At 40.5% G+C, this 576,716-nt stretch overlaps 2 protein-coding genes across 2 annotated transcripts; both read left to right on the forward strand.

The window, feature by feature from the left end:
- Positions 1-21,268: 21,268 nt before the first annotated feature.
- Positions 21,269-34,981, forward strand: LOC126297998 (taperin-like). The gene is made up of 4 exons (XM_049989314.1): positions 21,269-21,411; positions 27,911-28,229; positions 31,977-32,092; positions 34,903-34,981. Exons 1-4 carry the CDS (start codon positions 21,269-21,271, stop codon positions 34,979-34,981), a joined length of 657 nt encoding a protein of 218 aa, XP_049845271.1.
- Positions 34,982-475,161: 440,180 nt separating this feature from the next.
- LOC126299471 (uncharacterized) lies at positions 475,162-492,220 on the forward strand. Its single transcript, XM_049991394.1, has 6 exons — positions 475,162-475,391; positions 481,474-481,792; positions 485,519-485,634; positions 485,793-486,065; positions 488,503-488,626; positions 491,593-492,220. The coding sequence occupies exons 1-5, from the start codon at positions 475,189-475,191 to the stop codon at positions 488,579-488,581; spliced, it is 990 nt and encodes a 329-aa protein (XP_049847351.1). The 5' UTR covers positions 475,162-475,188; the 3' UTR covers positions 488,582-488,626; positions 491,593-492,220.
- Positions 492,221-576,716: the final 84,496 nt, after the last annotated feature.

The following is a 576,716-nucleotide window of genomic DNA, read 5'->3' on the forward strand; positions in this document are numbered from 1 at the left end:
TCCAAAGTGACACACGTCATTAGTGCCGACATGTGCCACCACCTGCAGCTGGCCGCACCCTGTGCTCTTCATGGCATCCGGAAGGACCCTTTCCACATCAGGAATGATTCCTCCCGGAACGCACACGGAGTGCACACTGGATTTCTTCCCCTCCTTAGCCGCCATATCCCTAAGGGGCCCCATTACGCACCTAACATTGGAGCTCCCAACTACCAGTAAGCCCACCCTCTTCGATTACCCGGACCTTGAAGGCTGAGAATGATCCTCTGAAACAGGGTAGGCAGCTGCAACTGGCTCAGCCAGAGACAGTGCCTGAAACCTGTTTGTCAGACGCACCGGGGAGGCTTTCTGATCAGCCTCCGAGGACGTCTTTCGCTGCCTGCCACGCCTTAGAACGTCCTCCCAATCAACCACAGGCGAGGGCTCAGCCCCACTGCGGGCAGCAACCGGGGCAACCACAGCAGCAGACCGATCCGGGGACAGACGGGACGAGGTTGACATCCCCGTGATACCCAAGTCCGGCTCCCCACAGTGGTGCCCATTGGTAACAGTCTGAAGCGGCGCGACCGTAGTCAGCGTCGCTTGCAGCTGTGAGGGAAGGGATGCCAACTCAGCCCTCATCCGAACACAGCAATCGCAGTCCCTGTCCATTCTAATCGATGTTGAACAACAGTTACTGAAACACAAGTCCATGCCTAGATAACGCAAGCAAAACACGCAAAGAATGTATCAACTAACCCGTACAAATGCCTAACGACTGCAATACAATCTTCCTGAATTTACGATTACAGTAACTAAAACTCGAAATTACACCTCCTATACGAAACTCACACGCAATTTAAGTACGAATCTACCAAGTAAACACTAAAGCGCGATGTTACAACTCTCAAATACTATAATACGCCCGAAATATATGAATTAAACAATGCAAGTACCCAAAAACACGCAAAGAAATTAAGAATTAAACTATGGAACAAATAAGTAAGCTAGGAGTATACGACTTGCTGCTGCAGCTGCGTATCCAACGCCGGCAGGGAACACACTGGCTGAGACCAACCGACACTGGCCGAAGGCGAAAAGCATCAGTAAGTATGGATGAAAAACAAGTCGCACGTATTTTCCTCCAATTTGTAGAAACATTGTGCTGCAAGCTATTTCTGTCGCCGAGGCATCAACTCTTTTGCTACGAATGAGTGATTAGAAAGACATCTGATTGATTGCTCCAGCCAAGAAGCAGTACATGTGAAAAGTTCACTAACGATAAAAATTCCTCTACCAGGAACGATGTCCCTTCATTTTATACACTGACTATGAGTGTATAATAGTTCTGCCGATCATTTTAAAGGTGATTCCAATGCCTCTCACACCACTATCACCTGACGACGCGGCAGTGTATCATGTTGTCTGCTCATATCATTCCAGCTGCAACATTTTGATTCATATGTCGGGGATAATCCTGCGAAACAGTTGCTCTCTGAGCTCGAAACCTAGCAGAAACATTCCAATGATCAACTCGCAGGAGAATGAGGCCTTATAAAAGAAGACAGTTAAATGTCATATTTCTGGGCCATCTCTGGATATAAAAGTGGGAACTCCTCGTAGAGACCACTGTCATATAACGAGGAAGTTTCACAGTGCAGCTCACAACGCATGCACTTTGAAGTACAGACTACTACGACACATACCAGTCTTCTTCCATAATGTGAGCGGCTACGATTCTCAATTTCGTTGAGCACTTGGGGATTTGAAGCTGAATAATAATTAGGTCAGTTTCATCCCCTCTTCAGAACTTGCAGAGACAATGCGTCAGGACCACATGTATATCAATTGAGCTGAATTTCCCGACGATGAATTGTTTCAGCTTTTTATGTCCAAATGGACACCACACATTTAATTTTATAGATACGCTACGATGGACATGCCGCTATTTCAAGGTGGATGCATTCCATTGTTCGTCCTTTTGTGGGAATACAATGAGGCTACGAGGTAAGGGGAAAACGAATGGGGTCGCAACAAAATTACTGAACGTCACTTGGGAATTTGAGGCGGATGGAAAGTGTGACCGGATGGCTGAGGCAGTCAAGGCTACCGTTTCTGAAAAGCGGAGAATCCGGGTTCGAGTCGCTATCTGGTTACAAAGTTTCAAGTGCCGTTGTTGAATTCTTTCAACTCCCGAAGCAGCTAAATCACATAAATTTCCCTTTATTTTTGAAATATTTGCCACACTCATCTCATGATTAGCTAAAATAGAATGCAGATTCCCACCTACGTTTGCTTCTGTCCTCTCATCACGATATAAAATACACTCATTTAAACTGTGACGTATATTTGTTTGTATGATACAGACGTAACTAATTGGGGCTGTCCTTATTCGGAAGGAGGTCAGAGTTACTTTATTATATTTGGTATGAGGAACACCATGGTCGGATAGGCGGCTTCATAAACTGCAGCTCCTTATCCCTCACAGCCAGCCACGCTTCTACCCATAGTTGCAAGACTCTGGCCTGGGGGGTAATGGCACAGTGTGCCATACAGTGTTACTTGCACGCTCTGTCATCTCGGATGTTGAGTACTCACACAGGAGCATCATTTTAGATATGCACGCCTGTCAAATGGGGTGGTGGTAGACCACCGCAAGTGTCGAAGTGTAAGCACAGCTTCCGGCTTCCACGTAAACGGCAAGGCACGAAAGACACCGACCATGTATTGGATTTCCGTGATACCAAGATATGCCATACTCGCCCGTACAAAACGAAAGATGTGTCGTGGCGAGATTGTTCACTGATACGAAATAAGACTACGAAAATATCTTGCATATTTGGTGTCAAACAATCCAGTAATGCTACATTAATTTCAAAAGGTACAAAAATTGTGTGCATGCAGCCGTGGAGTCCACAGTCACTTAGAATATTCTATACAGCAAAACTATACAAATTTCAGCAAAATTAATAATAGTGATTCATGTTAACATCCTTTACAAGTGACTTTCATGAGAACCTGGCCCGCCAGAGTGGCCGAGCGGTTCTAGGCGCTACAGTCTGGAACGCGCGACCGCTACGGTCGCAGGTTCGAAACCTGCCTCGGGCATGGATGTATGTGGTTTCCTTAGGTTAGTTAGGATTAAGTAGTTCTAAGTTCTAGGGGACTGATGACCTCAGAAGTTAAGTCCCATAGTGCTCAGAGCCATTTGAACCATGAGAACCTGGGGTGTTGCGAACTCAAATCAAGTGGAAAATGGATAGTAAATTTTAGTAGTGGGCTCAGCGCAGCTTCTAAGACACATTACAATTCTATCTCAAGATCACACCCTCCCCTCTCAGGCAACTGTATGTGGTTCATTTAAGGCCAGAAAGTCACATGGGCGCCCACACGCCCTGGGAAATAGTGTGACATAGATATGGGTGTCACTCATTTACAGTGCGTGTTTTGGGACAGATAATGTTCTAAGACCAGGCCACTCTCTCCTTTTCTCTCTCTAGACCAAATGGTTACTTAAGTCCTTCTCTCCCTTCCCTCTCTTTCTCGTTAGAGCAATTGTGTGAACCTCCTTATTCTTGGCCTGTAAACTGTAGTGGAAGGCGCTGCTGCCATGTTTGATTGAGATCAAGGAGTGGGTTTTTTGTAAATAATAACAGATATGAATATGATAACAAATTACTTATGATGTATTAGTATTATTTTGCTTTGTTAACAAGAATAGATTCATTAACAATATTTTTCTTCACTCAAAGATTTTGCAATATAAAAATTTCATTTTAACCTAACATTTTATGCATGTTAACAATTAAAAGAAAATTTATATAAATACATTGAAATACTTTGTTTTACACTATTACTTGCAAATTACTCTGGGCAAGAGATTCGCGATAAATGTAAGCTAAGTTAGGGACCAGTGGCGAGGAGTACCACCTGTAAAGCTGCACTGGGATTCGATACGGACCTGGCGAATTGATTGTTTCGACTCTTCAGTTGCTTCTCGACATCAGGGACACCTATTTCTATATCCTCCATACGGGAGTCCGTGACATGTTCAAACAGTTGTCTGTACCACCTTATGTTTGGATGCTATTTTAAACTCGAACTTCAAAACATCAGCTTTTCTTTTGCTGTTTGTCATTTTTATACCATTCTGATAGACTAGAGACTGGGCAGAAACCTTCGACTTAATTAGTGATTTTACATACGACCAGAATTGGAGGAGGACATTAGTGTTTAACGTTCCGTCGTTAACGAGGTCATTAGAGACGGAGCACAAGCTCCGATTATGGAAGGGTGGAGAAGGAAAGCGGCTGGGCGCTTTCAAAGGAAGCATGCTGACATTTGCCTTATGCGACTTTGGGAAATCACGGAAAACCTAAATCAGGAATGGAAGTCGCCAGTTTGAACTGTCGTCCTCCCGAATGCGGGTCCAGTATGCTAACAACTGGGCTGCCCCGCAAGAAGAGAATTTAATTGGGTAATCCATAAAATCTTCTGCTGACGCATCACAATGGAAAACTGGTGTACGGTTAGTACATAGAATCTTTTATAGATGCTCGACTTTCTAATACCTTTTGGCTGTTGACAATATCGTGTTCTTATTTGAACGGACATTGCAGTAATCTCTACTTCCTCAGTATTTTCCGCACTTTGTTATTAAAGCACGGTGGATGTTTTCCGCCATTAATTCAGTTACTCGTCACATACTCCTCCAGAGCCTGATATACTATTAATTTAAATTTTGCCCATTAATTCCTCTACTTCCATCGTATTGGAACTAAATGATGTCAATTCATTATCTAAGCAGGATTCAAACAACTGCTTATCGGTTCGTTAGAGGATTAAATCTCTCCTAGCCATGTTGACTAATTTATTAACCTAAGTAATCATCGTCGCTATGATGACATCTTGACCATTAATGCCTGTCTCCCTACTGACACAGTCGATAAGGTCAGGCCTGTTTAAAGCTGCAAGGACTAAAATATTTCCGTTGCTGATGGGTTGTCGAACTAGCTGTTCCGGAAAATGTGTTCAGGACACTTCACAGGACTGAATGCGACCTACATTGAATGTATATAGATGTCTCAAGGGGAGTCCCACGATTTTCTTCCCCATAACACAGGTCCAGAAATATCCTGCAGATACAGTCTCAGACTCGAAGTAACATCTAGTTCAGACCCTTCACTCGTCTCCAAATCAAAGGATTCCATTCAATTCTGCAAACTTTAATGCAAATTGTAAGCTTTGTTTGCACACCGCGAGTCAGGCCAGCAGTCTTCATCACTTCCGACACCGGCAAGTACCAAGTGAGAATGGCCTTAGGGCCGTAGCGATACGACTCATTGATGCCGATATGATTCGTAACATGAAATTGATTGCAAGTTGCACCGTCGATAGCTTCAGGCATGGCCTGGTCTATATCTCGGATGAGGCCGCTCAGCAGACGTACCGGCGTAAATTATACTTTTTTCCAGCCCTGACGCCATTCCCCTAAGGGTCTCCATAACGCGCCTAGCACTGACGCTCATATTATTAAGTATCAACACCTCCCCCCACCCCCTTTGTGTGCTTGCTCTACAGTGCTCATGGAGCGGACACTTGTTCACTTACAATGACGACTAAGTTCAAATACTGAACAGCTGGATGAAGACATCGTCCAAAATACAGCAGGCTCATTGTAAGCTTACATATCACTTCACGATGAATACTGAAAGAGTGCAAACAGAAATACAAGCAGCACTCGCCAACTGTACCACATGAGGCGATCTGAATATTTCTGGTGATAGCAGGCGCGCTCGATGTACTCTAGGATTGCGTTGTCAGCGTAGATGTGAGGAAATGTGGCTGCTTGCTAGCTATAAAAGCCCAGACTATATATCGGTAGTTTGCCTTTCAACATCACCATCGACTAGCGAGCTTCAGAACGATCTGCTTGCTTCAATATTTTTCAGTCTCAACGAAAATCAAGGTCGTTCGAAAATGACTGACTTCGACGATAGGTAAATGATGAATGACTCTTCTCTCCCCGCGTGTGCGAAGGACTGACACTCCAAAAGAGCTGTAAGAGAATGATGGAACCTTAAAGACTATTCGCTTCACTCTCTAACCCACCTGCAATAGCAAAAACTTCAAAAAACTATTCCGTCAACGGCTCGTGGCTGCGTCAGGATCAGAGCTATTCGCGCTCGAAAAGTTCTTCGTGCTACAGCGGCCGCCGGCCGACACCACCAGCCGTCAGGAGTTGTCCGACAGATGAACGCGACGCGGTGCTTTGGCTGTATTTATCAACCGTAATTATGTTATTTGAAGTTGTAATATTTATCTCGGATTTACATATTGGATTTTGCATGCTTGAGACTTACGAACGTCGTTCAAGAGTTGTAAAATAGACACACAAGTGTGAAAAGGTAGGATGTTCAATTTTCATTAAAAAAGGACATTCATAAAATTTTAGACAAAAACCTGGGACAGAAAGGAAAAGAAACAGCGCATAAAATATACTGACAAAATTTAGTGGACATAGTTTACTTTTATATCATGAACTCAGATGATTCTAATAACTTTTTACAATTATTCTGCCCCACTGTAACCGCACTTTTCACTTTCATGTATTTTATCAAGAAGTGAATTTTCCTATGATATTGTATCGTAAAAGTCAGCGCATGATACACCATTAAAGTGTATTTTGACAACGAGCAATACCTTCGCTGTTTTAACTTTCATTCTTTTTTTTCCGTTTGATTACAAAGAATTCACTAAGGAAAACAGACGTTTCACAGCAGCATTTGACCCGGGAATCGCCAGGCAAAACGCCACCATATGAATCATGTTTTTCGTGTTAATATTTTAACTGTTGAACTAGACAAACATTTTACACTACACTGCGCTAGCACTTTCATTGTCTTCTCCTTCACTCTTCCTTGGGTTTTGCGTACATGAAAATTTAGCGAAGAGTTCGTCTTCGTCAACAGAAATATTCGATACAATACTGCTAACTAAAGTACAACAGTCCTGAATATCCTTCCATTGTAGCTGCTCCTTTTCAATGACCATCCACATGTTTTAAAATATTTGAGAAATGATAAACACAATTCACTAATATACTCAGTGCAAGTTTCATAGAAGATGTCAGCATAACTATGAAATAAATCAACAGTAATTTCATCCTCTTCTTCCAGTTTTGTTAGCTGCTCATTTACTAAGGATATGAAAAATATTTCAGACTTCCTACACTGTAATTTGCCCAATAATTTGTTCATTTATTGATATACTCCCACCAATGTGATTTCTTGTTTCTCAATACATTTAAATGCTGTGGCGAAAGGTTTTAGCTGGCTAACAAGAAAATGTAGAAAACAATATAAGTGTTTTTAAAGAAATGCTTAAGGAAAGCAGGACACTTATCAATGGAAATGAAATAGGATTTGAAAGTAGGAAATATTTATATGATCCTTTCCGGTAATGTTAGCAGTCTTGTACTGCTGTGCACGAGTCCAGTTTTGTATTCAGTTTCACTACACGTACAGAATGACCTGAGAGATTCAACCCTTATTTTGTATGTGTGGAAATGCTGGTAGTTTTTGTTTACAATTAATTAGTAGTCAATGGGCACGCAATCTGAACTCCAGTTTGTAAACAACTGCGCACCACAGATGCTAGGCAGCTAGCACCTATAATATTATTCACTATCTTCTGTTTCAGTTGATACAATACATTGTTTTTTCCTTTCCTCTATTTATTACCATAATTGGTGTTAGTGTTGTCTGGAGAAACTGCAAATACCTTTCATTCAAGTTCAAGTGGTTCAAATGGCTCTGAGCACTATGAGACTTAACATCTGAGGTCATCAGTCCCCTAGATCTTAGAACTACTTAAACCTAACTAACGTAAGGACATCACACTAATCAATGCCCGAGGCAGGATTCGAACCTGCGACCGCAGCGGTCACGCGGTTCCAGACTGAAGTGCCTAGAACCGCTCGGCCGCTTCGGCCGGCCCTTCAAATGCATATTTCTTTAAAATCTCCAGCACATAGTTCTGAAGTAAATCTGAAGTTTCTCCTGACAAATTACCCAATTCGAATACTTTCACTATGATTCCTTTTTTAAGGCGAAAATAGGTGACAAGGAGAGGAACTAACTTCAAATCCAAATGATTCAGTGTATAAATAATTACATAAATGAATGAAGCACCTTTGAGTTCATCTAAAACCTGCTGAGCTGCATATGGTGCAATAACATTTATAATAATTGCATTACATTTTGTGGATCCACAAGTGAATTTAGAGCTGAAAAGTTTTTTAACAAATACTTTAGTACAATCCATCGACTTATGCATTGCACTGTGGTAAGCAAACGTAGCTTCTTGTGCTGCCAATTGCCTATTTATTTCAGTTACTGTTCTTATCTTTAGGTCATAGTTATCTACACTTTTATTTGCACTTTTCTTCTGGACAGCCATGCTATGTTTCTCCGTCTTTATGTGATCCACAATGTTAGACCTTCCACGATGTCCAATTACAAATTTTGATTTACACAACGTACATTATACGTTTTCTCCACTACTAGTGATACAAGGAAATTCAGTTTTTAAATTGCTGCCCTTTTGGCCTGATGAAACAGTAGTGATTGAGAAGATTTGAAATTGTCAGGTATCTGCTATAATGTCTTCAGACTGCTTGTAACCACCAATAGAAAATACAGCATGAATGTGTACTACCAAAAGTGCCAAATATTAACAGTCTAGCGAAGAAAGCAAGTAACAGTGGTTGAAGTATCTCTGGACCGAAAAGACTGACTAAAAGAGGATAATCTTTGTTCTTATTCGTGATCTAGTTTTGTGTAATTACTTTGCTTGCAGTATTGCTCTCTCTGACTCTTTTCGAGTTAAAGAGAAAGTAAAGTGCTAAAAGTCATAGCGGATTTAATTAATTGTGGGACGTAGTACCCAAAACAATAAAAAACAAAATTTGAAAACAAGTTCTACAAGTGGTGCTTCCTAGCGTATATAATTGCGCTGTTAACTACAAATAAAGCACCCGATATAGTAAAAATACTTTAACCAAGTGGAATTCCAAAATAAAGGGACGTTTGAGCGTCCAAAAAAAGCTTTCGCGATGGCGAGACATTTGGGAAAAAAACGGGACTGTCCCGGTGAAAACGGGACGAATGGACGTCTTATTCGCTTTGGATTTAATACAGGGGCAAAAGCACCAGCAGAGACAGCTCGGGGCCTTTGTATTGTGTTTGGGGTGAGTGCCTTTGGGCAAAACACGTCAGAAGAGGATTATCTTCATTCAAAGTAGATGGTTCTGGCGTGAATGATTTCCCACATTCAGGATGTCCCGGTAGCAGAAACATATGATGAACTGTATGTAATGAACTGCGACGATTTAAGCGTCGTGCGACATTTGCATTCAAAAGGCAAGTTTCAGAAGTCGGGTGTAAGAGTACTCTGAGCTCTAATTCATAGCAACCAAATTAAAGCAGTGCTTATTCCTGTATTTTTGCTTGAACGCCATCAGTACATACATTGAGCTTTCCTATGCTGTACTGTTACTGGTGGCAAGTTATGATGCCTTTATGTTAACTTTTTAAGAATAAATTAATGGCTGAGCCGTAACAACAGACATATTCTCGAGCAAAGATCAGTGAACGTATTTTGCATCTGTTGGCTGAAAAAGTTTAAATTGCACCAGCAGCTGCTCCCCAGGGCTGTGTCCATTAAAGCTGGTATTTTTGGCACCTAAAACTGAGACTCCTTTCTGTCGCAGAAAAAGAAAAACGAAAGACAAAACTGTGTCAACTGTTGCTACTACACGTAAAACATACTGCTGATTTCAAAAACAAAACCATCCAGGAGGGTATTCTGATCTCTAATGTTTACCGGTCCCGCTCCTTGCCGAACAACCATCAATAATGTTCCCGCTTCTTACTGAGCACCAGTCAAGGAAGTTCGTTACCGGAAGAAAATGCACTGCGAACCTTTTTTTTTTAAGTAATGGCTTTCGGTCGTACTCATATACCTATCTCAGTTGCGCAAAGTCAGATATGACGACACGAATGTGAGGACAACCCAACATCCAGTCCCTGCATGGAGAAAATGTCCGAACCGGACGGGAATCGAACCTGGTCCCTTCGTTTAGCAGTCCACCACGCTGACCACACAGCTGCCGAGGCGGATTTTCAATCTGGTTTGACGACATCTTCAACTAAGAACCAGCAGGTTTCTACTGTCGTGGAATCGGCAAACTACCTGAGCATTTAAGACTGTTTAGGCAATGAGAGAGAATATATTGTTGATCACTGACTAATGTTTACTTTTGTGTTCAATAGATTAATGAAAAACGCTGTTTTAATACGCACTCTACTAATACAAATGAAATACAGCTTCCCATGATAACCTTACGATGAATGTCTGTTCTAATAAAATATAAAGTATCTGTAACACGGGCGTGTTTATATTAGTGCGAATTAGTAAGATATTGTTCACTTTAGGCTTCGTAACGGTCTTCGTTTATTTGCTGCCCTCTGTCATAACTAAATAGTATGGAAGTGTAAAATGTCAATAAGTAAAGTTGTGTATTCACAAAAAGTTATGTAGGCAGAAGTGGAAAGAGGCATTATCAGTTGTGCAGTATCGTAAGTTTCTCCCCCTTACACTAAGAGGTAATGGAAGTGGCGAGACGATATTTCACTACTAATGACAAGTAAAATCAATTGAATTTAGCAGAATAATTCTGTGCCATCCAGGAAGTAACTCCTCCGTAACAGAGTTGCCACATTTGTTCTGCATTGGTGCCAAGATTCAACTACCGACCAGGAGGAAGAATACCAGCCAATGTGCGCACTGAGCGGGCTCGGAAGTGATTACAGCTTACGTCCTAAAGACAAGGGTGCTGAGCGTCAAAATACGTCATTGCAATTTCTGTAACGAGCAATAAGCAAGACTTAGGTCGACCGACTGCCAATTAAATGCAATAAATTAACAACTGTAAGAACTTTAGCTCCCGGCTCGGCACAACACCCAGGTGTTCTCAAAATCAAAGTTGTGGTTTTCTTTGATACTCTGTTCAGCTGTAGCAGATTTCTCTGTCTGTCCAAGTCGGCCGTGTCTGATATGTTCCTCGCACCTTTTTGAGATGCAGCGCTGCTTTTGTCCAATGTACTGTACACCACATTCCATGGCAGTGCTATATATGCCAGGTGTGTTGAGTTTGAGTTGGTCTTTAGCTCAGCCCAGCAGCTCTTCCGTCGTCGGCGGAGGTCGGAAGACGGTATTTATGTTCGATTTTCTCAGTAGCCTCTTGATTGTTGCTTAAGAAACTCACAATTAACGCTGGTTGGGATTATTTGTAACGGGAGAATAAGAACTCTTCAGAAAATTAGCACTCTTTATTGCTTGTTAGTAATAACGTTCTCTTTTGTGTGACATAAAATTAAATAGAGGAAACATCAAACCAGTAAAGGCAAGTGACAAGTAAAACAGTACACATTTCTTCAATCCTTAGGTCCCAGCATTTTTTTCTCTCTAATCTTGTTACAATATGACACGGTGCGCTTTCCTTTTTGCGAAAGAATCTATTACCTCATCAAAGTTCGTCAAACGTTTTGCTACATAAGAACTCAAAACGTCGTTGTCTAATACTGAAAAAGTTGTTGATATCGTGTGGTTTCTTGACTTGATTACGTGTATTTGGGTACTGCCTGCTAGATAAAACAAAACCGAACTTTCTAATATTGCAGCAGTTTTAATACACGCCAAATAAGCGAGACTGGTTTGGCACAAATGGTCATTTTTATCTACCTTACTTACATAGATAACACGACAGAGTATAATTCACAAAGCAGCTAGTTGTAGAGTCGTTACCAGGAGGCATCGGCAGTGTGAGAACCTGAATGATGACAAGCCCAGCTGGCTCCCTGCTACCCAGCAGCCTCTGTTTTGCGAGCCTCGGTAGACAGCAGGGTCAGCGTTCAGCAGAGACTGGAGGGGAGACTGCGGCCAATGCCACAGTCAGCTGAGCAGAGTGCAGGTGGTAGCTGCTTGCCTGCTACCATTATACGGGTGCACCAGCACGACATCGGCGAAGGTGGACATCGACGGAGGTGATATCACGTTGTGAAACGAGCGCAGGAGCCCAATGAATCAATTAAAACCCAGTGCGTAGTGATAAGAAAAAGAAAGGATGGTTATGGGGAAAACCACAAATATATTTCTTACTTGTTTAATCCAAATGTCTACAGCAAAAAGTAATAACGTCCAATTTATTGAAAATATATAAATGAAATAAAAATAACTGCCATATTAAGCTAAATCAAATATATGCCAAATTTAAATTTTTGAGACATAAACTGCTTCTAATTTCTAGGAGTAATCTGTTTCATTAAGATACAGTTTGATAGCTTAATTAACTTTCAAATAAATGACTAAATGTAATGCAATTACTTTACAATTTTGAAAATAAAATTTAATCTATTTAATTCCTTTCGCTTGTATTTGTAAATAATGTTCATGTATATGAGGAATTTTACCTTGTTCACTGTTTGAATCACATTATAGATTGGACATTGTAACTGATATTTGCTTTTTTGGACTATCGTGATTTGTTTTCGGGTTTTGAATTATGTGAAATGGGCAGGTTTTTCGAATTTCTTGAAATTGACTGGTGATATTATTGTAGTAATTTTCCTCGGACGTTTTGTAAGGGGAATTTTATACCATTCCATCCCCTCGGGCGGCCGGAGTGGCCGTGCGGTTCTAGGCGCTATAGTCTGGAGCCGAGCTACCACTACGGTCGCAGGTTCGAATCCTGCCTCGGGCATGGATGTGTGTGATGTCCTTAGGTTAGTTAGGTTTAATTAGTTCTAAGTTCTAGGCGACTGATGACCTCAGAAGTTCAGTCGCATAGTGCTCAGAGCCATTTGAACCAACTATCCGCTCTGGAGGATTATTTTCCTTTTATCTTGAAAACTTTTAATTTGGGAGACGTAAGGGTACAGATATAGTTACTATTGAGTATCTGTATCTGTACCTTACACGTAGCGGCCTAGTGCAGCAGCACTGCCGCCAGGGGAATTCCTGGTGATCGAGAAGCTTCGTCCGGCGCCAGCCTTAACGGACGGCTCGGAAGGCAATGTGTAGTGGGGAGTTGTGGCTATTTGTCAGACGTGGTGGAACGATTCATGACCGCGTTCCGTGAGAAGTTCGATAAATCAGTTAAATGTTGTAGTGTTCATGGACGGTATTGAGAACACATCAATATTAGCAGCGAGTTGATAGCAATGACCGTTAGAAGCAATGGTTATCTCATAAGGGTAATAAATGAAAAGTCAAAAAAAAAGAGCGAACTCCGTACGTGTGGGTAGAAACGTTAGAAACGAGTACCGCGCCTCTTTGTAGAGAAAATAAACCTTTTATTTCAATTAGGACAGTGTCTCCTTTCGCATTGTTTTCATATCTATTAAAACTAACCGAGTTTGAAGATTTTTAATGGCAGGTGTTGTGATTTTGTAGGGCATGTACCGGTAGACACACATCATCATTTTTTGTCTTCAAATGCGTGTTCCGTGGGAGTAGGATGCCCACTCTAAGCTGTGCAGCATTAACAGTGCTCCGATCACTGCGGTTATATCAACACAGCTGGTTTTAGAGGCATCTTACAACATCTTTAGAGGCATCTTACAACAGTCATGTTCAGAGGATAAAAAAATGTCCCTCCACCGTCACGAACAGTCCTTACCACTCACTACTCTTTGGTGGGACAAATTTCCATGGTTGACCAATAAGCACCAGTTCAGTTATACAAGAATGGAGTGGAAATGTTCACTGGTCCTTTTGAATAAACCCTCCATGTATTAGCCTAATGAGATTTAGGGAAACAACGAAACCTTAAATCAGTATAGCTGGACTGGGATTTTAAATTTGCTCTTCCGAACTACCAGTCCTGGGCTATACTTCTCCGCCATATCATTTCCCTCTAGCATAAAACATCATCTGGTGTCACTAGGGACAACGAAAGGTAGGCAGTCAGTGTAGTTCAGATTCTGACACTCATTTGGTTTTCGCAGTCGAGTGACAGAATTATTATATTCGAGATTACATAGCCTCTGGAGGGAATTTCTCTAGTGTTGAGTCACTCGGAAGTAGGTGCTCAGTCTTGTTATCTGAGGGTCTGAGCGGAAGGAATCTAGCGTTCTAGCGCTAGTGACACACATGCCTCTTGTCGGTATTAAGTGAATCAGCGTACGGAAGGCGCAAGGCTGAGTCGGCAGCTTGTTGATAGGGTGGGGTAGGGGTGGGGTTATTTGAAGGCGTTCCACAGCGCGCTTCAGTCGACAGCAGTCGCTAGGACGAGGAGGAGATCAGAGGCAGTGGCCACTACAAATATACGGGTGCTTATTCTTTTGGTAAGTACAAAACTTAGGAAATTATTGACTATTTGTTACTTATATTATGTGCAAATAGGCGCGTAGCAAACTTCCTAATTTATAGTTGGTTGAGACTAACGTGATGGCATCATTGTTTCTATTCAGTTGCTAGACCCTAGGTTGTCTGCGTTTGCAAAAGTGAAAGCAGTCTTACGTTTAAAAATTCAACGTATAAAACTAAACCTTTTTTGGTACATTGTTTTTATACTTATTAAGCTGCCACATATGTTGTTCATGTTTCACCGGTGTGACGTGATAGTTTTGAAATTTATTTCATATGACGTTTACCGAAGCGAATGTTAGACAAGACACAGTAATGCCCATACGAAATCTCTTTTGTATAAAAGTAATCGTAGATCTGGCACAGAAATTTCCACATCTGCGCATCCGATTGTCGATATTTGATCTTTTGTTTGCTGTAAGTTAGTCTTACAGTTGTTACTAACTTTTAGGTGTAAGGACTCGCTTCTTCGTGCATTATTTTCAAATTTACCGTTATGTGCAGTACAGCTAAGTGTTAAAGTAACAGCATTTTTGTTATTCATGTCTCGAAGCAGTTCTGTAATACAGGAGAGTAATTCTGCTTAAAATATTCATGTATCTGAGCAAAGTTTTAAGCGTTGCAGTATAACACATTGTATATTACGAAGTACAAGCACAGTAAAGAAATGGACGAAACATTAGACCACACAGGATATTCCCAAATCCAGATCTATGATGATGAACGTCATTATGTAAGGAGTAAATTAACTGTTGTTTCACTATATGATTTTCTTGTATTTGATACAGATTAGCTTCAGGATATTGATGTACAGAAATCACAATCGCGCTCTGGCTGTATTTTTGTAATGTTGTACATATATTTCTCAAAGTGACACACAAACCTTGACTTTCTAATGAACAACTCTTGGATCTCAAATTGAGTACCAGTGTTTGATCACCGCAACGTTTCGATGAGTGTCATACTGATCATCTTCTAGCTAAGTGTAGAGATACTGTGAATGCTTGGCCATTCTTGAAATTCACTCCATAGTCCGTGGTAATCCAAAACGAACTCTTCATCTCTGAACTTTTTGGATTTCCTCCGTCAATCTTATGTGGTAAAGATTCCATAGGGCACAGAAGTGCTGTAGAGGAGGACAGACACGAGTATAGCGTAGGCAGCATTTTCATTAGATTGATTGCAAGTTCTAAGTGTTGAGCCTATAAAGCGCAGTCTTTGATTTGCCTTCCTCACAACATTTTGTATGTGTAAGTTCTAACTTAAGTAGGTTATAATGGTAATCACGAAGCAATTAGTTAAATCTAAAATATTTACATTTGTGTTATTTAGCGTGAAACCGAAGTGTACAGGAATTTTTTAGAACTTACTTGGAGGACTTCACACTTTCTGTTGTTTAGGGTCAATTTCGATAGCACTTTCTCACGCGTGACACACACAAACCTTGACTTTCTAATGAACAACTCTTGGATCTCAAATTGAGTACCAGTGTTTGATCACCGCAACTGTTTCACAGTATGATTTTTTGTCAGTTACTACGAAATGTGACCTCTGTGACAAGAAATCACGAATACAGTCACACTACTGAGACGATAACGAACAGGCAAGCAATTTGATTAGAAGCTGCTTGTGATAAAAGATGTCATTACTTTCTGGAAATACAGTAATAAGGAATGCTGATAGCACTCATTACTTTGTGCGAATAAAGAGCCAGTTGTGTTTCACTTGAATGTTTTTTTTCTGGGTTTATGTCGGCTTGGTGTCAATATATCGTTTCCTTCGAGGTATTTCGTGATGTTCAAACACAACGTATGATCAAAAATTCTACTGAAAATCGATCAGTGATACGGGCCTATAACGCAATCAATTTCCGTTCTTGTAGTGTAGTGTAGCTTGTGCAGCTTTCTAGTCTTCATGTAAAGATCTTTCGCTGTCCGCGTGGTTCTATACGACTGATAAAAATGGAACTATTTCATCAAGATACTTCGAAAGGAACATAACTGGTATGTAATGTGGACTGGAAGACTTGCTCTTGTTGAGTGACTGAAGTTGATTCGTTAGAACGAAGGTAGCTACTTCTAAGTTACCCGTGATGGTCGTTGACCTTTATTCGAACTAGAGTATTTACGGCTTCTTTTTTCGTGTAAAAAATTCGAAAAATCGTGCTTAGTAATTCCGCCTTAGCGGCGCTGGCAATGTCTTCGCTAACATTGTCATTGCTACCATGTAATGAATGCGATTTGCGGCTTGTATACATTACATATGAATAGGATCTCTTTGGATTTTCTGTCATATTTGGAGACAGTTTCGTTGTTCAAATTTATTACGATATGGAATGGAGTGATTACTTAGGCTCTATGGAAGGTAAATAAGTTGATAGACTTGGGTTCATCGATAAAATTCTAGGAAAATGTATTGGGACTTCGTAGAAGACTGCTTCGAAAACACTCGCAGAACTCATGTTAGAATTTTTTTCAAGCGTATAGGACCAATATCAAATTGAACAAATGTAGTACTCTGAAAGTATAAAAAAAAAGAGCGGCATGAAATGTCACAGGTTTGTTTGAATCACGGAACAGAAATGTAGAAGAAACCAAACTGACTGGTAATAGTAAAAAGACGGCAAATATCGCAGGAAAAAGCTATGTTTTAATCAGAAGCAGTACTTGGAACATTTACTAGGTCCATACTATCTGGCAGATACATAATGGAGTATCAAAAAATAGCATAAAAAACAAGAACGTCTATTACTCCGTTTGGCATTTGGCCGTAGCCTTCCATCTTCGGATAGTGCTATATTGATCCAGAGAATATTACTGGACCAAATGTACAAATTGCACTGCAATTTGTTCCACAGAGATGTAGAATATTGTTTAGTACTGCTACCTTCGCAGATGAAGTCCATTATCATACCCGATGATATGTCATGAGAGCAGTGCTCTAATGTTCGACTCAGCACCAGAGACAGACGCAGTGATCGTTTCTCGATGTGGGGATAGGATCTGGCAAATACGATGGCCTGCGTTCCTGAAAGTACCTTGGCTGACTACTTCATTGGAGTAAGTGCAAGATGTTCAAACGCCTTACCATCATCAGTTCTTAGACGATAAAAAAACTTTGGAGTGCACACATTTACGGATGAGATGATGCCATACCGGAATGAGGGTAATCAATAATTCTATAGTTCGCTGACAGAAATAAGCCGTTTTCGGTTAAAATGCCATAGCAATGTCGCTCCGACTCCACGTCTATTTCGGATTTGATGCAGTCATTGGTTTCCATAGCTTAACTATTTCAGAAGGTTCTATTTCGGCAGAAAGTTAGTTGCTTCATTGGCACATCGTCCAATGTTGATAACTGAATGCGTAGGATCGCGATATTTGCGCTGGTGATTGTAAAAAACAACAAAACGTTTGTGCGGAATTAGGTGACTAGTACGATTCTTACTGAGCTTATTTGAACAGTGGAAATTACGTGATCGTATAGCCAGGAGCATAGACTGGATTTTTCTTCGTTAAATGAATTGCGTCGTTTTGGTTCAAGAGAGTAACAATATTGGTTTGAATCAATGTTTATTTCAGTTTATAAACGGTCAATGTGTTCCATTGCCTTACAATTTCAGAATGTTTGTGTAGCATTAGCTGACGAGTGGGAATCTTACTGTGCTTATTTGAACAGTTGCGGTTACATGCTCCTAAGTCCCAGTTGTTCCGTCGACTCAACTGTTTAGTCGAAGTCGATGAGCATTAAGATTTCAACTCGATTAAATTGTCGAATGTGAAGAGTAAACGCCATGAATCCACAGCTGAGTTATCACTGCGTCATTCGCGCCTGGCCCTTGCTACAAGTGGTTGCGCATTACGTCAGTCGAGTTCCCCACTTCCCAGAATGTCGGCGAAGCGCGGAGAGTACGACGCAAACAAAAGTGCTGTCGCAGTACTGACGTTCCAAGAATACGGCAGTCCATGCATTAATGAAAGTGTTTCTGAAACTCCGCGCAGATTACGAACTCGGTCATGGTTTAGTGGAATAACTATTGCGTGCATTGTGATCGTTGTTGCAGTTAAATATTTTCAGGACTGTATAATTAACTGGAGACACAGCTGCTATGATTTGGGTGTTATAATACTCAATACATAGCCCCTGCCCCCGACACAACACTGAGATCTGGATGTTTTCATTTACTGTCCATTTTCTTATCCCCTGACATTCTGAATTCCTGAGGGAAGTCATCAGTAACGTTACTTTTTATTTACCAATAGTCTTTTCACAAAACAAATCAACGTACTTTATGTGTTGTTGAAACATGTTTAATGTGTGTGAACAGTAACGTTGTCAAAAGTCTGTCATTGAAACTACTGTATTGAATGTGCTGTTTATGATGTAGTTTAACACAGACTTTGATGGCCCTTTAAGTCAGATTACACTCCAACAGCTCATCCTGAAAATAACAAGAGGACAATCAAACTTGACCCTTCCTCTAGATCACAAACGGAGTGAACAAAGGTATAAAATAATTTAAGATTAATCATTTTTCGTTTGCAGTATCACAGACGTCCGCCATCGCACTTGCAGATGTACTTTAGACTGACGACAAAGTAGGTTCTGATGTTTAACTCATTTAAATTTCCAACGTACGCGAGGCTTCTCAGGTTAGGAATTTTCTACTGAACAGGGAGCAAATGAGTAAACAAGTGTTCTCAACTGAACGAGTTTTATTCGGTCCATGTGTTTGTTTGTTCCGTTTCTCAGTCGAAATGACTTACCCTCAGGCATCAGCTGGCACAAATGACACAATCCATACTGGGGACGATTATGAATACAATACGCACACATAGTTGGAACTAAAACCGAGACAGCATGTATTTTCGAAAGACGAAAAAATAATTTTTTATTTGAGTAGTTCTAGGAGTTTCTATAGATAAACATAACCATTCCACAGAACAGCAAAAGAAAATAGATTGTTGAAACGGTAAGGTTTGAAAACGGCTGTGTGTGGTTGTTCAATAAATTTTTAACGCACGAAAACAGCGATTACTACTGTAAAATTCTAGTGAACCGAGAAAAAAGAAATATCATGTAGACCTTCAAAAGTAGAGTCATCTTTTAAGGTGTTATGCTGCAACGTAGACATCATACCATTCTACCCTTACTTAAGACGACAGGCTGCTATTAAAATATCACCCAGTCTAAAAAAGGACAAGTACACTCAAGCATGGAGATTTTGTCCATGCAATCAGTTCAGTTACCCTCAGTCACCAATAAAAATACCTGCACGTATACCCTTTACGTCCTATAAAGGGAGTTTCCAAGTTCGTCCACTTTCCCAACAAATTACCTTACCAAGGGATGCTGTTTAGAGATTACTACAAACACATGGAATACTGTAGGCCAACGATAAGGAACCCCAAGAACACCTCAATTCAGTGCCAAACTTCCTGCAGGTTGTATGTTGTTCTCTTTGTTCTGAACTCGAAATTACTTAGGCGAGGTGTTACTTCTGTACTGCATTAAAAAATTTAATATCCATTTCCAGTAAAGGCTTTGTCATATCAAAATACGTAACTTAAATCATTTACTAACTACACAATATACAGTGTGTATGCGATAGCTGTTTAAAATTTCCCGCAATGTTGTAGGGGTAGTCGAGGCGAACAATTTGTCGTATAACACTTGCGGTCAGCCTAGCCGGTAGACAACCTCAAAATGGTCAACAAAGTTCATCTAAGTCACAGCGTGCGCACGCGGCGCGAGATTTTTAATATCCTCACGACCTCTTATGCCACCGGTTTTCGTTATCATCAGTAAGTTAAACTAAGAGCAACTGAAGGACGGTTTTTAACACGTCATGCAAAAAGTAGTCATGTTTTCAGTTTCATTTACACTTACCTCTTACGAGCACAGTCGTCTCGCAGGAGGACAGCCATAGAAAAAAAACCATTTAATAGTTAATTTTAAGCCGCTAAAATTCACTTACTCTTGAGCTAACATTTACAAAACGACAGTTTTACAATCAGTAGGTCCTCCACTAAGCTGGTGGCGTAAGTCTCACGTGGCGTGCATGCACTGAAGCTTATGTGGCATTTGTTGTCCAACTTGAGGTTGCCTCTCGACATGATAGGCAGGTATATTATGTCAAATATTTCGTTTCAACTTCCTCCACACCAGTGTGGTACAGTGTAAACAGTTATTGTTTACATCCTATGTATATACGCCGTTCAGATACAATTCCTGCTTGTGACACAGCAGTTAACTGCCGATATACTTCTTGGTTCGTGTAGACTACGTGCAGTGGATACGCACAAGACAAAGTATGATAAATTCACATGGCATCAGTCACCCATCCGACCAAGCTTGGAAGAAATACCATCTTTCCCTACTTACGACCCACCTGTTACCTGGTTCATTGCAGAAACTCCCCGGGCAATTTGCGAACAATTTTCTTCGTTTAGACATAGCATTTACATGAAATCTTTATAATGTGATAATTTTACGTACGAATTAGTAATGTGATCTTCAGTGTTGCTATTTTTGAGCTACATGAATTTGCGATAGTCCCGTAAAAATTACTTTGCGTGAAAGTAGTACATAACTTTTCACTTCCTTTTACCGGTATCTGTACGTCGTTTGATTTTTCCGTTCACAACGAAAAGTCGCTCTGTGTTTTACCGGCCAACTATTCCTCCCAGCATGGACTGAATCAGAATGGCAAAATGACAGTAAAATCGTTAATTTGACATTTGGTCTCAAGAAGTAAAATCTGAACTAGCAGAGAGGTGTAAAGTATGTTTTGTTGTGAGAGCAGCGAGCATGTACTCTGCTTCAGGCGTTGATAGCTGGGACAGTGCTGAGGCCCGAGATGGAGGAGGAGCAGCAGCAGCAGCCGCAGCCTGACCCGAGGAGGCCTCGCCCACCCCCGCCTGCTCCTCCGCGGCCGAGGCCACCAGTGCCACCCCCGCAGCCTCCGCAGCCACCACCAGCTCCACCTGCTGGATACAAGAGGCTGGTTATCGGTAGTCGGGTTTATCAGCTAATCCATCTGGGAACCTATGTAATCAAACCGTAAGTATTTATTTTTCTCATATTCGTCAAAAAATTATTAATACATCTCCTTACGCCTCAGAAATATCACATAGTTTGCTTATACTTAGTGGAATCTACATATCACAGTACTTTATTCTACTTCTTATACCAGCCTCCGTAGTTTCAGTTACTAATTTACAGCAATGCGCTTAAATAGAACCAGAGGCTCCCTATTCGTAACCAATCAGTGGACAAACTTCTCTATACAATATCACTAATGGTAGTGAAAATAGCAATACCAAAATGTATAAGTCTTATTGAAATGAATGTTATAACGCAGAGCAGGTATATGGAACGCGCATACGATCAGGATTACAACAACGAGCATGACTTCTTCTTTTGAAACATTCTTCTACTAGGGAATGGGGAAACAGTAGGAGGGACTAGACCCCTTTCGTTATCACTCGTTTTATCTAGCAGTCATATCAACAAATTCCTTTAAAACAACACTATCTTACTCCTGATTACTTTAAGGAATAAGAATAGTAAGTCACAAGAATTTAGTGAATCTGCAACCAATGTCCTTTTATGAAACAAAGTCTGTCTTATATATAAGAAAATTTTAAAACCACTGACAATTATGCCCCTGACGGCTTCAATTAAGAAGTCTTCGCACACTGAGACCTGATGTTCTCAAAACATTTACCTAAATAACAACCTGCCAGAGATACACCCAATAAATAGCAGGATGAAATTAATACAAAGGTACTTGTTTCACACTCAAGAGTCAATCAATATCACTAAGGCTTACGAAGGTTTCAAACTTCGGCTCCAATGCTCAGTAACACAAATAGTCAGTGAGAGGTGTTACTAAGAGTAACACCGCAACAACCTTTCACAATTGTATGTGGCTCTTGTGACAAGGATTATTATATATACTAAATACCATAAATACCCAAGTAAACACAATTAGCGCCAGAATTATTTAGCGAGGAGTGACGCCAGGTCGCTCGAGGGCAGAACGAAAACTTAGCTTGAAGAAACCAAGACAGAAGGTGGCACTTCGTAGAAGACCCACTTCTCGAGCTTCGACCCGGAGTCACCTCCCGCTACACAGGATTTCACAGGCCCGGTACCCATAGGTGGAAAGGTAGAGCTTACTCCAAACCACCAGTCAGCCAGCTGTAACATTTAACAAGCGCACTCAACAGGTCCGCAGGGATAATCCACTAATAAATCGGCACACTGCCTTTGTCCTCACTACGAATGAACTACACAGGCAAGGTACAACCAACAGCACAAATCTCATCAATAACCTTACGGAGAAGTGCCTGTTATTAAGATATTTAAAAAAACTTACAGTTACTAGCAAGGCCGGCGGGCACTCCAATCTTAGTCACAATAAAATTACGTGAACTCTTATGGTCCATTGTTCAGTGAAAACCTTAACGAGCACAATTTTGAAAATTTCATTATAAGCTTTACTGGGGATCACTACGCTAAGGCTACCAAACACTCGAAAGCAGTATATATGATAAGCAGATTATGGTCTTGCAGCTGATTACATATTACATCAAACAACAATTTCTCACAAGCTGGAAGAGGCACGCTCGTGCATTATATTCATATTTAACACCAGTCTTAAACACCATGAACTCTTCATGGGCACACCTTTACTTCAATGGTAACACCCATGTGCTAATAGTTACCAGAAGTGAGGTAGCAGCCCTCTTCACCTTCACAGACATGCCCTATGTACAATCTCACTTAACGTCCGATATGGCCTGCGTCGGGTACAACAGGCAGCAATAAGGCAGCGGACGACCGTAGACAGCCGCGTCCGGAACTAGCAGCACGCAACCCAAGGCAGAAACAAGCTTCCTCACAGGCGACAGGATAGGCTCCCTACGAAGCTTCCCACTACACGTGGTCGGTTCCCGCTCCACTACACGCACACTCCTGCCTCAGGTAACATCGAACACCAACTGTCACATCCTTGGCGAGTGCCTCCAGTTAACTCCTCCGGCAAAGATAAGGCAGCCAAGACTCAGTACGCGCCACAAGCAAAGATAAGAGCGCGAAGGTAAGGTACTTGCAAATATGCTGGTTTGCCAGCAAAACGCCACTGCTCAAATAAGATGTATACGTCATATTGAAATGAACGTTGTAACGCAGAGTAGATATATGGCAACACGCATACGATCAGGATTACGAAAGCCAGCATGACACGTTCTTTTGAAAGTTCATTATGGTGTTTCGTAAGGAAACTATCGGAGCACACAAAGAAAAGAAAATAACTGCCTAATCCTGGTGCGAAGAACGCCCACCTTTAGCGAATACCGTCACAGGTGTGACAAAAGCTGAATAACTGGCTGTAATTACCAATCTGCGGTCATGAAAGGATTGGGTTTAATGCGCAGTCGACATTATAGCAACTAGAGACAGAACAGTAGCTCTAGCTGCTAAGGGCGACGTTTGACATCAAAAGATAGATCCTCTCTTGAGTACAGTCCCAGAATTTACATTTAGCGAATAAAGGAAAGACGGAAGACATAAGATGAATCGTCGGATGGAGATTTGAGCCCCTAATGGAAAGAGTATAATATTGTAGCCATTGCGTCACTTCGATCGCTTGTTCTAGTACATGAAAATAGTATCACGAGGAGACAGTTCAGTGGTAGGTAGCATTCTTCATCGAAAAGGTTTCACGAAATACTATAGAAGGCCATTTTCCCATTACAGCGATTGCGAATTTCCATCCAGTAATAAAAAGAAGTAATATCAATTATAGTAGAGGCATACGAGCTGTATTCGACCATCCAGCTGAATGGACTACGTTAAACAACGATCAGAGACGCCCAGAGATTCTTGTTTGTCATACTGAAGTAGTTGTACAATCAATGCACCATGCTGATGCATAACTAACGAAACATCTTCCTAGTGGGCGATTACTTTATCCTAAATGTTTAAGAATGTATGAATCTTTCTCTTCTGAATATGGATATAATCTCTTCAATACGAAATATTTCTTAGTTCTTATTTAATGCGTACGCATAAAATAAGAATTGCCACTATGCAGGTACACCGAAAACGGTTCTTAAACACGTGCGACGTCCATCTCAAATCGTACGAAAAATGAGAAAATTACCATTATATTTTTTAAAAGCATTAATATTTTTATATGTGCCAATTACTGTAAAAGAAAACACCTTTCATAAAGTTATCTCTTTAATGTCTACTAGATTTAGAGTTACAATTCGATAAAGCTTGCGCTACTTACCGAAGGCGACAACTTGTCGGTGGTGTAGCTCATGATCCATATAACGGATGTCGGTGAACTGCGAAGTGGAATTTCTGTTGTTGATGGAGGTGTATCACAATATTATCACGTAGAACAAGGTGTAGTTAGATAAATGACGAACACTAACTTCATTTAACCAATGTTTATTCAGCACTTGCTCATACAAGAGCGCCGCATTTGATGATTGTAACAGTATAACTTATATTCTACGAAAATATGATTTTACAAAGCTCTGGGGACTGGATGTTTACAGTATTTTAAGTGATACAGGTTTTTAAGTGCAAGGAAATGAATCTAGAACCTTACAGGTCTTTTCCTCAAACATCAGCAAGAACTGTCGAGAGGGATACCTTGTTTGGGATTAAAGTGGAAGGTATGGATGCAAACAACGAACAGGTATGAATTCCGAGTAAATTAGTAAGATTTGTACTGATAGCGGTTTTTGCAGCGTACTTTCCTCCAAATATATCCGATTCCCAGTCGCTTTATGTGGTTACAGATGTTTAAAGCTTCATTTGAAAGCTCAAATCTGTTATTACATACACATTTTGAAGGAAGTTACATAATTTTTACGTGAATTAGCCCACTTCCGTGGGTTAGTGTGCATGGCTGACTTCCATGTAGGGGGGCCCAAATTCAATTTCTGATACTGCCAGGGACATTTCATTTTTGAGGGGGGCGGGAGAAGGAGGAGGATAGGAACGGGATCCACTCACATTCTTCATGTCTAATTGAGGAGTTACTTGAATGGGAAGTAGCGACTCTCAAGGTCTGCAAAGACGACAGCGACCGGAAGAGCGAATCACTGACGCCATGCCCTTCCATACAGCAAACAAATGACACTGTTGTCTGAGGATGACATGGCAGTCGGTCGGTCACTAGTGGCTCTTTTGAGACCAGAACGGTGGAGCGCTCATCACATTTTCCGAAATATGTGCATTAGAATCCATCAACAATTTCTTTCAGGCTTTCCTCCCCTCATCTCCCGATCATTAAAATAACGCAGCATTTTCATATGTGAACATTTTCTGAAGCTTTTGGCAGTCACATGTAGGCGTAACAGCCGCTAGAGAGCGCTTTGTTCATAAGTGTAGAGTCTACTACGGCGTACACGTCAACTCTTGGAGATCCAGTATAAACAAGTTGCTTACGCGAGACTCCATTTTGTGCTCTGTCGGTCTGTAAGCGCATTAGTTATGCGGGTTGCAGGAGGCAGGGGGGCTTCGGGTCTTGTTAAGCGACATTCTGACCGTCCTTACCGCGTGATAACGCCAACCCTGCCTACGGTTAAGACGTGTATCAGAGCCCCTCATTCACTGCGCTGCGTCAGCACTTTGTCTGCACCTAATATCTTCGCTGAGAGTGCCGCGTGGCTATTCGTGATGAACATGTTTCTCTTACTGCTCCCCCTGCAAAATGTCTAGGAATCACACGGTTTTAAGTTACCGTTTTGAAGACTCTGCTGATTTATGCTTTCCTCAATCATTGCCACGTAACATAACTGTTTGTTAGAGTCTGCTCGCGGGATACAATAAAAACAATCAACATTAATGTGATTCAGAGGATACTTATTGCAACGTGTCACAGACGCCGGAAAATGAAATGCCAGACACAGTGACGAAGAAAGAACACTTCGAATTCAGCACGTCAAAAAAGCTCAGGACGGTTGCATAGAAGTTGGGTTTAATGGTCAACGGCACAAGTTAGTAACGACTTTGTGTCACCGACTTACATGCTTCATCTGCATCAAACTATCAGTGCTAGAAGACAACTATATAAACTTTCAAAAACTTATTGTTCTGCCCGTCTTTTCACTAAAGACGATGAATTTCAAACTCAAATCATTGGTAAGACGGACCAAATGTGCATACATTGCTCTTCTTCGCTGTTTGCTGCGGAGTACAGTGACAATTCAGCTACTATATGTTGCCACAAGGCAAAGGTGAACTTAGAGCCCATGGAAGTTTGTGAAGAGCGTCGAAAACTCATAGAGAAACATTGCGACGATAGTAAGAACTACCTAGAAAATATCAGACAGTTGAACAATGCTCTGGCATTTGCTTCACTGCAGTTTAATTCGGTTGATATTACTGATAGTGGTCCATATTGTTTCAAAATACATTGTCAGCTTTATCACACGACTGTAAACTCCCAACCTCCTGCAGGCATTGCACCAGCTGACACTGGCCTTTATACTGTATTTTGGTATTGCAACATTGTACTTTTTATTAATAATTATTTGTATTTACTTGTTCCTGCATTACTATGTTACCTATCGGTCACCAGGATACAGTGCGAATCATTCGCACGAGTCACCTAGAGTGTATTCAATACAAGAAATGTTCTTATAAAGTGTCTTTATAAAGTACTGTTAATGGAGAGTGTATAAAAGCGAGAAAACATGAACAGGTTTTCCCTTAAAACATTTGACATCGTAAGGCAGGAGAGAACGTATGATGTCCCAACGTTCGAGTTATAAACCTGCTAAATGCGTAACCTCTTAAAAGGTTCTCATCCAATACCAATTAGGTGATGGGACAAGTGTGTATGCGAATGAAGAGCAGCATGTGTCCCTGAAGCTCATGTAGGCCCATGGAGGCTACGCTGGATCAGGTAGGTAGCTTAGTCGCCGAATTCCATGAAGCTACTCTGACACAAGTTTCGTCGACAGCATCAAATTTAACTCCTTTCTTCAAGAGCATTTAGAACGACGACGATTTATCTTTTTTAGCTACGATATTCCTAGCAGACGAGTGCATTAACCGTTTTAACAATACTGTTTCGCTACACGATCACAGAATTGTGCTTGTAAAATAACCACTATGTATCGTCCTCAACATACCTTTCAGTATATTTTCACTTCACTTTCAGCAACACGACATTCTGGTATTTAAGGCGATGGTTTTTATTTGTGATTCAGTGCGCCTCAATATCCTCGTAGTAGTCGTATGTCTGTCGACCAGCTTCGTATACAAGTTACCGTGTTGGATTCGAATCGCTGTGTAGAACTCTACGTGTCTCTGAGCTTCACATTTATTTCTTATTTCATGTCGCGTTTTTGGAACTATTTGTATGTTATGTACCTATTTGTGTTCACCTCAAAATTTTCCACGAAGCCTTGTAGAACTACTTACCGACACAGGTGTGCATGAAGTGTGAGGGTAATATTTTCCACAGGCTGCATGGTCTGGAAGCGGATACAAAGGCTCCGGACCCAAGAAACCCTGGCAATGGCGCTAGGAACTTCACTTCCCGCGTCAGCAGTCCAATGGTTTCTGCTGGAGCCGCTGCTGCAGATCCAGAAAATAAACGGCAGTATCAGGAAAAGCGTCGTCGTCACGTCACAGACCAAGCTGACGCCGAGGTCAAACGACCGAGAGTAAAAGACGAGCCGCCGGAAGCAACAGAGGCACATGGGAAGAACAGAGCAGTCCCATTAAAAGTGCGTGGTATTACATGCAAAGATGTTTTCGTTAATGGACGCGAAGGACTGTTGGTAAGTCCTGCTGTTCCCTCAGTATTCTCATCCTTCCATGAAAGTCTGTAGCCGGCCGGAGTGGTCGAGCGGTTCTAGGCGCTACAGTCTGGAACCATGCGACCGAAACGATCGCTAGGTTCGAATCCTGCCACGGGCATGGATGTGTGTGATGTCCCTAGGTTAGTTAGGTTTAAGTAGTTCTAAGTTCTAGGGGACTGATGACCTCAGCTCTAAGGTCCCATAGTGCTCAGAGCTATTTGAACCATTTTTTTTTTCTAAGTCTGCCATTATCAGTCCTTTCAGTAAATCTGATTTTGAATATGCAGTTTTGTTTTGACACTACACTAAACGAAATAACTGGTCCAACGACGTGCATAGCAATACTGCTTTTTGCCCTCCATGACTCTGAATGGTTAGGTTACTTGTTTTAGCAGTACCATATTCGTCAGATAAAAAGGTAGGTATATTTTCTAATAAAAATTCGATGCATCAAGTAGGTTAACGTACTGTTGACAACAAGGTCATATGAGACGGAGCACAGGCTGGAATCACTGAATGAAGGGAAAGAAAAATGGGCCACTCCCTTTTAAATGGAACCATCTTCGCATTTGTCGTAGTAGATTTAGGGAAATCGTGGATAACCTAAATATGGATTCCAGGACGAGAATTTGAACAGTCGTCCTTCCCAGTGCGAATCCAGTGCGCCAAACACGGTGCCACCTGAAATATATGTAGTACGTCTACGAATGGCTATGTCTGTCTGGTGCAAAACTGAATAATTTCCACAGAAAGGGTGATTATATAGAGCAGAATTAGAGGACATACTGCGAAGCTTTATGCTGTTAATTATAATGTGATGTCGTTCTGGTTGCAATGGTTGCCTCGCCGTAGCAAGGCTCTGTGGACGAAAACTGTGAATAGCAACTCGCCTGTCGATAGTGTGCAGAACATTCCATATCGTATTAAGAGACATGAAAATGGCTGCTTCCAGCGCTGCATTCTTCGTTGCTGAAAAAATTCGTCCAGGAGACGGCCACTCTTCCCTCGAAATTTGTTGCCTTTTATGGTGAAATCATGCTCTTCTTAACTAGCATTTAAAAGTGTCAAGCATGTCTATTTCCTTACATTGCAAAGGTTCAACGTAAACAGACATGTAGGTCATGATGTTGTAATACTACCGCCAACTGCGAAACCTTGTGCGAGATGTTTGCTGTGTGAAGATAGGTGTTCAAACAACGACACTTGCAGGAAAAGAGAGGTTCTGTAACGATATGCACTTTTGTTTACAAGATCGCATGTAAATTGCTAGCACTGTGTCGAAGAGCGGTGTATAAGGTTCATCGCCTCACGTATGAGATCACTGCACTTTCCACTTTAGAGAAAATTCCTCGGTTCGAAAGTATGATTAAGTGCTACACAAATTTTTCGGAGACTTAAATGCATGAAATTCGGCGTAGTACTAAAGATACAGGGTTACGGACTTGAAGACAGAGAACTTCGCACCACCATAAGATTGTAGTCTTTTAGATAAAATCCTTGAGAAAACGGTAAGAGCAAGAAATGTACAAGGATATGAAAAGAACCTGTTAATTCTGTTTTGTACTTCGGCTGTCGTTTTGTACGGGGTATGTATGGGGTACTGTAACGAATGGTTACTACACAATTTTAACTTAACGGCTTATTTCACCGACTGTAATCCAGCCACCAGTAATCATGCAATTGCGGGTGGAAATGTCAAAAGTCATCGCCTACCTACCAATGACATGCTGTCCAAAATGTCCTCAAGTGCATTAACAACGACCTTTTCAGTTCACCTTCTCCTAATGCAGTTCCATCATCATTTAAGTTTTTCCCTTAAAAGCAATGACTTGGGGTCGTCATCAGAAGCTAAACTTTCGCCGCTATTCTGAATATTGCAACGAATGTCTGGATTCAATTGACATTACGTCTCACATTTCATGCAGACTTCCCTGTGATGCTACTCTTGTTCGTTATAAAAACTCTTGTCTCGAATTTGGTCTTCACGTTCGTTCTTCTGATAAAATTTCTTTAGATGGCTACTAACATCTTCGATAATCTGCTTGTGGGTTTCCAGAACAAGATTGTTCACGTTCACGACTTTTTCTGTCGATATGCCAGCTGAATGACGTTCCCAACGATCTTTTATTTCAGTCGGTTTTTTGCCGCTTTAGAAACTTACGTCTCAGTCACATGCGCTTGTCTGGTCTCATACTCATTCACTAAAACCTTTTTACAGTTTGAGCGCTTTACTAGCGATATTACAATTTTTGAATCCAAACTTTTTCAATGAATCTTCTTGTTTGGGTGAGCAAAGCTATATATCCAACAAATATTAAGAAACAATAAGTAATCGTTGATTACCAGAGATCTCCCCAATCGCTCATACCGATGAATTTTCTTAATGTGCTGACATAGAAACATCATGCATTGAGATAGTTAAGTGATTGCAAATATTGTCGTAAATAATCTCCCGCCCAGCTCAGATACTGAAAACTTAAAAAGTGCTTCGTATGTCTTGTAGGACCTCCTTTAGTATGTCGAAATTCATAAAATGAAAGTGACATATACAGTACCTACCTCCGGATGTATTTCGGAGTGATTAAGATTATTTTTGTATGTAAAAGATTTCTAATAAACTACGTAATACATTAATCAGACCACCCTCCACCAAAACCAAAAACTAGCAATGTAACTTGGCGAATTGTCTTACTATAAACCACCATGGTTAGTACGTATGCTGTTCTCTAAGGATGTGTATGACACTTAGCAACCGATCATAAGAATCACCACAGACTGAGTGCGTTTCTCCACTGGATGCAATCCACAGTTTAAAATTTCGTTTCACTACTTTATGGTATCACTATCATGTTGCACAGTTCTTCTGCAACTATTGAAATTCTTGGATGGAAGGCCTTGTGTCACTCCAACCTACCCAAGTGTCAATATCTGAGACTTACCCACTATAGGGCCTTTCCCTATGTCAAGCTGATTCTGAGAGCAATCCTGCTGAACGTCTGCTTCCGTATCTCAGGTACGTCAAACGTCGTAGCACGCATCTTATTGGATAATCTGTTATTTATCCTTCATTTCCGGCAAACTTGAGGTGTGGCAATGTTACCTGCCTGTTAGTACGGACAATGTTCATCAGGCTTTCACAACTGCGTCCAGAAATGGGGTGGCTGGGCACATCACGTTGGGAAGAAATTTCCCGCAATTGACACTTACAGTGGTTTCTTGACACGGCAGACCGATGATTATTAAGATTCTGAGAATCTGGGATGTCATATGCCACGCATCGTCTTCATGTGCCAAATCCCAACAATTATCTTCCTGCATTCATGATCATACTAGTACTTTATTGCAGACTATGCATCCATGCGCTTTTACATGGTATCGGTGTCACACGGCAGTTTATATTTTCCTATCCCGTCACATTTTAGACAGCTGTACATTACAACAGGCAAGAAGCTACATTATAGCTGTCATGCGGAAGACAAGGAAGCAAAACTACAAACGGCCATCGTAATATTCGATCTTCTAAGAGAGTTTCCATAAAGTGGACACAATTTAGACACATTACGATATCTCTCGTTGTTTCGCATGATTTTCACCATTGTTTGCAACATCTGATTAACATACATCTTTAAGAATTTTTTTTATGATATTCAAGAAAACGCTGCAAAAACCTGATAATGACTAATGTAAAATCTACAGTACCACACATTCATTATGCTTACTACACAGGTGACAGTTTCTTGGGAGAAGAGATCTTGTGAATCCAAGCCCGAATTCAAAACTGAAAGCAAAGATGCTGCAGTACCGACCATCGCCGAACTGCAAGATAATCAAAATGCCCAAAGGTAAGATATTCATAGATTCTTCTGTCAACTTCATTTTGCCTGCCTGGTAGAGGATCCATATCTAAACTGAAAAGCTTCTGATTGAGTCGCAGTCTAGACAAAAATGAAACTTCTCGTTGTAAAGTGGTGAGTTCTATGAAGATACCCTAAGTGTACTTACCTTTTTTCTCTTCCAAGGACTGATCATCAGACGGTACGTAAGACGGAATCCATCTATTATAATGCTATAGAAGTTTCCAGAACCGATGGTGCAAAACAACGAGTAGAATGGGTCCTATTGAAAGCATATAATGTCCAATGTGACTGCACTGCGATCTGTGTCAAAGATCTGGACAAAGTCAAGCCTAGATCTTTCAGTTCTGAAGATTCAGGTAACTATGTTTGTCAGAGTCGTGAACCTGAAACACTGGAGACAGGAGCAGGACCCTTAATGACTGATGTCGGCAGTAGGTAAGAAACATATATACTCCATTAAGTAGGCTCTTGTAATTATAGTTTATATGTAACTAGTGCATACTCCATTTGTGATAATGGCAGCCAACACAGAAACTGTAAGTCACTCTAAGTCATGTAATTATAATCACCTCTAGACTTACCGCTTAGAGCAAACACTTAAATTGTTCTTCATCCTAATGTACACACCAGACATTAATGTACAAAATGACTGAGAGCTCCTTGCTATAGTCATTAAAACTATTATAGAAATACTGTTGACTGTACTACAACGAATACATCGTCAGACATAACAATAATGCATAAATGTTAACTGTTAGTTTTGAGAAGGATGTGATCTTGGAGTATCTTCACAGGCAAGTCTCATAGCAACAAGCGTTTGTAAATAAATAGGGGAAATACTTTCCTAATGTGCTAATTCCCATTGACAAATCTGTGCGACCATTTTAGTTTTCCTCTCCATCATGTGAATCAACAGCCAACTACACTTAATGAACAGTGAGCCTTATTTCATTGTGTCTACATTTTTACTAGTGGTCACAATAATGTTATTGAACACTTTATGCACATATGATGATACAATAATTCCACAGAGTTTATAAGGGAAGCTATGGGTACTAAGAAACTGTAAAAGAATGCACATTGTAGTATCACCTGTAAGTTGGGATCTTTATTTTACAATAACTTTATCAATGCAGCTTCACCGAGTCACTTAGAAGATACAGTTAGCCACAGCTCTGTCTTCGTCTCTATGTTCTCACTGCTGTTTTCGTTGAAGTGATACGGAAGCCGTTACAGTAATAGATCTGTTATCAGGCTCCCTATCACTACACCATCACTTTATGTGACCATTGTGTCTGTGATCCATAAGTGTTAGGGCAGATTGTGGCAATCAATGCCTGTATGCATGTGGGAAGTCAATAAACTTAAACTGGATAAGTTTAATGAAAGAGCCACTTACTTTCTAAGCATTTATGATTTAGACGATGGCACATCAAACAGCGTCCCACATGCAGCAGAATGTACATGCATAATATTTGCCTATTTCTTTCGCTTAAATTATGTTTTGGTTGCCAATCTTTCGCTATCTGACAGTTTGATTTGTGAACCCACACTCTTGTTAACTGAAAACATGGTATTCTTAGGCATGGTCTACAGTGAAAACGTAAGACAGTAAAAAAATACGGTTCATTTGAAGCGTTGCAATGTTTAACAAGTATTAATATTCAGGTCCCTAAAGCTTCATCTTTATACCTTTTCCACTAATGTTAACTTTTAATCACTGAACAAAGTTCCTTTTTAATGAGAATTAATGTGTCCAACATCTACCTTAGACAAAATGTCTCTTGCATGATAAACACACAAACCGACCGTTATTAAAAGCACAGGAAGGCAAAATACTCGGAAATTTTAAGAAGCGCTTCATACTGACTTTTGCTGTAAAATTTTTCCTTAGCATCTATTACCAAAGCATTTGTTTTTAACTTCATCTTTGATAGCGAGTTCTCAAATACAAAATAAAAGAAAATTTTTAAGACATTTGACATTCAAGTATAAGGCATGCTTAATGTTCACAGTATATCACATTTACCATTTACATAAGCGATATGTCCAATTTGACCAGCTGTTTATCAAATTGTTTCACTGTTACAAACTGTAGATTAATTCATAAAACATTCAACACCATACGCTACAAGGTTCAATTTCAATGAGACACAGAAGCTGTAATAAGATGATCAAAACATGTAGAGACAGCAGAGTTTAAGGCCAATTCATTATTGTAGTAAAACAGTGCCATCAAAGTTAGGCAGTTCTAGAGGGAAAAAGAAATCAGCAATTAAGACCCTTTAATCTTGCAACATTTTAGAATTGGCTCATAAACGAAAGATGAGAATATTTCAGTTACTGTTTAGGTTTCATTCATCTTGATTGGATTGAACCTCAGGGTTGGGGATGGGGAGTGGTTCAGTTTTCTTTCATTAATATATTCTTCATTGATAATCTATTCAGCCATTTTACTGACTGCATTTAATTTACTCTTGCCTCCAAAGCAGGCAAGAAACTTTGGATACTATATGTTTTGCATTTATATTGATATACAAAAGAACTAACTTAATTTGTTCTTTCAGTAGCATTGCTGATTACCAGTGTGGTTAAGTTTTCGAGCACTTTGTGTATTTCAGAGTTATGGCTGAGTCGAACTGCCACAAGCACATCTGAAGATGGAATGGTATAATAACGAAAATGAGGAAGTGAATCACCAAAACAACAGATTTTCAATATCAATATATTTATGTAAATTGTTGTCATCTTGTTGCTACGTTTGGTACAGATTGCGTGCATGTACATTGTTTCAGGTCTCCTGCAGAATCAAATTTGCAGCACACTGCACAGCATGGCTGTGTCGGACCACCTTCCTGGCACTGTGCCCAGTGACAGACACCAATGTAACCACATAGTTCCACACTCAGCCACATAGAGGTTAGTTTTGCCTCACTCTTCCTCGTTTGTGCCACATTCTTGAAATTAAGCAAACTCCAATAAAACTTACTTCATGTGATGGTTATTAAGATCTTTGTTTTGGGATGACATGCCCCCACTAGATATGATTAAAATAGGCATATATTTAGCACTCATTTCTCACTGTAATTTTGTTTCCTTTTCCAAACTCTTTCAAGTAGCTCCTCAATCCTCACTGATAGATTTTCAGATTAGTTCTTTGCAACAAGACAGAATCTTAGGCATGATAAGCAAGTGGTATAGCATTAACAATGCATGTGCAGTTTCAATAATCTTCAGACTATCAGAATAACAGGTGTTATGTGAACACTAAATCATAAATATTATCATCAAATTTCATCACTTATTTTCGTTTTAACGTAAAGTTGAAGGTTATAAAAATATTCATAAATGATTAATGCCGACAATGTTAGATAAAATGTAAGATAACAGCCTATCCTTTCATCCAAACTGTTGCTTCTCCATTTCCTGCACTTACTCATTTTGAATTTTTAATTTACTTGTGGAATATGATAGATGGATACTCATTTGTGTCAAAATCATTAATTACCATTATCATATCGTTATATACATCATTATGTATATTATTATGTAACTCTGTATTGTGATAATGTAATTCAGTATTGTTTTTATACCCTGGCATCATAACATCTTAATGAAATTTGTACACTGAGTCCATTGATAATTCTCATATGCTCATCCCAACGTTGATATGGTTATTTATTAACACTGCTGGTTTAATGTTATGTACAGATACTACATTCATATTAAATGTAATGTTTTTCTTAAAATTGAGTTTCAATATCAATTTAATCAAATACTTACCATTAGACATTACTCTTACATGAACACTTTTATGCGTAATATGATAAATGGAAATTGAATGCATTACACTGGATTTTGTTACTTACCCCAATAACATAATTTGTTGTTATTGGTGTTTCTAGGCACATAATTGTGATTTTAGCTGTTAGATTGACCGTATTAGTTAATTTTTTAATATGAAGTATGCTATGATAAATATGTTACATTTTGGCTACAGTTGTAGATTTTTTTACTTATTTTACTTACTTATATCTTTCTATTTGCGCCTCTGGGTCAAAAATTATGAAATGCATGATAAAACTGAAAGAAAATGAACAATGCCTCATCTTGATTATTTATGTCCTGGTTTAATTCTTTTTTTTATATAATTTTCCTATTACTCAAATTGTGTCATCCTTCTCAGCGCTATACTGCTAGTGGAATCCCTCTTTAGCCCCTGTAATAATTAGACACAATAACATCTTAACTTTGAGGGTAGTCTGAAGGTTGAGGTCAAAAAGCTGTGAGTACGACATAAACCAACTATAGTAATGTAGAGTATCACTATATTGTCTGTTATAATTGACCTGTTGTCAATTATTTCTAAGACACTTAATAAAGTTGACTGACCGAGGCTGAAGAAGTACATTAGGTTCTAATACCTTCTGGATATAATGACTGCATATGTGAATGTAGATTTTGTCATCGCATACAGCTGATGAGATGCTCTCTGGTTTGTAGCAGAGTGGCAGTATTATAAAACAATGACTTTTCGACGAGTGGCATACTCATCATCTTCTTTATAAAACTGTCACCTGGCTGGAAACCTGAGAGCTTTTCATCAGTTATAATGACTACTGGTGAGAGTGTGCAGTGGAGTGAGATATCCACATAGTACGAAAGGAGAAGAGATCATTCTTGGGTAGGAGATAAAAATGTGTAGATAGCGTAGCTTAATCGAGGAAACATTTTTATTCGTCCTAAACAATGGCCTCTTTCCTTGCTGTGTGTTAGAGCTCTGTCTTACAAGCATCTGTTGAGTGTACGTTACTGTAATGGATGTATCTTTCGTGCAGTGTCATATTTTTGTTATATAATGAGGACATAAGAAATAAGTTGAAACATTATCCTATACCTCTTGAACGGCACAATAAAGTCAATCACAGCTAAGTTTTCCATCCAATAGATATGTCACCATTAACAGTGACAGATACCCTCACATCATGAGTCATTTTGGACGAAATTGGACTTTCACCAAAGACATTAGTGCCAAGTCTAATAAACAGGAATACTTGGCGTGCTTCTGTCCTCTTTCAAGGAACATGCTGGTTGTAGAAGCTTCTTGTGCCACCAGGATTGATACTGGCTTCGTCTGAGTCAAGCTCCACCATACTAGTGTGTTTAGCAACCGAGGCTCCTAGAACAAAACACTATGACTCAGATTAGATCAGTATGTGGAGTTTGGAGACTTGGGAGCGCCATAATGGTCAACTGGTGCATTACGTCATGTAGCGTGCTTCAGTGGTTCAGTTGGTTAGTCTGTTGATCCTGAAATTAATGGTCCTTTCCATGGTGCCGTATCCATTTCATACAGTGCACCTTCGATGTTCCTAAGTCATTAGCCATCGTATCCTTTCCACAAGAAGTTTTGATCAACATAAAATGCATCAGAATGTCTCTCCATTTTATGAATAGGAATAATTTCATTATGTAATCCATTCTTTCTTCTACCAAACAGGATTTTTCAATAAAATTATGTACTGTATGGTTTCCCAGAATGTTATTTACAATAATAGTTGCTCTGGAAGAATGTTCTTGATTAAAGTCTCTGGTACTTTGTATTAGATATAAGTGTTACTATTACTTCCAGATATTTCTGCCTTGTCTAAATTAATTTTAGCAAGTTATAGTTCTTTGTTTCCATAATTTATTTCATGCAACTGTGTAATTTTGGAAAATGAGAAGGAGTTTTGTGTCTTAGTTCTATACTAAGAAACACACTACAAGACTAATTTCATGATTTTATCGAACAACCTAACAGTGTCCTTATTTTAACAATTTTATCTATTTCAGGTTATATAAGTTCCTGTCCAACACCACTTCTTTTCGTCTGTTTATTGTGTACTATTGAGCGGGACACTGCCAGTGTGAGTGCTGTTGCCGGAGATAATTATGTGTTACCTGAAACCCTGAATGAAATGTGTGGAAATGTGAGTGTGCCAATGCTTACAGTTTAGCTACTCAGAGCGAAATTGTGGCTCAAATATGAGTTGGACAAGCTATCGCTACAAACGGGGAAGGAACAGTGAAAGACAATCTATACATTTTGCAAGAAGATGAAGACCTCATGATAGTAGTCAATTTCATGTACTCAGAAATCCTTGCCTTTCAGTACATTGTGAAATTTGTGTGTAAAATCTTCCATTGTAACGGTTTAAATCAGCAACACAACAACTGTGTGAGAATATAAACCCCATGACTAAGGGCAGTTCTTAAAGTGTTGTGATACTATGGACATAGGGCTGCAAGGGATTCTGTTTTCATTGACTGATGATTTGATAGCAATAGCAATATGTTCCAGTGAAATTCAGTAATGGTATTCTACTGTTGTATGAATATATTTGTTAAAATAAAGAGTATTAGACATATTTTAAACCAAACTCATTGTTATTTGTTGTCTTGTTACATCACAAACACAGCAATGTATCAAAACCAACAATATCAGTAGGTAGCAATAAAGATAACCCTGCCAGACAGACATAAAGCAATGAAAAGAATTTTTTTTAGATTTGCAGAAGAATAATATAAACATATTTTCCATTAAAGACAGTGAGTGACATAACTTTTATATCGAAATTATGAGTCTCAATATACTTCAAAAATGTTCAGCTAAAGTTAACATAGTGATTTCAAAATTTAGTCTCCCAATGGTGCACCCAGCACATCTTCAGTAACCTTTACCCACAAGTGTTTTCTAATATAGCCACAAATATAATAGATAAAACTTAGAATTTAGCCAATAAGAGGTGAGCTTAGTGTGCAAACTGTACATTTTGATGTCTGCATGGCCTGTGAATGCATATTTATTGAAAATAACGGTGTTTTGAGAAGACACAACACACATGGCTCTTCTACCTACTATCTGAGTTACAGCAATGAACCAGAGGTCAGAGGATAGTACAATACTTTAGTGATGAAAATATAGTTCTGTATCATTTTTGTACGTAGTTCGAAATATTTATTGAAACATTTCTATGCATTTTTGTTTCTGTTCATGTCTGTGGCAAATGAGAAAAACAAACAGCATTCTCCATCTTTACAAAATATCTTCCATGTAAATCGAAACATTTCCCTCTCTTTGTGAATGAGCTTTCAAACATGAATTCTAGATATTGAAACCATATGTAAGACTGCACAGCCATTTCATTAAGTTTGCGCCATACATTATTTGCATCTGCATCTTAAAGACCATGGTCTGGTACACAAAAAATGCGCAGCATTATTATATGACATGTGAAACCTTATGTCACTACACCAGTATTCTGGTGGTTAGATCGGTGAATTGTACCATTGTACCTCATTAGAAGATGGTGTCTATGTAGGTTTCTATTGACAGAAATAACCTCATTTTCTTCAGACACTGCTCACTAGAGTCATTCTAAACATTCAGATGACACAAATTGAGTATAATGGCTTTATATCCTTATTATAATTCATAATATTTGTGCTACATAAAACTATAAAGGCACAGATATAAAATTACTCGTAACTTCTCGTTACTAATTTAGTGTTGTATACTAAACTGACAACACAAATGAACAGTTATAAAGATCAGGGCAGGGTGGAGAGGGTTAAGAAAGGGATGTTGTCAGTAGCGATGTCTCCAGTGAGTACACAGAACCAACAAAAAGGCTCTAGCTGTCAATATGGATTATTATGAATGAAGGTATTTGAGAAGTGCTACTTACGGCTAATACCAGTATTAAATACACAGGGTATTCGTATTTTAGACATCTAAGCCAGAAGAAGCTTAGAAGAATGTAAAATATGTCAGAAACACTCAATCAATATCATAGTAACAAAGAAATTAAACAAAGGTATAGATCACAAAGAAGAATCCCAAATACACTACAATGAATTAATTATTATTATGTACAATGTACTTGGAGTGGACACTGATTTAATATTCTCGTTTCCCAACAATGATGAACACAAAATAACATATGGTTATGTTGAATGGACACAAATATGAAATCCTTGTTTCACTTCAATGATATCACTCATATGGTTGTATGAAAGACTATTCTACAGCGGCACATTCCACAGACTGTGGTTCTCTGAGGGAAATTTATAGTAACATCTGATAGTGGCTGAAAAATGCACAATTATTTGGGGGATGTTGTACTTACATATCTCAAAAGAACTGTAAAAGAAGTCATAAATATTATTAAAACCCAACATATCCGTGATTATTTTATAATGATTACTTACCTTCCTATGTGTCTGATAACAACAAGCAGTTTTCAGATGCTTAACAAGCCTGGATGTTCATTACACTGTATGTGTTTTAAAAGCCGACCGCGGTGGTCTTGCGGTTCTAGCCGTGCAGTCCGGAACCGTGCGACTGCTATGGTCGCAGGTTCGAATCCTGCCTCGGGCATGGATGTGTGTAATATCCTTAGGTTAGTTAGGTTTAAGTAGTTCTAAGTTCTAGGGGACTGATGACCACAGAAGTTGAGTCCCATAGTGCTCAGAGCCATTTGAACCATTTTTTTGTTTTAAAAATTATAATGTGTAATAGTGTAGATTAGCAGTACCATAAATATTTGTGATATGAACCAACACAATTAAATATAATAACTACTATGTTAAATCATGACGATACTATGATCACAATACACGAATGTTTTCTTTTTTAGAGTGCTGATTGATTTGAGAGTCTCAGCAATAATGATCGTTTCCTGTGAATACAAGTTTTCGAAATAAAAAGTGTTCCATGTGTCTTCTACAAAATGAATTACTTCTTTTAGTGTCACAACTTCACAAACAGAACAAAGTCAAAAACGTTTACTATCAATAAATAAATCATTGCCAGACAGATATAAGCAAATGTAAATTGGAATCATGCTATAGAATCCAGAAGAATATCACAAACGTATTTTGAACGAAACTTGGTAAGTGTTATTTGTTTTAAAATAATTTTTAGAATCCCAGTGCACAGGATTAAAAAGAAAATCAGCTTACGTCAATTTGGCGATTTTAGCACTTAGTCTCCCTACTTTGGACATAATTCCTGTCATCAGTAATCTTCAGCCTCTACCTTTTTCTATTGTATGTTGTAATATAATAGCTAAATATTTTAGTTTAGAAAATTAGTTGTGAGCCTGTTGCATAAACAGGACAGTTTGTGTACTCTGATAGCACAACTATCTCTATTAAACAAGAGAATCTACTGGTACCTTAGATATCGTAAGCAGAAGAAGTTCAGAAGAATCTAAACAACATCAGAAATATTCATTCCATATCACTGTAACACTCAAAGAAGACAGAGAGACAAAACTAAAATATAGTAGCTGAGGTATGAAAGACAAAGTCTAATATAAAGTACACTACAGTGAGTTAAAACTGTATGTAAAATAGCTGTTGTGTACGCTAATATGAAGTCATCGTTTTATTTCAGTCTTGTGTGCAGAATGAAATCTATCAGAATAATAAATTAGTCCACTATAACGTGGTATACAATTTTGTCCCATTAACATCGTTTGCTGCTGTCTAGAGTATGAAACAGATATAATAGATTGATATAATAATAAATAACGTTAAGCAGTGATGGAGTGAGTATCCTTGCAGAGGGAATACCTGCACCCTTCAGTACAGCTGCAATTGAGAGATGTTGAATGAAGCAGGCTCCATCTTTATACTAGGAGTCTAGACTAGGTGACTAGCTGAAAGGAAAATTACATAGCTTTATGTGTAACTGGTAAATTACATATGGGTACAGTAACTTGTAAGACTATGAGTAAAACAGTTCTGTTACCCATGGATCCTATGTTACTATAGGAAACTGTCGCTCACACTTTGAATATTCAGCTGAAGAGAGCAGCATGAACATTAGAGAACAAATAGTCCAAAGGAGGCGACTCAGATTCTTAGAATTGTACTTTTCATACTACAGATGTGAAAGACTGTCAACAAGTTGAACACAAAAATCTATATTACATCATTCCACGTCAGCTCTGATGAAAAATGTACCAGTAGAGTGACTTTACTGACAATAATCTGACAACACTGAAGACACTGCCCTCCACAAACTTCAAGGACAGTCTGTCTCTGACCCACAGTACAAGTTTGAACTTGGTCTGTGTGTGACTTTCTCTACAAAAAGAACAGTACTGGCTGTTCCGTTTATGTATTGTATTAAGGAAGCTTTTGGTTTACCAAGAGTGTGGCATTAAACTATTTCTTGGATCTTGGTGAATCCATGAATGTAACTTAAAAATATTTCAATGTCTATCGGAATACATTCAGCATCAAAAGAATGAAAATGTCATGACGATGACTCAGGTCAGACAGTCAGATGATCTAAGGAGTGATGGGCAATAAATTAAATGTCCATCGTTTTACGCTTTATGAAATTAAAATTCAAGATTTGTCGTTTAGGTATTTTTATGTTAAGCTAGTGTCAAACTACAACACAACTCAGGTTAAATTTCTTCAGAAGAGTACTGCCAATGACTTCCTCCTCTCAACGGAATCTAAAAAGTGTCAAATTTGCACTGTCATGTTATTAACTAGGGTAAATTATTTATTTTCGAATATAATCTGGAAACAAATTATCAAAGTGAAGAGTGGTATACTAATCAATCCCATCTCATTTATTCATACCCAGCAAAAGTTTTTTTGTAAAGCATTTGATTTCGTGCTACAGTAAACATCTATTCGCCACATCTCGTTTTTTCTAACAGTTTTGTTTCCCAACATGTAAACCTATTCGAACAGACGTTTCTTCATACAGTCCATAATAATTACAGAAGATTTTTAAAAAAAAGTTAAAGGTCTGATTCTTCAAGTATTCCCAACGGGTATGTTGTGAATAGTCTTTACAGGTTTGCCACCGGATGACTTTGTGCAAATTCCACAAAATTTCATCGGAGCAACTTTCCGACGTCTTCAGTTGGTTCAACCTTGCTGATGGCTAGGTACGACTGACGGTATCCGCACGTCGACGTCCTGTATATAGAACACACTCGCGAAGAATCTGCAGAATCGGAAATCACGCGTGCTCAATGATTTGCAGATAGATGACGTCATACTAAAACGCTCTCTACCGAAAATGGCAGAGAAGCTCTCCTGCGTGTGCGCTGTACATTTTGTTTACTAACAGTGCGGCCAGATGTCACTCACTACGCTCTCTGCCGAAAATGGCAGAGCAGCCCTCCTGCGTGTGCGCTGTACATTTTGTTTACTAATAGTGCGGCCAGATGTCACTCACTAAACAACTATACTAGACCAATGTTACGACAGGTCTGTTATCGAAAAAATCTTAATTTTGTCGTCGTGACTTAACAGTTACCAACACAGGGTTCCAGGCTGTGCTCAGTTCAAATCCCGCACGCCTGTTGAGATTATCGACTGTACGGGTATGTATTGCTTCCTTAATGGCACAATCCCAGAAAGCTAATGCCGGGAATGAAACTACCGTCTTTTCATAAATTATACGATGCCCTGTATCCAGACAGTATTGCGCAATTGCCGACTTTTCCGATTGACGTAGGCGTGTGTGACGCTGATGTTTATCACAGCTTGAACTGTGCGACGAGTCTGGCCTATATATGCTGCCCCACATTGACAACGAATCTGCGATTTTCGGCAGAGGGCGTTTTAGCATGGCGCTATCTATCTGAAAATCATTTAACCGGAGTGATTTTTACGCCTGCGCATTTTTCGCTAGCGTGTTCTATATACAGGGCGTCGATGTGCGGATACCACCAGTCGTACCTAGCCACCAGCAAGGATTGTGCACACATCTTACTGGACTCGGGTAGGAGTGCTGGCCCCAGATCGAATTCGCCTGGCGGACTAACGACGAGGGCCCGTGTGCCGGCTAGCCTGGATATGCTTTTTAGGTGGTTTTTCACATGCCACTATGTGAATACTGGGCTGGTCCCCATGTCCCGCCTCAGTTACACGACTCGTAGACATTTGAACAAGTTCACACTATTGCATGGCTTAAACTAGACGCAAACAACCGGGGTATACTCGTTCCAACACGGGATGTTTCAGAGTAGCGACAGGAAGGGCATCTGGCCACCCCTTAAAATTAACCAACCAAATCTGACGTTAACCGTGCCGAGACTGCGCAACATATGGAAAAAGGCATTAGCAAAAGAAGAAGATTATGCACACAGTAAAAGCTTTGCGCTATCCTTTATTTTAACTTTCATGGCACAGAATTCAAAAATTCGCTGTGAGGCTTGCGTATATACACTGTCGAGTCACATTAATGTAACCACCCGTCAAAAGCCTGAATACCTATCTCTTCCAGCGCAGACTGCTATGAGATGTGCAGAAAGAGAGTCAGTGAGGTTCTGAAAGCTACCAACAGGTATGTGGAGGTGTGGAGCCATGCCAACTCCAGTGCCATGGTCATTTGCGCTACATTTCTTGAGGTGGTCCCACAGATTCTCAGTTGTATTTAAACCTGGGGAGTTTGGTGGCCCCAGGTACCCCTCAAACCAAACGTGTACACCTCAAGCAGTGTGACACGTTGCATTGTTCTTGAATGTGTATGTATAGAACAGCATACTCAGATTTTAACTCAAGCACTGTCTCTACATACATATCTACAATTGACGCCTTATCCCTTACCATACTGATCTTAATAAGAGTATGTGAAGGTTTGTGTTCCTTCCTCACATATGCCTGTATGAACTCCATCATGCTGTGCAAACTGTCCCATTTGTATCATGCACACAGCATTTTAGTAACAAGAGACTGGAAATTCTCTCTTTCAACCATCACATCGACGTCTTGGGGAAAGATAAGGTGGTGGGCCTACATTCACACGTTTAGATCCACTTCCTGTCAAACTGTACGTATTGGCGCATAGCAGTAATCTGCTAGCATATAGCTGAGTCTCGAGTTCTGTCTGCTGTTGTGCTGTGGCCTAGTCCAACGACAACGAGTCCAGTAGGTCTGGAAGACATCTTGTGGACAGCGGCTCCTGCTGCTGCGGCAATAGTACATGACAGAACACCTGTGTGTCCTCCTCTGTAACAATAACAGCGAAGTCTTAAGTATAATGACATGAACATATAATTTTAATAATAATAACAGTAATTAGATATGGATGGAAAAAATTCTTAATATTAGTCTCATTCTTCTCAGCCGATCACTGTGGCGGATGGCGTTTCATACTGGACATCTCTCTACGAAGTGGAAACAAAAAAAAAATGGTCCTTACGCAATTGAATTATAAAATCTAAAATTGCTGGAGGGGAGGAGGAATGAGTTTACATGAACTTGGTCGAAATGTCAGTGCCTCAGTGCCTCCCCCCACCCATGGCTTAGCGTGATGACGTCACCTATCGTCATTGGCCACAAGGCGTAGGGAAGGATTGTGTAGAGGGAGGGGTGAGGGTATTAAGGGAATGCTGATATGATATGCACCACTGCGTCGGCTGTAATATGAGACCGAATGCAAAAAGTGCTAACGGACGCCGAGTCAGCGATCTTTCCAAAAATTGCCAGTCCCCTTCAGCTTGTCTCATGTCCCTGCAGGTTAACTGCTAGTCATCATGTACTTCAATGACTTGATTATGTTTCCTACGTGTTATTCAGTAGATATCATGTTCGTTGGATTAAACAGAGTATTCTCACATGGGAAACAGGTAAGTTATTCGGATAAAAATAATTCATACAGGGCACCACTATAGAATGAAAGTAGATAACGGTAAAATTTTCATTTCACGAGCGCATACGTCAGAATATAAAAGTAATTCTCGTTACGTATTCTTCAAGTAATGAAGACATAAAGAGGTAACTTTCTTCCATCCTCTCTTGGTAACTCCTTCGTAGCATATCGGAAATTCGACATCGTTACTAAAAAGTTCGTAAACGCCAAAACGTAATGTCACAGCTGTCTGGCACTAAATATTTCATTGTTACCTGATTTACAGGAAGCCTTGCATGTACTGAAAAGATAAAACTGCCACTAACCTCTATCGAGCATTCTGTTTAAACAAAGATTCATTTAGTTGATAAATGGTTTCTGCTTTTCATAAGTGATTGTTGCTTTTTTTTGCACAGTCAATCTATCACAAGTGCTAATAGTAGGTATCCTCTTGCCTAACTTGTCACAGGTAGAAACTGTGTCAGAACGAGGACATCAAATTAACATACTGAAGGTATTGGACAATTCATTAATGAGATTGTAGCGTACATTAATATGATGCTCCTCTACAAAAATATCCTGAATTCTTTTCGTAGTCGAGTTTCAAGCAGCTATCTCTTAGACAAATTGTTATGTAATGAATAATAAGAACCCCTTGATTTAAATATGGTTATTTGATGTTCAGTTAGGCATGTGAGTGGCCAATGAAGTGTACGAAGCTTGTTATTGTGCTTTACTATCTTTTTCACTAGAGAACTGTTTCTTTTTCAGATCATATGCTCCTGTACAGTGCCCAGTCAAAGTCGAGAGATTACATGAAAACCCATGAATGTACCTGTGTTGTGGTAGCATGAGCAGTCACTAGGGCTTCATAATAAAATTAGGTATTATGTGGAAAAGGTGTACTGGATGGTGAACTTGCGTCGTCCTTATTACTTGCTCCTTCTGCATGCACTACTGTATGCGTTGTCTGCTGGTTAAATTTTCAACTGTGATACGATCAGTCGAATAGGAATACAGTGAGTTTTCTATTGCAGTATATAGATCTCTGAGGAAAGTTGTTCCCTTTGTTCAAATGTTGTCGACAGAAAGCGACGCCGTCAATTGCATCTGTAACCTAAGGGAGAGGACTTCATTTCCCCTACGCACCTGCCAAGAAATACCGATTGAAAAATTCACTAGAGGATAAAAGGAAAGAATGCAAAGAAAGGTAGCCTGCAGCCATCGCCAAACACATTTAGCGGGGAACGGGTTACGTGTTACTAGCGAATCAGCTTCCTTTCTTTTTTGTCGTCTTTGCCTTTTACACTTCTAGACACTGTCTTCTGAATTCACTACAGAATAACAGGCACTCAGTTATAAAACAGGCTAGGACGAGAGCTGCAGGTCCAAGCAATAACTAAGGAGAGTAAGAATAAACATTCAGGTTTCATTTAACACAAAAATAGCACTTATCAAATGACAAAGGCTACTTTTGATTGACGCAATTTTAACTGAGGTTGTAGGACCACCGTATCTCTGGTCTGCAATAACACAAGACAAGGGTTGTTTCCGCCTTATTTGATTAATGCAGTACACACGTCTTAGGCATGGGTGTAAGTATGCCCTGAAACCACGAGAACGAGAAGAAAGTTGCAATATTTGTTTTCGTAAAGAACCATTAACCAACAAAAAAATTTTAACAGTTTAGTAATTTCAGTTAATTGATTTTTGTGCGATCCACTTACCTCGCTACTATTCACTTCGACATTCCTTCGGTCATAGAAAGGAGTAACCGTATTTTGTTTTTCTCCAATGAACAAATTTCGGAAGACAAAATTCTGTATTTCGGTCTTCTCTATGCCATTTTCCGCTTCGGTGCCAGTATGGTCTCTGAGAGAGAATGTGGTTGGCCAAATTCTGCTTTTCAATTTTTGAATTCTTCCTGCACCGATCATCTTACGCTGGTTGCGGCTTCATTCAGTAATTACTGCTCAATTAAGCTCACACTTTATTTAATCTGTGATGAAGCTGTTTAGCTCTGGTAGAAAGATTCTAGCACTGTTATTGAACCACGGCTGTTCTCTCCTATGTCTCAAAGCCTTGTTCGGCACAATATGTTCATGAAGTTTTGCAGAGATCGGGATACTGAATGAAGAGCGAATGTCAGGATTCTAGGATATGATTTGTGGACTATTACGGCAGGTTATTTATCATTGTGGTGTCACCGCCAGACACCACACTTGCTAGGTGGTAGCCTTTAAATCGGCCGCGGTCCTTTAGTATACGTCGGACCCGCGTGTCGCCACTATCAGTGATTGCAGACCGAGCGCAGCCACACGGCAGGTCTAGAGAGACCTCCTAGTACTCGCCCCAGTTGTACAAACAACTTTGCTAGCGATGTTTCACTGACAAAATACGCTCTCATTTGCCGAGACGATAGTTTAGCATAGCTTTCAGCTACGTCATTTGCTACGACCTAGCAAGGCGCCATTATCAGTTACTATTGATATTGTGAATCATGTACTGTCAAGACCGACGTTCATCATTAATGGATTAAAGTTAAGTAATCCACCAGCTATGTCCGTCTTTCTAAATTCTAATTCCCTTGTCCTGTTCCAGACCTCACGCCAGCCTGCGTAAGCTAAAACGCGTGCATTTCGGCCTCCTCTAATAACACGGTGTTGGCCCTCCTGCCAACCACAACATTGGCGACGAGGCAAAACCGCGTTCTTATCGATATTGACCTGATTTACTTGTGTAATGGTTTCGCCACAATCTCCAGATGTACTGTCCGAACTGTATCGCTTACAGAATCAGCAGACGCAGGCCTTACTGGATGCCCTTGGACAACTTGTCCAGGGTCAACGTGCGATGCAAAACGATGCGGCAGCAGCCGCTCCACCGCTAACGCGGCCACAATACGCAGTTGCACCAACATTTCGACCTTTTGATGCTGCACTGGAAAGGTGGACGAAGTGGTCACGCCAATTTGGATTCCATCTCGCCGCCTACAGAATTCACGGTAACGAGCGGCAGCCTTTTCTCCTTTCATCCGTCGGGGTACAAACGTATCGTGTAATAGTCAAATTATTTCCGCGACGCGACGTAGTAACTCTGTCCTACGACGAAATTGTCTCTGCATTAGATGCATATTTCAAAGAATCAGTCAATGTAGTTGCCAAACGGTATACCTTCTTTTGTACAAAACTTATTGCGGGTCAGACTAATCGGGAGTGGGTTGCGACCTTGCAAGGCCTTGCTAGGGATTGTGCGTTTGAGTGTCAATGTGTACTCCCTTATTCAGATACTATGGTACGTGATGCAAATGCACAGGACGTTTCCGATGTTCGTATAAGGGAACAGATTTTGAAACTAATCAATCTCTCCCTTCAACAAGTGATGGACATATTGGATCGGCACGACAAACTTGACTTTGCTCAGGAATCATTTGAAACTTCGTCACCCGTGTGTTAGGTTAACCGGCCCGTTGGGCGAGCTGCACGGAACAGTAAACAGTCCTCGCGCCCGGCCACGCCGCTATCGCCAAGCTCTCAGTCACGTGCGCCGCGCCGGCAAGCAAATGCAGTGCTAAAATCATGCCCGCGGCTCGCTACTAAATATTCAAGTGAGAATTGTCAGTCACGCGTAGCTGTTTGCTTTTTCTGTAATAAAAAAGGAGATGTTCATAGTGTTAGCCAGAAAAAGCTCAGATCGGAAACTCACAACCATTCGAGGCCCTTTGCTTCACGCCGGATTCGAACCAAGGATACTAAGGCTCGCGAAACTTCGCCCATGGAAATTCATGTAGTTCATTCCACTCCGTCCAGTGCCACTCTCTCTAACAGTGACGGTGTTCGTCCCACAAATAGTGTGCGTCGACATCACCGGAACTCCCGTCAAGTTGCAAGTGATTTTTTACCAGTGTCAGTTCTCATAGCACGAGACAGTCGCTATTGTCGGCAGCAGGACAATAAACTTTTTGTGGACTGGGACATTGACGGCAAAGTAGTACCACACCAGCTCGATACCGTGCCTGCAGTTTCACTGATCAATCAAGACACTTACAAACTGCTGGGCACACCTCCGTTGCGTGCCTCAAATGTTAAGTTAACTAGCTATTCAGGTCAAGATATGTCTGTGTTAGGACAGTGCAGCCTTCTTGCAACATACAAAGCACAAACAAAACTTGTGTCACTTTACGTCCTTCATTCTTCTTCTGCAGTGAACTTGTTTGGTTTCGATTTATTTGAGTTGTTTAACTTGTCTATAGTAAATCAGGTCCTATCAGTGAAGCAGACTGTGGCTTCAGACAGTGCTTCTCGTCTATGTGAAGAATTTGTAGACATTTTTGCACCGGTCCTCGGTTGTGCTAAGAACTATAAAGCACATTTGTAGCTGAAAGTAAACGCGGAACCGAAATTTTTCAGAGTGCACAATGTTCCCCAAGCATTGCGTGATGAGGTCACAAAAATATTGCAAGATTTGGAATCACAAGGTGTAACTGAACGTGTGCAGGCTTCTCTCTGGGCATAACCCTTAGCAATTTTGCCAAAACCTTCGGGAAAATTGAGACTTTGTGTGGACTTCAAGGCAACAGTGAATCTACAACTAGTGATTGCAACTTTTCCTTTACCCTGCCCGGAAGATCTTTTTGACAAAATGTGCCCGGGTAAATGTTTCTCGAATTTGGACGTCGCAGATGCATACTTCCAAATACCAGTGGACGAAGAATCCCAGCGCGTTTTGGTGGTTAACACGCATCTTGGGTTGTATCAATTCAAACGACTACCATTCGGGTGTGCATCCGCCCCTTCATTATTTCAGCAATACCTACTAACTGTTTGTGCGTCGGTCCCTACTGCAGCAAATTATCTGGGCGATATTGTGATCTCCAGAAAGACGGAAGAAGAACATTTGGCCAATCTCAGAACATTATTTCAGGTCTTGCGACAAAATGGTTTTCGCTTGCGGAAGGACAAATGTGTGTTTTTTGCTCGTGATTTGCCATACGTGGGACATGTACTCAATGCCCAAGGCATACATCCCAGTCCCACGCACCTTCGCGCCCTACAAGACTTGCATCCGCTGCAGAATTTGAAGCAGCTACAGAGTGTGCTTGGAAAAATAAATTACTATAACAGATATGTGCCACATGCCTCTTCCTTTTCAGCTCCGCTTCATCGCTTTCGCCGTAAAGGTGTTCTGTTCGTCTGGACGACGGATTGCGAACGCGCCTTTCGCCATTTGATATCGGCGTTGCTTTCCTATACTTGCCTTACGCCACTCGATCCCCAGAAGCCCCTTTTGTTGATGGTGGATGCATCGGATTTCATGATCGGTGCTGTGCTTGCGCACAAAGATGGATCGCACGATCACCCTATTGCCTTTGCGTCCAAATTGCTATCGTCAGTGAAAAGAAATTATTCACAGATGGAGAAAGAAGCATTTGCTCTCGTATTTGGTGTTACAAAGTTTCATGATTTTTTGTATGGTCGTCACTTTACCATAATCACAGACCACAAACCTTTGACATGGCTTTTTCATCCGACCAAGCCTGTACCTCCACGTACAGCGCAGAAATTCATTGGCTGGTCTATTTTCCTCTCGCAGTACCGCCACGATATCTTGTTTCGGTTAACTGCTAAGCACAGAAACGCCGATGCGTTGTCCCGCTTGCCTGTTGCTGAGGATAGGGCATTCTATTCCCCCGAACTTGCTTGCATGTTCATTGATGCGGGAACCGATGACGTGGTCGAATCGTTTGCGATTGATTTTCGTCGTGTAGCTACAGCCACAGCTGCCGACCCTGTCCTTGCTACCGTTCTGCGTTTTGTTGCTACCCAATGGCCCTTGTCAGAGTCACGGATCGGGGATCCGTTGGTTCGCCGAATTTTTGCTCACCAGGAGAGACTTTTTGTACGACGTGGTGTTTTGCTGTTTCTTTCTGATAATGATCAGTCCATGGTCGTGGTACCACGTTCGTTACAGTCCTCTGTCTTACAGCATCTCCACCAAGGACATAGGGGTATAGTGAGAACGAAACAATTTGCTCGTCAGCACTGTACTTGGTTCGGAATCGATGCCGCGATTACGAGTATGTGCTCTTCTTTCATGGTGTACATCGATTTCGCTGGTCCATTCTGGAATGCTCGATGGTTGGTTGTGGTAGGTTCATTCAGAAATTTCCCTTTTGTTGTCCGGATGTCTTCCACGACGTCATCTGCCACCATCCAAGCGTTATCTGCTATCTTTTGCATTGAAGGTCTTCCACAGACTATTATTTCCGACAATGGCCCACAATTCATGTCCACAGAATTTCAGTCATTCTGCAAGACCAATGGTATTCAACACCTGACGTCCGCGCCGTTTACGCCAAAGTCAAACGGTGCCACTGAACGATTGGTCAGGACTTTCAAGTCACAGATGTTGAAAGAGTCGCATTCTCGGGAGGACGCGTTATTGCTCTTTTTGTCCTAGTATAGCTCTCAGCCCCGAGATGGCCACTCGCCGGCTGAGTTGCTCCACGGTTGTCATCATCGAAACTTGATGTCTTTGCTACATCCGCCGCATCAGGTTCCTGTGCAGCGGCAGACACCTGCTTTTTCTCCAGGAGACGTTGTCTACTATGGTCACTATCGAGGTTCACGGCATTGGCTCGAAGGGCGCATTCTTCGCTGCCTCGGCCGCGCTATGTATCTCTTGTTGGGGCCTCTGGTGAGTTGCGCCGGCATCTCAACCAGCTGCGCCCTTGTCGTCGCACGGGATCTGCCGCTCGCCGTCTGCTTTCAACGACGGTGCCATCCGATCAGCGCCCTGGGGACCCATCTACTGGCTCGCCTCAGCCCCAGGTGTTACCGACGCTGCCTTCCATTTTGCCCCATGGCGAATCGCCGCCGCCGCAGCCGCCGCCTCCGCCGCCTCCTGTTCTACCGCCGACGACGCCAGCAGTGGACGCGTCGGTGCAGCCGCCGGGCGCCTCCCTGGGTAACGCACCGCCGATCGCTTCCCGTGACCAGTTGTCCTCCGACGGGAATCTCTTGCCCGCTCCGGACCATATTTCGTCTTCGGCCGTCGGGTGCCCCGGCCCGATGGAGGTCGACCCTTCAGCCTCTCCTGTGTCTCTGCGGCCGCATACTCCGCATGTTGGCGTGCACCCTGGAGCAAGTTTTCAGGCGTTTCCTAGCTCTCCGCGGTCCGAATGGCAGGGTGCGGGTGGCACAGTCACGCCTGTTGTTAGGCTCCCCACCTTGTCGCATACGTCAACATGGGGTTCTCCCCACGGCGGGCGGAAGCTTTATGCTACAACCGAAGGCCGATTTGCGGGGGAGGAATGTGGTGTCACCGCCAGACACCACACTTGCTAAGTGGTAGCCTTTAAATCGGCCGCGGTCCGTTAGTATACGTCGGACCCGCGCGTCGAAACTATCAGTGAATGCAGACCGAGCGCCGCCACACGGCAGGTCTAGAGAGACTTCCTAGTACTCGCCCCAGTTGTACAACCGACTTTGCTAGCGATGGTTCACTGACAAAATACGCTCTCATTTGCCGAGACGTTAGTTTCGCATAGCCTTCAGCTACGTCATTTCCTACGACCTAGCAAGGCACCATTATCAGTTACTATTGATATTGTGAATCATGTACAGTCAAGACCGACGTTCATCATTAATGGATTACAGTTAAGTATTCCACCAGCTACATCTGTTTTTTATAAATTCTAATTTCCTTGTCCTGTTCCAGACCTCACGCCAGCCTGCGTGAGCTAAAACGCGTGCATTTCGGCCTCCTCTAGTAACACGGTGTTGGCTCTCCTGCCAACCACAACAATCATTGGCCTGGTGGAGAGATTCCTATAACCCAAAACCCCCATGTGCAAAAGGGACACATCACACATAACTGTTTCTTTAGTGCAGTGCATGCCCGATATTTCTAGGGGCCCCTAAACTTCTTCCTCTCGATAGCAGTGGTCGAGAATCCGTATCCGAATTAGTCACAGAATTCTTTGAGCCTCTAGCTAAGAACTCCAACGATGCTCCAAACCCGACGAATGCGGTTAATTAGAAGTAACGCTGTAAACAATGAGTTGTGCTTTGAATCCGCATACTCTGCTAGCGGACTTCACGTATAAAACCAGACCTCTAAGCAAAGTGACGACGATTTCAGAAGCTAGGAGGCAAACATCATTCCTGCCGCAATGAGATACGATTTGCAGCCGGTTGCACTCAGTGCATTCAGCAGTCGGACGAAACTACTCTTCACATACCGATTGAAAACTGGCATTTTTTCCCTTCATGTTTACTATTTTGTAGGCCAGCCAATTTACCCAACTAACGTAGGATCTCCAAATTACCATCGTCATACCAACCATCTGCACTTGTCTGGAGTTTGCAGAGGTATCAGCGACTGAGCTACAGACGAGGCATCAAGTGCTGGCTCAAATGCACAATCTAAGGAAAAAAACAAAAAAAGGTGTACCACGAAGGAATTGTCAGAATGGGACGGAAATCAGTAGCTGTGATATACATGTATAGGCAAATAATGGATTACAATTTTAAAATAATCGCATGACTTATTCAAGAGAGAGAGCTTCACAAACTGAGCAAATCAATAACGCGTTGGTCCACCTCCGGCCCTTATGCCTTATTCGGCTCGGCATTGATTGACAGAGTTGTTGGATGTCCGCTAGAGGGATATCGTGCCTATTTCTGTCCAACTGGCAGCTTAGAACGTCAAAATCCCGAACTGGTATGAAGGTTCTGCCCATAACGCTGCCAAAGTTCTCAACTGCAGTTAGATCCAGCGACCTTGCTGACCCAGGTAGGGCTTGGCAAGCACGAAGATAAGCAGTAGAAATTCTTGCCGTGTGCAGCCGGGTATTATTTTGCTGAAATGTAAAACCACGATCACTTGCTGTGAAGTGCAACAAAACGGGGCATAGACTGTCGTCGAAGTACCGCTGTACTGTAAAGGTAGCGTGGATGACAGCCAAAGGGGTATTACTATGAAATGGTAAGGTACCCCAAACCATCACTCCTGCCTGTCGGGCAGTAAGGTGGGCGACAGGCAGGTTGGTATCCTACCGCTGTCTGGGGCATCTCCAGACACATCTTTGCTGGTCATTGGGATTCAGTTGGAAGCGGAAATCATCACTGAAGACAGTTCTATTGCAGTCAACTAGATTCCATGCCAAATGTGGCCGTCACTACTGTAAAAGTAGTTGTTGATGTAGAGGTGTCAATGGTAGGCGGTGCAAGGGACGCCGTGAGCTCAGCCTCTTTCTGTGAGCTACCTATTAATGGTCGTTGCTGTCAATGAAACACCAGTTGCTCGTCGGATCAATGACAATTATGAATCCGTGGCTTTGGGTGCCTCTCTGACGATTGATCGGTCTTCACGTCATTTTCTCTCTCAAGGTGACTGCTTTCTTCTTGACCATGTGTTCGGGCATGGTTCACACATTCCTACCAACATCGTCGAATAGCGGCTTCGCTCCTATTCAAATGTTGAGCGATTCGCCGATTACTCCAACCGGCTTACACGTCCTCTAAAATGCCGACGTATGCAATTATTGTTCACGCACCCGTCTGCGAGGCCCTGCTACTGTGCAACTCAATACACGGAATGAAATTTAGGAAGACTTTTTGCTATGGTATCAACATGTCCCTAGTTTGCTCTCCTTGTCAGTTGCGCAGTGAAATTGTGGTGCAGTGCCGCATATTTCAAAGTTTAGAGTTATGGATATTTGTCGATACCTGTATGAATATAAATTTGTGACATATTTGCACAACTCCTTCGTGCTGCATCGTTTTTTCTATGTTAGAGTGTATTATTAACACTGGGCAGCAACTCGTTCCCGTTGCTCAAACGTAAAGGTGTAGCCTTGCTGCCATTTTCCACATTTGCTTTCCGCCCAGAGGTATGAGTTATCTCTGTTCCCCACCACTCACCTGCGAATGAGGACAGAGCAGTCAGACGTTACCCCGGAAAGAAAATGTATCCACTGGATTGCAGCGATACCAGAGGTGCCACGCCATTTATCACACATGCTTCAGTGTCGGTAAAATTTGCGGTCTGAAGCCTGTGAACTATATCCAACGCAACCTATAGCATATACCAACAGTGGCAAGTTCCATTTCGTACGATGTGGATTTGAGTAAAACACGAAAAAATAAGGTAATGAACGGAGTCAGAAACAAACCAACTGACTTTGTAGCTACAAACAGACCGGACCTTCTCGACAGTGTCAGTATAGAGGCGGTGATTAGTGATCATGATGTTAGTATAGCAACTGCGGTTGCAAAAATTAATAATTCACTCAAGAAAGCTGGGAGAGCGTTTGGGCTAGAAAGAGTAGATAAGCAGGTGTTAGCATCTTACATAGACAGTGCAATGACATCATTTAGTTCCAGTAAGATGGATGTAGAGGACTTGTGGGTAAATTTTAAACAGAATGCAATTCGTGGTCTGGAGAACGATGTGCCTAGTAAAAGTATTAAAGACAGAAAAGGCCCACCATGTATTAACAACGAAATTCGAAAAATGCTTAGGAAGCAAAGGCTGTTGCACTCTCGGTTCAAAAGAGAACGTGCCAATGACGAGAGGCAAAGTTTAGTAGAAATTTGTGCGTTTGTGAGAAGATTTATGCGCAAAGCGTACAATAACCACCACCATCATACCTTAGCGCAAGTTCTGACGGAGAACCCGAGAAAATTCTGGTCCTACGTGAAACGACTAGAAACGGCCTTGACGCAGTAAATTCACTGGTTCCCATCAGATCAAAGAAGTTAAGCACTCTCGAACGTGGTCGGCACTTGCACGAGGACCATCTGTGCCGCCATGCGCATTTGATATTTTTCTGGGTGCACTCGGCTTCGTTATGTCAATTGAGGAGCTATTTGAACGAATAGTGTATATCTGGTTGATGAATACATGTTGCTCCCCATGTCAAAAGCCCGTGGCACCGAGGCAAAGTGTAACCAAAACGACCGTGGCGGGGTGGTTGAAGTAGCTACTGTACCACATCTATCTCCATATCTTCGTCTGTCGGATGAGGAGTGACGTCCTTCTCCAGTAGAGCTCCATCCTTCTACTAGAGCGAACACCAGTAGCATAGCCAACACCATTGGCAGTATAAGCAGCCTATCTGTTGTACACAATTTCTATACATCGCTTAGCTTCTGCTATCCTGACTTATCAAATGAACAGTAGCTGATTATTTTGCTACTTCTAATAGAGCTATTTGCTTTTGTTGTAAGATTTAGCGTGTTTTACGGTCGTTCGTGTTGAGTGAGTATGTTGCACTCTCGGTTCAAAAGAGAACGTGCCAATGACGACAGGCAAAGTTTAGTACAGTTGTAGTGTAGTACACAGTTAGTATGTGTTACTTGCTTTATTTGTATTTTTGGTGATCTTATTCATAGCGTATACTGTACGATATGGATAGGAACTGTGTTTCTTACGAGTGGACACAAGGAGAATTGGATGCTGTCCGTACACAGCTGGAACCTGCGTTGGCCACAGTCAACAGGCTTTTGGCTACATCTCAAAGCAGTGACGATGTTGGAGCGCCAAGACCTGCAACATCTCTACTGCCATTGTAATAACCATGTGATCTGGTTGGTGCTACATTTTCCCATACACAACATACGATCGGTCCATCATCACTTAATGGTGAGTGACAGACAGTGGTGGGTTCGCGCATCGCTGAACTCAACGAGGAGAAGGGAATGGGCTGCATGGCTATCTCTTTATCCCTTAGTAGCAGGTAAGAGCTGCTACCCGATGTTGATAGTACTGTGTCAGCACAGTATACTTCTCCTCTTGGGCCAGTGATCGATTTTCCTGCCCAGTCCAAGCAAGTGCAGAGGACGGATATGTTAGTCATTGGGAGCTCCAACGTGAGTCAGGTAATGGAGCCGCTCTGTAAAATAGCAGGCAGGGTAGGAAAGAATGCCTGTGTGCAATGTCTGTAGGAGCGTATCGTCCAAAACATGGAAGAGGCCCTGACGGCGGCTATAGAGTGCACTGGGTTCAAACGGCTACAAATAGTGGCACATGTAAGCACGGGTGACGCCTGACACTTGGGTTCTGGGGCCATCCTCAGTTCCTTTCGACGGATGGCTGATTTTGTAAAAGCAACTGGTATTGCACGTGGGGTCCAAGCTAAGCTGACTACTTGTAGCATTACACCCGGGGTCGATTGCGTTCCTCTGGTTTGGAGCAGAATGTAAGATCTAATCCAGAGTCTCAGATGATTCTTTGATGGTATCGGATGCGAATTTCTCGACCTCTGCTATCGGGTAGATAGTTGCAGGGTTCCCCTTAATAAGTTAGGCACACACTACACGCAGGAAGCGGCTGCCTGGGATCAGAAACAATCTACGTGCGTCAGAGAATGCTCGTCTCCGCATATCGCATGTAGGGGAACTCGGGGCGGAACGGGATACTTAATGTACAACGATTTGTATAAAATAAGGGAACACAAGGAAACACTTCTTAAAGTTATAAAAAAGCAACTTGTAGTGTAACCTAATGTACTTTATTTTAAAACTACTTAAAACAATACATTTTGCATTTTTTACCATTTTTCAAAGAAAGTCTTGCATATTTCCCGTTCCACCGCACCCACGGGGCAGAATGGGATATGGTTATTTTTTGTTAAATTATTGCATAAACGTTGAATTTGAATTACGAATATCGTATTAAACTATGACAAAATGTTGTATAAAAGGCAATTCAGACTAAGGAATGTGTAATTTAAACAGTTAAAAAGTCATTCTTCAAAATAGGATAATATTTTAATGTCATTCGGAAAAATGTACAATGCTTAATAACCACCAAACCACTAACTACTAGTCCTTTCAGCAGTAGTTACAAATCAGTATTTTCTTTTCATTTTCACTGTGTATGCCAGAACATGAATTGTATGCCCACTTGAAACACCAGTGGCATGCGACCCAGCTCTCATTAGAAACAGAATAGGAGTCCCCACATTAGAGACACTCAGCATCCTCTATGATTCTCTCTTCTCCATCTCCTTCTTCCTTTTATTTTTCTTAAGGTCTTGGATGTCCTCTGTTTTGGTTTTCTTGGGTGTACAGTTTGATATTTTTGCCTTAAGTTGCATTGCACCTGACGTCTCTGTCCTGACGGTGTTCATGTTTGTCCATCTGTACAGTTTGTAGTCGGACTTTCGCAGTTTTCGAACTGATATCTGTTGGCGCTGATGTTAGGTAGTCTGCGTCTGAAAACACATTCAGGCTATATTCCAGTTCTCTTAAAGCCATTTATAGCTATCGGCATCGTTGCAGCACGTCAAACGCGGCCGCAAATAGCAATGACATTTGGAAAAGAGTGACAACTTTTCCTGGATGGCTCCGTAGCCATTTTTTTATCTGTTCAATGTAATAACAACTCGGGGGCTTGAAAAACGTTACGTCCAGGGGTTATAATTTATGTGAAGTGTGTGGCGGTGAACAAAGACGGACTACACCATTGTCCCTAGCCATATCAAGTAGCTCCAGGTTCTTAGTGTGAGTTGAATGCCCATGAACAATTAGAAGACAGGTGATTCTTTCGTGGCCTTAGAAAATGCCACCAACTTTCTAAACCATACTAGAAATAATTAGCTAGAGATCCACTCTGAGGGGTGATCTTCAGACCAGCATCCTGGAGGAAATCCAAGCTCAAATTCTTGTTTCTTCTTCTTCCTCGAAAAGATAAGCATGGGCGGCATGTATAACCCAGATGCAAATATGCAGATGACTGCTGTAACGGTTTCTCCATGTTCTGAAGATGTTACCTCTCCTACTTGCCTTATTCCCTGAAGTGTTATTATTTTCGACTGACCTTTAGGATTAACTGTCAAGCCACTTTGATCACAGATGAATATTTTGTCAGCAGTCAGCTTGTACTTATCAATAACATTATTCAGAAGTGAGTTAAACTGTGAAACTGCTACTTTGTTGAATCCCATTGCTCGAGCACCAGAAGTATTTTATGGTTTGCGAATAGACAGTGTAGGATGCCTCGTAATAAATCCTTTCACACAGTCTTGTCCAGCTACACAAGTTTGTTTATCAAATCCGCGTGGTAAGCCATTTCTTTTGGCTAGTTGATAGGCTAGTGATTTGAGATCTTTCATTGTTAGACCAAAAAGTCTGCTTTCCATTGACTTGATATATGTTACCAGCTCATGTTCTTGTTCTGCAGTGAACACCTGTTTATATTTCCCATCTGATTTGTCAATTATGTTGTCATGATTATTCGTATCTTTACACACACATCTTTCCAATGTTGATTTCGGTAAGTTGAACAGCTTAGATGCTTTTTAAAATCCCATTTGGTAAGATGAAATGGCTGAAACTCTCATTTACATCGCTTTTACGTCCCATTACTGTCTATCAATCTTTTTCGTGTACGTTCGCACCATCTGGAACAGCAAGGGGGGAAGAAAAAAGAATATAGTTTGCTTTCTACTTGCATCAAAATGTGACAGGGCAGAACGGGACACTATCCCATTCTTCCCCATCCCGTTCTGCCCCAAGAGCACTTTTGAGGTTAACGACTTTTATGGAGTGTAATTACTAACGTATTTAAACGCATTAAATAACTTAAGTATAACAAATGTCAAGCACTTCAAGGGAATGTGTCATTTTAGGGTATACAATTAACAATTAACAATTAACAGCTTACCTGGCGTTGAATTTCACCAAACGTTAGAACAACGCAGACGGTAACGTGACGGACAACAATTCACTTAGATCTCGCACTTAGAACTAAATCAAAATGACTGTCCTTACTTCCCTTCCATTCAGAGGAATAGTTAAATGCCCATACAACAGGTTGCAGCACTGTCCAGTCTAGAAAAGAACCATTTCCCATTGTGCCCCGCTATCCCGTTCTGCCCCGAGTTCCCCTACAGAAAAGGTTAATAAGATATTACACATCTGCATAAGCGTCCAAGGAAAGGTCCTATTATTAATATCGCTTATTTAAAGTTATACGTAATGTCGAGATAGTTTCAGGAACAGAAAGTTGGTGGAAACAGGAAGTGTATAGCAATAAATACTAAGATTGGAATATTTATCGCAAGAATAGGCTAGCCAGTGATGGCGGGGTATTTATTGTAGTAAAGAATTCAGTAATATCTATCGAGTTTATCTCGGATTCCGTTAGTTAGGCGAAGTTAAACATTAAAGTTCGGCCCAAATGGTAGTCAGACCTTTTTATAGACCATCTGTGTGTGGTGATGTAGCGGTAGTACTATTCAGAGTGATATTGCAGATTATACTTAATAACTTTGTTGACCATACCGTTGTAATAGGGGATGACTTCAACTTGCCAGGTATAGATTGGGAGAGTCATGTTATGAAAACATGTGGCAGAGACAGGGATTCGTGTGGCATTATTCTGAATGCCTTGTCCGAAAATTACTTCAAGCAGGTAATTAGTGAACAAACTCGAGAAGAAAACGTTATAATCTTCCTAGCTACCCACAAACCTGAACTTATTGAATCATTAAACTTGGAGGAAGGTATCAGTGATCATAACGGTGTCTTAGCACCTATGACTATGGGTATTGCTAGGGATGTTAAGAAAGTTGGGAATAGACTTTTGGTTAGCAAGAATGACAGGATGAAAATTGAGTAGTCAACAACAAATATTCAGTGCTGAGAACAAAGATGTTGAGCACAAATGGGAAAAATTCAAAGGCGTGCAAGGTCTTTAGGAATGGGAATGGCCGACCGTCTCACACATTCAAGAGAAGTCAGAACCTATCTGAGAAACAAAAGATGAACGAAACGAAAATGAGCGTAAGGAGGTCAATGACAGAAGTGTTCAATGACTCTGAAAGTAAAATTTAGTCAACAGATATGACTGAACACCCTAAGATGTTTTGGCCCTAAGTAAACCCAAAAGCTGGTCAAAATCATCTATTCATTCTCTCAGAGATCATACTGGCTCCGAAACGGAAGATAATAGAGAGAAGGCGAAATACTGAACTCGGTCTTTTGAAACTGTTTCACCACCGAAAATCGTAATACGGTCCCTGCTTCCAATCACCGTACGAATGTCGAAATGGCAGATATTGACATAACCGATGGTGGAATAGAAAAGCAACTATTGTCGCTTAGTAGTGGGTAGGTATCAGGACCGTAAGACTCTACAAAGATTATGGGAAAGATCTTGCTCCCCTTCCAGCAGCTGTTTATCGTAGATCGTTGGACCAAAGAAGGATAACTAGCGACCGGAAAAAGTGAGTTATTCTCGGTTTCAGGAAGGGTCATAGGTCATATAAACATAATTATACGCCCATATCGTCGATGTCAGTCTGTTATAGGACTATGGAACATGTTTTGTGCTCAAGAATTATGACGTGTTTGGAGAACGAAAATCTCTATAACAATCAACATGAATTCCACAGAGGTATCACGAAACTCAGTTCTCTCAGTTATTCCATGAGATTCAAGGCGCTGTAAACAAAGGCGCTCAGGTTGATGCCGTGTACATTGACTTCAGGAAGGCATTTAACACCGTCCCGCACTACCTTCTAGGGAAAAACATACGAGTTTACCTTGTATTGGACCAGATTTGCGACTGGATTCAAGACTTCTTTGCCGACAGAGCTCAGTACATCACTCTTAATGAAGCGAAATCGACAAATGCAAGTGTAATTTCCATAGTACTCCAAGGAAGTGAGCTAGGATCCGTACTGTTTACAATATACATATAAATAATCTAGCAGAAAGGGTCGGAAGCTCTTCACAGACGATACTGATATCTGTATGAAAGCCAGAAGGCTGTATCGATTTTGCAAAATGACTTAAAGAGCATTGATCAATGGTGCAGTCTCTGGCAGTTGAACCTCAATGTAAATAAATGTAACGTATTGTACATACATAGGAAGAGAAATCCATTACTATATAACTACACTATTGATGACAAATTGGTGGAAACAGTAGAGACCGTAAGAGATCAAGGAGTAACTGTAGAGAGCGACCAAAAGTGTAATGGTCACAGAAAACAAATAATAGGAAAAGCATACGCCAGACTGAGATTCCTTGGAAGAGTCTTAGGAAATGTAACTCACCCACGAACGAAGTGGCTTACAAGGTGCTGGTTCGACCTCTTCTTGAGTATTTTTCATCAATCTGGCACCCTTACCAGGTAGGACTGATGGAAGAGATAGAGAAGGTTCAACGAAGGGCGGCGCATTTCGTCAAGTGATCGTTTATCGGGAACGAAGGCATTACAGAGACGCTCAAAAAACTCCATTGGCAGACACTACAAGAGAAACATTGCAGGTCACGGAGAGGTTTACTATTGAAATTTCGAGCGAGCGTTTTCGGAGACGAGTCGGACAACATATTACATCCCCCCTCACACATCTCGCGAAATGACTTCGACGGAAAAAAATCGAGAAATTAGAGCTAATACAGAGGCTTACCGACAATCATTCTCACCACGTGCCATTCACAAGTGGAGTAGGGATGGTGGAATGTGTTATTGGTTTCATAAGTACCCTCCACCACATACCGGTGGATGGATCGAGGATTACTGATGCAGATGTAGATGTAGATGTGGGCATCGTCGGTTGGCTTCAGCTGGGCCCTGTTGCTTGTAGCAAAGTCTTGGACAGCGGCCGGCTGCAACTGCCGGTTGTCAAGACGGCTGACTGCATTGCAGTCATGTAGGCCTTAAAAGAAAACGGCCTAGAAGTTCTGTTTATCTGTACATGCACACGTACGGCTACATTTGGTTTCGGTGTCGCATTGTGACACGTTTATCAGTTTGAACTCTGTACCTGGTCTCTGACTTTTTATTTAAATAGGAGAGAGGGCTTCGCTGTTACCCACACTCGGTCTGTGGATGCACGACTCGATTTGGAATATACGTTTAAATATGGTGCGGTTTACCATGTTATTTTTAGCTGCAGATACCGGTATAGTATTATGTGGAGTGGCACTGTACTGAAAAAGATAAAAAAATAACAATGAATTTTACTAATTGTACCGCTGTACGAGATATCTCATAAGTGCCTGAATGTCTGTACAAATTTTGCAGCAAGTGCGTTTGCTTCAGGATGAAATGACGCAGTTTTGAAATTTGAAATGCCATTTTCTCACGGGAAAGTTTGAACTCCGGTGATGAAAACTGAGTGCATAGCATGTCTCAACTCTTGACTCATCAAAATCCTTGGCAGGCTTCGATACTTTTCGTAGAGGTTATCAATGGCATTTGTATCACAAACGGAAATTCTGAAAGTGCATAAATGACAATCCACCAGTAGCTTCCTAAAAATGATCCAGCACTATCGACGAACTGAATTTGGTTTCCATGGATCATTTGACATAAGCTCTGCAATCAAATTTGAATTCAATGGGAAGTTTTCCACATTGTCTTGATTGATTAAATATAAATCAAAACCTACATTAGCATAAGAGTCAAGAATTCTGTCCTGCCCTGTCGCAGTAGTAGTAGAAAATCAACATTACCTTTCTGAACTGTCAATCTGATAACTGAGTCATTGTTATTGTTAGTTAAAAGATATGTCCAACGTTGCAGGCGTTCAGCTATTCTGAAAGGAATAGTACTATTTGGTCTAAATGTAGGCACCAGTGCCATTAGTAAAAGGAATATACGGCTGTAAATGTTTTCATAAATCTTTTCAACAGCAAAGATGGTAGCAAGAGATCCCTTTTCTGTATGACTGTCATTCCACTGAGCAACTCCCAGTGTTTTGGGCAGGAACGCGATCGACCATGTTGTCTATCTGACAAGACTGGGTCGATATCCTATTCAGAAGCATCTTTTGCAATAGTTAACACTTTACTTGTATCGTATGTAGTGAGCCATATAGCAGCTAATTGTCTTTATTTTAAGTTTTAAAATGCACATTAGCATTCATTGTTCCATATTAATTTTGTTCCTTTCGGTAACAAATTGTCAAGTGGTTCACTTACAGATGCTACATGTGAAAAGAACCTTCTATAGTAATTGATTTTTCCTAGTGCAGCAGGTAATTGCTTGAGATCTTTGAGAGACGGAGGATTTTAAAATTACTTTTATGTAATAAAATTATAAACAGCCGACCAGTTGCAATGGATAAAGAGATTCTTTACCTAGGTTTCGACAAATATAAATTTGTCTTCATCAGAAGGTAACCTAAGGACAATGAATATCATAGCTTCCATTAGAAAAGTATGAAACTTATAAGCCAAGAATAAATTTTAAGACAAATTAGAGAACTTTTGTTTTACAGAAGTATGATAACGACGACTGGTACTTACACATTTACATTAGTAAGGACTGATGCACCATCGCGTTTTTACAATTGTCGGCATAGTTCCATGTGTCAAAAATAAAATATAGCCCTAGAATTATGGTTTCTCACGTTAATATAAAATAGCTCATGGATCTTGCAGAGGTCACAACCGACTGAGTGTAATCTGGGAGCGTAGTTGCTCTAAAAACAGGGCAGGTGGCGCTCGTGGCAAGAAACATGTGCCAGTTGGCGTACAAAGGCAACGTGTAAATTATTAGTATTAATGATGTCCTTAGGTAGTGTAACAATTAAAAAAGAAAGAAAAGGAAGGAAATTAACACTCCCGTTATAACAGTATGGGAGCATTGGTACAAATAATATAGTTATACATAAAAAAGGCAGGTGGCGCTTACGCAGAGAAACTTACGCCCAGTGGCATATACAGCCAAAATATAAAAATTACATTACTATATTAGTGAAGCCCACAAACGGTATACGTGTCAGAACTTTAAAATTGACAATAATGGTTCTTGTCAAGAAAGAATTATGAACACTGGTACACGATCCTTTTAGTACACATTCACAGGAAAAACAAAATTTTTAGAGCCAGGCAAAATCAGATAAGGGCCGAAGTAGTAGCAAACATACATCGTGACAAAACCACCATTACATAAGTGGTAGTGGGCTTAAAGCACTGAAGGTGCATCATAGCTTCCTGAGGAAATAAACAACTAAGGTTACCAGCATTAATGTTATACCGTAATCAGTACAGGTTTAAAGGCATTAGAGGAGATTTTTCTTTAGTATTCTTTATCATTAAATATATTTTCGAACAAAAATTTTACGCATAATACTATACTGTTCTTCTTGCTTCCTGTCGGTTTTGCAGAAAATAGGTTCAAAATGGATCAAATGGCTCTGAGTACTATGGGACTCATCAGTCTGAGGTCATCAGTCCCCTAGAACTTAGAACTACTTAAACCTAACTAACCTAAGGACATCACTCACATCCATACCCGAGGCAAGATTCAAACCTGCGACCGTAGCGGTCGCGCGGTTCCAGTCTGACAGAAAATAGGAAAGTTGTTTCTATGGACTGCTGGCTGTTGATTAGAATATTAAAATCTGAATCGTCAGGAGTTGTGTAGTCCTACCCATTCATGGAAAATACTGCCAGGTCCGCATCTGAAATGAATGCAGAAAAGGAGAAGGCTTCAACTGGTGAAGTAGCATATTTCACATAGCATACTTCACATAGCAACCTCTGTCCACGTCCCTTAGCGTAAGGCGCTAGGCATCGTTGAACACCGTCGCGCGCCTCCAAGAGAATAGGCACACAATATGCCATCCGTGCCGTCATGGTACCGGGTCTGTAGGGCAACTATTTCAATGTATTTGTGGTATGAAGGTAAAATAGACGTCGGATTGAAGTTTTATGATCTTTATTTGCCAACGCTGTAGTTGACATAGTTGAGGATATTCCAGACGGGACAACAATACGAATTATAATGTTCTTGCTTTGGGCTGTGCAAATACCTGTTAGATAGCCGTTGCACAGCGGGCAGCAGTTGTGCAAATTGTGACGTCTTGTTCGCCCTGCGCCACTTTGTTATCCAATGGGGACACTCTTGTGTTTGTTCCTATGTGGCGCAGACAGGAAATGGAGCTCTATTCTTCGGGGGAAAGGGCAAATATGCACTGCGCTCACGGGGTAGAGGATGGAAATGCTCACGTTGCCCAAAGTTTGAACGATCGACGGTTTCCGAATCGTCGAGTGCCAGATCCACGTACATTTACTGCCATCCACAGGCCCCTAAGAGAGACAGGTTCTCTGGGGCATGGTCGCTTTGGGTAGCCGTACCGTCCGAGGCGCCTTGTAACGGTCCGTGCGGCTCCCCTCGTCGGAGATTCGAGTCCTCCCTTGGGCATGGGTGTGTGTGTTGTCCATAGCGTAAGTTAGATTAAGTAATGTGTAGGCTTAGGGGCGATGACCTCAGCAGTTGGATCCCATAAGGCCTTACCACAAATTTTCACTTGGGGCATGTTCTCGTAATGCCACATTTGCATTTATGGCCTACTTTGAAACCTAGTGTATTAATTTTATGCTACAGATACGAAGGCCTGACGGACGTGATCGTCAACGCACTGTGCGGCAACGGGGCTTGAAGAGGAGGCGTTAGCGAAGATGATTTGCACACCTACAGTCTTCAGAACTTTCACACACTTGACTCAGACGATTCTCCAAGTCGAATTGAATTCTGCAAGTGGGTTTTTGCAAATGTGTGCCATTCAACCAAACTTTCCAAACCGTATACGTTTTACGGATGAGGCATCCTTTACAGGAGAGAGTATTTTCAACTGCCTCGATCAACATGTATGGACACGGGGAAAATCCGCACGCCACCTTTGTCCGTTTCACCAAGGTCTCTTCCCTGTCAACGTTTGGGCCGGCTCGGTAGGCGATAATCTAGTCAGTCCGTACGTTTTCCCCCGACGACTGAACGCAAACATATACTTAATAATTTTACGAGAAACTCTTATCAGCGTTCTAGGACCATGTTCCACTCAACGTGTGACACCGAATGTGGTACCAACACAATGGTATATCTGGGCGCTTCGCACATGCAGTGCGAGTGCATTTGGATTAAAGCCTTTAGTGAGAATTGCATAGGGTGTGCTGGGCTGGTGGCATGGGCTTCTCGTTCCCCTGACTTACTGCCCATTGATTTTTTCTCCTGAGTCACCGGAAATCTGTTATCTATTCAACACCCACGGTGGTCGATGAAGCACTAATAGCGCGCATTATAGCAGCACTAGATGCAATTTCAACTTTGTCAGGACTGTGAAAGAGTGCGACAGTCACTGCAGCGTCGTTACACTACGTGCATTCAAAGTGGAGGGCATAACTTCTAGCACTTTTTGTGACTTTTTTCAAATAAAAGTTATAAAACTTCACTACGACTTCTCATTGACTTTGATGACACGAATACATTGCAGACTTTGCCCTGCAGACCTGCTACCATGACGGCTGTGTTGGCATGTTGTGTGTTTACCTTCCTGGCAGCGTGGGATGCTGTTGAACTACTCTTATCATCGAATGCTAAGGAATGCGAACATAGGTTGCCATGTGAAATATGCTTCTTATGACCCACTCTACTAGCCCTTTAATTTTCTACATTTACTTCAGATAAACTCTGTATACACAGGGTTGTCCATTGATCGTGACCGGGCCAAATATCTCACGAAATGAGCGTCAGTTGAAAAAACTACAAAGAACGAAACTTGTCTACCTTGAAGGGGGAAACCAGATCGCGCTATGGTTGGCCCGCTAGATGGGGCTGCCATAGGTCAAACGGATATCAACTGCGTTTGGAAATCCCCATTTTTTTAATACATATTCGTGTAGTAGGTAAAGAAATATGTTTTAGTTGGACCACTTTTTTCGCTTTGTGATAGATGGCGCTGTAATAGTCACAAACATATGGCTCACAATTTTAGATGAACAGTTGGTAACAGGTAGGTTTTTTAAATAAAAATGCAGAACGCAGGTACGTTTGAACATTTTATTTCGGTTGTTCCAATGTGATACATGTACCTTTGTGAACTTACCATTTCTTAGAACGCATGCTGCTACAGCGTGCATACCTGTTAATACCACATTAATGCAATAAATGCTCAAAATGATGTCCGTTAACCTCAATGCATTTGGCAATACGTGTAACGACATTCCTCGCAACAACGAGTGGTTCGCCTTCCGTAATGTTCGCACATGCATTGATAGTACGCTGACGCATGTTGTCAGGCGTTGTCGGTGCATCACAACAGCAAATATCTTTCAACTTCCTCCACAGAAATAAATCCGGGGACGTCAGATCCGGTGAACGTGAGGGTGCTTCGACGACCAAGCCACCTGTCATGAAAAATGATATTCAGTACCGCTTCAACCGCACGCGAGCTATGTGCCGGACATCCATCATGATGGAAGTACATTGCCATTCTGTCATGCAGTGAAACATCTTGTAGTAACAGCGGTAGAACATTACGTAGGAAATCAGCATACATTGCAGCATTTAGATTGCCATCGACAAAATGTGGCATCCGGACGTGTTGGCCGTGCGGTTCTAGGCGCTACAGTCTGGAACCGCAGGTTCGAATCCTGCCTTGGGCATGGACGTGTGTGATGTCCTTAGGTTAGTTAGGTTTAAGTAGTTCTAAGTTCTAGGGGACTGATGACCTCAGCTGTTAAGTCCCATAGTGCTCAGAGCCATTTTTGATAAAATTAGGCTCAATTATCCCTCCTCCCATAATGCCATACATTAACCCGCCAAGGTCGCTGATGTTCCACTTGTCGCAGCCATCGTGGATTTTCCGTTGCCCAATAGTGCATATTATGCCGGTTTACGATACCGCTGTTGGTGAATGACGCTTCGTCGCCAAATAGAACGCGTGCAAAAAATCTGTCATCGTCCCGTATTTTCTTTTGTGCCCAGTGGCAGAACTGTACACGACGTTCAAAGTCGTCGCCATGCAATTCCTGGTGCACAGAATATGGTACGGGTGCAATAGATGTTGATGTAGCATTCTCATCACCGACGTTTTTGTGATTCCCGATTCTCGCGCAATTTGTCTGCTACTGATGTGCGCATTTACCGCGATAGCAGATAAAACACCTACTTGGGCATCATCATTTGTTGCAGGTCGTGGTTGACGTTTTACATATGGCTGAAGACTTCCTCTTTCCCTAAATAACTTAACTATTCGGCGAACTCTCCGGGCACTTTGATGATGTCGTCCAGGATACCGAGCAGCATACATAACACACGCCCGTTGGGCATTTTGATCACAGCAGCCATACATCAACACGATATCGACCTTTTCCGCAATTGGTAAACGGTCCATTTTAAAACTGGTAATGTATCACGAAGGAAATACCGTCCGCACTGGCGGAATGTTACGTGATACCACGTACTTACACGTTTGTGGCTATTACAGCGCCATCTATCACGAAGCGAAAAAAGCGGTCTAACTAAAAAATTCATATTTTTTTGCGTACTACACGAATATGTAATAAAAAGTTGGGGTTCCTATTTTAAAAAACGCAGTTGATATCCGTTTGAACTATGGTAATGTCATCTAGCGGGCCAACCATAACGCCATCTGGTTTCCCCCTTCAAGCCAGACGAGTTTCGTTCTTTGTAGTTTTTTCGTTTGATGCTTATTTCTTGAGATATTTGGCCCTGTCACTCTCAATAGACCACCCTGTATATACATATACCATGGTTCTAAACTCTCTGACAAAAACTATCTGGACACCCCAATGTAACGCGCTATTGAATGCTAGGCATCACGAGTAGTGGACCCACCACTATAAAAGAAATTTTTTTAAGAACAAGTTGCCATTTTACTGCATATTACAGTATTTTTCATATGTACTAGCTACATTTCGGCTTTTATGCCATTATCGACTGCAATGCTAAAAGTTCATAGGCCATTAACACGTCATATCTGATAGAGTAAGCCCAAAGTCTAAAACTGTTTAATATAACAGGAGGTGGGAATTATTGTATTGTAAGCAAAGAAGCAGTAACAGCAGAACATATCATTCCGGAGAGCTCGGTGTTGGTGGACATGGAGTAATCACTGAATGTCATTTGACTACGAAATCCATCAGGAACAGTCCAACACCTCCAGAGCTGCCCAAAGCGACTGCTAGTGATATGATTGTGAAGTGGAAATGCGAAAGGAAAACCGCATCTAAACCAAGACCAGATAGATCTCATGAACTGATGGACCAGGACAGTTGAGCATTCCGGAAGGTGGTTGTAAAACACATGAAATCAGCAGAAGCAATCACTCGTGAGATCCAAAGTGCTAACAACAGTACAGCTATCACAGTAAGTATGAGTAAGGAGTTAAAAAGAATGAGGCAAAATGGTAGAACAGCTCCTCATAAGCTACACATTAGTACATTTAGTGCTATGTGTCGCTTGAGGTGATGTAACGAGTGACGTCAATGGACAGTGGATGATTGGAAGCGATCGATTTGGAGTGATAACCACGCTATACCATGTGGCAATCTGATGAGGGGTTTGCATTTGTCGAATTTTAGGAGAAATTTCTTGCCATCATGCGCACAGCCAATCGCAAGGAAGGGGGGAGATGGTGATACAGAATATGTATGTTTTTCGTGGTTAGGGTGTGGTCCCCCTTCTGAGCTTAAGAAAAAGCTAAGAGCAGAATGATACCAACACATTTTGCAGCACCGTGTACTGCATGCTGTAGGGGAACTGATCAAAGACGACAATTGTGTCAACATGACAATGCACCGTGTCATACAGCAGCATCTGTGAGGCAGCATATTGTCAGCGAAGACATTCCTGAAATGGAGGGTCCCTACCTGAGCATCTGCGAGGCACCATATTGTCAGCAAAGACATTCCTGAAATGGAGAGTCCCTACCTCACCTCCGTGAGAAGCCTTTGGAACGAGTCACAACGTCAGCTTCACTCCATACCCGGGAATTCAACATTAGTACCTTCACTGGTTTCAGCTCTTCATGAAAAATGGACTATTATTCCTCCACAGACTTTCAGACACCTCACTGAAAGTGTTCCCAGAAGAATTAAAGGCCAGGTTTTGATGGAGATGGAATTGCCGAGTAGCTAGGGCCTCCCGGCGGGTAGACCGTTCGCCTGGTTGAAGCCTTTCGAAGTGACACATCTTCGGCGGCTTGCGTGTCGATGGGGATGAAATAGTGATGATAAGGACAACACAACACCCAGTCTCCGAATGGAGAAAATCTCCGACCCAGCCGGGAATCGAACCCGGGCCGTTAGGTACGACTTTTCATCACGCTGACCTCTCAGCTACCAGGGGCGGAAGGTTTTGAAGGATACACTTATAATTATGGTCCACTAGTGGGTGTCTGGATGCATTGGATAACATAGTGTGTTTTTACACAAAAATGTTCCTGCACTCGCCAGCAGTGTTGGTTTTCATTTTTGTTCCCAGTTAACGTTGTACAGGCAATGTTTTGTTGCTTGAAGAGTCTCCTCACAAAGTCATGGCTTTACTTTCTTTAAAGTTTTGTAGCTATTTATGGCGTTTATTCCAGTTAATCCAAGTCGTTACTGTATGTTGTATTTAAGAAGTAAACTTTGTGCAGGAGGCAAACCCCGACCACAGAAATTATCTGTTGCATGTATGGTGACGTCCACAGCTCGTGGTCTAGTGGTCAGCGTTGCTACCTCTGGATCACGGGGTTGTGGATTCGATTTCCAGTGGAGGTTCGAGTCCTCCCTAGAGCATGGGTGTGTGCGTTTGTCCTTAGGATAATTTAAGTTAAGTAGTGTGTAGGTTTAGGGAATGATGACCTTAGCAGTTAAGTCCCATAAGATTTCACACACATTTGAACTTCTTTTTCAATTTCCGGCCGGGTTGGAGATTTTCTCTGTCCCAGGACTGGGTGTTAGTTTTGTCCTCATTATTTCATCATCATCATCATCATCATTTGTGGCAATGACTAAATGGGACCGTGTACACAAAACTGGACTGTGTAAAAATTGGGACCTTGTACGGGCGCTGATGACCGCGCAGTTGTGCGCCCCACAAACCAAACATCATCATCATCTATGGTGACGTGATTTCACACCGCAAACAACATCGCCATAGGCTAAAAATAAGATACACCTAAAACAATGTTGTCAACACAGTAAGTAACATGTTACAATCAATTATTAAAATCTAACATTTGAAAATAATAAGCTATAATATGATGAAGAGAAGTAGGCGTTCCCCTGAGATTAAAATTGTGAAGACCGATCTAAACAAAATTCAGTGAACGAAGAATAATTAATGTAATACGTTCAAGGAAAAAAAATCGCAACACCAAGAAGGAGGTACGCGACATAAACAAAAGTTGGTAGGCCTGGTTCTACATCTGAAAGATAATGCCTGTTCAGATTTGAAGCCAGTTGCATAAGAGTGGCGCTAGTAGCTCCTCTACGATAATACAATTCCAATTTGCTTTAAAATCACGCTGTAACCGTCTTGAGTATTAGTTACTTTTGATACTGGACGTGGTGAGTTGATGTTAGTCAAGAATGCCTTTAAGTCGACAAAGACGCCTTTATCAACACCTCACTGTATTTGAACGAAGTCTTGTAACAAGACTACGAGAAGCTGGATGTTCCTTCTGTGAAACTGCAGACAGACTTCGCAGGAACGTAGCCACTGTACACTATCGCTGGTAGCAGTTGTCATGGGAATGCACGGTCGCAAGAAGACCGGGCTCTGGGCGCCCTCGTGGCACAACTGCGAGGGAAGACCATCGTGTTCGGCGTATGGCTCTGATACATCGTACTGCGTCTACAGCAGTAATCTGAACAGAAGTTGGCACCACAGTGACACAACGAACTGTTACAAATCGGTTACTTCAAGGACAGCTCCGAGCCGGACGCCCTGTGGCGTACATTCCACTGACCCAACTTCTGACTTCAGTGGTATCAGGCGAGAGCTAATTTGGAGGGCAGAGTGGGGATCTATTCTGATGTGTGATGAAAGTGAGTCTGCCTTGGTGCCAGTGGTGGCCGTGTGTTGGTTAGAAGGAGGGCAGTTTAGGATCTCAAACCAACCCGGTTGTGAAACGTCTTGGCACATTAAAACTGTGTCGAGTCTCGGTCCGGCACACAGTTTTAATCTGCCAGGAAGTTTCATATCAGACACACTCCGCTGCAGAGTGAAAATCTCATTCTGGCAACCCATTCGTGTTAGACGCACTGGAACTACACCTGGAGTTATGGACTGGGGTGCGATTTCGTATGACATGAGGAACACTGTCGAGGTTATGTCACGCACGCTGAACGCATATTTGTATGTCAGTTCGCCGAATCGACCTGTTTCGCAGCCATTCATGAACAGCATTCCAAGGGGGATTTCAAACAGGACAACGCTCGCTCACATAACGCTGTTGTAACCCAACATGCCCTACAGAGTGTCGACATGTTGCCTTTTTCTGCTCGATCGTCAGATTTATATCCAGTCGGGCGCATAAGGGACATCATCGGACGATAACTCCAGCTTAATCCACAAACAGCATTCCTGTACTGATAGATCGAGTGCAACAGGTATGGAACTTGAAACTGTCTTCGGGATTGCTGCCGGATCCTAAAATCAACTTGACTCGATATTTCGGCGATCCAACTGTTCGCCATCTTCAGGAAATGCTGCTTCCGCCGATGAGTTCCGCTGAGAACTGACGCAAGATTGCAATTCAACGTCCTATATAGGCCACCGTTCAGTACACGGCGGATGCACCGCCCATCACGGTTTCTGCCTTACAAAAGAGGGAGGTGGCGCCGCCCTTAGTGAAACACTGCTGGCAACGATATATGGCAATCAAGGCCGCACAGAAGAGCGTTCAGTTTTTATACGAGATAATACAGGATTCCACGTTTTGCTAAGAGGAAACCCATTGTCTCTGTTGATTAAATTATCAGCCAACCTAATTTCAATCGCCTCTTTATAGACACTATTCCAAAAACCGGAAATGTTGGCAATCACAACAATTTCCTCAAATTTCATTTTGTGTCTCTCATTTAAGCAGTGTTCTGCTACCGCCGATTTTTCCGGCTGTTGTAGCCTCGTGTGACAGCTATGTTCCACACACCTGCCATGCACTGTACGAATAGAACGGCCAACGTAAGTTTTCCCACACTGACACGGGATTTTGTACACTCCGGGTTTCCTAAGTCCCAAATCATCCTTCACATAGCCGAGAAGAGCCGTAATCTTAGAAGGTGGACGGAACACGCTCTTGAGGAAACTGTTGTGATTGCCAGCAGTGTTTCACTATGGGCGGCGCCACCTTCCTGTTTTGTAAAGCAGAAACCGTGATGGGCGGCGCATCCGCCGTGTACTGAACGGTGGCCTATATAGGACGTCGAATTGCAATCTTGCAATTCTCAGCGGGACTCATCAGCAGAAGCAGCATTTCCTGAAGATGGCGAACAGTTGGATCGCCGAAATATCGAGTCAAGTTGATTTTAGGATCCGGCAGCAAACCCGAAGAGACTTTCAAGACTTACTACGCCAGGAAAGCCTACGTAATCACAGGTACGGAACTCTCCCCACAGATTGACATCTGGCTCATGTACCACACAATACACGCACGTTTACATGCTTGCGTTCAACATTCTGCTAGTTACATCGGTTACTGGTGTACCAGCATATTACATTTCCAATGGTTATCTCATGATTACATTAACTTGCGATCATGCATTGTTAATCATTTAAATATGTTTCCTGGAGATATGTATTCCCAAAATTTCATCACTCTACATTAATTATTTTTTGGTGTTATGATTTTTTACCATTAGTGTGGTAAGACCATTCTGGCTCTTCTGCTGTGATAATGTATAATTCCACCCACTGTGCCACTCAGCAGATCTTCGACACTGTGCACTGACTGATCGACAATAACTGTGCAGCTGCACATGTTGATACACGGCGGAAACTAATGACTGGACAAGTAAAGTTGTGCGTCTGCTTTCATCTCCTGTCAGCAGATGAATGTTCTTTTCCAAACCATTTGACTGACGTCAGGAGGTAGAAGGATGTAGTTCCTGTTACCAGCGCCCTCTGTGGCATGAGAGCATAGCTTTGGTTATTGGATATACTTCTCGCTGAAGCATAAAATGGTCCCTGCTGTGTACTCTATGTTTATGGCACATGATAGTACGTATCTACATGGCGCAACACATATGGCGACTGGCACCTTTCCATCCCTATGCTTATACAATAGCTGTGTCCCGTATCTAGCGGTGGGCACAGCAATATTAATGAAGAAATATTGGCGTCAGGTTCAGAGGCATCATTGAAACAACTAGCCAGTAGAGATACCAATTGCAGATTCCAGCGAGCGTGTTAGTCTTCACAAGATGATCCCTGCGATAAACTCTCAAAGGTAGCACGTTGGGACTCATCTGCGCAGCATATGTGCAGCGTGATTGGGGCGTTTCGGAGACGTCACTGCGAGCAGTGATGCGTTGGAGTTATATGTAAAAAGATAACGCAAACGCCAGAAAACTAACAGCTATTCACTAGAGTGGCTGGAGTGCTCCAAAGTGCTAGAAGAATGGCAACTAACATAGCCCAAATCCTACGCTTCACACAACCACAGGAAGGTGACGCTTCACCCAGCCAGAGGAAGATGGACTGTTAGTTATGTATATTTCTTTCGACTATATTCTTAATACCCACATGGTACAGTCGTGGACACGAGCGAGACCCCTCGCCTTTTCAATATGCTGCTCCGCACAGCTTTACAGTCTGCTACACAGCATAACAGGCAAGGCGACGAAGTGCTACCAACAGTCTATGCACAGGCGTGAAATTGAAAAACAATCTGAACTTTTTCAAACTGCTTTCAGTCATGTGTAAGAATATATTAATGCTGATTAGTGTCTGAAACACAGCACGTAAATATAAGATATAAATGATAGAAGAAACGCTAATTAGTATGAACTGTACTAACAAAAATGAATTTCAACTTTTCGAGATAACATAACTGTTTTAGTAAGACAAAGTGCCCCAGATCGTTACGAATTAGGAAAATATTATGCGCATTCGGCCGCGGAACCGTCTGTGTCAACGTTCAGACCAATACATTGAATTACCGTTGCTGACCTACCATGAAAGTGTGCAAATTTAGCAATTCGTGTAGATTCATGACGAAATCCAGTTAAAAATCATTCAGTGCCACACTTAAGTCAATTCAGTTATTGACAGAAGCGGAAAAAGTAGGCAGTAACAAGTATGAAATTCTACAAGTGTTTCATATTGACATCCACAGGGCGCCGGTACAGAATAAAGGTAGCAATAAAACGCATTGGGGCGCAAGAATTTCCTAAAATTACTTTATTGATAGTCTATCTGCCTCTATCGAGGTAAGGACCGAAAACAAACCACACCCCATGCAGTAGGAAACACTTTTCACTACGCTAGCAGACAACCCAGGCGAACAGCCCTCTATTATTACCCCAGACACGCATAAGCCGACAATTTCGCAATGCAAATGGCAGAATGATCTGCAGTTTCTGTTGCATAGAGCTTTTTGGACTCACACCCATGAATTGTCTACCCTTTATGTCACCGCTTATGTGACAATCACTCGGGATGTTTATCGAAATAACAAAATACTGCTATTAGCGAGTAAATTTAGTAGGATAATTCTGCATCACGATTTCTCCATTAGACTCGCCACAGACAGAAAACGTTCATTAACCGAAGTGTTTCTTAAGTTAGCTAGCAATGGGTATGCTAGAAATTCTAAAACGCTGTGGCATTAATGCTGGGATCTGAATTACCACGTGTATAGGCAAATGGATTTTATTTGCATTCCTGTAAACGTGATCCCCCCACCCTCCATCAACCATGGACCTTGCCGTTGGCGGGGAAGCTTGTGTGCCTCAGCGTTACAGATGGCCGTACCGTAGGTGCAACCACAACGGAGGGGTATCTGTTGAGAGGCCAGACAAACGTGTGGTTCCTGAAGAGGGGCAGCAGCCTTTTCAGTAGTTGCAGGGGCAACAGTCTGGATGATTGACTGATCTTGTAACACTGACCAAAACGGCCTTACTGTGCTGGTACTGCGAACGGCTGAAAGCAAGAGGAAACTACAGCCGTAATTATTCCCGAGGGCACGCAGCTTTACTGTATGGTTAAATGATGATGGATTCCGCTTGGGTAAAATATTCCGGAGGTAAAATAGTCCCCCATTCGGATCTCCAGGCGGGGACTACTCAAGAGGACGTCGTTATCAAGAGAAAGGAAACTGGCGTTCTGCGGATCAGAGCGTGGAATGTCAGATCCCATAATCTCGCAGGTAGGTTAGAAAATTTAAAAAGGAAAATGGATAGGTTAAAGTTAGATATAGTGGGAATTAGTGAAGTTCGGTGGCAGGTGGAACAAGACTTTTGGTCAGGTGAATACAGAGTTATAAATACAAAATCAAATAGGGGTAATGCAGGAGTAGGTTTAATAATGAATAAAAAGATAGGACTGCTGGTAAGCTACTACAAACAGCATAGTGAACGCATTGTTGAGGCCAAGATAGACACGAAGCCCACACCTACTACAGTAGTACAAGTTTATATACCAACTAATTCTGCAGATGATGAAGAAATTGAAGAAATGTATGATGAGATAAAAGAAATTATTCAGGAAGTGAAGGGAGACGAAAATTGAATAGTCATGGGTGACTGGAATTCGGCAGTAGGAAAAGGGAGAGAAGGAAACATAGTAGGTGAATATGGATTGGGGGAAAGAAATGAAAGAGGAAGCCGTCTGGTAGAATTTTGCACAGAGCATAACTTAATCATAGCTAACACTTGGTTCAAGAACCATAAAATAAGGTTGTACAAATGGAAGAATCCTGGAAATACTAGAAGGTATCAGATGGATTATATAATGGTAAGACAGAGATATAGGAACCAGTTATTAAATTGCAAGACAGTTCCATGGGCAGATGTGGACTCTGACCACAATGTATTGGTTATGAACTGTAGATTAAAATTGAAGAAATTGCAAAAAGGTGGGAATTCAAGGAGATGGGACCTGGACAAACTGATTAAACCAGATATTGTACAGAGTTTCAGGGAGAGCATAAGGGAACAATTGTCACAAATGGGGGAAAGAAATACAGTAGAAGAAGATTTGGTAGCTCTGAGGGATGAAGTAGTGAAGGCAGCAGAGGATCAAGTAGGTAAAAAGACGAGGGCTAGTAGAAACCCTTGGGTAGCTGAAGAAATACAGGAGAAATTATAAAAATGCAGTAAATGAATCAGGCAAAAAGGAATACAAACATCTCAAAAATGAGATCGACAGGAAGTGCAAAATAGCTAAGCAGGGATGGCTAGAGGGCAAATGTAAGGATGTAGAGGCTTATGTCACTAGGGTTAAGATAGATACTGCCAACAGGAAAATTAAAGAGATCTTTGGAGAGAAGAGAATTGTATGAATATCAAGAGCTCAGATGGAAACCCAGTTCTAAGCAAGGAAGGGAAAGCAGAAAGGTGGAAGGAGTATATAGAGGTCTATACAGGGGCGACGTACTTGAAGACAATATTATGGAAATGGAAGAGAATGTAGATGAAGACGAAATGGGAGATACAATACTGTGTGAAGAGTTTGACAAAGCAGTGAAAGATCTGAGTCGAAACATGGCCCCGGGAGTAGACAACATACCATTAGAACTACTGGCGGCCTTGGGAGAGCCAGTCCTGACAAAACTCTACCATCTAGTGAGCAAGATGTATGAGACAGGCGCAATACCCTCAGACTTCAAGAAGAACATAATAATTCCAATCCCAAAGAAAGCAGGTGATGACACATGTGAAAATTACCGAACAATCAGTTTAATAAGCCACAGCTGCAAAATACTAACGCGAATTCTTTACAGACGAATGGAAAGACTAGTAGAGGCCGACCTTGTGGAAGATCAGTTTGGATTCCGTAGAAATATTGGAACAAGTGAGGCAACACTGACACTACGACTTATCTTAGAAGAAAGATTAAGGAAAGGCAAACCTACGTTTCTAGCATTTGTAGACTTAGAGAAAGCTTTTGTCAATGTTGAGTGGAATACTCTCTTTCAAATTATAAAGGTGGCAGGGGTAAAGTACAGGGAGCGAAAGGCTATTTACAATTTGTACAGAAGCCAGATAGAAGTTATAAGAGTGGAGGGACATGAAAGGGAAGCAGTGGTTGGGAAGGGAGTGAGACAAGGTTGTAGTCTCTCCCCGATGTTATTCAATCTGTATATTGATCAAGCAGTAAAGGAAACTAAAGAAAAATCTTGAGTATATATTAAAATCCCTGGAGAAGAAATAATAACTTTGAGGTTTGCCGATGACATTGTAATTCTGTCAGAGACAGCAAAGGAATTGGAAAAGCAGTTGAACGCAATGGACAGTGTTTTGAAAGGAGGATATAAGATGAACATCAACAAAAGCAAAACAAGGATAATGGAATGTAGTCGAGTTAGCTCGGGTGATGCTGAGGGAATTAGATTAGGAAATGAGCCACTTAAAGTATTAAAGGAGTTTTGCTATTTGGGGAGCAAAATAACTGATGATGGTCGAAGTAGAGAGGATATAAAATGTAGACTGGCAATGGCAAGGAATGCTTTTCTTAAGAAGAGAAATTTGTTAACATCGAGTATATATTTAAATGTCAGGAAGTCGTTTCTGAAAGTATTTGTATGTAGTGTAGCCATGTATGGAAGTGACACATGGACGATACATAGTTTGGACAAGAAGAGAATAGAAGCTTTCGAAATGTGGTGCTACAGAAGAATGCTGAAGATTAGGTGGGTAGATCACATAACTAATGAGGAGGTATTGAATAGAATTGGGGAGAAGAGGAGTTTGTGGCACAACTTGACAAGAAGAAGGGACCGATTGGTAGGACATATTCTGAGGCATCAAGGGATCACAAATTTAGCATTGGGGGACAGCGTGGTGGGTAAAAATCGTAGAGGGAGACCAAGAGATGAATACACTAAGCAGATTCAGAAGGATGTACGTTGCAGTAGGTACTGGATAATGACGAAGCTTGCACAGGATAGAGTAGCAGTGAGAGCTGCATCAAACCAGTCTCAGGACTGAAGACTACAACAACAAATTACGTGATTTGGATCGAAAGCCTAGCTAAGATTAATATGAGTTCAGCCGATGAAAGTCTCGCTTGCAGAAAGAAAGTAAAAGGTGAGCAGTGTTTCCACACTGGTAGCATCAGTAATCCAGCGGGTAAATTCAGTTAGAGTTGATCAGAGTGCTTCATTCATTCACAAAGCATCCTTTGTGCAGGGACGTAGGTGCCTCTACATAGCGATGAGAGCATTTGCGTTTCTGAGGCGCATGTTGTAAGCAGCATGTCGCTATTTCCAGGAAGAGTAACAAGTGATGGATAGGGTGCCATGTTAGGACCATCACGAGGAATGCATTTGGCGTTATTCTGGGCTATTTTCGTAAACAAGTTCTGTTAGGAGAAGAATTTCCACATGGACAAGCTGAAACATCACAAAAGCTCCTACAAAAGCTACTGTTAGCTATTTCTGCAGTACTGTAGCAGTTTCTGAGAGGTCACTTGGCTTTTATTTACATGGCCATTTGACGTCAGTATAACAATGGGAAACTTTTAGATGGTGAGTAACCACACATACATTTTGCAGCAATGGGTCAGTCATGCTGGCCAGGTAAACACGTGCACTGCTAGACACAGCAAGCATGTTCCGCTGGCATCGCTATGAGCAATGCATCCTGTGCTATTCTGGGCAGCATTGGGACAGATTTCTCTAGAGCTAGCTGTGTCGTCAGTATCCATAGGTATAGAGGTATCACACCAGCAATGGTAAACATGAGCGCGCAGCCCGGAGGCATCTCGCATATGGGACAGGCGTGAGTGCGCCGCCTGGTGTGCATGCCTCGGAGATCTGTAGGGGGGCAGTTCACTGATACATCGCATTTGACCATATTTCGAAATCATTTTTTACGTGCAGTGAGTGTTTTTGCACTGCATTATTTTCGGCTGTTTAAGTGATGTGAGTGTGTTTGCTTTGCATAACACATACATTATTTTTTGACAATTTACGAGTTGTTTTCGTGTCTTGCATTACTTTGTGAACAGGTGTCCAGGCTGTGCAATGCGTGATTTAGACACTTGACGATTATCAAGCGTGTTTGCACAGCCTTTTAGATGCATTACTTTGACAATTTATGGGTTGTTTTTGTGTCTGCACATCAGTGTAATGTAATATTTCGGTAATTTACGAGTAGTTCGCATGTTTGTATGCTGTGTAGCGTGATCCCAAGCACGTAAGGGCGAGTGTTTTGTATTATTGTAATAGATTAACTACATTAAATCTGTGCGTTAATAAATTGTTCCAAAATAAAGTACACTCCTTCCTCTTTCCAGCTGCCCAGCACAAGCTGAGTCTTTTCCCCCCATTTTCCACTCCAGACAGCCATCTTGGAGTCTTTTCTCACCAATTCCTTGGAAGAGGTGGCGGTTGGATGACTTAGGTTAGTGGAGGTAGCCTAAGTGAGCTATATTCTCACCATTTTCTTCGGTTAGTGGAGGTAGTCATGGTGTGTTGCATTGTCCTGCTGGAATTTGAACTTCCCGCCATTATCTGGGGGAGGGGATAGGGAGGGGAGGTGGTTAAATTAGTGGCGGTAGCCCAATTGACCTATTTTCCTGACAAAATTTGAACTTTCCATGATGACGTCATTGTGATTTTGCCTTATCTATCGCCGCCATCTTGGATCTGCCATCTTGAATAAATTTGGCAACAATGGAGAGTAGATTGACACATACTTTCTAGTTCATAAAATTATGGAGCCAGTGCTCCTAAATGTGTTCAAGGTAGCCATTTTTTGCAGAATATGCTACATTTACTAAAGAACCCTTCTCTACAGTATATATGAATACAGTTGATCGAAAAGAGTTGACTTAATTACATATTATCTTTACGACAGGCAACTAATTACTTAGACATGTTTTGGTCTGTTCATCAGTTTGTTGCCGATTTTGATCTATCCATAGAAAAAAAGATTTATTTATTTATTTTTTTATTTTAATCTTTTTTTACGAAAGCTGCAACACATACATTTATGGCGTACAAGAATATTGCTGACTCTAAGTTACATGTTCACAGCTCATGATTTATATCTAAAAATCAAAAGCCCAACTCTGTTTTAACGTGATACTGCTGTACACTGAAAACTCATGAGATAGCGATATGAACATATACAGATGGCGGTTGTATTGCGTTCACAAGGTATAAAAGGGCAATGCAGTGCCGGGACTGTCATTTGTACTCATGTTATTAGTGTGCAAAGGTTTCCGACGTGAATATGGTAGCGCGAAGGGAATTATCAGACTTTTAACACGGAATGGCACTTGGAGCTACACGCATGGGCCATTCCAGTTTGGAAATCGTTAGGGGATTAATATTCCGAGGTCCACAGTGTCCAGCATTCTGAGCGTGACCCTCCCGACAACGACCTGATATGGAACATGTTTCTCGATTTCAGCTTGTGGAAGTAACCATGGAGAGCAAACTGAACATGTGTTGGGCCAGTCTCATGGCAATTAGAGTCCCATGTCATTTACCTTTTTATCCTGTTTTGGTCCTAGGACCATTAAAACCCGATGTCATTTTGCTTTTTATGAGGCTTTTGACCTCATGACCGTTAAAAATCGATTTCCCACATCTGATGTTGTACGACCTTGTCGTCGTCGGGTGGGTTTACCTAACTAACAATGCCACAACTGTTGACGGCTGAACTCGTGCAGTCATGCACACTGAACAGTATGGTTGATGTAATGGGCAAGTCAGTCCATAACCTTTATATTACGATTCATCTGTCATTCGTAGCCAAGTCTGTTTACCTTGAGATGCTTAGAGCGCCGTCTATTGGTAAATTTCAGTTAAAAAAGTTATTTTTTCGTTCCATGACGTTTCCCCCTGCGTCAATAATATGCCAACCTGTGTTTCGTGACTTAGCAAGGCAAAGCGACAAGATTAACAAATGTCTCTCTCTTTGCAGGAATCACAGGGATGTGTGCAAGTATGAGACGTAGTCACTGTGACATATGGACATTTGGATCGGTGCGTGAAGCGTGCACAGATAACTTAAGTAGTCAATGCGACCCCTCGTCCTAAGGGAGAAATCCGTTTCGAGTCCCGTCCCAGCACAAATATTCACTGGTCGCAAATCATTCGTACGTCTGGTGTATAATAATATCTGCAATTTTCGAATATATTCCATTAGTTTAATACACCTGTAGATCGTCGGCAGTGTCTGTTCCTACAGATATGCATACACGTCTGAAGGACATTGCTATAAACTATGCAGAGTTCAACAATACAGACATTGCCAACCTGTAGTTTTCTAGGTTTTGTATGGAAGCTAGTTAGCTGTTACTTGCTGCCCTCTCGAAATTTGAGTCTGTTAAAACTAAGACTTGTTACAGCAAAAATATCATCCTTGAAAAAAGAGTGAATAAATACTTACATTCATTGTTCATCTGCCCAGCTGATCGCTACTGGCATTTCATACTAGTCATCTCACAACAAAATACAGATATCAAATGATGATGCTTATGCAGTCGAATTATAAAAATTAAAATTTCTCAAGAGGTGGGACTTGCATCCCATTGACCGAAACTGTAGGGGTCCAGGCCACACAGCAACTGGTAGACAGCACAATGACGTCGATGAGCACAGGTAATTCCTACAGCCATGGTGGGATGGGGAGAGGGAGGGAGGAATCAAGGTAGTGGGAGGGAGTTCCAGGAAATAAGGGAGGGGAGGGAATTCTGGGAAAGACATTGCGATTCCAGGAATGCTCCTGCTGTAAAGCGCTAACATTAGCGATTATTTTTCCAGAACCCGCCGTGCTACCGTACTAGATAGGTCTTCCGAGTCATTTAAAAAAGTTTTAATACTCGTTAAAATAACTAAGTGTTACATTTTAGCTCCAAAACAGCCGGAAAACACGACTGAGACTACAGAAATAGGTAGCATATAGCTTCAAGCTTCAGCATGATATAGAGACGGTTTGCCAGTGTGCTCGCGGATTTGCACCAAATACCCAAATGTTTTTAATACGGGAGTCTTAATTACTGCGTGTGATTTTGTGAACAATTTCTTATCATTGTGAATTATCTGCAGTTTGCCGATAATTATCTCGAACCTTTATTGTAACTTGTACTGAACGGTGATTTCAAGCACTCTGTCCTGTTCTCTTGAAAGTGGGCAATTATCGTGCCCTGCTGACTTGTTTTGGCATCCCCAAATGATCGTTTAATGTTATTGGCCAATGCCGTTTAAGCATGTTGTTCCAGTTTTTTCGTAGCGATACCAACTGCGTCAAATACGAGTTATTAATGACACTGAGGCCATGTGCCACATACCTTGAGCGGGTACTGCAGTGCTCATAAGCATCCGAACAACATGAATTGTGTTCCGCCAAATCTACGTGCAACCCACACAGCTTAATTGTCTTGAAAGTCCTCTGTCCTCCAGATGGTTCAAATGGCTCTGAGCACTATAGGACTTAACATCTGTGGTCATCAGTCCCCTAGAACTTAGAACTACTTACACCTAACTAACTTAATGACACCTCACACACCCATGCCCGAGGCAGGATTCGAACCTGCGACCGTAGCAGTTCCTGACTGAGCGCCTAGAACCGCTAGACCACCGCGACCGGTCCTCTGCCCTCCTTTCGGCACAGTGATTTGAATACACAAAATGGTTACCATAAGAGACCACTTGAGAATCGGCTCTTTATTACTGCCAGTAGTAGAATAAATAATTCCGTACTCAGGGAATGTGCTTAGGGGGAACAGATGTAGGAATCCTGCATCGCCGATAATGGCAAGGTCCTAATGGAGGTGGTTTGCCGTTGCTTTCCTCCGACCTGTTATGAGGTGTCGACTGTATATCTCTGTCGTGTGGATGACTGTGATGAGTGCTTGCGCAGTGTAGCTCTGGGTTAGAGTTGTTATGGATGAAGAGAAGGAACAGGATGGAACACGGTGCCTGCAACAAGTTTATTCCTCCCGACAAGCACCATGTTTGCCACCGAGTTTTAAGTCCCCATCCGACGGACAAACCACCATCAACATTTCCTCACTTCATCGAACACTGCAGAAAGGGACAATGGTGCAAAAAATTTTGATCAGAAATACCATGTCACCACCACTCTTATCCTTGCCAGCCAAATACTGGCTGAGATATTTTCATCTACCACCAGGATTCGAACCTGTTTATCTCTGAGTCGATCGCCATCCCCCACAGGCGCACGTTAGCGACCTTTTTGTTCCCTTAACCGCTTTTTTTCTTTAGGTATTGAGCAAGGGGCAGAGTGGGCAGGGGACCTGCTTTGAGGCCTGGCCACGGTGTCCCCGTTTCCTGACAGAGGAAGGGAGAGGCAGCGGGAAGGAAAACGTTGTACATTTATTTTATTTCTTTGGTTATTTATGTTTTACATTTTAATATCATAGGAAAAGTCAATCACGTATTGAAAAGAAAGGAAAATAATGTTCGACCGAAGTGATGTACTCGTCACTTCACGGTGAGGAATATCGTAGACGGGGCAACTACATAAACCTGGACTCCCCACCATTCCGTTGAGTCATGAAACATACTACCTCGAAAGTTCGTAAGGTGTGTTTTGTATTTTGAGTGACGTCGGATGATCTCATGTTGCTCTAGTAGATAGAGCCAATAGTCCATGCCCGATATCGCGGTCCGCGTGACTACGTAGTGCGATGCGTGTCCTCCAATCCAGCGGATTGCCGATGTTTTGTGTGAGGAGAAAAAGACCGCGTCCGGGAAAAATAAAGCTTGCGTCGCGATAGTGGAGTTATCAGTGCATTGGAGGAGTGCCATGATGGGTTGCGTTAGCCGCCAAACATCCTTCGCCTCACCGTACTGCAGACAATGTTCGTCGTTGTCCTGCTTGCCTGATATAAGGCAGAGTGGGGAATGTACCATGTGAATGTCGTACAATTGTCGGCGGGTGACTCTCTTGCGATTTGTTAATGTATATAGTCTATTTCACCTTTGGAGCAGGTCGTGGCTTCGGAGTGAATTGTTGCGTATGTACAGTCGGGCGTGCTGGAGCAATCGCGGTAGCTCGCTGCCTCTGATTGCCGTAGCGATCGGGTGAACCAAACTCCTAAGTGTCGTATGATGACCACAGTCGTAAAAGGACAGTGCAGGGCATCTAGCCCCTGCCCGACGTGCATAATCTTGATTTTATTCACGTTTTCTCTGATAGCTGCCGCCACGCCGTATGTAATAAGATGGGAAACCATCTCACGTACTTCGTTCTCCAACCGGACGAGTATCATAAAGTCGTCAGCATAGGCGCGACAGGTGAAGGAACTCTACGGAGTAGGATGCCTGGAAGGGTCCATCGAAGAGCCTGCATCAGTGGTTCGAGCGCTATTGCAAACAGCACCATCGACAAGGGACATCGTTGCCTAACTCAGTTGTAAACAGGAATCGTTCCTACCTCCCTGCCATTGACTCTCACCGTCGAAGGAGCGCCGCGAAGGAGGTGCATAAGGGCGGTGATGAACTCCTGAGGTATCGCCATGCGCCGCATGATCGAGTCAAGAAAATTATGGTTGATCCTGTCAAAGGCACGATCAGAACCCATTGATATGAAAGCCGCTCCCATGCGACATGCTTTCATCAGGGCAATGATGTCACAGTATGGAGTGGATGTTGCTCCGAACCCCTAGACAAGACTGGTCTGATGGTAATGTCTTCGGTATCACAGTCTTGAGCCTTGCCTCCAACAATCGCGCAAAGATCTTGTAGTGAGTTTTGAGCATTGTGAGTGGTCTAAATTGATGGGCGCTGATACTTCCTGCCGATTTCGGTATTGGTACAAGCATTGCCACCATGAATTGCGACTGGAAGTCCGTGTCAAGGCGCCATAGCCTATTGGGACATCATTCGATCTGCAAATTCTCGATAGAATTCGAGTGTCAAACGTATGTGGCCCAGGGGATTTGTCCACCAAACCCTTCGTGAGTGTCATGAGTGTCATCTGTATGTCATCTTCTGTTATGGGTTCCAATAACAACTCTGCATCCCTAACATCCAACCCTGTTTACATCTTTCGCAAAATGTCTTCACCTTTCTGATCGTCCGTCGGCGTCCTGTTGAAAATGAGGCGGTAAGCTCCAAAATCCAACAGCAATGTCCTGTTTTGACGACAAGGGCCGATCATTCCCATCATGGAGCACTGTGATGTAGCATTCGCGATTACGTGAATGTCCTCTGGACGCGTGACACATGGAGATACATTCTCCATCGACGTTGTGCAAGCAGCGAGCACAGATCAAAAGTCCCTCCAGTCGACGTCCTGTGATCGACCAAATTCTCGCCTGTACGCGATGGGCGTCCGCTTGACGCTCTAGCGATGGGGCCCTGGAGGACAGGTCACGGAGCACCAGGTAGTAACATTCAAGTGTATCTCGGAGCCATCTGGCTTTTTCCTTGCCATAGGGTTATGAGAGCTCTTCGTATTGCCAGTTTTGCCCATTGTTGCTGTTCTGACATAATCCACAAGCGCCGGAACGAAGAAGAAGAACGCAAGACCAGAGAAGGTGGTGAAACGACGTCAGCCAATAGCACACTGACAGGACGTCACCACAATAGGAGCGGCATCTAGCCGAAGTGAATATAAGCGCCGCTCCTGTGAGCCTCGGCCGGACTTTGGTGCTCAGTAGTGGACAGTATTTGCTGAGTTGTAGCACGGCCTAGCAGAGAATGTTAGTAGTGATCCACAAACTGTGTCAAACTTGCATGAACATTACATATAGCAAAGTACTCGGATTTATGTTGCATGACGCCCATCGCTAGTGACACCACTGTGATTTAAAAGTTAAGTATTGTCAATCTGCTTTACTGAAATAAAACCACTGTTATTAGCTCGAAATATCGTATAGCATTCCGAGAACACAGAATCCCTTAGGCACCCTGTACGAGACGAGTGGGCAAGACCCCACATTTGGCGACGAACTCCGTACCTACGGCCACGGAAATTTTTTTTTATTGGTGCCTTAATTCTCTCTAGTCTTTACTTTGCAGGGACGCATATTGTTTTAACAGTTTTTTATCGTTTTTGCTAATAAGTTTTTTCAGGTGGGCGTTGCAGAAACTTTCTTCGTACATAATTTTGTCTATTTGTTATATTTGTGTTTTCCAACATGGCCACCACACCTGTCCCACCCCCTGCTTAGGCCCCACAGCAGCAAGCGTTAGATGCCACACAGCTAATGCAAATGTTTCAGTTTCAGACGGAACAGATTTCTGCTCTACTCAAAACAGTGCAGCAGCTTCTAGCCAACGCTGCGCCTACTGCAACTGCTATACCACCTTTTCGACAGTTTTGTGACCAAGAAGAGAAATGGTGCGAATTATTGTCACAGCTCGAGCCAAATTTTGTAGTTGGCAATATACAGGTACTCTGAAACTTCCTTATCTGTTATCAACGGTAGGAAGTGCAATGTTCCGCCTAATCACAAATCTTTATTCTAACACCTCTCTGAGTGAACTTATTTACGACCATTAGTCGCTTCGTTAACTAACTATTAATGACCAACAAGTGAATGTGGTAGCAGCTAGGTATCAATCTTTTAATTGCAAAAAACGGTCAGAGCAAACTTATTGGGAGTGGATGACAGATTTGTAGGGTATGACAAGGAAACGCAAATTCAAATGTGCTATATATTCCGATGTTGTGTTGAACAATGCGATCGTGTACAATGTACATGACGTCAAACTCAGAGAACAGCGTTTGAAACAGTCAGGTCCATCATTTCAGAAGGTAGTTCAAGTATTAAATCAGTACGATTCTGGTGCCCTGGCGGCTGATAAATTTAAGCAGCCAGATATTTGTTGGATTGAGTCCCTTGATTGCGATCGCCCATTCTGCACCAGCAGCTAGCGCTAGCCACGCTGAGTAAACAACGTTACACCGCGCGTCAGCAGTTCGACTAACAGGAGGCTACACAGGCGAAAAGAATTAAGTCATGCTCTCGGTGTTATTCACAGCACAAACGCCAAGACTGCCCCTCCCAACAAGCTCAGTGTTACGCTTGTGGTAGGAAAGGACATGTACGATATGTATGTTTGCAACGGAACAAACATAAGAATTCGGCCCACTCACAAAACTCTCATCACAAGGCCAATTTCATTAATGCAGTATATTCAAAGTCTGCAATGGGCATTAGGAAAACTAGCAAGCTTGCAGTTTCATCAGTTATATGCCATTGAAACTAACTTTTTGTTCATTTACTCATTTGTGGGAAATGTGGAAAATTTCAGTTGGACACAGGGGCCTCTGTCACATTTCTAAGTCGTCACACCGTATGAACTATTAGGCTCCCCACGCCTGTCTAAAACTAGCACGCAACTGACGGGCTTATAATGGACAAGACGCCCCCTTTTTCGGAACTTATAGTTTACCTGCTATGTATTGCTCACATACACGAACAGTGACTTTTACGTTGCTGCAATCACGTGAGTGTGAGAGCATAATTTGTCTTGATTGGTTTGATTTGTTTGGCTTTAATATTTGGGACAACGTGTTGTCAATGTATGTTTTCAATGGAAAAAAACAATGTAGCTAGCTTGCTAAAAGAATTCCCGGAACTCTTTTCTGAAGGTTTAGGCAAGGCTAACAATTTTGTTGCCCATATTACTCTGAAAGACAATGCTCAGCCAAAATTCTGCCTGGACAGAACTGCTCCCATTGTATTATGGAACAAAGTCGCTGCTGAACTTAAAGAATTGCAAGATAGCGGAGCTATTGCGCCCGAACAAGCTGGTCAGATGGTTCAAATGGCTCTGAGCACTATGTGACTTAACATCTGAGGTCACCAGTCCCCTAGAACTTAGAACTAATTAAACCTAACTAACCTAAGCACGTCCCACACATCCACGCCTTAGACAGGATTCGAATCTGCGACCGTAAAAGCAGCGCAGTTCCGGACTAAAGCGCCTAGAACTGCTCGGTCATACCGGCCGGCTACAAGATGATCAATGGGCAAGGACATTGGTTTCGCTCCCCAAACCTTCAGGTCGCAGTATCCTCTGTGTTGACTTCACGTCTAGTGTCAACCCACACACTATCATTGATACTTATACATTGCCACGCCCAGAAAGCGATTTGCGGGGCGCATATCTTCAAATATCGCTCGATGAAGACTCTCGAGAAGTGTGTGTAGTAAATACTCATTGGGCTTGTTTGCCTTTTGACAGTGCTTCCGCACCCGCCATTTTCCAGCGGTATTTGGAGCAGCTGACTGCACAATTTCCCAAATGTATAAACTATTTGGACGTTATTGTAGTAGCAGGTCGTACACCTGAAAAACGTATTGCAAATTTAAGTGCCTCGTTTCGTGTGTTATCTGATGCAGGACTAAAGTGTAGACTGGACCAGTGTGATTTTTTTTTAAACATGAGTTGCAATGTCTTGGTCATGTCATAAACAGTCAAGGTGTACATCCTGTTCAGTTTCATTTGTTAGCCATACGACACTTACCAGATCCTTGCAATATCACAGAGTTGCAGTGAGTTTTAGGGAAAATGAACTATTATATTCGGTTCGTACGGAATGCTATGCAAATAGCGGCTCCGTTGCATCGCTTGCGTCGCAAAAATGTCCCCTCTGTTTGCACAGATGAGTGCCAAGTAGCTTTTCAAAAACTTAAAGATGCATTGCTCAGTGATCGATGCTCAGTTCACTTTGATCCTGAAAAACCAGTTGTATTGCAAGTTGATGCTTCCTTTTACGGAGTTGGTGCAGTGCTTTCGCACAGAATTGGTGATAATGGCAGACTTATTGCTTTCGCATCAAAAGTGTTCTCCAAAGCTCAATGTAACTCTTCACAAATTCAAAAAGAGGCTTTGGCTATTGTGTATGGTGTCACCAAATTCCACCGCTATTTGTTTGGCAGAAAATTCTACTTATTAACGTATCACAAGCCTTTGCAGTCCTTATTTCATCCGACGAAACCGTTCCTGTACGAACTGCCCAAAAATGGTAAAGATGGGCTTCGTTGTGTCTCAATAACAGTGCGAGGTTCTGTACCGTCCGACAGCTAAACATGGTAATGCGGACGCCCTTTCATTTCTTCCGGTTGGCCCTGATACAGACTTTGACGCTTCTGCTGCGTCTTGTTGTCACATCGATGCTTCAATCTTTTTCCGTTGAACTATAAGAAGATTGCACAGGCCACGGAAGCTGATCCATATTTAAACATGTTGATAATATGCATTGGCACATCTTGTCCTCGTTCCTTGCATAGCATAAAGTAATCTGTAGTGCGCCGATACTTTGCATGTCGGCATAGCCTCGCTGTACAGAAGACTGTGATTATTGTTGAAAATGACAGTGGACAGTTACGTGTGTTGATCCCTAAAGCTTTCAAAAAAGAAGTGTTGCAGTTATTTCACCAAGAAAACTAGGGGATTGTTCGCACGAAACAGTTAGCGCGTCAGCACTGTACTTGGCAGAGTATGGATGCCCAATAGAACAGATGATGACACAGTGTAACGCATGTGCGGAAAATTAGTATGCTCCGCCACACAAATTCTCTGCTTGGCTGATGTCGCAATCGCCATGGCAACATGTGCACATAGAATTTGAGGAACCCTTTTGGAAGACTGGTTGGTTGATTGTGATTGACTCATAGAGAAAGTTCCCTTTAGCTGTGCCAATGCACTCGCCAACGTCACGTAGCACAATTCAGTCGTTATCACCGATTTTTTGCCTGTTACATTTACCTGAAGTAATAGTGTCAGACAACGGACCTCAATGCATGTCAAAAGAATTTGAAACATTCTGTGAACGCAACAGCATATAGCATGTAACAAGTGCAGTGTTCCGTCCACAGTCAAACGGCGAAGCGGAACGTTTTGGCAGAACATTCAAGCAGCAGATGGCCGAACGTCGCTCCGCACATACCAGGGATCAAGCATTGCAACTGTTCCTCGCCTCACATCGTTTGCACCCACGAGATGGACCATCGCCATCGGAATTGCTTCACGGCCGCCGCCATCGGACACTGCTCCGCCTGCTCCACCCTCCTTAGCATCCGGTGTCCAAGAAAGGCCGCATGTATCGATTAGGGCCGTATGGTATTGTCTTTCTCAGGGTTATTAGCGGCAGCAGACGGTGCGCGCGAGACGTGACAGTCCGTCGTCTTGACGCTTGCATGTATCTTACTTCAGGTCTGGATAGCTTATAACTCCGCCATCAAAATCAACTTCGCCTCTGTCATGCACACGATAATCTTTCATTCTCTCTTCCCCCAGATTCACGGGTCCAGAGGACAGCGTGGCCACAGCAACCAACAGAGAGTGTCATCACGACACCGTAGGATGACCCCATGGAGACGGAGCCTTCGCCTCCTCCGCCTCCTCTCGTCCTACCGATGGTGCTGGTCCCGCCCACACCGCAGCAGCCGCCGCCTTCATCTGATTCCTAATAGCAGCAGGAGCTGAACGCGTACCCTTCTGGTCGTTTTCTGGGATTTTCTGGGGTTTCCGCCAGAGCGCACGCCGGATGGCGGGGTAGGCCGGAAGCCTGACGCCCCTGCAGCCACAGGTTCCGGCCCGACGTTGCGCCCCTCTCCTGCCCCACCCACCGTGGTCGCACTCCCTACAAGACGACGGTCCGTCACTTTGCGGGAGATGAATATTCCGGTGTAAACCACAAGCGCCAGAATGAAGAAGAAGAACGCAAGACCAGAGAAGACGATGAGACGACGTCAGTCAACAGCGCGCTGACCATGACGTCACCACCATAGGAACGGCATGTAGCCGAAGTGAATTTAAGCGCCACTCGTGCCAGTCTCGGCCGGATATCAGTGCTCAGTAGTGGACAGTATTCAGAGTATTAGCACGGCCTTGCAGAGAGTGCTACGATAGCCACTAGTAATGATCCACAAGCAGGGTGTGTCAAACATGCATGAACATTACATATAGCAAAGGACGATCCGTACCTATCGGACGCCGTTTAGCACAGGGTGCGCTACGTAATCAAAAGTATCCGGACACATGGCTGAAAATGACTTTCAAATTAGTGGCGCCCTCCATCGGCAATTCTGGAATTCAGTATGGTCTTGGCCCACCCTTAGCGTTGATGACAACAACTCTCGCAGGCATATGTTCAATCCCACTACTGTGAAACTCAGAAAATTGTCCAAAAAATGCAATTAGCTAGCATATATGAGGAAAACACAAAGGAAATTTATTAAGTTTTATCTCCATTGTTAACACTTAACGATACTGGAACGGCAACTGCTAATTATTATGGACATGAAATGAGTTGCAAATTCAAGTGATTAGCAACTGCGAAAAAATGCTCCAGAGAAACTATCAACGGAAACTGAAATTCACTTTACTAATTACTATCGCGTTGTGTCGTTTGACCTGTTTATGAATTTGCTATCAACCCTCTATGTTGCACGTGCACTGTCTGTTGCAGCCACAGGAGGGTTTCTACATTCCTGAAGCCACCTGGCGAGCTACAAATTTGGCAATTTTCAACATTTTTAAAAAACATTGGGTATTGTGTTTCTTTCTGTGTATTCTTTCTGTATGAAAAATTTCAGAACAGTATTCGACATGTCGGATTTGACGTTTCCCTTGTCAGTTGACTGGGAACGAAAGTACCTAAACTATGGGCCAAAGTGATTCATTCGCTTTTCTGTAATAATGATTAGGATATAAAACGCAGTTACACATTTCATACGGATGCAACGGTTGCAAATCGTACATCATAAATTAAGAGCAGGGGGAATTACTTGGGCAGTCAGCTGTTTTCATATTTTACGCCTTAGGTGAACTATAAAACAGAAAGCTCATTCATCAGAAGTGATTCGCTTTATTAGCATCATCAGTTATATTAAAGTTATGAGTAAGTAATATTAATTTTAATATTATATTCTTCAAAATAGTTTTCCTTCAGAATGCTTTCATTGGTTTCACCTGTAATACATAACAACCCAGACGAAAAATCAGCATAGCACTGATTACAGAAGGCAAATATCTATAAAGAAATTTAATAATCTGCGACTAACATACAGTTTCAGATCATAAAAACAAGCTTTGCAAGGAAATATTGCGCAATGGACGAAAAACAGGACTCAAAAACCCGCGAAGAAAATGAGACAAGTGAGTCAGTACAGTGCATGTCCTATAATTTTAGTTAATGTGAGAGACTATAATACTGATAATTAACTTATTTCTAGTAATTATTTGTTGTGTTCAATCAGTTAACGAAAAGTGCTGTAAAATATGCACTGCACTAATACAAATGAATTACAACAAGGCGTGGTAAAGTTATGACAAATCTCTTCTAACAAAACGTAGTCCCTGTAACACGAGTGTCTCCAAATCATGACAGACCAGTTAGATAGCACTAAATTTTCGCTTAAAAACGTCCATGTGCAGCCCATGGTCATACTTAAGTAGCGTTACACTACTGTCAAGCTAGTATGAAAATGTAGCAGTGGAGGCAGGCACGCAACTAAATCCAGTCAACAAATGATTCAGTCTCACAATTACGTGAATACAATTGTTTCTTCATAAAAAATTATCTCGGTGGAAGCAAGAAAAAACGGTGACAAGAAGTGTGCAAATCTGCAAGTCTTTCACCTACACTTCTATAGGGTACTTTATCAAGGTGGGAAGAAAAACTACGAGGGAGAAAATTATAATGGATAAGTTCTCTAATGATTTTCTTACTTATTTTGATTTGTGTCGTGTTACTTTTTCCCAGAAGAAGTACATACTTTGCTCCAGTGAGATTTATAGTAACAGCTATCACAGTCTCCCCTTTGAAGGGATAACACTTCACTGTTTCAACTAGAATATAATTGTAACAACATAGCATCCACTTTGCCCCGTAATGACCAAGAAGGATAATTTGCGACACAAAAGATGAGAGTAGTTGTAGTTTCAGCATGGAACAGGTTTTCTAATATTAATACATCGATACTCTATGACCCCACACAGTACACAGATGCACCATATTGTTTGATACATAAATTATTTACAATGTCTGTTGTTCGTTCATATAAGCGTCAATTCCTGATGCAACTAAATCCCTTTGGTTGAGAACTGTTGCTGTACGGCATGGAGTTCTATTGAGAGATAAACAAAATCCTTGAGATTCTCGGAAGAAAATATAATGGCAAAAACATGCCCTTTGGTATGAAAGATCTATGACGTAAACGAAATACCCTCAAACTCCAAGAGCACTGTCTTAGCTCCAATCTCAGAGTGAGAATGTCAGTCTAATAATTCATGATACAAATTACTGATACGTATTATTTGCAGAATCATCAAAAAACTAGCAGAAGCCGGGCTAAGGGAAGATCAGTTTGGATTCTGGAGCGACGTAGAAACTTATGTGGCAGTACTGGACCTATAGAAAAATTTGACTATATTGACTTGAAGGCTCCCAACCATTATGGAGGTAGCAGGGATTAAATAGGGGAAAGGAAGGTAATTAGAATCTTGTCTAAAAACCAAACTTCAGTAGAGAGAAATGAAGGGGAACACTAACTGAAAAGGAAGTGACAGACTTTTGTAGTATATTACCGATGTTATTCAATTTGTGCCCCGAGAAACCTATATAGGGTACCAAGAAGAAATTCTGAAACGAAATAGAAATTCAGATACTAGAAATAAACACTTTGAGATTTAGCAGTGACGTTGTAATCCCGTCGGTAACAACAAAAGTCATGGAAAAGTAGTTGAACGGAATGGATAACGAAATTCAGTCGAATTAAACCATGTCATGCTGAGGAAATTATATTACAAAAGGGGCCACCAAAATTAGGAGATTAGTTTTGTTATTTAGGCAGCAAAATAAGAGAAGACGTTCTAAATAGAGAGGACAGAAAAAGCAGACTGCTATAGCAAGAAATGCGTTTGTGCGAAAGAGGGAATAATTTACTTCTGAGAGGCATTGAAACGAGGACTACAAGCAGGTCATACAAGAATAAAATAGAAGGTTTTTAAATGTGTTACTCCAGAAGAATGCTGAAGACTGGAATGGTAAATCTCATAATGAGGATGTACGAAATCGATTTACGAAGGAAATATACTTATCTTACAAGTTGGCTAAAGGTTTGACAGGACACGTTCTGAGGCATCGAGGAATCGTCGATTTGGTAATGGATGGAGGTGTGATGAGTGGGGGCTGGAGGGGATAAGAGCAATGGTGAGAGATGAAGGCTGGAATATAGTTAGCAGCTAGATGCACGTTGAAGTAGCTCTGTAGAGATGAAGAGAATGCACATGCTGGATTAGTGCAGAGAGCTAGTCTTTGGACCGATGACCACAACAACAACCACAACAACATCGGTGACAACATACGCATAATTCTCTAATGAGGGTTTTTTTTCCTACAGTCTTCTGAATGATAAGGTGCAGAGCGACACAATATTTTCTCCTATATCAAGCTTTTGCCTTCTATGGATTTGTCCAGTATCACGGATGTATTCTCCTGGTGCTTTATCACGTGTTCTATCACATTGTTTTAATCAATATTTTACACATATTCCTTTCGTCATCGATTATGCAACAAACTTTCTCATTTGTTACCTTATTAGACACTTCATTTTCATTCTTCTTCTGGAAGACAACGCCTTAAACGGATCGACTTTCCTCTTTTCCGGTTTCCAATTGCAAATGTAATAATGTCACAGTAATGGTCGAAAATGAATGTTCCAATGTAAAAAATTTATAACGAGCAATTCAAATACTTATACTACCTACGTATTTGTCTGGTACGATGAAATGTTGAGGAGTAGCCAGTAATTCCACTTTCGACTACTGTTTTAGCATTTATAAAGAGACGGTAACTTAAGAAATCGACATAGTGCATCAGAAGTGAGTTGTAGAAGGGAATGAGTCTTCAAAACTGAATTATACTCTTAGGAACTCTCACTCAGGACATACTAACCTTATGTGAACAGTCAAAGATATTGGGCCGTAATATAATTGCTTACCAGATTGTAACATACTGTACATAAGATACGCAGTCATCACCGTGCCACTCATGTACCAGACAATAAGATTTGTTATGCAGTTTGTCTTGGGCACTAAGCAACGAATTACTGTAGTAAGCAACAAGCTCCTGAGAAGATACAGTCCCGTACAACAAGGAAGAATTGAACTTTGCGCATATATGCAACCAGTTCTGATTGACAGCCGACACAATCCTCAGCACATGAAACTAACTTAAAATTAACGCCACCAGCCGAGTCATATTCAGCTAAAAGTGGAGTAATACTCAAATTAGCTGCTGGTTTTGATTTTACACTTCGATAACTCTCATATGAAGTTTCTCATAGCCTAGGGGCTTTGGTAACATGAAACAATGAGAAACTAACTAAAGAGCAAAAATTGCTAATTGCAAAGCGACTCATAGGAACTCCACAACTTTAGATACCTTTCGCCTGGGGGAGCTGCAGGTTTACATGGTCATTCATCAGAACGGCTTTCACTTTCTCAGACAAATAAATATCAGCGATTATATTGTAGTCACTACAAGTAGATAACACTACTCGTGTTTATGATTATTGCAGGCTGAATGGAATTTTCACTTAATGAATACGTATTCAAGACAGTTATCAGCGTTTTGTGTTCTTTTCCTCATTGTCTGATGAGAAATACTTTTCTCTTTATCTTGACAGTGATAGGAGTAGAATTAGGGCTGCACAAACTCCGTGGGTTCATTTCTTTGCCATTTTCTCGGCCCACATCACTTGCTTGATTAAAAACTTAATGTTATTCGTAGCTTTTAAGATAGCACCCATGGAAATATCCTTAAGAAAAACTGTTTTTGAGTTCATAATGATCAAAAGATCAAATATTCTCATGATGTTTACATTACAGTCAATGGTTTTGTGGTTTTTCTGGGAAACAAAAACAAACAAATCACGTCTAACGAATGAGTGTCTCTGTTTGAAGTAAAATAAAAAAATATTACAATAACTGAAAAATACGGCACCCAAATGATTCCCCCTGCTCTTCATTAACGGTGTACTAGTTGCAGTCGGTGCATCTGGATATTATTCACAATCACGCTTCAGACCATAGCCACAATTACAGGAATGCTAAAACCTTAGGCTCTGAGGCTCCCAGTCAACGCGAAAGCAGTCGGCAACGCTGCATCTTGTAAGCGAGAGTTCCCAGTTGTTAGCCAACTCAGCATATCGGCTGAGCAAACTTGTTCATACTGTTGCTAGTGTGACTGATAATTGGAATATATTTGGCAATTACACGACCGTCAGTTTACTTTCTGGAGTGCTTCAGAACTGTGCTACTGAATTCACTTTTTACTTCCTTACTACCCCCAGTAAATACGTTCAATAATTCTCACTCAACGTGTAACAGTGGATATCTAACTTAGTATTTGATTCCCAGAAGATTGTTACACACAACAACTATAACTAGTCTCACATTTAACATTGCTGTACAATAAGAATGTACTTGAAGAAGTATCGGCTCACTAGAGCTAAGTGGTAAACCAGCCTCTTAGCGAAGGGATGATGCATTAGGTCAAGGATCTGATCTCAATAGAGATCTAGACAATATGTCTGCTTCTTACTTCTTCTCTTACTGATTTAGAGCTTCTAGATCGAAAAAAGAAGCCACTCATAACTTCTACTTTTGCACTCTTACCATAATCTCGATTTAGTACCCCCTAGACCTAAAGGTTGTTGCACTAAACAACTGCTACAACTGCTACAACGTAAATATTTCTGCTTATATAGACAAACTATTCACTTTTTTCTAAGTACACAATTCAGGTGATGATGTCTGGTACTGAATCATTTGATCACTGGATTTCACTTTGGGTTAATTTTAGTGCCAGGTTTATATATTTTCATGGTGATCCCGAAATGCTTCTTGCGTAGGACACAGGCTGTACTGGGGTCAAAGCACATAGTATCTTCCTATTGCATCATGTTTTGAACACTCTAGTATTCCAAATAGTATTTGCTATAATAAAATAGATTTTTGTCGTATTGTTGTTGCGGAAAACTGTAATTAATTAATTTGTATCAGAAGAGTGCCTATTTTCGTTGCGCTTTTCTTTGGTTTATTCAGTATAAAAGAAATACATATATTACGTCACATTAACTAAACGAATTTGAAGATGCTCAGGCAGGTTTTGGATTCCACGACTGTAGAAAGCTACTAGTTCGGAGACGTAGATAGCACGAATCAATTTTTAAAGTGCATTCATTTTCTTCCACAAAGAATTTCTTTTGATGGCTGTTTGATAAGATTCGAGAAAGGTAAACATTTGACAAGAAAAACGAGAACAGTGGGGACTGCCTTCTTACCAAGACCCTCGACAGGTTTTTCTGCGAAATCACCAGAGTGTAGACGGGCGTTGCGATACAATAACAGCGCTTGTTGCTGTTTCCTTTGTCACTTTTCCTATGTTATGACCGCAAGGAGTTCAGTTTTTGGCAACAGTTTGCAACACTCTCCTGGGATGCAGTGCTTACTACAGAGCACCATCTTTGCACCACCAGATGCATAACGTTACATTTTGAGGACTCACAGTGGCCTCTGATTCAAACATTTTCTGTTAATGCGAACCATAGTGAAGTGTCCACCATGGAGACACAGGAAGAAACAATGGTCAGGTTTCAACAAGTTTACTGTCAAATAAAAATACGTCTGCTTCGACTGTAAGAACAAAAAGAGCCTCTGTAGGTACTGGTACAGAGATATGACAGATATTCTAACTAAAAGTCACCTGACTGTTTCTACACATAAGAGCCAAGAAAACTAGTACACCTGCCTAATATCGTGTAGGTCCCAGGCGAGCGCACAAAAGTGCAGCAAAACGACGTGGCATGGACTCGACTAATATCTGAAGTAGTACTGAAGGGAACTGACACCATGAATCCTGCAGGGCTGTCCATAAATCCATAAGAGCCCGAGAGGGTGGAGATCTATTCTGAACAGCACGTTGCAAGCCATCCGAGATATGCTCAATAATATTCATGCCTGGGGAGTTTGGTGACGAGCGGATGTGCTTAAACTCAGAAGAGTGTTCCTTGAACTACTCAGCAGCAATTCTGGATGTGTGGGGTGTCACATTGTCCTGCTGGAATTACCCAAGTCATTCGGAATACACATTGTACATGAATTAATGCAGGTAATCACACAGGATGTACACGTACGTGCGTACGTGTCACCTGTCTAAGTCATATCTAGATCCATCAGGGGTCCCATATCACTCGAACTGCTCACGCCCCACACCATTACAGAGCCTCCACCGGCTTGAACAGCCCCTGCTAACATTCTGGGTCCATGCATTCATGAGGTTGTCTGCATACTCGTTGATAGCCCAGCATTGAAATCTGCACCAATTTGCGGAAAGGTCACACTTATGTCACGCTGAACGATTCTCTTCAGTCGTTGTTGGTCCCATTCTTACAGAATCTCTTACGGCCGCAGTGATGTCGGAGATATGATGTTGTACCGGATTCCTGATATTCACGCTACTCTCGTGAAATGGTCATACGGGAAAATGCCCATTTCATCGCTGCCTCGGAGATGCTGTGTCCCGTCGCTCGTGCACCGACTATAACACCACGTTCAAACTCACTTAAATCTTGATAACGTGCCATTGTAGCAGCCGTGACCGATCTAACAACTGCGACAGACGCTTGTTGTCTTATATAGATGTTGTTGACCACAGCGCTGTGTTCTGCCTGTTTGCATATCTCTGTATTTGAATACGCATGCCTACATCAGTTTCTTTGGTGCTTCAGTCTAGTATGTAGTAACACCACTAAGAAACTCGTAGGTACATACACTTGCAGGAAAGAATCCAAGTTTCGAGAACGTTGTCCTGATCAGGTCCAACACAGACACAGCAAAGTCTATACTTAATGTATTCTAAGCCCACATAGGAAACAACGTTGAAAGCGGACAACAACGACGTTGGTCCCTACGAGCGTCCTTAGACGATGATGTGAGTTGCACCTACCCGAAGGCCTGGAGAGGCTCTCGAAGCCGGAAGAATTCCTCCAGTAGTCGATTCACCGACATTAATAGCTGCCGTCGGCGGAATATTCGTGACTATTTTCTTGTCACGGGATACGTAGACGTGAATAGGTCCCTCGCAAGTGGCCGTCTTTGCCAGCGCTTGTACTGCCCACTCGTGTCCCGTCGTAACTGCGATGTGGAGAGCTCGCGATGATGAGGCGTGCATGGTCCATATAGACTGCACGCTTGGCAGAGGTGTTACCGCTCCCTTTTTTTGCAGATCTCCGATATAGCAAGTATTTTCTTTTTATGTAGTTATCACACAGTGCTTCAATTCACCCCTGGAGTATCCTGTTCAGGCTTCCTGTAATTTCTTTAAATCGATTAAGGCAAATGCTGAAAACTTTCCTGTGAAACGGTGCAGTCTGTTTTTTTCCACATCCTTCCAGTCGTAGCATCAGCTATATCTCTGATGATCTACTAGTCGGCCAGACCTTCAGCACAGACCTATAGCATGTAAAGCTAGTATCATTCCAACAAAAGGACTACGCTCCAGAGAAGTTTGGCTGATAATTTTCGTTCTTTCTTCCGTAATATTGGCCATTGAATGAAATTGTCTTGCGATGGTTATATGGTCGTACTTCATCGCATTTTCCAGTTATCACGTGTACTATAATAATAACCCGTAAAAATATAGTTCTTAAACGCTTGGTGGACTTTCTGAACGTGGCGAATAATTCATATCCAAGCAACCCATACTGAAACGAGCCGTCGAAAGTGGCCGAGGGGTTCTAGGCGCTATAGTGTGGAACCGCGCAACCGCTACGGTCGCAGGATCGAATTCTGCCTCGGGCATGGATGTGTGTGATGTCCTAAGGTTTAATTAGTTCTAGGTTCTAGGGGACTGATGACCTCAGAGCCACTTGAATCATTTTTGAACTGAAACGAGAAAACTACTTTCGTACGTGATTTGTTCGATGCACTTGTCCCATACACGGCAAACATATTTTTAGTTGCCTTCGCTGTTTGCACTCCTCAATGAAATACGAAGTGAACAAAATTTTACGAACGATAGATGTTTTTCCCGTTTCACGCCCTATTTTGTATTGGTTAAAGATCGATCCTCCTAAATTTCAAATGAGCAGCATTTATACGTCACCGCCAGCTCAATTTTCAACCACAAATAAAAAACGACGATTAATAAATATGCTTTAGGCAACCTGTGTGACAACATGCTAAACAGAAGCTGCACGAATTTTGATATGAACCTATGTTCTTTGGGTAAGCTATGCGCTGTTGGACTAGATACATCAATATCCTTCACATAGTATGGTGCATGAGTAATGATCGCTAACTTCTTGCTTAAGCAATTATATTGGAGGAAATGTGGTCCAAAAAGATGAACTATTAGGCTCCCCACGCCTGTCTAAAACTAGCACGCAACTGACGGGCTTATAATGGACAAGACGCCCCCTTTTTCGGAACTTATAGTTTACATGCTATGTATTGCTCACATACACGAACAGTGACTTTTACGGTGCTGCAATCACGTGAGTGTGAGAGCATAATTTGTCTTGATTGGTTTGATTTGTTTGGCTTTAATATTTGGGACAACGTGTTGTCATTGTCTGTTTTCAATGGAAAAAAACAATGTAGCTAGCTTGCTAAAAGAATTCCCGGAATTCATTTCTGAAGGTTTCGGCAAGGCTAACAATTTTGTTGCCCATATTACTCTGAAAGACAATGCTCAACCAAAATTCTGCCTGGACAGAACTGCTCCCATTGTATTATGGGACAAAGTCGCTGCTGAACTTAAAGAATTGCAAGATAGCGGAGCTATTGCGCCCGTACAAGCTGGTCAGATGGTTCAAATGGCTCTGAGCACTATGTGACTTAACATCAGAGGTCACCAGTCCCCTAGAACTTAGAACTACTTAAACCTAACTAACCTAAGCACGTCCCACACAACCATGCCTTAGACAGGATTCAAACCTGCGACCGTAAAAGCAGCGCAGTTCCGGACTAAAGCGCCTAGAACTGCTCGGTCATACCGGCCGGCTACAAGATGATCAATGGGCAAGGACACTGGTTTCGCACCCCAAACCTTCAGGTCGCAGTATCCTCTGTGTTGACTTCACGTCTAGTGTCAACCCACACACTATCATTGATACTTATACATTGCCACGCCCAGAAAGCGATTTGCGGGGCGCATATCTTCAAATATCGCTCGATGAAGACTCTCGAGAAGTGTGTGTAGTAAATACTCATTGGGCTTGTTTGCCTTTTGACAGTGCTTCCGCACCCGCCATTTTCCAGCGGTATTTGGAGCAGCTGACTGCACAATTTCCCAAATGTATAAACTATTTGGACGTTATTGTAGTAGCAGGTCGTACACCTGAAAAACATATTGCAAATTTAAGTGCCTCGTTTCGTGTGTTATCTGATGCAGGACTAAAGTGTAGACTGGACCAGTGTGATTTTTTTTTAAACATGAGTTGCAATGTCTTGGTCATGTCATAAACAGTCAAGGTGTACATCCTGTTCAGTTTCATTTGTTAGCCATACGACACTTACCAGATCCTTGCAATATCACAGAGTTGCAGTCAGTTTTAGGGAAAATGAACTATTATATTCGGTTCGTACGGAATGCTATGCAAATAGCGGCTCCGTTGCATCGCTTGCTTCGCAAGAATGTCCCCTCTGTTTGCACAGATGAGTGCCAAGTAGCTTTTCAAAAACTTAAAGATGCATTGCTCAGTGATCGATGCTCAGTTCACTATGATCCTGAAAAACCAGTTGTATTGCAAGTTGATGCTTCCTTTTACGGAGTTGGTGCAGTGCTTTCGCACAGAATTGGTGATAATGGCAGACTTATTGCTTTCGCATCAAAAGTGTTCTCCAAAGCTCAATGTAACTCTTCACAAATTCAAAAAGAGGCTTTGGCTATTGTGTATGGTGTCACCAAATTCCACCGCTATTTGTTTGGCAGAAAATTCTACTTATTAATGTATCACAAGCCTTTGCAGTCCTTATTTCATCCGACGAAACCGTTCCTGTACGAACTGCCCAAAAATGGTAAAGATGGGCTTCGTTGTGTCTCAATAACAGTGCGAGGTTCTGTACCGTCCGACAGCTAAACATGGTAATGCGGACGCCCTTTCATTTCTTCCGGTTGGCCCTGATACAGACTTTGACGCTTCTGCTGCGTCTTGTTGTCACATCGATGCTTCAATCTTTTTCCGTTGAACTATAAGAAGATTGCACAGGCCACGGAAGCTGATCCATATTTGAACATGTTGATAATATGCATTGGCACATCTTGTCCTCGTTCCTTGCGTAGCATAAAGTAATCTGTAGTGCGCCGATACTTTGCATGTCGGCATAGCCTCGCTGTACAGAAGACTGTGATTATTGTTGAAAATGACAGTGGGCAGTTACGTGTGTTGATCCCTAAAGCTTTCAAAAAAGAAGTGTTGCAGTTATTTCACCAAGAAAACTAGGGGATTGTTCGCACGAAACAGTTAGCGCGTCAGCACTGTACTTGGCAGAGTATGGATGCCCAATAGAACAGATGATGACACAGTGTAACGCATGTGCGGAAAATTAGTATGCTCCGCCACACAAATTCTCTGCTTGGCTGATGTCGCAATCGCCATGGCAACATGTGCACATAGAATTTGAGGAACCCTTTTGGAAGACTGGTTGGTTGATTGTGATTGACTCATAGAGAAAGTTCCCTTTAGCTGTGCCAATGCACTCGCCAACGTCACGTAGCACAATTCAGTCGTTGTCACCGATTTTTTGCCTGTTACATTTACCTGAAGTAATAGTGTCAGACAACGGACCTCAATGCATGTCAAAAGAATTTGAAACATTCTGTGAACGCAACAGCATATAGCATGTAACAAGTGCAGTGTTCCGTCCACAGTCAAACGGCGAAGCGGAACGTTTTGGCAGAACATTCAAGCAGCAGATGGCCGAACGTCGCTCCGCACATACCAGGGATCAAGCATTGCAACTGTTCCTCGCCTCACATCGTTTGCACCCACGAGATGGACCATCGCCATCGGAATTGCTTCACGGCCGCCGCCATCGGACACTGCTCCGCCTGCTCCACCCTCCTTAGCATCCGGTGTCCAAGAAAGGCCGCATGTATCGATTAGGGCCGTATGGTATTGTCTTTCTCAGGGTTATTAGCGGCAGCAGACGGTGCGCGCGAGACGTGACAGTCCGTCGTCTTGACGCTTGCATGTATCTTACTTCAGGTCTGGATAGCTTATAACTCCGCCATCAAAATCAACTTCGCCTCTGTCATGCACACGATAATCTTTCATTCTCTCTTCCCCCAGATTCACGGGTCCAGAGGACAGCGTGGCCACAGCAACCAACAGAGAGTGTCATCACGACACCGTAGGATGACCCCATGGAGACGGAGCCTTCGCCTCCTCCGCCTCCTCTCGTCCTACCGATGGTGCTGGTCCCGCCCACACCGCAGCAGCCGCCGCCTTCATCTGATTCCTAATAGCAGCAGGAGCTGAACGCGTACCCTTCTGGTCGTTTTCTGGGATTTTCTGGGGTTTCCGCCAGAGCGCACGCCGGATGGCGGGGTAGGCCGGAAGCCTGACGCCCCTGCAGCCACAGGTTCCGGCCCGACGTTGCGCCTCTCTCCTGCCCCACCCACCGTGGTCGCACTCCCTACAAGACGACGGTCCGTCACTTTGCGGGAGATGAATATTCCGGTGTAAACCACAAGCGCCAGAATGAAGAAGAAGAACGCAAGACCAGAGAAGACGATGAGACGACGTCAGTCAACAGCGCGCTGACCATGACGTCACCACCATAGGAACGGCATGTAGCCGAAGTGAATTTAAGCGCCACTCCTGCCAGTCTCGGCCGGATATCAGTGCTCAGTAGTGGACAGTATTCAGAGTATTAGCACGGCCTTGCAGAGAGTGCTACGATAGCCACTAGTAATGAATCACAAGCAGGGTGTGTCAAACATGCATGAACATTACATATAGCAAAGGACGATCCGTACCTATCGGACGCCGTTTAGCACAGGGTGCGCTACGTAATCAAAAGTATCCGGACACATGGCTGAAAATGACTTTCAAATTAGTGGCGCCCTCCATCGGCAATTCTGGAATTCAGTATGGTCTTGGCCCACCCTTAGCGTTGATGACAACCACTCTTGCAGGCATATGTTCAATCCCACTACTGTGAAACTCAGAAAATTGTCCAAAAAATGCAATTAGCTAGCATATATGAGGAAAACACAAAGGAAATTTATTAAGTTTTATCTCCATTGTTAACACTTAACGATACTGGAACGGCAACTGCTAATTATTATGGACATGAAATGAGTTGCAAATTCAAGTGATTAGCAACTGCGAAAAAATGCTCCAGAGAAACTATCAACGGAAACTGAAATTCACTTTACTAATTACTATCGCGTTGTGTCGTTTGACCTGTTTATGAATTTGCTATCAACCCTCTATGTTGCACGTGCACTGTCTGTTGCAGCCACAGGAGGGTTTCTACATTCCTGAAGCCACCTGGCGAGCTACAAATTTGGCAATTTTCAACATTTTTAAAAAACATTGGGTATTGCGTTTCTTTCTGTGTATTCTTTCTGTATGAAAAATTTCAGAACAGTATTCGACATGTCGGATTTGACGTTTCCCTTGTCAGTTGACTGGGAACGAAAGTACCTAAACTATGGGCCAAAGTGATTCATTCGCTTTTCTGTAATAATGATTAGGATATAAAGCGCAGTTACACATTTCATACGGATGCAACGGTTGCAAATCGTACATCATAAATTGAGAGCAGGGGGAATTACTTGGGCAGTCAGCTGTTTTCATATTTTACGCCTTAGGTGAACTATAAAACAGAAAGCTCATTCATCAGAAGTGATTCGCTTTATTAGCATCATCAGTTATATTAAAGTTATGAGTAAGTAATATTAATTTTAATATTATATTCTTCAAAATAGTTTTCCTTCAGAATGCTTTCATTGGTTTCACCTGTAATACATAACAACCCAGACGAAAAATCAGCATAGCACTGATTACAAAAGGCAAATATCTATAAAGAAATTTAATAATCTGCGACTAACATACAGTTTCAGATCATAAAAACAAGCTTTGCAAGGAAATATTGCGCAATGGACGAAAAACAGGACTCAAAAACCCGCGAAGAAAATGAGACAAGTGAGTCAGTACAGTGTATGTCCTATAATTTTAGTTAATGTGAGAGACTATAATACTGATAATTAACTTATTTCTAGTAATTATTTGTTGTGTTCAATCAGTTAACGAAAAGTGCTGTAAAATATGCACTGCACTAATACAAATGAATTACAACAAGGCGTGGTAAAGTTATGACAAATCTCTTCTAACAAAACGTAGTCCCTGTAACACGAGTGTCTCCAAATCATGACAGACCAGTTAGATAGCACTAAATTTTCGCTTAAAAACGTCCATGTGCAGCCCATGGTCATACTTAAGTAGCGTTACACTACTGTCAAGCTAGTATGAAAATGTAGCAGTGGAGGCAGGCACGCAACTAAATCCAGTCAACAAATGATTCAGTCTCACAATTACGTGAATACAATTGTTTCTTCATAAAAAATTATCTCGGTGGAAGCAAGAAAAAACGGTGACAAGAAGTGTGCAAATCTGCAAGTCTTTCACCTACACTTCTATAGGGTACTTTATCAAGGTGGGAAGAAAAACTACGAGGGAGAAAATTATAATGGATAAGTTCTCTAATGATTTTCTTACTTATTTTGATTTGTGTCGTGTTACTTTTTCCCAGAAGAAGTACATACTTTGCTCCAGTGAGATTTATAGTAACAGCTATCACAGTCTCCCCTTTGAAGGGATAACACTTCACTGTTTCAACTAGAATATAATTGTAACAACATAGCATCCACTTTGCCCCGTAATGACCAAGAAGGATAATTTGCGACACAAAAGATGAGAGTAGTTGTAGTTTCAGCATGGAACAGGTTTTCTAATATTAATACATCGATACTCTATGACCCCACACAGTACACAGATGCACCATATTGTTTGATACATAAATTATTTACAATGTCTGTTGTTCGTTCATATAAGCGTCAATTCCTGATGCAACTAAATCCCTTTGGTTGAGAACTGTTGCTGTACGGCATGGAGTTCTATTGAGAGATAAACAAAATCCTTGAGATTCTCGGAAGAAAATATAATGGCAAAAACATGCCCTTTGGTATGAAAGATCTATGACGTAAACGAAATACCCTCAAACTCCAAGAGCACTGTCTTAGCTCCAATCTCAGAGTGAGAATGTCAGTCTAATAATTCATGATACAAATTACTGATACGTATTATTTGCAGAATCATCAAAAAACTAGCAGAAGCCGGGCTAAGGGAAGATCAGTTTGGATTCTGGAGCGACGTAGAAACTTATGTGGCAGTACTGGACCTATAGAAAAATTTGACTATATTGACTTGAAGGCTCCCAACCATTATGGAGGTAGCAGGGATTAAATAGGGGAAAGGAAGGTAATTAGAATCTTGTCTAAAAACCAAACTTCAGTAGAGAGAAATGAAGGGGAACACTAACTGAAAAGGAAGTGACAGACTTTTGTAGTATATTACCGATGTTATTCAATTTGTGCCCCGAGAAACCTATATAGGGTACCAAGAAGAAATTCTGAAACGAAATAGAAATTCAGATACTAGAAATAAACACTTTGAGATTTAGCAGTGACGTTGTAATCCCGTCGGTAACAACAAAAGTCATGGAAAAGTAGTTGAACGGAATGGATAACGAAATTCAGTCGAATTAAACCATGTCATGCTGAGGAAATTATATTACAAAAGGGGCCACCAAAATTAGGAGATTAGTTTTGTTATTTAGGCAGCAAAATAAGAGAAGACGTTCTAAATAGAGAGGACAGAAAAAGCAGACTGCTATAGCAAGAAATGCGTTTGTGCGAAAGAGGGAATAATTTACTTCTGAGAGGCATTGAAACGAGGACTACAAGCAGGTCATACAAGAATAAAATAGAAGGTTTTTAAATGTGTTACTCCAGAAGAATGCTGAAGACTGGAATGGTAAATCTCATAATGAGGATGTACGAAATCGATTTACGAAGGAAATATACTTATCTTACAAGTTGGCTAAAGGTTTGACAGGACACGTTCTGAGGCATCGAGGAATCGTCGATTTGGTAATGGATGGAGGTGTGATGAGTGGGGGCTGGAGGGGATAAGAGCAATGGTGAGAGATGAAGGCTGGAATATAGTTAGCAGCTAGATGCACGTTGAAGTAGCTCTGTAGAGATGAAGAGAATGCACATGCTGGATTAGTGCAGAGAGCTAGTCTTTGGACCGATGACCACAACAACAACCACAACAACATCGGTGACAACATACGCATAATTCTCTAATGAGGGTTTTTTTTCCTACAGTCTTCTGAATGATAAGGTGCAGAGCGACACAATATTTTCTCCTATATCAAGCTTTTGCCTTCTATGGATTTGTCCAGTATCACGGATGTATTCTCCTGGTGCTTTATCACGTGTTCTATCACATTGTTTTAATCAATATTTTACACATATTCCTTTCGTCATCGATTATGCAACAAACTTTCTCATTTGTTACCTTATTAGACACTTCATTTTCATTCTTCTTCTGGAAGACAACGCCTTAAACGGATCGACTTTCCTCTTTTCCGGTTTCCAATTGCAAATGTAATAATGTCACAGTAATGGTCGAAAATGAATGTTCCAATGTAAAAAATTTATAACGAGCAATTCAAATACTTATACTACCTACGTATTTGTCTGGTACGATGAAATGTTGAGGAGTAGCCAGTAATTCCACTTTCGACTACTGTTTTAGCATTTATAAAGAGACGGTAACTTAAGAAATCGACATAGTGCATCAGAAGTGAGTTGTAGAAGGGAATGAGTCTTCAAAACTGAATTATACTCTTAGGAACTCTCACTCAGGACATACTAACCTTATGTGAACAGTCAAAGATATTGGGCCGTAATATAATTGCTTACCAGATTGTAACATACTGTACATAAGATACGCAGTCATCACCGTGCCACTCATGTACCAGACAATAAGATTTGTTATGCAGTTTGTCTTGGGCACTAAGCAACGAATTACTGTAGTAAGCAACAAGCTCCTGAGAAGATACAGTCCCGTACAACAAGAAAGAATTGAACTTTGCGCATATATGCAACCAGTTCTGATTGACAGCCGACACAATCCTCAGCACATGAAACTAACTTAAAATTAACGCCACCAGCCGAGTCATATTCAGCTAAAAGTGGAGTAATACTCAAATTAGCTGCTGGTTTTGATTTTACACTTCGATAACTCTCATATGAAGTTTCTCATAGCCTAGGGGCTTTGGTAACATGAAAGAATGAGAAACTAACTAAAGAGCAAAAATTGCTAATTGCAAAGCGACTCATAGGAACTCCACAACTTTAGATACCTTTCGCCTGGGGGAGCTGCAGGTTTACATGGTCATTCATCAGAACGGCTTTCACTTTCTCAGACAAAGAAATATCAGCGATTATATTGTAGTTACTACAAGTAGATAACACTACTCGTGTTTATGATTATTGCAGGCTGAATGGAATTTTCACTTAATGAATACGTATTCAAGACAGTTATCAGCGTTTTGTGTTCTTTTCCTCATTGTCTGATGAGAAATAATTTTCTCTTTTTCTTGACAGAGATAGGAGTAGAATTAGGGCTGCACAAACTCCGTGGGTTCATTTCTTTGCCAGTTTCTCGGCCCACATCACTTGCTTGATTAAAAACTTAATGTTATTCGTAGCTTTTAAGATAGCACCCATGGAAATATCCTTAAGAAAAACTGTTTTTGAGTTCATAATGATCAAAAGATCAAATATTCTCATGATGTTTACATTACAGTCAATGGTTTTGTGGTTTTTCTGGGAAACAAAAACAAACAAATCACGTCTAACGAATGAGTGTCTCTGTTTGAAGTAAAATAAAAAAATATTACAATAACTGAAAAATACGGCACCCAAATGATTCCCCCTGCTCTTCATTAACGGTGTACTAGTTGCAGTCGGTGCATCTGGATATTATTCACAATCACGCTTCAGACCATAGCCACAATTACAGGAATGCTAAAACCTTAGGCTCTGAGGCTCCCAGTCAACGCGAAAGCAGTCGGCAACGCTGCATCTTGTAAGCGAGAGTTCCCAGTTGTTAGCCAACTCAGCATATCGGCTGAGCAAACTTGTTCATACTGTTGCTAGTGTGACTGATAATTGGAATATATTTGGCAATTACACGACCGTCAGTTTACTTTCTGGAGTGCTTCAGAACTGTGCTACTGAATTCACTTTTTACTTCCTTACTACCCCCAGTAAATACGTTCAATAATTCTCACTCAACGTGTAACAGTGGATATCTAACTTAGTATTTGATTCCCAGAAGATTGTTACACACAACAACTATAACTAGTCTCACATTTAACATTGCTGTACAATAAGAATGTACTTGAAGAAGTATCGGCTCACTAGAGCTAAGTGGTAAACCAGCCTCTTAGCGAAGGGATGATGCATTAGGTCAAGGATCTGATCTCAATAGAGATCTAGACAATATGTCTGCTTCTTACTTCTTCTCTTACTGATTTAGAGCTTCTAGATCGAAAAAAGAAGCCACTCATAACTTCTACTTTTGCACTCTTACCATAATCTCGATTTAGTACCCCCTAGACCTAAAGGTTGTTGCACTAAACAACTGCTACAACTGCTACAACGTAAATATTTCTGCTTATATAGACAAACTATTCACTTTTTTCTAAGTACACAATTCAGGTGATGATGTCTGGTACTGAATCATTTGATCACTGGATTTCACTTTGGGTTAATTTTAGTGCCAGGTTTATATATTTTCATGGTGATCCCGAAATGCTTCTTGCGTAGGACACAGGCTGTACTGGGGTCAAAGCACATAGTATCTTCCTATTGCATCATGTTTTGAACACTCTAGTATTCCAAATAGTATTTGCTATAATAAAATAGATTTTTGTCGTATTGTTGTTGCGGAAAACTGTAATTAATTAATTTGTATCAGAAGAGTGCATATTTTCGTTGCGCTTTTCTTTGGTTTATTCAGTATAAAAGAAATACATATATTACGTCACATTAACTAAACGAATTTGAAGATGCTCAGGCAGGTTTTGGATTCCACGACTGTAGAAAGCTACTAGTTCGGAGACGTAGATAGCACGAATCAATTTTTAAAGTGCATTCATTTTCTTCCACAAAGAATTTCTTTTGATGGCTGTTTGATAAGATTCGAGAAAGGTAAACATTTGACAAGAAAAACGAGAACAGTGGGGACTGCCTTCTTACCAAGACCCTCGACAGGTTTTTCTGCGAAATCACCAGAGTGTAGACGGGCGTTGCGATACAATAACAGCGCTTGTTGCTGTTTCCTTTGTCACTTTTCCTATGTTATGACCGCAAGGAGTTCAGTTTTTGGCAACAGTTTGCAACACTCTCCAGGGATGCAGTGCTTACTACAGAGCACCATCTTTGCACCACCAGATGCATAACGTTACATTTTGAGGACTCACAGTGGCCTCTGGTTCAGACATTTTGTGTTAATGCGAACCATAGAGAAGTGTCCACCATGGAGACACAGGAAAAAACAATGGTCAGGTTTCAACAAGTTTACTGTAAAATAAAAATACGAAACTTCCTGGCAGATTAAAACTGTGTGCCCGACCGAGACTCGAACTCGGGACCTTGCCTTTCGCGGGCAAGTGCTCAAGTGGTAGAGCACTTGCCCGCGAAAGGCAAGGTCCCGAGTTCGAGTCTCGGTCGGGCACACAGTTTTAATCTGCCAGGAAGTTTCATATCAGCGCACACTCCGCTGCAGAGTGAAAATCTCATTCTGGAAACATCCCCCAAGCTGTGGCTAAGCCATGTCTCCGCTATATCCTTTCTTTCAGGAGTGCTAGTTCTGCAAGGTTCGCAGAAGAGCTTCTGTAAAGTTTGGAAGGTAGGAGACGAGATACTGGCAGAAGTAAAGCTGTGAGTACCGGGCGTGAGTCGTGCTTCGGTAGCTCAGATGGTAGAGCACTTGCAAGCGAAAGGCAAGGTCCCGAGTTCGAGTCTCGGTCGGGCACACAGTTTTAATCTGCCAGGAAGTTTCATATCAGCGCACACTCCGCTGCAGAGTGAAAATCTCATTCTGGAAATAAAAATACGTCTGCTTCGACTGTAAGAACAAAAAGAGCCTCTGTAGGTACTGGTACAGAGACATGACAGATATTCTAACTAAAAGTCACCTGACTGTTTCTACACATAAGAGCCAAGAAAACTAGTACACCTGCCTAATATCGTGTAGGTCCCAGGCGAGCGCACAAAAGTGCAGCAAAACGACGTGGCATGGACTCGACTAATATCTGAAGTAGTACTGAAGGGAACTGACACCATGAATCCTGCAGGGCTGTCCATAAATCCATAAGAGCCCGAGAGGGTGGAGATCTATTCTGAACAGCACGTTGCAAGCCATCCGAGATATGCTCAATAATATTCATGCCTGGGGAGTTTAGTGACGAGCGGATGTGCTTAAACTCAGAAGAGTGTTCCTTGAACTACTCAGCAGCAATTCTGGATGTGTGGGGTGTCACATTGTCCTGCTGGAATTACCCAAGTCATTCGGAATACACATTGTACATGAATGAATGCAGGTAATCACACAGGATGTATACGTACATGCGTACGTGTCACGTGTCTAAGTCATATCTAGATCCATCAGGGGTCCCATATCACTCGAACTGCTCACGCCCCACACCATTACAGAGCCTCCACCGGCTTGAACAGCCCCTGCCAACATTCTGGGTCCATGCATTCATGAGGTTGTCTGCATACTCGTTGATAGCCCAGCATTAAAATCTGCACCAATTTGCTGAAAGGTTACACTTATGTCACGCTGAACGATTCTCTTCAGTCGTTGTTGGTCCCATTCTTACAGAATCTCTTACGGCCGCAGTGATGTCGGAGATATGATGTTGTACCGGATTCCTGATATTCACGCTACTCTCGTGAAATGGTCATACGGGAAAATGCCCATTTCATCGCTGCCTCGGAGATGCTGTGTCCCGTCGCTCGTGCACCGACTATAACACCACGTTCAAACTCACTTAAATCTTGATAACGTGCCATTGTAGCAGCCGTGACCGATCTAACAACTGCGACAGACGCTTGTTGTCTTATATAGATGTTGTTGACCACAGCGCTGTGTTCTGCCTGTTTGCATATCTCTGTATTTGAATACGCATGCCTACATCAGTTTCTTTGGTGCTTCAGTCTAGTATGTAGTAAGACCACTAAGAAACTCGTAGGTAAATACACTTGCAGGAAAGAATCCAAGTTTCGAGAACGTTGTCCTGATCAGGTCCAACACAGACACAGCAAAGTCTATACTTAATGTATTCTAAGCCCACATAGGAAACAACGTTGAAAGCGGACAACAACGACGTTGGTCCCTACGAGCGTCCTTAGACGATGATGTGAGTTGCACCTACCCGAAGGCCTGGAGAGGCTCTCGAAGCCGGAAGAATTCCTCCAGTAGTCGATTCACCGGCCTTAATAGCTGCCGTCGGCGGAATATTCGTGACTATTTTCTTGTCACGGGATACGTGGACGTGAATAGGTCCGTCGCAAGTGGCCGTCTTTGCCAGCGCTTGTACTGCCCACTCGTGTCCCGTCGTAACTGCGATGTGGAGAGCTCGCGATGATGAGGCGTGCATGGTCCATATAGACTGCACGCTTGGCAGAGGTGTTACCGCTCCCTTTTTTTGCAGATCTCCGATATAGCAAGTATTTTCTTTTTATGTAGTTACCACACAGTGCTTCAATTCACCCCTGGAGTATCCTGTTCAGGCTTCCTGTAATTTCTTTAAATCGATTAAGGCAAATGCTGAAAACTTTCCTGTGAAACGGTGCAGTCTGTTTTTTTCCACATCCTTCCAGTCGTAGCATCAGCTATATCTCTGATGATCTACTAGTCGGCCAGACCTTCAGCACAGACCTATAGCATGTAAAGCTAGTATCATTCCAACAAAAGGACTACGCTCCAGAGAAGTTTGGCTGATAATTTTCGTTCTTTCTTCCGTAATATTGGCCATTGAATGAAATTGTCTTGCGATGGTTATATGGTCGTACTTCATCGCATTTTCCAGTTATCACGTGTACTATAATAATAACCCGTAAAAATATAATTCTTAAACGCTTGGTGGACTTTCTGAACGTGGCGAATAATTCATATCCAAGCAACCCATACTGAAACGAGCCGTCGAAAGTGGCCGAGGGGTTCTAGGCGCTATAGTGTGGAACCGCGCAACCGCTACGGTCGCAGGATCGAATTCTGCCTCGGGCATGGATGTGTGTGATGTCCTAAGGTTTAATTAGTTCTAGGTTCTAGGGGACTGATGACCTCAGAGCCACTTGAACCATTTTTGAACTGAAACGAGAAAACTACTTTCGTACGTGATTTGTTCGATGCACTTGTCCCATACACGGCAAACATATTTTTAGTTGCCTTCGCTGTTTGCACTCCTCAATGAAATACGAAGTGAACAAAATTTTACGAACGATAGATGTTTTTCCCGTTTCACGCCCTATTTTGTATTGGTTAAAGATCGATCCTCCTAAATTTCAAATGAGCAGCATTTATACGTCACCGCCAGCTCAATTTTCAACCACAAATAAAAAACGACGATTAATAAATATGCTTTAGGCAACCTGTGTGACAACATGCTAAACAGAAGCTGCACGAATTTTGACATGAACCTATGTTCTTTGTGTAAGCTTTGCGCTGTTAGACTAGATACATCAATATTCTTCACATAATATGGTGCATGAGTAATGATCGCTAACTTCTTGCTTAAGCAATTATATTGGAGGAAATGTGGTCCAAAAAGATGAACTATTAGGCTCCCCACGCCTGTCTAAAACTAGCACGCAACTGACGGGCTTATAATGGACAAGACGCCCCCTTTTTCGGAACTTATAGTTTACATGCTATGTATTGCTCACATACACGAACAGTGACTTTTACGGTGCTGCAATCACGTGAGTGTGAGAGCATAATTTGTCTTGATTGGTTTGATTTGTTTGGCTTTAATATTTGGGACAACGTGTTGTCATTGTCTGTTTTCAATGAAAAAAAACAATGTAGCTAGCTTGCTAAAAGAATTCCCGGAATTCATTTCTGAAGGTTTCGGCAAGGCTAACAATTTTGTTGCCCATATTACTCTGAAAGACAATGCTCAGCCAAAATTCTGCCTGGACAGAACTGCTCCCATTGTATTATGGGACAAAGTCGCTTCTGAACTTAAAGAATTGCAAGATAGCGGAGCTATTGCGCCCGTACAAGCTGGTCAGATGGTTCAAATGGCTCTGAGCACTATGTGACTTAACATCTGAGGTCACCAGTCCCCTAGAACTTAGAACTACTTAAACCTAACTAACCTAAGCACGTCCCACACATCCATGCCTTAGACAGGATTCAAACCTGCGACCGTAAAAGCAGCGCAGTTCCGGACTAAAGTGCCTAGAACTGCTCGGTCATACCGGCCGGCTACAAGATGATCAATGGGCAAGGACACTGGTTTCGCTCCCCAAACCTTCAGGTCGCAGTATCCTCTGTGTTGACTTCACGTCTAGTGTCAACCCACACACTATCATTGATACTTATACATTGCCACGCCCAGAAAGCGATTTGCGGGGCGCATATCTTCAAATATCGCTCGATGAAGACTCTCGAGAAGTGTGTGTAGTAAATACTCATTGGGCTTGTTTGCCTTTTGACAGTGCTTCCGCACCCGCCATTTTCCAGCGGTATTTGGAGCAGCTGACTGCACAATTTCCCAAATGTATAAACTATTTGGACGTTATTGTAGTAGCAGGTCGTACACCTGAAAAACATATTGCAAATTTAAGTGCCTCGTTTCGTGTGTTATCTGATGCAGGACTAAAGTGTAGACTGGACCAGTGTGATTTTTTTTTAAACATGAGTTGCAATGTCTTGGTCATGTCATAAACAGTCAAGGTGTACATCCTGTTCAGTTTCATTTGTTAGCCATACGACACTTACCAGATCCTTGCAATATCACAGAGTTGCAGTCAGTTTTAGGGAAAATGAACTATTATATTCGGTTCGTACGGAATGCTATGCAAATAGCGGCTCCGTTGCATCGCTTGCGTCGCAAGAATGTCCCCTCTGTTTGCACAGATGAGTGCCAAGTAGCTTTTCAAAAACTTAAAGATGCATTGCTCAGTGATCGATGCTCAGTTCACTATGATCCTGAAAAACCAGTTGTATTGCAAGTTGATGCTTCCTTTTACGGAGTTGGTGCCGTGCTTTCGCACAGAATTGGTGATAATGGCAGACTTATTGCTTTCGCATCAAAAGTGTTCTCCAAAGCTCAATGTAACTCTTCACAAATTCAAAAAGAGGCTTTGGCTATTGTGTATGGTGTCACCAAATTCCACCGCTATTTGTTTGGCAGAAAATTCTACTTATTAACGTATCACAAGCCTTTGCAGTCCTTATTTCATCCGACGAAACCGTTCCTGTACGAACTGCCCAAAAATGGTAAAGATGGGCTTCGTTGTGTCTCAATAACAGTGCGAGGTTCTGTACCGTCCGACAGCTAAACATGGTAATGCGGACGCCCTTTCATTTCTTCCGGTTGGCCCTGATACAGACTTTGACGCTTCTGCTGCGTCTTGTTGTCACATCGATGCTTCAATCTTTTTCCGTTGAACTATAAGAAGATTGCACAGGCCACGGAAGCTGATCCATATTTGAACATGTTGATAATATGCATTGGCACATCTTGTCCTCGTTCCTTGCGTAGCATAAAGTAATCTGTAGTGCGCCGATACTTTGCATGTCGGCATAGCCTCGCTGTACAGAAGACTGTGATTATTGTTGAAAATGACAGTGGGCAGTTACGTGTGTTGATCCCTAAAGCTTTCAAAAAAGAAGTGTTGCAGTTATTTCACCAAGAAAACTAGGGGATTGTTCGCACGAAACAGTTAGCGCGTCAGCACTGTACTTGGCAGAGTATGGATGCCCAATAGAACAGATGATGACACAGTGTAACGCATGTGCGGAAAATTAGTATGCTCCGCCACACAAATTCTCTGCTTGGCTGATGTCGCAATCGCCATGGCAACATGTGCACATAGAATTTGAGGAACCCTTTTGGAAGACTGGTTGGTTGATTGTGATTGACTCATAGAGAAAGTTCCCTTTAGCTGTGCCAATGCACTCGCCAACGTCACGTAGCACAATTCAGTCGTTGTCACCGATTTTTTGCCTGTTACATTTACCTGAAGTAATAGTGTCAGACAACGGACCTCAATGCATGTCAAAAGAATTTGAAACATTCTGTGAACGCAACAGCATATAGCATGTAACAAGTGCAGTGTTCCGTCCACAGTCAAACGGCGAAGCGGAACGTTTTGGCAGAACATTCAAGCAGCAGATGGCCGAACGTCGCTCCGCACATACCAGGGATCAAGCATTGCAACTGTTCCTCGCCTCACATCGTTTGCACCCACGAGATGGACCATCGCCATCGGAATTGCTTCACGGCCGCCGCCATCGGACACTGCTCCGCCTGCTCCACCCTCCTTAGCATCCGGTGTCCAAGAAAGGCCGCATGTATCGATTAGGGCCGTATGGTATTGTCTTTTTCAGGGTTATTAGCGGCAGCAGACGGTGCGCGCGAGACGTGACAGTCCGTCGTCTTGACGCTTGCATGTATCTTACTTCAGGTCTGGATGGCTTATAACTCCGCCATCAAAATCAACTTCACTTCTGTCATGCACACGATAATCTTTCATTCTCTCTTCCCCCAGATTCACGGGTCCAGAGGACAGCGTGGCCATACCAACCAACAGAGAGTGTCATCACGACACCGTAGGATGACCCCATGGAGACGGAGCCTTCGCCTCCTCCGCCTCCTCTCGTCCTACCGATGGTGCTGGTCCCGCCCACACCGCAGCAGCCGCCGCCTTCATCTGGTTCCTAATAGCAGCAGGAGCTGAACGCGTACCCTTCTGGTCGTTTTCTGGGATTTTCTGGGGTTTCCGCCAGAGCGCACGCCGGATGGCGGGGTAGGCCGGAAGCCTGACGCCCCTGCAGCCACAGGTTCCGGCCCGACGTTGCGCCCCTCTCCTGCCCCACCCACCGTGGTCGCACTCCCTACAAGACGACGGTCCGTCACTTTGCGGGAGATGAATATTCCGGTGTAAACCACAAGCGCCAGAATGAAGAAGAAGAACGCAAGACCAGAGAAGACGATGAGACGACGTCAGTCAACAGCGCGCTGACCATGACGTCACCACCATAGGAACGGCATGTAGCCGAAGTGAATTTAAGCGCCACTCGTGCCAGTCTCGGCCGGATATCAGTGCTCAGTAGTGGACAGTATTCAGAGTATTAGCACGGCCTTGCAGAGAGTGCTACGATAGCCACTAGTAATGATCCACAAGCAGGGTGTGTCAAACATACATGAACATTACATATAGCAAAGGACGATCCGTACCTATCGGACGCCGTTTAGCACAGGGTGCGCTATGTAATCAAAAGTATCCGGACACATGGCTGAAAATGACTTTCAAATTAGTGGCGCCCTCCATCGGCAATTCTGGAATTCAGTATGGTCTTGGCCCACCCTTAGCGTTGATGACAACCACTCTTGCAGGCATATGTTCAATCCCACTACTGTGAAACTCAGAAAATTGTCCAAAAAATGCAATTAGCTAGCATATATGAGGAAAACACAAAGGAAATTTATTAAGTTTTATCTCCATTGTTAACACTTAACGATACTGGAACGGCAACTGCTAATTATTATGGACATGAAATGAGTTGCAAATTCAAGTGATTAGCAACTGCGAAAAAATGCTCCAGAGAAACTATCAACGGAAACTGAAATTCACTTTACTAATTACTATCGCGTTGTGTCGTTTTACCTGTTTATGAATTTTCTATCAACCCTCTATGTTGCACGTGCACTGTCTGTTGCAGCCACAGGAGGGTTTCTACATTCCTGAAGCCACCTGGCGAGCTACAAATTTGGCAATTTTCAACATTTTTAAAAAACATTGGGTATTGTGTTTCTTTCTGTGTATTCCTTCTGTATGAAAAATTTCAGAACAGTATTCGACATGTCGGATTTGACGTTTCCCTTGTGAGTTGACTGGGAACGAAAGTACCTAAACTATGGGCCAAAGTGATTCATTCGCTTTTCTGTAATAATGATTAGGATATAAAGCGCAGTTACACATTTCATACGGATGCAACGGTTGCAAATCGTACATCATAAATTAAGAGCAGGGGGAATTACTTGGGCAGTCATCTGTTTTCATATTTTACACCTTAGGTGAACTATAAAACAGAAAGCTCATTCATCAGAAGTGATTCGCTTTATTAGCATCATCAGTTATATTAAAGTTATGAGTAAGTAATATTAATTTTAATATTATATTCTTCAAAATAGTTTTCCTTCAGAATGCTTTCATTGGTTTCACCTGTAATACATAACAACCCAGACGAAAAATCAGCATAGCACTGATTACAAAAGGCAAATATCTATAAAGAAATTTAATAATCTGCGACTAACATACAGTTTCAGATCATAAAAACAAGCTTTGCAAGGAAATATTGCGCAATGGACGAAAAACAGGACTCAAAAACCCGCGAAGAAAATGAGACAAGTGAGTCAGTACAGTGTATGTCCTATAATTTTAGTTAATGTGAGAGACTATAATACTGATAATTAACTTATTTCTAGTAATTATTTGTTGTGTTCAATCAGTTAACGAAAAGTGCTGTAAAATATGCACTGCACTAATACAAATGAATTACAACAAGGCGTGGTAAAGTTATGACAAATCTCTTCTAACAAAACGTAGTCCCTGTAACACGAGTGTCTCCAAATCATGACAGACCAGTTAGATAGCACTAAATTTTCGCTTAAAAACGTCCATGTGCAGCCCATGGTCATACTTAAGTAGCGTTACACTACTGTCAAGCTAGTATGAAAATGTAGCAGTGGAGGCAGGCACGCAACTAAATCCAGTCAACAAATGATTCAGTCTCACAATTACGTGAATACAATTGTTTCTTCATAAAAAATTATCTCGGTGGAAGCAAGAAAAAACGGTGACAAGAAGTGTGCAAATCTGCAAGTCTTTCACCTACACTTCTATAGGGTACTTTATCAAGGTGGGAAGAAAAACTACGAGGGAGAAAATTATAATGGATAAGTTCTCTAATGATTTTCTTACTTATTTTGATTTGTGTCGTGTTACTTTTTCCCAGAAGAAGTACATACTTTGCTCCAGTGAGATTTATAGTAACAGCTATCACAGTCTCCCCTTTGAAGGGATAACACTTCACTGTTCAACTAGAATATAATTGTAACAACATAGCATCCTCTTTGCCCCGTAATGACCAAGAAGGATAATTTGCGACACAAAAGATGAGAGTAGTTGTAGTTTCAGCATGGAACAGGTTTTCTAATATTAATACATCGATATTCTATGACCCCACACAGTACACAGATGCACCATATTGTTTGATACATAAATTATTTACAATGTCTGTTGTTCGTTCATATAAGCGTCAATTCCTGATGCAACTAAATCCCTTTGGTTGAGAACTGTTGCTGTACGGCATGGAGTTCTATTGAGAGATAAACAAAATCCTTGAGATTCTCGGAAGAAAATATAATGGCAAAAACATGCCCTTTGGTATGAAAGATCTATGACGTAAACGAAATACCCTCAAACTCCAAGAGCACTGTCTTAGCTCCAATCTCAGAGTGAGAATGTCAGTCTAATAATTCATGATACAAATTACTGATACGTATTATTTGCAGAATCATCAAAAAACTAGCAGAAGCCGGGCTAAGGGAAGATCAGTTTGGATTCTGGAGCGTCGTAGAAACTTATGTGGCAGTACTGGACCTATAGAAAAAATTTGACTATATTGACTTGAAGGCTCCCAACCATTATGGAGGTAGCAGGGATTAAATAGGGGAAAGGAAGGTAATTAGAATCTTGTCTAAAAACCAAACTTCAGTAGAGAGAAATGAAGGGGAACACTAACTGAAAAGGAAGTGACAGACTTTTGTAGTATATTACCGATGATATTCAATTTGTGCCCCGAGAAACCTATATAGGGTACCAAGAAGAAATTCTGAAACGAAATAGAAATTCAGATACTAGAAATAAACACTTTGAGATTTAGCAGTGACGTTGTAATCCCGTCGGTAACAACAAAAGTCATGGAAAAGTAGTTGAACGGAATGGATAACGAAATTCAGTCGAATTAAACCATGTCATGCTGAGGAAATTATATTACAAAAGGGGCCACCAAAATTAGGAGATTAGTTTTGTTATTTAGGCAGCAAAATAAGAGAAGACGTTCTAAATAGAGAGGACAGAAAAAGCAGACTGCTATAGCAAGAAATGCGTTTGTGCGAAAGAGGGAATAATTTACTTCTGAGAGGCATTGAAACGAGGACTACAAGCAGGTCATACAAGAATAAAATAGAAGGTTTTTAAATGTGTTACTCCAGAAGAATGCTGAAGACTGGAATGGTAAATCTCATAATGAGGATGTACGAAATCGATTTACGAAGGAAATATACTTATCTTACAAGTTGGCTAAAGGTTTGACAGGACACGTTCTGAGGCATCGAGGAATCGTCGATTTGGTAATGGATGGAGGTGTGATGAGTGGGGGCTGGAGGGGATAAGAGCAATGGTGAGAGATGAAGGCTGGAATATAGTTAGCAGCTAGATGCACGTTGAAGTAGCTCTGTAGAGATGAAGAGAATGCACATGCTGGATTAGTGCAGAGAGCTAGTCTTTGGACCGATGACCAAAACAACAACCACAACAACATCGGTGACAACATACGCATAATTCTCTAATGAGGGTTTTTTTTCCTACAGTCTTCTGAATGATAAGGTGCAGAGCGACACAATATTTTCTCCTATATCAAGCTTTTGCCTTCTATGGATTTGTCCAGTATCACGGATGTATTCTCCTGGTGCTTTATCACGTGTTCTATCACATTGTTTTAATCAATATTTTACACATATTCCTTTCGTCATCGATTATGCAACAAACTTTCTCATTTGTTACCTTATTAGACACTTCATTTTCATTCTTCTTCTGGAAGACAACGCCTTAAACGGATCGACTTTCCTCTTTTCCGGTTTCCAATTGCAAATGTAATAATGTCACAGTAATGGTCGAAAATGAATGTTCCAATGTAAAAAATTTATAACGAGCAATTCAAATACTTATACTACCTACGTATTTGTCTGGTACGATGAAATGTTGAGGAGTAGCCAGTAATTCCACTTTCGACTACTGTTTTAGCATTTATAAAGAGACGGTAACTTAAGAAATCGACATAGTGCATCAGAAGTGAGTTGTAGAAGGGAATGAGTCTTCAAAACTGAATAATACTCTTAGGAACTCTCACTCAGGACATACTAACCTTACGTGAACAGTCAAAGATATTGGGCCGTAATATAATTGCTTACCAGATTGTAACATACTGTACATAAGATACGCCGTCATCACCGTGCCACTCATGTACCAGACAATAAGATTTGTTATGCAGTTTGTCTTGGGCACTAAGCAACGAATTACTGTAGTAAGCAACAAGCTCCTGAGAAGATACAGTCCCGTACAACAAGGAAGAATTGAACTTTGCGCATATATGCAACCAGTTCTGATTGACAGCCGACACAATCCTCAGCACATGAAACTAACTTAAAATTAATGCCACCAGCCGAGTCATATTCAGCTAAAAGTGGAGTAATACTCAAATTAGCTGCTGGTTTTGATTTTACACTTCGATAACTCTCATATGAAGTTTCTGATAGCCTAGGGGCTTTGGTAACATGAAACAATGAGAAACTAACTAAAGAGCAAAAATTGCTAATTGCAAAGCGACTCATAGGAACTCCACAACTTTAGATACCTTTCGCCTGGGGGAGCTGCAGGTTTACATGGTCATTCATCAGAACGGCTTTCACTTTCTCAGACAAAGAAATATCAGCGATTATATTGTAGTCACTACAAGTAGATAACACTACTCGTGTTTATGATTATTGCAGGCTGAATGGAATTTTCACTTAATGAATACGTATTCAAGACAGTTATCAGCGTTTTGTGTTCTTTTCCTCATTGTCTGATGAGAAATACTTTTCTCTTTTTCTTGGCAGAGATAGGAGTAGAATTAGGGCTGCACAAACTCCGTGGGTTCATTTCTTTGCCAGTTTCTCGGCCCACATCACTTGCTTGATTAAAAACTTAATGTTATTCGTAGCTTTTAAGATAGCACCCATGGAAATATCCTTAAGAAAAACTGTTTTTGAGTTCATAATGATCAAAATATCAAATATTCTCATGATGTTTACATTACAGTCAATGGTTTTGTGGTTTTTCTGGGAAACAAAAACAAACAAATCACGTCTAACGAATGAGTGTCTCTGTTTGAAGTAAAATAAAAAAATATTACATTAACTGAAAAATACGGCACCCAAATGATTCCCCCTGCTCTTCATTAACGGTGTACTAGTTGCAGTCGGTGCATCTGGATATTATTCACAATCACGCTTCAGACCATAGCCACAATTACAGGAATGCTAAAACCTTAGGCTCTGAGGCTCCCAGTCAACGCGAAAGCAGTCGGCAACGCTGCATCTTGTAAGCGAGAGTTCCCAGTTGTTAGCCAACTCAGCATATCGGCTGAGCAAACTTGTTCATACTGTTGCTAGTGTGACTGATAATTGGAATATATTTGGCAATTACACGACCGTCAGTTTACTTTCTGGAGTGCTTCAGAACTGTGCTACTGAATTCACTTTTTACTTCCTTACTACCCCCAGTATATATGTTCAATAATTCTCACTCAACGTGTAACAGTGGATATCTAACTTAGTATTTGATTCCCAGAAGATTGTTACACACAACAACTATAACTAGTCTCACATTTAACATTGCTGTACAATAAGAATGTACTTGAAGAAGTACCGGCTCACTAGAGCTAAGTGGTAAACCAGCCTCTTAGCGAAGGGATGATGCATTAGGTCAAGGATCTGATCTCAATAGAGATCTAGACAATATGTCTGCTTCTTACTTCTTCTCTTACTGAGTTAGAGCTTCTAGATCGAAAAAAGAAGCCACTCATAACTTCTACTTTTGCACTCTTACCATAATCTCGATTTAGTACCCCCTAGACCTAAAGGTTGTTGCACTAAACAACTGCTACAACTGCTACAACGTAAATATTTCTGCTTATATAGACAAACTATTCACTTTTTTCTAAGTACACAATTCAGGTGATGATGTCTGGTACTGAATCATTTGATCACTGGATTTCACTTTGGGTTAATTTTAGTGCCAGGTTTATATATTTTCATGGTGATCCCGAAATGCTTCTTGCGTAGGACACAGGCTGTACTGGGGTCAAAGCACATAGTATCTTGCTATTGCATCATGTTTTGAACACTCTAGTATTCCAAATAGTATTTGCTATAATAAAATAGATTTTTGTCGTATTGTTGTTGCGGAAAACTGTAATTAATTAATTTGTATCAGAAGAGTGCATATTTTCGTTGCGCTTTTCTTTGGTTTATTCAGTATAAAAGAAATACATATATTACGTCACATTAACTAAACGAATTTGAAGATGCTCAGGCAGGTTTTGGATTCCACGACTGTAGAAAGCTACTAGTTCGGAGACGTAGATAGCACGAATCAATTTTTAAAGTGCATTCATTTTCTTCCACAAAGAATTTCTTTTGATGGCTGTTTGATAAGATTCGAGAAAGGTAAACATTTGACAAGAAAAACGAGAACAGTGGGGACTGCCTTCTTACCAAGATCCTCGACAGGTTTTTCTGCGAAATCACCAGAGTGTAGACGGGCGTTGCGATACAATAACAGCGATTGTTGCTGTTTCCTTTGTCACTTTTCCTATGTTATGACCGCAAGGAGTTCAGTTTTTGGCAACAGTTTGCAACACTCTCCTGGGATGCAGTGCTTACTACAGAGCACCATCTTTGCACCACCAGATGCATAACGTTACATTTTGAGGACTCACAGTGGCCTCTGGTTCAGACATTTTGTGTTAATGCGAACCATAGTGAAGTGTCCACCATGGAGACACAGGAAGAAACAATGGTCAGGTTTCAACAAGTTTACTGTCAAATAAAAATACGTCTGCTTCGACTGTAAGAACAAAAAGAGCCTCTGTAGGTACTGGTACAGAGACATGACAGATATTCTAACTAAAAGTCACCTGACTGTTTCTACACATAAGAGCCAAGAAAACTAGTACACCTGTCTAATATCGTGTAGGTCCCAGGCGAGCGCACAAAAGTGCAGCAAAACGACGTGGCATGGACTCGACTAATATCTGAAGTAGTACTGAAGGGAACTGACACCATGAATCCTGCAGGGCTGTCCATAAATCCATAAGAGCCCGAGAGGGTGGAGATCTATTCTGAACAGCACGTTGCAAGCCATCCGAGATATGCTCAATAATATTCATGCCTGGGGAGTTTGGTGACGAGCGGATGTGCTTAAACTCAGAAGAGTGTTCCTTGAACTACTCAGCAGCAATTCTGGATGTGTGGGGTGTCACATTGTCCTGCTGGAATTACCCAAGTCATTCGGAATACACATTGTACATGAATGAATGCAGGTAATCACACAGGATGTATACGTACGTGCGTACGTGTCACCTGTCTAAGTCATATCTAGATCCATCAGGGGTCCCATATCACTCGAACTGCTCACGCCCCACACCATTACAGAGCCTCCACCGGCTTGAACAGCCCCTGCTAACATTCTGGGTCCATGCATTCATGAGGTTGTCTGCATACTCGTTGATAGCCCAGCATTGAAATCTGCACCAATTTGCGGAAAGGTCACACTCATGTCACGCTGAACGATTCTCTTCAGTCGTTGTTGGTCCCATTCTTACAGAATCTCTTACGGCCGCAGTGATGTCGGAGATATGATGTTGTACCGGATTCCTGATATTCACGCTACTCTCGTGAAATGGTCATACGGGAAAATGCCCATTTCATCGCTGCCTCGGAGATGCTGTGTCCCGTCGCTCGTGCACCGACTATAACACCACGTTCAAACTCACTTAAATCTTGATAACGTGCCATTGTAGCAGCCGTGACCGATCTAACAACTGCGACAGACGCTTGTTGTCTTATATAGATGTTGTTGACCACAGCGCTGTGTTCTGCCTGTTTGCATATCTCTGTATTTGAATACGCATGCCTACATCAGTTTCTTTTGTGCTTCAGTCTAGTATGTAGTAACACCACTAAGAAACTCGTAGGTAAATACACTTGCAGGAAAGAATCCAAGTTTCGAGAACGTTGTCCTGATCAGGTCCAACACAGACACAGCAAAGTCTATACTTAATGTATTCTAAGCCCACATAGGAAACAACGTTGAAAGCGGACAACAACGACGTTGGTCCCTACGAGCGTCCTTAGACGATGATGTGAGTTGCACCTACCCGAAGGCCTGGAGAGGCTCTCGAAGCCGGAAGAATTCCTCCAGTAGTCGATTCACCGGCCTTAATAGCTGCCGTCGGCGGAATATTCGTGACTATTTTCTTGTCACGGGATACGTGGACGTGAATAGGTCCCTCGCAAGTGGCCGTCTTTGCCAGCGCTTGTACTGCCGTCTCGTGTCCCGTCGTAACTGCGATGTGGAGAGCTCGCGATGATGAGGCGTGCATGGTCCATATAGACTGCACGCTTGGCAGAGGTGTTACCGCTCCCTTTTTTTGCAGATCTCCGATATAGCAAGTATTTTCTTTTTATGTAGTTATCACACAGTGCTTCAATTCACCCCTGGAGTATCCTGTTCAGGCTTCCTGTAATTTCTTTAAATCGATTAAGGCAAATGCTGAAAACTTTCCTGTGAAACGGTGCAGTCTGTTTTTTTCCACATCCTTCCAGGCGTAGCATCAGCTATATCTCTGATGATCTACTAGTCGGCCAGACCTTCAGCACAGACCTATAGTATGTAAAGCTAGTATCATTCCAACAAAAGGACTACGCTCCAGAGAAGTTTGGCTGATAATTTTCGTTCTTTCTTCCGTAATATTGGCCATTGAATGAAATTGTCTTGCGATGGTTATATGGTCGTACTTCATCGCATTTTCCAGTTATCACGTGTACTATAATAATAACCCGTAAAAATATAATTCTTAAACGCTTGGTGGACTTTCTGAACGTGGCGAATAATTCATATCCAAGCAACCCATACTGAAACGAGCCGTCGAAAGTGGCCGAGGGGTTCTAGGCGCTATAGTGTGGAACCGCGCAACCGCTACGGTCGCAGGATCGAATTCTGCCTCGGGCATGGATGTGTGTGATGTCCTAAGGTTTAATTAGTTCTAGGTTCTAGGGGACTGATGACCTCAGAGCCACTTGAACCATTTTTGAACTGAAACGAGAAAACTACTTTCGTACGTGATTTGTTCGATGCACTTGTCCCATACACGGCAAACATATTTTTAGTTGCCTTCGCTGTTTGCACTCCTCAATGAAATACGAAGTGAACAAAATTTTACGAACGATAGATGTTTTTCCCGTTTCACGCCCTATTTTGTATTGGTTAAAGATCGATCCTCCTAAATTTCAAATGAGCAGCATTTATACGTCACCGCCAGCTCAATTTTCAACCACAAATAAAAAACGACGATTAATAAATATGCTTTAGGCAACCTGTGTGACAACATGCTAAACAGAAGCTGCACGAATTTTGACATGAACCTATGTTCTTTGGGTAAGCTTTGCCTGTTGGACTAGATACATCAATATTCTTCACATAATATGGTGCATGAGTAATGATCGCTAACTTCTTGCTTAAGCAATTATATTGGAGGAAATGTGGTCCAAAAAGATGAAGAAACGAATGTGCTTGATACCTGACCTTGTGTTTACACTGCACCAGATGTATCACCTGACCATAGATATATATACCACAATAGAAGCTCAGGTGAGAAACAACACTTACTCCAGGAATTCAGCATCCTACGATGTTGTCAGCACATGGAGCTGCGCGTTATGTGGTTGTATGTCTGTGGTTACAAAAGTAAGTCAGAAGTACACACTGAATAGCCAAGGCAACCTTCTGACTACTGATGAAGACGAACAAGTAAATGAATCTTTAGGATTAGCTACAATCAACCCCAGAGAGTCATAATTCTCATCCAGTTTGGTGCATCCTTCGTTAAGACAAAATCATCAGCCGAACATATTTTTAGTTCAGAAGCATGTTGCAATGATTCTAGCTTTATATGCAAAAGGTTTGGGTTTAGATTTTCACATCAGGCAACAATTTTTGAATAGCACAAGCATACCCTCGTTACCTCTGGTGACGCCAATTTAACGATGGAGAGTTGCACTGTGTTTCGAAATCTAAATTAAATATGATGTTCTCTCGCTGCTTGCAGGAGGAGAGTCGGTGCAGGTGCTAGAGTCAGCGTTGTGGGTAGCTGAACCTCTGTCACCAGTAAGCTTCCTTACACCAGAAACTTTATCGTTACAGCGTGGAACCGGTGTTAGAAATACGTATGAAAAGTCCGCTCGCAGCATCATAGTTGGGGGATGTGGGTTAATTGTCGTCGGTTTCCACATTGAGGTGACAGAAGTCATGGGATACTTCCTAACATCCCGTTGGACCTCCTTTTGCTCGGCGTAGTGTAGCAACTCGGCGTAGCATGGACTCAATAAGCCGTTGGAAGTGGACTGCAGAAATACTGCCCCTATAGCTGTCCGTAATTGCGAAAGTGTTGCCGGTGCAGGAGTTTTTTCACGAATTCACCTCTCGATTACGTCCCATAACTGTTCGATGAGATTCATGTCGGGGGATCTGAGTGGCCAAATCATTCGCTCGAATTGTCCAGAATGTTCTTCAAATCAATTGCGAGCAATTGTGGTTCGGTGACATGGCGCAGTGTGAACAATAAAAATTCCATCTTTCCTTGGGAACTTGAAGTCCATGAATGCCTGCCACTGTTCTCCCAGTAGCTGAACATAAAAATTTCCAGTCAATGATCGATTCAACTGGATCAGAGTACACAGTCCATTCCATGTAAACAAAGCCCACACCATTATGAGGCCACTATCAGCTTGTGCAGTGCGCTGTTGAAAACCTGGGTCCATGGCATCGTGTGGTCTGTACCACACTCAGACCTTACCATCAGCTGTCACCAACTGAAATGAGACTCATCTGACTAGGTCACGGTTTTCCAGTCGTCTAGGGTCCAACCGATATGATCACGAGTCCAGGAGAGGCACTGCATGCGATGTCATGCTGCTAGAAAGGGACTCACATCGGTCGTCTGCTGTTATTGCTCATTAACGCTAAATTGTGCCGCCATTTCCTATGGGATATGTTCATCGTATGTCCCACATTAATTTTCAAGGCTATTTCACGCAGTGCTGCTTGTCTGTTAGCACCACTGTGTTGTCCGTGGTGTGAGAGGTAGTGCCTGAAATTTGGTATTGTCAGCAACTCTTCACACTGTGGGTCTCGGAATATCGAAATCCCTAATGTCTCATATGTGTAGCCCCAACTACCGTTACGCGTTCAAAGTCTGTTAATGGCCATCGTACAACCATAGATGCATCTTTACCCCATGACTATTTTCTCCTCAGTTTGTTTTAGCTAGGAACATGGGGCAAAAGGCTTGTAGCTTATCCTGGACTAGTGACCGATCGAACATGTCTTACTGCAGCTATATTACAGTATTGTAAGTAAGGTAAGCGACGAAGTAAGTAAAGTAAGCGACGTACCGGAGCTAGCGTGCACGTAAATTGTGAGAGTTGATAATTGCTCTTTCAAAAGGTTTTCATTGGGCTGGAATTAATACTCAGCTAAAGGCACCATTTGTATGTGCACATTTTTGTTACGTGCAAAAACAGTCCCCCTCACTCGTATTTCACATGCAAAAACAGTCACTCTTAAATAACCCCGGTATGGAGCGAGTGTATCGAATCTTGGTCCAAGGTAAGTTTTAATCATATGAAAAAATCTTGCTTCCCTTGGATTTTACGTGCTCAAAACATGTTTCTCTCGGAGGTTTGTGTAGTGCGCCACTTTCCTACTTGTGCGAATCAGTTCAAATTTTGCATGAAGGCACATTAATGAATAAATTCAAAATGAAATTCATTTTATCCAATAAAACAAATCCGTGGTCGTGATACGATTATTTAAAGTAGAGCCAAGTGTAGCATGTAAAATTCGTTCTTATGTCAGCTGAATGCGTGGAAGTGGTTTAAAGTGAATTAGTAAATAAAAAACGCATTCCTACTACAAAGTTGAAAACTCTCGTTCAAAAATCTATCTTCATTCGGACTATACGTGAAAAACATACGTTTTTTGCGAGTTTTATTTTCCGGTGTCACGTCAGTGTTTAAACCTGTGTAAATCTGTTCAAATTTTGTAAGAAGGTAGACAAATACTTTTAAATAATTGTAGTCCTGTTACTTTGTGAAAAGTTTATGCGTTGCCACGGCATAGTAGTCTAAAGTTACACAGAAAATGTCCGTAAAATCCGGTTTTATTCAAATCGCACGTGTCGAGACGGTTTCAAGTGATACAAATAATAATAAAAAATATATTATTACGGTGATTATAAGTAGCGTTTGCAAATATCTTTCATCATTCGGCTTTTACATGCTTAAAATCGCGCGTTTGCACGGGAAACTCTATTTGGTAGAAACGCGTTGCGCTTTAAGCGCTATATTTGCGTATAATTAAAAAAAACTGGTTACTGCAGTTGATTAACATTCCATTGTTTATACGTAAAAGATTTTGTAGTGAATAATTCCATGTAAGTTGCAAATGGTTTAATTAGTACTCCTCCTTCTGTACTACAGGCTTGTTTCGGCTGTAGCGCCATCCTCAAGTAAACCTACAGATGTTACACTTGGTGAATATACTTACGTTCACAAAAGTTTGACAGGAAGGTTGGTTTGCATAGATAGTTACATCTAGTGGAAATTGATGCCCACATTGCGTCAATGAGTAAATTGTCGACTGTCTATTTGTTGCCAAACCGCTGTACTAACGTTAAGTTTTGTTTGTATAGAATTAAGACAAAACACTATCAAATGATAACACTATTAAATGACGGTTTATTCCTGTTCATGCTTAATGTTTACAATATAGTCTTTGCTAGTCAGTGAAGATAGTAGCATTTCATTGCTATTATAATTTTGTTATCGTTTGTATCTATGATTACATTCAATTTTTTGCTTACTGTGATTTTTATCCGTTCTCGTTTTCCAAAGCGTCAATAAAATTTTCTAAATAATTTTTGTGTTCGAAATCGATTTGTTCGTTAAGGATATCGTTTGGATAATTGGTATGCCCTTTGGTATTTTGTGTAGACCCTGTAAGTTCTGCGTTGTGGTTTTGGCTTTTGGGATGCTGATGAAAGCTTGATTGATTGCAGTAGCAATGACTTGTGTGTTCTTTGATCTAATGCTAAAATTCCTTCTTGTCTGACCGATATAGAATCATGCGCAGTCGTTACACGAAATTTTGTGTATGCCTCGGTTGGCACTACTCGGGATTTTGGATTTTAGATTGTTGTTGGTGGGAAAGTTAGTTTTATGATTGTTTTGTTTAAGATTTGTTTCATGTTATTCTGTGGAAGAAATATGGAATAAAATCAAACAAACTTTAAGAAAAACAACAATGTGCGCCGTCTGCAGCTCATACAAAACAAAGTACTCAAAATCACGAGCAATGCTCCACGATACAAACGCATCTCTGACCTTCACCAGGAATACCGACTTGAGACTCTCACGGAAGTAATCCACCTACTCACCACGAGACTATATAGAAACTCCAGACATTCGTAGAACCCGTTTATTCTGAATCTGGAGAACTACGACCACAACCATAGATGGAAGAATAAAAGACCAAAAGACATACTTGTAAGGACCTAATATCTATGGCCAATCACACGCAAACACAACGGTACAGGTGAGCCCCTGTTAATCAGACGTCATTACTGGATATCCAGCTGGAACACACCGCCGAATATCTGGCACCACGCAGGGACGTCGTACCGTACACTGCATGCAGACAAGCTCCACACACCCTCCACACAGTGAGATGATCTATGGCCGATCTCCCACTACTATATAACGATCTTGATTGTTCCAGGAATGTAGAGGCTGCAGCAACTGGGATACATCGCCATCGCCTGCCACGGTAATGATGCACGATACCCATACTAACAAATACAACCTTTCATGAACTATCGCAGCTAGGTAAGCCACTACTGCTCTTACTACCCATCCCACTGTCGCAGAGGTTTTATCCCACGGCACGAGCCTTGGCACTTTTCTCCCTCTGCTCTTCAAATCGCTACCCTCACTCGCGTTTCGTCCACTATCTATCACCTGAAGGACCGTGTCAATGCGTAGTCTTACTCAGACGCACGGATAACATCCCAGCCCTGCATCCTGTGATCCACCTATTAGATAACTAACATGTTGACGGAGGTGACAGTAGAACTTTTCGTCTGGTCACCACGTTGGTGTAGGAGTGGAGAGGTCCCATCTCTATTTAAAAATTTAAAAGTAAAACGACCATAAAACTAGCTTTCCGAAAAAATAAAAATTGAAAAATTAAAATTCGATCTTGAAGAACCGAAATCCAAATTTTTGCCCACCCAGGCACATACAAAATTTCGTGTAACGTATTCTCAAGATTCTATATCGGTCAAACAGGAAGAAATATTAAGATTAGAATCAAAGAACACACAAGACATTGCGAGTGCAATTAATCAAACTTTTATCAGCATCTCAAAAACCAAAACTACAAAGCGGAACATATCAGAAATACATGACAGGCTCTACACAGAATACCAAATGAACATACCATGGACATCTTAGAAGAGTTAGAAATATATACCCGTACAAAAAATTACCGAAACGATATCCTTAACGAGTAAATAGATCTCAAACACAAAAATTATTTAGAAAATTTTATTGACTTTTGGAAAACGAAAAAGGGATAAAAATCATAGGAAACAGAAAACTAACGACTGTCTTACATACAAACGATAACAAAACTATAATAGCAATGAACTGCTACTAACATCACCGACTAGCAAAGACTGCATTGTAAACATAAAGCATTAAGGAGAGTAAACTGTCATTCCAACTGTCAAAACTGTTTCGTGAAAATATACTATAGAAACAAAACCTACGTCATTAGAGTGGTCTAGCAACAAACAAGTAGTTGACAGTTTACTCACTGATGTAGTATGGGCATCTATGCAGACTAGATGTAAGTATGTTTGCAAACTCTCCTTCCTGTACATCTTTTATAAAAGTAAGTACATGCAACAATTGTAGCACCTACAGGTTGACTTGAGAATGGCGCTATAGCCGGAACAAGCTTTTAGTGAAGAAGGAGGGTTACCAATTAAACCATTTGCTGCTTACCTGGAATTACTCACTATAAAATGTCATATTATGAATTCAGCGTGCCCAACTGAAAAAAAATTACAGATTAAATTCACAGGTGATTTTAAATCATCATAAAATCTTTGGACATGCAAGGATGTACCAAACAAGAATTATGCCCAGCCTTGTGTTGTTTGATGAATCATTTAAAGCTTTACGGATGATCACACAGAAACTGAAAATAACACGAAAATACCTACAAAAATCTTATACCGAACCAACAGAAAATGTTTTACTGCGTTTCGTTCAAAACGTGCAGTGTTATTTTGTAAAAATTTATTTTCGGACAAAACAAGCTCACGTTCGTAAATTTTCGTACAGGACTGCACATTGATAGTGATTTGTCTTACATACATTGTTTCACAGTCATTCTGCTTATTTCAGCCAATTATTCGGATTGCTTGTTGCAAAATTCGTGTTTGTTTTCTAGCAGCGTTTTTTTTAGTTTTTTAGTTTTTAGTTTTTATTGTTGCTTAATTTACTAGGTGTAGAGGTATGAAACCGAGATTTCTCTATGGATCCCGTGAGACCGCGTCTGCCGCACCATTTGCTTCCTGTAACGGCTGACAACAAATGTCAACATACAGTTACCCAAGTTCCATATATCGGTATCTGTTTCAAACCCGTAAATATGTCGAGTTTTGTGCCTACGAACTACAATTTGTGGATAGCATTGGTGTTTTCTTATCATTTGAATAAAACTGCTGCATAATCGCATCGAATACTTGTCGAAGCTTGCGGCACTTAGGAAAACCCAGTGATTCGAGTGGTTCAAAAAATTCAAAAGTGATGATTTTCACGCGAGAAACGACGAGCTCAGGAAACCACCGAAAGAGTTCGAAGACAATGAAATGCTGGCCGTATTCGATGGAGATGATACTTAGACTCAACAGGAACTCGCGGAATAAGTGACTGCCGCACGGGATTAGCCGAGCGTTCTCAGGCGCTGCAGTCGTCGTCTGTTCGGCTGGTCCCGGCGGAGGTTAGAGTACTCCCACGGGCATGGGTGTGCGTGTGTTTGTCCTTAGGCTAATTTAGGTTAAGTAGTGTGTAAGCTTAGGGACTGATGACCTTAGCAGTTTAGTAACATAAGATTTCACACACATTTGAACATTCTTTGAACAATTGACTGTTACACAGAAAGCCGTTTCTCTTCGGTTGGAACTATGGGAAAGGTACAGAAAGTGGGAAAATGGGTTCCGCATGAATTGAATGACAGGCACCGTGCAAATCGCACTACCACTTGTGAAATCCTGCTCGCCAGATGCAAGAGAAAGTCGTTACCCCATCGAATAGTCACAGATGATGAAAAATGGATATATTTTGAGAATCATAAGTGTTGTAAATCATGAGTGAATCCACGCAAACCATCGACATCCCCCGTAAGACCAAATCGCTTTGGAAAGAAGATAATGCTCTGTGTTTGGCGAGATCGTAAGGGTGCCATCTATTATGAGCTGCTAAAACCTTGTGAAACCGTTAACGCTGATCGCTACCAAAAGCACATGATCTATTTAAACCAAGAATTACGTGAAAAACGACTGGAATATCGGAAAAGGCAACATAGAATGATATTGCTCCATGATAACGCCCTATCACACACATCAAACCGGGTCAGGGAAACGATTGACGCTTTCAGTTGGGGAATACTGGGGCTAGTTGACTGGATCGCTTCCAAAGAAAACTGTTTTTGGCGTGGTATTCATAGCCTGGGAGAAACGTATAAATAGCAATGGAGATTACTTTCAATAAAATATTATTTATCAGTTTCAAACAACAGACTTGTAATTATTGCAACCAAACTCGGGTTTCATACTTCTACACCTGGTAAATAACCAATGACAGGAATTTTAAGGTAAGAGATAAAAACAACGTGTGTGCTTCTCAATAGTTTATTGAGCGTTGCGTGAATCGTTCAGCGTTTATGTAGTGCATGATTAATTATGCAGAAAACATTTTGTCCTTTTGTTTCAGATGCAACTTTTCATTTGCAGCATCATTTGCCTAAATATTCAAAAATTTTGAAACGATACATTCTTTTAGCTGATAGGTAAGCTAGATTACTCCACAAACCGATGGCGTTCCCAAATACATTTGTCATATTTTGATCCATCAGGTAACCGGTCAACGGGTTAAATCGTAAGTAAGATAAATGTTCAAATAATTTGTCTGTTAGTCGCATTAATTAAATTGTCAGTTCGTTCTCTTTGTGTCTTAGGACGCTTCTTCTTGCTGATCATCAAATTATTGGATGTCGAAGAGCCAGCGTGTCGTAGTGCATTATTGCCCGTACTTCGTGATTCATTACAAATATATTTTCACATTTTATAATGACTGATTGCCACTTCGTCTGTCTATTAATTCGTGCTATTTAATCGCATGGTTAGTCACGCGATTCGTGTGGCTTAATTTGCAACTACTTTCAAGAAGCACGAAGCACAGTAAAGAACAGTATTATACTGCTGTAAAATTAGGTAAAAGCCTCTTTCCGCCCAGAGTCCGTTTGACATTTTTTTTTATTTTTTTTATTTTTATTTTTTTTTTTTTTTTTTTTTTTTTTTTTTTTTTTTTTTGCAGCAGTATGTGGACACGGAGAAATTCACTCAATTTCGTAGGTTTTGAAGCTGCTACTTTACATGAACCAAGTCACCACATCTTTTCTCTCCAACCATTCTAAATTTTTGTTTGCATTGTAAGTTTATCTATGTAACATAGTCGTACCGTAACATTATATGTGTAATAAAACCAGTCACACATATTACTATCATAAACTTCACACAGTATTTAATGTTTCGTTCGGTATCGTATTTACGATTGCTGTTATTTTGAGCACTGTATTTAGGGTTATATTTCACATGTGTGCACATTCAGTCTGATGATAATATTAAAAGAATGGGTGCAACTATAAGACAAAAAATTATGAAAAAGCAATAACGAAATTAAAGAAAGTTTTAAAAAGTAAAATGTTATACACAACAACCTAAAAAAATAGTAAATGAAAGAAAATAAAAAATAAAACAAAATCGTCCTGTGTGCGTGAGACTTTGACTTAGTGGTGATGCCTGGGGGCTCTGAAAACACAGCAAGCTATACTTGACGGGTTCAATCATACCAGGTTAGTAACTGTAGATGACACACTAACGATGCCCAGCTCAAGCAACATGGTTTGAAAGACGGTGAATAAGGCCTACACCTGATTATTCGTTGCCCAAGTCAACAAAGATGTACATCTTGCCAAACTAGCCGTTTAACATGCAAATTATTTTACAGTAAAAGTTTAGAACTAGAATGAAAATTGCTCCTATCATGACATAAAAAAGGGAATGTATTATAGACAGTGTTTGGGATGTAAAAGAAGGGAATTTTAGCCTTATCTAGCAGCTTCAAAGACATTTAAATCAAAACGTGTTGAAGTATTCGCGCTTTTTTCGAGTTCAGCCAACTTCCCCGCCACAGTGATTTCTCTTTGCTTTAAAGTGTTAGCATACGTGCATCTTACAATTTATGGGCGTAATTCCTTGAACCTGTGCCTAAATTCCAGAAGATTCGCGAACTATAGTAAAAAATATATCATATCATGTAACTGTAGAGGATACATGAAATAGCTAAAAAAGTTTTTCCGGTGGGATAAAATTTCTTGTGGCAGTTTTATTTCTGGGGGAGGGGGACGCTGAAACATTTTTTACCTGGGTGGGAAGATTGATTTTTCCCCAAGGGGGCTGGTATTATCGCAAAACCACCCGCTGTTACAAATATATGAGGGGCATAAGAACAAAGAGACAAAAATTTATGTGATTCTAGAGAGGCGGTTGCACCTGCAATAAGAAGTATCCAAGCACCTGTAATAGGAAGTATCCCACAGTGGGGATGCATGCATCCCAAACTTTAATAACGTACAATGATCGAGTCATGATGGTTTGGCAGAGAATTTGAAAAATGCTAGATATAAATATTAACAATAAAGCCTCGTAACTTAGGTGGAGACAAACGATACCAGCCACTTTCACTAGTTCGGTTTGGGCCATGCAGATTAAGAAACCACTGATTTCACACCGATAATTGTAAACTAGACGGAAAAGGTGACTCAGTCACGCACTATCTGTAACCAAAAAGGCTCAGGTGCAGTATATAGAGACAACTCTAGGTTAAGCAAGACAAGAGCTCCAGTAAGCAACAAGGTTGAATCTTGCAAGCGCCTCGGATGGCCAAAAGCCGATAGCAGAACCTAGGTCAGTGAGCAACATACCCAATTACGCTGGTACGTAAGACGCATCTGAATATACCTCCAACTGTCTTACACGTCCATTGTGACGTGCAACTGAACGTAAGGGTTTGATTACAGCGATAAAACGTGGCTCCTTTTCATGATTCGTGGTGTGGAATACAATCATTAGACGTTACTATGTGCATGCTCTACTTACTAGAGTGTTAGGGCTTTGTGGCCGTTTGTTCTAGTAATCGGTTACTAATAGCGTGCGGTTACAAGCCTCGTCTGTGTTTTACACGTTCGTTAAGTGTGTCTTTGCACCAATGTGATAACATATTGTCTCTGCTCATCGGTATGATCATGTAAACACATGAAGAATCATTACAACAGACCAAAAACCGACCCAGTGTCTCATTTCCTTATCAGCACACTATGTAACTCCTTAACACGACATCTGACATACTTTGTACTGTCTCCAACCACAGAGACTAAATAAAAATCTCAGGTTGACACCGCCACGATCTCTCCCCCTGCACACAACTGTTCACGTGCCTGAGACGCATCACCTCACATCCCACTTCACCTCTTATCTGATTGTGAGAATGAAACCAAATATGTTGCGATCCACAACGAGGTGCGAGATATAAACTCATGTCAGAGTTGAGGTCCAAACTTAGAACCCCGCTTAAGAAGTAAGGAGTCTTAGAGTACGGAAGACAGGATTTTCTCCAAGGAGGACTAGCCACGCTAGTCTTAAAACAATTGGCTTGAGCTCTCGAGGTAGTCTCGGTTTAATGTACCGGCAGAGTAATCTATTTTAGTGTACAGCTGAAAGAAGCAAAAAGCAGGCAGAAATCAAATGTCGAAAGATCACTTAGGAAATTTGTTGTAAGATCTTATGTGACCAAACTGCAGAGGTCATCGGACCCTAAGCCTACACACTACTTAACCTAACTTAAACTTACTTACACTATGGACAACACACACATTCATGTTCGAGGGAGGAACTCGAACCTCCGACGGGAGGAGGGGAGATCATTCACCGTTCCAGTGTCGCAGATTTACGAGACCACCAAGAGCAGCCCGCTGCCGTAAAAATTGATGAAGAATTTACTGCATTTACATCACTAAAACCTGAATCAGCAGCACCGTCGACTTCCAACGATACACCTGCCAAAACAGTGCCACCAAACTGAGCAACAAACGCAGTGAGTGAATCACAACACATCACATAAATACACTATGTGATCAAAAGTATCCGGACACATGGCTGAAAATGACTTAGAAGTTCATAGCACCTTCCATCGGTATTGCTTGAAAATGGCCTTTGCTGGATAGTGACACGCAAAACAACAAGGAGTGCAAGCCACCTACATGAAAAACACGGCCACACCATAAAACCACGGCCTCCGAATTTTACTGTTGACACTACACACACTGGCAGATCACGTTCACCGGGCATTCGCTATACCCACACATTGCCGTCGTATAGCCACATTGTGTACCGTGATTCATCACTCCACACAACGTTTTTCCACTGTTCAATCATCCAATGTTTACGCTCCTTACACTAAGCGATACGTCGTTTGGCATTAACGGCGTGATCTGTGGCTAGTGAGCAGCCGCTCGACCATGAAATCCAAGTTTCCTCGTCTGCCGCCTAACTGTCATAGTACTTGCAGTGGATCCTGATGCAGTCTGGAATTCCTGTGTGATGGTCTAAATAGATAAAAAATGAAATAAGCGTATGGCATAGTTGCCCGGGAGAGCCCTATTAGGGGAAGTTCAGCCGCCAAGTACAAGTCTTACTGCATTCGGCGCCACATCGGACGACTTGCGTGCCAGTGATGGGTATGAAATGATGATGAGGACAACACAACACCCAGTCCATGATCGGAGAAAATCTCTGACCCGGCCGGGAATCGAACCCGGTCCCAGTAAATGGGAGGCAAGCATGTTACCACCCAAGTAAGCAGGCGGACGGTCTGGATAATGTCTGTCTCTTAAACATTACGACCCTCCTCAACCGTCGGCGGTCAGTCAACAGATGAGGTCGGCCTGTACGATTTTGTGCTGTACGTGTCCTTTCAAGTTTCCACTTCACCATCACATCGGAAACAGTGGGCCTAGGGTTGTTTAGGAGTGTGGAAATATCGTGTACAGATATATGACACAAGTGATACCCAATTACGTGACCACGTTCAAAGTCCGTGAGGTCCGCGGAGCGCCCCACGCTGGTCTCTCACGATATCTAATGACTACTGAGGTCGAGGATACGTTGTACCTGGCAGTAGGTGACAACACAATGCACCTAATATGAAAAACGTATAATTTTGTGGATGTCCTGATACTTTTGATTACATAGTGGAAGATCTACATCCTTGAGAATGCAGTAGGTAACCTAATATCAATCTGGAGGGCAGTGAGCTACCAGCCAGCTGATAGTCTTATCGGATGTATTTATTGCAATTCCAAACTAACACCAAGCCATAATAATAGTGTTCTATGAAAATTTGTTGAAACTAGGATCGTGGGAGCAGCACGAAGTATGCTTTTCGTCTGCTATTTGAACGCACCTTGGCCATATGTGGAAGAAATTCTATTGGAAAACTATGAACCCAAAGTGACTTCGGCTTACTATGCCTGTCTATTGTTCTCCAGTAGAGAGAACAGGGCCGAGAGCATTACTGAATGTCGTTGACATATAGCAGCAAACTCAATTTAGAGAAGCTGTCCATAGACTATTGAGGGAGTTAGACATTCTGGGGAGGCAAGTTCTAATTGGGAAGCTGGTTTAAACAGTATTCGTACAGGGGATCGAAGATGACATGATTAAAACAGATGCGAGAGCCGGGGGAGGAGACTTGGCTTTAGCCCAAGCGGTAGAGCTATCTTTAACATAGGAAACCTTAAGCACCTACTGTACAGAAAAATCTGGTGTATCCAATCGCACGAGAAATAACTGTTTCAAATGTAAACGATGAGATCATGACACAAGGAAGTTCATTACGGAGAAACACGGCAAGAAAATAGATAACACGCAGTCGAGGTGAAGTCGAACAGAGAAATGGGTATCCTACACTCATGCTCATAAATTAAGGATAATTGTAGAATGTTGTGCCACTCAACATGGCACTACACAAAACTGCCGCTAATGGCATAGGCACATAGGGAACCCACGCGACACAGATCACTAAGTCCACGGTATTGGTGATAAGTTGAGAAAACCATCCCGAAACACATGTGCTGCAAAACGCCACTGTTTCCTGCGCATGTACCCCGACATAAATGTGGGATATAATTACCACGCACACGTACACAGGCCGCACGACGAGTTGGCATACTCTGGATCAGATGGTGTGGCAGCTGCTGGTTTACAGCCCCCCATTCTTGCACCAGTGCCTGTCTGAGCTCCTGAGTTGTCGTAAGGGTATGAAGACGTGCAGCGATACGTCGACCGAGAACATCCCAGACGTGCTCGATGGTGTTTGGGTCTGGAGAACAGGCAGGCCACTCCATTCGCCTGATACCTTCTGTTTCTAGGTACTCCTCCACGATGTCATCCCGGTGGGGCCGTGCGTTATCATCCATCAGGAGGAAGGTGGGACCAACTCCACCCTTGAAAAGGAGGACATACTGGTGCAAAATGACATCCCGATACACCTGACCTGTTACAATGCCTCTGTCAAAGACATGGAGGGATGTACGTGCACCAATCATAATCCCACCCCACAGCATCAAACCACGACCTCCATACACGTCCCTTTCAAGAACATTAAGGGGTTGGTATCTGGTTCCTGGTTCACGCCAGATGAAAACCTGGCGAGAATCACGGTTCAGACTATACCTGGACTCATCCGTGAACATAACCTGGGACCGCTGTTCCAATGACCATGTACTGTGTTCTTGACACCAGGCATTACGGGCTCTCATGTGACCAGGGGTCAGTGGAATGCACCTCGCAGGTGTCCGGGCGAATAAACCATGTCTGTTCAGTCGTCTGTAGACAGTGTGCTTGGAGAGAACCGTCCCAGGGGCTGCGGTAACGTCCCGCGCAACGCTATCTGCAGCTCTCCGTGGCCGTCTGCGGGCCCTGATGGTGAGATATCGGTCTTCTTGTGGTGTTGTACACTGTGGACGTTTCGTACTGCAGCGCCTGGACACGTTTCCTGTCTGCTGGAATCGTTGCCATACTCTTGAGATCACACTTTGTGGCACACCAAAGGCCCGTTCTACGACTTGCTGTGTTTCACCAGTCTCCAGTCGCCCTAGTATTCTACCCCTCATAACGTCATCAATATGTGCTCTTTGAGCCATTTTCAACACACAGTCACAATTAGCACGTCTGAAAACGTATGCACACTTACTCGCTGCACCGTATTCTGACATGCGCTAACACACCTCTGCGTATGTGGACTTCTGCCAGCGCCACCGAGCGACGACCGCAGGACAGATGCTCCATCTGGTTATACCCTGAGGTGATTTAAACCCTCAAACCACCCACCAGAGCGTTGTTTCACCATGTATCAGCATTATCCTTAATATATGAGCGTGAGTGTTTTTTGCGTTACTGCCGAGAGAGGCAACTGAAATATCATCTAGAGGTCACAACAGGGACATTCAGAGCATATGACTGACTTTGTGCTGTCTATACAAACTTCAAGGACATTCAGAGCCATGTAATAGGGAGGGACTAGAGTTGTAAAACTACCGTTTGCTGTCTTAGACTACTGTAAGTAAACGTAAACTACGGTAATCGAGCCTTACCTCACTTCCATCGCTTTGTCTGCGTATGTTATCAGTGTCTTACTTATTTCCGCTAGAAACTAAAGGCGGTGAACCATCTAGAAACGGAGTGAGGATATATAAAATGCTGCGTAATCTACGGAACATTTTTGTTGTACGTAGTTAGTGGCCAGCCTGTTACTCGAAAATAAACAAAATTTGTTCCAAAAATATCAATGTTTAATTCAGGTTTTATTCGAAAATGGTTGATTTGTAATGTGAAACAGACGGCTGTTCTAACAAATATGCTAAAATAAGACACAGACTTATCATCTAGCTCTACCAAAGTCAATTTCCAAAAAAAAGATAAAATTTTAAAAAAATGTTGCAAAACGAAAACATATCTAACATCGCTTCAATACTTCGTGGAGCGTAACTAAAATGTATTCCTGTTATTCGTGAACTACTTTCGTACTCATCAGTAATAACGAGAAACTCTTGCCTTTGCTAATGGTGAACGTTCCATTGAGTACAGAATAACAACAATAATTATATAGATTTTTGTGTTTGGGAATGTAAACTGTACTTGCATAAAAATAAGTGCTTTGGGAACATAAAAATGCTGAGGTTACGAGAGTTATTAATTTTTATTACTTATAAAACGCAATTTATATTTCGTGTGGATGTAAAATACACAATGACCTAACAATGTACGATGTGCTGTTCTAATGATATGAAAAACACACTAACAAACGAGTAAACTGGACACAGAGAGAAGTCGTCGGCTCGCAGCTCTTTTCTCACACACGTTTATGATTCCTTCTCTGCTAATACTGCGATTAGTACCGGCAATGGTACCACTTACTACATCATTTATGTACTGTACCAGAACTACTGAATGTAATTTTGATAGACAACTACGATAGGTGAGGCCTGTGATATGTTCTAAAGAACCAGGACACTTAGCCTGACAGTTCAATGACACTGGAAGAATACTGAATATGGAAATTCAATACCTGGGAAACGAAAGAATGGCATGGACATGCTGTCAGTCAGTGTCACAAAACTATGCTCAATAGACTGAGAGGATTTTGTAAATATAAGATGAACAAAGGAAAGTGTGGCATTCACAAACTTTATAATAGATAGTGCCGCTCAGGTTAGCACAATAGAGGAATCAGCACTGAAGAGTAGCACCAAAGATAGAATAAATCTAAATGCACCAGGAAGGAAATGCTACAGACGAGAGAGATTGCAGTGTTATCATTGATAACATACGACGATTTGTGTGTGCAATAGAAGTTTCATATGGCAGCGAGATTCCTCAGATATCCTACATGAAGAGATCTTAGGCAGAGTTTTCTGCGAGAGTGTGAAAGTAATAACAGATTATGCAACAAAGACGCTGTCGGTCAAAGACCGAACATTACTGTTACAGACGAAACACGTGCCAAACCATCTAATCTTGCGGAGCGGGAGAGACAAAAGAAGAGAGGAGCGGTGTCGCTTGAACGGACATTAGGTAGCGGGGAGAAGTTGTTCGTGAGGGCAAATGTGACACCAAAAGAATCTGTAGGAATCAAGGTAGGATCGGAAATAGATTCAAGAGAAAAAAAAGTTGTTCAAATGGCTCTGAGCACTATGGGACTCAATTGCTGTGGTCACCAGTCCCCTAGAACTTAGAACTACTTAAACCTAACTAACCTAAGGACATCACACACATCCATGCCCGAGGCAGGATTCGAACCTGCGACCGTAGCAGTCGCACGGTTCCGGACGATTCAAGAGAGAAGAGTGACCTACAAAGCAAGAGCCGGAAACAAGAACTGAAGTTGTGCAGCAGACACAAATTAAAGAAAGCCTGGGTGAGTTTATACGAGTTGGTCCAGGAGAGGACAAGATTTTATGAATTAAGATTCAGACCACAGGTCTGTCTGAAGAAATAATGGATAATCAGTAGTCATAAACGGGCGTATATTTGCCTGCAGCACTGTTGAATGTGCACACAAGATGAAGTTATATTAGAATGTCCCAAGATGACCATAGGCACAGTACCCTCCATGGGAGGAGGCGAGGAACACAACATATATAGCATAGTATCTACAGTTTCAGTTGATTTAGAGTCAAGGTCACGATTCAGGTGATTTAAGAAAATTGTTTGGGTGCATCATATGCATTTCACCTGCCCAGAGATTAACGTACGTTGAGACGGTGAAGCCTAAAATTAAGTTGAAACTAAAGGTGCAAGGGAAGTTGGTAAACATCTGGCCTATCGAATGCCAGAGGCACAAAAAGAAGCCCTGCGAAATAAGATAGATGCAAAATTAAAGGCAGACGTCATTACACCGAGCACAACTGGGTTGAATTTTCCGTTGTGGATGATTCCAAAGAAGATTGATGCTTTACGAATGTGAACGTGGGACTCTGTCGTGGAGTATCGAAAGTTAAGTGACAACTGCATTAACACTGTATTTCCAGTAGTTCATATCGACAAAATTTTAAACGTCTTCAGAAAAGCCATATATTTCACCACTTTAGACTGTGGAAAGCTTACCGTCAGATAGTATACAGTGAAGATGACGAAGAGAAAACCGCCTTCTCTGCTCCGGAAGGACATAATAAGTGCAAAAGTTTACCAAAAGGATGAAAACGAGTAGATAGTGGAGACGTTTCTTACAGAAAGGGTAACACAGTACTAACTGGACTTCAAAAACACAAGATGTTCATACACTGACCATCTAGAACATTACGACCACCTACTTAACAGCCCGTATGTCTACCTTTGGCACGGATAACAGCGGCGACGTATTGTGGCACGGAAGTAATGAGGTCGTGGTAGGTCGCTGGAGGGAGGTGGCCCCACATATCCATGCAAGTCATCTTATTTCCTTTATTTCCGGGGAGGGGAGCGATGAGTTCTGACACCATGTTCAGTCACATCCCAGATGTGTTCGATAGGGTTCAGATCTGGCGAGTTGGGGGGCTAGCGCATCAATTGGAACTCGCTATTGTGTTCTTACAGCCACTTCAGCTCACTGTTGGCCTTGTGACATGGCACATTATCTTGTTGAAAAATGGCACTGTCGTCGTGAAACATGATCGTCATATAATGGGTGTACGTGGTCTGCTGCCAGTGTACGATACTCCTTGGCCATCATGGTGCCTTGCACGAGCTCCACTGGACCCACGCATGCGCACTTGAATGGTTACCAGAGCACAAAGCAGCCGCCGCCAAATTGTCTGCATCCCGCAGTACAGGTGTCACGGAGCTGTTCCGCTGTGAGACAACGGATGCGCGCCTTCCCATCGGTATGATGAAGAAAATATCGGGATTATGCATTGCCACTGCGCCAACGTCCGGTGGCGATGGTCACGTGCCCATTTCAGTCCTAGCTGCCGATGTCGTGATGTTAACATTGGCACATGTGTGGATCGTCAGCTGCGGAAGCCCATCGTTATGAGTGTTCGGTGGAGTGTGTGTTCAGACATACTTGTACTCTGCACGGCATTTAAGTCTGATGTTAGTTCCTCCACTCCTCCACAGTTCGCCTCCTGTCCTGTTTATCAGTCTGCCGAGCCTCTGACATCCATCCGCAATGACAGGTGGCTGCCCAATCCCAAGAGTGGAAGTGGTTTCACTTTGGTTTCGCCACGTATCGAAGACACTCACCACTGCACTCCTACATCATCCAATAAGTCGTCCAATTTCCGAAATGCTCGTGCTGAGTCTTCCAGTCTGCCCTCAGTCCAACTCAGATAGATCGCCTGTCTTCCCCATTCCACACACGGACAGCACGATCACTGATAATACATGCATCGTGTGTGTGTCTGACAAGCAGTCATTCCTCTCCAGGTGACGCTGCTATCGCCTGGACGAGTTTATATCGATAGCAGGTTGGTGGTGAAACTGTTCTGGATGATAAGTGTAGATTTAGATGATGTGCTCGGAGCTACGTTAGAAGCCCATAATGCCAGACATGTAGAAGTGTTTCATATAACCAACTGCACAACCTAAGTGCGGGTTCATACGGAGGGAAATAACTTAGTTATGGCACTTAATTACGACAGAAGTATTAATACCCGACCTACGGAATGTGAGTGCAATAAAGGAATATAAACCGTTTCATGATTTACTGAAGAACGGAGCAAACTATGCTTGATAAAGCAGAAAGCAGCTTTCCAAGAACTAAAACTAAACTCCAACAGGCCACGAAGGCCCAACGGCAACGACCGGCCGCCGTTTCATCCTCAGTCCATAGACGTCACTGGATGCGAATAGGGAAGGGCATGTGGTCAGCACACTGTTCTCCTGGCCGTATGTCAGTTCACGAGACCGGAGCCGCAACTTCTCAATCAAGTAGCTCCTCAGTTTGCCTCACAAGGGCTGAGTTTACCCCGCTTGCCAACAGCGCTTGGCAGACCACACGGTTACCCATCGAAGTGGTAGCCCAGTCCGACAGCCCTTAACTTCGATGATCTGACGGGGAACCGGTGTTACCACTGTGGAAAGGCCGTAGCTTTCCAAGAAGCAAAAGAAAAAATAATAATTAGCCCTAACCATACAGTATCCTGATTTTACTAAGAAGTTCATAAACACAGCAGACGCTTGTAAGGAATCCATTGGTGCCTTACTGAGTGAGACGGAGCTATGACAGGATTTACCAGTAGCCTTCACTTCTAGAAACTTGAATCATGCACCAAAAGGATATAGTACGATTGAGCGAGAGCTCCTAGACGTAGCCACAAAGGATCAAAAAATGCAGAATAATATCAAGATGCCCTTAGCGCTGACGGAAATACATAACCAGGTATTCGGTCGTTGTGATATGAATGTGGTTGAGTCCTTTCAAATAACACAACACGGGAATAGATACATCATAAAATTCCAGGATGGCCTCCAGAAACTTTTCATAACAGAGCCTGTAATATAATTGGACGGTAACACAATAACGTGAGTCTTTGTACACAAAATAATTTGAATTACTGAATTAGATCAGTGTTATTGAGTGGTAGACGAGCAAATTTCCTGAGTGACTTCCTGAAGAAAGTTTGTCGTTTACTGAAGAATGAGAAGATTAAATCTGGTGCTTAGCAACCCCACTTCGACGGAACACTCAAAAGAACGCATTGAATGCAAATAGAAAATCTACGTCATTATCTGTAAATGATGCAGGAAAACTGTGTTGAATGGGTGTACTTTTCCGCTCTTGTATATAAAACTTTACCGCATTTATCGACTGGTTTTACCACATTCGAGCTATTCTTCGGGGGAATATGAAAAAATCCCAGGATCCTGCAATGGGATCCAGCAAAAGTACACAAATATGGTGATTACCGAACATAACTAAAGGAGGGAGTGCGCCAGGTGAGTCAGATGGCAAGAAGATTTAATAAGAAATGTAAAAAAACGAATCGAGTTGTGAAGCAGATCGATTCGATTGTGGTGACCATCAAAGATACTTGTTATCGTCGCTACATGTATGTTTTCCCCGACCAGAGAGAGGGAACTTCTGGCTTGGCAGCGAATGAATATTGAGCTCCGGCTGCATCAGTGGGCAGAGGGACTTCCTTCTCGGGTTTTAGCACACCAGGGCTGTTACCAAGTCGCTTCTGAGTGTAATGCACGCTAAGCTACTATTCATGCAAGGCCGCTCCTAAGAGAAGGCTTTGAACTATTACGCGTAGGACTTGTGACGCCGTTAAATTTATCTGGTGAGCACCTGTTCCAAATAAACCTTTGTAACTATCGTCAGACCCGTGTGTTCTTGTACTGTTCCTGACCGTGCCTTAATTATTCATTTTCTGAGGCAAGTCTTCTACCCCAGTGAACTATCCTAAGTACGTGAGGAATAGCTCAGGAACAAATTCTTCCTTCCGTTTTGAGTGTTATGTATCAGTACTCCGAGCCGTCTGTTCCTGGAGTTATGTTCTGCTTCACATAATCCTTCCTTATGTCAGTTTCTTCTGAAAGGTGGTGAAATTATTACCGTTTCTTGTACTCTCTCAGTCCTGGAGCATCTGTAGTAAGCTGTGATTTGCGTTTTGCTAACTTTGTTCTCTGTATGTTCTAGTAAGCGGACTGTTTCTGTTACTCGGTGCGTGTACTAAGCCGGTTCCCATTAACAGTTGGACGAGTGTTTAAGGTGCGGTCTGTGGTATGGAAACCAGTTCATTTGCCACTTTGGTTAATGTGTTCCTTATTTTCAAATTGTTCACTAAGTATAAGATATATATTTCCCTTCTATGTGCATCGGAAGTTTGTTGTGTAAATTTTCCTAACATTCAACTGAAAGATTTTTCTTTCAAAGTTTTTCAGTTTTATCTGCTCAGTTAGTTGGATATAAGATTATATTTGGAATGTTTAAAGTCCAGTAGTGTCTGTTTCCACTAAGGGCCTCAGATTTTTCATAATTCAGTCGCTTGGTTTTTGAAAGTTTGACTGAAATATTTTATTTGAAATGGAGGATAAATGTATTACTAACGGCAGTCTGTGCACTTGTTTGGTAGTATAATTACTGATAATGGAGTTTTATTTTAATGGAAGGTTTGACACTGTGCCAAATTGTCTTTGAAAACAAGCCGGCTGTGGGAAATACATGTGTTATAAATGGGATAAAATTCATGTGGGTAAGCAGCCCTTGCCACTTCCAGGCTCATGCCATTGCTGTTCCTTCTCCTATCCTTACATGACAGGTATCAGAGTATGTTTGCGTGATAGGAAAGTTACAGAAAATTTAGCATAATTATTCAAGTAGGATTAAAAGGTACAATTAAGAGAGTGATATTTGATTGGTACCGTCTGTGTGATATTAGTTACTGGTCTGTTTATTCTTAATTATGGATACCTGAGAATTGACTGATACTTCCCATTTCGAAAAGGAATTCTTGCAGTACAACTTACAAGTGACAAATCAAGACGTTGAGGATGCGGCATGGGACTTTTAAACAGATGGCTCCCTACCTTGGACCGGCAGTACCCGAGGGCGCTAAGTTCCCTCCTGAAGCCAAGAAACGCAGCATCAATCTGAGCACCGTTGTTTACCGCGCTATGGATGTAATGGAGGAACAGAGCGAGATGAGTTTCGCAAGATCTCTATTTCTTGAATCCACGTTAACTTTTACAGGTTTTAGTTCGTATTTAATCATCTCTAAGCCGTCTGGAGAACAGAGTCAAGGATTTGTTCCACAGTTATGTTCATAAGGAGAAGATTTCGCCACTGGACAGACTATGGGACAAAGCGCCGCAACTTCAAATTTTAAGAGACGGCTTGCTCGGTAAGCCGATAGCTAAATTATTAGAGGGAATGGAGATTGTATCTATCGAGCCTAGGGCGGAAATCCTACAATTTCAGTGGTTAGCCGTCAAGTTACAACTTCAAGTGTGTCGCGTCCCAAGCGTGGGTTTTGCGAGGGATTGAGCGACACGGTTCGTAAACGGGAATTAGCCGGTTGACCTAATTGAGAGGGAGACTTTTGATCTGGCTAAGATGTTAAATTCCCTGGTGTGAAGGTACAAGGCTAGGATGTTGGTAGAAGTAAACTCGTATGGACGTTATAAAAGTTCTAATTTATTCATAAAGAATACAGATCACCCTAACTGCGTAGTGATTGTACCTACAGAATAGCCAAGCCCATTACAGAGACGGTGACTGACTTCCACCGTTCTGGCTGCCTGATAGAACTTTCCAGCACTTTGCTGCCCACACTAGCACCCTACGTCAGAGTCCCGCGGTCGCTGCCTAAACGCTCATCGGCGACTATCTCCAACTGTCTGCCTGCAGCCCGCCCTCAGCCCAAGTCGGCTGCTACTCACGCTGACTACCGTCGCTGCCTAAACCCGAGAGAGAGAGAGAGAGATCCCCGGAGCGGCGTGCCTCCGAGTTTTGTTAGCTCTTCCCCTTCGACCCCGCCAGCGCTTGGCATGACGTAGCGTCGAGTGCAACTTTTCCTTATTAGGGATTGTTTTAGTATTAACTTCAGTACTTTTCTTCAGAAGCTGGGTGGAGGGGTAGAGGGGCCTCTCCCTATATGGTCACGCACTGCGTCCTGAGCCCTTCGTTGGCTCCTCATGACGTAGTGCGGTCCCCACCTAGGGCCCTCTTTCTTTCTCTCTCCGCTCCCAGACTTCTCCCTCTAGCCAAGAGTGTTGATACTGCAAGTTATTGCTTATTGAGGGACCTGCCCAGAGCGCCCTGTTTATCTTAATAGCTGAGTCTGCTTCCTTGCTTATCACGCGCAGCTGCCTGGCCGCTTGGACCGCCGCCTAGGCTATCTGGCTGCGTCGTTATCTTTTGTGACCCCTCTGACACGCCTGGCGTCCCCTGTTAACTCTATCTCCCCGTATGATTCCTGGTGTATCGTCTGAGAACAACTGCATTTAGACTTGGCTTTTCTGCGGTTACAATACCTCCCCCGCCAGGGAAATTGGCGTTACTCCTCAGAGTAGCTTCAATTGTGACTCTTTTATTTTTTTTCCCATTACATGCTTTACAGATTTGTTTATTACATTAGCATCTGATATGTTATATTTTTCATTTTCATTTAGTAAAGTCAAATTCATTAAACACACAATAATACAATTACATTATACATGCCTAACATTCAGTTATGTCAAAAGCATTTGCATTAAAATCAAAAGACACTTTCATTGATACATACATTCACATTTCAATTAGAATTACATTTCAAATACAGTTACATTTCAATTACATATTTCAAATACAGTTACATTTCAATTACACATTTCAAATACAGTTATTTAACGTCTGTTTCTGAAAGCGACCGTATCACCTTGGTCTTTTCCACATCTTTCATAAATTACTATCTCTTCAGTTTCTTTATTACTGTGTCTTCTAGCTGAACTAGTCTCTGGGTATTGGTTCACTATGGTATTTCTTATACATACTTTTCCACAACAATCACTGTCTTCAAAATATTTCCATATACTTTTAAAACAGTCTTTACAACATTTACAGTTTTTACAACAGCATGTTATTATGATTAGAATAACTCTTGATATGGCTACATACGTAGTTATGGAGTAATGTGTGAAGTACCTGGAGTACTTCATTTCCTCCTCTTGTCTCTCTACCATCTTCTGGACATCATCCAGTCTTTTTCCTGCGACTTTCAAGTCATCTAACTGTGTTATTACCTGGTCCAATGGCAAATCTAATGCTAACGTTGAGACATTCCTTTTTTCCTTGTTTACCACGCAACAATCGAATTCTAGATTGATCTGCGGAACTATGTCTTTCTTCGTCACATTACTCTGGATCACTCTATCTGTTTGTATGAACACTCTAGTGCCATACCCCTTACATTTACTGTAAAAACTAATTTTTCCTACCCCTTTTATGACTAGGTCCTTTGGTGGTTCCCTTCCACACAATACTGTTAAGCCTTCTTCCTTCGGTGCTACATATAGCCCTTCGTTACTGTTTAGATGAGTCCAAAGGCTCTGATTCAGTGCGACTATTTTTCGCACACAATCTTCCGGAATTTCTCTTACCGGTTGCAACAATTTGGCTTCGCACTCTTCGTGGTCGAATGTTGACAGCAAGGCGAATGCTTGTTTGCACAGTCTCCTATTTTTACTTAGCTCCTTGCATTTTAGTTCCTCCGCAGAAAGTTTCGCGTACTGCCTTTTGGATTCATCTATTAGTAAGAATTCTTTCTCTGGCTGTATGTACACATATTTACCTTTCATGTTTGGAATTTCTTTTGGTAGTGGGAGTACTCTATACAAATTGAAATTGTTATTATTTATTAATGGAATATTAATTACATATCCTAGTATGCTACCCGAGATGAAAACATCTAAATCAATTATTCTTAACAATAGATAACCTGAGGACTCCGTAAGAGGAACAGGAAACTTTACATCTTTTAGTTCTTCCCGTATTAAACTTAGGTATTTTACAATTTGGACTGGATTAATTATATGAGGCTGTAGTATTCCCTTCTGAGCATTTACAATGGCATTTATCATTTGTTCGTATTCCTCTTCGATCTGACCAAACACTGCCGATAGTTGTAATACTTGCTCTGTTACTGTGGCGAAGGACGCTACACGTTTAAACCCTATATCGGTTTCCTTCACGTATTCCTTCATGAATCGTTCTAGTCTTTGCATACCTGTCTTCAGAACGTGCTCATTTGACTCTAGTGTATATACCGTCCTGTTTACTCCCGCCAATGTGGCTCTTACCACTGCCACCTGTTCCTTTGTTAGCCTCAACAACCCTTCTGAGTTTTTCTCCATAGCGTCTATTCTTTCCTTATAGTATGCTGCATCTGCTTCGTCCAACGTCCCGAACAGTATTTTACTTACCTGCCCGACGAAGTTGAATACTCCTCTCTTCCTTCTGGTCTCGTGTTTCGTTAGCTGCTGTACTAAAAGTTGCAATCCTGTGATTTTTTCCACATGATGGGTTACTTGTTGGTCTAGTACCCTGCATTCTATTAATCCTACATTTAATTGTGTTAGTGTTTCTCGGCACCTTTGTACCGCTGCCCTACCATACCTCTCTGCATTCTGAAACCTTTCTGTTATTATATCTAGATTTACGTATGTGACTATTCTCCATGTGGTACTGTATATTTCTACCTGTCCTCCATTATCGTAATATAGTCCTGATGAACTCGGAAATGGCGTCACTTGGTACTCATTTGTTGCATGCTCTGATGCAGTGATGTAGTATGCTGTTATCACTATGACGAATTTCACGACCTGCCACTTGAGTGCCATACCTGAAATTTAAAAGAATTGTTTCAGCCTGTTGGCATGTACTTTTGTTTCCTTATTTCTTTTAACTTTTATTACTACGTTAGGACCTTCCAGTTTTACTACTTCAAATGGACCTCTCCATTGTGAATCTAATTTCCGAGATCTACCCCGTCTCACCGACTCATCGTGCAGTAATACTTTATCTCCTACCTTGAAGTTTTTTGGATTTTGTTTCATGTCATACTGTTCCTTACTGATTTTCTTACTTCTTATAATCGAGTCTCTGGCCACTCTGTGGGCTTCCTGCATTCTCGCTCTTAGTTTATTTACATACATTTCATAATTGTAACTTACCTGCTGTGTTTCTTGCTGCAGTACTCCTGGTATGTTAACCTTTCTTCCGTATAGTAATTCAAATGGTGTGTATCCTCTGCTGCTGTGTGGTGTAGTGTTGAACACAAAAATTGCATACAGTACCCATTTGTCCCAAGAACTTTGATCTCCTGTTACAAAGTGTCTGAGATACTCTACAATAGTTCTATGACTTCTTTCTAGTGCACCATTTGATTCAGGGTGGTACGCTGTAGTATATATACGCTTTACCTTCAACAATTTACATACACTTTTAAATACATCACTCAGAAAGTTAGACCCTTGATCTGTTAATAATACTGATGGAATTCCATACCTTAATACTACGTTTTCCACAAGTGCCTCAGCTACTGTTTCGGCATCTTGTTTGTCAATTGGGATTGCTAAGGTAAATTTACTCAGATCGTCTTGGAATGTTAACATGTACCTTTTTCCTGTATTAGATACATCTAGTGGACCCACTATATCCATCGCACACTTTCCGAATACTGTTTCTGCTGTGTCTGTAATTTCTAAGGGCATCCTAGTTTTCATTTGCGTGTTTTTATTCTTTTGACACGATCGGCATTTCCTAATGTAATTTTCAATGTCACGCTTCATTCCGCGCCACTGCTTGTATGCTTTAATTCTTTCGAGTGTCCTGTGCATTCCTTGGTGACCTCCCAAGGGATTGTCATGCATTTCCTTTAGTATATTTTCTTTTTCTTCGGGACTAATTTCCTCACCACTATCCGTTTCCTGTTCTATTTCACTCGACACTTGTGCTTGCCGCACGTTTACGGAACTTTCTTCCCCATTTGCTTTTGCTGCCGAGATCTCTGTCTCCACCTTCTGCTTCGCATCTATCTCTTCCTTCCCTTCATGCCTTATTCTACTCAGCGCATCCGCATTACTATTTCACTTTCCTGGCTTGTATATTACTTCATAATCATACTCCTCGAGTTTCAGTCTCCACTTCAGGAGTCTCGAACTCGGATCTTTGACACTAAATATCCACGTTAGTGGCTTATGGTCTGTCACTACAGTGAACTTTCTGCCATATACATATGGTCTGAACTGTTTTACTGCGTAAACTATAGCCAACAACTCTTTTTCCGTTGTGCTATAATTTAGTTCGGCTTTGTTCAATGCTCTGGATGCATATGCGATGGGCAAGTCTTCGCCAATCTTCTTACCTTGGGATAACACTGCACCCAAGGCTGCGTTACTCGCATCCGTTGTAATGATGAACGGTTTCGTAAAGTCAGGGTACTGAAGTAACGGAGGGTTTATTAATTTCTCTTTTAGTTCTTCGAACGCATTGTTCTGACGTTCGCTCCATCGGTACTCCACTCCCTTTTTTAAGAGCTCATGGAGAGGTTTCGCAATCTTGCTGAAGTTAGCAATGAAACGGCGGTAGTAACCTATCAATCCGAGAAACCCTTTTAGTTCCTTAGTTGTCTTTGGCTGTGGGAAGAACTTCACCTTCTCCACCTTCGCCATACTTGGTGATATTCCTTTGTCAGTGATGCAATGACCTAGGAAGATTACTTCCTTCCTCAGGAATTCACACTTGTCTGGTTGCAGCTTCAAATTGTGCTCTCGCAACCTGTCAAATATTTCCCGGAGCTTTTCGTTATGCTCCTGCAGGTTTTTCCCATAGCATACTATGTCGTCTAGATATACAAAGCATTTCACTCCTTGTAAACCTGCCAAGACTGTATTCATCAGTCTCTGAAAACATCCTGGGGCTCCCTTCAGTCCCATCGGCATTCGTTTGTATTCGTAATGCTGATAGTTTGAGCTAAATGCCGTTTTCTCTCTGTCCTTCTCGTCCGTCAATATTTGATGGTACCCGCTTGCGAGGTCAAGCGTCGAGAAGTACTTAGCTTGCCCTAACTGATCCAGTATCTCGGAGATATTCGGTAGTGGAAATGCATCGCCTACAGTGATATCATTTAATCGTCTGTAGTCCACTACGATTCTCCATTTCTGTTTGCCACTAGCGTCTAGCTTCTTTGGAACTAACAGTAACGGTGCGTTCCAAGCGCTCTTACTCTCGACAATTATGTCATCTCTTAGCATCTGCTCTATTTGCTCCCTTAGCACTTCCTTTTGCGCTTCCGGGATCCTGTACGGTCTAGCGTTTACTACCTTTCCCGCGTGTTCCGGTGCAATCGGTATTCTGTGCTTCACTGGGGAAGTATAGGACAGCTTGTCCCCTGGTAGATGAAATACATCTCCGTATTCCGCGCAAACCTCTGCTAGAGCGCTTTTCTCTTCAGCGTTCAAATGATCCATTCTTAATTGCCTTCGCAACACACTAGTACGACTTTCTGTCTTTCCTATGACATTAGTACAACATTTTACTTCGCGTATTTTCCCTACTTTTTCTAATTCTTCCGTCATTAACCTGACGTTTCCTAACTGCACTCTGTCTTCTGACAAGTTTAATGCACTTACTATGCATTTCCCATTTCGCACTTTTACTAACGCTTCAGGTACATGTACCCCTTGTGCAATCTCCTGCCTAGGAATAATCATTTCCTTTTCGATTCCCCTTTTTACATTTCCTTCCACCTTTAATAACATTATTTTTTCCTCTCGGGGCCCTATTTCCCCGCCTACTTCTGAATCTTGTTCGTTCTCATGTCCCTTTGGCTCTTCCTCTACTACTAAGGGTATATCTCGCCCTTTTAGTCTCACTATTTTACCTGCATAGTCTAACTTAACTCTATGCTCTGTCAAGAAATTTATGCCTATCAGTCCGTCGTACGGAATATCTAATCCTCTCCCGTACACGTGAAATTTTTGCCCTACTTGCTCAGAACCGTCCACACTTAAGTGTACCTGTACCGTACCTATTGTGCTGACGGCCTCACTGGTTACACCTTTTAGCCGAAGCCTTTCCGCTTCATTAATTGCAAGTGTACTATTTATCGGAATACTCGTTCTCTTGAGCAGACACAACTGTGCTCCAGTGTCTATTAGCAACTTCAAATATCTTTTTAATTCTATGCAGTATAAAACCAAAACGTCATTTTCTGTTGCACAGTCGATTACCCTAACTGAGGGTTTACCTATCGCAACAAGGCCCGACTGTGCGGCCTTGCCGCCTCTTAGTTTCCCTGCACCACTTTACCGGTTTTGCTCGATACTGGCACCCTGCCTTTTCTCCATGCGTGCCAGGGCCCTGCGTGACAATCTTTCGCGTAATGTCCCGGCCGCTTACACTTGAAACAAGCAACGTCTTTTACCCTCGTACACGGAACTCCACAGTTCCCTGGTAGATTACATTGTGGGCACCTCCACTCTCGTAACCCTCCATCAGCTTCCCTATGATTTCCTCTAAAGTCTCTTGTATCTATCGGCTGAATTTTTCTTAATCTTACCCGGCATTCCGCGTCTGTATGTCCTGGCTTGTCGCACCCGTAACAAAAATTCGTAAACTCTTTGCCCGTCATTATCCGTACTCTTCCCTCTGGCCTATTCTTTCTACACTTGCTTGCCATGTGCCCTCTCAATCCACAATTGAAACATTTCAAATCTCTAATATCTCTGGTATTCTTCACCGTTTCCTTTCCCCGGTTGAAAGTTACTCTTGGGGCTAGTCCCCGCTCTTTCATTGACAGTATTGCACTTTCTTCTTGCAATGCTAGTTCCACGGCCGCTGCTAGCGTGATTTCATCGCCTCTACTTCTTACTATCGTCTGTATTCTATCATTGCTTAACCCTTGTATAAAGCATGCTCTTCCTAGTGAATCAACCAGTTCTATTGCGCCCTTTAAGTTCTCCCTAGCCGTAACTCTGCTTACTGCTTCCCTGAAATCCCTTTGCATTTCATCTATTCGGCTTGCCCATGTCGCAATTGGCTCTCCTTGTCCCTGTCTCGATTGAAATATCTTGCACGCGTAGTAGTCAATGGTACGCTTACTCGCATAATTTTCCTCTAGAACATGTTTTACTTCCTGCCATATCCCCGTGCGTTCCCTTACTTGCAGCCTCGATCTGGCCTCTCCGGTTATTTTGGCTTTAACAAACTTCAGTAACGTTTCGTGTTCCTCCGGTTTCACAAGTTCAAATGCAGCGTCTACATTTTCAATAAACTCCCTAAGATCTCTCTTATTTCCTTCGAACACTTTTGGAACTATACACAAGGCTTCTTTCACTGATATCTTACCGCTACTGGAGGATGACGGAACCTCGTTAGTTTGGGCCATCTTACCAACTTAACTATGTTAGCACTTTACAATACAAGATACAAAATTCTTAATATAATGTTATATGTACCGCTTCTCTTGTGGTGCGCCGTCTGTTCCGCTGATCCGCGTTGTCCCGCGTTGTGCCGCGCTGCTCCGCCCTGTCTCTGTGCTCTCTATGCCCGCGCTGTTCCGCGCTGCCGCGATGCGTCGGCCGCCGCTCTGCTGGGCTGTGCTGACCCCGTCGCTCGCCTCGGCTGCCGCTGCTACGGCTGCTGCCGCTGCTCGGCCCGGACCCCCGGTCTCGAACGCTGGCTGCTTAGGCACCTCTGTGCCTCGTCGCTCCGCGTCGTGCTGCCGCTATCCTGCGTTGCCCTGCACCCGCGAGGACTACTTCTCTGGACTCTGTCGTAGTGGGGCTACTAATGCTGAAAGTTGCGAGTCGCCACAACTTCCTGCTAATTGCCACAGTCGCTGTAGCATAATCTACTGGCTCCTATCTCCTTTTTGCCTATATGCCTTTGTGGTACCCCACACCTGGCACCAAAACTTTTATTTATGTCGCGTCCCAAGCGTGGGTTTTGCGAGGGATTGAGTGACACGGTTCGTAAACGGGAATTAGCCGGTTGACCTAATTGAGAGGGAGACTTTTGATCTGGCTAAGATGTTAAATTCCCTGGTGTGAAGGTACAAGGCTAGGATGTTGGTAGAAGTAAACTCGTATGGACGTCATAAAAGTTCTAATTTATTCATAAAGAATACAGATCACCCTAACTGCGTAGTGATTGTACCTACAGAATAGCCAAGCCCATTACAGAGACGGTGACTGACTTCCACCGTTCTGGCTGCCTGATAGAACTTTCCAGCACTTTGCTGCCCACACTAGCACCCTACGTCAGAGTCCCGCGGTCGCTGCCTAAACGCTCATCGGCGACTATCTCCAACTGTCTGCCTGCAGCCCGCCCACAGCCCAAGTCGGCTGCTACTCACGCTGACTACCGTCGCTGCCTAAACCCGAGAGAGAGAGAGAGATCCCCGGAGCGGCGTGCCTCCGAGTTTTGTTAGCTCTTCCCCTTCGACCCCGCCAGCGCTTGGCATGACGTAGCGTCGAGTGCAACTTTTCCTTATTAGGGATTGTTTTAGTATTAACTTCAGTACTTTTCTTCAGAAGCTGGGTGGAGGGGTAGAGGGGCCTCTCCCTATATGGTCACGCACTGCGTCCTGAGCCCTTCATTGGCTCCTCATGACGTAGTGCGGTCGCCACCTAGGGCCCTCTTTCTTTCTCTCTCCGCTCCCAGACTTCTCCCTCTAGCCAAGAGTGTTGATACTGCAAGTTATTGCTTATTGAGGGACCTGCCCAGAGCGCCCTGTTTATCTTAATAGCTGAGTCTGCTTCCTTGCTTATCACGCGCAGCTGCCTGGCCGCTTGGACCGCCGCCTAGGCTATCTGGCTGCGTCGTTATCTTTTGTGACCCCTCTGACACGCCTGGCGTCCCCTGTTAACTCTATCTCCCCGTATGATTTCTGGTGTATCGTCTGAGAACAACTGCATTTAGACTTGGCTTTTCTGCGGTTACAACAAGTGGGCGTTCTTCAAACGTCACTTTCGTTCGAGGTCCAGGCGATTTATCCTTTTACTAGAGGTAGGTTGTGTGGATTAGTTGCTCAGGATATCCACGAACACGATTCGCTCGAGGGGTTTGAGTAAGAGGATCACTTGCGAGAATTTATCTATGGGAATAGAAGTGAGTTAATTAATAAAGATTATTTTGAAGTTCACGTTTACAATGATGTTTTTTTCCACTATGTGGTGGATATTCGCAACTCTATGCGCTCTCTATGTTTGAAAACCACCGAAGCCGATACTATTAATAATATTTTAGACAGGATGCGCGTGCAAGACTGTTCACGAGTGGCTTCCGAGTACATGAACAGCTGGTGGCTAGCAGTGAAGGTTTTTGGCTGCAGGATGAAAAGATGCTGCTAGTGATGGTGAAGTGCGACCAATAAGTGCTGCCAGTTAGAAACAAAAAGGCACATTACAGGCTAGGATAACGTTGTGGCCGAGGTCTTGAGCAATGTGTTTGTGAGGGGAACACGACGCACTAGAATGTTGTGAAGGGGATGGAGGGTGTATTGTGAATACTATTTCATCCAAGATCGCGGCCTTATATGGAACCTTACCCAAGAAACAGGAGGAGGATGAAGCATTGAGGGAAATTAGGGGATGACTAAGGGAAGGTAGGTCGTTGCAGGGCTACCAGGTAAGCAAAGGTGTGTTATTTTAACACATCAAGCATGATGGGAAGCCAAAATTATTTTGCCTAAACAACTGGTTCTGTCAGTCTCTTACTATTTTCTACAGGCCTTTTGAAGCTGACCTATAAAACTACCAAAAAGATCAGAGAGCTTCTAACCAAGCCGATCTTGTATTTGGGTGTAAGAAAGTTAGTCACTCAGTAAGTGGAATGCAAGGCAGTCAACCCTAACCCGAACGCCAACAGGATGTTGTTAAGTTAGAGTCGCAGTGAGAGTTCCATGAACAAATATTTTGTTGATTATTTGGGACCGCTTCCCCGGACTAAAGTCTGAAATAAGTATAACTTGGTAATCGTTCGTACCTTCAGTTTGTTCGTTTGGCTATTCCCTGGCCGAGGAATGATAATTGTAATAACTATTCAGAATCTCTAAGATGTACTTTATTGTTTTGGCCCGCCCAAAGTGCTCGTTAGAGACAATTTGCCGACAATCATCCAGGAAGTTTCGTAAGATTTGCTTTGGTAATCGAATCCCAAATCACCATTGTTTCCTATTGCCAGCAGCCTTCGTTTGCAGAGAGTGTGAATAGGAACATCAAATCCGCATTGATTATTTACCACGAAAACTCGCAAGACAGCTGGGACAGACCCTTGGGCTGGCTCAACTTTGTTTTAAGCTCAGTGCACCATGGAGTTCACAAGATTACCCAGCTAAATCAGTGCTTGCATATCCGGTTGACTCACTTACTGCTAATGTTTGGAGCAGTAACGATTACTAGCGGCAGAAGATAGACCTCAATTGATTAAAATGAATTGGGCCCGAGATTTAAAAAATATTCCGCTCCAGCACCACAGAGAGGCCTGGGGTATAATCACGGAAAGTGACTTGCCTCGCCCAAAATGAGGTACCTTGTGGTCATTAAAAGCTTTCATGTCCAGATCTAGGCGGCTGATAAAACCTAAAAAAATCGTTCCTGCAGTTCAAAGGTCCTTATAAAATTGCAAAATTGTGTAGTCTACTCTCCTTTTGAGTGAAGAGCATGACTACCGGTAGGATCATTAGGATCCACCTTAACCTAATCAAAGATGCTGGAGAGGTAGGTATTCAGGTACTAGACTGGATATTGGGGGGAGGTTGAGCATGGAGATGCTCTACTCAATAGTGGCGGCGATCGAAGATACCTGCTGTCGCTGGTGCATGTATATTTTCTCCGACTGGCGAGAGGGGACTCTGTTCATGGCAGCAGGTGAGTATTTGGCTCTAGCCACACCTGCATGGAGAGAGGCTTCCTCCTTCACTTTTACCGCAACAAAGCTGTTGTTAGTACATAGGCACAGAACTGGACGTCAGTGGATGGCTTACGGCGTCACTTCTTCATGCGGGTCGATCTATTGGCAGTGGGACTGTATAGAGGTTTCCACCCCAAGTCGCTCTGAGTATGATCTACGCTGTGCTATTGTTTGTGCAAGGTCGTTTCCAAGAGAGGGCTTTGAACTATTACACATTGTACTTGTGGTGTCGATAATTGAAGCCGGTGAGCATAAGTTAGAGGTAAAACTTTATAACTGTGTTCAGACTTGTTTGTTCTTCTAATGCTCTTGGCCATGTTCTAATTATTCTTTTCCTGATACAAGTTGGTTGGTTTGTGGGATTAAAGGGACCAGACTACCATGGTCATCAGTCCCCCTGATACAAGTCTTCTGCCCCAGTGAAGTATGATATAAACGTAAGTGTTAGTCAAGAAACTAGTTGTTACACTTATTATGATGGTTATGTGGCCGTACTCCAAGCAGTCGGTTTTCTGATTTGTGCTCTAATTCAGATAATCATCTCTTATGTCAGTTTCTGCTCTCGCAGTACCACAACATCGGTATTGAGTTGTGATTTACATTTTGCTAACTTCCGTTACTGTATCTTACAATATGCGAACTGCTTGGGTTACCCGTTTTCTTGGTTGATGTTTTCCTTATTGTCAAAATTTCACTAGGTTTAACAGACGTATTTCTTTTTAAATATATCAGAAAACTGTTACGCTAATTTTCTTTACATTCAACTGAAAGAAAATTTATTCAAAATTTTTAAGTTTTATCTGCTCAGTTTGTTTGGATGTAAGATTGTACTTTGAATGTTTTAAGCTCAATAGCGTCCGTAACCATTAAGGGTGCTAGATTTTTCTTAATTAAATCACTTGATTTTTGGAAACCTTAATTGATACGTTTGATTTGAAATATACGATAAATAGGTTAACAGCTGCAATCAGTACACTTATTAATAATATAATTGTTGTTAATGAAGATTTGGTTTAATGTAAGGTTTAATATTGCGCCAAATTTCGTTTGGTACAAAAAAACCGTCTCTGGAAAAGAGATGTGTTATAGTGGTAAAAAAGATCTTTCACGCTTAGTTAACAACGGCAATAGATTGTGGATTGTAGGCCTGCATCCCGGCGCAGTACAAAAATCTTCGTTACGTAGTTTCAAATCGAAACTTCCTTTTTAAAATGATATTAACTGTAATAAATTAGGACTCAGAAGCATTAAAGATCGTGTCATCTCTAATAATTTATTTGCAAATATTGGCGTTATCTTGGTATTAATTTCCATATGTATTATTGCCATGCAGACCAGTTTTCTCTAATCGTCTGTAGAGGTAATCATTTTGTATAATCAAACGACAGTACAGAAAGGAGAGCAGAGGACCTGCAAGACAAATAAATTATGTGGGTTTCATACAAACTCATCTATATGGATACTCTGTAAATCACATTTAACTGCCTGGCAGAGTATTCATCGAACCACTTTCACAATTCGCTACTTTTCCAATCTCGTATAGCGCGCGTAAACAACGAACACCTATTTCTTTCCGTACGAGCTCTGGTTTCCGTTATTTTATTTTTACGATCGTTTCTCCCTATGTAGGTCGGTGTCAACAAAATATTTTCGCATTTCGTGAGAAGATTCCGTGGCAACGAAAAACGCCTTTCTTTTAATGATGTCCAGCCAAAACCCTGTATCGTTTCTGTGACTCTCTCCCATATGTCGCGATAATACAAACCGTGATGCGCTTCTTTCAAATTTTCGATGTACTCCGTCAGTCCTATCTGGGAAGGATCCAACACCGCGCAGCAGCATTCTGAAAGAGGACGGACAAGCGTAGTGTCTCCTTAGTAGATCTGTTACATTGTCTAAGTGTCCTGCCAGTAAAACACAGTCTTTGGTTAGCCTTCCCCACAAAATTTTCTATGTGTTCCTTCCAATTTAAGTCGTTCGTAATTGTAATACCTAGGTATTTTGTTGAATTTAGGGATTTTAGATTAGACTCATTTATCGTGTAACCGAAGTTGAAAGAGTTCCTTTTAGCACTCATGTGGATGACCTCACACTTGTCGTTATTTAGGGTCAACTTCCACTTTTCGCACCACTCTGCTATTTTTTCTAAATCGTTTTGCAGTTTGTTTTGATCTCCTGATGACTTTATTAGTCGATAAACGACAGTGTCATCTACAAACAACCAAAGACGGCTCCCAAATCGTTTATGTAGAAAAGGAAATGTAAAGGGTCCATAACACTACCTTGGGGAACGCCAGAAATCAATTCTGTTTTACTCTATGACTTTCCGTCAATTACTACGGACTGTGACCTCTCTGACAGGAAATCACAAATCCAGTTACATAACTGAGACGATATTCCATAAGCACGCAATTTCACTATGAGCCGCTTATGTGGTACAGTGTCAAAAGCCTTCCGGAAATCCAGGAATCGGGAATTGATCTTAAATCCATTGTCAACAGTACTCAATAGTTCATGTGAATAAAGAGCTAGTTGTGTTTCACAGGAACGATGTTTTCTATGCCCATGGTGACTGTGTGTCAATAGACAGTTTTCTTCGAGGTTGTTCATAATGTTTGAGCACAATATACGTCCTTATCGACGTTAACGATATGGGCCTGTAATTTAGCGGATTATTCCTACTACCTCTTTTGAATATTGGAGTGACCTGTTGAACTTTCAAATTTTTGGGTACGGAGCTTTCGTAGAGCGAACGGTTGTATATGATTGTTAAGTATGGAGCTAATGCATCAGCATACTCCGAAAGGAAAATGACTGGTATACAGTCTGGACCAGAAGACTTGCTTTTATTAAGTGATTTAAGTTGCTTCACTACTCCGAGAATATTTACTTCTACGTTACTCATGTTAGCAGCTGTTCTCGATTCGAATTCTGGATTATCTACTTCGTTTTCTTTTGTGAAGACATTTCGGAAGGCTGTGTTCAGGAACTCTGCTTTTGCAGCACTGTCTTCGATAGTATCTCCATTGCTGTCGCTCAGAGAAGGCATTCTTTGGCTTTTCTGCCAGGTTTGGAGACAAAGTTTCGTTTTGGAAACTGTTATAAGCATCTCGCACTGAAGTCTGCGCTTAATTTCAACCTTCTGTAAAAGATCGCCAATCTTGGAGATTTTGCGTCTATTTAAATTTGGCATGTTTGTTTCGTTGTTTCTGCAACAGTGTACTAACCCGTTTTGTGTACCAAGGAGGATCAGGTCCGTTGTTTATTAATTTATTTGGTATAAATCACTCAATTCCTGCCGTTACTATTTCTTTGAATTCAAGCCACATATAGTCTACAGTTATATAATTAATTTGGAATGAGTGGAGAGTGTTTCTCAGGAAGACGTAAAGTGAATTTTTATCTGCTTTTTTGAATAGGTACATTTTTCGCTTATTTTTGGAGGATTTGGGGATTACAATATTCAATCTCGCCACGACAACTCTTTGTTCACTAGTCCCTGTATCGGTTATTAACTCAGGATTATTTGTTGTTAAGAGGTCAAGTGTGTTTTCACAACCGTTTACTATTCGGGTGGGCTCATGAACTATCTGCTCGAAATAATTTTCAGAGAATGCGTTTAGCGCAATTTCTGATGATATTTTATGCGTATCTCCAGAATTAAACATGTATTTTCGCCAACATATCCAGGGTAAATTAAAGTCACCATCAACTATTATCGTATGAGCCGTGTACGTTTTTAAAATCAAACTCAAGTTCAAGTTTTCTTTGAACCTTAAAGGAAGGCGGAACGCAGTTCAGGTCCTTCGGATACTTCGGTGCATGATAGTTCATCTACGTCTACGTCGATATGAATGCTCCGCAGTTCTCACATAAGTGCTTGGCAGATGGTTCATTGAACCATTTCCCAACTACTTATATACCGTTTCACTTTCGAACTGCACGAAGTAGAAACGGAAACTTATATCTTTCCTTGCGAGCTATGATTCGTCTTTTTTATTATAGTGGTCATTTCTCCCTATATAGATGGGAGTCAAGCAAATACTTTCACATTCGGACGAAAAAGTTGGTAATGAAATTTCCTGAAAAGTTCTCGCCCCAACGAAAAACTCTTCTGATTTAATGACTGCCACGTCAACTCGCGTACCATATCCGTGCAACTCTCCCCTGCTTCACGATAATTTAAAACAATTTAGTTGTATATGGTAAGACTCCAATACCACATATCAGTGCTCCTAAAGGGGATAGACAAGGGAAGTGTAGGCAATCTCTTTGGTAGAAATGGTTCAAATGGCTCTGAACACTATGGGACTTAACATTTGAGGTCATCAGTCCCCTAGAATTTAGAACTACTTAAAGCTAACTAACCTAAGGACATCACATACATCCATGCCCGAGGCAGCATTCGAACCTGCAACATTAGCAGTCGCGCGGTTCCGGACTGAAGCGCCCAGAACCGCTCGGCCACAACGGTCGGCTCTTTGGTAGATTTTTCGCAAGTTCGAAGCATTCTGCCCACATAATACACCCTTTGCTTTCTCTTTCCTATGTGATGGTAATTAATACATATTCGTTGAGTCGAAAACTTCTAAATTTGTATTATGTAGTAAGAGCAATTTAGCAGATTCCCTTTAGTACTCGTGTGAAGCACGTCATACTTTTTCATCAGTGATATCGGTCTGTACTCCAGAGGATTACTTCAGCTTCCTTTCTGGTGTATTGGTGGGACCTGTGCAACTTTCCAGTCCATGGGTAAGGATATTTGATCGGGCAGGCATTGCATATGATTGTTTAGTATGGAACGGTTACATCAGAAACCTAACTGGTAAATACTCTCTGCCGGAACACTTGCCTTTATTAAGTTACTTAAGTTACTGCACTATACTGCGAATATATAATTGTACGTTTTGATTTCTTGGCGCAATTGATTCAGTATGTGCTGACGAATTATGCTTAAATGAAAACAACTTGGAATAATACTCGTAAAACACTGTTTCATATAGTCTAATGTTGTCAGCCGTTCTTGATTCGAAGTCTGGAATATTTACTGCGTCTTCATTGGCGAAGAAATTTCGGAAAACCTTGTTTAGTAACGTCGCATTAATTCCACTGTCATCGATATTATTACCTCGCGGTTCTAGGCGCCGAGTCCGGAACAGTGGGATGCTACGGTCGCAGGTTCGAATCCTGCCTCGGGCATGGATGTGTGTGGTGTCCTTAGGTTAGTTACGTTTAAGTAGTTCTAAGTTCTAGGGGACTTATGACCACAGATGTTGAGTCCCATAGTGCTCAGAGCCATTTGAACCATTTTATATTATTACCATTGTTATCGCGCTGTGGATGTATTGGTTGTGTCTTATTCCTGTTGTCGGTTTTATTCGACAAGATTTATTGGGGCATCTGGCAGATTTGGAGATCGAGTTCAGTTGTAAAAACTATTAAAAATATCCCGCTCTGACATCTGCGCTAAATTTCGGGTTTCTGAAAAACATCACTAATGTAGGAGGTATTGTGTTTTTTTAATCTGGTCTCTTTTTCGTAGGTAAACATTCAAAAGGCTAATAGTGAATGAATACAGAACTTTTCCGCCTCGAGCCTGATGTGTACAAGTCCACCTGCTACATCCCAAATGTCATCAGCAGTAAGGTTGAAAGAGATTATTTCATTGTGATTTATGAAAATGGTTAATTTCGCGTATTGTCGAATTCGAGGTCATGTAACTGATATTTACTGAGTTCAAGTCAGAGTAGAGGAAGATGTGCAGCTACTAGAGTGATACTGAAACTGACGTTACAAATGTATTACGGTATTCCAGAATTGATACTTCGCTCTGCAGTCAGGTGAACGCTGATTTTGGTACTTCCTGATTGGTAGCCATTGCATTTATCAACGGAACTACCCAGCTGCGACGCTTGCCTTGTTTCTAACTTCCTCCTGCTAGTACTTTTCTTATTCCTCTCATCTATATCTAGGTCTGCATTACTGTCCAATAATTCACATTTAAGTTCCTGGCAGAGGGTTCATCGAACCACATTCAGGCTGTTTCTCTAAGGATAGACGAACACTTAACTCAGTAGAAGCTCTCTTCCGCTATACTGCTGGACTAGAACACTTGGGAGAAGGGGTATTGTGTGAAGAACGGATTATTTGCAGCTGATGAATTATTTCCAAACTGAATGTGTCACTATGTATCGGAGTGTGAAGTGTGGTGATATTGCCTGAGGGACTGAAAGTGTATGCCACATCGGGATTGGAACCCAGAGCCATGCCTCTTGCGCTCCATGCTCGTAAGTAGAGTGACACGTACGACTCTCAATCCACTTGATAGATTTCATCAACCAATATCCGTTTCTTATCCTCCAGAGACCATTGGCCAAGAAAGAAAATGTCTGGAATTAGATCCAGGGAAGTGGACGGCCCCCATTCAGGTAACAGTGCAGAAGTGTTACAATTACCGTCGCTGCGAAAAGGTGGTGTTAAGAGGCGAAACAGCAGCGACAGTGAATGACGGAGAAAATTTATTTCTGACGTGATTTAAAAATGGAAGTATGGTGAGTATTGCAAAGGTCGATGTGAGGCGTGAAAATGAAGCCCCCGTTGTCACGCAAGGGAACGAAAGTGGTTGAGTCACTGAGGAGTGCGGCTTTCGGGAAGTATAGACCATGAGTAGTAGGCAGCCATGATTGCTGTAGCTGCACTTCTGGCCCGTCGCTGATGACAGCTGCGAACCTCTGTTTCCTGGAAATTTTGTGGCGGCGTACTGATAGCGCCTTATGCAATGCAGTCCAAGCGCTTCGGCCCACTTCCGTAAATGATTCAGCTTCTCGCCACGTGACTAACAGCTCACAACCTAAGAGTCCCTAAAAGGTAAGGAACGTAGAACAGGACACCGGAATAACACAGAACACAGAAATGTTCTCTCATAAATTTTTGTATTTCAGAAGGCATATGGTTGACATTTAACCCTTTTTATTAATTGAATTATGCTATGTTTTGGCGCTTAAGAGTAAGTACTTTACGTGATACATCTCTCTTCACGAGACAATACGCAGAAAGTCTGCATTTACATTTGAAATTTTGTTGATTGAAGAGTACACGCTTGGAAGCTTATGTACTTCTTAGAGATAAGAGATATCTGATCAGTTTCATGCTACTTTTAAATGAAACTAATTGACTTATAGTTCATCTACATTGTTGTGAACACCGTCGAAATCGATTTACTGTGTTTTGCAATCGTGAACTGCCTTAAAGGGCACAACATTGACAATATTCCAAGTGAGTCTCAGTCAAGTCATCAATTATAACGTTTCAGTGGTATGTCATAATCAATACTGCCGTGGCTGCTTGTCTACGTCCAGCCCAGCTTTTGCTCTGTCTCTGATGATCACGTAGTTGATATGATGCTTAATTCCAGTCTCTCTTTGTTTTCCAAATGGCGTTACAACATATCTGTTGTGTAACACTTTATGCTCTGAATATGGAAATAGTGATACTTGTGCTTATGAGGTGTACACGTAATACTATTTCACTGAGCATAATGTTTCTTTAGGTTAATGCGGTAGTTGCTAGAATTGCTGCATCTGCTATCACATTAACAAAGTTTCTCCCGATTTGGTATCATTTGGTAACATTTGGTAACATTCTATAGAATGCGGCTTTCTTGAAACCTGTTTTTCACATATAAACTTTATTGCGCAACGAGAGCCACCTAACTTTGGTGAAAGCAGCATAAGATACCAGTTGGTAGGCATCTGTCATTCAAAAACGAACAACATAATGATCGAGAGTCGAAACCTTGATAATCCATAATTTATCGTCATATTTAGCGATCAGTTACACAACCGAATTTGCAATATATAACTAAGGTACTTCAAGTGGGTCCTGCGGCAGAGCTCGGAAGATTATTGGGAGTTAGATTCAGTCCGATCTTCCTGCATTCGAATCCAGTGTCTTAACGACTACGCCATTGTGGCTGGGCATGTGGTTCTGGTCCTGCATATCAGCGACAAGCCTCAGTTCTTGGAATATATTGTAGGATTGATATTCCATGCAATAGTCATCAAATATCTTAAATCACTTATACTGTATCCCAGTGGGATCATCACAAATTTTTTTTCACATGTAGATGGGATCTAAAGATCTAAGAAATCTGTGAGGATATCCTAGTTGTGTATCTTGTAGCAAATATGGAGAAAGAGCGTGAAACATAACAATGCTATATTTTCACATTCCACTGGAGATACGTTTGTAATAGTAGGTTACGAGTGAGCGAAAATATGGTTAATGTTTGGACTGATACTTACACAAATATCCTTTTATATTGTTCTAATGTAGTGTAGTAGTACTTCGTGGCACGACGCTGAGGACAATAGGGTTCCAGTTAAATGCAGCTTGCTATCATGAGTCTTGCGAAACCTACAAAAATTTCAGGTGCAGTTTAAATGTCTGGTCATTCGCTCTGAAAGAGCTATCCCGTTGAAATACTAACTGACAGATGAGGAATGCCACCAAGTTTTACAGGCCCTGAGACATTTGAGCAGGGAACTATAAGGTCGTCCGGTTACAAATATACGGACCTGCTGGGAAGCTGCAGCCTTCTTTGCAACTCAGGTATACTGACAATGGGAACGTGGACTCATTCACTGCCGTTTCTCAGGAAAATATGCCATGGAACACGGTTGGGAACTAGCCGCCGGCAATGGCTGGTGGAACAGCAGTATGAGATGGCCATGGGAGTGCCGACTGTGATAGCATGCTCCGCACAAGACTCTCCAGGCATTTTAAGGAGCGGGATGGGAAAGACTGAGACCCTGTAACAAAAACACTGTTAGGGTGGAGTAATCCAGCATCAACTGTATTAGTTTCTCCTTCGGAGGCGGGAGGATTCAAAACTGAGCCCACCAATGACAAGACGATACCAAGGCAAAATAGGCGGCCTGAACGGATACATTAGGTGAAGAAGGTCGAAACCTCAGAACAGCGGCATTAATGGCGATTAGTGCAGACAGATTCGGTTGATTCAAGGTCATTAAAGGTCATTCAATGAGATTCCGGGCCGAGGACGTATCTGGGAACGCTATGGGCATCGGTAGAAGACTAGTCTAACTGTCTCCCGCTATACGGTCCGACAACCAGGACTGAATGTCAGGGGTGCCATTCCTTTTTACAGCAGGACTCCTTACAGCACAGCGCTATATCGACGACATTCTACGCCGTGTTCTCTTTTCATCGGAAGCCATTTTGGGCTTACATTTCAGCAAGATAAAGCCCATCCAAATATGGCGAGATCTTCTGCTGCTTGTCTTAGTGCTGGCCAAACCCAATGATGGCTAGCAAAGTCGCCGGATCTCTCACAAAACTGAGAAAATTTCCAGCATTGTGTCCAACCGTCTCGAGATTTTTATGATCTAACACGCCAACTGGACAGAAGGAGGAGGGATCCAACAACTTTAGCAGTCAGTGCCAAGCCAAGTAACCGCTTATACAAAGGCCAGAGATGGACCAAAACGTTACCGACTTGCTGGATTTGTGAAGCTCTTCTTCTTAAATAAATAATCGATTTTATTCTGTAATAGTAATCATATGTTTGTCTGTACGTGCACATCACATCAAACGATTCCCGCCCCATTCGGATGATTCCTTCGTGGTGCATCTTTTTTTTTCTTTTTTGCTTTGCATGGTACATTTGTGAAGTGTCTCGCGGGCATTGAACTTATGTTTTGTACATAGGCATAACAGATCCACTAGATGTCAGTAACGCACATTTTAGCTGTCCTTTCTAACCGGTTCGTAACAGATCATCAGTTTCAGGTAATCCGTATGCGCGACAGCACGGTGCCTTGGTAGTGCAAGAGCAAAAGCTAGAGCGCATAAAATAACGGATTTCAAAGCTGGATCTATCTGTTTGAGGAATTTTAAAGCAGCTCACAAGATTGTTAGTCGCAAAGTCACACAGTTTCCAACGGACAAACACTCTCAAGCGCAAGAAGAAATATAGAATTCTGCGACTGAACTACCGCTCCTAATTATTCGTCAGATGAAATTGTAAATAATGAACGATCTGCATTTAAATCTGTTATTCAAAGAGAACGCACATAATGTTGCATTGGTGAACGAGCGACGATTGTTGTGGTGCAACCAACTTCCGGAATATCACATTCGTATACAGTTCAACCAAATATTTCCATGGAAATCAGACTTCTTTCTCCACTACTTATTGCCTTCTGTGAACCAAGTGGCACATAAGGTCCCCTTGTGCAAAGAAAATAAACCAGCTCCGTACTTATACACAACGGCTCCAAAATGAGGCAAAGTGGACAACCGTGTTGTTGAACAATGGCGGGATAACTGCCTCTCTCGCAATGGTAGAGTAAAATGTTGTGTGGCGCTGGACTAATTTTCACTCCATCAACAGGATCTATTCGCAATTCTAGATAAAGAAATACAGGAAAAATTCGTTACACCTTTCTTTGTAGGTTCTAATTATTCGCCGACGGCAAAAATTTTGCTAATCATTTTACGAGCGTATTTTACTTGACAATATTAAAGTTGAACTCCACAGTCGTAATACTACCATGAACCTTCTTTCACTTATCCATAATCAGTTGTGTCTCCATATTCAACTACATGATCAAGCACGTCAGGCAGAAAGGTACATTTCCAGCTGAATGTGATGCTTTTGATGTTCTTGACAATGTGATGTGGAATACAGATGACTCAAGTTCCTCAACACCCAGCCGCACAACTGCATCATTTATCCAGTGCGGAAATTATCGTTTACATTAATATTTAACAGATATCGACTACAAAAAATTGAATTATTATACAAATAAATAACAGTAAACATTATATTATATCTCTGTTTCCTGTTCTATTCATCATAAGCCCGGTATATATGTCTTTTTTTTTCTCAACCAAATAGCATATCTCAAACAAAATAATCTACTACAGGAGATATGTTGATAATAAAAACTTGCTTTTTCATGGTACAAAAAATTAAATTTATACATTAGTAGCAGATCTAAGCAAAATGCACAAAAATATTAAATCAACAGTTGAACATGAAACTAATAAAAGCATTAACTTTATTGACTTGAAGGTTTGCAATAGTAACAATAAACATCAATTTAGTATCTACAGAAAACCTATCACCACAGATGTCAGTATTGAGAACTTATCTTGCCACCCCCAGCCAACAAAAAATGGAATATTTCAGAGCGATGGTACACCGAATTAAAAAAGTGCCAATGAGTGACACTGACCAACTAAATGCAAAATGATATCAATATAATTATAACAGTTGCTCTTAATAATGGATATAAATCCATAATAATAGAAAAACTCCACAACAAAATCCAGACAAAAACCACATATTCACTTCACAGCAACCCACACAACATCCATTCCAAACCAAATCAGTGTGCCACAGAAGCCAAATCTAAATCTGCTACTCTCCCATACATAGGCCGATTATCATACCAAGTAGCAAACTTATTTAGAAAGAAAAATTTCACTATCAGCTTTTCCACAAATAATAAATTACAACAAAAAGTAATCCATGATATAAATACCTCCAAGATTATACATGGCAAATCAGGAATATACAACCTCAAATGTGATACATGCCCAAAATCCTACATTGGACAGACAGGCAGAAGTTTCGAAGTTAGATACAAAGAACACATTTATGCTTTAAGGCTTGGCAACTTGAACAAATCTGCATTTGCAGCTCATATTGCTGAAGAAAACCATTCAGTGATAAACACTGAGAACAACTTAAAACTCTACATCTAGCAGAAAAAGGAGCCACTATGAATATATTAGAAGAAATTGAAATACACACACACACCAAAACAGCACCCCAGACTATATTATTATATAGTTCACCCCAGACTATATCACTATATAGTTATCTAACACATCTTTCCCAAAAAAATTTCAAAAATTATTTTCCACCCTCCAAAGCAAATAATATTCCAACGTCTATCTGCAGATCAAGTAGCAAATTTATGTGTTACTACAATTCTCATGATGCTAAATGTAAATAAATAATGTACTGTCTTATCTATACAGTACCCACAGAAAAAATCAACTTTGTAATTAATATAATAGTATTCGCTCTGAAGCTCTCAAAATACTAGTGTAAAAGGCGTTTCAGTTGCATCAGCGAATTTATGATATTTTTCCAAACATGGGGCATCTTCAGGATGTTAAGATATATCATAGCATATCTGTCACTCATATGTTTGTAAGCACTTTGTTTTGTATCAAAACATGTGGTGCGTGCTAGAAATGTTTTCTGCGACAAATCAAAAGAGTTCAGCGAGAAAAATTTACGTGTGCAACGATAAGAATGCAGAGGGAATGTATTCACACCTGTTGGACGAATGTAATGAAAACAAACACTCTAAATCAACATTTCATGTAAGTCACATCCAATGAAAATCTGTAACGCAACCATCTGTGTGGCGTGCTTATAATTATGTATTATTTATATTTTATGACAATTAATCTGTAAAAAAACGTTGTAATGAAAGCATGAAAACCGTCTGAAGATGAATCATATCGATTCGACACCAGTAACGGTACCCTTTGAATAAAGGAACTGAAAATAAATTTGTGGCTGGTTGCTGTCTCAACACCATCAACATTTGCCTTCGAATAACAGCCACGGTGTCCAGCCGTGTCATCATATGACAAAATTGTAAACAGCAGTAGTGCTGCTGCTCTTCGCGAGTATCTATGCATTAAAGGAATACAGAGATGTCCTCTTTGTCTCGGAGGAGGTTCGAGTCCTTCCCCAGGCATGGGTGTGCATGTTTATCCTTAGGATAATTTAGATAAAGTAGTGTGTAAGGCCAGGTACTGATGACCTTTGCATTTAAGTCCCATAAAATTTTATACACATTTGAACATTTTTGAGAGGTCCTCTTTCCACTCTGGGGTTGAAGAACATGACTCAGAATTTAAGATTCAATGGAGATTTGGCAATTGCTCCTGGAAAAGGCCAACGGCCAATTACGCCACAAATTGTTGAAGACTTTACTGTTGTCATGACTGTGAATGCTGGACGTAATGGGCGACAGCTGAACATTCCATGGTCCACCGCTATTTCGGGCAGCAGCAGAAAAGTTTCTAGTCAGGTAACAGGCTATCCTGGAAGCAGATATTTGTCTCATTGTTGATAACCTGAAATGTAAACATGGTACGACACTGACAAATGTTACCGTATCGTGTGTTGCTTTCAGTGTTTCAGTGGTTTATTCATTATTCCTCTTCCGCATGTCCTCCCAAATGTTCCCACAAAGTTTCATTGTCCTACGATTACTTGTGTTTGATGGGGGCTCCCTCAAGTAAGTGAAAGTTTAATTATAACGTTTAGTCTGCAGTGAGTTTGAACTAGCTGTCACGAAAGGTAGCGTAGCATCAATTTTATTCACATGTGGATCACTTTTGCAAAGATAGTGGAGGTTTCATGGTATTACAAATTTAAAAAAAAGAAACATTATTCATATACAAGCATTTACGGAGAGAAATGTTCATTTATTCAACAAGGGGCATATACTCATCATTGGCTTTGTAGTAGGAACCATAACAGCGTTTGCCTGAAGTGATGTAGCAAAACAACGCAACATCTTAATCAGAATGGACGGATGTAGGTTGCAGTCCCTATTATGTCTGATACTAGGCCAGTCTGTTTAAGACAGCACAACTTCGGTCGACTGATGTTAGGGATTTGTGTACATGCCGAATGATACTGCGGTATTAGAGTATCGTCGCCCATCAGAAAACTTGTAAGCTCCTTAATTACACTACTCTTTTCTAACATTAGCTGCCACTTTTCAGTACCGACAGCAGAACCGAATGAAACTTTGTTTTTAAACTCTGAAAGGGAAACGTTAGCAGTATTACTTCCATGAATAGACGGAAGTTCTCATTGAGTTGAATCTCGGTGTCACAGCAGCTGTAGCAGAGGAATCCAGCAGTTATCTTAAATATTGACTACATAGAATTTTAAAATTCGTGAACGTTTAACATTTTAGAGCAGAAGTATGCGAAAATTTTATGTCGAATGAGGAGCACAGAAGCCTGTAAATTACTGACTAATTATGGTAAATATCAAGAAGTAAACGAAATAAGGATAATAAAAGACGTTTTTGATACCTAAACAGAATGAATGGCTAATGGCTAAGATAACACGAGGGCGGCCAGTAATGCGTGGCGAGGGCGTGGTTTGAGCGGAGCCGCAGGCCGCTCTCTCCTTCAGCATTCTGCTCTCCTAATACCCCAGAGCGCAATCGACCGATTTGCCCTAGGGTGTTAGGACAGCAGAAAGCTGATGGAGAGAGCGGACTTAGCCCCGCCCAGACCACGCCCCCGCCACGCCCTCGTCACGCCTTACGGACCACGCCTCGTGTTCTCTTATCCAATAGTCATTCATTCTGTATACATGTCTAAAAATCTCTTATTATTCTTATTTCGTTTATATTTTTATATATATCATCATTATTCATTAATTTACAGGCTTATGTGCTTCTTATTAGATACTAAATTTTAGCCATACTTCTATTCCGAAATTTAACAAGCTTATGTGCTTAATAATGCGTGATATTTAATAAGCAACACTATACCTGTATTCCTTTCCGGCAACTGCTGTACCACCTAGATTTAAATCAATGAGAACTGAATTCTACTCTTGAAAATAATATCGCTAATATATCCGTTTCCTGGTTTAAAAATAGAATTTCATAATTTCCGCTTTCGTTGCAGAAAAATGGCAGAAAATGTCGGAAAAGAATATAATAATTAACGGAACTACATGTTTTTTGATGGACAATGAAACTATAATATCGTAGTATCAGTCGCCTCGTGCAGAAACATGGAATATCAATTGAATAAGGTTCGTCTGTGTTAAGCAAACATGCCTTGTATCAGGGATAATGGTGACTCCACCTGACTGTTCTAATTTAGATTTTCCATTGTTTTCTAAATCACTTAAGGTCAATGTTGGGATGGTTCCTACAACATAGCCACCTCTAATTACATGTATGGTCTTTCTAAAACAGATAATTCATTCTGTAAGTGCCCATGTATGTGAATTATTATTTTTTTTTGTTCTTATACTGTAGTACCATGAAATGTCCGCTATCCTTGTAAACGTGATTCTCCGATGAATAATACTATTGCCTCTATTACCTTTCATGACGCGAAATAGTGAGGCGGCCGAGATTTCACAGTTACTGCAGACTAAGCAGTGTGATACATACGCTAAGCCTCCCCTTTAGCAAGATGGCAGTTATATGACAGATCATTTATTCGTACCTTGAAGTAAGATGATGAAAACGACTTTGATGTAACAAATGTAACTGTATTTTCCAAACTTGTGAGATGAATTAATTTAAAAATATCACTTCAATATCAGAGTTTTACGAAAATTCTGCCGAAACAATAGCCCTCAGCAACAAATATTAGGGCCAGGAACAATATCCAAAAATGAAATTATTAAAGTGGCATAAAACTATACTACAAAAGTAGCACACTCAACATAAACTATCGAAAAAGAACTACTAACAGCAGATCTGCAGCAACTGTTCACTTCTGCTCAGAATCACATAAAAATGTTACTGTTGGGTTGTTTGGAGGAAGAGGCCAAACAGCGAGGTATCAGTCTCATCGGATTAGGGAAGGATGTTAGCCGTGCCCTTTCAAAGGAACCATCGCGGCATTTGCATGGAGCGATTTAGGGAAATCACGGAAAACCTAAAACAGGATGGCCGGACGCGGTACTGAAACGTCGTCCTCCCGAATGCGAGTCCAGTGTGCTAACCACTGCGCCACCTCGCTCGGTAAAAAAATGTTACTAATCTAAACGATGTATGCAGTCTGTGTACAAAAGATAAGCTGCTGCCGCTAAACTTCGCTGTCCTCTAGGCCTGAGCCAGATGCCGACTTCTCTGCGGAGGCGGAACAATTACAGAGGGTGGGGTGAGTTTTCTGGTCGTTGGGCCCTCCAACGTCAGGTGCGTAAAGCAGCCCCTGAGGGGTATGCATTCTGTCTACTTGACAGTAGGTGTTGCCTGAGATGGAGGAGTCTCGGTGGATGGCATTAAAACATCAGGTGCAGCTGTGCGCGGATAGTGGCGTACATGTGGTTACTTTTTAGGTAAGATGAACCCCCTCCTAGAGATCAGTGATGAATTTCCCGACGAAATCGAAGACAGATCAGTCATATTATTCTCACAAAACGTTCCCCCTCGCAGATCAGAAAGAGATAAGGTTAATGAGATATTAGTACCGCAGCAGCATCTATGGTAAGACCCCAGAATTAGTAAAGTTTATTAAAGGCAATAATTCCCAGATTGTATTAGGAATCGAAAGTATGTTGAAACCGGAAGTGAACAGTAACTAAATTCTAACTTCAGATTAGAATATATATTTCAAGGATAGGTTGGATGCCATAAAAAATAAGGTTATTACAGATTCTGAATGTGAATTAGTATTGATAAACGTAAGCATCAAATGGTGGTCAAACACGGAATTCGGAATCTTTTACAGACCATCTGTGTCGTGAGCAGTGACGCCAGACCGCTTTAAAGACACTGGACAATAACACGAGATCTGGTCGTACTATTGTAATAATGGGACACTGCAACTTACCGTCAATAGAATGGGAGAAACACAAATTTCAAATTGGTGTCAAAGAAAGGGATTCATATGAGATCGTTCTCAATGTCTTGTCTGAAAATTACTTCGAACGAATAGTTAAAGAACGAACGCGCGAGGACAATGTTTTAGACCTCCTAGCAACGAGTAGACCTGAACATTTCTTATCGGTTAAATACGATGAGAGAATGAGAGACCCTGACATGCGCTAAAGGGTGGAGAATTTCGAAACTCCCCTTGGTAGGTCCGGGTTGCACTGCATAAAGGAAGCACCTACTTAGGTAACAGAGTAATTGTCGACCGCACGTGGTTTTTCTTAAACTACTTACACTACTTGCCTTCCTTACACTATGCTGTAGTCTGAGGTTCTAGGATAAACATTCGTCAGTCGACACACAGGGAACGAAATCAGACCGCATACAAAGTAAAGATAATTCGACTGTCAAAATTTTAACAGTAAATTGCCGAAGTATTCGTAACAAAGTCCCTGAATTTACTGCCTCCTAGGAAAGTTGTAGTAGAAAGTTGTTGCACTGAGATTATTCCCGGAACCGAGAGCTGGATGAAACCTGAAGTAGCTTTGAAATATCTGGTAATTAATGAAATGTATATCGAAAATAATCTGAGGATCTGACATCGTAAAAGAGGGAGTCTTCCTTGGCGTTGAAACAGCTAGAGTCTGTCGAGGTCCAAACTGAGTTTGTGTGTGAAATTATCTAGATATGTGTAACACATCTTGGTGAACTCACGTTCATTATCGGATGTTCTTACGCGGCTATTCCATTCTATGACAATTTTAGAATAATTCAAAAACATCCTACGCTCTGTAGTGCGGAGATATCCAGAGCACTCAGTAATATTATTTGCAAGGGACTTCAGCTTACCAAATATAGACTGGGACGTCTATGGTTTCATTTGCAAATGGTACAGAAAGTCAGTCTTGTGAAACACTTTTAAACACATTTCGTGAAAACTGCCTTGAGCAACTAATTCGACAGACTACGTACAATGGAAATATTTTAGACCTGATAGCTACAAACAATCCCAACCTTAATGATAGTGTCAGTGTAGGCGAGGGATAGGAGATAATGACGTAGTAGCGACTTTGGTTACTAATAAATCCATCAAGAAGCCTAGGAGAGATTTTTTTTGCTAGGAAGAGCAGATAAGCAGTTGCTAGGATCATATCTGGACAACGAATGAACATCATTTAGTTTCAATGTGAAGAACGTAGCGGAATTACTTGCAAAGTTTAAACGCATTGTAAATCACTCTCTGGAAAGGAATGTACTGAGAAAGTGGATTAAGGTCGGGAAGGACCAGTAGTCTTTTAGTAACGAAATTCAGAACGTCCGGAGTAACCAGAGGCTGTTGCAGTCTATTTTCAAGAAAGACTCTCAATTGACTAAAGGCAAAAGTCAATAGAAATTCGTGCGTGTTAAAAGAAGACGGCAAAAGCAAGTCTGAAGTTTTAAACTTAGTGTTTAAGAAATCATTCATCTGGAAAATGGTGCTAATATATTGTCGTTTGACTGGCAGACACCCAGTATGGAGGACATAGACATAGGCATAGGCATCCCTGGCGTATAGAAGCAATTGAAAAAACTGAAAACAAGTAAGTCACCAGATCTACAGGGGCCCCAGTTCGGATTTATACTGATGACTCTGGGCATTAATCCCTTACCTAGCTCGCATTTATTGCGAAGCTCTCCCCGAGCGACAGATCCAAATGGACCGCAAAAAAGCACAGCTGACTCCTGTATATAAGAATGGGGAAATATTAGACCCACAAAATTAGATATCAGCATCATTATCATCGGTTTTATGCAGAATACTTGAACTGTTCTGAGTTCAAATGTAATAAATTGCCTTCAGACAGAGAAGCTTTTGTCCACAAATCAGCACGGATGTAGTTAACATCACTGCTACGGAACTCCGCTTGGGTTCCCGTGTTCGATTCCCGGCAGGGTCAGAAATTTTCTCTGCCTCGTGATGGCTGGGTGTTGTGTGATGTCCTTAGGTTAGTTAAGTTCAAGTAGTTCTAAGTTCTTTGGGACTCATGGCCATAGATGTTAAGTCCCATAGTGCTCAGAGCCATTTGAACCATTTTTGAACTCCGCTTGCCCTTAAGGCATACCCAGTAAATCATGGATACAGAGTATCCTCAGATTCCACATTCCTAGATTTCCAGAAAGTATCTGCCACATTCCTCCACTGCAAACAGTTAAAGAAGGTCCTAGCACATGGGCTAGGTTTAAGAGATGGCACGTCACTCTCTCACTTTAACAGCACTGTCAGTCAGATTAATATTCATATTTTAGTTCATGATCTCGGTGTTCCTCAGTACTACATTTTGTATGTCTGGTTTATGAATTTTTAAGGAGGAAATTGTGGGAGGAATGTTCACATAACAGCATGTGTAGCCTGTGGAGAAGATGTACATTAGGGGCCTTAGTGGAGGCGACGGAGAACAGGGAGAAAGCTGAACCGTGGGCCATAAATCCATAAATGTTGTGTCCAGAGACCTGGCTGTGCGAATGATGGTGGGAAGCAGCGCTCTGTGGATTGTAGCTGGAGAGTGACTGCAGGCCGTGTCACTCCCCTCTTCCCACTCAGGGTCGGAGCAGGAGGGCAACGGTTCTCAAAACATTTTACCAGAACCAGTTGACAGACTATCGCAAAGGTGGCCAGGTGGTGGAAAGTGGGTGCAGGAACCCATTTAAGAGAATCTGTTGTAATCGAAGCTTTTGTGTAAATAGTGGGACGGTCATAAAAATCCAAGCATTCTCATGTTAGAAGTTGGGACAACATGGACAAAGAAGCTGGTTCACGTGTTCATTGGAGGCAAGACTGGAACTCCCTGACGCCAGGAAGTCACTAGGTTATTTTAGCGGGCGGCAAAAACATACATTTCACGGGCGCGACTGTCTGGGAAGCTTAACAGCTTTCTTTCAGAAATTGGAAATGGTCGACCTGGAAAGATTAGATCTCTCCATAAATGAAGGACCGTGGTCCCGTCTAGGTAAACGTTTTTTGCTGAAACGTGATCATGCTTTCCGTGATAACGACGCCTCTCTAGTCTAAAATATTATTTTTGCAGAAAAGAGTGATTTTGATCCTCTAATTGGTTCCTCTCGGGATGTTCCCCAGCGTGGGAACCCCAGTGCTGTGTCTGGATTGACTACCAGGCCGACAGAACAGTCAAGAGCGGAGATTCCATGTGCAGAGGATAGTTCGATTGGTTTGTACAATGTGGAGGCGTTTTCTTCTTTTTGTGCTAATTCGGCTCTCGTACTGAGGCTTGGTGGAAAGTGATTATGATTCTTTGCCTTCTTCGTCTTCTGGTCCTCCCTGGTGAAGAACTTCAAGAGGGTGACAGTTGTGGTCTGCAACTTGTGGTGGACTAAGAGCCAATGACAGTTTCCAACTATACCGACAGTGGACTGCATATCATCTCGGACACATCGTATATCATGAGGGTGAACTTATTCATCCTGAGTCGGCCGTCTGACGTTTGACAATGGCAGCATACATTGTCGTGCCACTGAGTCAAATTGGTTTGGCCAGTCCAGAGAACGGGTGCACATCGAAAGCTGCCGGGATATGGGGGCGCTGATAGGGATGTTTCCCGCGTTCTAATAATCAGAAAACGAGTCCGCGTTGTTTGCAAGTTTTCGTGGACGCGTCAGAATATCACGGTGCGCCACTCCTCGCCCACAGCGTGCCGTTTTCTGCTGCCGCCTGAATCAAAATGAAAGGGTAAAGTATTGCTGTAACAGTGTAGGGTTGTTAAATGATATTCACAGCTCTTTGTTCTCCGGTGAACCATTGTTTTTGACACGTAGTCGTACTTGATTCCATTTGAATAGAATTTGGTCTCACAGCGGCTTCATGTAAACAAAGACAGACTGAATTGTAAGAGAGATTAATTCAGGGGAGAATTTCTTGTAGCTTCCACCCCAATGAATGCTTTGCCAACCAATAACCATTCATTTCCTGATTTGTGTGTGTAATTTTTTGGTAAGATTTATAAAAGGATGAATAAAATTTTTTGTCATTCTCTATGTAAACCTAAATTCGCCACTGTTCTCATTCATACTCTCTCAGTTATTCACCGTTTTTATTTTTTTGTATTAATACATGGGCACACCAGCAATTGAAGGTTAATTTTGTTAAGATAGTTAGTTTGATTATTAGTTTGAGTTCGGAACGTGACCGAAGACATAGGCTACAAAAGTGCCATGAGTACATTTACTCACTTGATACATAAAAATTAAGGGTGTAGCTCACGATTTGAAGATTATTGAGTAGCTAATATTTTTCTGTATGTAATGACAATAATATTTAGCATCACTCGAAGATGTATTTATGATTAAAGCAAGAGACTGCTTGCACGTTCCCTGGTAAACGAGTGGCTCGAAGATTTATTAAGTAATAGGACCCTATCTGTGGCCTTCGATGGCTGGACTTAGAAATCAGGGAAAAGGGAGCATTTTAAAGGTTAAGGAAAGGCAATAAAATGGAAATACGAAGGGTGCTTGGAACAAAGGGCAATTCCAAAATGGTAATAAAAGCTCGCATATGACAGATGTGGCAGTATGAATGGGACACTTTAGACACAGGCAGGAGAACATACAAATTTCTCCCCATCATCAGGGAGGGATTAAAAATGAGATTTCTTAACCCGTCGAATGGATTGATATATTATCTGACTGGCCATTGCCCATATGCTACGTATCAACACAAAATCAAAAGACATATGAATGATAGTTACGCCTACGGTAGTGTGGGCACACCAGAATACACATTTTGGGACTGCGCGCTCTATGAAGATGCGGCGGGTAATGGACGCCAGGTATTACGGATGTTGGATCCCAAAGCAGCAGAAAGGAGCGAGTCGGGCTGGTACATCTTGGACGACACTGCAGCCGCAGTATCCAGGAAGGCCAAGGAAGACTTCATGAGGCATTCAATCAAAAGTCAACATGCTGCCATTCAGGCTAGACAACATACTCTGCAGATGGAGAGAAGATTACTGAAGTCGGCGACCACCGAATGAAATATTTTCCGAAGAATGTACATTACGTCGATACAAGTGAGCATGGAAATGTGCACTTTTTTAGCCGTAACAGTAATGGGTGCAATTGCTTGCTATAGTGGAAACGCTGTTGACGTGCTGCCCGACGCCCACGAATCCAGTAGACAATAGCTGTTGACGGGGGTAGAACAAGGACGGATCCCGTAGCGGAAATAACCATCCACAAGTTAAGTGCACAAAAAATATGAATAAACAGAGAACCGATTCTGTAGGGCTTATAGTAATATTATTAGTAGGGTAACTGGTTAAAGGTTTTATTGTAGTTTTTTAGTAGTAGAAGTAGTTGTAGTATTTAATAAAGTAAGTCTCAGAAATAAATATATAAATTTATTACTATCCAAGGAAATGTGATTTGTATGGTTCATTTTAGCTTTTCAGAAATGTTCAAATGAGTGTGAATTCCTGCGGACCCAAACTACTGAGGTCATCGGTCCCTAGACTTACACACTACTTACACTAAGGATAACACTCACACCCATGCCCGACCGAGGACTCGAAGCTCCGGCGTGAGGGACCGCACGATTAGTGACATGGCGCCTCCAACCGGGCGGCCACTCCAGGCGGCCGCTTTTTAGATAGTAGGTTGTAGTAATGAATAATAAGTAAATAAACAAATATAGATATGGTCTAGCGGACAAGGTGGGCAAAAGTCTGCGGTTGTTTGCTGATGACTCTGTCCTATGTGGGAAAGTGTCGTCGTCCAGTGTCTGTGGGAAAATAAAAGATGCCTTAGAAAAAAACGTTTAGTTGGTATTATGAAGAAAAGCCTGCTCTAAATACGGAAAAATATAAGTAAATGTAGATGAGTAGGAAAAAAAAGCTTGTAATTTTCGAATAACAGAGTATTAGTATGTTGCTTGACACAATCACGTCGATTAAATATGTAGGTGTAACGCTGTTAAGGGATATGAAATGCAACGAGCACGTAAGGACGGTACAAGAAAAGGTGCATGGCAGACTTCGGTTTATTGGAAAATTATGAGAATGTGTAAAGGAGACCGAGTGTAGAAGACTAGTGTAACACATTCATTACCAGGTAGGATTCAAGGAAGACATCGAAGTAATTCAGAGGCGGGCAGGTATTTCTGTTACCGATAGGTTCTATCTGCATTACGAGTATAACGGAGATCTTTCGTGAACCCCAATGGGAATCCCTGGGGGAGGGAGGGGGGGGGGGGGGAGACGACGTTCTTTTCACGAAACACATTTAAGACAATTCTACCATTTATTGGGAGTGCATACAGTATATTTTTAATTCTTGCACCGATACTTCGGCTGACAATCTTTCAGCCACTGTAGAGGTGAGTTGTTTGCAAGATGCTTAAAGCACTTCACGCTGTGGACTAAATGTGCATGCGTGAAAGATAAAACTACTGATAACAGAGCGTCAGCTACAGATTACATTTTACGCCTCTAAGAGTAAAACAAAGCAAGCATTTCATAGTGCTTACGAAGTGTTTGGTTGATTGTTATGGACGGTATATGTTGGAATACCAGGCCGTGAAGACATAGAACAATATTTCCTCTCAGGGTGAAGACGTTAAATGAATCGAATAATCTCCATAACACCACTGGTTTTAAAAAGGCAGAGTTGTGACTTTGTCCATTATAAATGGTCTTTTTGAAAGCCTGCGACTGTGAAAACACTGGGTTTGTTTATAAGTAACTTTTCTGCTACCAGTCATAATTTTCTTTTTTCATATTTTATACGACGCGTTTCGGCAAATGATTCCCATTTTCGAAAGTATATTTCTTTGTACTGTGCCATTTTCATGTAATGTTTTCGTAATGTCAGGCTCTGCTGTGTTTCGTTGATTTTACTGCAATATATAAAAAAGGCGAAATTTTTAGTTGGTTACCGATTTTTGTATGTAGTTAGTGGTGAAATATGGAAGAACTTGTACTTACAGTCTTCTTACGGTCCATTTGTGCAGAATCTCACACATGGTAAACATCACTCACAACTTTCAGTGTACACTACACATCGAAACAACTTACATAAACAAACTGTTAAAAAGATGTTTTTAGATAGAGTTGACAGAGGTCATGTTACAGGTCCATCGCCTAAATGCTTTTGTACAGAAGATATTTATCTTAACGATACGGAGTATAATTTGCTTACATCTATTTTACAATGGTGCTTGTTTCTATGTATTACTATTTTTGCTTAAGTATGCTTTCGCAGCACCGATTCATTTATAAGTTTTTCATTTAGCATTTTGTCTTCATATTTTCTATAACGTATATATATTTTGAGTTCTTCTAATAAATCCAGTTTACACCCTTTATGTATTGCCCTCTTATATATTGCAGTACAATCAGCAAAACAAAGCAGAACCTCACATCTCGAAAACATTACATAAAAATGGCATTGTACAAAGAAATACACACTTGAAAATGGGAATCATATCCCGAAAAGCGTCGTGTAAAATATGAACAATAGAAAAAAGTAAGTGGTGGCAGAAAAGCTATTTATAAAGAAACCCACTGCAGAATTGCTCGACTTTTCTTCAAAACCCTCCATAAATAAATTAGCCACGATGGGTGAGAAATGACTGCTCACGGCAACACCACAAATCTGGTCAAAATTTTGGTTATAAAATAAAAAGTAAGTGGAGGTTATCGCATGCTTAAGTAATGCCGTTATGTCCTTTTCAAACTTGCCGCTACACAGTGACAGAGTGTCAGCGATAGGTACGTCTGTGAACTAGGAAACGACATCAAAGCTATCCAATAATTCATAACTGTTAATTACTGATAAAATCTGCTGACTGACGTATATGATGTTCACGATTAAATGCAAGAAGTCCAAACATCGATGCTAAATATTTGGCCATTCACTAAGTAGGTGCGCTATGTTATTCAGTATTCTTCTAAACGTCAATGCTTTTATTATATGTCCCACGCGCGGTGTATGGCTTCCATCTTCATCTGCATCGCCCTCATATTTGCGTATTAATTTATGGAGCTGGAGAAGGCAGTCTAATCTGGGAGAAACAAAGCTGTGTCTCTTCAATGTTCTGATAATTTCCTTTGGTAGCGAGCAGGAGTCATAAATTGAAGCAGTTTTCTTTGAACTTGTGCCATGAGGTGCTTGTCAATCTTATTATATGTTACGTCCTCGCATCCCTCGTTATATTAATTTCACTTTAATTACTACTATATCGTTGTTTTATAATGAACATGCATTGAACTATATATATCATGGGTGCTGTACCAAAAAATTTTCGAACTACAGAACAGTAAATAAAATGTTTTTGCACTCTACTTACCAGAACGTCTGTACAGCGCTGCCTACCAGTCGGGCCTCTCACGGCCGCGTTTTTAAGTTGACATAAATTCTCACTATTTTGACTACTTATAATGTGAACGAATTTTGAGGTATAAATGCTTTTAAAATAATCTATTTATTTAAAGTTAACACTAAAAAAACCATTTTTATACTTTTACTGGTGGCTTTTATTCTTATTGCTAATTTGCGCAGTGTCTTCAGACCGTAGCAGAATGCTCCGAGCATAAATGTTTGGTGTACCTGTTATATGTAAATTGAATTACTTTCTCTTTCTTCTCTACTTTCTTCTTCTTCTTATCTTGGCTGGTGATTTCACTGCCCTTCCTGGATCCGCTGCTACTAATGAGTTCATTGACGTCTTTACCCCTGCCGGTTGTTATGCCAAACTGATAATAAAAGCCCGACGTCTCATTGTTTTATTGGTAGTCAGCATCATCACAATTATGTATGCATTTACGATACTTATATCAATCACGTTGAAGAAAACCACCAATGGCCAGCGCCTTGCTTTTCTCTTCATACTGTAGCATTGCGTCATCTGGTCCATGATGTCAGCGCCACCCTTAGTGTCACTGTGTGTCATTATAACTTTTCACTTGTGATGATGAGGCCGTTGGTTGGTCATGAAGAGAGAGCTAAGGGCGGTAACAACTTTGTTTTCCTTAGGAACATAATAGGCTATCGTCACATTTAGTTGAAAACCAAATAATGTATTCTTCACGTCCTTTGTTTTTGTTGTTGTGGTCTTCAGTCCTGAGACTGGTTTGATGCAGCTCTCCATGCTACTCTATCCTGTGCAAGCTTCTTCATCTCCCAGTACCTACTGCAACCTACATCCTTCTGAATCTGCTTAGTGTATTCATCTCTTGGTCTCCCTCTACGATTTTTACCCTCCACACTGCCCTCCAATACTAAATTGGTGATCCCTTGATGCCTCAGAACATGTCCTACCAACCGATCCCTTCTTCTGGTCAAGTTGTTCCACAAACTTCTCTTCTCCCCAATCCTATTCAATACTTCCTCATTAGTTATGTGATCTATCCATCTAATCTTCAGCATTCTTCTGTAGCACCACATTTCGAAAGCTTCTATTCTCTTCTTGTCCAAACTATTTATCGTCCATGTTTCACTTCCATACATGGCTACACTCCATACAAATACTTTCAGAAATGACTTCCTGACACTTAAAACTATACTCGATGTTAACAAATTTCTCTTCTTCAGCAACGCTTTCCTTGCCATTGCCAGTCTACATTTTATATCCTCTCTACTTCGACCATCATCAGTTATTTTGCTCCCCAAATAGCAAAACTCCTTTACTGCTTTAAGTGTCTCATTTCCTAATCTAATTCCCTCAGCAGCACCCGACTTAATTCGACTACATTCCATTATCCTAGTTTTGCTTTTGTTGATGTTCATCTTATATCCTCCTTTCAAGACACTATCCATTCCATTCAACTGCTCTTCCTAGTCCTTTGCTGTATCTGACAGAATTACAATGTCATCGGCGAACCTCAAAATTTTTATTTCTTCTCCATGGATTTTAGTACCTACCCCGAATTTTTCTTTTGTTTCCTTTACTGCTTGCTCAATATACAGATTGAATAACATCGGGGAGAGGCTACAACCCTGTCTTACTCCCTTCCCACCAACTGCTTCCCTTTCATGTCCCTCGACTCTCATAATTGCCATCTGGTTTCTGTACAAATTGTAAATAGCCTTTCGCTCCCTGTATATTACCCCTGCCACCTTTAGAATTTGAAAGAGAGTATTCCAGTCAACATTGTCAAAAGCTTTCTCTAAGTCTACGAATGCTAGAAATGTAGGTTTGCCTTTCCTTAATCTTTCTTCTAAGATAAGTCGTAAGGTCAGTATTGCCTCACGTGTTCCAGTGTTTCTACGGAATCCAAACTGATCTTCCCCGAGGTCGGCTTCTACTAGTTTTTCCATTCGTCTGTAAAGAATTCGTGTAAGTATTTTGCAACTGTGCCATATTAAACTGATTGTTCGGTAATTTTCACATCTGTCAACACCTGCTTTCCTTGGAATTGGAATTATTATATTCTTCTTGAAGTCTGCGGGTATTTCGCCTGTTTCATACATCTTGTTCACCAGATGGTAGAGTTTTGCCAGGACTGGCTCTCCCAAGGCCATCAGTAGCTCCAATGGAATGTTGTCTACTCCGGGGGCCTTGTTTCGACTCAGGTCTTTCAGTGCTCTGTCAAACTCTTCACGCAGTATCGTATCTCCCATTTCATCTTCATCTACATCATCTTCCATTTCCATAATATTATCCTCAAGTACATCGCCCTTGTATAGACCCTATATATACTCCTTCCACCTTTCTGCTTTCCCTTATTTGCTCAGAACTGGGTTTCCATCTGAGCTCTTGATGTTCATACAATTGGTTCTCTTATCTCCAAAGGTCTCTTTAATTTTCCTGTAGGCAGTATCTATCTTACCCCTAGTGAAATAAGCCTCTACATCCTTACATTTATCCTCTAGCCATCCCTGCTTAGCCATTTTGCACTTCCTGTCGATCTCATTTTTGAGACGTTTGTATTACTTTTTGCCTGCTTCATTTACTGCATTTTTATATTTTCTCCTTTCGTCAATTAAATTCAATATTTCTTCTGTTACCCAAGGATTTCTACTAGTCCTCGTCTTTTTACCTACTTTATCCTCTGCTGCCTTCACTACTTCATCCCTCAAAGCTATCCATTCTTCTTCTACTGTATTTCTCTCCCTCATTCCTGTCAATTTTTCCCCTATGCTCTCCCTGAAACTCTGTACAACCTCTGGGTGCCATCTCCTTAAATTTCCACCTTTTTGCAGTTTCTTCAGTTTTAATCTACAGGTCATAACCAATACATTGTGATCAGAGTCCACATCTGCCCCTGGGAATGTCTTACAATTTAAAACCTGGTTCCTAAATCTCTGTCTTACCATTATATAATCTATCTGATACCTTTTAGTATCCCCAGGGTTCTTCCATGTATACAACCTTCTTTCATGATTCTTAAACCAAGTATTAGCTATGATTAAGTTGTGCTCTGTGCAAAATTCTACCAGGCTGCTTCCTCTTTCATTTCTTAGCCCCAATCCATATTCACCTACTACGTTTCCTTCTCTCCCATTTCCTACTACCGAATTCCAGTCACCCATGACTATTAAATTTTCATCACCCTTCACTTTCTGAATAATTTCTTTTACCTCATCATACATTTCATCAATTTCTTCGTCATCTGCAGAGGTAGTTGGCATATAAACTTGTACTACTGTAGTAGGTGTGGGCTTCATGTCTATCTTGGCCACAGTAATGCGTTCACTATGCTGTTTGTAGTAGCTTACCAGCAGTCGTATCTTTTTATTCATTATTAAACCTACTCCTGCATTACCCCTATTTGATTTTGTATTTATAACTCTGTATTCACCTGACCCAATGTCTTGTTCCACCTGCCACCAAACTTCACTAATTCCCACTATATCTAACTTTAACCTATCCATTTCCCTTTTTAAATTTTCTAGCCTACCTGCCTGATTAAGGGATCTGACATTCCACGCTCCGATCCGTAGAACGCCAGTTTTCTTTCTGCTGATAACGACATCCTCTTGAGTAGTCCCCGCCCGGAGATACGAATGGGGGACAATTTTACCTCCGGAATATTTTACCCAAGAGGACGCCATCATCATTTAATCATACAGTAAAGCTGCATGCCCTCGGGAAAAATTACGGCCGTAGTTTCCCTTTGCTTTCAGCCGTTCGCAGTACCAGCACAGCAAGGCCATTTTGGTTATTGCTACAAGGCCAGATCAGTCAATCATCCAGACTGTTGCCCTTGCAACTACTGAAAAGGCTGCTGCCCCTCTTCAGGAACCACACGTTTGTCTGGCCTCTCAACAGATACCCCTCCGTTGTGGTTGCACCTACGGTACGGCTATCTGTATCGCTGAGGCACGCAAGCCTCCCCACCAACGGCAACGTCCTTTAGGTGTAATAAAATCGGCAGGTAATTCGCGTTTGTTTTTTACGATAGTACCCACTAGTGTCAGACCTTTTGACAACAAGTAATGAGCTAAACCGAGAGACGTAAAAAATTATCAGAGGCTATGTTACATTCAGACATTTCAAGTTCATTTACCAGGATTTTCACATCGTTCCTTCCAAGTCTCACGGCTCTGGTTTCATCCACCTTCCCCGGATACACTTTCATCTTCCAGCAGTAGCTTGTTGCACTGTCACAAATTGTCCAGAACTGTATTCTGTATCTACCAGGTTTTGATGGGATATATTGTCGAAATGCATAGCGACTTCGAAATGTAGCCGACTGTTCATCCACGGTCATGCACCATCCTAGAATGTAGGCATCAATCCCTAAGGGTAATTTCTCACATCTAATCTGGTTCCAGTTTGTCACTTGACCTATGTTCACGTCCGGTTGCTGCGCTGTCAAAGCGCAACACACTCAGAATAGCATGGGAGCGGTTACGAGACATAATTTCATAGACCAATGGTTCGCCATTCTCAGTGCTCCAAAGCTGACTGATATCCTCATTTCTCGACTCGTGAACCCCAGTCAGAATCACAACACCAAGAAACTTTTTCATCTCAAGCACATCTATAACCACTCAGTTATCATGAAAGATTCGACCTTCGTTGTTGATCCGCATGCACACTCTCCCAATGAGTGGTACACGAAAGAACAACATAAAACGAGGGCCGTACGGGTGGAAACATGCACCAACATTTTAACACAAAGCCATAGGTATATTTTTATAATTTTTTTTAAATATTATGACCAACTTGACAAACTAGTATTAGTCATAAAATGTAATTAAAATGAAAATGCGTAGTTACAGAGAAGATATTAAACATCTGAGGCCCAGCGATAAGTAAAGGGTTAAGACACTGAGAGTAAAAGTATTTTTATTAGAAAAAATAATGCAGGGGCCCTATGGTATCTAACCGTACCTAGAATTACACAGGGACTAACTAACCATTAGGGAAAAAAACCTGATGTTTCGATAGTAACTCACACAATTTAGAAATAGCCATTTAACTTTGGCAGTCACTTATTCAATTTGCTACAGCAAGCACTTGTACTACTTGTACTCTCAGCTTCCCATTTCAATGATGTTTACATGTACGAGAAAGTATAAAAATCACTCGCCTCTTTGTGCTACATATTCATGCATTTAGGTTAACTCTCTTTTTCTCCCTAAAGCGATATGCACTACTATCGTGAACTGAAAAAAAGAAGGAAAATTATATTACCGTGCAGCCTACGAATGCCATAAAGTGGCCGCATGATAAATTAGTATTGTCCTGTGGTTCTCGCACTGACCACCACTTTTTAATATGCAGTCATTTAACGGTATGTCCACGTAAACCACAAACTAACATCGCTTGTGGTAAGTATTCCGGTCCAGATCTCATACCATTTATGTTTCTTTCAGCGTTCATTGATAAAAAACATTCATATTTAACAATCCTATGCAGGCACTAGCTCAGTCGATGATTTGTGCATAAAGCCTGGAGGGTTGTCTGGGACACAAGAATGTATCACTGACTATAAATTTGCGTTAAGATTTCGGTATAAACCCTGTGTTCAAACGTTATGAAATACCTTGAAGAAAGTGACAAATAGTCAAAATGTGGTTTGAAGAGCTGTTGACGTAAGTACTATGGTTTTTCCTTTCTGACGACAAAAATCTGACATTACACGTCAAGTGAAGGAGCAGGCGTCAGAATAGATTGCACTAGGCAGTTTTGTCTGGTGAGCTCGTTGCTCACTAAGCGTGCAGATCGCTTTATAACTTCGCAAGCCCATTCAGTAGATTGCACACCACGTATTCTATCTTTCGTGGTTTAACGCGGGTCTAAGGACGTGTGGAACGTATTCATCTCTCTGTAGGCACCCAAGGCGATCATTTTTTAAACAACGTTGTTACAGGATGTAGATTTGTAGCGCGGTCCACCCGAATGCAAGTCCAGTGTGCTAACCACTGCACCTCTACATCTACGTCTACGTAAATAAGGCTCAAGACACCGTATGGTGCATGGCGGAGGGAACCTTGTACCACAACTAGTCATATCCTTTCCTGTTCCATTCACAAATAAAGCGGGGGAAAAAACATATGCCTCCTTACGTGCCCTAACTGTACTTATCTTCGAGATCCTCACGTTAAATGCACGTTGGTGACTGCAGAATTGCTCTACAGTCGGCGTCAAATGCTGGATCTCTAAATTTCCTCAATAATGCCTCGCAAATAGAACGTCGTCGTCCCTCTTTTTTTAATATGCTCTTTTTTAATTTTTTGGAGCCTCTCTTCTCCACTCACAGCCCTTCCCTGCGCTCTCCAAAGTGCCTTCATCCGCGAGTTTCAATGCTTTCGTTAATTTCAAAAGTAAATATCACGTTCCCACAAAGGGTGATTCGTAATCTTCTCACCTTTACACCAATAAACAACGAAATAAAAGAAGGATATGAAATTGAAATTTTAAATGTTCCTCAGGGTCCATTGCCCTGACGACAGTTCCTTCTTGAGAACTGAAACTTTCATAATCTATAGCAAAACAGAAAGTCTATTTCTTCAAATGCAACTTTATGAACGAGTATATTGACGTACTGTTGTTCTTAAAGCAAAATAACAGAACGAGGGCAAAACACAGTCAGGGGCAGATGGACTAATTGACAGTCCGTCATAAGAATTTAAAGCCGGAGTCGTTACTAGGTTGTCAAACGGAAAAGTAAAATAGTCACTGGGCACTTTACGGAAATAATAATAATCGTTTTATCGAAAACGTTTTTTTGTGGATAACAAAGTAATCGTCTTCTAAATCGAAAACTCCAGACGGAAATATGGAATACAAGATAGCATACCCTGAAAGCAGATATTCTCGCTGAAATTCGAAGTAAATGTTTACCTTCTGAGGTTACGTCCTGCTTGGAAATGAAATGTACCTTAAATGAAGGAAATATAAGTGTCTTTCAGCTGTTCTACAGGTCCAGTATTAGACAGTGTCATTCAGTAGGTCAGAAACCTGTCCCCAACACACAAGGAGAATTAAAATGTGGACCACACCAAGCAAGCCCGGAAAGCTCTTGAGACAAGTTGCCTACGTCTATTTTTCTGTCAATGCCCTTCTAATGAAATGTTACATAACGAAAAAAATCTCAGCACATGGACCATAGAAAAGTAAATAAGGACTTCGGACGGCACAGTAGATCACGAAATCACATTAAATGAAGAGAAAAAAGAACACACTTCCACATCACCATACGCTTTTGGCAATGGTATTTTCCAGTAATTTGCAAAGGTTTCGCTATATTCCTCCGTGTTTGTTCCTTACCGTGTTCATTCATCAAAAATTTCAAGAAATATAGTTTATGATAAATTTTTAGGAAGATTATTACATGAATTGTGTATTCCATAATTCAGGTCGTTTAATTTTTCTTTGTTTTGGGCTAGGGTTTCCACTGTGGTATGATGACAATGTGACGCTATTCATAGCGATTCTGTCTGTAAATCGCAGCATGTCTCTTGTGGTGTCCCAGATGACACGAAATTACGGCACCCAAACCGATGTTCGAGTGTGTCCTCTTCTGCACATACCAGGGGTGATTGCAAGGCTTTAAGAATGGTTCCGCTACTGCTTATTGGTTTGGCGGGCAGGTACACTGAGGATGGGCAATGAGTCATTGTCTTGTCCTTGAACGTCCTTTGCCAGGAAACAGCATTTCACTTATTCAGTTCGTTGAGGCAACTGGTTGACTGCGGGTCTGTTAGGGCTTGTTGCCGGATTCTGTCTGCGTGAAAATGGGCGTAAAAATAGAACAACGAGATTGTGTGAAGTTTTGTTTTAAAACTGAGAAATCAGCTTCTGAGACTTGCAAATTATTAAAAACAGCTTTTGGAGATAATTGTATGAGCCAGTCAAATGTTTTTGTCTGGTTCAACAAATTTAAAAATGGCCGCGAATCATTTGAAAATGAACCACGGTCCGGCCATCCTTCCACTTCTAAACCGAATGAAAATGTTGTGAAAGTTCGCGTCTTAGTGCGCTCAGATCGTAGACTTACAATTAGGGAGATGGTTGATGAACCTAATTTAAGTTTCTATGCAGTTCAGGCAATTTTAATTGAAAATCTGAACGTACGTCGAGTGTCCACAAAATTCATTCCAAACGTGTTGTCAAGTGACCAGAGACAATACCGCCTTGAAGTGTTCCACTAACTGATTAATCGGACTACAAATGACCCAGATTTGTTAAATAGTGTAATTACAGGTGAAAAATAGTGGGTACATGGATATCGTCCTGAAACCCAAACGCAGACTTTGCAGTGGAAGACTCCAGGTTCTCCACGACCGAGAAAAGCAATACAAAGTCGGTCGAAGGTGAAGACAATGTTGGTGATTTTTTTTTATTCTACCGGTTTTGTGCATCATGAATTTACCCCTGGAGGACAGGCAATTAACTAGGAATACTAAAAATGTGTCCTTGAACGTTTGGGCGAAAAGGTGCGGAAGAAAAAGCCTGCATTGTGAAAAGACAGGAGTTGAGTCCTACACTATGACAATGCTACCGCTCATCGTGCCTTCTCCATTATAAAATTTTTGGACAAATTCTAAATTACTGTGCTTCCACAACCGCCATACTCCCCTGATTTGGCCCCTGCGGACTTCTATCTGTTTCCTAAACTGAAATTTTCACTGAAAGGGAAGCGATTTGAATCGATTGAAACCATCGAGGCAAATACAGAGAGTGGCCTTAACACACTTCAGGAAAAAAAATTTCAGGAATGTTTTCAAAAGTGGAAACACCTTTGGAGTCGGTGTGTTCAGTCAGAATGGAACTATTTTGAAGGAGATGCATCACAGTAGCATGTAAGTACCACCAATGAACAATTACAAGCCCATTTTTAAAACTTCCCAATAACACATCGTGTGTCGTAGTCACTTGATCGGAATGCAAACTCCCAGATAGAACTTTCGAGGCTAGATCTTCCCACACAGTTTTCCAGTAGTACTGTGGCAGTTGCAACTCTCTTTTACCCACGAAGTGTGGTAGCGATATCGTTGACTCTTTTCACTTTCAGGTCACCATGTAGAAGGTAGCTGGCGTCGAGGTTAAACCGACGCGGGAAGTACAGCACATAGGGGTTGCTACTGATTTGGACTGGGGCATCGGGTGATTTTGACTGGAATTTATGAAATAATGTTGCTGTTACTGTTGGACTGCAAGAACTTTTTCAGACACGGCTTTGGTACGTTTGATGAAAAGCACTGCGCATTTGGCGTGTAAGTCTATTAACCCCAGTCCAAACAATCTGCGAGTGAGTGAGGAGAGCTACAGGCAATGTGATGATTCAAGTTAGGTCCTTTACTTGGATGTTTAACAAAGTCTACAGGTACGCAATAGAACTAACTCTGCTGCTGTGTGGTTCTGATGGCTGTTGAAAGAGAAAATCGGCAGTTTGGAAAGTAGCACTCATTGCATTCTGTTATTCACATACATACGCACATAAACAGAAATATGTCAAAAGTTTCATATGTCTATTCAACTCTATTCAACACACACACACACACACACACACACACACACACACACACACACACACATACACAGGCATATATGTACACACAGTGTGCGGTCTAAATCACATTTGAGCAAATAGTGTGAGAAAGGAAGGATTCCCAGCCCATCCACATATACAACATGTTGTGACAGCTACACTCAGGTATGTGCCTCATGATGCTGCAACCGAAATACTAGTTGGCACACCGTATGCTGAAATGCACCACCACTGTGCAGGCACTCCTTGTAATCTTCAACAGTGAGAGCCAGTGAGGCCACATTGCACATCCCTAGGCCGCATTTGGATGGCGCCTACATCTATATAGGATACATACGGTCTAGATCAGAGCCTCATAAATAAATGCGATATATCCCGTGACATGCAGAGAGACTGCGTGCTGCGTCCAGAGCACATAGTGCTGCGAAATGATTTCAACCCAATCTGAAGACAATCCTGGCGAATTAGCAGAGATTCAGAAACCCCAAGCAATGTCTCAGTTTCTGGATGACACTTATTACAACCATCCATGGCATGTCCTTCAACCTTCATCCTTGGTTGAAGGAGTATGTTGATGTTAATAATAGAAAGAGGGCTATCGCAATGTATGATTTTGGAAAGGATTTTTATAAATTAATGAAGTTAGTTTAGTTTATCATTGGGATGCACATTGTAATGTATCACCAGGACAAATTCTAAGTGGTCCACTATCTCCAATGAAGCTCAAGTCATTGTGGAAATGGCTAAGGTTTCAATGGATTTGCAAAGCCTGTCTGCATCACTATATGTACACTGGGCCTCTCCAAACTCCACATATACCGCTCCACTATGAGTTTGCAAAATCAAAATTCGTTTATTTCAAGTTACTTTGTATGTGTACATACATCTTCATCTACTGGGTGAAAGGCTGCAATGCATAAGAAATAGTTACCTACAATCTAGAGGAATTCGATACGTCTGGATAGGTGGCTGATACGACTTACGGCTTAACACCTCAGAAGAAGAAGTGTATTGGCCTGATGAAAGAAGAGGTGAATTGCTGGCAGACTGTGAAGTTTGTGTGACTCAGACCCACAATGCATGCATCCTATATATATGCAGGTGCCACCCAAAGGTGGGCTAAGGATGTGCATCATGTGGCCTCACAGTCTCTATGATTGAGGATTTCGAGGGGTGCCTGCATGGTGGTAGTGCAACTCTACATATGGTGCGCCAAGTAGTCTTTGACACTATACTCTCTTCAAAAGTAGTTATTGGACACATAACATATATATTTCTGTATATCAAATATTAAGACTGCAATTTTTTTTTACTCGAGCACATGCGTGCACATTAAATGTTAAACCTACTCGGAGATGGGCACGATCCTGGGACATGATTTAAGAATCATTGTTTGTAGGCCTACACCACGAATCCCTAAATATAATCGGAAGGTATTATGTATTACAAACAGCATCCATGATTATTGAATACCATCTGCGTCAGATTGGGCCAAAATGTTATTTTATGCTCGACAAATTTAATTGTACATCATGAAGGGTCGAAAGGTTGAGAGAACTTCCACCCTGCTTCAAATGAGAAGAAAGTCATTACCGATTTTCGAACTTCTGTAAGAACATAGCATCCTTTGATCACTGACAAGAGACTATCGTTTAATTTCTGCATGCTAACTGAGACCCACCTCAGTATAATGCTATCCTTCCACATCACCGTTCATACCAGAATAAATGCCGGCTTCTAAATTGAAGAGATCAGCGAAAGAAGCATTTAATCCTATAATGGTTTTTCGATTTCTCCTAATTTTCACACAGTACGACTGCCTCTGAGAAAAAGACAAACGAAAATTTGAATCTTAGGCATGGTATTTCACATTTCACAAGTTATTCAAGTTCTTTGGATCACTGTTCACACGTTAATGCCTGATTCTTAGAAAAGATGTCAGAGTTCAATATAAGGTAATACTCGAGAAGTCGGCTCTCTGCCGAATGGCACGGCGAGTGTGGGTGGTCTGCTGGCTTGGCTTTTGCTTAGTAAGTGAAAAGTCTTGAGTTCGTTGCACACCAGCGACAAAAAATTTCAGTCGCACCAAAAGGCATCATTCACCTCTGGCAATACCAACTGAAAAAAGACGAGCCCGCAGTTATTTAGAACTCTCGTCATACATGATGTACTCCCAATACTGAATGGCGTGAAAACGGATTAGATTAGACCTTCGCAGAGGCAAATGTCATGGCAGTTTAAAATTCCTTAAATTATTTACTCACAAATAGTAACTTTTGACCGCTACGGTCGCAGGTTCGAATTCTGCCTCGGGCATGGATGTGTGTGATGTCTTTAGGTTACTTAGGTTTAAGTAGTTCTAAGTTCTAGGGGACTGATGACCTCAGAAGTTAAGTCCGACAGTGCTCAGAGCCATTTGAACCACTTTTTTTCTGCGTGTATACCACCGTATGCTATTGTCATATTATGTTACCCTCCCAACTTTGAGTTTCTTTATTCCCTTCTTAGTAATTACCGTAATTTTAATTCCACGCTGTCAAACTTTATATTCTAGACTCTATCAGTTCTCTTGGGTTACATTCCAGGAGCCTTTGATATTTTGTATGGTCGACTCCATCGTTCTGCCGATTTTATTTCCTGACTACCGCTCTTTCGACGGACGTTTTATTTTGACCTGACTGACAATGTTGGGTCATCGATTTAATCGCAGCTTGGATTTGATATGAACTAACTGTGAGAATTTTAAGCCGTTAATTATTACATCACAGTTTAACTAGGGATACATTTTCCCCATTTTTTCGTCTCTGATATGTACCTAACGCTGCACCTACAGTATAAGAAAGTGGTCGGTTTGATGAGGTAACATTTAACAGCTGTTGCGGTTCTTCATTGACCAAGATATATTTTCATAGCTAAGTCTGCCCAGAGTATAATGTCTTTTGTAAGCATAAAATTGTTTATTATTGTGGTTTGACTTTCAGGGCTAAAAATATTCGGCAAACCGAGAGAAACACGTTTTCTGAAAAAGAAGCCGATTTCCTGTATACATTCGGAGCGTTCTTGTTCGACATGTTGTCTCACAGATTTCGAGCATGTGTATTTATTAAGATTTTTTTTAAGGTTATAGGAAATAGTTGCGGTGACATACCGTATATAGCACCTTTGATGGTTAAGGAGAGTATTGTTTATGGTTTGAAAATCGTGTGCCAAGTGGAAAAAGTTTAACATTCGTGTAATATTGTTTGCTTTTGAAACTGATGAGAGATAGGGTGGAGAGAATTAGGCGATGAATGCAGATCGTGTCATTTGTAGTGATTCAAGGAGAATTGTTTTGGTCTGAATTACTCAACATATCCAACGGACAGGTTTCAAAGGGCGAAGAAACAAAGAAGTTGAATATGTAAATTCTCATCGACAACGAGATCGTTGGAGATGTGGCAGGAAGGATCCAGAAGTGGACTGGCAGTATCCTTACATTGGTATCATCGGAAGCTTTCTCGTAAGTAAGTTAGGGTAATCATGATAAATCAAAATCTGGGTGATTTAAAACTTGGCTTGATGACATCTTTAACACCAAATTAAAATATTTTTTTTAGCCGTCAGATCAGGTTGAACTCAACTATCGCTTAAATTTTGAATAAAAATCATCACCAACGGTATCCGAAGATTTCGAGCATAAGAAGTCACCCCCATGGGCAATGTCAAAGAGCGCAGAGGAGCGGACAGAGGTTCAATGCACTCTCTTGCCTTGGCGTGGGAAACTGCTACTAAAAGTCGGAAGAATCAGCAATGTTAAATGGTATCAGAATACAAAAGTCAGTGGAAACCAATGCATTAAATACACGTTATGTTTATCAACACCACATGTGGGATGTAATTGAAAAAAGTGTCATGATGATGATCTCTCTACTGGCAAAAGATTCCATATTAGTCCTATATTCGGGTATCCGGGAGGGGATTACCAATAGAGAGCTGATCACGTGAAAAATATGGAATAGCCAACAACGGGATAAGGTTTCACGGGATGGAGCTTACAATGTAAGAAGTTTGAATGCAGAAGGTAGAAAAATCTGATGAGGGAAATGCACAGGCTCAGTCAGCATATGGTGGTGGTCGGTGAATGGAAATGGAAAGAAGATAAGTCTTTCCACCCAAAAAATACGGGATAACATCAACTGCAGCGGAAAACGGTATAATTAGGGTAAGACATGTTCAGTGATAGTGTTGTTCCCACCAGATTCGACAAAATACCAACGCTGAAAACGACAGTTCAGTTATTCATGCCACCGTCGCAAGTAGCAGATGATGAGACAGAGAAGTATATTACGGTTTTGAGCGAGTAATTCAGTATTTTAAGAAAGATGGAAATCTGATAATCATGGGATTGAAATACGGTTGTAGAGAACTGAACTGAAGAGAGAAATACGGGAGAATATGGAACTGGCAGTAGCAATGAGACACGAGAAAGGCTAACTGCGTTCTGCCGTACATTACAAATAGAAACAAATATTGTGCTCCAGAATCACAAGAGAAGGTGATATATTTGGAAGAGACTCAGATACACGGGTAGATTCCAGATGGATTACATCACGGTCAGACAGAGATTCCGAAATTAGTCATTCGATTATGAAGCGTTTCTACGTACAGGCATAGATTCAGATTACAGTGTAGTAATGACTACGAGTACACTGGAGATTAAGAGAACCATTCGGAAGAACGAGAGTGAGAGGAAGTGGGTTACTGAAGTACTGAGAAATAATGAAATGCATTTACCTTGCGTTAAGGACGTGGATACTGTGACAAGGAATACCAGGGTGGGCACCTGAGGTGAATTGGGGAGGACATGTCTTAAAAGGACAGAGATGTTGTACGGACAAACAAAGGTACACGGATGGTGACTGCGAAGAAACCGTGGTGTGACAGAACTCACACGAATTCAGTTTGTTATTCAAGCGACAACTAACTGCGTAACATTGCTTCACGTTTCTGATTGGACAGTTATTGTAAAAGTGATATTTTTGTGATCATTTGGTCTCATAGTTGTTTTAAACGTAAATGCAGTTAGTGTGATGAAAAGTTTTATACTGAATTACGAAAGCTGTTGCTCCACGTCATCGGCTGCTGCACACAAAATCTGTAGCTGCCATCTGCAGAGCTGTGTCGCGTGACCATGGCTGTAGCACAGATTGTAATCTTTAGCTTCGCAAAGGTTTTCGGAGTACACAGAAGATTCGCATTATCACTCAATGAAGTATTCGCATTGTATTTATTTGGGCAAGTAACGATATCAATAAAACCCCTCTTTATGAAATGAAGAGTGTGCGCAGGAGATGAATTATTTTGTGCGATTAAGGCGACCGACTATCACTTCCGAAGTAATTGATGGGTGCAGGGTCTCGATCGTAAAGTTCACCTACTATTACAAAACCAGCGCCTTAAACATACCACTGCCTATTGGCTTTCTGAATACATACACCCTTCGAATAGCTTAAATCGCACGATAAGAAAAAGTTATGATTGTGTCTTACCATATTAAACTCTTTGAAAGAAGTATTACGTCTAGGTCCTTATGGTCGCTAAGCTCTGAAAAAGCTTATTCTGAAATTTATAATGACTTTAAAAGCAAATCTGTTAACTGTCCTTTAAACTCCAAATTAGCCTATAAGATGAAAGTACGCCGCATTGATGTTAATATTTTGATCTGGAAGCCATTTTAAGACTTTTGCGTAATGAATTATTCAGTATTATTAAAGGGTTCAGGACTGTCACTTAATAAAATTTACATGAAGCTTATATTTTTCCAGTCCGGATGATTAACAGTGTTAACACTGTGTTCTGAAGTGCTAAGTTCTGAAAAAAATTATTACTATTTTAAATATCGTAATTTTTATACAAGTAATTATCCGTAGTGAATGACAGAGGATTCAGTGTAGAATAACGATGGTGTGATCAAATAAAAGTATGATCACTGGTACTAATAAAATATAATCTTCAAATTATTTTTTATAATTTTACCTTGCCCTATAATGACTGTTACTCCATCTAGAAATGTACTTTACTGAACAAAGTGGATGTTTTATCATAGCCTCCATTGTCAAACATGTGATGATGGCTACGTCGTCGGAAACGGTGGTAATATGTAATCTCAGACAGCTTCTTCACTTCTCTGATAAATTAAAACAAGCCAAGCAACATGGCGCTTCCCAGAGTCATTGTTCCAGCAGCAGCAATGGCTGACAGATTTTCAGTGTTGCAAGCTCTGCAGTCCTTGCATCCACAACTTTGTCACTTCACGTATTACTTAACAGCGTATAATTGAAAACCCACACCACTTATCTGAAGATTCGAAGAACTTTTTAACACAACAAATTTTCATCTGCTAACTTAAACAAAGCTTCTACACTGTTCAAGGCCTTCCCACTGTCCGTTTTCTCTGTCGTGTTGTGCACATCACCAGAGAGTGTGCCAAGACAATCGTCCCATCTGGTTACTTTATTTTCGCGTTATTAATTTTGCTTTTAATTAACTCTTTGGTTGTGCTTGAAAACACAACTATTTAAAAATTTATGACCTTTTAAATCCAAATTTTTCACTTCGAAAATGCGTTGTGTGTTGTTTGTTCCTACATGTCTCTTTTGTTTTTTTCAACTCTTCGTCAATTAATGAGCCCTTTTCTCACAATTTTAGACATTATTGATTCCTTGTCACTCACTAGTGACAAAACGTATGTCATGAAGACACTTTCCTCATCGCAACACCTTACACTGGACATTTAATTTTTTGCATATCAGAACTTAAAGACGAATTTGAGATATTACACAATGATAATAATTTTCTGCACCCATAGAAACACTGTATATACTATTACGCCACATTAACATAGCATTTTCATTTAATTATTCTTCTCATTCTGATTATTGTCATTCTTAATTTTGGGTTTGTATTTTCTTAGGTCCGTTATATTCCTTACACCTTAGGTTTACTGGATTTAAGGAATTCTAAATAATATGCATTGGGATAATTTTAAGTTACAAATGGATCACCATCGACGTAATTGAACTTGAACTTATTTATCTTGTGTTTGATCATACCTGATTTTTCATGGGTCTTAACCAAAACTAAATCACCAATGTTAAATTTTGTACCCTTTAACTTTTCATCATCGCTAGAGGTCCAGAATTCTGCTTCCTTACCTTAGTTTTATGTGTAGTTTTCTTTCCACCCCCAATACTTTCTGTTCATGGAGGAAACTCTATAATCTCTTGTTCTAAACATTTCTATTTCCTTTTTGATTTGATTCCAAAATACTCCGATTATGGCAATTCTATGAACCATTTCCATAACTGTCATTATAATCTGTCCCAATGAACTCTAAAGATAGCACCGTACCTTCTTCAGTTTCATTTACTGGTTCAAGTGACACTTAAAAACATCCATTTCCTACTTGGGGCATTATCACTCTTTCATCGCAATCAGAAAAGACTCGTTTTACCAATAGGTAATTCCGGCATACCCGAGATAATTCAAATGGCTCTGAGCACTATGGGATCCAACATCTGAGGTCATCACTCCCCTTGAACTTAGAACTACTTAAACCTAACTAACGTAAGGACATCACACACATCCATGCCCGAGGCAGGATTCGAACCTGCGACCGTAGCGGTCGCCCGGTTCCAGACTGAAGGGCCAAGAACCGCTCGGCTACCAGCGGCCGGCCACACCCGAGAGATCCAAGGGTTAATAATTGTCCTTGTATGTTCAAGTCAAGTAAGTTCTGTTAATTCTATGTCTACAGTTACATAAATACTCCTCAAGCCACTGTACGGTGTGTGATGGAGCATACCCTGTACCACTACTAGTCCACTGCAGATAGAACGAAGGATAAACGACTGCCTATATGCCTTCATACAAGCCCTAATTTCTAGTATCTTATCTTTGTGGTCCTTACGTGAAACGTATGTTGACGGTAGTAGGATTGTTCTGCAGTCAGCTACAAACGCCAGTTCTCTGAATTTGTTCAACAGTATTCCTCAAGAGAACGTCGTCTTGTCTCCAGGGACTCCCATTTGAGTTCACAGAGGATCTCTACAACACTTTCATGGGGTTTAATCCTACAAGTAACAATTCTAGCAACTCACCTCTGATTTGCTTCCATGTCTTCCTTTAATCCAACCTGGAGTGGATGCCAAACACTAGAGTAGTACACAAGAATATGTCGCACTAGTGTCCTATGTGCCGCCTCCTTTACAGATGAACCATAGATCCCTAAATTCTCCCAGTAAACTGAAATCGACCACTTGTCTTCCCTATCATAATCCTCACATGCCACACTTAACGAACTTGCTGACCTTAACGGTAACCCCTACTACTTTCATCACACAGTTCACTGGCATAATTTCTACGACAGAATCATTTTTTGATTATTTCAAGAAATGCATTTGATACAGCACTCGTTTTCGCACCTGTATCCAGTAAAACAAATCAGTTATTCCCATTCATGTCAGTAGGAATTATGGTCTGTGTTCAGGTATCCAACTTCTTGTTCTGGTTATCTTCCCACAACAAATCCTTTTCTACTGTAAGATCTTTCCATAAGATCCGTCCGACTTTCCTTGCGTGATCCTAGTCCAGAGTTGTCTTCCTCTTTCTAACCTCTACGTCTGTCACTGCCTTTCCTCTCTCTTGAACATTGCTATTACCTCGAATTTCAGTTTTGTCAGCTTTAACTTCTATTAGTACCGCGTCTTCGTGAGCGGCTTTCTTATTCGTATTCCTACATGAGAATACAACACCTTTCTGAATCTATATGATTCTTCCTCGAACTCACTTACTTCTATCGCGAAACCGCCACTATCGGAAATTGCATCATCATCATTCAACCATGTAGTTTTTATACCATCGTGTAAAACATCAACACCTACGTATGTATTTTGGTCCTAAGCAGTTACTCCGACGTCAGATACCACATTTTCTTTGCTTTCACTACCCTCTGAATCACTTTCAGTGTTGTCTGTTTAATCATACCCATCTTATTCAGGGAATACAAATGAGTCGTCATTGCCACTAATTGGATCGTACTCATTAATATAACACTCTACCGTTACTTCATAAACATCAAACTCTCGATGGCTTTCCACTAATCTCATGTTTCGTTCTTCCGCTTCGAAAGGTGCGGTTTAAAGTGGCTCGAATTTCCCAACTAATGACATAAGAGTAAAAGAGATGTGGCTTGAAGCACAAGAATTAGTATCGGAGGTAATTGAGAGATTTATACCCAATAAATTAATAAAAGAAGATGCTGGTCCCCCATGGTATACAAAACAGGTCAGAACACTAAACACTGCTGCACAAGCAACGAAGAAGGCATACCAAATGTAAAGGAACACAAAATCTCCATGATTGGCGATGTTTTACTGAAGATTGAAAGTTAGCGTTGACTTCACTGCGAGATGCATTTAGTAGCTTTCTCAATGAAACTCTATCTAGAAATCTTACAGAAAATACAACGAGACTGAGGTCGTATGTAAACTACACCAGCGGCAAGACACAATCAGTACCTTCACTCCGCTATTCCAATTGTAAGATTCCCAATGACAGCGCCACTAAGGCGGAATATTAAACATAGTTTTCCGAAATTTCTTCGCCGAAGAAGAGGAAGCAGCTATTCAAGAATTTTAATCGAGAAAAACTGCCAGCATGAATAACTTAGATGAAGATTCCTCGGTGTGGCAAAGCAGCTTGAAGCACTTAATAAAGCAAATAATTCGGTTCACGTGTCATAACAATAAGGTTCCTTTCAGAGTACGCCAATTCAGTAGCCCCATACTCAGCAGTCATATACAACTGCTCCCACGATGAGAGATCCGTACAAAACGACTGAAAGTTGCTCAGGTCACACTCAACAAAGGAAAGAGGAGTAATCCGCTGAATTACACACCGATGTCACCAACGTCGATTTGCAGTAGGACTGTGAATCATATACTGTGTTCGAACACTTTGAATTACTTCGAAGGTAATGGTCTATTTACACAGAGTCAGCGCAGATTCAGAAAGTATCGTTTTTGTTAAACGCACCTAGCTCTTTATTCTCACGAAGTAATGAGTGCCATCGACAGTGGATCTCAAATTTATTCCACATTTCTAGAGTTCCAGAAGGATTTTGACATTGTTCCTCACAGGAGACTTCTAATGAAATTGCTTGTCTATGAAATACAGCCTGAGTTGTGTGACTGGATCTGAGATTTCTTCTCGGAAAGGTCACAATTCGTAGTAACCGACAAAAAGTCATTAAGTAAAGCAGGAGTGATATCCGGCATTACCCAAGCAACGCTATAGGGCCTCTGCCGTACTTAATCTACATAAACGATTTAGGAGATGATCTGAGCAGCTCTCTTAGATCGTTTGCAGATGATGCTGCTGTTTACCGTCTAGTAAAGTAATGAGAAGATCAAAAGTAATAGCAAAATGACTCAGACGCGCTATCTGAATGGTGGGAAAAGTGGCAATAGTCTCTCAATAAGAAAATGTGTGATGTCATCCACATGAGTACAAAACAATATCCGTGAAAGGTCGACTACACTATAAGTTACACAAACTGATAGGCTGCTAGTGTGACTATATACCTATGATATACAATTACGAACAACTTAAGATGAAATGAACACATAGAAAAAGTTGTGGGGAAAGCAAACAAAAGACTAAGTTTTATTGGAAGAACACGTAATGTTACTGCCTACACTACGCTTGTCTTCGTCTGCTATAGTACTGCTGTGCTGAATGGGATACTTGCCGGATAGGATTGACGAAGGACATCGAAAATGTTCAGAGAAGGGAAACTCGTTTTGTATTATCGCGAAATACGGCAGACAGTGTCACGAATATGATAAGTGAGGCGGGATGGCAGTCATTAAAGCAAATACGTTTTACGTTGCGGCGAGATCTTTTCACATAGTTTCCATCACAAATTTTCTGCTCTGAATGTAAAAATATTTTATTGTCGCCATCATACCAAGAGAATAATGATCATCAGTGTTCATCCAACGTTACCACCTGCTGTGAGTGAGTAGAGCAGTAGAGGAATAGTCTGAAGATGATTAGAAAATTCCTTCGCCAGGCACTTAAGTTTGAATTGCAGAGTAGTCATGCAGATGCAGAATCTGCGAATGGGACAGTTTGGTGTACATCATCTTTGCCACCGTCTCTGCGGTATATCCCTCTTCGTCATTACTTCCTTATAATGCCAGAAGAGCTTCCTTCATGTCACTATCTTCTTCGTTTGCCTATTTTTGAAACACGTCATATATTTGACCAAGTTCCTTCACAAATACTTTCTACCTCATCTACCCGGCGGAAGTTGTCACCCGAAACGACAACGAGCATTTCTATCGGTACTTCCGACCTATCATCATAAGATCCCCTACTTCAATCTGCTAATCACCATCTGTTTCAAATTCGAAGTGTTTTTTCTTCTTTTGAAATGGTTCTTATATGACCAATTCTCTGCTTACATCGAACGTTTGGACATCTATTTTATTCCGATAATAGTCCCTCTTTGGAAACAATTTTCCGTTCTGACAGCGCTCTACCCTTCCCCCACTTGGAAATACGTACAATGAGACGCCAGAAGTCATGGGATAGCGATATGCGCATAGGCACAGGCCGACAGTATCGCGTATACAAGGTGGGGCAGTGCACTGGCGGAGCTGTCTTTTGTACTTGGTGATTAATCTGAAAAGATTTCCGTTGTATTATGACCACACGACAGGAATTAACAGACTTTAAAGGTGGTACGGTACCTGGAGGTCGGTGCATTGGACGTTCCGTTTCGGAAATGGTTGGGTCATTCAACGTTCCGACATCCACAGTGTCAAGATTGTGCCGAGAATACCAAATTTCAGGCATTACCGCTCACGACGGACAAGCCAGTGGTCGAGGACATTTCGCGTAACGACAGAGAGCAACGGCGTTTGCGTAGAACTGTCAGTGCTAACAGACAGGTAATACTGTGTGCAATTACCGCAGAAATCCATGTCGGACGTACGACGAACGTATCCGTTAGGACAGTTTGCGGAATTTGGACGTTAATGGGTTCTGGCTACAGACGACCGACGAGAGTGCCTTTGCTAACAGCACGACATCGTCTACAGCGTCTCTCCTGGGCTCGTGACCATATCGGCTGGACGCTGTATGACAGGAAAACGCTGGTCTGGTCAGATGAGTCCCGATTTCAGTTGTGAAGAGCTGATGTTAGGTTTTTAGTGTCGCGCAGACCCCAGGAAGCCCCACTGTGCCAGCTGGTGGTGGCTCCTTAACGGCCACTTTTGTGACTTTTGTCACCTTATTGTAGGTTTCCTATCGTGTTTGGGCCGACTACTTTTACCAGCACCCACCAGGCCCTCGACCCGCATGCAAGTTAGCTTTCCTCATCATTATGCATTCTGTTACTATGGAAGTTACCTCTTCCACGATTAGCGAAGTTACTTCTACTGCGTCCTCTCACGGTAATAATTTGTTATCCATTTCGACCATCCCCGTCAGACGCATTCACTTGCCTGAAATTTCGTTGCCCAGAGTTTCATGCCAGTGATCCTCATTATCTAGATTTCCAAAAATTCGTCGATTTTTTTTATGTTTATTCCCTACATAACGTTCTGGGTGATATGGAAGTTTTTTTTCCAGTCACCCCACACTATCTCAGATTCAGACTTTCTGTCTTTCAGGAATGTGTGTTTTCGAACTCATTTCATAGAAACTCTACCATGATTTTTTGGCATTCGTGTGATGACCAATTCGTGGCGCAATTTGTCTTGTTTTTGAACAGTCCAAAATGCTTCCAAAATCTTGCCCTTGAATTCTGTAAATGTCATCTTGGTGTTGGTAGACTAAAAACGCCACTTCCTTGTATTACCTACTAGAGGATCAATTACAATATTGAATTTGTCCCTAATGCTCACATCATTTGGTAGTACTCGTTTACAGTTCTTTATAAAATCTAAGGGGTCCAACTCCCTGTTTCTTCAGTGTGTCATACTTCCCTTCTGTGTTCTGTAGTTCAGATTTTTGTACTACTAGTGGAACATTGCTCGTCTTATTCTGTAACAGTTGACGCAGCGAATTCACTGCATTGTGAATATCTGTGGTAGCATTACTTAATGTCTCTTACAGTAAACAATAAATTTTAACCGTCGAAACTGTGTTTTTTAACGACGAAATATCCACATTAGTTTTTGCAGAAATATCGGTTCTTAATACCGGAACTAATATCTGCATCATTCCATGTATCATCGGTTCAACTCTCTTTTTGATTCGCCGTATTTCGGAATCAGATCTAGCTGCGATGTTACTAACCTGCATCTGAACATCTGATACACTGCCGGAAAATACACCTGGAAATATGACTTCAATTTTGATCCGACGATGGTATGCATCACCGGGGAATGGTAGATGTACTGATAATGGTTTCAACGTCGTCCGCCAACAGATAACGTAGTCGCACATCTACCAGAGCACCGTCTGTGTCTACCCTGTAACAGGGAATGCTCACAGCCAGAAGGCTCAGTTTGCTGCAAACGTGTAACACAAACAGGTAGCCACGTCACGGAATCGCACTCGTGCTTCCTACGTTTGCAGGGGGTTAAACTGTGGTCTTCCGCGTGGCGGGATTAACCTTTCGGAGAACTGTCACCCAGGCTGGACTATTGTGTCAACAGTGCAACGATGCTGGTATCAGTGGTCACGTGACCATTCTCACAACGGTAGACAAATTTCTGGATGTCGACGCAGTACAGACGCCCGCCAGGATCGTCGTATAATAAGGGCAGCAGTGGCAGATCGTATATCTACCAGAGAACAGTTACGATGGCTTCTCAAGCAAGACGTGTCAACACAAACTGTTTGCGAACCGATTATTATCAGTGGGACTGTGCCCGTGAAACTCAACGTGCTGTGCAAGACGTGCAGCAACTTTCCTGTCTTCAATTAAGCACGTGTGGGATGTGATGGGGTGAGAAGTGACTCGTGCGACTCGTCAACCAGCGACTACCTGAGCATGTGATGTGGAGCAGGCGTAGCATAACGTATCGCAGGACAGTATTTGCCGTGTGTACGATCCACCCGATGCCGGAGTCAGCGCCTGTATTGTCGCATGTCGCGGCTACATCACGTACTAATGTGGTTGTTACTACACAGGTCAACACATGCTACTCAAGAACAGATTGTGCTATTGATCTGTATACGCTATCATATCATGTACTCCATATACACTGTTTGCAACAATATCTCTTGAGTGAACTGGAAATCTTTAAGAGACTGTACAAATTGTTTTCCGCCAGTGTATTTCATTTCCGTTGAATTCATAGATTTATCAAGCTCTGTGAGGTTATTGCTTTGCTGCGTCAAATTAGGTAATTTCGCCTTCAGTTTGTCTTCCAGTTTCTTATTATTTTCTTTAAATTAACTAGAAAAATCAGTTTACAATTCTTTCAGATTAGCCTTCAATTTCTTGTTACTTTCTTTTAAGTTTGTTGTGAAATAACTATGTAAAACACGCAGACTAATTTTTAACACATCTATATTACCCCTCAGGTGCCTAAATATTTCCCTTATTTTGGCCTTGAAAGGTTGTTGCCCCTCTACTACGCTCTGGTCTAGTATACGGTTTTTTGGTTGTCGAGTTTCAGGTTCCGTTTGCATATCCACTGGATGTGGAATGATTGGTTCTGACTTCGTACGTCTTCGTCACGGTTTAGCATCCTGTTTCGTTACTCTCTTTCCTGCGTGTTGTTGCGTAAATGCACTACAATAAAAATTTTTGCAACGTTTTGGAATAATTTGCCGTCACTATTTTCCAACTTCACGTCCTTGCACTTCATCGAACTCTAGAATAAACACTTTGTCTTGTTTAAACACACACCTGCTTGTGCGTATGATTTGCAACGAAATTTTCCGTCACGTCAGGCTACGTGACTGGTATTTTTCGAAACGTAGTCTGTTCATGCAATTAAAATTTAGGGAAGTCCTGTCAAGGACAAATGCCGTATCTGAACTTTTTCTTTATTACGTCACAGTTTATGACACAGAGTTTCTTGTTGTAAGTCCTGTCATAAGAAAGCTATGTGTGAGGGAACCCTCGAGGTTTTACATATATTCACATTGTGCTTTAAGTGGCAACTAACTGAGTAAAATCGCTTCACGTTTCTTATTTAACACTTACAAAAAAACTAATGTTTCTGGGAACAGTTAATCTTATAAATGTTTGGTGGATATATTAATATCATTTAAATTCAACAAGTCTGGTTAAAACTTTTACACAGGATTACAGAAACTATTGTACTGCGACATCGGCTGCTGTACGCGAAATCGGACACTGTAGCTGTCGTCCGCACAGCCGTGGTGAGTGTCCTTGACTGTAGCACCGATCGTAATTTTTGCCTATGCAAAAGTTATCAGTGTCCACAAAAGATTCGCCCTATCACTCACTAGAGTATTTGCATTCTATTTATTTGTACAAATAACAAAATTAATAAAACATTTCTTCATGAACCGAACCGTGTGCTCACTAAACGGATTGTTATTGAAAAATTAAGAGGATCGACTACCATTTCCGAAGTAACTGATGCACGGCGGGACTCTATCGTAAAATTCACCCACTGTTATAAAGCCCCTATCTTAAACATAGCACTGCCTAACTTCAGTATCGTTTTGGTTCTGTAAATACAGCCATCTATTGAACAACTTACGCTGCAAGCGCAGAGAGAGAGAGATGACTGTGTCTCACCATAGTAAAGAAATATTATGTCTTGATTCTCATGGTCGCCAAACTCTGAAGGCTCTACTTTAATTATAATTAACTTTGAAATTTACTGTTAATTTAAAAGCTAATCTATTTTCTGTGACTTATCTTCAAAACTCTAAGATGGAAGTAAGCCATATTTTTCTTATACCATGTTGTGGCAGCCATCTCTGAATTCTTTTACGTAATGAATGGTGAAATGGCTGCAGGAAATATGTGTAGAAATCGAAAAATGTATTGTCGTCGGAATGACTTACTTGGGATACAGAAATGTGAGAACAACCTTCGATGAAATTAAAGACAAGAGTGGTAACACTAAGAGCGAAATGTGAATTTCTCTGTTAAATGCAGAGGAGAGCGGGTGTAGGTTAAGACAGTAAGAGGAAGTCCTATATGATGGGAAGGAAATGTGTGATGAAATGATAGAAGAAATTGTAATCGATATGGGAAACTTAGCGGATCCAGTACTAGAGTCGGAATTTGAAGAGCTCAAAGAGATCAGGAAGGCCTGAGACCAAATAAGACAGAAGGTATAGATAACATTTCAACCGAATTTCTGGCAACGGAACATCGGACATTAAAAAAAAAATCCACACAATTCCGAAAATGACAAGGTAAGATAACTGAGAGAAATATCAAACAATAAGCTCAAACAGCTGTCGATTCAAGTTGCTGTCAAGAATAATGTACTGAAGAACGGAAAATGAATTTGAGGATCTGGTAGATTACCATCAGTTTGGCTTTAGGAAAGGTAAAGGGACCAGAGAGGCAGTTCCAACGTTGTTCTTAATAATGGAGGCAAGACTGAAGAAAAATCAAGACATGCTCAAAGAATTTATCGACTTAGAAAAAGCGTTTTACAATATGAAATGGTAGGGATGTTCGAAATTCTGAGGGAAACAGAAGTAAGCTACAAGAAAAGATGGGTAATAAACAACATGTGTAAGAATCAAGAGGGCCAATAAGACTGGGTAGTCAAGAACGAAGTGTTCAGATTAAAAAGGGTGTAAGAAAAGGGTGCAGTCTTTCATCACTCTTGTTTAGTCTACATATCGAAGAAGCAATGACGGAAACAAACTAAAGGTTCAAGAGTGGGGTAAAAATTCAAGGTGAAAGGATGTCAATGATTAGTTTGGCTGATGAGATTACTATCCTCGCGGAGAGTGAAGAATTACAGAATATGGTGTATGTAATGAACAGTCTAATGAGTACAGAATTTGAATTGGAAGTGAACAGGGGAAAGGCAAAAGTAATGAGAAGTAGCGCAGGAATGAGAACAGCGAGAAACTTTACAGCAAAATTGGTGACCACGAAGTACCTCGGAAGCAGAATAACCTACGAAGAACGAAGCCAGGAGGACATGAAACGCGATCAAGCACAGGCAGAGAGGGCATTCCTGACCAAGAGAAGTCTACTGGTATCAAGCATAGGCCTTAATTTGAGGAAGAAATTTCTGAGAATATAGACTTGGAGCACAACATTTTATGGTAGTGAATCAATAGACTCATAAGGATAATTTCATGCTAAAAGTTGGCCAAAACTACTGTTTCGTGTTTTCTGTCTGTGTGGTCCTAGAGAACATATTTGTAGGATAATAATGTATCTATATAAATGAGACGTTCCCTGGAAAAACGAATTAACGGACATTAAGTCGATTTTCCGTTTCCTGCAGTAATTGCATCTGTACGAACTATCTTTGTGCTCACAAATTATTATTAGTATCCGACAGACCCCACGCTCTCTAGAATGATTTGACAGCTGTGCTGCTCCAAGTCGTTCCAGCGACCGCCATACCCTCTAGACAACTTCCACGCCGCTCCTATCGCTCCATGGTGTGCGATGTGCTGAGACGTAGTTGTCAGAAACGGGATGCCTGTAACGTGAAATTTACGTTTTCCAACGTCACATAGAAAGTAAACAGTGACTGTAAACAAAATATGGGAAGTGACTGTGATCGTATATCCAGTACGGAGTGTGATTATAAGAACAACCTAATTGGAAGGAAACGAAAAATTCAGAAACTGAAGTGGAAAAAGAGGTCGCGAAGAAGAAGAGGAATTCAGGGAAGTGTTATGTTTGGCCGAAAACCGGTAGGGAAGTCTATTGTAAGAATTTTAGAGTCATTAAGAAATGCTGTGCAAAGGAATCTTATCTAATAATATGCCCAACAGATCAAGAAGAGACCCATGAACGACTTTTGGCTTTAGGTGACAAGAACACAAAAGATACATTCATGTTAAGTTTAATTGAAGAGAAAACACCGTCTAGAACATCTAATACAGTAGATCTGTAGGAATCCTTACTCCACATTTATATATCATCGAAAATGCAACAAGAATAAGACAATATTCTATAAATCCCAATTCCAAAGTGTTTTGCAAGTTACCGAGAATCGTTTGAGGACAGTTCTAAAGGCGTTGAATGCTACTGCTCTTACAGTTGATGACAAAAGAGAGAAGGTTGTCAAGAAAAGTTGGGAAGGAAATATTTTGACAACCATTACCATAGTGTTACAGTATTATTCACTTCGTTGAGAGGTCAATTTCTCCATGAATTGAAAAGGTACTTCATATCAAGTATAAAACTTATAATAAGTTCTTTAGAGAAAATAGTCTGTATTCGTTTCTAAAGTCAAAAACTGATACTTGTGATTTTTGTCGTGAGTGTAGGGCTATATTGAGTGTCAGAGCAAATGATTCTAGTAAAAACGTTTGTGAAGAACACAAACTAAACGCTGCAGACTACAATAAATCCAAGGACAAGTATTTAAGGTGCGCCAAACTTGATAACACAGATACCTTAATGCTAGAGTTTGATTACGCACGGAACATGCGACAGCCTAAACTGAGCGTTACTGCGCAATTCTATAAAAGACTACTGTGGCTCTATGTATTTAATGTTCACTATCACAATGACCAATCATGTACATTTTATTAGTATCTCGAAGGCTCCGCGAAGAAAGTTCAAATTCTATTTGTTCCTTCTTATATGGCTTCTTAAGGAGAAAACTCTAGGCACCAAACAATATTCTATTCTTCTATTGGATTCGTATGGAGGACAAAATAAAATACGAGCGTGGTACGATTTTGTACTTAGCTTTCAGAAACAAACAACGTAACCATAGAATTCGTATCTCCAATGAGACCGTAACTTCGTCTTATATGGAAAAATCCTAAGGAATTTTGAAAACATTAAGAATGTCCGCCAATATATTTCAGTGCTTCAGAGCTGCAGAAAGAACCCTGCACCCTTTGAGGTGGTGAAAGGAGTGGACCTTACGAAAGACTGGGCATCACCTTTACCACAATACTACGTAACAAAACCCAAAGGAAAGACACTACCTAGGAGATAGAAATGTGTCATTTTGTATGACAACGAAAACGCATTTTTCGACTCTTTTACTTATACAGGAATATTCAGTCCTTCCCAAATAAAGAAACGAGGATATACATTGCCAGTGCGGAAGACGGACATGTCGATGACGAAGACGTCTCGTTCTGGGATTATGGATGCGAAGACGAAAGATATCTTCGCACTACTAAAGTTCCTTCGAGACAACAATGCAGAAATGCTGAAGAATATTGTCGAAGGTTATGCATCTGCGACAGACAATGACTTCCCAGGATGCGAAACAGACACATGATCATTAGTAACCATTCATAGACTGTTGCAGGTCGTTGTTGAGTGCGGTGTTGCGATCTATGTATGGCTGTAATTGAATAAATGCATTTCTCTCACTTTGTAACTGATTATTTTAATACCTGGTTTATGATGTGTTTTGTTCGTTGGTATACGTAGTGCCTTCAGGAATACCTTTAAAGTGCTGCTGCTTTGAAAACTAATTATGATTGTCGAATAAATAGTTTCTGCTTCGTGGTCTGAGTATGCTACTTTTAAATTTAACGACTGTTTGACAGTCAAATGTGAAAAATGTGTTTTTTTTTTGTCCATGTTATACAGTGATATATGGAAAAACAACTTAAGTGTGGTACCTTATAATCAGTTCAAATGCGTATCTATGTCGTACATAGTACATAGTACACTATCGCGTAATTTATTCTGAAACAATGATACGTCGTTTCTATTTTAGTGAAATTTCGTCCATGTATGTGAGACTGAAATGAATGAAAACACAACATCAAATACGCATCTCGAGTTCCATATATTCCAATTACGTCATTGGCATTTTATTACATTCTTTATTTCTTAGCGACAATAATATGTAAATTCACTCGATGCCTCCCAGTCTTGTTTATCGTAGGAGTCTGGCTTTGTTGGAGACTCCTCTTCACCGTAATTTTAAGCTTGAGGGATCTGTCAGATTGATCCTTCGCTTGAGGGCAGTAAATGCAATTATATTTCAAATTAAGGTCTAGGGGAGAGAAAGCAAAGGAAAGGGAAGGGATTGCTGATCTCAGCTGCAGCGGAACTTTACGCAGAATCAGCGGCTACGAGTGAAAATATGTGCCGGATCAGGATTCGAACCACCGTGCTCTTGCATATAACGCAGGTGCGTTAACCACTGCACCACACGTAACACAATGACGCTCGTCCCTTCGATGACTATCTTGCCACGTCTGACTGCCGATCCACATTCCCACTGTGCGCCACCTATCTACAGTCCTTGCCCATTTCCTTCATGCTCGCTACTCTCAAATTCTCGTTGGTGGTCAGACGTATCTGTTCATTTGCACTGAAGTAGGTTGATCCACTGCCCATCTAGGTGAATCAATTATATGAATGCGTGGTGTCTGTTCTTTCGGACATGTTTGAAACAACAGACGCTACACATTCATGTAAGTAAATGTAATGATTGTTTTAACAAAGATTCGCCGGTTTTCTTCATACCTGTTATTAATGGATCAGTTGTCAGTAGTAGCCTGTTTATTATGTCCAGACTGCGTTCTTCTTATGAAAATTTCCTGGCAAACATTTGTCTGTTTGTCTGCTTATTTCGGAAGTCAGCTGCTTATTCTGATAAACAGCCTGTGGGTAAGAGGGCATGTTCGTTGATAGTTTGGTTATGTACCAAAATCTTGTGCACTGTGGGAGACATAGGATGCCATAGATATAAATCAACATATACTGTTGCAGTTTAAACAGTTAAGACAAAAAAATTGTGTATCTTATGTCCACTGGAAGTAGGTTTCAGAATATCCCCGAATCGATAGATGAGTTACAGAATTACATGTATTATTTCTGCTTATGTTTCGAGGTCTCCAAAAAATCTTCTACTGGTATTTCAATCATTGGTATTTCCATACTCTTGCTCGGGAACATTTATAGTGAATCCCCATAGATTTCTAAACATTTCTTGTATGACATTTTTTCCTATCTCGAGCAAGTTTCTTTTTCTCTTTTGAGCTGATTTGCCACTTCTTGATGTTTATGTGATAGGGAAATTACAGCAACAATCCGAAAATTCTGTCATGGAGTACAGACAGATGCAACTGAAGCGCTTCTGTATTTACCACTTTGGCTGCTGAAGTCTTTTGAAGTAGCTTTGTAAATGTAGCATCTCATTCTCGATGCTGACTCTCTAGCTGCATTACAGACCTTTGCATCTACCACAGTAATCAGCAATGTGTGGTTTCAAACTTCCGTGTAAACGGAATTTGTTGTGATCCACCACAACTAAATGGCTCAAATTTCTCTGAGCGCTATGCGACTTAACATCTGAGGTCATCAGTCCCCTAGAACTTAGAACTACTTAAACCTAACTAGCCTAAGGACATCTCACACATCCATGCCCGAGTAAAGATTCTAAGCTGCGACCGCAGCGATTGCGTGGTTCCATACTGAAGCTCCTAGAACCGATCGGCCACAACGGCCGGCTCCACCACAACCCCATTTAGAGATTAGAGGTAAGTAATAATTTGGGAGATCATTTAAATCCACTTCCAAATATAATATTAATCCATCACATTTGTGATTAATCAAGGCTTGTAGTTGAATCTCATGTGGCAGTCACAGGATGCCTCTTGAAGGATGCTCTAACAGGGACCGACCTTCTTTTCAGTTGTTCGGATTATCTCGTATTGCTTCTTGCCAGTGAGGCTTCCTCGAAGTTTAACAAGGCTTTGATATGTGAAAGCATTTTGCTTCATGTAAGCTTCTATTGAAACGTCCCCTAAGAAAAATTAGTGAAGTACTGTGCTGGTAAACCCCTTGCATTATTTGATTTTCAAACAGCTGAGCGAAACTGATGTTCTTAGACATTTCTCTCTTTACTTATTCTGATAATCATTAAACTGACACACAATATTTTTAGTGCAACGCAATCTGACTTTTAATAATCCCTACAAAAGAATGACTCTGACTAACAATAACCTATACCTTTCGTGAATCATTTACCTCACAAAAATCTTCGTTACTCGAACTACTGCAATACAGCGAGCGCCAATACTGTCAGCTAACTAAAAGATTCTAACTACTGAAGGCACTAACTAATGATAGATATAGTTAGCAAATGAAAGATTTTGATAAAGAACAAACAATGTGTTTACCTTAGTAGTGTTCAAAAGTGATAATATATAATTATATCAGTTCATGACATCCAGTCTTACAAATTTACTGTCTCTGATGGGCACACGTCCAGATCATCTGCTCTCAAAACTCCGCAATCTCTCTCCCCACATCCACCACTGTTGGCGGCTCACCTCCAACTGCTCAACGCTACGCGCTGTTCACATCCAACTGCCCAACACTGCAATAGTGAATATTACAACAATGCTAACCAGCCACAGACTGCACACAGCACAGCCAGTGATTATCATACAGAGTGCTACGTGGCATTACCAATATATAAACCTAAACAGCCTACTGACATAGCCTCCATGCTCACCACAAAAAAATTTACTAATTGGTTTGGGCAGTGGCCAATAATGATTTGATTAAATTTTTCAAAATTACAATAACAAAGAAATCAAATACACATACTTATTGATACACTGTTGGTCAAAACCTAAAATTTTCTCATAGTCAATAAAGACAGTCAAATTGCAGTGTTTATTTTTCTCAAAGTCTGAGCAGTAAAAGAAAATGCACATGGAAGTAGTGGATTTCCATGCACTCTTGAAGAAGTAGTGTTGTCTTTCCAACGGAAAGATAGTGCTCATGGTTGACATGCAGACAGGTAATGGGCCACAACAGAGCAAACCCACAGCAGAGTCAGTCGAAGTTTTGAAGAATATTGGTAGGTAGGTCATCACAGAGCAGACCCACTGTAGTTCTGGTAGAGATTATGGTACTGGTGGGCCACCAGAGGTGCAGTCCCATTGCAGTCCTTGTAGAAATAATGGTATTGGTGGATCCTCAAAGGTGCAGACCCACTGCAGTCCTTGTAGAGATGGCCAGCAGCCATCTGTTGCGACTGTGCAGGTGACCAATCACCATCGAAGAGTATTGCGGACAATATAGCAAGTCCATAACCACCACTTCTGCACTCACAAAGTTTTTGGAATTGTCCTTAGCACCAGCAAAGCTGTTAACCAGTTCCTTGCTGAATTATTAACGCACGTGCAAGCACTAACAGTCCCAACTTCTCACATACTGTGCATATATTATGACCGACAGAAATGTGTGCACTGAAATGAAACTTAAGTTGAAGAACTGGTGTCTATAGAATTGTAAATTTACAACACAAGAATACAATTACAAAGGTACAAAATACATCATTAAAGAACATAACAGTACTGATAACATTTGTAGTAACACAGGCTTTACAAAATAATAGAAATAAGCATATACATCAGTGTTACAGGAATTATGACATATGTAAATATATAAAATAATGAGAATAGTTTTCGAAACATTAATTTCACATATGAGCATTGAAAGAGAACAGAATTAATAATGTCTATAAACGTCTTTACAAAAAAATAACATATTATTAATGCAAATTAAATTGAGGATAACAGTATTACTCATCATATTGAATGTAGCTTAGTACTAGAAAAATTCTACAACATAAATCTTATTAGCTAAATACATAAAGACAGGAAAAAAACCAATACACAAGGGTACACAAACACATAGCGGAATAAGACAAAAGGAAAGGACAGGGTTCGTTTTCAGTGTAACATTTGGTACTGCAGTCCAACCCAAAACTTCATTACATACATATTTCCTCTTATTTCAACAAAACCTATCTAACCCTGTTAAATAAATATTTCTCATTGTACAATACTCATTTTTGCCCAAATCTTTTTCATATAACTTCTCAATCTACTGAGCTCAGATATATAAGATATATACACTAAGGGACGAAGCAATGCAGCAACACACAACAAATTAACAGGAATGACAAAAAAATGCAAATTGACAAAGCAAGCAGCAGTATATCTAAATTAGCAGAGCAAATGCAACAATACAACTAATATGAGCCAATGTCCAGGAACAAGAAAAATAAATCAGTAGTAAAACTGGCTTAACAGAGTAATACAAATTAAAATTCAGTAGCACTATGCCTGGCAAACAGGACCAGCAAATACAATAACTTGTAGCTAAATATGACAAACTCAAGCAGAAAAAATATTACAGTAAAGATGGCCATGTCTTACACCTATGTCACATCTTAACACTAGAGTGATACATCACCTTGACTTACTCTACGAAACAAGTTACCCAGACATTGACAAAAATTATTTATGCTATTCCTGTGAAGAGAAATGTCTTTTTGTGCTCCCTCGTTTTTCTGGAAGTAGATCATTAAATTATTATTTACTGGATCTGCAGGCATAAAATATCTATATTAATACATCTATTAAATTCTATTCTAACCAATGCTGCAATGCAGATAGAAACTAGATATTAAACAAAATAGGCAGATGTATATATAAAGCAATGCGTGAAATGTCATTTACTAGGCAAATGTCGTCTCCAAAGGCAGTAAAAAAAATGTCTCAACTAGAAAGACAACAGATGTAAAAATGTTTCTCATCATTTCATTTGGCATTTCATTAAATATCATAAATTAAGAGCTCCATAGTGTAATCATATGTTTTCCAGTTTGGGCGTGTCGTATTTGCGGTGCTTTCTACAAAGAAATGTCAATTGCGAGGATAATGCCCACTTTTTTTTCTCCACCTAATGGCTTTCTTTTTTCAGGCGATTGGCACAGCTGGGTGTCCACAACGCATTACGTCAAGGTTACTTAGCTTTCTTACCAAAATATTATGGCAGCAGTTTGCGCTACAGTGATAGTCTCATAAGAAAATTTCGCAGGTCGAGAATTTGCGTTACAAATGTGTAGAAACAAAATTCTATAAATATAACAGTGTCCAAAAAATTTTCGGTGGCATTTTGATACATTCACGCATTTACACACATTTCATAATTCTTAAAGTACGATTCCTGGTTTCCAACATCCTTTTCCACAAATCAGAGTCCCTAACCACTACTCATTATTCATATACATATAAACACGTAATCACATTCCTCACATACGGTAGGTCATGTGGTATCTCTCAGAAAGCACTTCAAGTCCATAATGTATTTTCAAGTAAACAAAAATGTTGCAGTAAAATGCCATTAGAAGTATATGTTCTAAGTATGTTAGCCATGTAGTCGTAACGTAATCGTGCAACGAACAAGCAAGAATGTACAAATAACAACACAGTGTCGTCTGTCACTATAACAATGCAGTCGTAATTACTGTGTAAGTAAGTTCCCTAGGTTCTTGACTGGATGGTTAACTTTAAAACATAGTTGCATGTTAACTATTTCTAAGTGTGACAAAGTGTACTAGTAACATGAAGTGAAAAATTTTATAGCAAAGACTAAGTTAAAAAGCAGAATATCTCTCAATAAACGGTTTTGCATGTGAAATGTGGCGCAATCCTTTACTCTTCATAGTACTCAGAGTTTCAACTTGAACGCAATTATCATGCAGTACACGTCGGTAAAGAATACTGGATATTTCTCTCAAGGTTAGTGTCTATATTATTTTTCTCTGAGCCAGCTGGCGCATGTGACTGCCTGTGGTGTGAGTCATTGTCAGTCGGTTTGTTGGCACGTGTCGTTATTGGGATTTGGAGATCTAACTTCTACAAATTCACCTTGTCGAGAGGGCCCTGCCCTGTTTGAATCCCGCCGGTTCTGATGAAATTCAGGTCTGTCGTTTTGTCGGTAGTTTACATAATTTCTTTTTTGTCGGTTGTGATGGAGAATTTCTCCCGGAATCGTAAGTGCGCAGTGGACCGTTGCGTCTGAAGGTTTCTGCCTCCCTTTATAATAATTATTTTGGTTTCCATATTGTCTGTTTTTCTGATTGTCTCTGTGATAGTCATTACTGCGGAGAGGTGATCCTTCCCTGTAATTATTACTACTCTGACAACGTTTGTCATTTGGGTGGTGTCTGTTTTGGTCACGATTTACGTTGTAAGAATAGCCTTGTCGTGTCCATTTATTATTTCTGTCATCGTGGAATTGTGACGGATGTGACCTGTAAATGCTGTGTTCCTGTTTTCGCGTCCCGCGATTGTCAGTGTCAATTTCCAATTGTTGTACGAGTCCGTGAAAAGCTTCAATGTCGTCTTTGCAACGTCCTGCCAAAATAATGTGTCGTAAATGTTCAGGCAATTTGATTAAGCAAGTATGGATGAGTTCTGAGGGGCTGTATGAGTTTTACAGGTACTGATTCTTGTGCAACATGTCTAATATTTCACAAGACTGGAAAATTCAGATTGTTCGAAATGTTTCATCATTATGATGCTATGTTTTACTCGGTCTTGTGTAGCTTGAGACCAATATCCTGAGAGGAAGGCATGATAAAATTCTCCTTCACTGTGACAATCGTGAATGACCGATCGCATTCTTACAGCTGGTTCATTCTCTAAATAGCCACACATTCTAATCTGTGCTCTAATGAACAGTTGGGAGGAAAACAATGAGAGAATTGATGAAACCATGCTTGTGGTTGGATGTCGTTGCCAGAATTCTTAATTGTTTTCAATTTACTTGTGGTAATGAGCAGCTTACAGTCAAAATCATCATGTTGGCGAGTCGCATTTCGGTCACTGTTACGTCGTTTCGGCGGTTCCATCTCAGAATTCAGTGTACCTTGTGAATTTCTTTCATAATTTCCGAAGTGCCCTGTGTTATCATTTTGTGGCTGTTCCGTATTTCTATGTCCCTCTTCCCGTATTGGAGCGCGAGTGTCCTTTGAAATATGTAATTCTTGTATTACCTGTGTCAACTGATCTTCTAATTCCCGGATTTCTCTTTTGTACTGTGTATTGATTTGATTTTGATTTTGTTTGAATTTTCTAACTTGTTCATACTCTTCTGTGTCATTGAAGGCTACAGGTCTTGTGTCATTCAGATCATCATCTACCTTTGTAGATAAGTTACTGAATTGATCCGAAAGTTCGGCTAGTTTCTCCGATAATGAACTGATTTCCTCAGTGTGTATTTCTGAACCAAGTTTACGATTGTCCATTTGTGTTGAAATCGTATCTTCTGTGTCCTCCAAGTTTTCCTGAGTTTCTGCAAGTGGCGTAATCGAATCGGTAGATCCAACTGAGTCAATTTTAGCTTGCAAGGTGTCGTGATTTTCATGAAGAATAGTTTGCAGTTCTTTTATGGCTGCATCGTGATTCTGTAATGCATTTTCATGATGCGAAGAAATAGGTTGAAAATGCTCACAAATTTGTGTTTTTACGTCATTACAGACTTTTCGACATTTGTATTCAATTTTAAGTATCGCTGCAGTTAAATCTTCACTTGTTTGTTCAAGCGTTTGTTCTATTGAGTCTAACTTTGAAGCTGTTGCTGTGATTGTCTCTGATGTTGTTCCATTGTATCTAACTTTTGAAGATTCATTTCCATTGTTTCTAACTTTTGCAGTGTTTGTCTCTGATTTTGTTCCATTTGTTGCATTAACTGCAATAATAATGTATTAGTGTGTGGAATCTCTTTCTCTATGGTTTTTGGCAGTGCATTTTCACCGGAAACGTTCACATTTTCACAAGCAGAAAATGTATCTTGACTCATTTGAGAAAACGGTGAGGACTCAAAACCTGAATCTGCAGAATTTTCAAGATTGTGACCTGTCATTCCGGATTCCTGAGGCGAGCCCTTGCCGATCGATCGATAATACTTCCCTGTTCACTATTTGTTTCACTGTCTACCCCATTGTTTGCCACCCACTCCATTTCCCTATGCACAATTACCAAATTACTATTTTCAACGTTAGTTAATTCGTTACACGTTGGCGCTAACACACTGCTTTCGTCTTCACTGTCATTTCTCAGTTTACTTTGGAGACTAGTGTTACGTATTTCACTCGCCATAATTGTCACAATATTTCACACGATAACACAGAAAAGCACACTTTGAGGAGCAAAAATAAGAAAATACATTAACATAGCACTGAAAATATCTAGTTAATCGCAAGCGCAGCTGCGAAATACTTTGTGCAAATCTAGATGCATGCCACAACTGTTTTACTGTAGAACAATGAAAAACTACAACTACAAAGGAAATTGTCTCTATAATTACGAGCTAGCAATAAACAATAGCTACACTAATTGCACAAACTACACGAAAAAATCAGATTCCAGTGAGGTATCCTCGGCTAGGAGTCGACATATGAAACGTCCCCTTAGAAAAATTATAAATGACTGTTCATAAACTGACACACAATAATTTTAGCGGAACACAATCTGAGTTTTAATAATTCCTACAAACGAATGGCCCTGACTAACAACAACCTATAACTTTCATGAATCACTTACCTCACAAAAATCTTCGTTACTCAAACTACTGCAATACAGCGAGCGCCAATACTGTCAGCTAAATAAAAGATAACTACTGAAGGCACTAACTACTGATAGACATAGTTAGCAAATGAAAGATTTTGATAAAGAACCAACAATGTGTTTACCTTAATAGTGTTCAAAAGTCACAATATATAATTATATGAGTTCATGACATCCAGTCTTACAAATTTACTGTCTCTGATGGGCACACGTCCAGATCATCTGCTCTCAAAACTCCGCCACTTCTCTCCCCACATCCACCACTGCTTGCGGCTCACCTCCAACTGCGCAACGCTACGCGCTGTTCACATCCAACTGCCCAACACTACAATAGCGAATATTACAACAATGGTAACCAGCCACAGATTGCACATAGGACAGCCAGTGATTATCATACAGAGCGCTACATCTACATCTACATCTACATCCGTACTCCGCAAGCCACCTGACGGTGTGTGGCGGAGGGTACCCTGAGTACCTCTATCGGTTCTCCCTTCTATTCCAGTCTCGTATTGTACGTGGAAAGAAGGATTGTCGGTATGCTTCTGTGTGGGCTCTAATCTCTCTGATTTTATCCTCATGGTCTCTTAGCGAGATATACGTAGGAGGGAGCAATATACTGCTTGACTCTTCGGTGAAGGTATGTTCTCGAAACTTCAACAAAAGCCCGTACCGAGCTACTGAGCGTCTCTCCTGCAGAGTCTTCCACTGGAGTTTATCTATCATCTCCGTAACGCTTTCGCAATTACTAAATGATCCTGTAACGAAGCGCGCTGCTCTCCGTTGGATCTTCTCTATCTCTTCTATCAACCCTACCTGGTGCGGATCCCACACTGCTGAGCAGTATTCAAGCATTGGGCGAACAAGCGTACTGTAACCTGCGCTACGTGGCGTTACCAATATAAAAACCTAAACAGCCTACTTACACTATGACTCCGATATAGGGCTTGTCTGTATTTAGCTCCTCGTGTAGCAGATGAAGTACTGCCTTCAATTACTTTGAAAACCTCACCACTCCCAGATTCTCAGAGCTTCATTTGACTTGCATACGTTAATTTTGCGCTTCTAAATGTGTTTCGCAATCCCTGTGTCTTACGTCTTTTACTGCGTTCGCTCAACTCTATGAACGATTTTGATGGCCTAGCAACTCAAGTTTTGCAACATGGGATTTTAATGGTACCTTGCAGCTAATTATGCTTATTTTTTGAGAAAATGCTATAAAATTTCTGAAAACCACACCATCATTTCTTTAATTGGGACTTTGCTGTAGACAGTTTCCGTTTAAAATCATTCTTTTCTTAATCTGGGAAGGCAGGAACTGATTTTCCATTAAGTCCAAACTTTTTAGACACTCTTTTTCAGAACATCCCTTCATAAGGTCGCAGAGGCGCTCTCTTATCATAATTTTGAGTTTTGAAGGACCTAGGATAAAAACAAAATGCTTTCCAAATTAATTTCGTAAATGACACTTTATAAGTGGTAACCTATTAACGTAAAAGAATAGTAGAAAATCTAATTGCACTTCACAGCGGCTACTTTTTTAAATTTCCGGTAGAGAAATAATTTTTCTGTCACACTGTATTAACACATTTGTAAGAAAATACCCTGAACTATAACATACATAATGATTACTGACAAAAGTAATAAATAATATGTATGAAAATAACTATGAATAACGGTACATACCCGGATCTTTGGAATTGATACTGCCTTTCACGACAATTCAAGTAAAAACACACTTTTACACATTCAAAAACGCAGAGTGGTTTCCAACCAGGAGAGAAGCTTCAGGTGAACTGCACGCAAGACGCAGATACAGACTAGCTCCACAACGTATCAGTGGACAATAAACAAATGACACACTGCCTCAGCAGTACCCCATCTGCCAGACTATTGCAGGAATTTATGCACGAATCAGTTGGGTATACATCCTGCGTGGCAATCTACGGAAGGCCCATGAACTTCCAGTTTGAACTCTATAAACTCCCAGATAGAGTAAATATAAGTGAAGTAAAAGGATTGATCTGCAGTGTTAAGTCAATCCGGAAACAGGTTAAGCAGAAAAATGCAAATCTACTCAAACAAAGTTCCAGTGAAGTAACAATGGTGCTACACTTACGCAGAGTAAAGCCGATGATCCTGTGCTGTTCTGAAATCTAGTAGTAGGAAAAGGAAGAACTAAATAGTTCACTCGTCAGTATGAGGACCCTTACTCTGTTTTACGGGTGACATCCCCCCTAAACTAGAATATTCAATTGTCTGATCCTACTGTGACAGTTCATTTTGTCGGGCTTAAGCCGTACCAAGGCCCAGCTGTGCCAACGCCAGCGCTACCACATAGAATTGCTCCAAGCAAAGGTGTTACTGCAATAAAAGTAAAGAAAATGAAGGAAAAACCACTGCCTGTGTCTCCTCATTACGCATTAAGAACCGGTCGCTGTGGCCGAGTGGTCCTAGGCGCTTCAGTCCGGAACCGCGTGACTGCTACGTTCGCAGGTTCGAATCCTGCCTCGGACATGAATGTGTGTGATGTCCTTAGGTTAGTTACGTTTAAGTAGTTTTAAGTTCTAGGGGACTGACGACCTCAGATGTTAAGTCCCATAGTGCTCAGAGCCATTTGAACCATTTCGAACGCATTAAGAAATAGGTACCCCTATGCCAGAAGGTCTAGGGACTAGGTTTGTTCTGTAAACAGAGAAGAAAATACATTGTCAGATTAATTAGAGTATAAAAATGTGAGGAATAATTTATGTACTGGTATGAGGAGGGGAATAATTTGTGTAGAGGTATGAGGAAGTCTGGAGTACCAATCTGGATTGTCATTTGAATTTTGTGTGCAAACATGTGTGAGACAGACAGTTTTAACTGCAATAGAGACGTATTCTGCCCCTAAAATGATAGAAAAAGACGCTTGCGCCACTTTATCATACGTAAGTGCGCTATGCTGTAGAATAAGTTGTAGCTTTAAGGATTAGTAACTAGAGCAGTGGAAAATGGACTGTGCAGATTTAAAGGAGAAAAAGAGTAATGTGATGAACTATTGAACAGTAAAATTTGTTACAGTTGTGGCAATTTGTACCAAGTAGTCAAGAAAAAACTGTGAAGGTACTACTAGGCCCTTGGGAACATTAACTGTCCAGTCAAACGGATAGCAACTGTTAAACTATGAATGACCTAGACTGTATGCAGCAAAGCTCCGTAGCGAGGAAGATAGGTTTATACAAGTTTCACTGCGTTTTTGCCGTTCAGTTTAAATAACTTTGAATTGAACACAATACAATTTTGTTACAGACAAATATTAGACAGAGTTGATGAATATAATCAAAACGGATTAGTTGCTCAAGTGTTACGGAGAGCCTTCCACATGCTTACCAGTAATTTGTTTCACAATAACACTTAGGTCCTATATGAGCGTTACCTAAGTGACTGTGTACGCGCAGAGGATATCAGTTATTTTCAGGTAGGAAGTGTACCGATTTTAAATTTCATGTAGTTCTCAGTGAAACCCACCGAATTTATTATAATGAACTGGTTGAATAAGACTCATCCAGGAAGATAGGCTGCTGAGCTTCCACACTGGTTCCACTGACATATAACAAGCTTGACACTATACCACTGCACAGTTAAATATTCATTCCCAGTTAATGGACTACCCAACCAAGCAACGACCTATTGGACACAGTAGAACGTCGACAAAATAGGATTACATTACTGAATTGGTATATTTCATTAATCGGATATGCAGACAGCAACATCTAAATGGCAGCGTCAGTTAGGAAGACTTACAATTAAATTGAAGTACAGTCGTTGAAACAACTACTGCTAGGTAAAGTAATTACACTTGTTCAGATTATTTAGAAAACCGATTCTGAAGAGGGTGACATAATTTTCAACCACTTTACACCCTTTTAACGAGCTGTTTTGCGAGGAATCAATTTTGATCAATTTTTCCACACTCAGTAATTCATGTCTTTGCAATAATATGAAACTGTTTTTGAATTAGGGATTCAACCAAGGTAAGTTTACTTCTGCCAGTCCTCGAGATGTAATAAAATACCATAAGGAATTTTATGAGAATATGTGTCCGTGCTATTCACCCATGGATTACCTAGAGAACGTCATAATGATATGCCACTAGGACACAGTAACCTAGTTATATGTTGAGAATACCAATAAATTTCGTGAGGGACGCCTTACAGGTATGTCACACCGAGCGAGAATTTCTATTGCGCGGGTTCTCCCTTTCCCTGCCCGTCTGCTTAGCTGAATGTTGGGTTTGGCGCCCTCTGTAGTAATAATAATAATAATAATAATAATAATAAAAACATGATTTAATTCAACGGCGATGAACTTGAACAAGCGTTATAGGACAACCGCCCCGAACAAATAGAACAAACAATCATGAAGAAAATTATGTCAAGAAAAAAGAAAAAGTAACGTGCTGGCCTCCTATGCAGCGGGCCCGAGTTCGATTCCCAGTAAGGATGGAGATTTTTTCCTGTCATGGACTGCGTGTTGTGTTGTCATCATCATCATTCCATCCTCATCACCGCCACGACAGTCGCCCAAAGCTGCGTCCACTGAAATAAGACTCGCTCTTGGCGGCCGAAGTTCCCCGGATGGGGCATACCGGCCAACATTGCCATAAGATCATTTCGTGTTTTCCCCCCTTCTCTATCGCAAGTCGGCCATCATGAAGAGTGTGTGCTTCACGCGGAATATAGCCAATCTCCACACAATGGACGGCGTGCGTATTTGTTTGGCCACGCCGTAAATTCGCACATGTGCGACTACGAGGAAAACAAACTGTGAAGCAACCTTTAAGTCACCCTGTCATCCATGGCTAATCCTACCACCCGATAGGAAAAACACGATTTCGATTCCATTACAGTTACATTGTAATATTCTTCTTAGAAAAGAATAGAAAATAAATAGTAAAAGGTAAATATTTATTGGTGAACTAGTCACAAATTTCGAGTTATGTTCAACACATAGGCATCAAATTAATAGCTTGTTCCATAGTCGTATACCGAACAAACTATTCATGGCTCATTTCTGGACACGTTCAATGCTCTTTCTAGACTTTCTTGTAAGCCTCTTTGAAAAGATGTTATTGGTTTCCACAAGTAATATGATTTCGCTATTTGATCCCAGGAACTAATATTATGGTCAATTTAGTTATTGCCTCAATATAACTTTTCCACACTAATTGCTACCCCAATGTTTGGCTTGGTTTTTATTACGTATCATCTTGACGTAGGTGATTAATAGAGTTCAATATATTGCCAAGGGCCATGCTACTGTGTGCATATTTGTGATTCACCAACTAAGAGAAAGATAAGCCAACATCCGAACCATGCGTGAAATAGTTGACCTTAACAGCACTGTAAGTAAAATTACGGTTATGATAAAATCTTATTCGAGCTATAGTCCAACCAGTGCTTATTCCAGACTAACATCTCTGATTTCGAAATCAAACCAAGATGAAACAGTGTGAGTATTGATTAGTTCCATACTAAAACTCTGAACCTCTGGAACCAATTTTGTGTATTCAGTCTACGAAGCCACTGAGACTATCGATTTTCAACTTAGAAATTACTAAATATTGTTTGTATCTTTCTGAATTTGCACAAACAGGGATTCCACGTATACCTTCTGCCTGTACTGCGTATCAATATAGGTGTTGATGCAGCCTAATAAAATGGAATATTGCCGTGAATATTCATCGTGACTACTATCTGAGGAGTCGAAGCGACGCACCGCGTCAAGCCGCCTGGGCGGTTGCGCAACTCGACCCCGGAACGATGGCACATACCAGGTGCCGATAGGCAACAAACTGCTCCACAAGCCACACGCTATAGAACGCACTAGCCATCCTTTACAATCGACTTTAAGAACTTTGATAATATAAGCCATTGTACACTATTTAATACGCAAGTGATGCAACATTCCTTCTCAATATGCTTACTGCCACACGCCTTACAGAACTGTATTTACTAGCAGAAACCACGACTAAAGAAGTTTTACAAGGTTTGAGCCCATAGCGAACCTTCCCCCTACGACCGGAATTACTCAGTCCCTACAGGAGAATCTCGTCGGGTTAAATCGACCTTTTGAACAGAAGAACAGTAGTACGACACACTGGAATAACGAATCTGGAGACAAAGTCGACCTTTAGCGATGAAACACAGTACTAAAGCTGTTACAAATTTTTGATAATTAGCAATGTATCCTACCACACTGGAGATACACTTTACGTTTGTACATTCAGCCCTATTACATCGTACAATATGACACTAGAAGACACTGCAAACCCTGAGGATGAATCATATGTTGCAGCACTACACGTAAACCCAATAGTGAAAAATTGATTCTCATGTTATTGGTAATACCATGACACACTCTGCACTTGAACACGAATTACGAATTACATATTCATGAAGCAAGTTATTTTTATTTATAAAGACAGATACAACTTACATATTTCCCTAATGCTACTTTAAGAAGCCACACTGCGTATATCACCTTTATTACTGAGATCCCATTGCTGAACGCATCTACACACTTAAGTTCGTCACCGAAGGACTATCGATGGTGCCTACGAGAGTCGTCGATCCAGCACAGCCGTGTGTTAAAGTCGCAGGCAAGATGAACACAAGTGACTGAGGTGTCAAAACAAATGAGGGTTCACATTTGAAATAGTGGCACTCTAAGTGCCATTGGCGACGATAGGAGGTTCCAGAAGTAAGCATATGAGGGAGCCAGTAATGATTTAAGAGATGAAAGGAAACAGTTTTTCTTTAATAACAAGACTCAAGGAGCAATTATAACAAGAGATTAAAAGACGTCAAACAGTACCCTCACAGGAGCTAGAATTTTCAAAGTACCTGCACAAGTTCGAGAGATTGAGAAATAAAAGATATTGTAGATTGCATCAGAATTGATAATAGAAGAGTTGACTCTGTCCACGCAGCTCTATCTACTAATAATGATTATTGTGTTAAGCACAATGTTATTTATCTTCGTCGCACAGTTTTCCTGCATATTAGATTTTATTATTTTGTTATATAAAGAGTGACAATTTTTCCTTCCCTCTGAACTTGGCCATAGACTTAAGTACATTTTGTGCCATGTGTATGCCGATAATTAAATAAGGGAATTGTCTTATTGCAGCTAGATGTAAGTAGTATGAGCGAACATGTCTTGATGAAAGTACGTAAAGTCTGGCAATTCTTATTGGTTCATTTATTAATAGCATTGTTGAGGGAAACTTTCCCTCTAACGTCAGCGTCATTTCCACTGCTGTGACTGATTCAGTGATTTACGATTTACTGACTTTTTAGCTGGCTTTGGTGCCTTGGACATGAGCTAGGACCTTAAGATTCTGCATGAAAGGAGGACAATCAGCCGAGTTTTACGGGAGAATGTGAAAAGTGTTCATATGTAGTAAAAACCTAGAAATACGTACCTTTTGCGTCATTTGTTATCGAATCCACTTAAAGCCAGATCGTCATATTGGCCGCATTTATGTCTAAAACGGTTGGACTAATCGTCTGCAAAGCTATGTCGCGTGCTGCGGTATGAACACGCGATCTAGTGTCAATTTGGATATGTTGCTATAATTCAACCTCTCAGGGTACATAAAATTGAATTTATGGCTCCTCAGGGTTAGAACACATCTAATAATAGGTTCCCATACTACAGTGCACGCAAAATGCCGTGGCCAATAGATGCTCAGTCGGCAGGGAAAGCATGGGAGAGCGGCATTGGTGGGGGTCGCAGAGCAGTGTAGGGGAAATCCCTAGCTCTGGAGGGGAATTACTATTCTAAACTGAAGCCTACACTCACATTTTTGGTTAAGTATTAAGCAGGGCCCCTCCACAGCGACACTTGCATGGTGACCATTCAGAAAGATCTGTCATCTCTTCTTTGGTTAGTATTTAAAAAGAATTCTGCCGAAAATCCAGTGATTTATTTTCGCATAGCTTGTTATATTGTAACTTTCAGAGAAGATTGATAAGTGGGCAATGTCGACTAAAACCTACAAGTTTCTCTTGTTGCCATGTTACAAATTATTCCTTTTGCCAAAACTAAGCGGATTTTATAGTCTCACGTCACTAACACATTGTACAGACGCAGTTGCGAGAGAATTCGCAAAGAGTGGTTTATTAAGTTTATCAGGTGAGGTTCAGATGGCCCCAAGCACTATGGAACTTCACATCTGAGGTCATCAGTCCCCTAGAACTTAGGACTACTTAAACCTAACTAAGCTAAGGACATCACACACATCCATGCCCGAGGCAGGATTCGAATCTGCGACCGTAGCAGAAGCGCGGTTCCGGACTGAAGAGACTTGACCCGCTCGGTCACAGCGGCCGGCATCAGGTGAGGAACCGAGGCAAAGTAGAGTCAGAATTTTATGACAAATAAAATATGCAGTGACTTCATTTACGTTGTTCCAAAACTAATAGAATTTCTCGTAACACACGCTATCAATAGCCCTTAAAAAGACTGTAGTTAGTTAAATAACACGGTAGATAATGAAGTTTTGCATAATAACTATACGGCAAAATGCATCCTCTTTTTGTGCTATCATTTGCCAAAATTTCATTTCGATGTTTCAAACCTTTTATGAAATATGAGAAATGTTGTTCATATTTCACTCTGGCTTTATCGCTGGCGTGGAGCAATCGCAGAGTGCGCTACGTCAGATCAGTTTTCTCCAGATTGGTGACAGATAGAGACCTCTAACAAAGTCTAAAGAAAACTTCAATATGTTAGATAAATTTCGTATGCAGCTTACACCTGCTTATAGACGAACACCAAATCATGTTATTGGTAAGCATTCAGATCCGCACGATGGCATATAATTCCCCTCTCTTTTCCCCTTCTGGGTTGACGGGAAGTATTATCGTTAACACATGAACGTGGCCCATTCTATTACCCCTTTGCATGTTCAGCGTTTCACGATGACACGGTCCTCACAGCATACTTCACCAATTTGTTCAACGACATACCAACGTTCTTCCTGTTGCCAGTTGTGTTATGTGAAATAAATCTTCTGCGTTATAAGCTCATAACTGAAATAGTAATAGAACTAACGTAACACGGTGTGTACTATTGTATGCATCCTGACTAGTATCAGACGGTGCTGTAACTAAATCCTCATAAACAAGTGATAGCTACTTTCACCGAGACACTTCAGCACGGTCGCGCTCTAAATCAGCTGCTGTAGATTCTTACCGACAGGAGCTGTATTATGTTTGCTCTACTTACCAGTGTTGAAACAGCTGCACCGTTCCAAAATCACCCATCGTCATCAGGTTTAATGTTTGAGCCGTTGGATAATAAGCTATACACCGCTCCCTAGGTCAATATAGTGGCTGATTTGGACTTGGCCGTTTTACAAGAAGAAGTAGCACTACAAAAAATTCTTTTCACAAATATAGCAAATTATACAATTTTTTTAGAAGATTTAATGAAAAAGTCCAAACGGCACCTACTAGTTTCATGCAAAGGATGTAATGACAAGGTGATTCTTCGAATTCTGTCACTCGTCACGGCAAATAGGCAGAAGGCTCTCAACACTGTGGAGGAGGACAGGCAACAAAACGCACTGAAATTTGGCCTTCCACAAATTTAAGAACAGTTTTATGGCGTTAAGTGAAAAAGAAAGGAAAACAGATCAGAAAATTATATATATGACCCTCATTTTACTATCAGATTACGAAAAGTTGCATAGGTTCATATTATCATTCAGAATACCCAGACTGACGTGAATGGTAGTCACAATGTCAAGATTTTCTTCGACATAACAACGTTTCTGATATTTCAGGAGACAATGAATTATATTTCGACGGTCACTGCAAGGACATTTGCAAACGTACAGATTTCGAGATTCTGTACCTCGATTTCGAATGGGTTGTAGTTCATTTTGTTATATAGCTAAAAGTGGGAAGAGGAAGCGTTGTACCATTGCTTCATTGTATGTTAGAAACGTCAATGTAACACCATATGCGGAAATGAACACCCATCCATAGAGTATGCGAGTGAAACTGTTGTTGAAAGACAAGAGCGTTAATTGGAAGTCTTGAGGGCTGACCACAATATGGGGAAAAAAGTATGGTGATTTTCCTAAATTATCTAATGAGCTACTAGGGTGTGGTGACTGCGCGAGCCTCACCAATAGATCGTCGCACAGGCATGAACAGTGCATGAAGTAAGAACAAAGTATTTGAATGAAAATTGTACGAATTTATTTTGACCTCCTCTCTTTTAATGTATAGTAACTAACGTCAGTTTGCACAGATGTGAGCTGCTGGTGGCCAAAATACATCTTCCAATCCCAAAGGGTAATCACAGATGTTAAGCGGCGAAAGGATCAATTAGGCGTGCCGAGGGTGTGGTCTGGGGGGCGCCATAGTCCGCTCTTTCATTCCGCGTCTCACTGTACTGAAACCGGCCAACGCAAAATAGGTTCGGACACACGTCGCAGGCAGTGTTAAAAATTAATTATAAACTCGAAAAAAATAAAATGTATGTATTTAATATTTTGTTTTAATGTTTTGCAGAGCATACTGAGGTTAACCTGCGCCCCTGGCAGAAATGTCATAATGGCGCCCCTCCTCTCTTCCTGTAAGGCTATAATTTTGTTAGAAGATTTAATAAAAATCAGACTTTACAGGAAAATATTGCAGAATGAAGTATACAACAAATAAAATGTATTATTGCAGTAAATAAATTTAAAATTGTACAGATATTCTGAAAAAATTGGAAGTAAAAATTCTATATATTATAGTTCATAGAAGCTACTATACCTTGGTAATAGTATGAAGTATGATGAAGAACAGTTTTTATTTGCTCATAAATTTTAGTAGTGTATACAGAATGTTTCACAATTCATGTCACACACTTCTAGAGGTTGAGAGGAGACTTAGTAGATCAAATTTCACATAGGAACCCATATCCGGGAACGTCATACAACGACGCCACAGAGCGCCAAAGCTGTAGGCGCCGGGGCCTGAAAGTGTGTGTTAATACAGAATGATTCCGTGATGATGTTCATGGATGATAGAGAAGAATAAATATATCAGTTTGAGGTAAGGGTCCGTGTACAGGATTCGAACGAGTCAAAAGTTACAAGCGAAAACCATTCTAATACCTCAGACAGTGGAATACATGTACCGGTACTGTTATTGCTAATGTTGTAGGATACGCAACTTTCACAGGTGATAGTATGTACCAAAACAAGTAAATATCTCTAGTAAATATGGACTATAAAATGCATAGCTTAAGAGTTATGAGCACTTCTTCAATAGAGAAGACATGTTTCACACTAGCGAAGATGTACAAGTGCTCTGAGTTTCTCAGCTTTGTATTTTAGGCCCATATTTACTATTTTTTTCTTATATTGGTCTATACCACCATCTATACCACCACATATGAAAGTTGCAACAACAGTATCAGTACAACTATTCCACTATCAGAGGTATAAGAACGGTTTTTGCTTGTAACTTTCGATGGTTCTTTTCCGGCACAGGCACCCTTGTCTCAATTGATATATTTCCCCTTCTTCATCATCTTTCATAGTATATAACACCATCACGGAATCACCCTGTATATACATACATCTACAGGCGCCCGAGCTTGTAAAATTGTTGCTCTGTAGCGTCGTTGGCTGACGTTTCTCGATATGAGTTCCTATGTAAAACTTAATCTAAGTCCCCTCTACAACATCTACAAGAGTGTAACATGAATTGTGGCAGCGCGTAATGGCCGCGTAGTTTGAGGCGCCATGTAGCAGATTGCGCTGCCCCTCCCGCCGAGGTTCGAGTCCTCACTCGGGCGTGGGTGTGTGTGTTGTTCTTAGTATAAGTTAGTTTTAGTAGTGTGTAAGTCTAGGGACCGTTGACTTCAGCAGTTTGGTCCCTTAGGAATTCACACACATTTGAACATTTTTTTGATCATGAATTGCGAAACACCCTGTACATTAGTAATTACGAAATAAGAATGTATCACTTTCCTGAAAGTGTGTTTTTATTATGATTTTGCTTTGCATTTCCTTGCTTTGAGCGGAAACTGGAAATTTGTGGTAAGTTACTGTGGGATTAAACTGCTGAGGTCATCGGACCCTGGGCTTACACACTACTAAATCTAACTTAAACTAACTTACACTAAAGACAAGACATATATCCGTGCCTGAGGGAGGACTCGAACCTTCGCTTCGATTGGGGAGGGGGAGGGGAGGGGGCGGGGGGGAGCCGCGTGAACCGTGGTAAGGCGCTTCAGATCGCACGGCTGCTTTGAGCGAAGCCTACTCATTGACTACGTCATTTACGTCCAGCTACTCTGTCCTTAAGAAATCTAAATTGACTCTCTGATTTCGCTCACACTCGACCTTAACCAGTATTTTATGTTCTTCAATTTGCCGAAATTGTATTCACAATAGGTTCTGCAATCACTGGCATTATCGTAAATAATCTCGTAGCTGTATCAATGATCGTAAAAGCTTTTCCTGACCCATAGTCTGAAAAAAACCCTCGTAATGGGAAGCCGTCTCAACGGAACTTGATTGAAGCTGTTTCATTAAATAGCTCCACTTTATCAATATGTCTGCTACATGTGGCACCAATATCAACTGCTCATTTTTCTGTATGAACTACGTTCAGCTATAAAAGTTAGCATTCAACCGCTTTTAGTCCTTCACACGACTCAATAACGCCTTTGGAGAGACAATGCTACCTCCATATTTTCAAACTTAGCTCACGAAGTTAACCGCTGAAAAGCTTATCAACACATTTGCGGCTTTCATAAATTAAAATAGAAAATAGCACATCGGAACGTGAGCCCTCGTCTTTCATTAAAATTGTCGACTGCTGCCAATAGTCGTCTCATTTGACACCGCACATCACATGAGGCCCTGTTCTCCTGTGTCGCTATGGTCTCCAGGTGAGTCAAGTTGACCAAGGTTCCGAGGAAGATATAGGAGAAATAATACATGTGGTTGGCGAGTGCCAGAGAAAACCTGAGTTTTCCACGGAGTGCGAAATGCATAACAGATTACGTTTGCTTGAGTTGAACATTAACAGGCAGTGCAGGATAAGTATGCTTCTACCGTCTAAAGGAAACTGGTAATAACGAATACTCTAATTCCCGATACACTAATGCCATCTACAGGCTTTAAGGAGGTTCAGATGATATAAAATATATATTTAGTTAATTTTTGAAATATTTGTCTGACAGAACAAGTTTTCATTATAAAATTAACTAACTACATCTTCATAGCTTCTGATCCTGTGATTCTTAGTAGTAGATGGAACATTAGGCACAACTTTCCTTAGACCTCAGTTTGGATTCCGTCGAAATGTTGGAACACGTGAAGCAATACTGACCTTACGACTTATCTTAGAAGAAAGATTAAGAAAAGGCAAACCTACGTTTCTAGCATTTGTAGACTTAGAGAAAGCTTTTGACAATGTTGACTGGAATACTCTTTTTCAAATTCTAAAGGTGACAGGGGTAAAATACAGGGAGCGAAAGGCTATTTATAATTTGTACAGAAACCAGATGGCAGTCATAAGAGTCGAGGGGCATGAAAGGGAAGCAGTGGTTGGGAAAGGAGTGAGACAGGGTTGTAGCCTCTCCCCGATGTTATTCAATCTGTATATTGAGCTAGCAGTAAAGGAAACAAAAGAAAAATTTGGAGTAGGAATTAAAGTTCATGGAGACGAAGTAAAAACTTTGAGGTTCGCCGATGACATTGTAATTCTGTCAGAGACGGCAAAGGACTTGGAAGAGCAGTTGAACGGAATGGACAGTGTCTTGAAAGGAGGATATAAGATGAACATTAACAAAAGCAAAACGAGGATAATGGAATGTAGTCAAATTAAATCGGGTGATGCTGAGGGAATTAGATTAGGAAATGAGACACTTAAAGTAGTAAAGGAGTTTTGCTATTTAGGAAGTAAAATAACTGATGATGGTCGAAGTAGAGAGGATATAAAATGTAGACTGGCAATGGCAAGGAAAGCGTTGCTGAAGAAGAGAAATTTGTTAACATCGAATATAGATTTATGTATCAGGAAGTCGTTTCTGAAAGTATTTGTTTGGAGTGTAGCCATGTATGGAAGTGAAACATGGACGATAAATAGTTTGGACAAGAAGAGAATAGAAGCTTTCGAAATGTGGTGCTACAGAAGAATACTGAAGATAAGGTGGATAGATCACGTAACTAATGAGGAGGTATTGAATAGGATTGGGGAGAAGAGAAGTTTGTGGCACAACTTGACTAGAAGAAGGGATCGGTTGGTAGGACATGTTTTGAGGCATCAAGGGATCACAAATTTAGCATTGGAGGGCAGCGTTGAGGGTAAAAATCGTAGAGGGAGACCGAGAGATGAGTACACTAAGCAGATTCAGAAGGATGTAGGTTGCAGTAGGTACTGGGAAATGAAGCAGCTTGCACAGGATAGAATAGCATGGAGAGCTGCATCAAACCAGTCTCAGGACTGAAGACAACAACAACAACAACTTTTCTTACCTCAGTACACAGGCCAGTCAATGGACCAATGAGCCAGAAGAATAAAGAAAAGGAAGTTAAGAAACAGTAACCTTAATGAGGAAAAATTGTATTAGATCACTACAACGCAATACGAAACATTCTCGAGAAAGGTCGCAAAAACTTTTGAATCTCACCGTGTCAAAATAATATTCTAGACAAATAATGTTCTATGAGTAGTAAGATCAAGCGAGAATCATGTCAACAAAAACATATAAAAATAGAAAGGTCGGCAATTTATAAAGTATGCTGCCCATCCCGCAATTCAAAGTGTATTGGACAAGCGGGAAGAGCATTTTTGTTCAGATGGAATGAACATAAAGATGCATTCAGTTAAAGTAACTGAGACAGATCAGCTGTTGTGATCGATGAGTACGAAACAGAACATCCCATTAAAGGCGGCCGGAGTGGCCGAGAGGTTCTGGACACTACAGTTTGGAACCGCACTACCCCTACGGTCGCAGTTTCGAATCCTGCCTCGGGCATGGATGTGTGTGATGTCTTTAGGATAGTTAGGTTTAAGTAGTTCTAAGTTCTAGGGGACTGATGTCCTCAGAAGTTAAGTCCCATAGTGCTCAGAGCCATTTGAACCATCCCATTAAGAAGACGCCAAATACATTCTGCACATGGGACAAAATGCACGAAAACTTGACTTTGTGGAAGATTTTAGATGAAAATAAACACAAAATAATCAAATGGTTCTAATGGATGTGAGCACTATGGGACTTAACTACAGTGGTCATCAGTCCCCTAGAACTCAGAACTACTTAAACGTAACTAACCTAAGGACATCACACACATCCATGCCCAAGGCAGGATTCAAACCTGCGACCGTAGCGGTCGCGCGGTTCCAGACTGTAGCCCCACTCCAGCCGGCACAAAATAATCTTAATGTAAAAAAGAAAGACAACGGAACGAGCTTTCGTAATAGCTTTTTAGAATTATTTTAAAGCAGATGCATAATTATTGACTTGTAACACTTCTTTGACAAAACACCTAAAAGATAACGATCATACATAACACGTAAGCAGCATATTTGAAAATAACGAAAGGTAGCATTCTGTAACGTGGCCGTTTTGTCTCACACTAACATATTTCAGAGGGTGAAATGTAAATTCCCTTGATCAAGTAATCGTTCATTAGACCGCTCCGCAATTGCATATCTGGATTAGCATTATCAGAGGCGGTTTTTTTTTCACTGCGTGTTTTTCTGCGTTTCTTATGTTGTTGGAGGACGTTTCGTAGGCCCGAAAGCTCACAAAATGGATGGGCGGTATGAGCGTCCGTCTTAAAAGGAATCTGCTGCTCAAATTCCGCTGTACTCTGGACAATCGCCCGACCGCAGGCAGCAAGCCTGGCGTTCTCGTTCCCACGGACTCCGCTCTAGAAGAGATGGCTCACACACATTCCTCTGTCGAAGGAAACACTGAATTTCTCGCAAAGCTCTTTTATGCAGATGTAGTTTCTCTTGAGGCAGCTGAATGTCCATTACGATGCCTCGGAGGAACGTCCAGTTTAAACTTTAGAGTACAACCTCCACTGTCATTTTCAACAGAACCCGCACTTTTGCGCTGTGTTTCCATGCCGAGACTTTCATTCTTCCTTTTCAGAATCATGTCTTAGAATTGGAGTAGACTCAAGGATCTAACCACCTAGGAGCGGTTGGCTCAAACAAAATGAAATGGAAAATGGTAGCAGATTGTTTAACACTATTTCATTCCTCGGAACTCGGAATCTTCGTACTCATTGGCGAAGATTCCAAGTCCTAATGGCAAGGTAGTTGAGTTTCATATAGTTATTAGAGAACTCACTTTGATTTAGGATTCTATAAAATACTTCATTTCAAGCTCTTGTAGAGTACAAACACCTCTCAGGATCTTGTAGAGCATAAACACTTCAGGTTAGGACTGGTGAGATGATGAACGAAACGAACCGCTCTACCGCAGAAAAGATGTCTATGCTTAAGCACTAAGCGCAAAAGGGGAGCCGACATAACATCTTCCAGCTGCTGCTGCAGCCAGACCGTTTATTTGCGTCTTGCCCGATTAGTAAGCTGGCACACCGTTACGGCTGTCGAAGCAGCTTAGAAACAAATCTAACCAGCCCCCTTCAGGAGCCGAGTATGCAATCTTCAAATCAGACATCCAGCTTGTTGATTTCAGTGCACATTTTTTGGAATCTAATGGTGTTTGCTCCTACATTGCAGTGTACTTTCTGCATGTAATTAATAGCTTACGTAGTGATTGGTCATGTCTGTTAAGTTCTAACTTGACTTTGTTTTATCGTCCCTAGCCACATGTCCCAAGGATATACTTAGAGTTGTATTCCCTTGTCCAATTATTAATGATTCATTCATTAATTCAAGAGTCAAAATTTCCAAAACGGAACGCAACTGATAACATGTGGTACTTGTGTTGAACAAATTGGAGATCCAATTTGGTCCCTTGTGGACCTCCGTCTGGAGGTCCCTTCTGCACACCTCGGTGTTCCAAACGTATGCTACACCAGGATATCAACACAATTTGAATACGGCGAATAGATAAGTCAATGACTGGACGGGCAGTTCATAATTTTGTACGACGCTGCTGCCATCCCAATACGCTCGACATTACGGATCTTGAGATTGGACCGTTCACTGTTTCCATTTTTCTTCTTTTTTCACAGTTCAGTATACCTTCTTCCCATTGTCATGCTTCATCTGTGTCCAGTCTTTGACGGGCTATCCACTGAGCCATCTTATCACTAAATCTGACGGGAGCTCGATAGCGAGTTTCCCTTGTCAGCGCCTCAAATCGGCTCAGCCCACGGGCTGACACCGCACTGGGCAAAGACTGTCGGACGATACGAGGCAGTGACGTCACCGCGTGGATCAGCTGCTCCGCACAGAACGGAAGAGGGCGTGCAGTGCACACCTCTACTGTCATATTAGAGTTGTTTGCAATAATGCTACTCTTTATGCCCACAATTGCATACACACACTTTATTTTCCGGCTAATTTATGTACTTCTATTTCGTACATGAAGTTTAACTTTTACAAGTTAATCAAAACTACAGGCTGTGGCCGTGGCCTCTCGTAGTGTACTTACAGCTATATTGGAAAACAAGTTTCAGTCAACATATGCACCTCAGGGTTGTGACTACAACTTCCACACGCCGCCGCCACGTCGTGAGGCTCAGTTTAATTTTTATTATAGTTATCTACTACATTCTTTATTAATTTCAGCTGACCAAGGTTCTTGTACTTATGTATTGCTTTCGTAGTGTCTGAATCTCGAATATCACCAAGTCGATTGTAAGAAATCCTAATATTCTGCATTAAGTGTATCTGGATTGAAAAAATGCAATATGTTACTTTCCCATTCCATTGCTGGGTTGTTTCGTTGTGCACTCCCAAATATTTGTATCTGTTCACGAAAGTTGGAGGTTTGGCTCCATTTGTACAAAACACTTTACATAACGGTCAATCTTAAATGTTGTGTGCATTATGTCAAAATAAAAAAATCGACGAAATCGTTACATAAGAATTGCTAGTACATAATAAGGTATGTAACATATTAAGTATCGCAATAAATCTGAAACGAAGAAAATCTGGCCACAAATCGATAGTAAAAGCTGCCCAATGTTATTTTTAAAAGAAATATAGCCGATATACTTTCAAAAATTACTGTTTATAAAAAGTACACATCGGCAAAAACGTTAGGTCATGGACCTACGTCGACGAATTCACTACTCGAGACAGAGAGCCAAAGATACAGTATGTGATCAAAAGTATCCGGAAACCCCCGAAAACATACGTTTTTCATATTAGGTGCATTGTGCTGCCACCTACTGCTAGGTACTCCTTATCAACGACCTCAGTAGTCATTAGACATCGTGAGAGAACAGAATGGGGCGCTCCGCGGAACTCACGGACTTCAAACGTGGTCAGGTGACTGGGTGTCACCTGTGTCATACGTCTGTGCGCGAGATTTACACTCTCCTAAAGATTCCTTGGTCCACTGTTTCCTATGTGATAGTGAAGTGGAAACGTGAAGGGACACCTTCAGCACAAAAGCGTACAGGCCGACCTCGACTGTTGACTGACACAGAACGTCGACAGTTGCAGAGGGTCGTAATGTGTAGAAGGCAGACGTCTATCCAGACCATCACACAGGATCTCCAAACTGCATCAGGAGCCATTGCAAGTACTATGACAGTCAGGCGGGAGGTCAGAAAACTTAGATTTAATGGTCGAGCGGCTACTCACAAGGCACACATAACGCCGGTTAATTCCAAACGATACCTCACTTGGTGTGAGGAGTGAAAACATCGGACGATTGAACAGGGCAAAAACGTTGTGTGGATTGACGAATCACGGTGCACAATGTGGCGATCCGATGGCAGGGTGTGGGTATGGCGAATGCCCGGTGAACGCCATCTCCCAGCGTGTGTAGTGGCAACAGTAAAATTCAGAGGCGGTGGTGTTATGGTGTGGTCGTGTTTTTCATGGAGGGGGCTTGCTCCCCTTGTTGTTTTGGGTGGCACTATCGCACCACAGGCCTACATTGATGTTTTAAGCACCTTCTTGCTTCCCACGGTTGAAGAGCAATTCGGGGATGGTGATTGCATCTTTCAACACGATCGAGCACCTATTCATAATGCACGTCCTGTGGTGGAGTGGTTACACGACAATTAACACCCCTGTAATGGAATGGCCGGCACAGAGTTGTGACCTGAATCCTGTGCAACATCTTTGGGATGTTTGGAACGCCGACTTTGTGGCAGACCTCACCGACCGACATCGATATCTCTCGTCAGTACAGTTCTCCAGCGTTACCCATGGAGGGCATCACGAACTTGTCAGTCATTTTCAGCTAGGTGTCGCTGGCCGTTCGCCGGCCGTTGTGGCCGAGCGGTTGTAGGCGCTTCAGTCCGGAACCTCGGTGCTGCTACGGTCGCAAATTCGAATCCTGCCTCGGGCATGGATGTGTGTGATGTCCTTAGGTTAGTTAGGTTTAAGTAGTTCTAAGTCTAGGTGAGTGATGTCCACAGATGTTAAGCCCCTTAGTGCTTAGAGCCATTTTAACCATTCAGCCAGGTGTCCGGATACTTTTGATCACATAGTGTATTCCTATGGCTTTATTTGTTAACTGAGAGTGTCTCCATGCGATCTGTGCTAGTATTTAGATGAAATTATTTTATTAAAAACTGTGTTACAAAATATCGGCAAACATACCTGGGTACAGGTCAACAGTGTAGATTTATTATTAATTTCATCAACTGCATCTGCAGATGTCATCCAACTACAGACAAGCAGATTTTATTGCTTCCATGTACCCTTTCTTACAGCAACACGCTCCCTCTCTTTTCTCTATTTTCGTTATCTTTCTCTAAGGCTATTTTCCTCCCATATATTTTCATATTATTTCACGTGCAATCTAAATCGCGATCAGACAACATATTGTAATCTGTCTATTCCTACTCACAAACACACATATCACGTCTGAAAGCTTCTAGTGTCACTTCAGAGTTTAATCCAAAGGAGTATTTATTATTCTTTGGAGAAGCACTTGTTAAAAAACGGCCATTCTGTATTTCGCAAGTTATTGCTTCTCAGTTCGTTGCTGTTTTTCCTCATATTAGCTACTTTATCGCATTCCCTAAGGACACTAATTGCCTGGTCTATTTTCATGCATTCTGTTTACGATTTATTAATTTTTTGTAACCAAGTTGGCGGCAGTTGTACAACACTGTGCCATCTTCATACTAAAACAAATGCTTTCTAATACAGCTGCTCCAACACAGTTAGTAACAATAGTATTTCGACGGAGGCAAACAAATAACGCGCAAATCCTTAATAAAACGTAAGAAATCGTTTATAAAACTTCGTATTTATTATTTTGCAAATACTCTTTGTCTTTCTATTTGCTAAACAATATTTATTTTATTTGTGGTAATATCTTATGGCACTAAACTGCTGAGGTCATCTGTCCCTAAGCTTACACATTACTTAATCTAACGTAAACTAACTTACGCTACGGACAACACACACACCCATGCCGATGGAGGACGGGAGGAGCCGCGCGAACCATGTCGGGACGCTTGACCACGCGGATAATTCGCGCGGCCACCAAACAATAGTGACAGTATAATGCTGACCATTCGTTAACAGAGTTTCATGATTTCCTTACTGTAGGAGATATGTGTGGAAATTGCAGGTCATTCGAAAAGAAACTATATACGGAAACGCGAAATAAAACATTACGTAATGCCTGGTGAGTACAGAGCCTGATCCAAATCTCAAAAGTTTGTTTTGGTCAGTGTTAAAGCCTACAATAGAAGGTGATGGCAACAGTGTTAAGTATGTATGCTGTGCGGAATGCAATGAGCTTCACGCGCACACTAAAGGGTCATCTGGCACTTATAATATTTCTCCTCATTCGTGCGTGACTAATAAAAAAGTGATATTTTGTTGACAAAACACGTCATCTCATATCTGCTTCGGACAAAATTACTGACCAGTGCGTGCCCATGTGTACAATATACTAGATTTTATTTGAAGCAGTTGGAGGTGAAGGATTTTAGGATCTGGCTCAAACAATAGTTGACAGTGCAGTGACTTACGAAAAACTATCCGCAAAATCTATTACGCCTCGTCCCACAACTGTCTCACGACATGTAACACAATAAGGGAAAAACCTTAGGAATGAAATTACGCCTGAGCTAATATATTAGTGAACACAGGTGAATGTTCGGGGACCACAAATTTTGTTAATCGGGGCTTAACATCACACGTCTCGTTTACGATGTTTCCAGACGAACCTAAAACCGGCGAAAAGATTATAAAGAAATTGTTGAGACTATTTATCTCCCTGTGTATTCACGTAAATAGTCTCATGGATGTACTGTCTACTACAGATAAAAGTGCCAACATTATCACTGCTATTCGTGAATATTCCTAGAAGGAATTGTTCCTGTCATACGCTGAACACAATGATAAGAAATGCGTTTAGTGTGCAGTACATGGCCGGCCGCGGAGGCCAAGCGGTTCTGCGCGCTTCAGTCCAGAACGGCGCAACTGCTACGGTCGCAAGTTCGAATCCTGCCTCGGGCATGGACGTGTGTGATGTCCTTAGGTTAGTTAGTTTTACATAGTTCTAAGTTCTAAGGGACTGATGACCGCAGCTGTTAAGTCCCATAGTGCTCAGAGCCATTTGAATTTTGCAGTACATGTCATCCAGTTGTCCGCACTTTCATTTTATTCCGACTGCGGTGAAGGAACTTGTGACATACGCAAAGGAAAGTGGCCTTGTTCATAGTCTTGATAGAACTCTGGAGCAGTCGAACAGTACTTGTTGAAAGACATGATTGACCATTCTAGAATCGGTGAAAAAGCAATACTCTACATTTTGTGAAAAGCTCACTGAGAAAGGAGAAATAAAGAGTATAGAAGGCACCGACATCACGTTGCTGGACGAATTGATTTCTCTTCTGACGGTGTGTATGCTATAGTGCTTTTATATTCAGTTGGTATACGTTAGCATGTGATTTATGTCTGGAATTTTGATGCAGTGACATCCCATATAACACTTCAAGGAGGCCTCAAAAGAACTAGAAACTGAGAAATCGCCTACATTGCACCTATTGTTGCCGCGGAAGATGGCGCTTCTGAAACATTTAAGCAAAAACCTCAAGACGAAGAGGCATCTGAAACAAACCTTTAGCGAATCCGACTGAAAAATTATTTAGAGGAAAAGTTAATAACTCAGACATACTTAGAGCTAGGTTCTTTAATATGGGCACCTTTTCGCCATCTGAAAATGCTCTCTGAATCTCAGAGGCGTGAAGCCATGGAAAAGGTGTGGCACATAACCTACGAACTGCTACGTAAACAATTCCGAGTGACCAGTCACAAAATGGTGCTCCCTCTCCAAGCACCGTCTACCAAAGGCAACCAAATTCGGCCGCAGAAAAGACGGTAACCCCAGAAATATTATCACCTACAGATTAGGCAAATGTATGTGAACTGTTTGTCGGACTGTCCAGGCAGAATTTGAGAGTGACTTTGGCGAAGTTCTGAGGTGCTGGAAAATAATTCTAATATTTTTAAGAACAAAACATTTGTTTTTGTTTTCAGTAGTAGTTTGACATCTTGCTGATTTGCCAAACAATATACTAAAACTCCTTTTTTTTCCTAACAGGTGAAAAGCCTTATGGTGAAAAGCGCAAAAGCAAAAACCGAAGAAACAATGTACTCAACAGATTCTCATCAAGTACCACCTCCAACAAAAGTACAGAAATTTGCTTTGTGGGCAGAGACTGACGACAATCCGATTCCCACAGACTTTAAATTGCCATAATGTAGTTTGTTATTGGAATGAAAACGGGAAATTTTCCCAACTCACCAGAATATTGCCAATAAAATTTTGTGTATAAAGTCATTCAGCTCTGCATAATAGAGAAATTTTACTTGTGCAGGATCCATTCTAAGCACATGACCGGCACTTTTGTATCCGGACAATGTTGTGCCGTTCTCTTTATTCACAGCAAAGTCTACTATCAGAGGAAATGAATGAAGGAATACGTTGTAAAGATTTTTACACGACATGTTTTGTTTTGTGTTCTCAGTGAATCGGTTGCCATCATTCTATGTGTTTGTCAAGCAGCTTCCATTTATGCAGACTGTCAAATTAGTGTTTATTTATCGCTGCAGAATAAACGAAACCGCTTCGTAGCGAATTACTGTTGCATTGTAGACGATGTTGCCAGTTTTATCTCACCCCAAAACATCATGGCTTGCAGTTAGTGCAATGAAAATCCTTTAGCATGAAAACGCTTAATTTGAATAATCTGTTGACACTAAATTCTACTGCGGACCCGGCTTAATGCCAAACTTAAGTTTTTTTTAAGGCAAAACAAAAAAATTGTTTAACACGACAATAATCTGCTTCTCGGGCAAATTAGACATTCAGTTCATACTTTATGCAGTCGCAACAACACTCAAAATTTTTGTTGTTGTACTTGTTTGTTTGAAGAAAATAAACAATTCTTCATTTGTGCAAGTTCAATTAGTCTTAGAATTCGGTTCCGGATGTGTTGAAAATGATTGTGTGTCAAAATATAATTTATCATCATGTATAATGACCGAGAAATATATCCGAAAAGAAGCCAGTATGTCGCGAAGAATGAAGGTATTCAAAGTGTAAATAAACGTATATACACAGGTGTATTAGCAATTACATATGTATATTAAAACAGCAAATAATATGTCAAGAAATTACGCCGAATATATTGATGAGCAATTATTTCGCAAGCACGGTAAAACGAAATTCCTTTAAGATAGACAAGTATTCTGACACCATCAGTTCGGTGGTGAACGCTTTTCAGAGTACTTAGCACGAGATGTGTCTTTGATAGGAGCACCCAGCCCATCCAGTGCATTGGGCTGCGGTGAACTGAGCATCCCAATGCTGCGGGCTGGCAGTGCGGCCGTTCAGCTGAGGATTTCAGCACACGGACTGGGTCGCTGGGAGAACTCCTGTGCGGCGGGCCGCAGTACAACATTCTAGCTCCGACAAAACGGACACCCCACAGTACCAATAGAGTAGCATTACGAAAGCACCAAGAGTCACGTTTACATTACAGTACCGTGTACATTTCAGATCACAACAACCTCAGACATTTGGAGTAGTTTCAGCTTGATACACCGGAGATCAGGAGGCTGCGAGCTGTTGTGATGTGTGGCGTGAAATGGGACAACTAGTGACAGAATTCCACGATATTAATGTAAGGCGAATATCCATAGTATACTATGTTTTAGTTCTATATTATTGTATGTTCACTTCAAACGTGCTGGTAGATTTTTTGAGTTTTTACATTGGAAGCTAAATTCCACAACATGGTGATGAGAGAACTGCCTTTCGAAAGGCGTGAGTTGCAGTTGTGACAGAAATGGGATGAATGCTACCATTTATGACTGATAAATTATAATATCCACTTTCTTATATCCATAAAAATGAGAGAACTGCCTTTCGAAAGGCGTGGGTTGCAGTTGTGACGGAAATGGGATGAATGCTACCATTTATGACTGATAAATTATAATATCCACTTTCTTATATCCATAAAAATGATGAAATTAAAATAAGGTTCAGAGTTTTTTTTGCTAGGATAACAACAACACAAATACGAAGGCTGTAAATTCAACTAAATACTTAGAGATTACAATTACAAATACAATTGGAACAATCACATAGAAAATGTAGTGGGTGGATCCAACCAGTTTTCTCCTCCGATTGTGAAACCTTCTGTTGGCACCCACCTACATAGGGAGAAATGATCATCACGATAAAATAAAATAAATCAGAGTACGCCCAGAAATATTTAAGTGCTTGTTTTTCCCGCGCGCCTTTCGAGAATGGAACGATAGAGAGACAGCTTGAAGGTGGTACATTGAACCCTCTACCAGGCACTTTATTGTGAATAGCATAGTAATCACGTAGATGTAGACACACGAGCCGTGTCTACGTTTAGTGATCTTACGACACGAGATGCTTTAGAAAAGCAGTCGATGACAAATGGCAGCATATACATATTTTTACACGTGGTTTCAACTTTAATGAATAGAATATAGCTGGCTGTAGACACAACTAACAACTCCCATAATATTATAAATGAGCCACAGAAGTCCCAACCACTGGTACTGATAAGCATTTTATTTCTCAATTTCTATTCCGACTTTATAGTAGTTACGAGACAGTTTTGGAAGAGAAGGTCGCTTAACACATCTCGCCCCAGCTTGCACAAATCGAAAAAGGTGCCTTTGTTCATATCGCCAGAACCCGCTTAGTGACAGTTGTGTCATCCAATACTATAGCGAAATAACATCAAGAACTCCATTTTTTATCATAAGTGAGAGGTAGGAGGGAGCTCTGAATGAACCGTTGATCCTGTTTGGATAAAGTGACCCTGTAACAACGTAGTGCATTCACGGTTGTGGCAGGAGTGAGATAAAGGCTTCTTTTCGTAGTCCGAAGATGGGAATACGAGGGGACAGAAAGGTCACATACCTCTCTAGGTTAAGTCTTACGTTTCTCTCTATCTTGGTTGTGTTTTCGGTCGTTACTTGGGTCTCTTCTGTGTCTTGTCTGAGACCTATCTCGCCACCCATCCCATAGGGCCCTGGTCGACCGTCCCAAAGCACATCAAAATTCCCACACTACAGTGACATAGCACGACGCTAGAAGAGTCGAAAGAAAACAGCAAAGCCATTGAGTAAAATCTTCTCGGTTTGCAAGCTCTGTCACTTAAAATAAAACATTCAAGAATGGGTATCTGTCACCGCAATCGTCACCAAGAACTGAAGTCACTTACTGCCAGTGTTCTGTTTGTATACATATAATGACAGCATCTGGAACCTCCCTTTGAGGGCCGGAGTGATGGATGCACGAAAGGCAGATAGGGCAGCTCCTAGTAGCTCTGTCTCACTGCAGCACTGATTGACGTCAGATGGCGCGAGGGGTCGGCACCACATTTGAAACTGCCGCTCTCGCATCCCTACAAGCATCAAATTTACTCATTTGTTTTCGTTCAATATCCAAAGTCCATCACCACAACCTACTAAATGTGTGTCCCTCACCTCTGTGTACATTGTTGCTGCTAATTTCGGCCACTTATAACATAATGCTAGTATGATGGTGCTTGAGCATAAAATTGATGTCTTTTCGAATTGTACATTGTACCCTTTTTCTAAGCAATGTTGGTATGATGGTGCTTGAGCAAAAATTCTCGTCTTTCGAACTGTACATTGTACCGCTTTTCTAGGCAATGTTGATCCACGGCTGACATCTCAAGTTTCCTTTGCTTCATATGTAGTGAGTGATGTGAACAAAGCTCATCAACAACTAGATTTACTTAAATGCTACCACATTTACAGGGGACACCACACATGCGAGGAACTCGAAGACGTACGTTGTCTCTAACGAGGCGTAAGATGACTCTTATCTTGGAGGTGTGCCGGAACAACGGTCTCAGTCCATGTCTTTCCAGCACGCGTCCTACCATGTTAGTAGTTGCTCCACAGTATGGAAGAAACACAGTTGGCTTGGTGTCTTTCGCGGATTCACGAGACGCTTTTTGTTGGTAGCACCTCAAAGCTGTTGCAATTTCTCCGCTCCTGTAACCCTGCGTACTAACATGATCTGGATCACTTTCTTGTGTACAGATGTTCTACTTGAACGGAAGACAAGAGGCCGGCTTGGTCATTCAGTGTACAGAAAATTTAGGTACACTAACAGGCACTTGAACACCAACGGTTTTCAAAAATGGCTCTGAGCACTATGGGACTTAACTTTGGGAGGTCTGTTGCTCGAAGATCGCCGTCTCTCAATCGAGGTGATAGCGGAAAAAGTAGACGTCAGTGATGAGCCAGTTTTCCGCATCTTGCACGATATTTCGAATACGACAAATGTCGCAACCAGCTGGGTCTCACGACTACTCACATTCAATCAAAAAGCGCATTGAACCAGGACAGTAGCCGAAGTGATGGAGGTATCGAGTGAGTCCAGAGGACTTGGCTAGCAGCCTAATCACCATCGAGTACTACTAGGAATGTTAATATCAGTCCGAAAGAAAGTAGATTCATTACCGCAGAAAACGGCGGAACGCAGTCAGTATCGGGAAAAGTGAGGCTGAGTGTTTGTTGAAGTACCAGGGTGTGGTGCAGAAAGATTATGCACATAAAGGGCGAACCGTCATAGGAACGTACTACAGAAATATACTGACGAGTCAGCTGCCTCATCATCACCCCCTCCACTGCTTACGGTCACTGTATTAGCCTGGCACGGCATCCAATGGCCAGTGACCTGTTTCTCTTTTCCGGAAAGAAGTAACAAATACATTGGAATGACGACGAGTTGTTTCTGAAGTGGAATGTTTCCTGATAGAGCAAAATGTACCTCAATTTCTATAATAAATGTCTCCGCCATGTCATCCAGCACTAGGAAAGATGCGGGACGGGTGGACGTTAAAGATGGCTAACGTCGATCCTCATGATCGCAGATTTAGTTGTTTGAGGGGTTTGAGATGCATCACGTGAAGAGGATAGATACCCGTTGTGGAATTAATGTCTCATTAGGTAGCACACAGACGCACAAAATAATGGTTGCTGAAAACACCTATGAACGCTAAACTTTCCCAATATCCGTTTATTAATGTTTATGTACACACTAACAATTCTAATGCTTTTTATTTTCTATTCCTTTCCTCCGAATCTCACATATACGCTGATGATAACAGAATATGTTTTACAGTGAATGCCTTGATCAGACCCTAAGAAACTGAAACTGCAGCGCTTAGGTGTCTGTGGGATACGTTGCTAAAAAGATCACGTATACACGATCTGATTTGCAGTCATGATAAAGCCATTCCTACACATGAAGAATAGTTTGAATAAATAATGGATAATGGTAGTGCCTAACGTTACTTGAACTTTTCAAGTGGCAATTGCAGCACAGCAAGCAATGTTGACGTCCTAGTAATGCTGATCGCCATGTTTCAGATGTTGAGGAAGTTCGAACCATTTGCATGAGTGACATGAGAGCATCACATTGAAGGATCGCATAGGCAAATTGGTGTAGTGCAATGGCCAGCCGCTGAGGCCGAACGGTTCTAGGCGCTTCAGTCTGGAAACGCGCGACCACTACGGTCGCAGCTTCGAATCCTGCCTCGGGCATGGATGTGTGTGATTTATTTAGGCTAGTTAGGTTTAAGTAGTTCTAAGTTCTAGGGGACTGATGACCTCAGAAGTTAAGTCTCATAGTTCTCAGAGCCATTTGAACCATTAGTAGTGAAATGACTGCGAAAAGAGCGGTGATCAGTGCTTGAGGACAAAAATGTGGCAAGACGGGCAGGCATTCGTCGTCCCAGAACGACTCCGAAATTGCACTGAGTACTATGCGACTTAACTTCTGAGGTCATCAGTCGCCTAGAACTTATAACTAATTAAATCTAACTAACCTAAGGACATCACACACATCCATGACCGAGGCAGGATTCGAACCTGCGACCGTAGAGGTCGCTCGACTCCAGACTGTAGCGCCTAGAACCGCACGACCATTCCGACAGCCCAGAACGACTCCATGTCTGCAACATCGCTGAATTAATCGAAGATTTCTGACGAATAGACGAATGAAAACTGCTGAAATCTGGGTAGAGGTCATGTGAGTAGTGGAATAACAAGGACGTAATCCCTCCCCTCTGCATTGTTACCATAGCGGATCCAAGATGGCGGCGATGGATATTGCAATGTCGCAATAACGTCATGACAGGAAGTTCAGATTTTGGAGTGGGAAAAAGGATCTTTGGGCTACCTACACTGGCCTAACGAAATGGTGTGAAAAGTGAAAAAAGGTCACTTGAACTACCTCCACTATCCTAAGCTGTCCGACTGCCTCATCTTGCTTGGAATTGGCGGGAAAGGACTCAGTCTGTGCTCGGCTGCTGGATAGGATGGACACAAGTCTTTATTTTGCCTACAGTCTTCATTTAAATAATTTGAGTGGTCATAGTCAGTAGCCCCATCCAATGAGTTCACCATGAGGCTCGGAGTCCAAGAGACCTAGTTGACGGTACTGGTGGTCTGTGGGAAAAATGGCGGGAAAAGGACTCAGTCTGTGTCCAGCTACTGGGGAGAGGAAGAAGTGTATTTATTTTCGAACAGTTTAATTCGGGACGGATTTCACGTCATTTATTTATTACACTGATACAAAACAGTCGCCTGGACATGCTTGGGGTCACAGTAGATAGTCTACAGACCTGCAAACTACTAGCAAATCACCGAAATAATGCACTACACTGACGTACAGACACGAAAACAACTCGTAAATTTTCAAAAGATAATGCATGTGTAACGCTATCCAAACACCCTCACAATGTTTCAACAGCCAAAAATAATGCAGTGCACAAACATCCATTGCACGTAAAAACACTTTCAACAAACATTTCCAAAACACAAACATTCTCACTGTTATGTAGAGGCTCCTATGTCCCAGCACAATGGATGTCATGCGAATAAATGGACCATTCTGATCTGCTCTTACTGAATTTACCTGCCAAATTACTGATGCTTTTGGTGTGGAAGCGCTGTCCACCTTTTTCTTTCTGCCTACGAGACTTTCAGCTGCAGAACTATTTTGTACAGATCGCCATATTGCACTGACAGTTAAACACTGCAAAAGTGGCCTATAGATCATCAGGCACAGAAAGACACTTTCTCAATCACAGGGCTCCGCCACAGAGTACGGAAGTTTAAATATTAAAGTGTGAAACCGATCTCCAACCCAGCAATCTATAAGCGCATACCATATAGATGTAGGAAACATACAATTCATATCCCGCGCTGTACAAAATCATCCCTTTTGCATCATGCATATATGTATCGACCGTCAGACTCTCATACATATACCGCGAAGGCAGACAGCATAAGCACATGCACTGTAGGTATACTGCTCGCATCACTAGATAATTCTTTCAAGGTCGGGCAGTCATGCACTACAGCTGATGGTCACAAGTCATCTGCCCCCAACACATGACCAGAGCGCCCTCAGCAGATTAAAGTCACTCTCCAAACTGTTGGACAAAGTCTGGATCAGTCCCCCTCGACACAAGGGCGTTACTGTTTCTGGTGCAGACCTACTTGCTTGCTTTCTACAACCATCTCCATACTGTGGGATTACAAGAACATATGTAAATTCACGTGGTTTGTCAAAATATTATACCATTTTCGTGATACTTATCGATATCAAGCACATAGCAATATTGCTTCCTTAGTAGTATCACTTGTACATTATAAACAGTCCTCACCCTGGTGAACGCAACTTCGAACACAGAACACGTCTTCGGATGTAACATGTGGTTGGTCCACCTGCAAGCCCTATACGAGATGTGACGTGTGGTGGAACTGCCTCTGAACATCGCTCTGGATATATAGTGAGCGGCAGATCCGCACTAGAACGCTAATTTAGGTCTACTGTGGGTCCTGGGAGCTATCCGCGACATGTGCAAATACACAGGCAAACAGAAAACGGAGCAAACGCACTGAGAATGTGGTATATGTGGGGTGGAGGCGACTGGTCGCAATCGAGTACAGTGTTATACTATGCCTCCCGACCAGTGCATTTGCCTTAGTTATTTACTGATAAAAACAACCTATGATAATAGGTACAGAGGATGTACAAAATATTAACTAACACAACAGGTACATGCAAAAGTAATTTATCACATTGCTATTTATATGTAGCATCTAACATGGTAGGCTATACAATCAGCCAGATCCTTTATCTTATGTAATGGGATAAACACAAAAAAGTATTGAAAGCAACTCAAATTAAATGGTATTACACCATTGCAAAGTGCATTTAGTATCTAACTGTGCCATAGTGACATAAAAACAATCATATCGTAAATATAAAAGGTAAGCAACTTAAATATTTTTTGTATTAGCCCAGTAACAAGGTGTACATATACTGACCCACAACTATGTAATGTTAAGGATATAAGAAGTTGTAAACCAACCACTGTTTAATTCAGATTGTTTGTCCTCTTCAATTTACCCTAAATGAAGGACATTGACTAACCATTTCCAGAGTTATAGCAAATTAGTGGTTTGTACATATTGCTATAGAACTTCATCAAAAAAGGTTGAAAAACTCATAAATTTGATATCAACCTGTTGAGACTCATTGCTGTAATTCTTTGTCGTGGATCCTTTGTGGCAGACTCCTCCTCCCTACCATTCAATAAATTGTGTCCACATCTAGGTTTGATTCAAGGAAGGCAGAAAGCTGAAAACTGAGTCATCTGCTGCGCTACTGAAAGGATGTACTGGTTTTAGACGAAGAAAAGTTGGTTAAGTGCTGAAGTAGATGTCTGGAAAACGTTTCACCTATAACGTTAAAAATAAAACATCACATTTTTGGATTAGCTTTTTTTTATATGCAACTCTTCTGAAAAGATTGAGGGAAAACTACTGGTTAAAAACATTTGTTTATATCAAATTGTAAGTCTCGCATAACAGCCTAATGATGTTGAGGTCTTCTTTTCGTGATTGGTCACTTTTGTTACGATACATCAAAGTTAGGTTATTAACTGTCTATTTGGAGAATGTTTAGTGAATTAACAGTGAGAATTGCGATTGCTAACTGAAGGAAGCAGAAACTAGCAGTATGAAATTATCTTCATCTTTCGCAATGCGTATCTCCACACTACTGAGAGATCAGTGTTGCGTTTAACAGGCAGACTGAAAAAAGGTGAATCGGCCGGGAACCCATCCCACAGCTTTCCTGTTTCGATCCACACGCACTACAGCTGGACGAACACACGAAATTAAATCCCACTCACTGCGTTCTTGGGGCACTGCTGCTCTCTCGACATACGGCAGCTGATCGCTAGGTGGGAATGACATCATTTTCACATCTTAGCTTTAACTCACCAGATTTCAGCTGATTTGTACGAAATATTTATAAACATTGCACAAGAACCTATCTTGCAAATCAGTGTATCAATTAGTTAAAACTGAATCACAATCTCCACAGCATTTCCTGAGATTAGCCTGCATATTCAGTTTGTACATACAGAGATTGTAACGTAATTATCTTTCTATGACGATTCCAAAAGACAGTTTTGTTTCGTAACTCTCTCTGGAAAGTTTAAATTAATAATGTTAGCGGAATAGCCGACGAAGCCGATTGTGTAACTGAGCGACACAGAACTTTCTTGTGTGGCATGCATGTACTGTTGATCAGACAGCATTTGCAGGCCCTTTTGAAGTAATTTCAGGCCTTCATAGAACACAAGCGCTGAGCCCTATATCAAACTGTTCGTCTGGACTTAACCTACTAACAGTCAAACGACGACGTTTTAGTAGCATCTCCATCATCTCTTAACACTATATTTAGAACTTAGCTTTCCTTTCGCAGCCTTCTGTTGCTACATCAGACACGTCAACAAATGACAGCGCAGAGACCTTCGACCCGCTTAGCGATTATACGTAGCACCAGAATTTTCCCGTTTGCTCGGTAACAACTTTGGCTACTGTATGTAGTTGTATGCTTGGCCCATCATTCATCTTACAGACGCACTAAGTTTGCTAACTTTTACCTGTTGCCGTTTGCGCTTCCTTTTTTGGACCGTGAGTACAACATTATTTAAGAGGAACCCAGGCAACTGTTTATTGGCGTTTCTAGTAAAAAAATTATTAACTTTAATAACCATTGTCGCTATGGTAATATCGTAATCACACTACCGATAAGGTCAGACGTGCTTGTGGCTACAAGGTCTAAAATATTTCTGGGCTGTCGAAGTAGTTGCTCCAGACAGTTTTTGGAAATCGTGTTCAAAAGTATTACACAAGGCTACCTGTTCCTACTACCTGCGGTGAATCCAATAGCCCTTTCAATTTGTCCTTGTTAGGTTACAGTAGCCTCCAATCTGTACTAAGTGCTCTGCGTATCTGTGCACGACTGGGCGTAGAATTGTTTTTGAATGATTCCACAACTGTCACCGTGGGAACGTGTGGTCGGCAACAACAACCGGTAATGAACTCAAGTTCTGCCTCGACAGACACAAAATTTTTTTCGACTATAAGGAAGACTCCGCCACCTATGGCCTCAAAGTGTAGACTGTTAACGGTATACGTTCCATGAGTCACTAAATATTTTTGTGATGTCTACTTCGGGTTTCATCCAGCTCTCTGGTCTGGGAGTAATTTGATGTAAATCCAGGAGCTTCGTTACAAATGCAAAGACAATTTAGTGTATAATTTTGACAGTCAAATTGTGTTTACTTTGTACGCGGTCTGATTTCGCTCTCTACGTATTTGCTGGCCAGCGTTGATCAGAGAACCGCAAAGTACCCCTAGCGCAAAAAAAAAAAGAATATAAATCGCGTGCGGACTCCACAAATACTCTTCTACCGGAGTAGCTCCTTCTTTTGTGTAATTCACCACTGTCCTGTCAAGGAGAGTCCTACAGTTCTCCTCCCCACACCCGCAGGTCCAGATATCTGATTCCTTCTCGTTGTTAACTGATACGAAAACTTTGGTTTTGTTAGTTTCTAGAAGGTCTAAGACATTGTCCTCCTGCGTTCCTTCTTCAACTACCTGCTGGAGAAGACATTGAAATCAAACCCACATGAATCCATTTCTGACACCTGTCTGAAATACGTCAGTCTCCCTTTCTGTGTGTAAAAAGTGGCAGTGTCCCATTATTACAACTGTAGGATTAGAAAACTTACTCGTGATGTGTCTCTGAAGCTCTCTGCTGCCACTGTTTCTGAGGCAGGTGGTCTATAATAGCTTCCGGTTACCCTGTTTTATCAACTTTTGATCCTTACGTTTATCCAGACAAATTCACATTGTGTGTCTGTAATGACATCACTAGATGCTATCAAATTCTTTACTGCAGTAAATATGGCCCCACCGTCGGCATCTAACCTAACCTTGAGATATATATCCCATTCTGAATTCAGAATTTAGGTACTGTTCCCTACTGGTTTCATCAGACTTTCGATTCCTAATGCCATCTGGGCATCATTACATTTAATAAATGATACTAATTCTGGGACCTTACCGCGGATGTTCCTGGAGTTTATTAATATCGTATTGATATTGTCCATTTCTAATCTGAGAGTACAAACTTACTATGAGATAGATGTGGTTGACCTATCTTCGAAATCGTAAGGCAATTCCTTACTGAGTCGAACTGAACAGTGTCTGTACAATTGTTTTTGGTAGTGTTTTTCGATCGTCTGTATACTGTGTGTTAATTTTGCGATGTAGTTTTCCGCCGCTATAATGGGTACAGTTAAGAATATTACTCCTGCTATTAATACAGATTACTGAGAAGTGTAATTCGGGCACGGTCATCTTAGAACTGTCATGTATCAGTGATATTTTTAAAATAATTCATTTCACAAGTTAACAGTTATATTAATCAAAATATCCACTGGTGTACTTCCTGTCTTTAGTGTCCAACGGGCACAATATTTCGACGATCAAACATGTCGCCATCATCAGGTGAACTGACGGACTGCGCTCCTGTGAACGTGCCGGTACCGTGATCCGTACGCTATGGCTGCTCAGGGGGAACTGTGTTCGGTCGCGGCGGCGGCCGATATAAATACCCTCCGCCCGCGGCGCGCTCCCTCTGCCGTCCGCGCCCCGCGCCACGGTCGCGCGGTGGAACAGATTGCGACGGCGTCTGAGATGACGTCGGTGTGATGGCTCTGTCCGCCGTGGTCGTCACAACTATACGTTTGCTCGATTTACTCTTGATTAACCCAATCGCTGGTTCCCAAGCCTTGCTAAGATTATAGCCACAGTCACGGTTTATGAGGTCGTCATTGGTGCGAATTTCGATGGCCTCTCTAACAACGCTGTCCCAGTATCTCGACGACTGTACCAGAATCCTCGTGCGGTCATACTCCATAGCGTGATTTTCCGACAAACAATGTTCAGCGACCGCCGACTTGCTCGGATACATCAGTCGAGTGTGCCTCTGGTGTTCACGGCATCGATCCTCGACGGTACGCGTCGTCTGACCAATATACGACTTGCCACATTGACACGGAATCTGTTACACGCCGGCATTCCTCAAACTGAGGTCATCTTTGGCGCTCCCCACCAGTGCACGAGTTTTATTCGGAGGACAAAACACAGTTCCGACTCAGTGTTTCTTCAGAATGCGGGCGATTTTCCCCGAGAGTGCGCCTGTGTATGGAATAAATGCAGTGCCTACATCCTCCCTCGTGACTTCATCCATGTCAACAGGTTGTGCTGCAGTGGTTGGGCGGAGAGCACGTTGAATCTGCCACTCTGAGTACGATTTTTTTCGAAATACAGTTCTCAGATATTCCAATTCCTGGGGTAGACTCTTTGCGTCAGAGATAGTGCGCGCCCTATGTACTAGAGTTTTAAGTACCCCATTCCTCTGTGAAGGGTGGTGGCAGCTGTCTGCGTGCAAATGCAGATCAGTGTGCGTTTTCTTCCGATACACCCCATGACCTAGGGTGCCGTTAGCCCTTCTCTTGACCAAGACGTCAAGGAAAGGTAATTTACCCTCCGTTTTAGTCTCCATAGTGAACTTGATATTGGGGTGTATGGAGTTTAGATGTGTAAGGAAGTCAAGGAGTTTATCAATACCATGTGGCCAGATGACGAACGTGTCGTCCACGTAACAGAAAAAGCAAGTAGGTTTCCATTCGGATGACGACAGGGCTTCCTCCTCGAAGTTCTCCATGTACAAATTCGCTACCACCGGTGAGTGGGTAGCCGACTGAGCCCTCGATACCCCCTCCCACACCGTTCGTGGGAAATCTGTTTACGCTCTTGTACTTTTAATGATACAGTAACTGGAATACTTTATCACTTAAGGAAACTGAAGAACTTTATTGAAATGAAAGACACTTTCAACATAGTTTGAGATTCAGTCGAGGAGTTGGGAACGTTTTGATGTGCTGAAGGAACTCTGACCTGGTTTCAGACAAGCCATAAACTGAAATAGAAGATTGTAGTAGGAGAAAGATAGTTGTTGCCAAAAGAGATTTGAATCTGTTTATCTTTATAAGTGAATTACTTGTTAAATTTTAAATTTTTCTGCGTTAAGAAAGTGATCGTTATATAAGCAGATTGAGATGTGTTATGTTAGCAAACTGGCAATGAATTATAGGGGAATTTTAAATTTGTTTGGCAGTAGGCTGAAGTCATCATATATATGTATATATTTGATTTGCGGTTTGCTTTCTCTTTGTATATGAAACCAAACTGCAATATAGAAATAAATCATTGTTTTTCCAGAATAAATGAAATACATGAGCCTTTTAAAAGTTCTCTTTAACAGATTGGACCTCCCCTTCTGCAAAATCCTGGCCAAGTCCTTGAACGAACTCGTTAAGTATAGAGGGGAACTGACGATCGTTACCTAACCCTTTGTCCATTTCGTCATATGAGCAGACGCCGTTGGCATTTGTGTGTCGTCAGTATTTCAGGCGAAGTCATAAAAAAAAGAAGAAATCTGTCAGATACCCGCACGGTTTTCGTCGATGGTTATTAATGTGTTTTGAATCGTGCTCCGACTAGCACAATAATGAATCGAATGGATCGCCCGACTAGGCAAACGCGGACCTCAACAGAATGGGAAACATCGTCGTCTTTAAGTTCAAGAAAGAATGAAAGGAGGTATAAATCAACTGTGTTCAATTATTAATATGCGTAGAGCTCTGTTACACGCTACTCGAATAAACAGTCTTTCAAATGACTATCAACCTAGTCCAAGGCAGAGACTTAATGTAATTTGTTTCTTAGTCTCTGTTGGCTGTAAATTCGAAAGGTAACAGCAGTAACAGTTTTATTTACATGTGTCCCTCATTTGCAGGGGTAGTCAACGTTTCATAATATTATTGTATAAGAACCAAAATAACATAATTCGCTTGCATAAATGTTTACACTAATGAAAAATAATTTTTCAAGAACAGAATCCCAGTCTGTTTAAAACAGCACAACCTCGTTAGATTGATGTTCGCAGTCTGTGAATGTGCCTAATGATACTACCGGATTTTAGTTAGTGCGTCCATCAGAACACATGTGGTCCTGTTACTTATATCACTGTTTTCTAACATTATGTACCACATATTCCCAGAATTAGATTTTAGGCCTTCCATAAACTTGTAGAACTTTAGACTAGTAGCATGAGGCAATTGTTATCTTTAATAACGAACACAGGAGTATGTAAATTATTGAAATACTGAATGATGATAAAATGTATCAATGCATAATCGAAATATGGATAAGAAGAGCTCATTTGAAACATATAAAGAATGAATTACTATTGGCTAGGATAAGATGAAGTGTTTGGCCATATGATGTGGCTGGGGTGTGGTCTGGGCGGCGCCAACGTCACTTCCTCTTTCCTTGTTCTGTTCTCCTAGTACAGAACGGAAACGTTTCGGGTGCACATAGGGCTGAGCATCAAGTTCAATTGTCAACTGGAAAAAAGTTGTCTAGTTAATATTTTGTTCGTTTTTCTGCATTCTACCGCTATTGGCTAAAATAACGAGTGGTTATCCACACGGTGTGGCCAGCGCGTAGTCTGGTCGGCGCCAACGTCCGCTACCTCCTTTCGTTATAGGGGACTGATGAGCTCAGATGTTAAGTCTCACAGTGCTCATCGCTATTTGAACCATTTTTTATTGAGAATGCATGGCGAGACCATGGTCTTACTCCTACCGCGTTGGTTTCTCGTAGTACAGAGCGGAATCGTCCGGGATGCACATCGCGGTGAACATCAACGTTTAACTGTCAACTGGAAAAAAAAATGCTGCTTAGATACATTTTTGTTTGTTTTTCTGCATTCTGTGACCATTCGCTAAAATAACACTACTGTGGCCCACATGGTACTTCATACCAAATATGTCCAAAACACCTGAATTGTGTTTCATCTGATTTGCACGAAGCCTACATGACGTAGCTGTACTCCAGAACTGGGCGGACAAGCGCGGTGTAAGCTGTCTCTTTAGTAGATCTGTTGCACCTTCTAATTCTTCTGTCAATGAATCGCAGTCTTTGGTTTGCTCTATCCACAATATTATTTATGTGATCGTTGCAATGTATGTTATTCGTAATTGTAATCCCTAAGTATTTAATTGAATTTACAGCCTTCAGATTTGTGTGACTTATCGCGTAATGGAAATTTAGCAGATTTCTTTTAGTACTCATGTGAATAACTTCACACTTTTCTTTATTCAGGGTCAGGTGCCAATTTTCGCACCAGACAGATATCTTATCTAAATAATTTTGCAATTTGTTTTGGTCATCTGATGACTTTACAAGACGTCAAATGATAGCATCATCTGCAAATAATCTAAGAGCGCTACTCAGATTGTCTCCTATGTCATTAGATAGATCAGGAACAAAAGAGTGCCTGTAACATTTCCTTGGAGAAGACCGGATATTACTTCTGTTTTACTAGCTGACTTTCCGTCTATTACTACGAACTGTGACCTCTCTGACAGGAAATGACGAAACCAGTCGCACAACTCAGGCTATATTCCATAGGCAGGCAGTTTTGTCAGAAAACGCTTGCGAGGAATGGTGTCGAAAGCCTTCTGGATATCTAGAAATATTGAATCAGTTTGACATCCCCTGTCAATAGCACTCGTTATTTCATGAGTATAGAGAGCTAGTTGTGTTTCACAAGAAGAATCCGTGCTGACTATGTGTCAATAAATCGTTTTCTACTTTATATTTCATAATGTTCGAACATGGTATACGTTCCAAAACTCTACTGCAAATCGACGTTAGCGATATGGGCCTGTAATTCAGCGGATTACTCCTATTGCCAGTTTTGGGTATTGGTGTGACTTCAGCAGTTCTCCAGTCCATAGGTATGGATCTTTCTGTGAGCGAGCGGTTTTATATAATTGCTAAATGTGGAGCTATGGTAACAGCATATTCTGGTATACAATCTGAACCGGAGGTCTTTCCTTTATTAAGTGACTGAAGCTGATTTGCTACACCGAGGACACATACTTCTATGTTTCTATTTTTCTATGTTTCTATGTTTTCTATGTTGAAATTCAAGAATGTTTACTTCGTCATCTTTGGTGAAAGAGTTTCAGAAAACCGTGTTTAATAACGCTGCTTTATCGGCACTGTCATCAGTGACTTCACTGTTGTTATCGTGCAGTGAAGGTATTGATTGCGTCTTGCCACTAGTGTGCTTTGTGCATGGCCAGAATCGCTTTGGATTTTCTGCCACATATCGGGACAGAATTTCATTGTGGAAATTATTAAAAGCATCTCGGATTGAAGTATTCGCTGTATTTCGAATCTCTGCAAAACTTTTCCAATATTGGGGATTTTGCATTCTTTTAAATTTGGCATGTTTTTTTCGTTACTTCTGCAACAGCGATCTGACCCGTTTTGTCTACTATGGATACTATCTCCTTGAAACCATTTCACATCTTTCCACACTTCCATGATCAGATCGGAAGGACTGTAGACTGTCTCTTAAAAAGGCGTTAAGAGCATTTTTATCAGCTTTTTTAAATACTTATACCTTGCGTTTCTTTTCAATGGTTGTAGGTGTTATGACATTCAGCCTAGCAGAAACTGCCTTGTGATCGCTAATCCCTGTATTCGTCACGATACTCCCTATTTGTCCAGGATTATTTGTTGCTAAGGGGTCAAGTATACTTTCGCAAGTATTTACGCTTCAAGTGGGCTCATGAACTAATTGTTCAAAATAATTTTCTGAGAAAGCATTCAGTACAATTTCGGATGACGTTTTATGCCTGCAGCCGGTTTTTAACGTACAATTTTTCTAGCATATCGAGTATAGATTGAAGTCACCTCCGTCTATAATTGAATGGGTGAGGTACCTATTTGAAATGAGACTCAAGTTTTCTTTGAACTGTTCAGCAACTATGCCTCCTGAGTCTGTAGGTCGGTAAAACGATCCAATTAACAAATTAGTGCGATTGTCAAGGATAACCTCTACCCATACCATTTTGCAGGAACTATCTACTTCAATTTCACTATAAGGTAAACTACTTCTGACAGCAATAAATATTCCACAACCAACTACACTCCTGGAAATTGAAATAAGAACACCGTGAATTCATTGTCCCAGGAAGGGGAAACTTTATTGACACATTCCTGGGGTCAGATACATCACATGATCACACTGACAGAACCACAGACACATAGACACAGGCAACAGAGCATGCACAATGTCGGCACTACTACAGTGTATATCCACCTTTCGCAGCAATGCAGGCTGCTATTCACCCATGGAGACGATCGTAGAGATGCTGGATGTAGTCCTGTGGAACGGCTTGCCATGCCATTTCCACCTGGCGCCTCAGTTGGACCAGCGTTCGTGCTGGACGTGCAGACCGCGTGAGACGACGCTTCATCCAGTCCCAAACATGCTCAATGAGGGACAGATCTGGAGATCTTGCTGGCCACGGTAGTTGACTTACACCTTCTAGAGCACGTTGGGTGGCAGGGGATACATGCGGACGTGCATTGTCCTGTTGGAACAGCAAGTTCCCTTGCCGGTCTAGGAATGGTAGAACGATGGGTTCGATGACGGTTTGGATGTACCGTGCACTATTCAGTGTCCCCTCGACGATCACCAGAGGTGTACGGCCAGTGTAGGAGATCGCTCCCCACACCATGATGCCGGGTGTTGGCCCTGTGTGCCTCGGTCGTATGCAGTCCTGATTGTGGCGCTCACCTGCACGGCGCCAAACACGCATACGACCATCATTGACAACAAGGCAGAAGCGACTCTCATCGCTGAAGACGACACGTCTCCATTCGTCCCTCCATTCACGCCTGTCGCGACACCACTGGAGGCGGGCTGCACGGTGTTGGGGCGTGAGCGGAAGACGGCCTAACGGTGTGCGGTACCGTAGCCCAGCTTCATGGAGACGGTTGCGAGTGGTCCTCGCCGATACCCCAGGAGCAACACTGTCCCTAATTTGCTGGGAAGTGGCGGTGCGGTCCACTATGGCACTGAGTAGGATCCTACGGTCTTGGTGTGCATCTGTGCATCGCTGCGGTCCGGTCCCAGGTCGACGGGCACGTGCACCTTCCGCCGACCACTGGCGACAACATCGATGTACTGTGGAGACCTCACGCCCCACGTGTTGTGCAATTCGGCGGTACGTCCACCCGGCCTCCCGCATGCCCACTATACGCCCTCGCTCTAAGTCCGTCAACTGCACATACGGTTCACGTCCACGCTGTCGCGGCATGCTACCAGTGTTAAAGACTGCGATGGAGCTCCGTATGCCACGGCAAATTGGCTGACACTGACGGCGGCGGTGCACAAATGCTGCGCAGCTAGCGCCATTCGACGGCCAACACCGCGGTTCCTGGTGTGTCCGCTGTGCCGTGGGTGTGATCATTGCTTGTACAGCCCTCTCGCAGTGTCCGGAGCAAGTATGGTGGGTATGACACACCGGTGTCAATGTGTTCTTTTTTCCATTTCCAGGAGTGTATATTTAATCTATTCTTTCTGAACAATGTTAGATCGTTTGAAAAAATTTCAGCTAAACTTATATCTGGCTTTATCCAGCTTGATGTACCTATTACAATTTGAGCTTACTATTAAGGGTTGGAGCTCTTGTTGTTTACCAACACAGCTACGACGTTTACAACTGCAGTACCGATCGTTTCTACAAATAGCTTAGTGTGCTTTATCTGCCATGGACGGACGCTCTCTCTGGGGTTTCCTGAGACCCTCAAAAAAAAAAAAAAAGCCATTATCCCTTCCACGCAACCCCCCCCCCCCCTCCGCTACCTGTGTAGCCGCTTCCTGTGTATAGTGGACTCCTGACATATTAAGCGGAATCCGGAGACCCACCACCCAAGGCGCAAGGCAAGGAATCTGCAGCCCACATGGTCACAGAACCGCCTGAGCCTCTGATTCAGACCCTCCATCCAGCTCTTCACCAAAGGACCAAAGTCAGTTCTATCCACAATGCTGCTGATAGTGAGCTCTGCCTTAATCTCGGAAGCAAGACTGTCAGCCTTTACCATTTCAACTAGCTGCCCAAAACCAGAGAGAATCTCCTCCAATCAAAAGTCATTGGTATCGACATGAGCCACCACCTGCAGTTGGCTACGCAATGTACTCTTCATGGCATCCGGAAGCACCCTTTCCACACCGGTATGCACACAGAGTGCACACTGGCTTCTTTCCCCTCTTTGGCAGCCATGTTCCTGAGGGGCCCGATTATGCGCCTGATGTTAGAGATCCCAGCTACCAGCAAACCCACTTTCTGTGAATTCTCAGACCTTGCGGGATGAGAAGCTTCCTCTGGAACAGTGTGAACGACTGCATCAGGCCTTGAGACTTGGTCAGCCACAGATAACGCCGGAAACCTGTTCGTCAAACGAATCGAGGAGGCCCTACAATCGTCCCCTCATAAAGTCTTTCGCTGCCTGACAGGCTTTGGAATGATCTCCTACTCGACCATGGGTGACAGGTCAACTGCAGTGCAGGCAGTACCTGGGGCGGCCACAGCAGTGGACCGATTGGGGGACATGTGGGACATGCTTGATGTCCCTCGCATCCCCGTGTCCGACCCCCCACCCCCACCCCCCACACGCTGATGCCCCTTGGCAGCAACCTCAAGCAGTCTGACAAAGCTAACAGAGACAGCAGCTGTGAGTGGAGAGTCAGAAACTCAGCTCGCATCTGTACACAGCAATGACAGCTCCTATCCATTACTGAGCTCTCTCCTGTTTGAAGCTCTTAAAATGTGTAACAAACGAACGGCTTACTTACAGCAGGAAGCAGGAATTCGAAGTGCTCTCTCGACACTGAGCTACACTAACCAGAACAAACAAAACATGTACGATACGAGGGTCGCTAACAACGGCGGTACTATACGCTCTGTACTTGAAATAAAAGGTTGTGACTACTAAGCACTCAAGCAAGCAAGGAATTACAAAAGCAAACTAGCAAATACACAGGTATCTGTAAATAAGTTGCTCCTGTTGGAAGCTCGTAAAAAATATATAACAAACGAACAGTGTACTATCCTTATTGGCAGCCGGAAGTCGCGGTGCTCTATCACTGACGCTCTAACACATGAAAAGACTTTAAAATTTAAGAACGTTTATCGGCAACGTTCTTCACTTATCACTACTACAGGTGGAGGAGATCTGTTCCTTTGTGTTTAAAATACATGGTAGAAGTGAAAATCGAACCGATTCCTCGCAACTATGAAACTGAAAATCACTCCTCAAGACTACTGAAGACCACTTTTGCTACATTGATTGTTGTGTCTAGCGTAATAGGCGCTTAGCTTACAAATTAGACGGGGTGAAAAAATTCATTTCTCTATTAACTAATTAATTATCAGCAGGCTTCTAACACGGAAATTATACTAGTCTCAAGTTAGCGGGATGTAGAGATGCTTTTTGGTATCATAGTCTCGATTCGAAGCCATTTTGAAATTTTAACTGTTTCAAGAAATTTCTTAGGTCTACATATACCATTGCACAGTATGAAGTTAGCAAATACGTCTATTATTACTGCCGTTATCACTATTAAATTTTTAATTCTGCTGCTGCTGTCCGCGTGCTTGAGAAAGAATGTAATGTTTTTTGGTCATTTTTAGATGCAGTTCCCTAAAAATAGTTGAATATTTAGTTCGCAGCAAATGGATGCGGCGTTCTGTGACAACCGTACCGTAACAAGTAGTTATTTAGTTCTTTCCATCTGTAATGAAGACTTTTCAAGTCAATATCGGACATCTCCAGTTATTCTTAGACAACATTAAAATAAAATTAGCTGATGAACACGATACTTCATGAGACAAATTGCGTTGCATTACTTCAATAACTTGCGTTTAGCAGCGACGCTTGTAAATTGCTAAGACTGGCAGTAAACGCCATTTTCAAAGATAGAGGATTTTCGTATTTTTTGTTAATTCATATCTTCTGTTCATTATCTCCATTTGGTCAAAGCCACCTATTTCAAATACAGGAAAGGAAAAAGTACTGCGGAAGATCAACAGTTTTTCGTTGTAATACACTCATGCTACGTGGCCCAAGTTCATATTTTCGCAGAATTACTCTAATTTTAATATCACTTCAACACTGCAGAAAAATCTTTCATCGTGGCAAAACTCACATCCGACTCAGAGGGCTTATACTTAGTTGCCAACCTGAAAGTCTAGCTCTGTGGAACACCAGTTTCAGTAAAGTGGTGTTGCGAAGGCTGTTTAGCACTGGTCTTTCTCACCGGGAAATACGTAATTGATTTATTCGACTCCATAAGTATACTGCAAGAGTAATTTCGTGTGCAAGCAATGCTTACGAAATGCAGTATTAAATTGTGCCATGGCCCTCATTTCTATAAATTCCTGACCTAAACTGGCACCGCGTCATTTCAAACGCCTTGTACTGCAACGTCTTACTGGCACCAACAGGTGTGCGTACTACTAAATTCGTTGTTTCTTTCATGTGATTTTGCAATGACTGAAATAAAAGTCACATGACCTCTACATTGGGGGCTACATTTCGTTGTTCCTTTCGTTCTGGGAGATGAGTATTCTGGGTTGTAATCTTTTCCCATTCTAACGAGCGAATTGCAGAAAAATGTGGCCAATAATCGCTTCACAAACTTCTATTTAGTGCTGTTAAGATGATTTATTTTAACTTTGTTGTAGGTGATTGAATTTAGTTTAATCTTAAAACAACTTAAGCAGGAATGCTCGCAAATTTACCGAATAAAAAAGGTTATGGTCCAGATAGGAAAAGGTTTGGAAAACAAAATTTGCCCATGTAACATTCTGGAAAATTAAAACCGTGTGCCGGACCGAAACACGAACTCGGTATCACACGTTGTATTCCTGAAACTGTGGAAATCATAAGTTGAATCTGAGTTTAACCTCTTAAGGCATTGCACAGCTAAAAATACAAAACGATCAATAATAAAAAATACTCCAGCCAGAGCAACATGATCTGCACCACAACGTGAATCTACATTTTACCTTCAATGTCTGGGAACGGTGTCCTTATTATCACTACATATGATGTGTAGAGACACATATATTCACATCATCATCTAAACAATACTCACAAGGAACTAATTTATTAAATCTTTTTTCAAAGCGTGTAATCGGGAATGACTCTGACTTCTTAGGCGAAGAAAGTGCTCTTCGCCCTCTGTTGCACTTCGCTTCCTCCTGCCCTGTCACGGTTTCTTACTTGCTTAACCTCACTGTTGGAGGAATTTGATAAACGACGTATTCTTGCGCTTTCTGAAGACAGATACTGTATCAGCACCATTTCTGTACCGTAGGATACACCAATTCGGTGATACCATGCTTGGTGAAGAAGGTGGCGGAGGAAAGCAACGTCAACCACCTTTGTCTCCCTGGACGTAAACAGGATACCACGGAGGATCAAGACTGTAGTGTACTCCACTGCAGTGATGAATACCCTTTCACAACTAGCACAGAAATTAGGAACATTCTCCAGCTAAGTGTGAGCACGTCACCATCCGTTGTCGTCTCAACGAGAAAGGGAGGTATGGACGATCGGCAGTCACAGTTTGGGGTTTGATATCAGCTATTGGTGGCAATTGGACCGTCCGTTTTCTAGTTATTACTGCTGCGGAATACTGTATAACGTAATGCTTTCTTCTGTTCGTCAGAGATTTTCGGAGGCTGAATAATGTTCCAACACGAACATGCTGCTACCGTATGTATCCTAGCCAGCACTGGAACAAAAGGGGTAGCTCAACGTTGCAGTACGTGAGGAAACCTGGTCTGTAATGTGGGGCCTGCATTTGTTCCCCCTTCCAGTCTCGCTGAACTACACATTTTTACCCATTTCGTGACAGAGCTACAAGCAGTCTGGTCAGTAATCAATACGGAAATTCCGTTTGTTTTATTTATGAAATTTTTATTTATGAAATGCACATTTCCATACTACTTCATTGTGACACAACACAGCAAGTAAGCTCTTTCGAAATCCAGAATGAGTAATATCTTTCTAATTTATGGTAATTAGGCACGCTCCTGTTACAGATACCTTATGTTTTATTGAAATAGACTTTCATTCTACGGATATCGTGGTAATATGAATTTCATGTGAATTATCACGGCGCATATTTTAAAAGCGTTTCCCGTTACTTAATTGAACACAGTAGTAAATGTCAGTCCGCAGCTCATGGTCTCGCGGTAGCGTTCTCGCTTCCCGAGCACAGGGTCCCAGGTTCGATTCCCCGAGATGTTAGTGTCTTTCACCTGCCTCGAGAGGACTTGGTGTTGTTGTGTCGTCTTGATCATCATCATTCATCCCCATTACGGTCGAAGAAAGGCAATGGCAAACCATCTCCACTAGGATCTAGTACGGCGGTGCGGGTCTCCCACATCGTTCCCGTACGCTCTGTAAAGGAGTATGGGACTTCGTCATCATCATCATCAGGAAATATAAGTGGGAAATTAATCACCAACAGTATCTTCTCTCGCTTTGTTTAAATTGGTCTTAAACACTAAGGCAGTTTACCAATTCCCTGCCTGCAGAAACCTAGGAAGGTAAACATTTGAGGGGGAAGGTCAGAAGAATAAGTGCGGGAGGGATCACTTTTGAAACTCCTGGATAGTTTTGTTAGTAAAGCCGGCAGAGAGCGTTAACGTGTAATACCAACAAGTGTGGAATTTTTTACGTCGTTTTTCTTACACGGCGATCGATACGTATTTTAGTCGTTTGCAAAAAATACCAGCTGCGGTATAATCAACGCTGGGGAGGTTTTCAGAATGCACCACAGACTTTCCGAGTCACCAAAGGCAAAATATTATATCCACACTGCCCTTTTATCGAGTTTTTGTCTTTTATTAGGGCTCGGTCATTAATTCTTCTTAATATGTTTTGTAAAGGCATTATAACTAGTAACTAGTAAGAATATTGCGTTGGAATCCTCACTGAGCCAGCTAATGACGATCAATCAAAAATGCATTAATAGTCAACGCTTTCGTTGTCTTACATTAGAGCATATTGTACCCCTGCTCCCGACTTTTGAACCTTATCTACTGCGTGAAAATGTCGCACGACGGTAAAATGGTCGCACTTCATCACGGGTGTCTGTTATTGAGGCTTCTTAAATGTGCAGAATCATTCATGCCAGAACGATATTTCTTGAAGAAAAAACATGCTTTGCTAATGTGTTTTGCCCAAAAGCTCTGTCATCACACACAATATCAAGATTCAAAGCAGCCTCTGCTGCCTTAACCCCTCTGCTAAAATCAAATCGAACAATATGTCGCAGATGTCAGAGCTTTTTCCACTTGCAAATTTAATTTATCGCACTTAAACAAAGTTCATAAGTTTCAAATACGCTAAATCCTAATCGTAACTGTGGTACAACCTGTCTAAAAGAAGGGATCGGATAGTAGGACACATTCTGAGGCATAAAGGGATCACCAGTTTAGTACTGGAGGGAAACATGGGGAGTAAAAATCATGGAGACCAAAAGATTACTACAGTCAGCAGATTCAAAGGGATGTAGGTTGCAGTAGTTACTCGGAGATGAAGAGGACTGCACAGAATTGAGTAGCATGGAGAGCTGTATCAAACCAGTTTTTGGACTGAAATCCACGACAACAACCACAATAACAACTGTGGGGGAGGGGGGGGGGGGAAATAGGATAACTTCAAACAAGAAAACGACCGTTGATAAATACACTCACTGCGCACCGCCACGATCACCTGGTCTGAGGCGTCTAATGTTTGCGGCGGGCTGCATATGGCAGGTAGCCAGTAGCTGCTGTGAGGCGAGGAAACTCTAGAACGTAAATTGTGCTGATTTTGATGCCGCAACGAGCTGTCTCTGGGACATGTTTCTGGAACTTATTGCGATTATAGGAGGATTAGAAAATGAAACAAATCATGTTTGCGGTTCCATCAGACTGATAACCTTAGTAGATATCCAATATGCTTTAAATAATCTAGAGAATCGAGTGGACCCGATCGCGCGACTTTATATCTACAAAGCACCAAATTTACGAATTCTTCTTCTCCTTCGAATCTTCTTCTTCTTCACCAGACCACAAGCAGATACTTTTCCATTACTCCTCGAGAAGACTTCTTTCATAAATTTCCGCATCCCGTAGTTTTGCCAGATCGTGCATACGGCGGCACTTACAATTCTAATGTGGGGGCGGGCATATTTTCCGCCTTAAATGGACGACTCGGACTTCATCTCTGTGGTGGCCGGCCAGCAGCCTCGTTTTATGTCTGATATTGTACTTTCTTTTCATTTAGATCAAATATTCTGAATGCCTTTCGTTTCGTATTTGAGTAAGTAAAATTCATTGTTTGAGCCCAGATTTAAAGTTTGGCTCCTAAGCTTTGACTGTTCTTTTCTGTCAAGTTCCGAGGCGGCCTCATCTACATTAAGAAAGATGAAAATCATGAAAATTAGTATACCACAACAGTATCATGTTGGCTCAGTGGTAATGCACTCGATTTCCAATGTACTGGTCGATATACAAGTCGGTTTGGATCTTGCTGGAGAAACAGTGCACTTTTTAACTTTTTTTCTCGTTTTCAGCATTCGATCTGTTGCCGGCCAGGATGAAATTCAGTGACCTGTTCCTAATACAGCTCTTCACTATAAGCCCATCATCTACTCAGTACATTGTAGGAGTGACAAGAAGTGTCTATTATGAAAATACTGAGAAACAGCACAAGAAAGTTGCAGAAAAGGCTCCACAGGACTCTTAAATGAAAGTAATTTGTATGTTGTTTGTCATTTAGGAGATCATCACGCGAGACAAACGTTGCTGAAGCAATGAATACAGGTAAATATGGAAGTGACAAATACACTGAATAGCATAGTTGCAAAATTTTTCACCTCTTTCTTTATATATCTGCATCAGAAGAGAAACGTTTTCCTTGTAAATATACATTTTAATTACTTTGTGATTCACTTAAATCATTTCATAACTATGACTGAAAGAAAGAGTTTTCTTTCGTTACATTAAAACTTTCGTTGTAAAACAGGTATGGAAGTATATATTTAACTGCACATTCTGTACATTTCAAGCATAATGGTAGACTATATGATTCAAAGATTCTCAAGCCTTTCTCTGCATGAGCAATTTCTACATGAGTAACTTTATAGTTACTGTGACGAAATTTTAAGACACTTCCGTTAGCAGCTATTAATTTTCTCAACCTATCCTATACAATGTATCTCCAAAATACGTAGGTTTGATAAAATCTAGCAGAATATGTACCGTGTCACTTTCAATTATACTCTTCATAACTTCATTCATGGAATTTCCGTCAAAGGCGCCCTGCGAGACTTTCACTAGGTATATAATTTCCTTTCATGGAGAAGGTATGACATCACAGACCATATCATACCATTTAATAAATGAGACGTATGTTATTGGTAGAATGGCGTAGAGGTTAAAGCGCAATGGATCCGGCTTTCGCTGCCATGACGTGCTGACGTGATTTGTGTTTCCGCCTGTGGGGCGCGAGCACTCGTTTTTGTTTATTATCAGCGACCATCACTTACGTGTCATTTACGAGTAGTAAAGCATGACCAACCGTTTTTGAAAATCTGCACTGCGATTCACCTTCTGCAATCATTACACCCGCCCAAAGGCTTTGGAAGTGGAACGATTCCTACGTGACACAGCTAAAATCCCTGCTTCAGACATTTTGCGCATGCTTTTGTCCATCTTAAACTGTATGGTGTACTTCAAAGTAATCAATGACCAGACAAGGACTACGCTTTTTCCAGGTCGATGGTAATGTCGGCGTGGTCACTGTCCACTACAGTGGCATGGCCATGTGCGCGATATAACTTTTCGAACTACCACTCGAGCTCCCAGTGGAAGATGTTATCACTGCTTTCCTCCTCCATGTCACTGTACAAGGTCACATTGCTGCAAGCTGGGCGGAATTTCAAACGCACCCCGTTGTTAACGATGAACGATGGATCACTATTGATCTCCATTGCCGTGTGCCGTCTTACCTACAAATCAGCAGCTGCTGCACAGTCATTATACGCGACAGCCAGCCCAAGACTTGTTCCGTGTGTGGCAAAGAAGACCACTTTAGGTCTGAGTGTCTTCAGAGGCTCATCACCCAATTCCCAGCTGCTATCATTGTGCCTCCGATTCCGCCGATAGTTTTACTAATCACCTATTCATCGGCACTCTCTTATCCTCCTGGGGTCTGTCATCAGTTGGACCACATAACAGTGTCCCTTTGAGCTGCCACAAATAACCCTGGGATCTAGTCTATATACGAGGGTCAGTCAAAAAGTAATGCCTCCTATTTTTTTTTCTACGTTTAATTGTCAGGAAATTTAAATGCAATTACATAGGTTGAAAATCACAACATTGAGGATCATTTTGTCATTTTTCAATGTAATCTCCGCCCATCTCTACAGTTTTGGTCCATCTTTGAACAAGGGCATGTATCCCAGCACGGTAAAAATCACAGCTCTGCTTCCTAAGCCATTGACGCACGGATGTTTTGACGGCCTCCTCATCTTCAAAATGAATCCCACGATGAGCTTCTTTTATTGGCCCGAACAGATGGAAGTCTGATGATGCCAGGTCAGGGCTGTATGGGGGATGAGGCAAAACTTCCCATCCAATTTTGACAATCTCGTCAGAGGTGTGACGACTGGTGTGTGGTCTTGCATTGTCATGCAAAACAAGAACATCTGCCATTGATTTTGTTGGGCGAACTCGCTGAAGACGTGCTTTAAGTTTTTTGAGGGTTGTGACGTATTGAACAGAATTTATTGTGCATCCCTGCTCCAAAAAATCAACCAGAATCACACCCTCTGTATCCCAGAAAACTGTTGCCATAACTTTTCCTGCCGATCGCACAGTTTTGAATTTTTTCTTCCTCGGCGAGCTTGTGTGACGCCACTCCATTGACTGCCTCTTTGATTCGGGTTCAAAAAAATGCACCCATGTTTCGTCCCCGGTCACAATTTTTTTCAGAAACTCTTCTCCCTCCAAACGGAAGCGCTGCAAGTGTTGGGAGGCTATTGTTTTCCTTGCCTCTTTATTCTGATCGGTTAACATTCTTGGAACCCACCGTGCACAAACTTTTGAGTACCCCAATTGTTTAATAATCGTGATCACACTGCCTTTACTAAGAGAAATAATGCGACACACTTCATCTGCAGTCACCCGACGGTCACCACGAATGATGTCATCAACTTGCTGAATGTTGTGTGGAGTCACTGCACTCACCGGCCTGCCGCTCCGCTTTTCGTCAGTCAACGGTGTTTGCCCTTCAGCTTCCTTACAACGACGAACCCATCGTCTAACAGTGCTGACATCCACTGTCACAACACCATACACCTTCTTCAGTCTTTCATGAATGCGTATGGGCGTTTCACCTTCTGCATTCAAGAATTCAATCACACAACGCTGTCTCAAACGAACATCGATGTCGGCCATCTTACAAACTTCTGCTGTGCTGCCACCTGTTGACACAGAAAGTTACTACTGCAGTGGATTGCAGAAGAAGGTTTGAGGAATGGCGCCAAATTAAAATTTTTCACTTAACTTAATTTTTTTAAGTAGAAAAAAAAATGGGAGGCATTACTTTTTGACCGACCCTCGTATTATGCTCATAAGGTAGGAGATGAGGTACAGGCAGAAGTAAAGCTGTGAGGATGGGCCGTGAGTCATGCTTGGGTAGTTCAGACAGTAAAGCACTTGCCCGTGAAAGGCGAAGGTCCTGAGTTCAAGTCGTGGTCTGGCACACAGTTTTTATCTGCCAGGAAGTTTCAACAATTTTATAATATGGAATAACTGTTTTACACAGTCAGCAAACATGAGACACTTGAGAGTGAAATAAATTGAATAGCGTAACTGAAAAGTATGCTACTGGAGACTATTGCAAAATCAGTGATTTCAGCATGTGGGAATACTATTATTTTCTGATGTAAAACATAAGGAAATTGTTGGTATGTAGTAATATTTTTGTAATACTGATCTACAGGTGATAACAGATATCATATAAGAGTGGTGAAAAATTAAGCTGTATCTGAAATTGGTATTGTTTTGCTGCTATTAGCCTATCATGCTGGCACTAATTAAGACTTATCCAATGACTGTGTACAAAATACTAAAGCTCTTCATACAAAAACCAGTAGAAGTATTAAGATTTTTTTGTTATATCTGTAACAAGAAGCAATTACCTCAGGTTTCCAGTGATATTCAACATAGCCACAGATGTTCACTTCTTTCACCTGTTTGCTATGTCAGATACTTAAAATATCGAAATTCAGTGATATTCAACATAGCCACAGATGTTCACTTCTTTCACCTGTTTGCTATGTCAGATACTTAAAATATCGAAAGCTAACTTGTCACTGACCATTTAGAAGACACCAATCAAAACTGATTTTCCCAGTAAAAACTCATTATTTAACAGAATAGCCATAGTTACCAAGAAATCCAATGGTGTTTGACTGGGCAAGAGATAATCAGAGGGGCCCAACACATTAATGTACACAGTTAAGAACTGCTGACATCAGCATTAACGTTGGAAATATTAGACAAGAAATCTTTCATACTACTGCTACCCACGACAAATTTTCAAGTATTTTATTCTTTCATCTGAAGTGTCACTGATTATGCAAACACATAAAAGTTATACTTATCTTTGACACAGAAGAAAACATTTGATTAACATATCTGTACTCACTTATTAGAATATTTTGTTGCAACTCCCATCCACAGCTGGTATTACATATCTGTGTGAGTGAGTGAATGGAGACCATTTTATCTCAACCAATGAAAGGCAACAAATGATGAGACATGGTTGTGAGTTGTGCTAGAGTGATATTTGTGTTTGTGAAATAATACATCCACTGTTCTTGGTAGGCTGTTGTGCAAGTGAACGCTGAACTTTTTGGGATGTGTTGCTTCATTTTCATTATTAAGAAGTACAAATCACTGATATACAACAGTGACAAAGTTTTTTTTAATTGCGCTCCACTTAATACAATCAGACTTACACACTAATATATTGATGCCCCATCCATTGCACTGTCTTTTTACATAAATGGATCACAGTACGACACCATAGATTTTGCCAAATCTTTATTTCATTGTTCATAACATTTCATCTCACAAACTGAATTCATATTGACTGTTTTTTTTCTGATAAATGGTTGATATACATGTTTCAATATTTCACCTATGTACATATGACAAAGAAAACTAACTCACTCTATTGCTTCACTCATTTCATGATGAAGTGTAACAGGAGACAACATGTTTATTTAACCTTGATGGATATACAACAAGAGAATAGTAACCATATGTGTTATTAAGAAGCGCAGTGATGAAGGGAGTGGTTTCGATACATTGAAATGATATGCTAAATAGATAGCAACAAACTCCACACATACACATACGGAGAATACACTCAAAGAAACAGAAAATTTTTTCAAACACTTAGTGAATGAAGGGTATAATGTTAGTGTCTGTGAACTTAGAACCAGCAGGAAAAATAAATCTGTCCTACAATATATGAAATCCAAATATAAAGCTGGAAAAATTACTGTCCTGTTTTTCCAAGAAATCAAAAGTACTGCTGTAAAAAATGACCAGTTAATGAAAGACTTGCCTATTGAGAAGAGAGTCTAAAACTGAAGATAGAAATGTAAGCAGAAGGGGAATAAGGTAAGTGGTTACACATCTTTGTCATAAGATCTCTTCCATATGTTTATCTATTGCTACATATACTGAACTCAAATTAAAAGTGGGCTCATCTCAGGTATATACTAAACTTAATTTTATAATGCGGTGTTCACTGTCTACAATGACTGCATCCTAATATAGTTAAGTCTGATATACATTGAATAGTTTATCTGAGATTTAGGTTAATGGAGAACATTAGGCAATTTATGGCCTCTGCAAGAAGGGATATCATTATGTACTGATATGAAACAGAAGGAACTTTATGATATACAGAAGTGATTGCTGTTTTGCCTATTTAATTCTATTGAAGTAACTGAAATGAAGTGGCTTCTAAATTGGCATGATGAGGCTGACTGCACTCAGTTCCAGTAAACTCATCAAGAAAAAATTCCTAGCAGTATCAGGAATGGAACTTGAAACCTAAGCGTAGCTATTACTAACACTGACCACTCAGCCATGATGATGGACATAAGACATAGCAGACTGTACATAACCTTTCTCTACAGTTTAATAACACTTTACCTCAGAAATATAGAATCTCAAGATGGAGTTTATACTGACTGTTTGGAAAACCGGTCATCAAATATTTCATCTACTGACAAATGACAAAGGCAAGATATTGCACCATATTAGTTCACATTTAACACAATAAAATAAAGAAACAGATTTCATTTACAATTATCCATGGGAAGCCTGCAAATGGAGACTGGAAATGGTGTGCATTTTCAATTTGTACAGTGAAATAGGATATGGTTTGGGTTAAGGCTATAGTTACACTAATTATGAAGCAACAAGATCCCCATGAGCATCCTTCAGCGAGCATGCAAGAGGACCCACAGGGGACTAATGCTTATGCTTCACACACATTGACAGTTATATCCAGTACTATCATATGTCCGTGGCAACACAGAGTGAACTCAAAATACAAAAAAATACATATAAAGCTCATATTAACAATGTCATAACATAGAATTAGTGCCTTAAAGAGTCTGAAATCATGTGATACTTGGGACTGAAACAAATAGGTTACAGGAACAAATTACAAAATCTGTGAGATCAGCTTGGGGGAATACTATTATGTTCTGATGTGAAAAATGAGGAAATGATAATTGTGTAGTAATATTTTTGTTATAGTAAACAATCAATAACAACAAAAGTCATAGAAAGGTCGTACTCATGCTCTCAATAATCAAGACTTATACAATGACAGGGTTCAGAATACTAAACCTCTTTAAAAGGAAAATAACAGAAGTTCTGATATTTTTGTGCTTAGTCGTATGACACCAGAAAGCAGTTGACTCAAATCTTACAGAGAAATTCAACATGACTAAGGATCCAGAATGAGATTTTCACTCTGCAGTGGAGTGTGTGCTGATATGAAACTTCCTGGCAGATTAAAACTGTGTGCCTGACCGAGACTTGAACTTGGGACCTTTGCCTTTCCTGGGCAAGTGCTCTACCAACTGAGCTACCGAAGCACAACTCACACCTGGTACTCACAGATTTACTTCTGCTAGTACCTCGTCTCCTACCTTCCAAACTTTACAGAAGCTCTCCTGCGAACCTTGCAGAACTAGCACTCCTGACAGAAAGGATATTGCGGAGACATGGCTTAGCCACAGCCTGGGGGATGTTTCCAGAATGAGATTTTCACTCTGCAGCAGAGTGTGCGCTGATATGAAACTTGGTCGGGCACACAGTTTTAATCTGCGAGGAAGTTTCATATCAGTGCACACTCTGCTGCAGAGTGAAAATCTCATTCTGGAAACATCCCCCAGGCTGTGGCTAAGCCATGTCTCATCAATATCCTTTCTTTCAGGAGTGCTAGTTCTGCAAAGTTCGCAGGAGACCTTCTGTAAAGTTTGGAAGGTAGGAGACAAGATACTGGCAGAAGTAAAGCTGTGAGTACCGGGTATGTGTCGTGCTTCGGTAGCTCTGTTGGTAGAGCACTTGCCCGTGAAAGGCAAAGGTCCCGAGTTCGAGTCTCGGTTGGGCACACAGTTTTAATCTGTCAGGAAGCTTCATATCAGCGCACACTGCGCTGCAGAGTGAAAATCTCATTCTGGAAACATCCTCCAGGCTGTGGCTAAGCCATGTCTCCGCAATATCCTTTCTGTCAGGAGTGCTAGTTCTGCAAGGTTCGCAGGAGAGCTTCTGTAAGGTTTGGAAGGTAGGAGACGAGGTACTGGCAGAAGTAAAGCTGTGAGTACCAGGCGTGAGTTGTGCTTTGGTAGCTCAGTTGGTAGAGCACTTGCCCGCGAAAGGCAAAGGTATCGAGTTCGAGTCTCGGTCGGGCACACAGTTTCAGTCTGCCAGGAAGTTTCGTGACTAAGGCTGTTGACTTCTAACATTTCTCTCTTTCATCATATACTAACAATGTCAAAAGCTTAGTTCTAATTGGCAATTTACAGCATACTAAACAATGCTGATTTTTGAAGTAACAACTGCTATTTACCAGCATAGTCAGGAGATGGAACGGTGTGTTACTAGGCAAGAGAGGATCAGAGGATCTCAATTGATGAGACATAATTGTAAACAGTTAAGAATTGTTGATTACAACCTGAACTTTGACAATGTTGTACAGTAAATCTTTCTTACTGCTGATATTCTAGACAAAAATTTCAAGCACTTTATTCAGTAATCTGTTGTGTCACAACCTCCCCAAACACCTAAAAGCATTAGTTGTCTGTAAGACAATAGAAATATTTTGATTAAAATATCTCTACTCACCCAAAAGAATAGCTTGTTACATCCCGTATTAACAGTTGGTATTACATGTATGAGTGAATAGAGAGAATGTAATTTCAACTCATCAAAAGAAACAAATATTAGGCATGGTTGGAAGTTGTGTTAGAAGTGATGAATGCAGTTGTGAAAGAATATGTTCTAAGTTATTTGTAGGTTATTGTTCAAGTAGTCTGATGAAGAAATTTTTTGGACTGTAAAGGTCCACTTCTAGTATTAAGAAGCACAAGTGACTAATATGAATGCTGACCAAGTGTTTCCATTTCCAAAACACGTAATGCATTCAGACTGACACACTAATGCATTAATAGATAAGTTATGACCCTTCATTTCTACATAAATAGATTACAATATGACACACTAAATTTTACAAAGTCTTCCTCTCAGTGTTGAGAACATATCCTCTAATAAATCAAAATAACCACCATCAGGTATTTTCTGATAGGTGGTTGACATCTTTGTTTAAATATTTGATCCCTGCACAAATGACAAAGACAAATTATCACACAACACTAATTCACATATTTCAAGGTAATGTGTAAAAGTAGACAGTAGTTTTATTTAACAATGATGATTGTGGAACAAGGCAGTAGTGACAATGTGTATTCTTAAACAGTGCACTGAGAAAGGGGCTTGTTTGTATACATGCTTTTGAGATGCTAAATACGAAACAACCAATTCTCCAATTACAGGTATCCAGTATACACTGCAAAATGTAGTAAACTTGTTCATACACCTTGGGAAGGAAGAGGATAATTTTAGGATCTGAACTAGCATGAAAAAATCTGTATTATGAGAAATGTAATTAAAATATAAGGTAGGAAAAATTTTTGATATGTTTGCCAACACATGAAAATGATTGTGGTACAGAATAAACATCTGTTACCAAAAGAATTCACTTTTCAAGTAGAGTGTCTGAGAGTGAAGACACAAAAGTAAGCAAAAGTAGGCACATGCAAGTGGTTCACCATATATTTGCTGTAATATTTATTCCATATGTTCATCTACCGTCAGATAATTTGAACTCAAAATAAAACTAGGTTATATGAGGTGAATGTTAAAAATAATTTTATAATACAATATTGACTGCCTTACAATGACTTCATCCTTAATAGTGTTAAGTCTGATACCGTTCGAATAATTTATCCTATAATTAGGCAAGTGGAGAATATTAGGCAACCTATGGCTTCTGTATGAAGGAATACCGTTTTGTGCTGATATGAAAAGAAAGGATATGCAGAACGGATTTTGTTTTAGAGTAACATAGCAATGCAGACGCAAATGGTAGAATAGTAGCAACTTACTATTGATATTTCCGCAATCTGTATTGTCATTGACGTTACACTTGTTCTATCCCTAACAACCACTTAGAATGAGAGCATACAGTGTACTATATATTTTCATGCAAATCTACTACAATTACTGAGATGTTGTTTAAAGGGGTTTCACTATAAATCACTGAGCAAACGACACTTTTTCATATTTAACACTGAAACTGATGTAATTTTTTTAGACCAGTTTATTACAGATGACACTTCAAATGCAATAAGCTCATTTATTATTGACCTTTTAGATGGTACCAAACACAGTTGGTTCTGGAATCAAAAGTTCCACATTTATCTGCATAGTTGTAGTTCCTTCAGACATGATGGCACGCCACTAGGTAACAGGAAAGAGGGAGGGCATAAATCATTAAAATACACTTTTATGACATCTTGATCTCCAGGTGCACAATGGCAATGTTTGACAGGAAATTCAGGTATCGATTCAGTCATCTTATTCAGTTATCTGAATCATCACTATCTATGCCAAGACAGAGAAGCATTATTTTCTCTCCACTCAATGAACTAATGAACTGAATTATCTGTGGTGAAGACTGCTGTAGCGTGGAACAGTTTCCACACTCTTTCATCTTGCCAGTCCTTTAACAGAAGTTAAATACACATTCTTACTCCATTATTAAATAATAGGATTCACTATGCCTGTGATACATTCCTTCTCTGATATTACAAAATTTACTCCCAATATGTAGGATGTTTCGAAATGTGAAAAACAGTTCCAATGTACAACATGGTAATGTACCTAGTAACAAATATTCTATTCAGAGAGAAAAATGGTCTAACTGACAATATCTAATCAACACTGTATCTAATAATCTATGTTCTATATTATTACTCTACTGCATTCCAATAACCAGGAAGTATATCAGCTTAAGAAGAAGTGTTATCGTAAACTAGATACAAGCTAAAAATATTCCAGAGCACGAGCTATTGGAAACCAAAACAAATTACATCTGACGTGCACATGTTTGTGTGGACACTGAAGATGCTCAACTCATTTGCAAATATGATGTATTAGAAGCTGAACAGCATATCTCTTTTGATTCTACAGTTTAATGTAACAACATAACCTCTGTCACTTGTTTCACTTAAAATGATTAGGAGATGTGGAAAATCCTGCTTACGTATTAAGTCTCAGAACCCTCACACATGGAATGCTGCCAGAGCTTTCCCATATCATTCCAATTAATATATTCAACTATATCCACTAATTTATTAATTCCAGATTTGTTGTGCTATCTAATCACAGCTACTCATTGTAGATGTGCAGTCTGAGGCGCCTTATCACGGCCCCTCCCGGCTCCCACCTTCATAGGTTTGAGTCCTCCCATGGGCATGGGTCTGTGTGTCATCCTTAGCATAAGTTAGTTTAAGTAGTGCATAAGTTTAGGAACCAATGACCTCAGCAGTTTGGTGACTCATGAGTTGAGCAGTTTGGTCCCATAAGACCTTATCACAAATTTCCAAAATATCTACTTACATATGGAGATATGTATACAACATGTAATATTTTAGAATAATTGAGTCTCAATAAAGATAAAATTACATCTCAAAACGTTATATAACTGTGATGAGACTGTACAGTCTCGTGGGTGTTATTCATCTTTAATCACATCATCTATACATAATTAATGAGGACAATGCATTAAACAATGGCAAATCAAGTTTGGATTATCAATAATATTACAGAAAGAATAAACTGCTACTCACCATAAAGAAGACAGACTGAGCTTATGAAATGCACAACTATAAGACTTACAGATTTATTGTACAGCATCTCCAGGCTGTCAAGCTTTGCATTTGAATGTAATTGATGTAATATCACCATGCAATACATGCAATACCTTTCTAAAGTTATGAGAACAGTACATTATACTACTTACATAAGTTAAAAAAAGGGTAGTCACTGTGGATCCTTGATGCACACCATGTTTTATTTAAACGTCCCACCATACTGTTTAAGCAACACAAATTGTTTCCTGTTGCTCACACATGATTTTATGAATTCATACACAGTCCTCTAGTAACCAGGTTCCACTGATTGTCAACTAATATGGTGACAATGACACAATCTAAACCATTATCAAGATCAAGGAGCACTCCACTAACATATCGCTTGTTCTTTATTGCAGTTACTATTGTGCCTACGTAACTGTACTGCAGCTACTGAAGTTAAGTAGCTTCTCAGTTGGCCTGATGAAGCTGACTGTATTCCATTCAAGTCCCCTCAGCAACAAAAATTTTCTCTCAGTAGCAGGAATGGAACTCATGTCCTAAACATAGCTTTCAGTAACACTGACCACCCAGATGTGGTGATGAAGATATGGTGCAGCATACTATACACAATCTCTATATAATTGTAATAACACTACATTTCAGAAATATAGGACCTCAAGATAAGGATATTACTTACTGTTTGATAATCCCATCCTCAAATGTATCATCTATTCCCAAATGAGAAAAGCAAGATATTGCACGATATTGCTTCACATATATCAAGATAAAAATGTTGATTGCATATAAATTTATCCATGGTGAGCCTGCAAAAAGAGAATGGAAATGGTCTACATTCTTAACTTGTACAATGAAACACAATATTTTTTGGATGAAGGTTATATTTACATTCAGTATGAAGCACCAAAGACCTCAGATACCTTGCAGACAATGCAGCACATTATTTTAAACAACCAGGGAAGGAAAATGGCATGGTTAGTGTCCATGAACCTAGAATAACCAATGACAATATATCATTCTCTGTTTAAAATTAACCTAATAGAAAATAGAAATTATTAACACCTTGTGTTTCTAAGAAATAAAAATGTTTAGTGTACTGGATGAAGGTTTACTACTGCATGAACAGACAATACCACAAGAAAATCCTTAAGTGAGCATGCAAGAGGAATTACAGTGAACTAATACTTGTGGCTTACACACACTGACAATTATACCCAATCTTAACGTTGTCCGTGGTAGCATAGAGTAAACTCAAAATACAGTAAAATACATATACTCTTAATAGTTATATAACATGGAATTACTGTGTTTCACAGTCAGCAAACAAGAGGTACTTGAGACTAAAACAAATGGAATAGTGTAACTGAAGAGTAGTTTACAGGAGCCTGTTACAAAATTTGTGATTTCTGCATGTGGGAATATGTTTATGTTCTGATGTGAAAAATAAGGAATGGTTGATATACACTAATATTGTTGTGATACTAATCTACCAATAATAGCCCATATAATACAAAGAAGGTACCAAATTAAGCTGTTTCTAAATTGGTGTTGTTTTGATGTTACTAACATTCTGTCACTATTTAAGACTCATACAGTGACACTGTATAAAACACTAAACCTCTTCATAAAGAAACCAACAGAAGTACTGACACTTTGGCCTTAGGTGTACACCAACAGACCACTCTTTGATCAGGTCTTAGTGTGATATTAAACACTGCTACAGATGTTCACAGCTTTCATCTCTTTACTGTATCTAATACTTTAGATGTCAAAAACTGAGTCGTTGCTGGCCATTTAGAGACAACAGTCAATGCCAATCTTTCAAGTAACCACTGACTGTCATACAGCATAGTCAGGGGATGGGGTGGTGTGTTTCTAGGCAAGAGAGAATCAGAGGCTCTCAAGATGTAAGTGTGCACAGTTCAGAGTTGCTGATTACAACCTGAACTATAACAACGGTATACAGGAAAACTTTCTTACTGCTGGTACTCTAGAGAAAATTTTCAAGCACTTTATTCAGTGATATGGAGGATCTCTAACTTAGCGAGCACATAATAGTATTACAATCTGTGAGACCACAGAAAGCATTTGATTTTCATATCTCTACTCACCTATTATAATATCTTATATCTCCCATTACCAGCTGGTATTACCTGTCAGTCTGGATGAGTGAATGAAGAGAAAGTTGTCTCAACTGACAAAAGGAGATGGACAATGGGCATGGTTGGGAGATTGTATTTCCATGTTATATGAGCAACTGTAAAACAATGGGTCTTGAGTTATTTGTTGATTATTTCTCAAAAGGGATATAGAGCTCCACTTTAAGTATTAAGAAGCACAAGTCACAGATCTGAACACTGACAAAGTGTTTCCACTTGTACAACAATTCATAGAATCAGAGTGACACATTAATGTATGAGCTATAACTTTATCTTCTTACATAAACCGATTAAAACATGATATGGTAGATTTTACGAAATCTGTCTTTCAGAACTGACAAAATATCATATAATAAATCCAACTGATATGCGTTTGATATCCATGCGTCAATATTTTATCTATGCACAAGTGTCAAAGACAAATTATCATACCATTCATATTTAAGATAATGTGTAAAAATAGACTACAGATTTATTTAATCCTGAGGAATATGCTATAAGAGAATGGTAATAATGTGAATTTGTAAACAGTGAGAATTGGGCATGTTTAAATCCATGCTTTTGTTATATCAAGTTTAAAGCAACCAACTTCCCACTCACCAGTATCTAGAATACTCTTATGGAAGAAGCAAATTTCTGCAAATATCTGGGAATAATTTTAATGTCTGTGAACTCTTAACTATCATGAAAATTACATCTGCCTTATAAGAATTGAGATCAAAACATTATTGGTATATGTCTCCAAGACATGAAAATCATTGTTGCACAAAGTGAACATATCTTACTAAATAATTACCTTTTCAGGAGGATGACACCCTAGTTTGCAGACAGAGACTAATGTAAGTGGTTTACCTGTATTTGTCATTCTCTTTCTTCTATATGTCTATCTACTCCCGGATAAAGTGAACTTTCAATAAAGCTGGATAAATATAAGGCAAATATTAAATGTAATTTTATAATGCATTATTCACTGTGTTACAATGACTGCATTACTGCTATTGTTAAGTCTGATACTATTGAACTCTTATAAGGCAATTATGTTAATGGATAGTATTCGACAGTCTATGGCTTCTGCATGAAGTGATAGTATTATGTAGTGATATGAGAAGAAAGGATCTTCATGATATACAGAAATGTTTTCCTTTAGCAGTATCATAGCAATACACACATAAATGATAGAACAGGTGTAGCTTAGTATGGACATTTCTGCAATGAGTGTTGTCATTAAAGTTACTGTTGTTCTCACTTAACAAACACAAAGAACACTAGCATGCATAGTAATATGTATTTTCATCGCAAATCTACTAAAATTACTGAGATGTTGTTTAAATATCTAATACTAGAAAGCAATGAGCACAGGACACTCATTATTATTTAACATTAGCACATATGTTTTTTCTTAGACTATTTAGACACAGATAACACTTAAAATAGCAAAAGCAGATTTATTATTGACCTTTTAGACGATGTTGACCACAGCTGGTTCCACAATCAAAAGTTTCATGTCTACCAGTATAGTTATAGTTACCTCAGAGGTGATGGTGCTGCAGTTTGCAGCAGTACAGCAGTAGGTTGTAGCTCATTCAGATACACTATTATGTACTTGTGATCTCCACATACACAATGACAATGTTTCAGAGGAAATATGGGTACCTATTCAGTCATCTTGCTCATTTACGTGAAACATCACTGTCTATGGAAAACCATTAAAGCATTATTTTCTTTCAACTCAATGGACAACTTTCTATTAACTTGTCAGTAGAGAAGAGTGTTGTAGCCTGGAACAATTTCCACACTCTTGCCAGCCCTGTAGTAGAAGTTTAATATACTCAACGATTCTATTTTAAAATAATGGAGGCACTTTGTGTCTGATGCAATCTTCCTCTGATATTAAAAAAGCTACTCCAGAAAAGTAAGGTCTTTCTAAATGTAAAAAACTGATACAAAGAAGAACATTGTCATGTATCTAAGAATAATAATTCTATTCAGTCTGAAATGTGTTTTAACTTATAATATTTCATCAGCACTGCCTTCAATAAGCTATGTACTACATTACTACTCTACTGCATTCCAAGAACTAGGAACTAAATAAAGAAATATTGCAAACACCACCAATAAGCTAAAAATATTCTGAAACTGAATTTGTTGGAAAACATGAGAAATTTCCATTTTTTAAGTGCACAAATTTGTGAGGATACTAATGAAAATTAATTCATTGGTGAATATCATGGGTCAAAAGCTGAACAGCATGTAGCCGCTTGATTTTATACTTCAGTTTAATGCCATACCCTCTCATACTTGTTTTACTTAGAACTGCTTGGAATTATGAAGTTTCAGCTTCAGTATTAAGTCGCACAACTGTCATAGTTGTAACGCTGCAACAGTTTTTCCATTTGATTCCAATTAAGATATTCACACTAATGTATTAATTTCTAATTTGTCATGCTATTTACTAACATATGGAGATTTGTGTGCAACAGGGTATATTTTAGGGTGATGAGTCTCAATACTGAATAACTTTCATCTCAAAAATATATACAATTATGATAAAATTTTACTGTGTTTTGTGTGTTACCCATCTTTAGTTACATCATCTATGCACATCTAATGAGGACAACATATTAAATAATGGTAAATACAGGTTGGAGTATCAATAACATTATGAAAAAAATAAATTACTGCTTACCCTAAGGATCACACATTGAGTTGCTGACAGACACAACCAAAAAAACAGTTACACATTTGTTGAACATCATAGCCAGACGGTCAAGCTTTGAGTTGCCACACAATTGATCTACTGCCATCATACAATACAGTGTCACAAGAACAGCACAATATACTGCTTGTTTACATTAAGACAACACTACATTCCACCATGGAACTTTGAGACTCACCGTGTTTTACATTTCTAAGTTTTGATTTAAATGACCTCCCACTTATAATATTTGTTGCTCACACATCATTTTATGAATTAAGACACAGATCCTCTAATAACCATGTTCTACAGTTTGTCAAGTAATATGGTGATTACTGCACAACCAAGACCTTGTCCAAGGTAAAGGAACTCTCCACTAACATACTGCTTGTTCTCTATTGCAGTTACTATTTTGTCTATATAACTATATAAATCCTTAATTGCCATGATGAGGCTCACTGCACTCCCTTACAGCTCCACACCTAGAAAAGATCCTTGGATGTATGAGGAAAGAAACTCAAGTTCCAGGGGTAGCTGTCAGTTACATTGACCGTACAGCAATGTGGATGGTTACCTTACATAGTAGACTTTACATAAGCTGTTTCTCCATTTTAATATCACTTTATCTTAGAAATTTAGTATCTCAAGATACATAGCTTACTCAGTGTTTCTCACACACATACTGCAATATTTCGTACAATCACAAATAACAAAGCCAAGCTATTGCACCATATTGCATTGGATATAACAAGATAAAATGTAAAACTGTTTTCGTTTTATATTTATTAATGGGGTCCCTGCCATGAGGAATGGATGTGATAAGCATTTTTAATTTGTGGAAATGAAATAGAATAAGGTTGGAATTCAGGCTATTGTTGTAATAAATTTGAAGCAACAAGGCAACATTTACAGTCTTGGAATATATATCTGAAAATGCAGCAGATTTTTTTCTAACAACCAATAAAGGGAGTTGATAGTGCTAGTGTCTGTGAATCTAGATTACAATGACATTATGCAAAGGCAAATCAGAGTGTCATTTTAGCTAAATTATTCTTGTAAATGCTAAGTAACACATATATTAGCAGCAATGGGTCTTTCTTGGTTGGAGCTGGTCTTATCCACATGTAGCTCTCTTACATGTTATTGCTGTCACTTGTTAAAAATGGTGGCTGTGGATCACATGTCCAGGGTATGAGAACAATGAAATGTGATTCATTTTATATGGAGCAAGGGATGAATGCCCATCAACATCTAAAAGCAAATGCAGCCCACATATGAGGAAAACTCTCCTGCTTAGAGTACTGTGAGGTGGTGGTGTTGTGAGTTCGACAAAGGCCGTGAAGTCTTTAATGACAATGAGCAGTTGAGGATACCACGTTTCTTGCTGGCTAATGACAATATTTCCCATGTGGCTCCAATGATAAAAGCAGATCAGAATGTGCACATCCCAGCCACTTCTCTGGAGCTTGGTATATTGTGTGGGAGTGCTGACAACATTTTGCATGTGTTCTTAAGATACCGGGAGGTTTCACATCGGTGGGTCCATGATGTGATGAAACTTAAGCAAATGATATCTTGACTGAATCATCTGGAATGGTATTTCAAGGATAGTGAATGTTTCCTGGACCCCATTGTTATTGGCAATGAAAGATGGATATTGCAGTGCTGATTTTCAAGTAACAACTGCTATCTACAATCATAATTGGGACATGGGATGATGTGTTACTAGGCAATAGAATATCAGAGGACCTCAAGACATAATTGTTCACAGATAACAATTGCTGATTACAATCTGGACTGTGACAATATTATACAAGAGATCTTTCTTACTGCTGCTACTCTAGACAAAATTTTCCACAAATTTTTTCTCTGCTCTGAAGCATCACTAACTATGCAAACACATAAAAATGTTAAATGGTAGTGAGACAATATAAAACATTTGTTTAACATATCTGTACTCCCATAGTTCAATATCTTTTTATATCTCCCTTTAACAGTTTGTATTGGGGGAAGTCAGGCAATATTGACATACCCAGGTAAAATGACATAGGAAGGCTATGGACAAAACCAGATGAGTAGTGACACCTGCACTAAGCAGTGTAAAAAGGTCAACAGTCAACCCACTTCCTCCATATATGGTGAAAAGCTGCCAGCTTTTGCATTGCTACTGTGAATGAAAAACCTATATGTAAGTCTCCAACTTTTTACTTTTATTCACATATATGCATTTATTAGTGTTGTAGTAATTAGATATTTGACAAAAGTATAAGTCATGTTTTGAGAGGCAGAAGGTTCTGCTGGAGAACACAGAAGTTGAAAGTTCCTGGAATGGATCAAGGGAGGTGTGTCAGGCTACGAAAACATCACATGTATCAGTAAAATGGCACAAAAGTTCATTTTCCTCAATGTGGATTCTAGCTCTATTCTGTGTGATCTTTGATGTTAATTAAGATATTTATTACACATATCTGTTTAAATATAACAAGAATAGTGGTAGGTCACTCTATAATAAAATAAATTAAGTGAAACATTAAACATGCTATGATTCACAAAATCCGATGATATTACATATGCTAATTCCAGATGGCAGGTAATAAAGTAAGGAAATCGCTTATACACTCTTGGGATGTGTTGTAGATGCAGCTATTACCAGCAGTGAGGTGGGATGGCTGTAGGCATTTAAAGAACTGGCAGTTTCCCAGACTATGCTTACAAGACAAACTACAAATATGAACAAAATCTTCAATGGTGGAACTATTGGGTACATTCCCGTCAACTTCCAACAATATACAGAAGCTTGAACTAGTACAACACCTGTAACTACTGGAGTTGTGCATATTTGGTATGGCAATGAAGTGGTACACTTCAAATAGCTAAGAAAAGCAAAAAAGTATCTTATGTCTCGAAAAGAAATATTATATGGAAAAGATCTTTTTGCAACGACAGTGATGCTTGCAAAGAGAATCAGTGTCAGAATCAGAATTTTTTGTTATCCCATAACATACAAAGTCAAATCACAGATCTGATGAACTGGGGACTTGTCAACATTACATTTATATTGCAATTACAATTTGTGTATACAGTATTACAAAAACAATATATCAACACTCATGTTCACATGTTTTACAAAGTAATATATAACAACAGTGTTTACATAGTGAACATATTTTTACAATCATTTATTTGACACAAAACTATCAAGATTAATTTACAGGTGATGTTTCCTTGCTCAGACTTTCACGTCATCATTCATGAATTCTTCTACGGAGTAATAACATTTCTCCACTAATAACTTGTGTAGCTTTGGTTTCAGTTGCCCTAGCTCCATGCTGTTTGTTTGTTTCTTTTTTAGCATATTGTAGATTTCATGCCCATATATTCTGGGGTTTGGGTGTATAACTTTAACCTATGAGTAGGAAGCATGAAGTTTGCCTTATTTCTAGTGCTGTATTGATGCTTAAAATTCTTGTCTGTGAACAACATTGAGTTACTGTATACAAAAATAGTCAGTTCATAGATGTACAAACAGCGGCCACTTAATATTCTTAGATCGTTCTGGTGCAATTGACAAGTTCCACATCATAATGGCTTCTGTACCATGCAATTCATCGATGAAACATGCAACCTACTAACTAACTATTTGCAATCATGTGTCAGTTTTAACAATCCTCATTTGATGATTTGATGAAATTGTTAGTCAGTGGATGACAAAGATGTCAGTGGAATAGATCAAGAAACAGATGAAAAACATGACAATTTTGCAATAGCCACTCATCACAGCTCTGCTAGTGAACAAGAGGATTGTTCTGTGGAAGAATGTCAGGACTATGGTCATGGGGAACTAGATGCGAATCTTTATGTTCCTCCAGTAAAATACCTAAAATGTTAATTGAAATCAAATGTGTTTTGAGTAGTGGTAAACAAAAATGTAGATGTCAGTGTTGAATGTCAATTTGGCAGACTTTCATTTCCTGTGTATCCAGTGATATGTCCCTGTGCAAATTCAAACCCCAGAATTTAGTTTTCTGTGAAAATTTACTTGCTACAGAGATACTATAATTTTACAGAATATAAAATTCAGTTCTCTAACAGTTCATTTAAGTGTATGTCTTCTATTTAAAAAAAACACATGTAATCATGTGATTTTATTTGAGAAAAAGTTAAATTCTGTACTGTAGGCTTCATATAGTGGAATAAAATAAAAAAGAAACTTTAAAAAATACTCAAATAAATGTAAAAATAAATCTTGTATTCCATTAACTTAAATTAAAATTTTCTAATGATGCTCCTTAAACCTCAACTTAAACTTAGGGGGCCCAGAGTCCCAACCTCATAATTTACGATACATTACAGAAATGTCATGCTATGACTTACGATTTAATGGAGGTTACAGTGCTATAAAGACTGTTAGAATGAATCTGGAGGTTTCATAGTAGGAGAAATCAGAGATATAAGTATGTTAAAAGCAGAACAAAAAGATAAAATAGCTGTGTAGGGAATAAAGTAATGAAAAAGAGGAAGAAACTGTGAGTTAGTAGCTCAGAAATCACTTAAAATACAGTCACATCTCACATAATGGGGCATAATAATGAACTAATTTAAATGATGCAACATTGTAGCACCTGCATGCTTAAAGGTAGTTAAACAATTGCCACCTTTTTGTGAAGTCGCCTTATAGAAAATGGTACCATACAGCAGCTTCTTAGTGATATAAGTAAAGCACGTGCACCATATTATTTCTTACATCCTCATCTGTTAGTGTGGAGGTTGCACCACAAATACTTGGAGTATTAAAAAATGGTTGCTACTACAATATATTTGTATCCGCAGGAACAATTTACTGAACAGACAAATGCAGTATATACTACTGGTACTCCCCACAAATGTCTGTGCACTTTGGCCATTGTTGTGGCAGCTTCCGTATTTGCACAGCAAACCTTTCTTTGTGGGTATCCCTGTGCCACTGGAGGATACCTCATAGAAGTTTGTTATTGGTGGAGAACTTGTTACCTTGCAGGACCTCTTTCAGTTCGTAGAACAGGTTGTAGTCACTAGGAGCCAGATATGGCTAATATGGGTGGTGTCGCAGCACAGTAAATGATAAGTCCTGTGTGGTGGCAATAGCTTTGCGACTGGCATCTGGCTGCACATTGTTGTGTTGGTGGAGAGAACTGCAGTATTGATCTCTGTTGAGGGTCGTATTGGGAGAGAACCAATCCACCGGTACTATCTTTTCCTGATTACAGAAGAGTTGCTGTTTGTTTCTGCATGAATAGGCCCAGCTGTGACTTCTTGGAATGAGAGCTTATAGTGTGTTTCCACTCCATAGTCTGGCATTCTTTTCTGGAGTCTTATGGAAGAGCCATCACTCGTTGATGGTAACCACATGCTCAAGGAACTCTGCTGGACCTGCAACATATTTTTGCACCAACTGTTGGCATATCTCCATACATTTCTGTTTCTGCATAGTGGTGAGGGCATCAGACATCCATTATGCACACACCTTGTGCATCTTCAAATCATTATGAATGATGGTGTGCAGAGTTCTCCATGATAGACCTGTTGCCTTTTCTGGTTCATCTAAACTGACTTGCCTGTGCCCAATATCAAGCCATTGATACGCTGGGCATTCTTGGTTTCTGTGCGGTTGCTGAATGACCAGCGCTTATGTGAATTTTAGCAGAGCCTCTTCCATTGTTAAACTCTGATACCCATTGAAATACAGATGCATGATTTTGTACTATTTCCCCACATATGGCACCTAGCCTCATTGTGAATGTCTGAAGCAGTCACTCCTTGCTTTCATAGAAACCACACTGTATATCACTGACAATGCTTGTCTACTTGGATGCTGTCATGTCTATGTCCACCAGTGCACTCGCAAGACAGAAAAAGTGCTGCTGCATTCCACCACCTATGGGAAGCAGCAACATCATCTGGAGCCAGTAGACAGTATAATAGTCTATCCTCACACATACATTGACACACATTTTAAACTGCTACTTGGTGGGAGTTATAGGGAGATTGCCAATCAACACTAAAGGAACGGTATAATTGGGCAACATGTGTAATATAATCACAGTGTCAGAGAAAAAGTGAGGAATCACAGGGAAAAGAAGGAATGAAATGAAATTTCATGAGTCGAGAGGGTGTGTGACTTTATTTCAATGATTACATAATGCAGTAAAATTTACAAAGAACTTGGCAATGACCCCACTTATGAGTATGTCATCGCCAGGGCTGGTTTAAGGCCCAATTGACACAAGTGGGCACTTGGGATGCCAAGCTGCGCATGAGAGCTAAGAAAAGATATCAGTTATGTTCCTTTTTGTAATCAGCGTTATCTCTGCACTACAAGCAATGATCTGAAGTCGCGCCTCATTGCTCTCTACACCATAACATAAGGAGTAACATTGCTGTGCCTCTGTAAAATATTGCAAGTGTTAGACCTTCCTTCAGTCTATCACCATACCCATCAACAAAGGGCATGGATGTAGTGCAGAACCATGATTCATCACTGAATACATTATGGTCCCCTACCTCAGCAGTCCAGGTTGCCTGTCATGGCACAACTCCAAATGCAACCACTAGTGTTGTGGTGTTAATGGCGGCGTATGCATGGAACACTAATTTTGTAATTTGGCTGCTACTAGTCTCTGACCAAAGCTTGTAGGGTGACAAATTCTGTAAGGAGTGCACATATGGCAGGCACAGATGTGAAGGGGTCACAATGTGCTTGGTGCCCAATGCAGGCGTTCCATCCTTCTTCTGATCAGACATGGTTGACCAGGACCTTAAGAACAAGTATATCTGCTGCCTTCATGTTCCCATACATTTTAGCATCAGGCATTGTCACATCTACGTGCCTCACAAATCTGGATATTGCACAGTTTGACCAAGTAGCCAAATGGAGAACTCCAGTGAGCCCCCTTTCAAATTCTGTCATGTGCTCAAAGTGCAGTTGATCACAGTACATGGCATATCTGTGTGCTTCACAGTGATTGCTCAACATCTGTTGCTGTTTCTGACCACCTTATACCCAACCAGGCATGGTAACATCACTAATGCACACTGGTGGTCTTTCTACATGCTGCAGAAAATGTAACAACTCCAGTCATTTACGTACTAACTGATGATGTGTATGGTTACAAAGATACTTAGGCATCTGACCATGTCTTCTGGGTGAATCACTAGTTTTGTTAAACAGTGTGCATAACTGTATTACATTGGCTTGTAGACCCTACTGTGATAATTATAAAAACTGTTACTATGGTGAAAATAAGTGATCTTACATGATACATACAGTGTTTTATGTGTTCAGATAAATCGATGGAATGGCTAATAAACAAACATTTTACATATAGCTAGAATATAAGTGCAACGACCACCATAAGAAACCTCAAATGTGATTCCATAACATTTTGCACATATAAGTGATGCATTTTATTATCTTGGTAATTAAATCTCAAGCACTCACAGAAATAATTGACATTGCTACATCTCACAATATTAAGAGGCTGTTTCAGCTTACTAGTGCTGCATACACCACATTAAACTGTATAATAACAAAATAAATAGGCACGTGTTGTTAATAGCAGGATATAATCTATCTCAATATGCATTCTTCTTTTTCAATCAGTAAAAGACTGGGTTGGAAAAACAACACTACAGAAAGGATAGGCTCATATTCAGCACAAAGAGCAGATGTTGAATTACAGACAGGCACAACGAAAAGAAAATATTTCAAATAATTCATCTTTCGAAAAAAAACCTTCTTGAGATATAGAAAACTCACAGGTATTATGCATACATGGCCATTGTCTCTGGTGCTTAGCATCCAGTGACAGTGTCCATGCATGCATGGGTTGCCCTTGTGAAACTTCTGAAGAAGGACTTTGTCAGAAAACTAATATATTTCCAGTATCCTTTTTCATTGTTCCCATCTGTGACTTTATGCGTCTTCTTCTTTTCTCTGTAACTGTTGATGAAACATGGAATTTCAAGTACATGTGAAATGATATGTAAGTAACCCTTCACTGCACAATATGATTCTGTTTTGGCACTAAAAGTGTTACTATGGTCATCTTTCTTTTCAGATCTGGTATGGGAAACAATAATGGAGAACTTGGGTTTTATTTGTCTGAAGACATTATGTGACAGAGATTTTGCTACTAATGGCAATGCTGGAAAATCAACAAAAAATATTGTGTGAGATGCCACATTATCTGGTCATAAACTGTCAGATGATGGTAAAAAATAAATTTTGTGAAGTAGATCTGGACCATCTGTTTAATGAATTCATTTTAATTCATTCTAATTTCTAAAGTCATTACAGTATCAAAGGAACATAATTATTTTACCTAGAGGTCTGTCTTAGAAACAGCATTTTGAGTAGTTTTGTATTGCACTTACTCTCATTTGTTCACATATAGTACCACACTGGGGTTCAAAAGTCAAGAGGACTGGCAAATTATTTCATCCCAGCATATTTGATAAAATGTCTGTGGATCTGAATGTTTTAACTTGTTCTACAATTATACTGATTATTTCTAGCATGCTATTTAGAGGAATAGTTACTATATTTTGCCCATCTTTTTGCGTATGGCCAGTGGAAGGTTCATATCTATGATAACTTTAATGTCAAGTATAACTTTATATACAAGAATTTGTTGTTGACATTCAGTTTCAAATTAACTTTTGTGAATGACTCTGTTGATAATGTGATTATGACTTAGTAGTTCACAATGTTGCTCAAAAGTAATGTCTGGTTTTGTAACTACAATGACAGTCATCATGTGGAACAGAAACCAATCAGTGGTAAAGAGTAAACATATTCTGCTCATCCTTTGATTTCTTTTTAGGACGTAAGTAACTTGTTTGCCATAGTATACGACTGAAACTGTTGTCAAATATTACTGCTACCCTTTTTGTGGGGTTTTCTTCAGCAGTAATGTTGGGAATTTTCATCGAAAATGCAGTTATAAGTATCTTCTACATCCTAATTACTGTTACACATGGTCCCAATATAGGGGTACAATACATTCTTGGCTGTAGCCCATTCATTTAAATCTGCATCTACATCTGTACTCAGCAAACCATTGTGAAGTGCATGCCAGAGGCTACATCCTATTGTACCAGCTATTAACATTTTCCCATGTTCCATTTGTGTGTCAAGATCAGGAATAATGTGTGCTTAAGTGTCTCTTTATGTGAAGTTATTAGTGTAATCTTGGTTTGCCATCCCTGCTGAAGTAATTTATTGGAGACATATATATGTCCACAGATACCTCACTGGATACTGGTTCTCAAAACTTTATTGGTTGGTTTTCATGGCATAGTGACATCTGCCATCAGATGTCTGGCAAGAACACAATTTGCAGAACACTTACATGACATGAAAGTAGATTATACAATCCAGGCTTTCACAGACTGTATCCATAACCGTCCCATGGTGATATTGGTTTTATGGACATTAAGCTGTGGTATAAAGCCTCGTTCTGTGTCTAGTGATTTGTCACCTACCACGGGAGATATTTTCAGATGATATAAAATATATATTTAGTTAATTTTTGAAATATTTGTCTGACAGAACAAGTTTTCATTATAAAATTAACTAACTACATCTTTATTGCTTCTGATCCTGTGATTCTTAGTAGTAGATGAAACATTAGGCACAACATTCCTTAGACCATGGGCAAATCCCATAAAACCAGAGTCACCAAGGGTTTAAAACAGACGCATGCTATAGCCACAATTTCCCTTACTTTTAAATGACGGAGGGACCTACTCATGATTAATTTTCACTCATATGTTTTCATGGAGTGGTACATAGGAATCAATACAATTATTTTGAGACTTCAGTAGCCATTTTGCTATTCAACTGTTTTAGAGGACTTGTATGAGATCTCTAACTGGTACCTAAATTCAGACAAATGCTGTGATGCCTAATATTAGTGGGACACTTCTTGCAGCTACAAAGTGCAAAAACAAAATCACAAATACCTTGTGAAACATCAGTGAAAAGGTACCTGATGACACTTAGGAGAGACACTCTGTATAGTATTTTCTGGTATAGGAGGAATTACAGAAGTTTATTTGTTGAGCTTACTTCCAAATGTAACTTCAGTACGTGTAGTCACTTTATATAATCTGAGAAAAGCACACATGAGCATTATTCACCACTTTCTATTCTAAAGTCAGTTTTAATGGAGTTTATTTCTTGTACTAATTTTCTACTTATGGCGATCATATTTTTTTCTGAACTGCAATTTTATCAGTTGCTTCAGTTTTCATGAGTGACTATGTGTATTGAAAAGCAGTAGCTAAAATGCCAAAGTCCTTAAACATATGCTTGTAAAATTAGTGTGCCCTTCTAGTGGTGATACAGCATGTTTTTTCCATAATGTTACCTTTTATTTCTTAAATGTAAGTAACACCATATTATAATTCCTTGGGACATTATTAAATGGTAATAAACAAAACAAACATTCTGAAATCAGAGAGGATACTGATAGTTATAGTGGCCAACTTTTCATTGGTAATGCAAGTAAACTGGAACTGAAAGAGGTTAAATTCTTATATACACTTCTTTATTTTTCCAAAGTAATGTTCACTATAAGTGCTTTAATGGCCAGATTAATATCACAAATCAGAAAAGCACTAGTTTGATAACTCAGCATTTCACTGCTGTATAGTACCCACCTTGATACATTGTGTCTATTTATTTTTTAAACAATTTGTTCAGTTTTCTTCTTTATACTTTTCTACGTCAACATGTATTATAACTAGAGCTAATTGTGAACACTGGGTTGTAAAATTTCTGATGTATACCTGTAGTAATAAAATTTTGATTTCACTTTTTAACTAATACCAGGAAACATACATTAAATATTTTTCAGGTATTTAATGCACCATTAACCTTTCAATTTTTATAATTATTACTGTCAATTTGTGCTCATGTGGCAATGATAATTGTTTCTCATGCCCCTCTCCAGAGTTGAACACTGATTAATTTTTACTTGTTAAAACCATGATGGGTGCTGAAACTAACCTCAGTTTTTAATACGATGGCATTTAGAAGATATCACATCAGAATAAAGGCCTGCAATTGTGTCACAACTATTCAGAGACACTGGAGAAACTGACCATTTGGTTTTGATTTAATACAGGCATCGCTTTCATATCGGGTTAGGAGTTAGTTTACTGCAGTATCCTGAGCACTCCTTATCCTCATATCAGTAACACTTGATTTTAGTGTGCACCATTAGACATTTGCCTTTCACACTGTTGTTTTCCATGAATATCAGTATTTGGACTATGATTGTCCATTTTGTTTCACTTATCTTTGTCCACTTTGTGATCATATGGTAATACCAGTACCATTATTTATCTAAAGAAATTGTTCACTGGTACCTTTATTCTGCTTGTGATATTTAAATTGGTAGGAACAATTAGAAAAAGTAATGATTGGTTGTGGAATAAGCATTGCTTTGTCAATAAAGCCTGTGTTGTGTACATCTTATGAAGGCTGTCAGAAGATGTCCTCTATAATCATCTATACTGCAAGTGGGCCCTTCTTTATAAATTTTTATTTACAAAGGGGTGCGCCTAGACCACTCGGCCAGCTATGTAACATCACCCACTTTAATTAAGACACAAGCAAATGAGTCAGCTGCAGCTATTTAATAATAGACTGGCATTTATTGGTTTTTATGTTAACTTCTTTAACAGTTTAATTTGCTAAAGTTTCTGTGAACCAGCCCTGAACACAAAAAGTGAGGAGAATAGCACTCCATGCCAACCAGTAATGGGAAAGTGTGTGTGTCCATAGCAGCTGATGTAATAGTGACTTCCTTGATTGAGTGGAGTGTGTTTTTACCAACTAAACATTAAATCCTGAGCTTTCTTGTCATTAGAACTCATGTTGTGATGCCACAGGTACCTAGTTCTGACAATAGATACAAAACTCAGTGAGTTGTCTTTAGAGAGAAATGTCCAATGCCCCTATGGCAGTCATGTTTTGGACTGTAGTACTAAGTACACATGGTTAAAAACCAAGTGCCAACTCCACATCTATAGCTCTGTCACTGAGGCCAAACCATAAGTTAAAATTGTGGAAAATATGCCAGTAAATGTGTTTTGAACTATTCTATTCTTATTGGAGCAATAATATATGTCTCTAGTTCTTTTTATGCTAATATATGTCATGTTGCATCTTTAAACTCTCCACCATCAACTTACATGTGCCTGCTTTCAAGTTTGTTCAGGAGATAAATTGCTAAACTAACAAGAACATAGGCTGCAAATTAAGATGTCATAAGATTTGTTTTCCGTGTGAGTTGTAGGAAGCTAAAGTCCAAACACACATCAAGCCACATAAGATGAACCTCAGAATAGAGATTAATGTCAAAATGTAGACAATAAATGTGACTATGTGCTACGTCATGAGACAGCAATCTTTATGGTAAAGTACTCTCAAGGGGATTTGCACAGCTACATACCTTCAAACAGATAGCTGTTCACCACAAACAGTGCTACAGCAACCAATTACACTAGTGAAAAACAAATGCTCACAATTTATCCACACCAACAAAACCAAGACAAATCTTAGTGTCCTGGATCATGATAAAACTGAGACTGAAACTTTGTCACCAGAAAGAATTGGGAGAAAGAAATATAGTCTATCAAAAATTCATATGTTTCCATACTTGGTGGAGTGAATGATGTTTACAGAAACAAACTCATATGGTAACACATAAGTATGAGAGTCATTGTGAGTAAAGTTTGCTTTTTGCTAACAATTATTGTGACAAGCATGCTTCACTATAGCTATCTATTAGATTCTAGTACATAAAAATTCAAAAGGCTGGGCAGTATCTGCAGAGAGATCTGCTGGTCAACAGCAAAGGCACCTTTCCTGGGTATTCTATACCTCCTCTGCTTACTGCTAATGCCCACAAATTTCTCCTTTCTTCAATCTGTGTAGGAATGAGCATATGAAATGCATTGGTATTATTGATGAAACTTCCAGGCACATTGCTCTGATTTTAATCTTTGATGAAGTTTTATTTTAGTGCACACTCTTCTGCAGAATAAAAATTCATTCTGGAGCATTGGTGATGTATATAAGTCATTTCACATGTAAGTTTCAAGTTATAATTTATTTCATGTTAGCCATATTTCAAAATAAGATAAAGTTATTATCAGTAGAAAATTATGATTGAGTATTTATTTTGATTTATGCTTGTCAAAAATATAGGATTTAAAGAACAGTAAAAAAATTGCCATAATGGAGATTCAAACCAGAGACTGTTCCACTATCAGCCTTCACCACTGCATGTTCAGCTATAGGCATCTCATTAACATGTGTGAATTGTATTCCACCACTTAAGACTTGGAAATAATCTCAATTTTATAGCCAACATTCTTTATTTTCTTTTTTTAAATTATTTTGTACTGCTTTAGGAGACTGAAATCGGGAAACAGACTTTCAAATCCTATAGCAATATGTAAAGAGAAAAACTCATTTACATGGTCATTAGTGTAAAATCTACATGACATGCTGTCTGATGAGGGTGCCATCAAATATAAAGTGCATAAGAAATCTGGCCATAACTCAAATACACTGCAGTCATTTTCACAAATATGGAAAAGAATGACCAACTGAGTGTACATTTACTAGCAGGTACTTGGTGGCCTGACCTCATGAGCTGTGACCCCAGAATGCTCAGGGTTTAACATAGAGTTTTTCATGTTATTATGTTAGATATGGTTGATAGATGGTTGCACATCTGTGATCTGTATGTTGGGCTGTCTTCTTGTGGTGTGATCCCATGCGTGTGTTACAGTGTAATAGTAATTCATGCTTTTTATGGTTGACTTGTGTCCCGTACTTTACTACTACCAAAGTATTGACACTGCAGTTAAATTGAGAGATAGGTTATTTTGCTGAACCAGGCTACTGTCATGTTCTTGTTCTTCGTTTTAAGTTAGATTAGTGTGTAAATTTACAAGTGTCAGTGTAATGGCAGCTACATTGAGTAGTCCAAGAGTCACAACAATTAAGTAGTCAGTTAAAAGTTGAAACACTGATTTTATTTCCAGAACATATTTCATGGAGATGAATAACTTCAGTAATTGGGCTGATAATATAACTCTTCGTTGCATGTGAATAAGAAGCTCCTCTGTAGCTCCCATGTATTTACTTTGGAGGTCTTATTTTCCTGCATACTTTTGAATATTGCATTCCTTTGATTCTGTTTAAATAATATAAAGTGACCATTCTTGATGGGAGCAATAAATGTTTACACATAACATCATGTAAAGAGAAGTATGGGGGTTTGCTTACAAATTTCAGGCTTATATTCAAAGCATTTTAATTCCATTTCTCATTACCAAACACAGGCAGTGGCTTTCTGCATTCATAAGTATTTCAAGCAGGTTGACATGTACTTGAATGTCAGCTTATCAGATCAGACAATAGGGAAGTACACAAGAGAGTACTGAGAATCTCAGTTACAAGGCATGGGACAAATACTCAGCCAGTCTGCCTTTATCCACTTCTGTGCCATTTGATTTATCCATAATGTAAAATAGGATTTTGTTTACAGATTCTTCAGAAGAAGTTATATGTTAATGTAATAAGCGAATGCTAAGTGTTCATTTATTTCCCAACATCAGTTGCTTCACACACAACATAAACAGTATTTCGTAACGTTAAAAGGCAGTTAATTTGTTTCAAGGAGAGAAATCAGTGGTCAATGTTAAGTGTGTGATGTACAACTTGGCTTATGAAACAACAATTTTTCACAGAATTTTAGTTCCTTGGAATCAAAAAGCAGACAGTGAATGAATGAGTTGTAACTTTGGTGCTACCATCTTTAGGCAGATGTCATTGATTGCCCCTATGAAGGCAACAAAGAATTTTAGTACTAAAATATGGCAGTCTCAGTCTAGTCTACATATATGAAATGCTTGATAGCAGCAGTTGTGTGGTGATGACTTGAAGCCCATGTAGTAGGTGCATCTTCCAGTTGTTATGTGTACTCTCATCTGGTTCAGTATTTGTATACTACTAAGTCGCAATAATGCTTCACCTCTTCTCCTGTTATCTCAAAGTAGACACCATGTGGCCTGGTGTCCCTTCCAGTATGTTTGTAAATCACTAGTCCCACATGTGAATAGTGGTTTAATTCACATGTTTTCCTTGGCCATGATTTCCATTTTCCAGGTTTCTCTCTAGAACTGAACACCAATTAAGCAGTTTCTGATACCAAGTACAACATGTTCAGAATGAGTCATTAACTGCTGACAAGGCCAAAGTGTCAAATATGTGTCACTGGCATAACTAATTTCTGTAATACCATTGGTTTTGATCTCATAGTAGGTCCCCGTCAGCTCTGGAAAGGAGTTGGTGTGCATTACTATTCTGAGTACCAATATACTCCCAACATATTTCTTCCACAAATAAGTGCAAGACTGTAGTTTCACTGCATTTGTTCTCTATTTTCTCAGTGTAAACTGTACTTCCCATCTGGCAAATACTATCCTTTCTTATTATTAGTAGGATTCTTTGTGATGAATTTCAGCAACTCTGTTGTATGTGTACCTCATATTACGTACAGTTCCCACATTCTTTAGCATATTATTCTAATACCATTAGAAACACAAACTAGTTGCCTAATACTATTTTAACTCCACCTGAGATATTCTAATTGACATTCACAATGTGCATGATTATGGTTATGGGCACAGTTGGAAGTTACAATTCATATTTAGCTTTGACATCCACTATTATCTTTCCTCGATGGTAAACTCTATTTTATGAATGTTGTTTAGCTATGCTATACTCCTCAAATCACTTTGTGGTGTGTGGTAGACTGCATTTCAAGTACCATTATAAATTTATCCCATCCATAGTGCATCTATGAATGGTGCCCAGGAAGGACTACTATTGATAAACCCGTATACAAGTTCTAATTACACTAATCATGTCATGGTGGTCATCTTGGGTGCAACATATGTGAGTAACTATTGTATTGGTCTGCTGTCCATTGGAATGTACACTCTAGGAATTTCAAAAATAAGACCCATACAACACATTGATACCTAACATAGACTTTAGCATTATTCTTGTTTGGTAGTAAATCTGTTAATCATAACAGAAAATCTGAATCTTTATACCAAAACCTATATTATATGGTGTGTGTGAAGAGCACTTGAAGTAGCATTGTAACTTCCTCCCTACCCGGTTCCATTTGCAAGTGGTGGATGGGAGAATCACTATCTGTTAAACTCCTTATGGACTCTGTTTTCCTTATCATGGTCATTTTCTGGACTGTTGCCCAATCGTTCTGCAAGTACATCTACATCTACATTGATACTCAGCAAGCCACCATATGATGCATGGGGGAAGGCACCTTGTATAATTACCAGTCATTTCGTTGGAATATATGCTCTCAGAATCTGTCCGTTAGCTGTGTATGGTAAACAGATACTTCACTCTGACACTAACAGATCTGTTTGTTGCTGGACATTGAATACATACATCTATATATGTACATTTAGGAATGAATGGTAAGTAGATACTTTGAAATTGTCAGTTCATCTTTTTGATGGTTGATTTTGTTAATCAATATGGTATTCTCCACATATCTCATTAACACTATAAAGTACACAGTACTTCTGGTACAGCAACCACATCCTTTGATTCCAGCGACATTCCAGGTAGGTACATGAGAAGACAACTGACACTAATCCTCCCAATAACCACTATTTTGTCAGATGTCTTCATCGCTTCTAGGAACAATGTTTATTTGGATGTAATAGTATGAACAACTTTTGAATTTGTAGCCTTGCAATTCTGAGAATTAATCATGATCAGCAAATGGATAATAAATGTTCAGATTGTCATATGTACTTGTCATGTGATTAATAGTGTTGATGAATATTAAAGATATACAAGAGTATTATGCAAGCCAACTTACAGTGCACGTCTCGTGTTAGGATTATTTCCTCCCATCCCTGTTGTAATTGCGAATGATGCATGTGATAACATAGCATCATTTGAAGACCTTATGATCTTAGATTTCATCATCATCCTCTTTTAGTGGTCCCATGTATTGGATGACATAATAATTTGTCCATATATTCTTGAAACACATTTTCTTGCAATTTGGACATTTAATTGTTTATGGTAAATAGATACTTGACCTTGAGACTGTTGTATCTATCTGTTTGATTTCTACTTCTGTGGGCAACTGAAATCCTGTATCTATACTCCAGACGCCACCTTTACGCTCTATGATAGAGAGTGCTTCTGTGTTTCAGTAATCATTTTGTTTTGTTCTGGGTTTAATCAAAAATGGTAAATATGGTGGTAAGTGTCAATGATCTTCCTTATGAGCTTTTAGTTATCAGATGTTTTGGTCTTTATCACTTTTAGGAGCAAAGTGTGAAACGAAATAATAGTTAGCCTGAAAAAACTCAGTACATTTGATCTTGAAATTTTAACAAAAGTTTGTTTTCAGTAAATTGGTGATGGGTTTTGTGGATGTTAGATTTACTTGTTTCATGGTAATAATATTTATAAAAATTAAACATCTGTGTGTGCATTTGGCAACCAACTCACAATGTAAGTTAGAGTATAGTTCTACTAGCATTAGCATTTCCTCTATTTCCTGTTCCTTTTCCTAATGATGCTTGAAAAGTAGTGCTGTCAATTTAACTCCTTCTGAGGTCTGTTTTTTTTTCAACATTGTAATTATGTGGACCCATGTATTGGAAGATGTAATAATATCTGAAACAGTTCACAGAGTGTATCCATTTGTGATTTGGGCAGTTAGTCATTTGACTTTTGAGACTGTCTAATCTTGTTTATGGCTATTTCTCTTAAAGGAGATTGAGTAAATACATCTCTACACCACATGCCAGCTTAATGGTGGATGGGAAGGTAATTATGATCAAATGCTTGCTATGGGCTCTTATTTGTTGAACTTGTATGCATCACTTATAAGAACAATATTTAGATACAAGCTACATTTAGCCTGACCAATGCTGGACATGATTCTTAATAGGATATTTGATCACCACAAATGACTTCAAAAGCTCTGCAATGTCACCCCATACTGTCCACCAGGTTGGTAAAGGGCTCGTGTGGTACAGCACTCCATTCCCCCACCAGCACACTTGTCAACTGCTGAATGGTCATTGATGAATTTGGACATGCTGCAATATGTCTCCCCAACACATCCCACATGTACTATTTGAAATGGAGTTGTGGCCAAATGAACTCCTGAAAAAACCACACTGGGAAATAACACAGTGTTGCAATTACTATGATTGGTGAGTGTACCATGTCCAATGAGTTGGAGGCCAGTACACCCATGCAACAAAATACATTCCCACAACACAAATCATAGAACAGTAAAACGATCATATTTGTCAATGATTATGGGTGTATTATGCATTCCAACCTCTCACAATATGCAGGTACATCACTTCATTGAAAACTTTATACTCACTGGTCAGCATCATTGGGGCACTTTACTCGTTCCCAACATGTGTATTTTCAGGGGTTCACATGGCCCTGATTTCATTTTTATGGATAAGGTTTCAAGACTCTGTCAAATAGTGTAGCTGGAGGAGCTCTCGGAATGATAGGATATTCAGCAAATGGACTAGCCTACTCAATCCCCCAACTTAAATCCCATGTGTGGGATGCATTGGTTAACATGTATTGCTGTGCATCCACATGCACCAGTGACCATCCACAAGTTGTCAGGTACATTGGAGAAGGTCTGGAACATTCTACCACAAAAACTCCTTAGAGTTAGTTCCATGTCATCTTGTACTAGAGATGATCAAAGAACTAAGTAAATAAGTGAATAAACCTTCTGGCTAGGATGGGAGAATACTGAAATTGCATGTCTTAGACTTTTTAATGTTGAAAACATCAGCATGAATAAGAAAACCTTCAGTGTAATTACTGTCTTTGATTAAGGGTATCATTTCTGTTTGTCCCATTGTGATTTTCTATCAGTTACTTTCCATACTATACTAGAGAAATTCTTTCTATGTATGGTCCCAGATTCAGTGAGGTATGTTATTTGTCCATGATGCATCATGCAAAAGTTGCTTTCATCCTATGTTTTGCCCATCACTATTGATAATTTTATTTGAGACTGACTGATCTCATTCACCATTACTTCTGTTGAAGGACATTGAAAATATACATATATAATTCACATTCTAGCATGAAGCTGTGTTGTAGAGAGAATTTTTGGTAACACATACATCTTTTATTTCAAATAGAAAGATGAATGGTAAATGGGAAGACAGTTGATGACAGTATTCCTTATACTCTAGAAGCAGCATGCAAAAGAAAGTATTATTTGCACAAATTTTCTTGTTATATATGGCCTCAGAATAACGTTAGTGAACAGAGCCAGTTTAACTGAGAGTGGACATTAATATTATTAGAGCTTCTTGCTTCATGTTTAATAATGTTTATGACCATTAGAATGTAATTTCTCTGAATGTAATTCACTGCATTGACCTAAGTATCAGAGGATGTAACAATATGCCCAACCATTCTTGGAAAGTATGCTGCCAGAAGTCAATGTTTTCTGTAACTGGTTAAAGAACATTGCTAAAACATATCTATCCTCAATATACCATGTTAGTACTGTGCAGTGGAGGATACATTTTGTTCCACAATCATTTCCATTCCTTCCACATTCTAGCATTAATGCTATATCAGCAGAGTACTGTCAATAGTCCTTTTAAGAGCTCTATCTTCTCAGAAGTACTTCTTTTTACCATGTCTTGGAAGGATGTGCTGGCAGAATTGATAATTTAATTAATGAATTTTTTAATGTGTGCTCTTGGGATTCTGAGAGTTTATCATGCACAATAAATTCACAATGGACTGTGAGGTTGTATCATTTACTTGCCCTATGGTTGTTAACATTGATGAAGATCAGTAATCTCCAAGAGTAAACCACAAAGCATCTACAATGTGCACAGAAGAGCACTTCTTGTACCACCATAATCTTCTCTCACCCCTGTTGCATTTTTAATGGTGCATGTGAAGAACTAATGTCGATTCACATCTATATAACGTCTAAATTTTTTTATGATGCAAATTTTTTGGACACACGTAATAGAGGATGTAATAGTGTGCACAGCTATTCCTGGAATGAATGCTCCTATAATTAGGTAGTTAATGCTGCACAGTAAATAGATACTCACCTTTGTAATCATCTAATCTTCTTGTTTTTGGTTACTTGTGTTAAAGAAGGTCTCCTTGTTTATGGACATTTGTGTTAAAGAATATTGAAATCATTCATCTATACACCACATGCCCATATAATGCTGTTTGGTGGATAGAACTGATGATACCACAACCATTTGTATTTATACAAGATAAAATCACGAATGCTACATGCCGAATGTAGCAATGTGTATGAGGAAGTAATATTTACCCCGCCCAATCTTGGAATGCATGTTCTCGTAATCTTGCCAATAATTCATGTTCATTTAACTGAGAATGGATTTTGAGGTTGTCAGGTCTACTTGCTTGATGTTTAACAGTCTTAATGAACTTTAGAGATCTACATGGGTATTCAGCAAATCATCTCACAATGAGTAGTAGGAGGTTTGTCTGGCAACGCTACAATTTTTCCCCATCCCTGTTCCATTTATGAATGGTGTGAAGTACTACTATATGTTTAAATCTGTTTAAATCTGCATCAGCTTTGATTGTTTCATCATGGTAACTCAGTGGATCCAAAAATTACACACACACACACACACACACACACACACACACACACACACACACACACACACACACATCACAGCTCAATGCAGTGTGGTGGAGAGATGTCCTGGTTCCTCAACCATTTCCATATATTCCAGATAAATTCATGAGTAATAGATGGGAAGTCACTGGTTGACAATTATCCTTACTGGCTCTAATTTTTCAGACAATCCTGTCTCTGTCACTTCTAACAACAATATATAGGAGAAAGTTCGAGGGTGGTTAGAAAATATTTCAGAATCACCATGAGAGGTCAACACTGGCGCAACAAGTTGTTCACATGATATTCATTGTACTGTTGCCTGCAAAAACATGCAACATCAATGCTCTTGGAAGAGAGCTGTGGTTATGACATGGTTCTGTTGTTGTTCCTGCATAGTGATTTGCAAAGATGGAAAAATTCGAGATTCGAGCAGTGATTAAGTACTTTGTAAAGAAAGGTATGAAAGCAAAGGATATTTAAGCTGATTTCCAGAATACACTGGGGGCCAGTGTTCCTTCATATTCATCTGTTGGCAAGTGGACAAATGAACTTAAAGTTGGTCAGGAGAGCTTAGATAATGAACTGTGCAGTGGTCTGCCAAGATGTGTCACTACTCCAGAAATTATTGCACTAGTGGACCAAATGGTCATTGAGGATTGCCGATTGAAAGTGCATAAAATTGCTCATGCTTGCCAGATGTGACCTGAAAGGGTATATTACATTTAAACTGGAGAATTAACAATGAAAAAATTATCTGCAAGCTGGGTGTAGCAACTTGTGATGCGCACCCGCACACATGTGCCGCTACCGTGGAAAAATGTCAGAAACTAACGTATGAATGGTTGCCACACCCACCTCATTCACCTGATATGGCTCTGTCAGACTTCCATCTCTTCCTAAAACTGACAATTTTTCATGGTGGATGAAAATTCACTTCAAACGAAGACTTGATAGCTGGAGTTGACAACTATTTGGCAGGCCTGTGGGATCAAGGCACAGGAACTTTGTGGGACTAAGTGCATTAATCTACAAGGAGACTACATTGAAAATTTAAAAAAAAGTTCCTGTGATGTAAGTACTTTTTTCTATTCTGGTCATAGAACTTTTCGAACCGCCCTCGTAATAGTTAGCCCAACCAGTGTTGGAATGTATGTTCTCAGAATTTTGTCTGTAAATAATTTTCATTTAACTGAAAATGGACTTTGAGTTGGTCATATCTACTTCCTATGTGGTTAAAATGTTGATGAAAATTACAGATCTGCATGTGTACTGAAGAAACCCTCTTAAAGTGAGTGACAGAGGATCCTTTTGATATCACTATCATTTCCTCCCATCCTTGACATGTACGAATGGTGCTTGGAAAGAACCATAACAAACTAAAATCCATCTGAACAGTTGCAGAAGGCCATTTCCTATAAAAATCCTTATGAGCTATGTTTTGTTCATCATGATACTTTCATGGTACTGGACAATGTACCTACTTACCCTAACTTCCTCAGAAGGTATGCTCTCATAATCCAGACAGTGAGTTATACAATGTAAATAGGTACTTGGCTTTGAGCATGTCAGAGCTCTTAGTTTATAGTTGCTTTTGTTAAGGAAATTTGAGGACAGATCTTTATATTCCATATATCAGCTTTATGCTGCAGAGTGGAGAGGTCTTCTGCTTCTACAGTCATTTACATTTATACCAGGTAAAATCGCAAATAATACACAGGAAATGTACAGTTCACAGTCATTCTTATGGGCTCTAAGTTGTCACATTTTCTCCCTGCTATAAGTTATAACAGCAGTTTATAGGAGGAAGTAATAATTAGGCAGCCGAACCTTGGAAAATATGTTCTCAGAATTTTCCAGTGAGTCATATCAGTTTATTACATCAAAGGACATGGCAATCATAAATGTATACTCCACAAGCCAGCGCAATACTGTGTGATAAGAGAGTATTTCTGTTTCATTTCACAGTCTATTCCATTTCAAATCAGCCATGAATGGTAAATAGTGTCAGCTTGTTGATGATGCTCATTATGAGCACTAATTTTTCAGATGATTAAATCTGTATTACTTTTAGGAGCAAATGCTATGAAGAAGAAATTGTTTTCCTGACCAATCTTGGATTGTATGTTCTCCAAATTTCGGCAGGAAATGGTTTCTGGTAAATGGATAATGAGTAGTCACCAGATTTACTTGTTGCTTATGAACATCAGAGATCAACATTACTCAGCAAACCCTCCTCACAGTATCTCATGGAGAGTGCTTATGTAACCACAATTTTACTCCTATCCATTTGCATCTGCATAGGGTGTACATGAAGGAACACTGATTATTACAACATGGTCATTTAATAGGCCAATGTACTGGAGGATGTAATAATTTGCCAACTATTCTTGGGGGATATGTTCTAATGATTTTGACAGTCATGTATGTAATCTAATACTTGACTTTGAGATGGCGTGATCTAATTGTTACAGTTACTTCTGTTAAGGAAATTGAAAAACATATGTCTATACTTCACTTAATGCTGTGCAGTGGGCAGAAGCCTGGGTCCAACATCCATTCCCATTTATCCCAGATTATATCACAAATGGTACATGGGAGGACAATTTTTAACACTCCTCCTTGTGGACTCTGATTTGTCAGATGCTCTTGTCTGTTTGTCTTCTGAGAGCAGTGTGTAGAATGAAGTAATTTTCAGACTGACCAGTCTTGAAATGGATGTTCACAGAATATTGCTAGATATTAATATTCATTTAATTAATGATGAAGTCAGAGATTGTCAAATTTACCTCCTATGTCAATAATAATATTGATATAAATTAATGACCTACTGGAGTACTCTGAAAACAACCTCACAGTGTGTAAGGCAGGGTGCTTCTGTCAATGCTATTATTTCCTCAGATATCTAGGGCATGATAATTTCATTGACCCACAAATTAGAAACTGCAATAATTTATACAACTATTGCTGGACAGTATGCTCTTGTAGTTTCGGCAGCTAAACATGTACATGGGATGTACAGTTGATACTGAGACGGACTGATCTCCATGTTTACAGTTACTTTCCTTTAAGAATATGTGAAACATGTGTCTATACTCAGTTATGCAATTATTGCTGACCTCTGTCATAGGCTATCTGTTGCTGCATCACCCAGAGGCACTGCCCCATGTTCGCTGCCCAGAGTATTACACTATTTTCACAAATAGTTACATTTGTGAGCATGAAACAAGGCCAGTTTGGGCTTACATTTACCAAGAAAAAAAACTCGAAAAAGCATTTCATTTCATGGAATTAAATTGTGTGGTAGATTGTCCAAGGTGGTCCAAAAGTTTGCTGAAATAAATCTGAATAAAAACACAGCTAAAATGTGTTTCATAACTAATGTGTATTACATAGTCAAGAATTACTTAGAATACTCAGAGGAGTGGCTAATAACAGAAGGGAATAATTACAACACCTTTCCCTTTACAGTAACAGTACTGCCATGCTTCTGTAAGGAAATCATAGTTCAAAATCTGTAGTGCACTATAGTAATGCCTTCTCACTCTTCTGAGTTCATCATCTCATTCTTCATGAGGTTTGCTGATTCCTTTTTTATTTCAGTCTGGAGGAAAGACATGAATAAGTGCATGGGGAATACTGGAATGTTTATGGGCCTCGTGTCAATGTTCCAAATTGACTTGAATTAGGGCAAGGACCACAGCAATAAGCTCTTGGTTCCTGAATCACCATTGGATGTGTTTAATGTGTGCATTAATGAAGAGCAAGTGTTCTCATACTCCAGACCGTGAATTATACAATGTAGATAGGTACTTTGCTTTGGGCATGTCAGAGTTCTTAGTTTATAGGTACTTCTGTTAAGGAACATTCAGAACATATGTTTATATTCCATATACCAGATTTATGCTGTATATTGGAGAGGTCTTCTGCTTCTACAGTAATTTACATTTATTCCAGATAAAATCACAAATAATACACAGGAAAAGTACAGTTCACAGTTATTGTCATGGGCTCTAAGTTGCCTTGTGTTCTTCCTGCTATAAGTTCTAAGAGGAATTTGCAGGATGGAGTAATAATTAGCTAGCCAAAACTTGGAAAATATTTTCTCAGCATTGTGCAGAGAGTCTTATCGGTTTCTTACATCAAAGGACATTGAAAAGATTTATGTATACCCCACAAGCCAGCTTAATGCTGTGTGATTAGAGAGTATTTCTGATTCATTTCCCAGTTTGTTTCATTTCAAGTCCATCATGAATGGTAAATACTATCAACTTGTTGATGATGCTCATTATGAGCTCTAATTTTTCAAATGCTTTAATCTTTATCACTTTTAGGAGCAAATGATATGAAGAAGAAATAGTTTTTCTGACCAATCATGGATTTTATATTCTCTGAATTTTGACAGGAATTGGTTTTCTAATGATTTTGACAGTCACGTATGTAATCAATACTTGACTTAGAGACTGTATGATCTAATTGTCACAGTTACTTCTGTTAAGGAAATTGAAAAACATATGTCTACACTTCACTTAATGTTGTGCAGTGGGGAGAAGTCTGACTCCAACATCCACATCCATTCCAGATTATATCACAAATGGTACAAAGGAGGACAATTGTTGACAGTACTCCTTGTGGCATGTGATGTGTAAGATGCTCTTGTCTGTATGTCTTCTAAGAGCAGTCTGTAGGATGAAGTAAATTTTAGACTGTTAAGTCTTGAAATGGATGTCCGCAGATTATTGCCAGATATTGATTTTCATTTAATTAATAATGAACTCTGAGATTGTGAAATTTAACTTCTATGTGGATAATATCGTTGATATATATAAATGAACTGCTGGAGTACATTGGAAACAACCGCACAATGTGAAAGGCAGGGTACTTCAGTCAATACTATTATTTCCTCAGATATCTAGGGCATGATAATTTCATTGTCTCATATATTGGAGACTGCAATATTTTATACAACTATAGTTGGACAGTATACTCTTATAGTATTGTATATGCTGTAATGGATCGTGCAGCCACTTCTCGATCCCTGAGTCAACAGATGGGGATGTTCCAAGACAAAAACCATCTGAATGAACAGTTCAATGCCGTTTGCAGAAGCACCGACTATCAGCTCGGAGACCATGGCTGCGGTTACCCTAGAACTGCAGCACAGACAGGAGCGCCTGCATGGTGTACTCATCGATGAATCTGAGTGCTCAAATGGCAAAACGTAATTCTTTTCAGATGAATCCAGGTTAAGTGGTCACATTCATGTTTGGCAACATCACGGTGAACGCACATTGAAAACGTGTATTCGTCATCTCCATACCGGCGTATCACCAGGCTTGATGGTATGGGGTGCCATTAGTTACACGTCTCAGTCAACTCTTGTTTGCACTGACGGCAGTTGGTGCCAATGATGGTCGTATGCGTGTTTGGCGCCGTGCAGGTGAGCGCCACAATCTGGACTGCATACGACCGAGGCACACAGGGCCAACACCCGGCATCATGGTTTGGGGAGCCATCTCCTACACTGGCCGTACACCTCTGGTGATCGCCGAGGGGACTCTGAATAGTGCACGGTACATCCAAACCGTCATCGGACCCATCGTTCTACCATTCCTAGACCGACAAGGGAACTTGCTATTCTAACAGGACAATGCACGTCCGCATGTATCCCGTGCCACCCAACGTGCTCTAGAAGGTGTAAGTCAACTACCCTGGGCAGCAAGATCTCCGGATCTGTCCCCCATTGAGCACGTTTGGGACTGGATGAAGCGTCGTCTCACGCGGTCTGCACGTCCAGCACGAACGCTGGTCCAACTGAGGTGCCAGGTGGAAATGGCATGGCAAGCCGTTCCACAAGACTACATCCAGCATCTCTACAATCGTCTCCATGGGAGATTAGCAGCCTGCATTGCTGCGAAAGGTGGATATACACTGTACTAGTGCCGACATTGTGCATGCTCTGTTGCCTGTGTCTATGTGCCTGTGGTTCTGTCAGTGTGATCACGTGATGTACCTGACCCCAGGAATGTGTCAATAAAGTTTCCCCTTCCTGGGACAATGAATTCACGGTGTTCTTATTTCCATTTCCAGGAGTGTAGTTTCAGAAAAGTAGGTTTAATAACTCTACTTTAGTGGCAGTCATCAGTTACCTCAATGTTATTATTGTGCACTGAAGCTATTGACTGCGTCTTACAATGGGCGTGCTTTACGTATGACAGGAATCTCTTTGGTTTTTCTGCCAGATTCTAAGGTAGTTTTGTTGTGAAAAATGAATTCAGAAGAATGTAGTAGATGCAGAAGTCTATGCATAGAGGGAATGGGTGCAAATCTCACTCAGTTGGAATTATTAGAAATTAAGAAATAAATGAAGGTATCACCATATTTACCTTTCTTTGTAAAAATTTACTTCATCTTTTCACACATTTTACTTGAACTGAAAAGTTATTTTTATGTGTGCTTGATTTTTATCTTTGAGATCAATTATACACTAGAATATGGGCTTATAACATGAAACCTAAGCTGTTGTAATAATGAATTTTGTTACATAAGGCAAAAAATAATCATGTTTCATCAAAAACCCATAATTGAGTAAATTAAAATAAACAATAGCTTTTGAGGTTGTCATACATACTTGTGTATTACTTAAAGTTGATAATCATTAACGATCTACATGAGTACTTGCAAATCATCATGCTGAGCCAGTTACCAGGTACATCTAATATCACTGTTGTTTTCTCCCATCCCTGCTGCATGTGTGAATGATGTTAGAGAGGAACCACTTTCCATTAAAATCCTTAAGATCTGCAGGTTTTCATCAAAATAATTATCTGGCCAAACACACTGGAGGATGTAGTAATTTGCTCAACTACTGACACAATATCTGTCCTTGTACTTTGGAATGTCAGTTGTGTACAGAAAATACACTGAACTTCAAGACTGATTAGTACCCTTAGTTATGATTACTTCAATTGATAAAACATAAAAAAATGAAATGCATTCACAGTTGTGAATATCATCAACCATCAGCTATGTAATGGAATGAAGATAGTGAAAAACTGTGCTCAACCAGGACTTGTGGCCAGATTCCCCATTTAACATGCCTAGTTGCCTTACCGTTAGGCAATCCAAACATGTTTCAAGTCTGACAGAAAATTCATTCTTTATGTATATTCTCACACTGGGGAGACATTTTAATTGAAAGTTGCTTGCCTAAAGTTGTTCGATAAATATGATATTGGAGTTTGGTCATTTTGCCTCAAACAGAATGTGTAACACCAAGAATTGCAGGAATACTTGAAAAACACCCAAAGAACACGTCATGCTGCTGGAAGACATACCTAAATATACAGTGAATCCAAATGTACAAAAACTAAGTCTCTTTCAAAAACACTCAGGCTTCCTTCAGGAAACAGTGTGGAACATAAACATAAGACTCTTGAGGCATGTAAAGCAGATAAAACAAACCAGTTTGCATCACTAGTAACAATAAGGACAAAATACCAGTAGGGTCAGAGCTGTTTCGTAGAACATGACCACTGTAAAAGAAATGAAAATAAACCATTTGACAATCATATGGAACTGACAAAAAATAAGAAGACAGTTCTGTATGCTAACAGTCACTGCAGAGGGATTCCAGGAATGCTTAGCTACCATCAGAATGTAAATATTACCAGGGTTATGAAACTAAGAGTTGGACTGTGGATTACCTTGAAGGACTACAGAAACAAGAGTTCCGTGTTAGAAAATCAAAGTCTCATGTTTGAAGGTGGCGCAAATAATGTGTAAAAAAATGAACAAATGAACACAAGCACAGCTCTGAGATATATTTTAAATAAAATAGACTTTCTTAGGGCAACTGTGTTAGGCGTACTATGCATAAGCCCTTCGAGCATTAATGTTTTGAATTATCAATGACTGAAATAACAGAAAGCAATATGCCAGAAAAAATAATTGTATTTTTTTGTATAAATGTCCCAGTGGTACTACAGACAATTTTATGTCAACACTCAATCAGAGCTCAGGCAATGTATGTACTCCTAAAACATTCTCACATGTGGAAATTTAAATATCAACGCAATCAAATCAGATGATGTTAGTAGTACGAAATACTTCACATGAATCCATGTGGAACAGGTGTGCCCATTTGTTTATAATGCTATTTCCTTCAGAGCACATGCTTTCTTGTGCATGCCTATGTATAAGACCACTTATTTGTCAGCTTCTGAACTGTACCATGGTGCGGGAGATGTTTCCATTTCCAGTAAGTTGTTAATGGATTTTTTGGCCATAGATTTATTAATTTGATGATATTAATGGTTCTAAACATTAAAGATGAACATGAATAATCAGGAAACCATGTTAAAGTGTGAAATGTAGGGTACCTCAAGTACCACTATCCATTCCTCCCATTCTTGTTACATTTGTGAATAGTGCGGGAAATAACACTGCAAGTTAAACTGCTTATCAGCCCCGATTTTTGCTTCATGGGAATTTGATGGACCCATGTACTGAAGAATTAATAATTTGCCCAGTCTTTCTTGGAAGGTATGCTCTAAGTCCTTGGACAGTTAGTCATGTACAGTTAATTGATAAATGACTCCAGTTTGTGTGAACTCTTCACTTTAGGACTGCTTCTGTTAAAGAACACTGACAGCATCCATCTATACTCTACATATGAGAATAATTCCATGTAGTGGAGAGCACATCTAATTCAGTTACCATTCCTTTTTGTTCCAAGTACAATCTGATGAGATGTGTTGAAAGTTCTCCTTACGAGCACTAACTTGTCAGTTGGTTTTATCTTCATCACTTGGTAGGAGAAAGTAATAGTTCTCCTGACCAATCTTGGAATGTATGTACTCAGAACTTTGACTGAGAATCATTATCAATGAACTGATTAGCATTTTGTAGTTGTCAGATTTACTTGTTACATGGTAATAATATCTAAAAATTTGAAGGATCAACATGAATTCTCAGCCTACCTATTCTATTACAATGTATAGTAGAGGGTACTTTGGTAACCCTCTGGTTTCCTCCCATGTCTGTTGCTTTTACATAGAATGTAGTTTTATGGACCCAATATTGGAGGATGTTACAATTTGCAAAGTTATTCAGGAACATAGTCTGTTATAGTTCAGTTAGTTGTGTTCAGTACTACATTTGAGGAGAGTTCAATAATTAGTGCAATACTTTATCGGCCAATTTCAGTTGAAAAAATGTGGAATTTATTGTGGGACACCATGGAAAAAGGTTCGTTCAGCTCATATAGTTTCGTTACTTCCTGGTTGGTGGTGGCACCAGACACAGCCTTTAGAACGACATCTGTGACGTAGGTGTATTCCAAGCAGAGAGCTGTCATTGAGTTCCTTCTTGCTGAAAACCAGTTGGAAAACAAGTAGGAACTTGCAGAATGGCTAAGGAGATCTGGAAATGTAGAAAAGCATTGTCATTCATTAGGCAATGCATCTGTCATCACCATAACAAGGTTGTGCAAACCTGTCTGAAGTACCGCATGCTGTCTGGCTGGACACAGGCTTGACTGGTGAAGTAATGACACTGGTAAACAACCTTATTTGCGGTGACTAATGGATCACCATCAAACATTTTGCTGCACATCTGTAAGTCCTTGTTGGTAGTGCTCACACAGTCATCCAGCAGTTAGGCTACTCAAAGACGGATTTTGGTTGCCCCACAGAGTGTCATAAAGAGCAATGAAGGAAACTCTGTGCAGAATTGCTTGCACGTTGCTTGGTGGATCATCATAATATTTTTTCAAACATCGTCAGGAGTCATGAAAGGGGAGTTTCTTATTTCAAACCAGAAACAAAACTGCTGTCCAAGGAGTGGCACCACACCATCTCTCCCCAGAAGAAAAAGTTCAAAGCAGCTCCCTCAACTGGTAAAGTCATGGTGACAGTGTTTTGGGGCTCTAAAGAGGTTATTCTGATTGCTATCCTCCCTTATGATAGAATGATCAACTCTGAAGTGTATTGTGCTAACCTTAGGAAATTGAGGAAACGACTTCTGTTTGTTTGTCACCATTAATATGCAAATGAACGTACATGACAATACAAAGCCCCACATAAGTGTGCACACCTGGAGAAGGTCATAAAACTCCATTTGGTTGTTCTCTCTCATCCACCCTACAGCCCAGTTCTTGCACCTTCCTACTCCCTTCCCTTTGGCCCAATGAAGGATGGACTGTGCAGGAAGCAGTACATCGATGATGAGTATAATATTCATGCAGCATGGCATTGGATCCATTGAAGACCAACCAGTTTCTGTTTGTTGTAGGAACACTACTGTTGTCAGAACACATTGCTTCATTATAAATGGTATGAAAACACTTACTAACACTCCTACTTATGTGTTCGTGTGTTTCAGATTCTATTGTCTCTGTGGCTTCTAGTAGCATCTTGTAGTAGGAAGTAATATTTGAACTCCACCAGTTACACAATGTATATGAATCATTTTGATTTCATTGAAAATGGACAATGGTTGTTGTTGCATCTACTTAATATATAGCTAATAGTGTTGACACACATTACAAATGTAAGTGTATACTGAGGAAACCACCTTACAGAGTGTAGTAGGGCGTACTTCTGGTACCACTTCCTTACCTCCCATCACTTAGATATTTGCGAATGTCGTATGCAAAGAACCATGTTCGAATGACATCCTTATGAGCTGTCTTTTCTTCTATGTGGAAATTGTGTGGAGACATATATTGGAGGATGCAGTAATTTTCCCAAGCTTCATTAGAAGGTATGTTCACGTAATTTTGACATTTCGACCCATGTAAGAAATTGATAATTGACTTTGAATTTGTCATATCTTCTAGTTTATGGTTACTTCTATTCATAACGTTGTTGATATGTGTCTGTATTCAGCATACCAACTTAATGGTGTGTGGTGGTGATATTTTCTGGTACCACAATGGATACCATTTATTTGAAATAAAATAACAGGTAATACTGGGAAGCAATATAGTCGAAATCATTCTTGAAGGCTCTAATTAGTGACACATTGTTCTCTGCATCAATTCTATGGGCAATGTGTAGGAGGAAGTAGTTTTATGGCTGACAAATCTTGGACAGTATGCTGTCAAAAGTTTTCTGGTGAATCAGATTTGTTACATTTATAATGGACATTGAGGTTGTCAGTTTTACTTCCTACATTGTCAATCCTGTTTCTTAACATTAAAGAGCTGCATGAGTACTAAAGAGAGTACTTTACATTGTGTAGTAGAGAGTAATTCTGGTACCACTATCATCTACAATGCATATGTCACATGAAAATTATGATGGTTGATTAAGCAGCTTATGAGCTCTGATTATTTCATCATCTTCATTTTATGAGCCCAGAACTTGGATTACATTTAAATTACTCCACCCTTCCTTGGAAGTTATGCATACACAATTGGGACAGCTAGTCATGCATGGAGAATGGATACTTGAAATTTAGACTGTCTGATTGTCTTGTTTGTGGTTTCTTCTGTTAAAGGAAACTGAAAACACGTATGGATTCTTACCACTGAAACAGTGAACTACTGAAGTTAGTTTGTTATTATCAGTTGCAGAATATCTTTTGGAAAATATCTTTACTTAGTGTCAGGTATTAAAATGTGTAACATAGATTTCTGTGTAAGTGCAGAAAGATAGGCTTCCTGATTACAGAATTGACACTGAAAGTTAAATTTTCTGGGTCCTGTGTGTAATTTATTTCCAAGCACATTGCTTGCCTTCACGTTTCTGGTTTTTACACATATTTTTAGACAGAATTAGAATAAATTGTGGTAGTGACACATTTAAATAACATTCACAAATACAGTTGCCATTTTCATCATTTTAATCATAATAATTTTTTACAAAGAAAACAGCTTGTATCATACTTACATGATGTCCCATTGCCAAGATCGTGCCCTAAATTCCACACTCATTTTGGGCTGAAGTCCTTCCAGCACTATTATTACAACATATGGCTTCCTTCAGCCCAGTACATGTTCAAAATGATGCATTAGTGAACACTGCCTTTTTAAGAAAACTGATTAACTGCATTCTCTCTATTATGCCAGGAAACTAGAAATAGTTAATATGATACGCTCTGTGTAATGCTTTCCTACAATGAAAATCACTTGGAATGTAGTAAAATAGAAAATAGTCATAAACTATGGATCCAGTTTCCCAGTGCAGCTCTGAAAGAACTAACACGTCATGTGGATGACCATGCAAGTTTAAATATATTATAAAGAATACCAACAGCGTGATCTTTTTGATATGCAGGAGACTGAAAGACTACGAATACATACTAGTTTACAATGTAGTGAAACAGATAGTTACTCACAACGCAAGGCTACAACTATGGAAATGAGTGGTAGCTTGACAGAGACTTACATTTCAAAGGTAAAGATCTTATATGAATTTAGAACTTAAAAGAGCAACTTGAGGTGCAACTCAATAATGAAATATAGTAAAATGTGTATGCACTTCATTTCATTCTATCTTTTTAATGGAATTAATTTGTGCTCACACATTTCACAAACAGAAAGTAGTGCACTCACATGGGAACCACAATGAGCTATGTAGTTGTCACTATATTATAACATACTTGTCTATAACACTGTCAGTGGTGGATTGCAAGCCTTTTGATTAGCAAATGTCTGGTTCACTGCACCAGATGTTAGTTGCCTTGCCATATTGTATTCAGTTGCAAGGTTCCAAAATCTATGAAATGTTGTTGATGCCTCCTACATGTAAGGCACACTTTATCATGAGCCACAATGCTATACGACTTTTTTGTTTCAGCTACAGTCCCTGGAAGAATATAAAGAGAATATAAAGGATGTGCATAACTACCCACATAGGAAGAAATAAGTTGAACTTTTAACACATATGTCTTATTCAAGAGAAATAATGTTTCAAGAGTAGTGTCTTCAATGATTGAATCATTAATTGATTTCATATATTTACTAAACCTGATCTGACATTATTATGGTATTATTGATAAACTACATGCATATCTCTGTGACGTATCATGAGTCATCTTTGAGTAGTTCTGTGAAAACCCAAATGTTTCATCTAAAATCCACACAGTTTCATATCAGGTTTTCAAGTTGCCAATGACAAAAAAAAATCTTCAATAGATCTTCTGATTTTACATCTGTCACTTCATTCTGGGTTCCATCATTAAATTATTTCCTATTTTTAGTGTGCACCTTCGAAAATTCAGAATTAATATTAATTTCATTGGGAATAACTTTACATTCAGGCAGAATTGTGTTTGAATTTTGGGTGCAAACATTTTATCTAATTTAGGAAGGTCTTGATCTGTCTCACCTCAGCATCAATGTTGCATATAATTAACAGCAAATGTTCTAAAACACATAACTACATTGTTTATTAGTATTTTCACCATACAAATTGAAATGCAGACAAAAACATATTACTACTTATACATGTTACATTTTTATAATTTTGTTATGTAACCAACAACATAGTATAACAAGGAGTTCGCAGGCTGAATATTGTGGACATTTTATCAGTATTTTCAACAGCTGGCACCCTTAAAATCCTTTAAAGAAGTATATATTAACAAACAATACTTATTAAATTAAGAATGTTGTAGAATATAAAACTGGAAGTCAAAGTAGTATTCTATTGACTCAAAGGATGTTCTGGAGGTGCATTTCCTGTTTTATTGTCCCCTGGATAAAACTAGATCAAACTGCTTTAGGAGCTGATAGCTTAAAGATGAGTGAAGATCATTGTGATATGTGACAATACAAGTGGTCTTAAGTCATTTGTGTCACTCTTGTGTATTGAATCTGTGAAACTGAATGTGGATCATCTGTTTGTGAGTGCCACATTATTTGCATAGTGAAAAAAATGTGCTTAACTATTTGTTGCCAAACATGCTGAAGGTAACCGATGATATTCAAACTATGCCCTATATGAAAGCCTCTACAAACTGACACCATCTTGAAGGTGAGTGAAACTTTTAATAAACGTAATAGCGTTGTTGTTGTTGTTGTCTTCAGTCCTGAGACTGGTTTGATGCAGCTCTCCATGCTACTCTATCCTGTGCAAGCTGCTTCATCTCCCAGTACCTACTGCAACCTACATCCTTCTGAATCTGCTTAGTGTACTCATCTCTCGGTCTCCCAATACGATTTTTACCCTCCACGCTGCCCTCCAATGCTAAATTTGTGATCCCTTGATGCCTCAAAACATGTCCTACCAACCGATCCCTTCTTCTAGTCAAGTTGTGCCACAAACTTCTCTTCTCCCCAATCCTATTCAATACCTCCTCATTAGTTACGTGATCTATCCACCTTATCTTCAGTATTCTTCTGTAGCACCACATTTCGAAAGCTTCTATTCTCTTCTTGTCCAAACTAGTTATCGTCCATGTTTCACTTCCATACATGGCTACACTCCAAACAAATACTTTCAGAAACGACTTCCTGATACACAAATCTATATTCGATGTTAACAAATTTCTCTTCTTCAGAAACGCTTTCCTTGCCATTGCCAGTCTACATTTTATATCCTCTCTACTTCGACCATCATCAGTTATTTTACTTCCTAAATAGCAAAACTCCTTTACTACTTTAAGTGTCTCATTTCCTAATCTAATTCCCTCAGCATCACCCGATTTAATTTGACTACATTCCATTATCCTCGTTTTGCTTTTGTTAATGTTCATCTTATATCCTCCTTTCAAGACACTGTCCATTCCGTTCAACTGCTCTTCCAAGTCCTTTGCCGTCTCTGACAGAATTACAATGTCATCGGCGAACCTCAAAGTTTTTACTTCGTCTCCATGAATTTTAATACCTACTCCAAATTTTTCTTTTGTTTCCTTTACTGCTAGCTCAATATACAGATTGAATAACATCGGGGAGAGGCTACAACCCTGTCTCACTCCTTTCCCAACCACTGCTTCCCTTTCATGCCCCTCGACTCTTATTACAGCCATCTGGTTTCTGTACAAATTATAAATAGCCTTTCGCTCCCTGTATTTTACCCCTGCCACCTTTAGAATTTGAAAAAGAGTATTCCAGTCAACATTGTCAAAAGCTTTCTCTAAGTCTACAAATGCTAGAAACGTAGGTTTGCCTTTTCTTAATCTTTCTTCTAAGATAAGTCGTAAGGTCAGTATTGCCTCACGTGTTCCAACATTTCGACGGAATCCAAACTGATCCTCCCCGAGGTCTGCATCTACCAGTTTTTCCATTCGTCTGTAAAGAATTCGCGTTAATATTTTGCAGCCGTGGCTTATTAAACTGATAGTTCGGTAATTTTCACATCTGTCAGCACCTGCTTTCTTTGGGATTGGAATTATTATATTCTTCTTGAAGTCTGAGGGTATTTCGCCTGTCTCATACATCTTGCTCACCAGCTGGTAGAGTTTTGTCATGACTGGCTCTCCCAAGGCCGTCAGTAGTTCTAATGGAATGTTGTCTACTCCGGTGGCCTTGTTTCGACTCAGGTCTTTCACTGCTCTGTCAAACTCTTCACGCAGTATCGTATCTCCCATTTCGTCTTCATCTACATCCTCTTCTATTTCCATAATATTGTCCTCAAGTACATCGCCCTTGTATAAACCTTCTATATAATCCTTCCACCTTTCTGCCTTCCCTTCTTTCCTTAGAACTGGGCTGCCATCTGAGCTCTTGATATTCATACACGTGGTTCTCTTCTCTCCAAAGGTCTCTTTAATTTTCCTGTAGGCAGTATCTATCTTACCCCTAGTGAGATAAGCTTCTACATCCTTACATTTGTCCTCTAGCCATCCCTGTTTAGCCATTTTGCACTTCCTGTCGATCTCATTTTTGAGACGTTTGTATTCCTTTTTGCCTGCTTCATTTACTGCATTTTTATATTTTCTCCTTTCATCAATTAAATTCAATATTTCTTCTGTTACCCAAGGATTTCTAGCAGCCCTCGTCTTTGTACCTACTTTATCCTCTGCTGCCTTCACTACTACATCCCTCAGAGCTACCCATTCTTCTTCTACTGTATTTCTTTCCCCTATTCCTGTCAATTGTTCCCTTATGCTCTCTCTGAAACTCTGTACAACCTCTGGTTCTTTCAGTTTATCCAGGTCCCATCTCCTTAATTTCTCACATTTTTGCAGTTTCTTCAGTTTTAATCTACAGGTCATAACCAATAGATTGTGGTCAGAGTCCACATCTGCCCCTGGAAATGTCTTACAACTTAAATCCTGGTTCCTAAATCTCTGTCTTACCATTATATAATCTATCTGATACCTTTTAGTATCTCCAGGGTTCTTCCACGTATACAACCTTCTTTCATGATTCTTAAACCAAGTGTTAGCTATGATTAAGTTGTGCTCTGTGCAAAATTCTACTAGGCGGCTTCTTAGCCCCAATCCATATTCACCTACTATGTTTCCTTCTCTCCCTTTTCCTACACTCTAATTCCAGTCACAATTTACTATTAAATTTTCGTCTCCCTTCACTATCTGAATAATTTCTTTTATTTCATCGTACATTTCTTCAATTTCTTCATCATCTGCAGAGCTAGTTGGCATATAAACTTGTACTACTGTAGTAGGTGTGGGCTTCGTATCTATCTTGGCCACAATAATGCGTTCACTATGCTGTTTGTAGTAGCTTACCCGCATTCCTATTTTCCTATTCATTATTAAACCTACTCCTGCATTACCCCTATTTGATTTTGTGTTTATAACCCTGTAGTCACCTGACCAGAAGTCTTGTTCCTCCTGCCACCGAACTTCACTAATTCCCACTATATCTAACTTTAACCTATCCATTTCCCTTTTTAAATTTTCTAACCTACCTGCCCGATTAAGGGATCTGACATTCCACGCTCCGATCCGTAGAACGCCAGTTTTGTTTCTCTTGATAACGACATCCTCCTGAGTAGTCCCCACCCGGAGATCCGAATGGGGGACTATTTTACCTCCGGAATATTTTACCCAAGAGGATGCCATCATCATTTAATCATACAGTAAAGCTGCATGTCCTCGGGAAAAATTACGGCTGTAGTTTCCCCTTGCTTTCAGCCGTTCGCAGTACCAGCACAGCAAGGCCGTTTTGGTTAATGTTGCAAGGCCAGATCAGTCAATCATCCAGACTGTTGCCCCTGCAACTACTGAAAAGGCTGCTGCCCCTCTTCAGGAACCACACGTTTGTCTGGCCTCTCAACAGATACCCCTCCGTTGTGGTTGCACCTACGGTACGGCCATCTGTATCGCTGAGGCACGCAAGCCTCCCCACCAACGGCAAGGTCCATGGTTCATGGGGGGGGTAATAGCGTTACCTCCCTTAAAATTCAAAGTACATTGGTATAAAAATATTCCACACTGTTTTGTAATTGCTACATTATGTGAGAGGCAATATAGGTGGTTGTTCTTGCCAGGATCATACACTTTTTGACTGAGACATAATGAATATTTTGAGTTCAGCTGAGCATCACCAGAATATATATAGCTATGATGCACATAATAAAATTCACTGAAGAGACATGGATTTTTGATTGAAGATTGTAAAAGAATTTTACTTGTAGACAGGACACAAGTAAATGAAAAACAAGAAACTACAATTATGAAATGTGTAGATTGCTTCTCACGGTAAAGATGACATACAAAGTTGCACACATTCTTAACAAATAGATAGTTACACAGTAAGGATTGTTCCAAAGCGTTCCTCAGAAATGAAAGGGAAAAAACGCATTGACACAAGACACATCTAAACCACATGTGACCAGTATTCCCAGCTACTCTAGCGAGACTGCCAATCAAGAAACAACATGACAACTTCCGCATGAGACTACGGAACAAAAAACAAGTAAAGTGCTCAGACTTTACAAAACTCAGTTCTCTTTGGAGCAAAGTACTTTATATTAATGTCAAAATGAATAAAAGAAGTAAAGCTGAAGGGGATCTTAGATGTAAAAAGAAATGGTTCAAATGGCTCTGAGCACTACGGGACTTAACTTCGGAGGTCATCAGTGGCCTACAACTTAGAACTAATGAAACCTAACTAACCTAAGGACATTACACACATCCATGCCCGAGGCAGGATTTGAACTTGTGACCGTAGCGGTCACGCAGTTCCAGACTGAAGCGTCTAGAACTGCACGGCCACACCAGCCGGATGATATTAGATTTAGGTCACAGTATTATGGCAATTCATATGATGTGTAAGCTGAGAGAAAACGAGACCAGAATGTCATATTAACGATAATATAAAGAAAATTGGAGGGATGCAAACAAAAATGAAAGCTAATAGGGACCAAATGAAACCCCACACCAACTCTTTAAAAACAGAACTACAAGATATAGTGCAATAAACTGTAACCACTTTTGTTTGAAATTGGTAAAAATTAAAATCTTGTTTGGAGGCTAACAGTGAACAAACAAGCAACCAACTTACTGAAGTAAATAATTCTATGACCACCATAGTAATAAAATTAGCAGCATACTTAGTCCAGTTATTGAAGAGGAACATTCAGATGTAGAAACTAGTCCTCCTCTTGTTGTGCAAGAAAATACTGTCAACACAGGTCCACCAAGCATTGTCTCATCTCTGTTGCACAAAGTAGAAAAGCTGCTGTTTACACTTACGGAACTGCCAAGAAAACTATTTTTCAAGGAATGATGTAAAGTCGTAGAAGAACTATATATTGGAAAAGTGTTCAACATAAAAATTGATGCCCATTTTATCCAAGAAATTCTATAAATTAATTTTATTTCTGTGAAGTTTTTGTGCAAACAATGTGCTGTTTTTCCACTGAATAGATTGGGGGTAAAATTGAATCTTTTCATTGATACACAAGCTGTGTCTGACATAGCAGGAAATCAAGACAGTAATTTTCAGGAACTGTATCAGTAAAGCGCTCAGTTGATCACGAGTTTGTGATACAGGCTTAGCTAACCCATGGCCATGATCCTCTTGCTACATTTCTTTAAAAAATTGGAACTGTTGTTCCACAAGTCCTCAGTTTCTCATCTTTATTCCTTTTTGCAATTGTCTCTCATTATCAATCTATCGTCTTCTTTATATTAGTCTAATAACAATGCTGTAATAATGCAGTGGTAAATAATCTCACAGCAATCATTAAATATATGCAGCTGAAAATGCGACTGATGAAGTGAAGGGAAAAATAAGATTTACTTCTGTTTATGCTGGAAAAACATTCAAAAATAAAGTTACATTATTCACAGTTCTGAAATTACTCCTAAGTGTCAGATATATGAAGTTTACAAAAATTATGTTGGAGATATGAAACTCTACTTGCTTGTTGCTGAACATAGTTTAACTTTGATCTTTATTATGCAAACTGTGGTATGCTTTTTATGTTACTGTTGTTTACAATGTCTTTAGGATGTGGTGAGGTTGACATTATATATGTTAACGACATTAACAAATGAACAATAGTAAGGTAGTGGACAGTCAATGTTCTGAGATATATCTCTGGTGTGTGTCTACGTTCTTCAGTTTCTGTTTTAAAGCTTATTGGGTAACCATGTGGTTCACTGTCGTTTTAGAGGCAAATTAAGTACTTTATTTTGAAAATGTATCCAAGCATATATCATCTACCCTAAAGTGGGGACCCCAAGTTTGCGTAAATTTGTTTCTATTCTCATAAGTGTATTTTAGCACTCACTGTGATGATGGAACAGCAAGGTTTGCTGATATTCAGCGCTGCTCCTCAGAATTCTGCCCCTGCAGTTCACAACCATATTTCTAATGGTGACAGTGGTTTCAGGTTTGCAAACATAAAAATTCTGCCTTTCTGGCCAACTTGGCTTCACTTGTAATTAACTTAGATAGAGGCAATTTTCGAGCTTAATGGCTTTCTTTCTGATGCCAGCAGATTTGCTGTAGTTCTATACCGGTTGGAAATGAATTTCATTGAACAACCGGATGATATTTTACCAAAAGATGCTTTTGTTAATTTTACGATACTGTTTACAGTGTTTCTTGATACCACGGAAATCACATCTGAGATGAAATGTCGATAGTGAATTTGGGGCTTTGGGCTCCCCATCAAATATGCAGCATTTGTTTTCCACTTTGGTGGGGCAGAACATAAATCAGACCAATCAGTGAAACCTTTTAGGCTGTGGTGATTACTTCAATATGTTTGTGTAGTACTAACCACTCTCTTTAAACTTTTAGTTGAGGATTTAGCAAGGGTTGTGCTTACAGTAGCAATCACTAGTGCTAGTAATGGTAAGTCATGCACTGCTTTAAACAAGGTTGTGAAGGATGACACTGAACTGCACTTGCCTGGTGAGTGTGGTCCATATGCACAGATTTTGCATATTTATGGATAGCAAGAGACCCACCTATGGACATAATATTCTGTGAATTGGCTAGGTTCAATGCTAAGTTTGACAACAGCAGGATGATGAGAATAACTAAGGAATATGAACAATTTCCTTGCCAAAGTTAATGGTGTTGGATCAACAGGCATTATGCCTGAAGGGCGAGACAATGGACAGTGCCCTGCATTTTCCCAAATGCAGACTTGGACACGTAAATACTGGTGTCCAAAATTAAAGCAACAAACTGCTGCTTCACTGTTCTGTGTGTCTAGTTCAAGATATAATCTTACAAACTGTCAACAGAAGTCCATACAATCATGTTCAACACAGAAACTGGCATTCTGCTCAACAGACAACCATGGCAATGATGACATAAGGGTGCCTACAAAATGGGGTGGAGTTTCCCTGGTAGTACCTTACCCACAATTGATATGTACACGATCACAGATGGTGCAGTGTGGCACAGAGAAAATGCCTACTAGACTCTCTACAGTGGAGAGTCATAGGAAGAAAGGATGCAGGACATTTTCAAAATCATAGGTCGCGATGACTCACAATGACTCGTTTTGATGTTTCTCAGATGTGGTGACATTTTATGGAGATTGAAACTGTATCCCAAAGATCAGGGGAGGACCAACCATTTGTGACATAAGAAAAAGAGGACGATGATTTGGCTTTAAGTACATGATGGTACCGCTTTAGTACTGCATAGAAACTGACATCAGACCCTGCAACATCCACTGGACATGTCGTATAACTGTGTACAGAAGCCTTCAGCAGAGTGACCTTCATTGTCAGAGACCTGCTGAATTTGTATTTCTAATGCACCTTCATGGATGGGACGGTCGAACTGTGGGCCAATGTTCTTTTCACAGATAATTCCTAGTTTGGCCTGTAGAGTGGTTCTTGGTTAGAGTGGTTCTTGGTGAATTTGCAATCGGAGGGAATGTGGAATTCAGTTTTGAGAACCAAACATTGTGGAAAAAGACAGATATTGAAGAGGATCCCTAATAATTAGCACAGGGATTATGTTAACCACATGAACACCTCTTCACAAAATTATATGGGTGAATTGGCAAGGTTTAACTTCTGTCAGCTATTGTGACAAGATCTTGGGACAGCATGTGTAGATGCTGTAATGTGCTGTGGTCCCTGACTTCCTACTGGTGGACGATAATGCTTGATCTCATAGAGCATGGGCTAGTGATGTTTTCTTTGAAATTAAAGATATTGCACACATGGTGTGGCGTACTCACTCTCCCAGTTTGAATCCCATGGAACATGTCTGGAATCCACAGGCAGATGGTATGCATTACGTCAGCTGCCACTGAAGACTCTCCAAGACTTGCTAGCAGCTCTGCAGGGGAACATATGATTTCGGCTGAACATGAGATTGATGACATCTTTCTCAGTATGTCCCGTAATGGTTATGCTTGTATTGCTAGCAGCGGTGGTTACACCGGCTACTGAGCACATTAACCGATTGTCAGAAAGTGTGCACAAATCAGCAGGGAACAAATCCCAAATTCGGGCATTAGCATGAAATGGGTGACACTGGATTTGGAACAAAATTATCTCCAACATAATTCTTTTTGGGGCATAACCTAGGTGCCAATTTTCTGCCTTAGTTCTCCCTAGCACCACACTTACGCAACATTCAACTGATAACAATTATATTTGCAGCTAGACTTGCAACCGCAATGGACCATATTATGTGCAATGCCTCCATTACAGAATGCATAATTATGTCTATGACTCCTCTGTCTTCTGAGAAATGGAAAGCAGTCACATTTTCTCCTTTGTCACACTGCACAATGCATATGCATGTGTCATGCAAGAAGAATTCTCCATACATATCTCATGATTCTGTGGAAGTAGCTGCACCAGTCATAGAATCTGTGGGGTTGGGACCATGTGTGAGCAGGTTGTGGTTTTGTACCAACTGGGACAAGAAGAGGCGGATTCGTAGGACAAACAAAATGAAGTTCTAAGGTGACATTTTGTGGCTAAGAAGAAGAACTTCAAGATTTACAGGCATAGATGCAGTGTGGCGCACAAAATGTGTTACTTATTGTTTATTTCACAATTTATAACGCACATTCGATATCCCACTGGAATATCTACAGCAGTACCAGCAGAGCTTGGAAAAACAAATGAGTTACCAAATGACGTGTAATTCAAGATACTGTCGCTAGGAGCCAAGTAAGCAGCAGTGGCGGACAATGGAAGACTGACGATACAGCAACGATCGGAAACTGTGTTACATTTTCGTGAAACGATAAGCCTTGTTGTGACTCAGAGGCATATTTGACAACAGTTTAACACACGATGGGTCCCTTGCAAGAAGGCTATCCACAGTTTGTAGAATAAATTTCTACAGGAAGTAACAATATTGGAAGTGAAGCGACTTCGGTTCAAGCCTGTTGCTTTGCCGGATAATATTGAAGCGATAGGAGTTGCTGTAGAGAGAAGTCCCGGGAAATCGTGTAGAAAGGCAGCAGTGCAACTGGGAATATCCAGACGCCCCATTCAATGCATTCTTAAAAGTGACCTCCATATGTACCCATACAAGATGACCTGCGCTCAGACGCTCACTGAAGAACACAAGCAGTGGACGGAGAATAAGGAAGAAACTCTCAACAACGTTTGGTTTTCAGACGAGGTGCATTGCCATTTACACAATGTGGTTAACAAACAAAATATACACTTTTGGGCCACTGAAAACACACAAGTGCTTCATGAACAACAACATTATGCTCCGAAGATTACAGTGTGGGCCGCAATTTCCAGTCACAGACTTATTGGACCGTTTTTCTTTGAAGAAACTGTGAACACCGAGCATTATTTGAGCATGCTTCGTAAGAGCTCCATTCCACATCTTCTTGCTACTGTCTTGCCCTTCAACACGCAGTGGTTCATGCAAGATGGAGGAAGGCCACTGCAAACCCTGTGTTGGAGTTTTTACATGAGCATTTCGTCATGCGGATCATTTCACTCAGGTTTCCAGGTTGTTTCAATGACAGACAAAATTAGCCACCCCTGCCCCCCCCCCCCCCCCCCCCCACGCAGTCCACACAACAATCCATATGACTTTTTTCTTTGGGGGTACGTAAGGGAAATTTTTTTCCCAAAACATCCACTGGATTTAACGGAGCTCAGAACACTTTTTCTTCAAGCTTGCAGAGAAATTATGGAAGATGTGCCATAGCACCTTCAGTGTTTGTTTGAAGGAAGTTAGGAAACGAAATGGTAATAGTGAACATGTGCTGAGTTACAATGAATCTCCATGGACAGCTCTTCATTGTAGTATATGTTCCTTTCAGATTGTATTGACAATAAAATTTATATTAAAAAACCAAATGGTAACACATTTTGTGCACCACCCTGTATGCGGCTAGTGGATGGATGCTGCACCTCCACTGGTGCACCTGTCCCTTTCCCCTCCTCCCTCCGCCAAGGCCATACCAGAAGAACGAATTCACACAAATTGCTCCACAAAACTTCGTGGTACTAATAGAACCTGTTGTGACAAAAGAGTGATATAAAAACTGTGTAATTTATCACATCCACACCACACACAGACAGCCTGTTGTGAGCACTCCAAGAACGTTGCCTTCAGAAAAGTTAAAGTGTGCTTAAGTGGTGTTTCATGAAATGTTAGTGGGTGGGGTGGTTTCACACTCACATAGTATGTAGGCTGCACTGTTGGAAATGGTTAAGGAATAGGATTAATCCTAACATTTTAACGAATTGTATGGTCCTAGACTCAAGATCAATCACTGACAGATAGCCTTCTCTGAATATCTTACACTTTAAATGTAACCTGAATGGTGCAACTGTTTTCATTGTGGTTGACTGTGCTAAAGCATTTGCACAAATACTCGTGTCCAAGATGGACAAGCACAAGACTGATGTTATGACTCCATTCAGTATGTCTTAGCATAACACAACAACTTTTATACTCCTGATCACTGCCAAGATATGGCAGCATTTCATGGATGAGTTGCTGCAGGGTGATGAGTGTGTATTCTGCAATGTTGACTATGTTTTGTTTATCTCAAGGAATGTGGATGAGCATGTTTCCCTTTTGCATGAGGACATGTAAAGCTGAAATGACTATAACATATGAATTAACAAGGACAAATGCATTTTTCGAAAAGGTGAGGTTCCTGTTCTAGGGTACCATACATAGTTTCCCGAAATGGCAAAATTCGTAACCCTTGAAAGGTTCCAGATATTTTGAATGTGTCCTAACAATTACATACAAAGACATTTTAAGATGTCTAGGCTATTACAAATTATTATTGATAACATTTACCTCATTTGGTTGAGTCTATTTCTCCCAACAATAACTTATTGAAAACAAAAGACACTTACGGAAGGAGGAAAGTACCCTGAAATAGTGATGCTAAGGAACCTTATGAGGCTCGTAAGACTACTTTCGCATCAACTACACTTTTGGCACATCCTCTTCATGAAGCTCATGGACATCAATGAACCTGCACCTGTTGTAGCTATAGCCCAGCAGAAGCAGAATCTGAAAAACAATTGATTTCCTTTTTTGTAGCCCCTTTCTCCCAATTAACCATCATGATGGCCATTCAGGTATGTGACAGACAATTATCAATGAAATTAGGAAAGCATGAACATGGTTTATATCATATAGTTGAGCAATGTAGTCTGCATACTGTACTTGGTGGGTCGAGTTTAGCTCAGACGCTTTTTGGAAAATAACGGTTAAGGGTTTAAGCTCCTTTAAGAAAGTTGAACTCCTGCCATTCTATATTCTGGTAGAAATACTTCACCCTGCGGTAAATAACTAAAAACTACCTATCATAAGCAGTCCAGCTCATCTGTTGTGGATACAGATTCTTGGGAAAAAATGTTAATGGATCCCATGTCGCCATCACCAACCCATTGCTGCAGCAAATCTCCTAATGTGGGCTGACTCACATCCACAAATAATGCCACTGGAGCTCCATGAAGAGGGTGTGCCAAAAGCGTAGCTGATGCCAGAATAGTCTTATGAGCCTCATAACTGTCCTTGGCATCACTATTTCAGGGCACATTCCTCTTTCCCTAAGTGTGTTTTGTTTTCAGTAAATTATTAGTAGCAGAAATAGTCTCAGTCAAATGAGTTATATGTCATCAATAATTATTTATCATTGCCTGGACATCCAAAAAGCTCTTTGTAAGTAATTGATAAGGAACATTCAAAATATGAGACCTTTTCAGGGTTACGAAATTTGTCAATTCGGTAAACTATGTATGGTACCCTAGAAAGGGGACCTTGCCTTTGTCAAACATGCATTTGTCTTTGTTAATTCATATGTTATAGCCATTTCAGCTTTACATATCCTCATGCAAATGGGAGGCATGCTCTTCCATATTCCTTGAGACAAACAAAACATAGTTAACATAGCAGAATACACAGTCATCACCCTGCACCAACTCATTCATGAAATGCTGTAATGTCTGGGCAGTGTTCTGAAGCATAAAAGGTATTGTGTTTTGCTAAAACAAACTGAATGGAGTTACAACATCAGTCTTGTGCTTATCCATCTTGGATACAGGTATCTGTGTAAATGCTCTGGCACAGCCAACCACTATGAGAACAATAGCACAATTCAGGGTTCATTTAAAGTGTATGATATTCAGAACAGGCTATCTGCCAGGGATTGTTCTAGGGTTTAGGAACCTATAATTCCTGCTTATATCCTAGGATACATCATTTCTCTTATGCATTTGCAATGGTTTAGCCTACAGAGATGTGAGTATGAAACTATGCCATCCACTAACATATCATGAAATGCTGCTATAGCACACTTTAACTTTTCTGGAAGCAATCTCCTTGGTGTGCTCACAACAGGCTGTCTGTGTGAGGTGTGCATGTGATGCACTATACAGTGTTTATATCGTCCCTTTGTCACAGTAGGTTGCGTTAGAGCAGAGAAGTTTTGTTGAGACAGTTGTGTGAAGATGTTGGCTATTGGTATGGCCTTGGAGGAGGGAAGATGGGGAAGGGACAGGTCCACCAATGGAGGTGCAGCAGCCATCCACTAGCAACATATCTCTGCCTGTACATCTTGAAGTTTCTTCTCTGTAGCCACAACATATCATCTTACAAATTCATTGTGTTTATCCAACAAATCCGCCTGTTCTTGTCCCAGTTGATACAAAACCACAACCTGCTCACACTCTCTCCCAACACCATACATTCCATGGCTGATGTAGCTATTTCCATAGAATCATAAGATATGTATGGAGAACTCTCTTTGCACGACACATGAAAGTGCATTCTGCAATGTGACAAAGGAGAACTTGAGAAAACTTTCCGTGTCACAGAAGACCCACGAGTCACAGATATCATCAGGCCTTTTGTAATGGAGGCATTGCACATAATATGGTCCATTGTGGTTGCAAGCCTAGCTGCAAGCATAATAGTTATCAGCTGACTGTTACGTAAGTGTAGTGCAATGGAGAAATATCACCTAGGATAGGCCTCAAAACCTCTGCCAACAGAAAGAATGATGTTGGAGAAAAATCTCGTTACAAATCCATTGTCACCCATCTTCCTGCCAAATGTTTGAATTTTGAGATGTTTACTGCTGTTAATACTGAGAAGCCATAGGACTGGGGCACATCATAAGCACTCCTTGGAAGCACACTAACCTCAGATCCCATACCCACTGAGAAACATGATCATGGTGTCTTGTTGGTGGTGAGAAGCCCCTCTGAACCATTCACAGCTGCTACCATATTTGGTACAAGGTAGTTGGACTGCAACTTTTACATGGTCTCATGTATCTACACTGACATCCAGAATGAAAGCAACTAAGGGGATTTTGTAAGTTTGCATTTATTTTGCCACAAAACAGTACACACAGGTGATAGTAAATTAGAAACATTGTAAAGAATACACAACGTAAACAACTGAAACATGCATAGTGGTACACACCAACTTTTTAATTTTTTCCAACTTAACACATTTGTTCACACATTCTGACAGTTGGTTAACGTGCTCAGTATGAGGTCTAACTACATATGGTAGCAATACAAACATGACAGCGACGAGACATACTGAGAAGGAGGTCATCAATCTCATGTTCAGCCAATATCATCTGTTCCTCCTGAAGAGCTGCTAGAAAGTCTTGCACAGTTGTCAGTGTGAGCTGATGTGATGCATCCCACCTGCCTATGCATTCCAGACGAGCTCTATGGATTCTACTAGGAAGAGCAAGCAGGCCACATCATGTGTGCAATATCTTTAGTTTCGAGGAATACATCACTGACCCATGCCCCAGCAGGTCAAGCATTATCATCCATCAGTAGGAAGTCAGGGACCACAGCACCTCACAGTAACTACACATGAAGTCCAAAGATCTTGTCACAATATCTGACAAAGTTAAACGTTGGCAATTCACCCATACAATTTTGTGAACAGGTGTTCGTGAGGTTAACATAATCCCTGTGCTAACTATTATGGACCGTCCTCAATATCGGTCTATTTCCACAATGTTTGGTCTCAAAATCGAGTTCCACATTCCCTCCAGATTTGAATTCACCAAGAATCACTCTACAGACCAAACTGGGAATCATGTGTGAAAAGAACATTGTCCCACAGTTCGACCATCCAGGTGACATGCTGACCTACCCATCCAAGAAGGCACATTAGAAATACACAAACAGCAGGTCACTGACAAAGGGGGTCACTCAGCTGAAGGCCTCTGTGCACAGTTTACCTTGATAAAACCTGTCCAGTAGGTGTGAGGTCGGATGTCAGTAGCTATGCAGTAGTAAGGTGGTACTGTTATGCTCTTACAGCCAAATCATGGTCCCCTCTTTCTGATGTCACATATAGTTGGCCCTCCCCTGATCTTTGGGATACAGTTTCAATCTCCATAAAATGTCACCACATCTGAGAAACAACAATGATTCACCTTAATTCATTGGGCATCATGTGTTTGTGACTGTCCTGCATCCATTCTTCCTATGACTCTCCACTGCAGAGAGCCTAATAGGCATTTTCTCTGTGCCATACTGCACCATCTGTGATGGTGTACATATCAATTGTGGGTAAGGGGCTACCGGGGAAACACTACCCTATTTCACAGGCACCCTTACGACGTCATTGTCATGGTTGTCCGTTAGCCAGAATGCCAGGTTCTGTGTTGAACATGAATGTATGGACTTCTATTGACAGTTTATAAGATTATATCTTGAATTAGACACAGAACAGTGAAGCTACACTTCTTTGCTTTAATTTTGGACAGCAGTGTATGTATGTGCAAGTCCTCATTTGGGAAATTGCAGGGCACCATAGACTGTCTTGCCCTTCAGGCAAAATGCCTGTTGTATCAACGCCATTCACTTTAAAGAGAAGATTGCTCATATTCATTAATTATTCTCATCCTCATGCTGTTGTCAAACTTAGCATTGAGCCTAGCCAATTCAGAGAAAATTGTGTCCATAGGTGGATGTCTTGTGATCAATAAATATGCAAAATGTGTAAGTATGGACCACACACACCAGGCATGTGCAGTTCTGTCATCCTTCATAACCTTGTTCAAAACAATTTACTATTACTGGTACTAGTGATTGCTACTGTAACCACAACTGTTGCTAAATCATCAACTAAAAGTTTAGAAACAGTGGGTAGTACTGCACAAACATATTGAAGTACTCACCACAGCCTAAAAGGTTTCACTGATGGCTCTGAAATAAGTTCTGCTCCACCAAAGTGCAAGACAAATGCAGCATTTTTGATGTGGAACTCGCAGCCCCAAATTCACTGTCCACATTTCAACTCAGATGTGATTTCAATGGTATCAAGAAACACTGTACAAAGTATATTAAACATCCCAAAAGCATGTTTTGTTAAAATTCATCAAATTGTTCAATGAAATTCATTTTCAACTGGTATATAACTACAGCAAATCTGTTGGCATCAGAAACAGACCCATGAAGCTCGCAAATTGCCTCTATCTAAGTGAATTACAAGTGAAGTCAAGTTGGCCAGAAAGGCAGAATTTTTATGTTTGCAAACCTGAAACCACTGTCACCATTAGAAATATGGTTGTGAACTGCAGGCGCAGAATTCTGAGGAGCAGCGCTGAGTATCAGCAAACCTTGCTGTTCCATCATCACAGTGAGTGCTAAAATACACTTATGAGAATAGAAACAAATTTACGCAAACTTGGGGTCCCCACTTTAGGGTAGATGATATATGCTTGGATACATTTTCAAAATAAAGTACTTAATTTGCCTCTAAAACGACAGTGAACCACATGGTTACCCAATAAGCTTTAAAACAGAAACTGAAGAACGTAGACACACACCAGAGATATATCTCAGAACATTGACTGTCCACTACCTTACTATTGTTCATTTGTTAATGTCGTTAACATATATAATGTCATCCTCACCACATCCTAAACACATTGTAAACAACAGTAACATAAAAAGCATACCACAGTTTGCATAATAAAGATCAAAGTTAAACTATGTTCAGCAACAAGCAAGTAGTGTTTCATATCTCCAACATAATTTTTCATAATTTTTGTAAACTTCATATATCTGACACTCAGGAGTAATTTCAGAACTGTAAATAATGTAACTTTATTTTTTAATATTTTTCCAGCATTAACAGAAGTAAATCTTATTTTTCCTTTCACTTCATCAGTCGCATTTTCATCTGCATATATTTAATGATTGCTATGAGATTATTTACCACTGCATTATTACAGCATTATTATTAGACTAATATAAGGAAGACGATAGATTGATAATGAGAGACAGTTGCAAAAAGAAATAAAGATGAGAAACTGAGGACTTGTTGAACAACAGTTCCAGTCTTTTGAAGAAATGTAGCAAGAGGATCATGGCCATGGATTAGCTAAGCCTGTACCACAAACTCGTGATCAACTGAGCGCTTTACTGATACAGTTCCTGAAAATTACTCTCCTGGTTTCCAGCTATGTCAGACACTGTTTCTGTATCAATGAAAAGATTCAATTTTACCCCCACTCTCTTCAGTGGAAAAACAGCACATTGTTTGCACAAAAACTTCAAACAAATAAAATTAATTTATAGAACCAATTTTTATGTTGTACACTTTTCCAATATATAGCTCTTCTACAATATTACATCCGTCGTTGAAATATGGTTTTCTCGACAGTTCCGTAAGTGTAAACAGCAGCTTTTCTACTTTGTGCAACAGAGACGAGACAATGCTTGGTGGGCCTGTGCTGACAGTATTTTCTTGCACAACAAGAGCAGGACTACTTTCTACATCTGAATGTTCCTCTTTAGTAACTGGACTAAGTATGCTGCTAATTTTATTTACTTCTTTAGTGAATTTTATTATGTGTATCATAGATATACATATTCTGGTGATGTTTGTCTGAACTCAGAAAACTCATCATGCCTCAATCAAAAATATTTACTATCCTGGCAAGAACACCCACCTATATTGCCTCTCACTTATTGTAGCAATTAGACAACTGTTCGTTCTCTTCACGATATTGAAAAATAATGTAGAATATGTTTATAGCAATGTACTTTGAATTTAATGGGAAGTAACGCTATACAGTTCATTAAAAGTTTCACTCATCATCAAGATGGTGTCAGTGTGTTGAGGCTGTCGTATAGTCATAGTCTGAATATCATTGGTTACCTTCAGCATGTTTGGTGACAAATCATTAATCACATTTTTGTCAGTATGGAAATAAGTATCACATGCAACTGATCCACATTCAGTTCTACAGATTCACTACATAAGACAGATACACATACATTAGGACCACTTACATTGCCCCATACGACAATGATCTTCACTCATGTTTAAACTATCAACTCCTAAATCAGTCTGATGCAGTTAGTGTCAGGGGGCAATAAAATAAGGAATGCTGTTTTTTCATGACCCTTCCCGAACATACAGTCAATCAATACAATACTAGTATGACTTCCAGTTTTATATTCTATAACATTCTGAATTTACTAAGTATTTTTTGTGAATATATACTTCTTTAAAATTTTGTAAGGGTAGCCGCCGTTGATAATACTTATCAAATGTCCAGAATATTCAGCCTGCAAACCCCTTATTATACTGTGTTGTTGGTTACATAAAAACATTATAAAAATAAAACATATGTAAATAGTAACATATGTTTTTGTCTGCATTTAGATTTGTATGGTGAAAATAATAATAAAGAATGTAGTTCTATTTTTATAACATTTGTTGTTAATTATATGCAAACTTATCTTCATAGGTATCCTTTCATAATGATAACACACCAATATACAAATGAAAAAGTTTATTTATGCCTAGACTTTGCCTGACAATTGGAAAACTTAGTGCCAATCCACAGGTATGGATAACATAATTTTCCATTGAAAATGAATTAAAATCTGGCCATAATTTCGGTGGAATCATTTATTTTTTGTTATTTCAGCAAAAGTTCCATCAGATTCTGATTTATTACAATGTGAATTACACACAGTTGAGAGCTGTCATGAAGCAGATATTTTCTTCATTATATCTCAACTTCTTTACAACCTATTCTTCTGCAGTCCACAACAGTAGTAACTTCTGGACCAGTGTGTTAGTTTTCTTTATACTGAATGTCTGACATTTGCTGGAGTGCTCAGATTCACACTGTAAGACCAACTGCTGTTCACCTGAGTAAGACAGAGTTTCTTGGAGAAAGTTTCATAAAATTAAATTTGTCAGCTGGAAAATATTCTATGATGTGGTTTGTTTTTGCTTACTTGAGGTTTTTGAACTGCTTAATCATGACATCAGTTTGCGTAAAGTAGCTGGTAACAATAGACCATAGAAGCCAATAATTACAAGCACTGACAACTACCATTGATGCTGAGGTGAGACAGATTAAGAACTTATTAAATTACCTAAAATATCTGCACCAAAAATTAGAACACAGTTCTCCCTGTACCTAAAGTTAATGCCAGTGAAATTAATATTGATACTGAATTTTCAAAGGTGCACACTAAAAAGAAGAAATAATTTAATCATGGAACCCAGAATGAAGTGACAGACATCAATTCAGAAGATCTATTGAAGATATTTTTTTATCGTTGGCTACTTATAAGCCTGATAGGAAAGAGTGTAGGTTTTAGATGGAGCATTTGGGTTCTTATGAAAATGACTCATGATAGGTCACAGAGATATGCACGTAGTTTATCAATGAATACTATAATAATGTCAGAACAGATTTAGTAAATATCAGAAAGCAATTAATGCTTCAGTCATTCAAGACAATACTCTTGCCCCATTATTCCTCTTAAAATGAGATTTATGGTGTGCATAGTTATGCACATCCTTCATACTCATCCAGGGAATGTAGCTGAAACAAAAAAGTCTTTCAGCATTGTGGCTCATGATAAAGTGTCTCTCATGTAGAATGCATAGAATGCATCAACAGCATTTCATAGATTTAGGGACCTTGCAACTGAATATAAGTTGGCAAGGCAACCAATCTCTGGTTCAGTTAATCAGACATTTGCTGAACAGAATTCTTGCAAAGTGCCACTGACAGTGTTACAGACAACTACGTTATAATACAGTGACAACTACGTAACTTATGAATGGTGGGCTCCATGTGGTTCCTGTGTATTTGGTAATTTTAACTTCATAACTCATTGTGATTTGCATGTGAGTGCTCTGCTGTTTGTTTACTGAAATGTGTGGACACACCAGGGAAAAAGCGCGAACAGAATACTCAATCATATGGCAGCATTACTGGCACAGACATTTCATCACTGTGCAAATAGTATAATATTGGTCTCTTGTTTTAAAGAGAAATGAAGATAAATTAAATCACTTAAAAATATCGAATTAAATGAAATGTGTAAACACACTTTTAAGTTCAAATTTCATGTAAATTTTTTATCTTTTAATGTACGTCTCAGTCAAGCTATCACTCAATTCTCTAGCTGTAGTAATCTAGACTTATGAACAACTATCAGCATCCGCCAGTTGGACGCGTGTGTATGAAGCTCTCACTAAGTTAAGAGATTAATATTGAAATAAGGGCTAATTCAGCTAATTTTAAATTTTAGGCAAGCAGATTTACCTATCTAACCGATCTATTGCAGGTTTTGCTATTCTAAATGTAATTACATCGAAAAGGAAGTATTTCATAAAGGCCGGCAATTGCGAGTTTCTTTACATACTTAGGATTAAATTATGTATGAGCGTAGATATTTGTTTTTGACTGGACTTGGCGCTTCAAAGTTAAATTAATTCGTGCCTCTCATGCAGAATTTGTGTGCTTAACTAAAAGTTTCTGAAGCAACTTTTAAGTTCATGTACATTAGTGTTTAATTACTTATTAGTACAGGTTACAAAACTATTGTGTTGAAGCTATTTTCCGGTTGTGTTTTAAGTTTTACTATCAGACCATGTTTGACAAGTGTGGTAGTTGCTGTAGAAATTTGAAAGAGGGTGTGTTCTGAATAGAATGTTGGTTGTGGTTTCATTGGGGCGAATGCAGTGGAGAAGTAATGAGGGTAGATAATTAGGCTCTTCCATGGCAGTTTAGGTTATGTAGAAAGGACAGAAAAATCACGGAACAGGAGGCAAAGATTTGTGCCCTTAAGGCTGAATTAGAAATCGCGAATTTCGAATTATGTAAGCTAAGGGAGGAAAAGGACTCTGGGCGCTGGGAAAAGGTACCTAGCAAGCAAAACGGCGAAAAATGGGAACAATTGATAAAACTTCTGAAATTCTATTAGCAAGTCAGTTTAGATTGCTATCTGACGTAGTGGAGGATGGGCCAAATTCAGATGTAGTTGAATGTAGGTGGAAACAAAATACTAGCTTAAAGAAAAGATTCAGGTCGGGAACAAACCAAAATATGAAAAGAAGAATTCTGCTTATAGGTAGCAGTGATGGGAGAGGTATGGGCCAACAGCTTCTGGAGAAATTATGAACAGAGTACCAGGTAACATGTCCTGTGAAACAAAGTTCTAGCCCTAGCCAGGTGACAGAAAACATAGGTCAGCTGTGAAATGAATTTGAGAAGGAAGATAAGGTAATTATAGTTGGGGGAGCAGGAAACAGCCTGGCTATGAATCCAAGATATAGTATTAGGAGTGACCTGGATGAAACAGGAGAAGAACCTGGCCACACGAATGTGGGGTTTGTGGAGGTCTTTCAGGGCCATTATCAGCCATGGGTAAACACTGCTGTACGGCTTGGTATGTGGGGTTACACTATACAAGGCCTGAACCTTAATAGGAAGGGGATAGATAAGTTAGCTTCTTTATTAGCAGATACTGTAAGGGATGCACAGTAACAAAAGGGGTGATCCCTGTGGTGGTGGTGGTGGTTAGTGTTTAACGTCCCGTCGACAACGAGGTCATTAGAGACGGAGCGCAAGCTCGGGTTAGGAAAGGATTGGGAAGGAAATTGGCCGTGCCCTTTCAAAGGAACCATCCCGGCCTTTGCCTGAAACGATTTAGGGAAATCACGGAAATCCTAAATCAGGATGGCCAGAGACGGGATCGAACCATCGTCCTCCCGAATGCGAGTCCTGTGTGGATTCCTGTGGTTAATGGGACCAGGCAGACAGGTTTTTTAGGTTAAAGCCAAATTCCAGAAAGACAACAACTAAGAGAAATTAAAGAAAAAAACTTCATGCACAGAAAATAGTGATAAAGCTAAGGGTGGTATTAATTTACTTCACCAAAATATCAGGGGATTACAAAAGTAAGTAGATGAGCTGATAATGTGTTTATATGATCTCAATAATAAGAACGACATTAATATACCTTGTCTGTCTGAGCACCATGTGGTGCTGGAATGGAAAATGTCAGTATAAATGGGTATAACTTAGTATCTTACACTTGTAGATCTAGTATGGATGAAGGAGGAGTTGCCATTTTCATAAAACATGAGTATAAATACAGAACTGTTGAAGTAAGCAAATTTTGTTTTGATCAGCACTTTTTGAGGTAAGTGCATGTGAACTTCAGCTACATAATGTTGTGTTGATATTAGCAACAGTGTACAGGTCTCCACTAGGAGATGGGAGCTATTCATAAAAAAGTTTGACTCCCTATAATGCTGTCTGTCAGACAAAAGAAGAAGTTATTAATCTGTGGTGATTTCAGTGTTAACCTTCTAAGCAATTCTGATAGGAAAAGTGAACTAGAAGTGTTGTTAACAAATACAACTTAGAATCAGTAATCAATTTCCCTGCACGTATAGCTCAGGACAGTAGTACTCTAATAGATAATGTATTTGTACAGCAAGGGACACATGCTTTCCCTGTGCTAAATGGATTATCTGACCATGATGCACAGCTAATTAACTTACAAAACCTAACAGGGTGTGCACTTCAGAGACCATTAAGGAAAAGTGTGAGGATGCTCAACCCAGTATCTATAGATCACTTGCGAGATAGTTTAGGAAATGTAAACTGGGAAGATGTATATAATGAGCCAAATGCTAATGATAAATGCAGGATATTTCCTTGTAAATTTATATCCTTTTTTTGAACATTGTTTTCCCAAGAAAATTTCTAATTGAAACATCACAAACTTTTAAAAGAAACCTTGGATTACTACAGGTATTACAGTGTCTTCAGAAAGTAAAAGAAAACTGTATGAGACAGCAACAACTAGTAAAGATCCAGAAGTAGTTTTACACTATAAAAATTAGTGTAACATACTGAGAAAAGTTGTTAGGAAATCATGAAATATCTATGTTAGAGAAGAAAATAACAACTCCAGCAATAAAATAAAATAAATATGTTTTGTTATTAGATGGGAGACAGGAAAAGTAACCACTGGGGTAGACAGTATTACTATTAAAGAGAATGAGACCATCCTAATGAACAGTACACAGGTACCCAATGTATTTAACAATCACTTCTTAAGTGTAGGAGAAAAATTGTTGAGAACAGTTCAAAAGAAAAAGCCAGGCAGTACATGGAAGAGTCAATTTTGAAAAATTTTAGTCAGATCAAGTTTCGTCTAACAACCTCTTGTGAAATATGAAAAATTATGAAATATTTGAAAAATAAATGTTCTGTTGGAGTAGATGGCATCTGTAAAAAGTTATTAAAACATTGTGGAGCAATTACAGCTGATAGTTTGAGTCACATATGTAATGCATCACTGACTCAGGGTATTTTTCTAGACAGGTTAAAATATGCCATTGTCAGGCCTCTCTACAAAAGGGGAAAACCACAGATGTCAATTACCAGCCAGTACAATTGGTTACAGCATTTTCAAAAACAACGGAGAAAGTAATGTACTCGAGAGTGGTTAGCCATCTCACAGTAATGGGATACTTAGTATATCACAGTTTGGATTTCAGAGATGCTGTTCCACAGAGACAGCATTATACAATTTCACTGTCCACATAGTAAAGTCTTTAAATAGTAAAATGTCAACAGTAGGAATATTCTGTGACTTATCCGAAGCATTTGATTATGTGAACCATCACATTATGTTGGAGAAATAACAATTCTATAGTATAAATGGAACAACATATCAGTGGTTTAAGTCATATCTACAGAACAGGGAGCAAAAGGTCTCTTTATATGCTTCAAGTGATTCAAAGGGGTTTTCCACTTCATATAACTGGGGTGAAATTATGTTATATGTTCAACATGGTTTGATTATGGTTCCCCTCCTGTTCTTGATATATGTGAATGACCTCCCTTCTTATGTGAAACAAGATACTGAAGTGACACTGTTTGCTGATAATACAAGTGTAATTATTAATCCAGTAAAAGAACATCCGATTGAAAATGGTACAAATAAGGTATTTGGAAAAGTTTTTAATAGGTTTTCTGCGAATAGGCCTTCTCTGAACTTTGGAAAAACAAAGTACATCTAATTTTCTGCTGCAAAAACTATAATCCTTTCATTCAATATATCACATCAAAAGAAGTCAGTAGCCAGGGTAGAGCATACTATGTTCTTGGGTTTACATATAGACGAGAATCTTAATTGCAAAATTCATGTTTTGGAACTCGTAAAGCAACTAGGTTAGCAACTTTTGAAATCAGAATAACTGCCGCTTTTGAGGATGCAGAAATTATTAAGCTAACATACTTTTGCATACTTCCTCTCTCTGATGTCATATGGAATAATATTCTCGATCAAGTCAACACTTAGACAAAAGGTATTCATTGCTCAAAAGAAAGCAGTTAGAATAATGTGTAGGGTTCATAGTTGTACATCTTGCAGATATCTGTTTAAAAGGTTAGGAATTCTTACAACTGCTTCATAGTACATTTACTCAATAATGAAATTTTTTTCCCAACAGCATGGACCAGTTTCAAATCAACAGCAACATTCATGATTGCAATACCAGAAAAAAGTAAGACCTACACAACTCTCTACTTAACCCATCTTTGGTACAGAAAGGGAGAAAATATGCTGTTATAAAAATTTTTGATAAATTACCAGATAAATTACTGTCTGATAGACAGCAGTAATAGTTTCAAAAATATATTGAGGTCATACCTCCTCAACAACTCCTTCTCTACCATAGATAATTCTTGAAAATGAGTAAATAAATTTGGAGATATAATATACATGCATTTTGTGCCATTTAAGGGAATGGGATAGATAATAAAAATATTTAGATGTAATACTATAATGTAAGCAAAAACAAAAATAAATTGTTTCCTGTACACACTTCTTGTGCATTTGACACATTCTACTTCATAACGGTTTTCTGTGCTAATGATCAATGGAACACATAACTAACTAACTCACTAATTTTCAAACTGATATTAATTCCTATTCTTTCAATCTCCTATATCTTGAAAGGATCATGGTGTTGGTATTCTTTATGGTATATTTAACCTTGCATGGTTTATCCATATGGTGTTAGTTCTTTCAAAGGTGCTGTGAGGAACTGGATACATAGTTTATGACGATTTTCAGTTTTACTACATTCGAAGTGATTTTCATTGAACTAAAACATTAGACAAAGTGTATCATATTAACTATTTCTATTTCCCTGACATAATAGAGACAATGCAATTAATCAGTTTTTTTAAGGCAGTGTCAGTAATGCATCATTTTGAACTTGTACTGGGATGAAGGAAGCAGTGTGTTCTAATAAAAGTGTAGGAAGGGGTTCATCAGAAAATGAGTGTGAAAATTAGAACACGATAGTGGCAATTTGACATCATGCAAGTATGATACAAACTATTTTCTTTCTAAAAAATTATTATGATAAAATATGATGAAAATTGCAACTGTGTTTGTGAATGTTATTTAAATGTGTAGCAACCACAATTCATTTTAATACTGAATAAAAAATTTGCAGAAATCAGAAATGTGAATTGTAACAATGTGCTTGGAACTTAATTACATACAAGAGCCAGAAAATTTTAATTTCAGTTTCGATTCTGTAACCAAGAAGCTTGTCTTTCTGCACTTATAAAGAAATCTATGTTACATATTTTAATACCTGACATTAAGTAAACAAATTTTCCAGAAGATGCTCTGCGTTTTACAATAACAAACTGACCTCAGTAGTTCATTGTTTCTGCAGCAAGAATAAGAGCTGCAGAAAAAGCATCTAAAATCTGAATGATGTGAACTTTTTTTTCAGAGAAAGAAGCATTTGCAGATACTGTATTATCCCTAAGTAATATTAATGTTCCTGTCCACTATGACATCAGGAAATTAGGAAAACTTACTTGATACAACTCTGTATAAACTTTGTTCTAGCCGGCCGCGGTGGTCTCATGGTTCTAGGCGCGCAGTCCGGAACCATGCAACAGCTACGGTTGCAGGTTCGAATCCTGCCTCAGGCATGGATGTGTGTGATGTCCTTAGGTTAGTTAGGTTTAAGTAGTTCTAAGTTCTGGGGGACTGATGACCACAGCAGTTGAGTCCCATAGTGCTCAGAGCCATTTTTGAAACTTTGTTCTGCATCAGAAAACTTCATTTAATTTCTTCAGGGCAGCTGCTTTCAAAATACAAGGCAATGATGTGTTACAGTATGGATATGTGTCTAATGCTGAAAGGGTCTGTAATACCTGATAACACCCCATCAAACATGCAGCCAAACATAGTGCTGTTAATACTGGCTCGATGGTACACATGTGCAAACTATCATACACCCTGAATTAACCTGCTCCGTAATGAATGACTGTTAGCTCACTCTAACAACATCGGCAATATCTCTTGCAATATGTAGTACCATATGCTATATTGCATAATTAAATATATTCTTAGTGTTTAATAAGAAGTTATATTTATTCTATATTTCTACCCAATAAGTACTTTTGTGAATCTCCAATAAGTAAATCATGTAAAAACTTCTTTCAGATAGGATTAAAATTGGACTGGTGTATTTGGAGATGGGTTCCATCCACAGTCCTGTCCCAGGCCACGACCTAGCTCTCAGCAGCCGTTTAAAAGGGCCCAAGAAATTGCCATTATAAAAAAAGTCTGAGCTTATAAGACATTTCTTCGCAGACACCATTCTCAAAAGCAACAGGGAAAGGTAGAAATGACAGTGGTGCCATAAGTGCCCTTTAGTAGACACTGTAAGGTGGTTTTCTCTGTACTTATGTTCCTCTTTAAAGTTAGTAAATATTATTATCATCAAACAAGTGAATCTGACAAACCAAAAAAACCATTATCTTTCAAATAATTATGTCGAGTCAAAATTCTTAATACGTAACTCGAAGACTGGTCAAGCACAGTTTTACTTTCTCCAAGTAGTTTCCCTTAAAATGATAAAGACCATGTGATCTGAGAATTGGAGCTCATACGGAGTATGATCAACACCTGACATACAAAAAATTCATTATTGTATATGGAACAAAATTAATTGGTCTTCTGTGTCACTGAGAACATTTGTTCTGTGCATCCAGCACACGAGGTGCCTAGTTGTTTCCACTGCACTGTGTGGAATATGGAGGTTCTGCTATAGTTCACTAACCTGCTGTCATCAAGTTGATGTCCCCTGCATAGAAAACAGCATGTAGGTCATAGGTTGTGTATCTTGAGGATGAAACTGACTTTTAGCAAGGTTCTGTTCTGAAATAATGTACCATACCTGTGGGATGCCACTTGTGTGTTTTAATATAGCCATACGAGAAGACTACATGATCTTAATACAAAACCTTGTGATAGAGAAAAGTACATGATCAAACACAACGTTTACAAAAATGTATCTTCGCACTATTTGTGCCATGTGTCTCATGATAACTGGTGCCAAATTTTGAATACTGAATACTGGCAGACACATCCTACCACAGACAACATGACTGTACATCTTGACTGCCTAATCCAGAGTGACGAACAGCCCAAAACACTTCGCGCACCATATCAGATAAGGCATGAGCTGAATGTTTCTGAAGTGCTTCATCTGAAATTTTGCCAGTCTTTTTTTATTTAAATTGTTTTTAATAATTCTAAAATGACTGATTGATTGTCAGCTGTTGGGAGATATTTATACTAAAAAGTTAAGTCATTCCAAAGAGTAATTTAACTAATAATAATAACTATACTTTAACGTTTTGGCGCCCTTGCTCCAAACACCACAGCTAATCACAGCAGTAGCATTATGCAGGCGCTCTTTCTCATGGGAATGGTACCGAATATAAAATCTGTCACAGGTACCTCACATCACACTTTGTCAACTATATATACTTCTTGCGACGCCACTGCTCTGGGAACAGCTTCTTGGAGCCTAATATGATGGCTGACTATGCCAGAAATATTACACATCCCTTTTCTTCTGTGATTTCCAAAAATTGGGATGTTCTCGAAGACAGTGCACAATTTGGGAAATATATTAATAAATTGAACAAAATTTTGATAGAAATGTAAACTAATAGGTGACCTCTCAAGAGCCAGGCTATCACACTATCCCTACTTTGATATCAACATGTAAATATGGAGATGGCTTTTACATATTTTCCCTATCAATATTAGTAAACTCTTCCAAAATCTGAGAATAAGAAAATTGTATGATGACTGCAATAAATTCAAAACAGTAACACCCTTCACAACGAACATTATTACATTTACTGATCAGAAAACAATTTGAACAAGAAGTCAACGTTTTACAAAGAGCATATCATTATACAATTACACAAAACATATGAGAAATAAGAGAATTTTCCAAAAATCACATAAAACAGAATAAAAATCAACTCATAGCTGCCTTCCAAATGCACCAAAGAAAGTTATGCAGTTACGTAAACACATAGCACCTCAAAAAATAATCACCTATTATCAGCTCATTGCCATCCTGTCATTTTCATTTCATTTATTATTACTCTTATAATCATTTACATGATACAGGAATTGTCGTAGTACTGTCCAGATTATGCACAGCATAATATTACAAATTTCTATCAAACACAAAAATTAACATTATGTTGAAAATTAAAACATTGAATTAAAACACATAAAATTAACATATTATAATTGTTGAAAATTAAAACACTGAATTAATATGTTGTTATTTTACATGGTCCTTTAACATGTACTGTATGTGATGGATTAATGTGTATTTAGTACTTTTTGGAAAACACATATTACACATAATTTTAGAGACAAAAAAGAATATAAATGAGACATAGAACTGAAAATGAGAAAATTATATTCACAATACAACTATCAGTTAGTGATTTTAGGATTCAAAATATTCCTCTATGCTAGAAAAACTTTTATTTACCATAAACTTTTTTAATTTAGACTTACATTTTCCTTGATATTCTGTTCCCCCGATGCAGAATAGGAGAGCATTATAAAACTTTATTCCATAGTGGCTCACATGTTCTTGAGTTTTTATTTTTCTTGTTCTTTCTACATGCTGATTCTTACAGATACATATATTGTAGTCATGAAGATCTGAATTTACATGTAAACTACTCATGTGTGTTCTTGTATGCAGTATGCCTTTTAATATGTATAAAGATGGTAATGGGCTCATTGCTGTCTTTTAAAGGATGCTTTACTAACACTTTATGAAACTGACGTCCACTTTAGAAATAGAAAGATCGAAAAGAAATAATTCTTGTTCACTATTTGACGTAAACTTTGAATTAGTACTTCACTCTCACCATTACAGGAACAAACACATGGAATCCACAACAGTAACTTGCGATTCCATTGTCCATACCGTGGTCTTACATTGCGTAGTTCAGTCTGAACTGGTGCTGGGTTTGACAAGTGACTGTCCATTTTCAGTATCCATCTCTAGCATACAGGACCGGCAGAATTCATCTAACAATACAAAATGCCTTACATTAAATTTCTAATAGAACTCAAATAAACCTTGAACTGAACTTTTGATTATACCATATAATGAACATGTACCTCCATAGACTCCAAAAGTAAACATTATTATTTGATTACAGGCAGTGCCACTGTTTGTAAACAGTGCCTGCTAACATATGGCTAGGACGTTGCCCATAGCAACGTAAGGTCAGTGTCCATTCACAACATTTGACTTACTCGCCGATTCATTCATACAGACGACAGCTAGTGTTGTGCGCTTTAAATCTATCAGACGGCGCTGTGCCAAATAACTGTTTCATTACGCGGACTTATTTGACTCCTACACCTCTCATATTCTTTAATATTATATCTACATTTTGTTAATACAGCCTCATTTTAGTTGTTACTGCAACAGTTTCTTAATCATTAACAGGCACACAGTTGCGATTCACAGATATTGAGAGAACATTTCAGAATAAAGTTTCGGCTACCAGAAACGTTACGTCACTCAACAGTAAGAGTTACCATACCTTTCTCTTATCATAAATCTTGTTACTACATACACAGCCAGTGGAACTGTATTCATTTGTACACATCGGTAATCATTTCATAGCGTTATAAGCATCAATAGTCGTATGTTAAACATTATGTGACTTCATTTTGTAGAGGCTGACTGAACTGTTCATAGCTAGCATTTTATTCATCATACTCCATATTATAAACCAGTGAACTACTCTCGATACCTTATATAACAAGTCTTTATCTTTAAATCGTAAATATATTGTTTGTGTCCCTTGCGATTTTCATGTTACTGTTGTGTCTTGCTTTGTCAATGATAATACGTCTATTTCCTTGTACTGCCTAGCCAGTTGGCAGAAACCACTTTGCCAAGGAATACCTCCTGAATAGTGGGCCGACTTGCACATTGCCTTATACCTTCACTTCCTCACACTACATTATAATGGGCACACTTACAGGTCGCTGAATACTTCTCCTTTCCTCACTTCTCATTTACAATTGGCCGACTTACCAGTCACCTAAAAATAATACTCCTCCACAACATAGACCTCAGTGGCAGAGCCATCCCTTACCTACAAACACATATTCAATTACCTCAGCACAACTACGTTGCTACCAATTCATACTTAAGAAAATAGTATTTATCTCCATAAAACTTAACATAACCTTGACACTAGTAATCTCCTGACCTGGTTTTGTGCTACCAAATCCTACTCTTTCACAATTTTCATCATATTCACTTACCTGGTTTGGCATCAGCCTCCTCTTCTGCAACAGCTAACTTATGTTTAGAAAACTTATTCTGTTTCATGTCTGACATAATTAAAGCCCATGTTTCACCTAGCTGCTACTTTTGTCAGATTTTTCAAACATAATGCGTAATAATATTCTTGCTGATTCTATAAAATTTAAAAATGAATCGTTCCACTTTGTACTTTGTGATAGATGTTTCAAATGTCATTTAAAGCTATTCTGGTGTTTCTCAATGCAATGTAATACCGTGTTCTCTTGCTTGTGCATCTCTGATCCTATGCTTTCATGTTAAAAAAATTCCAGTTTTTCGCCCGTGCAATTCAGATGTTTATCCTGTTGGGTTACTATACTGTCAATAATTCAGTCTGTTGTCACAGTTAGTGTAAAACTTTTGTCATAGCCCTGGATAGAGAAGAATGTTAAAGAAGACAGACTACAGGTGAGAATGAAAAAGAGGATGAATGAACAGCATGCATGGAAATGAAGTAATGCTGTCAGTTAACTCTGGTACCTGGTAGTCGTCATCTACCTAGCAATGCAAAGAACGCTATTTCCCCCTGAGGGTAACTAATGTTCAAAGTATTTTTTGATATCAACAATACTGTTCCTTTTCTGACACCTGGTTTTGTGTCAGCTACTGCCACAGCATTCAGGTGTGGTATCCTAATTATTTTCTATGGTCCTTCATACAATTCATTGAATTTCTTTATTTCTGAGTTTATCTTAGAAGACCTGCTTCTTTTCGTGATCAATACCAATTCGTCAATTTCATATTTCCTTTTCTTAACCCGCCTGTTGTATTTGCTTTGTCTTTTTTCTGCTTTCTCTCTAATCCTGCTTAGAGCTAGATACTTTTTTTTAAGTAACTGAGAGGTCATCTCGTGGTGGAAAATTCACCCACTGTTCAACAATACTAGACAGTTTCTCTCCTGTCAGTAGTTCCTGAGGAGGTATTTCTGTGGTAGAGTGAGGCAACTCATTTATAAATCTCTCAAACTCTTCCACATAATCTACCCACATGTGATGCTTTTTAGAGCAGTAAACCCTAAACAGTCTATTTCCCTCCTCATCTGTTCACTCGTATTTGATTGGGGATGGTATTTGGATATGAAAATAGGCTTCATGTTGAGGTCATGCAACATATTTGTCCAACACTCTGATGTAAATTGTGAGCCATTATCACTAATTATCCTATCAGGTTTTCCCACCTTTATTACATATTCATTCCTGATTTTGCCTGAGACTGGCTCACATGTTGCTCTTCTTAGTGCATACAGTTTCACGTGTTTTGATAACATTTCCAACACAATAAACTAATATTTATAACCTCCTTGAAAAGTGCAGAGGGCACCATGGCGATCAATGCATACCTTTCCTAACACCTTTGTAGTGATCATACTATGCTTCTCTGTTTTGTCACTACCATTTGTTGCTTTAGATTTCTAACACACAGCAAGATCTAAAAATTTTGTATACCCACTTTTCTAAGTTATTAAAGTAACAACCTTCCTTAATTTTGTCTGCACCTTTTTAGCACCAAAATGAGCATATGCAAAATGTATAAAACAGACAAGCCTCTCAATCTCATGCTCTAGTCAATATATTTTCCATTGTTGTTTCTGTGGATCAGCCCTATGGTATAATATTCCCTTGTGTATAGTACAGGATTTCCTCACTTTGTCACTAGTTTCTACTCCACTCTGCTTTGATCATTTTTATTGTGTCATCTCTATTCTGTTCCCTTCTCAAATTTTTCAGTATATCCTTTATTTTTTCTTCATGATTTACCTTTGTTAAGTACAGTGTGGAAACCTCTTTGTGCCCTGAATCACTAAAATCTGATTTATCCATACCCAATGGCGATCTGGATAACTTGTCTGCTACCATATTATTTTCCCCTGGTAGGTATTCTATTGAAAAATCATACTCTTGCAGTGCTAAAGCCCATCATGTTAGGTGATTATGACTTAGCCTACAATCCATCAGAAATGACAGTGCCTTACGGTCTGTAAACACTTTAACTTTCCTTCCCATGTTGTAATATCTAAATTTCTTAAACGACCATACTACTGCTAGCGCCTTCTTTTCCATTACAGAATATCTTCTCTCCCATTTGTTGAGTACAGGACTAGCAAATCCAACAGACTTTCTTTCTATAGTGTCCCCATTTTCTACATATTGACAAAGATGAGCCCCAAGCCCGTATACTGAGATGTCAGTGAAAGTACAAAAAGGTACCTTTAAATCAGGGTGGCACAAAACAATAGCATTACGTAACTCATCCTTCATTGTTTGATATTCTTGCTCTCACTCTTTTGTCCAAATCCATGTGGCATTTTTCATAGTCAGTTCTAGGTAAAGCTTTCGCTTTAAGTGCTTGATTCCTTGCAAATTTTAGACAGAATCCAGTAATACCAAAAACAGCTTTCATTTGCTTTTTGTTCTTAGGTCAGGGGACATTTCTGATGGCTTCTATCTTTTCTGTGCCTGGTTTGACGCCTTCAGCAGATATTAAATGCCCCAAAAATTTGATCTCTCTCTTTCCAAATTTGGCCTTCCCAAGGTTTGCAATTATATTGCTCCTCTCAAATTTTGATAGAACCTTTTTTAAAATGTAATTGTGCTCCTTCCAACTTTTTGTACCAATCAAAATGTTGTCAATGTATACTGTAATTTTGTCCAACAACACTTCACCCAGAACCTTGTTCAACATACATATAAAAGCAGAAGTAGACATTTTTAGACCAAAAGGTAACACACTAAAGTGGTAGCTTCGTCCACCATAAACAAATGCAGTGTATTTACTACAATTTTCAACTAGCGGAATCTGCCAAAAGCTGCCGGTCAAGTCAGTGCTTGTTAATCTCTTGAGGCCATAAAACGTCTGTACAAGCTCCTCTAGTACCTCAGGCCTATCCATCTGTGGTAAAATAACTCTGTTTAGTGCTCTGGCATCTAATGTTATGTGCAGCGATCTATATTTCTTTGGGACAATGACGAGAGGGTACAATAATTACTTTGAGAGTGCTCAATCCTCCACTCTAATATGAATCTTCATTTCTTTATCTACTGGTTTCCTTTTTGCAAGTCGAACGGAATAAGGCTTAAATCTGAATGGATCATGTGGCTTTACCTGGAAATCATATTCATAACCTTTCATGCACCCAGATTTCATTGAGAAAGGTTTTTGATGTTATAACAATACTTCCTCCAGCTCATATGGCTCTTCTTCATTTAACCCTTCAATACTTGCGACCTTTTCCCAGATTCTGACCTCTATGTCTACCTCTTCATTTGATGTCACTCCCACAAACACATACTCTCTGATGGTTCTATGTTCCAATACATTTGTTCCCTTATAATCTGTAGCCTAGCGTTATTACAGTTACTTTGTGCGCCCTCATTTCCCTTGAACATTAATTCTTGTTCCTCCCGTTCTTCTCTTATGCTCATTACACCTTTTGCAAAATCTAGCATCAATCTATCAGCAATTAACCAATCTGTTCCCAAAATTAAATTGACACAGAGCCCTGGAGCTACCATTGCATTCACTGGAGACTTCCGACCTTGCATTGCAAACTCTAATAAAATGTTTCCTTATAACTTTACTTATAGGCCCACACGCAATAAATACTTTGGCCCCTTGAACTGATAACTCTGGAACATGAGTATCTTTCTTAATCTTTTCATACAAATTACGCAAGGCAGCACCGATCTCACTACCAGAATCTAAAATCGCAACTGTTTTCATGTTCTGTATCTTAATTTCTATAGCTGTGGTCTAGGGGTAGCGTCTATGATTCATAATCAAAACGTCTTCGGTCAGGGATTCGATCCCCTCCACTGCCTAAATTTGGATAAATAATCAGCATTGGCGGCCAAAGACTTCCGGCATAAGAAGTCAGCCTCATTCTGCCAACAGCCTTGTCCAAGAGGGCGGAGGAGCGGATAGAGGTTCAGGGCACTCACTTGTCCTAAGGGTGGGAAATTGCCCGTAAAGGCGGAAGAACCAGCAATGATCAACGACATGAGGCTGCAGAAGGCTATGGAAACCACTGCATTAACGACACGTAACGTGTATCCACAGGACATGTGGCCTGTAGTTGAAGAAGTGTCATGATGATCTCTCCATTGGCAAAAGATTCCGGAATAGTCCCCCATTCGGATTTCCAGGAGGGGACTGCCAAGGGGGAGGTTACCATGAGAAAAAAAATTGAATAATCAACGAAATGATAATGTTCTACGAGTCGGGGCTTGGAATGTCAGAAGCTTGAACGTGGTAGGGAAACTAGAAAATCTGAAAAGGGAAATGCAAAGGCTCAATCTAGATATAGTAGGGGTCAGTGAAGTGAAGTGGAAGGAAGACCAGGATTTCTGGTCAGATGAGTATCGGTTAATATAAACAGCAGCAGAAAATGGTATAACAAGTGTAGGATTCGTTATGAATAGGAAGGTAGGGCAGAGGGTGTGTTACTGTGAACAGTTCAGTGACTGGGTTATTCTAATCAGAATCGACAGCAGACCAACACCGACAACATTAGTTCAGGTATACATGCCGACGTCGCAAGCTGAAGATGAACAGATAGAGAAAGTGTATGAGGATATTGAAAGGGTAATGCAGTATGTAAAGGGGAACGAAAATCTAATAGTCATGGGCGACTGGAATGCAGTTGTAGGGGAACGAGTAGAAGAAAAGGTTAGAGGAGAATATGGGCTTGTGACGCGGAATGAAAGAGGAGAAAGACTAATTGAGTTCTGTAACAAGTTTCAGCTAGTATAGCAAATACCCTGTTCAAGAATCACAAGAGGAGGAGGTATACTTGGAGACGGCCGGGAGGTACGGGAAGATTTCAATTAGATTACATCATGGTCAGACAGAGATTCCGAAATCAGATACTGGATTGTAAGGCATACCCAGGAGCAGATATAGACTCAGATCACAATATAGTAGTGATGAAGAGTCGGCTGAAGTTCAAGACATTAGTCAGGAAGAATAAATACTCAAAGAAGTGGGATACGGAAGTTCTAAGGAATGACGAGATACGTTTGAAGTTCTCTAACACTATAGATACAGCAATAAGGAATAGCGCAGTAGGCAGCACAGTTGAAGAGGAATGGACATCTCTAAAAAGGGCCATCACAGAAGTTGGGAAGGAAAACATAGGTACAAAGAAGGTAGCTGCAAAGAAAACATGGGTAACAGAAGAAATACTTCAGTTGAATGATGAAAGGAGGAAGTACAAACACGTTCTGGGAAAATCAGGAATACAGAAATACAAGTCGCTGAGGAATGAAATAAATAGGAAGTGCAGGGAAGCTAAGACGAAATGGCTACAGGAAAAATGTGAAGACATCGAAAAAGATATGATTGTCGAAAGGACAGACTCAGGATACAGGAAAGTCAAAACATCCTTCGGTGGCATTAAAAGCAAAGGTGGTAACGTTAAGAGTGCAACGGGAACTCTACTGTTAAATGCAGAGGAGAGAGCAGATAGGTGGAAGGAATACATTGAAAGCCTCTATGAGGGTGAAGATTTGTCTGATGTGATAGAAGAAGAAACAGGAGTCGATTTAGAAGAGATAGGGGATCCAGTATTAGAATCGGAATTTAATAGAGCTTTGGAGGACTTACAGTCAAATAAAGCAGAAGGGATAAATAACATTCCATCAGAATTTCTAAAAGCATTACGGGAAGTGGCAAGAAAACGACTATTCACGTTGGTGTGTAGAATATATGAGTCTGGCGACATACCATCTGACTTTCAGAAAAGCATCATCCACACAATTCCGAAGACGGCAAGAGCTGACAAGTGCGATAATTATCGCACACTCAGCTTCACAGCTCATGCATCGAAGCTGCTTACAATAATAATATACAGAAGAATGGAAAAGAAAATTGAGAATGCGCTAGGTGACGATCAGTTTGGCTTTAGGAAAAGTAAAGGCGCGAGAGAGGCAATTCTGACGTTACGGCTAATAATGGAAGCAGGGCTAAAGAAAAATCAAGACACGTTCATAGGATTTGTCGACCTGGAAAAAGCGTTCGATAATATAAAATGGTGCAAGCTGTTAGAGATTCTGAAAAAAGTAGGGAGAGACGGGTCATATACAATATGTACAACAACCAAGAGGGAATAATAAGAGTGGACGATCAAGAACGAAAAGCTCGTATTAAGAAAGGTGTAACACAAGGCTGTAGCCTTTCGCCCTTACTCTTCAATCTGTACATCGAGGAAGCAATGATGGAAAGAAAAGAAAGGTTCAGGTGTGGAATTAAAATACAAGGTGAAAGGATATCGATGATACGGTTCGCTGATGACATTGCCATCCTGAGTGAAAGTGAAGACGAATTAAATGATCTGCTGAACGGAATGAACAGTCTAATGAGTACACAGTATGGTTTGAGAGTAAATGGGAGAAAGACGAAGGTAATGAGAAGAAGTAGAAATGAGAACAGCGAGAAACTTAACATCAGGATTGATGGTCACGAAGTGAATGAAGTTAAGGAATTCTGATACCTCGGCAGTAAAATAACAAATGACGGACAGAGCAAGGAGGACTTCAAAAGTAGACTCGCTATGGCAAAAAAGGCATTTCTGGCCAATAGAAGTCTACTAATATCAAATACCGGCCTTAATTTGAGGAAGAAATTTCTGAGGATGTACGTCTGGAGTACAGCATTGTATGGTAGTGAAACATGGACTGTGGGAAAACCGGAACAGAAGAGAATCGAAGCATTTGAGATGTTGTGCTATAGACGAATGTTGAAAATTAGGTGGACTGATAAGGTAAGGAATGAGGAGGTTCTACGCAGAATCGGAGAGGAAAGGAATATGTGGAAAACACTGATAAGGAGAAGGGACAGGATGATAGGACATCTGCTAAGACATGAGGGAATGACTTCCTTGGTACTAGAGGGAGCTGTAGAGGCCAAAAACCGTAGAGGAAGACAGAGATTGGAATACGTCAAGCAAATAATTGAGGACGTAGGTTGCAAGTGCTACTCTGAGATGAAGGGGTTAGCACAGGAAAGGAATCCGTGGCGGACGGCATCAAACAAGTCAGTAGACTGATGACCAAAAGAAAAAGCTGGTTGGTAAACCTTCTTTATTTCCTGCCTATCTTAATCCATGAGTGCATTTTTTATCTCATGCCTTTTGTCATAGCCCAAGAATCTTACTAATGCTCCATTACATTCTACCATTCGTGACTGGACCTGATCCGAACCACTTACTAGTTTTCCGGCTCCTGATTCCTGTCTGTTTCAGTAGCATGATCCCTTCCATTATTATGATATTCTCTATTTCTACCATAATATCCTCCCATATTCATACCCCTCTGTAAAGCACCTCTCCCTCTTCTTGAAGTACTACGACTGTAACGAGGTGGCCTATTTTCCTCTCGATTGAGACGCTCGTTTCCATTGTCTGTACCTCTGCTCCGGCTTGACTCACAGTTATTACGGCAGTCTGCTCACCATCTGTTCCTGCTCCAGCCCTCCTGCACTTGCTTGCTGCCGCACATAACATCTAACTGCTGAAGGACGTGCAGTAGGTTACTGACATCACTTTTCTTTACATTGATTAACTTCTCTTGTACTGACACTGGAAATTTAAGTATGATTATTTCTATAAGGTCTGATTCTCTCTACTAGTCAGTGCAGTGTTGTTTCTTTTCCCAATAGTGTTGAAAAACTCTTTATAGCTATTACTACCACTACTAGCAAAACTCCTTCTCTCGAAAATTTCACTCCTGACGCTGTTTTATGTGCTAGTAGACCAATATTGATTTAAGAATGCTTGTACAAATTCCTTGTATGTAGTACATGTGTTACTGACCCCTGTTCCCCGTGATATTACGTCTCCATGAAATCTGCTTGCCACAACTTTTATTTTTTGTTGTTCTGTTACGTTTTCAGGAAGTGTACCCTCGAACTGCCTAATAAAATCAATTGGATGTATGTTACCTCTACTACAGAAAGGATGGTAAACAATACTGGGATTTGTTACATCACTGACATGCACACACACTTTATCCTTGCTTTTATCTGGAAGTCAATTCACTACTTCCCTAATTTACTTCAATTCACCTTGAATCACTTCTGTGGTACCTGTACAATGAGCTCCTATTTGTGAAACCTTAATACTAGGTACTTGCTGCTCTTATTTGGTGTTTTCCAACACACTTAACTGCTGGTCATGTTTATCACCACATTCTTTAGCAGCCTTGACTTGCTCCTTTATTACTTGACTAACATTACTATTCATTGTCGATATTACACGATCCTTAGTCTCCATATCATCGCTCAGCTTTTTAACTATACTATCAAAAATCTGATTTATTTCAAGCTTACGTAATTATAATTTCTTACCACATCCTTTTGTTTCCTTATCTATTTTACTAGAACAAGCTTCAGTTTTAGCTCAGGTTTTGATACCTTTTGTTCTAAAGCCGTGAAATTGGTATTTATTTGATTTATGCCTGCATATGCTTTCTCTATATTCTTTACTAATTACTCTTTAGTTTCTTTTTGCCAATTATCTATTTTCCTCTACTATACTTATTTGGTGCCTTTTAACTCTGGTTAAACACTATCTATTTTCTTTTCAGTTTCATTTTGCTCTGCTGTAATTTCCTCTTTTTGTTCTTTTAAAAGTAATTTTGGCTCTGCTATAAATGATTGCAACATTGACATTATCGATTGATTTAGATCTTGCTCGACTCCTTCATCTTGACTAATAATCTCAGTTGGCAAGGTGTCAGAAGAATCAGTTCTGTGACTTAATCTACCTGACTCCACTGTCGTCATCTAAATTTACCATGTCATTGTGGTCAGAAGCAACAATATCTACACTCTCAGTGCAATTATTTAACATAGAATCAACATTTTCAGAAAAATTATTAATCTCATGATTATCTGAAGTTTGCAACTGATGTGCTAAATCATGTACAATAATATTTATTTGCAATTCTTGTGGCTGATCTGAAGGATCATTGCCATCAGTATTTACTTGATCTCTTTCCCTACCTCTTAGAATATATCTCTTTTCCCTTTTCGTCAGACATTTTATACCTTATAAAATTTATCAATTTTACCCAAATATGTTTAAATGAATTGAGTTTAGACCACACTTTAAGATTTTACAAGTATAGCACTGTTTGTTAGATAGATTAAATTGTTCTGCCAGAGTAACCCTCTTAGACGCTATTCTGTGTGCTGCCATCGAGAAGTTCCTTCTCTGCTCCTGCTGCTGAAGCTGGAGTGATGTAGTGCTTTCTGGACTGCTGGAACACCCAGTTCAGGAACTCTGCTATAGGTGTGTCTTGGTGCTGCTGCTGGCTGCCAAGGCTTGTATCGGCCACAGTGAACTGTGCCCGCTCACAGTGCTAGTGCTGCCTCCTCGTGTTGCATTGCATCGCCTCATAGTAAAACGAAAAATTCTTGATGAAATAACGTACTCCCATGGACCACGCACACGTATGTGGTTTTTTGACTACTGCACATCAACACAACAAGTTTCCCTCTCAACAAACGTTATGTTCTCCTGAATAAAACAAAATTGTCTGTGTCGTCAATAATCAAAGTTCAACTAAAGTTCAAAAGAGAGTCCAAGTACAGTTCAAAGACCTTTACTGAGTTCCTACACAGATGTGTCGTAATTTAGTAGCAAATTAGTCACTTTCGATGTTGTGAATTATTACTAAAAATTTTTCACTGTTCTCGCTAACAATCAAGCCTCATACTCCAAATCACTCAAATATTGATGATTTTCCCCGCAACGGATGCCATATTATGGCAAGAAAGGAAGAATGAATTGGTTGTTGGTGTTAATAATGATCACCCTCCTTTACCTCCTGTGCATTACTGTAGATGACGTGTCACTGAGCACATTTGCTCTGTGCATGCAATATGCATGATGTGCCTAGCTGTTTCCACTGCACTGTTTGGAATACAAAGGTTCTGTTACAGTTCGCTAACCTGGTGTCTTCAATTTGATGTCCCCAGCACAGGAAACAGTATGAAGGGCTTAGGTTCTGTATCTTGAGGCTGAAACTGACTTTTAGTGAGGTTCTGTTCTGAAATAATGTATCATTTCTGTGGGATGCCACTCACGTATTTTGATATAGCCACACGAGCCCCATGAACCATGGACCTTGCTGTTGGTGGGGAGGCTAGCGTGCCTCAGCGATACAGATGGCCGTACCGTAGGTTCAACCACAACGGAGGGGTATCTGTTGAGAGGCCAGACAAACGTGTGGTTCCTGAAGAGGGGCAGTAGCCTTTTCAGTAGTTGCAGGGGCAAGAGTCTGGATGATTGACTGATCTGGCCTTGTAACATTAACCAAAACGGCCTTGCTGTGCTGGTACTGCGAACGGCTGAAAGCAAGAGGAAACTACGGCCGTAATTTTTTCCCAAGGGCATGCAGCTTTACTGTATGATTAAATGATGATGTCGTCCTCTTGGGTAAAATATTCCGGAGGTATAATAGTCCCCCATTCGGATCTCCGGGCGGGGACTACCCAAGAGGACGTTGTTATCAGGAAAACGAAAACTGGCGTTCTACGGATCGGAGCATGGAATGTCAGATCCCTTAATCGGGCAGGTAGGTTAGAAAATTTAAAAAGGGAAATGGATAGGTTAAAGTTAGATATAGTGGGAATTAGTGAAGTTCGGTGGCAGGAGGAACAAGACTTTTGGTCAGGTGAATACAGGGTTATAAATACAAAATCAAATAGGGGTAATGCAGGAGTAGGTTTAATAATGAATAAAAAAAATAGGAGTGCGAATAAGCTACTACAAACAGCATAGTGAAAGCATTATTGTGGCCAAGATAGACACAAAGCCCATGCCTACTACAGTAGTACAAGTTTATATGCCAACTAGCTCTGCAGATGATGAAGAAATTGAGGAAATCTATGATGAGATAAAAGAAATTATTCAGGTAGTGAAGGGAGACGAAAATTTAATAGTCATGGGTGACTGTAATTCGTCAGTAGGAAAAGGGAGAGAAGGAAACATAGTAGGTGAATATGGATTGGGGGGAAGAAATGAAAGAGGAAGCCGTCTGGTAGAATTTTGCACAGAGCATAACTTAATCATAGCTAATACTTGGTTCAAGAATCATAAAAGAAGGTTGTATACATGGAACAATCCTGGAGATACTAAAAGGTATCAGATAGATTATATAATGGTAAGACAGAGATTTAGGAATCAGGTTTTAAATTGTAGGACATATCCAGGCGCATATGTGGACTCTGACCACAGTCTATTGGTTATGAACTGTAGATTGAAACTGAAGAAACTACAAAAAGGTGCTAATTTAAGGAGATGGGACCTGGATAAACTGAAAGAACCAGAGGTTGTAGAGAGTTTCAGGGAGAGCATAAGGGAACAATTGACAGGAATGGAGGAAAGAAATACAGTAAAAGAAGAATGGGTAGCTCTGAGGGATGAAGTAGTGAAGGCAGCAGAAGATAAAGTAGGTAAAAAGACGAGGGCTAATAGAAATCCGTGGGTAACAGAAGAAATATTGAATTTAATTGATGAAAAGAGAAAATATAAAAATGCAGTAAATGAAGCAGGCAAAAAGGAATACAAAGGTCTCAAAAATGAGATCAACAGGAAGCGCAAAATGGCTAAGCAGGGATGGCTAGAGGACAAATGTAAGGATGTAGAAGCTTTTCTCACTAGGGGTAAGATAGATACTGCCCACAGGAAAATTAAAGGGACCTTTGGAGAAAAGAGAGCCACTTGTATGAATATGAAGAGCTCAGATGGAAACCCAGTTCTAAGCAAAGAAGGGAAGGCGGAAAGGTGGAAGGAGTATATAGAGGGTCTATACAGGGGCGACGTACTTGAGGACAATATTATGGAAATGGAAGAGAATGTAGATGAAGACGAAATGGGAGATACAATACTGTGTGAAGAGTTTGACAAAGCAGTGAAAGATCTGAGTTGAAACAAGGCCCCGGGAGTAGACAACATACCATTAGAACTACTGGCGGTCTTGGGAGAGCGAGTCATGACAAAACTGTACCATCTGGTGAGCAAGATTTATGAGACAGGCGAAATACCCTCAGACTTTAAGAAGAATATAATAATTCCAATCCCAAAGAGAGCAGTTGTTGACAAATGTGAAAATTACCGAACTATCTGTTTAATAAGTCACAGCTGCAAAATACTAACACGAATTCTTTACAGAAGAATGGAAAAACTGGTAGAAGCGGACCTTGCGGAAGATCAGTTTGGATTTCCCAGAAATGTTGGAACACGTGAGGCAATACTAACCTTACGACTTATCTTAGAAGATAGATTAAGAAAAGGCCAACCTACGTTTTTTAGCATTTGTAGACTTATAGAAAGCTTTTGACAATATTGACTGGAATACTCTCTTTCAAATTCTAAAGGTGGCAGGGGTAAAATACAGGGAGCGTAAGGCTATTTACAATTTGTACAGAAACCAGATGGTAGTTAGAAGAGTCGAGGGACATGAAAGGGAACCAGTGGTTGGGAAGGGTGTGAGACAGGGTTGTAGCCTCTCCCCGATGTTATTCAATCTGTATATTGAGCAAGCAGTAAATGAAACAAAAGAAACATTTGGAGTAGGTATTAAAATTCATGGAGAAGAAATAAAAACTTTGAGATTCGCCGATGACATTGTAATTCTGTCAGAGACATCAAAGGACTTAGAAGAGCAGTTGAACAGAATGAGCAACGTCTTAAAAGGAGGATATAAGATGAACATCAACAAAAGCAAAACAAGGATAATGGAATGTAGTCAAACTAAATCAGGTGATGCTGACGGAATTAGATTAGGAAATGAGACACTTAAAATAGTAAAGGAGTTTTGCTATTTAGGGAGTAAAATAACTGATGATGGTCGAAGTAGAGAGGATATAAAATGTAGATTGGCAATGGCAAGGAAAGCGTTTCTGAAGAAGAGAAATTTGTTAACATCCAGTATAGATTTAATGGTCAGGAAGTCGTTTCCGAAAGTATTTGTATGGAGTGTAACCATGTATGGATGTGAAACATGGACGATAACTAGTTTGGAGAAGAAGGGAATAGAAGCTTTCGAAATGTGGTGCTACAGAAGAATGCTGAAGATTAGATGTGTACACTACATAACTAATGAGGAGGTATTGAATAGAATTGGGGAGAAGAGGAGTTTGTGGCACAACTTGACAAAAAGAAGGGACCGATTGGTAGGACATGTTTTGAGGCATCTAGGGATGACAAATTTAGCATTGGAGGGCAGCGTGGAGGGTAAAAATCGTAGAGGGAGACCAAGAGATGAATACACTAAGCAGATTCAGAAGGATGTAGGTTGCAGCAAGTACTGGGAGATGAAGAAGCTTGCACAGGATAGAGTAGCATGGAGTGCTGCATCAAACCAATCTCAGGACTAAAGAGCACAACAACAACACACGAGATGATCTTAATACAACACCTTCTGATGCAGCAAAATACATGATCAAACACAATGTTTACAAAAACGTATCTGTACACTATTTGGGTACGTGTCTGTGCCTCACGACTACTGGAGTGAGAGTTTTAATACTGAATACTGGCAAACACATGCTACCACAGACAACATGACTGTACATATAGACTGCCTAATCCAGAGTGATGAACAGCTCAAAACACTTCGCGTGCCGTATCAGGATAGGCGTGACGCTTCCGAAGTGCTTCGTCTGCAATTTCGTCAGTCTTTGGTTTTTTTATTTAAATTGTTTTTAGTAATTCTAAAATAACTGGTTGATAGTCAGCTGTGGGAGATATTTACACTAAAAAGTTAAGCCATTCCAATGAGTAGTTTAACTAATAATAATAACTATACTTCTACGTTTTGGCGCTCTTGCTCCGAACACCACAGCCAATCACAGAGCAGTAGCATTATACAAGCGGTCTTTCTCATGGGAATGGTACCGAATCTAACACCTGTCACAGGTACCTCACACCACATTTCGTCATCAATATACTTCTTGCATCTCCACTGCTCTGGGAACAGCTTCTTTGAGCCTAAGCCAGAAATATTACAAGCCTAAATTTCAAGTATGCATTTGACATATATGACGTACCAATTGTGTGTGCTTTACTTCCAAGGAAGGGTGGAGTAATTTTCATGTCCTCCAAGTACTGGGCTGATAAAATGAACATGATGAAATACTTAGAGCTTATAAGCTGCTTAATCAACTATCATAATTTTCATGTGACATTTGCAAATGTAGTAAGGATGGGTGGAGATTATAGTGGTACCAGATTTACTCTGTACCTGCTGTAAGGTACTATCCTGAGTACTCGTGCAACTCTTTAATGTTAATAAACAGGATTAACAATGTAGGAAGTAGATCTGACAACCACAAGGTCAATTATAAGTTAAACAAATCACATTCACTGGAAAACTTCTGACAGTGTACTGTACAAGATTAGCCAGGCGAAAAATTACTTCCTCCTACACATTGCTTATAGAAGTGATGCAGAAAAGAATATGTGACTAATTAGAGCCTATGTGGGCGATTTTCAATTATTCTCCTCCCCAGTATTAGCTGTAATTTTATTTGAAATAATTGGAATACATTGTGAAACCAGAAAATATCACCTCCACACACTACTAAGCTGGTATACAGAATACAGACACACATCTACAATGTTCTTGAACAGAAGTAACCATAAACTAGAAGATCAGACAAATTCAAAGTGAATTATCTATTTACTATATAGGGCTTACTGTCCACATTATGAGAACGTAACTTGTAATGAAGCTTGGGAAAATTACTATATCCTCCACTATATGTCTCCACAAAATTTCCACATAGAAGAAAAGAGATCTCATAAAGATGTTAATCGAACACAATTCTTTGCATACGCCATTTGCAAATATCACAGGGATGGTGGTATGAGAAGTATGCCCTACTAAATACCGAAAGGTAGTTTCCTCAATAAACACACAGATCTGTAATGTGTGTCAAGATTATTAATTATATATCAAGTAGATGCAACAGCATCAATAGTCCATTTTCAATTAAATCAAAATGATTCAGACATTCCAAGCGGGTGCAGTTTAAATATTACTTCCTACTACAAGACACTACTAGCTGGTTCTCTGCTGTACATAACATTATCTGGCTTGTGGTATGTAGATAAAAAGTTTCAAATGTTCTTTAACGCATTTAGGGCCACATCTTTTATAGCATCTCAGCAAACATAATTTTTTTGCTATGCTGATAGAATTGTTATCAACTGATTATATTCATTTCTTGATAATTTTGTTATTCTGATCTAGGACCATGAACTGTGGTGGTACATACATCATGATGGCATGTTTGTGAGGTATTAAAACTGTGGTGATAAATGGTTTTCACACTTTCCTTTGTAAGCTGTTATGTGTTGCCATTACATATAAAAAGTAATTAATAGTGTATTCTGTTTTTATTTTATGTTTTCTTATCATTTATTAAAAAATTTATATGTTACTAGTATTAACATTTACCTATCACAATGTGAAAACAGTCCTTGAAACTTTATCACATAATAAAGGTATGAGCTGATATGGGTCACAATAATGTATCTTGGAGAAGTGAAGCAATGTGTTCTGACAAGAGTAATGATCCCACAACAAACAGAAACTGGTTGTTGTTGTTGTTGTTGTTGTTGTTGTTGTAGTTTTCATACTCGTTGTACAGTGTACTGCCACAAGATGTTAGGTATAGACAGACTTGGTAAGACAGATTCCTAATTGTTTTGAGATACCCCTAAGATGGTGGTAGGTATGCTGCCCAAGGACCACAAACATTGCTCACAAATACGTTTAGTGGGAAGTATATCCCCCATGGCCCATGAAAGAGTTAAAATACATAACTGTAAACAAGGAGATCAGACTGTCAAAGTCAAATAATTATGAGAGGTGGTCAATAAGTAATGTAAGTTTAACTTTTTCTGGAAGGAGGTTGATTTTATTTGGGGTTCCATACTGTCCTTTACTATTTTGGCTACAAAACTCTATTTTTCAATATCTTCTCCATTCAATGTGATGGTCTTATGCCACTTACTGGAGGGCTTTTATTCTGGTATTGTACCACTCTGCTGGTCTTCACATATCTCAACGTCATGTTGCAGCAATATCCTCCCTGTCATACATGCACTGCTTCCTGCAGAGTACATCCTTCATTGGGCTAAAGGGAAGGGATTAGGAAGGTGCGAGATCTGAGCTGTATGGTGGATGAGGGAGAACAACCCAATAAATTCCTATGACCTCCTCCTGGTGTGCAGACTTGTGTGAGGTTTTGTATTGCCTTCTATGTTCATTTGCATACTAGTAGTGACAAACACACTGATGTCGTTTCCTCAATTTCATGAGGTTAGCACAATACACTTCAGAGTTGATCATTGTATCATAAGGACGGATATCAATCAGAATAACCCCCTTTGGAGCCCCAAAACGCTATCACCACGACTTTACCAGCTGAGGCAGCTGCATTGTTCTTTTTCTTCTGAGGAGAGGTGGTGCAGTGCCACTCCCTGGACTGCAGTTTTGTTTCTTATTTGAAGTAATAAACCCATGTTTTGTCACCTGTCATGCTGTTTGCCAAAAAATTATCATGTTCCACCAAGTAACATGCAAGCAACTCTGCACAGAAGCTCCTTCATTGCTCTTTATGACACTCTGTTGGGTAGACAGAAAACAACTTGAGTATCCCAAGTGCTGGATGGCTGTGTCAGCGCTAACAACAAATACTGCAAGATGTTTGATTGTGATCCATTGATCACCTCAAATACGAGTGTCCACTAGTTTCAGTATTTCACAAGTCCAAGCTGTCTCCAGCCAGACGGCACATGGGTCTTCAGACAGGTTTGCACAACCTTGTTATGGTGGTGACAGATGCTTCGCCTAATGAATGACAATGCTTTTGTCCATTGCAGACCTCCATAGCCATTCTGCAAGTTCCCACAAATATCCATGATGAACAGGATTTCAGTCAGAAGGAACTTAATGACAGTTCTCTGTTTGCAATACACCTACGTCACAGATGCCATTCTGAAGGCTGTGTCTGGTGCCACCACCTACCAGAAGTTAATGAAACTATAAGATCTGAATCAACAAAAATGGTTCAATTGGTTCTGAGTACTATGGGACTTAACTGCTGAGGGCATCAGTCCCTCCAGAACTTAGAACTACTTAAAAGTAATTAACCTAAGGACAGCACACACATCCATGCCCGAGGCAGGATTCGAACCTGCGACAGCTGCGGTCGCGTGGTTCCAGACTGTAACGCCTAGATCCGCTCGGCCACTCTGGACGGCCTCTGAAACAACATTACTCCATAATGTCCTGCAGTAAATTCTGCATTTTTTAACTGAAATTCGCCATTAAAAAAGTGTGGCACTACTTACTGAATGCTCCTCAAATGTAGTACTGTACACAACCAACTGTCCAAACTATAACAGACTGTGTTACTGAATAACTTTGCAAATTATAACATCCTCCAATACTTGGGTGCACAAAATTACCATCAGAGCTCATAGAGAGTCTAATCAAGAGTGTTTCTTCACAAACATTCTTCGAAAAAGCAACAGGGAATGGAGGAAACCAGTGGGTTACAAAAGTTTCCTCTATTGCACATTGTAGGTAGGTCTGCTGAGAATTCATGTCGATCTTTCAAATTTACAAATATTATTACCCTGTAAGAAGTAAATCTAACAACTACAAAATGCTTATCAACTCAGTGACATTGATTCTCTGTCAAAATTCTTAAAACATACATTTCAAGCATCATCAGGCAAACTATTACTCTCTCCTACTAATTGCTCCTAAAAGTAAGGGAGATAAAACCAACTGACAGATTAGTGCTCATAAGGAGAACTTTCAACAAAAATGTTTCACATGGCTCTGAGCACTATGGGACTTAACATCTATGGTCATCAGTCCCACAGAACTTAGAACTTCTTAAACATAACTAACCTAAGGACAACACACAACACCCAGCCATTACGAAGCACAGATAATCCCTGACCCCGACAGGAATCGAACCCAGGAACCCGGGGAACTTTCAACAAATCTCATCACATTGCACCTGGAACATAAAGGAATGGGAACTGAATTGGAGGTGCTATCCGCTACATGGAATTATTCTGATATGTGGAAAATAGATGTATGCTTTCAATGTTTCTTAACAGAAGCAATCCTAAATGAAGAGTTCAGACAATCTGGAAGTCATTTAAAATTAACTGTACATGACTAATGTCCGAGGTCGTAGAGCATACCTTCCTACAAAGACTGGACAAATTATTAATCCTTCAGAACATGGGTCCATGAAATTCCCATCATGCAAAAATCATGGCTGGTAAGCAGTTTAACTGGTAGTGTTACTTCCCACACACTATTCACAAATATAACAGGTATGGGAGGATAGGATACTTGAGGTACCCTATATTTCACACTTTAACATGGTTTCCTGATTATTCATGTTCATCTTTAATGTTTAGAAGAATTATTATCATTAAATTAATCAATCTATGACCACAAAATCTATTAACAACTTACTAAAAATGCAAACATCTCCCACACCATGGTACAATTCTGAAGCTGACAAATAAGTAGTCTTCCATATAAGAATGTACAGGACAGCATGTGCTCTGATGAAAATAACAGTGTGACAGTGTGAACCAATCTGGACTTCTGTTCCACATGTTTAAATGGAACTTCCTTCCACAGTGTGGCTGCAGAGGCAAACAGCGTTTCTCACACTGCACCGTCTCTCAGAGGATGCATCTGGCTTAGATTTTTATCTTTATAAAAAGATTTTCACGCATGTGAATAACTCCACTTCTTAACAAATAGCTGGTCCTGTCGAGTTGATGGAGAATGAGGGCAAGCAATGACAATTCCTCACACATCTACCTGTGCTGTAACTCACCCTTTGTTCTATCAAGTTTATGATTCTGTTCCCCATTCCTTGAAGTAAACTCCTGTCTCATCCCAGCCAGGTTGGAGGCTTTCAGGTCTGCAAAAAAAAAAAAAAAAAAAAAAAAAAAAAAAAAAAAAAAAAAAAAAAAAAAAAAAAAATTAAAAAAAAATCCTCATTATAATAAAAGGAGCAAAGAAAATAAGCTATTTGGTGGGCAGTCACTGGTATCTGCACTTATGGTGCACTGTAAGAATAAAACTACACTGAATGAAGGTATCAGCATATAATATGTAACAACTTGCATGACGGTCTTGGGGAAAACTGCAATGTATCACATAGTTAATCTCAGACAATTTTTAATTCAAGCTAGGGTGCTGAATGACAGCTCTGCTTCAGCTAAAATCACTGGAATATTATATAAGATTAGCATAGCTGCACATACACTCCTGGAAATTGAAATAAGAACACCGTGAATTCATTGTCCCAGGAAGGGGAAACTTTATTGACACATTCCTGGGGTCAGATACATCACATGATCACACTGACAGAACCACAGGCACATAGACACAGGCAACAGAGCATGCACAATGTCGGCACTAGTACAGTGTATATCCACCTTTCGCACCAATGCAGGCTGCTATTCTCCCATGGAGACGATCGTAGAGATGCTGGATGTAGTCCTGTGGAACGGCTTGCCATGCCATTTCCACCTGGCGCCTCAGTTGGACCAGCGTTCGTGCTGGACGTGCAGACCGCGTGAGACGACGCTTCACCCAGTCCCAAACATGCTCAATGGGGGACAAATCCGGAGATCTTGCTGGCCAGGGTAGTTGACTTACACCTTCTAGAGCACGTTGGGTGGCACGGGATACATGCGGACGTGCATTGTCCTGTTGGAACAGCAAGTTCCCTTGTCGGTCTAGGAATGGTAGAACGATGGGTTCGATGACGGTTTGGATGTACCATGCACTATTAAGTGTCCCCTCGACGATCACCAGAGGTGTACGGCCAGTGCAGGAGATCGCTCCCCACACCATGATGCCAGGTGTTGGCCCTGTGTGCCTCGGTCGTATGAAGCCCTGATTGTGGCGCTCACCTGCACGGCGCCAAACACGCATACGACCATCATTGGCACCAAGGCAGAAGCGACTCTCATCGCTGAAGACGACACGTCTCCATTCGTCCCCCCATTCACGCCTGTCGCGACACCACTGGAGGCGGGCTGCACGATGTTGGGGCGTGAGCGAAAGACGGCCTAACGGTGTGCGGGACCATAGCCCAGCTTCATGGAGACGGTTGCGAATGGTCCTCGCCGATACCCCAGGAGCAACAGTGTCCCTAATTTGCTGGGAAGTGGCGGTGCGGTCCCCTACGGCACTGCGTAGGATCCTACGGTCTTGGCGTGCATCCGTGCGTCGCTGCGGTCCGGTCCCAGGTCGACGGGCACGTGCACCTTCCGCCGGCCACTGGCGACAACATCGATGTACTGTGGAGACCTCACGCCCCACGTGTTGAGCAATTCGGCGGTACGTCCACCCGGTCACCCTCATGCCCACTATACGCCCTCGTTCAAAGTCCGTCAACTGCACATACGGTTCACGTCCATGCTGTCGTGGCATGCTACCAGTGTTAAAGACTGCGATGGAGCTCCGTATGCCACGGCAAACTGGCTGACACTGACGGCGGCGGTGCACAAATGCTGCGCAGCTAGCGCCATTCGACGGCCAACACCTCCGTTCCTGGTGTGTCCGCTGTGCCGTGCGTGTGATCATTGCTTGTACAGCCCTCTCGCAGTGTCCGGAGCAAGTATGGTGGGTCTGACACACCGGTGTCAATGTGTTCTTTTTTCCATTTCCAGGAGTGTATATTGGAAAACAAGCTTGAAATTTTAAGATCATGCATATTATTCAAGCACTCAAAAGACTGTAAAGTAATGCATTCCCACTATAAAGTATGAACAGTATTCAAATATTTAATTACATCTTCTAAATCTGTTGCAACAACATTAAGGTATTCATTGATAAATAGCTTCCATACTTCAGAAAACTAATCATTAATCATGTTTGAGTATTTCCATAAAAACCCAAATGTTTCACATAAGATCTTCACTGTTTCTCATCAGGTTTTCAATGAAGTAAGAAACATTTATCTTGAACAAGCCTTCTGAATTCACATCTGTCACTTCACTCTTGATTTCACCATGAAATTATTTCCTCTTCTTAGTGCAAGGCTCTGGAAATTCAAGACAGATATTCATTGCACTGGCAACAACCTTCGATTCAGAGAAAATAGTGTTCCAGTTTTCATGTAGGGCTCAGTGTCTTGCCTCAACATCAATAGTAGTATTTTGAGTTTGTAATAATTTGCTTCTATAGCCAATTGGTACCAACACATCTGACTAAACTGATGCTGTGAATAAACACTTGAAAGACCTCACATAATCCAAAACATCTTATTCAAGTGAACCACAATTGGCCTTGCCGTGTCAACTCAAGCACTCCAAAAGATATCAGACATGTATTCTGAAAGGTATCAGACATGGAACAAAAAGAATTTTCACCACACTGTTGGGATTTCCTATCACTATGAACTGCAACTGAATAGGTTGTAAGGAAACTGAACTACCCTGAAAAAAGTACCTGCTTCATGACAGGTATCAGCTGCATTTGTTCTGCATAAGGCTATGACAATCACACAGAGAAAATTTTCCAAGATGATTAAACTGAAGAAAATGTGGCCTCACTCCTTTACAAGACCTGCTCTACATCACTGCTACATTCATACATTACAAGTTTCAGTATGGTGTGTGGCAGAACGTACCTTGTACCACTAGTAGTAATTTCCCTTCCTGTTCACCACACAAACAGAGAAAAAAGGCTATCTATAAGCCTCCATAAGAGACTCAATTTCTTTTCTCTTTTTGGACCTAATGCAGAATGCATTTAACTGGCAGAAGAGTTGTTCTGCATTCAGTTTCAATGCCACTTTAAATGTCTCAGTAGTGTTTAGTGAAAAGAGCATCATCTTCCCTCCAGGGATTTCCACTTCAGTTCACAAGGCATTCCATAATACTTGCATGTTGATCAAAGCCACTTCTAACAAATCTGGCAGCCCTACTCTGAACTGGTTTGATGTCTTCCTTTAACCCAACCATGTGGTGATCTGAAGCACTCAGGTTATACTAAAGAATGGGTTGCACTAGTGTTCTATAGATGGTGTCCTTCACAGAAGAACCACAGTTTCCTAAACTCCTTATAATAAACCGAAGTTAACAATTTGCCTTCGCTACTACCAACCTTATGTGCTTGTGCCAATGTATATTGCTTTATTATATTATGAATAGGTATTTAAGAGACGTGACTAGGGAAAAATTACACAACTAACACTGTATTAAAAAATTACAGAATCATTTTACCTGTTAACCTGCAATAACTTATATTTTTGTACATAGAGAGCCAGTTGTCATTCACCATGCCAACTACAAATTTTGAGAAAGTTCTATTACTTACGAAATCTTCAGGCCAGTCACATATGTGAGAACTTATTCTGTATGCTTTGTTAACAGTCTGCAGTGGGACAACATATCAAACACTTTCTGGAAATCTAGGAATGGGAAACTGTCTGTTGCCTTTCATCCATGCTTCACATAACCTTATCATAAATATGCCCACAGTACTCACTGATGGTAATTCAGTATTTCATGAGTATTCATCAAGTTAAATGTGGACTAGCATCTCCAGTCTTTTGATTTCACTCAATGAATTCTAGAAACAATTAGTTCATTTTATGCTCTTCAGTTTACTTATTGAAGCAAATATAGCACAGCATGATTGTTGTCTCTTCAACATGATTTGCATCAGGAGGTCCATCAACAATAATGGCATAATGCCTTTTATTTTGTCTCTATTTCAGGTTGGCAGTTCTGAGTTAATGGGCACCACTAGAGGTGTATTCTTAGTATCCCTTGACAGATAATGCCTTGTAAACATGTTCCAGGTTCTTGGCCTTGTCTCACCTTGCAAAGATGTTCTATAAGAACTGGATCAAGGTGACTCAAGAGTTCTAATATTCCAAGGAAATTTTCATTATTTGAATCTTCAATTTTCTGCAACGATACTCTGTAACCCCAACCTCTCTGACTGAGAAATAATGCCACATCAAGTATCATGTGAGTTCTCATGTCAGTTGACTAGCCTACCGACATAGAAAAGAAAAACACTACCTCTCTCCTTCAGAGCATCTGCGTGGCCAATTTATCTCTATCGCATCATTTCATTTCTTCATCTTTACAGTCTTTCTAGGACAATTATATAAAAATAAATATTTTATTTTATGCTTGCTCTCAAATTCAAAATGTTTTCTGCATGTTTTATGTAAAATCACCATGTGATGGATTCAGAGGTCCATTATGTTTGAACAACTTGTGCAAATCTACTGAATTTTGCTTATATTTCATGGCAGATGTCATGTTCACTTTTTGGTCATTTGTTTTGGCAGGATTCCCAACAGCATACAGAAAGCACATTTTGATTCTATCCCAAGGTGGGTTTAGTCCATGATGTATAATGAAAATATTGTGCATTAAACATGAAATAGATTTGTAATTTGTTGACATGTGAGACCCACAAAAGTAAAAAATTGAAATGCAAAGTAAGATTTAAATATATATGCAGATGCTGCGATAATGTTCTTTTATTTATAATACTATAAAAAATTTATCTTACAATAGCAGTCTAGCAGTCTTACTTTTGCAAACTGAAGACCCAGGGAACCCAATTCCTTAAGACACAAATGCACCCCTGAGGCTTACGCCCCATGCATTTCGCCCCCCCCCCCCTCCCCCTGCAACACCACAACACCAAACCCACAACTCCACCTGGTTAGGGCTGCTTATGTGCTATTAAGAACCATGACCAACCATTTGCAAACTGCAAGGGAACATGAAGAATAATGGTGACTTCAGTATAATTATTGCCTTTTATATAAAAGTGTCATTTCTGTTCATCTGATTGTATATTTCTATCAATTAATATCAGTATTATATTGTAGCACTTCTCTCTACATAATTTTACAGTAACAGTGACCCATGTTACTTAGCTGTGGCCTATTATGTGAAATTAACTTTTGCACAACAGTGTATTTACCATGCATGACTAACTGTTCAAACTATGAGAGCTTAAATTCCTAGAATTCCTTTGCAAAATATAACTTCCTCCAGAATATGGGTCCTCAGATGACCAAAAGCAAAAAATCAGAGCTTGTAAGGAGTTTAATCAACAGAAGTTCTTCCAATGCACCATTCACAGATGGAACAGGAGTCAAGGGAACTGACAGTGGTACCAGAAATACCCTTTACTACAAACTTTAAGGTGGTGTTCAGAGCACCCACGTAGCTCTGTAAAGTTCATGAGCATCACTAACTTTGAAGCACACACATCTAATAACCTTAAAGCCCATTATCTATACAGCACTAGGCTGGCATGTGACATGTAGTTATGTTTTCAATGTTCTTTAACAGAAAGTAAAGTAAATCTAATGTAATCTAAGAAGTAAATATTTACATGACTCTCCAGATCATGGGAGCATACGTTCAAAAAATAAGTCAGCTATTTAATAACCACACATGAATAACTATCCATGTTATGGAAGTATACATTCCAAAAATATTTCAGCAAATTATTACAACCTCCAATATGTAAGTCAATTAAGTTATTACCATAATGAAGTAATCAGAGCTATGGAGTTAATGGAGCTGTAGTTCTTCCAACAAACTAATTGCTGACACTACAGGGATAGGATGGTAATGTTGACAGAATTTACATCTAATACACAATAAAAGGTTATTAGCAGATTACTCTTGTAGATCTCTAAGGTTCATTGATATTATTAAACATCAAGCATGTAGCCTTAACAACCTCAGAATATCAGAATGTGATTTTCACTCTGCAGTGGAGTATGCAATGATATGAAACTTTCTGTCAGATTAAAACTGTATGCCAGACAGACTTGAACTCAGGAGTCTCAGTCCAGCACACAGTTTTAATCTGCCAGGAAGTTTCAACCTCAAATTTATTATCAGTTAAATGATCACAAGTGACTGACAAAATTCAAAGTACATAGATTTCCAGATTGGGTAGGCTAAATATTACTTACAAATAAACTATTACTTTCAGCAAAAGGAATACGGATTGGAGGATATGATGTTGCTACCACAATTACCCTGCACTACTCATACTACACAATCTAAGGAGATTGTGAAACACCAATGTGGATCTTTAAAGTTCATCAACATTGTTAAACATGAAGCAAGTCGATCTAATAACCTGAAAGCTCGTTACACTGGTCTTCAGTTCAAAACTTTTTTTTTCTGGGCATGGGTATTTTTGGTGATATTCTATAACCAATGCATACCAAATTTTAAAAAAATGTAACTCATGTAGCTCAGTTAGGTCATGTTTTTTCACAACCTCAACATTAAGATAATAGCCTATTACATATATAAGCCACTGAAATATTGGTAACTTTTAATTGTATTGTCACAAAGAGTAATTATTTACACATAATGTAAGTAGGTGAAGTATATGATATGCAATAAATGTGGGGTAAGTATGTGAAATATATGATATGCAATAAATCTGGTTGACAAGAATGAAAAGATACTTTTGAGCATCTGAGTTTCGTTTACAACAGTAAAAATGGCACTGGAGGTATAGCATGACTGGTAGCCTTGTATACAGAGATGGAGGTGTGAACTCTGTAGGAGACATAAGTGTCATTGAGCTGAGCTAGCTTCTAGGTTGTGGCAACCTTCAAGTTAGTATGACTTGAGCTTTCTGAGTGAAAGAAACATCATAACAAAGTGAAACCACAATCAACCATCAGCTTGACTGATTTTGCTACATTTGTGGTAGAGTCACCATGCCACATTAGGAAGTTGAAAATAGCTCCTTTTGAGAGAAGAATTATCATGCACAGTTTATAGTTAAGATTGATGATAAATAGAAGTCCTAGGCACCAGATTTACGCTGCAAATGAGTGTTGGAAGTCTTTGGAGATGGAGCAAAATACAACAGAATTGCCTGAGTTTTGGTGTACCGAGAATTTGGAGGAAAGGAAGAGATCATACTCCCATGTGTTCTTTCTGCATGACAGATTTAAAGGGTAAGACCATGACTTTCATTCTCATGAACTTAATATATCTCTTTGTTAGTGGTTTTAAATTTATCAGAATAAGTACTTGAATTAATTTATTTGAATAAGGGTATCTGCTTTTACTTTTAGGATAAACCAAAAAACTAAATAAAAAACACACATTACATAATCTCGAAACATGCCATCTGACCTGAGACCACTGCCTCATGGACTGGGATTTCTAATTCCATCCGCATCCGGTAAACAGAGTGACTTTTCAGGTGGATCAAAGTAATCAGTATGATTAAAAATGCAAGTCCCATGTGGAGTTTAATCAACAATGGATCACCCCATGTACCATTTAAAAACGCAACAAGGATGGCAGGAAAGGACAGTGGTTTCAATGATTGACTCACTGACTGATTCTTTCACCAGTGGAACAATATTGACTGTATGCTTGCCCTCAAATGTTTGTGCAATGTGTCTTATTAAAATAAAAATGCCTCTTACAGTAATTATAGCTCTAATACTTACCCCTACTTTTCTAAGCATGTTATAAATTGTTAGACAGTACAATGTCAATGGAAATTAAGTTTCTATCTATAGTTATTTTATTATTTATTTACAGTGTAATTGCTATCATTTATTAAATATTTTTTTCACCATTGGCTAAAGACGACGAAATCATTCACAGCTTTTATTTCTTGGGGCAGTCTATCATAAAAAATTTTCTATGGAATAATACACTGTTTTGAGACTTGGACTTGTTTCTTCAGTTTACATGTAACAGTGACTGGATTTGTTTCCATGGTTATGTGTTGTGCTGTTTGTGCATTTCAAATTAAAATCTTTTCTTATATACATTATGTTGTGAGATATTTATTCACTTGGAACAGTCAGAATATCTAGCTTTTCAAATAAATCTTTAGTATTCTTTACTATTTCTTTGGCACTTTTCTGAACATTGAAACTGGTATGTATGTTCCCATCACTTATTCCTCAATACATTATCCCATTACTGAGGAATGAATATCTGTATCCAATGTACGTTACTTTGAGTCTTGAGATATGCACAAGGGTGCAAAGATTTACATCAGGGCACAACATGCTGAGGGTAGCCTCTTTGCCAAAATTCTCATATGTTCTGTTCATTTCAAGGAACAGTCTACATTCATCTCCAAGAATTTAGTACCAGTTACACAATAAAATAAATTATGATTTACTTTAAACTTTGCATCACTGAGTTTTTCAGGAGGTTAGAAGTTTATACAGTTTATCTTTTTTATGTCTAAAGTAACTCTGTTTCTAATGACAAGTTGTGAACATCTCTCAGAGCTGAATTTGACTTTAAGTTAACTGTGTTGAATTTCTGTCTGTGATCACTATGATGCTGTCATAAACAAACATTCTTTTTCTTTTTCCTGATACCTTGTGGGAGTCTGATACATTGATGAGGATGAGGATTGACCCCAATGCCTCTCCCTGGGTGATACTTCCACAGACCAACCTGAAAATATGATCACCTACCTAACAGCTGATAAGCCCTGTTTGGCACAGATAACAGTATTGACACTATGTCATATGGATGCAATGAGGTCTTCATTGGTCACCAGAGGGAGTTGACACCATATCAGACTCACAAGTCTACATCTACATCTACATATATACTCTGCTAGCCACCAAGCGGTGTGTGGTGGGAGCACTATTCACGCCAAAGTCATATTTACCCCCCTCTGTTCCACTCGCAGATTGGGCAAGGGAAAAGTGACTGTCTGAACACCTCAGTACCCTAATTCCCCCCACAGTCACATACCAGATGTGTTTGATTGGGGCCAGCACATTAATTTGAAGTCACTGCTATTTTCCTTGACCCACTCCACCACACTCCTGATCTTGTGACATAGTGAATTATCTTGGTGAAAAATGTTACTGTCATCAGGGAACATGACCTTCATGATTGAATGTACGTGGTCTGCAACGAGTGTATAAGACATTTTTGCTATATTGCTGCTTTTCATATGCTCTGTTGGACCCTTGGAGGTCCTCATGAACGTTCCCTACAGCATAACCAAACTGCTGCCAGCGTGTCTTACATCCCACAGTACATGTGCTGTTCCCCGAGAACATAAAGGATTCGCGCCCACCCATTGGTATGATAAAGAAGGTATCAGGATACCTCAGACCACACAATGCTCTGCCACTGTGCCTAAGTCCAATGCCGATGGTCACTTGCCCTTTTAAGTATTAGCTGCAGATGTCATGGTATCAACAGTGGCACATTGCATAGGTTATCAGCTGTTGAGGGAAATTGTTAGTTGTGTTTGGTGCACTGTGTGTTCAGACACACATGTATTCTGCCCAGACACTAGTCTGCCCAGCCTATAACATCCAACATCTGTAATGAAGGGTAGCCACCCAATCCTATGACACCTGGACATGGTTTTACCTTCGTTTTGTTATGTGTTGATAACACTCACAACACAACACTCCTTGAACACTCAACAACTCTTGCAGTTTCTGAAATTCTAACAAGCGGCTTCCAGGCCACCGGGATCTGCCATCACTCAGACTCAGATTGGATGCCTTTCCCTTTCTACACACAGACAGCATGCTCACTGTTACTATAAACACAATGGGTGTGTTTTATTAGTGGTCATTGTTCACCAGTGATGCTGCTATCATGTGGATGGATTTATATCAATTGTATGTCACTTCTGGTTGAACCAGTGTGTGTTAATATATTTTTATCTAATAAATGTTTTACAGCTAGTGTTGTAGAAATAAGTGAGATTTTAATATCTAGCACTCACTTTTCCAAGTATGTCTTGAACCAACTGAGTCAAATGCCTTCAATAGATCCAAAGAAGTGCCTGTTGTATTGTTGCGTTTGTGTGGTACTTTGTGTACTAAACCGTGTTTCAACTGACCATGTACATCATCTGGGCCTGAAAATGAATTTTTCATCGCAGAGAGTGATGTATTTATTTCAGTACTTCATTAGTCTGTTTTCTTGTGTTTTTCTCTTTGGTCTGTGGTTTTCTACTTTTTATACATCACCATTTTCTTCTATTGGTACTACTTCTGCTTGTTTCAGGTAGTAAGGAAAGCTGCCAGATTTGAAAGCTTAGTTGATTAATATTGTTAATGGGGACTTTATGTTGTTTATACATTTTTTTAGGGACACTTACTTGAGTCTCACTGAACCCTTTCATTTTCTATTGTTTCATTGGTGTGTTATCGGTGCAATGTCTTTCTCTGTAGTTGGAGAGAGCACCACTGAGTGTGGTGGCTAATTCTGGTGGTGCAGAACAAATGTGTCTGGAAATTTCTCTTGAAATTTCATAGCAATGACACTTAGTATTCATTCACAAAGAGTGCTAGTTCCTTTTGGTTGTTTACGAGAATATCATTACTTTGAATCAGTGTTTCCTGGTGTTTTTGTTCAACATTTGGTGTCTCCTGTTGGTTTATGTACCACATTGCTTTGCTTTTGTTATTTGCCTTCAGTCATGTTTTACTGTTAGTAAGTTGCAGATAGCAATAACTATCTATAAGTTATCCTGTAATTTTTGTAAAATTCTGAAAAGGTTATTCAGTCTGTTTTTGATGGATGTGAGAGAGCTTAGAGTATCAGAGGACGTTTTGATATCTCTTGTCATGTGCATTTTTTTTAGCTCCAGTGGAATTCTGTGTTTTGGCTAATGCTTCCTCAAATATTAGTTTAAAAATGGTATGAGCTTATTAAACATTTTGTTTACATTACTTTAAGCATATGCTGGGATGACAACCAATATCGGTTTGATTCTGAAAAGGCCATTTTTTATTCATTCAGTTTAGCAGACTTTCCTACGCAAATATTTTCTTTCAGAATCAGACATAAAGGATCTGACAATCCTAGCTGTTGAACAAGTAACTGACAGTGCTTGCTTTTTATCTCTGTTGTCATATGATCTGTTACTGAGGAAGATAGTTTGGTCACTCTCGGTGGACAGTTTATGAGTGTTGTTATGCCAGGGATGCAGAGAATATATAAGTACATGCTACTAACACCATCTGATTTCGTTGTGTTGATATTTAAATTCTGACATGTGTGAATGTTCATTTTTGGGCTAGATTTCTTCTCTAAGCTCTGAGTTTTGATATAAAATTTTCCATATAACCACTGGGGCTTTTAAGCAAAAAGAAAAAAAAATATTTTTTCCTGAATGCTGTTACTGTTATTTGTCATTGATAATTCAAAACATTTCTTTTTACTTAATACTAGAAGGTATTTTCCAGTTTTAAATGTACAACTTTCTTCACATTAATACAGGAATCCCCACCTTTCATGCAAATTCTACTGCAGGAATAGGCCAGGTCATGTGAGGTTAATGGCAAATATACAGTTTAATATTCCTTACACCAGCCTGGTGTTTGCAATTATAGTTGCTGCACTTTATAATTTATGGATTGTATATTTTCATGAAATACTTTTAAACATAGAGAAGGGCATTCAGTGACAGCATCCTCATTCTCAGCATCATCTGGTAAAGAAAGATTTTGCTGCTCTATGATGGTCTTGAGTGTGTACAGTGATTTGCATGTCGTTCTTTCTGATGGCAGTGCAACAATGTCATAGCTCTCATTTCTGTATTGAACACTTCCCGAAAACATTTTAATTCTCTGGCTGAGTAATGATCCGCCCCTGCTATTCATATGCATGTCATATGCTGTAAAATGATATCATTCCAAATCATCTATGTTTAGAAAGAAGCATTTGGACTGGACTGGCAAATATGTATGTAAATCATGTTGGCCTTTCCGATCTCTGTTTTTAACAGGTGAAACTTCTATGGTATGGCTATGGCGGTTCCCCAAAGAATGCCTGTTTTATTTAAAATATATCTCAGAGCTGTGCTTGTGTCCATTTGTTCATTTTTTTTACACATCATTTGCACCACCTTGAATCATGAGACATTGATTTTCCAACACGGAACTCTTGTTTCTGTAGTCCTTCAAGGTAATCCACAGTCCAACTCCTAGTTTCATAACCCCTGTAATATTTACATTCTGATGGTATCTAAGCATTCCTGGAATCCCTATGCCGAGACAGTCAGCATGCAGAACTGTCTTACTATAATTTTTTGTCATTTCCATATCATTGTTAAATGGTTCATTTACCCTTTTCTTTACAACAGCGAGGTTCAGTGAAAATGCTCTGACCTTGCTGATATTTTGATGTTATTGTTATTAGTCATCCAAACTGATGTGCGTTACCTGTTTTGCATACCTCAAGAGTTTTATGTTTGAAGTCTAAATGTAAATTCCAGACTCTGGTACCTGAAGGAAGCTTGAGTGTTTCTCAAACAAATTACGATTTTGTATGTTTGGATTCAGTGTATGTTTAGATATGTTTTCCAGCAGCATGACATGTTCTTCAGATGTTTTTCAAGTATTCCTGCAATTCTTCCAACACATTAAGTTCAGCTGGTGTTACACAGTCTGGTAGAAGCAAATTGAACACACTGCAATATCATATTTATCCAACAACTTTAGGCATACGAAATTCAAATAAAATGTCTCCCTAGTGTGAGGATATACATAAGGAATGTATGAATACATGAGGGAGACACAGGGTTGATGCAAAAGGGCAGTTTCTGTCTGACCATGAAGCATACTTGGTTTGCCTAATGCTAAGATGACTAGGGATGGTAAATGGGAAATTCGGCCTCAAGTCCTGGTTCAGTACAAATTTTCACTGTCATCATTCCATTACATAGCAGATGGTTGATGATATTCACAACTGTGAATGCATTTCATTGTTTTCATGTTTCATCAACAGAAGTAACCATAAATAACGGTACTATTTAGTCTCGAAGTGTCTGTTATCTGTACAAAAATGGCATTCCAAAGTACAAAGACAGACATTGTGACAATAGTTGAGCAAATTACTACATCCTGCAGTGTGTGAGACCACATAACTATTGTGATGAAAACCCATAGGTCATAAGGATTTTAATGGAGAGTTGTTCGTCTCTAGCATCATTCATATATGCAACAGGGATGGGAGAAAACAACAGTGGTACTGGATGTACCTGGCAGCTGACTCAGCATGTTGGTTTGCAAGTACTCATGTAGATCTTTAGTGATCATCAACTTTAAATAATACATAAGTATGTAAGACAACCTCAAAGGCCATCGTTGATTTCAATTGACTGAATTATGGGTTTTTGATAAAACAAAATTATTTTTAGCCTTATGTCACAAACTTCACTATTACATACATCCTAGGATTCATGTTACAAGCCCGTTTTCTAGTATATAATTAATCCCAAAGATAAAAATCAGGCACACATAAACATAGCTTTCCAGGCTATTGCTTCTGGTTTTAAACTGTAAATGTTACTTATGTTGACAGTTTTGACAAAATTACATAAAGATTTACAAAATTCTTCAGGACAGGATTAACAATAACTATGGATAAATGTACAGTGGATTAGAGCTACATACAGGAATGCAAATTTCTTTTATTTTTCTATGTAGGGGCTGCACTATTACCTAAAATAGGTGAAGAGTTGCACTGAGTTTGTTCATAGAAAGATAAATATGGGGATACCCTCACTTATTTCTTAATTTCTAAGATTCCTAACTGAGTGAGATTTGCATCCATTCTCCCTGTATATAGCCTCCTACATCTATTAAATATTTCTGGTTTTCAATTACCACAACAAAAAAGAGATTCTGGACATACATAAATAATGCCAGTGGTACGACGCAATCAATACCTTCACTGCACAATAACAACGGCGAAACATAGAAGTAGACGGAATGAAATTTTCATTCTACAGCGGAGTGTGCACTGATATGAAACTTCCTTGCAGATCAAAACTGTTTGCCGGACCGAGACTTTAACAAAGGACCTTTGCCTTTCACGGGCAAGCGCTCTACTGCCTAAGCTACCCAAGGTTGGGTAGCTCAGTTGGTAGAGCGCTTGCCTGCAAAAGGCAAAGGTCCCAAGTTAGAGTCTCGGTCTGGCACACAGTTTTAATCTGCCAGGAAGTTTCATAGAAGTAGATATCCCTGGTGTAGCAAAGGAGCTTAATAAATTCAAAGCCTCTAGTCCAGAATGTATAGCAGTTAGGTTCCTCTCAGAGTGTGTTGAGGTGATAGCTCCATATTTAGAATTATATACGAGCACTCGCTCACAGAAAGTTCTCTAGCTAAAGACTGGAAAACTGCTCAAATCACACCAATACCAAAAAAAGGAAATAGGAGTAATGCACTGAATTATGGGCCCATATCACTAACGTTGAATTGTAGTAGGATTTTGGGACGTATACTGTATTCGAACACTATAATTTACCTTGAAGAAAATTATTTATTAACACAGTCAGCATGGATACAAGAAAACATAGTTCTTGTGAAACACAATGAAGCTTGATATACTCATGAAGTAATGAGTGCTATCGAAAGGGGATGTCAAATTGATTCAATACTTTTAAATTTCCAGAAGGCTGCTGACGCTGTTCCTCACAAGAATCGTCTAACCAAACTGAATGCTTCTGGAATATTTCCTTAGTTGTGTGACAGGAATTATGATTCCCTGTCACATCGGTCACAGTTCATAGTAATAGATGGAAAGTCATCGAGTAAAACAGAAGTAATATCCGAAATTCCCGAAGGAAGTGTTATAGGTCCTCTAGTCTTCCTTATCTATATTAATGACATATGAGACAATCTTAGCAGCCCTCTTTGATTATTTGCAGATCATGCTGTCATTTACGATCTTGTAAAGTTATCTGATGATCAAAACAAATTCCAAAATGATTTAGATAAGGTACCTGTGTTGTGTGAAATGTGGCAATTGACCCCAAATAAAGAAAAGTGTGAAGTTATTAACATGAGTACGAAAAGAAATCCACTAAATTTTGATTATGTGAGAAGTCACACAGATCTGAAGGCTGTAAATTCTACTAAATACCTAGGCATTACAATTATAAGTAACCTAAAGTGGAACAATCACATATATAATGTGGGTAGAGCAAATCAAAGACTCTGATTCATTGGCAGAACACTTAGAAGGTGCAACAGATCTACTAAAGAGATTGCTTACACCACACTTTCCTGCACCATTATGGAGTATAGCTGTGCATTGTGAGATTTGCATCACGTGGGACTGATTGATGGCATTTGAAAACTACAAAGAGATGCAGGTCATTTTGTATTATCACGAAATAGTGGAGATTGTGCCACAGACATGCTGATTGATGGCATTTGAAAACTACAAAGAGATGCAGGTCATTTTGTATTATCACGAAATAGTGGAGATTGTGCCACAGACATAAGACATGAATTTCTGTGGCAATCATTAAAACAAAGACTTTTTCATTGTAAAGGTATCATCTAATAAAAGTTCATTCACCAGTTTTGTCCTACATTTACGAAAACATTCTGTTGGCACCTACCTGCAAAGGGAGAAATGAACATCATGATAAAATTAGAGAAATCAGGGCTTGCACAGAAAAATGTAAGTGTTCGTTTATCCTGTGCACCATTTGTGAGTGGAACAGTAGTGACTGCTTGAAGGTGGTTCACTGAACCCTATGCTAGACACTTTATTGTGTATCGCAGAGTAATCATGTAGATGTTGCTGTATGCAGTTTTCACCACATTTTCAGTTTACTGATAAAACTTGAGTATCGAGATTCTGTGAGCATACAGTCCACATTTGGCCAGTAAAACATTAATTCATCCAAAACATTACATCTAGAATTGGTAAAGACAAGAACATCTGACAAATTACAGCCTACAAGGAGGGTTGTCAGCAATTGTTTTTTTAGGAACTTTAATAGTCTTTAACCGGTGTTCTTGGTGTTTTTTGGTGAAATAATTTCAGAAGAACTGTTTTCAGTTTCGTTACTGTGTCTTTAGACGTCTGATTCTCTTTGTGTATTAGTCTTTTGTTATATTCTCATTTGTTTTTGATTATTACTGTTAATAATAGTAGTTACTTCCCTTGCAGAGTAAGTTTCTGATTATTGTAGTAAGGTTTGTAACCTATTCTTATTGTAGTAGCAGAACTTAGGTAAAGTAGTTTTCTTGTTTCAATAAGTGTCAAATTTTACCATGAGTGAGAAGTGTGGGCGTTGCCGTAGTTTCATGAGTAGTGCATTGCGGTGTGAGACTTGTTCGAAGTATTTTCAGTGGAGGGAATGCAGTGGGGAAGCCAGTGGGCATTCTGGTGAGATCCTCTCCTGGAACTGCAGGTTATGTAGCAAGAGTAAGCTGATAGAGGAGCAGGAGCGTAAGATCTGTGCCCTTCAGGTGCAGTTGAAAAACGCACAGGAGGAGCTAGATAGGATGTGGAGGGAGAAAGGGGTTGGGGAATGGGAGCTGGCTGTTGGCAAGAGATCTGCTAGGACAAAAAGATTTTCAAATAGTTTTACTGTTGGTGTTTGCAATAGATATGACCAACTGTCAGAGTCTAGTGGAGAGGAATCTCTAGAAGCTGTAAATGTAGGAAGTATGCAGCAGACCTCATCAGTTGCAAAGTCGAAGAGGAAGAAGAAGATTCTGCTGTTAGGTAGTTCTCATGGCAGAGGTGTAGGCCAGCAGTTGCAGGAAGTGTTGGTTAGTGGGTAGCAGATCACCAGCTTTGTGAAGCCTAATGCAGGATTGGCTCAGGTGACTGTTAACATAGGGGGGTTATGTAGGAATTTTACTAAAGAGTGCAGGTAGTGATTGTGGGTGGGGCTGGTAATAGTATTGATAGGGATGAGGAGTATGACATAGATGGTGACCTGGAAAAGATAGCCACCCTAATCTTGATACAGCCGTCAGGCATAATAACATGAGACTTGGGGGTGTGCTGATGACAGAAGGCATGGGTCACATTTCAGTGGTATCGGTGGAGTCTGTCAGCAGGACGGGTTTCACTAAACATGGCCTGCACCTCAACAGGTATGGGAAGGGAGATTGGCAAAGCTTATAGGTGACAGCATAGGTGGGGGTGGTGGGATTACCCATGGGAAAATTCCTGCAGTAGTGGGTGTTAGAGCTGCACCTTTTTTAGATTGAAGTCAGCTGATAGGTGTTCCTGCTTAAGGGAAGTCTCTAACAAAGGAGCCACTTTTGACAAAGCTTAGGTGTCTGAGTAATGAAGGAATTAGTATATTTCATCAAAATATACAAGGCATTAGAGGTAAAGTTAGTGAACTGCTTATAGATGTTGACTCTGAAATTATTGGTATATCTGAACACTTCTTAAATAAGGAGACAATTGAGAGGCTTCCTTTACCAGGATACAGGTTGGCTGGCAGCTTTTCTAGGAGATCTTTGCGGTGTGGGGAAGTAGCCATGTATGTGAATAACGGCATCCCATTTGAGTCAATTGATGTTTCAAAGTACTGTACTGAAAAGGTGTTTGAATGTTGTGCACCTGTGGTTAAATTTAATGGAGCTAAACTTATAACTGTTGTTATGTATAGATCCCCAGACGCCGATTTCACGACATTTTTGCTAAAGCTGGAGGAGGTTCTTGGTTCACTTTATAGGAAATACAAAAAGTTAGTTACATGTGGTGACTTCAATATTCATTATACAAGTGATTGTGCAAGGAAAAGGATGCTGGTAGACCCCCTTAATTCATATAATCTTATGCAAATCGTATTCTTTCCTACGAGAGTGCTAGGGAACAGTAAAACAACCATAGACAACATTTTTGTTCATTCCTCATTACTAGAAGGGCATTCTGTTAGCAAAAAGGTGAATGGCCTTTCAGATCATGATGCACAAATTTTATCTCTAAAAGATTTTTGTGCTGCAACACATGTTAAATATAGTAATCAACTGTTTAGGAAAGGTGATCCACTTGCTGTAGAGACCTTTCTAAACCTTATCAAGGAACAAGAGTGGCAAGATGTTTATAGCGCTGATACAGTAGACGATAGATATAATGCTTTTCACAAGACTTTTCTGGTGCTCTTTGAAAGTTGCTTTCCGTTAGAACACACAAAACAGGGTACTAGCACAAACAGGCAGCCTGTGTGGCTGACTAGAGGGATAAGAATATCTTGTAGAACGAAGTAGCAATTATATCAAAACGTTAGAAACAGTCAAAATCTAAATGCAGTAGCCCATTACAAACAGTATTGTAAGTTGCTTAAAAATGTTATTAGGAAGGCAAAAAGTATGTGGTATGCACATAGAATAGTTAAATCTCAGGGTAAAATTAAAACCATATGGACAGTTGTAAAGGAAGAGGCTGGTCTGCAGAGACAGGTTAAGGATATAGAATCAGTGCATAGTGGGAATGTTCGTGTTACTGGTAAGTCGCATATATGTACAGTATTAAATAATCACTTTATGAATATAGCAGATGAACTAAATAGAAACCTAGTCCCAACAGGGAATCATATAGCGCTCTTAGAAAAAAGTATTCTGAGACTGTTACCTGAAATGCTGCTCCATGATACTGACAAGAGGGAGATTGACTTAATAATTAAATCACTAAAGACCAAGAACTCTCATGGATATGACGGCGTATCTAGCAGAATACTGAAGTATTGTTCTGTATATGTTAGCCCAGTACTTAGCCATATCTGTAACTTTTCTTTTAGGAGTGGTCGGTTTCCTGTCGATTAAAGTACTCTGTAGTGAAGCCACTTTATAAAAAGCGAGACAGGGATAATGATGACAACTTTTGACCTATTTCCATGCCATCAGTGTTTGCTAAAGTTATCGAGAAGGTTGTATATACAAGGTTAGTGGAGCATTTAAATTCACATAATTTGCTGTCACATGTAGAGTTTGGTTTTAGGAATGGATTAACAACAGAAAATGCTATATTCTCTTTTCTGTGTGAGGTTTTGGACGGGGGTTACATAAAAGGTTGAGAACGCTATATGTTTTCTTTGATTTAACAAAGGCTTTTGACTGTGTTAACCACAAAATATTACTGCAGAAGTTGAACCATTATGGAGTAACGATAGTATCTTACAATTGGTTTGCCTCTTACTTTAAGAACAGAAAGCAGAAGGTAATTATCCGCAATATTGAAAGTGGTAGTGATGTTCAGTCACAATGGGGCACTGTTAAGCGAGGCGTTCCCCAAGGGTTGGTGCTGGGGCCACTGCTGTTTCTTATTTATATAAATGATATGCCTTCTAGTATTACACGTGATTCAAAAATATTTCTGTTTGCTGATGACACCAGCTTGGTAGTGAAGGATCTTGTGTGTCTTACTGGAACAGTATCAAATAATGTAGTTCATGAAATAAGTTCGTGGATTGGGGAAAACAATTTGATGCTAAATCGCAGTAAGACTCAGTTATACATTTTCTAACTCACTATTCAACAAGAGCCGATATTTTGATCAGACAGAATGGGCATATTATAAGCGAGACGGAGTAGTTGAAGTTCCTAGGTGTTCGGATAGATAGTAAGCTGTTGTGGAAAGCCCATGTCCAGGATCTTGTTCAGAAACTAAATGCTGCTTTAATTACCATTAGAACAGTATCTGAAATAAGTGACAGTTCAACACGAAAAGTAGTCTACTTGGCATATTTTCCTTTGCTTATGTCGTATGGTATTATTTTTAGGTATTTCTTCTGATTCAAAAAGGGTATTTTTGGCTCAAAAACGAGCTGTTCGAGCTATATGTGGTGTAAGTTTGAGAACCTCTTGCCGACTCCTATTCAATAGTAAGTCTAAACTGAAGAGTTTCCTCATGGCACACTCCTTCTATTCTGTTGAGGAGCTCCTGGATGAGCTAAAAAATTAAGCAAATTCCAGTGTTACATTGTTGATTTTCTTTATTTAAACTTACGACTTGTCGCCTGAATATGTTTTTTATAGTGAATTTTTATCTGTTTCTACTATCATGTTATAATTTCATGTATTGACTCGTTCCATGACAATGGGGATATCTCCTTAATTTGGTCCCACAGAACAATAAATAAATAAATAAATAAAGTATGTATTTTTTGCAATTTTATCTGCAAAAAATGATGACAGCTGTAGAAGCAAAAGTTATATCCAGTACACTTCATTGGGCTGGCATGTGGAATATAGACGTATGTTTTCATTGTTCTTTAACAGTACTAACCTTAAGCAAGGAGCTGAGACTGTCTCAGTGTCAACTATCTATTCTCTGTGCACGTGTTACTGCCCAATTTACAAGAGAATTCTTTCCCGCAATAACTGCATAATGGAGTACAGATATATGTTTTACATGTTCTTAAAGAATAGTAACTGTAAACATGGAGATCAGTCTGTCTCAGTATCAACTGTCCATCCCATGTAAATGTTTAACTTCCCAAATACGAAAGCATACTGTCCATCAATAGTTGTATAAATTATTTCAGTCTCTAATATGTGGGTCAATGAAATTATCATACCATAGATAAGTGAGGAAATAATAGTATTGCCAGAAGTACACTCTCTTTCACACTGTGAGGTTGTTTCCAATGTACTCTAGCAGCTCAGTTATATATGTCAAAACTATTATCCGCATAGGACTTAAATTTGACAATCTCTGGGTTCACCATTAATTAAATGCAAATTAATATCTGGCAGCATTCTGTGAACATCCATTTCAAGACTTAAAAATCTAAGAATTACTTCATCCTACACACTGCACTTAGAAGACATAGACAAGAGCATCTGAAAAATCAGAGCTCACAAGCAGTGTCAATGATTTTCCTCCCATGAACCATTTGTGATATAATCTTTGAATAAATGGAAATGGATGCTGAACTAGGACTTCTCCCCACTGCACAGCATTAAGTGAAATATAGACACATATTTTTCAATTTCCTTAACATAAGTAAGTGTAACAATTAGATTACACAGTCTCAAGGTCTACTATTTGATTACATACATGACTGTCAAAATCATTAGAACCTATTCTCCAAGAATACTTGGCTAATTACTACATCCTCCAGTATAATAGCCTATTAAATGACAATGGTGTAAGAATCAGAGCACATAAAGAGTTTCATTGATAGTGTTCGTTGATGTACACCCTATGCAGATGCAAAAGGATTGGAGGAAAATTGTGGTTACAGAAGCACTCTCCATGACATACTGTCAGCAGGGTTTACTGAGTAATGTTGATATTTGATGTCCATAAGCAACAAATCCATCTGGTGACTACTCATTATACATTTACCAAAAACCATTTCCTGTCAAAATTCAGAGAACACACAATCCAAGTTTGGTCAGCAAAACTATTTCTTCTTCATAGTATTTGCTCCCAAAAGTGATAAACATTTAACGATCTGAAAAATTAGAGCTCATAATGAGCATCAACAACAAGTTCACACTCTATTTACCATTCGTGATGAATTTCAAATGAAACACATTGGAAAATTAATCAGAAATACTCTCATATGACACAGCATTAAGCTTGCTTGTGGAGTATACATATATGATTTCTATGTCCTTTGATGTAAGAAACAGATACGACTCCTTGCAAATTTCTGAGAACGTGTTTTCCAAGGTTTGGCTGGGTGAATTGTCAATCACCAAGAAGAATTTTCAGTTGTGGGAAGAGATGGAAGTCTGACGGCCATATCAGGTGAATAAGGTGGGTGTGGCAACAGTTAGTACTATAGTACGTGTAATTTTGCCATGGCGATTGCACATGTGTGCGGGTAGGCATCAAGAATGACGACTCCCAAGTTGGAGATAATTTTTTCATTTGTAATTCTTCTGTTAAAATGTGATATTCCCTTTCAGATGACATCTGGCAAGCATGAACAATTTTATGCACTTTCAATTGGCGTTATTCCATTACCATTTTGTGCACTTTTGCAATGATTTCTGTAGTAGTGACACATCTTAGATGACCACGGCACGTATCACCATCTAAGCTCTCCCAACCAAATTTAAATTCATTTTTTAGTCTGTCAACAGATGAATATGAAGGAGCAAAGGCCCCTAATGTATTCTGGAAATCAGCATGAATGTCCTTTGCTTTCATACCTTTCTTTACAAAGTAATTAATCATTGCTAAAATCTCGATATATTCCATCTTTTCAAATCACTATGTGGGAACAACAACCGAGCCATGTCACCACCACAGCTCTCTTCCAAGACCACTGATGTGGCATGTTCTTACAGGCAGCAGTCCAATGAATAGCACGTGAAGAACTCATTGTGCCGGTGCTGACCTCTCATGGTGATTCTGAAAACTTTTCATAGCATCCTCTTACTTTCTCCTATACATAGCTATTGAGTATCTATATACTGCAACAACTAACTTTTCAAATTAGAAGAGAATACAGTCCAACAACAGTTGGGCAAATTATTAAATTCTCCAATTTTGGGTTCCTCAGAGTTACCATGGCAAAACAATCAGAGCTGATTCGGATTTAAATATGTAGCAGTAGTTCACACCATTCATAAATGGAACAGGGATGGGGGAAAACTGTAGTGTGGCCTGACATACCTTCTACTACACATTGTGATATGGTTTGTTGAATACCCATATGGATCTCTAAAGTTCATCAAGCGTATTACACATCAAGCAAGTAGACATTAGAACCTCAGAATCCATTCTCAGTTATATGAATACGAACTATTGACAAGATTATGAGAACATACATCCCAAGATTGGGAAGGGTAAATATTACTCTCTCTCACACAGTATTATAAGAGATGATACACTCAAGAACATTCAGCATGTAGCATTCATGATTTTATCTATTAGAAATACAAACGGTTGTGGTACCAAAATCTCTCTCCACCAAAGAGCATAATGTGGGCATGTGGTGTATATATTTATGGTTTCAATATTCTTTAACTCAAGTATCCATAAACAAGGAGACCAGATGGTCTCAAAGGTGAATATCTGTTTACTGTTCAGTAAAAGCTACCTAAAATATAGGAGTATACATTCCAGGAATAGCTGAACACAATATTGCATCCTCTATCATGTGGGTCTAAAAAAGTGCATCATAAATGAAGATTCAGAGGTCATACAGAGGTAACTCAACATGGGTTTTTCACATGCACGATTAACAAATGCAACAGTGATGAGAGGAAACTATAGTGGTACAAGAAATGCTCTGTGGTACGCATTGTAGATGATTTGTGGTTTTCTCTTGGAGATTATTCACGTTTATCAGTGTTAACACCCATAGGGAAGTAAATTATACAACCTCACACTCAGTTGCGAATTTAATGTGTATGATTTACTCTCAGAATCTCAAGAGCACATATTAAAAAATTCATTAGTTAAGTTACTAATTCTGCCAGCACATTGTTCCCATACATAGCAAAAAAACGACTTGTGGCAAGTTACAGCTCGTAAAAAGGACTATTGACAACTCCTCCCATATATCATTATTGATTGAATGTGGAAAGAATGGAAATGATTATGGAACAAAACGTATTCTCCACTGCACGGCACTGACATTGTATATGCAGGATAGATACATTTTCGCAATGTTCCTTAAGCATTTACAGTAAACAATGACTTCTGGCAGCATACATTCCAAGAAAGGTTGGGCATATTGTTACATCCTCCAATACTTAGGTCCACGTAATGAAACTGATAAAAAAAATCACAACTCGCAAGGAAATCATGTCACCCCTCGTTGAAAATGCTGGAATAATTAACAATACTCTCCCTGTATAACTATGATATTATTTTGGGTACTAATTTAGAATCATGGGAAGAGAACTGCCTTGATCATGTTTGTAATACAAGAAATAAAGAAAAGTTTATGCTCCTTGCTCATCTTTTAATTTATATGATCAGATTCCCCACTATATGAGAATGAAAGTATAACAATTTAAAAGCCAAGAACATTCTAAATTCATTGAAAAGAAACCTACATGGTGCTCTGTTTCAGTGATGCTATTACACAGTAGAAGATTCCATGAACAATGAACTGAATATCTGAGCAGGATGTAGTTTATGAACTATCTTGTTATCATAACATGTGAAGGTATTTTTCACAAAAAATTTGCATTAATGTTTAAACAGAATTCTATCGTTTCAACTGTAGCTTTATATCAGTGAAATTGTGTTAACCATTTTTTGATGTGTCTCCAGTATTCTGATCAAATAATTGGTGTACAAATGCTATGAAGCAAATAATAATTCACAATTCCACAATGTAATTCAGCTCAACAGTGGTTCTTTCTACAAATCATTCACAAACACAACAGGTATGAAAGGAATGTTACAAACAATACAATTTACCTCATAATAAAGGCAGTTTGCAAATCATCCATGCAGATCTTTTCTGTTGATCATTAGTGTTAAACACGAAGCAGATACATCTGATAACCTCAGCACCCATTGTCAATTAAATGAACATGATTTACAAATATTATTCAGATAAATTACATTCTAGTGGTCCTCAACATTAGTAAACATGAAGCCACAACTTCTAATAACCTCAGTTCCCATTCTCAATTACCTGACTCTGTTCATTAACATTATTCTGAGGCCATACATAACAAGAATGTTTATGCAAATTATACTTTCTCTTGTACATTGCCCAAGATTATAAGGAGGACTGTCATCAACTGCTTCTCATTTACCATTCATCTTTGTATTTGAAATAAAAGATGTATTTGTTATCAAAATTCTCTCCACAACACAGCTTCATGCTAGCATATGAATTATAGATGTATGTTTTCAATGACCTTTAGCAGAAGTAATGGTCAATGAGGTCAGTCTGTCTCTAATTAAAATATCAACACTGGTGGTCAAAACATAGGATGAAAGTAACATTTGCATGATGCATCATGGACAAATAATGTAACTCAATGAAACTGGGCCCATACATAGAAAGAATTGCTCCAGCATAGTATGGAAAGTTACTGATAGAAATTCACTGTGCGACAAACAGAAATGATTCCTTTATTAAAAAACCATAATTACACTGAAGGTTTTGTTATTCATGTTGATGTCTTCAACATTAAAAAGTCTGAGACATTGTTTTTAATATGGTGTGTGTTCACATCAAATATCAATTGCTGTATTACCCATGGTAGCCAGAAGGTTTATTTATTTATTTAGTCCTTTGATCATACGAACCTGGTGGACAGGATGGGGTGATATTGCAGAACTTTTAATGCCCTTTGAGGTGATAAAGTAACTTACTAAGAATCATGTAACAGATAACATTGTAAATAATGGTGATTTCACTGCAATTACTGTCTTTGAATAAAAGTACCATCTCTTGGTCTCATTGTGTATTTCTATCTATAAAGATCAGGACTATCCTTTAGCAGTCTCTCAATGTATGGTCCAAGTTAGCTGGGAAACAAACTGAAATTATGAAATGGTTCAAGCCTAAAAGAAATGAAGCACAAATTTTGCAAGCTCCAAAAATACTGGAAGACAAACAAGCTGCTGTACGTGTGTCTTCCTGAACAAGGAAAGCTCCAGAGAGGAACAGTGATGTTTTTATCGCTGGCACCAGGGAAATGACTTTAGCACTATCCAGATCCACTGCCATCAATAATGCAACTATGGATGTAATTACACAATATCAAAATGACAAAGAAATGTACAAGCCAAGTGAGCTAGCTGATGGGCTGCTACAGAAGAATCTAGACCTACCCTTTTGTGAGGATGGCTCATTATTAAATATTAGGTGTTTAAAAAATAAAATTGATGATCTTAGTAGTAACTACATAATGTATTGTAATATAAATGATTTAAGTGTTGAATGCTCATATGACAGAAGCTCTAAGTTAGATGAGCTTCAAGTTTATCTGAATTTATAAATGTTAAAGTAATTTGTTTAAATGAACACTGGCTTAGCAGTGATACCACAAAAATCTTAAATCAAATTGAAAACTACCTGCTTTTGTAGGATAAATAATTCAAGAGGATGTTCCTGCATACACGTTCAATCTGATTTACATTACCTTGTAAGATGTGACTTAAATTGTTTTAATGAGTCTATTTTTGAGGGTTGCTGTGTTCAGCTAAGGGACTTAAATGCTGTTATAATATCAATTTATAGAATCCCAGCGAAGGTGCCAACTGAGCATTTCCTATGTAAATTTCAGAGTTTGTTAGAATACCTCATTAAAGAAAGAAGGAAAAAAATTGTTGTTTTGCTGATTTCAACATAAATGTGTTAAATGAAACATGTGAGATATCAAAAATTACAGACTTAAAGAAAAAATATGGCTTCAAATTAAATTTTACTGTATCTACAAGAGAAAGTACTTAGTCAGCTACATGCATTGACAATATTTTAGTGGATTACATATTTGAAGATAGATATAAATTTTGTATAGTGCTAGGAATTTCAGACCATTCAGGATTATTCACTGAGCTACCCAGAGCAGGTAGAGAGGTCCCATGTAATAAACGCTAATGTTAAAAGGATCTTCAACCAAGAAACTTTGGCTCTATTCCATGATAAGCTGAAGAATATTTAATGCACAGCAAATTTTTTATCATTTCTAAGGGATTTTCTAAGTGTTTTCAATGAAATATTTCCACAAAAAACTTATTTTAATAAAATGACACAATTAAAATGCATTACTAAAGGTATATAAATCTCCAGTGCTAAGAAAAGGCAGCTACACAAGGAACTAAGACAAAAATTGAATTTATTGAATATGTTAAATGATACTAATGTACATTTAAGAAAGTTGTCAAACCAGCAGAACAATTGACAAATAACAAATTAATCTTAAAATATGAGAATAAATCAAAGGCACTGTGGTCAGTTGTAAAACATGAATTAGGTATTGAAGCCTCTAAAAATGGAATTAGTACAATTAAGCTTGAAGGTGAGATCATTTTAAGTCCAGCTCAAATTTCTGAATGCTTCAATGCCTTCTTAATCAATGTAGTGAAACCAGAGGTAAATGTTGCAGATTATGAGAACAATTTATGTCTCTTCAGACTAAATCATAATTCTGAATGCCTCACAAAATTCAAAACAGTTTCAACAATAGATGTAGAAAAAATTATATTAAAACTAAAAAACAAAAATTCTGCTGGATGGGATGGAATACCAGCAAAAGTCATTAAATTTGTATGTAAAATAATAGGATACCCAATATGTAAAACAATAAACCAATCCATTGAACGGGGCAGCATCCCAGAAGTGCTGAAGTATGCAGAAGTAAAACCGTTGCTCAAAAAACGGGTCAAGAGAGGATATGGGGAATTATCATCCCATCTCTCTCCTTCCAATGCTATAAAAAATCTTTGAAAATGCTGCTGCTATGCAGATTCGAATTTTTATCGAGAAATATGATATTATTACCTAAAACCAATTTGGTTTCCAGTGTGGCGAGTGTGCTATTGATGCAATTAACAAGTTGATCGACAAGATCAGCACATCATTAGACAACCATAATAACGTTGCAGGAATCTTTTGTCATCTCACAAAAGCCTTTCACTCTGTAAATCATGCACTGCTCATTTATAAGCTTGACAAGTATGGGATCAAGGGTAATGTTCTAAACTAGCTTACTTCATACTTATCAGATAGGATACAAAGAGTGATTGTCTCATCAAACGCAGCAGATTACTACTCAAAATGGAAAACAGTAGCCTAAGGTGTCCTCTCAAGGCTCGATTCTAGGACATATTTTGTTTTTGTTCTATCTTAATGATTTACCGAACCATATAAATGGTACATCGATTTTATTTGCAGATGTCACCTCTGTATTAATTTGAAAACCAGGAGCCAGGAAACATCCTTCTCTACATAATAAACAACAATGAAAAAAGTAGAAACTTGCTTCCAACTGAATCCCACATGATCCAATTCACAACAAAACAGTCAAAGCCCCAAGAAATTAAAATAACTCATCAAAATTAGGATATAGAAGAAGTAGTTTCTGTGAAGTTTTTAGAGTTGAAACTAGATTAAAAAATTTAAATTGGAAGAAAGACGTTGACTACCTGTTAAAAAAATTATGTAGCTTTGCATTTGCTTTGCAAATATTAGCTGGTGCAACAGACGTGAATACAAGAAAAATTGCATACCACAAGTACTTTCAATCAGTTGTATGGTATGGTACTATTTTTTGGGGAAATTCAAGCAATATATTGCGCATACTGAAAAGAAGGATAAGGAACATGTGTACGGCCCATCCAAGGACATCATGTCGACCACTAATTGAAAAAAACAACAGTTATTAACAGTTCCCTCTGCATATTATCATCTTTCTACACAGCAGTTTAGAGTTATTCAAGAAAAAGTTTCAATCACATGTATAACACGAGAGACAGAGAGAATTTTATGCTTCCCACTCATCGCATAAACCTATATGTGCAGTCTCCTCAGTATATGGCAATGAAAATTCATAACATGCTAAAAGGAAACAATGTTCATAGTATGAACCTAGAGACACTGAAAACAAAGCTATATGATATCTAAGCCAAACGTTGCTACAACAATGTTGGGCAGTTCATGAAGGATGAACTGAATATTTGGGCAAGATAAATCTTCATATGGTCTTGTATGTAAATGTAGCTGTCCTTCACAAAAGGGGAGAAAGAAAAATAAAAATTTATATTAATGTTAAAATTATTTTTACCAATTAGGTCTAAGTTGTGTTTTACATTCCTTGATGTGTCTACTGTACACTAATCATATGATTAGAAACTGTATTTTACGATACAAATAAAACATTATTCACTAACAAGCTATGTTACATGGCAGTGACACATCATGTGAAACTAAATTTTGTACCTAGGTTTAGCACACCAGTGTCTTTACCACACACAATTGTTTTTCAAAATTCTAAGACCATACAATCCAAGAATATATAGGCAAATTACTACATCCTCCAGTACTTGGTACCACTACATAATAATGGCTGAAAAATTAGAGCTTATGAGCAGTATTTCTTTGCATGTGCCATTCACAAATGCAGCAAGGATAAGAGAAAATAACAGTGGTACTACAGGTACCCCAGTTATCAATGGACCATCCCACATGTCATTCATAAATGCAACAAGGATGTGGGGGGAGGGGGGAAATAACAGTTGTACTAGAAGGACACTAAAGTACACACTGTTAGTTGGATTCCTGGTATTCATGTAGCTCTTTTAACGTTCATCAGCAATATTAATCACATATGAAATAGATCCAACAACACCGAAGTCCATTATCAGTTTAATGACAATAATTCATTGACAAAATTCTGAGGATAACCATTCCAAGATAGGTCAGGCTAAATATTAGTTCCACCTAAACACTGTTCTTATAAATGATGCAGACAAGTTTAACAAATAAGAGCCCATAGCAAGCACTGATCATAATTATTTTCCCATATACCATTAAGCTGGAATGTGGTGTAAAGATATATTTATTCAATGTCCTTTAGGAGAAATAGCCATAAACAAGAAGATCAGACAGTCTCAAAAGTCAAGTGAGTTACTATCCACATCACAAAATGAAACTGTCAACAGTTTCATATGTTATTACATCTTCCAATACATGGGCACACATAATTACGATGTTGAAAAAAAAAATCCGAGCTCAGAAGGAGTCAAATCAACAGCACTTTTTCCCATGCATCATTAGGAAATGGAACAGGGGAGGGAGGAAATGATCGTTCTAGTAGAAGTAAACTCTCCTTAAACTGTGAGTTGGTTGCCAAGTACACACTCAGATATTTAATTATTACAAATATTATTACCTTGAAACAAATAAATGTAACATCCACAAAATCCATCATCAGTTTAATGAAAACAAACTTTTGTCACACTTTCAAGATCTTATGTACCAATTTTTGTCAAGCTAATTATTCCTTCATTTCAGACTTTGCTCGTAAAAATGATAAGGACCAAAACATCTGATAACTAAAAACTCAGAAGGAGGATCATTGACACATACCATCATATTTACCATCTTCGGTTAAACTGAGAACAAAATTGAATGATTACTGAAATACAGAAGTACTCTGCATCATCAGAGCATTAAGGTGGCATCTGGAGTATAGATACAGGAATCCAATCGTCAACAGAAGTCACAATGAGAGAGAGATCTGACCATCTCACAGTTAAGTATCTATTTACCATAAACAATTAAATGTCCAATTTGCAAGAGAATATGTTTCAATAATAGATACGCAAATTAATACATCATCCAATACATGGGATCACTAAAAGAGGATGGTCTAAGATCATAAGGACTTCAATTGATGCTAGGTTAACACATGCACCATAAACAAGTACAAGAGGGACGGCAGGAAAGAATCCTGGCACCAAATGTACACTGTAAGCTGGCTTGCATAATACTCTTTCATATCTTTAATATTCATGAACATTATTAATCACAGGACAAGTAAATGTGATAATCTGAACGTATATTATTAGTTTACTGTTCATGATCAATCCGCAGATTTCCAAGACTATACATTCAAATTATGTTCATGTTATTACATTCAAATAGACATTGTTCCTAGAAATGATAAAGACATCTGGCAAATTAGTGCTTATTAGGAAGATTTGTCAGTTGTCTGCTCGAATGTCTCTGTAATCAAAGAAAGTGGTAGCAGTACCACAAGTACTGTGTACTGTATAGAATTAATGAGAAATGTGGAGAATACAATACTGATCAACAAAATAAACCATCAGAAAAGTTGAACTAACAGCCTCAAAGTGTCTACTTACCATACACTCCTAAATGTACATATATAGATATATGTATTCAATGTCCAGCCACAGAATTAAGCATCAAACAAGCAGATCTGTTAGTGTCAGAGTAAAGTATTTATTTATCATATACAACTAACTCCCAGATTCTGAAAGCATATATTCCAAGAAAATGACTAGTAGTGATACAAGGTGACCTCCCCCATGCACCATATGGTGGCTTGCAGATTATAAAGTAAGGTGTAGAGGTACATGCTGAACAATTGGTTAAGTGTCCACAAAATGACCATGATAAGGAAACAGGGCTCTTAAGGAGTTTAATAGATAGTGATTCTCTCATGCACCACTTGCAAATGGACCAGGGAAGGAAAGAAATTACAATGCAACTTGAAGTGCTCCTGGCCCACACGATTTAGTATAGGTTTTGGTATAAAGATTCAGATTTTATATTATGATTAACAGATTTACTGTCAAAGAAGAAGAATGTCAAAGTCTATGTTAGGTTTGAGTTTGTTGTATAAGTCTTAATTTTGAAATTCCTAGAGTGTACAGTTCAGGGATAGCAGACCAACACATTATTTACTCACATATAGTGAACCCAAGATGACCATCATGACTCAGTTAGTGTAATTAGAACTTGTATGCAGAATTATCAGCAGTAGAACTTCTGGGGCACCATTCATAGATGGACTATGGATGGGATAAAACTATAATGGTACTAGAAATGCAATCTACCACACACTACAAACTGATCTGTGGAGTATTACACAGCTATAAAACATTCATGAAATAGAGTTCACTATCTAGGAAAGAAAATAGTCTATGTCAAAGCAAAATATCAATTTCAGCTTTCAACTGTGCCCACAATCACAATCATGCTCATTGTAAATGTCAATTAGAATATCTCAAGTGGAGCTAAAACAGTATTAGGCAACTGGTTTGTGTTTCTAATGGTGTTAGAATATTATGCTGATGACTGTGAGAACTGAACATAATATGAGGGACACATACAACAGAGCTGCAGAAATTTCGTCACTAAAAACACTACTAATAATAAGAATGGATAGTATTGCCATGTGGGAAGTGTAGTTTACACTTAGAGAATAGGAAACAACTGCAGCAAAACTAGAATCATGCAGTTAGTTGTGAAAGAAATATTAGGGGAGTATATTGGTACTCAAAATACTACTGCACACAGAATCCTTGCCATGGATGAAGGGGAACTTCTATGAGATCAAAAGCAATGGTATTACAGAAATTAGTCATGCCAGTAACATATATTTGAAACCTTGGCCCTGTCTACAATTAATGACAGATTCTGAGGATGCTGTACCTGGTATCAAAAACTGATTAATTGGCATTCAGTTGTAGAGAAAAACCTGGAAAACAGAAACCAAGACCATGGAAGTTAGAAAACATATGAATTAAACCACTATTCACATGTAGAGCTAGCGATTTTTCACACAGTCAGTTGTGAACTGTTATAATTCACTGATGGAGGATTGTTACATTACATGCAGATGCACAAAACTTTAAACAAGAAAACTGTATTAGTTGTTAACTAAATGGGTTTTATGGACTCATAGATGTTTCCTGAAATTCAAGAGTGTTTGTGAGGACCTGTATACTATATATCAGAGGGTGTACATCATCACATAGTAAATATTACCTAAAATTCAATTACTGCATGCATCAAGTTACGTGATGTTCACAAATGGAGCATAAACATCAGCATTTGAAAATATAGTGAGTAGGATCAAACACAGCTACTAGAGTGCTTCTGGATCCTGTTTCGGTCTTTAAGTATTAGGAGGTTGAGTTCCACACCATCACGGATTAAGACTAGGTGACAAGCAAGAGAGTAACGATGCCATCTGCCATTGTCGTAGATGAGGCATTTACTATATCTGAAAATTTAAGGCATCCTTATGGAGGAAGGAGTTTAACAAACAATAGAAGAACTTTTAAAAACCGACTGTCTCGGACTAAGTGGTTTATAGAATACATTCTGGCAAAGAGGTGGAGAACGGAGAATTTTCATCGCCCAATTGATCTTCGAAATGAATCTGCAATTGCCGTAATAAAAGGGTGCAGTGTTTTACAAAATAATGTATCAGAAAGGGATGGCTGTAAATTAGAAGAGAAAACTAAATTAGAAGAGAAATTGTATGTCCGTCCAGAGTCCTTCAAGCTGTCGAAAGCCACCATCAAATTTAATTACGGATGCAAGGGAGGTCTGACTGCTTTGTCAAGTGAAGGACACTGGTAAGTTCTACATGAGACAGCCTGCTCACAACTGTCAAGGTGGACCCATCTGGCTGTCGCAACGGCCCAGAACGCTGGCTACACTGCATGTAATTTTTTTGTTGGTTGCCGCACACGGTCTATCTAGTGGATTACAGTCCTACTACACTACCGACTCGGCAACATCCATCTGTTTCTGGACCACTTATATGTCTCCCTCTCCCACTGGTAACATGGTGCAAGAGCTCTACGTAAGCAGCCAGCGATGGGGATGCAATCGACAGAAACTGTCAAACTCCAATCCCTTCTTAGATTGTGAACACTACCCGATATGCGTGTCCCCTTAGTATAATTAGGTAATTCGTCGTTAGTAGTGAAAAATGAATGAAGTAAGCAAGAATTCGGTGGATCCTAACGATTAACAATACCAGACTTTTAATCTGAGCTCTCCTAAATCCTTTATGGAATGCTGCAGTACATCCAATGTCATCCAAAGTGTTTTAGGATTAAATCTGAGTGAGCTTGCCGTTTAAAATATGGAACAGTTTTTCTATCCGACATCCGTCAATGCTATTATATTGAGCTCTGAGATTTAAAAAAATCGGAACAGTCACTGGGCTCTACTATATAAAAGAATCCCACACATGGAACTTGGGAATCGTGAAAGTGTCAAGAGACTACAGCAAGACGTTCTTCGCCTTTCTGTACAAACTGCAATTATCGTAGCAAAGCCTTGCTCTTCATTTAAAAATAAATATTTTACATCTATCGCTGTCCATGAGCAAGGAAGACTTACAACAAACTTCAGACATGTAACAGCCGAAGAAATCGGGCCATGAGTTTCGAATGAACTATGGCGTAAAAAGAAGATTTTATTTGGAGAGTGATTTGAGAAGTGAAATTAAAGTGGAATCACACCGGGTTCGATTCCCGGCAAGGTCAGGAATTTTCCCTGCCTCGACATGACTGGGTGTTGTTGTGATGTCTTCATCATCATTATTCATCACCATTACGGTCGGAGGAAAGCAATGGCAAACCACCTCCACTACGACCTTGCCTAATCGGCGGTGCGGGTCTCTCGCATCATTCCCTACGCTCCTCGGAGTATGGAACCTCATCAACATCATCACAGGATTGCATTGCATGTATAGATCGTATTTTCTTAAGTATCACAATGTTAAAGCTCTGTATATCTAATAATGTTTCAGATGAGACGCTTAAAAAAAGAGAGTTATTCTAAAAACTAATTTCAAAGAAACGAAAAGTGCATTTCTCTTATAAAAGGCAAATAATTTGCTCTATAAATGCAGCTGGCTTTCCAATTTCTCTATTATCCTTAACACTTTTTATTCACAGGTGGCGAATAAGTGTTTTTATTCGCGTAAGTGTATAATGTCTCGCTCACGCAGCTGTTATTAGCATCGGTGATTTCTGCCAATGTTCGCGAAACGTAGTAACGCTCTCACTCACACACTACAGGCGCGTGCGAGCCACGCGGAATGACAACATGGTTGTATGCTCTACTGCTCAACCTATCCATAAGATCATTTGCGTATACACAGAAAGAGAGCGGTGCTATTAAATTTCTGTGGGGCACTCCTGGCGATACCCTTGCTTCTGGTGAACAATCGCCGGCGAAGACAACGTACTGGCTTCTATTACTTGAGCAGGTCGTGGCCGAGTGGTTCTAGGTACTTCAGTCCGGAACCGCGCTGCTGCTACGGTCGCAGGTTCGAATCCTGCCTCGGACATGGATGTGTGTGATGTCCTTAGGTTAGTTAGGTTTAAGTAGTTCTAAGTCTAGGGGCTGATGACCTTAGTTGTTAAGTCCCAAAGTGCTTAGAGCCATTTGAATCATTTCTATTACCTGAGAAGTATTCAGGTCACTAGCATGTCTGGGAACCATTTCCGTGTGCTCCTACCTTTGTTAATAATCTGCAGTGGGGCACCATATCAAACTGTTTCCGGAAATCTAAGTGTGTGGGATCTACCTGTTGCCCTAAATCCGTGGTTCGCTGCATACCACGTGAGATAATCGCAAGCTGAGTTTCACATAAGCGATGCTTTCTAGATCCGCGCTGATTTGCGGGCAGGACTTTTCCGTCTCAGTAAAATTTATTATATTCCAACTGAGAACATTTTCAAGAATTCTACAACCTTCCGACGTTAATTGGTTCAAAAATGGTTCAAATGGCTCTGAGCACTATGCGACTTAACTTCTGAGGTCATCAGTCGCGTAGAACTTAGAAGTAATTAAACCTAACTAACCTAGGGACATCACACACATCCATGCCCGAGGCAGGATTCGCACCTGCGACCATAGCGGTCGTTCGCCTCTAGACTGTAGCGCCTAGAACCGCACGGCTACTACGGCCGGCCGACGTTAATTCAATGAATCTGTAATCCTGCGGGTCCGTTCTCTTTCCCTTTTTACATACAGGACTGACCTGGTTTTTTCCCCCAGTCGTTTGACATTTTTCGCTCAGCGAGAGATTGGCGACAAATGTAAGCTAAGTAAGGGAATAGTGTAGTAGAGGACTCTCTCTAAAACGGAACTGGAATTATCTTAGGATCTGGTGACTAATTTCCTTTCAACTCTTTCAGTTCCTTCTCAACGCCAGCGATGTCTGTTTCTATGTCGTCCATACAGGAGTCTGTGCAACATTCTAACGATGATATGTCTGTTCGATCCTCCTGGGTGAATGAATTTTTAAACGCGAAACTTGAAACCTCACCTTCCCACTTGCTGTCATCTGCTGCCGTATCAGACTGGTCGTCAAGTGACTGGATAGAAGGATTCTACGTGCTTAATGATTTTAGGTAGGATCAGGATTTTGTCAGGTTCTTGGCAAGATACTTCGCTAAAGTATGACGGTTGATGTTGTTGTACTCTTCGCGCATTGATCTTTTCATAGACCTGTGTACTAACTTTTACCTGCCATAATTTCTTCATCCTTTTTTGACCAGAGAGTACAACAGGCTTTGTTGTCTCATCATTATCTTAATGTTTTTATTAAAGCCACCGTGGATCTTTTCCGTCATCAGAGGGCGATTTACAATCAGTTTTAACTTTGCCAGTAATTTTTCTACATCTATCATACTGGAACCAAATTATGGTCATTAACTGTCTAAATAGGATGCTAACAACTGCTTATCTCCTCTTTTCAGAATAAATACACTCCTACCCTTCCTGATGGATTTGTTAACATTAGTAACCATCATGGCTATGATGAAATCATGAGCAATAATTCTCTATACTTACACTGTCGATAAGGTCAGGCTTCTTCATAGTTACAAATTCTAAAATATTTCCATTGTCTATGGACTAGCGAACAATACAGTTTTCAGAAACTGTGTTCAGAACAACTGCAATGAACCCATAGACGTCCCTGCCAATACAAAGTACTTGGTAGGTTAAAGTTGCCTACAACTAATAATGCACGATCGGGATGCATCCGCGCTATTGAACTTAGAATTCCTTTCACTGAGTCTATAACCATCGTGACGGAATCGGGTGACCGGTAAAAACATTCGATGATTATCTTGAGCTCAACTAGTTCTGTTACTTTTGTCCAGATACAGGATGACTAATATTGAACTATATGAAAAAAAGTAAATTAGTTACAAAGTACAGCGCTCGCACACTTTATTCAACATGTAAACGTCACTACAAATAATCGGATTTAAGTTATGACTGTTCGATAAGCCTGCCATCATTGGCGACGATGTGGTGCAGACGAATAGCGAAATTATGCGTGATCCTCTGCAGTGTCGGAGTATCGATGCTGTTTATGACCTCCTGAATGTCTGTTTTCAGCTCAGCAATGGTTTTGAGTTTATTTCCGCACACCTTGTCTTTAATATAGCAACAGAAAAAGGATTCGCATGTGTTCAGATCCGAAGAATATGGTGGCCAATCGAGGTCCACGTCAGTGGTCTCTGGTTACCCCAGAGCCAGAATGCGGTCCCCAAAGTGCTCCTCCAGGTTATCAAACACTTTCCTGCTTCGATAGGGTCGAGCTTCATCTTGCATGATCCACATCTTATCGAAATCAGGATCACTTGGGATAATGGGGATGAAATCATATTGTAAAATTTTGACGTATCGTTTAGTAGTCACGGTGCCATTAAGGAATATCGCACCACATATTCTCTAACTGGACATTGCACACCACACAGGCACCCGTAGAGGCTGAAGACACTTATCTATCGCGAAATGAGGATCCTCAGTCCCACAAATGCATGAATTTCGCTCATTGACGAACGCTTCCAAATGAAAGTGGGCTCCGTCGCTAAACCAAACTAAGCATGCGCATACTAATTCCCATCATGTCCCTCGGCCAACCGTGCAGTTTGAAAGTCCTAATGCAAGGCTGAAGTCTGTACTGGAAAAATTTTTTTTGTGTGTCTAGAGTATAGCATAACGGACTGTCAGTATAAAGTGCTGTTGTAATCCAGAGAGCAAAAGCACAGAAGGGAAACAAAACATATGGAAGGGACAGGGATGGTGGTACAATAAATAAGCAAACTTGTATATTCACTGTAACTATACACTATTTATTGACACAGTCACCAGAATGTTTTTGGAGTGATGTAACCAGCAAGTGAGATGAAAATATTTGCAAAATAACGCATGTCGTAGCAAACCTTACTGAAATAAATGATACAAAATATTACAGCACAGTCTTGAACAACACTAAATGGTTCAAATGGCTCTGAGCACTATGCGACTTAACTTCTGCGATCATCAGTCCCCTAGAACTCAGAACTAATTAAACCTAACTAACCTACGTACATCACACACGTCCATGCCAGAGGTAGGATTCGAATCTGCGACCGTAGCGGTCAACAACACTGAAGTCAGGATATTTGAAGTCAGGCATTAGGAGCCATAATACAGTACGTGAGTACAGCACATATGCACGTCTTAGTGATGGAAGTGATATGACAATAAATTTCACAATTCAAAAGAATTTATACATTGTTTCAGATCTTAAACAAAAGTTGTTTTGTTTTGACAGTCATGACTTCTGTTCCGTTTACCTCATAGCCGTGCTTCTATTCTCCTGTGCCTCTAAACCACGATATTTCACTCTCTTGGAAGTAGATAAATATTAAGTGCCTAAAAGCTTTGAATTATCGTCTCTTGCACATTGTGGAAGGCTGGGAAGATTGATTTTCCTTCACTGACTTAATACAAGTGCTAAATCTGCTAGCAACATTTGACTGACGAGTAATTTTTACTCGTTGCCCCTCAAATACAGCTCTGCTGTCTGCCAGAGAATGAAAACAGTATTCGACGCATGAAAAAGTGTGATCTCTGTAAATGACATCATATATGAAAGCATTTTAATAGGTACATGAGGATTTTCCTCAGATGCTAGAAGGCTGTATTGGCATGATTTTCAAAGCAAATAACATTTCATAACTTGCCCAAAAGACTGATTCGCATCATCACATACCAGGCCACAATCTGGCTCATCAATTTTCTCACCATATTTCTCCTCAAAAAAATGGTTCAAATGGCTCTTAGCACTATGGGACTTAACATCTATGGTCATCAGTCCCCTAGAACTTAGAACTACTTAAACCTAACTAACCTAAGGACAACACACAACACCCAGCCTTCACGAGGCAGAGAAAATCGCTGACCTCGCCAGGAATCGAAAGCGGGAACCCAAGCGCGGGAAGCGAGAACCCTACCGCACGACCACGAGATGCGGGATATATTTCTCCTCATTTTCACTTACAGTCTCCACCATCCGTCTTGCCGAGAAACTACTGTTATCAGCTTTTAACTATAATTACAACTAGCTGTAAAAAACTTAATGAGAGTATTAACTCTACTTGCTGGTAGAAATCCACGTGGAGTTGCAACAGGATTTTTCAAGTTGCCACTGAAAAAAATGTTTTCTAAGTCCTGTCAGTATAGCTTTAAGCCCATTGTCGTTCACAAATGAGTCTTTAAATTGTGCAGCTGGCAAAAAGCACAGCCGAATGGAGCGGTTTCCAATTGCCCTAGTATCCCGTCTCCAGATTTTCAAATACTGAAGTTATGTCTTTCAGATTGCAAAGTGACTCACTGTAGGTTTGATGTTAGTACCACTCAGAGCCATAGCTACAGCTGTAGATAGCAAGAGGCTCAACCACTCATGCTGTGGTGAAAGCAGGTCTTGGAAGTGTCACTGTCTCGACAGCACACTGAGCAGCAGCAGCAGCTGCAGCAGTTTGGTTGTTAATTAGGGCAGTAGTCAAACCCTATTTCATTTTGTCTCGGTTCATTGGCATCAAAACCCATCGCACAGTTGTGGTGTCACCTTCAAGCCTTAAACGCGGTCTGTCTTAAATAAACGTTTCAAATGACTAAGTTGTACTACGTTACATGTAAGGACATATTTTTTGATTGGAAAGCAAGACTGAAAGCCCATTCTTCAAGTGATGTCACATATTTTTATAAATATTTAGTGTATCAGGTTGGAAAATTAGCTTCCTCTTATCATCAAAAGGATGCTGACAAGAGTTAGTTAATTAAAAACCTTCCTACCGTAACTCCAAGTTCTCCCCGTACAACTTGATTTTGGCTTCTCATGTCAGACACTACACAATGAACATTCACACCAAGAGCCTCAAATTCGAAAGAAATTGTAATTGTCTTCTTGAAATGTAGTCTTGAAAAATAAGACACCGTTAATAAACTACGGTTGCTTCCATCTTGATGTAATACCACCTAGTGCAGAAACTACACATGACAAGTTTCAGATGGAAGCAAGACTTAGAATATTCCGTGTAAATAAAAATGCAGTCAGTACGACGTCTAGCCATGAATGAGAAGAAAAGAGATGTATACACCAAACTGGAGGTACGTAATAGCTGTAAAATACAGAAAAGGCTCAGCATGTCCACAAAGTTGCCAAAAACGATAGACAAATATTCGAAATATTTTGTAATATTGTACTCAGGACAGAGGAGTCAGATATTTGCACACCTTAAAGTGTTAGAATTTGAGCTTCAAAGGGCCAGTGGAAACTTTTACTGAATGACCAAATGGATTTTACTGCACCACTATTTGTGAACATTGCCAGAATAATTAAAGGTAAATGTGAATATTGAGAAGTTTAAGAGCCCCGTAAGGCAAAAAACATTGTGCAAGCATGAGCTGTCAGCAGGCAAACAAATCGTTAGCAATTTCATTCCTCGCGCATTTCGCGTTATTGAAGAGCTATGGCAACATTTGACTAAGATACCTGCACGCAAAGGATGACGGCTTTTGAGCAGTGACAAAAGCAGTCACAAAACATAAGGAACAAAATTCAGTCATTTAAATGAGAACTGGTATTTTCACGTACAAAATATCTCGGTATGGTCTAAAAGTACATGGTATTTTCACCTACAAAATGTCTCATTATGGTCTAAACGTATTTTCCATAAGTTTCTTATCTAGACTAGATAGAGAGCATATCAAGTTATTAAATACGGTGTAATTACTTGAATTACATTTTAAAAGAGTCCGCCTTGGACAAAACACTTAATTTCTTTTATTATCTATCCGGCCGCTGTGGTCGGGCGGTTCTAGGCGGTTCAGTCCGGAACCGCTCGGTTGCTACGGTTGCAGGTTCGAATCCTGCCTCAAGCATGTATGTGTGTGATGTCCTTAGATAAGTTAGGTTTAAGTAGTTCTAAGCCTAAGGGAATGATGACCTCAGATGTTACGTCCCATGGTCCTTAGAGCCATTTCGACCATTTTTCTATTATCTAGACATATTTCGCTGAAGTTTCAGCATCGTTAGTGGGCTTTAACTTCCTTTCTATTAAATAATAGGAAGAATGCTCTATACTACTTGCACACATATAATTTCGAGTTGTTAAGAAAACATTTTCAAATTTGAAAGGCAAATAATATTTTGTATATATACTTTGATACAACATGCCGTGATTTCCCTGGGTTTTTGTTTGTTACAGCTGTGTTCCTTTCTCAGTCTGCCATCTGCAAACGTATAGAAACCCACGTAGACAGTTACTTATCTCGAAATTTTACGACTGGGAATTTTGTGGTAAGGTCAAATTACTTGTATATCAAATATTGTGTGTGTGTGTGTGGGGGGGGGGGGGGGGGGGGTGCTATCTTACAGTTGTTTGAGGGCAGAGAATAGAGTTCCGTTGCAGAGAGCAGTGTATTCGTTTATTTGGTATTTTTTCCATTATTAGTTTTCATATGGGCTGTTGCTGTACTTGAGACATTTCAAGTTGGTGTTGATGTCCGTTAGGCTGTGCTGCATGTCCATAGGATGTCCAGTAAATTGTAAAATTACAATTATTACTTTTCAGTGCTTTTCTGTACAGATAACTGTTAAATGACAGTTGATTCTTTCAATACTTTTCTGTCTTCTGTGTATCTGCTAATAAAGTTTCTGCTTCGTTGTCCAGTACAATTTCATTTGAAGTCCTGCTTCGTCAGATGGTAAATAACAGATGTGTTGTGTTTGTCTTCGTACTAGCTGCCTTTAGTTTTCTGTGTATTGAATTACCTGATCTCCAGGCAATTATTAGTTATTGTTTTTTTGAGTACATTGTCTATGCTTTGGCTGCTTGGTTGTTTAAAGTGAGAGTGTACCATGTACTTATTATTGTGGGCGTTTATCGTTCATGTGTGCCTTTGTGTGTGTTATGTATATTTATGTTGTGTGTTTGTACCTTGGTGATTAACACTATTTTTGTGTGCTAGGTGCCCTCTTTATGTGTGTTATAACTTTGTGCGTCAGTCTATGTCATACCATTTTCTATAGCTATTTGGTTATTTGTAATTCTTTTTTGAAAGTTTCGTTCAGCCTAAACAGCATGTATTGGATACTAGCTAGTATGTGTATACTTGTGTTAGTGGTGGTGAGTTTCGTGCTTATGGAGAACTGGTGTTGATTATCGTGTTTGTGCGTTGCGAGTTCAAGGAAATTTAACATTCTGTCATTTTCTGTTTCTTTGGTGAATTTTTGTATGGAGTTGTAGGATATGACTGAGTGTTTCGTCTACAAGATTTGTGACATAATTTACATAGCCATTATCAATATAATACCCTGTACTGATGTATCTGAATATGGCTTTAAGTATTTTATTCTCCACATCACTGAGAAAGATGTTGGCTAGGAGTTCAGTGACTGGTTACTCCATGGAAAGCAAATCTTGTAATGAGTACAACTTGTTGTCAAACGAGAAATAGTTGTGCATCTTGATTAATTTGAGAATGTTTGCTATCTCTTTTATGTGGGATTTGCGAATGTCTTTCTGTTATTGTAATTGTCAATGTCAAATGATGTGAGCGTGGTTGTTGTAGGTATGTTGGGGTGTGTGATTTTTTCTATCAGCTCTTCAGTGTTGTGTGTACTATTGTTGTTTGTGTATACATAATGTTTATGTAAGTATGGGTATATTTCTCTGGCTAGGTGATATTTCGGTGCACTTCTGAAATTTACAACTGGGCATATTAACCTAGCCTACTTGTGGATATTTAGTAGGCCGTTCAGTGGGGGTGACTTGGGGTTCTTTTCTTTTAGTCATTTCACTTTTTGTTTCGTGAATACATCTTATATGCTTTTTAGAAAAGCCTGTGTATTTTCTGGTATCTTTGTGTTGGGCCGCCTGTTAGTTTTATTAGGTTGTTGTTTTCTAAAACATTTAGGGCTCTATTTTTGTATTCCTCCTGTTTTATTACTATCATGGTGTTAGCTTGTCTGATTTTATGGCAAGAGCACCATTGTTTAAAAATTTATTCATTATTTTGTAGATGTCTTCTCCTCTTCACTTTTTGTTCCTATCAGTATGTTTTCTTCGTTTCCCTTTATTATGCATGTAATTCCTCCTGCAACTAACTCTCTTGTGAGATCTGTATTGAATTTTGAGCTACTGTTCTTACAAAGACTAGGCCAAGTGTCAAATTATGTGAAACGATGAGCAGTAGTAGTTCAATCATTAGATTTAACTGCCTCAATTTCATTTTACTTGAACACATCTACCAGCTTTGTAGTTTGTTGCTGGAACATTAAATTCGAATGACATTCATTATTATCTCAGTAGTAAAATGGGCTCACTTTAAATATTCCAAGTGTTATCAAACCTTACAATGTTACAGCACGATCAACCATTAATCACAAATACATCGTCTGGGTTCCATTATCACTAGTGTCTACAATACCTTTGAATATATATGTTTAACCTATGATATTTTTGAAATTTTCGCAATGCACTTATTGTGCGGAATTATGTAATCTAAATACCTGATTTGTTAACATGGAGGACGACACGACCAGATTTTCAGACTGGAAATTATGGTCAGTATGTTCTGCATCGCTTTCTGGATGACCGTAAAAATAGTTTTCAGGCTCTTGTAAACGGCGTAAGTGTGTGTTAAGCACGAATGTCCCATTCAAATGTCTTTTCATAACGACAAAATGAAGTGTCGAAATTATGTTCAGTATGTTCTCCGTCGCTTTCTGGATGACCGTAAAAATAGTTTTCAGGCTCTTGTAAACGGCGTAAGTGTGTGTTAAGCACGAATGTCCCATTCAAATGTCTTTTCATAACGACAAAATGAAGTGTCGAAATTATGGTAGTATGTTCTGCGTCGCTTTCTGGATGACCGTAAAAATAGTTTTCAGGCTCTTGTAAACGGCGTAAGTGTGTGTTAAGCACGAATGTCCCATTCAAATGTCTTTTCATAACGACAAAATGAAGCCTGAAAACTATTTTTACGGTCATCCTGAAAGCGACGGAGAACATACTGACCATAATTTCCCGTCAAAGTCCTCATTATTCTTTACGCTCACTGAAAGAAGATACTCCTACTTCCTATATACTCAGCAGCATTGGGAACTATGACTGTTAATAAACGTTTTGAGTTTTAACTGACTGATCTATTCTGTAAAAGTTCGCATGCCCAAAATATAATAATATTCCAAATAACAATAACAACAATAATAATAATAATAATAAAATAATAATAATATTAGGATTCCAATCAGAAACATCACTATTACCAGTTCAGAGATGACCTCTACAGAACGTTCCAAGTAAAATGGTCTACGTCCCTGGCTTCTAACAACCAAAAATCAATTGCTCACCTTTAAGTAGAAAATAGTCTCTCCACTTGCCACGCGGGTTTGTTAGCATTACGGACGGCACAAAAAGTTACTTCCGTGAAATCTGAGCGATCCAGGATAGTGTAGAGTACTCATTTGTTCACTTGCTACTTTTACCGAAGACACAAACAAGTCTGCCGAGCTCTGACATCATCCGAGGCACAACACACGCCAGCATTTGACTGATGAGGATAGTTTGATATCTCGGCGTGAAGTGTCTTCTCTTGCTCTCCCTCTGTCTGTATTTATATAGGGACGTAGCGGACCACCAAACGTAACATCTGCTACCAAATGCCCTAGGCAAAGATAGCAGTATCTAAAGGGCCCCTTTTTGGAAACGTATTAATAAATAGCTTCTTTGTTAAACGACTTACAATCATCTTAATATTTATATAAATAAAGTTAAGTTTTCATTCGTTACTGAAAAGTCTTAGCTCAACTACATTCAAACTTTGCTAGCTAGAATTTTTAGAACGGCACCAACAGTATAACATGACCTCTGAATTGCATGTTTAAGAATCCTTGTAACCAATGTTATTTAAAATACAGTCTTGAAACTTGGTACAGCCATATTACTGCATGAATGTAATCGAGTGCTATAATTAGAACTTTCTATTACATACACAGGTGATAATTAATCCACGCATGTGGGCATTTGACTGATGCATACAGCTTCATACCTCGATGCGAAGTGTCTCCTCTTACTACCTCTCTGGGTGTGTATTTATATGCGGCTACTGGGGACCGCCAAACGGAACATCTGCCGTCAACTGCCCTAAGGGCATGTAACAGTATCTACATGGCCCCTTTCTCGGACACATATTAATTCATAAGTTTTCGTTCCAGTTTTAGTTTTTAATAAATAACTTGAAAACTAATAGAGGTAGCTTTTTGGTGTCACATGTTTAATGCTTTCACATTAATGTGAGGCTACATACGAAATTTCAGCTGTTGAGTAGAGTATTTAGGGACGTAAATTTTTTGTGAAATTTCAGATTTGAACCAAAATATTGCTCTGATCCAGTTGAGACTTTTAACTTTTAATTGTGACGTATTCTGACCAATTTTTAGCTCTCTAATTTTATTATACAGCGCCATTTTTTACTACGATAGTGTATTTTGCTTAACATAATCATTTAATCTTTTTGAGACTTGAGAAAGTTCACATTAATATACTTAAGCATACACTGACGAAGTGTGGAAAAGCTATTTTAATCTTTAGTTTCACTCTTAAACTATACTGTAATCCTTTGTATGTTAAGTAGAGACGCTTTATGATGATGCGACACTCTTAGTAGTGAATTAGGATGAGCTGCAGCACACTCGCTCGCCTCTGTACCTCTTACAATCATACACTTCCCTCAAACTGATGGAAAAATATCATTAGTTCATTTAATAAGCCGCCGGATTATGAAATTCTAATATAAGCAAAATAAGAAGACTTTTATGATATACTTTTCAAACATTACAGCTACTCGCCAGGCGTCTACAGACTGGCAATATGGCCACAGGTGTGTCGCTATAGATGGAGAAGTTACATTCTATGCAGTGAAAAGAACTTTGATGTTATGACCCCATTCACCGTTAGCGATAACTAAATAAACCACGTTCCATTATCTCCACCATAATCGATACGAGGAAGCTTTAATTTTTACTAGGCTGGATGACGTAATTTAAATGGGTGATTTGTAAACTGGTGGGAAAAAATGCAATATTACAGCCAAAAAGCAGCTGTGTTATTAAATGTCAGTAAATGTACAAAAAGAAAGACATTTTGTTATGTGTTTCTCACATTACAATTACTCGACAGGCATCTACCAAACTGGCACGTAGTGGGTCAGTGCTTGTTCTGGCAGGAATTTCACTGACGCCATTATCTGAGCTCTCTTAGGTGATTGGCACAGCAGTGTCATATTACACTGACACAATTACGCATCATGTAGACCAGGTCGCTTTTAACATTGTCAATGTTAGGGGGAGGGGGGGGGGGCGGGCTATGCCCAGTGGCCACAGTGGTGAGGTAATTGTGCTTGTTATATTTTACTAATATCAGCAACTTCTTGAGTTCTGTCGACATGTGCCACGACCATGGAAGGGGAGGGAGAGAGCATTCCCCCCTCCCCCTCCCACACATCCTATCGCCTCCCAATCCCCCGCAACTGTGCTGTAACGTATAGCCATTGGCATACCGGGTAAATGCATAGTTTGCAGTTTCGTGCGCATCTAGTGCAGCGCTGACATAGTTGTGTTTGCGCTTCTTGTGGGTGCGAGAGTCGACTGTAGTTCACTTGTGTGGCACTTATCAGCATGTGCAGCTACATTCGCGATTTAACAGGAGTGAGAGAGGGCTGTAGTTCATATGTAAATGCGACTCGAGCCAATGAGCGTGCTTACTCACACTTCTTGCCGAGTACTTGGAATCTGACGTGCCCCTGCCTCCCCCACTTCAAGCTTCCCTACTCAACACCCAACTGCATGCAATGCAGTGTGCAGTTTTACTGCCGCTGTATTGTAGAGAAGCTATGAACTGGTGATGTCACGACAATAATTCACTATGTAAAAAGCATAATGCCAACTTAAGGGCAATCATTTATTTGCTGTCAGTATGAAAATCTTGGTCTCATGTGTTCAATAGATGAGAAGATTGCATTGAGCAAAGAAGAATTTAACAAGTGTAAATGTTGCAAACATCTATCAGGTTAATGTAGTCACACTTCTCTGTATCAAGATCGATAAGCATGATAACGAAGGAGTGTATGACTGTAGATGGAAGAATTGTATACCCTTCTTAGAATCTCTGTCCCGTCCCCTACTACTCAAGCAGTGCCTGCAACTGCAATAAGTATTCATCCATCTATTATTGTAATTGGTATAAAACAGTGAATTGATAGCAACAAAAATTTACTTTTACCAGGTTTCGACTTCGACTATGATTGTCTTCGTCAAAAAATTCACATTTAATTAAAAAAATTACAAGTAAACATTAACATGGAGAAAACTAAAGAATAACACATTTTTATTCCGATTAGATTTATTATAAGACTGTACTCACCTGTAGTAACTGATGAACGAATTTAAGAGCAATAATGCTCTCGCCACGTAAGATACTTCATTAAGACCTTAATATGAAAATCACATAAAGTTAAAGACATTGAAACTGACACAAAGCCGGTAACTGCCAGTGAATCTATAGCTACATGGAGTAAGTAGTACTGTACACGCCGCTAAGGGATGCGAAAGACAACAGTCACTAGAGGTGGTACCAAACTAAAAGGGACATATGCTGAAACTGTCACAGCGTGGACACGAAACAAGTCGCGACATCTTGTAACAATCAAAGACAACAGCTACCCAACTGCTGAAAATATTTTAAACAGCATATGAGTCTTAACCCCAAATGTTTATAGCCAGCACTATACAAAATGAAAAATTACCCAGGATTGTACAACACCAACTAATAAGTACCTCTTAGTATAAAACGATTACAATATAATAGATGAAAAAGAGATAGGAAAACGAGACTTGAAAGTCTACTCTCAAGAGAAAAGGGACTCAGCATTAAGTATTTCTAAGTAGCGGCTTTATGTTTCAAATGGCTCTGAGCACAATGGGACTTAACATCTGTGGTCATCAGTCTCATAGAACTTAGAACTACTAAACTAGACCACCAAGGCGGGCAGCGGCTTTATACCATTAAATTTTTTTCAAATGTAATTTGCAGATATTGATTTAGAACGAAACCGTCATTATAAGAAAAGTGTTTTGAAATTTTTTATTCTTCAAGAATATTAAGTGTAAAGCCCGTCCCCTCTGCGTGCAGGGTGCTGACGTCATGAAGTTCCTTAGGCTTATGGCCAGCAATTAATAAATGATCGGCAACGGATGAAATATATATGTCGGTACCTTTATTCCTAACAGATGTTATTTGGATCGAATAGAAATTGCTCATCTTCTTTGTCTTATGTAACAGTCTGGACATACTGTACGTCGCAGCTAATTTTGTAACACCTGAGTTTTGCAAGGAGAATGCGCTGGTTCAAAATTATGAATAATATTATGTTTTAAGCTGATGAAACATATGCGCTGTTTCACTCTCATTTCATATTTTTATAATATTTAATTATGTGATCCTTATCAATGTTTCATCTGACAGTGTCGTGCCCTGTGATTCTTTAACTTTCTATATCTAAAACCAAACTGATATATGAAAGAGGTTGGGTTCAAGATATTTCCCTTTTATTTCCTTAAAAACTGCACTCTCTCTCAAGCGGCCATAACTTACTTCTTTTCCCGCAACAGATGTTTAACCTGAAATCATGGTTTATTCGTCTGAATACGTTATAGGTGCCAAAGAATCCCCAGCAGTTTTTCTCCCAATTAGCCGTGCCAGTATTTGAAAGCTGGCCTCCCTTGCTGGTTTGGTGACGCAAATAAATCACCATACTTAAATTTTAGCAAATCACGAGCATCCTAGTGAACTCGGGTTTCTTGGCAGAGCAGGATGCAATTCACGTGGCAATTTTACGCAGTCTCATTGGCGAGAATGGAGAGCGCCAGTTTCCGCCTCCACAAAGTCGCGGCTCCACTTTGGACAAGAGAGAGAGGTAGACTTCGGTAGTGGAGCGGTGTTCGTGCAGTCGATAGGTAAGCATATGTTCCTACTGAGCACCGACTTAGACTAAGTCGTGATGCGTATATTAAGCTAACTTGAAAGCATTAGCGCTTTATGTTTCGCATATGTAGCCTTACTCGAATTCTTTCATGTATTGGACTCGGCACCCGAATTTTTGTACACCAGTTAGGCCTCATGTACGTAGAGACTCTTTATAAACCACATAACCTCATCGCTTTTCATGTATATGTTTCATCGTGTTGTGCTCGATTCACTAATTCGCTAGAAAAGTGAATATTTTTGGAACCGTTGATTTTCGTAAGACATTATCCTGTTGGTTTGTTATTGACCTTTCGACAATGTTGATGCAATTGATAACCATGTTCAGTAAATTCATATGCTTTTCTTGCATTTGTTTCGCGTACAGAGAGACTTATACTCGACTCAATATTTTGATAGTGACATGAATATTTTTGCAACTATCAATTTTTGTGGAACGTGATCTTACTGCTTTGTTCCTCTCCCTAGGAAGCCGTGGAGAGTGGTCAACTTAGCATTGCCTAATAGAACAGTAGTTATATGGGTTGAGGAATCCATAATGTACACTGCCGTAAGTTACAGATCGTGTGATGAATTCTCCAGTGATTTACCTAACTGGCGGAAGGGATCCTCCTTTGCTAAATTTCCATCCCGATGGGAGTTATTTCCCGGTTTATCTGTCTTCAGTGGAGGCTGCATGTTAACAACCCTCCTCCATTTCTTTGTAATCACGAGCGTAATTTTTTCGTAGTAATTGTCAGGCTCCATCATTCTCTTCTTTTTTCCACTCGACTTCTTATTGAGAGATCTCGCTGTTGAAATAAGTGTGCATGCAGACAGAATGTTAAATTGTAGTAGCCTAAACATATCACTTTGTAATCAATACTGAGATTTGCTGTAATAAACTGAAGTTGGAAATTCCTTCTTTTAATGATGTCCATCCCCAACAAAAACGTAGAGGAAGCGCATGAAACTGCAAAAAAAACAACCTGTCATGGCCTCCAGAAGCGGAACAAATAAATCCATAAAGACATCATTTATTTTTGGTGTGGTTGTCACGGATCTCGCGTTGCCGTCGTGCTGATGTTACTAAATTAAACCTAGAGGACACGGCGTTTCATTACAAGATCCAAACCTACTATTGCGCGTTCGAAAGACTAGCCGTAAATCGTTCCTTCTAGTAAAGGAAGCATCATGCTTTATTGCTAGACACGAAGTAAAATTACAGTTTTTGTAGTGAAAGAGGATGCTTGCTTTTGGAAGGCTTTACTTATATTTATTCTATATTTATGCATTTATTATTGGAGATCATTCTGTGAAGGCAGTCTTCCTTATCAGGCCTCTGAATATCGACTTATATGACGAACAGTTATTATCAAAGAAGAATAACATTTCCCTTTAGCTTTGTTGAACTACGAATCCTAGCAAAATCCTACTTTACACACCTAGGCGCCTCCTTTCTGTGCCAACTCTTTTATCCAGGATCATATATTTTGGGCTCTTCTGAACCACCACCGTTATGACAAAATTTAATTTGTACAATATTTTGTTATCAGGAGAAAGAAAACTGTCGTTCTACGGGTCGGAGAGTGGAATGTCAGATCCCTTAATCGGGCAGGTAGGTTAGAAAATTTAAAAAGGAAAAGGGATAGGTTAAAGTTAGATATAGTGGCAATTAGTGAAGTTCGGTTGCAGGAGGAACAAGACTTGTGGTCAGGTGAATACAGGGCTATAAACACAAAATCAAATAGGGGTAATGTAGGAGTAGGCTTAATAATGAATAAAAAATAGGTATACGTGTAAGCTACTACAAACAGCATAGTGAACGCATTATTGTGGCCAAGATAGATAGGAAGCCCACGCCTACCACTGTAGTACAAGTTTATATGCCGACTAGCTCCGCAGATGACGAAGAAATTGATTAAATGTATGATGAGATATAAGAAATTATTCATGTAGTGAAGGGAGACGAAAATGTAATAGTCATGGATGACTGGAATTCGATAGTAGGAAAAGAGAAGGAAACATAGTAGGTGAATGTGGAATGGGAGTAAGGAATGAAAGAGGAAGCCTCCTGGTATAATTTTGCACAGAGCATAACCTAATCATAGCTAAAACTTGGTTCAAGAATCGTAAAAGAAGGTTGTATACATGGAAGAAGCCTGGAGACACAGACAAGTTACAGATAGATTATATAATGGTAAGACAGAGATTTAGGAATCAGGTTTTAAATACTAAGACAATTCCAGGGCAGATGTGGACCCTGACCACAATGTATTGGTTATGAACTGTAGATTAAAACTAAAGCAACTGGAAAAAGGTGGGAATTTAAGGAGATGGGACCTGGATAAACAGACAGAACCAGAGGTTGTACAGAGTTTCAGGGAGACCATTAGGGAACGATTGACATGAGTGGGGGACAGAAATACAGTAGAAGAAGAATGGGTATCTTTGAGAGAGGAAATAGTTAAGGCAACAGAGGATAAAGTAGATAAAAAGACGAGGGCTAGTAGAAATCCTTGGGTAACAGAAGAAATATTGAATTTAATTGATGAAAGGAGAAAATATAAAAATGCAGTAAATGAAGCAGACAAAAAGGAATACAAACGTCTCAATAATGATATGGACAGGAAGTGCAAAATGGCTAAGCAGGCATGGCTAGACGACAAATGCAAGAATTTAGAGGCTTATCTCACTAGGGCAAGATAAATACTGCCTACAGGAAAATTAAAGAGACCCTTGGAGAAAAGAGAGCCACTTGCATGAATATCAAGAGCTCAGATGGAAACCCAGTTCTAAGCAAAGAAGGAAGAGCAGAAAGGTGGGAGGAGTATATAGAGGGTCTATACATGGGCGATTTTCTTGAGGACAATATTATGGAAGTGGAAGAGGATGTAGATGAAGATGAAATGGGAGATATGATACTGCGTGAAGAGTTTGACAGAACACTGAAAGACCTAAGTCGAAACAAGGCCCCAGGAGTAGACAACATTCCATCAGAACTACTGACGGCCTTGGGAGAGCCAGTCCTGACAAAACTCTACCATCTGGTGAGCAAGATGTAAGAGACAGGCGAAATTCCCTCAGACTTAAAGAAGAATATATAATTCCAATCCCAAAGAAAGCAGGTGTTGACTGATGTGTAAATTACCGAACTATCAGTTTAATAAGTCATGGCTGCAAAATACTAACACGAATTCTTTACCGACGAATAGAAAAACTGGTAGAAGCCGACCTCGGGGAAGATCAGTTTGGATTCCATAGAAATGTTGGAACACGCGAAGCAATATTGACCCTACGACTTATCTTAGAAAATACATGAAGGAAAAGCAAACCTACATTTCTAGCATTTGTACACTTAGAGAAAGCTTTTGAAAATGTTGACTGGAATACTCTCTTTCAAATTCTGAAGGTGGCAGGGGTCAAATGCAGATGGCAGTTATAAGAGTCGAGGGGCATGAAAGGGAAGCAGTTGTTGGGAGGGTAGTGACACAGGGCTGTAGCCTGACCCCAATGTTATTCAATCTGTATATTGAGCAATCAGTAAAGGAAACAAAAGAAAAATTTTGAGTAGGAATTAAAATCCATGGAGAAGAAATTAAAACTTTGAGGTTCGCCGATGACAATGTAATTGTGTCAGAGACAGCAATGGATTTGTAAAAGCAGCTGAACGGAATGTACGATGTCTTGAAAGGAGAATATAGGATGAACATGAACAAAAGCAAAACGAGGATGATGGAATGTAGTTGAATTAAATCGGGAGATGCTGAGATTATTAGATTGGAAAATGAGACGCTTAATGTAGTAAATGAGTTTTGCTATTTGGGGAGCAAAATAACTGATGATGGTCGAAATAGAGAGAATATAAAATGTAGACTGGCAATGGAAAGAAAAGCTTTTCTGAAGAAGAGAAATTTGTTAACATTGGGTATAAATTAAAGTGTCAGGAAGTCCTTTCTCATAGTATTTGTATGGAGTGTAGCCATGTATGGAATTGAAAGGTGGACGACAAATAGTTTGAACAAAAAGAGAACAGAAGCTTTCGAAATGTGTTTGGTACAGGAGGGTGCTAAAGATTATATGGAAAGATCACATAACTAGTGAGGAAGTACTGAACAGAATTGGGGAGAAGAGAAATTTGTGGCACATCTTGGCTAGAAGGAGGGATCGGTTGGTAGGGCATGTTCTGAGGCATTAAGGGATCACTAATTTAGTATTGGAGGGCAGCGTGGAGGGTAAAAATCGTAAAGGGAGACCAAGAGATGAATACAATAAGATGATTCAAAAGGATGTTGGTTGTAGTAGGTACTCGGAGATGAAGAAGCTTGCACAGGATAGAGTAGCATGGATAGTTGCATCAAACCAGTCTCTGGACTGAAGACCACGACAACAACAATATTTTTTCTAATTTTAAATTTCCTTTCCAACAGATCGTTGCAGTTTGTTTGCATTCTTGAAATGAATCTACATTAGTATTATAGCGTCGTTTTCCTTTGTAATAATTTCTGTGCGTTTTGGTGGAAAAATATTTAAATTAGATCAGGTTAAGATTCGCATTAGGGTTGTCCGCAGTGAGCGGAATAGTTCAGTAAACTGTTAAGCATTGTTATTGGTCATTGCAGCAACTATAAATATTACAACCTGTGAGAAAGGCTGCAGAGAGTAACAGCACTCCAGACATGGAGGAAAGCGACGCACTCACGCTGGGTTTAGAGGACCCGTCGGTCCTGCTGTCTCACACAGTGAAGTTGGAAAAATCCAGGACAGTAAAATGCGAAACAGACTAGGGGGCGGACCGCTCTCCCCTATGTCGGAGCCGGACAAAGCAAGTCCCGCCGTTGTAGTAGGCCTTCAGCCCACCCAAGCTCAAGCGAAGGATGGTGACCCTAACACAACTACGGGACACCGGCTGCAGAGAAAACAATGACACCTGTCTTCAACCTTCGGCTTTGCAAGATCTCATAATACAGCAAATGAAAAAATAAAGTGTCACAGAAGAAGAACAAGAGGTCCCGTAATAAAATTAGAAAAGAAATTAGACGGCACGAGCTCGATCCTGGTACAGCAAACAGACGACCAGAACACGTGCATACACGTGTTCATAGTGGCGACAAAGATCGTAGCGCAAAAATTTAGGCTGTAGATGAACGAAACAACAACGTGGTTAGAAGCAGTAGAGTGTTGGAGGTAGACTTGGCTCGTACAGATGGGAGAAGTAATAGATGACCCAACAGAGGTCAAAGGGAGACTGGTGAACCGTATTACTGCCGTGGAAAGTCGTGCAGTCGGTGGTACAGATATGGGCACGTTAGACCCGGTTAAAATCGGTCAAGTTCTTGGCGAAGTTAATAAGGTATGCACTGCGCTTGTACAAAACATCTGACACCAGATTCCGTGACATGAAAAAGAAGCTAGCAAGGTTGCAGAACAACTAGAAAGACTAACTGTAACAGTTCAACCTGCGTCAACTAAATGTAGTGAAAGTTCAGACCGGGTACAACCGACAGGGATAAGTGACAGTGAGAAAATACAGTCGTTACTCCGCTTCAAGGAGAACCAGAGTGAAATTAACAAGAGAAACCACAACGTATTTCAAGAATTTCATAAATTAACCATTCACCATGAGGCGATGCCTAGTAGCATTTCATTCGCCTATAAACACGGTAGTGAGGATCTGGTGAAAATGTGGGGATATGCGAAGAGGATAAAAGATTTTGGGGAAAGATTATGTCACTTAAGCGACTGGAGTCTGCCAGAGAGTGTAACAGATAACGAACCGATCAGCGAAGTGGAAGAAGACGAGGATCGATGGCACTTCCTTTATGTACAGAAATATAGCATCTATCCAGACCCAGCGAACGAGATTCGCCCACTCATGTTGATAGATCGGTTCCAAGATGTTTTACCGGTATCATGGAGCTTTGGTCTTAAAATTAATTTTGTTTGCAGGCATCTCTGCAACGAAGCTGTGGCGTATATGCGAATCTTAGTACGAGATTATCGGTTGTATTGTGGATGACAAAACCACCTGGGGAGACGAATAATCAGGACCCTACTGCTTAATTCAAGAAAATGGTTCAAGGAAATCAGATTCTAGACGCCCATTACGATTCCTCTGAGCTTATCCGTATCTTCTTGACAAAGCTCTCTAAACGTCTGCAACGAGTCATAGCCGTTGCATATAAGCGACATCAGATCGTTCCAGTTGCTTATGCAGTAACTCCCATAATATAGAAATAACGAAGGGCACGAAAATGTGCAAGCAGATAGGAACCAGCCGGCACCCATACGTCCACTTGAAGACCGCAGAGACTGCCACGACCAAACTGCCTGAGGTGGAACAGGGGTACCCAGAGAAATGATTGGTCCCGACATAACAGTTTACCTGAGAGGCTTGAGTACATGCGTAATGAAGCAGCACGGGATAACTTACCTCTGGCGAGCATAATAGAGATTCGAGTCCCCGACCCTGAACATAAAGCGGCACTTGAAGAAGACGTAAATCTAAGGCACAGGTGACTAGAGGGAATTAGACGGAATATATCCTGTTGAGGCCTAGGAGAACAAATGTCACTATTCGTGGATGCAAAAGAAATAAGAGAAGATTTACTGCGAGAGAAGTAGAGTACTGGTTTAGTTTCCTATGCAGTACTTAATGTAAATACTGTAAGTAGAAATGTACAGCGTATTGTCGTAACAGCGAGATGCATATCAGTTATTAATGAAAATATATTCGATGTGTGCATGATAGAAGCGGGGTGGCCAGTGTTAACGCTACATAAAACAACAATCAGAGGAGCGATTGGGGGAAAGACAGCGCTGATAACGAAAAAAGTACTCATAGATTTTCTGTGCCCATAGCTTCTCTTTCAGTGAATGCTATACTAGGACTACACTTTCACAAATACTATCGCGCCATTATCAGTCAGAAATGACGCTTTGTAGAGGTTAAGGTAGGGAGCAGTGCAGTACATTTATATTTTGAGGATTGTTTAGCTGCAACGATGGAGGAGACAGGAGTGTGACTGGGTTCGTCGTCTCTGAGTCAGAGCTGTTAGAACTACAGTAACTCTAGAGTGAGATGTCATTAAATAAGATATTAGAGGAAAAGGTCCTGAGTGCAGAGACCAATTGAAATGTCTGCTAGATCATCACCGACAGAGCACGTCACCTCATCTTACAGCAGCCCTCTCCATATTGTAATGAACAGTAATGGTTCAATTGTCTATACCCGAGCGGCTGAAACATTTCACTTAAAGGTCACTCTCCAAGCGCCGTATGGTTAGCAGTATAACTAACAAACAAGTGAGGAACGGGAGGCGCCACGTCTACAGAACCTGTAACTGCTCCGAAAAAAAGCCGGTTCCGCAGTCGACGCTACCACGTTATCGGCTTCCGTGTAACCATTGCAAGTTAGTGCGCGAATGCCTGCTCTTGTGTTGTGTTACCGCCTCGACTACAGTTTTTGTTTGCTAAACAATGTCTCCAAAACGATGTCGTTCACCAAGCGACAATCCGTTGCGCCGTGGAGCGCCATTAAACAGTCAGGCTTTGGAATTACTACGAAGGACGCGTGAATTTTACGAGCAAGAAAAAGAATTGGTTTCTGTTCATGGGCATGCGTCGATTCCTGCCGATAAGGTTTTAGAGCGTACCTCGAAAACTATAGGACTCAGTAAAAGAACAGTTATAAGTCAAGAGATGCTACTTCAAGACTTACAAGACCGTGAAATAAACAGTTTGGAAGCTGGCCCCTGTGGAAGAAACAGTGTGTTTTTAAGTACTCCGGGCAAGAAAAACAAATAGCCTCGTCCTATTACAGATATTCATTCTTTCCAATCAGATGCAATTAGTTGGCACATAAACGGATACTATAAAAGGAAAGAATACCACACAATAGCAAAGTTGCTAATTTCTTTAAAAGAAAGTGAACGTTCCGCACGGGGAGGGGGGGGGGGGGGGAAACGTTACTTAAGATGATATTAAAAGTATTGGCTTCCGTTTTAAAAAGTTAGATGGACGAAAACTGTTATTAGAAAAAGCTCATGTCGTGGCAGCTCGTACCATTTTCTTACACAAAATTGTAGGAAAGTACATACACTGAGTCATATGGTTAGACGAAGCCTGGGTCAACGCTGGAGAATCAGTTGAGAAATGCTGGACAGATGATACACCGAATAGCAGTGGTCATCAGACAACAGATAGAGGATCACGATTAATTGTGGCCCATGCAGGATCTTAAAACGGCTTTGTGCCTGAAGGACTTCTAGTTTTTCGATCGAAAGAAACAGGTGGCTATCATAAGGATATGGACCACCCACGGTTTCTACAGTGGTTTAAAAACTGGTTGCTCCAGTTTAATGTTCCGACCATTTTTGTGATGGACAATGCACCGTACCATTCCGTGATTTTAGGTAAAGCTCCCACCACTAGTGACCGTAAAGAAACTATGGTACAGTGGTTGCTGGCGAGATACATTGCTCCGGACATGAGTATGACGAAACTGCTGTTATACTCTCTCGTGAAACAAAATAGGCCTGTGCCGCCTAAATACGTAGTAGATCAAATTGCAAGCTAACAGCGTCACTTGGTAATCAGGCTACCGCCTTATCACTGTCATTTTAATCCAATTTAATTGGTTTGGAGTGAAGTCAAGGCGTACATTAGAAGTAAGAACAAGACTTTTACTATAACAGAAGTGGAAAGACTGCTACGTGAAGGTCTTGCTATGGTAGACACTGTCTCATGGAGGAAAAAAGTAGACCATGTAGCTGAACTGATAAGAGAAGCACAGACTATAGATGGCATTACAAATGAAAACGAACAGTTAATGATTTCTCTTAATGATGATGATGGTGATGAAGACATTGGTTTTGGCGCCTATTCCTATGACAGTGAAGAAGAACTGGATGGAACTGCGCCATTGATATCATAAATTGGTGAGTGTAAATGTATACAGAATTCATTCTTTTTTTCTCTGCAATCGGGTAGGCTATGTAAGTTTTCCTTCATTTGTTTCTATGAGTGTGGATAGCGTATTATTTGGTATGCTCAGATTTGCATTATTATACGACGTTTTACATGCAGCTATTACTGTAACAATTTGGACGAGTTTTCGTAGGTATTGTCATTAACTACAGATGTTTTTATTTCCCGGTTGAATATACTATCAAACGCTTGGCCTCCGTCGTCGTTCTCTCCATCGTTAAAAAAAACGTATTTTGTTGCAGTTACATGTAAACGTTGATTGTAGCTTACATTTACAAAACGTACTTCGGAGTTGTGGGCGTATGTGGTGGCAGCTATCGCAACCTCGCAATCGCAGTGTAGCGAATCACACATGAGCTGTCAAGTGACGTGTTTCACTGGCCCAGGTATAGTCCTCGACTCCAGGCAGAAGAATGAAATGATAAGATCATGTGACACTGATGACCACGAGGCCCATGTGATGAAGCTCGACCGCCAGGTTGCAAGTCTTAGTGCAGGTGAGACCACATTGGTTAGCTTTCGTGTTCGCGATGAAGAGATGATGATCATGATGATGACAACACAACACCCAGTCCACGAGAGGAGAAAATCTCCAACCCAGTCGTGAATCAAACACGGTCCTGCAGCATGGTAGGCAAACATGTTGTCACTCAGCTAAGCAGGCGGACACTCCAGGAAGATAAATACGGTCACTGCGACTGAGACTGATCGCTTGGGAACGATGGATGAGGTGTTGCAGCCTTTTAATGGGATAAAACTATTGTCATCCGTTGATTTATAAACTAGTTACTGACAATTACAGTTTCATTCTGGCTGCTGTGAATTTACAGCCTTTGTTTACAATGTTCGATGTTCAAATTTCCAAAAGTTGTTATTCAGACTGAATATATCGTCGACAGCTATCATATGTGGTAGTAATACCGTCATACCCGAAGATTTAAAGAAAAGGATTTGTAGATCGATAATGTACTGGGAGACACGCAATAACATATTAAACTGGTTGCTACAAGTCTTTAAAATGCATGGAGTAAAGATAAATACCAAAAAAATCCGTCTTCGCGTGCAGGGAAGCTATTTTCTGGGACACGTGGTGTTTGCATCTGAGATCCGACCAGATGTAGAGAATCTGAGGGCTATCAGAGAATATGCCATCCCACCTCTAAGAAGCAAATCCGTAGATTCCTTGAACTAGTCAATTCCTATAAAAAATTTATTATTAATACAGTAAATACGCCTGATCATTTCGAAATGACTGGTAAGAACACTGCGTGGGAGTGGAATGGACAAGCCGAGCGCTAGTCGAGGCTCTTAAAGATGCACTCATTAATGCACCTATTCTATCACACTCACACCTGGAGAAAGAGTTCTGTCTCGCTTCGGATAGCTCCAGAGTTAGAATTCGTATCTATCTGTGCAAGAAACAGTACAGGGTGGTGTAGTAACGCAAAATACCATCGCATTCGCCAGAAGGATGTTAAACAAAGCTGAAAGAAACTATATGGTGACTGAATTGAAGCCCTCGCTATTGTGTGAGGATTCCACAAGTTCCAGTTCTATCTCTTCTGGCGTACTACGACAGTGTATATCGACCATAAATCAGTGGTCAATGTCTGCAAATGGCGAAGCTGACGCACAGACGGTTGGCCCGATGGGCTTTGTACCTCCAGGAATTTCAGTTCACATTCCATTATTCGCTGGGAAAGGAGAATGTCATAGTACTGCGCTACCAAGAGCGCCAGTATGTTTGCCTGGGGGTAGCGATGATGATCTGAACGAACAGTGTTCGTTACACTAGATCTGAAACAAGTACATTTTGAAAATTATCTGTCAATGTGACTGAGCAATATCAGTGAGGAGGAAGACAGAGACCCAGCTTGAAATGATGTATAAGATAAGTGGAAGGACAAAGAGAAATTTAACCATCGAATTTTCTACAAAGTCGATGGCGTAGTCTTTTTTCCGAAAAAGAAGTGAGAACGAGGATGTGTATGTCTTTCCTTAATCTGAGACAATCTGTGTACTCTAATAATACGGAGAAAAGGAATTAGAGAGTCTTGGCGACATGTACGGCTTGCCAGAAAGCAAAACCATCTAGCGTCACTGACGGAAGTCTACTTTTCTTCGTAATACCAGACCAATTGAGACAGTTTGCTGCCACCAGTCTGCTAGATCCCCATCCCGTAAAGTGGTCAGGTTTGCGATACGTAGTTAAGACAGTCGAATTAACCTTTAAGTACGTGATCTTTACTCATCTAGCATGTGTGATGGCGAAGCAAATAATTAAACCATTTGTGGAAACGTTCCTGGCAGATATCGGAAAGATAGACAAGGTCATCTCGGACAACTGAGTACAGTACAGATCCCAAAGATATTTTATGAAAGATAAGAATGAAGGCAGTGGATGTATCCGGTTTGCATCTAGCTTCGATCCTAGGAAAGTGATTAATCAAGGAACTGTAATAAGCAGCACAGGAGATGGGACGAATTCCTCAGGGACTTCTAAGGTGAGATTAAGAACTTACCGCAAAAACCTAAAGATGTGGTCTACAGTTAAGATCCGTATGCTGAAAAATTGGCTGCCTACTGCCAGGTTAAGATATCTAGTCAGCTTTCCCCCTACGAGGACAAATAGACACACAGAAGTGACGAGCAGATTAGGAATATGTTCAGATGAGAAAAGACCTGCGGGAAGGGCAATCAGAGAAATGAAAGTAGCTGTAGGGCAGAAAGTATTAGTGAAATCCCACCGACCATTGCACAAGCACGGGTACTTTCCTAAGAAGTTTTTTAATGTCTATTGTGGTCCTTCCAGGATTTGGAGAATTCTTCACCCAAATGTCGTTGAAACTGAGACAGTGAGACCCAAGCCTCAACGTTTGATCATTCATTTGAAGACCAGTATTTTTCTTTACACGCACTGACAAAATCTTTGACCATACTAAATCTTGGTGAATTCAACATCGCCCATTGATAAGCGTGTCCCTCTAAATGACTTATTAAAAATCTTACACACTGAGCATCATACCAAGGAGGAGCTAAAGCTCCTTGAAACGATATAAAGAAAATTACAGGGTGCACCAATCCCCCTGGCTTTAATTTCCGAAATTGATTACTTAAATTCTTAACACAACGAGCCCATTCTGCTGCCAAACGACACGAACTGTTGTCCTCCTTACATTTGCACTTCGGTTCATAATTTGACTATTTAGTGTCGTTCTTACTGACTGCCTACTTTGATCATTACTCCTTGAACTTACTGCACTGCCATAATAGAGTGAAGACGTAGATTGCTTTTCAGTTTCTAACTGCGATCTAGTTTCCTTCTTAACATTCTCCCCTGGAAAACTGACCTCAACGAATTTAACGCCTACTTCCGTTTCCTTCATTGTTACCCGTTCTTGCGTTTTAATTAATTTCTCTAACATGTCATCCTTGCCCCCCTGTACTTTGTTCTCCACCACTGCAATCATGCCTCGAAATTTCTCTGTGGCCTCCTCTGAATGTCTATGCAAGTGAGCATTAATGTCTTTAACCAATAAACTGATAGCTTGTTGGTGTTCGTCCAGAAACTTTTCAAATTGTATAAGATGTATAGCCAAATTTTCCAAAACTACTTCTACTGCTCCGAGTCTATTAAGTTCCCCACATCTTTGATTTAACGCACAACCCTCTGTTTTCAACTTTTCATTGACCTCCTTAATATTCTTTTTTAAATCCTTTTCACTCTCTTTCAATTCTTCTCTTAATTTATCCTGTCCCTCTTTCATTTCCTGTTTCATTTTATCCTGATCCTTTCTCATATCTTCCCTTAATTTATTCTTACCTTCTTTCATTTCCTTTAAACAATTTTCATTTCCTGTTTACTATCTTCCACTTTTTCAGCAACTCGGCCGGTAACTCCTTCATGATCTCTGACATGATTGCTAATTAATTACTTAATACCCACAAATTACAAATTTATTTTTTGTACAAAGGTTACTCCTCCTTCCCTTGATAACCAGATACACTTTCAAATATGTATTGACTCCACACGATAGTCAAAATGACAAAATGATTCTATCCCTTTACACAAATGCTATTCTACAACCACTGAGGAACAAAACACCAAACAGACACAAGAATGCAAAGTTCTTAGTTTGCTTAAAGTTTTCCTTTTGTGCCTCTTCCTTAGTCTCGATACCGAAGCCGATGATGTAGTTGCAGCTGAAGCCGTTGGCGTAGACTGTAGTTCTGGCAGCTCGCCTCTCGAGTTCTGCTGCTCTCGATCGTGACTTGGATTAAGACCAGCCAGCAACTGGACAAACCTTATCACTACTTTAACCTACGGGTTAGAGAGTCAACCTTAATACTAAATAAATCTGATGATAGAATTTGGAATCAAAAATCTATCTGTCTGTTAATTTAACACATTACCATGAACCTTACTGCTTCTGTCACAATCGTTATTGTTGGCTCAATTCTCCCCTCTCAGGAAATGTATATAATTAATACATTTCCTGGACACCACGGCCACCACTCTTTTTCTTCTCATCCTGCACCGTGCCGGAAATTCCACCCATAACTTCACTTAACTAGTCTTTTTGTTAGCGTGCAAAACCCAGTCCCAGTAAGAGAATAAATTGAGAGTTTTTTTTAATAGTCTTAAGAATTATGAGTTATAACATGAAGAAACACAGGGGTAACACTCGTTACACAGAAGTTCAAGTTCTGGGGCACTGCAACTGAGCACACGAACGACAGCTATCTGCGTAGATTGTAATCGATATAGTTTTAATACTTTTCCCTTACGGTTTTGTTACTATGTTAAGGTCATGAACAGTGACTTTTAATAGGTAGTTCCTCCTATATTGACGTCAACACACTAACGGAAAAATTGCAATTGCGTATAGTACACTGTCAAGTAATACCGGTGATTTAATACCATAAATTGATCGAAATTAATCTAAAAATTTCCTATAACAGAAATAATTTAATTTCCTTTCACGTAACCTTTCTGGAGTAGCGAAGAATCACTACTAGCAATACACACGTCAGACCTATCTTTAACATAAGTCAAAGAGGTGCGAGGTGGCGCAGTGGTTAGCACGCTGGACTCGCATTCAGGAGGACGACGGTTCAGTCCCGCGGCCGGCCATCCTGATTTAGGTTTTCCGTGATTTCCCTAAATCGCTTCAGGCAAATGACGGGATGGTTCCTTTGAAAGGGCACGGCCGAGTTCCTTCCCCTCCTTCCCTAACCCGGTGAGACCGATGACATCGCTGTTTGGTCTCTTCCATCAAATCAACCAGCTAACCAACCAACCACTTCGCTATTAAAGATATACTAAAATCGCCGTCAAAGGTTGATATATTTTGCTGATTTCTTTCTTATGCGTACTACTGTCACTGAGAATTCTAAAAGTTTCAAATGTACGAATTTTGATAGAAACAGTCAGCGTCAATATTATAAACAATGTTTCTGTTTTTACATTACGAGACTAAGTTGGTCAAATTTCAACTTTAGAACAAAACTAAACCAGTCCTTCGTAGTTTCTGTACTTTTGAATATACAACTCAGTCTTACATCCTTTTAAACACAAACTATAGCCCATTTATTTTATTATGATTTTATCAATTAAATGATTTTGAAATTAAAATTCTTAAACTCAAAAATACTTTGGATTCTCTATTTCGCTTTTATTTGTCACTAAAGAATCTTTCTATAGTGCAGCTCTCTTCCAATTGTTAATATTTCACAGTTTGAGATCTACCTTGTTTCTGTCATAAGGAATGATTTCTCTCAATACAAATTATTTAGTAATTCCGGCTACATGAGAACGCTGGGACTAGGTTTTGACTTGCAGACAAAATAACAGTATATTTCCATCTCTTCACTAACTGTGAACAGAGACAAACGCCAAGGAGTGATCGAGTAACAAACAAAACTAAATCCCCACTCCAAACGAAATGAAGTTAGGTGCTATCACCACATTTTAACTCAATTTAAAATGCAAACTGCAAAATTTGCAGTCACTTCAGGTGTTATCGTTCCGCGATCCCACTAACAAAACCTTAATGAAAATGTCACTCGTTACTAGCAACTGTAGAAATAATGGTTGCTGTGGAATTCTACTTAATTATCGTTCAGTTAGGATCTGGACAAACACTAAATGTTACTCCCGTAACTCTGGGTGAGGTACACTTTAGCAAAATGAAAAAAAAAACACCGGTTTGGGTGTTCCGGCAACAATCTTCAAACCTCTTAAAAAACAGAAAACTCCGCTCGACAGTAAAATAATTCAGTATCCACAAAATACTACTCACATATAACCTCAAATACCATATCCTTCCAATACATTCATGGTGGTTACTTTATGCATCAGAGAACGCCTTCGTCAACCTTTACGATTAATAACAGCACCCGCTTTATAGGCGTGTTACAAATACGCCATAACCTGAACCCCGACTCAAATTGCTTCTGCCCGATGGCTGAAGTCAAGCAATATTTCTTCGATTCACGATTCGCGATCGTCCGAAATCTCGTAACCATGTTACACGTACAAAACTTAAATCCGTACTCAGCTGATTGAAGAATGAGTTACTGCGATAATTCTACAACTTAAATCGAGATGCGCCATAAAATTAAATTATTTCCAGTCTTTAATATACAGACCTATACCCGTTGCTGCAGTCTTTCCCCGAAATACAGAGACTTTCAGTCACACTTCTAAAACTGCGGAAACTTCCTACCCCCCACAATAAATCGATAGAGTCATCCGATTAATTTATATCGATAGCTAATCGCATAGGCTCAAGTCAGCGAACAAACAGCAACTAAATTTCTTGTTCTTCCGACCCTGTACACACGAACTTAGTTCCTCTTAAGGGTCTCTCACTGCTTTTCAAAAGTAACTGCCTTTCCTCTGGCATAAAACCATAGCTGAACCAATGTACGACGCCAACAGTACTCCTTAACAATCGGCAATGAGCAACATATAGCCGTCAGTCGTTCTTCTAGCGGTCAGCTGGTGTACGATGGTATCTGGCCCCAGAGCTCTGCAGTTGTCTCTGGGCTGACGAATGGACTTGCAGAATATGCTGTGCAACACCGCGCGACCGCTACGGTGGCAGGTTCGAATCCTGCCTCGGGCGTGGATGTGTGTGATGTCCTTAGGTTAGTTAGGTTTAAGTGGTTATAAGTTCTAGGGGACTGATGACCTCAGATGTTAAGTCCCATATTGCTCAGAGTCAGTTCTTTGCTGTGCAACAGAGGTGGCCAACCCGCGGCCCGCGAGCCGTGTGTGGCCCGCGGGAGCGTTATGTTTTGGCCCGTGGAGCTGTTTCGTATGACGAAAAATGTAACATTTATTTCACGTTAAACCCCCCTAGGAGCATCCATCAAGCGTCTTCATAACCAATTACAATAGGAAGGTCTCAGTTCATTGATTCAAATATAGTTAGATTTTCGGCTATATTCCTATTTAAAAACATCACTATGTGGGATTTCTTTAGAAAAAACCGTGCGCCATTTTGAAGAAAATGTAGTTCGCCTTGGCGATATGCAACCAACAATATGCTGCAGTATGGACTGGGCAACTGGGTGCGCTTGTTGCAGTGCACGAGTGAGACGAGTGACAGAAATAGCCAATACATTCCAGTTTAATTTTACTGAAATTTTACAGAACTATCGGTCCTAAAGTTACGGCCTCACACGTGCATAGTGGCGCATATTCTATCGCGATAGACCTATTACCACTCCAGGTAAGTAAAGCCAGCTTTTATCTTTTTAAATTAATCTTTGATGCTTCTCTTTAATTTTAGTGGTGCAATGGTTCCTGCCTCAGTGCCTTTTTTTAAACTGTAGTAGCGCGAAATAAATAAATACTTAATTGTAATGATTACGTTTAAGGTTCCGCATTAGAAAAGTAGACAAGGGAACCTCCTAGTGCAACTTCATCCAAGTGTCTTTCTCTCGTATTTTCAGCAACTAATAATATTATCCACTTGAATACCATGTAGAATATTTTTATGAAACAGTCATGACAAAGGAACTCGAAATGGGGGTCGAAATTTTTAAGTAAGGGTGCTAGGTTAAGTGAAGCTTATGTAATTTTTTCTGTTTATTATAGATGAGTTTCAGCACTAAAATATCGATTTTCTAAAGCAGTGGATTTCTACTCTCAAAAACTGTCGAGAAAATAGGCTATGAAGTTCCCGAAATGTGTATAATACTCATATGAAAAACTGATAAGTCGACGAGCAGTGTAGCTCTGTGGTAGAATGCTAACCTTCTATGTGAATGGCCAGGGTCTGATTTACAGGTGGGTCGTATTTTTAAACATGGGTGCATGGTTTATATATATACTTTTAAAAATAGTCGCGTGCTCTACAAGCATTTCCGTGAAGAGTGAAATACATAAAGACTGAAAAAAAGAAAACAGCGTTCGAGGCTTGTAATTGCTGGATGGCTGGTTCCAGTTTAAATTCGGTCATTACATTTTTCGTTTTTTTCAGTTCAGTTCGAATGCCTAAGTCATATAAATATGTGATAATTAGCACATAGTTAACTACCAGTTTTACCACAAATGTGTCTCTTCGTATTTCTAATTAGTTACCATATACAAAAATGCAGATGTAACTTCCTAATCACTGCTCCTTTATATACTCTCCTCGAAATGGAAAAAAGACACCGGTGTGTCAGACCCACCATACTTGCTCTGGACACTGCGAGAGGGCTGTACAAGCAATGATCACACGCTCGGCACAGCGGACACACCAGGAACCGCGGTGTTGGCCGTCGAATGGCGCTAGCTGCGCAGCATTTGTGTACCGCCGCCCTCAGTGTCAACCAGTTTGCCGTGGCATACGGAGCTCCATCGCAGTCTTTAAAACTGGTAGCATGCCGCGACAGCGTGGACGTGAACCGTATGTGCAGTTGACGGACTTTGAGCGAGGGTGTATAGTGGGCATGCGGGAGGCCGGGTGGACGTACCGCCGAATTGCTCAACACGTGGGGCGTGAGGTCTCCACAGTACATCGATGTTGTCGCCAGTGGTCGGCGGAAGGTGCACGTGCCCGTCGACCTGGGACCGGACCGCAGCGACGCACGGATGCACGCCAAGACCGTAGGATCCTACGCAGTGCCGTAGGGGACCGCACCGCCACTTCCCAGCAAATTAGGGACACTGTTGCTCCTGGGGTATCGGCGAGGACCATTCGCAACCGTCTCCATGAAGCTGGGCTACGGTCCCACACACCGTTAGGCCGTCTTCCGCTCACGCCCCAACATCGTGCAGCCCGCCTCCAGTGGTGTCGCGACAAGCGTGAATGGAGGGACGAATGGAGACGTGTCGTCTTCAGCAATGAGAGTCGCTTCTGCCTTGGTGCCAATGATGGTCGTGTGCGTGTTTGGCGTCGTGCAGGTGAGCGCTACAATCACGACTGCATACGACCGAGGCACACAGGGCCATTACCCGGCATCATGGTGTGGGGAGCGATCTCCTACACTGGCCGTACACCTCTGGTGATCGTCGAGGGGACACTGAATAGTGCACGGTACATCCAAACCGTCATCGAACCCATCGTTCTACCATTCCTAGACCGGCAAGGGAACTTTCTGTTCCAACAGGATAATGCACGTCCGCATGTATCCCGTGCCACCCAACGTGCTCTAGAAGGTGTAAGTCAACTACCCTGGCCAGCAAGATCTCCGGATCTGTCCCCCATTGAGCATGTTTGGACTGGATGAAGTGTCGTCTCACGCGGTCTGCACGTCTAGCACGAACGCTGGGCCAACTGAGGCGCCAGGTGGAAATGGCATGGCAAGCCGTTCCACAGGACTACATCCAGCATCTCTATGATCGTCTCCATGGGAGAATAGCAGCCTGCATTGCTGCGAAAGGTGGATATACACTGTACTAGTGCCGACATTGTGCATGCTCTGTTGCCTGTGTCTATGTGCCTGTGGTTCTGTCAGTGTGATCATGTGATGTATCTGACCCCAGGAATGTGTCAATAAAGTTTCCCCTTCCTGGGACAATGAATTCACGGTGTTCTTATTTCAATTTCCAGGAGTGTATAAGGTTGTTTAAAAAAAAGAAAAATATTTCATATTAATTTTTTCCAGCTTTATGTACACTTTGCTTCATAGAAATGCTAGTGGAACATGAACCTAACTTTAAAAATTTACACAACTCGAAATCGAAGTTCACCCACGTGGCGGTTGGGCTTCCTACCACAGAGCCACACGGGCCGTCAAAACAGTTAACATGCGTTACTATATTAAATAACTTCGGGGAATATTTAAGTTGATTTCGTAAAGAATTTTTGAGAGTTGTGCCGAAGTACGTTAGGTAACTGATATTTGATTCTGGACTTCACCTACCATATGCATAAAAATTACAAAACTCCGATTACCGTCAAGTCTCTTTGTCAGTTTCCGAATTATAGTAAAAAAAGGTTTGTTTCAGTTGAAGGCGTAACGTTGGTATGGTGTCAACTAGTAAACACATAGGATCTAAGAAGAGAACAGTTACAGGGAGTTAAGAACTTTCCAAGACAAATGGACTGTAAACTATTTTTTTGTGGAATATAAAATAAACCATTTTGTCTGATATGCAATGAATCTGTCTCAGTTCCAAAAGAATATTACATCAAGCAGCATTACGGGACTAAACATGTTTGATAAGTATAAGGGACAATTTCGACAAGACCAGATAAACGACTTAAACGACTTAAAAAGGAAACTTTCTGCTCAACACACATTTATAAGGACAAATTCAGAGTGAACATGGTATGTGAAAGCGAGTTATGCAGTAGCTCTGATACTGGGGAAAAAATTAGAGCCATATTCAGATGGCGAAATGGTTAAGGAGTACTTGGAGACAGTTGTTGAAATTGTGAGCCCAGAAAAGAAAATGGATTTCTCAAAAATGAGCCTGTCTCGTAAAAATGTTACTAGACGTGTGGATGACATTGGAGGACAAACTGAAAATAATTTAAAAATCGTGCATCTGAGTTTATATTTTATTCTCTAGCTTTCGATGAATGCGCAGATATGGAGGATACGACTCAAGTCGCGAATTATGTCAGAGGTATTGACGCCTATTTTAATAAAACAGAAGAATTAGTATCGTTGTACCAACTTAAGGATACCACGAAGCCATGAGATGTATTAGAAGCAGTTATATCGGCATTAAGTCACTTTTGGTTAAAGCTTAACAACCTATCGGGGCTAACAACGAATGGTGCTCTAGCAATGGCTGGAAAACGCGAAGGTTTAGTTCAGTTGATTGTTTGGGAACGAAACCAGCAAATCTGTCAATAAGTCAATGATAAAATTTGATTTCATTATCCATAAAGAGAATTTATGTGCCAAGTTCCTCCGAATGGACCACGTCATGAAGGTGGATATTAAAACAGTAAATTTTGTAAAGCCAAAATGACTGAATCACTGTCAGTTTCAAGAATTTCTGAGGTATTTGGATTCAGAGCATGATAACATTTCGTATTATACAGAAGTAAGATGGCTAACCCGAGCCGAAGATGTTGAAAAGGGTTTTCTACATCTACATGACTACTCTGCAATTCACATTTAAGTGCTAGGCAGAGGGTTCACCGAACCACAATCATACTCTCTCTCTACTGTTCCACACCCTCACAGCGCGCGGGAAAAACGAACACGTAAACCTTTCTGTTCGAGCTCTGATTTGTCTTATTTTATTTTGATGATCATTCCTACCTATATAGGTTGGGCTGAACAAAATATTTTCTCATTCGGAAGAGAAAGTTGGTGACTGAAATTTCGTAAAAAGATCTCGCCGCGACGTAAAACGTCTTTGCCGTAATGACTTCCATCCCAATTCGCGTATCATATCTGCCACACTCTCTCCCCTATTACGTGGTAATACAAAACGAGCTGCCCTTTTTTGCACCCTTTCGATGTCCTCCGTCAATCCCACCTGGTAAGGATCCCACACCGCGCAGCAATATTCTAACAGAGGACGAACGAGTGTAGTGTAAGCTGTCTCTTTAGTGGACTTGTTGTATCTTCTAAGTGTCCTGCCAATGAAACGCATCCTTTGGCTCGCCTTCCCCACAATATTATCTATGTGGTCTTTTCGACTGAAGTTGTTCGTAATTTTAACACCCAGGTACTTAGTTGAATTGACAGCCTTGAGAATTGTACTATTTATCGAGTAATCGAATTCCAACGGATTTCTTTTGGAACTCATGTAGATCACCTCACACTTTTCGTTATTTAGCGTCAACTGCCACCTGCCACACCATTCAGCAATCTTTTCTAAATCACTTTGCAACTGATACTGGTTTTCGGATGACCTTACTAGACGGTAAATTACAGCATCATCTGCGAAGAACCTGAGAGAACTACTCAGATTGTCACCCAGGTCATTTATATAGATCAGGAACAGCAGAGGTCCCAGGACGCTTCCCTGGGGAACACCTGATATCACTTCAGTTTTACTCGATGATTTGCCGTCTATTACTACCAGCAGTAACCTTCCTGACAGGAAATCACGAATCCAGTCGCACAACTGAGACGATACCCCTTAGGCCCGCAGCTTGATTAGAAGTCGCTTGTGAGGAACGGTGTCAAAAGCTTTCCGGAAATCTAGAAATACGGAATCAACTTGAGATCCCCTGTCGATAGCGGCCTTACATTGTGCTGATAGGGAGCTAGCTGCGTTGCACAAGAGCGATGTTTTCTGAAGCCATGCTGATTACGTAACAATAGATCGTTCCCTTGAAGGTGATTCATAATGTTTGAAAACTGTATATGCTCCAAAACCTTACTGGAAACCGACGTCAATGATATAGGTCTGTAGTTAGATGGAGTACTCCTACTACCCTTCTTAAACACTGGTGCGACCTGCGCAATTTTCCAATCTGTAGGTACAGATCTATCGGCGAGCGAGCGGTTGTATATGAGTGCTAAGTAGGGAGCTATTGTATCAGCGTAATCGGAAAGGAACCTAATCGGTAGACAATCGGGACCTGAAGACTAGCCCGTATCAAACAATTTGAGTTGCTTCGCAACCCCTAAGGTTTCTACTTCTAAGAAACTCATGGTAGCAGATGTTACTGTTTCTAATTCTGGAATATTCCATTCGTCTTCCATGGTGAAGGAATTTCGGAAAACTGCGTTCAATAACTCCGCTTTAGCGGCACAGTCGTCGGTAACAGTACCATTGGCACTGCGCAGCGAGGGTATTGACTGTGTCTTGCCGCTTGTGTACTTTATACGACCAAAATTTCGAGACAGTGTTTCGTTGTGGAACCTATTAAAGACATCTCGCATCGAAGTCCGTGCTAAATGTCGCGCGTCTGTAAATTTTAGCCAATCTTCGGGATTTCGCGTTCTTCTGAACTTCGCATGCTGTTTCCGTTGCCTCTGCAACAGCGTTCGGACCTGTTTTGTGTAACACGGGGGATCCGTTCCGTCTCTTACCAATTTATGAGATATGAATCTCTCAATTGCTGTTGCTACTGTATCTTTGAATTTCAGCCACATCTCGTCTACATTTGCATAGTTATTTCTGAAAGAATGGAGATTGTCTTTTAGGAAGGCTCCTAGTGACAATTTATCCGCTTTTTAAATAAAATTATCTTGCGTTTGTTTCTGATGGATTTGGAAGAAACGGTATTGAACCTAGCTACAACGACCTTGTGTTCACTAATCCCTGTATCAGTCATGATGCTCTCTATCAGCTCTGGATTGTTTGTGGCTAAGAGGTCTAGTGTGTTTTCGCAAACATTTACAATTCGCGTGGGTTCGTGGACTAACTGCTCGAAATAATTTTCGGAGAAAGCATTTAGGACAATCTCGGAAGATGATTTCTGCCTACCACCGGTTTTGAACAAGTACTTTTGCCAACATATCGAGGGAAGGTTGAAGTCCCCACCAACTATAACCGTATGAGTGGGGTATTTATTTTCTACGAGACTCAAACTTTCTCTGAACTGTTCCGTAACTGTATCATCGGAGTCTGGGGGTCGGTAGAAGGAGCCAATTATTAACTTAGTTCGGCTGTTAAGTGTAACCTCCACCCATACCAATTCGCACGGAGTATCTACTTCGACTTCACTACAAGATAAACCACTACTAACAGACACAAACACTCCACCACCAATTCTGCCTGATCTATCTTTTCTGAATACCGTCTGAGACTTCGTAAAAATTTCTGTAGAACTTATATCAGGCTTAAGCCAGCTTTCTATACCTATAACAATATCAGCTTCTGTGCTTTCTATTAGCGCTTGAAGCTCAGGGACATTTCCAGCACAACTATAACAATTTACAACTATAATTCCGACTGTTCCTTGATCCAAGCATGTTCTGTATTTGCTATGCACCCTTTGACATTGCAGCCCACCCCGTACTTTCCCGAGTCCTTCTTACCTAAAAAACCGCCCAGTCCACGCCACACAGCCTCCGCTACCCGTGTAGCCGCCAGCTGAGTGTAGTGAACTCCTGACCTATTCAGCGGATCCCGAAACCCCACCACCGTATAACGCAAGTCAAGGAATCTGCAGCCAACACGGTCGCAAAATCGTCTGAGCCTCTGATTCACACCCTCCCCCCGGCTCTGCACGAAAGGTCCGCAGTCGGTTCTGTCGACAATGCTGCAGATGGTGAGCTCTGCCTTTATCTCGTAAGCAAGACCGGCAGCCTTCACCAAATCAGATAGCCGCTGGAATCCAGAGAGAATTTCCTCAGATCCAAAGCGACACACGTCATTAGGGCCGACATGTGCCACCACCTGCAGCTGGCCGCACCCTGTGCTCTTCATGGCATCCGGAAGGACCCTTTCCACATCAGGAATGATTCCTTCCGGAATGCACACGGAGTGCACACTGGATTTGTTCCCCTCCTTAGCCGCCATATCCCTAAGGGGCCCCATTACGCACCTAACATTGGAGCTCCCAACTACCAATAAGCCCACCCTCTGCGATTAGCCTGACCTTGAAGGCTGAGAATGATCCTCTGAAACAGGGCAGTCAGCTGCAACTGGCTCAGCCAGAGACAGTGCCTGAAACCTGTTTGTCAGACGCACCGGGGAGGCCTTCTGATCAGCCTCCGGGAACGTCTTTCGCTGCCTGCAACGCCTTAGAACGTCCTCCCAATCAATCACAGGCGAGGGCTCAGCCCCACTGCGGGCAGCAACCGGGGCAACCACAGCAGCAGAACGATCCGGGGACAGACGGGACGAGGTTGACATCCCCGTGATACACAAGTCCGGCTCCCCACAGTGGTGCCCATTGGTAACAGTCTGAGTCTGCGCGACCGTAGTCAGCGTCGCTTGCAGCTGTGAGGGAAGGGATGCCAACTCAGCCCTCATCCGAACACAGCAATCGCAGTCCCTGTCCATTCTAATCGATGTTGAACAACAGTTACTGAAACACGAGTCCATGCCTAGATAACGCAAGCAAAACACGCAAAAAATGTATCAACTAACCTGTACAAATGCCTAACGACTGCAATACAATCTGCCTGAATTTACGATTACAGTAGCTAAAACTCGAAATTACACCTCTTATACGAAACTCACACGCAATTTAAGTTAGAATCTACCAAGTAAACACTAAAGCGCGATGCTACAACTCTCAAATACTATAATATGCCCGAAATACATGAATTAAACCATGCAAGTACCCAAAAACACGCAAAGAAATTAAGAATTAAACTATGTAACAAATAAGTAAGCTAGGGGTATACTACTTGCTGCTGCAGCTGCTTATCCAGCGGCGGCAGGGAACACACTGGCTGTGACCAACCGACACTGTCAGTTCAAAACAAAAACAGAAGAAAGATGACTACGCGAATTTACACTATTCAGGTACTAAAACGCGATGCTACAACTCTCAAATACTATAATACGCCCGAAATATATGAAATATATGAATTAAACAATGCAAGTACCCAAAAACACGCAAAGAAATTAAGAATTAAACTATGGAACAAATAAATAATCTAGGAGTATACGACGTGCTGCTGCAGCTGCTTATCCAACGGCGACAGGGAACACCCTGGCTGTGACCAACCGACACTGGCCGAAGGCGAAAAGCGTCACTAAGTATGGATGAAAAACAAGTCGCACCTATTTTCCTCCAATTTGTAGATACATTGTGCTGCAAGCTATTTCTGTCGCCGAGGCATCAACTCTTTTGCTACGAATGAGTGATTAGAAAGACATCTGATTGATTGCTCCAGCCAAGAAGCAGTACATGTGAAAAATTCACTAACGATAAAAATTCCTTAAGGTTTAAGAACGACCTCTACCAGGAACGATGTCCCTTCATTTTATACACTGACTATGAGTGTATAATAGTTCTGCCGATCATTGTAAAAGTGATTCCAGTGCCTCTCACACCACTATCACAGGACGACACGGCAGTGTATCATGTTGTCTGCTATTATCATTCCAGCTGCAACATTTTGATTCATATGTCGGGGATAATCCTGCGAAACAGCTGCTCTCTGAGCTCGAAACCTAGCAGAAACATTCCAATGATCAACTCGCAGGAGAATGAGGCCTTATACAAGAAGACAGTTAAATGTCATATTTCTGGTCTATCTCTGGATATAAAAGTGGGAACTCCTCGTTAGAGACCACTGTCATATAACCAGGAAGTTTCACAGTGCAGCTTACAACGCATGCACTTTGAAGTACAGACTACCACGACACATACCAGTCTTCTTCCATAATGTGAGCGGCAACGATTCTCACTTTTCGTTGAGCACTTGGGGATTTCAAGGTGAATAATAATTAGGTCAGTTTCATCAGATCTTCAGAACTTGCAGAGACAATGCGTCAGGACCACATGTATATCAACTGAGCTGAATTTCCCGACGATGCATTCTTTCAGCTTTTCATGTCCAAATGGACACCACACATTTAATTTTATAGATACGCTACGATGGACATGCGGCTATTTCAAGGTGGTTGCATTCCATTGTTCGTCCCTTTGTGGGAATACAATGAGGCTACGAGGTAAGGCGAAAATGAATGGGGCCGCAACAAAATTACTGAACGTCACTTGGGAATTTGAGGTGGATGGAAAGTGTGACCAGATGGCTGAGGCAGTCAAGGCTACCGTTTCTGAAAAACGGAGAATCCAGGTTCGAGTCGCTATCAGCTTACAAAGTTTCAAGTGCCGTTGTTGAATTCTTTCAACTCCCGAAGCAGATAAATCATATCAATTTCCCTTTATTTTTAAAATATTTGCCACATTCATCTCATCATTAGCTAAAATAGAATGCAGATTCCCACCTGCGTTTGCTTCTGTCCTCTCATCACGATATAAAATACACTCATTCAAACTGTGACGTATATTTGTTTGTATGATACAGACGTAACTAATTGGGGCAGTCCTTATTCGGAGGGAGGTCAGAGTTACTTTATTATATTTGGTATGAGGAACACAATGGTCGGATAGGCGGCTTCATAAACTGCAGCTCATTATCCCTCACAGCCAGCCACGCTTCCACCCATAGTTGCAAGACTCACTAGTGAAATTATGGCTTGGGGGGGTTTATGGCACAGTGTGCCATATAGTGTTACTTGCACGCTCTGTCATCTCGGATGTTGAGTACTCACACAGGAGCATCATTTTAGATATGCACGCCTGTCAAATGGGGTGGTGGTAGTCCACCGCAAGTGGCGGAGTGTAAGCACAGCTCCCGGCTTCCACGTAAACGGCAGGGCACGAAAGACACTGACCATGTATTGGATTTCCGTGATACCAAGATGTGCCATACTCGCCCGTACAAAACGAATGACGTGTCGTGGCGAGATTGTTCACTGAAATGAAATAAGACAACGAAAATATCTTGCATATTTTGTGTCAATCAATCCAGTAATGCTACAATTAATTTCAAAAGGTTCAAAAATTGAGTGCATACAGCGGACGAGTCCACAGTCACTTCGAATATTCTATACAGCAAAACTATACAAATTACAGCAAAATTAATAATAGTGATTCATGTTAACCTCCTTTACAAGTGACTTGCATGAGAACCTGGCCGGTCAGAGTGGCCGAGCGGTTCTAGGCACTACAGTCTGGAACGCGCGACTGCTACGGTCGCAGGTTCTAATCCTGCCTCGGGTATGGATGTGTGTGATTTCCTTAGGTTAGTTAGGATTAAGTAGTTCTAAATTCTAGGGGACTGATGACCTCAGAAGTTAAGTCCCATAGTGCTCAGAGCCATTTGAACCATGAGAACCTGTTGTGTTGCGAACTCAAATCAAGTGGAAAATGGATAGTAAATTTTAGTAGTGGGCTCAGCGCAGCTTCTAAGATACCTTACAGATCACACCCTCCCCTCTCAGGCTACTGTATGTGGTTCATTTAAGGCCAGAAAGTCACATGGGCGCCCACACACCCTGGGATATAGTGTGACATAGAAATGGGTGTCACTCATTTACACTGCGTGTTCTGGGACAGATAATGTTCTAAGACCAGGCCACTCTCTCCTTTTCTCTCTCTAGACCAAATGGTTACTTAAATCAAGTCCTTCTCGCCCTTCCCTCTTTTTCTCATTACAGCAATTGCGTGAACCTCCTTATTCTTGGCCTGTAAACTGTAGTGGAAGGCGCTGCTGCCGTGTTTGATTGAGATCAAGGAGTGGTTTTTTTTTGTAAATAATAACAGATATGAATATGATAACAAATTACTTATGATGTATTAGTATTATTTTGCTTTGTTAACAAGAATAGATTCATTAACAATATTTTTCTTCACTCAAAGATTTTGCAATATAAAAATTTCATTTTAACCTAACATTTTATGCATGTTAACATTTAAAAGAAAATTTATATAAATATATACGTTGAAATACTTTGTTTTACACTATTACTTGCAAATTACTCTGGGCAAGAGATTCGCGATAAATGGAAGCTGATTTTGGGACCAGTGGCGAGGAATACCACCTCTAAAGCTGCACTGGGATTCGATACGGACCTGGCGAATTAATTGTTTTCGACTCTTCAGTTGCTTCTCGACATCAGGGACACCTATTTCTATATCCTCCATACGGGAGTCCGTGACATGTTCAAACAGTTGTCTGTACCACCTTATGTTTGGATGCTATTTTAAACTCGAACTTCAAAACATCAGCTTTTCTTTTGCTGTTTGTCATTTTTATACCATTCTCATAGACTAGAGACTGGGCAGAAACCTTCGACCGACTTAGTGATTTTACATACGACCAGAATAGGAGAAGGACATTAGTGTTTAACGTACCGTCGACAACGAGGTCATTAGAGACGGAGCACAAGCTCGGATTATGGAAGGGTGGAGAAGGAAAGCGGCTGGGCGCTGTCAAAGGAAGCGATTTTGGGAAATCACGGAAAACCTAAATCAGGAATGGAAGTCGCCAGTTTGAACTGTCGTCCTCCCGAATGCGGGTCCAGTATGCTAACAACTGGGCTGCCCCGCAAGGAGAGAATTTTATTGGGTAATCCATAAAATCTTCTGCTAACGCATCACAATGGAAAACTGGTGTACGGTTTGTACATAGACTTTCTAATACCTTTTGGCTCTTGGCAATATCGTGTTCTTATTTGAACGGACATTGCAGTAATCTCTGCTTCCTCAGTATTATCCGCACTTTGTCATTAAAGCACGGTGGATGTTTTCCGCCATTAATTCAGTTACTCGTCACATACTCCTCCAGAGCCTGATATACTATTAATTTAAATTTTGCCCATGAATTCCTCTACTTCCATCGTATTGGAACTAAATGATGTCAATTCATTATCTAAGTAGGATTCAAACAACTGCTTATCGGTTCGTTAGAGGATTAAATCTCTGCTAGCCATCTTGACTAATTTATTAACCTAAGTAATCATCGTCGCTATGATGACATCATGACCATTAATGCCTGTCTCCCTACTGACACAGTCGATAAGGTCAGGCCTGTTTAAAGCTACAAGGACTAAAATATTTCCGTTGCTGATGGGTTGTCGAACTAGCTGTTCCGGAAAATGTGTTCAGGACCACTTCACAGGACTGACTGGGACCTGCATTGAATGTATATAGGTGTCTCAAGGGGAGTCCCACGATTTTCTTCCCATAACACAGGTCCAGAAATATCCTGCAAAGGCAGTCTCAGACTCGAAGTAACATCTAGTTCAGACCCTTCACTCGTCTCCAAATCAAAGGATTCCATTCTATTCTGCAAACTTTAATGCAAATTGTAAGCTTTGTTTGCACACCGCGTGTCAGGCCAGCAGTCTTCGTCACTTCTGACACCCGCAAGTACCAAGTGAGAATGGCCTTAGAGCCGTAGCGATACGACTCATTGATGCCGATATGATTCGTAACATGAAGTTGACTGCAAGTTGCACCTTCGATAGTTTCAGGCACGGCCTGGTCTACATCTCGGATGAGGTCGCTCAGCAGACGTACCGGCGTAAATTAGACTTTTTTCCAGCCCTGACGCCATTCCCCTAAGGGTCTCCATAACGCGCCTAGCACTGACGCTCATATTATTAAGTATCATAACCGCCCCCCACCCCCTGTGTGCTTGCTCTGCAGTGCTCATGGAGCGGACACTTGTTCACTTACAATCACGTCTAAGTTCAAATATTGATCAGCTGGATGAAGACATCGTCCAAAATACAGCAGGCTCATTGTAAGCTTACATATCACTTCACGATGAATACTGAAAGAGTGCAAACAGAAATACAAGCAGTAGTCGCCAACTGTACCACATGAGGCGGTCTGAATATTTCAGGTGAAAGCAAGCGCGCTCGATGTACTCTAGGATTGCGTTGTCTGCGTAGATGTGAGGAGATGTGGCTGCTTGCTAGCTATAAAAGCCCAGACTATATATCGGTACTCAGTGTGAACGGGCAATCCGAATCACCGTGTGTTACGAGACCACCAAATTAAATTTTGCCTTTCAACATCACCATCGACTAGCGAGCTTCAGAACGATCTGCTTGCTTCAATATTTTTCAGTCTCAACGAAAATCAAGGTCGTTCGAAAATGACTGACTTCGACGATAGGTAAATGATGAATGACTCTTCTCTCCCCGCGTGTGCGAAGGACTGACACTCCAAAAGAGCTGTAAGAGAATGATGGAACCTTAAAGACTATTCGCTTCACTCTCTAACTCACCTGCAATAGCAAAAACTCCAAAAAACTTCCTAGAACTATTCCGTCAACGGCTCGTGGCTGCGTCACGATCACAGCTGTTCGCGCTCGAAAATTTCTCCGTGCTACAGCGGCTGCCGGCCGACACCACCAGCCGTCAGGAGTTGTCCGCCAGATGAACGCGACGCGGGGCTTTGGCTGTATTTATCAACCGTAATTATGTTATTAGAAATTGTAATATTTATCTCGGATTTAGATATTGGATTTTGCATGCTTGAGACTTACGAACGTAGTTCAGAAGTTGTAAAATAGACACACAAGTGGGAAAAGGTAGGATGTTCAATTTTCATTAAAAAAGGACATTCATAAAATTTTAGACAAAAACCTGGGACAAATAGGAAAAGAAACAGCGCATAAATTGTACTGACAAAATTTAGTGGGCATAGTTTACTTTTATATCAAGAACTCAGTTGATTCTAATAACTTTTTACAGTTATTCTGCCCCACTGTAACCGTACTTTTCACTTTTATGTATTTTATCAAGAAGTGAATTTTCCTCTGATATTGTATCGTAAAAGTCAGCGCATGATACACCATTAAAGTGTATTTTGACTATGAGCAATACCTTCTCTGTTTTAACTTTCATTCTGTTTTTTTTCCGTTTGATTACAAAGAATTCACTAAGGAAAACAGACGTTTCACAGCAGCATTTGACCCGGGAATTGCCAGGCAAAACGCCACCATATGAATCTGGTTTTTCGTGTTAATATTTTTAGTATTGAACTAGACAAACATTTTACACCACACTGCGCTAGCACTTTCATTGTCTTCTCCATCACTCTTCCTTGGGTTTTGCGTACATGAAAATTTAGCGAAGAGTTCGTCTTCGTCAACAGAAATATTCGATTCAATACTGCTAACTAAAGTACAACAGTCCTGAATATCCTTCCATTCTAGCTGCTCCTTTTCAATGACCACCCAAATGTTTTAAAATAATTGAGAAATGATAAACACAATTAATTAATATACTCAGTGCAAGTGTTATAGAAGATGTCAGCATAACTATGAAATAAATCAACAGTAATTTCATCCTCTTCTTCCAGTTTTTTTAGCTGCTCATTTACTAAGGATATGAAAAATATTTCAGACTTCCTACACTATAATTTGCCCAATAATTTTTCATTTCTTGATATACTCCCACCAATGTGATTTCTTGTTTCTCAATACATTTATTTGCTGTGGCGAAATATTTTAGCTGGCTAACAAGAAAATGTAGAAAACAATATAAGTGTTTTAAAAGAAATGCTTAAGGAAAGCAGGACACTTATCAATGGAAATGAAATAGGATTTGAAAGTAGGAAATATTTCTATGATCCTTTCCAGTAATGGTAGCAGTCTTGTACTGCTGTGCCCGGGTCCAGTTTTGTATTCAGTTTCACTAAACGTACAGAATGACCTGAGAGATTCAACCACAATTTTGTATGTGTGGAAATGATGGTAGTTTTTGTTTACAATTAATTAGTAGTCAATGGGCACGCAATCTGAACCAGTTTGTAAACAACTGCGCACCACAGATGCTAGGCAGCTAGCACCTATAATATTATTCACTGTCTTCTGTTCCAGTTGATACAATACATTGTTTTTTCCTTTCCTCTATTTATTACCATAATTGGTGTTAGTGTTGTCTGGAGAAACTGCAAATACCTTTCATTCAAGTTCAAGTGGTTCAAATGGCTCTGAGCACTATGAGACTTAACATCTGAGGTCATCAGTCCCCTAGAACTTAGAACTACTTAAACCTAACTAACGTAAGGACATCACACTAATCAATGCCCGAGGCAGGATTCGAACCTGCGACCGCAACGGTCACGCGGTTCCAGACTGAAGTGCCTAGAACCGCTCGGCCGCTTCGGCCGGCCCTTCAAATTCATATTTCTTTAAAATCTCCAACACATAGTTCTGAAGTAAATCTGAAGTTTCCCCTGACAAATTACCCAATTCGAATACTTTCACTATGATTCCTTTTTTAAGGCGAAAATAGGTGACAAGGAGAGGAACTAACTTCAAATCCAAATGATTCAGTGTATTAATAATTACAGAAATGAATGAAGCACCTTTGAGTTCAGCTAAAACCTGCTGAGCTGCATATGGTGCAATAACATTTGAAATAATTGCATTACATTTTGTGGATCCACAAGTGAATTTAGAGCTTAAAAGTTTTTTAACAAATACTGTAGTACAATCCATCGACTTAAAACTATGGTTATGCATTGCACTGTGGTAAGCAAACGTAGCTTCTTGTGCTGCCAATTGCCTATTTATTTCAGTTATGTTCTTATCTTTAGGTCGTAGTTACCTATACTTTTATTTGCACTTTTCTTCTGGACAGCCATGCGATGTTTCTCCGTCTTTATGTGATCCACAATGTTAGACCTTCCACCATGTTCAATTACAAATTTTGATTTACACAACGTACATTATACGGTTTCTCCTCTACTAGTGATACAGGGACATTCACTTTTTAAATTGCTGTTGAAATTATATTGCCCTTTTGGCCTGATGAAACAGTAGTGATTGAGAAGATTTGAAATTGTCAGGTATCTGCTACAATGTCTTCAGACTGCTTGTAACAACCAATAGAAAATACAGCATGAATCTGTACTACCAAAAGTGCCAAATATTAACAGTCTAGCGAATAAAGCAAGTAACAGTGGTTGAAGTATCTCTGGACCAAGAAGACTGACTAAAAGAGGATAATCTTTGTTCTTATTCGTGATCTAGTTTTGTGTAATTCCTTTGCTTGCAGTATTGCTCTCCCTGACTCTTTTCGAGTGAAAGAGGAAGTATAGTGCTAAAAGTCATTACGGATTTAATTAATTGTGGGATGTAGTAGCCAAAACAATAAAAAACAAAATTTGAAAACAAGTTCTACAAGTGGTGCTTCCTAGCGTTTATAATTGCGCTGTTAACTACATAAAAAGCACCCGATATAGTAAAAATACTTTAACCAAGTGGAACTACAAAATAAAGGGACGTTTGAGCGTCCCAAAAAAGCTTTCGAGATGGCGAGACATTTTGAAAAAAAAAAACAGGACTGTCCCGGTGTAAACGGGACGAAAGGACGTCTTATTCGCTTTGGATTTAATACAGGGGGAAAACGCACCAGCAGAAACAGCTCGGGGCCTTTGTATTGTGTTTGGGGTGAGTGCCTTTGGGCACAACACGTCAGAAGAGGATTATCTTCTTTCAAAGAAGATGGTTCTGGAGTGAATGATTTCCCACATTCAGGATGTCCCGGTAGCAGAAACATATGATGAACTGTATGTGATGAACTGCGACGATTTAAGCGTCGTGCGACATTTGCATTCAAAAGGCAAGTTTCTGAAGTCCGGTGTAAGAGTACTCTGAGCTCTAATTCATAGCAACCAAATTAAAGCAGTGCTTATTCCTGTATTTTTGCTTGAACGCCATCAGTACATACATTGAGCGTTCCTATGCTGTACTGTTACTGGTGGCAAGTTATGATGCCTTTATGTTAACTTTTTAAGAATAAATTAATGGCTGAGCCGTAACAACAGACATATTCTCGAGCAAAGATCAGTGAACGTATTTTGCATCTGTTGGCTGAAAAAGTTTAAATTGCACCAGCAGCTGCTCCCCAGGGCTGTGTCCATTAAAGCTGGTATTTTTGGCACCTAAAACTGAGACTCATTTCTGTCGCAGAATAAGAAAAACGGAAGACAAAACTGTGTCAACTATTGCTACTACACGTAAAACATACTGCTGATTTCAAAAATAGAACCATCCAGGAGGGTATTCTGATCTCTAATGTTTACCGGTCCCGCTCCTTGCCGAACCACCATAAATAATGTTCCCGCTTCTTACTGAGCACCAGTCAAGGAAGTTCGTTGCCGGAAGAAAATGCACTGCGAACCTTTTATTTTTTTTAAGTAATGGCTTTCGGTCGTACTCATATAGCTATCTCAGTTACGCAAAGTCAGATATGACAACACGATTATGAGGACAACCCAACATCCAGTCCCTGCGTGGAGAAAATCTCCGAACCGGACGGGAATCGAACCCGGTCCCCATCGTTTAGCAGTCCACCACGCAGACCACACAGCTGCCGAGGCGGATTTTACATCTGGTTGGACGACATCTTCAACTAGGAACCAGCAGATTTCTACTGTCGTGGAATCGGCAAAACTACCTGAGCATTTCAGACTGTTTAGGCAATGTGAGAGAATATATTGTTGATCACTGACTAATGTTTACTTTTGTGTTCAATAAATTAATGAAAAACGCTGTTAAAATACGCACTCTACTAATACAAATGAAATACAGCTTACCATGATAACCTTACGCTGAATGTCTGTTCTAATAAAATATGAAGTATCTGTAACACGGGCGTGTTTATATTAGTGCGAATTAGTAAGATATTGTTCACTTTGGGCTTCGTAACGGTCTTCGTTTATTTGCTGTCCTCTGTCATACCTAAGTAGTATGGAAATGTGAAATTTCATTACCAAAGTTGTGTATTCACAAAAAGTTATGTTGGAAGAAGTGGAAAGAGGCATTATCAGTTGTGCAGTGTCGTAAGTTTCTCCCCCTTACACTAAGAGGTAATGGAAGTTGCGAGACGATATTTCACTAGTAATGACAAGTAAAATCAACTGCATTTAGCAGAATAATTCTGTGCCATCCAGAAAGTATCTCCTGCGTAACAGAGTTGCCACATTTGTTCTGCATTGGTGCCAAGATTCAACTACCTACCAGGAGGAAAATACCAGCCAATGTGCGCACTGAGCGGGCTCGGAAGTGATTACAGCTTACGTCCTAAAGACGCGGGTGCTGAGCGTCAAAATACGTCATTGCAATTTCTGTAACGAGCTGTAAGGCTTAGAGCGTAGTTACTTATAATACTTAGGTCCAACGACTGCCAATTAAATGCAATAAATTAATAATTGTAAGAACTTTTTTTAAATATTAAGCACACTGACTACTGAAAAGATCCTTCACATGTTGAAGCGTTCCAGTGCTTATACTGTAAACATTACGTAGAAGCAACACGTCGTTTGATCATTATACACCTTTAAAATATTTCTCTTAAGAACGTTGCCATAGGCACTACTTTCCAGAACTGAAGAACACAAATGAAAAGATAACGAACGAGACAGCAATTACTGCAAAACGAGAACAACAACAGAGAGACTTTGTAATCTATGAATAACGTAAAGTTCCTCATCAAGTCGTCTACTGCGCACGGAAACCATACTCCAGGTCCGAATACACGCTCTCTAAAACAACTGTAGAAAAATTAAACCAGCTAAGACGAAAAGAAGAGCAGTTGTCACCAGAACGTGGAGCAAGTAACACAGAACGCTGACAGTAATGTCTAGAACAAGTCATCGTTTAAGCGAAACCGTCATTCAGTCAATAAATGCTGCAAGAATGACAAAAGTCATCTACTTGAGATTATATTATATAATTTAGCCCCAATAATTTTGATATGAACGACCACTCTAGGGTACCATAATATTCAGATGAGAATTATCAAGTTCTAATGTGACGGCATAGATGTTAAAGATGCCTTCAAAACAGGCTGGAAGAGAATTTTTTGACAGTTTTTTGTTAATGAGCGGTAAAGGTAAATATATGAGGACATAAAATGAGAAGAATAAGTGCATGACATATACCTTCCCAAGCCAATTTCTGGATCGTTTTGCTTGTGAACTCAGCAGAATGCGTAATTGCGTAGTTGCAAAACATGATGGAGTTTCGTAGATTGTTTTTGTTATTCTGCCACCGAGAAGTGTTTCAAGTTGTTAGGAACAAGTACCAGCCGCGATGGACACACCCCGAGGAGGAGTCTGCAGTGCACAATAATCTTTTCGAGCAACCAGACGCAAAATATTTGGTTCTCATTGCCCTTTGCTCGAGTTTATGCCCTTAGTTGGGGTTCAGCCATTATTTTATTCTTAAAAAGTTAACATACAGGCATCATAACTCATCACCAGTAACAATATTGCCTACCTCAATGGACGAACGGATCACATTCGAGCATATATGCAGTCACAGTCACTCCTTTGAATCCTGGAGCTTTGAATTAGAACATTCAGTACCTTCTGCTCGCAAATTCTGAACCTTGGCTATTGAATGCAAATGTTGCACGAAACTTCAATGGTAGAAAATCATCAGGAATACGCCTGTGTTTTACCGCGTCTTCTTGAATCTGGAAAATCATTCATTCCTGAACGATCTACAGTGAAATAAGAAATACCTTTTCTGACGTATTTTGCATAAGAAATACCTTTTCTGACGTATTTTGCACAAAAGCACTCGCCCAACACAAAATACAAAGGATTAGTGCTGCCTTCACTGCCGTCTATTAAACCCAAAGCGAAGAATGTGTCGCAGATGTTAGATCTTTTTCCATTTGCAATTCTGTTGTAGAACACTTCAGCAACGTTCATAAGTTTAAAGTATGCAAACTCCAGTACGTACCTGCAATATGAATTCTGTAGCTTCAAATAAGAAAGTGACAGTTGATAAAAACGCTCACAGCGCCGTGCCGCAGTCGGCTGATAGGACGGCGCCTGCCGCCCGGCGGCGAGTTACGGGTGGCCGATAGCTGATGGCCGCTGTACATGCAAGGAAACTCTCGAGCGTAAACTCATCTCGCCGACACGAGCTGTTTCGTGGAACTGTTTCTGGAAGTTTTTGTTATTACATGTGGCTTAGAAATTCAACCGAATTATCTTTGAAGTTCCATCAGATTGATAGCTTCAGCAGTCAACCAAAGTGCAATTCAAAAATATTAGGGATGGAGTGGACTCGAACTCCAGACTTTAAATCTACATTGCACGACATTTACTCCCTCCCCTTTTTTCGGGCCTCCTATCTACCCTGCAGCCAGTCCTTACACTCGCCAGTATTCTACTTTCTTGGCCTGGCTTCAGTGACTTCAATGTTCTCTGTAGCCGTATAACAACGGGTTAAATCCTTTATTACTGAAATTTAAAAAAAAGTGTTTTTTAACAAAGAATTCAAACTCCTTAATACAAAATAAAGCAAACACTTCTAGAAAAAATGTTTTATTTTTTTCCATTTTTGTCATACCCCATGTTGTGGCTCTGCCGAAATAAGAGATCTCCTGTGGCATCATGACTTGTCAAAAACACTATTTTCTAAGCGAAATTAAATGAAATGATGCACATTTCGTAGGAACTCTCTTAACTGAACTGCAATAATCAAATGTTACCTCTTCTTTAAAACGTGAAAAAAAGACATAGCTTTGTATTCTGGATTCTTTTGGAGATTATGCAGCTCTTCCGTTAGAAATTTTGCAAATCCATACATATTCGCATTTTTGGTCGTAATTGCAAAATATAATAACTGACTGATAATCCAGGCGTAGCTATTGTTCTTTGACTCAGGAAAGAAATGGCAGTCTGGCTGAAGTACGACTGTAAGTGTTATAGTAGTTTCTGTAGTTCTAGTAATCGTTGCGAGTTCTTTTCTACTCCTTTTCCATATTTGGAATTTCTCTCTGCAGATTAGTGTTAGCCAAAGCGTCGATAGTATGCCAATAACCGTAGTACGGACTCAATTCCATTTTAATCTAGTGCAGTTTTTCACCTGGACGGACGTTCTTGTTTATTATGTCATGCCATATGGACACTATTTTGGACTGGAAAATAGGGTTGTTAATACTTTTCCAGACGTTTTTCCAGTGGACACCGCTGAATGGCCGGCCGCGGTGGCCGTCTAGGCGCTGCAGTCCGGAACCACTGGACTGCTACGGTCGCAGGTTCGAATCCTGCCTCGGGCATGGATGTGTGTGATGTCCTTAGGTGAGTTAGGTTTCAGTAGTTCTAAGTTCTCTGGGACTGATGACCTAAGATGTTAAGTCCCATAGTTCTTATAGCCAGCCACCGCTGGATGTATCTCTTTCAGAGGGTCTAGCTTGTGGTGTCTTGTGAGTTGGCAATTTATCTGGAATACAGCTCATTTCATGTAGTAAGTGCAGACGAAGTCGACGTGAGAGTTGATGCAGCCAATGTAGACTGGCGCCTTTGAAAGGTAACTTGTTTAGACTGCTTAATTGATTGAGAACGTTGTCAAAATTTAGTGTACTAACAACATTCATTTTAACCAAACAAGGCATAAATTATACTACATAAGGTATAGATTGAATTCCCTAAACAACTAACAGATGATTAAACACTCCACTGGGTGCACCTTATTGTCAAAGACAGTTAAACTAGGTGACCAGTGAGTCATGTACTCTGGCCCTTAAATAGTGGGTAACGCAAGCTAAATGGATCGGCCGCTGAGTAAACTTTCACTGATCAAATCTACTGAAGCTTCTCTACATAGGTGCAGCTAAGAGCAGGTGGCGATTGAGATCCGCACGCCCTGACTGTGCTGGAGCAGCAGTACGTTACCCTGTTTACTTCGTGCGGCAACGTGACTTGCAGCTGGCAAGAGGTGTGCGGCGAAGGAGGTAAGACGTTGAGGCGGCACCTGTGAATCTGTCGCGGCCACTAAATAAATACAAAAATCTCACGGTCTAGCGATCAGGCAGACGGATTGCAGTTTACTCTCTACCGGAGCCCTGAAATCACGGTAGACTTGAGTGTGTCAACAACCCGTTCGCTGGTCGTGCCAAGGATCAATTTGGCTCACTTTCACGACAGAGCGCAAAACGATACCAACAGTCAAGACCGGTAAACCAAAAACGAATAAGTTTGCACTCGGCAACAAGTAGTCCGAGACGTTTGAAGTCCCTCTGTCGGTACAGCAAGAACATCAATACAGCCTCCCCAGTTGAAACAACTCGCAAGTGTCGTCATTCTCAGGACAGGTCCAAAGTACGAACCACCTATGCCAGAGCTTCGTCCAGAAGTCCTCACCAGACCAAAGTTCAGCACCCGAGAGCTTCCCACCTATCCAGAAAAAATCCCTTTTTCTCACAAAGTGCACGAACGACACCGTCTTTACACCGTCTTGAGCCAATCACAAGGCTCTAGAGGCACTAAATCTCTACTCCCACATGTCAGCACAAACTCTCGTCGAACCTGGGCACGAGTCAAGACACCTGTGTCTCAGAAAAAAAAGAAGCTGCCAATTACTATCTTTGTTTAAGTTTTCGCAGAGGGGGAAAATATGATTTTCTCATAAGTCATGTCTCTTCCCACGGCAACAAGCAAACAGATACAATCTAAGAGATCTTTATCTAAATCACCTGTGCCTTGGAGCTTGTTAGTCCGAGCTATGAGGTGTAATAAAGAATCTATCGCCAAACGTTTCTCAGATGTCGGAGTTTTCTTATACAAGATTGGCGGCAGAGTGGAGTGCCTCATTGGCCTTCTTGCAATATCGGCGAACACGGAAACATGTGAATTTTTATTAAGCTTGGCTCTGCACACAATGCCCAGTTAGCGACTCAACTGAGGAGACGTGTCCTTTTAGACCATCTCCCCTGCCCAGGCTTGTACTGGTACCACGGAGGGCATTGTGGCATTGTTCTGTTGGAGCCCTGTCTCAACGAGGGGCTGCCCTGTCTACCCTGAACGGTCGTGGGCCTCTGCCGCAAGATTTACTAAGGGATGGGGTCGCCGTCAATTGCTTTCAACTCCCAACATGCCGTTCCTGCGAGCTAATAATCATAAAAATACGTCATGCTACCAGGCTCCATCAAAGTTTGCTCAGACTGTTAACTTTCTAGAGTCTCGTTCAAGGTGCATTAAGTTGTGATAAAATCTTTAATAATTTTCCATAGGCGAAAAATAGGTGAGTCTCACTACTCCCTACCTGCCGTTGATTTCTGCATGGGTAGTGTCTCACTTCAATATTGTTTAGTGTGACATTACCCAGAGGAAATCATTGAAAATTTGTAGGAGAATCTCATCCTGATAACCGATATACTTGTGAAAAAGGTAACTTTGACAATCGGGATTGCCCATGGCTAAAATATATTCTAGTTTTACCTCATTCGTTCCATGGGTCATTCACTCACATGAAGCTGCAAGCCAGCAAGTGTGCATGTGAACATTGCTGTGAGTAGTCTGAATTGTGTTAGACCCAGGGGTCATTGCTACATCACAGGCTTTTGATTAACATTTGATATGCAGTTACAAGGCCTTGCAGCAAAGAAATCTATCTATTCACACCGTATCCTGAGGTCAGAGATGTCTACTATCCCTAATCATCTACATTGTTCTGGAGTATGAACTGTTCTCTGCTCATTGATTTACCCCTGCTCTGTCACTCATTTGGTCTCAATCATCAAACATAAACTTTCTCAAATTCTCAATAAACAAGGAAAAAACATGTATAATCTGTTTGTCTTATTACCTAAGTTGTGTAAATTTATGAAGACAAGTACAGGCACATAATCATTGTCTAATGGTTCTAATGGCTCTGAGCACTATGGGACTTAACATCTGAGGTCATCAGTCCCCTAGGAGGGAAAGATCGCTCTGCCCTTCAGCAGCCATCTCACACTCCCATTCCGGTAGTTTACCATCGCCGGAATTGTTGAGTAGCCACCTGCCCACCCCATCTAAGTCGTCTACAACAAGATATTGATATTAAGAAACAACAAATCTGTACTGAATTCAGCTTGCAGAGAGATACTGATTATATGTAACTACGGAAAAAACAAAAATAAGAAGTTCATACCAGATGGAAGTGATGACTCCTGGTCATCATTCTCGATGCATACCCCTACTAGACTCTCATCCTTCTCTTGATCTATAGCAACATCTACAAGAATGGATAAGATATGCCTACCACAACTGTATACAATGAAAAAAAGTCTAACAGCAATACATTGCAAATGTACTTACGTTCTTGATGCATTTCGGCCTCCAGCAGCCGCCCAATGTCCGTCAGCTGCCCCTCTAATGTTGCAAAAGCGCGATCAAACATTTTATAAACATATGTTATGATCTGAATACATCAACAGATGTTTTACGAACATGTAAACTATCACTCAGAATTTGGAGATGTGCTTACATGACGGTAGCACAAACGTTTTCGCTTTCTGGAGTTTTTCAGCTTCCAGCTGCTGCTACTCTACTGCTAGAACAACAGTAGAAATGTTATAAGTACTTGTTACGATTTGAATACCTTAAGAGGTCGTTTTCTGAACATGTAAACTATCACGCACGGAGTTTTAAGTTTACATGATGGTAGCACAACGTCTTCCGCTTGCTGGTGACTCTCGGCTCCCAGGCAGCGTTCTAACTCAGCCAAAATTTTGGGAATGAAAGTTGCAATAGCAAGAAAAAAAGAACATTTATAGCCACTTGGCAGGAAAATGTATCACAATTTCGATAAATTTGAATACTTCGTACGAAATTTTATATCTGTATCAATTTGAACTCATAATTGCTTTTGTAAACACTTACAAGTTTGGCCATTTCCCACCACTACTACCGCTGGCGTCACTGCTGGCTGATCGTTTCACACTGTAGGAATCACATGCTCACAACTAGGCACTGTCAAAGACTGACGATGAGTGTAGTGGGAGTTGGGCTTTATATACCTTCACACTCCTCCCTCTATTTGGCAGAAGGCCGATAGGAACTCAGAATGCTATACCAGCAAGTAACTTGCCTTCTTTTTCCTTCAAGCAGGCTTGCTGAAGGTGTTTGAGCAACGGATCGTATATGTGGGGGACAAAAAAATCTGAGATGAACATCCTTCGTTTGTTGGTTCAAAATGGTTCAAATGGCTCTGAGCACTATGGGACTTAACTGCTGTGGTCGGTCATCAGTCCCCTAGAACTTAGAACTACTTAAACCTAACTAACCTAAGGACATCACACACATCCATGCCCGAGGCTTCAAACTTCGACGTTTCGCCGAGTGACTTCCGGCGAAGTGCCGAGACTCTTTTGATTCCGGTCCCTTTACACGTGCAGCATACCCCTCACCACCCGGCCGCGGGAGACTGGGTCCAGGAGAGACGTCGGGCGGGGTGGAGGGGGAAGGGGGTCGCCTTTCTTGTCTCCGTCAGAGCATTCCTCTCGCGTCACGCGAGCTGGACGGTTCTTGGTGCGTTCACTGAGTATTGCGGCTTATGCTGGATTCCAGGCCGCTCTAAGTTGATAACCTTCGTCCCTGTTCACAAGATTCTCGTGGACCTGTATGTTTATCTATTCTTTAATGACGCTGTCCCAATAGCTCCCGGCTCGGCACAACACCCTGGTGTTCCCAAAATCAAAGGTGTGGGTTTCTTTGATACTCTGTTCAGCTATAGCAGATTTCTCTGTCGGTCCAAGACGGCCGTGTCTGATATGTTCCTCGCACCTTTTTGAGATGCAGCGCTGCGTTTGTCCAATGTACTGTACACCACATTCCCAGGCAGTGCTATATATGCCAGGTGTGTTGAGTTTGAGTATGTCTTTAGCTCAGCCCATCAGCTCTTCCGTTGTCGGCGGAGGTCGGAAGACGGTATTTATGTTCGATTTTCTCAGTAGCCTCTCGATTGTTGCTTAAAAAACTCACAATTAACGCTGGTTGGGATTATTTGTAACGGGAGAATAAGAACTCTTCAGAAAATTTGCACTCTTTATTGCTTGTTAGTAATAACGTTCTCTTTTGTGCGACATAAAATTAAATAGAGGAAACATCAAACCAGTAAAGGCAAGTGACAAGTAAAACAGTACACATTTCTTCAATCCTTAGGTCCCAGCATTTTTTTCTCTCTAATCTTGTTACAACATTACACGGTGCGCTTTCCTTTTTGCGAAATAATCTATTACCTCATCAAAGTTCGTCAAACGTTTTGCTAAATAAGAACGCAAAACGTCGTTGTCTAATACTGAAAAAGTTGTTCATATCGTGTGGTTTCTTGACTTGATTACGTGTATTTTGGTACTGCCTGATAGATAAAACAAAACCGAACTTTGTAATATTGCAGCAGTTTTAATACACGCCAAATAAGAGAGACTGTTTTGGCACAAATGGTCATTTTTATCTACCTTACTTACACAAATAACACGACAGAGTATAATTCACAAAGCAGCTAGTTGTAGAGTCGTTGCCAGGAGGCATCGGCAGTGTGAGAACCTGAATGATGACAAACTCAGCTGGCTCCCTGCTACCCAGCAGCCTCTGTTTCGCGAGCCTCGGTAGAGAGCAGGGTCAGCGTTCAGCAGAGACTGGAGGGGAGACTGCGGCCAATGCCACAGTCAGCTGAGCAGAGGGCAGCTGGTAGCTGCTTGGCTGCTACCATTATATGGGTGTACGAGCACGACATCGGCGAAGGTGGACATCGACGGAGGTGATATCACGTTGTGAAACGTGCGCAGGACCCCAATGAATCAATTAAAACCCAGTGTGTAGTGATAAGAAAACTAAAGGATGGTTATGGGGAAAACCACAAATATATTTCTTAGTTGTTTAATCCAAATGTCTACAGCAAAAAGTAACAACGTCCAATTTATTGAAAATATATAAAAGAAATAAAAATAACTGCCATATTACGCTAAATCAAATATCTGCCAAATTTAAATTTTTGAGACATAAACTGCTTCTAATTTCTAGGAGTAATCTGTTTCATTAAGATACAGTTTGAACAGCTTAGTTAACTTTCAAACAAATGACAATATGTAATGAAATTACTGTACAGTTTGAAAATAAATTTAATGTATTTAATTCCCTTCGCTTGTATTTGTAAATAATATTCATGTATATGAGGAATTTTACCTTGTTCGCTGTTTGAATCACATTATAGATTGGACGTTGTACCTGATATTTGCTTTTTTGGACTATTGTGATTTGTTTTCGGGTTTTGAATTATGTGAAATGGGCTGATTTTTCGAACTTCTTGAAATTGACTGATGATATTATTGTAGTAATTTTCCTCGGACTTTTTGTAATTGGAGTTTTCTTCCATTCCATCCCCTCGGCCGGCCGGAGTGCCCGTGCGGTTCTAGGCGCTATAGTCTGGAGCCGAGTGAGCACTACGGTCGCAGGTTCGAATCCTGCCTCGTACATGGATGTGTGTGATGTCCTTAGGTTAGTTAGGTTTAATTAGTTCTAAGTTCTAGGCGACTGATGACCTCACAAGTTAAGTCGCATAGTGATCAGAGCCATTTAAACCAACTATCCCCTCTGGGGGATTATTTCCCTTTTTTTTCAACATATATCTTGAAAACTTCTAATTTGGGAGACGTAAGGCTACATATATAGTTACTATAGAGTATCTGCATCTGTACCTTACACGTAGCGGCCTAGTGCAGCAGCACTGCCGCCAGGGGAATTCCTGGTGATCGAGAAGCTTCGTCCGGCGCCAGCCTTAACGGACGGCTCGGAAGGCAATGTGTAGTGGGGAGTTGTGGCTATTTGTCAGACGTGGTGGAACGATTCATGACGGCGTTCCGTGAAAAGTTCGATAAATCAGTTAAATGTTGTAGTGTTCATGGACGGTATTGAGAACACATCAATATTAGCAGCGAGTTGATAGCAATGACCGTTAGAAGCAATGGTTATCTCATAAGGGTACTAAAAGAAAAGTAAAAAAAAAGAGTGAACTCCGTACGTGTGGGAAGAAACGTTAGAAACGAGTACCGCGCCTCTTTGTAGAGAAAATAACCTTTTATTTCTATTAAGACAGTGTCTCCTTTCGCATTGTTTTCATATCTATTAAAACTAACCGAGTTTGAAGATTTTTAATGGCAGGTGTTGTGATTTTGTAGGGCATGTACCGGTAGACACACATTCTAATTTTTTGTCTTCAAATGCGTGTTCCGTGTGAGTAGGAAGCCCACTCTAAGCTGTGCAGCATTAACAGTGGTCTGATCACTGTGGTTATATCAACACAGCTGGTTTTAGAGATTCAGAGAGAAACTTGGCCACGATAGATACGAATAAATGAGTAGGCATCTTACAACAGTCATGTTCAGAGGATATAAAATGTCCCTCCAGCGTCACGAACAGTCCTTACCACTCACTACTCTTTGATGGGACAAATTTTCATGATTGACCCATAAGCACCAGTTCAGTTATACAAGAATGGAGTGGAAATGTTCACTGGTCATTTTGAATGCACGCTCCATGTATTAGCCTAAAGAGATTTAGGGAAACAACGAAACCTTAAATCAGTATGGCTGGACTGGGATTTTAAATTTGCTCTTCCGAACTACCACTCCTGTGCTATACTTCTCCGCCATATCATTTCACTCTAGCATAAAACTTCATTAGGTGTCAGTAGGGAGAACGAAAAGTAGGCCGTCAGTGTAGTTCAGATTCTGACACTCATTTGGTTTTCGCGGTCGAGTGACAGAATTATTATATTCGAGATTACATAGCCTCTGGAGGGAAATTCTCTAGTGTTGAGTCACTCGGAAGTAGGTGCTCAGTCTTGTTATCTGAGGGTCTGAGCGGAAGGAATTTAGCGTTCTAGCGCTAGTGACACACATGCCTCTTGTCGGTATGAAGTGAATCAGCGTACGGAAGGCGCAAGGCTGAGTCGGCAGCTTGTGGATAGGGTGGGGTAGGGGTGGGGTTATTTGAAGGCGTTCCACAGCGCGCTTCAGTCGACAGCAGTCGCTTGCACGAGGAGGAGATCAGAGGCAGTTGCCACTACAAATATACGGGTGCTTATTCTTTTGGTAAGTACAAAACTTAGGAAATTATTGACTATTTGTTACTTATATTATGTGCAAATAGGCGCGTAGCAAACTTACTAATTTATAGTTGGTCGAGACTAACGTCATGGCATCATTGTTTCTATTCAGTTGTTAGACCCTAGGTTGTCTGCTGTCCAAAAGTGAAAGCAGTCTTACGTTTAAAAATTCAACGCATACAACAAAACCTTTTTTGGTACATTGTTTTTATAGTTATTAAGCTGCCACATATGTTGTTCATGTTTCACCGGTGTGACGTGATAGTTTTGAAATTTATTTCATATGACGTTTACCGAAGCGAATGTTAGGCAAGACACGGTAATGCCAATACGAAATCTCTTTTCTACGAAAGTAATCGTAGATCTGGCACAGAAATTTCCACATCTGCGCATCGGATTGTCGATATTAGACCTTTTGTTTGCTGTAAGTTAGTCTTACAGTTGTTACTAACTGTTAGGTGTAAGGACTCGCTTATGCGTGCATTATTTTCAAATTTACCGTTATGTGCAGTACAGCTAAGTGTTAAAGTAACACCATTTTTTTATGCATGTCTGGAAGCAGTTCAGTAATTCAGGAGAGTAATTCTGCTTAAGATATTCATGTATCTGAGCAAAGTTTTAAGCGTTGCAGTATAACACATTGTATATTACGAAGTACAAGCACAGTAAAAAAATGGACGAAACATTAGACCGCACAGGATATTCCCAACTCCAGATCTATGATGATGAACGTCATTATGTAAGGAGTGAATTAACGGTTGTTTTCCTATATGTTTTTCTTGTATTTGATACAGATTAGCTTCAGGATATTGATGTACAGAAATCACAATCGCGCTCTGGCTGTATTTTTGTAATGTTGTACATATATTTCTCACGAGTGAAACACAAACCTTGACTTTCTAATGAACAACTCTTGGATCTCAAATTGTGTACCAGTGTTTGATCACCGCAACTGTTTCACATTATGATTTTTTGTCATTTACTACGAAGTGTGACCTCTGTGACAAGAAATCACGAATACAGTCACTCTACTGAGACGGTAACGAATAGGCAAGCCATTTGATTAGAAGCTGCTTGTGATGAACGATGTCATTACTTTCTGGAAATAAAGAAATAAGGAATGCTGATAGCACTCATTACTTTGTGCGAATAAAGAGCCAGTTGTGTTTCACTTGAATGTTTTTTTTTTTCTTGGTCTATGTCGGCTTTGTGTCAATAGATCGTTTCCTTCGAGGTATTTCGTGATGTTAAAACACAACGTATGATCCAAAATTCTACTGAAAATCGATCAGTGATATGGACCTAAAACGCAATCAATTTCCGTTCTTGTAGTGTAGTGTAGCTTGTGCAGCTTTCTACTCTTCATGTAAAGATCTTTCGCTGTCGGCGTGGTTCTATACGACTGATAAAAATGGAACTATTTCATCAAGATACTTCGAATGGAACATAACTGGTATGTAATGTGGACTGGAAGACTTGCTCTTGTTGAGTGACTGAAGTTGACTCGTTAGAACGAAGGTAGCTACTTCTAAGTTACCCGTGATGGTCGCTGATCTTTATTCGAACTAGAGTATTTACGGCTTCTTCTTTCGTGTAAAAAATTCGAAAAATCGTGCTTAGTAATTCCGCCTTAGCGGCGCTGGCAATGTCTTCGGTAACATTATCATTGCTACCATGCAGTGAATGCGATTTGCGGCTTGTATACATTACATATGAATAGGATCTCTTTGGATTTTCTGTCATATTTGGAGACAGTTTCGTTGTTCAAATTTATTAGGATATGGAATGCAGTGATTACTTAGGCTCTATCAAAGGTAAACAAGTTGACAGACTTGGATTCATTGATGAAATACTAGGAAAATGTATTGGGATTTCGTAGAAGACTGCTTCGAAAACACTCGCAGAACTCATCTTAGAATTTTTTCAAGCGTATAGGACCAATATCAAATTGAACAAATGTAGTACTCTGAAAGTATAGAAAAAAGAGCGACATGAAATGTCACAGGTTTGTTTGAATCACGGAACAGAAATGTAGAAGAAACCAAAATGACTGGTGATAGTAAAAAGACGGCAAATATCCCAGGTAAAAGCTATGTTTTAATCAGAAGTAGTACTTGGAACATTTACTAGGTCCATACTATCTGGCAGATACATAATGGAATATCAAAAAATAGCATAAAAAACAAGTACGTCTATTACTCCGTTTGGCATTTGGCCGTAGCCTTCCATCTTCGGATAGTGCTATATTGGTCCAGAGAATATTACTGGACCAAATGTACAAATTGCACTGCAATTTGTTCCACAGAGATGTAGAATATTGTTTAGCACTGCTACCTTCGCAGAAGAAGTCTATTATCATACCCGATGATATGTCATGAGAGCAGTGCTCTAATCTTCGACTCAGCACCAGAGACAGACGCAGTGATCGTTTCTCGATGTGGGGATAGGATCTGGCAAATACGATGGCCTGCATTCCTGAAAGTACCTTGGCTGACTACTTCATTGGAGTAAGTGCAAGATGTTCAAACGCCTTACCATCATCAGTTCTTAGACGATAAAACAATTTTTGTAGTGCACACATTTACGGATGAGATGATGCCATGCCGGAATGAGAGTAATCAATAATTCTATAGTTTGCTGACAGAAATGAGCCGTTTTCGGTTACAATGTCATAGCAATTTCGCTCCGACTCCACGTCTATTTCGGATTTGATGCCGTCATTCGTTTCCATAGCTTATCTACTTCAGAAGGTTCTGTTTTGGCAGAAAGTTAGTTGCTTCATTGGCAAATCATCGAATGTTGATAACTGAATGCGTAGGATCGCGATATTTGCGCTGGTGATGGTAAAAAACAACAAAATGTTTGTACGGATTCTTACTGAGCTTATTTGAACCGTGGCAATTACGTGATCGTATAGCCAGGAGCATAGACTGGATTTTTCTTCGTTAAATGAATTGCGTCGTTTTAGGTTCAAGAGAGTAACAATATTGGTTTGAATCAATGTTTATTTCACTTTAGAAACGGTCAATGTGTTCCATTGCCTTACAATTTCAGAATGTTTGTCTAGCATTAGCTGACGAGTGGGAATCTTATTGTGCTTATTTGAACAGTTGCGGTTACATGATCGTAAGTCCCAGTTGTTCCGTCGACTCAACTGTTTAGTCGAAGTCGATGAGCATTAAGATTTCAGCTCGATTAAATTGTCGAATGTGAAGAGTAAACGCCATGAATCCACAGCTGAGTTATCACTGCGTCAAATGCTTCGCGCCTGGCCCTTGCTACAAGTGGTTGCGCATTACGTCAGTTGAGTTCCCCACTTCCCAGAATGTCGGCGAAGCGCGGAGAGTACGACGCAAACAAAAGTGCTGTCGCAGTACTGACGTTCCAAGAATACGGCAGACCATGCATTAATGAAAGTGTTTCTGAAACTCCTCGCAGATTACGAACTCGGTCATGGTTTAGTGGAATAACTATTGCGTGCATTGTGATCGTTGTTGCAGTTAAATATTTTCAGGACTGTATAATTAACTGGAGACACAGCTGCTATGATTTGGGTGTTATTATACTCAATACATAGCCCCTGCCCCCGTCACAACACTGAGATCTGGATGTTTTCAATTACTGTCCATTTTCTTGTCCCCTGACATTCTGAATTCTTGAGGGAAGTCATCAGTAACGTTACTTTTTATTTACCAATAGTCCTTTCACAAAACAAATCTACGTACTTTATGTGTGGTAGAAACATGTTGAATGTGTGTAAACAGTAACGTTGTCAAAAGTCTGTCATTGAAACTACTGAGTTGAATGTGCTGTTTATGATGTAGTTTAACGCAGACTATGATGGCCCTTTAAGTCAGATTACACTCCAACAGCTCATCGTGAAAATAACAAGAGGACAACCAAACTCGACCCTCCCTCTAGATCACAAACGGAGTGAACAAAGGTATAAAATAATTTAAGATTAATCATTTTTTGTTTACAGTATCACAGACGTCCGCCATCGTACTTGCAGATGTACTTTAGACTGACGACAAAGGAGGTTCTGATGTTTTAACTCATTTAAATGTCCAACGGACGCGAGGCTTTCCAGGTTAGGAATTTTCTACTCAACAGGGAGCAAATGAGTAAACAAGTGTTCTCAACTGAACGAGTTTTACTCCGCGCATGTGTCTGTTTCTTCCGTTTGTCAGTCGAAATGACTTAGCCTCAGGCATCAGCTGGCACAAATGACAAAATCCATACTGGGGACGATTGTGAATGCAATACGCAGACATAGTTCGAACAAAAACTGAGACAGCATGTGTTTCCGAAAGACGAACAAACTATTTTTTATTTGAGTAATTCTAGGAGTTTCTATAGATAACCATAACCATTCCACAGAACAGCAAAAGAAAATTGATTGTTGAAACGGTAAGGTATGAAAACAGTGGTGCGTGGTTTTTGAATAAATTTTTAACTACTGTAAAATTCTAGTGAACCGAGAAAAAAGAAATATCATGTAGACCTTCAAAAGTAGTCATCTTTTAAGGTGTTATGCTGCAACTTAGGAATCATACCATTCTACCCTTACTTAAGACGACAGGCTGCTATTAAAATATCACCCAGCCTAAAAAAGGACCAGTACACTCAAGCATGGAGATTTTGTACATGCTACCAGTTCAGTTACCCTCAGTCACCAATAAAAATATCTGCACGTATACCCTTTACGTCCTATAAAGGGAGTTTCCAAGTTCGTCCACTTGCCCAGCAGATTACTTTACCAACGGATGCTGTTTAGAGATTACTACAAACACGTGGAATACTGTAGGCAAACGATAAGAAACCCTAAGAACACCTCAATTCTGTGACAATCTTCCTGCAGGTTGTATGTTGTTCTCTTTGTTCTGAACTGGAAATTACTTAGGTGAGGTGTAACTTCTGTAGTGCATTAAAAAATTAATTATACATTTCCAGTAGAGGCTTTGTCATATCAAAATACGTAACTTAAATCATTTACTAACTTCACAATATAAAGTGTGTATCCGATAGCTGTTTAAAATTTCCCGCAATGGTGAAGGGGTAGTCGAGGTGAACAATTTGTCGTATAACACTTGCGGTCAGCCTAGCCGGAAGACAACCTCAAAATGGTCTACAAAATCCATGTAAGTCACAGCGTGCGGACGCGGCGCGAGATTTTTAATATCCTCACGACCTCTTATGCCACCGGTTTTCGTTATCATCAGTAACTTAAACTAAGAGCAACTGAACGACGGTTTTTAACACATCATGCAAAAAGTAGTCATGTTTCCAGTTTCATTTACACTTACCTCTCACGAGCACAGTCGTCTCGCAGGAAGACAGCCATAGAAAAAAAACATTTAATAGTTAATTTTACGCTGCTAAAATTCACTTAATCTTGAGCTAACACTTACAAAACGCCAGTTTTACAATCAGTAGATCCTCCACTAAGCTGGTGGCGTAAGTCTCACGTGGAGTGCATGCACTGAAGCTTATGTGGCATTTGTTGTCTAACTTGAGGTTGCTTCTAGACATTATAGACAGATATATTACGTCAAATATTTCGTTTCAACTTCCTCCAGCCGGCAGCGGTGGTCTCGCGGTTCTAGGCACGCTGTGCGGAACCGTGCGACTGCTACGGACGCAGGTTCGAATCCTGCCTCGGGTATGGATATGTGTGGTGTCCTTAGGTTAGTTAGGTTTAAGTAGTTCTACGTTCTAGGGGACTGATGGCCATAGCAATTGAGTCCCATAGTGCTCAGAGCCATTTGAACCATTTTTTGAACTTCCTCCACACCAGTGTGGTACAGTGTAAACAGTTTTTGTTTACATCCTATGTATATACGCCGTTCATATACAATTCCTGCTTGTGACACAGCAGTTAACATCCGATATACTTCTTGGTTCGTGTAGACCACGTGCAGTGGATACGCACAAGACAAAGTATGATAAATTCACATAGCATCAGTCACACATCCAACCAAGCTGGGAAGAAATACTATCTTTCCCTACTTACGACCCACCTGTTTCCTGGTTCATTGCTGAAACTCCTCGGGCAATTTGCGAACAATTTTCTTCGTTTAGACCAAGCATTTACATGAAATCTTTATAATGTGTTAATTTTACGTACCAATTAGTAATGTGATTTTCAGTGTTGCTATTTTTGAGCTAAATGAAATTGCGATAGTCCCGCAAATATTACTTTGCGTGAAAGTAGTACATAACTTTTCACTTCTTTTACCGGTATCTATACGTCGTTTGATTTTTCCGTTCACATCGAAAAGTCGCTCTGTGTTTTACGGGCCAACTATTCCTACCAGCATGGACTGAATCAGGACGGCAAAATGACAGTAAAATCGTCAATTTGACATTTGGTCTCAAGAAGTAAAATCTGAACCAGCAGAGAGGTGTAAAGTATGTTTTGTTGTGAGAGCAGCGAGCATGTACTGTGCTTCAGGCATTGATAGCTGGGACAGTGCTGGGGCCCGTAATGGAGGAGGAGCAGCAGCAGCAGCCGCAGCCTGACCCGAGGAGGCCTCCCCCACCCCCGCCTGCTCCCCCGCGGCCGAGGCCACCAGTGCCACCCCCGCAGCCTCCGCAGCCACCACCAGCTCCACCTGCTGGACCCAAGATGCTGGTTATCGGTAGTCGGGTTTATCAGCTAGTCCATCTGGGAACCTATGTAATCAAACCGTAAGTATTTATTTTTGTCATGTTCGTCAAAAAATTATTAATACATCTCCTTACGCATCAGAAATATCACATAGTTTGCTTATACTTAGTGGAATCTACATATCACAGTACTTCATTCTACTTCTTATACCAGCCTCCGTAGTTTCAGTTACTTACTTACAGCAATGCGTTTACACTAGAACCAGAGGATCCCTATTCGTAACCAATCAGTGGACAAACTTCTCTATACAATATCACTAATGGTAGTGAAAATAGCAATACCAAAATGTATAAGTCTTATTGAAATGAATGTTATAACGCAGAGCAGGTATATGGAACGCGCATACGATCAGGATTACAAAAACGAGCATGACTTCTTCTTTTGAAACATTCTTCTACTAGGGAATGGGGAAACAGTAGGAGGGACTAGACCCCTTTCGTTATCACTCGTTTTATTTAACAGTCATATCAACAAATTCCTTTAAAACAACAATATCTTACTCCTGGTTACTTCAGGAAATAGGAATTGTAAGTCACAAGAATTTAGTGAATCTGCTACCAATGTCCTTTTATGGAACACAGTCTATCTTATATTTAAGAAAATTTTAAAACCACTGACAATTATGCCCCTGACGGCTTGAATTAAGAAGTCTTCGCACACTGAGACCTGATGTTCTCAAAACATTTACCTAAATAACAACCTGCCAGAGATACACCCAATAAATAGCCGGATGAAGTTAATACAAAGGCACTTGTTTCACACTCAAGAGTCAATCAATATCACTAAAGCTTAAGGTTTCAAACTTCGGCTCCAAGGCTCAATAACACAAATAGTCAGCGCGAAGTGTTACTAAGAGTAACACAGCTACAACCTTTCACAATTGTATATTGCTCTTGTGACAAGGATTAATAAATATACTAAATACAATAAATACCCAAGTAAACACAATTAGCGCCAGAATTATTTAGCGAGGAGTGACGCCAGGTCGCTCGAGGGCAGAACGAAAACTTAGCTTGGAGAAGCCAAGACAGAAGGTGGCACTTCGTACAAGACCCACTTCTCGAGCTTCGACCCGGAGTCACCTCCCGCTACACAGGATTTCACAGGCCCGCTACCCATAGGTGGAAAGGTAGTGCTTACTCCAAAACACCAGTCAGCCAGCTGTAATATTTAACAAGCGCACTCAACAGGTCCGCAGGGCAATCCAATAATAAATCGGCACACTGCCTTTGTACCCACTACGAATGAACTACACAGACAAGGTACAACCAACAGCACAAATCTCATCAATAACCTTAAGGAGAATTGCCTGCTATTAAGATATTAAAAAACTTGCAATTACTATCAAGGCCGGCGGGCACTCCAATCTTAGTCACAATAAAATTACGTGAACTCTTATGGTCGATTGTTCGGTGTAAACCGTAACGAGCACAATTTTGAATATTTCATTATAAGCTTTACTGGGGATCACTACGCTAAGGCTACCAAACACTCGAAAGCAGTATATTTCGATAAACAGATTGTGGTCTTGCAGCTGATTACGTATTACATCAAACAACAGTTTCTCACGAGTTGGAAGAGGCACGCTCGTGCATTATATTAATATTTAACACCTGTCTTAAGCACCATGAACTCTTCATAGGCACACCTTTACTTCAATGGTAACATCCATGCGCTAATAGTTACCAGAAGTGAAGTAGCAGCCCTCTTCACCTTCACAGACATGCCCTATGTAAAATCTCACTTAACGTCCGATATGGCCGGTGTCGGGTACAGCAGGCGGCAATAAGGCAGCGGACGACCGTAGACAGCCGCGTCGGGAACTGGCAGCACGCAACCCAAGGCAGAAACAAGCTTCCTCACAGGCGACAGGATAGGCTCCCTACCAAGCTGCCCCTTACACGTGGTCGGTTCCCGCTCCACTACACGCACACTCCTGCCTCAGGTAACATCGAACACCAACTGTCACATCCTTGGCGAGTGCCTCCAGTTAACTCCTCCGGCAAAGATAGGCGGTCAAGGCTCAGTACGCGCCACAGGCAAAGATAAGAGCGCGAAGGTGAGGTACTTGCAAACATGCTGGTTTGCCATCAAAACACCACTGCTCAAATAAGATGTATACGTCTTATTGAAATGAACGTTGTAACGCAGAGCACGTATATGGCAACACGCATACGATCAGGATTACAAAAGCCAGCATGACATTTTCTTTTGAAAGTTCATTATGGTGTTTCGTAAGGAAACTATCGGAGCACACAAAGAAAAGAAAATAACTGCCTAATCCTGGCGCGAAGAACGCCCACCTTTAGCGAATACCGTCACAGGTGTGACAAAAGCTGAATAAATGGCTGTAATTACCAATCTGCGGTCATGAAAGTATTGGGTTTAATGCGCAGTCGACATTATAGCAACTAGAGACAGACTTGAGTACCGTCCCAGAATTTACATTTAGCGAATAAAGGAAAGACGGAAGACATAAGATGAATCGTCGGATGGAGATTTGAGCCACTAATGCGAAGAGTATAATATTGTAGCCATTGCGTCACTTCAATCGCAGGCACCGTGCTGATGCATAACTTAACGAAACATCTTCCTAGTGGGCGATTACTTTATCCGAAATGTTTAAGAATGTATGAATCTTTCTTATCTTAATATTGATATTATCCCTTCTATCGAAAATATTTCGTAGTTCTTATTTAATGCGTACACATAATATAAGAATTGCCAGTATGCAGGTACACCGAAAACGGTTCTTAAACACGTGCGACGTCCATCTCAAATAATTCGAAAAACGAGAAAATTAGCCTTATATTTTTTAAAAGCGTTAATATTTTTATATGTGCCAATTACTGTAAAAGAAAACACCTTTCATAATGTTTACTAGATTTAGAGTTACAATTCGGTATAGCTTGCGCTACTTTCCGAAGGCGACAACTTGTCGGTGGTGTAGCTCATGATGTCGGTGAACTACGAAGCGGAATTTCTGTTGTTGATGGAGGTGTATCACAATATTATCACGTAGAACAAGGGATAGTTAGATGAATGACGAACACTAACTTCATTTAACCAAGGTTTATTCAGCACTTGCACATACAAGAGCGTCGCATTTGATGATTGTAATAGTATAACTTGTATTCTACGAAAATATGATTTTACAAAGCTCTAGGGACTGGATGTTTACAGTATTTTAAGTGCTACAAGTTTTTTAAGTGCAAGGAAATGAATCTAGAACTTTACAGAACTTTTCCTCAAACATCAGCAAGAACTGTCGAGAGGGATACCTTGTTTGGGATTAAAGTGGAAGGTATGGATGCAAACAACGAACAGGTATGACTTCCGAGTAAATTAGTGAGATTTGTACTGATAGCGGTTTTCGCAGCTTACTTTCCTCCAAATATATCCGATTCCCAGTCGCTTTATGTGGTTACATATGTCTAAAGCTTCATTTTAAAACTCAAATCTGTTATTACATACACATTTTCAAGGAAGTTGTGTAATTTTTACGTGAATTACCCCACTTTCGTGGGTTAGCGAGCATGGCTGACTTCCATGTAGGGGGACCGAATTTAATTCCTGATACTGCCAGGGACTTTTCATTTTTGAAGGGGGCAGGAGGAGGAGGAGGATAGGAACGGGATCCACTCAGACTCTTGATGGCAAATTGAGGAGTTACTTGAATGGGAAGTAGCGACTCTCAAGGTCTGCAAAGTCGACAGCGACCGGAAGAGCGAATCACTGACGCCACGCCCTTCCATACAGCAAACAAATGAACCTGTTGTCTGAGGACGACATGGCAGTCGGTCGGGCACTAGTGGCTCTTCTGAGACCAGAACGGTGGAGCGCTCATCACTTTTTCCGAAATATGTGCATTAGAATCCATGAACAATTTCTTTCAGGCTTTCCTCCCCTCATCCCCCCATCATTAAAATAACGCAGCATTTTCATATGTGAACATTTTCTGAAGCTTTTGGGAGTCACATGTAGGCGTAACAGCCGCTAGAGAGTGCTGTGTTCATAAGTGTAGAGTCTACTACCGCGTACACGTCAACTCTTGAAGATACTGTATAAACAAGTTGCTTACTCGAGACTCAATTTCGTGCTCTGTCGGTCTGTAAGCGCACGAGTTATGCGGGTTGCAGGAGTCAGGGGGGCGTCGGGTCTTGTTAAGCGACATTCTGACCGTCCTTACCGCGTGATAACGCCAAACCTGCCTACAGTGAAGACGTGTATCAGAGCCCCTCATACACTGCGCTGCCTCAGCACTTTGTCTGCACCTAATATCTTCGCTGCGAGTGCCGCGTAGCTATTCGTGATGAACATGTTTCTCTAACTGCTCCCCCTGCAAATTGGATAGGAATCACATGGTTTTAAGTTACCGTTTTGAAGAATCTGTTGATTTATACTTTCCTCAATCATTGCCACGTAACATAACTGTTTGTTAGAGTCTGCACTTGGAATACAATAAAAACAATCAACATTAATGTGATTCATAGGATACTTATTGCAACGTGTCACAGACGCAAGAAAATGAAATGCCAGACACAGTGACGAAAAAAGAACACTTCGAATTCAGCACGTCAAAGAAGCTCAGGACGGTCGCAGAGAAGTTGGGTTTAATGGTCAACGGCACAAGTTAGTAACGACTTTGTGTCACCGACTTACATGCTTCATCTGCATCAAACTATCAGTGCTAGAAGACAACAATATAAGCTTTCAAAAACTTATTGTTCTGCCCGTCTTTTCACTAAAGACGATGAATTTCAAACTCAAAACGTTGGTAAGACGGACCAAATGTGCATACGAAGTAGTCGCTGTTTGCTGCGGAGTTCAGTGACAATTCAGCTACTGTGTGTTGCCACAAGGCAAAGGTGAACTTACAGCCCATTGAAGTTTGTGAAGAGCGTCGAAAACTCATAGAGAAGCATTGTGACGATAGTAAGAACTACCTAGAAAATATCACACAGTTGAACAATGCCCTGGCATTTGCTTCACTGCAGTTTAATTCGGTTGATATTACTGACAGTTGTCCATATTGTTTCAAAATACAGTGTCAGGTTTATCACGCGACTGTAAATTCACAACCTCCTGCAGGAGTTCCACCAACTTACACCTGCCTTTATACTGTATTTTGGTATTGCAACATTGTACTTTCTATTAATAATTATTTGTATTTACTTGTTCCTGCATTACTATATTACCTATCGGTCACCAGGATACAGTGCGAATCATTCGCACGAGTCAACTAGACTGTATTGAATACCAGAAATTTTTTTATAAAGTGTTTTTATAAAGTACTGTTAATAGAGAGTGTATAAAAGCCAGAAAACATGAACAGGTTGTCCCTCAAAACTTTTGACATCGTAAGGCAGGAGAGTACGTATGATGTCCCAACTTTCGAGTTGTAAACCTGCTAAATGCGTAACCTCTTAAAAGGTTCTCATCCAATACCAATTACGTGTTGCGACAAGTGTGTATGCGAATGAAGAGCAGCATGTGTCCCTGAAGCTCATGTAGGCCCATGGAGGCTACGCTGGATCAGGTAGGTAGCTCAGTTGCCGAATTCCATGAAGCCACTCTGACACCAGTTTCGCCGACAGCATCAAATTTATCTCCTTTCTTCAAGAGCATTTAGAACGACCACGATTTATCTTTTTTAGCTACGATATTCCTAGGAGGAGAGTGCATTAACGTTTTAACAATACTGTTTCGCTACACGATCACAGAATTGTGCTTGTAAAGTAACCACTATGTATCGTCCTCAACATACCTTTCAGTATATTTTCACTTCACTTTCAGCAACACGACACTCTGGCATTTAAGGCGATGGTTTTTATTTGTGATTCAGTGTGTCTCAATATCCTCGTAGTAGTCGTATGTCTGTCGACCAGCTTCGTATACAAGTTATAGTGTTGGATTCGAATCGCTGTGTAGAACTCCACGTTTCCCTGAGCTTCACATTTATTTCTTATTTCATGTCGCGTTTTTGGAACTATCTGTATGTTATGTACCTATTTGTGTTAACCTCAAAATTTTCCAGGAAGCCTTTTAGAACTACTTACTGACACAGGTGTGCATGAAGTGTGAGAGTAATATTTTCCACAGGCTGTATGGTCTGGATGCGGATACACAGGCTCCGGACCCAAGAAACCCTGGCAATGGTGCTAGGAACTTCACTTCCAGCGTCAGCAGTCCAATGGTTTCTGCTGGAGCCGCTGCTGCAGATCCAGAAAATAAACAGCAGTATCAGGAAACGCGTCGCCGTCACGTCACAGACCAAGCTGACGCCGAGGTCAAACGACCGAGAGTAAAAGACGAGCCTCCGGAAGCAACAGAAGCACATGGAAAGAAAAGAGCAGTCCCATTAAAAGTGCGTGGTATTACATGCAAAGATGTTTTCGTTAATGGACGCGAAGGAGTGTTAGTAAGTCCTGCTGTTCCCTCAGTATTCTCATCCTTCCACGAAAGTCTGCAGCCGGCCGGAGTGGTCGAACGGTTCTAGGCGCTACAGCCTGGAACCACGGGACCGCAACGATCGCTAGGTTCGAATCCTGCCTCGGGCATAGATGTGTGTTATGTCCTTAGGTTACTTAGGTTTAAGTAGTTCTAAGTTCTAGGGGACTGATGACCTTAGCTCTAAAGTCCCATAGTGCTCAGAGCTATTTTAACCATTTTTTTCTATGTCTGCAATTATCAGTCCTTTCAGTAAGTCTGATTTTGTATATGCATTTTTGTTTTGACACTACACTAAACGAAATAACTGGTCCAGCGACGTGCGCATCAATACTGCGTTTTGTCCTCCATGACTCTGAATGGTTAGGTTATTTGTTTTAGCAGTACCATATTCGTCAGATAAAAACTCGAAAGTACATTTCCATGTACAAGGTAGGTATATTTTCTACTATAAATTCGATTCATCAGGTAGATTAGAGGTTAACGTCCTGTTGACAACAAGGTCATTAGAGACGGAGCTCAAGCTGGAATCACTGAATGAAGGGAAAGAAAAATGGGCCACTCCCTTTTAAATGGAACCATCTTCGAATTTGTCATAATTGATTTAGGGAAATCGTGGAAAACCTAAATACGCATGCCAGGACGAGAATTTGAACAGTTGTCCTTCCCAGTGCGAATCCAGTGCGCCAAACACGGTACCACCTGAAATATATTTAGTACGTCTACGAATGGCTATGTCTGTCTGGTGCAAAACTGAATAATTTCCACAGAAAGGGTGATTATATAGAGCAGAATTAGAGGACATACTGCGAAGCTCTATGCTGTTAATTATAATGTGATGTCGTTCTGGTTCAACGGTTGCCTTGCCGTAGCAAGGCTCTGTGGACAAAAACTGTGAATAGCAACTCACCTGTCGATAGTGTGCTGAACATTCCATATCGTATTAAGAGACATGAAAGTGGCTGCTTCCTGCTCTGCATTCTTCGTTGCTGAAAAAATTAGTCCAGGAGACGGCCACTCTTCCCTCGAACTTTGTTGCCTTTTATGGTGAAATCATGCTCTTCTTAACTAGCATTTAAAAGTGTCAAGCATGTCTATTTCCTTACATTGCAAAGGCTCAACGTAAACAGACATGTAGGTAATGATGTTGTAATACTACCGCCAACTGCCAAACCTTGTGCGAGATGTTTGCTGTGTGAAGACAGGTGTTGAAACAACGACACTTGTTGGAAAAGAGGGGTTCTGTAACGACATGCACTTTTGTTTACAAGATCGCATGTAAATTGCTAGCACTGTGTCGAAGAGCGGCGTATAAGGTTCATCGCCTCACGTATGAGATCACTGCACTTTCCACTTTAGAGAAAATTCCTCGGTTCGACAGTATGATCAAGTGCTACACAAATTTTTCGGAGACTTAAATGCATGAAATTCGGCGTAGTTGTAAGGATACAGGGTTACGAACTTGAAGACAGAGAACTTCGCACCACCATAAGATTGTAGTCTTTTAGACAAAATCCTTGAGAAAACGGTAAGAGCAAGAAATGCACAAGGATATGAAAGGAACCTGTTAATTCTGTTTTGTACTTCGGCTGTCGTTTTGTACGGTGTATGTATGGGGTACTGTAACGAATGGTTACTACACAATTTTAACTTAACGGCTTATTTCACCGACTGTAATCCAGCCACCAGTAATCATGTAATTGCGGGTGGAAATGTCAAAAGGTATCGCCTACCTACCAATGACATGCTGTCCAAAATGTCCTCAAGTGCATTAACAACGACCTTTTCAGTTCACCTTCTCCTTATGCAGTTCCATCATCATATAAGTTTTTCCCTTAAAAGCCATGACTTGTGATAATATTCAATTGACATTACGTTTCCCATTTCATGCAGACTTCCCTGTGATGTTACTCTTGTTCGTTATAAAAACTCTTGTCTCGAATGTGGTCTTCACGTTCGTTCTTCTGATAAAATTTTTTTGATGGCTACTAACATCTTCGATAATGTGCTTGTGGGTTTCCAGAACAAGATTGTTCTCGTTCACGACTTTTTCTGTCGATATGCCAGCTGAATGACGTTCCCAAGGATCTTTTATTTCAGTCGGTTTTTTGCCGCTTTAGAAACTTACATCTCAGTCACATGGGCTTGTCTGGTCTCATACTCATTCACTAAAATCTTTTTACAGTTTGAGCGCTTTAATCGCGACATTACAATTTTTGAATCCAAACTTTTTCAATGAATCTTCTTGTTTGGGTGAGCAAAACTTTATATCCAACAAATATTAAGAAACAATCAGTAATCATTGATCACCAAAGATCTCCCCAATCGCTCATACTGATGAATTTTCTTTCTTAATGTGCTGACATAGAAACATCATGCATTGAGATAGTTAAGTGATGGCAAATATTGCCGTAAATAATCTCCCGCCCACCTCAGATACTGAAAACTTAAAAAGTGCTTCCTATATCTTGTAGGACCTCCTTTAGTATGTCAAATTCATGAAATGAAAGTGACGTATACAGTACCTACCTCCGGATGTATTTCGGAGTGATTAAGATTATTTTTGTATGTAAAAGATTTCTAATAAACTACGTAATACATTACTCAGACCACCCTCCACCAAAACCAAAAACCAGCTATGTAACTTGGCGAATTGTCTTACTACAAACCACCATGGTTAGTACGTATGCTGTTCTTTAGAGATGTGTATGACACTTAGCAACCGATCATGAGAATCACCACTGACTGAGTGCGTTTTTCCACTGAATACAATCCACAGTTTAAAATTTCATTTCACTACTTTATTGTATCACTATCATGTTGCACAGTTCTTCTGCAACTATTTAAATTCTTGGATGAAAGGCCTTGTGTCACTCCAACTCACCCAGGTGTCAATATCTGAGCCTTACCCACTATAGGGCCTTTTCCTATGTCAAGCTGAATCTGAGAGCAATCCTGCTGAACTTCTGCTTCCGTATCTCAGGTACGTCAAACGTCATAGCACGCATCTCATCGGATAATCTGTTATTTATCCTTCATTTCCGGCAAACTTGAGGTGTGGCAATGTTACTTGCCTGTTAGTACGGACAATGTTCATCAGGCTTCCACAACTGCGTATAGAAATGGGGTGGCTGGGCACATCACGGTGGGAAGAAATTTCCCGTAATTGACACTTACAGTGCTTTCTTGACACGGCAGACCGATGATTATTAAGCTTCTGAGAATCTGGGATGTCATATGCCACGCATCGTCTTCATGTGCCAAATCCCAACAATTATCTTCCTGCATTCATGATCATACTAGTACTTCATTGCAGACAATGCATCCATGCGCTTTTACATGGTATCGGTGTCACACGGCAGTTTATACTTTGCTATCCCATCACATTTTAGACAGCTGTACATTACAACAGGCAAGAAGCTACATTATAGCTGTCATGCGGAAGACAAGGAAGCAAAACTACAAACGGCCATTGTAATATTCGATCTTCTAAGAGGGTTTCCACAAAGCTGACACAATTTAGACACATTACGATATCTCTCGTTGTTTCGCATGATTTTCACCACTGTTTGCAATATCTGATTAAATACATCTTTAAGAATTTTTTTATGAAATTCAAGTAAAAGCTGCCAGAAGCTGATAATGACTGGAATTGTAAAATCTACAGTAGCTCACTTTTATTATGCTTATTACACAGGTGACAGTTTCTTGGGAGAAGACATTTTGTGAATCCAAGCCCGAATTGAAAACTGAAAGCAAAGATGCTGTAGTACCGACCATCGCCGAACTGCAAGATAATCAAAATGCCCAAAGGTAAGATATTCATAGGTTCTTCTGTCAACTTAATTTTGCCTGCCTGGTAGAGGCAGGCAAAATTAAGTCGCAGTCTAGACAGAAATGAAACTTCTCGTACTAAAGTGGTGAGTTCTATGTAGATACGCTAACTGTACTTACATTTTTTCTCTTCCAAGGACCGATCATCAGACGGTACGTAAGACGGAATCCATCTACGATAATACTATGGAAGTTTCCAGAACCTATGGTGCAAAACAACAAGCAGAATACGTCCAATTGAAAGCAAATAATGCCCAATGTGACTGCACTGCGATCTGTGTTAAAGATCTGGACAACGTCAAGCCTAGACCTTCCAGTTCTGAAGATTCAGGTAACTACGTTTGTCACAGTCGTGAACCTGAAACACTGAAGACTGGAGCAGGACCCTTGATGACTGCCGTCGGCAGTAGGTAAGAAACATGATATATACTCCATAATGTAGTCTCTTGTAATTATAGTTTACATATAACTAGTGCATACTCCATTTGTGATAATGGCAGCCAACACAGAAACTGTAAGTCACTCTAAGTCACGTAATTAAAATCACCTCTAGACTTACCGCTTAGAGCAAACACCTAATTTGTTCTTCATCCTAATGTACACACCAGACATTAATGTACAAAGTGACTGAGAGCTCCTTGCTATAGTCATTAAAACTATTAGGAAATACTGTTGACTGTACTACAACGAATACATCGTCAGAGATAACAATAATGCATAAATGTTAACTGTTAGTTTTGAGAAGGATGTGATCATGGAGTATCTTCACAGGCAAGTCTCATAGCGACAAGCGTTTGTTAATGAATAGGGGAAAATACTTTCCTAATGAGCGAATTCCCATTGACAAATCTGTGCGACGGTTTTAGTTTTCCTCTCCATCATGTGAATCAACAGCCAACTACACTTAATGAACAGTGAGCCTTATTTCATTGTGCCTACATTTTTACTAGTGGTCACAATAATGTTATTGAACACTTTATGCACATATGATGATACAATAATTCCACAGAGTTTATAAGGGAAGCTATGGGTACTAAGAAACTGTAAAAGAATGCACAGTGTAGTATCACCTGTAAGTTGGGATCTTTATTTTACAATAACTTTATCAATGCAGCTTCACCGAGTCACTTAGAAGATACAGTTAGCCACAGCTCTGTCTTCGTCTCTATGTTCTCACTGCTGTTATCGTTGAAGTGATACGAAAGCCGTTACTGTAGTAGATCCGTTATCAGGCTCCCTATCAGTACACCATCACTTTATGTGACCATTGTGTCTGTGATCCATAAGTGTTAGGGCAGATTGTGGCAAACAATGCCTGTATGCATGTGGGAAGTCTATAAACTTAAACTGGATAAGTTTAATGAAAGAGCCACTTACTTTCTAAGCATTTATGATTTAGACGATGGTATATCAAACAGCGTCCCACATGCACCAGAATGTACATGCATAATATTTGCCTATTTCTTTCGCTTAAATTATGTTTTGGTTGCCAATCTTTCGCTATCTGACAGTTTGATTTGTGAACCCACACTCTTGTTAACTGAAAGCATGGTATTCGTAGGCATAGTCTAAACTGAAAAATTAAGACAGTCAAAAATTATGGTTCAGTTGAAGCGTTGCAATGTTTAGCAAGCATTAATATTCAGGTCTCTAAAGCTTCATCTTTAACATTGTGTGTGCACTGAGTGTGCTTCCAGTAATGGCCTGAATGCGACCTTTTCAGCACGATATGCCTTTTCCACTAATGTTGACATTTAATCATTGAAAAAAGTTCCTTTTTAGTGAGAATTAATGTGTCCAACAACCACCCTAGACAATATGTCTCTTGCATGATAAACACACAAACCGACCGTAATTAAAAGCACAGGAAAGCAAAATACTCGGAAATTTTAAAAAGTGCTCCATGTTGACTTCTCCTGTAAAATTTTTCCTTAGCATCTATTACCAAAGCATTTATTTTTAACTTCATCTTTGATAGCGAGTTCTCAAATACAAAATAAAAGAAAATTTATTAAGACATTTGACATTCAAGTATAAGGCATGCTTAATGTTCACAGTATATCACATTTACCATTTACATAAGCGATATATCTAATTTGACCAGCTGTTTATCAAATTGTTTCACTGTTACAAACTGTAGATTAATTCATAAAACATTCAACACCATATGCTACAAGGTTCAATTTGAATGAGACACAGAAGCTGTAATAAGATGATCAAAACATGTAGAGACAGCAGATTTTAAGGCCAATTCATTATTGTATTAAAACAGTGCCATCAAAGTTACACAGTTCTAGAGGGAAAAAAGAAATCAGCAATTAAGACCCTTTAATCTTGCAACATTTTAGAATTGGCCCATAAACGAAATATGAGGATATTTCAATTACTGGTTAGGTTTGTTTCATCTTGATGGATTGAACCTCAGGGTTGGGGATGGGAAGTGGTTCAGTTTTCTTTCATTAATATATTCTTCATTGATAATTTATTCAGCCATTTTACTTACTGCATTTAATTTACTCTTGCCTGCAAAGCAGGCTAGAAACTTTGGATACTGTATGTTTTGCATTTCTATTGATATACAAAAGAACTGACTTAATTTGTTCTTTCAGTAGCGTTGCTGATTACCAGTGTGGTTAAGTTTTCGATCACTTTCAGTATTTCAGTGTTATGACTGAGTCGAACTGCCACAAGCACAACTGAAGATGGAAGGGTATAATAACGAAAATGAGCAAGTGAATTAAATATCATCACCAAAACAACAGATTTTCAGTATCAATATATTTATGTAAATTATTGTCATCTTGTTACTACGTTTGGTACAGATTGCGTGCATGTACATTGTTTCAGGTCTTCTGCGGAATCAAATTTGCAGCACACTGCACACCATGGCTGTGTAGGGCCACCTTCCTGGCACTGTGCCCAGTGACAGACACCAATGTAACCACATAGTTCCACACTCAGCCACATAGAGGTTAGTTTTGCCTCAATCTTCCTCGTTTCTGCCACATTCTTGAAATTAAGCAAAAACTGACTTCATGTGATGGTTATTAAGATCTTTGTTTTGGGATGATATGCCCCCACTAGATATGATTAGAATAGGATTATATTTAGCACTCATTTCTCACTGTAATTTTGTTTCCTTTTCCAAACTCTTTCAAGTAGCTTCTCAATTCTCATGATGAAACTGATAGATTTTAAGCTTAGTTCTTTGCAACAAGACAGAATCTTAGGCACGATAAGCAAGTGGTATAGCATTAACAATGCATGTGCAGTTTCAATAATCTTCAGACTATCGGAATTACAGGTGATATGTGAACACTAAATCATAAATATTTTCATCAAATTTCATCACTTATTTTCGTTTTAACGTAAAATTGAAGGGTATAAAAATATTCATAAATGATTAATGCCGACAATGTTAGATAAAATGTAAGATAACAGCTTGTTCTTTCTTCCAAACTGTTGCTTTTCCATTTCTTGCACTTACTCATTTTGTATTTTTAATTTACTTGTGGAATATGTTTGATGGATACTCATTTGTATCAAAATCATTAATTACCATTACCATATCGTTATATACATCATTATGTATATTATTATGTAACTCTGTATTGTGATAACATAATTCAGTATTGTTTTTATACCCTGGCATCATAACATCTTAATGAAATTTGTACACTGAATTCATTGATAATTCTCATATGCTCATCCCAACATTGATACAGTTATTTATTAACACTACGGGTTTAATGTTATGTATAGAAACTACATTCATATTACATGTAATGTTTTTCTTACAATTTAGTTTCAATATCAAATTAATCAAATACTTACCATTAGACATTACACTTACATGAACACTTTTATGTGTAAAATGATAAATGGAAATTGAATGCATTACACTGGATTTTGTTACTTACCCCAATAACATAATATATTGTTATTGGTGTTTCCAGGCACATAATTGTGATTTTAGCTGTTAGATTGACCTTATTAGTTAATTTTTTAATACGAAGTATGCTATGATAAATAAGTTACATTTTGGCTACAGTTGTAATTTTTTTTACTTATTTTACTTACTTATATCTTTCTAATTGCGCCTCTGGGTCAAAAATTATGAAATCCATGATAAAACTGAAAGAAAATGAACAATGCCTCATCTTGATTATTTATGCACTGGTTTAATTCTTTTTTTCTTATAATTGTCCTATTACTCAAATTGTGTCATCTTTCTCAGCGCTATACTACTAGTGGAATCCCTCTTTAGTCCCCTGGAATAATTAGACACAATAACGTCTTAACTTCGAGGGTAGTCTCAAGATTGAGGTCAAAAATCTGTGAGTATGACATAAACCAACTATAGTAATGTAGAGTATCACTATATTGTCTGTCATAATTGACCTGTTGTCAACTATTCCTAAGACACTTAATAGAAGTGACTGACCGAGGCTGAAGAAGAACATCAGGTTCTAATAACCTACCTTCTGAATATAATGACTGCATATGTGAATGTAGATTTTGTCATCGCGTACAGCTGATGAGAAGCTCTCTGGTTTGCAGCAGAGTGGCAGTATTATAAAACCATGACTTTTCGACAAGTGGCATACCTATCATTCTCTGGCGAAGAAGATGATGAGTATGTCTCTCATCGAATAAATCGCAGTTTTATAAAACTGTCACCTGGCTGGAAACCTGAGAGCTTTTCATCAGTTATAATGACTACTGGTGAGAGTGTGCAGTGGAGTGAGATATCCACATAGTACGAAAGGAGAAGAGATCATTATTGGGTAGGAGAACAAAATGTGTAGATAGAGTAGCTTAATCGAGGAAACATTTTTCTTCATCCTAAACAATGGCCTCCTTCCTTGCTGTGTGTGAGAGCTCTGTCTTACAAGCATCTGTTGATTGTGCGTTACTGTAATGGATGTATCTTTCGTGCAGAGTCATATTTTTGTTATATAATGAGGACATAAGAAATAAGGTGAAACATTATCCTATACCTCTTGAACGGCAGAATAGAGTCAATGACAGCTAAATTTTCCATCCAATAGATATGTCACCATTAACAGTGCTAGATACCCTCACATCATGAGTCTTTTGGATGAAATTGGAATTTAACCAAAGACATTGGTACAAAGTCTAATAAACAGGAATACTTGGCTTGCTTCTGTCCTCTTTCAATGAATATGCTGGTTGTAGAAGTTTTTTGTGCCACCAGGATTGATACTGGCTTCGTCTGAGTGAAGCTCTCCCATACTAGAGTGTTTAGCAACCGTGGCTCCCAGGACAAAACACTGTGACTCAGATTAGATCAGTATGTGGAGTTTGGAGACTTGGGAGCGCCATAATGGTCAACTGGTGCATTATGTCATGTAGTGTGCTTCAGTGGTTCAGTTGGTTAGTCTGTTGATCCTGAAATTAATGGTCCTTTCCATGGTGCTGTATCCATTTCATACTGTGCACCTTCGATGTTCCTAAGTTATTAGCCATCGTATCCTTTCCACAAGAAGTTCTGATCAACATAAAATGCATCAGAATGTCTCTCCATTTTATGAATAGGAATAATTTCATTATCTAATCCATTCTTTCTTCTACCAAACAGGATTTTTCAATAAAATTATGTACTGTATGGTTTCCCACCATGTTATTTACAATAATAGTTGCTCTGGAAGAATGTTCTTGATTAAAGTCTCTGGTACTTTGTATTACAGATAAGTGTTACTATTACTACCAGATATTTCTGTCTTGTCTAAATTAATTTTAGCAAGTTATAGTTCTTTGTTTCCATAATTTATTTCATGCAACGGTGTAATTTTGGAAAATGAGAAGGAGTTTTGTGTCTTAGTTCTATACTAAGAAACACACTACAAGGCTAATATCATGATTTTATCGAACAACCTAACAGTGTCCTTAGTTTAACAATTATATCTATTTCAGGTTCTATAAGTTCCTGTCCAACACCACTTCTTTTCGTCTGGTTATTGTGTACTATTGAGCAGGACACTGCCAGTGTGAGTGCTGTTGCCGGAGATAATTATGTGTTACCTGAATCCCTGAATGAAATGTGTGGAAATGTGAGTGTGCCAATGCTTACAGTTTAGCTACTCAGAGCGAAATTGTGGCTCAAATATGAGTTGGACAAGCTATTGCTACAAACAGGGAAGGAACAGTGAAAGACAATCTATACATTTTGCAAGAAGATGAAGACTCCATGATATTTTATAATGACTCTTAATCTGTTTTTCTTTTGGCCTCATGATAGTAGTCAATTTTCAAGTACTCAGAAATCTTTGCCTTTCAGTACACTGTGAAATTTGTGTGTAAAATCTTCCATTGTAACGGTTTAAATCAGCAACACAACAACTGTGTGAGAATATAAGCCCCCATGACTAAGGACAGTTCTTAAAGTGTTGTGATACTATGAACATAGGGCTGCAAGGGATTCTGTTTTCATTGACTGATGATTTGATAGCAATAGCAATATGTTACAGTGAAATTCAGTAATGGTATTCTACTGCTGTATGAATATATTTGTTAAAATAAAGAGTATTAGACATATTTTAAACCAAACTCATTGTTTTTTGTTGTCCTGTTACATCACAAACACAGCAATGTCTCAAAACCAACAATATCAGTAGGTAGCAATAAAGATAACCCTGCCAGACAAACATACAGTAATAAAAAGGATTTTTTTAGATTTGCAAAAGAATAATGTAAACATATTTTGCATTAAAGCCAGTGAGTAACATAACTTTTATATCGAAATTATGAGTCTCAATATACTTAAAAATGTTCAGCTAAACTTAACATAGTGATTTCAAAATTGAGTCTCCCAATGGTGCACCCTGCACAGTCTTCAATAACCTTTACCCACAAGTGTTTTCTAATATAGACTCAAATATAATAGATAAAACTTATAATTTAGCCAATAAGAGGTGAGCTTAGTGTGCAAACTGTACATTATTGATGTCTGCATGCCCTGTGAATGCATATTTATTGAAAATATTGGTGTTTTGAGAAGACACAACACATGGCTCTTCTACCTACTATCTGAATGGCAGCAATGAACCAGAAGTCACAGAATAATACAACACTTTAGTGATGATAATATAGTTCTATATCATTTGTATACATAGGTCGAAATATTTATTGAAACATTTCTATGCATCTTTGTTTCTGTTCATGTCTGTGGCAAATGAGAACAACAAATAGCATTCTCCAACTTTTTACAAAATATCTTCCATCTAAATCGTAAAATTTCCCTCCCTTTGTGAATGGGCTTTCGAACATGAATTCTAGATATTAAAACCAAATGTAAGACTGTACAGCCATTTCATTAAGTTTGCGTCATACATTATTTGCATTTGCATCTTAAAGACCATGGTCTGGTACACAAAAAATGCACAGTATTATTATATGACATGTGAAACCTTATGTCACTACACCAGTATTCTGGTGGTTAGATTGGTGAATTGTACCATTGTACCTCACGAGAAGATGGTGTCTATGTAGGTTTCTATTGACAGAAATAACCGCATTTTCTTCATACACTGCTCACTGGAGTCATTCTAAACATTCAAATGACACAAATTGTGTATAATGGCTTTATATCCTTATTATAATTCATAATATTTGTCTGACATAAAACTATAAATGCACAGATATCATATTACTCATAACTTCTCATTAGTAATTTAGTGTTGTATACCAAACTGACAACACAAATGAACAGTTATAAAGATCAGGGCAGGGTGGAGAGGGTTAAGAAAGGGATGTTGTTAGTAGTGATGTCTCCAATGAGTACACAGAACCAACAAAAAGGCTCTAGCTGTCAATATGGAATATTATGAATGAAGGTATTTGAGAAGTGCTGCTTAGGGCTAATACCTGTATTAAATACACAGCGTATTCGTATTTTAGACATCTAAGCCAGAAGAAGCTTAGAAGAATGTAAAATATGTCAGAAACACTCAATCTATGCCTTAGTAACCAAGAAACGAAACAAAGGTATAGAACACAAAGAAGCATCCCAAATACACTACAATGAATTAATTATTATTCTGTACAATGTAGTTGGAGTGGACACTGATTTAAAATTCTTGTTTCCCAACAATGATGCACACAAAATAACATATGGTTATGTTGAATGGACACAAATATGTAATCCTTGTTTCACTTCAATGATATCACACATATGGTTGTATGAAAGACTATTCTACTGCGGCACATTTCACAGACTGTGGTTCCCTGAGGGAAATTTATAGTAACATCTGAATGTGGCTGAAAAATGCACAATTATTTGGGGCATGTTCTACTTACATATCTCAAACGAACTGTGAAAGAAGTCATAAATATTATTAAAACCCATTTCCATGATTATTTTATAATGATTACTTACCTTCTTATGTGTCTGATAATAACAAGCAGTTTTCAGATGCTTAACAAGCCTGGATGTTCATTACACTGTATGTGTTTTAAAAGCCGGCCATGGTGGTCTCGCGGTTCTAGGCGCGCAGTCCGGAACCGTGCGACTGCTATGGCCGCACGTTCAAATCCTGCATTGGGCATGGATGTGTGTGATGTCCTTAGGTTAGTTAGGTTTAAGTAGTTCCAAGTTCTAGAGGACTGATGACCACAGCAGTTGAGTCCCAGAGTGCTCAGCGCCATTTGAACCATTTTTTTGTTTTAAAATTTATATGTGTAACAGTGTAGATTATCAGTACCATAAATATTTGTGATATGAACCAACATAATTAAATATAATTACTACTATGTGAAATCATTACGATACTCTGATCGCAATACACGAATGTTTTCTTTGTTAGTGTGCTGATTGATTTGAGAGTCTCAGCAGAAATGATCGTTTCCTGTGAATACAAGTTTTCCAAATAAAAAGTATTCTATGTGTCTTCTACAAAAAGAATTACTTCTTTTAGTGTTACAACTTTACAAACACAACAAAGTCAAAAATGTTTACTGTTGTTGTTGTCTTCAGTCCTGAGACTGGTTTGATGCAGCTCTCCATGCTACTCTATCCTGTGCAAGCTGCTTCATCTCCCAGTACCTACTGCAACCTACATCCTTCTGAATCTGCTTAGTGTACTCATCTCTCGGTCTCCCTCTACGATTTTTACCCTCCACGCTGCCCTCCAATGCTAAATTTGTGATCCCTTGATGCCTCAAAACATGTCCTACCAACCGATCCCTTCTTCTAGTCAAGTTGTGCCACAAACTTCTCTTCTCCCCAATCCTATTCAATACCTCCTCATTAGTTACGTGATCTATCCACCTTATCTTCAGTATTCTTCTGTAGCACCACATTTCGAAAGCTTCTATTCTCTTCTTGTCCAAACTAGTTATCGTCCATGTTTCACTTCCATACATGGCTACACTCCAAACAAATACTTTCAGAAACGACTTCCTGATGCATAAATCTATATTCGATGTTAACAAATTTCTCTTCTTCAGAAACGCTTTCCTTGCCATTGCCAGTCTACATTTTATATCCTCTCTACTTCGACCATCATCAGTTATTTTACTTCCTAAATAGCAAAACTCCTTTACTACTTTAAGTGTCTCATTTCCTAATCTAATTCCCTCAGCATCACCCGATTTAATTGGACTACATTCCATTATCCTCGTTTTGCTTTTGTTAATGTTCATCTTATATCCTCCTTTCAAGACACTGTCCATTCCGTTCAACTGCTCTTCCAAGTCCTTTGCCGTCTCTGACAGAATTACAATGTCATCGGCGAACCTCAAAGTTTTTACTTCGTCTCCATGAATTTTAATACCTACTCCAAATTTTTCTTTTGTTTCCTTTACTGGTTGCTCAATATACAGATTGAATAACATCGGGGAGAGGCTACAACCCTGTCTCACTCCTTTCCCAACTACTGCTTCCCTTTCATGCCCCTCGACTCTTATGACTGCCATCTGGTTTCTGTACAAATTGTAAATAGCCTTTCGCTCCCTGTATTTTACCCCTGCCACCTTTAGAATTTGAAAAAGAGTATTCCAGTCAACATTGTCAAAAGCTTTCTCTAAGTCTACAAATGCTAGAAACGTAGGTTTGCCTTTCCTTAATCTTTCTTCTAAGATAAGTCGTAAGGTCAGTATTGCCTCACGTGTTCCAACATTTCGACGGAATCCAAACTGATCCTCCCCGAGGTCTGCATCTACCAATTTTTCCATTCGTCTGTAAAGAATTCGCGTTAGTATTTTGCAGCCGTGGCTTATTAAACTGATAGTTCGGTAATTTTCACATCTATCAGCACCTGCTTTCTTTGGGATTGGAATTATTATATTCTTCTTGAAGTCTGAGGGTATTTCGCCTGTCTCATACATCTTGCTCACCAGCTGGTAGAGTTTTGTCAGGACTGGCTCTCCCAAGGCCGTCAGTAGTTCTAACGGAATGTTGTCTACTCCGGGGGCCTTGTTTCGACTCAGGTCTTTCAGTGCTCTGTCAAACTCTTCACGCAGTATCATATGTCCCATTTCGTCTTCATCTACATCCTCTTCCATTTTCATAATATTGTCCTCAAGTACATCGCCCTTGTATAAACCTTCTATATACTCCTTCCACCTTTCTGCCTTCCCTTCTTTGCTTAGAACTGGGCTGCCATCTGAGCTCTTGATATTCATACACGTGGTTCTCTTCTCTCCAAAGGTCTCTTTAATTTTCCTGTAGGCAGTATCTATCTTACCCCTAGTGAGATAAGCTTCTACATCCTTACATTTGTCGTCTAGCCATCCCTGTTTAGCCATTTTGCACTTCCTGTCGATCTCATTTTTGAGACGTTTGTATTCCTTTTTGCCTGCTTCATTTACTGCATTTTTATATTTTCTCCTTTTATCAATTAAATTCAATATTTCTTCTGTTACCCAAGGATTTCTAGCAGCCCTCGTCTTTGTACCTACTTTATCCTCTGCTGCCTGCACTACTACATCCCTCAGAGCTACCCATTCTTCTTCTACTGTATTTCTTTCCCCTATTCCTGTCAATTGTTCCCTTATGCTCTCCCTGAAACTCTGTACAACCTCTGGTTCTTTCAGTTTATCCAGGTCCCATCTCCTTAATTTCCCACATTTTTGCAGTTTCTTCAGATTTAATCTACAGGTCATAACCAATAGATTGTGGTCAGAGTCCACATCTGCCCCTGGAAATGTCTTACAACTTAAAACCTGGTTCCTAAATCTCTGTCTTACCATTATATAATCTATCTGATACCTTTTAGTATCTCCAGGGTTCTTCCACGTATACAACCTTCTTTCATGATTCTTAAACCAAGTGTTAGCTATGATTAAGTTGTGCTCTGTGCAAAATTCTACTAGGCGGCTTCCTCTTTCATTTCTTAGCCCCAGTCCATATTCACCTACTATGTTTCCTTCTCTCCCTTTTCCTACACTCGAATTCCAGTCACCCATTACTATTAAATTTTCGTCTCCCTTCACTTCCTGAATAATTTCTTTTATTTCATCGTACATTTCTTCAATTTCTTCATCATCTGCAGAGCTAGTTGGCATATAAACTTGTACTACTGTAGTAGGTGTGGGCTTCGTATCTATCTTGGCCACAATAATGCGTTCACTATGCTGTTTGTAGTAGCTTACCCGCATTCCTATTTTCCTATTCATTATTAAACCTACTCCTGCATTACCCCTATTTGATTTTGTGTTTATAACCCTGTAGCCACCTGACCAGAAGTCTTGTTCCTCCTGCCACCGAACTTCACTAATTCCCACTATATGTAACTTTAACCTATCCATTTCCCTTTTTAAATTTTCTAACCTACCTGCCCGATTAAGGGATCTGACATTCCACGCTCCGATCCGTAGAACGCCAGTTTTCTTTCTCCTGATAACGACATCCTCCTGAGTAGTCCCCGCCCGGAGATCCGAATGGGGGACTATTTTACCTCCGGAATATTTTACCCAAGAGGATGCCATCATCATTTAATCATACAGTAAAGCTGCATGTCCTCGGGAAAAATTACGGCTGTAGTTTCCCCTTGCTTTCAGCCGTTCGCAGTACCAGCACAGCAAGGCCGTTTTGGTTAATGTTGCAAGGCCAGATCAGTCAATCATCCAGACTGTTGCCCCTGCAACTACTGAAAAGGCTGCTGCCCCTCTTCAGGAACCACACGTTTGTCTGGCCTCTCAACAGATACCCCTCCGTTGTGGTTGCACCTACGGTACGGCCATTTGTATCGCTGAGGCACGCAAGCCTCCCCACCAACGGCAAGGTCCATGGTTCGTGGGGGGGGGGGGGGGGGGGGGGGGGGAATGTTTACTATCAATAAAGAAATCATTGCCAGACAGATATAAGCAAATGTAAATTGGAATCGTGCTATATTATCCAGGAGAATATCACAAACGTATTTTGAATGAAACTTGGTAAGTGATATTGATTTTAAAATAATTTTCAGAATCCCAGTGCACGAGATTAAAAAGAAAATCAGCTTAAATCAATTTGGCGATTTTAGCACTTAGTCTCCCTACTTTGGACATAAGTACTATCATCAGTAATCTTTAGCTTCTACCTTTTTCTATTGTATGTTGTAATACAATAGCTAAATATTTTAGTTTAGAAAATTAGTTGTGAGCCTGTTGCATAAACGGAACAGTTTGCGTACTCAAATATCAAAACTGTCTCTATTAAACACAAGAATATACTGGTACCTTAGATATCGTAAGCAGAAGAGGTTCAGAAGAATCTAAACAACATCAGATATATTCATTCCATATCACTGTAACACTAAAAGAAGACAGAGAGACAAAACTAAAATATAGTAGCTCAGGTATGAAACACAAAGTATAATATAAAGTACACTACAGTGAGTTATAACTGTATGTAAAATAGCTGGAGTGTATGCTAATATGAAGTGATCATTTTATTTCAGTTTTGTGTGAAGAATGACATTTATCAGGATAATAAATTAGTCCACTGTTATGTGGTATTTAATTTTGTCCCATTAACATCGTCTGCTGCTGTCTAGAGTATGAAACAGAAATAATAGATTGATATAATAATAAATAACGTTAAGCAGTGATGGAGTAAGTATCCTTGCAGAGGGAATACCTGCACCCTTCAGTACAGCTGCAATTGAGAGATGTTGAATAAAGCAGGCTCCAGCTTTGTACTAGGAGTCTAGACTAGGTGACTAGCTGAAAGGAAAATTACATAGCCTTATGTTTAACCGGTAAATTACATATGAGTACAGTAACTTGTAAGACTATGAGTAAAACAGTTCTGTTACCAATGGATCCTATGTTACTATAGGAAACTGTCGCTCACACTTTGAATAATCAGCTGAAGAGAGCGGCATGAACATTAGATAAAAATAGTCCAAAGGAGGCGACTCAGAGTCTTAGAATTGTACTTTTCATACTACAGATGTGAAAGACTGTCAACAAGTTGAACACAAAAATCTATATTACATTATTCCACGTCAGAAGTTTGAACTTTGTCCGTGTGTGACTGTCTCTACAAAAAGAACAGTACTGGCTGTTCTGTTTATGTATTGTATTAGGGAAGCTTTTGGTTTACCAAGAGTGTGGCATTAAACCATTTCTGTGATCTTGGTGAATCCATGAATGTGACTTAAAAATATTTCAATGTCTATCGGGATAAATTCAGCATCAGAAGAATGAAAATGTCATGAGGATGACTCAGGTCAGACAGTCAGATGATCTAAGGAATGATGGGCAATAAATTAAATTTCCGTCGTTTTACGCTTTATGAAATTAAAATTCAAGATTTGTCGTTTAGGTATTTTTATGTTAAGGTAATGTCAAACAACAACACAACTCAGGTTAAATTTCTTCAGAGGAGTACTGCCAAGGACTTCCTCCTCTCAACAGAATCTAAAATGTGTCAAGTGTGCACTATCATATTATTAACAAGGGTAAATTATTTATTTTCGAATATAATCTGGAAACAAATTATCAAAGTGAAGACTGGTATACTAATCCATCTCATCTCATTTATTCATTCCCATCAAAAATTTTTTTGTAAAGCATTTGATTTCGTGCTACAGTAAACACCTGTTCGACACATCTCGTTTTTTGTAACAGTTTTGTTTCTCAACATGTAAGCCTAGTCGAACGGACGTTTATTCATACAGTCCATAATAATTACAGAAGATTTTTTAAAAAAGTTATAGGTGTGATTCTTCGTTTTCCCAGTGGGTATGTTGTAAATGGTCTTTACGGGTAGGCCACCGGATGACTTTGTGCAAATTCCACAAAATTTCATCTGAGCAACTTTCCGACGTCCTCAGTTGGTTCAACCTTGCTGATGGCTAGGTACGACTGACGGTATCCGCACGTCGACGTCCTGTATATAGAACACACTCGCGAAGAATGTGCAGAATCGGATATCACGGGTGCTCAATGATTTGCAGATAGATGACGCCATACTAAAACGCTCTCTGCCGAAAATGGCAGAGCAGCCCTCCTGCGCGTGTTCTGTACATTTTGCCTACTAACAGTGCGGCCAGATGTCACTCACTACGCTCTCTGCCGAAAATCGCAAAGCAGCCCTCCTGCGCGTGCGCTGTACATTATGTTTGCTAACAGTGCGGTCAGATGTCACTCACTAATCAACTATACAAGACAAATGTTACGACAGGTCTGTTATCGAAAAAATCTTAATTTGGTCATCGTGACTTAATAGCTACCAACACAGGGTTCCAGGCTGTGCTCAGTTCAAATCCCGCACGCCTGTTGATGAGATTATCAGCTGTACGGGTAAGTATTGCTTCCTTAATGACACAATCCCAGAAAGCTAATGCCGGGAATGAAACTACCGTCTTTTCATAAATTATACGATACCCTGTATCCAGACAGTATTGTGCAATTGCCGACTTTTCCGATTGACGTAGGCGTGTGTGACGCTGATATTTATCACTGCTTGAATTGTGCGACGAGTCTGGCCTATACATGCTGCCCCACATTGACAACTAATCTGCGATTTTCGGCAGAGGGCGTTTTAGCATGGCGCTATCTATCTGCAAATCATTTCGCCTGAGTGATTTTTACACCTGCGCATTTTTCGCACGCGTGTTCTGTATACAGGGCGTCGATGTGCGGATACCGCTAGTCGTACCTAGCCACCAGCAAGGATTGTGCACACATCTTACTGGACACGGGTAGGAGTGCTGGCCCCAAATCGAATTCGCCTGGCGGACTAACGACGAGGGCCCGTGTACCGGCCAGCCTGGATATACTTTTTAGGCGGTTTTTCACATCCCACTATGTGAATACTGGGCTGGTCCCCATGTCCCGCCTCAGTTACACGTCTCGCAGACATTTGAACAAGTTCACACTATTGCATGGCCTAAACTAGACGCAAACAATCGGGGTATACTCGTTCCATCCCGGGATGTTTCAGAGTAGTGACAGGAAGGGCATCTGGACACCCCTTAAAATTAACCAACCAAATCTGACGTTAACCGTGCCGACACTGCACAACATGTGGAAAAAGGCATTAGCAAAAGAAGAAGATTATGCACACAGTAAAAGCTTTGCACTATCCTTTATTTTAACTTTCATGGCACAGAAATCAAAAATTGGCTGTGAGGCCTTCGTATATACACTGTCGAGTCACATTAATGTAACCACCCGTCAAAAGCCTGAATACCTATCTTTTCCAGCGCAGACTGATATGAGATGTGCAGAAAGAGAGTCACTGAGGTTCTGGAAGCTTCCAACAGGTATATGGAGGTGTGGAGCCATGCCAACTCCAGTGCCATGGCCATTTGCGCTACATATCTTGAGGTGGTCCCACAGATTCTCAGTTGTATTGAAACCCGGGGAGTTTGGTGGCCCCAGGTACCCCTCAAACCAAACGTGTACACCTCAAGCAGTGTGACACGTTGCATTGTTCTTGAATGTTTATGTATAGGACAGCATACTCAGATTTTAACTCAAGCACTGTCTCTACATACATATCTACAATTGACGCCTTATCCCTTACCATACTGATCTTAATAAGAGTATGTGAAGGTTTGTGTTCCTTCCTCACATATGCCTGTATGAACTCTATCATGCTGTGCAAACTGTCCCATTTGTATCATGCACACAGCATTTTAGTAACAAGAGACTGGAAATTCTCTCTTTCACCCATCGCATCAAAGTCTTGGGGAAAGATGGGGTGGTAGGCCTACATTCACACGTTTAGATCCACTTCCTGTCGAACTGTACGTATTGGCGCATATAAGTAATCTGCTAGCATATAGCTGAGTCTCGAGTTCTGTCTGCTGTTGTGCTGTGGCCTAGTCCAACGACAACGAGTCCAGTAGGTCTGGAAGACATCTTGTGGACAGCGGCTCCTGCTGCTGCGGCAATAGTACATCACAGAGCACCTGTGTGTCCTCCTCTGTAACAATAACAGCGAAGTCTTAAGTATAATGACATGAACATATAATTTTAATAATAATAATAATAATAATAATAATAATAATAACAGTAATTACATATGGATGGAAAAAATTCTTAATATTAGTCTCATTCTTCTCAGCCGATCACTGTGGCGGATGGTGTTTCATACTGGTCATCTCTCTACGAAGTGGTAACAGAAAGAAATGGTTCTTATGCAATTGAATTATAGAATCTAAAATTGCTGGAGGGGTGGAGGACTGAGTATACATGAACTAGGTCGAAATGTGAGTGCCCCAGTGCCTCCCCCCACCCATGGCTTAGCGTGATGACGTCACCTATCGTCATTGGTCACAGGGAATAGGGAAGGATTGGGAGGAGGGAGGGGTCAGGGTATTAAGGGAATGCTGATATGATATGCACCACTGCGTCAGCTGTAATATGAGACCGAATTCGAGAAGTGCTAACGGACGCCGAGTCAGCGATCTTTCCAAGAATTGCCAGTCCCCTTCAGCTTGTCTCATGTCCCTGCAGGTTAACTGCTAGTCATTATGTACTTTAATGACTTGATTATGTTTCCTACATGATATTCAGGAGATATCATGTTCGTTGGATTAAACAGAGTATTCTCACATGGGAAACAGCTAAGTTATTGGGTTAAAAATAATTCATACAGGGCACCATTATAGAATGAAAGTAGATAACGGTAAAATTTTAATTTCACGAGCGCATACGTGAGAATATAAAAGTAACTCTCGTTACGTATTCTTCAAGTAATGAAGACATAAAGAGGTAACTTTCTTCCATCCTCTCTTGGTAACTCCTTCGTAGCATATCAGAAATTCGAACCAAGGATACTAACGCTCGCGAAACTTCGCACATGGAAATTCATGTAGTTCATTCCACTCCGCCCAGTGCCACTCTCTCTAACATTGACGGTTTTCGTCCCACAAATAGTGTGCGTCGACATCGCCGGAACTCCCGTCAAGTTGCAAGTGATTTTTTACCAGCGTCAGTTCACATTGCACGAGACAGTCGCTCTTGTCGGCAGCAGGACCATAAATTTTTTGTGGACTGGGACATTAACGGCAAAGTAGTACCACACCAGCTCGATACCGGCCCTGCAGTTTCACTGATTAATCAAGACACTTACAAACTGCTGGGCACACCTCCGTTGCGTGCCGCAAATGTTAAGTTAACTAGCTATTCAGGTGAAGATATCTCTGTGTTAGGACAGTGCAGCCTTCTTCCAACATACAAAGAACAAAAAAAACCTGTGTCATTTTACGTCCTTCATTATTCTTCTGCAGTGAACTTGATTGGTTTCGATTTATTTTAGTTGTTTAACTTGTCTATAGTAAATCATGTCCTATCAGTGAAGCAGACTGTGCCTTCAGACAGTGCTTCTCGTCTATGTCAAGAATTTATGGACATTTTTGCACCGGTCCTCGGTTGTGCTAAGAACTATAAAGCACATTTGGAGCTGAAAGTAAACGCGCAACCGAAATTTTTCAGAGTGCAAAATGTTCCCCAAGCATTGCGTGATGAAGTCACAAAAATATTACACGATTTGGAATCACAAGGTGTAATTGAACGTGTGCAGGCTTCTCTCTGGGCATAACCCCTAGTAATTTTGCCAAAACCTTCGGGACAATTGAGACTTTGCGTGGACTTCAAGGCAACAGTGAATCTACGACTAGTGATTGCAACTTTTCCTTCACCCTGCCTGGAAGATCTTTTTGACAAAATGTGCCCGGGTAAATGTTTTTCGAACTTGGACGTCGCAGATGCATACTTGCAAATACCAGTGGACGAAGAATCCCAGTGCGTTTTGGAGGTTAACACGCATCTTGGGTTGTATCAATTCAAACGACTACCATTCCGGTGCGCATCGGCCCCTTCATTGTTTCAGCAATACCTACAAACTGTTTGTGCGTCGGTCCCTACTGCCGCAAATTATCTGGACGATATTGTGATCTCCAGAAAGACGGAAGAAGAACATTTGGCCAATCTCAGAACATTATTTCAGGTCTTGCGACAAAATGGTCTTCGCTTGCGGAAGGACAAATGTGTGTTTTTTGCTCGTGATTTGCCATACCTGGGACATGTACTCAGTGCCCAAGGCATACATCCCAGTCCCACGCACCTTCTCGCCCTACAAGACTTGCCTTCGCTGCAGAATTTGAAGCAGCTACAGACTGTGCTGGGAAAAATAAATTACTATAACAGATATGTGCCACATGCTTCTTCCTTTTCAGCTCCGCTTCATTGCTTACGCCGTAAAGGTGTTCTGTTCGTCTGGACGACGGATTGCGAACGCGCCTTTCGCCAGTTGAAATCGGCGTTACTTTCCAATACTCACCTTACGCCATTCGATCCCCAGAAGCCCCTTTAGTTGATGGTGGATGCATCGGATTTCGGGATCGGTGCTGTGCTTGCGCACAAAGATGGATCGCACGATCACCCTATTGCCTTTGCGTCCAAATTGCTCTCGTCAGCGCAAAGAAATTATTCACAGATCGAGAAAGAAGCATTGGCTCTCGTATTTGGTGTTACAAAGTTTCATGATTTCTTGAATGGTCGTCACTTTACCATAATCACAGACCACAAACCTTTGACATGGCTTTTTCATCCGACCAAGCCTGTACCTCCACGTACAGCGCAGAAATTCATTCGCTGGTCTATTTTCCTCACGCAGTACCGCCACGATATCTTGTATCGGTCAACTGCTAAGCACAGAAACGCCGATGCGTTGTCCCGCTTGCCTGTAGCTGAGGATAGGGCATTCTATTCCTCCGAACTTGCTTGCAAGTTCATTGATGCGGAAACCGATGACGTGGTCGAATCGTTTCCGATTGATTTTCGTCGTGTAGCTACAGCCACAGCTGCCGACCCTGTCCTAGCTACCGTTCTACGTTTTGTTGCTACGCAATGGCCCTCGTCAAAGTCACGGATCGGGGATCAGTTGGTTCGCCGAATTTTTACTCACCAGGAGAGACTTTTTGTACGACGTGGTGTTTTGCTGTTGCGTTCTGATAATGATCAGTCCAGGGTCGTGGTACCACGTTCGTTACAGTCCTCTGTCTTACAGCTTCTCCACCAAGGACATAGGGGTATAGTGAGAACGAAACAATTTGCTCGTCAGCACTGTACTTGGTTCGGAATCGATGCCGCGATGGTATGGGCTCTTCTTGCATGGTGTACATCGATTTCGCTGGTCCATTCTGGAATGCTCTATGGTTGGTTGTGGTAGGTTCATTCAGTAATTTTCCTTTTGTTGTCCGGATGTCTTCCACGACGTCATCTGCCACCATCCAAGCGTTATCTGCTATCTTTTGCATTGAAGGTCTTCCACAGACTATTGTTTCCGACAATGGCCCACAATTCATGTCCACAGAATTTCAGTCATTCTGCAAGACCAATGGTATTCAACATATAACGTCCGCGCCGTTTTCGCCACAGTCAAACGATGCCGCTGAACGATTGGTCAGGACTTTCAAGTCACAGATGTTGGAAGGGACGCATTCTCCGGAGGACGCGTTATTGCTCTTTTGGTCCTAGTATAGCTCTCAGCCCCGATATGGTCGCTCGCCGGCTGAGTTGCTCCACGGTTGTCATCATCGAACTTTGATGTCTTTGCTACATCCGCCGCATCAGGTTCCTGTGCAGCGGCAGACACCTGCTTTTTATCCAGGAGACGTTTTCTACTATGGCCACTATCGAGGGTCACGGCGTTGGCTCGAAGGGCGCATTCTTCGCTGCCTCGGCCGCGCTATGTATCTGGTGTTGGGGGCCTCTGGTGAGTTGCGCCGGCATCTCAAGCAGCTGCGCCTCTGTCGTCGCACGGGATCTGCCGCCCGCCGTCTGCTTTCAACGACGGTGCCGTCCGATCAGCGCCCTGGGGACCCATCTACTGGTTCGCCTCAGCCCCAGGTGTTACCGACGCTGCCTTCCATTTTGCCCCATGGCGAAGCGCAGCCGCCGCCGCCTCCGCCTCCTCCTGTTCTCCCGCCGACGACGCCATCAGTGGACGCGTCGCTGCAGCCGCCGGGTGCCTCCCTGGGTCACAAGCCTCCGATCGCTTCCCGTGACCAGTTGTCCTCAGACAGGGAACTCTTGCCCGCTCCGGACCATATTTCGTCTTCGGCCGTCGGGTGCCCGGCCCGATGTAGGTCGACCCTTCAGGCCCTCCTGTCACTCTGCGGGCGCATACTTCGCATGTTGGCGTGCACCCTGGAGCAAGTTTTCAGGCGTTTCCTAGCTCCCCGCGGTCCGAATGGCAGCGTGCGGGTGGCACAGCCTCGCCTGTTGTTAGGCTCCCCACCTTGTCGCATACGTCAACATGGGGTCCTCCCCACGGCGGGCGGAAGCCTTATGCCACAACCGTACGCCGATTTGCGGGGGAGGAATGTGGTGTGACTGCCAGACACCACACTTGATGGGTGGTAGCCTTTAAATCGGCCGCGGTCCGTTAGTATACGTCGGACCCGCGTGTCGCCACTATCAGTGATTGCAGACCGAGCGCCGCCACACGGCAGGTCTAGGGAGACTTCCTAGTACTCGCCCCAGTTGTAGAACCGACTTTGCCAGCGATGGTTCACTGACAAGATATGCTCTCATTTGCCGAGACGTTAGTTTAGCATAGACTTAAGCTACGTCATTTGCTACGACTTAGCAAGGCACCATTATCAGTTACTATTGATATTGTGAATCATGTACGCTCTAGACCGACGTTCATCATTAATGGATTAAAGTTAAGTATTCCACCAGCTACATCCGTTTTTATAAATTCTAATTTCCTTGTCCTGTTCCAAACCTCGCGCCAGCCTGCGTGAGCTAAAACACGTGCATTTCGGCCTCCTCTAGTAACACGGTGTTGGCTCTCCTGCCAACCACAACAATCATTGGCCTGGTGGAGAGATTCCTATAACCCAAAACCCCCATGTGCAAAAGGGACATATCACTTGTCCGAATAACTGTTTCCTTAGTGCAGTGCATGCCCGATCTTTCTAGGGGCCCCTAAACGTCTTCCTCTCGATAGCAGTGGTCGAGAATCCGTATCCGAATTAGTCATAGAATTCTTTGAGCCTCTAGCTAAGATCTCCCACGCGGCTCCAAACCCGACGAATGCGGTTAATTTGAAGTAACGCTCTAAACAATGAGTTGTGCTTTGAATCCGCATACGCTGCTAGCGGACTTCACGTATTCAACCAAACCTCTAAACAAAGTGACGACGATTTCAGAAGCCAGGAGGCAAACATCATTCCTGCCGCAATGAGCTACGATTTGCAGCCGGTTGCACTCAGTGTATTCAGTAGTCGGACGAAACTACTCTTCACATGCCGAATGAAAACCGTAATTTTTTCCCTTCTCGTTTACTATTTTGTAGGGCGGCCAATTTACCCAACTAACGTAGGATCTCCCAATTACCAACGTCATACCAAGCCTCTGCACTTGTCTGGAGTTTGCAGAGGAATTAGCGACTGAGCTACAGACGAGGCATCAAGTGCTGCCTCAGATGTACAATCGAAGGAAAAAAACAAAATAAGGCGTACCGCGAAGGAATTGTCAGAATGGGACGGAAATCAGTAGATGTGATATATATGTATAGGCAAATAATTGATTACAATTTTAGAATAATGACACAACGTATTCAACAGAGAGAGCTTCACAAACTGAGCAAATCAATAACGCGTTGGTCCACCTCCAGCCCTTATGCCTTATTCGGCTCGGCATTGATTGATAGAGTTGTTGGATGTCCGCTAGAGGGATATCGTGCCTATTTCTGTCCAACTGGCAGCTTAGAACGTCAAAATCCCGAGCTGGTATGAAGGTTCTGCCCATAACGCTGCCAAAGTTCTCAACTGCAGTTAGATCCAGCGACCTTGCTGACCCAGGTAGGGCTTGGCAAGCACGAAGATAAGCAGTAGAAATTCTTGCAGTGTGCAGCCGGGTATTATTTTGCTGAAATGTAAAACCACGATCACTTGCTGTGAAGTGCAACAAAACAGGGCATAGACTGTCGTCGAAGTACCACTGTGCTTTAAGGCTATCGTGGATGAGAGCCAAAGGGGTATTACTATGAAATGGTAAGGTACCCCAGACCATCACTCCTGCCTGTCGTGCAGTAAGGTAGGCGACAGGCTGGTTGGTATCCTACCGCTGTCTGGGGCATCTGCAGACACATCTTTGCTGGTCATTGGGATTCAGTTGGAAGCGGAAATCGTCACTGAAGACAGTTCTATTGCCGTCAACTAGATTCCATGCCAAATGTGGCCGTCACTACAGTAAAAGTAGTTCTTGATGTAGAGGTGTCAATGGTAGGCGATGCAAGAGACGCCGTGAGCTCTGCCTCTTTCTGTGAGCTGCCTATTAATGGTCCTTGAGGTCAATGAAACACCAGTTGCACGTCGGATCGATGACAATTATGAATCCGTGGCTTTGGGTGCCTCTCTGACGATTGATCAGTCTTCACGTCATTTTCTCTCTCAAGGTGACCGCTTTCTTCTTGACCATGTGTTCGGGCATGGTTCACACATTCCTACTAACATCGTCGAATAGCGGCTTCGCTCCTATTCAAATGTTGAGCGATTAGCCGATTACTCCAACCGGCTTACACGTCCTCTAAAATGCCGACATCTGCAATTATTGTTCACGCACCCGTCTGCGAGGCCCTGCTACTATGCAACTCAATACATGGAATGAAATTTAGAAAGACTTTTTGCTCTGGTATCAATACGTCCCTAGTTTGCTCTCCTTGTCAGTTGCGCAGTGAAAATGTGGTGCAGTGCCGCATATTTCAAAGTTTAGAGTTCTGAATATTTGTCGATACCTGTGTGAATATAAATTTGTGATATATTTGCACAACTCCTTCGTGCTGCATCTTTTTTTCTATGTTAGAGTGTATTATTAACACTGGGCAGCAACTCGTTGCCGTTGCTGAAACGTAAAGGAGTAGCCTTGCTGCCATATTCCACATTTGCTTTCCGCCCAGAGGTATGAGTTATCTCTGTTCCCCACTACTCACCTGCGAATGATGACAGAGCAGTCAGACGTTACCCCCGGAAAGAAAAAGTATCCACTGGATTGTAGCGGTACCAGAGGTGTCACCCCATTTATCACACATGCTTCAGTGTCGGTAAAACTTGCGGTCTGAAGCCTGTGAACTATATCCAACGCAACCTGTAGCATATACCAACAGTGGCAAGTTCCATTTCGTACGATGTGGATTTGAGTAAAACACTAAAAAATAAGGTAATGAACGGAGTCAGAAACAAACCAACTGACTTTGTAGCTACAAACAGACCGGACCTTCTCGACAGTGTCAGTATAGAGACGGTGGATTAGTGATCATGATGTTATTACAGCAACTGTGGTTGCAAAAATTAATAATTCACTCAAGAAAGCTGGGTGAGTGTTTGTGCTAGAAAGAGTAGATAAGCAGGTGTTAGCATCTTACATAGACAGTGCAATGACATCATTTAGTTCAAGTAAGATGGACGTGGAGGACTTGTGGGTAAAGGTGAAACAGAATGCAATTCGTGGTCTGGAGAGCGATGTGCCTAGTAAATGTATTAAAGACAGAAAAGGCCCACCATGTATGAACAACTAAATTCGGAAAATGCTTAGGAAGCAAATGCTGTTGCACTCTCGGTTCAAAAGAGAACGTGCCAATGACGAGAGGCAAAGTTTAGTAGAAATTTGTGCGTCTGTGAGAAGATTTATGCGCAAAGCGTACAATAACCACCACCATCATATCTTAGCGCAAGATCTGGCGGAGAACCCGAGAAAATTCTAGTCCTACGTAAAAAGGCTAGAAACGGCCTTGACGCAGTGAATTCACTGGTTCCCATCAGATCAACGAAGTTAAGCACCCTCGAACGTGGTCGGCACTTGCACGAGTGACCATCTGTGCCGCCATGCGCATTTGACATTTTTCGGGGTGAACTCGGCTTCGTTATGTCAATTGAGGAGCTATTTGACCTAATAGTGTATATCTGGTTGATGAATACATGTTGCTCTCCATGTCAAAGGCCCGTGGCTCCGAGGCAAAGTGTAACCAAAACGACCGTGGCGGGGTGGTTGAAGTAGCTACTGTACCACATCTATCTCCATATCTTCGTCTGTCGGATGAGGAGTGACGTCCTTCTCCAGTAGAGCTCCATCCTTCTACTAGAGCGAACACCAGTAGCATAGCACCATTGGCAGTATAAGCAGCCTATCTGTTGTACACAATTTCTATACATCGCTTAGCTTCTGCTATCCTGACTTATCAAATGTAGTACACAGTTAGTGTGTGTTATTTGTTTTGTTTGTATTTTTGGTGATCTTATTCATAGCTTATACCGTACGATATGGATAGAAACTGTGTTTCTTACGAGTGGACACAAGGAGAATTTAATGCTGTCCGTAAACAGCTGGAACCTGCGTTGGCCACAGTCAACAAGCTTTTGGCTACATCTCAAAGCAGTGACGATGTTGGAGCGCCAAGACCTGCAACATCTGTAGTGCCATTGTAATACCCATGTGATCTGGTTGGTGCTACATTTTCCCATACACGACATGCGATCGGTCCATCAACACTTAATGGTGAGTGGCAGACAGTGGTGGGTTGGCGCATGGCTGAACTCAAGGAGAAAAAGGGAATGGGCTGCATGGCTATCTCTTTACCCCTTAGTAACAGGTAAGAGCTGCTACCCGATGTCGATAGTACTGTGCCAGCACAGTATACTTCTCCTCTTGGCCAAGTGATCGATTTTCCTGCCCAGTCCAAGCAAGTGCACAGGACAGATATGTTAGTCATTGGGAGCTACAACGTGAGTCAGGTAATGGAGCCGGTCTGTAAAATACCAGGCAGGGTAGGAAAGAATGCCTGTGTGCAATAATTACGTATGTAGGAGCGTATCGTCCAAAACATGGAAGAAGCCCTGACGGCAGCTATAGAGTGCACTGGGTTCAAACGGCTACAAATAGTGGCACATGTCAGCACGGGTGACGCCTGACACTTGGGTTCTGGGGCCATCCTCAGTTCCTTTCGACGGATGGCTGATTTTGTAAAAGCAACTGGTATTGCACGTGGGGTGCAAGCCAAGCTGACTACTTGTAGCATTGCACCCGGGGTTGATTGCGTTCCTCTGGTTTGGAGCAGAATATAAGATCTAAACCAGAGGCTCAGATGATTCTGTGATGGTATCGGATGCGAATTTCTCGACCTCTGCTATCGGGTAGATAATTGCAGGGTTCCCCAATAAGTCAGGCACGCTCTACACGCAGGAAGCGGCTGCTTGGGATCGGAAACAATCTACGAGCGTCAGAGAATGCTCGTCTCCGCATATCGCATGTAGGGGAACTCGGGGCGGAACGGGATACTTAATGTACAACGATTTGTATAAAATAAGGGAACACAAGGAAACACTTCTTAAAGTTATAAAAAAGCAACTTGTAGTGTAACCTAATGTACTTTATTTTAAAATTACTTAAAACAATACATTTTGCATTTTTACCATTTTTCAAAGAAAGCCTTGCTTATTTACCGTTCCGCCCCACTCACTTGGCAGAATGGGATATGGTTATTTTTTGTTAAATTATTGCATAAACGTTGAATTTGAATCACGAATATCGTATTAAACTATGGCAAAATGTTGTATAAAAGGCAATTAAGACTAAGGAGTGTGTAATTTAAACAGTTAAAAAGTCATTCTTCAAAACAGGAAAATATTTTAATGTCATTCGGAAAAAGGTGCAGTGCTTAATAACCACCAAACCACTAACTACTAGTCCTTTCAGCAGTAGTTACAAATCAGTATTTTCTTTTCATCTTCACTGTCTATGCCAGAACATGAATTGTGTGCCCACTTGAAACACCTGTGGCATGCGACCCAGCCCTCATTAGAAACAGAGAAGAGTCCCCACATTAGAGACACTCAGCACCCTCTATGATTCTCTCTTCTCCATCATCTTCTTCCTTTTATTTTTCTTAAGGTCTTTGATGTCCTCTGTTTTGGTTTTCTTGGGTGTACAGTTTGATATTTTTGCCTTAAGTTGCAATGCACCTGACGTCTCTGTCCTGACGGTGTTCATGTTTGTCCATCTGTACAGTTTGTAGTCGGACTTTCGCAGTTTTCGAACTGATATCTGTTGGCGCTGATGGGAGGTAGTCTGCGTCTGAAAACACATTCAGGCCATATTCCACTTCTCTTAAAGCCATTTATAGCCGTCGGCATCGTTGCAGCACGTCAAACGCGGCCCCAAATAGCAATGACATTTGGAAAAGAGTAACAACTTTTCCTGTATGGCTCCGTAGCCATTTTTTTTATCTGTTCAATGTAATAACAACTCGGGGGCTTGAAAAACGTTACGTCCAGGGATTATAATTTATGTGAAGTGTGTGGCGGTGAACAAAGGCGGACTACACCATTGTCCCTAGCCATATCAAGTAGCTCCAGGTTCATAGTGTGAGTTGAATGCCCATCAACAATTAGAAGACAGGTGATTCTTTCGTGGCCTTAGAAAATCCCACAAACTTTCTAAACCATACTAGAAATAATTCGCTAGAGATCCACTCTGAGGGGTGATCTTCAAACCAGCATCCTGGAGGCAATCCAAGCTCAAATTCTTGTTTCTTCTTCTTCCTCGGAAAGATAAGCATGGGCGGCATGTATAACCCAGATGCAGACATGAAGATGACTGCTGTAACGGTTTCTCCACGTTCTGAAGATGTTACCTCTCCTACTTGCCTTTTTCCCTGAAGTGTTATTATTTTCGACTGACCTTTAGGATTAACTGTCAAGCCACTTTGATCACAGATGAATATTTTGTCAGCAGTCACCTTGTACTTATCAATAACATTATTCAGAAGAGAGTTAAACTGTGAAACTGCTACTTTGTTGAATCCTATTGCTCGAGCACCAGAAGTATTTTATGGCTTGCGAATAGACAGTGTAGGATGCCTCGTAATAAATCCTTTAACCCAGTCTTGTCCAGCTACACAAGTTTGTTTATCAAATCTGCGTGGTAAGCCATTTATTTTGGCTAGTTGATAGGCTAGTGATTTGAGATCTTTCATTGTTAGACCAAAAATTCTGCTTTCCATTGACTTGATATATGTTACCAGCTCATGTTCTTGTTCTGCAGTGAACACCTTTTTATATTTCCCATCTGAATTTTCAATTATGCTGTCATGATTATTCGTATCTTTACACACACATCTTTCCAATGTTGATTTCGGTAAGTTGAAAGGCTTAGATGCTTTTAAAAATCCCATTTGGTAAGATGAAACGGCTGAAACTCTCATTTACATCGCGTTTTCGTCCCATTACTGTCTATCAGTCTTTTTCGTGTACGTTCGCACCATCTGGAACAGCAAGGAGGATAGAAAAAAGAATATAGTTTGCTTTCTACTTGCATCAAAATATGACAGGGCAGAACGGGACACTATCCCATTCTTCCCCATCCCGTTCTGCCCCAAGAGCACTTTTGAGGTTAACAACTTTTATGGAGTGTATTAACTGACGTATTTAAACGCATTAAATAACTAAAGTATAACAAATGCAAAGCACCTTAAGGGAATGTGTCATTTTAGGGTATACAATTAACAATTAACAGCTTACATGGCTTTGAATTTCACCAAACGTTAGAACAACGCAGACGGTAACGTGACGGACAACAATTCACTTAGGTCTCGCACTTCAAACTAAATCAAAATGACTGTCCCTACTTCCCTTCCATTCAGAGGAATAGTTAAATGCCAATACAACAGGTTGCAGCACTGTCCAGTCTAGAAAAGAACAATTTCCCATTGTGCACCGCTATCAGTTTCTGCCCCAAGTTCCCCTACAGACAAGGTTAATATGATATTACATATCTGCATAAGCATCTAAGGAAAGGTCCTAGAATTAATATCGCTTATTTAAAGTTATACGTAATGTCGAGATGGTTTCAGGAAGAGAAAGTTGGTGGAAACAGGAAGTGTATAGCAACGAAATACTAAGATTCGAATATTTATCGCAAGAATAGGCTAGCCAGTGATGGCGGGGTATTTATTGTAGTAAATAATTCAGTAATATCTATCGAGTTTATCTCGGATTCCGTTAGTTAGGCGAAGTTAAACATTAAAGTTCGGCGCAAATGGTAGTCAGACCTTTTTATAGACCATCTCTGTGTGATGATGTAGCGGTAGTACTATTCAGAGTGATATTGCAGGTTATACTTAATAACTTTGTTGACCATACCGTTGTAATAGGGGATGACTTCAACTTGCCAGGTATAGATTGGGAGAGTCATGTTATCAAAACATGTGGCAGAGACCGGGATTCGTGTGGCATTATTCTGAATGCCTTGTCCGAAAATTACTTCAAGCAGGTAATTAGTGAACAAACCCGAGAAGAAAACGTTATAATCTTCCTAGCTACCCAAAAACCTGAACTTATTGAATCATTAAACTTCGAGGAAGGTATCAGTGATCATAACGGTGTCATAGCACCTATGACTGTGGGTATTGCTAGGGATGTTAAGAAAGTTGGGAATAGACTTTTGGTTAGCAAGAATGACAGGATGAAAATTGAGTAGTCAACAACAAATATTCAGTGCTGAGAACAAAGATGTTGAGCACAAATGGGAAAAATTCAAAGGCGTCGTTCATGTCTTAAATAAATATGCTCCGAGCAAGGTCTTTAGGGATGGGGAAGGCCGACCGTCTCACACATTCAAGAGAAGTCAGAACCTATCTAAGAAACAAAAGATGAACGAAACGAAAATGAGCGTAAGGAGATCAATGACAGAAGCGTTCAATGACTCTGAAAGTAAAATTTAGTCAACAGATATGACTGAACAGCCTAAGATGTTTTGGCCCTTAGTAAACCCAAAAGCGGGTCAAAATCATCTATTCATTCTCTCAGAGATCATAGTGGCTCCGAAACGGAAGATAATAGAGAGAAGGCGAAATACTGAACTCGGTCTTTTGAAACTGTTTCCCCGCCGAAAATCGTAATACGGTCCCTGCTTCGAATCATCGTACGAATGTCGAAATGGCAGATATTGACATAACCGATGGTGGAATAGAAAAGCAACTATTGTCGCTTAGTAGTGGGTAGGTATCAGGACCGTAAGACTCTACAAAGATTATGGGAAAGATCTTGCTCCCCTTCCAGCAGCAGTTTATCGTAGATCGTTGGACCAAAGAAGGATAACTAGCGCCCGGATAAAGTGTGAGTTATTCCCGGTTTCAAGAAGGGTCATAGGTCATATAAACATAATTATACGCCCATATCGTCAATGTCAGTCTGTTATAGAACTGTGGAACATGTTTTGTGCTCGAGAATTATGACGTGTTTGGAGAACGAAAATCTCTATAAAAATCAACAGGAATTTCACAAACAGAGGTATCACGAAACTCATTTCTCTCTGTTCTTCCATGATATCCAAGGCGCTGTAAACAAAGGCGCTCAGGTTGATGCCGTGTTCATTGACCTCAGGAAGGCATTTAACACCGTCCCGCACTGCCTTATAGGGAAAAACATATGAGTTTACCTTGTATCGGACCAGATTTGCGACTGGATTCAAGACTTCTTTGCCGACAGAGCTCACTACATCACTCTTAATGAAACGAAATCGACAGATGCAAGGGTAATTTCCGTAGTACCCCAAGGAAGTGAGCTAGGATCGGTACTGTTTACAATATACATATAAATAACTGAGCAGAAAGGGTCGGAAGCTCTTCGCAGATGATACAGTTATCTGTAAGAAAGCCAGAAGGCAGTATCGATTTGCAAAATGACTTATAGAGCATTGATCAATGGTGCAGTCTCTGGCAGTTGACCCTCAATGTAAATAAATGTAACGTATTGTACATACATAGGAAGAGAAATCCATTTCTATATAACTACACTATTGATGACAAATTGGTGGAAACAGTAGAGACCGTAAAAGATCAAGGAGTAACTGTAGAGAGCGACCAAAAGTGGAATGGTCACAGAAAACAAATAGTAGGAAAAGCAGACGCCGGACTGAGATTCGTCGGAAGAGTCTTAGGAAATATAACTCACCCACCAAGGAAGTGGCTTACAAGGCGCTGGTTCGATCTATTCTTTAGTAGTTTTCATCAATCTGGCACCCTTACCAGGTAGGACTGATAGAAGAGATAGGGAAGATTCAACGACGGGCGGCGCATTTCGTCAAGTGATCGTTTATCGGGGACGAAGGCATGACAGAGACGCTCAAAAAACTCCATTGGCAGACGCTACAAGAGAAACATTGCGAGTCACGGAGAAGTTTACTATTGAAATTTTGAGCGAGCGTTTCTGAGACGAGTCGGACAACATATTACACCCCCCCCTCACACATCTCGCGAAATGACTTCGAGGGAAAAAATTCGAGAAATTAGAGCTAATACAGAGGCTTACCGACAATCATTCTCACCAGGTGCCATTCACAAGTGGAGTAGGGATGGGGGAATCTGCTTTGGTTTCATAAGTACCCTCCACCAAATACCGGTGGATGGATCGCGGATTACTGATGCAGATGTAGATGTAGATGTGGGCATCGTCGGTTGGCTTCAGCTGGGCCCTGTTGCTCGTAACAAAGTCTTGGACAGCGGCCGGCAGCAACTGCCGGTTGTCAAGACGGCTGACTGCATTGCAGTCATGTAGGCCTTAAAAAGAAAACGGCCTAGAAGTTCGGTTTATCTGTACATGCACACGTACGGCTACATTTGGTTTCGGTGTCGCATTGTGACACGTTTATCAGTTTGAACTCTGTACCTGGTCATTTACTTTTTATTTAAATAGGAGAGAGGGCTTCGATGTTACCCACATTCGGTCTGTGGATGCACGACTCGATTTGGAATATACATTTAAATATGGTGCGGTTTACCATGTTATTTTTAGCTGGAGATACCGGTATAGTATTATGTGGAGTGGCACTGTACTGAAAAAGGAAAAAAATAACAATGAATGTTACTAACTGTACCGCTGAACGAGATCTGTCATATGTGCCTGAATGTCTGTACAAATTTTGCAGCAAGTGCGTTTGCTTCAGGATGAAATGACGCAGTTTTGAAATTTGAAATGCCATTTTCTCACGGGAAAATTTGACCCCCGGTGATGAAAATTGAGTGCATAGCATGTCTCAACTCTTGACTCATGAAAATCCTTGACAGGCTTCGATACTTTTCGTAGAGGTTATCAATGGCATTTGTATCACAAACGGAAATTCTGAAAGTGCTTAAATGACAATCCACCAGTAGCTTCCTAAAAAATGATCCAGCACTGTCGACGAACTGAATTTGGTGTCCATGGATCTTTTGACATAAGCTCTGCAATCAAATTTGAATTCAATGGGAAGTTTTCCACATTGTCTTGATTGATTAAATATAAATCAAAACCTACATTAGCATAAGAGTCAAGAATTCTGTCCTGCCCTATCGCAGTAGTAGTAGCAAATCAACATTACCTTTCTGAACTGTCAGTCTGATAACTGAGTCATTGTTATTGTCAGTTAAAAGATAGGTCCAACGTTGCAAGCGTTCAGCTATTCTGAAAGGAATAGTACTATTTGGTATAAGTGCAGGCACCAGTGCCTTGTAATCCATTAGTAAAAGGAATATACGGCTGTAAATGTTTTCATAATTCTTTTCAACAGCGAAGATGACAGCAAGAGATCCCTTTTCTGTATGACTGTCATTCCACTGAGCAACTGTCAGTGTTTTGGGCAGGAACGCGATCGACCATGTTGTCTATCTGACAAGACTGGGTCGATGTCCTTTTCAGAAGCATCTTCTGCAATAGTTAACACCTTACTTGTATCGTATGTAGTGAGCCATATAGCAGGTAATTGTCGTTATTTTAAGTTTTAAAATGCCCATTGGCATTCATTGTTCCATATCAATTTTGTTCCTTTCGGTAACAAATTGTAGAGTGGTTCACTTACAGATGCTACATGTGAAAAGAACCTTCTGTAGTAATTGATTTTTCCTAGTACAGCAGGTAACTGCTTGAGATCTTTGAGAGACGGGGGATTTTAAAAGTACTTTTATGTAATAAAATTATAAACAGTCGACCAGTTGCAATGGACAAACATAAATTTGTCTTCATCAGAAGGTAACCTAAGGACAATGAATATCGTAGCTTACAGTATAAAAGTATGAAACTTAAAAGCCAAGAATAAATTTAAGACAAATTAGAGAACTTTTGTATTACAGAAGTATGATAACGACGACTGGTACTTACAATTTTACATTAGTAAGGACTAATGCAGCATCGCCGTTTTTACAATTGTCGGCATAGATCCATGTGTCAAAAATAAAATATGGTCCTAGAATTATGGTTTCTCACGTTAATATAAAATAGCTCATGGATCTTGCAGAGCTCACACGAGTGTAATCGGCGAGCGTAGTTGCTCTGAAAACAGGGCAGGTGGCGCTCGTGCCAAGAAACATATGCCAATTGGCGTACAAAGGCAACGTGTAAATTATAAGTATTAATGATGTCCTAAGGTAGAGTAACAATTAAAAAATAAAGAAAAGGAAGTAAATTAACACTTCCGTTATAACAGTATGGGAGCATTGGTACAAATAATATAGTTATATATCAAAAAAAGGCAGGTGGCGCTTACGCCGAGAAACTTACGCCCAGTGGCATATACAGCCAAAATATAAAAAATTACATTACTATATTAGTGAAGCCCACAAACGGTATACATGTCAGAACTTTAAAATTGACAATAATGGTTCTTGTCAAGAAAGAATTACGAACACTGGTACACGATCCTGTTAATACACATTCACAGGAAAAACAAAATTTTTAGAGGCAGGCAAAATCACATAAGGGCCTAAGTGGTAGCAAACATACATCGTGACAAAACCACCGTTACATAAGTGGTAGTGGGCTTAAAGCACTGAAGGTGCATCGTAGCTTCCTGAGGAAATAAACCACTAAGGTTACCAGCATTAATGTTATACTGTAAACAGTACAGGTTTAAAGCTATTAGAGGAGTTTTTTCTTTAGTATTCTTTATCATTAAATATATTTTAAAACTAAAATTGTATGCATAATACTATGCTGTTCTTCTTGCTTCCTGTCGGTTTTGCAGAAAATAGGTTCAAAATGGATCAAATGGCTCTGAGTACTATGGGACTCATCAGTCTGAGGTCATCAGTCCCCTAGAACTTAGAACTACTTAAACCTAACTAACCTAAGGACATCACTCACATCCATACCCGAGGCAAGATTCAAACCTGCGACCTAGCGGTCGCGCGGTTCCAGTCTGACAGAAAATAGGAAAGTTGTTTCTAAGGACTGCTGGCTGTTGATTAGAATATTAGAATCTGAATAGTCAGGAGCTGTGTAGTCCTACCCATTCATGGAAAATACTGCCAGGCCCGCATCTGAAATGAATGCAGAAAAGGAGAAGGCTTCAACTGGTGAAGTAGCATATTTCACATGGAATACTTCACATAGTAACCTCTGTCCACGTCCCTTAGCGTAAGGCGCTAGGCATCGTTGAACACCGTCGCGCGCCTCCAAGAGAATAGGCACACAATATGCCATCCGTGCCGTCATGGTACCGGGTCTGTAGGGCAACTATTTCAATGTATTTGTGGTATGAAGGTAAAATAGATTGAAGTTTTATGATCTTTACTTGCCAACGCTGTAGTTAACATAGTTAAGGATATTCCAGACGGGACAACAACACGAATTATATGGTTCTTGCTTTGGGATGTGCAAATACCTGTTAGATAGCCGTTGCACAGCGGGCAGCAGTTGTGCAAATTGTGACGTCTTGTTCGCCCTGCGTCACTTTGTTATCCAATGGGGACACTCCTGTGTTTGTTCCTATGTGAAGCGGACAGGAAATGGAGCTCTATTCGTCGGAGGAAAGAGCAGACATGCACTGCGCTCACAGGGTAGAGGATGGAAATGCTCACGTTGCCCAAAGTTTGAACGATCGATGGTTTCCGAATCGTCGAGTGCCAGATCCACGTACATTTACTACCATCCACAGCCCCCTAAGAGAGACAGATTCTCTTGGGGCATGGTCGCTTTGGGTAGCTGTGTGGTCCGAGGCGCCTTTTCACGGTCCGTGCGGCACCCCTCGTCGGAGATTCGTGTCCTCCCTTGAGCATGGGTGTGTGTGTTGTCCTTAGCGTAAGTTAGATTAAGTAATGTGTAGGCTTAGGGTGATGACCTCAGCAGTTGGATCCCAAAAGGCCTTACCACAAATTTCCAAATTTTCACTTGGGGCATGTTGTCGTAATGCCACATTTGCATTTATGGCCTACTTTGAAACCTAGTGTATTAATTTTATGCTACAGATACGAAGGTCTGACGGGCGTGATCGTCAACGCACTGAGCGGCAACAGGGCTTGAAGAGGAGGCGTTAGCACTACTAGAAAACACACCCTCAACACGATCACGGTATGTTGCAAGGGAAATGGGTGTAAGCCATTACAGAATTTGTAGTGCAAGGTATGAAGATGATTTGCACACCTACAGTCTTCATAACGTTCACACACTTGACTCAGACTATTCTCCAAGTCGAATTGAATTCTGCAAGTGGGTTTTTGCAAATGTGTGCCATTCAACCAAACTTTCCAAACCGTATACGTTTTACGGATGAGGCATCCTTTACAGGAGAGAGTATTTTCAACAGCCTCGATCACCATGTATGGACACGGGGAAAATCCGCACGCCACCTTTGTTCGTGTTCACCAAGGTCTCTTCCCTGTCAACGTTTGGGCCGGCTCGGTAGGCGATAATCTGGTCAGTCCATACGTTTTCCCCCGACGACTGAACGCAAACATATACTTAATATTTTTACGAGAAACTCTTATCAGCGTTGTAGGACCATGTTCCACTCAACGTGTGACACCGAATGTGGTACGAACACGATGGTATATCTGGGCGCTTTGCACATGCATTGCGAATGCATTTGGATAAAAGCCTTTAGTGAGAACTGAATAGGGCGTGCAGGGCTGGTGGCATGGACTTCTCGTTCCCCTGACTTACTGCCCATTGATTTATTCTTCTGGGACACCGGAAATCTGTTATCTATTCAACACCCACTGTTGTCGATGAAGAACTAATAGCGCGCATTATAGCAGCCCCAGATGCAATTTCAACTTTGTCAGGAGTGTGAAAGAGTGCGACAGTCACTGCAGCGTCGTTACACTACGTGCATTCAAAGTGGAGGGCATAACTTCTAGCACTTTTTGTGACTTTTTTCAAATAAAAGTTATAAAACTTCACTACGACTTCTCATTGACTTTGATGACACGAATACATTGCAAACTTTGCCCTGCAGACCTGCTACCATGACTGCTGTGTTGGCATGTTGTGTGTTTACCCTCCTGGCTGCTTGGGATGCTGTTGAACTATTCTTATCATCGAATTCTAAGGAATGCGAACATAGGTTGCCATGTGAAATATGCTTCTTATGACCCACTCTACTAGCCCTTTAATTTTCTACATTTACTTCAGATAAACTCTGTATACACAGGGTTGTCCATTGATCGTGACCGGGCCAAATATCTCACGAAATGAGTGTCAGATGAAAAAACTACAAAGAACGAAACTTGTCTAGCTTGAAGGGGGAAACCAGGTCGCGCTATGGTTGGCCCGCTAGATGGGGCTGCCATAGGTCAAACGGATATCAAATGCGTTTTTTAAAATGGGAATCCCCATTTTTTTTATTACATATTCGTGTAGTAGGTAAAGAAATATGTTTTAGTTGGACCACTTTTTTCGCTTTGTGATAGATGGCGCTGTAATAGTCACAAACATATGGCTCACAATTTTAGATGAACAGTTGGTAACAGGTAGGTTTTTTAAATTAAAATACAGAACGCAGGTAAGTTTGAACATTTTATTTCGGTTGTTCCAATGTGATACATGTACCTTTGTGAACTTACCATTTCTTAGAACGCATGCTGTTACAGCGTGAATACCTGTTAATACCACATTAATGCAATAAATACTCAAAATGATTTCCGTTAACCTCAATGCATTTGGCAATACGTGTAACGACATTCCTCGCAACAGCGAGTGGTTCGCCTTCCGTAATGTTCGCACATGCATTGATAGTACGTTGACGCATGTTGTCAGGCGTTGTCGGTGCATCACGACAGCAAATATCTTTCAACTATCTCCACAGAAAGAAATCCGGGGACGTCAGATCCGGAGAACGTGCGGGTGCTTCGATGACCAATCCACCTGTTATGAAAAATGATATTCAGTACCGCTTCAACCGCACGCGAGCTATGTGCCGGACATCCATCATGTTGGAAGTACATTGTCATTCTGTCATGCAGTGAAACATCTTGTAGTAACATCGGTAGAACATTACGTAGGAAATCAGCATACATTGCACCATTTAAATTGCCATCGACAAAATGCGGAGGCCGGGCTTGGTGGCCGAGCGGTTCTAGACGCTACAGTCTGGAACCGCGTCACCGCTACGGTGGCAGGTTCGAATCCTGCCTCGGGCATGGACGTGTGTGATGTCTTTAAGATAGTTAGGTTTAAGTAGTTCTAAGTTCTAGGGGACTGAAGACCTCAACTGTTAAGTCCCATAGTGCTCAGAGCCATTTTTGATAAAATGAGGGTCAATTATCCCTCCTCCCATAATGCCGCACCATACATTAACCCGGCAAGGTCGCTAATGTTCCACTTGTCGCAGCCATCGTGGATTTTCCGTTACCCAATAGTGCATATTACGCCAGTTTACGATACCGCTGTTTGTGAATGACGCTTCGTCGCTAAATAGAACGCGTGCAAAAAATCTGTCATTGTCCCGTATTTTCTTTTGAGCCCATTGGCAGAACTGTACACGACGTTCAAAGTCGTCGCCATGCAATTCCTGGTGCACAGAATATGGTACGGGTGCAATAGATGTTGATGTAGCATTCTCATCACCGACGTTTTTGAGATTCCCGATTCTCGCGCAATTTGTCGGCTTCTGATGTGCGCATTAACCGCGACAGCAGATAAAACACCTACTTGGGCATCATCATTTGTTGCAGGTCCTGGTTGACGTTTCACATGTGGCTGAACACTTCCTTTTTCCCTAAATAACTTAACTATCCGGCGAACTCTCCGGACACTTTGATGATGTCGTCCAGGATACCGAGCAGCGTACATAACACACGCCTGTTGGGCATTTTGATCACAGCAGCCATACATCAACACGATATCGATCTTTTCCGCAATTGGTAAATGGTCCATTTTAACACGGGTAATGTATCACGAAGGAAATACTGTCCGCACTGGCGGAATGTTACGAGATAACACGTACTTACACGTTTGTGGCTATTACAGCGCCATCTATCACGAAGCGATAAAAGTTGTCTAACTAAAAAATTCATATTTTTTGCGTACTACACGAATATGTAATAAAAATGGGGGGTCCTATTTTAAAAAACGCAGTTGATATCTGTTTGACCTATGGCATTGTCATCTAGCGGGCCAACCATAACGCCATCTGGTTTCCCCCTTAAAGCAGACGAGTTTCGTTCTTTGTAGTTTTTTCGTTTGATGCTTATTTCTTGAGATATTTGGCCCGGTCACTCCCAATGGACCACCCTGTATATACATATACCATGGTTCTAAACTCTCTGACAAAAACTATCCGGACACCCCAATTAACGCGCTATTGAATGCTAGGCATCACGAGCAGTGGACCCACCACTATAAAAGAAATTTTTTAAGAACAAGTCGCCATTTTACTGTATATTACAGTATTTTTCTTCTGTAATAGCTACATTTCGGCTTTTATGCCATTATCGACTGCAATGCTAAAAGTTCTTAGGCCATTAACACGTCATATCTGATAGAGTAAGCCCAAAGTCGAAAACTGTTTAATATAACAGGAGGTGGGAATTATTGTGTTGTAAGCAAAGAAGCAGTAACAGCAGAACAAATCAATCCGGAGAGCTCGCTGTCGGTGGACCTGGAGTAATCACTGAATGTCATTTGACTAAGAAATCCATCAGGGACAGTCCAACACCTCCGGAGCTGCCCAAACCGACTGCTAGTGATATGATTGTGAAGTGGAAATGCGAAAGGAAAACCACACCTAAACCAAGACCAGATAGATCTCATGAACTGATAGACCGGGACAGTTGAGCATTCCGGAAGGTGGTTGTAAAACACATGAAATCAGCAGAAGGAATCACTCGTGAGATCCAAAGTGCTGACAACAGTACAGCTATCACAGTAAGTATGAGTAAGGAGTTAAAAAGAATGAAGCAAAATGTTAGAGCAGCTCCTCATAAGCTACACATTTCTACATTTAGTGCTATGTGTCGCTTGAGGTGATGTAACGAATGACGTCAATGGACAGTGGATGATTGGAAGCGATCGACTTGGAGTGATACCCACGCTATACCATGTGGGAATCTGATGAGGCGTTAGCATTTGTCGAATTTTAGGAGAAATTTATGCCATCATGCATACTGCCAATCGCGAGGAAGGGGGAGATGGTGGTACAGCATATGTATGTTTTTCATGGTTAGGAAGTGGTCCCCTTTCTGAGCTTAAGAAAAAGCTAAGAGCAGAATGATACCAACAAATTTTGCAGCACCGTGTACTGCATGCTGTAGGGGAACTGATCAAAGACGACAATTGTGTCAACATAACAATGCACCGTGTCATACAGCAGCATCTGTGAGGCAGGATATTGTCAGCGAAGACATTCCTGAAATGGAGGGTCCCTACCTGAGCATCTGTGAGGCAGCATATTGTCAGCAAAGACATTCCTGAAATGGAGAGTCCCTACCTCACTTCCGTGAGAAGCCTTTGGAACGAGTCACAACGTCAGCTTCACTCCATACCCGAGAATTCAACATTAGTACCTTCTCTGGATTCAGCTCTTCAAGAAAAATGGACTGTTATTCCTCCACAGACTTTGAGACACCTCACTGAAAGTGTCCCCAGAAGAGTTAAAGCCGTAATAAAGGCCAGGTTTTGATGGAGATGGAATTGCCCAGTAGCTAGGGCCTCCCGTCGGGTAGACCTTTCGCCTGATTCAAGTCTTTCGAAATGACACCACTTCGGCGGCTTGCGTGTCGATAGGCATGAAATGGTGATGATAAGGACAACACAACACCCAGTCACCTAGTGGAGAAAATCTCCGACCCAGCCGGGAATCGAACCCGGGCCGTTAGGTATGACTTTTCATCAGATTGACCTCTCAGCTACCAGGGGCGGAAGGTTTTGAAGGATACACTTCTAATTATGGTCCACTAGTGGGTGTCTGGATGCATTAGATAACATAGTGTATTTTTCCACAAAAATGTTCCTGCACTCGCCAGCAGTGTTGGTTTTTATTTTTGTTCCCAGTTAACGTTGTACAGGCAATGTTTTGATGCTTGAAGAGTCTCCTCACCAAGTCATGGCTTTACTTTCTTTAAAGTTTTGTAGCTATTTATGGCGTTTATTCCATTTAATCCAAGTCGTTACTGTGTGTTCTATTTAAGAAGTAAACTTTGTGCAGGAGGCAAACCCCGACCACAGAAATTACCTGTTGCATGTATGGTGACGTCCACAGCTCGTGGTCTAGTGGTCAGCGTTGATACCTCTGGATCACAGGGTCGTGGATTCGATTTCCAGTGGAGATTCGAGTCCTCCCTAGAGCATGGGTGTGTGCGTTTGTCCTTAGGATAATTTAAGTTAAGTAGTGTGTAAGTTTAGGGACTGATGACCTTAGCAGTTAAGTCCCATAAGATTTCACACATATTTGAACATTTTTTTTTTTTTCGATTTCCAGCCGGGTTGGAGATTTTCTCCGCCCCAGGACTGGGTGTTAGTTTTGTCCTCATTATTTCATCATCATCATCATCATTTGTGGCAATGACTAAATGGGACCGTGTACACAAAACTGGACTGTGTAAAAATTGGGACCTTGTACGGGCGCTGATGACCGCGCAGTTGTGCGCCCCACAAACCAAACATCATCATCATCTATGGTGACGTGATTTCACACCGCAAACACCATCGCCATAGGCTAAAAATAAGGTACACCTAAAACAATGTTGTCAACATAATAAGTAACATGTAACAATCGCTTATTAAAATCTAACATGTGAAAATATTAAGCTATAATCTGATGATAAGAAGTAGGCGTTCCCCTGAGATTAAAGTTCTGGAGACCTATCTAAACACAATACAGTGAACGAAGAATAATTAATGTAACACATTCATGGAAAAAAAAATCGCAACACCAAAAAGGAGTTACGCGACATAAACGAAAGTTGGTAGGCGTGGTCCTACATCTGAAAGATAATGCCTGTTCAGATTTGAAGCCAGTTGCATAAGAGTGGCGCTAGTAGCTCCTCTATGAGAATACAATTCCAATTTGCTTTAAAAACACGCTGTAACCGTCTTGAGTATTAGTTACTTTTGAGACTGGACGTGGTGAGTTGAAGTTAGTCAAGAATGCCTTTAAGGTGCTAAAGACGCCTTTATCAACACCTCACTGTATTTAAACGAAGTCTTGTAACAAGACTACTAGAAGCTGGATGTTCCTTCTGTGAAACTGCAGAAAGACTTGGCAGGAACGTAGCCACTGTACACTATCGCTGGTAGCAGTTGTCATGTGAATGCACGGTCGCAAGAAGACCTGGCTCTGGGCGCCCGCGTGGCACTACTGAGAGGGAAGACCATCGTGTTCGGCGTATGGCTCTGATACATCGTACTGCGTCTGCAGCAGTAATCTGAGCAGCAATTGGCACCACAGTGACACAACGAACTGTTACAAATCGGTTACTTCAAGGACAGCTCCGAACAGGACGCCCTGTGGCGTACATTCCACTGACCCAACTTCTGAATTCAGTGGTATCAGACGAGAGCTCATTGGAGGGCAGAGTGGGGATCTATTCTGATATGTGATGAAAGTGAGTCTGCCTTGGTGCCAGTGGTGGCCGTGTGTTGGTTAGAAGGAGGCCAGTTTAGGATCTCAAACCAACCCGGCTGTGAAACGTCTTGGCACATTAAAACTGTGTCGAGTCTCGGTCCGACACACAGTTTTAATCTGCCAGAAAGTTTCATATCAGACACACTCCATTGCAGAGTGAAAATCTCATTCTGGCAACCCATCTGTGTTAGACACACTGGAGCTACACCTGGAGTTATGGACTGGGGTGCGATTTCGTATGACATCAGGAGCACTGTCGTGGTTATGTCACGCACGCTGAACGCATATTTGTATGTCAGTTCGGCGATTCACCTGTTTCGCAGCCATTGATGAACAGCATTCCAGGGGGGATTTCAAACAGGACAACGCTCCCTCACATAACGCTGTTTTAACCCAACATGCCCTACAGACTGTCGACATGTTGCCTTGGCCTGCTCGATCGTGAGATTTATATACAGTAGGGCACATAAGGGACATCATCGAACGATAACTCCAGCTTAATCCACAAACAACATTCCTGTACTGATACATCGAGTGCAACAGGTATGGAACTTGAAAGTCTCTTCGGGTTTGCTGCCGGATCCTAATATCAACTTGACTCCATATTTCGGCGATCCAACTATTCGCCATCTTCAGTAAATGCTGTTTCTGCTGATCAGTTCCGCTGAGAACTGACGCAAGATTGCAATTCGACGTCCTATATAGGCCACCGTTCAGTACACGGCGGATGCGCCGCCCATCACGGTTTCTGCCTTACAAAAGAGGGAGGTGGCGCCGCCCTTAGTGAAACACTGCTGGCAACGATATATCGCAATCAAGGCCGCACAGAAGAGCGTTCAGTATCAGGAGAAAGAAAACTGGCATTCTACGGATCGGAGCGTGGAATGTCAGATCCCTTAATCGGGTAGGTAGGTTAGAAAATCTAAAAAGGGAAATGGATAGGTTAAAGTTAGATATAGTGGGAATTAGTGAAGTTCGGTGGCAGGAGGAAGAAGACTTTTGGTCAGGTGAATACAGGGTTATAAATACAAAATAAAATAGGGGTAATGCAGGAGTAGGTTTAATAATGAATAGGAAAATAGGAATGCGGGTAAGCTACTACAAACAGCATAGTGAACGCATTATTGTGGTCAAGATAGACACAAAGCCCATGCCTACGACAGTAGTACAAGTTTATATGCCAACTAGCTCTGCAGATGATGAAGAAATTGATGAAATGTATCATGAGATAAAAGAAATTATTCAGGTTGTGAAGGGAGACGAAAATTTAATAGTCATCGGTGACTGGAATTCGTCAGTAGGACAAGGGAGAGAAGGAAACGTAGAAGCTGATTATGAAAGCCGTCTGGTAGAATTTTGCACAGAGCATAACTTAATCATAGCTAACACTTGGTTCAAGACTCATAAAAGAAGGTTGTATACTTGGAAGAATCCTGGAGATACTAAAAGGTATCAGATAGATTATATAATGGTAAGACAGAGATTTAAGAATCAGGTTTTAAATTGTAGGACATTTCCAGGGGCAGATGTGGACTCTGACCACAATCTATTCGTCATGAAGAAACTGCAAAAAGGTGGGAATTTAAGGACGTGGGATCTGGATAAGCTGAAAGAACCAGAGGTTGTACAGAGTTTCAAGGAGAGCATAAGGGAACAATTGGCAGCAATGGGGGAAAGAAACACAGTAGAAGAAGAATGGGTAGCTCTGAGGGATGAAGTAGTGAAGGCAGCAGAGGATAAAGTAGGTAAAAAGACGAGGGTTGCTAGAAATCCTTGGGTAACAGAAGAAATATTGAATTTAATTGATGAAAGGAGAAAATATAAAAATGCAGTAAATGAAGCAGGCAAAAAGGAATACAAACATCTCAAAAATGAGATCGACAGGAAGTGCAAAATGGCTAAGCAGGGATGGCTAGAGGACAAATGTAAGGATGTAGAAGCTTATCTCACTAGGGGTAAGATAGATACTGCCTACAGGAAAATTAAAAAGACCTTTGGAGAGAAGAGAACCACGTGTATGAATATCAAGAGCTCAGATGGCAATCCAGTTCTAAGCAAAGAAGGGAAGGCAGAAAGGTGGATGGAGTATATATAAGGTTTATACAAGGGTGATGTACTTGAGGACAATATTATGGAAATGGAAGAGGATGTAGATGAAGACGAAATGGGAGGTAAGATACTGCGTGAAGAGTTTGACAGAGCACTGAAAGACCTGAGTCGAAACAAGGCCCCCGGAGTAGACAACATTCCATTAGAACTACTGACGGCCTTGGGAGAGCCAGTCATGACAAAACTCTTCCAGCTGGTGAGCAAGATGTATGAGACAGGTGAAATACCCTCAGACTTCAAGAAGAATATAATAATTCCAATCCCAAAGAAAGCAGGTGCTGACAGATGTGAAAATTACCGAACTATCAGTTTAATAAGTCACAGCTGCAAAATACTAACGCGAATTCTTTACAGACGAATGGAAAAACTGGTAGATGCGGACCTCGGGGAGGATCAGTTTGGATTCCGTCGAAATGTTGGAACACGTGAGGCAATAATGACCTTACGACTTATCTTAGAAGAAAGATTAAGAAAAGGCAAACCTACGTTTCTTGCAGTTGTAGACTTAGAGAAAGCTTTTGACAATGTTGACTGGAATACTCTCTTTCAAATTCTGAAGGTGGCAGGGGTAAAATACAGGGAGCGAAAGGCTATTTACAATTTGTACAGAAACCAGATGGCAGTCATAAGAGTCGAGGGGCATGAAAGGGAAGCAGTGGTTGGGAAAGGAGTGAGACAGGGTTGTAGCCTCTCCCCGATGTTATTCAATCTGTATATTGAGCAAGCAGTAAAGGAAACAAAAGAAAAATTTGGAGTAGGTATTAAAATTCATGGAGAAGAAATAAAAACTTTGAGGTTCGCCGATGACATTGTAATTCTGTCAGAGATGGCAGAGGACTTGGAAGAGCAGTTGAACGGAATGGACAGGGTCTTGAAAGGAGGTGATAAGATGAACATCAACAAAAACAAAACGAGGATAATGGAATGTAGTCAAATTAAATCGGGTGATGCTGAGGGAATTAGATTAGGAAATGACACACTTAAAGTAGTAAAGGAGTTTTGCTATTTAGGAAGTAAAATAACTGATGATGGTCGAAGTAGAGAGGATATAAAATGTAGACTGGCAATGGCAAGGAAAGCGTTTCTGAAGAAGAGAAATTTGTTAACATCGAGTATATATTTAAGTGTCAGGAAGTCGTTTGTGAAAGTATTTGTATGTAGTGTAGCCATGTATGGAAGTGACACATGGACGATACATAGTTTCGACAAGAATAGAATAGAAGCTTTCGAAATGTGGTGCTACAGAAGAACGCTGAAGTTTAGATGGGTAGATCGCGTAACTAATGAGGAGGTATTGAATAGGATTGGGGAGATGAGAAGTTTGTGGCACAACTTGACTAGAAGAAGGGATCGGTTGGTAGGACATGTTTTGAGGCATCAAGGGATCACAAATTTAGCATTGGAGGGCAGCGTGGAGGGTAAAAATCGTAGAGGGAGACCAAGAGATGAATACACTAAGCAGATTCAGAAGGATGTAGGTTGCAGTAGGTCCTGGGAGATGAAGCAGCTTGCACAGGATAGAGTAGCATGGAGAGCTGCATCAAACCAGTCTCAGGACTGAAGACAACAACAACAACAATACAGGATTCCACGTTTTCCTAAGAGGAAACCCATTTTATCTGTTGATTAAATTATCAGCCAACCTAAATTCAATCGCCTCTTTATAGACACTATTCCAAAAACCGGAAATGTTGGCAATCACAACAGTTTCCTCAAAATTCATTTTGTGTCCCTCATTTAAGCAGTGTTCTGCTACCGCCGATTTTTCCGACTGTTGTAGCCTCGTGTGACGGCGATGTTCCACACACCTGTCATGCACTGTGCGAATAGAACGACCAACGTAAGCTTTCCCACACTGACACGGGATTTTGTACACCCCGGGTTTCCTAAGTCCCAAATCATCCTTCACATAGCCGAGAAGAGCCGTAATCTTAGAAGGTGGACGGAACACGCTCTTGAGGAAACTGTTGTGATTGCCAGCAGTGTTTCACTATGGGCGGCGCCACCTCTCTGTTTTGTAAGGCAGAAACGGTGTTGGGCGTCGCATCCGCCGTGTACTGAACGGTGGCCTATATAGGACGTCGAATTGCAATCTTGCGTCAGTTCTCAGCGGAACTCATCAGCAGAAGCAGCATTCCCTGAAGATGGCGAGCAGTTGGATCGCCGAAATATCGAGTCAAGTTGATTTTAGGATCCGGCAGCAAACCCGAAGAGACTTTCAAGACTTATTACGCCAGGAAAGCCTACGTAATCACAGGTATGGAACTCTCCCCACGGACTGACATCTGGCTCCTGTACAACACAATACACGCACGTTTGCATGCTTGCGTTCAACATTCTGCTAGTTACATCGGTTAGTAATGTACCAGCATATTACATTTCCAATGGTTATCTCATGATTACATTAACTTGCGATCATGCACTGTTAATCATTTAAATATGTTTCCTGGACATATGTATTCCCAAAATTTCATCACTCTATATTAATTATTTTTTAGTGTTATGATTTTTACCATTAGTGTGGTAAGACCATTCTGGCTCTTCTGGCTGTGATAATTTATAATTCCACCCACTGTGCCACTCAGCAGATCTTCGACACTGTGCACTGACTGATCGACAATAACTGTGCAGCTGCACATGTTGATACACGGCGGAAACTAATGACTGGACAAGTAAAGTTGTGCGTCTGCTTTCATCACCTGTCAGCAGATGAATGTTCTTTTCCAAACCATTTGACTGACGTCAGGAGGTAGAAGGATGTAGTTCCTGTTACCAGCGCCCTTTGTGGCATGAGAGCATAACTTTGGTTATTGGATATACTTCTCGCTGAAGCATAAAATGGTCCCTGCTGTGTACTCTATGTTTATGACACATGATAGTACGTATCTACGTGGCGCAACACATATGGCGACTGGCACCTTTCCATCCCTATGCTTATACAATAGCTGTGTCCCGTATCTAGCGGTGGCACAGCAATATTAATGAAGAAATTTTGGCGTCAAGATCAGAGCCAGCATTGAAACAACTAGCCCGTAGAGATACCAACTGCAGATTCCAGCCAGCGTGTTAGTCTTCACAAGATGATCCCTGCGATAAACTCTCAAAGGTAGCACGTTGGGACTCATCTGCGCAGCATATGTGCAGCGTGATTGGGGAGTTTCGGAGACGTCACTGCGAGCAGTGATGCGTTGGAGTTATATGTAAAAAGATAACGCAAACGCCAGACAGTTAACAGCTATTCACTAGACTGGCTGGAGTGCCACCAAGTGCTAGAAGAATGGCAACTAACATAGCCCAAACCCTACGCTTCACACAACCACAGGAAAGTGGCGCTACACAGCCAGAGGAAGATGGACTGTTAATTATGTATATTTTTTTCGACTATATTCTTAATACCCACATGGTACAGTCGTGGACACGAGCGAGACCCCTCGCCTTTTCAATATGCTGCTCCGCACAGCTTTAAAATCTGCTACACAGCATAACAGGCAAGGCGAAGTGCTACCAACAGTCTATGCACAGGCGTGAAATTGAAAAACAATCCGAACTTTTTCAAACTGTTTTCAATCATGTGTAAGAATATATTAATGCTGATTAGTGTCTGAAACACAGCACGTAAATATAAGATATAAATGATAGAAGAAACGCTAATTAGTATGAACTGTACTAACAAAAATGAATTTCAACTTTTCGAGATAACATAACAGTTTTAGTAAGACAAAGTACCCCAGATCGTTACGAATTAGGAAAATATTATGCGCATTCGGCCGCGGAATCGTCTGTGTCAACGTTCAGACCAATATATTGGATTACCGTTGCTTACCCACCATGAAAGTGTGCCAATTTAGCAATGCGTGTAGATTCATGACGAAATCCAGTTAAAAATCATTCAGTGCCACACTCAAGTCAATTCAGTTATTGACAGAAGCGGAAAAAGTAGGCAGTAACAAGTATGAAATTCTACAAGTGTTTCATATTGACATCCACAGGGCGCCGGTACAGAATAATGGTAGCAATAAAACGCACTGGGGCGCGAGAATTTCCTAAAATTATTTTACTAATAGTCTCTCTGCCTCTATCGAGGTAAAGGCCGAAAACAAACGAGACATCTGCAGCACGATTTCTCCATTAGACTCGCCACAGACAGAAAACGTTCATTAACCGAAATGTTTCTTAAGCTAGCTAGCAATGGGAATGCTAGAAATTCTAAAACGCTGTGGCATTAATGCTGGGATCTGAATTACCACGTGTATAGGCAAATGGATTTTATTTGCTTTCCTGTAAACGTGATACCCCCACCCCCCCTCCATGAACCATGGACCTTGCCGTTGGCGGGGAGGCTTGTGTGCCTCAGCGATACAGATGGCCGTACCGTAGGTGCAACCACAACGGAGGGGTATCTGTTGAGAGGCCAGACAAACGTATGGTTCCTGAAGAGGGGCAGCAGCCTTTTCAGTAGTTGCAGGGGCAACAGTCAGGATGATTGACTGATCTGGCCTTGTAACACTGACCAAAACGGCCTTGCTGTGCTGGTACTGCGAACGGCTGAAAGCAAGAGGAAACTACAGCCGTAATTATTCCCGAGGGCACGCAGATTTACTGTATGGTTAAATGATGATGGCGTCCTCTTGGGTAAAATATTTCGGAGGTAAAATAGTCCGCCATTCGGAACTCCAGGTGGGGACTACTCAAGAGGACGTCGTTATCAAGAGGAAGAAAACTGGCGTTTTGCGGATCGAAGCGGGGAATGTCAGATCCCTTAATCTCGCAGGTAGGTTAGAAAATTTAAAAAGGGAAATGGATAGGTTAAGGTTAGATATAGTGGGAATTAGTGAAGTTCGGTGGCAGGTGCAACAAGACTTTGGGTCAGGTGAATACAGAGTTATAAATACAAAATCAAATAGGGGTAATGCAGGAGTAGGTTTAATAATGAGTAAAAAGATAGGACTGCTGGTAAGCTACTACAAACAGCATAGTGAACGCATTGTTGTGGCCAAGATAGACACGAAGCCCACACCTACTACAGTAGTACAAGTTTATATGCCAACTACCTCTGCAGATGATGAAGAAGTTGATGAAATGTATGATGAGATAAAAGAAATTATTCAGGAAGTGAAGGGAGACGAAAACTGAATAGTCATGGGTGACTGGAATTCGAGAGTACGAAAAGGGAGAGAAGGAAACATAGTAGGTGCATATGGATTGGGGGAAAGAAATGAAAGAGGAAGCCGTCTGGTAGAATTTTGGACAGAGCATAACTTAATCATAGCTAACACTTGGTTCAAGAACCATAAAAAAAAGTTGTACAAATGGAAGAATCCTGGAAATACTAGTAGGTATCAGATGGATTATATAATGGTAAGACAGAGATATAGGAACCAGGTATTAAATTGTAAGACAGTTCCCTGGGCAGATGTGGACTCTGACCACAATCTATTGGTTATGAACTGTAGATTAAAACTGAACAAATTGCAAAAAGGTGGGAATTCAAGGAGATGGGACCTGGACAAACTGATTAAATCAGATATTGTACAGAGTTTCATGGAGAGCATAAGGGAACAATTGTCACAAATGGGGGAAAGAAATAGAGTAGAAGAAGAATGGGTAGCTCTGAGGGATGAAGTAGTGAAGGCAGCAGAGGATGAAGTAGGTAAAAAGACGAGGGCTATCAGAAACCCTTGGGTAACAGAAGAAATACTGAATTTTATTGATGAAAGGAGAAAATATAAAAATTGCAGTAAATGAAGCAGGCAAAAAGGAATACAAACATCTCAAAAATGAGACCGACAAGAAGTGCAAAATCGCTAAGCAGGGATGGCTAGAGGACAAATGTAAGGATGTAGAGGCTTATCTCACTAATGGTAAAATAGATACTGCCTACAGGAAAATTAAAGAGATCTTTGGAGAAAAGAGAATTGCATGAATATCAAGAGCTCAGATGAAAACCCAGTTCTAAGCAAAGAAGGGAAAGCAGAAAGATGGACGGAGTATATAGAGGGTCTATACAGGGGCGACGTACTTGAGGACAATATGGAAATGGAAGAGAATGTACATGAAGACGAAATGGGAGATACAATACTGTGTGAAGAGTTTGACAGAGCACTGAAAGACCTGAGTCGAAACAAGGCCCCGGGAGTAGACAACATACCATTAGAACTACTGGCGGCCTTGGGAGAGCCAGTCCTGACAATACTCTACCATATAGTGAGCAAGATGTATGAGACAGGCGAAATACCCTCAGACTTCTAGAAGAATATAGTAATTCCAATCCCAAAGAAAGCTGGTGATGACAGATGTGAAAATTACCGAAAAATCAGTTTCATAAGCCACAGCTGCAAAATACTAACGCTAATTCTTTACAGACGAATGGAAAGACTAGAAGAGGCCGACCTTGTGGAAGATCAGTTTGGATTCCGTAGAAATGTTGGAACACGTGAGGCAATACTGACCTTACGACTTATCTTAGAAGAAAGATTAAAGGAAGGCAAACCTACGTTTCTAGCATGTGTAGACTTAGAGAAAGCTTTTGACAATGTTGACTGGAATACTCTATTTCAAATTATGAAGGTGGCAGGGGTAAAATACAGGGAGCGAAAGGCTATTTACAATTTGTACAGAAATTAGATAGAAGTTATAAGAGTTGAGGGACATGAAAGGGAAGCAGGGGTTGGGAAGGGAGTGAGACAGGGTTGTAGTCTCTCCCCGATGTTATTCAATCTGTATATTGATCAAGCAGTAAAGGAAACTAAAGAAAAATCTGAAGTAGGTATTAAAATCCATGGAGAAGAAATAAAAACTTTGAGGTTCGTCGATGGCATTGTAATTCTGTCAGAGACAGCAAAGGACTTGGAAGAGCAGTTGAACGGAATGGACAGTGTTTTGAAAGGACGATATAAGATGAACATCAACAAAAGCAAAACGAGGATAATGGAATGTAGTCGAGTTAGCTCGGGTGATGCTGAGGGAATTAGATTAGGAAATGAGACACTTAAAGTAGTAAAGGAGTTTTGCTATTTGGGGAGCAAAATATCTGATGATGGTCGAAGTAGAGAGGATATAAAATGTAGACTGGCAATGGCAAGGAAAGCGTTTCTGAAGAAGAGAAATTTGTTAACATCGAGTATATATTTAAGTGTCAGGAAGTCGTTTGTGAAAGTATTTGTATGTAGTGTAGCCATGTATGGAAGTGACACATGGACGATACATAGTTTCGACAAGAATAGAATAGAAGCTTTCGAAATGTGGTGCTACAGAAGAACGCTGAAGTTTAGATGGGTAGATCGCGTAACTAATGAGGAGGTATTGAATAGGATTGTGGAGAAGAGGAGTTTGTGACACAACTTGACAAGAAGGAGGGACTGGTTGGTAGGACATATTCTGATACAACAGGGGATCAAAAATTTAGCATTGGAGGACAGCGTGGTGGGTAAAAATCGTAGAGGGAGACCAAGAGATGAATACACTAAGCAGATTCAGAAGGATGTAGGTTGCAGTAAGTACTGGGAGATGAAGAAGCTTGCACAGGATAGAGTAGCATGGAGAGCTGCATCAAACCAGTGTCAGGACTGAAGACTACAACAACAAATAACGTGATCTGGATCGAAAGCGTAGCTAAAATTAATATGAGTTTAGCCGCTGGAAGTCTCGCTTGCAGAAAGAAAGTAAAAGGTGGGCAGTGTTTCCACACTGGTAGCATCAGTAATTCAGTGGGTACATTCAGTAAGAGTTTATCAGAGTGCTCCATTCATTCACAAAGCGTCCTTTGTGCCGCCAGGTAGGTGCCTCTACATAGCGATGAGAGCATTTGCGTTTCTGAGACGCATGTTGAAAGCAGGATGTCGCGATTTCCAGGAAGAGTAACAAGTGATGGATGGGTTGCCATGTTAGGACCATCAGGAGGAATGCAATTGGCGTTATTCTGGGCTATTTTCGTTAACAGGTTCTGTTAGGAGAAGAATTTCCATATGGACAAGCTGAAACATCACAAAAGCTCCTACAAAAGCTACTGTTAGCTATTTCTGCAGTACTTTATCAGTTTCTGAGAGGTCACTAGGCTTCTATTTACATGGTCATTTGACGTCAGTATAACAATGGGAAACTTTTAGATGGTGATTAACCACACATACATTTTGCAGCAATGGGTCAGACATGCTGGCGAGGTAAACGCGTGCACTGCTAGACACAGCACGCATGTCCCGCTGGGATCGCTATGAGCAATGCATCATGTGCTATTCTGGGCAGCATTGCAATAGATTTCTCTAGAGCGACCTGTGTCGTCAGTATCCATAGGTAGAGAGGTATCGCACCAGCAATGGTAAACTTGAGCGCGCAGCCCGCAGGCATCTCGCATATGAGGCCAGCGTGAGTGCGCCACCTGGTTTGCATGCCTTGGAGGGGGGCAGTTCACTGATACATCGCAGTTGACAATATTTCGAAATCATTTTTTAAGTGCAGTGAGTGTTTTTGCACTGCATTGTTTTCGGCTGTTTAAGTGATGTGAGCGTGTTTGCATTGCATAACACATACATTATTTTTTGACAATTTACGAGTTGTTTTTGTGTCTCCACATCAGTGTACTGTAATATTTCGGTAATTTACGAGTAGTTCGCATGTACGTAAGGGCGAGTGTTTTGTATTATTGTAATATATGAACTACATTAAATCTGTGCGTTAATAAATTGTTCCTAAATAAAGTACACTCCTTCCTCTCTCCAGCTGCCCAGCACAGGCTGAGTCTTTTCCCGCCATTTTCCGCTCCAGACAGCCATATTGGATTACATCAGGGAAGGATTGACCATGCTCTCTGGTGGTGATGCTGTGTACCACATCAGTTGGTCTCCAGAGGTCATGGTGGACACAGTGGATAGAGCTAGTGCCTGAAATTGTTTAAATAAACTCTACATGCAAAATAAAGACTTATATCCACCCTATCCATCAGCCCAGCACAGACTGGGTCCTTTTCTCACCAATTCCTAGGAAGAGGTGGTGGTTGGATGACTTAGGTTAGTGGAGGTAGCCCAAGTGAGCTATTTTCCCACCATTTTCTTCGGTTAGTGGAGGTAGTCATGGTGTGTTGCATTGTCTTGCTGGAATTTGAACTTCCCACCATTATCTGGGGAGGGGAGGAGGAGGAGAGGTGGTTAAGTTACTGGAGGTAGCCCAATTGACCTATTTTCCTGACAAAATTTGAACTTTCCATGATGACGTCATTGTGATTTTGCCTTATCTATCGCCGCCATCTTGGATCTGCCATCTTGAATAAATTTGGCAAGAATGGAGAGTAGAGTGACACATACTTTCTAGTTTATAAAATTATGGAGCCAGTGCTCCTAATTGTGTTCAAGGTAGCCATTTTTTGCAGAATATGCTACATTTACGAAAGAACCCTTCTCTACAGGATATATGAATACAGTTGCTCGAAAAGAGTTGACTTAATTACATATTATCTTTACGACAGGCAACTAATTACTTAGACATGTTTTGGTCTGTTGATCAGTTTGTTGCCGATTTTCATGTATAAATCAAAAAAAAGATTTATTATTTTTTTTAATCTTTTTTTTACGAAAGCTGCAACACATTCATTTATGGCGTACAAGAATATTGCTGACTCTAAGTTACCTGTTCACAGCTCATGATTTATATCTAAAAATCAAAAGAGCAACTCTGTTTTAACGTGATACTGCTGTACACTGAAAACTCATGAGATAGCGATATGCACATGTACAGATGGCGGTTTTATTGCGTTCACAAGGTATAAAAGGGCAATGCAGTGCCGGGACTGTCATTTGTACTCATGTTATTAGTGTACAAAGGTTTCCGACGTGAATATGGTAGCGCGAAGGGAATTATCAGACTTTTAACACGGAATGGCACTTGGGGCTACACGCATGGGCCATTCCACTTTGGATATCGTTAGGGGATTAATATTCAGAGGTCCACAGTGTCCAGCATTCTGAGCGTGAGCCTCCAGGCAACGATCTGATATGGAACATGTTTCTCGATTTCAGCTTGTGGAAGTAACCATGGAGAGCATACTGAACATATGTTGGGCCAGTCTCATTGCAATTAGAATCCGATGTCATTTACCTTTTTATCCTGTTTTGGTCCTAGGACCATTAAAACCCGATGTCATTTTGCTTTTTATGAGGCTTCTGACCTCATGACCGTTAAAAATCGATTTTCCACATCTGATGTTGTACGACCTTGTCGTCGTCGGTGGGTTTACCTAACTAACAATGCCACAACTGTTGACGGCTGAACTCGTGCAGTCATGCACACTGAACAGTATGGTTGATGTAATGGGCAACTCAATCCATAGCCTTTAAATTACGATTCATCTGTCATTTGTAGCCAAGTCTGTTTACCTTGAGATGCTTACAGCGCCGTCTATTGGTAAATTTCTGTTAAAAAAGTTATTTTTTCGTTCCATGACGTTTCCCCCAGCGTCAATAATATGCCAACCTGTGTTTCGTGACTTAGCAAGGCAAAGCGACAAGAATAACAAAGTTCTCTCTCTTTGCAGGAATCACAGGGATGTGTGCAAGTATGAGACGTAGTTACTGTGACATATGGACATTTGGATCGGTGCGTGAAGCGTGCACAGATAACTTAAGTAGTCAATGCGACCCCTCGTGCTAAGGGAGAAATCCGGGTTCGAGTCACGTCCCAGCACAAATATTCACTGGTCGCAAATCATTTGTACGTCTGGTGTATAATCATATCTGCAATTTTCGAATATATTCCATTAGTTTAATACACCTGTATATCGTCAGCAGTGTCTGTTCCTATAGATATGCAAACATGTCTGAAGGATATTGCTATAGACTATGCAGAGTTCAACAATACAGACACTGCCAACCTGTAGTTTTCTAGGTTTTGTATGGAAGGTAGTTAGCTGTTACTTGCTACCCTCTCGAAAATTGAGTCTGTTAAAACTAAGAGTTGTTACAGCAAAAATATCATCCTTCAAAAAAGAGTGAATAAATACTTACAGTCATTGCTCATCTGCCCAGCTGATAGCTACTGGCATTTCATACTAGTAATCTCACTACAAAATACAGATATCGAATGATGATTCTCATGCAGTCGAATTATAAAAATTAAAATTTCTCAAAAAAATGGTTCAAATGGCTCTGAGCACTATGGGACTCAACTGCTGTGGTCATTAGTCCCCTAGAACTTAGAACTACTTAAACCTAACTAACCTAAGGACATCACACACATCCATGCCCGAGGCAGGATTCGAACCTGCGACCGTAGCAGTCGCACGGTTCCGGACTGCGCGCCTAGAACCGCGAGACCACCGCGGCCGGCAAAATTTCTCAAGAGGTGTGAACTTGCATCCCATTGACCGAAACGTTAGGGGTCCAGGCCACACAGCAACTGGCAGACAGCACAATGACGTCGATGAGCACAGGTAATTCCATCAGCCATGGTGGGATGGGGAGAGGGAGGGGGGAATGGAGGTAGTGGGAGGGAGTTCCCTGAAATAAGGGAGGGGAGGGAATTCTGGGAAAGACATTGCGATTCCAGGAATGCTCCTGCTGTAAAGCGCTAACAACAGCGATTATTTTTCCAAAACCCGCCGTGCTACCGTACTAGATAGGTCTTCCGAGTCATTTAAAAAAGTTTTAATACTCGTTAAAATAAGTAAGTGTTACATTTTAGCTCCAAAACAGCCGGAAAACACGACTGAGACTACAGAAATAGGTAGCATATAGCTTCAAGCTTCAGCATGATATAGAGACGGTTTGCCAGTGTGCTCGCGGATTTGCACAAAATACCCAAATGTTTTTAATACGGGAGTCTTAATTACTGCGTGTGATTTTGTGAACAATTACTTATCATTGTGAATTATCTGCAGTTTGCCAAATAATTATCTCGAACGTTTATTGTAACTTGTACTGAACGGTGATTTCAAGCACTCTGTCCAGTTCTGTTGAAGGAGGACAATTATCGTGCCCTGCTGAGTTGTTTTGGCATCCCCAAATGATCGTTTAATGTTATTGGCCAATGCCATTTAAGCATGTTGTTCCAGTTTATTCGTAGCGATACCAACTGCGTCAAATACGAGTTATTTATGACACTGAGGCCATGTGCCACATACCTTGAGCGGGTACTGTAGTGCTCATAAGCACCCGAACGACATGAATTGTGTTTCGCCAAATTTACGTGCAACCCAAACAGCGTAACTGTCTTGCAAGTCCTCTGCCCTCCAGATGGTTCAGATGGCTCTGAGCACTATGGGACTTAACATCTGTGGTCATCAGTCCCCTAGAACTTAGAACTACTTAAACCTAACTAACCTAAGGACACCTCACACACCCATGCCGGAGGCAGGATTCGAACCTGCGACCGTAGCAGATATGGGCTGAGCGCCTAGAACCGCTAGACCACCGGGGCCGGTCCTCTGCCCTGCTTTCGGCACAGTGATTTGAATACACAAAATGGTTACCATAAGAGACCACTTAAGAAACGGCTCTTTATTACTGCCAGTAGTAGAATAAATAATTCCGTACTCAGGGAATGTGCTTAGGGGGAACAGATGTAGGAATCCTGCATCGCCGTAATGGCAAGGTCCTAATGGAGGTGGTTTGCCGTTGCTTTCCTCCGACCTGCTATGAGGTGTCGACTGTATATCTCTGTCGTGTGGATGACTGTGATGAGTGCTTGCGCAGTGTAGCTTTGGGTTCGAGTTGTTACGGATGAAGGGAAGGAACAGTATGGAACACGGTGCCGGCAACAAGTTTATTCCTCCGGACAAGCACCATGTTTGCCACCGAGCTTTAAGTCCCCATCTGACGGACAAACTACCATCAACATTCCCTCACTTCATCGAACACTGCAGAAAGGGACAATGGTGCAGAAAATTTTGATCATAAATACTATGTCACCACCTCTCGTATCCTTGCCAGCCAAATACTGGCTGAGTAAATGTCATCTACCACCAGGATTCGAACCTGCTTATTTCTGAGTCGATCGCCATCCCCCACAGGCGCACATTAGCGACCTTTTTCTTCCCATAACCGGTTTTTTTCTTTAGGTATTGAGCAAGGGGCAGAGTGGGCAGGGGACCTGCTTTGAGGCCTGGCCACGGTGTCCCCGTTTCCTGACAGGGGAAGGGAGAGACAGCGGGAAGGAAAACGTTGTACATTTATTTATTTTTTTGTTTATTTATTTTCGAAATTTTAATATCATAGGAAAAGTCAATCACGTGGAAAATAATGTTCGACCGAAGTGATGTACTCGTCACTTCACGGTGAGGAATATCGTAGACGGGGCAACTAGATAAACCTGGACTCCCCACCATTCCGTTGAGTCATGAAACATACTGCCTCGAAAGTTCGTAAAATGTGTTTTGTATTTTGAGTGACGTCAGATGATCTCATGTTGCTCTAGTAGATATAGCCAATATTCCATGCCCGATATCGCGGTCCGCGTGACTACGTAGTGCGATGCGTGTCCTCCAATCCAGCGGATTGCCGACGTTTTCTGTGAGGAGAAAATGACAGCGTCCGGGAAAAATAAAGCTTGCGACGCGATCGTGGAGTTATCAGTGCATTGGAGGAGTGCCATGATGGGTTGCGTTAGCCGCCAAACATCCTTCGCCTCACCGTACTGCAGACAATGTTCGTCGGTGTCCTGCTTGCCTTATATATGGCAGAGTGGGGATTCTACCACGTGAATGTCGTACAATTGTCGGCGGGTGACTCTCTTGCGATTTGTTAATGTATATAGTCTATTCCACCTTTGGAGCAGGTCGTGGCTTCGGAGTGAATTGTTGCGTATGTACAGTCGGGCGTGCTGGAGCAGTCGCGGTAGCTCGCCGCCACTGATTGTCGTAGCGATCGGGTGAACCAAACTCCTAAGTGTCGTATGATGACCACAGTCGTAAAAGGACTGTGCAGAGCATCTATCCCCTGTCCGACGTGCATAATCTTGATTTTATTCACGTTCTCTCTGATAGCTGCCGCCACGCCGTATGTAATAAGATGGGAAAACATCTCACGTACTTCGTTCTCCAACCGGACGAGTATCATAAAGTCGTCAGCATAGGCGCGACAGGTGAAGGAACTCTACGGAGTAGGATGCCTGTAAGAGTCCGTCGAAGAGCGTGCATCAGTGGTTCGAGCGCTATTGCAAACAGCACCATCGACAAGGGACATCGTTGCCTAACTCAGTTGTTAACAGAAATCGTTCCTACCTCCCTGCCATTGACTCTCACCGTCGAAGGAGCGTCTCGAAGGAGGTGCATAAGGACGGTGATGAACTCCTGAGGTATCGCCATGCGCCGCATGATCGAGTCAAGAAAATTATGGTTGATCCTGTCAAAGGCACGATCAGAACCCATTGATACGAAAGCCGCTCCCATACGACATGCTTTCATCGGGGGAATAATGTCACAGTATGGAGTGGATGTTGCTCCGAACCCCTTAACAAGACTGGTCTGATGGTAATGTCTTCGGTATCACAGTCTTGAGCCTTGCCTCCAACAATCGCGCAAAGATCTTGTAGTGAGTATTGAGCATTGTGTGTGGTCTAAATTGATGGGCGCTGATACTCCCTGCCGACTTCGGAATTGGTGCAAGCATTGCCACCATGAATTGCGACTGGAAGTCCGTGTCAGGGCGCAATAGCCCATTGATGGTAATGTCTTCGGTATAACAGTCTTGAGCCTTGCCTCCAACAATCGCGCAAAGATCTTGTAGTGAGTATTGAGCATTGTGAGTGGTCAAAATTGATGGGCGCTGATACTCCCTGCCGATTTCGGAATTGGTACAAGCATTGCCACCATGAATTGCGACTGGAAGTCCGTGTCAGGGCGCAATAGCCCATTGGAACATCATTCGATCTGCAAATTCTCGATATAATTCGAGTGTCAACGTATCTGGCCCAGGGGATTTGTGCACCAAACCCTTCGTGAGTGTCATGAATGTCATCAGTATGTCATCTTCCGTTATGGGTTCCAATAACACCACTGCATCCCTAACATCCAACCATCTTTACATCTTTCGCAAAATGTCTTCACCTTTCCGATCGTCCGTCGGCGTCCTGTTGAAAAGGAGGCGGTAAGCTCCAAAATCCAACAGCAATGCCCTGTTTTGACGTCAAGGGCCGATCGTCCCCATCATGGAACACTGTGATATAGCACTCACGATTACGTGAATGTCCTCTGGACGCGTGACACATGGAGATACATTCTCCATCGAAGTTGTGCAAGCACCGAGCACAGATCAAAAGTCTCTCCAATCGACGTCCTGTTATCGACCAAATTCTCGCCTGTACGCGATGGGCGTCCGCTTGACGCTCTAGCGATGGGGCCCTGGAGGACAGGTTACAGAGCACCAGGTAGTAACATTCAAGTGTATCTCGGAGCCATCTTCTTTTTTTCCTTGCCATAGGATTATGAGAGCTCTTCGTATTGCCAGTTTTTCATATTGTTGCTGTTCTGACATAAACCACAAGCGCTGGAACGAAGAAGAAGATCGCAAGACCAGAGAAGGTGGTGAAACGACGTCAGCCAATAGCGCACTGACCAGGACGTCACCACAATAGGAGCGGCATCTAGCCGAAGTGAATATAAGCGCCGCTCCTGTGAGCCTAGGCCGGACTTTGGTGCTCAGTAGTGGACAGTATTTGCAGAGTTGTAGCACGGCCTAGCAGAGAGTGTTAGTAGTGATCCACAAACTGTGTCAAACTTGCATGAACATTACATATAGCAAAGTACTCGGATTTATGTTGCATGACGCCCATCGCTAGTTACACCACTGTGATTGAAAATGAAGTATTGTCAATCTGCTTTATTGAAATAAAATTACTGTTATTAGCTCGAATTGTCGTATAGCATTCCGAGAACACAGGATCCCTTAGGCACCATGTACGAGACGAGTGGGCAAGACCCCACATTTGGCGACGAGTTCTTCCAAACGAACTCCATACCTACGGCCACGGAATTTTTTTTTTTTTTTTGGTGCCTTAATTCTCTCTAGTCTTTACTTTGCAGGGACGCATATTGTTTTGACAGTTTCTTATCGTTTTTACTAATAAGTTTTTTCAGGTGGGCGTTGCAGAAACTTTCTTTGTACATAATTTTGCCTATTTGTTATACTTGTGTTTTCCAACATGGCCACCGCACCTGTCCCACCCCCTGCTTAGGCCCCACAGCAGCAAGCGTTAGATGCCACACAGCTAATGCACATGTTTCAGTTTCAGACGCAACAGATTTATGCTCTACTCAAAACAATCCAGCAGCTTCTGGCCAACGCTGCGCGCCCGATGGAACAAGCACCGCCTACTGCAACTGCTATACCACCTTTTCGACAGTTTTGTGACCAAGAAGAGAAATGGTGCGAATTATTGTCACAGTTCGAGCCACATTTTCTAGTTGACAATATACAGGTACTCTGAAACTTCCTTATCTATTTTCAACGGTAGGAAGTGCAATGTTCCGCCTAATCACAAATCTTTATTCTAAAACCTCTCTGAATGAACTTAGTTACGACCATTAGTCGCTTCGCTAACTAACTATTAATGACCAACAAGTGAATGTGGTAGCAGCTAGGTATCAATTCTTTAATTGCAAAAAACGGTCAAAGCAAACTTATTGGGAGTGGATGACAGATTTGTAGGGTATGACAAGGAAACGCAAATTCAAATGTGCTTGCGGTGCTATATATTCCGATGTTATGTTGGACAATGCGATCGTATACAATGTACATGACGTCAAACTCAGAGAACAGCGTTTGAAACAGTCAGATCCATCATTTCAGAAGGTAGTTCAAGTATTAAATAAGTACGACTCTGGTGCCCTGGCGGCTGATAAATTTAAGCAGCCAGCTATTTGTAGGATTGATTCCCTAGATAGCGATCGCCCCATTCTGCACCAGCCGCTAGCGCTAACCACGCTGAATAAACAACGTTACACCGCGCGTCAGCAGTTCGACTAACAGGAGGCTACACAGGCGAACAGAATTAAGTCATGCTCTCGGTGTTATTCACGGCACAAACGCCAAGACTGCCCCTCCCGACAAGCTCAGTGTTACGCTTGTGGTAGGAAAGGACATGTACGATCTGTATGTTTGCAACGGAACAAACATAAGAATTCGGCCCACTCACAAAACTCTCATCACAAGGCCAATTTCATTAATTCAGTATATTCAAAGTCTGAAGTGGGCATTAGGAAAACTAGCAAGCGTGCAGTTCCATCAGTTAAATGCCATTTAAACTAAGTTTTTGTTCATTTACTTATTTGTGGGAAATGTGGGAACTTTGAGTTGGACACAGGTGCCTCTGTCACATTTCTAAGTCATCACACCGTATGAACTATTAGGCTCCCCACGCCTGTCTAAAACTAGCACGCAACTGGCGTGCTTATAATGGAAAAGACGCCCCCTTTCTCGGAACTTATGCTTTACCTGCTATGTATTGCCCACACACACGAACAGTGACCTTTACGGTGCTGCAATCACGTGAGTGTGAGAAAATAATTTTTCTTGATTGCTTTGATTTGTTTGGCTTTAATATTTGGGACAACGTGTTGTCAATGTCTGTTTTCAATGCAAAAAGACAATGGAGCTAGCTTGCTAAAAGAATTCCCGGAACTCTTTTCTGAAGGTTTAGGCAAGGCTAACAATTTTGTCGCCCATATTACTCTGAAAGACAATGCTCAGCCAAAATTCTGCCTGGCCAGAACTGCTCCCATTGTATTATGGGACAAAGTCGCTGCTGAACTTAAAGAATTGCAAGATAGCGGAGCTATTGCGCCCGTACAAGCTGGTCAGATGGTTCAAATGGCTCTGAGCACTATGGGATTTAACATCTGAGGTCACCAGTCACCTAGAACTTAGAACTACTTAAACCTAACTAACCTAAGCACGTCACACACACCCATACCTTAGGCAGGATCCGAACCTGCGACAGTAGCAGCAGCGCAGTTCCGGACTAAAGCGCCTACAACCACTCGGCCATACCGGCCGGCTACAAGATGATCAATGGGCAAGGACACTGGTTTCGCTACCCAAACCTTCAGGTCGCAGTCTCCTCTGTGTTGACTTTACGTCTAGTGTCAACCCACACACTATCATTGATACTTATCCATTGCCACGCCCAGAAGGCGATTTGCGAGGCGCATATCTTCAAATATCGCTCGATGAAGACTCTCGAGAAGTGTGTGTAGTAAATACTCATTGGACTTGTTTGCCTTTTGACAGTGCTTCCGCACCCGCCATTTTCCAGCGGTATTTGGAGCAGCTGACTGCACAAGTTCCAAAATGTACAAACTATTTGGACGATCTTGTAGTAGCAGGTCGTACACCTGAAAAACATATTTGCAAATTTAAGTGCCTCGTTTCGTGTGTTATCTGATGCAGGACTAAAGTGTACACTGGACAAGTGTGATTTTTTTTAAAAACATGAGTTGCATTATCTTGGTCATGTCATAAACAGTCAAGGTGTACATCCTGTTCAGTACCATTTGTTAGCCATACGAGACTTACCAGATCCTTGCAATATCACAGAATTGCAGTCAGTTTTAGGGAAAATGAACTATTATATTCGGATCATACGGAATGCTATGCTAATAGCGGCTCCATTGCATCGCTTGCGTCGCAAGAATGTCCCTTCTGTTTGCACAGCTGACTGCCAAGTAGCTTTTCAAAAACTTAAAGAAGCATTGCTCAGTGATCGATGCTCAGTTCATTCTGATCCTGAAAAACCAGGTGTATTGCAAGTTGATGCTTCCTTTTACGGAATTGGTGCAGTGCTTTCGCACAGAATTGGTGATAAAGGCAGACTTATTGCTTTCGCATCAAAAGTGTTCTCCAAAGCGCAATGTAACAAATTGAAAAAGAGGCTTTGGCTATTTTGTATGGTGTCACCAAATTCCACCGCTATTTGTTTGGCAGAAAATTCTACTCACTAACGGATCACAAGCCTTTGCAGTCCTTATTTCATCCGACGAAACCGTTCCTGTACGAACTGCCCAAAAATGGCAAAGATGGGCTTCGTTGTGTCTCAATACCAGTACGAGATTCTGTATCGTCCGACAGCTAAACATGGTAATGCGGACGCACTTTCATTTCTTCTGGGTGGCCCTGATACAGACTTTGACGCTTCTGCTGCATCTTGTTGTCACATCGATGCTCAAGATTCTGAATTGCTTCAATCTTTTTCCGTTGAACTATAAGATGATTGCACAGGCCACGGAAGCTGATCCAGATTTGAACATTTTGATAATATACATTCGCACATCTTGTCCTCGTTCCTTGCATAGCATAAAGCAATCTGTAGTGCGCCGATACTTTGCATGTCGGCATAGCCTCGCTGTACTGAAGACTGTGATTATTGTTCAAAATGACAGTGGAAAGTTACGTGTGTTGATCCCTAAAGCTTTCAAAAAAGAAGTGTTGCAGTTATTTCACCAAAAAAACTAGTGGATTGTTCGCACGAAACAGTTAGCGCGTCAGCACTGTACTTGGCAGTGTATGGATGCCCAATAGAACAGATGATGACACAGTGTAACGCATGTGCGGAAAATTACTCTGCTCCGCCACAAAAATTCTCTGCTTGGCTGATGTCGCAATCGCCATGGCAACATGTGCACATAGATTTTGCGGGACCCATTTGGAAGACTGGTTGGTTGATTGTGATTGACTCATAGAGGAAGTTCCCTTTAGCTGTGCCAATGCACTCGCCAACGTCACGTAGCACAATTCAGTCGTTGTCACCGATTTTTTGCCTGTTACATTTACCTGAAGTAATAGTGTCAGACAACGGACCTCAATGCATGTCAAAAGAATTTGAAACATTCTGTGAACGCAACAGCATATAGCATGTAACTAGTGCACTGTTCCGTCCACAGTCAAACGGCGAAGCGAAACGTTTTGGCAGAACATTCAAGCAGCAGATGGCCGAACTTCGCTCCGCACATACCAGGGAACAAGCATTGCAACTGTTCCTCGCCTCACATCGTTTGCACCCACGAGATGGACCATCGCCGTCGGAATTGCTTCACGGCCGCCGCCATCGGACACTGCTCCGCCTGCTCCACCCGCCTTAACATCCGGTGCCCAAGAAAGGCCGCAAGTATCGATTAGGGCCGTATGGTATTGTCTTTTTCAGGGTTATTAGCGGCAGTAGACGGTGCGCGCGTGGCGTGACAGTCCGTAGTCTTGACACTTGCATGTATCTTACTTCAGGTCTGGATGGCTAGCAACTCCGCCATCAAAATCAACTTTGCCTCTGTCATGCACACGATAATCTTTCATTCTCTCTTCCCCCAGATTCACGGGTCCAGAGGACAGCGTGGCCACAGCAGCCAACAGAGAGTGTCATCACGACACCGCAGGATGACCCCATGGAGACGGAGCCTTCGCCTCCTCCGCCTCCTCTCGTCCTACCGATGGTGCTGGACCCGCCCACACTGCAGCAGCCGCCGCCTTCATCTGGCTCCTAATAGCAGCAGGAGCTGAACGCGTACCCTTCTGGTCGTTTTCCGCGGTACGTTTCCGCCAGAGCGCAGGCCGGATGGCGGGGTAGGCCGGAAGCCTGACGTCCCCAGCAGCCACAGGTTCCGGCCCGACGTTGCGCCCCTCTCCTGCCTCGCCCACCGTGAGAAGGTGGTGAAACGACGTCATTCAATAGCGCGCTGACCATGACGTCACCACGATAGGAACGGCAAGTAGCTGAAGTGAATATAAGCGCCACTCCTGCCAGTCTCGGCCGGATATCAATGCTCAGTAGTGGACAGTATTCAGAGTATTAGCACGGCCTTGCAGAGAGTGCTACGATAGCCACTAGGAATGATCCACAAGCTGGGTGTGTCAAACATGCATGAACATTACATATAGCAAAGGACGATCCGTACCTATTGGACGCCGTTTAGCACGGGGTACGCTATGTAATCAAAAGTATCCAGACACATGGCTAAAAATGACTTTGAAGTTAATGGCGCCCTCCATCGGCAATTCTGGAATTCGGTATGATCTTGGCCCATCCTTAGCGTTGATGACAACCACTCTTGCAGGCATATGTTCAATCCCACTACTGTGAAACTCAGAAAATTATGCAAAGAAAAATGCAATTAGCTAGCATCTATGAGGAAAACACAAAGGAAATTTATTAAGTTTTATCTCCATTGTTAACACATAACGACACTGGAACGGCAACTGCTAATTATTATGGACATGAAATGAGTTGCAAATTCAAGCGATTAGCAACTGCGAAAAAATGCACCAGAGAAACTATCAACGGAAACTGAAATTCACTTTACTAATTACGATCGCGTTGTGTCGTTTTACCTGTTTATGAATTTGCTATCAACCCTCTATGTTGCACGTGCACTGTCTGTTGCAGCCACAGCAGGGTTTCTACATTCCTGAAGCCACCTGGCGAGCTACAAATTTGGCAATTTTCAACATTTTTAAAAAAATATTGGGTATTGTGTTTCTTTCTGTGTATTCTTTCTGTATGAAAAATTTCAGAACAGTATTCGACATGTCGGATTTGACGTTTCCCTTGTGAATTGACTGGAAACGGAAGTACCTAAACTATGGGCCAATGTGATTCATTCGCTTTTCTGTAATAATGATTAGGATATAAAGCGCAGTTACACATTACATACGGATGCAACGGTTGCAAATCGTACATCATAAATTAAGAGCAGGGGGAATTACTTGGGCAGTCAGCTGTTTTCATATTTTACGCCCTAGGTGAACTATAAAACAGAAAGCTCATTCAACAGAAGTGATTCGCTTTCTTAGCATCATCAGTTATATTAAAGTTATGAGTAAGTAATATTAATTTTAATATTATATTCTTCAAAATAGTTTTCCTTCAGAAGGCTTTCATTGGTTTCACCTGTAATACATAACAACCCAGACGAAAAATCAGCATAGAACTGACTACAAAAGGCAAATATCTATAAAGAAATTTAATAATCTGTGACTAACATACAGTTTCAGATCATAAAAACAAGCTTTGCAAGGAAATATTGCGCAATGGACGAAAAACAGGACTCAAAAACCCGCGAAGAAAATGAGACAAGTGAATCAGTACAGTGTATGTCCCATAATTTTAGTTAATGTGAGAGACTATAATACTGATAATTAACTTCTTTCTAATGATTATTTGTTGTGTTCAATCAGTTAACGAAAAATGCAATAAATTATGCACTGCACTAATACAAATGAATTACAACAAGCCGTGGTAAAGTTATGACAAATCTCTTCTATAACAAAACAAAGTCCCTGTAACACGAGTGTCTCCAAACCATCACAGACAAGTTAGATAGCACTCAATTTTCGCTTAAAAAATTCTATGTGCAGACCATGATCGTAATTAAGTAGCGTTACACTACTGTCAAGATAGTATGAAAATGTAGCAGTGAAGGCAGGCACGCTACTAAATCCACTCAAAAAATTATTCAGTCTCACAATTACGTGAATACAATTCTTTCTTCATAAAAAATTATCTCGGTGGAAGCAAGGAAAACCGGTGTAAAGAAGCGTGCAAATCTGCAAGTCTTTTACCTACACTTCTACAGGGTACTTTATCAAGATGGGAAGAAAAAATACGAGAGAGAAAATTATAATGGATAAATTCTCTAATGATTTTCTTACTTATTTTGATTTGTGTCGTGTTACTTTGTCCCAGAAGAAGTACAAACTTAGCTCCAGTGAGATTTATAGTAACAGATATCACAGTCTTCCCTTTGAAGGGATAACACTTCGCTGTTCAACTAGAATATAATTGTAACAACATAGCATCCTCTTTGCCCCGTAATGACCAAAAAGGATAATTTGCGACACAAAAGATGAGAGGAGTTGTAGTTTCAGCATGGAACAGGTTTTCTAATATTAATACATCGATACTCTAGGACCCCACAGTACACAGATGCACCATATTGTTTGATAAATAAATTATTTACAATGTCTGTTGTTCGTTCTTATAAGCGTCAATTCCTGATGCAACTAAATCCCTTTGGTTGAGAACTGTTGCTGTACGGCATGGAGTTCTAATGAGAGATAAACAAAATCCTTGAGATTCTCGGAAGAAAATATAATGGCAAAAACATGGCCTTTGGTACGAAAGATCTATTATGTAAACGAAATACCCTCAGACTCCAAGATCACTGTCATAGCTCCAATCTCAGAGTGAGAATGTTAGCGAACTGTCAGTCTAATAATTCATGATACAAATTACTGATAAGTATTATTTGCAGTATCACCAAAAAACTAGCAGAAGCCGAGCTAAGGGAAGATCAGTTTGGATTCTGGAGCGACGTAGAAACTTATGTGGCAGTACTTGACCTATAGAAAAAATTTTACAATATTGACTGGAAGGCACCCAACCATTATGGAGGTAGCAGGGATCAAATAGGGGAAAGGAAGGTTATCAGAATCTTGTCTAAAAATCAAACTTCAGTAGAGAGAAATGAAGGGGAACTCTAATTGAAAAGGAAGTGACAGACTTTTGTAGTATATTACCGATGTTATTCAATTTGTGGACCGAGAAACCTATATAGGGTACCAAGAATAAATTCTGAAACGAAATGGAAATTCAGATACTAGAAATAAACACTTTGAGATTTAGCAGTGACGTTGTAATCCCGTCGGTAACAACAAAAGTCATGGAAAAGTAGTTGAACGGAATGGATAACGAAATTCAGTCGAATTAAACCATGTCATGCTGAGGAAATTACATTACAAAAGGGGCCACCAAAATTAGGAGATTAGTTTTGTTATTTAGGCAGCAAAATAAGAGAAGACGTTCTAAATAGAGAGGACAGAAAAAGCAGAGTGCTATAGCAAGAAATGTGTTTGTGCGAAAGAGGAACTAATTTACTTCTGAGAGGCATTGAAACGAGGACTACAAGCAGGTCATACAAGAATAAAATAGAAGGTTTTTAAATGTGTTACTCCAGAAGAATGCTGAAGACTGGAATGGTAAATCTCATAATGAGGATGTATTAAATCGATTTAGGAAGAAAATATACGAACTTTACAAGTTGGCTAAAGGTTTGACAGGACACGTTATGAGGCATCGAGGAATCGTCGATTTGGTAATGGATGGAGGTGTGATGAGTGGGGGCTGGAGGGAATAAGAGCAATGGTGCATGGTGAGAGATGAAGGCTGGAATATAGTTAGCAGCTAGATGCACTTTGAAGTAGCTCTGTAGAGATGAAGAGAATGCACATGCTGGATTAGTGCAGAGAGTTGGTCTTTGGACCGATGACGACAACAACAACAACAACAGCGGCGACAACATACGCATAATTCTCAAATGAAGTTTTTTTTCCCTCCAGTCTTCTGAATGATAAGATGCAGAGCAACACAATATTTTCTCCTATATCAACCTCTTCACGTGCACTAAACGTTTTCAGCTATTTGATGCATTAATTCCTATATCTGTCTTCCCCGACAGCTTTTGCCTTCTATGGATTTGTCCAGTATCACGGATGTATTCTCCTGGTACTTTATCACGTGTTCTATCACATTGTTTTAATCAATATTTTACACATATTCCTTTCGTCATCGATTATGCAGCAAAATTTCTCATTTGTTACCTTACTACACACTTCATTTTCATTATTCTTCTGGAAGACAACGCCTTAAACTGATCGACTTTCCTCTTTTCCGGTTTCCAATTGCAAATGTAATAATGTCACAATAATTGTCAAAAATGAATGTTCAAATGTAAAAATATTATAATGAGCCATTCAAATAATTATAATACCTAGGTATTGGTCTGGTACGATGAAATGTTGAGGAGTAGCCCGTAATTCCACTTTCGACTACTGTTTTAGCATTTATAAAGAGACGGTAACTTAAGAAATCGACATAGTGCATCAGAAGTGAGTTGTAGACGGGAATGCGTCTACAAAACTGAATTATACTCTTAGGAACTCTCACTCAGGACATACTAACTTAACGTGGACAGTGAAAGATAGTGGGCCGTAATCTAATTGCTTACCAGATTGTAACATACTGTACATAAGATATGCAGTCATCATAGTGCCACTCATGTATCAGACAATAAGATTTGTTATGCAGTTTGTCTTGGGCAGTAAGCAACGAATTACTGTAGTAAGCAACAAACTCCTGAGAAGATACAGTCCCGTACAACAAGGAAGAATTGAACTTTGCGCATATCTGCAACCAGTTCTGATTGACAGCCGATACAATCCTCAGCACATGTAACTAACTTAAAATTAACGCCACCACCGAGTCATATTCAGCTAAAAGTGGAGTACTACTCAACGTAGCTGCTGGTTTAGATTTTACACTTCGATAACTCTCATATGAAGTTTCTGATAGCCCAGGGGCTTTGGTAGCATTAAACAATTAGAAACTAAGTAAAGAGCAAAAATTGCTAATTGCAAAGCGACTCATAGGAACTCCACCCCTTTAGATACCTTCCGCCTGGGGGAGCTGCAGGTTTACATGGTCATTCATCAGAAGGGCTTTCACTTTCACCGTCAAAGAAATATCAGCGATTATATTGTAGTCGCTATAAGTAGATAACAGAACTCGTTTTTATGATTATTGCAGGCTGAATGGAATTTTCACTTAATGAAAACGTATTCAAGACAGTTATCAGCGTTTTGTGTTCTTTTCCTCATTGTCTGATGAGAAATACTTTTCTCTTTTTCTTGACTGAGGTAGGAGTAGAATTTGGGCTGCACATACTTCGTGGGTTCATATATTTGCCAGTTTCTCGGCCCACATCACTTGCTTGATTGAAAACTTAATGTTATTCGTAGCTTTTAGGATAGCACCCATGAAAATATCCTTAAGAGAAACTGTTTTTGAGTTCATAATGATCAAAAGATCAAATATTCTCATGATGTTTACATTACAGGTAATGGTTTTGTGGTTTTTCTGGGAAACAAAAACAAAAGAATCACGTCTAACGAATGAGTGTCTCTGTTTGAAGTAAAATTAAAAAAAAATATTACATTAACTGAAAAATACGGCACTCAAATGATTCCCCCTGTTCTTCATTAACGGTGTACTAGTGGCAGTCGGTGCATCTGGATATTATTCACAATCACGCTTCAGACCATGGACATAATTACAGAAATGCTAATAAAACTCATTGGGTTAAAACCTTAGGCTCTGAGGCTCCCAGTCAACGCGAAAGCAGTCGGCAACGCTGCATCTTGTAAGCGAGAGTTCCCAGTTGTTAGACAACTCAGCATATCGGCTGAGCAAACTTATTCATACTGTTGCTAGTGTGACTGATAATTGGAAACATTATGGAATATATTTGGCAATTACTCGACCGTCAGTTTACTTTCTGGAGTGCTTCAGAACTGTGCTACTGAATTCACTTTTTACTTCCTTGCTACCCCCAGTAAATACGTTCAATAATTCTCACTCAACGTGTAACAGTGGATATCTAACTTAGTATTTGATTCCCAGAAGATTGTTACACACAACAACTATAACTAGTCTCACATTTAACATTGCTGTACAATAAGAATGTACTTGAAGAAGTACTGGCTCACTAGAGCTAAGTGGTAAACCAGCCTCTTAGCGAAGGGATGATGCATTAGGTCAAGGATCTAATCTCAATAGAGATCTAGACTATATGTCTGCTTCTTACTTCTTCTCTTACTGAGTTAGAGCTTCTAGATCGAAAAAAGAAGCCACTCCTAACTTCTACTTCTGCAGTCTTATAATAATGTCGATTTAGTACCCCCTAGACCTAAAGGTGAAAAATTTAATAAGTTGTAGCACTAAACAACTGCTACAAGGTAAATATTTCTGCTTATATCGACAAACTGTTCACTTTTTTCTAAATACACAATTCAGGTGATTATGTCTGGTACTGAATCATTTGTTCACTGGATTTCACTTTGGGTTTACTTCTAGTGCCAGGTTTATATATTTTCATGGTGATCCCGAAATACTTCTTGGGTAGGACACAAGCTGTACTGGGGTCAAAGCAAATAGTATCTTGCTATTGCATCATGTTTTGAACACTCTAGTATTCGAAATAGTATTTGCTATAATAAATTAGATTTTTGTCGTATTGTTGTTGCGGAAAACTGTAATTAATTAATTTGTATCAGAAGAGTGCATATTTTCGTTGCGCTTCTCTTTGCTTTATTCAGTATAAAAGAAATACATATATTACATCACATTAACTAAACGAGTTTGAAGATGCTCAGGCAGGTTTTGGATTCCACGACTGTAGAAAGCTACTAGTTCGGAGACGTAGATAGCACGAATCAATTTTTAAAGTGCATTTATTTTCTTCCACAAAGAATTTCTTTTGATGGCTGTTTGATAAGATTGGAGAAAGGTAAACGTTTGACAAGAAAAACGAGAACAGTGGGGACTGCCTTCTAACCAAGATCCTCGACAGGTTTTTTTGCGAAATCACCAGAGTGTAGACGGGCGTTGCGATACAATAACAACGCTTGTTGCTGTTTCCTTGGTCACTTTTCCTATGTTATGACCGTAAGGAGTTCAGTTTTTGGCAACAGTTTGCTACACTCTCCTGGTGCATCCTTCGTTAAGACAAAATCATCAGCCGAACGTTTTTTAGTTCAGAAGCCTATTGGAATGATTCTAGCTTTATATGCAAAAGGTTTGGGTTTCGATTTTCACATCAGGCAACAATTTTTAAATAGCACAAGCATACTCTCGTTATCTCTGGTGACGCCAATTTAACAATGGAGAGTTGCACTGTGTTTAGAAATCTAAATTAAATATGATGTTCTCTCGCTGCTTGCAGGAGGAGAGTCGGTGCAGGTGCTAGAGTCAGCGTTGTGGGTAGCTGAACCTCTGTCACCAGTAAGCTTCCTTACACCAGAAACGTTATCGTTACAGCGTGGAACCGATGTTAGAAATACGTATGAAAAGTCCGCACGCAGCACCATAGTTGGGGGATGTGGGTTAATTGTCGTCGGTTTCCACATTGAGGCGACAGAAGTCATGGGATACCTCCTAACATCCCGTTGGACCTCCTTTTGCCCGGCGTAGTGTAGCAACTCGGCGTAGCAAGGACTCATTAAGCCGTTGGAAGTGAACTGCAGAAATGCTGCCTCTATAGCTGTCCGTAATTGCGAAAGTGTTGCCGGTGCAGGATTTTTTGCACGAATTCACCTCTCGATTACATCCCATAACTTTTCGATTGGATTCATGTCGGGAGATCTGAGTGGCCAAATCATTCGCTCGAATTGTCCAGAATGTTCTTCAAATCAATTGCAAGCAATTGTGGTTCGTTGACATGGCGAAGTGTGAACAAAAAAATTCCATCTTTCCTGGGGAACTTGAAGTCCGCGAATGCCTGCAACTGTTCTACCAGTAGCTGAACATAAAAATTTCCAGTCAATGATCGATTCAACTGGACCAGAGTACACAGTCCATTCCATGTAAACAAAGCCCACACCATTATGAGGCCACTATTAGCTTGTGCAGTGCGCTGTTGGAAACCAGGGTCCATGGCATCGTGTGGTCTGTACCACACTCAAACCTTACCATCAGGTGTCACCAACTGAAATTGGACTCATCTGACTAGGTCACGGTTTTCCAGTCGTCTAGGGTCCAACCGATATGATCACGAGTCCAGGAGAGGCACTGCATGCGATGTCATGCTGCTAGAAAGGGACTCACATCGGTCGTCTGCTGTTATTGCTCATTAACGCTAAATTGTGCCGCCATGTCCTAAGGGATATGTTCATCGTATGTCCCACATTAATTTGCACGGCTATTTCACGCAGTGCTGCTTGTCTGTTAGCACCACTGTGTTGTCCGTGGTGTGAGAGGTAGTGCCTGACATCTGGTATTGTCGGCAACTCTTCACACTGTGGGTCTCGGAATATTGAAATCCCTAACGATTTTGAAATGGAATGTCTCACATGTTTAGCCCCAACTACCGTTACGCGTTCAAAGTCTGTTAATTGCCATCGTACAACCATAGATGCATTTCTCTACCCCATGACTATTTTCTCCTCAGTTTGTTTTAGCTAGGAACATGGGGCAAAAGGCTTGTAGCTTATACTTGACTAGTGGCCGTTCGAACATGTCTCACTGCTGCTATATTACAGTATAGTAAGTAAGGTAAGCGACGAAGTAAGTAAAGTAAGGGACGTACTGGAGCTAGCGTGCACGTAAATTGTGAGAGTTGATAATTGCTCTTTCAAAAGGTTTCCATTGGGCTGGAATTAATACTCAGCTAAAGGCACCATTTGTATGTGCACAGGTTTTATTTTACGTGCAAAAACAGTCCCCCCCCCCCCCCCACTCGTATTTCACATGCAAAAACAGTCACTCTTAAATAACCCCGGTATGGAGCGAGTGTATCGAATCTTGGTCCAAGGTAAGTTTTAATCATATGAAAAAATCTTGCTTCCCTTGGATTTTACGTGCTCAAAACATGTTTCTCTCGGAGGTTTGTGTAGTGCACTACTTCCATACTTTAAACTTGTATGAATCAGTTCAAATTTTGCATGAAGGCAAATTAATGAAGAAATTTAAAATGAAATTTATTTTATCCAATAAAATATTTCCATTGTCGTGATACGATTATTTAAAGTCGAGCCAAGTGTTGCACGTAAAACTCGTTCTTATGTCAGTTGAATGCGTGGAAGCGGTTTAAAGTGAATTAGTAAATAAAAAACGCATTCCTACGACAAAGTTGAAAACTATCGTTCAAAAATCTAGCTTCATTCGGATTATACGTGAAAAACATACGTTTTTTGCGAGTTTTATTTACCGGTGTCACGTCAGTGTTTAAACCTGTGTAAATCTGTTGAAATTTTGTAAGAAGGTAGACAGATAGTTTTAATTAATTGTAGTCCTGTTACTTTGTGAAAAGTTTATCCGTTGCCACGGCATATTAGACTAAAGTTACACAGAAAATGTCCGTAAAATCCGGTTTTATGCTAATCGCACGTGTCGAGACGGTTTCAAGTGATACAGATAATAATAAAAATTATATTATTACGGTGATTATAAGTAGCGTTTGCAAATATCTTTCATCATTCGGCTTTTACATGCTTAAAATCGCGCGTTTGCATGTGAAACTCTATTTGGTAGAAACGCGTTGCGCTTTAAGCGCTATATTTGGCTTTAATTTTTTTAAAAAAAGCTGCTTACTGCAGTTGATTAACATTCCGTTGTTTATAAGTTAAAGATTTTGTAGTGAATAATTCCATGTAAGTTGCAGATGGTTTAATTAGTACTCCTCCTTCTTTCCTACAAGCTTGTTTCGGCTGTAGCGCCATTCTCAAGTAAACCTATAGATGTTACACTTGGTGAATATACTTACGTTCACAAAAGTTTGAAAGGAAGGTTGGTTTGCATAGATAGTTACAGCTAGTTGAAATTGATGCCCATATTGCGTGAATGAGTAAATTGTCGACTGTCTATTTGTTGCCAGACCGCTGTACTAACGTTAAGTTTTGTTTGTATAGAATGTTTTCGCGAAGTACATTTAATAGTTTAAATGACGGTTTATTCCTGTTCACGCTTCATGTTTACAACATAGTCTTTGCTAGTCAGTGAAGATAGTTGCATTTCATTGCTATTATAATTTTATTATTGTTTGTATCTATGATTACTTTCAATTTTTTGTTTACTGTGATTTTTATCCGTTCTCGTTTTCCAAAGCGTCAATAAAATGTTCTAAATAATTTTTGTGTTTGAAATCGATTTGTTCGTTATGGATAATTGCTATGCCCTTTGGTACTTTGTGTATAACCTGTAATGTTCTGCATTGTGGTTTTGGCTTTTGGGATGCTGATGAAAGCTTGATTGATTGCAGTAGCAATGTCTTGTGTGTTCTTTGATCTAATGTTAAAATTCCTTCTTGTCTGACTGATATAGAATCATGTGCAGTCATTACACGAAATTTTGTGTATGCCTTGGTTGGCACTAATTGGGATTTTGGATTTTAGATTGTTGTTTGTTGGGAAAGTTAGTTTTATGATTGTTTTGTTTAAGATTTGTTTCATGTTATTCTCTGGAAGAAATATCGAATAAAATCAAACAAACTTTAAGCAAAACAACAACGTGCGCTGTCTGCAGCTCATACAAAACAAAGTACTCAAAATCATGAGCAATGCTCCACGATACAAACGCATCTCGGACCTTCACCAGGAATACCGACTTGAGACTCTCACGGAAGTAATCTACCTACTCACCACGAGACTATATAGAAACTCCAGACATTCGTAGAACCCGTTTATTCTGAATCTAGAGAACTGCGACCACAACCATAGATTGATGCATAAAAGACCAAAAGACATACTTGTAAGGACCTAACATCTATGGCCAATCACACGCAAACACAACGGAACAGGTGAGCCCCTGTTAATCAGACGTCATTACTGGATATCCAGCTGGAACACACTGTCGAATAACTGGCACCACGGAGGGAAGTCTTACCGTACACTGCATGCAGACAAGCTCCACACACCATCCACACTGTGAGATGATCTATGGCCGATCTCCCACTACTATATAACGATCTTGATTGTTCCAGGAATGTAGCGGCTGCAGCAACTGGGATACATCGCCATCGCTTGCCACGGTAATGATGCACGATACCCATACTAACAAATACAACCTTTCATGAACTATCGCATCTAGGTAAGCCACTACTGCTCTTACAACCCATCCCACGGTCGCAGAGGTTTTTTTTCCCACGGCACGAGCCTTGGCACTATTCTCCCTCTGCTCTTCAAATCGCTACCCTTACTTGCGTTTCGTCCACTATCTATCACCTGAAGGACCGTGTCAATGCGTAGTCTTACTCAGACGCACGGATAACATCATAGCCCAGCATCCTGTGATCCACCTATTAGATAACTAACACGTTGACGGAGGTGATAGTAGAACTTTTCGTCTGGTCACCAAGTTGGTGTGGGAGTGGAGGGGCCCCATCTCTATTTAAAAATTTAAAAGCAAAACGACCATAAAACTAGCTTTCCGAAAAAATAAAAATTGAAAAATGAAAATTCGATCTTGAAGAACCGAAATCCAAATTTTTGCCCACTCAGGCACATAAAAAATTTCGTGTAACGTCTTCGCAAGATTCTATATCGGTCAAACAGGAAGAAATATTAAGATTAGAATCAAAGAACACACAAGACATTGCGAGTGCAATCAATCAAACTTTTATCAGCATCTTAAAAACCAAAACCACAAAGCGGAACATATCGGAAATACATGACAGGCTCTACACAGAATACCAAATGAACATACCAAGGACATCTTAGAGGAGTTAGAAATATATACCCATACAAAACTTACCGAAACGATATCCTTAACTAGTGAATAGATCTCAAACACAAAAATTATTTAGAAAATTTTATTGGCGTTTTGGAAAACGAAAAAGGGATAAAAATCATAGGAAACAGAAAACTAACGATTGTCTTACATACAAACGATAACAAAACTATAATAGTACTGAACTGCTACTAACATCACTGACTAGCAAAGACTGCATTGTAAACATAAAGCATCAACGAGAGTAAACTGTCATTCCTACTGTCAAAATCATTTTGTGAAAATATACTATAGAAACAAAACTTACGTCATTAGAGTGGTCTAGCAACAAACAAGTAGTTGACAGTTTACTCTCTGATGTAGTATGGGCATCTATGCAGACTAGATGTACGATTGTTTGCAAACTCTCCTTCCTGTACATCTTTTATAAAAGTAAGTACATGCAACAATTGTAGCACCTACAGGTTGACTTGAGAATGGCGCTATAGCCGGAACAAACTTTTAGTGAAGAAGGAGGGTTACTAATTAAACCATTTGCAGCTTACCTGGAATTACTCACTACCAAATGTCATATTATAAATTCAGCATGCCCAGCTGAAAAAAAAATTACAGATTAAATTCACCGGTGATTTTAAATCATCATAAAATCTTTGGATATGCAGGGATGTACCAAACAAGAATTATGCCCAGTCTTGTGCTGTTTGATGAATCATTTCAAGCTTTACGGGTGATCACACAGAAACTTAAAATAACACGAAAATTCCTACAAAAATCTTATACCGAACGAACAGAAAATGTTTTACTGCGTTTCGTTCAAAACGTGCAGTGTTATTTTGTAAAAATTTATTTTCGGACAAAACAAGCTCACGTTCGTACATTTTCGTACGGGAATGCACATTTGATAGTGTTTTGTCTTACATACATTGTTTCACAGTCATTCTGCTTATTTCAGCCAATTACTCGGATTGCTTGTTGCAAAATTTCGTGCCAAGATTATTCGTGTGTGTTTTCTAGCAGCGTTTCTTTAGTTTTTAGTTCTTATTATTGTTTAATTTACTAGGTGTAGAGGTAGGAAACCGAGATTTCTCTATAGATGGTGCTAGCCGTCAGTGTAAATCCCGTGAGACCGCGTCTGCAGCACCATTTGCTTCCTGTAACGGCTGACAACAAATGTCAACATACAGTTACCCAAGTTCCATATATCGGTATCTGTTTCAAACCCGTAAATATGTCGAGTTTTGTGCCTACGAACTGCGATTTCTGGATAGCATTGGTGTTTTGTTATCATGTGAATAAAACTGCTGCAGAATCGCATCGAATGCTTGTCGAAGCTTGCGGCACTTAGGAAAACCCAGTGATTCGAGTGGTTAAAAAAATTCTAAAGTGATGATTTTGACGCGAGAAACGACGAGCTCAGGAAACCACCGAAAGAGTTCGAAGACTATGAAATGCAGGCCGTATTGGATGGAGATGATACTTAGACTCCACAGGAACTTGCGGAATAATTGACTGCCGCTCGTGATTAGCCGAGCGGTCTCAGGCAGTGCAGTCGTCGACTGTGCGGCTGGTCCCGGCGGAGGTTAGAGTCCTCCCACGGGCATGGGTGTGTGTGTGTTTGTCCTTAGGATAATTTAGGTTAAGTAGTGTGTAAGCTTAGGGACTGATGACCTTAGCAGTTCAGTCCCATAAGATTTCACACACATTTGAACATTTTTTGAACAATTGACTGTTACACAGAAAGCCGTTTCTCTTCGGTTGGAAGCTATGGGAAAGGTACGGAAAGTGGGAAAATGGGTTCCGCATGAATTGAATGACAAGCACTGTGCAAATCGGAAGACCATTTGTGAAATGCTGCTCGCCAGATACAAGAGAGAGTCTTTTCCCCATCGAATAGTCACAGATGATGAAAAATGGATATATTTTGAGAATAATAAGTGTTGTAAATCATGGGTGAGTCCACGCAAACCATCGACATCCACCGCAAGACCAAATCGCTTTGGAAAGAAGACAATGATGTGTGTTTGGCGGGATCAGAAGCGTGCCATCTATTATGAGCTGCTAAAACCTTGTGAAACCGTTAACGCTGATCGCTACCAGCAGCACATGATCTATTTAAACCGAGAATTACGTGAAAAACGACTGGAATATCGGAAAAGGCAGCATAGAATGATATTGCTCCATGATAACGCCCTATCACACACAGCAGACCGGGTCAGGGAAGCGATTGAGGCTTTCAGTTGGGGAATACTAGGGCATGCGGCTTGTTCTCCAGAATTGGCTCCGTCCGATCATCAACTATTGGCATCACTGGGACACGCTACCGGTGAACAACGCTTCAATTCGTATGAAAATGTACGAAAATGGCTCGTTGACTGGATCGCTTCCAAAGAAGAACTCTTTTTGGCGAGGTATTCATAGCCTGGGAGAAACGTATAAATAGCAATGGAGATTGTTTTCAATGAAATATTATTTATCAGTTTCAAACAACAGACGTGTAATTATTGCAGCCAAGCTCGGGTTTCATACTTCTACACCTGGTAAATAACCAATGACCGGAATTTTAAGGTAAGAGATAATAATAACGTCTGTGCTTCTCAATAGTTTATTGAGCGTTGCGTGAATCGTTCAGCGTTAATGTAGTGCATGATTAATTATGCAGAAAACATTTTGTCATTTTGTTTCAGATGCAGCTTTTCATTTGCAGCATCATTTGCCTAAATTTTATAAAATTTTGAAACGATACATTCTTTTAGCTGATAGGTAAGCTAGATTTCTCCACAAACCGATGGGGTTCCCAAATACATTTGGAATATTTTGATCCATCAGGTAACCGGTCAACGGGTTAAATCTTAAGTTAGTTAAATGTACAAATAAAGTGTCTGTTAGTCGCATTAATTAAATTGTCAGTTGGTTCTCTTTGTGTCTTAGGACGCTTCTTCTTGCTGATCACCAAATAATTGGATGTCGAAGAGCCAGCGTGTTGTAGTGCATTATTGCCCGTACTTCGTGATTCATTACAAAGATATTTTCACATTTTATAATGACTGATTTCCACTTCGTCTGTGTATTAATTCGTGCCATTTAATCGCATGGTTAGTCACGCGATTCATGTGGCTTAATTTGCAACTACTTTTAAGAAACACAGTAAGGAACAGTATTATGGTGCTGTAAAATTAGGTAAAAGCCTCTTGCCGTCCAGAATCCGTTTGACAAATATTTTATTTATTTATAAATTTTTTTTTTGACAGCAGTATGTGGACACGGAGAAATTCACTCAATTTCGTAGGTTTTGAAGCTGCTACTTTACATGAACCAAGTCACCACATCTTTTCTGTCGAACCATTCTAAATTTTTGTTTGCATTGTAAGTTTACCTATGTAACTTAGTCGTACCGTAAGATTATATGTGTAATAAAACCTGTTACACATATTACTATCATAAACTTCACACATTAGTTAATGTTTCGTTCGGTATCGTATTTATGATTGCTGTTATTTTGTGCACTGTATTTAGGGTTATATTTCACATGTGTACGCATTCAGTCTGATGATAATATTAAAAGAATGTGTGCAACTATAAAACAAAAAATAATGAAAAAGCAATAACGAAAATAAAGAAAATTTAAAAAAGTTAAATGTTATACACAACAACCTAAATAAATAATAAATGAAAGAAAATAAATAATAAAACAATATCCTCCTGTCTGCGTGAGACTTTGACTTAGTGGTGATGCCTGGGGCTCTGAAAACACAGAAAGCTATACTAGACGGGTTCAATCATACCAAGTAGGTAACTGTAGAGAACACACTAACGATGCCCAGCTCAAGCAACATGGTTTGAAAGACAGTGAATAAGACCTACACCGGATTAGTCGTTGCCCAAGTCAACAAAGATGTACATCTTGCCAAACTAGCCGTTTAACATCAAAATTATTATACAGTAAAAGTTGAGAACTAGAATGAAAACTGCTCCTATCACGACATAAAAAAGTGAATGTATTATAGACAGAGTTTTTGATGTAAAAGAAGGGAATTTTTGCCTTATCTAGCCGCTTCAAAGACATTTAAATCAAAAAGTGTTGACGTATTCACGCTTTTTTCGAGTTCATCCTACTTCCCCGCCACAGTGAGTTCTCTTTGCTTTAAAGTGTTGGCATACGTGCATCTTACAATTTATGGGCATAAGTCCCTGAACCTGTGCCCAAATTCCAGAAGATTCGCCAACTATAGTAAAAAATTTATCATATCATGTAACTGTAGAGGATACATGAAATAGCTAAAAAAGTTTTTCCGGTGGGATAAAATTTCTTGTGGCAGTTTTATTTCTGGGGGAGGGGGACGCTGAAACATTTTTTACCTGGGTGGGAAGATTGATTTTTCCCCAAGGGGGCTGGTTTTATCACAAAACCACCCGCTGTTACAAATATGATGAGGGGCATAAGAACAAACAGACAAAAGTTTATGTGATTCTAGAGAGGCGGTTGCACCTGCAATAAGAAGTATCCAAGCATCTGTAATAGGAAGTATCCCACAGAGGGGATTTATGCATCCCAAACTTTAATAACGCACAATGATCGAGTCATGATGGTTTGGCAGAAAATTTGAAAAATGCTAGATATAAATATTAACAATAAAGCCTCGTAACTTAGGTGGAGACAAACGATACCAGCCGCTTTCACTAGTTCGGTTTGGGCCATGCAGATAAAGAAACCGCTGATTTCACACCGATAATTGTAAACTAGACGGAAAAGGTGACTCAGTCAAGCACTATCTGTAACTAAAAAGGCTCAGGTGCAGTATATAGAGACAACTCTAGATTAAGCAAGAGAAGAGTTCCAGTAAGCAGCAAGGTTGAATCCTGCAAGCACCTCGGATGGCCAAAAGCCGATTGCAGAACCTAGGTGAGTGAGCAATATACCCAATTAAGCTGGTACACTAAAAAGGACGTAAGACGCATCTGAATATACCTTACACGTCCATTGTGACGTGCAACTGAACATAAGAGTTCGATTACAGCGATAAAACGTGGCTCCTGTTCATGATTCGTGGTGTGGAATACAATCATTAGACGTTACTATGTACATGATCTACTTACTAGAGTGTTAGGGCTTTGTGGCCGTTTGTTCTAGTAATCGGTTACCAATAGCGTGCGGTTACAAGCCTCGTCTTTGTTTTACACGTTCGTTAAGTGTGTCTTTGGAGCAATGTGATAACATATTGTCTCTGCTCTTCGGTATGATCATGTAAACACATGAAGAATCATTACAACAGACCAAAAACGGACCCAGTGTCTCATTTCCTTATCAGCACAATATGTAACTCCTTAACACGACATATGGAACACTTTGTGCTGTCTCCAACCACAGAGACTAAATAAAAATCTCAGGTTGACACCGCCATGATCTCTCCCCCTGCACACAACTGTTCACGTGCCTGAGGCGCATCACCTCACATCTCACTTCACCTCAAATCTGATTGTGAGAATGAAATCAAATATGTTGCGATCCACATCGAGTTGCGACATATAAACTTATGTCAGAGGTGAGGTCCAAACTTAAAACCCCGCCTAAGAAGTAAGGAGTCTTAGAGTACGGAAGACAGGAATTTCTCCAAGGAGGACTAGCCACGCTAGTCTTAAAACAATTGGCTTGAGCTCTCGAGGTAGTCTCGGTTTAATGTACCGGCAGAGTAATCTATTTTAGTGTACAGCTGAAAGAAGCAAAAAGCAGGCAGAAATCAAATGTCGGAAGATCATTTTGGAAATTTGTTGTAAGATCTTATGTGACCAAACTGCAGAGGTCATCGGACCCTAAGCCTACACACTACTTAACCTAACTTAAACTTACTTACACTATGGACAACACACACACTCATGTTCGAGTTAGGAACTCGAACCTCCGACGGGAGGAGGGGAGATCATTCAGCGTTCCAGTGTCGCAGATTTACGAGACCACCAAGAGCAGCCCACTGCCGTAAAACTTGATGAAGAATTTACTGCATTTACGTCACTAAAACCTGAATCAGCAGCACCGTCGACTTCCAATGATACACCTGCCAAAACAGTGCCACCCAACTGAGCAACAAACGCAGTGAGTGAATCACAACACATCACATTAATACACTATGTGATCAAAAGTATCCGGACACATGGCTGAAAATGACTTAGAAGTTCATGGCTCCTTCCATCGGTATTGCTTGAAAATGGTCTTTGCTGTGATAGTGACACGCAAAACAACAAGGAGTGCAAGCCACCTCCATGAAAAACACGGCCACACCATAAAACCACGGCTTCCGAATTTTACTGTTGACACTACACACACTGGCAGATCACGTTCACCGGGCATTCGCCATACCCACACATTGCCGTCGTATAGCCACATTGTGTAGCGTGATTCATCACTCCACACAACGTTTTTCCACTGTTCAATCATCCAATGTTTACGCTCCTTACACTAAGCGATACGTCGTTTGGCATTAACGGCGTGATGTGTGGCTTGTGAGCAGCCGCTCGACCATGAAATCCAAGTTTCCTCGTCTGCCGCCTAACTGTCATAGTACTTGTAGTGGATCCTGATGCAGTCTGGAATTCCTGTGTGATGGTCTAGATAGATAAAAAATGAAATGAGAGTATGGCATAGTTAGCCGGGAGACCCCTATTAGAGGAAGTTCAGCCGCCAAGTACAAGTCTTACTGCATTCGGCGCCACATTGGACGACTTGCGTGCCAGTGATGGGTATGAAATGATGATGAGGACAACACAACACCCAGTCCATGATCGGAGAAATTCTCTGCCCCGGCCGGGAATCGAACCCGGTCCCAGTACATGGGAGGCAAGCATGTTACCACCCAAGTAAGCAGACGGACGGTCTGGGTAATGTCTGCCTCTTAAACATTACGATTCTCCTCAACCGCCGGCGGTCAGTCAACAGAGGAGGTCGGCCTGTACGATTTTGTGCTGCACGTGTCCTTTCAAGTTTCCACTTCACTATCACATCGGAAACAGTGGACCTAGGGTTGTTTAGGAGTGTGGAAATCTCGCTTACAGATATATGACACAAGTGTCACCCAATTACGTAACCACGTTCAAAGTCCGTGAGTTCCGCGGAGCGCCCCACGCTGGTCTCTCACGATATCTAATGACTACTGAGGTCGCTGATACGTTGTACCTGGCAGTAGGTGACAGCACAATGTACCTAAAATGAAAAACGTATAATTTTGTGGGTGTCCTGATACTTTTGATTACATATTGTAAGATCTACATCCTTGAGAAAGCGAGCAATAGGTGACCTAATATCAATCTGGAGGGCAGTGAGCTACCAGCCAGCTGATAGTCTTATCGGATGTATTTATTGCAATTCCGAACTAACACCAAGCCATAATAATAGTGTTCTATGAAAATTTGTTAAAACTAGGATCGTGGGAGCAGCACGAAGTATGCTTTTCGTCTGCAATTTGAACGCACCTTGGCCATATGTGGAAGAAATTCTATTGGAAAACTATGAACCCAATGTGAATTCGGCTTACTATGCCTGTATATTGTTCCCCAGTAGAAATAACAGGGCCGAGAGCATTATTGAATGACGTTGAGATATAGCAGCAAACTAAATTTAGAGAAGCTGTCCATAGACTATTGAGGGAGCCAGACATTCTGGGGAGGCAAGTTCTAATTGGGAAGCTGGTTCAAACAGTATTCGTACAGGAGAGCGAAGATGACATGATTAAAACAGATGCGAGAGCAGGGGGAGGAGACTTGGTTTTAGCCCAAGCGGTAGAGCTATCTTTAACATAGGAAGCCTTAAGCACCTACTGTACAGAAATATCCGGTGTATCCAATCGCACGAGAGATAACTGTTTCAAATGTAAGCGATGAGATCATGACACAAGGAATTGTATTACGGAGAAACACGGCAAGAAAATAGATAACACGCAGTCGAGGTGAAGTCGAACAGAGAAATGGGTATCCTACACTCATGCTCATAAATTAAGGATAATTGTAGACTGTTGTGCCACTCAACATGGCACTACACAAAACTGCCGCTGATAGCATAGGCACATAGGGAACACACACGACACAGATCTGTAAGTCCACGGGATTGGTGATAAGTTGAGAAAACCGTTCCGAAACACATGTGCTACAAAGGCCACTGATTCCTGCGCATGTGCCCCGACATATATATGGGATATAATCACCACGCACACGTACACAGGCCGCACGACGAGTTGGCATACTCTGGCTCAGGTGGTCTAACAGCTGCTGGTTTACAGCCCCCCATTCTTGCACCAGTACCTGTCTGAGCTCCTGAACTGCCGTAAGGGTATGAAGACGTGCAGCGATACGTCGACCGAGAGCATCCCAGACGTGCTCGATGGGGTTTGGGTCTGGAGAACAAGCAGGCCACTCCATTCGCCTGATACTTTCTGTTTCTAGGTACTCCTCCACGACGTCATTCCGGTGGGGCCGTGCGTTATCATCCATCAGTAAGAAGGTGGGACCAACTGTACCCTTGAAAAGGCGGACATACTGGTGCAAAATGACGTCCCGATACACCTGACCTGTTACAGTGCCTCTGTCAAAGACATGGAGGGATGTACGTGCACCAATCATAATCCCACCCCACAGCATCAAACCACGACCTCCATACACGTTCCTTTCAAGAACATTAAGGGGTTGGTATCTGGTTCCTGGTTCACCCCAGATGAAAACCTGGCGAGAATCACTGTTCAGACTATACCTGGACTCATCCGTGAACATAACCTGGGACCGCTGTTCCAATGACCATGTACTGTGTTCTTGACACCAGGCATTACGGGCTCTCCTGTGACCAGGGGTCAGTGGAATGCATCTCGCAGGTGCCCGGGCGAATAAACCATGTGTGTTCAGTCGTCTGTAGACACTGTGCTTGGAGACAACCGTTCCAGGCGCTGCGGTAAGGTCCCGCGCAAGGCTATCTGCAGCTCTCCGTGGCCGTCTGCGGGCACTGATGGTGAGATATCGGTGTTCTTGTGGTGTTGTACACTGTGGACGTTTCGTACTGTAGCGCCTGGACACGTTTCCTGTCTGCTGGAATCGTTGCCATAATCTTGAGATCACACTTTGTGGCACAAGAAGGGCCCGTTCTACGACCTGCTGTGTTTGACCAGTATCCAGTCGCCCTAGTATTCTACCCCTCATAACGTCATCAATATGTGTTCTTTGCGCCATTCTCAACACACAGTCACCATTAGCACGTCTGAAAACGTATGCACACTTACTCGATGCACCGTTTTCTTACATGCGCTAACACACCTCTGCGTATGTGGACTTCTGCCAGCGCCACCGAGCGACGACCGCAGGTCAGATGCAGCGCTTGGTTATACCCTGAGGTGATTTAAGCCCGCAAACCGCCCACCATGCGTTGTTTCACCATGTACCAGCATTATCCATTATATATGAGCGTGAGTGTTTTTTACGTTACCGCCGAGAGCGGCAACTGAAATATCATCTAGAGGTCACCACAGGGACATTCAGAGCATATGACTGACTGTGTGCCGTCTATACAAACTTCTAGGACATTCAGAGCCATGTAATAGGGAGGGACTAGAGTTGTAAAACTACCGTTGGCGGTCTCAGTCTAGTGTAAGTAAACGTAAACTACGGTAATCGAGCCTTACCTCACTTCAATCGCTTTGTCTGCGTATGTTATCAGTGTCTTACTTGATTCCGCTAGAAACTAAAGGCGGTGAACCATCTAGAAACGGAGTGAGGATGTATAAAATGCTGCATAATCTACGGAACATTTTTGTTGTACGTAGTTAGCGGCCAGCCTGTTACTCGAAAATAAACATAATTAGTTCCAAAAATATCAATGTTTAATTCAGGTTTTATTCGAAAATTGTTGATTTGTAATGTGAAACTGACGGCTGTTCTAACAAATATGCTAAAATAAGACACAGACTTATCATCTAGCTCTACCAAAGTCAATTTCCAAAAAAGATAAAATTTTAAAAAATGTTGGGAAACGAAAACGTATCTAACATCGCTTCAATACTTCGTGCAACTTAACTAAAATGTATTCCTGTTATTCGTAAACTACTTTCGTACTCATCAGTAATAACGAGAAACCCTTGCCTTTGCTAATGGTGAACGTTCCATTAAGTACAGAATAACAACAATAATTATATAGATTTTTGTGTTTGGGAATGTAAACTGTACTTGCATAAAAATAACTGCTTTGGGAACATAAAAATGCAGAGGTTACGAGGGTTATTAATTTTTATTACTTATAAAACGCAATTTATATTCCGTGTGGATGTAAAATACACAATGAACTAACAATGTACGATGTGCTGTTCTAAAGATATGGAAAACACACTAACAAACGAGTAAAGTGGACAGAGAGAGAAGTCGTCGGCTCGCAGCTCTTTTCTCACACACGTTTATGATTCCTTCTCTGCTAATTCTGCGAATAGTACCGGCAATCCTACCACTTACTTCATCATTTATGTACTGTACCAGAACTACTGAACGCAATTTTGATAGACAACTACTATAGATGAGGCCTGTGATTTTTTTTAAAGAACCAGGACACTTAGCCTGACAGTTCTATGACAATGGCAGAATACTGAACATGGAAATTCAATACCTGGGAAACGAAAGAATGGCATGAACATGCTGTCAGTCAGTATCACAAAACTATGATCAATAGACTGAGGGGATTTTGTAAATATAAGATGAACAAAGGAAAGTGTGGCATTCACAAACTTTATAATAGATAGTGCCGCTCAGGTTAGCACAATAAAGGAATCAGCACTGAAGAGTAGCACCAAAGATAGAATAAATCTAAATGCACCACGAAGGAAATGCTACAGACGAGAGAGATTGCAGTGTTATCATTGATAACATAGGACGATTTGTGTGTGGAATAGAAGTTTCATATGGCAGCGAGACGCCTCAGATATCCTACATGAAGAGATCTTAGGCAGAGATTTCTGCGAGAGTGTAAAAGTAATCACAGATTACGCAACAAAGACGCTGTCGGTCAAAGACCGAACATTACCGTTACAGACGAAACACGTGTCAAACCATCTAATCTTGCCGACCTGGAGAGACAAAAGAAGAGAGGAGCGGTGTCGCTTGAAACGGACATTAGGTAGCCGGGAGAAGTTGTTCGGGAGGGCAAATGTGACACCAAAAGAATCTGTAGGAATCCTGGTAGGATCGGAAATAGATTCAAGAGAGAAGAGTGGCCTACAAAGCAAGAGTCGGAAACAAGAACTGAAGTTGTGCACCAGACACAAATGAAAGAAAGCCTGGGTGAGTTTATACGAGTTGGCCCAGGAAAGGACAAGATTTTATAGATTAAGATTCAGACCACGGGTCTGTCTGAAGGAATAATATATAATCAGTAGTCATAAACGTGCGTATATTTGCCTGCAGCACTGTTGAATGTGCACACAAGATGAAGTTATATTAGAATGTCCCAAGATGACCATAGGCACAGTACCCTCCATGGGAGGAGGCGAGGAACACAACGTATATAGCATAGTTGCCACAGTTTCAATTGATTTAGAGTCAAGGTCACGATTCAGGTGATTAAAGAAAATTGTTTGGGTGCATCATATGTATTTCACCTGTCCAGAAAGGGCAAAGCCTAAAGTTAAGTTGAAACCACAGGTGCAAGGGAAGTTTGTAAATATCTGGCCTATCGAATGCCAGAGGCACAAAAAGAAGCCCTGCGAAATAAGATAGATGCAAAATTAAAGGAGGACATCATTACACCGAGCACAACTGGGTTGAATTTTCCGTTGTGGATGATTCCAAAGAAGACTGATGCTTCACGAATGAGAATGTGGGACACTGTCGTGGAGTATCGAAAGTTAATTGTCAACTGCATTAACACTGTATTTCCAGTACTTCATATCGACAAAATTTTAAACGTCTTCAGAAAAGCCACATATTTCACCACTTTAGACAGTGGAAAGCTTACCGTCAGATAGTATACAGTGAAGATGACGAAGAGAAAACAGCCTTCTCTTCTCCGGAAGGACATAATAAGTGCCAAAGTTTACCAAGAGAATGAAAACGAGTAGATAGTGGAGACGTTTCTCACAGACAGAGTAACACAGTACTAACTGGACTTCAAAAACACAAGATGTTCATACACTGACCATCCAGAACATTATGACCACCTACTTAATAGCCCGTATGTCTGCCTTTGGCACGGATAACAGCGGCGACGTATTGTGGAATGGAAGTAATGAGGTCGTGGTAGGTCGCTGGAGGGAGGTAGCACCACATATGCATGCAAGTCATCTAATTTCCTTTAATTCCGGGGAGGGGAGCGATGAGCTCTGACACCATGTTCAGTCACATCCAAGATGTGTTCGATAGGGTTCAGATCTGGCGAGCTGGGGGGCTAGCGCATCAATTGGAACTCGCTATTCTGTTCTTAGAACCACTTCAGCTCACTGTTGGCCTTGTGACATGGCGCATTATCTTGTTGAAAAATGGCACGGTCGTCGTGAAACATGATCGTCAAGAAATGGGTGTACGTGGTCTGCTACCAATGTACGATACTCCTTGGCCATCATGGTGCCTTGCACGAGCTCCACTGGACCCATGCATGCGCACGTGAATGTTTCCCAGAGCATAAAGCAGCCGCCGCCAACTTGTCTGCATCTCGCAGTACAGGTGTCACGGAGCTGTTCCGCTGGAAGGCAACGGATGCACACCTTCCCATCGGCATGATGAAGAAAATGTCGTGATTGCGCATTGCCACTGCGCCAACGTCCGGTGCCGATGGTCACGTGCCCATTTCAGTCCTAGTTGCCGATGTCGTGATGTTAACATTGGCACATGTGTGGATCGTCAGCTGCGGAAGCCCATCGTTATGAGTGTTCGGTGGAGTGTATGTTCAGACATACTTGTACTTTGCTCGGCATTTAAGTCTGATGTTAGTTCCTCCACAGTACGCCTCCTGTCCTGTTTACCAGTCTGCCGAGCCTCTGACGTTCATCTGCAATGACAGGTGGCTGCCCAATCCCAAGACTGGAAGTGGTTTCACTTTGGTTTCGACACGTATCGAAGACACTCACCACTGAACTCCTACATCATCCAATAAGTCGTCCAATTTCCGAAATGCTCGTGCAGAGTCTCCCAGTCTGCCCTCAGCCCAACTCAGATAGATCGCCTGCCTTCCCCATTCCACACACAGACAGCACGATTACTGATAGCACATGCAACGTGTGTGTGTCTGACAAGCAGTCATTCCTCTCCAGGTGACGCTGCTATCGCCTGGACGAGTTTATATCGATAGCAGGTTGGTGGTGAAATTGTTCTGGCTGATAAGTGTAGATTTAGATGATGTGTTCGGAGCTACGTTAGACGCGCATAATGACAAACATGTAAAAGTGTTTCATATCACCAACTGCACAACCTAAGTGCGGGTTCATACGGAGGGAAATAACTTAGTTATGGCACTTAATTACGACAGAAGTATTAATATTCGACCTAGGGAATGTGAGTGCAATAAAGGAATATAAACCGTTTCATGATTTACTGAAGAATGGAGCAAACTATGCTTGATAAAGCAGAAAGCAGCTTTACAAAAACTGAAGCTAAACTCCAACAGGCCACGAAGGCCCAACGGTAACGACCGGCTGCCGTTTCATCCTCAGTCCACAGACGTCACTGGATGCGAATAGGGAAGGGCATGTGGTCAGTACAATGTTCTCCAGGCCGTATGTCAGTTCACGAGACCGGAGCCGCTACTTCTCAATCAAGTAGATCCTCAGTTTGCCTCACAAGGGCTGAGTTTACCCCGCTTGCTAACAGCGCTTAGCAGACCACAAGGTTACCCATCGAAGTGCTAGCCCTGTCCGACAGCCCTTAACTTCGATGATCTGACGGGAACCGGTGTTACCACTGTGGCAAGGTCGTAGCTTTCCAACAAGCAAAAGAAAAAAAAATAATTAGCCCTAACCATACAGTATCCTGATTTTACTAAGAAGTTCATAAACACAGCAGACGCTTGTAAGGAATCCATTGGTTCCTTACTGAGTCAGACGGAGTTATGACAGGATTTACCAGTAGTCTTCACTTCTAGAAACTTGAATCATGCACCAAAAGGATATAGTACGATTGAGCGAGAGCTCCTAGACGTAGCCACAAAGGATCAAAAAATGCAGAATAATGTCAAGATGCCCTTAGCGCTGACGGAAATACATAACCAGGTATTCGGTCGTTGTTATATGAATGTGGTTGAGTCCCTTCAAATAATACAACACGGGAACAGATACATCATTAAATTCCAGGATGGCCTCCAGCAACTTGTCATAACACAGTCTGTAATATAATTGGACGGTAACACAGTAACGTGAGTCTTTGTACACAAAATAATTTGAATTACTGAATTAGATCAGTGTTATTGAGTGGTAGACGAGCTATTCTTCGGGGGAATATGAAAAATTCCCAGGATCCTGCAATGGGATCCCGCAAAAGTACACAAATATGGTGATTACCGAACAGAACTAAAGGAGGGAGTTCGCCAGATGAGTCAGATGGCAAGAAGATTTAATAAGAAATGTAAGAAAACGAATCGAGTTGTGAAGCAGATCGATTCGATTGTGGTGACCATCAAAGATACTTGTTATCGTCGCTACATGTATGTTTTCCCCGACCAGAGAGAGGGAACTTCTGGCGTGGCAGCAAATGAATATTGAGCTCCGGCTGCATCAGTGGGCAGAGGGAGTTCCATCTCGGCTTTTAGCACAGCAGGGCTGTTACCAAGTCGCTTCTGAGTGTAATGCACGCTAAGCTACTATTCATGCAAGGCCGCTCCTAAGAGAAGGCTTTGAACTATTACGCGTTGGACTTGTGACGCCGTTAATTTTATCTAGCGATCCCCTGTTCCAAATAAACCTTTGTAACTTTCTTCAGACCCGTGTGTTCTTGTACTGTTCCTGACCGTGCCTCAATTATTCATTGTCTGAGGCACGTCTTCTACCCCAGTGAACTATCCTAAGTACGTGAGGAATAGCTCAGGAACAAATTCTTCCTTCCGTTATGTGGCAGTACTCCGAGCCGTCTGTTCCTGGAGTTATGTTCTGCTTCACATAATCCTTTCTTATGTCAGTTTCTTCTGAAAGGTGGTGAAATTATTAGCGTTTCTTGTGCTCTCTCAGTCCTGAAGCATCTGTAGTAAGCTGTGATTTGCGTTTTGCTAACATTTTTCTCTGTATGTTCTAGTAAGCGGACTGTTTCTGTTACTCGGTGTGTGTACTAAGCCGGTTCCCATTAACAGTTGGACGAGTGTTTAAGACGCGGTCTGTGGTATGGAAACCAGTTCATTTGCCACTTTGGTTAATGTGTTCCTTATTTTCAAATGGTTCATTATGTATAAGATATATATTTCCTTTCTATATGCATCGGAAGTTTGTTGTGTAAATTTT

This window comes from Schistocerca gregaria, chromosome X (assembly GCF_023897955.1).
Source record: "Schistocerca gregaria isolate iqSchGreg1 chromosome X, iqSchGreg1.2, whole genome shotgun sequence".
In the NCBI taxonomy this organism is placed as follows: domain Eukaryota; kingdom Metazoa; phylum Arthropoda; class Insecta; order Orthoptera; family Acrididae; genus Schistocerca; species Schistocerca gregaria.

Bases quoted from the DNA above. Each gene is read 5' to 3' on its own strand.
- LOC126297998 (XM_049989314.1), top strand. From the start codon at position 21,269: ATGGAGGAGGAGCAGCAGCAGCAGCCGCAGCCTGACCCGAGGAGGCCT. The intron at 21,412-27,910 runs GCTGGTTATCGG...TATTTTCCACAG, and splicing joins CCACCTGCTGGATACAAGAG to GCTGCATGGTCTGGAAGCGG. The intron at 28,230-31,976 runs GTAAGTCCTGCT...CTTACTACACAG, and splicing joins ATGGACGCGAAGGACTGTTG to GTGACAGTTTCTTGGGAGAA.
- LOC126299471 (XM_049991394.1), top strand. From the start codon at position 475,189: ATGGAGGAGGAGCAGCAGCAGCAGCCGCAGCCTGACCCGAGGAGGCCT. The intron at 485,635-485,792 runs GTAAGATATTCA...TTCTCTTCCAAG, and splicing joins GATAATCAAAATGCCCAAAG to GACCGATCATCAGACGGTAC. The intron at 486,066-488,502 runs GTAAGAAACATG...ACATTGTTTCAG, and splicing joins ATGACTGCCGTCGGCAGTAG to GTCTTCTGCGGAATCAAATT.